This window comes from Ustilaginoidea virens, chromosome 5, assembly GCF_000687475.1.
Source record: "Ustilaginoidea virens chromosome 5, complete sequence".
Classification (NCBI taxonomy): domain Eukaryota; kingdom Fungi; phylum Ascomycota; class Sordariomycetes; order Hypocreales; family Clavicipitaceae; genus Ustilaginoidea; species Ustilaginoidea virens.
This window is the reverse complement of record NC_057320.1, coordinates 2,511,565-3,004,033: the sequence shown is the minus strand read 5'-3', so window position 1 is coordinate 3,004,033 and position 492,469 is coordinate 2,511,565. Positions and strand designations below refer to the sequence as shown.

Below are 492,469 nucleotides of genomic sequence, written 5' to 3'. Positions count from 1 at the left end.
TACATACAGTCACCCGCTACACCGGTCATTTACGGCAGACCGATATAGGGCTTCCGGCCCGTACGGCAGGCTGTTATAGGGCATCCGGCACACCGCTATAAGCCACTGGGCTTGGTTGGGTATGCACTGGGTAGGATATTGGGCAGACCGACTTTTCGTCGGGTTTTTCGCTATTTTTGCGGTTTTTTATTATTTTTAACCACTTTTTTAAGATGGTAGAAATATGCCTAAAATTCCCTCTTTCTAGCTAGAATAGTCACCAACAATTAGAATTAGATTTCCCTAATATCTTTACTTTAGTTAACCTCTTATGCGCTTTAAATCTTTAACCAGCTTATTTTATTCTGCAACGCCTTATACGCTACTATCGGTACTTAGTATATTTTCCAACAGTATTCTGAGTCACCATTTTGCAATAGGTTATGAGCCCGGTGTCTTAAGGCTTCCAGCTTAAGACTTTTTTATGCTAACTTAGGATTTTAATGCATTTGGCAGCTAACCTTCCAGAAATCTACTAATAAGGGACTGATCATCCCAGATTTAGGAACCCAGCTACTATACCAAGCTGTAATACATCCTTACAATAGGATTTTCTAAGGTCATTCCTTAATGCAGCTTTCTTCTAGTTTTATCTAGATTTTCAGTCTTGATTTTCTTCGCATTTTTAAGACTTTCCGGCACCTTTTCTCTTCCTATAATAGCCAGTCAGAACATTCCTACCGATAACCTAAGCTATACGGCAGAGGTAGAAGAATCTAATAATAACCAAGAAATTGCCTAGCTTAAGGAAGACTAATAGGAAATAAGAAAAGAATTCAACTATAAATTTAATCGAATTAATTCTAAAATCGATTTTTTAGCTGATAAGGTAGGCACCTTAGTGGATAGACTAATTAAGCCTACTACTAGCCCACCATCCCAGGATATAATGGATATAGATACCTTCTAAACCCCTATAGGTAAAGGAAATAATCCACTATTACCACCCAAAGCCTAGCAGCAACCCCTGCCGGTTCCATCTAGCATTAGCAGCTAAGTTAGCGCTATAGCTATTAAGGAACTAGCTAAGACAGCCAATAGATTCCAGGAATCCTAAAAGCTAAAGGGGGCATCTAACTTCGACTAATGGAAATAGGCCCTTATGATTTAACTTAGGGTACTTAATATCACTAAATTTATCGAAGATCCTTTTATTGCTAGTAAATTTAACGACTTAGAGCAAGCACTTTTACTATTACTTATTAAGAATAGTTACACAGAAGGACCAGCTACTGCTATTAACTAGTGTACTGACCCAGAGTCAGCCTTTATATTACTCACTAAATAGTATTCTCACTCATTAGACGTATAGCGGACCTACTTATACCCTGCCTTCCATTAACTAAATTTTATAGGCTATAAGGGTACCTTAGAATCTTTTAATGCCTCCTTTAATAGCTACCTATCCAGGCTGCAAATTTTAGGCTCCTATATACAACCTTTCGACCAAATCAGCTAGTATTTATATGCTATAGAAGGGGTCTTTTTTCAGTAGGTAGAATGGCACCGCATAATGATGAGAATCGCCTATACTTAGGGAAATATATTAAATATTAACCTGCAATTTTATATGGTTGATTTACTGGAAGAATAACGTATTAAAGGGTTATCAGTAGTAAGGGCTACTACCCACCTCATAAAGGTCAAAGGTGCCGCTACTAATAGCAATAGTAGCAAGCCAGCTAGTAACAATACTAACAAGGGTGGTAAAAATACTACTACTAACGCTAATAAAAAGAAATAGGGGTCTTCTTCTACCTAATAATAAGGGTCTTCTTTAGCTATATAAGGCAAGCCAGAAAATAAGAAGAAGAATAAAAAAAAGAAAGATTTAGCTAATAAAGTAGATACCCTATAAAAGACCGATGAAAAGGAAAAGACTATTAATTCCTTTATATTAGGGAATTATAATACTCTAAGTCTTATACCTAGTGAGATAGTTTATTCTTCCTTTTAGGACCGCGAATATATGTAATTTCTAGCTACTAGCTATAGTATATAATCCGGTGGGAAAACGCTAATAGATTCTTTGCTCTACGATATTAATTCTATGGTGTATATCATTAACGATAAAAAGCACTTCACCTACTTCTAATACTATACCGGAAACAGACTAGTTATTAGCACAGGTGGTGGCCTAATTAAGCCCAGTGGGTGGGGCATAGCGCGTTTTACCGTACTATAGGGCACTAACCCACCTTAGTAGGGCACCTTAGAGCTAACTAACGCCCTCTTTATACTAGCTTTTGATATTAATATCTTTAGCGGCGTTAAATACTATCTGAATCGTGGCAGTATTTAGGGCCAAAGCCTAGTTAATAGCAATAATAAGTATATTAGGCTTCTTAATTTTAAGAAGTATAGCTTCTTTTTATAATAAAAAGGAGTAGATTCGCCGTTTTTACACTATACCAGCCAAAATCACCTGGCTATATATAATATCTCGGTTGAAATACCTGCCCTAATTAACCTAGAAGAATATAAGGAATATCCCCTACCAAAGGATTTACCTACCCTATTAGCTAACTCGGACCTTCTACTTCTACCAGCTAATTCGCAAGAAATCATACTAGCTGACCCACCAGTTAGTCCTGGTTTTTCAGTAGTACCAATAGAGGCTGCTATTCCCAATATAGCCTAACCACTATAGAGGGCCCCGGTCGCCCTTAACCCTGCCTTAATACTAGCTGCTAATATAGAATATCAAAAGCTGCTATTATTAGCCAGACTTTGGCATATCCGGCTTAGGCATATCGGAATCTAACTTATAAAAAAAACCTATATATCAACTATAGGGTTACCTAATCTCAATAAGGTAAAGGATTCTGATTTCAACTATATCGCCTGTAAAAGGGTAAAGTTAGTTCGGCGTTTTATATTAGGGGCTATACCAGACCCTATACATTATTTGGATATTATAGAGGGCGATATCTTCCAAATTAACCCTCTACTATATAATAAACGCCCCATTTGCCTCATCTTAGTTGACTAGAAATCACGCTTCCGTTAGGTATATTTACTACCTAATAAGGAGGGACCTATAGTATTCCTAGTATTATAGGGGTTCTTCTAAGGTCTTAGGAATCGTTATGGCAAATTAGCTATTGAATTCTACTATAATGGTGGCAAGGAAATCAACGACATTATTACAGCCTAGTTAGCTCTTAAAGGCATAGATTTTTTAACCTCTTCCCCTTACATTTACGAGCAAAATAGGTTAGTAGAATGCTTTATATGGGTTATCGTTGACCGACTTAGAGCTACTATACTTTGGTTTTGGTTACCTTCTTACCTTTAGTCTGTAGTGATTCTTAGTATTACTACTTTGGTAAATCTAATAGTAGTCTTAAACTATTCTTTATTACCTTTCAAGGAATTAAAGAAGGACTTTCCGGAAATTACGTACTACTACCTACCCGACCTTATTAGCTTTAGGGCTATTAGTGCGGCTGTAGAGGTGCTAATCCCTCTAGAAAAACGGGTCATTAGCCATAAGCTGGCCCCCTGGACTGAGTCAGGTAGGTTACTAGCTACGCTAGGTAACGGCACCTACCTCGTCTATATCTTACATCGCTGGGTCGTTACTAAGACCTCTTTTATTACCTTTACCTACTAAAATGAAGGAATAGGCCCTATTTTAAGTGGCCTAAAGGGCACTTTTGATTTCTAACCGCCTTCTAATTTAAAGGGGGTAAATAACGACTAAATTACTCTGGAAGAACTTATCTGGAAGTCGCCTCGCCTAAATATGCCTATTTCAGGCTTAGCCGAGGGTATAGGCCTACCATAGGCTATGGATCCAATACAGCCCACGGGCCTACCATAAATGGGCCTAATATAGCATACGGATCTACCACAACCAGTGGGCCTACCAATTGGCCTGCTACAGTACTCTGCAATATTTCCTAGCAATTCGCTGTCTTTCGATTCTAAATCGCTTCAGCCTAACTCAGCTTTTTAGCTTAGGTAAGATAGTCTTTTTTTACCGGCTAAGGAAAATGCAGCTTTTTCCTATATAAAAAGGCTGTAAATGCTAGGAAATGCAGAAAGCTCTTATCACTAGGAATCTCAACCACCGAGATTTTCCGAATCTATCATAAAAGTGGGCATACCCCGTATATATGAAAATTCTGACTCGCCCTATATAGCAAATTTTCAATGGTCCGAATCTTAAAGCCCTATACATATTGATTTTCTGCGACCTTCCGATACAATAGATTCTGCCTTTTCGCCCGGCTTCCTAGTAAACGCAGCATTTCGCTATAGTAAAACGCTGCCTATATTAGAATATCTAAAATTCGAGAGTCTAGATATCGCCTTAAATGAGAGACTATAGGAGAAAATGTTTCGAGTATTAGAAAAGGTGCCTATTTAGCTATACTAGGTTAGGGCTACTAGGGGTAGAATTCGAGGAAGAATACTATAGATACAAGACATATAAGGTATCCTAAGCTACGGATACTATAGGTTACTTGACCTATAGATTAACCAATAGTCTGACCCACAGACTGACTAATAGTCTGACCAACAGTCTGACCTATAGACTAACTAATAGGGTGCTTTCCCACCCACCTAGCCGAAAAACGACCAGATTTTCGGATACCTAGGCAGCCCCCCAGAGGCTTCTATATAGGATTTCCCCCCTTCCTATGCTTTTTACCAGCAAATATACGATATTTGCTGTGTAGTAAAGATTAAGGCTGTAAAACGGGCCCTAGAAGGTGTGCCTAATAGCTGGAAGGAAGTCTTATATAGCCTATAAAAAGATAGCTGGGTTAAAGCCTTATTTTTGGAATTCGAGCAATTAATCGATTTAAATATCTTCTAATTTATTCCTAAGACTAGTGTTCCTACTAGTAGGAAAATATTGCGTAACCGACCTGTTTTTCGTGTAAAGAAAGATGCGAATAATAACCCGGTTAAATATAAGGTACGATTAGTTGTTAAAGGCTTTATGCAGGTATCTGGGCAAGACTTTATGGAGACCTATGCCTCTACTTCGATCCCACCAATATGGAGGATTATCCTTGCTCTTACTGCTGCAAATAATTGGGAAATAGAGCAGATCGACTTTATTAGTGCCTTTTTAAATAGTGAACTACTGGAGACGATTTATATGGAGATTCTAGCTGGTTTTCTAGAATTTGCAGAAAGCCTACTCTTACCTAACCTAGCCTTATGGTCTGACCAGTAGCGTTATCGACTTCTAGCCTTACTTACTAAGGTTAGATATAACCCCTTTATATTATAGGTCATACTGTTGAAGAAAGCCTTGTATGGGCTAAAATAAGGCCCTTGCGAGTGGTAGTTACGGTTAAAAGACCTTCTAGTGTAAGAGGGTTTTAAGCCGTTATTTTCTGATGCTGCCGTCTTCTATAATAAAGGAATGCATACCTTTATTGTGACCTATGTGGATGACTGCTTGATTGTCGGTCTGGACCTTAGCTATATTGACTAGCTTAAGGCCAAATTCTATAAGGTTTATGCTATAGAAGACCGAGGACCTGCCTCCTTTTTTCTAGGAGTGTAGATTATTAGGGATAGAGAAAAAGGCCTGTTATAGCTGCACTAATCGCAATTTATTGTGGAAGTCCTTAAGAAATTCAACCTTAAGGATGCACGACCGCATCTAATCCTACTACAGCCCGGTATACTTGCTAAGTCTGAGGCTGGTAATATGCCGCTGGATGCTAGTAATCAATACTTATTCCAGCAGCTGGTAGGGATATTGATGTGGTTGATGATGATGTTAAGACCTGACCTTGCCTTTCTAACGTAATACCTGTCACGATATATGCAATAGGCTTCCACTACATAGCTTAATGCTGCTAAGGGCACTTTTCGCTACTTAGCTAGTACGGCAAATATAGCCATTTGTTACCGAGCCGCTAAAGCTACTGTAGTATTAGCTGCATTTTCTGATAGCGATTTTGCTGGATGCCGGCTGACTTCTAAGTCTACTGGTGGTTATCTTACTACTTTGAATAGTAGGCCTATTAGCTGGAGGTTAAAACGGTCTTCGATTGTGGTTTTATTAACGCTTGAAGCCGAGTCTGATGTAATACTTAAAGCGATTCGCGAAGTAGAGTGGATATCTAATTTATTTAAAGAAATCCAGATCGATATTTAACGCCCGATACCATTATACTGCGATAACTAAGGGTCTATTTCTAACGCAAATGACCTAAATTAGTATGCCCGCACCAAGCATACCTTACTTAAATTCCGGTATATACGTGAGAAGGCCTAAGCCGGCCTAGTAAAAATATCTTATTTACCCACGATAGATATGCCTGCGGATAGACTCACCAAACCACTTCTAAGCCCGAAATTCCCTATATTTCGGCAGCTATTAGGGCTGCAATCCCTATAGCATCATTATCTTTTTTTTTCTGATTTTTTATAGGGTTTCTTTCTTTTATTCTAACGCTAGGATTAGCCATATTGCTAATCAGAGGGGGTGTTGAAATTAGCGCCTTTTTAGCTGTATTTTGGTATTAGTCTCGCTACCGTACGACGTCTCTATGTTGAGATATCGCGGTGGCTATACTAGGCGCTATGGTGGGGCATAGCGCCCCACAACGCCGATTATAGTGGGCCACAGCGCCGGTCACGGCACCGGCATAGCGCCCCACAGCCGGCCATAGCGGCCGGTCACAGCGGGCCACAGGGCCCACAACAGGCGGCGCATTTCTACGGGATTACCAAATGGGCAAAACCAGCACTTTCGGCCTTCTATATATAGTCACCCGCTATACCGGTTATTTACGGCAGACCGATATAGGGCTTCCGGCCCGTACGGCAGGCTGTTATAGGGCATCTGGCATACCGCTATAAGCCACTGGGCTTGGTTGGGTATACACTGGGTAGGATATTGGGCAGACCGACTTTTCGTCGGGTTTTTCGCTATTTTTACGGTTTTTCATTATTTTCAACCACTTTTTCAAGATGGTAGAAATATGCCCAAAATTCCCTCTTTCTAGCTAGAATAGTCACTAACAATTAGAATCAGATTTCCCTGACATCTTTGCTCTGGTCAACCTCTTGTGCGCTTTAAATCTTTAACCAGCTTGTTTTATTCTGCAACGCCTTGTACGCCACTGTCGGTACTTAGTATACTTTCCAACAGTGTTCTGAGTCACCATTTTGCAACAGTTATAGCGGCAAATATAATATACTAGTAAAATAGAAGGGGTACGACTCGCCGATTTAGGAACCGCTAGAGAATATCAAGGATATTATAGCACAGGAGGTATTTAAGTTTAAATAGGGGGATATTTAGATATATAATAGACCCAGCCGAACCCTATAGTAACCTTAATACGGAACGGATGAAATTTTTCCCGGAGAAGGGGGGTATATTACGGACTCAGGCTATACCTATATTATAGATTGACTAAGGCTCAGGCTATACCTATGCCTAGTCCGGAACGGATAATATAAGGTAGACGCGCGGGCCTATAGGGCAACATTAGGGCTCTAGCCCGCGCCATACACGGATATATATAGACTGCGGAAGGGACCCAATTCGGGCTCTTCTCCCTTCCTCTTTAGTTTTATTAATACATCCGATTAACGCCTATTCGCAGTCGCCCTAGGGCCAGTCTGTTACACATCGGTAGTAACAGCTGATTTATTAATAGAAGCTGTAGATCGTGCCCCTTCTGTAAATACTAGAGCTGCATCGGCAGCTAGGGCATCATCAGTAGTACCAACGGTAAGAATAAGAATAATCCGGCCGCAGTAAATCGAAAATATTAAAGAAAACCACTACTTTAAGCCGATATAATGCCCTAGTGGTATTACTATTGTAGAATAGATGAAATAAGCTAATATTTAGTATAACTTTCAGAACGACCGTTATACGATATTTAGTCGAAATCTTCGAGTATATACGGCGTGGTTTAAATTAACGTTAAGCCCTAGCTATAAGATATTAGTAGCAGGCGATCGGAGCATTTAAGGAAAAATTTAATGCTTAATAGAACTATTGCAATTCTCAAGGTCACTATAAAAGCAGAGCCTTACTAGCTAGCTAGATGGCATAAGACTGTCTGCGACCTGTGAACTAATCTTAGTATAAATACTAGATTTTTCACCAAGTCCTAAGACTATACAAGTGCTATAAAGCAGGGCAAGTGTAAAGGTAAGGCAAATATAAGATAACCAGAAACGCAGGGAAGGTGGGAGTTAAGAGGCATATAGTGCATTAACAGACTCGATTGTGCTGCCCTTCAACTATCTAGAAAGAAGGGGGAAAGCTATCCTATATATACACAAAGGAGGGATGGGCCCAGGCATCTAGAGTAGCTAGTAAGAGTGTTGATATAAACTCGGGGTACCCAGTTATACGTAGGGTCGCGCGCGTGGTATCATATACCGTAAGGTCACCAAGTAAAGGATTTAATTGCTTTACTAATGACTGAAATAACTAAAAGGAAAGAAAGGAAGCAAAAGAGGGTAATTACACGATGTGGCCTTTTTTGTGCGTGCCGCTGTCACGTGCATCGGCGCAGTCGGGCCGGGCTGCCCGCGTGCCCTACCGGGCTCAGGGGTAAAGGGGCAAAAGGGGCCAAAGTGGCCACATCGTGCGCATCGGGTGTGCGCGGCACATCCGTCGCAATGTGCCCAATTGGTGCCCAATTGGGCACCTTGCGACAGCGATTCCGACAAAGAGAGCTCCCCGTAATGCTCGTCACTAACCCCGCTATATCCGACTAACCCCGCTATATCCAGCCACCCTAACCACCACGCTAGTAACTAACCACCACGCTAGTAGGCAACCACTACGCTAGTAGACTAGCCACCACGCTAGTAGGCCACCACGCTAATTTAGCAATGCCACACCACGCTAGTAGGCCGCCACCACGCTAGTAGGCAACCACGCTAATTTAGCAATGCCACACCTTTTCAACAAGGCCTACCTTACTTGATATACAGTAAATAATCCACTGAAAATCCTTAAGGTAAAAGGCAAAGGCCTAAGGTAATACTACCATAAGTCCAAGAGGCGGTATAAGGGCTAGAAGGTCAGTAGGCCAGTAGGGCATTAAGCCAGCAGGGCATTAGGCCAGTAGCCTAGTAGGCTACTATAGGATTTTAATACCCCTTTTGATTAGCTACTGTAGTAGCAAGCTAATCGTCGTATAAAGGATAGGGAAAGAAAATGCAGTAAAAGTGCTAAGGAAAAACATAGGAAAAACCTTAGTAAAAGTAGTATAAGTTAGTATAAGTTAGCAGGCCCTAAGACCTAGTAACTCGCGGAACCTAGTAAATTTAGGGCCCGGCAGTGGCTTCGTAAGACCGTTAGCAGGCATACTATTAGTAGGTAAGTAGGTAATTTTAACCAAGCCTAGCTGGGCTTGCTCCCTAATATACCGGAATTTTAATAGCGTATACTTAGTGCGAGTATGCTGATTAGGGTCGTTAGAATTCGAAATGGAGCCCTAGTTATCGCAGTATAGCGGTATAGGGCGTACAATATCAATTTCCAGCTCCTTATAAAGGTTAAAAAGCCACTATACCTCACGGATAGTCTCAAGTAATGCATCAGATTCAGCTTCTAAAGTAGAAAGCACTACTAAAGAGGCTCTCTTAGAACGCCAGCTAATAGGACCACTATTAATAGTAGTTAGGAAGCCTCTAGTAGATTTAGAGGTTTCTTTACAGCCAGCAAAATCGCTATCAGAATAAGCGGTTATAATAGGCTGATGGTTGCTTTTAGTAGCACTAAAGCAAATAGCTTGGTTCTCAGTGCCTTTGAGGTAGCTAAAGCTGCCTTTCGCAGCATTTAAATGCATATTAGTTGCCTTGGACATAAACCGAGAGAGGTATTGAGTAGGAAATGCTAGGTCGGGTCTAATCATCATCATAAGCCATATTATAGTGCCAGTAAGGCTCTGATAAAGGCTTTAATCAGTAGGGTTAAAGTCTTTTCTACTAGATTCATTAAGAATTCCTAGTTGGAGTGGAATAAGCTGAGGTTTAGTATCCTATAAGCCGAATTTAGCTAGAACCTCTGCTATAAATTGGGCTTGGTGTAGCTATAAGAGACCTTCCTTCCTATTTCGTATAATCTGTACGCCTAAGAAGAAGGAAGCCGCACCGCGGTCTTCTATAGCATAGACCTTATGAAATTTCCTTTTTAGCTGGTTAATATAAGTTATATTTGGACTAACTAATAGGCAATCGTTAACATAAGTAACGATAAAGGTGCTGGTTTGCTTATTATAAAAGACGGCAGCATCAGAAGCTAAAGGTAAAAAACCTTTACTAGAAATTAGGTCTTTTAGCCGGTATTGCCATTCGCGGGGTGCTTATTTTAGCCCGTATAGGGCCTTTTTTAGTAAAATAGCTTGCTTAACAGAGGGATCAAAGCCGGCTTCTTTAAGTAAAGTTAGTAGCCGTTAGCGCTGTATATTAGACCAAAGCTTATTATTAGTAAGTAATAAGTTCTTTGTAAATTTAAGAAATCCGTTAGGGATATCCATATAAATAGTCTCAGAAAGCTCGCTATTTAAGAAGGCGCCTATAAAGTCGATTTGCTCTATCTCCCAGTTATTACTAGCAGCCAAAGCTAGTATAACCCTCCAGGTAGGTGGGATAGAGGTAGAAGCATAAGTATGCTGGAAGTCCTTTCCTTCGACCTGCATAAAGCCCTTAACTACTAATCTAGCCTTATATTTTATAGGCTGATTATTAGCATCCTTTTTAACCCGAAAAACAGGCCTATTGCGTATAATTTTCCTATCAATAGGAACGCTAGACTTAGGAATAAATTGGAAGACTTTAGTATCCAATAACTGCTTAAATTCCTTAAATAATACCTTTATCTAAAGGTCTTTTTCAGGGCTTCGAAGCATATCCTTCCAGCTATTAGGCGTACTATTAGGGGCCTTTTTAGCTAGCTTACGCTTAGCTGCATAGCAGGAATCCCATATCAGGTGGTATAAATCCTGATTAGGGAATAAGTCGGTAGGGCTAGTAGGGTCGGTAGGGCTAGCAGGTATAGCAGGGCCAGCAGGGCCAGCAGGGCTAGTAGAGCCAGCAAGGTCGGTAGGAGTAAGGCTAGTAAGAATATCTATAAGATCATCTTTTACAGTAGCCGGGGACTATAGTATAGGACGGTTATCTAAGGTAGCATTAGTATTAGTAATACTAGTAAAGTTAGTAGGGTCCGGCATGCTTTCCAGGTCATCCGGTATAGTATTAGTAATGCTAGTAAGGTTAGTAGAGTTAGTAGGGTCAGGAATACTTTCTAGGTTATCTAGTAAAATAGCAGGTTCTCTGCTAGATACCCCCTCTGAACCTGTATTTTACCCTCTGTAAAAGTCTCCTTCTAGGCCATTAGAAATAGGGCCTATACCTTCATTTTGATAAATAAAGGTAATAAAAGTTGTTTTAGTAACAACCTTCTTCTTTAGAAGGTAGACTAGGTAAGTATTATTACCTAGAGTGGCAAGGAGCCTACTAGGCTCGGTACGGGGCGCTAATTTGCGGCTTTTTATACGCTTTTCGTGTGGTATAAGCACTTCAATAGCTGCTCCAATAGCCCTAAGGTTAATAAGGTCAGGGTAGTGCTCCGGTGTTATCTGGTCGTAATCTTTTAGTAGCTCCTAATAGGGGCTAAAAGGTCTATTAGTAATAGCTGTTATATTTACTAGCATAATAACGCTAGTAATTACAGCAGACCAGAGGTTAGATGGTAGTCTTGACCAGGCCATAGTAGCATGTAGCCTATCAGCTATAACCCTAATAGAGCGCTCAGCTAGGCCGTTTTATTCGTGAATATAAGGGCAAGATGTATTAAAAGTTATACCCTGTTCGATAAGCCAATCACTAAGCATTTTATTGATTTTATTTCCACCATCATAGTAGAATTCAACAGGCGTTTTACCATATCTGACCTGTAGGCTCTATATAAAGCTCTGTAATGCTTTAAATATAATAGTGCCTTCCCTATTAGGCAGCAAGTAAAGCCAGCGGAATCGGGATTTTCTGTCCACTAATATAAGGGCAACAGGTCGTTTGTTATATGGCATAGGTGATATAGCAAAAGTATCACCTTCTATAATATCCAGGCATTTAGCTGGATTAGGTATCGCATCTTTAGAAGGTCTTCTAACCTTCTTAGCCTGAATACAGGCTAGGCAGCGAAAATCAGCATCTTTAACCTTATTAAGGTTAGGAAGACCAGGGGTATTAGCACAGGTCTTTTTAAGTAGCTGAATACCTATATGCCCTAGCCGTACATGCCAAATGCCGGCTAATTATAATAGCTTCTGATATTCTGTATCAGCTGCTATAGGGGCAGTAGTAGGGGTAGTAGGGTTAGTAACCTCTACAGGGTCTTCACTAGTCGTAATAGTGGAAGGTTGGGTGGTAGGGCTAGTAGCCTCTACGGGTTCCTTACTAGTCGTAACAGCAGGAACGTCGCTAGTTGTAATAGCGGGCTGGTTAGTAGAAACAGGGGTAATAGTGGTATCTTGAGGATCACTATAATCAGCAGGGTTAGTAGGGCTGGGGACCTCTACTGTTATACTATTAGTAACAGTATAATGGCTGCAAGGTTGATGCAGTAGTGGTGTGTCTATTCCTTTCTGTGGAAGGAAAAAGCCGTATTTTTCAAAATTGAAAATGCCGATGCATTTACGGCTTGCTAACTAAAGCTGATTTTTAATTAATACCCCTTTAGCGGCATAGTGTTTTACACCGCTAATGATGTTAATATCCAAGGTAGGAATATATAGTGCATTCTTAAGCTCTATAATACCCCATTTAGTAGGATTAATGCCCTATAGCACAGTAAATCGTGCCGTGCCTTAACCAGTAGGGGAGATAGGGCCACCACCAGTAGTAATTACAGGCTTATCATCTTTCTCAAAATAGTGAAAAGTAGTGAAATGCTTCTTATCATTAACAATATGACAAGTGGAACCTATATCGTAAAGGAGGGCATCTTTCGGGGTCCTACCGCCTGATTTAGCACTATAGCTTATATCAGTGGATATAGCAGAAGAAGAATAAGATATATTAGTATCCTGGGTATTATAGTTGCCTATAATAAAGGCCTCAATATCTTGCTGATTGCTGCTAGAGTCCTATTTTTTCTTCTATTGCTGCTTCTTTTTCTTATTAGTAGAATTATTCTTGCTATTATTAGTAGAAGCGGCATTAGTAGACCCTTTCTTAGGGTCTTTGGAAGCCTTAAGCTGCTTAGGGTTATTATTAGCAGCTACCTTATTAGACCCTTTAGAACGCTGTTCTTCTAGTAGGTCAACCATAAAATACTGGAGGTTAAATTTGCTGCTATTAATAACACCTTAAGCGCTATAAGCCCTAATTATAAAGCGTTAGCGTTCTATCCAGCGGGTAAATACCCCCTCTATAGCCTAAAGATACTGGTTAACTTGGTCGAAAGAGTCGATCTTAGAACCTAGAATTCTAAGGCGAGAAATATAGCTGTTAAATTCGCTATTAAAAGCCTCTAAAGTGCCTTTATAACCGGTAAGTGTAAGGGTGTGAAAAGTAGGGTATAAGTGTGCCCGCTGTACTTCTGGTGAGTGGCAGTACTGGGCCACTAGCAAAAGGTAAGCTTCCTCTGGGTCATTACACTAGTCTATAGCCTCTGCAGCTTCTTCACTACAGCTATTCTTTAGCATTAGTAGTAGAAGTGCCTGCTCAGACTCATCAAAATGCCTTACTATAGAGGGGTCGTTAACAAAGTTAGCTATTTTAAAGGCCCTAAGTTGTATTATAAGGGCCTGCTTCCACTGGTCGAAATTATAGGGGCTTTTTAGCTTTTGGGACTCCTTAAAGCGGTTGGCAGTCTTAGCTAATTCCTTAATAGCCCTATCACTAATTTGGTTGGTGATAGTTGTTGGTGGCATTGTATAAATAGGCTCTTTACCCTTATATTTTATAGGCGTAGAAGATTGGTCGATTTCTATAACGTCAGCTTCACTATCATTATCTTTAGTGGTAGTCTTAGTGGAAGGTCCAGCTTCAGTAGCTTTAGTAGACTTCTTATTAGTAGCCTGGGTAGCCTGGGTAGCCTGGGAATCGTTATTTTGCCTACTAACTAGGCCCTGTATAAGGTCAGTTAGTATATTCATCTGGGATTTCATATCGTCCATATCTAGCTGTAGCTGTGCATTAGTATCAACTTCAGTATCGGATTTAGGGACCTTATAGGATCCTGACTCTGCTATAGTAGGCAAAAAAGGTTTAAAAATCCGTTAAAAAATGGTGCCGATAGTTGTAATAACAGAGGAATAATTAGCAGAGAAATAACTAGCTAAATAGCTAGCAAAATAGTTGAATAACTAGTCGGATTGCCAGTATATATAGTGGCTAGTAGCCTACTATAAAAATAGCCGCAGATTATAGCGGCCGGTCTCAGTATAAAAGCACAGATGCCGTAGGCATTGTGCAAGTCCGTATTATAGCGTTAATATTCAAGGTGCGTATATGGTGCCGTAATATAAAGGTGCCGTAAGTGCCGTAGGTGCCGTAGGTGCCGTGGGTGCTATAGGTGCCGTAATATAAAAGGTGCCGTAAATGCCGTACCAAAAGTGCTATAAGTGGGAGAGTATAACAGGTGCCGTATGATGCAGTAGGTGTCGTGCACTAGGTGCAAAGGTGTTATACAGTGGTATAGTATGATAAATATCACACTATAAAGTCCGTAGGTGCCGTAGGTTATTCCAAAAATAACGTAAGGTTACGCTAAAAGTGCCGTAAGGTTACGCCGTAAGTTGCCGTTAGGTACGCCGTTGATTGCCGCAGGGTAATACCGTAGGTAATAGAGGGTAAGCCAAAGGTAATAATAGGTAAGCCAAAGTTAATAAAGGTAAGCCGAAGATACCAAAGGATAGCTATATTAGTAGTACTAATAAGCAAAAGAGACCAAGGGGTGAACACAAAAAGGTAGGGTAAAAACAAAGAAGTAAAAACCCGGGCTCATAACCTATTGCAATTCTCAAGGTCACTATAAAAGCAGAGCCTTACAAGCTAGCTAGATGGCATAAGACTGTCTGCGACCTGTGAACTAATCTTAGTATAAATACTAGATTTTTCACCAAGTCCTAAGACTATACAAGTGCTATAAAGCAGGGCAAGTGTAAAGGTAAGGCAAATATAAGATAACCAGAAACGCAGGGAAGGTGGGAGTTAAGAGGCATATAGTGCATTAACAGACTCGATTGTGCTGCCCTTCAACTATCTAGAAAGAAGGGGGAAAGCTATCCTATATATACACAAAGGAGGGATGGGCCCAGGCATCCAGAGTAGCTAGTAAGAGAGCTCCCCGTAATGCTCGTCACTAACCCCGCTATATCCGACTAACCCCGCTATATCCAGCCACCCTAACCACCACGCTAGTGACTAACCACCACGCTAGTAGGCAACCACTACGCTAGTAGACTAGCCACCACGCTAGTAGGCCACCACGCTAATTTAGCAATGCCACACCACGCTAGTAGGCCGCCACCACGCTAGTAGGCAACCACGCTAATTTAGCAATGCCACACCACGCTAGTAGGCCGCCACCACGCTAGTAGGCAACCACGCTAATTTAGCAATGCCACACCTTTTCAACAAGGCCTACTTTACTTGATATTGTTGAAATCAGCGCCTTTTTAGCTGTATTTTGGTACTGGTCTCGCTACCGTACGACGTCTCTACGTTGAGATATCGCGGTGGCTATACCAGGCGCTATGGTGGGGCACAGCGCCCCATAACGCCGATTACAGTGGGCCACAGCGCCGGTCACGGCACCGGCACAGCGCCCCACAGCCGGCCACAGCGGCCGGTCATAGCGGGCCATAGGGCCCACAATAGGCGGCGCATTTCTACGGGATTACCAAATGGGCAAACCAGCACTTTCGGCCTTCTATATATAGTCACCCGCTACACCGGTCATTTACGGCAGACCGATATAGGGCTTCCGGCCCGTACGGCAGGCTATTATAGGGCATCCGGCACACCGCTATAAGCCACTGGGCTTGGTTGGGTATGCACTGGGTAGGATATTAGGCACAGATTGGGCACGGTTAGGCAGACCGACTTTTCGTCAGGTTTTTCGCTATTTTTACGGTTTTTCATTATTTTCAACCACTTTTTCAAAATAGTAGAAATATGCCCAAAATTCCCTCTTTCTAGCTAGAATAGTTACTAACAATTAGAATTAGATTTCCCTGACATCTTTGCTCTGGTCAACCTTTTGTGCGCTTTAAATCTTTAACTAGCTCTTTATTTTATTCTGCAACGCCTTGTATGCCACTGTCGGTACTTAGTATACTTTCTAATAGTATTCTGAATCACCATTTTGCAATAGGTTATGAGCCCGGTGTCTCAAGGCTTCTAGCTTAAGACCTTTTTACGCTAATTTAGGATTTTAATGCATTTGGCAGCTAACCTCCCAGAAATCTAACTAACGATATTACTAATCTGTAGTAAGGGACTGATCATCCCAGATTTAGGAACCCAGCTACCATACTAAGCTGCAATATATCCTTTTCAATAGGATTTTCTAAGGATTTTCTAAGGTTATTCCTTAACGCAGCTTTCTTCTAATTTTATCTAGATTTTTAGTCTTGATTTTCTTCGCATTTTTAAGACTTTCCGGTACCTTTTCTCTTCCTATAATAGCTAATTAGAACGTTCCTACCGCTAATAACCTAAGCTATATGGCAGAGGTAGAAGAATCTAATAATGACTAGGAAATTGCCCAGCTTAGGGAAGACTAATAGGAAATAAGAAAAGAATTCAGTTATAAATTTAATCGAATGAACTTAAAAATCGATTTCTTAGCTGATAAGGTGGGCACCTTAGTAGACAGACTAATCAAGCCTACTACTAGCCTACTATCCTAGGATATAATGGATGTAAATACCTTCTAAACCCCTATGGGTAAAGGAAATAACCCACTATTACTACCTAAAGCCTAGCAACCCCTGCCGGTTCTATCTAGTATTAGCAGCTAAGTCAGCGCTATAGCTATTAAGGAACTAGCTAAAACAGCCAATAGATTCTAAGAATCCCAAAAGCTAAGGGGGGCATCTAACTTCAACTAATAGAAATAGGCCCTTATAATTTAACTTAGGGCACTTAACATCGCTAAATTTATCGAAAATCCTTCTATTACTAATAGTTTTAACGATTTAGAGCAAGCACTTTTACTATTACTTATTAAGAATAGTTGCATAGAAGGACCAGCTGCTGCTATTAACTAGTGCACTAACCTAGAGTCAGCCTTTATGTTACTCACCAAACAGTATTCTCACTCATCAGACGTATAGTAGACCCACCTATACCCTGCCTTCTATCAACTAAATTTTATAGGCTATAAGAGTACCTTAGAATCTTTCAATGCCTCCTTTAATAGCTACCTATTTAGGCTGCAAATTTTAGGCTCCTATATATAACCTTTCGACTAAATCAGCTAGTATTTACATACTATAGAAGGGGTCTTTTTTCAGTAGGCAGAATAGCACCGCATAATAATAAGAATCGCCTATACTCAGAGAAATACATTAAATATTAACCTGCAATTTTATATAGTTGATTTACTGGAAGAACAATATATTAAAGGGTCATCAGTAGTAAGGGCTACCACCCACCTCGTAAAGGTTAAGGGTGCCGCTACTAACAATAGTAGCAAGCCAGCTAATAACAACACTAGTAAGGGTGGTAAAAACACTACTACTAACGCTAACAAAAAGAAATAGGGGTCTTCTACCCAATAAGGGTCTTCTTCAGCTATATAAGGCAAGCCGGAAAATAAAAAGAAAAAAGAAAAGAAAGATTCAGCTAATAAAGCAAATACCCTATAAAAGACCGATAAAAAGGAAAAGACTATTAATTCCTTTATATTAGGAAATTATAATACTCTAAGTCTTACACCTAGTAAGACAGCCTATTTTTCCTTCTAGGACCGCAAATGTATGCAATTTTTAGCTACTAGCTATAGTGCATAATCCGGTGGGAAAACGCTAATAGATTCTTTACTCTACGATACTAGTTCTACGGTGTATATTATTAACGATAAGAAGTATTTTACCTACTTCTAATACTATACTAGAAACAGACCAGTTATTAGCATAGGTGGTGGCCCAATTAAGCCCAGTGGGTGGGGCATAGCGCGTTTTACCGTGCTATAGGCCACTAACCCACCTTAGTAGGGCACCTTAGAGCTAACTAACGCCCTCTTTATACCAGCTTTTAATATTAACATCTTTAGCGGCGTTAAACACTATCTGAATCGTAGCAGTATTCAGGGCTAAAGCCTAGTTAACAGCAATAATAAGTGCATTAGGCTTCTTAATTTTAAGAAGTATGGCTTCTTTTTATAATAAAAAGGGGTAGATTCGCCGTTTTTATACTATTCTAGCTAAAATCACCCGGCTTTATACAGTATCTCAGTCGAATTACCTGCCCTAGTTAACCTAGAAGAATATAAGGAATATCCCCTGCCAGAAGATTTACCTACCCTACCAGCTGACTCGGACCTTCCACTTCCACTAGCTAGTCCTAGTTTTTCGGTGGTACCAAAAGAGGCTACTATTCCCAATACAGCCCAACCACTATAGAGGGCCCCGGTCACCCTCAACCCAGCCCCAGTCATAATACCAGCTGCTAATATAGAATATCAAAAGCTGCTATTATTAGCCGGACTTTGGCATATCCGGCTTAGGCATATCGGAATCTAACTTTTAAAAAAAACCTGTGCATCAACCATAGGGTTACCTGATCTCAGTAAGGTAAAGGATTCTGACTTTAACTGTATCGCCTATAAAAGGGTAAAGTCAGTTCGGCGTTTTACATCAGGGGCTATACTAGACCCTATATATTATTTAGATATTATAAAGGGCGATATCTTCTAAATCAACCCTCTACTATATAACAAACGCCCTATTTGCCTCATCTTAATAGACCGGAAATCACGCTTCCATTGGGTGCACTTACTACCCAATAAGGAAGGACCCATGGTATTCCCAGTATTATAGGGGTTCTTCCAAGGTCTTAGGAATCGCTACAGCAAATCAGCTATTGAATTCTACTATAATAGTAGTAAGGAAATCAACGATATTATTACAGCCTAACTAGCTCTTAAGGGTATAGATTTTTTAACTTCTTCCCCTTATATTTATAAGCAAAATGGGTTAGCAGAATGCTCTATACGGGTTATTATTGACCGACTTAGAGCTACTATGCTTTGGTCTCGGTTACCTTCTTACCTTTAGTCTATAGTGATTCTTAGTATTACTACCTTAGTAAATCTAATAATAGTCTTAAACTATTCTTTATTACCTTTTAAGGAATTAAAGAAGGACTTTCCGGAAATTACGTATTACTACCTACCCGACCTTATTAGCTTTAGGGCTATTGGTGCGACTATAGAGGTATTAATCCCTCCAGAAAAACGGGTTATCAGCCACAAGCTGGCCCCCCGGACCGAGTCAGGTAGGTTACTAGCTATGCTAGGTAATGGCACCTACCTCGTCTATATCCTACATCGCTAGGTCGTTACTAAAACCTCTTTTATTACTTTCACCTACTAAAATAAAGGTATAGGCCCTATTTTAAGTGGCCTAAAGGGTATTTTTAATTTCCAACTGCTTTCTAATTTAGAGGGGGTAAATATCGACTAAATTGCTCTAGAAGAGCCTATTTGGAAGTCGCCTCGCCTAAATATGCCTATTTTAGGCTTAGCCGAGGGCACAAGCCTACTATAGGCTACGGATCTAATACAGCCTATAGGCCCACCACAACCAATGGGCCTAATACAGCATACGGATCCACTATAATCAGCAGGCCTACTACAACCAATAGGCCTGCCATAACTAGTGGGCCTACCAATTGGCCCGCTATAGCACTCTGCAATATTTCCTAGTAATTCGCCGTCTTTTAATTCCAAATCGCTTCAGCCTAACTTAGCTTTTTAGCTTAGGCAAAACGGTCCTTTTTCACCGGCTAAGGAAAATGCAGCCTTTTCCTATACAAAAAGGCTGCAAATACTAGGAAATGCAGAAAGCTCTCATCACTAGGAATTTTAACTACTAAGATTTTCCGAATCCGTCATAAAAGTGGGCATACCCTGTATATATGAAAATTCTGACTCGCCCTATATAGCAAATTTTCAATAGTCCGAATCTTAAAGCCCTATATATACTGATTTTCTGCGACTTTCCGACACAATAGATTCTGCCTTTTCGCCCGGCTTCCTAGTAAATGCAGTATTTCGCTATAGTAAAACGCTGCCTATACTAGAATATCTAAAATTCGAGAGTCTAGATATCGCCTTAAATAAGAGACCGTGGGAGAAAATATTTCGAGTATTAAAAAAGGTGCCTATTTAGCCATACTAGGTTAGGGCTACTAAGGGTAGAATTCGAGGAAGAACGTATATACGGATACGAGACGTGCAAGGTATCCTAAATTACGGATACTATAGGTTACTTTCTGGCCCATAAGCGGACCAATAGGGCTTTTTCCCACCTATATAGCCGGAAAACAATAGCATTTTTGGGTTCCCACCCACCTAGCCGAAAAATAATAGCATTTTCGGGTACCTAGGCAGCCCCCTAGAGGCTCCTATATAGGATTTCCCCCCTTCTTATGCTTTTTACTAGCAAATATACGATATTTACTATATAGTAAAGATTAAGGCTGCAAAACGGGCCCCAGAAGGTATGCCTAATAGCTGGAAGGAAGTCTTATATAACCTATATAAGGATAGCTAGGTTAAGGCCTTATTTTCGGAATTTAAGCAATTAATCGATTTAAATATCTTCCAATTTATACTAAAGGCTAGTATTCCTATTAGTAGGAAGATATTGCGCAACCGGCCTGTTTTTTGTATAAAGAAAGATGCGAATAATAACCTGGTTAAATATAAGGCATGATTAGTTATTAAAGGCTTTATATAGGTATCTAGGCAAGACTTTACGGAGACTTATGCCTCTACTTTGATCCTACTAATATAGAGGATTATCCTTGCTCTTACTGCTGCAAACAATTAGGAAATAGAGCAGATCGACTTTATTAGTGCCTTTCTAAATAGTGAACTACTGGAGATAATTTATATAGAGATTCCAGCTAGTTTTCTAGAATTTACAGAAAGCCTACTCTTACCTAACCCAGCCTTATAGTCTAACTAGTAGTATCGTCGACTTCTAGCCTTACTTACTAAGGTTAGATATAACCCCTCTATATTACAGGTTATACTGTTAAAGAAAGCCTTATATAGGCTAAAATAAGGCCCTCGCGAGTAGCAGTTATGGTTAAAAGACCTTCTAGTGCAAGAGGGTTTTAAGCCATTACTTTCTAATGCTGCCGTCTTTTATAATAAAGGAACGTATACCTTTATTATGACCTATATAGATGACTGCTTAATTGTCGGTCTAGATCTTAGCTATATTGACCAGCTTAAGACTAAGTTCTATAAGGTTTACACTATAGAAGACCGAGGATCTGCCTCCTTCTTTCTTAAAGTGCAGATTATTAGGGATAGAGAAAAAAGCCTATTATAGCTGCACTAATCGCAATTTATTGCGGAAGTCCTTAAGAAATTCAACCTAAAGGATATACGACCGTATCTAATCCCACTATAGCCCGGTATACTTACTAAGTCTGAGGCTAGTAATATGCCGCTAGATGCTAATAATCAATACTTATTCTAGCAGCTAATGTAAAGGACTGGCCCTAGGGCTACTGCGAATAGGCGTCGAATGAATATATTAAATAGACTAAGGAGGAAAGGAAGAGGACCCGAATAGGGGCCTCTAAGTAGTCTATTTATACCCGTATGTAGCATGGGCCGAGTCCTTAGCGAGCCCTTATAACCCCGTGCTGATACTCCTTAGGCTAGTTGCAGGCGCAGCCCGAGTCCTAGCCATATTATAGCGCGGGCATAGCCCAAGCCTGTAATATACCCCCCTCCTCCGCCTCAGAGTCAGAAAAATCGCCTTCCGTTATTAATCAGTACTCTACTAGGGACTAATTATATCGCCGATTACTATACCGTAATATCCTTAAATCTGTATATAGGCCAATTGCTGGGTATAGGAAGGATTCGTCTATAAGCGTAGTGGATATAGCTATATAATTGATAGGAGTCGTATAGTCGTCAATTAAGAATAGCATAGTAGAAGCATATAGAAGTTCGTTATCGCGCCGCTAGCTAGAGGTTAACCGGTGTAGCTAGGAATGTTATAAAAAATTTTTCGCTAGCTGCTAGCTGGAAATCTCCTTATAGTCTTTATTGTTTTTCGCTAGGGGCTTTTTTCCTTCTTCCCTTCTTCCTATTAAGGCTATTACCAAGTATTAAAGGTCCCTATCATTATAAGTTTTTATCCCGCATTAAGCCCGTATTGCATACTAATCGGTTAAAGCATTATTTCCGCCCCTTCCGCGTTAGTATTCCTTATTGAATTCTATCTCTATTGCAACCGGCTGCTAACTCCTTTTATAGTAAGACCCGATCTAGCCTATATATAAAGCCTATTAGTAAATCTTAAGTCCCTACCTATATCGCGAGTATCTCGTGCTAACCCTATATAGAACCCGAATATATCTTTATCTGCCGCTAGTAGTACCCCTGCTGGGGGGGAATTAGATCCTACTCGTCCCTAGAAGCTATACTGCGCCGCTAATAACTATCTTCTAAAGGGGGACTCCTCAGATAAGGAGTATTAATATATAAAAGACAAAGAGTTCCTATATAATAAATACACCAAATATATATAAGCAACTAGAGAGCTACCTATTTATAAGCGTTATAGAAGAGCAAAAAGGTGCAAAAGCTATACTAATTCCTATACATCTTGCGTATAGCTTAATTAATATCTTATAGGGAACCCTATACTATAACGCATCCTATATAACTAGATTAAAGCAGTAAAGGAGGGGAGGGCTATTATAGAGCCTGCCTATCTAAAGATAGATATATAAAAAGCGTATACTACTATTCTAACCTCTAAGTTTCGGGCTTTAAATGATCAATAGCGTTATATTTTTACTGCCGAGTAGATAGCCCCCCGCGCCCTATATTTAGCATTTAGGCCATAAGATGCCTTTAGTATAGTTTCTGCTATATCCGCAGTATTAATGCCCTCCTAGCACTAGGCTAGGTCCGTTATAAATCTCGCCCCTATACTAAATATTATAAGGGAAATGCAAATAAAAGCCTAGGAATATTATATTAGGATAGAGTAGTACTAGGTTAGAGCTTAATATCCTTAGCTGCCCCTGCCCCTATCTTATCCCGCCCTCCCTATATATTATATAAAAAGGGAACTATTGTACGATTAGGGCGGCTAGTACTATATAGAGGCTCTACCGCTATTAGTATAAAGTTATCTATTGTAACCCCTGCAATAGTAGGCAGAACCCGCTCTATAGCCCCTTATGCCTTTACTATCTTTATCGCAGCTACTACTATAAATACTATATCGCTTAGCCCTATCTTATTAAGGGGTCTTATCGTCTCCTAGTGCGCCCCCGCTATATTCGCCTTATAATAGCCTATAGACTCTATTATATCGTAGATATATAGGGAACTATCCCTATCTAATATATAATCTATATATATGCCCTACCCTATGAGGACCCCTACTGCTATTAGCCTATATACCGTTGTAAGGATAGGAGGAGGCTTAGGGAGATAGAAAGTAGCCCTAAAAGGGGGCATATTAGGGGTAAGCCTATATCGGCCCCGGTTTAGTTTATTATATTTTTTTTTTTTTAAAGTATTTTTATTATTTTATATTTTACTTATAGTAGTAGGCATTCGGTATTATTTACTAGTCTAATAGACCCTATTTTGGGACCTAGCTAGGCCTATTATAAATCCTAATATCCCCCTATTTAGCCTTGAATATTTCTCGTATAGTAGTATCCTTAAAGTTTTCTAGGGGTTCTTATATTGGTAAGTTATACCTTTTCTACTTTACGAATATATTATATTTCTATCTCCGGCCCTATATATTCTTTACTATAAGTATCTCCTTAACCTTATACTCCTTATATGGGTTTATAGAGTCTTAAGGGAGGATAAATAGAGGCCTAAGTTATATATTAGTTATTACCTAATTAAGTAATAGATCGGAAGCGGCTTATTCGATTAAATTAATATAGAAAACCAGATAAATACCTTATAAAACATCGAGTTAGATATTAAGTAGTAATAGGATAGTAATAATAGTATATTTAGTAAAGACCTAATCGAGCTTCTTATATAGGCAGTTCGTTTTAATATTCTAAAGGTTTAACTATACTTAATTACTAACCTAGAAGCGCTTGGCCGGGTATTATAAATGGTTAATAGTATTTTACTATCATTATTATATAAAGGCAATAGCGGCCTAGGCTAATTCTTATCCCTCTTTAAGGTTGCTAAAAAAAAGGGCTATATACCCCTTCGGGGTAATTAAGCTTAGGGTTACCTCTAGAGGCGGGGCGATAATCGGAATATTAAACCTATTAAATAGCCGGTTTAGGCTAAACCTAATAATAGATAATATCCAGTTATTTAATACAAGTTAATATACTGTAAAATAGTATAGCCAATCGTACTAATTAAAGGAAACTATAATATAGAAGACCGCCTATACCTTTTAGTTTATTCGCTTTATACCGCTATTAGTTTAGGGGTAGTATGCTATTAATAGAAATTGCTTAGTCCTAATTGATTTATATAGCGTAGACCAAAATTAGCTTACTTAATCTAAACCTCGATTGCTAATAATCTCCTTAGGGAAGCTATAAAAGCGCTATTAGTATTATTGGAAGCATTCTATGCAGTCTTCTGCTTTTATTAAGTATATAGCCTTAAGCTAGATATACTTCGATAAGCGATCTATAATAACTATAAAAAATCGCGGGTCAGAGGTATTATAGATAGGAAGGTCGGTTATAAAATCGATTGATATCTATAACTAAAAGTAGTCTGCGATTAGTAGCGGTTATAATAACCCCTAGCGCAATTGGCGGCTTTTATACACTCTATAGTATTAGCAATTCCAAATATATCTTACTACTTTAGACGATATATTATCGAAGTGATAATTCTATCGTAATAATTAGAAGGTAGTGTTTTTCCCTAGGTGGCCTATAATAGGCGAGTTATAGTAGTATTAGATTATTATAGTAGTTAAAGGCTTAAACAATAGAAGCTATACTTATGCCTAGTAAAGGAGCACGCTATATGCATTTAGGGTATAATTGGCAATTTATTCTTATATCGCCGCCTCTACTAGAAATCGTTATTCCCTATTCGCGACTACCGTCTATTAGGCCTAATATATGCTATTTTTAGATATCGCTTAATCCTAAATAGCTTAAAGATAGGAGTTAGTGAAGATATATAGGCTATAAGGTAAGGTAGTTTATAGGGCTAAAGTCGGTATTATTTTGCCTTTTATCTTATCTATATTAAGTGCTAAAATAGATAGCGGTTTTAAGATCTAGCCGATTTATAGCTTTACCCTATCTACCTTTTATTCCTATCGAGAAAGCATATTAAGGTATTAGGCTTATAACCCTAGCCTATACTAAAAATAGAAGTTAAAAAGCACTAGAGTTTCGGCCTATTAGGCTTATCGCTTAGATATTTCTTATAATCGGGCGAAATACTTTAGGTTCTTATAGTCGATAAGAATAATAAAAGGGGAGGCTATTAAGCGGAGTTCTACTAATTATACCTTAAGGCAAGAGATAATAGTAAGGAGTTCCTTATTGTATGTAGTATAGTTCTATTCTGCATCTAATAAATAAGTAGAATAGTATATAATTGTTGCAAAATGGTTACTCAGAACACTGTTGGAAAGTATACTAAGTACCGATAGTGGCATACAAGGCGTTGCAGAATAAAACAAGCTGGTTAAAGATTAAAAACGCACATACGGGGTTTGACCAGAGTAAAGATGTCAGGGAAATCTGATTCTAATTATTGGTGACTATTCTAGCTAGAAAGAGGGAATTTTGGGCATATTTCTACTATCTTGAAAAAGTGGTTGAAAATAATGAAAAACTGTAAAAATAGCGAAAAACCCGACGAAAAGTCGGTCTGCCCAACCGTGCCCAGTCTGTGCCCAATATCCTACCCAATGCATACCCAACCAAGCCTAGTGGCTTATAGCGGTGTGCCGGATGCCCTATAACAGCCTGCCGTACGGGCCGGAAGCCCTATATCGGTCTGCCGTAAATGACCGGTGTAGCGGGTGACTATATGTAGAAGGCCGAAAGTGCTGGTATTAGCAAGGTTTGCCCATTTGGTAATCCCGTAGAAATGCGCCGCCTATTGTGGGCCCTGTGGCCCGCTGTGACCGGCCGCTGTGGCCGGCTGTGGGGCGCTGTGCCGGTGCCGTGACCGGCGCTGTGGCCCACTATAATCGGCGTTGTGGGGCGCTGTGCCCCACTATAGCGCCTGGTATAGCCACCGCGATATCTCAACGCAGAAACGTCGTATAGTGGTGAGACCAGTACCAAAATACAGCTAAAAAGGCGCTGATTTCAACACCCCCTCTGATTAGTAATATGGCTAATCCTAGCGTTAGAATAAAAGAAAGAAGTCCCGTAAAAAAAAAGAAAAAATTATAGGGATTGCAGCCCTAATAATTGCCGAAATATGGGGAATTTCGGGCTTAAGAGTGGTTTGGTAAGTCCATCCGCAGGCATATCTGTCGTGGGTAAATAAGATATTTTTACTAGGCCACCGTAGGCCTTCTCACGTATATACCGGAATTTAAGCAAGGTATGCTTAGTGCGGGCATGCTGATTTGGGTTATTTGCGTTAGAAATAGACCCTTAGTTATCGCAGTATAGTGGTATCGGGTGTTGAATATCGACCTGGATTTCTTTAAATAAATTAGATATCCATTCCACTTCGCGAAGCGCCTTAAGCATTACATTAGACTCGGCTTCAAGCGTTAATAAAACTATAGTCGAAGACCGTTTTGACCTCTAGCTAATAGGCCCACCATTTAAAGTAGTAAGATAACCACTAGTAGACTTCGAAGTCAGCCGGCACCTAGCAAAATCGCTATTAGAAAATGCAGCTAATATTATAGTAGCTTTAGCGGCTCGGTAACAAATAGCTATATTTGCCGTACTAGCTAAGTAGCGAAAAGCGCCTTTAGCAGCATTAAGCTGTATAGTAGAAGCCTGTTGTATATATCGTGATAGGTATTGCGTTGGAAAGGCAAGGTTAGGTCTTAACATCATTATTAACTATATCGATATCCCTACTAGCTGCTGGAATAAGTATTGATTACTAGTATCTAGCGGCGTATCGTTAGCTTCAGCAAGTATACCGGGCTATAGCGGGATTAGATGCGGTCGTGCGTCCTTAAGGTTAAACTTCTTAAGGACTTCTATAATAAATTGCGATTAGTATAGCCATAATAGGCCCTTTTCTCTATCCCTAATAATCTACACTCTAAGAAAGAAGGAGGCAGGTCCTCGGTCTTCTATAGTATAAACCTTATGGAATTTAGCCTTAAGCTGGTTAATATAGCTAAGGTCCGGACCGATAATCAAGCAGTCATCCATATAGGTCACAATAAAGGTATGTATTCCTTTATTATAGAAGACGGCAGCATTAGAAAGTAATAGCTTAAAACCCTCTTATATTAGAAGGTTTTTTAACCGTAACTGCCATTCGCGAGGGCCTTATTTTAGCCTATATAAGGCTTTCTTCAATAGTATGACCTGTGATATAGAGGGGTTATATCTAACCTTAGTAAGCAAGGCTAGAAGTCGATAATACTACTAGTCAGACCATAAGGCTAGGTTAGGTGAGAGTAGGCTTTCTGCAAATTCTAGAAAACCAGCTGGAATCTCTATATAAATCGTCTCTAGTAGTTCACTATTTAGAAAGGCACTAATAAAGTCGATCTGCTCTATTTTTTAGTTATTTGCAGTAGCAAGAGCAAGGATAATCCTCTATATTAGTAGGATCGAAGTAGAGGCATAGGTCTCCATAAAGTCTTGCCTAGATACCTACATAAAGCCTTTAACAACTAATCGTGCCTTATATTTAACCAGGTTATTATTTGCATCTTTCTTAACGCGAAAAATAGGCCGGTTACGCAATATTTTCCTACTAGTAGGAATACTAGTCTTAGGAATAAATTAGAAGATATTTAAATCGATTAATTGCTCGAATTCTGAAAATAAGGCTTTTACCTAGCTATCCTTATATAGGCTATATAAGACTTCCTTCTAGCTATTAGGCACACCTTCTAGGGCCCGTTTTACAGCCTTAATCTTTACTATACAGCAAATATCGTATATTTGCTGGTAAAAAGCATAGGAAGGGGGGAAATCCTATATAGGAGCCTCTAGGGGGCTGCCTAGGTATCCGAAAATCTAGTCGTTTTTCGGCTGGGTAGGTAGGAAAGCACCCTATTAGTCAGTCTATAGGTCAGACTGTTGGTCAGACTATTAGTCAGTCTGTGGGTTAGGCTATTAGTCAGCCTATAGGTCCAAAAGTAACCTATAGTATCTATAACCTAGGATACCTTATATATCTCGTATCCGTGGCTGTATTCTTCCTTAAATTCTACCCCTAATAGCCCTAACCTAATATAGCTGAATAGGCACCTTTTCTAATACTCGAAATATTTTCTCTTATAGTCTCTCATTTGAGGCGATATCTAGACTCTCGAATTTCAGATATTTTAGTGTAGGCAGCGTTTTACTATAGCGAAATGCTGTATTTATTAGGAAGCCGGGCGAAAAGGCAGAATCTATTGTATTAGAAAGTCGCAGAAAATCAATGTATATAGGGCTTTAAGATTCGGACTATTAAAAATTTACTATATAGGGCAAGTTAGAATTTTCACTTGTGTGGGTTATGCCTACTTTTGTGACGGATTCGGAAAATCTCTAAGATTGAGATTCCTAGTAATAAGAACTTTCTGTATTTCCTAGTATTTGCAGCCTTTTTATATAGGAAAAAGGCGCAAATTCCTTAGCCGGTGAAAAAGGACCGTCTTATTTAAGCTAAAAAGCTAAGTTAGGCTGAAGCGATTTAAAATCGAAAGACGGCGAATTACTAAGAAATATTGCAGAATGCTATGGCGGGCCAATTAGTGGTAGGCCTACTGGTTGTGGTGGATCCGTATGCTGTATTAGGCCTATTTGTGGGCCTATAGGCTGTATTAGATCCGTAGCCTATAGTAGGCCTATGCCTTCGACTAGGCCTATACTATCGGTCTTAGACGAAATAGGCATATCTAGGCGAGGCGACTTCCAGATAGGCTTTTCTAGAGTAATTTGGTCGATATTTACCCCCTCTAAATTAAAAGGCGGTTAGAAATCAAAAGTGCCCTTTAGGCCACTTAAAATAGGGCCTATACCTTCATTTTAGTAGGTAAAAGTAATAAAAGAGGTCTTAGTGATAACCTGGCGATATGGGATATAGACGAGATAGGTGTTATTACCTAGCGTAGCTAGTAACCTACCTGACTCGGTCCGGGGGGCTAGCTTGTAGCTAATGACCCGTTTTTCTGGAGGGATTAGCACCTCTATAGCCGCACTAATAGCCCTAAAGCTAGTAAGGTTAGGTAGGTAGTAGTACGTAATTTCCGGAAAGTCTTTCTTTAATTCCTCGAAAGGTAACAAAAAACGGTTTAAAACTGCTATTAGATTTACCAAGGTAGTAATACTAAGAATCACTGCAGACTAAAGGTAAGAAGGTAACTAAGACTAAAGTATAGTAGCTCTAAGTCGGTCAACAATAACCTATATAGAGCATTCTGCTAACCCATTTTGCTTATAAATATAAGGGGAAGAGGTTAAAAAATCTATGCCCTTAAGAGCTAGCCAGGCTGTGATAACATTATTAATTTCCTTGCCACCATTATAGTGGAATTCAATAGCTGATTTGCCGTAGCGATTCCTAAGACCTTAGAAGAACCCTTATAATACTGGGAATACTATAGGCCCTTCCTTATTGGGTAGTAAATACACCCAACAGAAACGTGATTTCCGGTCAACTAAGATAAGGCAAATAGGGCGTTTATTATATGGAAGAGGATTAATTTAGAAAATATCACCCTCTATAATATCTAAATAATGCATAGGGTCTGGTATAGCCCCTAATGTAAAACGCTAAACTGACTTTGCCCTTTTATAGGCGATACAGTTAAAATCAGAATCCTTTACCTTACTGAGATTAGGTAACCCTATGGTTGATGCATAGGTTTTCTTTAAAAGTTAGATTCCGATATGCCTAAGCCGGATATGCTAAAGTCCGGCTAATAATAGCAGCTTTTGATACTCGATATTAGCTATTGATACTAGGGCTAGGTTGAGGGCGACCGGGGCCCTCTATAGTGGTTAGGCTATATTGGGAATAGTAGCCTCTATTAGTACCACCGAAAAACCAGGACTAGCTAGTAGGTCAGCTTGCGAATTAGCTAGTAGAAGGTCTGAATCAGCTGGTGGGGTAGGTAAATCTTCTAGTAGGGGATATTCCTTATATTCTTCTAGGTTGGCTAGGGCAGGTAATTCGACCGAGATATTATGTGAAACCGGTTAGCTAGTATAGTATAAAAACGGCGAATCTACCCCTTTTTATTATAAAAAGAAGCCATACTTCTTAAAATTAAGAAGCCTAATGCACTTATTGTTGCTATTAACTAGGCTTTAGCCCTAAATACTACTACGATTTAGATAGTGTTTAACGCCGCTAAAGATATTAATATCAAAAGCTAGTATAAAGAGGGCGTTGGTCAGCTCTAAGGTGCCCTACTGAGGTGGGTTAGTAGCCTGTAGCACGGTAAAACGCGCTATGCCCTACCTACTGGGCTTGATTGGGCCACCACTTATGCTAATAACTGGTCTATTTCCGGTATAGTATTAGAAGTAGGTAAAATGCTTTTTATTATTAATGATATACACCGTAGAACTAGTATCGTAGAGTAAAGAATCTATTAGCGTTTTCCCACCGGATTATATACTATAGCTAGTAGCTAGAAATTGCATATATTCGCGGTCCTAGAAGGAAGAATAGGCTGTCTTACTAGGTATAAGACTTAGAGTGTTATAATTCCTTAGTACGAAGGAATCAATAGTCTTTTCCTTTTCGTTAGTCTTTTATAGGGTATTTGTTTTATTAGCTGAATCTTTCTTTTCTTTCTTCTTCTTATTTTCCGGCTTGCCTTATATAGCTAAAGAAGACCCTTATTGTTAGGTAGAAGAAGACCCCTGTTTTTTTTTGTTAGCGTTGGTAGTAGTATTTTTACCACCCTTGCTAGTATTGTTACTAGCTGGCTTGCTACTATTGTTAGTAGCGGCACCTTTAACCTTTGCGAGGTGGGTAGTAGCCCTTACTACTGATGATCCTTTAATGCGTTATTCTTCTAGTAAATTAACTATATAAAATTGCAGGTTAATATTTAATGTATTTCCCTGAGTATAGGCGATTCTTATTATTGTGCGGTGCCATTCTGCCCACTGAAAAAAGACCCCTTTTATAGTATATAAATACTGGCTGATTTGGTCGAAAGGTTATATGTAGGAGCCTAAAATTTGCAGCCTGGATAGGTAGCTATTAAAGGAGGCGTTGAAAGATTCTAAGATACCCTTATAGCCTGTAAAATTTAGTTGATGGAAGGCAGGGTATAGGTGGGTCCGCTATACGTCTAATGAGTGAGAATACTATTTAGTAAGTAACATAAAGGCTGACTCTAGGTTAGTACACCAGTTAATAGCGGCAGCTAGTCCTTCTATATAACTATTCTTAATAAGTAATAGTAAAAGTGCTTGCTCTAAATCGTTGAATTTGCTAGCAATAGAAGGTTCTTCGATAAATTTAGCGATATTAAGTGCCCTAAGTTAAATCATAAGGGCCTATTTCTATTAGTCGAAGTTAGATGCCCCCCTTAGCTTTTAGGATTCCTAGAATCTATTGGCTGTTTTGGCTAGTTCCTTAATAGCTATAGCGCTGACTTGGCTGCTAATGCTGGATGGAACCGGCAGGGGTTGTTGCTAGGCTTTAGGTAGAGAGGTATTTCCCTTACCCTCAGGAGTTTAGAAGATATCCACATCCATTATATCCTATGATGGTGGGCTAGCAGCAGGCTTAATTAGTCTGTCTACTAAGGTGCCCACCTTATCAGCCAAAAAATCGATTTTAGAATTAATTCGATTAAATTTATAGTTAAATTCTTTTCTTATTTCCTATTAGTCTTCCCTAAGCTAGGCAATTTCCTAGTTATTATCAGATTCTTCTACCTCTGCCGTATCAGGGACTTAGTAGCCTGGGTTATTAGCGGTAGGAACGTTCTGACTGGCCATTATAGGAAGAGAAAAGGTGCCGGAAAGTCTTAAAAATGCAAAGAAAATTAAGACTGAAAATCTAAATAAAACTAGAAGAAAGCTGCATTAAGGAATAACCTTAGAAAATCCTATTGCAAGGATGTATTACAGCTTGGTGTAGTAGCTAGGTTCCTAAATCTGGGATAATCAGTCCCTTATTAGTAGATTTCTGGAAGGTTAGCTGCCAAATGCGTTAAAATCCTAAGTTAGCGTAAAAAAAAAGTCTTAAGCTGGAAGCCTTGAGACACTGGGCTCATAACCTATTGCAAAATGGTTACTTAGAACACTGTTGGAAAGTATACTAAGTACCGACAGTAGTGTATAAGGCGTTGCAGAATAAAACAAGCTGGTTAAAGATTAAAAACGCACACACGGGGTTTGACCAGAGTAAAGATGTTAGGGAAATCTGATTCTAATTGTTGGTGACTATTCTAGCTAGAAAGAGGGAATTTTGGGCATATTTCTACCATCTTGAAAAAGTGGTTGAAAATAATGAAAAACCGCAAAAATAGCGAAAAACCCGACGAAAAGTCGGTCTGCCCAACCGTGCCCAGTCTGTGCCCAATATCCTACCCAGTGCATACCCAACCAAGCCCAGTGGCTTATAGCGGTGTGCCGGATGCCCTATAACAGCCTGCCGTACGGGCCGGAAGCCCTATATCGGTCTGCCGTAAATGACCGGTGTAGCGGGTGACTGTATGTAGAAGGCCGAAAGTGCTGGTATTAGCAAGGTTTGCCTATTTGGTAATCCCGTAGAAATGCGCCGCCTGTTGTGGGCCCTGTGGCCCGCTGTGACCGGCCGCTGTGGCCGGCTGTGGGGCGCTGTGCCGGTGCTGTGACCGGCGCTGTGGCCCACTGTAATCGGCGTTGTGGGGCGCTGTGCCCCACCATAGCGCCTGGTATAGCCACCGCGATATCTCAACGCAGAAACGTCGTATGGTGGTGAGACCAGTACCAAAATACAGCTAAAAAGGCGCTGATTTCAACAATAATAAAGTAGAATATACTATCCTCCCTAATTTATAATAGATAGCCGCCGAAGGCTATATTAAAACTATCTACCTTAAAGACTATCTCTTTATTAGGGTCCTATTAGGCGAGAACTAGAGATAATATAAAATACTATTTAAGTATTTAGAATACCGCCTTTTCTTCGTCTAGCTATTAGAATAGGACCTTTTTCTTTATTAATCTAATTAAAAGGTTAATAAGGCAGGAGAAGTCTAAGATAAAGTTATAATAGAAATTAGTAAAACTAAGGAAACTATAAACGCCTTTTAATTTCGTAGGTACTTTCTAGTTCTAAATAGCCTTAATCTTTTTAGGGTTTAAATAGATTTCCTTTCTAGCCGTTACAATATATCCTAGGTATTAGACCTCCTTTACTACGAAGTTATATTTATTAAGATTTAAATTTAAGCCGGCCTTTTGTAGTCGTCGAAGGACTTCCTTAATACGCCCTATATAGTCTGCTTTTATTCCCCTAGTATAGATTAAGATATTATTAAGGTAGGTAATTATAAAGTCTCTTAGTATATTCCCTAAGGCCCTATTAATATATCTTTAGAAGGTTATAAAGGCCCTAATTAGGCTAAATAGCATAATAAGCTATTTAAATAGTCCGAATCGTATGCAGAATATAGTTAAGTGTTTATCGCCCTCTGCAATATATATCTTATAGAATGCTATATATATATTAACCTTAGTAAACTATTTTGCCTAGGATAAGGATTATAAGGTCTTTTTAATTAAAGGGAAGGGATATCAGTCTTAGACTATAACCTTATTAAGGGCCTAATAATCGATATAAAAACGCTACTTATTATTCCCTTTTCTAGCTAGTAGGACTAATGCCGCTACCGATAAGGAGCTTATATAGATCCATCCTTTATCTATTAGGTTAATTACTTATCTTTAAACCTTAAGTAACTAGTCTTATAATATATTATATAATAGGCCCTAAGGTAAGTCTAGCTGGCTCCCATCTGCAGTCTTTTTAAGCTAGATATAATAGTCTAATATACCCTAGTATAAAGGGAGACTAAAAGCCTTCTCTTTATTAAAGAGGTCGGTAAATTCCTATAATTCTATTAGGAGTACCTATAGCTCCTACAATCGTAGGGCAAAGTCTTAATAAGGTGGTAGTATAATATAGAGGATATATATTATCTCCTATAAGCTTATCGCAATAAAGGAAGTCGACTGGTCCCTAGAGTATTTCGCCTACTTTAATATACTATAGAAGACTAAGCTAAAAATATTTACTATAATTAGACCCTATCGCTTTTTTATCGATTCCTTAACGATAAGGCTATTTACTAAACCAATCTTTAATTAGTATTGCTTCGCCTATAGTATAATATTATAGTGCTCTATCTAAGGCATCCTAAAGATAATATCATAGGTAAGGCCTAGGATAATATAAAGTATAACTATAGATAGCTATCTATTGATATCGATCGCTATACAGACGATATAGGTAATAGAGGAATGCATTACCTTACGTTCTCCTAAACGGCTCTAAATATCTACTACCGTTCCGATTTCCTTATATTATAGTAGGCAGATAGGTTAGAGGCCTAACCGTTATACTATCTTTTCGCTTATAGCACTATAGTAGTTATATCCTAAGTCGATTAAGGTATTAATAAAGGTATAGGATTTATATAAGATCGGTACTAAAAAGGGGTATTTATCTATTCGTTTTATAATCTCCTCTAATTCCTTCTATAATTAGGCTAGGGTCTATATGCGCATCTTAAGCCCTCTAATAAGACTAGGTTTAAAGGCTATTTTTTTTCCTAATTTTTATTACTACTTTCGACCTCTACGATTTATAAATTAAGCGAGGCTACTTTAGCTATATTAAGTCGGATTGCCGGCAATAGGTAGTATATAAACATCTAATAATTAGGAGAGCTATACTAAAGATAAAGACCTTTCTTCCTACGATCTTTATGCTATTCTTTAGAGACCTATATCGCCTTAGGTGCATACTAATTACCCTTTAAATTTAGCTTATTAATACCCGATATTTATATATCGCCTTTAGAATCCCGGGTATATATTAGTCGGGAATAAATCGAACCCGTATAGTAATTAATAGTTAAGCTAATCTTAATATCGATAGCAATTTATCGGTAATAGTTTACCGCCAAATAATAGTTATAACGGGAGACCCTAAGGCTAATGATCTTATTAGCTATATAAGCATTAAGCACCGATCGGAGGTATTTAAGCTTAACTTCTTTAGGCTAACCGAGACTGCCAGTAAGTATAAGTTTTTCCTTAAATCGCATAAAGAAGGCGGCAAAAGGTTCCTTAAGGCTTTAGCATAAGGAGTACTTAAGCTTAGTAATAGCGCGATCCTATTAGTATAAATCCTTAAAGAGATATTAGAGGTATTCGAAGAACTTTATTATATTATAATCGCAAGCTATACCATTCTCGAAAAAGGCCGCGACCTATAATTAGACTGTAGATAAAAGGTTCTAGAAGATAAATATCTATTAAGTCTTCTTATCCCTAATAAATTCCTTATCGACCTCAAGCTTATATTATATAAAGGTCTATTAGGCTATAAATATAGCCTTTTTGCTATTAAAAGGGTCCCTTATCGGGATCGGCTTACGTTTTAGCTGGGTATCTTAAGCCGTAGGGAGGGGGGTATTCTATTATACGACTGGGGCTAGTTAAGTGGCATTTTAGGAGCTATTTAACTGGTTCGCAAAGAGGGTCTATAGCAAGGCGGCAACAGCAGTAAGGTATTACGTATTAGTCTGCATCTGCGCTTTTATCTATTATAACCCGATGCGAGCTGCTCCACTCGGGTATATATATTACATCGGGAGCGTTATAGTCTCGGGTTATCTATACCTATTTCTCCAGGTATACTTATCTCGATATCTTATATAGCCTGTATTATCGGCTCTATAATGTGAGGTTATAATAGCAAGGCTAAGAGAGTCTATTTAAATATAAAGGACTGGCCCTAGGGCTACTGCGAATAGGCGTCAAATAAATATATTAAATAGACTAAGGAGGAAAGGAAGAGGACCCGAATAGGGGCCTCTGAGTAGTCTATTTATGCCTGTATGTAGTATGGGCTGAGTCTTTAGCGAGCCCTCGTGACCCCGTGCCGATACTCCTTAGGCTAATCGCGGGCGCAGCCCGAGTCCTAGCCACATTGTGGCGCGGGCGTAGCCCGAGCCCGTGACAGCTAATAGGAACAGCGATATAGTTAATGATAATATTAAGACCTGATCTTGCCTTTTTAACGCAATCCCTATCACAATATATATAATAGGCTTCCACTATATAGCTTAATGCTGCTAAGGGCGCTTTTCGCTACTTAGCTGGTACGGCAAATACAGCCATTTATTACCGAGCCGCTAAAGCTACTATAGTATTAGCTGCATTTTCTAATAGCGATTTTGCTAGGTGCCGGCTAATTTCGAAGTCTATTAGTGGTTATCTTACTACTTTGAATGGTAGGCCTATTAGCTAGAGGTTAAAATGATCTTCGATTATAGTTTTATTAACGCTTAAAGCCGAGTCTAATATAATACTTAAGGCGATTCGCAAAGTAGAGTGGATATCTAATTTATTTAAAGAAATCTAAGTCGATATTTAACGCCCGATACCACTATACTGCGATAACTAAGGGTCTATTTCTAATGCAAATGACCCAAATCAGTATGCCCGCACTAAGCATACCTTGCTTAAATTCCGGTATATATGTGAGAAGGCCTACGGTAGCCTAGTAAAAATATCTTATTTACCTATAATAGATATGCCTACAGATAGACTTACCAAACCACTTCCAAGCCCGAAATTCCCCATATTTCGGCAGCTATTAGGGCTGCAATCCCTATAGCATCATCATCTTTTTTTTTCTGATTTTTTATAGGGTTTCTTTCTTTTATTCTAACGCTAGGATTAGCCATATTGCTAATCAGAGGGGGTGTTGAAATCAGCGCCTTTTTAGCTATATTTTGGTACTAGTCTCGCTACCGTACAATGTCTCTACGTTGAGATATCGCGGTGGCTATACTAGGCGCTATGGTGGGGCACAGCGCCCTACAACGCCGATTATAGTGGGCCATAGCGCCGGTCACGGCACCGGCACAGCGCCCCACAGCCGGCCATAGCGGCCGGTTACAGCGGGCCACAGGGCCCATAACAGGCGGCGTATTTCTATGGGATTACCAAATAGGCAAACCAGCACTTTCGGCCTTCTACATACAGTCACCCGCTACACCGGTCATTTACAGCAGACCGATATAGGGCTTCCGGCCCGTACGGCAGGCTATTATAGGGCATCCGGCACACCGCTATAAGCCATTGGGCTTGGTTGGGTATGCACTGGGTAGGATATTGGGCATAGATTGGGCACGGTTGGGCAGACCGACTTTTCGTCGGGTTTTTCGCTATTTTTACAGTTTTTCATTATTTTCAACCACTTTTTCAAGATAGTAGAAATATGCCCAAAATTCCCTCTTTCTAGCTAGAATAGTTACCAACAATTAGAATCAGATTTCCCTGACATCTTTGCTCTGGTCAACCTCTTATGCGCTTTAAATCTTTAACCAGCTCTTTGTTTTATTCTGCAACGCCTTATACGCTACTGTCGGTACTTAGTATACTTTCTAATAGTGTTCTGAGTCACCATTTTGCAATAGATATACAGTAAATAATCCACTGAAAATCCTTAAGGTAAAAGGCAAAGGCCTAAGGTAATACTACTATAAGTCCAAGAGGCGGTATAAGGGCTAGAAGGTCAGTAGGCCAGTAGGGCATTAAGCCAGCAGGGCATTAGGCTAGCAGCCTAGTAGGCTACTATAGGATTTTAATAAGAATGTATACAATCGGTTTAGCTTATTATCTGGGAATACCTCGAAGAAAAATTCAAGTAGGCTATACGATATAACCTCGGAAGATATAATATAGAGGAATAGTTTAACGAAATCTCTATATTATATGAGCGATTAGTACGAATAGACTCGATCCTTATCAATAGGAATATACCTACTAAATAGCTAGCAGAAGCTCTTCGTTAAAAGTATCCTACCTTTAAGGATAAAATCCTTAATCGAATAGTAAAGGTATAGGAATAGAATAAATATCTCGATTTTCTAATGACTATTAAAAATATTTAGTAGAAATAAGAGCTAGAAGAGAAGGGGAAGGTTAGTAGTAGTTATATAGCATTTATAACTAATAATACTAAACCTTTATTACAAGCTATTTTTAGTAATACTTCGGCTTTATCTTCGGCAGAGAAAAAAACCTGTAAATACTATGGCAAGCCCTATATGGTAAAGGGGCTTTATTATAAGAATTGTTAGATATTAACTCTATCGATGGCTCTAAACTACTTAAAAGATAGGATTAGTAAGAAAAGCTAGGAAGCTATATATAAAAAGATAAAAAAGGAATCTAAAGAGGTATAAAATGCATTTAAAGCCTTCTAAGATAAATATAAAGGCAAAGGTAAAGGCAAAAGTAACGACGATAATAATAAAGAAGAAGATAGATTAATAGAGAAAGAAAAGGAAGATAAAGTATTTATAATATCTATCCTTTCTATAGGAACTCACCCAGATGATTTAGGTCTTTTGAAGTCTTATATCATGCTCGATAGTAGCTGTTAAGGATTCGGGCTACGCCCGTCTCATACTAAAAGGCAAGCTCACAGTAAGTGCGCGCGGCTAGTGTGATATAGGTGTCAATTGTACCAAGTTAAAGTAACTTGGTATAATACGTACTCTTTTGTCTAGTCTAACGGTTAGATAGAAGAGTAGGTTTTTACCTAGCGATATGCGCGGCACCCGCTTAGGGCCCAATTGGGCCACATCGTTACATTTGTACCAAGTTACCTAAGGTCACAGGTTCGAATCCTGTATGCGATGCGCGGGCTCTTCATTTGGGCTTACAGAGGACGTGCTACTAGCCTCTGGGGGGTATGTGGTATTATATGGTCGGCGCCAGCCGTACGAGCTTAAAGGGCCTGCGGAGAGGGGAGCTATGTCAAGGATTCAGGCTACGCCCGTCTTATACTACTAAAGACAAGCTCACAGTAAGTGCGCGCGGCTAGTATGATATAGGTGTCAATTGTACCAAGTCAAAGTAACTTGGTACAATACGTACTCTTTTGTCTGGTCTAACGGTTAGGCAGAAGAGTAGGTTTTTACCTGGCGATGTGCGCGGCACCCGCTTAGGGCCCAATTAGGCCACATCGTTATATAAACTATTTATAAGCCGTAAGGAAGGCACTTAACTACAGCTATACGTAGAAAAATACCGCAATAGAATTCCAGGCTAATATAGTAGAAATAGAGGAAAAAAAAAAAAAACTTTCGCGATTTCGCCCGCACCTAGGTAGCGGCATAGAATCGCCTCTAAAATCAATTCTGATATTTCTAATCGCTTTTTCTCGTCTATTTACCCCCCTCACCTATGGCGCATCGCGTCCAGGGAGTAGGCGCGGCAGGCACGGATGAAGTAATAGATATCGACGGAGGGAATAGGGGCGGCATAGCATACAGCCGCCACAACCCTAATACTACGATCGCGAATAGCATATAGTATAACTAGACCGAGACCGAACCTGCCTAGGGGCAAAAGCGACTAGTAGCCGATATTATTATAGATTTTATAAAAGAGCTTTAGGACTATATTCCCCTAGCAATACTAGGAAGAGTGCGAGAGGCTATAAACTTTATAGCAGAGACTGCCTAGTAAAAGGCCGACCTAGGTAATATCTGCACCCCTATCGGAACCCTTATATAAACGATCGAGACTATAATTAATAAGGCTATATAGAATCTCCTAAAACCTATTATAGCCCCTGCTATATAGGCATCTATCGCTATATAAGGGCTTATAACTGCTATACTACCCTAACGCAGTCTAGCTCCCCTTGTGGTACCTCCCCGTATCTACTGCGAAGTCTTTATTAAAGGAAATACTATAAGCGAAATCCTCTAAAATTATACCCTAATCGAAATCGTTAATACAGTCAATAGGGCTACTACCGAGGGAGTAGCGGTCGCGGCCTATAGGCTCTATAGTAGCAATATAATTATTACCTTTAAAGAAGAAAAAGCGAAGTATACTATAGATACGACCTAAGTATGCCCTGCCTTTAGCTAGGAGATGGAACCTAATTGATGCTTATTTAGTATTATTATTAAAAGCTTCCCGACCTATTATACTGTAAATACTGTAATAGAAGATATCTAGTCGAATCTTACTAAAGCTAATAGAGAGGGCTTTACTAGGGTCTCCCCTCGCTGCCCTAGGGGGACTATAATATAGGCGCCCCTAATTATAGGGGTAGACTCTATCGACCTTATAAATAAGCTTTATAAAGCCGGCATTATATACTAAGTAGAGATATTTAAAGCCGAACCGTATAATAATGCTATATACCCTCGCTAGTGCTATAATTGCTTTAAATTCGGCTATATCGCTGCATACTGTATAGCGGCAGCTCGCTATAGCCGGTATAGCTCTAAATGCCACCTGGATAGCAATTAAAGTTGCTTAGCTACTATATAGAACTAATGCGAATCCTGCCTTAACTATCATAGATTATACCTAGCATAATCCCGCCTTTATAAAGTAGCGAACGAATAATAGGAAAAAGCTAGAAATTCCTATAGTGATAGACTAAGGCTTTTCGCCTTGCATATAGCATTAGATGCTAATACTATCTTAATCGCAGACTGGGGCTACCGCCGTATAGCTAGCGGATCTTCCCTGCGTAAGCCCTCCCCTTAGAAATAAAGCCGACCGGTCGGAAGTATTAATAAGACCCCCTATATTAAGGCCGATAGTAGTATTACTGCCTTCCTCTAAGCCGCCCCTATATAAAACTATAGTACGACCGTGCCTACCCTAGACGCCTAACCTATAGCTACCTCTATTATATTACTGCTACTAATCCCCTTGCGATTATCTATATAATAATAGTCCTCTACTAGAATATATAGAAGAAAACTACCCTTATAAGACTAATATTCTATTATTAGTACGAGCCTAATATTATAGCGATCTAAAAACCTACTATGCCCGGACGGACCCTATTAAGCCCTAGCCTTGGAAGATATATATTAGCAGTATACAGCAGGAGAATAGCGATATATATCTATAAGCGGCATAGGCCCGGCATATAGTCTAGTAATAAAGGAACCAACTAATATAAGATTTCCCTATTATATACCGATATCTACTCTATCTATTCCTTAGGCTATAAGCTAAATTAGATAACCCCCCTTATTATACTCGCTAAGCTCTTACCCTGCCCCTATAGTGCCTTTATTAGGGACTTTAATATATACCACCCTCTTTAGGATAGCTTAGACTAGACTTTACTTAATATTAATACTCTTTTTGAACTTACGATATAGTAATGGCTTAGGCTAATTACTCCTTATAGCGAGATAATAAAGAGGGCCCTAGGAAAGAAAAGTAGTACTATCGACTATATATAGGTTATACTAGATATTATAGTCGAATATCTTAAAAATACTAACCTTATTAGGTCTAACTATATCCCCTAACTTATATATATTAAGACTAATAACTATTATATAAAAGCCCCCCCCTTAAAGAATAGCTAAAAGTCCCTCAACCGATACCTTACTTAAGCCGAAATAAAAAACCGACTTACTACTTATTATACTAGGGCCCTACTCTACTCCCTTATTGAGATAGATATATATGCTAAATAGCTTACTGGCTAATTCTAGAGTATTGCCGATATAGTGGCACTAAAGAAGGCACCTAAAGCTCCTAGTATAGAGCCTTAGTGGAACTTTTATGCTAAAATGGCCTAAATAGCAGTAAAAAAGGCCTACTGAAAATAGGTAGTATATTATACCTTAGAGAACCTTAGTGCCACCTAAAAAGTAGGAGCGACCTAATCCCATATTATCTAAAAGGAATAGCGCCGGTTATAGCGAGAGGCCCTTAATAAAGTAACCGCATAAAATGCCAACCTATAATCTTTAGAGAAATAGGCCCGCTTATATAGTAGCCTCCCGCCTAAATTAAGAGAGATCCCCCCACTAGAATAAAGCGGTCTAGGCCTAAAGGTAATAACGCACGAAGAAAAGGCATAAGTATTTACCTAATAGTTCTTCCCTACCTCCTAGGCTATTTATAATAATATCCCCGACCTAATGTTCTTTTAGCTTACTACCGTTATATTCCCCTCTATAGACTCCTTTATATATAAAGAGGTATATACTATATTATATAATATAGCAGGCTAGAAAGCACTAGGCCCCGATAGGCTTTTAGTAAGATTCTTTAAAGTATATAGCCTTCCACTCGTTTAAACCCTAATACACCTCCTTAACGAAATATACCGTATTAGGTACTATCTAGCCTAATTCCGGGAGGCTAAAGTAGTAATACTATAGAAGCCTAGGAAAAGGCCTAAGGAATACTTAAAGCAGGAGGATAGAGACTAATATTATTACTTAACCTAATAGGGAAGGTTATAAAAGCTATAATCGTAAGGCGGCTTACCGCCGCCCTTAAGGAGGGCAACCTCCTTCTAGATCTTTAAATAGGTAATAAGGCAAACCGGTTAACCGATATAGTATTAAGTATACTAATAGAGATTATTCGCACGACCTGGCACTATAGTAGGATCGCTTTACTCCTCTAATTAGATATATTAGCAGTATTCAATATAGTTAACTATACCTGCCTTATCTACCTACTCTTTAATAAAAGGCTCCCGCTATAGCTTGCAGTATAGGTATGCAGCTTTACTAATTTGCAAATAGTATGGATCTACTTCAAAGGATAGCTTATAGAGAAATTGCCGATTACTGCTAGGGTACTATAAAGGTCCCCCCTCTCCTTTATCCTCTTCCTCGCTGTTATGGGCTCGGGCTATGCCCGCGCCACAATGTGGCTAGGACTCGGGCTGCGCCCGTGCCTAGCCTAGGTAGGGTTATATGAGTCAGCGGCACGGGGTCACGGGACTATACCAGGACCCCGACCCATGCCAACGTATGGTTAAATAGACCATCGAGAGCCCTTTATTCGGGTCCTCTCTTTTTCCTCCTTAGTTTATTTAATATATTTATTCGATGCCTATTCGCAGTAGCCTTAGGGCTAGTCCTTTATATTTAAATAGACTCTCTCAGCCTTACTATTATAACCTCACATTATAGAGCCGATAATGCAGGCTATATAAGATATCGAGATGAGTATACCTGGAGAAATAGGTACAGACAACCCAAAACTACGATGCCCCCGATATAATATATATACCTAAGTAGAGCAGCTTGCATTAGGGTTATAATAGATAGAGGCATAAATGCAGACTAACACGCAATACCTCGCTACTATTGCCGCCTCGCTGCAGACCCTCCTTGCGAACTAGTTAAATAGCTCCTAAAATGCTACCTAACCGGCCCCGGTCGTATAATAGAACGACCCCCTCCCTACTGCTTAGGATACCTAGCTAAAGCGTAAGCCGATCCCGATAAGGGACCCCTTTAATAGCAAAAAGGCTATATTTACAGCCTGGCGGACCTTTATGCAATATAAGCTTAAGGTCGATAGGGACTTTATTAGAGACGAGAAGACTTAATAGATGTTTATCTTTTAGAACCTATTGTCTATAGTCTAATTATAGGTCGCGGCCTTCTTTGAGAACGGTATGGCTTGCGATTATAATATAATAAAGTTCTTTGAATACTTCTAATATCTCTTTAAGGACCTGTACTAGTAGGATTGCGCTATTACTAAGCTTAAGTATTCCTTACACTAGGGCCCTAAGGAACCTTTTGCCGCCTTTTTTGTGTGATTTAAGGAAAAACTTGCGTTTACTAGCGGTCTTAGTTGGCCTAAGGAAGTTAAGCTAGAATATCTCTGATTGGCGCTTAATGCTCGTATGGCTGATAAGATTATTAGCCTTAGGGTCTCCTATTACGATTACTACTCGGCGGTAGATTACTACTGATAAATTGCTATTGATATCGAGACTAGCCTGATTATTAACTACTAACCGGGCTCGGCCCATTCCCGACCAACCTATGCCTAAGATTCCGAAGGCGATATATAAATATCGGGCGTTAATAAGCTAGACTTAAAGGGTAATTTACCTAAAGCGATATAGGTCTCTATAGAATAATATGAAGAATATAGGAAGAAAGGTCTTTATTTTTAATGCGGCTCTTCTAAGTATCGGAGGAATATATGCCACCTACTGCTAGTAATCCGGCTAGATATAGTTAAGGTGGCCTTGCTAGACTCACGAGTTATAGAGGTCGAAAGTAGCGATAAAGATTAGGAAAAAGAATAGCCTTTAAACCTAGTCTCATTAGAGGGCTTAAGATGCATATATAGACCCCGGCCTAATTATAGAAGGAATTAAAAGAGATCGCAGAACGAATAGATAGACACCCCTTTTTAGTACCAATCTTATATAAATCCTATACCTTTATTGATACCTTAATCGACTTGGGATATAATTGTTATGGCGCTATAAGCGAAAAGATAGTATAACGGTTAGGCCTTTAACCTATTTGCTTGCTATAACGCAGGGAAATCGGAATGGCAGTAGATATTCGGAGCCATTTAGGAGAATATAAGGTAATACATTCCTCTATTACCTATATTATCTGCATAGCGATCGATATCGATAGATAGCCGTCTATAGTTATACTTTACGTTATCCTGGGCCTCACCCGCGATATTATCCTTAGGATGCCTTAGATGGAGCACTATAATATTATACTGCAGGCGAAGCGGCGCTAATTGAAGATTGGATCGGCAGGTAGCTTTATTATTAAGGAATCGACGAGAAGATAATAGGGTCCGATTACGGTAAATATCTTTAGCTCTATCTTCTATAGTATGCTAAAGTAGGCGAAATGCTTTAGGGACTAGTCGACTTCTTTTATTGCGATAAGCTTATAGGAGATAATATGTATCCTCTGTATTATACTGCTACCTTATTAAGACTCTGCCCTATGATCGCAAGAGCCGTAGGTACTCCCAATAGAATTATAGGAATTCGCCGACCTTTTTAATAAGGAGAAGGCTTCTGGTCTCCCTCTGCACTGGGGTACGTTAGATCACTATATCCGGCTTAAAAAGACTGCAGACGGGAGCTAGCCAGACCTACCTTAGGGCCCATTATATAATATGCCACGAGACTAGTTATTTAAGGTTCGGAGATAAGTAACTAACCTAATAGATAAAGGATAGATCCGAGCGAGCTCCTTATCGGCAGCGGCACTAGTCCTGCTAGCTAGAAAGGGGAATAGCGGGTGGCGTTTTTATATTAACTACCGGGCCCTTAATAAGGTTATAGCCTAAGACTAATACCCCCTCCCTTTGATTAAGGAGATATTACGATCCCTATCCTAGGTGAAATAGTTTACTAAGGTTGATGTATATATAGTATTCTATAAGATACGTATTGCAGAGGGCGATGAATATTTAACTGTATTCCGCATACGATTCGGATTGTTTGAATGGCTTATTATGCTATTTAGCCTGACCGGGGCCCTTGCGACCTTTCAAAGATATATTAACGGGGCCTTAGGGAATACGCTGGGAGACTTTACAACCGCCTACCTCGACGACCAACCCGGCTTAGCGGCGGGAGGGAGTCATGGCCTAAGAGATATCGGTTAACGCCTCACCGGCGGCACCATAGGGACTAAAAGCAAGACGCGGGACGCGGGGAGTTATTTAGTCGGCGGCTATAGCACGCCGCCACTAGTCATTAAGGGCCCGAAAAGAGGGCGAGAGGATGGCAGCCCGGGCCTTAGTCGTCTCAGTCGCGGGATATATAGGTTTAATGACGGCAGTGCCGTCCTTATATGCCTTAATCTGCACCCGATAGATCCGCTAAAGTCTAGGATTGCCGGCAAGCTTAAAGTCGAGCTATATGCACGAGCTATGCGCATCTTAGCAGCAAAAGCAGCCCTTACTTTTGCCTTTTCGTATGCAGATAGGGAGAATACCGGTCGCCTATATTTTTCGGTTATACCGCTCGCATAAAAACTCTTCGTTGTGGGCGTATTTGTACTCCTTATCGGAGGAATCACCCTCTAATAAGTAGTCGCTTATAGCGCGCTACGGCTTGCGTTTGCGCTCTAAAGGGCTAGAGCGCCCGGCAGATAGGGCGGTTAGACCGCTTGCGGGTTGCGGGATTTCTACGATATTGGGTTCTATAGGGGTCGTCGCGCCGCCTGCGGCTTAGCTGCTATTAGGGTTCGGCTTGGATATATTTGGGGTCTTAATGCGGTCAATTAGGGGAATATAGAGTCGCACCAGGCTCGAACCGATATATACATTAAATGCGGGCGGAGATAGGGTATGGCCTTTTAGAGAATACGTAGGTAATTAGTCTATTGATATTAGTATCCGTTATAACCTTAGGCAGGGGGGATAATACTTATGGTAGGATGCCGATGATGATTAAATCGGCCACGGGAAGGAAAAAGAAAAGAAGAAAAAAGGTAATAAAGAGGGCGCGAGAGAAAACGCACCTTTACCTAGGGGGATTACCTACCGATAGCTAGCGAAAAATTTTTCACGATACTAACGGCTGCTATAGATAGCTTCTAATTGGCGATACGATGCCGGCCTTCTATACGCTTCTACTATACTATTATCGAATTGACCACTCTATGATACCTTTATGCGTATGAACCGGACCCGACGAATAGACTTAAGGTTATCGCGATAAAAACCTAGGCGACCTGATTGGGCCTATATAGAGGAGGGGCGGATTTCGGAATGCAATTAATTCGATTACGAGGCAAAGGAGGGGGGTATATTACGGGCTCGGGCTACGCCCGCGCCATAATATGGCTAGGACTCGGGCTGCGCCCGTGCCTAGCCTAGGTAGGGTTATATGAGTCAGCAGCACGGGGTTATGGGACTACGCCAGGACCCCGACCCGTGCTAATATATAGTTAAATAGACTATCGAGAGCCCCCTATTCGGGTCCTCTCTCTTTCCTCCTTAGTCTATTTAATATATTTATTCGACGCCTATTCGCAGTAGCCCTAGGGCCAGTCCTTTACACTCGCCTATATTATACCGCTCTATAAGAGGCTGTAAAAGGTAGCCTCAACTATTATACTAGGCTTCGCTAATAATATAAACATTATAGCCTACGGGAGAGATATAGGGGAGATAAAAGCACTATTTAAGAAAGCGTAGCTTATCTATAACGGCTAGTCTAAGTAAGCCAGACTTAACTTTAACCCCGGTAAAAGTAAGCTTATTTATTTCACTTATGTACATAAGGCGGATAAAACTATAGTATAGCTTGGGATTATAATAATCTAGCTAAAGTAGTATATTAGATTCCTAGGAGTCGAAATCTACTATAAGCTAAAATAGAGGGAATACCGTATTAAGATCGCAAAAAAACTTAAGCGGTAGCGATTTGCGCTTATAGTAATAGCAGCCTTAACCTAAGGCTACTAATACCGGGAAGTATGCCTAATCTATATATAGGTTATCCAGACCTCTATTGCCTTTAGCGCAAGGGTATAGTATACCCCTACTGCCCCTAAAGGGGTAGTGAAAGGCATTGTAAAATCCCTAGCTATAGAATAGTCAGCCTGCCTCTATATAATTACTAGGGCCTTTAAGGCTATACCGCTAAATACCCTCAAGACCGAGGCGGCTATACCCCTAATTAACCTCTATCTTAACTATATCTACTAGCGATTCCTTAAAAGAATAGATAAAATGGGTATAACCGATAGGATTAACCGCATATTAGTAGTAGTAGTAGTAATACTCTAATGCCGATAAAGGAAGGGTTACTAAAGACCCCTAGCCTATATATTATTCCCCGATCCTAACCCTAGCTAACTCCTAGCTAAAAAGCGACTAATAAAAAATTAATACGACCGATAGTAAAGCAATTGGGTAATAGTAAAGGCGAAATGCCCCTAGCATAAGACCCTAGCGGCCGAAAGGGCACTAGACTTTTAATCTATAGCGAAAATAACCTAATTATATAAAGGCCTATAGAAGTATAAATCGGCAATACTTACCTAACTCTATATAGAAAAAATCGGCTTTAACTCCTTCTTCTGCCTCTAATAAGTTCCTTTAGTACTATTACCTCTCTACTACTATAGGGAAGGCCTAGAAGACCTTTACTATATTATCCTCTCTTATCTGAAATACTATAGATAAAAGCATATACTCTTTAGGTCTAGTCCTAGCCTTAGCTTACTTCGCGACCGATATAGTATATCTATTACACTTAATAAACTATACTTTATATAAATAATCGCTTACTAGATACTTAATATTGACCGACTTAATTAATTCTAGCTCGCCTAATCCCTCTAATATAGTATAGCTAAAAGCGCTACTAAACACCCCTATATAGCCCCCGCATAATATTCATAGCAATCCTAAAGCGCGAACGAGGAGCCTTAGGAATAAGTAAGTCTCTTAGGCCCTGCAGGCTAAAACTAGTCGATAATTATCATCTTAGTATTAGGGGCATCCTCTTTCCCCTCCCCCCCTTTATTCCTCCCGCTGCCTTTCCCCCCCTCGTCCCTATCGTCCCCATCCTACCCCCCCTCTAAAGCCCCCTCCCCCCCCTCTTAGGCTAAGAAAACCTATAATAATATGGCGATATCCTCTTAAGTGTGGGCCTATCGTTCTAAGGTAAGGACCTTCCTCTCTTTAAGGTCTAGCATCTCCTAAGTTACCCTAGGAGCGCTAAGGCCCCTTACTGCCGCCGCTGCCGCTATTACCGCCGCCCGACCACGCCTTTAAAAGGCAGATACCTATTTAGCCCTCTACTAGAGGGCCTTATAATCGTCCACCTAAAAGGTAAAAATAATCAGCCGGTAACCTATATCGCATACGAATCGAAAACGCACTTCTATCCCCCTAGCAATAGTCTCTTATATATTTAGGAGTTCTTATATTGGGACCTAGTTCCTAGGGGTCCTTTCTAAAGGTACGCATATCTTGCCCGCTAGGGCATAGGGATAGCAGGCTGTACTAGTCCCTACCTATATCAGCCTTACTAGAGAGCGGGTATAACCCGGTCTATACCTTATTAGCTGCGGCATTTATACTCAGGATCTTCCGAGCGCATTAGATATAGCCCATAAGGCTATATACGCAGTTCGCCGGGCTACTATATAAGGGTCAGCTATAGTTCTACCACGCGTAAGATCTATACTCACCCCCTTATCCAGTATCGCCGACCGCTTAGGCATTATTGTTTTTACTATTATTATTCTTACTGTTGTTATTATTGCTGCTGCTGTTGTCGCTACTGCTACTGCCGTTCTACTAATAGGGTCAGCACTAGCCCCGCACCGCGATAGAGGGGTCATTATATACTTTAAAATTGGCGCTATAAAGGAAAAAAAGAAAGGAAGAAAAGGCACCAAATCGGGGGGTATTACTGACCTATATACTGATGCAGTGCCTAAGGCCGCCTGCTTTAACCTTTAGAGTCAGCTTATTTTCTCTTCCGACTAAAAAATTAATGCATACCGAGAAGCGCCCGGGCCACTATAGATATGCGCCCGACGAGAATACGCCCGTCGCGAGCGCGCTGCTGGCCTTACCCCCCCCCGGCCTTACCCTCCTTTTACCTCTCACCCGATAAGACTACCGACCCGGACCCGATATTCCGGGACTTCTCACTCGCACTCTTCCCATATAATACCGCTAGATATAGTCCTAAGCGGTTGCATACCCTACTCTCTTACGCACTGGATAACCGCCGCCCCTGCTATAGGGCGATAAAAAGTAGAAATCAAGAACGCAGGAAGGGTTTTCCTCCCGGCTACCGGGTTTTTCCTTTCCGAATTATCTTTATAGAAGTACTAGATAGGTTATTTAGCTCTAAATAGCCTCTAGCGTATTTTAATAATAATAATAGTAGAAATAGAGGCATTTTCTAATACTTCTTATACCAATAATATTATAACGCAATAAAGCAGTTAGGGCTATATAATTAAGCTCTTTAGCGGCTCAATTATATATAAATCGGGTTAATAGGATACTATTACGATATTATTAATAAAGGTAAAGCTTCTTACGATATCTTATATAGCAAAAGAGGTTATCGCCTTTAAGAGATTATATAAGGAAATTAGGCTCTAATTATATGCCAATATTCCTATAATTTAATATAATAACATCTAGACTATTCGCCTATTAAAAAAGGAATTCTTTAAGCTCGTAATGCGGCTTTATCATATAGATATTCATTATTATTAGCTGCACTAAAAGGTTTAGAAAGGAACAATCGATATTATATAAATTCTAACAGACAATATAGTCGCTAATAGTTTCACAAAGCCCCTAACAGGCTAGAAATTTAAAATCTTCCGCCAGTAGCTTAGGCTTAATATTTTAAAGGGATTTTATAACGCCAGACTATAATCTCACGATGCTAATTTTGGTAGTAAGGAAAAGCCTTATAAGGATTAAAAAACGCCCTAAAAATCAGATTAAAAAGGGCTTTTTAATAGCTATACTTATTTTCTATGGAAAATTAGAATCTACGGTTTATTGCTATTTCCTTACTTCGTATATGTGCTATTAGGCTAATTTACCTATAAACAGGTAGCCTATTCAATAATAGCACTATCATTTTGTGTATATCGTTTTAAGTGGATTGATATTTCTACTTATTATCTTGCTTTATATTGAATTTAGCTATATGGCAGGATATCCTTAAGAAAGCACATCCTGAGGGGGTGTATTAGAGGGAAATTGGCTTATCTATAATGTAGATATCGGTTATATCTAAGGTCGGATGTACCGAGTTCTCCCTAGATCAGTAGGCCCTTAGGGGTACCCCTTTTCCCACTATAAATAGCTGGGAATATAAGTCTCTTCGAGGAGACTTGGTTCCTTCAATCAAGTATTATCGCATTTTCCCTATGCATTCTGACAAAACTTCACCCCGTCGTAGCAACCAACTCCTTCCGATGACGGAGCTTTGTAGGTTGACTAGCAACCAGACATCATTGATTCAGGACACCCACATGATGCGAGACTGTCAATATGAGTTGACGACTACGTGAAAAATGGATCCGTTTCTTGGCTTGCTACGATGATGGCCAAATCACACATGTCTAAATATCAAGGTTTCTCTCTCTCGCTTCATAATTACCGCGATCCGCCGCCACGACCCTGCTGCGATTCCAGCTCTATTGAACTTAAACTTGGGAATCGTTTTGTGAAATCCTGGATATAATCCTCTTTATCTTTTGCAGACATTTCCAAGATTGGCTGGCCTGCAAGATCTATCGCGATAAGCTGTTCCGACTGAGCCGTCAACACCTGCTTCACTGGCGACTCCGCATGTCCTGTTGTGGGAAAACTGTTCAGGTGCGTCGGCTTCTTCTTGGGGGCTGGGGGTTTAGACCCTGCGGGCTTGGGAGACGTGGATGGTGCCAACATCGCCATTTTTGATACATGAGATTTGTTGGAATTGATGGCATTGACGGCCTTGGAGGGTGCTCCGGCGATTGGTTTAGCGCCGACGGATTTACGCTTTGTGGCTGCTGGTGGTTTCTGGTTGGTGCACTCAGATGGAGCATCGGTGTATTTTCCATATCCTTGAGCGGTTCTCTGGATACTTACGGGCCGATGTTCCTCGTTGAGAAGGCTTTGCATGCGGCTTTGTATCGTACTGGCCGTTCGTGGAGGCCCACCAACGTTCTTGGGCCCGGGCACAGGCCGACCGGATGAACTGACACAATTTCGATATTCAGCCTGGGCAGCCGTTACTCTTTTTTCCTCTTCCTCGAGTTTTCGCCGTTCGAGTTCCCTTCTGATTTCGGGCTTTGAACCATCCTCGTTCATATCATCAAGAGCATTGACACTTTGATCCGCGGCTGGTTCTCGGTTGATGGCGGCGGCAGGATTAGGCGGCCCGACGAAGCGGCTGGGGGAGTCAGCGCGGTTGGCGATGCCGGATCCATGGGAGGAAGTGGCGTCCAGCTGATTGACCGGATCGTCGAATTTCCTTGAATGCGTATTTAGTACCCGAGGAGTCGGCAAAGTCATTCTCTTGCCAATGACGAATTTCTTGCCCCGAGGCTCGGCGTTGGGCCCGCCAATTTCAAACGACGATTCTTCAGTGATATTGGGGCTGTCAGCTCTGCTCTGTGAATTGGCTGTCGGATGGGTGTCCGATGGTTGAGGTACAGCTCGTGAACCAGCGTGTAGGGAAATCTTTTGCGAGTTCGCTGATCTGTTTTCTCGCAAAAACGCTGGAGTGCTTGATTCGAAGCTCGTACTGGCTGGGCGGGGTCGGGTGTTGAATGCAGTAGACCTTTCCACTGCCTCGGCTGTCTGGGCTTGATGGGCTTGATGGCGATTATCTTCCAGGGATGGTCGTGATGACGGAGACGGCTGCCGAAGATGAGGTGGGTGAACACTTGGTAGCGGCGCATCTGAGCTGGGCTTAGAGGCACTGCGCTCGGGCAAGACCTGTGCGTATGGCGAATTCGCCTGAGGAGTTGAAGCCCTGGACGGCAAGTCCGACGTCATTGTTCCTGTTGAAACATACTCGGGACAAGTCTGCGATGATGTCGTCCGATTGTTATGAACTATTGAAGGTGCTCGACCGGATCGGTGGGTTTCCGTTCCAAGTAGCGTTGTTGGAGTCTTTGAGGGCGGCCTTTCGGCCGGGGGAGAGGGAGCGGGTTGCGGTTGTTGGACAGCAGGTGTGGCGGAATGCGGTCTCGAGGACGGCAAAGGCTTTTCTGGGGTTTGTTGCGACAAAGAAAACGCTTCGTCTGCGAGACGCTCTGTGAGACGCTTGTTTCTGACATGATCCTGAGAAGATGGGGAAGATGCTGAAGTGTCAAAGTCAAACTTGCTGCCCTTTTCATGGAAAAGAGTGAATTGGTCCAACGTTGGGAATCGAGATGCTATCTCATCTTCCTCGACCAACCTGCGGCCAGCTTTCGAGTCGAGCGCAGCGAAAGGGTCCCCGTTCGTCACCTTGGGCGCTGGAGACCGAGACCCTTGTTTCTGTGCTTGGGGCTGGACCGTAGGACGGCCTCGTCGCATTGGCACTACAGTGGGAATGTCTTTCTTCTCTTCAGCCGGCGAATGGTACATGGCTCCGACAATAGGCTCTCGTGTTGACTGCGGCGGGTTTGTTGGCGACGCTTTGCTTGCAGCCTGACCTTGCCCTTGTGATTGATTGCGGTAAATCTGTCTCGCCCCCCCCGCCCCTTTACATTAGTCGCTGTTGCTACTACTAAGCGCTACAGGACAGAGAGCTTCTTACATCATGAATGGGTACTTTGATACCTTGCATGTCGCATGCTTCATTCAGGACTTGGTATATGTTTGGTCGGACTGTCATGTCCTCTCGCAACATTGAGCCTAGGCCTCTCCGTTAGCCGCCATCCCAGGATTCTTTTTTTTTCTTTTCTTTTCTTTTTTTTTTTTTTGTGTTTTTGCGCTACTGCTTGGGACATGTACCGATGAGCTTCTTGAGTCTGTCTGAAAACACGGGATAGCTGGGATACTTGAAGCTTGCGTTGAGAATAGCCAATTGTCCTTGATCCTCGAATGGTGTCGTGTAATAGCAAAGCTTGTACAAGAAAACGCCGAGGGCCCATATATCCGACTTCTCGTTGAGCGGTTTCTTCCTGTACACGTCGACCATCTCCGGAGCCCGATACTGCAGCGTCGTGTGCTTTTGCACATCTTCATCCGCCAGGCGACATTCGACTACGGTGGTCGGCGCCGGGCGAGGAGGCGCAGCAGAACCAAAGTCGCACACTTTGAACTGCTTGGAAGAGGAGCAGTTCACGATGAGAACATTCTCGACTTTCAAATCTCGGTGGAGCAAAGGTGGTTTCAGGTAGTGCATGCAGGCAACCCCTTCTGCGACATCGGAGAAGATGTGCAGGATCTCGGGCTCTGTCAATCGATGCTGCAGTCGCGTGTTCATGTAATCGATCAGACCACCCCCGTCGCAGAACTCCATGAGGAGAAAGACTTCGTAGCCACCGCCTTTGAGTTCCGAGGCATGAGAGTCAATGTATGTTACGATCGGTCGGTGTCCTTTGAGGCGCTTCATGGTCTCGACCTCGGTGCGCATGCCCCGCAAGGATTCCTTGTCCGGCACCGCAACACGCTTGAGAACGGCGAGATCCGTGCCGTCGACGGGCGAGGGAAGCTTGACCAAGTAGACATGGGCAAAACCCCCTTCTGACAGGTATTTCTGGATGACGACTCGATGGCTGCCGACTTGGATCTTGGTACCGGGGGAGAATGTGCCGGCAGGTGGAGCGCCATGATGAGGCGTGGACTGTGGTGCGTATCCCCCTTGGGGGCCGTGCCTCGAGCCTGGATGAGGCATCGGTTGATGCCTGTAAGAAGCCATGCTGTCGAGACGAGCCCGGATCGTGGGTCGTCGAGCTGATCACCCCTCTTTTGACGGAGGGAGAGGGATGAGGATCGATCGTTGACAAGGTTTAGGACATGTGAGTGGGAAGAAAGAATTTGGTCGAGCAATAACAGCAAAGAGAATTGACATGTGGTGTTCACTTGTTCCAGAGCGAGAAAATTGGCGAGGTGTTGGGATTGTGCTATCCCATGTCGAAGGCAAGTCGTTGTGCTGGCAGACGGTGCAATGTGATTCGTCCTGCTAGACGGTACAGTCCAGCGCAACACCTCTGCGTTAAGAGTAACCTTGGGCTAGGAACCTACCTTCTAACCTCTGGTACCTGGTTGCTTGAGTACCAGGTACTGGACGAAGCTGAAGTGCACAACCACTGGCTGGAAGGTGGCGGATAAGTGGATCAGATCAGATCTGTATGCCCGTGAGCCCGCCCTCAGTGAAGTCTGGTCGACAGTCTCATGTGTACAAATATTTCAGATAGACTTCTTTTCCTCCATCCTAATTTCAAGTCAAGCGTCGGACTGACCTCAGTTTCCAGATTGGCATCGTATGTCATGGCAATTCGTCGCAGCCACCATTTCTGAATACCTTGGTACAATACTTCGTTTCGCTTGCTTCACTTGCCGTATCTGTACGGCCTGGGCCTCGCATCTTCTTGTTGTTTGAAATCCCCAGCGACCTCGGGTAAGTCGAATCTCTGGGCTCTGCGCAAAGACATCGCTGTCCGCAAGAGATGGCAACAGAAGCCTTCTGTTGTTGACCGTGTGGTCACATATAAAAAGGTCGCGGTTGTATGGGGCAAACTCGGCCCGCCCTCCAAGCGTTTGCAGAAACAAACACATTCCAACGACGCTGGCGGTGATGCCAATGCCCATGCGGTCCTGACCTCGACTGAGGCGCGCTAAACGTTCTCTTGAACAGACGATAGTCCTTGCAACACAGGATACGGGCTGTGCACAAGTTAGTTCTTCCCCTTTGCCGATTCCAGCATTGGTTCTTGCCCGTCTCCCCTGCCAAGCCGTGACTTACACCTCAACCACTCCAACAGCGCTGAATTGCTGCTGTCCATTGTCAGGCCAATGCCGTTCGTACGGTTGCTGCCTCGAACGTACCCTCGCAACGATAATGTCCGTCAGGGCCCTGCGACTTGGCCACCCGGAATGGTTGCGGCGAGTCTCACAGCAGTCCCCTTGGCGGGGATTGCTGCAAAGACGGGTCGGGTCATCTTGCGAGCCCGGCAACAAATGCTTCCTTCTCGAATCGCAAGACAATCGGCTCGCATGCTGCACTGATTCTGCTTGCACGGCACGGGTCCAGAACCGCGTGACTACTTATGCTTCCAGCGGCAGCACAGCCAGTCCCTTGACCAGCACTACAACTGTATGTACAGACAACGCGCGACCATCATTCATCCCTGGTATCATTACATCGGACTCTAGGCCAGCCCAATCTACTACCAAAACCGACTCGTCGTCTTCATCTGCGTCATAGAGACCACAGCCAAGCTGTGTCGACCAGTGCCACTCAAGGCCATGGCGGCGGAAGCAAAACCCGAGATTGGGGCCATCATAGGTGGTACCGTTGGAGGCGTCGCCGCCATTGCTATCGGGGTTTCTTGCCCCTCTTCCTCGTCCTTCGTGACAAGAGAAACAAGAGACGAGGCCAAAGCACTCTCACCCATTCTGTGAATCCAAACCAACCCGTACACCCACCAGTCGCCTTCTCCAGCCATGCAGCAACAGGAGCAGCAACAGCAGCAGCAAAAGCACCGCCGGATCCACAGAAGTATCAGCAGCCAGCTGGTACCAAGCAAACCGTGGCACACCATCCTCCGTTGTGGTATGGTTTTAGCAGCCCGTCCTCTCCTGGTCTCATGAGTGACTAGCAAACAACATCTCCAAGTCCCGGCCCTGTCTGAACAAGCGGCAATCTGTCTTCTTCGCCGCCGCCGCCGCCGCCGCCGCCACCTAGTCGTCATGCTTCGCCTCACATGCCCGCCCAACGAGGCAGTGTACGAAGCTACATCAGACGGGGGATACCCACAGGGGACAGATGACAGATGCATGAAATGCCGTGAGCGTATTTGACTTGCCTTTCCATCCTAGTTTGACGGTCATAAAGTCTTGAATACCCGCTCATGATCCAGGTTGATAAAATTCATCTAATCAATATTCAGTAGTTATGGAAAGTACACTTGACCTCTCTGGTATCCCCCACGCCCCCCACGCCCCCTCTCCTCCCCCAACATCACATGAATCTATGCTTGTGATGTCCATCGCCCGTGAGGATGAACTGCCTGGAGCATTTACCCAGAAAACAGACACTTTTGAGTCGCAATGAGTCCCGTTCGCCATCCGTGGCAAATCGATCCAGGCTTATAGTCTTGAAGCATCAAGCACGGCGGCAAGTATTTGCTAGGTTCTTTTTCCAAGTCCGTTTCAACCAATAGCTGCGTCCATGATTTAAGCGACACTCACTCCCTCCATTCAATAACTGCAGCTGCGTAAATGTCCCCGGTTTTTGATCCATCCCTCTCACCCGTCTCTCATCGGTGCTTGAGGCGGGCACACTCCGCCCAACTCAGCAGCAGCAGTCGAGAAAGCAGAGACCGCAGATGCCGCAACACAGAGCCTAGACGACGTCAGAATGCTCCAGCTTTTCTATTTTTCGTTGCCTTTTTCTTGAGCCACGCGTTACTTTGCGTCAGACTTCTGCCTGCGAAGCTTTGGGTTCCTAGCAAAACCTTGTACCGCGTAGCTTACCAGCCTATCGTCACCGCCTCGCAGGTGCACGGAGTCGACAGACATGGGCTTGGCCGGGCTCTTTGGAACAAAATGTCAGAAATGATGCAGAAGAGCGAAATTCAACGGCAACTCTTTGTGATTTTATTCCATGGTAATTCACGCTCTGCAGTCGAGACGAACCGCCTCAGAAGTGTGGCCAGTGGCTGCGAGGCTAATTGATCATGGCCAGGTACGACGGTGCATGAGGTTCAAAGATGCGTGAGGCTGTACTGAGTACATGGGCGGTGACACAAAAGGAAGCAGAAACGTACTGGCTGCTCGGTATGAGGGCTGGCTTGGGGAACGACAGCGGGAGCAGGCTCCGGCTCCGGTGTCGTCGTCGTCGTCGTCCCCGTTGTGCCTTTGCCTTGGTCGACGGCAGGCATGGACATGCTGAGGCGCAGGCTCGTGGACTGGACGGCGGCGCAGTAGTAAGTACGGAGAACAGAGTATAGGTGAATGAGTCGTAGTCGTGACAGAGCAAACAAGGTCGACCTCGATTCAGCAGAGTGCAGAGAGGACGGGGCCAGAAGTGGGAAACAGGCAGTAGAGAGCTGTTTTGAGAGAAGCAGAGTCGGACTCCTGAAGGCGAGGCATGTCGCAGCCCAGTTGGCGTCTTTATAACAGGCAAGTAACCTATCCCAAGGTATGTAGGCACCTGCCTGGTTGTCGACTTGCTCAAGTTAGGTAGATACTTGCTGTGTGCCTGCCGCAAACCACGGGACGGAGACTCGGGCATCTGTACTCGGTAACTTGGAGGCGATGCATAGACTCAACTACCTCCTAGTTGACCTGGTCCTACTCCGGTCGTAGTGCTCTGTACGGAGTACGGCTGCCGAGAATATCGAGGTGCGGACGGCGGAGTCCTCCAAGCCTCGGCCATCGCGAACCCGCCCGTGGGAAGTTGCGGGACTCCCCAGGTCTTATTTTGATCAAACGGCCCAGCCTGATAGATGCGCGACTCGGGCGCACAAGACCCCTTGAACTGGCGACGGATTTTCTAGTGCTTCCACCCGCCTGCCGTTGAACATGCAACGCACTCAGTACGCCTGCACCCATATCGAATCACGCCTTGCAAGTTGAAAAATTGCCTGGGTTGAGCCGATTCTCAGATTGCTCCTCGAGCGAGACCTGTCACCGCCTGCCGCCTTGTCTGGGCCAGGAACAACAAGTCAAGTCGCCAAGCAAGGGGGAGAACTTTTGCTCGCTGCAGCCTCGGTGACGACGTATGCTGCTGGCTTGGCTCTAACCAGCTGACCCAGCTTGATGGACTGGTCCTTTTGAAAGGTCAACGTTCGCTCATCTGACGGTCAGAGCTGGGCCAGGCGCTAGCGGACTTTGCGTGACGTGACGAGACTGTCATGACGTCGTGAGCGCGTGTTTTGCAAGACAGCGCCTTCCTGCGCTGCTGTCTCGTTCCTGCCGCGTACCAGACAGACTCCAGACTCCAGAGCACAGGCGGTAACTTGTCATTTGGCCCGTGCAGGATTCTTACCGGCAGTCACGATTCGACGCTCAACGTTCAACGTTTGAAACGTTCCCTTTCATTGGAGCCGGTCGTGGTCGGCATGCTTTTGACATCAATTTGTTTGTTGGTTCCTACTTACGATGGCTCTGTTTGAGCAGCTTTAGCCCGTTGCGCTGCATGATTCGTGACGTGCCGCAGCCAGAAGCCCTCTACTCCGTACGATGCACCAGATCAGTGACCTATCGATCATACATAACTCGTTTCAACTGTGCAAAGATCTCTTTGGGGGTGTGTCGCCACTCTGCCATGCCATGCCATGCCATGCCAGATCACGCACGTCTCTGGTTACTTCTCCCTTTCTTGCTTCCCTCGACTCTATGTGCAAATTAATTGCTGGCTTACCTCTGATCAGACACATCGATCCGCCCATCCTGGCATCTCACGAGAAAGAGAGGCCCATCCATTGGCATTGGCAATTTCCCTCTCATGAGGCTTGGGTGGTTACACTGGTTACACTGCCTAGAATTGAGAGGAATTGCTGCAGGCCCGGGGCACAAAGTGGAGCGCCTTGTACATACTGTACTCCGTACGGATACGATGCAATGGTTGGTTGACCCGCTGGTTCGAGCTGTGCCTGTACTCCGTATGCCAAGGTAAGTAGTGACTTGACATGGACGAAGGTTTTAGAACGGGTTGGCCATTCTTTCTGGTTAGTTGGCACGCAGAGGAGACCACATCATCGATATAAAAATAGCTAACTAGTCTGCAGCGCTAGGTCTCAGAATCTCAGATTACTTCCCCGCCCTGGCAAGCAATCCGTTATTTTGCAGGCGACGTGTCGCTCGCTGCTCGCTGGCGCTGCGTACGTACCGAGTATGTGCATGGGATGATAGCCTTCTATGGAGCACTTATGCACAATGGGCTCCGGACTTCGACTCTCTGCTCCTCCTTCTACCCCATCATGTGGCATATCTCTCAAGGCTGCGACTGCGACAGTTCTCGAAAGGATAGTGTCCTCACTAAAAGGCGCCACCTGGGCTTGGAGAAAATGCCATGGAAGCTGAGGATTCGGTGGCGATTGCGTGCTTGGCGCCTTGCCTGGCTATAGTTTCCGCATGCAGACAAGGACAAGCTCATGCGGTTGAGGCCAAGGCAACACCAGACACAACTCGTATCATCAAACTTGTCGTGCGGTTTGAGTGGTTTGGGGGCCGAGGTAATATGAGCAGCGGAAACGACGACCAGGGACATGGCGTCCCCGTTTTACAATTTTACGGAAAACACGCCCCGGTTTTGGCTCCAGACGCTGTTTGACCGCTCGGCTCATGAGAAAGGAGTTGCAACAATAGCGGAATTTATTTATTTATGCGCCTGCTCAGGAGTCGGGACTCGGGAGCATCCAGGACTACTAGGATTGCGGACTACGACGCGCCACGGGTCACGTTGCACAACTTATTATGGGTTGCAGGCGAGGGTACAGGTCAACCGACCTGTGTCCCCCCCTTGTCATCCGACCCCCCCATAATAACTTAACTGACCTGACCATTGCTATGGGCTATACTCTTAATATAATTGGTTTATTAGGGAATAGTAGGGTCAGGTCACTTTACATAGAATACTATATAGAGAAGTACTTTCTCTGCTATTTTACTAGGTTCCTAGGTAGGGGTACCTAGTAAAAGAAATTAAAGAAGTCACTTTCTATAGAAAAATATAGAGAGAAGTACTTTCTCTGCTGTTTTATTAGGTTCTTATATAAGGGTACCTAATATAAGAAATAAAATAAGTCACTTTATATAGAAATATATATATAAAGGTACCTATCTCTCTTTCTATCCCTAGTACCTACTAAATAGGTAGGTACCTAGGTACCTAGGTACTAGGCACTTAGTAGAAGTATTAGAAGTCACTTTATATAGAAAAATATATATAAAGGTACTTTTTTCTACTATAATACCTAAGTACCTAAGTACCTACCTAGTAAAAAGAAAGGAAGTCACTTTCTATAGAAAAGTCTATATAAAGGCACTTTATTTACTTTTAATATTAGGTTCTTAGGTAGGGATACCTGGTAAAAATATAATAGAAGTCACCTCCTATAGGAAAATATATATAAAGATACTTATAGTCTAGTGGCTACTGTAGATTAAAGGATCCACTACTCTTTATTAGCGTATCTCTATATTAGGAAAGAGCCTTGGTCAGGTCAGTTAAGTTATTATGGGGGGGTCGAATGACAAGGGGGGGGCATAGGTCGGTTGATATGTAGTCTCGTGCAAACACCACATGCAGACTCCAGTCCCAAGATGACGCTAACAAGTGTGCTATGTATAACGCGCGGTATCATGGTGCACTTGAGCCGCCGGCCACGGAGTTGACGGACTCGGAGCACAAAAGAGGTCGTGCTGGTATGTACCTGACATAACCCGACATACGGAGTACCCAGTCGACATGTATCAGGCAGGCACCGCCAGTAAGTACCAGGACCAGGCAAGCCGTTGACTGGAGCGTTTCGCCTGCGGCCTGGGGGTCAGTGCCTGGGAGGTCAGTGCCTGGGAGGTCAGTGCCTGGGAGGTCAGTGCCTGGGGGGCGCTGATCGGCCCCACCATCTAGCCTGCAGACGGCTTCCGCACCACCAGACACGCACGAGTGGCGCAGGCGGGCCTGCGCCCCCGTTCAATTGGCTTGGTGGAAGGCCGGTATTGGGCAGACCCGTCGCCCCAGTCCAGTTGCTCCTTTGGACAGGATGGATGGATGCGGACGGGCTGGCCAGGCCTATGGCTCACAACCTTGACAACCTTGGAAGTCGGCAACCAACAACGGAACAACCAACCCGCCCGCCCGCCGTCCAAACTCTGCTGCGCTCAACGACACGATACGATACGATACGATACGATACGATACATACGTACCTTGTTGCCAGCCCGTGCTGGATCCGGTCGGATTTGTATGCCCATCCCCGTCCGAAAAAAAAGGCGCTGGTGCTGGTGGGCCTTGGGCAAATGCCCCCCCCCCCCCCCCCTCGCCGCCGCGTCCTAAGTGAGTGAATCCTGATTGCCTGGCCACGAATCAGCCGGCCGGACCCTCGACTGCGACGGACTTGGGTGTGGGCATCCAGCCAGGGCCGGCTTGGACGATCCCAAGAATCAAACCTTATTATTCGCAAGCATCAAAGATGCTGTGACGCACGACGGCCCAGTTCGATTGGAACACCTGAACGCCGCCGCCACATAATTGCTTCTGCTTTGTTCTTGCTCTGCACTGCTCTGCACTGCTCTGCACCCGTCCCTTCCCACCCGCCGGTCCAATTTCAAAATTGCCGACCGAGACTTGACAGCCTCACTTACTCACTTACTCACCTACTCGCTTAATCCGTACTCCCTTGAGAGTTGTCATGACACCAACCATAACCGCTCTGGCACTTCTTGGAATTTCTACATCCTCCGGTCCATCAGTCTCAAGCCTGCTTTCCACTCGGCTTTCTGCTGGTTGCCTCGTCTCTGCCAATCAGCCTCTCGACGACATGACAGCACCGCCTACTCTGCCGTACTGATATTTGTTGCTGAATCACAGGCGCCATTTCTCTGCAAATTCGTGTCTAAATCCCATCTCTTGGCTTGTCTCTGGATGCTTTCTCCTCATCTTGGTCCCTTTCTTCACGACGATTTCGTCCCGCCGGTCCGAAATGACCTTCCAGGCCGAGGCGGATACGGACCCCTTTTCGCCGCCTCAGACACAGCCGGCCTCCATGTCCGCTACTTCATCACCGGCTTCTCAGGCACACAGCACCTCCTCCACAGTCCCCATCGATGCCAGCGACAGAAGCTCAAATACCGACCCGGGCAACGACGGACGCTCCCGAGAATCCACGGTGCCAGCAGCTTGTCTCGCCTGCGTAAGTCTACCTGCTCTGGGGGGAGGGGGGGGGGGGGGATATGAGGGAAAGGGGAGGTGGGGGGGGAGAGGGCCAAGTCGTTATTTCCAGGCCTTATCCTCAATTCATGTCATGACTAACCTCGCCAATTCTTTACTGCCTCTTTCCCTCTCGGACAGCGCAGCAAACACCTCAAATGCGACGGGCAAGCTCCTTGCGCCCGCTGCGTCAGTACCCAAAGTGAATGCGTCTATGTCGCCTCCCGGAGAGGGTACAAGGGTCCGCGTCGGGGGGCCGCCCAGAACCCCAACAAGAGGCAGGCCACATCGCCTCCCGACTTGAGTCCCGGTCCCGGTGTTTCCGATTGTCCCATGCTTCTTGGGGCTCGAACGGGCGCGTCAAATATGCCCACCATTTCTGGAAGCGCATTCATCCCACCTACTTTGCCCTCACAGGCTGTTACCGCGACACAGTACGCCGGTCATGCACAGCCAACAAACATGGAGCTCTACAAATCATACTGCGCTGTCAACGAGATAGACCCGGCTTGGGTAGTCAATAGCTCCGGTAGCCGGATATTTACGCACAGCACCGGTCCGAGTATCGAGGAAAAGTGTTTCGACTCGTTCTACCATCACTTCCATGCCTCACATCCTTTCGTACTGCCCAAACCTTTTCTTCTCCAAATGGCCAAGGAAGTTTCGACGAAAGCGCTCTTTGCTGCGATCAGATGGGTGGGATCAATATTCATCGATGCGGGTGCCTCGACTCGTGAGAGATTGTTTGACGAGGCCTTTTCTCTTGTTCAAGACCCCGGACGGTCCAAGGACGGCTTCCTGGTTCAAGCCATGATGCTTTTGATTGTGGGCCTGGATGGCGGCTGCCAGCAGGAGAAGGCGCGATTGATTCTGAACGATGCGGAAACCTTGGCCCTGGAACTGGGCCTGCAAACTCGGGATTTCGCAATCTCTCACGGACGAGGCATCGCCGTGCTGGAGGAAAGCTGGCGTCGAACGTGGTGGGATTTGTTCGTCATAGACGGAATGATTGCAGGGGTTCACCGCGTCACCAACTTTTTGCTTTTTGACGTGCCGGCGGGAGCCGCACTTCCCTGCGAAGAAGATCAATATCTAACTGCGGTAAGAAAACAAGTCACCAAAAAAAAAAAAAAAGACCCCCCCCGGAGACGCAAAAGATGTTTTGCAAAATTTCATGCTGACCTGATTTGGTAAAAGAGTATACCTATTCCGCTTTATCTTGACGATCTTGAAGACCAAGACTTTTCCGGCGAAGACCGCGAGTTCTCCTCGTTTGCCTACCGAGTCTTGTGCGCGCGAAATCTGGGCAAGTTCATGCGGGTGGGCCCCATCTTTGGGTCGGATGATGAGAACCTGGCCAAGATTGAAAGCCTCTTGACCAACTGGCGCCTGCACCTTCCGGCAGCAAAACGGGACGCACTGCAAAAGAACGGGAAGCTGGACGAGATGATGTTCCAGGCTCACATGATGAACCAAGCCACGTCCATCATGCTCCATCAGCCACACTCGCAACTCGACTCGACACCGACCCAGGACATCAATTCTTGCGCGCCGCATCAGGCTATCCAGGCGGGGGATCTGTTCAACTCGCACACGAGGCACACCATACAATCTGCCAACAGCATCAGCAACATGATTACTCACAGGGTACCGCTCCTTTCACACACGCACTTTTTCACGTGCGTCATCACGCTGTCCTCGATTGTGCATCTCAGCCGATGGGCGCTGTTCTTCATACCGCACGACGACGACGATCTTCGCCAGCAAGTCCGGCTCAACATTGGGGCGCTGAACTGCCTTTCCGAAGTATGGGGTGCCGCAGACCGGGCTCGCGGGCAGGTCAAGGCGGTAGCTCAGGAAATATACAAGGCGAAGAAGCAGCAGCGAGAAAACTCGCAGTTTTGGCTGGGTCTTTCTCAGCAGGAGATGCTCAGCACGATTGCGGCGGATGACTCCATCATCAGCGAAATCGAGAGCTATGAAATAATGCCAACTCTGCTGGGATAGTGGTTTGACACCGGGTGGGTGGGTGGCGTGGGGGGGTTAATCCGCTGTGAAGGCGAGGGGACCGAAGAGTCGAGCAAACCGAGGAATATAGAGGGCCGCTTGTGGAATTGGAGGATGGGATACCTAAGGAGCACTGTATCTATCTAGTTGGCTTGTGTCGGAAAATGAGTACATGGATAGAGAAAGAGTACCAGGTGTGCTGTGATGTCTTGCGTTGGAGCGGAGCCAGTTCTGTCTTCCATCTGCCCTAGCCGAGATGCCGAGATGCGTGATGCGTGATGCGCACGGGAGGAGAATGAAGAGATGATGCAAATGTGTAAAACGTCGGGGTGGAAGTGCAGGTGGACATGCGGCCTATGTAGCCCTGGTTCTGACGATGACGCTCCCGTTGGTAGGGTAGTCGGTCAACCGCAAAGAGAGCTCAAAGGTACGGAGCCAGCCAGCCATGGAGGGAGTCATGGGAGGTAATCACCGAGAGATGCACGCCCATGACCATGTATGTTTTGCTGTGTCCTGTGAGAGCTGACGAGCGGGGTGACTGTCGGGGAACCAGCTTTGGTGTACTCGGACGCAGGCAGCCGACAAGGCTGGGGGGGTTTAATCGGCAAGTATGTACGGAGTACTCCGTACGGCGCATGTTTCCAGCCCTACGGCCCTGGCCCTAGCACTGCAGTGGATCTGGGCGATGTGACAGTAGATCCGGCTTCCCTAGCCGGCCGGAACATTACTCGGCAGCCTTTTTCCGTGGTTTAGCGTTGTATGGAAGGGGGGGGAACAGCTTGTGTGGGCGACGAAGGGGGATGTCGGGATGTCGGGGGTCGGGGGATGTCGATGTTCGGCTTTGTGTGTGGGGCGGGGGGGGGGGTCAGACGGTAGACCACGCTCGGCGGGTTTTGGTGGCGGTCCCCACGTCGGCGACCAAAGTTGCAGAGAGGGAGGGGGGGCCTCCCTCCCTAACTGGGGAATCCCGAGCGTTGGACGAACAGCCAAAGGCCAACCCAGACACACAGGGACGGCGGAGAAGAAGCCAAAGGCAAGGCAAATCTGGTGGCTGGTGGGTTTTGATGATGTCGTGCAGCGAAGCAGCGTGCGGCGGTTGCAGGTTGCAGGTTGCAGCAAGTCGAGGCGAGGCAGGCACCCGTTGTCAGCTCTGCGCAGCTGCAGCAAGTCGGCGGGCAGTTGGCGCTGTGGGTCCCGGCTGTTTGGGGGGCCCGGTGCGACCAGACGTTCGACGGATCCCGTCAAGCCGTCAAGCGCGCGGGAGTCTGGAGTGCGGCTCGCTCTGCAGCAGCGCGCCAGCTGGACTCGGGGCTGGGATTGCTGCATCGAGCGGTTGGTCTCGGAGGAATGGGCGCCGTCCGTCAACGGGCAAATGCGGGCATGCGGGCATCTACAGTGAAATATGTACTACTGTCTCAGCGTTGTCGGGATTTTGTTTTTTTTTTTTGGGGGCATGACCGGGGGGGGGGTGGTGCACGGTGCGGGGCACTGTATCCGCGCGCGGGGGCCGGGCCCTCGGCGACCAGCACAGCACGTCCCGTCCGCATGCGTGACTTGATTCGATATTGTTGCTCACGGGCGGGCGTGGTTGCCGATGTCGTAAGCAGCAATCTCACGTGCTGCCCGGCGTGAATATCAATACCCCTCGCACCGCCGGGATGAAGCGGGTGACACTAGATAAAACGGAAAGCGGGCAGGCTGGTGCTGCTGCTGCTGCTGGCTCGCGCCTTCCTCGGGAGTGTTCTCGTCAATGGATCGTCGTGGGAAGCGCTGCAGCTTACAACTTGATAACTCGGACCCCGCGCGCTCCCTCGGAAAGGTCTTGGCCTGAGCAATACACACGCATCACACCGAGTGCCACCCGTCGAACAAAGAAGCCGAAAAGGAAAGGAAAGAGAAGAAAAGAAAAAAGAGGAAGAAGGAAGAAAAAAAAAAGAGCGCATCGTTCGCAAAAAGCAAGGAGCGTCATGGCTTCGGCAAAGTCTCACCCGGACGTCGAGCAGCAGGCCGTGGCGGATGCGCACCTCGGCAACGCGACCGTCAGGTCGATTTCCTGGCGCGGCGTCACCGTCACCGTCAAGGATCGGGCATCCAACAAGCCCAAGAAGATTGTCCGCGATGCCGCCGGGGTCGTCGGCGCCGGTGAGTCCCGCTGCTGAGTCCCGCCGCCGGGTCCCGCCGCCGGGTCCCGCCGCCGCTTGGGGCTTCCATCTTAACATCTGCTTGCTGTAGGCGAGATTTGCGCCCTCATGGGCCCCTCGGGCTCGGGCAAAACCACCCTTCTCAACGTCCTGGCCAGACGGCCTGCCGGCGCCGGCGACGTCCACGTCGAGGCCCGGGTCCTCGTCAACGGGACCCAGCTGTCCGAGTCGGCCTTCCGCCAGGTCTCCTGCTTCGTGGAGCAGGAAGACGCCCTCATCGGGTCTCTGACCGTCAGGGAGACTCTGGATTTTTCGTCGCGGCTGGCCAGCACCAGGTGAGCTGCTTGCCTTTCTCGCCCGCGCGCCTCCTTTCCAGTGTCGACACACACCCATATAGATTCCTCAGCAAAAGGCTTCGTGCTAACCGTGCAATGCGCATCCGCCTTACGCAGCTCGCTCCCCCGGAAAGAACGGCTTGTCCGCATCGACTCGCTCCTCGCCGCCTTCGGCCTCACGGCCCAGGCCGACACCCTCATCGGCACCCCGCTCCGCAAGGGCATCTCGGGCGGCCAGAAGCGCCGCGTCGGCGTGGCCAGCCAGCTCATCACCGGCCCCAAGATCCTCTTCCTCGACGAGCCCACCAGCGGCCTCGACTCGGCCGCCGCGTGGGAAGTCGTCAAGTACCTGCGCGCCGTGGCCAAGAAGCACAGCCTCATCGTCCTCTGCTCCATCCACCAGCCCTCCAGCGCGACCTTCAACCTGTTTGACAAGCTGGCGCTCCTGTCGGCCGGGCAGACGCACTACTTTGGGCCCGTGGCCGCCGTCGTGCCGCACTACCGGCACCTGCGGGTCGACGTGCCCAACTACGTCAACCCGGCCGAGTTCCTCGTCGACCTCGTCAATGCCGACTTCAGCCACGACGCCGTCTCGGCGTCCCGCACGCTGTCGGACCTGCACGCCCGGTGGGTCGCCTCGCCGCAGTCGACGGCCGCCGCGGCCGCTGTCGCCGAGGCGGAAGCGGACCGGCGTGCCGTCAGCCTGGCCGAGCTCGGGGGCCCCTCTCGCGCGCGCGTCACCCTCACCCTGCTGCGCCGCTCCTTCATCAAGTCGTACCGCGACGTCGTCGCCTACGGCGTGCGTTTCGCCATGTACACCGGCCTCGCCGTCATGATGGGCACGGTCTGGGTGCGCCTCGGCGCCCACCAGGACTCGATCCAGCCCTTGGTCAACGCCATCTTCTTCGGATCCGCCTTCATGTCCTTCATGGCCGTCGCCTACGTGCCTGCCTTCCTCGAGGACCGCCTGCAGTACGTCAAGGACCGCCGCAACGGCTTGTACGGCGCCGCCGAGCTCGTCGTCTCCAACCTGCTCATCGGCGCGCCCTACCTGTTCCTCATGTCCCTCGTCTTCTCGGCCGTGTCGTACTGGCTGTCCAACTTCCAGCCCACCGCCGCCGCCTTCTTCACCTGGATCCTGTGGCTCTTCCTCGACCTGCTGGCCGCCGAGTCCCTCGTCGTCTTGGTGACGTCGCTGGTGCCGAGCTTCGTCATCTCCCTGGCCCTCGTCGCCTTCGCCAACGGCCTGTGGATGTCCGTCGGGGGGTTCATGGTGCCGCCCACCATCCTGAACCCCTTTTACAAGTACGCCTTTCATTACTGGGACTACCAAAAGTACGTCTTTGAGGGCATGATGGTCAACGAGTTTTCCCGCCGGACCTACTCGTGCGGCGACGGCTGCCGGTGCAAGCTGGAGTCGCCGCTGGCCCGCGAGTGCAAGATTGCCGGCCAGGCCGTGCTCGACCAGTACGGCTATTCCGACGAGACGACGGGTCGCAACGTCGGCATCATGGTCGCCATCATTGCTGGATACCGCATCGCATCGTGGGTAGCGTTGAAGCTGCGCGGGTAGAGTTGCACGCCGCAGCTGCCAGTGTGATTGTAGAAGCGAGCTGGGGAAATGGCACCTCTATGTTTTCTTCTTCTTCTTCTTCTTTTTCTTCTTCTTTCCATCACCATCATCATCTTCTTCTTCTTCTTCTTCTTCTTCTTCTTCTTCTTCTTCTTTTTGTTTTTGGTCTACTCTCGTCTTGGTTCTGGAAAAATGTTCTTGATTCTAGAAAAAAAAAAAAAAAAAAAAAAAAAAGGACCAAGAAAAGACAGCATCTGCAAATGCTGCCGATCCAAAGCTGCGCCTGGGGGAAGGCATCCCGTGGAGCGAGCCGGCCTGGCTGCGCGGCCTCTTGTTGTCCCTGTGAAATGCGGCAGCACAATGATGCTGGACGAGGAAGATAATGATCATAACGAGCTACATAGAAGAGGGGGAAATGACCATATACTTGTTATATCTGGCGCTGTGCCTGATATGCGAGGCTGCTGCATGGATCATAGGGCCTCCCGCTGTGTTCAGAATTGGATGTCGCCTGGGTATGTTGTACCTAGACAAGGCGTTGGCCCAGGTGACGGGGAACGGTTGTTTTCACATGACTCTGGCTGGACTTGAGCTGGATTTTTGCCGACATGGTTAAGGTTTCTCGCCTGCGGGAAATCCCGCCTCTTCACCCATCGCATCGCATCGCATCGCTCTGGCTCTGGGGCCGCGACCGGGGGGTGTGGGCCTCTGACCATGAGTCCAAGGTGGCAGCGGTTGAAGAGGACTGGAGGCAATGGACCCCTCCCTGCCTCTACCCTTAACAGGTCAATAGGTACCTAAGACATCAACTGTGTTGATCCGCGTCCCGCGTTAATGCATGTCGTATTTTCTGTAGCAGAAGCTAGCCTCGCAGCCGAGCCAATCACTGCGAGAGCTGCCCCGTAGACGCGGGGGCTTCCTGGGTCCCGTGACCATGAAATCAGTGCCACGATCCCCTTTGCTGAGGTTGTCCTGTCAGTGTCGGTGGGTAGTGTGTACTGCTCGGCGCGGTGGTGCCCGGCACTGCGGCTAGCCACGTCGTACGAACACGCGGTACCGGGTACGTTCGGAGTACATGGGTCGAGAAAGGCGGGGCGCAGAACGAACAACCGCACCAGCCAGCAGCCGTAGCCAGCCAGCCGTAGCCAGCCAGCCGTAGCACCAGCAACCAACCCACCCATGTGGCATGTGGCATGTGGCGATGGCGACAAAGTCCCTGAACTGGCAACTTGCTTTCTGCGCCCGCCCCGGCCCAACCAACCACACACAACTCGTCCGTCTGGGCCCTTTCGCGAAGCGTCTCGTCCTTTCCTTTCCGTCTTGGTGCGAGCCGACCGGGATGACTGCACCTGTGGGCGGATCCTGAAACTCCGGGAGACCGAGCGAGCGAGCCACCGCCCCCAGGCGAACAAAAAAAAAAAAAAAAAAAAAAAAGAAAAGAAAAAAAAAGAGAAAAAGTCAAGGGCCACAGGCCGCCAGCTGGAACAAAAGGCCGGATCCATCCAGTCGGATTCCATGGTCCAGAACGACCCCAATCTTTCTTTGACCCGCGGTTCCGACCACTCGATATCGCCTTCTGAGTCTTTTTGATTTTCGATTTTCGATTTTTTTTTTTTTTTCAGTGCCCTGGCCCATCATTCTTTCCATTCGTCATCCTCTTTCGTCGTATTTTTTTCCTTCTTTTATTTTCTGTCCTGTTGGCATCATCTCTGCCTGTTGTCAGCGCGGCTGCGTGACTTTTTTTTGCATCGTTTTCGCTTTCCATCTAGGCTTGCTTTGATTGACCTTGAGCTGGCATCACCAGGGTCACCCTGTCGACGCGGTTTTCTGGCGACCCCTTTCCGCGAACCCCGTGCCCCCCTTGCTGCTGAGTGAGCTTTGCGCGCCGGACAGGAACTGCCGCCCCCCCCCCCCTCCGGCGCACGGTTTTCGCTTCCTCCAGCTCTTCTGGCTCCGTGGTTCACATCTCCCAACAGCTCTTCATTGCCACCTTGGGTCGAGGAACTGCCAAGGTACCTAGTCCGGGCCGCGTTTGCCGAGTACCGCGCTGCAGGACAAAAGGCCTCACTTATTTCCGTCCCAAGGGGCATTCGCACGTCCGTCAGCATTTCACCATCACCCTTGGCTGCGACATAGTCCCGTTTCACACACACACGCGCACGCACACGCACACTCACTCAACTCGCAAAAAAGAATGGACCAAGACAGCCCGCCCGTCGTGCGACCGATTCCCCGTCGTCCCTTCCACGCCGACTTGGCGAATGTCACGCCTCCAGACGATGACGGCGCGGATCAGCACGTGTCCGTGTCCGGTCAGCCAAACGGTCAACGAAGCTCGGGGCTCTTGACCACGAGTCTCGATCGCTCAGAGTCTATACCACCCTCCTTGATCTCGCCGCCATCCTTCAAGAACCTGACGTCCTCGACCTTGATGGGCATCTATTCCGAGGCGGCGGCCAACACAAGGGAATCCCTCTTGGACGACAACGAGGAGCTTGACACACCCTGGGGGACCGGCGCGCGTACGCCCATACAGCGCCCCAGTATCGATGAAGCTACGTACAGGCTCATGCGTGGTCGGTCCCACGTCCCACCGCAGTGTTCGTCCTTTGGCCCCTACGCCAAGGCCGACACAGCCGTGACACAATCTACATCCGAGGCCGCTTTGTCGCTGCTGCTCCGCGGCGCCCTGCTGTTCGCCCTGGGCCTGGGATACGGCGTGCTGATCACGCGTCTGCACAGCGAGCAGAACCATACTGCGCCCATGCGCGACGATAGCATCATGAAGCCGGGGAGCAACTGGAAGTACTTGAACTCTTGGGGTGTCGCGGGTGTCGCCCTGGGATCTCTGCTGCCTTGGTTCGACACAGTTTGGGAGGGCGTGTTCGGCAGCGGCACGGAAAAGAGTGCACGGAACAAGGACGCAGCACCGGGCACGGATTGGGCCCTGGTGATGCGAGCCATTGGCGCCTTTGTCGGCATCGTGTTTGCGATTGTGAGTTTTTGCCTTGAGCGGCATCAGAGAGGAGCGGTTTGCCGGCTGCTCTCGATCGAAGGGCGACACCCCCCTCCCCCTTTCCCCCCCCCACGATTACCCTCGCTAACCTCGGGGTGTCGCAGCGCAAAATCCCCTGGGTTTCTACCCTCCAGGTATCCGTGGCACTGGCACTGGTGAATCCCACACTCTGGTGGCTGATTGACCGCAGCAAGTCCGGATTCGTTCTCTCGGCTGCCGTGGGCTTGGCCGGGTCGGTTCTGCTCGTGGGCTTGAATCCCGAGATTATGCCAGCACCGTCGGGCCTTCCGGCTCAAAACGCCTCGGGCTGGTTCGGCAGCGATGCGCGGACGCTCGACGGTTTCGCCCACCAGCAAGCTGTCGAGACCGGGGTTTGGATATTGAGCGTGCTATTTTGCAGCTGCGTCTGCTTTGGCAATATCGGTCGTAGGTTGACCTGGAATAGGTCGAGCGGCAGATGGGGCGTCATCCGATAACGCCTCCTCGAGCTAGCTAGGTAGTTGGTAGTAGCGTACAGCGGGATTGCTTTTCTGGTGCCATGACAGCCCAAAGAAGCGTCAATCTTCTGGGAATTCTTTTAGCGAACGAGGTTGGACTGCGGGAGTCGTGGATTGTATAACAGGCAAGACGTAGCAAAGCCCCCAGCGGAATAAAGGCCCGTCCAGAGGGGTGTGAGGAGGGCGTCGTCGATGTGCATATCAAGTCGTTGCGTCTTTTGCCTTTGAGCAACCTGGCGCCATCATTGGTCGGTCATTGGCCACGCCGCATCCCAGTCTGGGCCACCAAAAATGCCACAAAATGCCAAAGCATGCCACAAACGGTCGACTGACTCTCTCGACCGTTTGTCGCGTTGCCGCGTTGCCGCGTTTCAAGCCGCCTCCAGCCGCCTCTATGGATGGAAACTAGTGGTGACGCCATGCTTGATGGCTACCTGCCTGCCGGAAAGGGGGGGGGGGGGGGGGGGGGGGGGGGTGAAGAATGAGCCACTGGTAAGGAATGGTGCAAAGCCCAAGGGCAGCAGGAGCATGTGCGGCGAGCATCAAAACGCCCAAATGCATCACGGGATCGACAAAGATGCAACGATGGATTGGGATTGATGGATGGATGGGCCGCAGACGCGATGGATCGGGGAAACAGGCGATGACGGACATGACGTCTTGCACGAGAGGATCGCGGGCATGAGAGGCAGGCAGCATTAGGAATTTGCTTCCCCCGCTGCGGGGCCACCACGCGGACTGGAAGCCCGCACGGTGAAGCCGCACAGCACAGCTGAAGCTCTCAAGCCAAGCCAAGCCAAGCCAAGCCAAGCCAAGCCCAGCCCACGCCGGGCGGGTTGGCAACCAAAGCAAGCGCCCCCCAGCCAGCCTCTTTCAGGGTCTCGGCCGCCGGGGCAGGTTATTGAGGTTATCGATAGAATAAAGCCGTCGTGGCAAAGTAAGGTTGTTCTGGTTTGCATTGCGGCCGCGAGGCTAACGATGGTCTCCATGTCTATGTGTCTCTTTTTTTTTTTTCTTGTTTTCCTAAAAAGACAAGTAAGTTAGTTTTGTTTTGATGCTTTTTTTTTTTGCTTTTTTTTCCCCTTTGGGTGGCCAGCAATACGGAGGCAGGTGCAAGCTCATGCCTGCCTGCCTGCCTTCAACGTTGGGCAAGAGCAGCAAAAAGTATGACGTAGTCGGACTTGCTTTCCAGTGAGCCTGCGAATAAGAAATTCAAATGTGGAGGCCAGGCTGGCCAGCACGGCACGAAGAACAAATCCAGCCAGGTTCGCTTCGCTTGCTTGTTGGGGCGGCCGACCGACCAGACCGTTTCATTTTTGGTCCAGATTCGCAGCCTCCAGACTACCAAAGTGAGTCAGTCCCACGGATGACGGACATGAAGGGGCCAGCCACCGATCCAACTCAACTGCGCTCTGCCCTCTGCCCTCTGCGCTCTTCAGGGGGTCCCGACGGACTTTTCGGCCCGTCGAGCTGAAGGAGAAACGGGGCGCCCAGGCTCGTTCAATGGAATGTATGACGATGGTTCAACCCACCCACCACTTTACTTGCAGACTCCAGTACTCCAGTCTGACTTCCGTTGCAGCGGCCAGCCCAAAGTCACCAAAGCCCACCCAGCCCATGCCAACTTCCCGCGCGCCAACGCCAACGCCAACGCCAACGTCAACGCCAACGCCAACGTCAAACGTCAACGTCAACGGTTTTCCTCTCGCCCTCCGTTTCCCGCAACGCATATCTACACGGCCATGCCCAGCCCGTCTGCTTTTCCCCGCGCCGTTGCAGTGGAGAATCCGTCAGCTGCCAGCTTTTCAACATAGAGCAGCAGCAGCAGCAGCAGCAGCAGCAGCAGCAGCAGCAGCAGCAGCCTTGGTCCTGCGACGTGTTTGCGTCTTGACGCACATGGTATGATTTTCGCTCCCCTCGTCGCCATAAGACATCATCGCACCCGTTGCCCAGATTCTCAGCGTCCCCAGCGTACTTACTGACTTGACTTGCCGTGGCTGCGCCCTTGGGCCTCGGCTTGCAACACGCAGACCTTTCCATCCTTCCACCTGCAGAAGCACGGGACGGAGACAGTACCAGCTTTTTCCAAGATTAAGCAAAAGGGCCGTTATCTGTGCCTGACTCACGGGTCCGCATCTCAGCGCCCTCTGTGCCTTTTCTTCACCCCCCTTTCGCTTGCCAAACGCAATTATTGTGAAAGGAGAAAAGAGGAAAGAGGTAGCACAGAAAGAAAACACAAGAAAAAAAAGGGCTGCATGTGCCTCAGCTCTCGACGTTCATGTCACCAGAGCAGCCTCCCCTGGCCCAGACCAGATCCGATGCGGATGCGGATGCGGATGCGGATGCGGATGCGGATGCGGATTCTCAAAACGCAACAGGCAATGCTCAGCACCTCGACCGTGCCACCGCAGCCGAGTGCCATCTTGCGCGAGATGAGACGTCATCGGAAGACCATAAGCCTGACCCTGGCCGTGAGCAGAACCAAACCATTCTGACTCAAAGCCACCATGACCACGAGTCCGCAAGGATCCGTGATCGGGAGCTCAGGCCGGAGCATATACGCCATATCGTGCGCTTATTCCAATGCCCGCATTGTTCGAAACCCTTCAAGCACCCCGTCACCCTTCCATGTGGCAAGACCATGTGCAAGGCCTGCGTCCCTGAAACGCATCTCCGCCCCAGCATCACCTACCCCGCTGTGCCCGACCGACTGCAAGGCTTTCGTTGTCCGTTTGAGGAGTGCTCGAAAGTCCACGCGCTGAGTGACTGTGGGCTTAATGTTGTCTTGAACAAAGCCGGCGAGCTCATCGAGGCGGAAATCAGCCGCGCCAAAGTTGCAGCTCTGGAACTGGGCTTGAACACGACGATAGCCTTCAAATATCCCTGGAACGCACACGCTGACGATTTTACAACAAAAACTTCCCCGGGTGGACGATTGGTGTCCACGTGGACTCTTGCAGCCAGCGGAGAACTGGCAATCCAGTCGGACGCGACGTACCTCGACACGTCGTCCACGGCGATGCAAACCAACCTGCCCGACTCCGATGCAAAGTCCCTGCGCTTCATTCAGTCCACCATACGCAACGAGATGGACTGTCAGGTGTGCTACGCCCTGTTTCACGACGCCTTCACCACAGGTTGCGGCCATACCTTTTGTCGCTCATGCCTGCATCGCACCCTGGATCACTCACATCGATGTCCCATGTGCCGCAGGACCCTGGCCATCAACCCGTTGATGAATCCAGAATCATGTCCCTCAAGTGACGCCATCACCAGGCTCGTGGCATTGTTCTGGCCGGATGAAAAGCTGGCTCGGGAGGAAGCCGTCGCCTCGGAAACGGCTGCGCGCCACGAGGACATGGATCTGCCCTTGTTTGTCTGCACCCTCGCCTTCCCTGCTATGCCAACTTTTCTTCATGTTTTCGAACCACGATATCGCTTAATGATACGCCGCGCATTGGAAGGAAATAGAACTTTTGGCATGGTCCTGCCAAAGCGGCCCCGCGATGCCGATGACTGGCACTTTCACCGCCTCGGCACGTTGCTGCGTATAATCAACGCCCAATTCTATCCCGACGGGCGCAGTCTGATTGAAACCGTCGGCCTCACCAGGTTTCGAGTCCTTCGGCATGGCGAGCTGGATGGGTACGCAGTCGCCAAAACGGAACGGATCGACGACGTTTCTCTGGAAGAGGAAGAAGCAATGGAGGCTGCCGAGGTTGCCGCCGCCATTGCTGCAGGGCGTGCGCCAGACATTAGCGTCGGCAGTGTCGGTGGCTCAGACGACTCTGCCAGCGGGCAAGGCTCTCGCAGTGCCGATCCTGGAGCGGACGATGCCTCGGCCACTGCAAGACCAGCGGCTGCATCGGCTTCAGACCTCCAAGCCATGTCGACGCAGAATCTCATGAAGCTGGCCACGGATTTTGTAGGCCGGATGCGGTCGCAGAGCGTTCCTTGGCTAACCGCACGAATGCTGAGCATATACGGAGAGTGCCCCAACGACCCAGCCATCTTCCCCTGGTGGTTCGCCAGCATGCTGCCGGTGAAGGACCTGGAAAAGTACAGACTACTGTCAACGTCCAGTGTCCGTGAGCGACTGAAGATTTGCTGCATGTGGATATCCGAGTGGGAGACGACAAGATGGTGAGTGTTGCTGGACACGCTCTCGTCATTGCAAGCCCCTCTTCTTCCTTGCGCCAACTGCCAGTGCAGCAGTTGCTGGAGTGGGACGAATGAGGCCAAGGCCAGCAAACATCGCCAGGGCTAATTTAGTTGGAGTCGCGGCTAGGACGTTTCACGATTGCGTTATTCTTTGAGTAACGGCATGTCTTGGCATTGGGGAAAAAAAATAAATAAATAAATAAAAAGAGAGAGAGAGAGAGAGAGAGAGAGAGAACGATGGGAAAAAGGAAAGAGGAGGAATCGAAAGAGATTCCGACCATCGCTTGAAGAATTTCAAACCAGAATGTATATTGGAGCCATTGTGTCAAATCTCAGCGTGTACATTTTTGCATATTACCACACAGCATTGAAAAATTCACCATGTAAATTAGATGTGACGAAGCATGCAACAGCCAGTCCGTTTATTTGCTCTGTCGCTAGGGCTATCGCCTGCGTGCCACCATGTCCAGATCAGCTTGGTTTCCCTTCACCTAAAGCCGTCTGGCTTGTCCCGCTGAATGGCCCGGGAAACCTTGTCCCCAAGTACCAATATCAATACCAATGCAGTTTACCGTGGCTACTCCCATCTACCATGACTTTGCGCTCCCAGCTCCACACCAAAAAGCGTCACCACGCAGCACCAAAGTCGACCTGTTTCCCCCCCCCCTCCCCCCCCCCCCCAACCCCGGAGTCAATGGGCAACCGCCATCACCAAAGGTCTATCTTGCCACCCGTAGACGCCGCCATGGTGGGATCAGCCCAGGCCGAAGACGGCTCAGCCGAAGGCGTGACCCAGCCCCCCGGCATGACGTTATTGTTATCCACCAAGGCCTGGCTGCGATCCCCTTGGCCGGGCTGCCCCCAAGCTGCTGCTTCGTGGCGGCTCGGCACCGCATCCTGCTGCGTCGTCTCGCCCCACCCGCCGGCGTTGTCGTTGCCCTGCGGCGGCGGTTCAGGGACGGGCCCCCAGGGAGAGCTTTGGCCTGGGTCCAGCTGCGCCGCGTCGGACGGGGCGTTGTTCCAGCCCGAGTCGCGGCGGGTCGCGTCGAAGGCGGCGGCGGGGTGGGAGTTGCTGCGCTGCGCATGCTTGCTCGACCAGGCGTCCTGGCCGGCGGCGTTCCAGGCGTTCGCGTTGGAGTCGGCCCAGGCGTCCTCCGGGAGGTTTTGCGGAGAAGGAGCCGACGACGGTTTGGGCTGGTCGTTGCGGCCGGGCCGGGAGCCTTTGGTGCTGGCGTTCGAGGCGGCGCGCTTGCTGCCGCCGTAGGTGCTGAAGGGGGAGCGGTTCTTTTTGGTGTAGTAAGGGTTGCTGTTGCTGTTGTTGTTGTTGTTGTTGTTGTTGTTGTTGTTGTTGTTGTTGTTGTTGTTGCTGTCGTTGGCGGTGGGGAAGACGTTGTTCCCGCCGGCGACGGCCGCCGCGTTGGGCCCTGCGTCAAAGGTGCTGAACGCGCCTCTGCTGCGGTTCCCGTTGGCCGCGTGGTTGTCCGCCGGTCTGCCCGGGCACGCGGCGGCGGCGAATCCGGGCGGGGGGCAAAAGGCCGCCGTCGTCGTCCACGGCGGCGCGGCCGGCACGCCCTGCGCGATGGGCACGTGCGCGAGGCCGCTCGGGTCCTGGACCCTGCCGAAGCCGTGGTAGTAGTACGGGTTGTGCAGGGGGTGCGGCACGCCGACCGGCGCCGGCGCCGGCGCGACTGGCGGGTTGTACCTGGGATACAGGGACGGGCCGTGATGGCCGTACACGGGTCCGTGGTATATCCTGACAATGTGGTTTTCCGAGTCGTAGTACGCGTTGGGGAAGGGGTCTTCCGGCGTCTCGATGACTCTCTCGGTGTGGACGACCTGAGCGCGTATGGGCTCGATGAGATTGGGTCGGCGGGCGTGAGGGGCGTGAGGGGCGTGAAAGGCGGCGGCGGGATACTTGACCGCGTTGCTGGGCTCGGGGGTGCTCGGCTTTTTGGATTCCTCGGCAGCTTGGGCTTGTTGTTCCTTCTGGCTGTCCCTTTCGCTCTTGTCCTCCTTGTCGTTGGCGGCTTGCGCGGCCTTGACAGGGTCGGGTTCCTGGGTTGGAGTCTCGTCTTTTTTCTTGTCCGTGTCCTTGCTTTTGTTTCCGGCCTGACCTCTGCTCGCCGCGCCTGGCGTTCGAGACTTGACAGCGTCAGAGTCGTCTTCAGTATCCTTTGCCGACTCTTCCGTTTCCGAGCCGCGGCTCTCTTCTTCCTCGCTGGCACTCTCGCCACTCGAGTCGCTCCTCTTCTTCTGCTTCTTCTTCTTCTTGTGCTCCTTCTTCTTGCTCTTGCTGCTCTTCTTTTCGCGGCCAGGCTTTTGCGGTGCTGCTTTCTCCCTTTTGGCGCACTTCCTCCCCTGGCGCTGCTTCTTCCGACGATCGCGGATGCAGTGGGTGCAAGTACAGGTTGAATGAGGCTCCGACTCGTCCTCGTCGCTGTCGAAGGACTCGCCTTTTGCCTTGGCTGCCTTGGCGCGTTCCGCCTCAGCGTCTGCATCGTCCGACCCGTCAGACGTGTCGGCCTCGGAGTCTGTGGTGTCGTCCTTTTTCAGCGCCGACTTTCTCGAGTCGTGGTGGAAGCGAACCACCTTCTTCGCGGAGCCGCCGCCTGCCCTCTCGGCTTCCTTGTTCTCGCGTGCTCCTGTCCGCGGGTACGTTATCCTGAGGGTGTCCTCGCGCGCTTCGTCGTCGGTGAGCACCTCGACCGTCACGACGTCACGTTGCCGCGGGGGCTTCTTGGGGATAGGGCCGAGGGCGGCGGCAAGAGTGGTCCCGACGACCCATTCGCAGAAAAGAGAGGGCGCGTCAGCTCTGCCTTTCCGGGCCATTGTTGCCGAGCAGCCGGGGAGGGTATTCGGGGCCGCCGCGGTGTGGGCGGCGTGTTTGCGTTGAGAACGAGGGCTGAGGAGATGAGATCGGTGCGCGATCGGCTGAAGATCATTAGGGTCTGGATCTGGGATTCCGTTCTGCAGGTGTTGCGGCCAATTTCAGATATATATATATATATATATATATATATATATATGCATATATATATGGGGGAAATTAAAATACGGCGTAAACTTTTCATCTGCTGGTAAGGAGGGCCGGTGGCGATGGTTACGCTTATCGGCCTGGCAGGCAGGCTGGCTGGCAGGCTGGCGGCTGGCGTGGCTGCCAGCTGGCAAGCATTCGATCGGTCCGTCGCATCAAACGCCGCCAGTTGGCGAACAAACTGGACTCGTCAACTGGTATAAACTGGCATGAAGAACCGAGTTGCCTCGACGTTGAGACGTGAACATTACAGCTTTGCCTTGGCGTCCGTCTGTGACTCCTCCCACCGTCTGTTGATGGCCATGTTTTGCCAGAGCCTCCAGGCCGACACCATCAACGCCAGTGGCGGGCAGCCCAGAAGCACCCAGGACCACCATTCGGGGCTTCGAGCCCTCATCTGCTTCACTGCATCGTCCAGCTGGACCGCCAGATCCTCCTTGGGCCCGTCGTTCCACAAAACCACGCCTTTCCCGTCCCCTCGCTCGAGACACCGTTGCGCCTTGATGCGCACGTCGGTCTGGCTTCGGACTCTGTTTTCCGCATCCTGCCTGCTAAGATGGGCGTCCCTCCCCATGAGTCGCTTCATCTGGGTTTCCGGCTCGCGCACCGCGACGACCATGGTCAGGCCGCAGAAGCGATCCAGCCCGCTCTCAAACAGGAGCGGAACATCGACAACGACGGCCCAGTGCCCTCTCAGGTAGCAGCCCAGGATCTCTTTGAGCATCTCCTTGCGGACGGCGGGGTGAACTATGCCGTTCAGCACGGCGCGGTCTCTGCGGCGCTCCTCGCTGTCGCCGAAGACGCGCCTGCCCAAGGCGGGGCGGTTCAGCGGTCTTCCCTTGCCGTCGGGGCCGTTTGCGGGCATGGAGTCGGACGGCTGGACGAGGAGGTCCGGCGTGGTTGCTGCAAAGTGCTCGAGGACGGCGCGGTACCCGTTTGTGCCGGGTTCGACGACTTTGCGGGCCAAGACGTCGGCGTCGACGACCGGGAGCCGATATGGTTCCGCTTTCAGGAGCGACGAAACAGTTGATTTGCCGGTGGCAATGGATCCGGTCAGACCAATGAGCAGCATTTTGTCGGTTAGCTTTATCCGGAGCTTCGGTTGGAGGTTGATGTTGACGATAAAACCTTGGGCACGTTTCGATGTTTTAACGTTTGGTTCAACTACGCGTCATGCTTGCGAGGCCGTTGTCTGCCGACGGTGTCACGTCGGGGGCATTCGTTGTAACGGCGCATGTTTACCCGCGTGAGTGGGGGGGAAATGGGACATGGGACATGACAAGCACTTCAAGCCGAGACATGCCGGGCACCAAGACAAATTGTCGTTCGAACACTCGCATACGGAGTATTCTGCATCGAATGAGTGCAACAGAGTGCAAGACCTCCCCAGACCATTGGAAGCAAATGCCTCTGGATAATACCTTTGTCGTCGAGCACACATTCTTACGTCGTCTACCTTTTCTGAAACGAACGAAAAAAAAAACAAAAACATGTTTGCTGTGGTTTTCATTACCCTTGACTTTATTCTCTGGTTCAAAGTTCAGTGAACAGCGGTGGTTGTTTGATTGGTCAATCTCGCGCGACCGCTTCCAGTCATGCAGCAATTTACGAAGCGTCGTCTGTTTTGGAACATATACATGTGCGCATGTGCGCACCCCATCACTGGTTGTTCATCAAGACCCGACTTAAAATCGAGCAAAGGGCAGCCTGGCGAAGCATCAATCCATCTTGCCCAAGATGTCGTCGACGTGCAATGGAAAAAACCAGCTCAAACTCACCACTTGCCCTTCATGGTGATGACGGCCCAAGCCGCACCCGTCTCGTCAACTTCCTTGTCCACGTCCGTCTTGAAGCAGACGCCGCTCATGATGCCGTCACCAAACTTCTCGTTCATGACGGCCTTGTACGCGTAGCCGTAGTTCTGAACAACCTCGTACAGACGGTAAATCAGAGGCTCGGTCGGGGGCATTGGCACCGAGGTGCCCCGGTTGGGGAAGGCCGTCAGCTGCTCGGCTAGCTCGGCGACGGGGACCCCGAGCAAGGAGCTCAGCTTGTCGACATCCTCGGGGGACGCCCGGGCTTGGCCGTAGAACAGGGCGGCGCACGCGACCTCGCTGCGACCGAGGTGCTGGGCGATTTGGGCAAACGTCAGGTTCTTGGCCGTCTTGGCCTCGAAGAGGAGAGTGCTGAAGACGGGGACCGTATCCTCGACGGTGGCCTGTGGTGAAAATGTTTACTGGGGGCTGCAAGACGACGACATGAACGGTCTGGAAAACAGAGGGCTTTACGTACGCCGATGGACGCTAGCTGCTGCTGCTGCTGCTGCTGCTGCTGCTGGGGCATGGTGGGAAAGAGCTGATGTCGGGTAAATGGCCGGAGACGAGACTAAGCAAGTTTTGCTGCAACGGCCAACGGAATTGTTTGTGTTTATGGGTGAGTGTTTTTTGGGAGTCGGTGATAAATGGCGAGGGGCAAGAGATTGCCGTGAGGAGATATCTCGGGTTTCGCATCGCAGGTTGGTGCTTTCATTGGACGCTTTCACTGGCCCGAGTTGATCTCTGGTTGGCAGCCCGGCGGGGCTTCCGGGCAGAGGAGCGGGAGCCCCGCGCGTCTCATTTACCGGGTTCCTAGGTACCTGGTCGGTACATGTAGGTACCCAAGATGTCTCCTATTAAGAAACGTGGTACTCTATACACGGCCCGGGATTCCTTGATTTGTAGTTGCAAATATTCAGACACCTGACAAGGTGCCCAACGTACACTGTGCGAGTTGGCAGCATCTCCAGGGACTTATTCCACATCCCGCAGCATGTACCGGCTACCTTTACACCCCTGGTATCTGCTACCGAGAACCCATGGGGCCGACAATTTAAAGGCACAGCGCAGACCCCGGCACGGAGCATGCGGCACATGCCCACGCAAGTACCGATACCAGGGCCTCTCTCTACCTACACTGCGCCGCGATGCTCCGTACAATGAATGAATTAGCCGGGCTGCGGCAAGAGCCCCCCCGTCCAGAACCCTAACCCGGCCTGCTCCTGCCTCTTGCATCCGCCTCTGCATCCGCCTCTGCATCTGCCTCTTTAATGCCTCTTTTCTGCCTCTGCTTCGCCTTCTCTCGAATCCAATGTTGGATCAATTTGACTGCTGATTGTGGCCAACCTCTTACCCTCCACCCCTCCCGCCTGGCGGAAAGCGCCTGCGGCACATGTTCGCCATGGGTCGTCGGCATCTGTCGCGCTGAAACGCCTTGCCTGCGGACGACGCAGTCCATGAAACGCATCCATGAAACGCAAAACAAATCTGCATGCTTCGGCCGGCGGCCCCCCCCCCCCCCTTCCCCTGCCTCCCCTGCCCCGAGGCCCTCGTCGCTTTTCCCTGACTCAAACGAGCAGAAGCCATGGGGAAAAAATAAATTTAATCTGGGGGGGACGCCAGTTCAGGCCACTTATTGTCATGTCCTCCGCAAGCAAACTAGTCCCGGCTCCGTCCCTAGCGCCAACCCTCGACATGGGCTGAACTCAATTGTCCTCGATTTTTCTCGCCCTTGGCCCCATCTCCCTGTTCGCTTCCCTTGCGCGGATACGCAGCTTTGCAACTACTCGCCTCCCGAGAACGGGAGCCTGGAGATGCCACCATCACCATGGTGCTGCCCCGGAGAATGTCGCGACTCGTCGCCCTGACGGCCATTGCGCTCGTCGTCCTGCTCCTCGTGCGTCTCATGCCAGGCGACGTCGTGCCCTCGCCTCTACCTCCGACTGCCGACCAACGCGAAGCTGCCAACGGTCCAAAGGCGCAGGAGCCTGCATCCTCCGGCGAGGGTACCTTCTCCTCCTCCTCCTCCTCCTCCTCGTCGTCGTCGTCGTCGTCGTCATCATCGCCGTCCAAGTCCAAGTCCAAGTCCAAGTTCGACTGGTCCAAAGCCAAGCTGTTCTACCCCCCGGCATCCATCAAGCCCCTGCCAACAGGCACCCCGCGCCCCATGGGCCGCGTTCAAGCAAGCCCAGACGCCTTCGTTCAGACACCCGAGACGAAGCGGCGGCAGGCGGCCGTTCGCAACGTCTTCAGGAAGAGCTACAACGCGTACCGGACCCACGCCTGGATGAAGGACGAACTGATGCCCGTCACGGCCGGGTTCAGGAATCCCTTTGGCGCGTGGGCCGCCACGCTGGTCGACGCCCTCGACACGCTCTGGATCATGGACCTGCGCGACGAGTTCCGCGAGGCGGCCCGGGCCGTGGCCGGCATCGACTGGTCCGTCACCCCGGACGGGGCCGCGAACCTGTTCGAGACGACGATCCGCCACCTGGGCGGCTTGCTCAGCGCCCACGACCTGAGCGGCGACAAGGCGCTGCTGGCCAAGGCCGTCGAGCTGGGCGAGATGCTGTACCACGGCTTCGACACGCCAAACAACCTGCCCGGCTTCTGGCTCAACTACGACGAGGCCAGGACGGGCGCGCTGCGCGCCGGCACCAACGACCCGTCCGCCTCGCCCGCCTCCCTGTGCGTCGAGTTCACCAGGCTGTCGCAGCTCACCGGGGACAGCAAGTACTACGACGCCACCGACAGGGTCACGCGCTTCCTGCAGAGGACGCAGAACAGCACCCGCCTGCCCGGCATGTGGCCCATCGCGCTGGACTTTCGGAACGAGGCCGCCGGCGCCGACGCCCGCTTCACCCTCGGCGCCCTGGCCGACTCGCTGTACGAGTACCTGCCCAAGATGCACGCCCTGACCGGCGGCCTGGACCCGACCTACGAGCAGCTCTACCGCGGCGCGGCCGACGTGGCCGCTCGCAACCTCTTGTTCCGCCCCATGGTGCCTGACGGGAGAGACGTCCTCTTTTCCGGAGACTGGGTCGCCGGCAGCGGCGGCAGCGGCGGCAGCAGCGGCAGCAGCACGGGGGAAACGGGACACGTCGTCCCCGAGAGCCAGCACCTCACCTGCTTCGTCGGCGGCATGTTCGGCCTCGCCGGGCGCCTGTTCGCCATCGACGAGCACGTCGCCCTCGGGGAGCGCCTGGCCCGCGGGTGCGCCTGGGCCTACGCCGCCTTCCCCACCGGCATCATGCCCGAGATCTTCCGCCTCATCCCCTGCGCCGACGCCGGCCACTGCCCCTGGGACGAGTCCGCCTGGCAGCGCGACGGGGACCGCTCCCTGCCCCGGGGATTCGCCGGCGCCAGGGACCCGCGCTACCAGCTCCGCCCGGAGGCCATCGAGAGCCTGTTCGTCATGTACAGAATCACCGGCCGCCAGGAGCTGCAGGACATGGCGTGGGACATGTTTCGAGCCATTGTCAACGCGACCGCGACCGAGATTGCCTATTCGACCATTTCGAACGTGAATGCAAAGGGGGAGACGGAAAAGACGGATTCCATGGAGGTGGGTATTCTCGTCCTCGTCCTCGTCCTCGTCCTCAGCTTCATCTTCATCTTCATCTTCATCTTCATCACCACCCTTTGCTCCCCCTCCTCTCCTTTTCCATGGTCCAAACAAGCTAACCCTGTCCGGGTTCCCCGTCTCCCCCCCCACCCCCGCAGAGCTTTTGGCTCGCAGAGACGCTCAAGTACTTCTACCTCATCTTTTCGCCACCAGACCTGATCAGCCTGGATGAATACGTGCTCAACACGGAAGCGCATCCCTTGAAACGACCTGCCGTCTACCAGCACGAGCGCGCGAAAGCCCCGCCTTGAACGGAGCGCCCGCGGTGGGTGCGTGGATCAAAATTGTCCGCGGAAGACGACGGGGCACCACCACATATGGGACTACGTGGCACACTAGAGGGAAAGGCGAGAAATAGAAGCAGCATCCCGTTTGGAAACAGCGTGTATTGATTACAGCGGCATGGCGCGGCAGAGAGATGATGCAATAGGACATCACTTTTGATGCTAGTGTACAAAACGTGACTGGCGAACCAAGCAAGAGCGTACGCTCACTTGGGTACCAGCGTATAAAACACGGGGGAAATCAAATAAATCATCCTGTTGTCCTCCAAAATCAAATTGTTGCAAAAAGTATGCATCATCAAACGGGTATCCTCAGCCGGCATATATCGGCAGCACGGCAACCCAGAAACGTCCAGCACACTTTTCCACCTCGCCGAGGCGTGACCATCCATGGGCATTCGTGTTGTCATAATCGTCGTGTTGCGCGGGAAGGCGTGCAACTTGTGGCCTGTAGGGGTTAGAAACAAAAGGCAAGACGAGAGCCGTTTGACTCTAGTTGGCCCAAGGGGATAGCTACCTGCCTTGCGGGAAAAAAAAAAAAAAAAAAAAAACTCGTCCTTCGCTCTCACAGTCAAAAGAAAACCACAATTTCTGATTGAAAAAAACATGAGTCGAACGCATCTGACGGATCATGACAGAGACGTACAGTTCCAAAGATCCCCGGGGAGAGAGAAAGACAAGAGAGAGACAGAGGAAAAGTCGAGTTCATCTGTCCGCTCTCGCCCCCCCCCCCCCCCCCCATCACACTTCCCCTTTCTTCAATCAGGCAGTCGTACCGCGTAAAACCACCCCTCGTCGGTGACGTACCACCTGCAATTGCCCATGTGATCAATGGTAAAGCGGTTGCGCTGGGTCCAGTTCCCGTCAACCTCGCGCACATAATAAAAACGAGAAGGATCATCATCCGCTGGCTTAAAGTCCTGCGGCTCAAACAGGCGATTGTTGTATGCAAACTCAACCTGTCGAAGAGTCTCTTCGTTGGGGGTCCTGCCAACGCCAGCGACATCGGGGATGTTGGAGGAAGCATTACCTGGTATGATGGGAATAGCTCCTGCAGGGGCCACGCCGATTCCGCCACCAGGCGTTGCCATGACGGGAGGTGCCATCATGGGCTGACCTGGGATTCCGGGGGCGGAAACATAGGCCTGGCCGTTGATGACAACGGGCTGGGGCTGGGCAAGGGGAACGTATGAAGGTTGGGCAATGCCAACATAGCCTTGCTGGGCGACCGGGAAGGCTGCGGCGGCGGGTTGCTGGCACGGGGCAAAACAGAGAGAGAGAGAAAAAGCTTCGTCAGTATCGAGCTCGTGTGATCAAGTGAGTGACACTATCAACAAAACAACGGCAGCAACGCAAAGTATACGGGGAAGGCCTCGCGAGCTCATCAGAGAGAGAGAGAGAGAGAGAGCGGAAATATCCTCAGAGAGAGAAAGTCGGGGATGCAAGAGCAAAAAGAAAACGGGCCAAACACACACACAAAAAAAAGCACTTGCATAGTACGTGTGCCCGTTGACATGAAACGTCTTTGGCGTCACCACCGTGGTGGTAAGCGGCGTAGGCGTAGCGTAGTAGGTAGGGAGAGGCAGGTTATAGACAGCAGTGGCTGGGTGAGAAGCAAACAGGGCATAAGAGGAGCAGGGAGGAGGTAAACCAACATGAAGACCTGCCACAGGCACGCCGTCAAAGCGAGGCACGTAGACGTGGGGAATGGGTCCAAAGGTAGTATCCGGTGCGGGAGGTTGAAAGTTGACTCCGGTGGGGGGAGGCATGCAGTTCTGGTAATCGCCCATGTTGGATGCTGAGGTGTGGCCGAGTCCGAGACGGCAGGCTATTCCTGGGACGCAGCTCTGGTGGTGGTGGGCAAGGTTGGTGAAGAGGGGATACTGAAGGTTGGGCGGGAAGTTGGGATGCTGGTGAAGAAGAACAGGAGCGGCGGTGGCGGCGGTGGCAGCGGGAGCCAACGGCTGGCAGTTGAGGCTGCGAGTCGGATCGGCAGCTGTAAACCACGGTGCGGAGGGAGGACGATTGAGATGGGGCAGCCCAACCTGGGGGTGCGAGTCGGGCTGGGTTTTGGTCTCGGTGCTATGCTCCGGGGAGGAAGGGGGAGGAGGAGGAGGAGGAGGAGGAGGAGGAGGAGCTGCTGCTGGTGCTGGAGCAGAAGCAGGAGGAGGTGGAGGATTGCTCTTCAGTTTCGGATCCTCGAAACGGACCTGGCGAGGAGGCGCAAAGTCGCCCGATTTGCGTCGACCGAGCTTGGGATTGAACGATTCGGGGTCGGTGCCTGCCTGGGGCATGGCTGAGGAGCTTGGAGACGGAGAGCGGGCATCTGCAAGAGGTGCAGGCTGGGATTGACTGATTTTCGGGAAAGGGAGGCCTTGAGAAGCGGCGGCAGAAGATGTCAATTGGTTTTTTTTTCTTTTTTCTTCTTTTTTTTTTTAAAAAAAAAAGGGGGGGGGAGCAGAAAGGGGGAAGAATCAGAGATAGACGGCAAGGGAAGGAATAAGGAAGGGGAAAGGGGGGGGGGGGGTTGGTTGAAAGAGAAGCCTGGGTGCAAAGCGAGGCGAGGAGAGGCGAGGCGAGGCGAGGCGAGGCGAGGGTGGGAAAACGGGAGGCCAAGGCAGGTAAACAAACAAACAAACGGGTCAACTCTGGTCCTCCTGGGTCGCGCGGTGCAAACGTGGGACGCGGCGTGGATGGGGGCAACGATGGAGAGAGTCGCGGACTCCAACAAGTCGACTCTCAGACGGTTGCTGTTCAAGGGCCTCACCTCACGGGCTGATGGGCTCACATCTCGCAGCTCCCGTCTCGCAGTTCCCATCTCAAAGTTCACAGCTCTCCCCAGCTCTCAGCCCCCCCCCCCCCCCCCGCCTCTCCTTTCCCAGCCCAACGCGTGTGTGCGTGTGTACGTGCGTGGACGGCTGGCTGGCTGGCTGTCTCCTGCTCCCGCCGCCGCGAGAAGCATCTGGAAGGAACATGAGGTTGCTGGAGTTGACATTTGAAAATTCACGACAAACTCACCAACTGCTGCAGCGTCCAGCCCGTGCCGTCGTGCACCCAAACCGACTGCTCGGGCATGTGGTCCAGGGGATCCTCGTACTGCGTCCACGTCCAGGGGAAGCAAGGCAAGCACATCGCGCTGCCACTTCTTCTTTTTTTTTTTTTCCCGCGGCTTGCTTTTTATGTGATGTGATGTCTGGTCGTCTGCCGCCTGCTTGCACTTTGCTTCGCTTCGTTATGCTCGCGGGGGGCGGCGGCGTGACTTGAGGCTGACGAGTCGTTGAAACAAGTCTGGTGCGAGCATCGATATGGTAGAGCAAGAGAGCAAGCAAGGAAGCTGGCGAGAGCGAGACTGCGATTGTCTAGTGCCCAGCAACGATGCCATCCAGCCCCCCTCGCCCCCGTCGTCCACCTGTCGTCCACCTGTCGTCCACCTGTCGTCCGCCTGCCGTCCACCTGTCATCCACCTATCGTTTAACCTGCTCGCCAGCTGTCGGGTTCGGTTTCAGATGGCCGTGAATGCGAGAATGGCGCCAGTGCCGTTATGCGATAGGCACGGCTGAGCAAGTTGTCGTGCGTCTCGTCTCCATCGTCAAATTCACTTTGGCTTGACCCAGACGACTCCGGTACGGCACGGCACGGCACGGCGCTGCACTGCACTGCACTGCACTGCACTGTGAACCTGAATCATGTCAATTGTAGACCCGACGCCTCTTCCCTCTGCGGTCTAATGCTCGCTGGTTAAAAACCTGATATAGTAGTAGTGTACATTGGGTTCATGGGAGGAGGGATGATGCATGCTAAAACACCATCGCGCAGAGAGCTTTCCTGCCGAGACGCGCCTAAGCAGCATCAGCAAAGGCCGCCAAAATAGTTTGCCGCTCAGCCTCCCAACTTTTGTCCTCTCCCTCCCACCCTGCTAGCAGACTTTGTCTCGCTTGCTTTTTTCCCCTTGGCTCCGATTGCCGGTCTATCCGATGAAGGGAGCGATGTGAGTCCAACCGCGTGGTTCCGATGGAAAAAAAAAAGAAAAAAAAAGTTGGTGGAGTAAGACATCATCACCGTTGTGTGAAAAAGGAGCGTCCATGATTTACAAGTTTTCGATGGAAGCAGCGGTTTCGGGAAGGGGGAAAAAAGCTCGCCGAGCAATCTGAGAACGAGGTTAACTTGGGTCACCACGGGGAAGGAGAGGAAAGTTTTGCGCGGCGGCAGCGCCTTCAACATACAGCCCAGATGCCAGCAACAGACCCGACAACGCCTCCGGAAATCATCATCGACCGGGCGCCGCGGGTGCTCTTGAACACCATGCCGCTGAGCACACCAGCAACAACCGAATTGGCAGCATCGTGCTTGCCGCGAAGGGAACCGATCAAGGAGTTGACGCAGTTGTACACAATGGCCACAACACCAGCCGAGTTGCCGAGAAAAGGTCCCCTTCTGGTCATGCCGTTGAGAATGGCGTTCATGCGCAACTTGGGAGGTTGCCCGACCGACTTTTGGAGGCCGTCCTTCAGACCCCATGCGCCTCCTATCGACAGGGCTGCCAGGTATGTGATGCCGGTGCCATAGCAAAGATCGTCGGTAAAGCCACGCGAAGGCAGAACAGATTGGCCGCCGGGCAGTTCGGAAAGGGCCGAGTCCTCGAGGCTCAGATACTCGAGCGTGTCCTTGTTCAAGCCAGCCAGGGGGTGTAGCTGTGAGGGGTCGGAAAAGGTTGAGCTGTGAAGGAAAGCCTCGACTCCTTGGCCCAGCGACGGGTCAAAGCTGTCTGTGGAGCTGGTTGCTGGTGTTGCTGGTGTTGCTGGTGAAGGGGTCGAATGGACGGCATGTGCTTGTTCCGGGCGATGCTCATGGCGCGGCTTGTTGCCGCTGGTGAAGGCGTTCCACAGCGATGACATGTTGGCTGGCGCGTGGTGATTTTTATTTTTTTTTTTCTCTTTTCGGCTTCAGATTCTTGAGCCAAGCGACAAGTGAGACTGGATGCAAAGTACGGAGTATCTAGCTGGTCGGCAACTTGCAACATGAGAGACGAGACGAGACGAAGTGACAAGCCGCAAACCCGTGCTTGACCCTTTTCTTTTTTTTTTTTTGGCCCATTTTGCCCCTTCCAAAAATTTCTCTGCCGTGCTGGGGGGGGTTCCGCGCAGCCGCACTTCTCTCCAGCCAGGTGGGGCCATGCATGGGCCATTTCTGGAGATCACGTGTCCCTTCTTTTTTTTTTTTTTTTTTTTTTTTTTTTTTTACCCCCCACAGCAACTTAACAACAGCCGCCCTGCTTTACCGCGAGGCTGCGAGAGGTGGAAGTTCTCCTGGCGCAGAATCAAGGCCCAGATCAATTGCCATGTGGCTCTACTCACAGCGACAAGGAGATTTTCAAAACTCACAACAAGGTCTGAGGTCGACAGGTGTGAGGTGACAAGCATGCACGTTCCTAAGTCGCTACCGCTGATGACAAGCCACCTACCAGATTCTGAACTCCTTGGCTTCAAAGACCAAGGCAACCATAACCATGATGGCGGAAAAGCCTTCATTGAAAAAACTCAGACCATCTCTAGACGCTCCTCGAAACACATCCACGACTCGCGAGCGTTAACTACTATGCGGCAAGGCCAGCTTACGCCTTGGATTGTTCGAGTTGAATTACTTGTACGAGAGACGGCTAAGATGGCTTCAAATCATGTCGCAATCACCCCAACACGGACATCAACAACAAAAGCGCAAGTACGTGATAGGTAGGCGATTACTTCTCTCTGGGAGACCGGGAACGGCCAAACACCCACAGATTGGGGGTGCCTAGCAGCAAGTCGCCGTAGCGAAGTCTTCCGTAGAGAATAAAAAATTAACATGACGGTTAATAGTTTAATCCCAACTGATGATGTAGAATTAAGAAAGGAAAAAGAAAAAGGGAGATGGTGAGGCTGGCGTTTGCCTTTTATACCAAGCACCCACCAAGGGGTTGGGGGGGTTGGGGGGGGGGAAGAAAAAAAAAGAGGAAAAAAAAAAAACTGTTGTGGGGCCCGAAATAAGTGGACCGTTTTGCTTGCAACTCCAGTGTCCAAATGAATGAGCTTCGCTGATTTTACGAAAGCGCGCTGGGTTCTTTTTTTAGATTCCATCTCCATCTTTTACTCGAGCGGCGGACCTAGATAACGGCAATTTCAAGGTACAATTTCTCGCTCGAGGCTAGAAGCCGCTTACGATTGGAAGCGGCCCCCTCGAGATTTGGCGAGACGAAAGTCAACGCCACAGTGCACAATACACAGTGCACGGCATACGCACAGTGACCCGGCTTGTTTCGTTTTGTTACATTGGCGAGACAGCTGGGGGCAAGCGCAGAAGAACCGGCGCAGCTGTCACGCCTCGTTGTGGTTGGTTTCGAAAAGCCAGTGGCTGGATCAAATCATATCAAGCCCTGCGAAATCGCTTGGCTTGGCGAAGCCACACAACGCCACGTCGAATCAAATCGTCAACCAGAATTCATTGTTGGCGGTTCTCCGTGCCTCCGTGCCTTGGCTTGGTCTTCAGCGGGAATTGCAGCTTGTCGTGCCGGTTGATTCCCGTCATTCGACCTTCATCATTCAACCGACATCTGGAACATCTGGCTTAGCAAAGCAGGGTGATGTGCTGTGCTGCACTGCACTCGCTCGCGCCACTGTACCGATCGATCTGTGCCCCTCCTCTTGTCCACTCCCCAGCGCGTCGTCAGCCGAAAACAGTCCTGTTTTCAAGACCCAAGCATCATCGTCGAGACGCCTGCCAGCACCATATTCGTCATAGAGGCACTGGGCCCGTCGAGCTGCTAGCAGAGGCTCCTTCTTACCCTTGTATCGACTACCACCTAGCGCTCGACCCGGGCGGAAGCGGACCAGACTGCTCACATTCCTCGGCCAACGCATCACATACCAGTGTCAGGCTGACAGGCAGGGACAGCCAAAGCTACCCAACCGACGCAATATCAGTCACAAGTCTTTCGCGCGTTTTGCACCAAACACTTATATTTAACCTTTCGAAACCATATTTCCAACCGCGGATAACAACCACCTTTCCATACCCGGATAACAAGGCTGAATGAAGCATTAAAGCTCATCCCGGCCGGCTGGTCCGTACGAAATCATCACCGAGGCAACCCCCCCCCCCCGTCCCATCCGGATTCCGTATCATCCCAACTTTGCCGGGCTCAAGCCTTGTTCCGCTCCCTCCACCTCCAGGCTCCAAGACCTCCGAAGTTGTTCTCTCTCTCTTTTCATCTGACCTCAACTGGATTCCTTTTATTTCACCCCAAATATCGACTCCGCCTCGTATCACCGTTCGTTGCAGCTCTTATTTGTGTAACTCAAGCATTCTGTCGCATAGCTAACTGTTGACTATCCAGATCGAGCTTGCGGGCGAACAAGGGTCCCGTTGCAAGCAACCAACCAACTGGGCCTGTCGACCAGGGTCACAAAATACTAATCTAACTGCCCGTTCCGCCGAAACGTCGTAAACGATGATGAGCTCACCATCCCCGGCTAATGAGCAAGCTTCCCCGTGCGAAACCTCTGCCCAGGGAAAAAATGCGTCTTGCCAAGGCCTCGGCATTTCAATCCGGTCAAACAGAGGGTCTGAACCCAGCTTCAATGAGAAGAGGACGGGTCTTACTCAGTTCTCGCAAACAGCTCTGCCAGCAACAACCTCCGGATCACCTCTGAACCGACCGGAGCCTCATTCGCCTGTGAAACAGCATTCTCCCCTCGGAAAATCGGCAGTTCCTGGCCAAAGTGCTGATTCAGACGACCAAGACGAGTCATTCTCAAGCCGTACTGCGGCGTGGTGCACCCCCGACGCCTTGAGGAAACGGCAAGGGAGGATGTCGTTGACCGGCGATAAGATAATTGAGGAAAGGTCGGGATATGCTCAGGAGCGACCAGGTACTTGGTACGCAAGACACAACTCGGCGGGCCCAGATCGTCACACAGAATCACAACACTTGGCACCAGACGCTACACCCTCAAAGCCTCGGCCGTCTTCGCTTGTCACGGTGACGCCCGCACCAGCCGCCTCCAATGCGGGCCGCCCAAATGTCAAATCCCCAGCTTCGATCCCGCGCTTCTCCTTTTTCAACATGAAAGTACTAAAAGGTTTTGCCACCGGTCCGGTCTCGCCAGTCAAGGATGACGAGCTTGTCAACCTCGACATTTACTCTGCATTATTTCCCAAGGGGCCACCTAAAGATGGAGAACCGTTTTCACCTGCTGCGTTCAAAAACTTGGAAATGAGCGCCGTTGGATTGCTCCGAAGATTTCAGTCCGAGTATCAGGATAAGGCTGCTGCTTGTCAGGAACTCCGGGCCGAACGGGACGCTCAGCAAGACGAAAGGCTCGAAAACGAGACACGAATTGCGCATCTGAAACTGCAACTAGAAGACATGGCGCAAAGGGCTGCCAAGACAGAAGCCACCATGCGAGGCTTGATGGAAGAGCTGAAGCGCGAAAAGAAGTTGAAGAGGGAGGTCAAAATGGCGAGGGCAAATGGCGTCATCACTTCGTCGGGCACGTCTAGCATTTCAGAAGATCTCTGCGCCGAGGACGATCAAAGAGAGAAGCAACGCCGTCGACGAAGCGGAGGTACAACAAAGTCTGACAGTGCAAGTGGTGACACGGACGACGAGAGCGTCGATGAACTCAGCCTATTCTCTAGACCGCGGAGTCCGACTTTGGCGGTCAGCATCAACTGTTCAGACCCCATCGAGGGTTCCACGCGTGAGGGTGCGACAAATACTCACCCGTTTCCGCAGATTAGCAAGTGCGCGGTCACATTGGAGCCTCCTCGCGTAGCAAGGCAATCGGAGCCTCCAATGTCTGCGTTCCAGAAGCTTGTGAGGGGAATCTCGGGCGAAACTGCCTACTTGCGCGCTGGGCATGGGTGTGAAAGCTGCCAAGGGCAAGACGCCAGCATAGCCTGGGACACTGCCAGCCTCCTACGAGATGAAAACCGGGGGCTAAAACGAAGAGTCGGCGAGCTCGAGACTGCAGTGGAGGAGGCTCTCGATGCGGTCATGGGTTTTAACCTGTGAGTTTTAAGAGGTGTTCTGTAACGCCAGAAGCAGTGGGTGCCTGTTTTGTGAAGAAAGAAGAACAGAACACGTGAAGAACGATGGGCGTTTGGACAAGAAGTATGCATTGCATGGTTGTGGCTCACTTGGCACTTGGGTGCTTGGCTATCCGCTCCGGCGTTTGCCGCTGGATTGCGGAACTTGGACATGTTGTATTCTCTGTAGGCTTTGATGGAGAAGAATGACGGGAAAGGATGACGGCCGATCAAATCTGGTGCGAACAGCTCTGGATTTTTATTTTTATTTTTATTTTTTTTTTTGCTGTTTGCTCGGAATGTACATGCGGAGTACTTGCCAGTGATGTGTGTCGCGCGGGAAGATGTCGCATGCATGGAGTGAGTCGCTTGCTTCCGAAAAGAAGCATTCTTTTCGAGCCAGCCATGGCTCCATACCAGCGACGACAAGCCCAGACTTGCGCAGAGCCTCCCACGGTCTCTTCTTCAGCATGACGCCCAGTTTTCTCCTCGTGATCAAGGTCAACTCATCCGGCCAAGGCTCGACACATTCGACCGCGCACAGTTCCATGATGCGAGAGTCGTTCCGAAACTGCTATTGCTCGAGCCCCATCAACGTGGGCCAAGCGAATGAACAAGAGAAAATAGCGCGGCTGACGACTACCCAGCCATCAAGAGATATATGTACAGACCTCCCACGCTCCGGCTTCGCCCCCCCGGCGCCATCGGCCGTCGTCTCTGTTCCACGCAGCCCCAGGCCCTTTTTGACCTGCCTGCGGATTCCCGAACAAACCGAAAAAAAAAAAAAAAAAAAAAAAAAGCCATTCCGCTCCACCACGCCGCCGCGACGCAGAAAACGGCGGATCCATGGCCCCCGGCCACTTTGCCCGTCTCACCTGGGGCGCCTCTAATGGTGGGCTTCGCCGTGGTGCTCCTCTTGCATGAAGAAATGCTCGTAGACGCAGTATCCGGCGAAGGCGACTGTCGCGGTGCCAAAACCGGGGAGGGCGTTCTTGAAACGGTTCCAGCGGGAGAACGTCCCCGTGTATCTCCAGGCCTCGCTGACGCAGCGGAATCTGTCAGCGCTACTCTTGCCCCAGCCCACTGTTGCTGTGTGCCTTGCCATGATCCCCCGCCTCCGGCAAGGGCTCAACATCCGGCCGGAACGATGGAGCGGGCAAAAAAAAAAATAAAAATAAAAATAAAAAAATAAAAAAATAAAAAAAAAAGGGTCTTGGGGGGAGGTGTGCAACGTACGCTCGCTCCCAAGGGTCATATCGTGGTTGGCCGGCTGCCTCTTTGAACGCGCGCATGTTGAAGCCGGTGATGTTGGTCTTGGGCCCGCGGGCCGCTCTTAATACTCTATTGATTGGCGAGGGGGGGGGGTTGTTGTTGGAGAGGTCAGCTTCTGAAACGAAAGGCCCCGATGTCGTTGGTGTTGCTTTGCAGGGCCAAGTTCGGCCGGCTCGGCTTGGCTCGGGGCTTGGTAGGGGAAGGCCAATGCGAAAGCAGCTGTTCGTACCTTGTAGGAAGCATGGTTCCCTATCGAGGGCGCCTGTAGCCACCGAGATGGGGGGAGGGGGGGGAGTAACACGGGGTGCTTTTGATGGAAATGAAGCGTTGTCGGGCTGAGGATATGCACAACGCTCAAACACGTGCGGCCGTGCCGTCGAGTCGTCGCCAAGCCGGAAGAACGTAGTTGCTTGCGAGGGAACGTACGTAGTACGTACCAGACTCTTTTCGGTGCCTGCTGCACGGGCCAATTGCAAGGCACCAGAGGTAGGGACTCGACTCCATTGCGTGCTGCGGAGTAGGTACTGGCGGAGTACTCCGCGCCCGGTGGTGCTACTTGCGGTGCGGCAGGGACTGGGCACCAGGGTACCTGCCCGGTACCTGGGCTAGGTCCCGTCATTCGACTTGCCCCCCCCTCCCCCCAATCAACTCCCTCCTGCTCTCAGCAAAAGCAAATCTGCCATCCGCCTCGACCAGAGCTTTGCGACCACGACTCCAGACCTGATTCCTCCAGACGTGCTACGGAAACATCCCGCCTCATTCCAGCTCGATTAATCACCCCCCTGCAAGCGACCCATTATCATTTTATTGGCGTCTGTCGATACACCGCTCCCTCTGCGAAAAGCTCGCTCGCGGCCACGCGTGGCTACACCAAGTCGTCTCCTCCCACCTCGACCAGATCCACCACATCCACCACATCCACCACATCAACCAGCCCTTCGGCTCGCAACAGCCCATCGGCGACCCTGCTCTTCCCTGCCTCTTGGACCCCCTCATCATCTCGCCGCTTCTCGCCGCTTCTCGCCGCTTCTCGCCGCTTCTCGCTCGCTTCCATCGACACCCCAGGCGCTGCCAGGCGACGCGGCTTTTGCATGTTCGTTTTGCACGCGAGCAGCGAGGCATTCGATTCCTCCTTGGCCGCGCTCACCCTCACCCTTCTCCGGGGCGTCCTGTTCGGCTGTACCCAAATGAACAACTATCCGGGCACCCAGAACTTCTCCGTTTCCAATCTCCCGGCGCATTAGAGACCGCGTCGTTCGTATCGTCATCCTCGTGGGGCGCATCCGGGACAGCGTCATCCCCAGCCGCAACATCAGCATCAGGCTTCGACGGCGCCATCGAGCCGTCCGCGTGTCGACGCCCCTTCGCAGCTGCGAGCCTCGCTTGCGGTACCGCAGTCCTCATACGACGCTCATCTTTGCGTCTCGCCTAGCCGTGGCGCCATGCCGCCTCAAAATCGGGGCTTCGGCGCCGGACCAGCCGTCGGTGCGCCGTTTCATCAGCCGGGCTTTCCGTCTCATGGCCAGCCTCAAGGGGTTCCGATGGGCTCCAACCAGTACCTAAACACAAACACTCAGATCAGTCCTTTTGCAGGGGCCAACGGCAACGCCTTTGGCGGGGGCCTCAACGGCACAGGCTTTGCCGACACCGGGTTTGGCAGCCAAAGCGCTCGGATGGGCTTCGCTCACGGGCCTGGCACTGCTGGACTGCAACAAGCCCAACACGTCAGTCAGGTGCAGCACGCCGGCTTGCTGGAACATCCGGCCATGAGAACCCAGCCCAACAAGGGAAGAATACGAGAAGTGTGGAAGCACAATCTACACGAGGAAATGGCCGTGTTGAGGGACTTGGTGGACAAATACCCGTACATTGCCATGGTCAGTGATTTCCCCACCCCCTTCTCCTCCCATTACAACATTTTTATTCTCCTTCTCTCTCTGTGACATGACACCACTTGAATCCGGTTTGCGCAGTCATGCTGATGCGGATGGGATTTTGATAAAGGACACGGAATTTCCCGGCGTAGTGGCCAGACCAATGGGTGGATTTCGCGGCAAGAGTGATTACCACTATCAATGCTTACGGACCAACGTGGACATGCTCAAGGTCATACAGATTGGGTTGACCCTGTTCAACGAGGATGCCGAGACACCTCCGGCCAGGCCGGGACCTGACACGGGGCTTGGTCCTGCCGCGCGGAGAACGGCAAGCCTCGGACCGTTCCCGTACTCGTGGCAGTTCAACTTCAAGTTCTCGCTCAAGGAGGACATGTACAACGAAAAGTCGATCGAGTCTCTGCAGCAAGCCGGCATCGACTTTGCGCATCTCGAACGAGACGGCATCGATCCCCACGAGTTCGCCTCGTTGCTGATCCCCTCTGGCCTGGTCTGCTTCGACAACGTGCGCTGGATATCCTTCCACGGAGGCTACGACTTTGGCTACCTCACCAAGCTGCTCATTTGCACGCCGCTGCCCAACGACGAGGTGGACTTTGACCACAAGATGAAGCTCTACTTCCCCACCACGTACGACGTGAAGCATCTTATGAAGTATGCGATAAAGCTACACAGCCAGGGCTTCCTCACCCCGAGCGATCCGGGCAGCGCCGAGATCCTCAACAAGTTCGAACACAAGTCGGGCCTGGAGAACATTGCCGAGACGCTCAAGATCAAGCGCATCGGCGCGGCGCACCAGGCCGGCTCGGACTCCCTGCTCACCGGCAAGGTCTTCTTCCAGATGCGGGACAAGATCTTCAACGGCGACATTCCCGAAGCCCACATTGGCAGGGTCTGGGGCCTGGGCGTGCCGGACGGGCCGATGGGCCCAATGGCCCTGATGATGAGCCAAGCCGGCAACGACGGCGGCATGAACGGAGGCGGCGCGCCGAGCACCCCGAACACGGCCCCGGCCGGTCTGGTCAACAGCCCGGCCGCCGCGCAGACCCACAACTCCAACGGCATGCCGCACATGGGCCCGATGACCCCGGGGGGAGGTGGAGGTGTCTTTGGAAGCTTTGCCTTTGCCGGCAACAGCAGATAGGGATCTGCAACTAGATGCCAGCTACCTCTTCAGTCTTGAAGATTCTCGGGCGGTGGGGTGGGGGGGGGGGGGGGGGGGTGTACATGATGACCGAAAAAAAGAAAAAGAAACGAGAAAAAAAAAAAAAAAAAAAAAAAAAAGAGAGAGAGAGAGAGAGAGAGAACGCATGTATACGCTACACCATACCAACAATCCATCTCTTGTGCCTGTCCGTAAGCCCCATGGTTGGTTCATCGTAGGAGTTGGGCTGCCGTCGACCCCCCCCCTTTTTTTTTCTGTTTCCCTTGTTTTTTTTTCTTTGGTCTCAGCGCTCGCATCCAAGAAATCCAGCCAGAGTTGGGAGGCTGGGAGGGCACGGCACGAGATGAGTGATGGGATGCAAGTGGTTGGCTGTACTTGGCTGCACTTGGCTTGGTTTATGTGTGGGTTGCATCTGTATTGTATTCTTGGGAATGGAGGATAGCTGTCGTTGGCCGAGCGTTGAGACCACGTTTCGATGCATCATTTTTGATTGTAGCTGCCCAGGTCTGCCCAGGTCTTTATGATTCGGTGCGCCATGCCAAACTCCTGGCCCGCTGGTGCATCAATCTGACGCCAAACGCCCCCATGTTCCCTGACAGAAGCGTCTTGCATGGCATCGTGCCGTGCGGACGGCACCGTTTTCCCTGACGGCAGTTTTCAAGCCAATTGTTTTCAAACTTGGGGCAAAAAAAGAAAATAAGACATGGTTGGCCAGCCTGGGGGCATGGGGCATAGATTCCAGCGCGGTTTGGGGTACATGAAAGGAAGTAAAAAGGAGAAAAGACCAAGGAAATCGAAATTAGAAAAAGAAAAAAAAAAGTGAAAAAAAAGAAGAAGAAAAGAAAAGAAAAGAAACTAAAAGTTCAAAGTATTGAAAATGAAACCAGACATCTACGTTATGTAGACCTTTTTCAAGCCCTCGGCGGCAAACACCTCGCCGGTTTGGAGGTCCTTCACCATTGTCTCGGGCAGGCCGGCCTTCTTCGCCTGGTCCTGCAGGCTCTGCGACCCGTAGACCCTCCCGTTGGGCAGCAGCATCAGATCATGCTCCACGTGGCTCTTGGTGTGGTGGGCGTACGGCACGTTCCTGGCCAGCTCGTTGAGCTCGGTGGAGCAGATGGGGCAGACGCCGTGCCCGAGGGTGGAGGTGCCTTGTCCGTGGTGGGTTGCCGACGAGTGGCAGGCCGGTGTCTTGAGCGCCGAGAGGCCCGACGACAAGGCGACGTGGAGGAGCGGCACGGCCGGGAGGACAAGCAGGTTGCTGTGCGCCGTGGTGAAGATGTCGGCAAGCTCGGCCCATCTCGCGGGCTTGTACATGTTGGAGTAGGCGGCCGAGGCCGGGGCGTCGGGCGGAAAGGCCAGCAGGCCGCAGGCTTGCTGGACCTCCTTGGGGTACGTCGTCCAGTAGGGCAAGAGGTACTTTTTGGCGTGGGCGATGGCCTCGACGAGCTTGGGCTCGGCTTGCGTGCGGATCAGCTCAATGTACTGCTGCAGCCGGAGCATGAACTCCAGCTTGCTCTGCGACGGAAAAAAGCCGTCAGAACCCCCGTCGGAACCACGCAACCACGCCAGAGTTTCAATGGCCGGTCAATGTTGTTGTTGAATGGGCATGGCATACCTCCATCTTGCGCAGCTCCTTCTTGTTCTCGGCACACCAGGCCAGCGCCTCGGCGACGCTGCCCTTGAGCAGAGACTCGCGGATGCGGCTCATGTTGGCAAAGGTGTCGACGTCAACCAGGTCCCGCATGCCCTTGTCCTCGGCCAGCTGGCTGGCGGTTTCCTTGAAGCCGTGCCGGAGCAGGTAGTCGGCCAGCAGGCGGTCGAGCCGGCGCCGGCTCCAGGCCTCGTAGCGGACGTCGTCGACGCTGCGCATGGTGTACAGCTCGTCCAGGTGGGCGATGCGCGCGGCCGTCTGGTGGTGCAGGCGCGCCTCCTCGTCGGCGTAGGCGGCCAGCTTGCGCTTGACGCCTCTCATGCGGGAGATCATGGCGTCGAGGTTGCGTAGCACGTCCTGCTGGGAGGCGCGGCCGGACACGGCAGCCGTGGCGGACTCCTTGAGCAGGGCCCTGAGGGCCGAGGTGTCCTTTTCGATGGTGAAGTGGGCGGAGCGGAAGTTTTTGCGGAGCAGTTCGTGGGGGAGGCGAAGCAGCGGTTGGTCCTACCGTGGCGTGACGCCGGACGCCGGACGCCGGACGCCGGAGGGTTGCAGGTCAGCTCGTGATGTTCGCCGCATGGGGTTTCCGTCGGGTCGTGTGACCCCTTTGGGGGGGGGGGGGAGAGAGAGAAGGAGGACGGAAGGGGAGCGTCTTGCCTACCAAGAGGAGGTGCTCACTGTGTTTGAGGGTAGACTGATCGTGGTCGGCCATTGTGGGCGTCGGAGATGGGTTGAAGAGGCGGAAGAGCGAGGAGGTGAGCTTGGCAGCATGCAGCCGAGGGGTTCAACCATGGGAGGAAGCTAGGTAGGTAGGTAGGTACAGTACTGTAGCTATCCGTCCGTCCGCAGGCTTGACGAACTTAGCATTGCATGTACGGGACTACGGACGGATACTGTTGACGGCTTTGAAATGAGGTCAGGCGGAAGGGAAGGGTGGGGTGGGGGAAGGTGGGGGGGTCTGCTCGACCCATTTCGGGTTAGGCGTGGGTGATGGACGGGGGGTTACCTGGTGCTGCGTACCCGGTACTTGGTGCCTGCCACAGCGCGGGGGTGTCTCGACTCGACTCGCGGATGTGCGGTGAATACACAGTAGATAAGGTACGCAGTGGGTGTGCAGGGCAGAGGTATGTATGCAGTTGGGTACGGGCGCAAGGCATGTATCGAGCACCCCGTTCTCTGCTTCTTCAGGTATCTCCTCGTATCTACGGACTACTCGTATCAGGTATCTACCTCTCCGTGCATCGTGCACATGCACAGGGTCAACGTAGCATCTGCCATCGGCCATGGTCCCGTGACTTTGACTTTGGCGGGCAACCCTTTTGCCTCTCGTCTCGTCAACCTGCACGTGTTGCACCTCGTCGCCCGCCGCGTGACCCAGCCAGCGTCCAGCCCAGCCCAGCCCAGCCCAGCCCAGCCCGCCAGCGGCAACCCAGGTTGCAGCCCCCCCCCAAGATTCAATCAGCTTCAATCAGGTTCAATCCAGGTCAACCCCTTCATCCGCCTTGGTCCTGCTAGGTCCTGCTAGGTCCTGCTAGTAAATTTACTGGCCCCCGTAAAGCATAAGAGAGAGAGAGAGAGAGACGCACACAGAGTATCGCGTTGCAGCTGCTGCTTCAAATCTTCAATTGCCCAGCCAGCCAGCCAGCCAGCCAGCCCCCCTCTCTCCCTCCCTTCACCTTCTCTCTCTTCTTCCCAATCATCTACTTCTTCCCTTTTTTTTTTTTTTTTTTTTTTTTTTTTTTTTATGTTTTCCCCCCATCTTTACCTCTCACCCAGAGTTTCCGGGTTCTCGTCTCAAGACGCTGCACGTTTCCGTTTCCGCTTCGTCCTAGCTCGAGCTGGCGGTGCGGGTCTGTCGTGACTTTTTTACCTCGACGCCTGGCTGGCGCGACATCACGAGATTGATCACGCAAAACAAAAAAAACACGTGAGTTGACGAAAAACCCGTGATCTGGAAAGTCAGTCTCCAGAGCACATGATCTGCCAGGTATGTCGCAAAGCTTATGCGCCTTTTTCTTTACCTGTTCACGATGTCGATTTGATGGCCTCGCCACTGTTTTTGATGGGAATCCATTCTGCTCTCGAGCCGCTTTCGAGCCGCTTTCGAGCCGCTTTCGAGCCGCTTTCCGTCGGGGCAGCGGCGAACGCGCCTTTTTGTTCCCCATCCGCCCACCGCGCGTGTCGTGTCGACTTTGCTGGCCGGCACCAGCCAGCCAGCCAGCCAGCCAGCCAGCCAGCTCGCAATCGCTCAACTGCTCAGAGCCCATTCAGTGATGGCTTGCACGAGCCTCTCATGATTGCTGCCGCGATCCGCGATGGCGATGCCTGCCGCCCCCTTTGGTTCCTGAGCCCACCACCCTGTCCGCTGACGGGCGTCCTCCGACCGCAGCGTATCATCATCATCATCACCCCCCATCCCATGGCGACATGGTGATGAAAAGACACGGCATGGGCGTCGTCCCCATCTCGCGCCTGGTTCATCTGATCCGGGCCAGGATTGACGCCGTCGGCACGAGATGCGATCCGTCCCTGTTTCCCGTTTGCCTCCCTCAGGACCGACGACGCGGTGGCACGCCGCTGCCTCTGGCAAAGCGAGTGCTTCTGTGCCTCGAGCCGCGAGCTGCGAGCTGCTTCCAAAGCGGAATGCAGATCCATCAGCATGTTGAATCACACGCACGTTCTGGTGTCTGTCTGGGCCTGCAATCCGCTCTCCCAGTACAGTGCGCTCTCTGCAACCTTTGTTCGTCATGGCCAACCGCCATCAAGTGCCGGCTTCATGATTGACGCTCCTCTTGGTGCCGCCTCGGCCGTTTCATCCCAGCATCGGGTATACGTGACGTGAAGGCACATCATGTTCAATCGCTGACTCAACCCCCTACCCTTCTGACCGGTTCTATCTTGCAGTTATCAAGTCTCGACTCGTTCACCCAGCAGCCTGAATTGCTGAATTGCCCCCCTCTTGGGCTCCAAGGCGCCGACGGGTTCCCAGTCTCCCCCCATCCCCCCCCCCCCCCCCTCCCCACCAATCGCATACTGGTTCCGCAACAGCAATGTCGGATCCGATCGTCACCGAAGAAACCGATCTGTCAGGTCTCACCGGCTCGCCGGGCCATAAGCGAAAGCGGGAGCCGGACAGTCCAGGTGCGCAGCGTCATAAGCGCGCCGCTCCCCCGGCAGCCATGACGGCTGACACGGCCTCCTTCATCGACAGTGCCATTGAGGCTACACACGCGGCTGCAGCCAACGGCGTCAACGTGGACGACTTCAATGCTCTGCAACAGGCCGCCGCCGCCGATCACGCCGATCACGCCGATGCCTCTGATCCATCAAACGCCACCAGCACCGCTCAAGCTGCCTTGGGCATGTATCCTACCCTGCATGTGCCCCCGTCCACGGAGGAGCAGTTTGCGGCGCAGGCCACGGCAGACGGGGACCATCATTCTCACGAGCACGACGCAACCTTCAACCCCGAAGCTCCTCAGGCGGATATGATGGATCCCTCCGCCGCCGTCAACCCGCCGCAGCAGCCGCCGCCAAACGGAGTTCCAGCAGCACCTGGTCATCGGTACTCAACAACAACAGCAGCAGCGGCAGCAGCGGCAGCAGCATCATCATCATCATCATCATCAGCTCCATCCAACCCCAAGCCCACCGTGGGTTCCGAGGAATGGCACAAGATGCGCAAGGACAATCATAAAGAAGGCAAGCTTTGACAGACGGCCCTTCCCCCCCCCCCTGCCGCCGTTTGTGCTAACCGAACCCAACAGTCGAAAGAAGGCGGCGCGAGACCATCAACGAGGGCATCAACGAGCTGGCCAAGATTGTTCCCGGATGCGAGAAGAACAAGGGCTCGATCCTGCAACGCGCCGTCAGCTTCATCACGCAGCTCAAGGAGAATGAGCAGCAAAACATCGAGAGGTATACGCTGGAGAAGCTGCTTACGGAGCAGGCGATAACCGAGCTGAGTGCTTCCAACGACAAGCTGAAGCAAGAGTGCGAACGGCTCTACCGGGAGCTGGAGACGTGGAAGCGAGTGGCCCAAAACGCAGGTCTGGAGCCGCCGCAACCCAAGCCGGAGCCCACGGCTGCCACATCCAACTAGGACGACGCGAGGGAGCCAGCCGTCGTCTTCTCGAGCGGCTCTGCACAAAGATGGAGCGAGCGCTAGGCGCAGCCCCAAGGGGTCCGTTCGGACAGCGGGCGCCCGGGGCGTTTACCCTTTTTTTTTTTTTTTTTTTTTTTGTTTCCCCTTGTACAACAGTGAAACCATGCCCATGCCATGGGCCACGGCAGACGGGGCCAGTCATTGCTGTGACGTGGGAGGTGGGACGTTGCTATACCTGTGTTTTTGCTCTCTCTGCCCACATGATGATGGCAGGGGCGACGACTTTTGCTTCTACTGCGTCTGGCTTGGTCTATCTCTGCGCTTGAATTCGTGCCTCTTTTTTTCTTCCCCCCCCCCCCCTTTTTTTTTTTTTTTAGCTTTTTTTTTTATTTATCTACTCGCTTATTTTCCTTTGTTTTGTTTCTCTTTTCCCGATTTTTTTCTTGCTTTCTTCCTTTTTTTTTTTTTTCCCCTTCCGTTCTACATCGTGCCGCGGCCGGCTTCATGTAAGGGTTCACGTGTAATCGTGCGACCTGTCGGTGTCGAGGGAGTAAATGCCATGATGAAACAAAAAGGGGGCCTGCTTTCCCGGCTGGCAACGTGGATGGATGGATGGATGGATGGACCATGTACACTTTGCCTGTTTGACCGCTGTCCGGGTATCTGCCTCAACATGTGCTTGCTCACACTCGTGTGTGCTATCTCGAGACTTGTGCTTTCTCCTCCTCCCCTTTCCAGGATTTTCCCCCCCCTGTCAAACTCGTTGCCTCAAATCTGCCCGTTTCTGCCGTAGTCCCAAAACAAAGTATGTACATAAACGACATGAGAAGCACCCAAGTCAATGCCTTGTTGCCGGGGATATCGGTGGATTCGTACGTAATGTTGGAAATGTCCGGCTGGAATGTGGCACATGTAACCGATGGAACAGTAACCCCTTAGGGCTACCCCTATTCTCACGATAAATAGCTGGTACAGCGAGTATCAGTCAGCCGGTGCTCGTCATCATCATTCAATATTACCGTCTGGTATCTTCTGCACGCTTCCTGACAATGCCCGCCCGCCCGCCTGCCTGCCTGGCACACGGCGCTTGAACCGCGACACGCAATACAAACCGGCTCCCTTGCCATCGTATCTTTTGTTTTCATCCAGTCAACCACCGACATCGTTCAGACCCGACAAACCCTTAGCACAACGCCCTGCATCCATCCCCTCGTCAAAATCTTGTGCCCCAGTTGAAAGCTGCCCGCGCCCACTAAAGCCGTATCCAGAAACTGCATACCCAATTGTCCATGAAGAAAAAACAAAGAAAAAAAAAGAAAAGAAAAAGACATGCTTTCCGAATGCGTCATAGTTGATGCGTGAGGCGAGAGAGATGGTAATATGATGCCAGTCGGAGTAGAACCCAAAAGAAAAAAATATATATATAAAAAGGGAGAGAGAGAGAGAAAGAAGAGACAAAAAATAAAGCACTTCGCTGTGCTACTCACATTCCCATCCCAGTTTCTTGGCTTTGATTAAGCTCATGCCAAACAGCACAAAAGTCGGAAATTGTCACAAAATTGCCACCTAGTCCAGTATCTTCATGTATCGCAGGGGGGGGTATCAATAGAGGGTAAATAGACGCCAGAACTCAAAAACGCTTGTCTTCGTATACAATCATCTTTCGCCTGTCTTTGGTCCCTGGTTGGGGGAAAGAGGGGAGGATTTGCGCGGTTTTATGTACTGTTGTCATTGTTGTTGCTTGTTTCTGTGTCTGCTTTTGACATCTTGAACAAGATGGCTTGTCGCCCAAAATACATTTTCGTATCCTACATTTGGCTTCTGGGAACACCTTCCACGACTTGAGTAAGGCCCCGTAACCCGTTCCTGCCATCGTTGGGCACATAATACCCTTGTTGCTGGCTGACGGGCGGGTGTGGCAGATCTCCTGCTCGAAAGATTGGGGCGCCGTGAGCGTCATAATCTGTCCGGCTTGTTTCTTCAAAGGAACCTCCTATAAAGGACTGGTTCTGGCCCATGTGGACCGTCTGTCCGAGAAACGGAGGCTGAGAGGCATTGGCCTGTGATGGAGCGTACGCGTACATGGGCGACTGCGTCTGTCCCGCTGACCCAGACTGCTGCCATTGCGGAGTGTAGAGGTTGCTGCCCCCCGGGCTGGTGTATTCGCTAAAGACGGATGGTCGTCGACTGGTATCGTGAGGGCTGGTCACAATGTCCATTGTCAAGGCCGGGTTGGGAGCCGTCACGGCAGCCTGGTCTGTAACCGTGATCCCGCTGCTATCGACAAAAGAGTGTGGCTGAGGTGCCATTTCCGTCGACAACATTGTTGGCGTAAAGGAGCTCCCTCTGACGGGAAGCTCGCTCATAAAGGAACCGTGTCCTCCGTGCAAGGGTTGGGTGGGCGTGGGGCCCGTCGTGGGCGTTTGGGCTACGCAGTGTTGCTGCGTGTTGTTCACCTTGATGCGCGACATGTCACTGTCGTCGTCCTCCTTCACAAAAGGGCCTTCCTCGTTATCCGAGGCGTAATTGTCCGGAATCTTGTCTTCGGCCATCACATAAACCTCGGTGGATCCATCTGACGAAGCGTATTCGATTAGCTTGCATAGCCCACAAAGCTAAGGCGCATCTTGTCGTGGGCCCGCAGCTCACTCATCGAGCGAGCGTGGGGCGTGGGGCATCTTACCTATTTCGCCATTTCTGAAGCGCTCTTCCTGTCTGGCCATTTTGAAAATCTCGTTGAGATATGGTCTCTTTCTTGCGTTCGTGTCGTTGTCCATGAAAAAAGATGAGAGAGCCTCGTAACTCGTCTCCTCCAACTTCTTGACGTTGAGGCCCAGTTTCTGTATGTCGCCGTGCTGCCTGACGTTTGGCTCTACCACGAGCCGAAGTATATGCACCAACAGGTGGACGCGCTCTGTAGTTTATTGGTTCAGTCGCGATTCCTCAGCCCATCAGTCAACGATGAAACGTAATCATACCTCGCTTGTAGAGATGGTCAGGCTCCTTATGCCTAACCTTGTCGTCCTTGGTAGGACCCCATGGTTTCGGCCACCAATCCGGTGCCTTTTCGTCGCTACCAGTGTAGGGATGAGTTGATTGCTTCTTGGGTTCTACAGCCTTCACCCAAGCCTTGGCTATGAGTTTGCACGCAGTCTGCTGGCAGTTTTTGAAGCGTTGCTCATAAAAGTTCCACACCGCGTCCGCGTCGTTGATTTTGATTCCTTTCCGCGAAGACACAGTCATTGGCACATCATCGTCATCATTGAGCGGGTGACGAGGCCGAGGCCTCTTTCGTCCTGCCGGCCGCAAGGGGTTGTCCCATTCCTCAAAAATAGAGGTACGACGCGGATGCGAGCCTCGCATGCGTCCACGACTGCCGGTCCGATTGGCAGTAATATCCTCTGCAGCAAACCCATCGTCGAGGATAGGATCGGCCCCTGAAAAGCGTGTTGCAGTAGCGTCAGTGGTCATGTCTCCCCTGCAAATGAAAATCCCTCCCCCCCCCCCGCCCCCCGGCCCTGATTTTGTTTTTGGTTCGAGGTAAGCAAGGGTATTTATTGCTGTCAAGCTTACCAGCATCGATCCTTGCCATGACATGTTGAAACCGGCCCATGTCGAAGAACTGGCGAATGACAGCATTGTTTAGCTTTTGCCCTGGACTGAAAAATGTCATTGGTTTGCCATCCTCGCTAATGGCCGCAACGAAATATTGCTTGGCGGCGATACCACAATGTGAGCGAAGGGCCTCGTCGATTTGCTGCGCCAGTTGAGTTAGGCTTGTCAGCATAGCGGGACACCCTGGATGGGGGAAGAGGTTCCGAGCGGGTCTCACCATGGGAGGGTGGCGACGATGCATATCACATGCCTCTGGAAACCGATTGTGTTCGGTAGTTTCAATGGCGTAGCGATCTTGTTGAAAAGAGTCGGATCGCTGCGTCGCGTCGCCGACGTATCGGTCTTGTTGGAGAAATTGATGTCGTGGGGTCGGAGGAAAGCAATGCTGCTGGAACGACGGCTGGCGTGGGAACGAGTCCCGCGGCCAGTCTCGAACCATGGCTGCTGGTCAAGCAGCACTATTGATGGAGGGAGAGACTTTGGGGCAGAATGTGGTCTGATGATGGTCGGGGGAAGTCGACGAAACTCTTTAGATCTGGCAACGGGGGTTGCTCAAAAAGTTGCTGAGCGTGCTGCGCGGCACAAAGCACTCTTGAATGCGGCTGGGAGGGGTGCAGATGTGTGTGTGCCTTCTGCCCGTCGCATTAGCGTCGCAAAGACTAGACTGAGTGCCAACTTCTACAAGAGACAAACCAGAACACCGAAACTTTTCTCACCAGGTAAGTCGCGGATGGGAGCGACTGGACTGGCAGTAAAATGTACCTTGGCAAGGGACGACAATTTCTTTTTCCCTTTTCTCTCTCTCTCTCTCTCTCTCTTTTTTTTTTTTTTTTTATTATTTTTTTTTTTCGCCGGCGCCTTCAAAATAAAACGTTATCGGGCGATTTGGCTTGCAGACCTGGCTTGTGACATGCTTTGTATGTGTTGGCCTTGGCGGTTGTGATCGACCAAGATCGGCTCGAGGCAAGTCAAGTCAGGCTTTGTCGTGCTGAGACACTGTAATGATGAGGGCAGCTCACTGAAATGTCGTGTAACGTAGAAGCAGGACGAGCTGGGGCGAGGCCTAGGAAAAAGCCTGTGAGGGGGTTGTGATGCTCAGGCTTTGGGCCAATTGACAATGGAGAGATTGAGGGAACCAGAGTTTAGCGATGGTTGAGATGATGTTGCAGCAGCAGCCTTCAAGGGTGTATTAAACTGTCCACTCTGCAAGGGGAGCAGCACAACGTCGATTGATGTTTTGGACGAGAGAAATATGACGGCAGGCCAGCACAGGTTTTGGTTGCTCAATCGGTCCCCAGGAAAACAATCAGGTTGAGCTGAGAAAAGACGGCCAGGGAAAAGTTTACGACTTTTTACCCCCTTCTGCCATCAACAAATCATGGACGAAATGTTTTCTATAAGAAGATGCTGGATGACGGCTTCAAGAGGAAGCGCGAGTGGAGGTTGTAAGCGGGTCCAAGAGTGTCTTGGGGGGGGGGGGGGGGAACAGATGAGGTAGTCGGTGAGATAGCTGACCTGCAGGCCAGGGTTCACAATGTTGCTGTGATCAATGTGACAAAGGCTGAGGCTATACGTGGCGCAAATGGGACGGAGTCTGAAGTATGCACGGGTAGAGAGGACGCTCGCAAGCTGTACGTGCGTGATGGCTTCAGACCGAGAACACCCTCGACAGCTGCCGGTGGCCCCAACGCGTGGAGGGGGACGAGATTGGACGAGACTGGACTTGACATGGACTAGAGCTGTGAGGACGTCGAATGCGGCGAGGTTGACGAGGAAATAAAGCGGGCACACAGTGCCAAGAAAAAAACCCAACGGCCAGGTTCGACCCTGCCATGGAGGGGCGAAGGGGAGGGAAGGGAGGGAGGGGGGCGGGAGGAAGGGGGGTAGGGACCAGACAAATTCAGGCCGAGGGAGGAGAGAGAGACTGGGGCAGTGGGAGGGGAGAAGAGGCCTGGCGGCGACTGCAGTGTATATGAGCTTGGTACGGAGTACATATGAGATTAGGAGATTGGGGGAGTGAGTGGGAAGGAGGGTGGGTGAGAAAGAAAGCTGGCACCAGCTGTCCCAGCTGTCCCAGCTGTCCCGGGACCTCAGCAGCAGCAGCACCAGGCAGCCGGTAACCGCATAGGTTGGTCGAGCACAAGGTGTCATGGAATGAACCAGACACACAAGGCAGCTGCTAGGTCCCCGCACAGGACCATGAAATAAATGTCTCTGTTCCGGCTCTCCTACTCGCAGAGACTTTGCTTGTTGGCTCCAGCTTTAGCACTTGCTGGCCGGGCCCGAGTTTTCCTCCGAGAAGCTGCCTGCCTGCCTGCCTGCCTGGTCTTTTTAGCGCAGCCAGCCCGAGGCGACCCCGCGTGAGCCAGAATTCGCGAAACACCGTCTGCATCGTGCAAAGGGTGCGAAGCCTCTCTCGGTGTATTTCCATCAGAGTACGGAGTCTATACCTAAGGTAAGGTAGGTACGTGTACCTTAGGTACCTAATGTATACGAGGGGACGCAGGGACTGGACGGGCAGATTGGGAAAGAGATCAGAAGGTAGGTAAGGTACCTAAGGTATTGGAGGTTGCATCGCCGCCGTGAAGAAACTTCATGTTTCTTTCGACTGCACCAGGTACATACGCACTACGCACTTGGCAAGGACCTACAGGGAGGAGGTCTGGTTAATAGGAGGTCAACAGGTAGGAGAAGGGAACGGAGACGGAGTCACTGCGGAGTCACTACGGATCGAGGCCAGAAGTCCAGAACAGCTTTCGTTTACTCCGTACATCTCGTTGCCTGCAACCTCCGGCTCCGGTACGGAGTGCATCCATTCGAATTTCGAAAGGAGGAGCAGTCAGACGCTGCAGTAGTAACGTTCCTGCCCCCAAACCGCCAGTTGCCTTGGTCTCCTCCTTCCTTGAGCTCGAAAGAAGAGAAGGAGCAGGAGGAGCTAGAAACTTGGGACCACGCCAATCAACCAATAAGAAGCTATAGCTACCTACTTTGGGACCTGGCTTATGACGGGTGCCAGGTTCCCACTGGACATGGAGCATCCCTGCTGCGCTGGCCGGCGCAGGAGGCTCTACGAAGCAGGTCGACGGTGGTTCTAACTTGAGGTAGGGAAGAAGAGACCGGGGGAAGGAGGTGGGGGCCCTGGTTGGGGGGGGGGGTTTCCGATGGTGTACACTGCATTGTACATGGTGTGTGTGAAGACGCGAGTCGAACGCATCGCGAGGCTCCACGACATGCCCCATTGTTGCAGCGAGCAGCAAGCCACCAAACGTCAGATACTGGACAACTTGCAACCGGGCACGGGTACGAGACGCTGATGGCTGATGGTCCCTCCACTACAACTGCGCCTGCACCTGCACCTGCACCTGCACCTGGAAGCTGGCCAACGCCTCGTCTTCCGTTACGGCTGGTGTGCTCCCTTTGGCTTTTTGGACTTTGGACTCTGGCACATCTGCCGCCGTTTTCGCAGCAAGGCTCGCATCGGTCCAGGGAACGTGAGTGCAATAAAGAGGTCAACGTATCTAAGATGATGGCTGGCTGTCTGTATTGCCGCAGCCGCTTTGCTGTGGCCTGGTCTCTCTGGTCACTGGTTGTCGCTCCGCAGCTCGCACAGTGCGGAGCGCCTGCGGGTAGACCATGGTCCATCTGAAAAGCAACATGAAGCATGTATCGAATGTAATTAGGCCTTCTTTCTTTTTTTTTTTTCTTTTTTTTTTTTTTTTTTTTTTTTTTTTGGCGCAAGAGCGAGCCTGAAAGGATCTTGTGTGCAACACAAAGGGCACCCTGTCAATATGCCAATACGAAGCCTGAATCCATGGCCAAAAAACTAAGCCAGATGCGAATGCAAGACGGATGCAAAGACCAGACACGGACAGGCTCTTGAAAGACAGGGTGCAGGAGGGGTGTGGGTTGGTGAGACAGAGTTCGGAATAAAGCTGCAGGCTTGGTGGGAGATCTGTCTTGCTAGTAACGGGATAAAAAGGCGGGTGGATCAAGGCGCAAGGATTGATATGGAGACTGCGTTGGACGGTCATGGTCCCTCACAGACGGGTTATGGACGGGGGTTGACGGGAAGAGGGCACGGACAAGCCCGGGGGAGTCGTTTCTGGCGGCGGCGGCGGCGGCGGCGGCGGTGGGCAAGGTGGGCAAGGTGGGCAAGGTGGACAAGGTGGACGAGGTGGAAAAAGCTAGGAGGTTTGAGGCAAAGCTGGGCGATGTGGTCGAGGTGGTCGAGATGGACGAGAGTGGGAACGGATGGCCAACCGTGGGGACACGTCCATGCTCGGATGGCTGGACTGATCAGTGAAAGGCTCGTTGGAGCGGCTGGATCCACCGAAAGCTCCAGTCCCCAGCCGGCTTGTCCGCTTGTAATTTAGCTTCGTGGTTGCTGGTCAAGGAGGGCGGCCACAAGCTCATAGCCCGCCCGCTAGCCTGGCACCGCACCTGGCACCGCACCTGGCACCTGGCTCGAGCCGACGGCCCGCCAGTATTGATCAATTCCAGCTACCAAGTGCCAGACTACTAATTCAACTCATTTCGCTTCAACTTGCCGCCATTCCTCAAAAGGCTTAGCTGCCTGGTGGAAATGGTTGCAACTCGCAAGGCGGAATAATGTCTTGCAGGTTTGCAGGCGACTAGACCACCACTAAGTATTTCCAGCCCTCAAATGCTCGATTGGGGCATCAGGGAGCCGGACAACCGTCTTGGTGGTAGGTACTCTGTAGACAAAATCTATACAGGAATGAAGGGGAAAATTTGAGTGGCCGATCCCGAAACGACAATATCTGTTAGTATCGCGCCTGCACTATACATCTCAGTTAGCTTGATGATTCAACCAGACTGACTGCATGTCCAATCCGAGTGACTTGTCGATGCCAGCCAGATATCAATCAGGTAGGCAAGGGCAGGCGGGGCGCTCCTTCCCTGTTCGATGTTGGATCAGCAGCAGGTCTGGCGTGTACGATAAGATAACGCCATCCATAGTTCTCTTTGAGGATGCGCGTCTTTTATCCATCCAAAAGAAACTCGCTCGCGAAGCCCACGGTCGTGACTACCGTGTCAAACTCGAGTGCAACCCGAAAGCGGCAAATCGCCAACGGCGCTCATTGTCACTCACTTCACATCAACTCAACAACTCCCTCCTCAACTCCCTCCTATGCACCAGACTTTTCTATCGAGTACCTACCTACAGAAAACTTGAGTACTCCGTACGGGATTAGTACTTTGTAGGGAAAACCACGACAGGCTACGGAGTACTCCGTACCTACCTGTACTCAGTCCCTCGACAGGGAAAACGAAACATTGCCCTTCCCCAACTCTTCGCACACAACTGCAGCCTCAGCACGCCACTGGACAAGTTGGGTTAAAGCCCTCCACGTTGGTCGGGGGATCGCCAGGGCTGCCCTGTGAGCCGAAGGAGAAGAGTGGCGTCAGGGAGCTTCAACTTCCACTCATCGGTGTTCGGGAGCGAGCTAGGGTCTTTACCCGAACGACGCAGTACGTACCTACCTTGCTTTTGATCGACGGAGATTTAGGGGCTTTTATCATGTCCTAGAAGCACAGGTGTTAAACTGGCCGCTGCTAGCGGAATATCCCGCAGGTCCTGACTCCTTTACACCTTGGCGCGGACGGACTTGTTCCCCCATGGCGTGCAAGCGACCAAAAGCTATAACCAGAGCTTGCTGAACAAGCGCATGGCGTCAGCTGCGGGAAAAAAAAATTACATCAATATATATATTCCCCAGGCTCTGCGTGAGACAGGCCTATAGTTGATTGCACGGCATGGCCGATGCCGATATCAGCTGCGTTTTGCAGTTGTTTGATGAAAACCCGCCGATACTTGCTGGAGACTAATTTTGAGCCTACACGAGGCCCGGCATAGTCACGGTTATAGACATGGGACAGGAATCATTCATATCTAGGGATTTTCTGCAAGAGCAACTACCAAGGCCGTACTATATTGCATCGAGACAAGTGAACAGCAAGCTTGACGACACAAGATGAGCATCCGCGACACTACTATGCGCTTCAAGGCGATGACGACGAGGACAACGACGACGGGACGGTGTAACCTGATAAGGGTTTCTGTTTGTCAGACACCTCGTCGCGTTAACCGTGTAGCTTGGAACGTTGTCAGTTGCCGACATGGAAGAAAATCATGTGTTCAACTTGTTGGAAGTTGCGGTGCCGGATAGAGCAGGGAAAATAAACCCTTCAACTCTCTCTCAGTGCCTTGGTAAACAGACATTACGCCCGTTAGCCGCGTGTTCCTGGGGACTGATCGGTTGAGCCACGCCGTCGTCTTGTATTGCTCGCATGGGTTACTGAAAACGCCTAATCCAAGGCGACGCTCCTGTGCCTTTGTGCCCAGGAGGCTCGGTTTAGCAAAGCCCGAGTTTGGCTTCCCCTGTACCCTGTGAGTTTCTTACAAAGTACGGAATACCCATGAATGGAAACCGAGAGTTTGTTTGGCGGCTGCGTCCTTCATGTCCCTGACGAAGCAGTTTACAATTTTGCGGATTTACAGAGTGCTGAGAAACTAATAAACCTACATGTACCTTGGGTCGGCAAGGTACATACCTAATGTAAGCCGGTTCCGCACGGAGTACGATGCCAGCTGAACGATGGCGCCAAGGCTTGCAAAGTCCCGCGATCAGAGGCTACTTACTGCTTGAGCCACAGCTGTGCATGGCTGCGCGGCCCATGTCAATTCAATTCATTTTCCTCGAAGCGCCGTTTGCGCCACCAATCAATTGCAGGGTTTCTTTTACGCCAAGTCAAAGAAAGAAAGGTCAAGTGGAACGGATTCTGGAATCCCATCTCCAGAGGCTGTCCTGCAAGGGGCTTAGTCATGCTAATGTCACCAAACGTCCAGATTCCGCGAAAATCCTACCAGCGTCCCAGTTTGTTCTGGAGCTGCGTCAGTGCGTCGGCCCGGCGCTTCCATGCGCCATTGTCAATGACGACAGAACTGTAGGACTTGTATCTCGGCCGGCTGGGTTGTGTTGGTGAGTACGGAGTAGGTCCTCTGAACCAAAGTCGGTCGAGCACTCGAGCACTCCGTACACGAGTTGATACTCTTCTGTGCCGTGGTCAGCACCTTTATACCCTAGCGACCGCCAACAGGTGACGTACTGTGCTACGGTCCGGCTCTTCTTCCCTTGAACAAACGGGTTGTGTCGACGAGAAATCAAGACGACTTTGCTCAAGGCATCTCTAAGGCTTGGTCCCCAACGGAGGGAGGGCATTGCACAACATGAGCCATGTATACTCGGACCAACCAAGATCGTCGTCCTTGGCCACAACCCACTCACTGTATCAAGGGTTTGCCATTAGTTACCCCGAGCCCGTAAGTACAAGCGAGAAATCTCCTCCATGTTGTTTCTTCTGCGTCAATGGCATCTTGCCAAGTCTGCCTTTGGCGGCTACACGCAGCGTCGCCACACCCACCGTTCCATCACCATTTCTTTTCCTGCCATGTATGCAAACGCAGCAGAGAATGGGCAACAAGTACTAGATTACTTGGCATCCTCCTGGCTCAGAATCCGAAACATTTCCTTCTGGCTCTCCATTCTGTTTGAAGGACGGGTTGGCGGTGGGCGCTTCACGGAAAAAAGAAAAGGAGAGGCGAGATGAAAACACCGTCCGATAGCCAACGACCCGAATAAACCAAGTGCTGACTACGGATTTACGGATTCTCCGTAGTCGACAATCAGATGCGGGCGGCGTCCCGTCGCAACTTGGCGGCATTTCCGCCCAACATGGCTCAGGACTATTCTTGTGTTACTGGCGGATGAGTACGGACTACTCCGCACCGAGACTCCAACCTGATACCAGTCAATGCCTGCTGGTAAGAGCCAACACCAACAAAGAAAGGCAACGGCTCGACTAATGAGGTCAACGACGACAGCACTTGTTGGTCGAGCCCCTTCCCGGAACCATGCTTTGAAGCTTTCAAATGGACGACAGGCTCCCCGGTCCTCTCCCCTCCCCTCCCTTCTTTGCGGTGGCGGGGAGGGCGGGAGAGACAAGAGGTGAGTCTCTCTTTGGACCCTTGGACGCGACATGGCCGGGTTTGATTTGATTCTTGTTCAGACAGAGCGCACCTCGAAGTGTCGGTCCATTGAGAGAAACAATGAGCTACAACAGGCTCGGTACTCCGTACAGCTGAGTACTTTTGCACCAGTTGGTAAATAGGCCAGGTACGCCGTAGGTACCTTGGGTATTCTGGCTTGGGCTGCTCATGGATGGCGTGGTACCCCAACCTGCCTGCCCGCTCGCTCGCTGCCCGTCGTAGGCGACACGACACGGTCATCAGCCGGGATCACCAGCTGGACCCTTCAAGGAAGCATGACATAGTGGCAGGTAGTCCGCACTCCGTACGGAGTACTCCCTACCTTGTGGGTATGTAGGGCCTGTACTCCGTACAAGGTGCGCATTCCAACAGTTGAAACCGGTGTGGCTAACGGCAGCCTGCGCTTCTTGTACACCGTACCGTACCCGTACTGCACCGCACCGAACCGCACCGCACCGCACCGACTCTCTGAGCAGAACGACGCGACAACGATTGATGCCCCAGCAGCACGGACGGCGGTTTACCCAGTCATTTTCCATGTCCCTCGCACCGCAAAGGACAGCAGAGAGGCCGCAAAGGCAGCAGCTACGCTACGCGTCAACGGGCCGATGCCTTGCCCAGCACCAGCACCAGCACCAGCACCAGCACCCGCACCAGCAGTCCCCAGGACATGTCCGTAACCCTTTGCGCCCCTTCCGAGACACCAAGTGGTCTGGGCCATACATACGGCACAGCCAGGTGTGCCAGGATTCTGCATTGCCACTCAGTCCTCCCACCCCTTGTTTTTTTCTCTCTTCTCTTCTCTTCTCTTCTCGTCTTTTTATTTCTATGATTTTTTTTTTTTTTTTTTTTTTTTTTTTTTTGAATAAGAACACTGCAGACATTCAGGATCCCCGAGTCTGGAATTGGCCTACCCCTCCCTTTCGTGACTACCGTGTTTCTCATGATCAATCGACGTAAGACCGTATCAATGGAAGGACATGTGCAACCCGTCTTCCAGAGCAAGCATATACTCACTCGGTCCTCCGTGCTCGGTGCTCGACACCAAAGGCACAATCGGGCAGGTCGGGGGCAGCCAGGTTGTGACTCATCCCGTCGCACATGATGCAGGGAGCTTGCGGACCAGAGAATCCGAAGGGGTGGCTGCAGGTGCATCTTGCCCGTGGACTCGGTGAGCCAGCCGATCGAGGCTATACTCCCAAGGGAAGGCTGCAAAGTCTCACATAGCATGCACTTCCGTACCGGGGACAAGAAAACACCGTACAGGACATGCCTCCGTGACGGGACGAAAAGAACCGGATAGGATGGGATAAGATCGGACAAGGATAGGACAGAATAGAAAAGATATAAAAAAAAATAAAAAAATAAAAAAAAAATAAAAAGGGGGGCAAAGAGTGGCGCCTGACACGGTGACATGGCGACATGGCGACATGGCGACAAGCGTCGAGAGTCAGTGGCCTCTGCAATCCTCCCGCCGTCGCTGACCATCAGGCCGGCCGGTCGGTACGGTACGTCTGTCCGTTTTGACGCGCTTTGGAGGGTTGAGCAAAGCGCAGACAGACCCGCCATGCGAGGCAAGACATGCGCGAGACGAAAGCACTCATGGGGCGGATGTATCGCCGCCGTGTTTGGGGCCCGTTGACCGTGCACGTAGTCGTCGATGCGATGCGAGGCGAGGCGAGGCGAGGCGAGGCGATGCGATGCGATGCGATGCGATGTTCGGCAACAGGTGGGGGGGGATTTTACCTACCTACCTACTTATCCTAGCTATTTTCCCCTATCTGATTTGGTTTCATTTTCTCTCGCTTCTGCTTGGTGGCATCTTTTTTTTTTGGCAGTCTGTCTCCCGAGTTGTAAACAGGTTCACGAGAGGTAGGTAGGTAGGTAGGGAGGTAGGTAGGTAATACAAGTTGATGCGCACAATGTTACGTACATACAATACAATACAGGCCAAGTTGCAACACAAGAGACGACGACAACGCTCCCCAAGATGAAACTGAATTGAAACACTAAAAAACGGAAGAAAAAAAAAAAAAAAAAGGGAAGAAAGAAAGAAAGCAAAAAGAAAAAAAACGGCAAGGACTAACCCTTTCACATACCGTCATCGTCATAATCTCGTCGTCTTCTTTTTCTTTTCCAGGAAAAGGGAAGCAAAAATAAAAAAAAGAGGAAAAGAGAAAAAAAAAAAGAAGAAAAAAAAACTCCAACGCTGTTATTCAATTTCCAGCCCGGCCTGTTTCATCAGCCCGTAAAAGACACCTTGCTTCTTGAACAGCTCCCCCGGCGTGTCAAACTCAACCACTTGACCCTTGTCCAGGACAACGACGCGGTCGCTGTCGAGAATCGTGTTCAGGCGGTGAGCTACGGTGATGATGGTGCGGTTGGCGAACAGGGGCGAGCGAAGAGTTGCCTGCAACATAGCGTCCGTCTCAATGTCGACGGCTGCTGTCGCCTCGTCCAGAACGAGAATGTTGGACGGGGTAAGCAGCGCTCGAGCGAGGGACACCAGTTGGCGCTGACCTTGGGACAAGTTGGATCCTGTTTGGGCATTGGGCTTTAGTCCAAATGAATGACCCGTGGGGAGGGCATGTGAGAGAGTCAAAGCCGCGTCATGCGTCGTCTACATACCTCCTTCGTTGATTTTGGCCTCGAGCCCCCCTTCCATGCTTGCCACGTGCTCCTTCAGCCGGGCGTGGTCTGCAAAAAATAAAACGTTAGCGTTTGAACAAAAGTTGAGCCGGGGAAAACAAAAAAGGAAAAAAGGTAAACAAGTCTACGAACCGAGCACGCTCCAGAGTTCCGTATCGTCGTGGACATGGCCCGGATCAAGGTTGTCGCGAACCGTGCCTTCAAACAAGGCCGCATCTTGCGGGATGATGGCCAGCCTGCGGCGAAGATCGAGCAGCCCAATGCTCGACGTGTTGATGCTGTCAATGTCGATGCTGCCCGTTACCGCCTCAATCAGCCGGAAAAGCGCAAGCGTCAGCGACGACTTGCCGGCCCCGGTTCGGCCGACCACGCCAATCTTCTCGTGCGTCTTGATGTCGAGGTTGATGTCCTTGAGCACCAGGTCCAGGCCCTCGCGATACCGGGTGCTGTAGTTCTTAAAGTCAACCTCGCCCCGCGCAGGCCAGGCAACCGGCGGTCGCCGCTCCGCCACAATCTCCGGAGCCTCGCTGGGCAACCTGGCGTACTCGAGAACGCGCTCGACCGAGACAATGTTGGTTTCCACCTCCACAGTCTGGCGAACGATCCAGTTGAGAGAAGTGGTTATCTGGAGAGCGTACGACATGGCCAGACCAACCGTCCCCTCCCTCAGCCTGCTGCCGCTGGACACGGAGATGATGGCGAGGCCGGCAGCAGCCAGGATGACCACGCCGCCGATAAACTCGAGGCGCACGGCCAGCCAGCGATTGGCGCTGATGGAAGGGTAGTAGGCTCGCATGTTTGCATCCACACGCCACTCATTCTCCAGCTCGAACCTCTCCTGCTGGCGGAAAGCGCGAATCGTGCTGACCCCGCCGAGCGATTCTTGGAAATGCGCATAGATTGGGCTACGGCTGACGCTGTCTAGTCGTTTCAACTCCCGAGACGTGCGCAGGTAGTATCGCTGGATGGAGTAGTACGTCAACGCCAGAGGGACAATCAGGCCAATGAAGGCTGGCGTGGAAAAGGAAATGACTCCGAGGGTGAAGCAGGACCGCGCCACGTTGACAAACAGCATGCTGAAGACGCGGGCCAAGATCTCGTCCACGCGGTAGATGTCGCTGGAAAATCTGTTCAGAATACGTCCAGTGGGCGTCGTGTCGAAGAAGGACATGGGAGATCGAAAGATGGCGTTGGCCATGCGCTCGTGCAGCTTTCTTGATGCCTCGATTGAGCAGAAAATCCACAGAATCAGGGTTTGGGCCACCGTGAGCAGGGAAGACCCGATGCCAAACGCAAAGTATATGCCAATGTATTTGCCGACATGGTCGTTGGTTCCTGCATCTTCGTTGTGTTCAGACCACGACTTGAGCCAAAAGGAACCACCGATGCCGGCGAATTGGGCCGCCAAAAGTGCAAACATGTACATGGCAACGGCTGCCAAGTTGTTCTCCTTGGCGTACTCAGCATACACTGACCACTTGACCTTACCCTGCTCAACAAACTCCTTGGCTTGCTTCGTCCTGGAATGGCCGGCGACTTCTTCGTCCGTCAATCTGCCTCGGGGCCCCTTGAAGCTGGCTGTACTGGCCCGGCGTAGAGTGGCCATGCTGCTGGACCGCGGCTTTTTACCCGTTTCTTGCGCGCCCTTGATGGGTTCCATTTCTGGCACTTCTTCCAACGCCTCGTCAATCTCCTCCTTGTCCTGGCTGTCCTGGCTGTCCTGGCTGTCCTGGCTGCCCTGGCTGTTGCTGGTCTCGCCCTCGTTGATGGTGGACGCGTCACTGGAAGGCGGGCTACAACTGCCCGACGCATCGTTGGATTCTTGCCCGGCAGTCCTCAGCAGATCGGCAACTAAACCTTTCTTGGCAATCAGTTGGCCGTAGGTGCCCTTCTCAACCAGGCTCCCGTCCTTGAGCATGGTGATGAAGCTGGCTTGGCGCAGAACTGGAATGGAATTTGTCGCAAGTATCCTGGTCTTTGTCGAGAGCAAACCACGCGGGCCCAACACATTGTCAATTATGTGGCGGCCGACGTGGGAATCCACCGCAGACAGGACGTCGTCCAAAAGGTAAATGTCGGCTCGCGCATACACCGCACGGGCAAGAGAAACACGCGCCTTTTGGCCGCCACTGAGGGAGATGCCCCTCTCTCCGACCACCGTCTCGTCACCGTCAGGAAGTTGAGCAAAATCGTCCAACAGAGCACAGGCCTTGACCGTCTTTTCGTAGAAATCCGACTCATAGCGATATCCAAAGATGATGTTTTCCTTGACAGTGGCGTTCAAGATCCATGTTTGCTGGGAAGCATAGGCAACAGTGCCTCGCACCTCAGCCGAGCCCTTTACTTTCCACAAATCGCCCAGTAAGCTCTGCAGGAACGAGGATTTTCCGGAGCCGACACGGCCAACGATGCATGATAGTTCGCCCTTGTACGCAGTGAAGTCAATGTCCTTAAGAACTTCCTTGGTCTCATGACGGTTCCACGAGAAAGTTCCGTCTCGGATGATGACGGTTTCCTCGCCCATTTCCTGGGGGGCAGGCCCGATAGTGATGGCCTCGGGCTGCACTTCCTCTGCAGTCAAAAAGTCTGTCAAGCGCCCGACTGCTACGGACGCTTCGACAATGGAAGTGATAACCATGGGTAAGACGGCCAGAGGAAAGGTCAGGAGATTGAAAAGCGCCAATGCCGGGAATATGATGTCGGTGGTAAGGGGCTTGTCCTGCGTGAGCACAAACACGGTAAAGGTAGAGCAAGAAACGAAGAATGGCGCGGTGTTCCATGTGAAGTTTGCAAAGGCCTGGGTGGCGCCGATTCGTCGCAAGTTTTTCAGCTCCTTCTCATTTCTGACGTAGTTGAGCTTGTTCATGAACGCGGCGCCCCACGCGTACAGCTTGATGCTCTTCATGTTGGTGATGATTTCGTTGATGAGCCTGCTCCTGGCATCTTTGTTCTTCATTTGATCCTTTTGCAGATTCTTCATCACTCTAGCCACCCATCCCTGTGCCGGCGTCATGACAATCATGACTACGATTCCCGCCATCATGGACCAGCCGAGTAGGTTGTAAAGTGACACCATGCAGATGATGATTTGGAAAGGCGAGGACCAAGCTTGCTGTAGGAACTGGGCCAAATCTTGCAGCCGCTGGGCATCCACGGCCATGTAATTCACGATATCACCAGTGGTCTTTGTGGACCGGCCCTCATTTGACAGTCTCAATGCTTTGCGATAAATTGTCGAGGCAAGGCCGCCTTTGATTCGCATACCGGTCTCGAAGGTTTTTTGAAAGTATTGGTGCTACGAAACCGACGTCAGTCCCGTCAAATGCATGTTGATGAAAAGATTGAGGGTTGACAGCATGAGTTTTATTAGATTTTTTGCACGGGGACGTACCACCATCACGGTTTGGAAGACAGCACACCCAAACATGGCTAGCGCAATTGCTGCTCCCTGAATAACGGGTTGAGCTTTCGTACCGTCTTCCGCATGATATGACTTAACCCAGTTGAGGAGGAGACGAAGCAGTTGAGGTTGGATGTACTGGGAAATATCATTGCCAATCTTGAAGAAAGCGGCCACAGCATAGGGTCCACCGTAGGAATATAACATGACGAGCCACAGAGACGGAGACTTGGGGCGCTTCTTAAGCTCACGAGCCCACGCCTTCTCAAATGACAAGCCCGTCGTCTTGGTCTGATCTGACTTGGCCAACCCCCACAGATCGGCTTCCGTCAGAAAGACTTTGTAGCCGTACCGCATCATAGGTGTCATCCACGAAAAAGTCAGACGCGAAAAGACGGTAGCGTATTCAACAGGGCACTCTTCATCTTCGGATATGGCCTCGTAGCCGCTCGGAACGTGCTGGCGCGGCCACAGCCACTCCACCAAGAATTCGACGACGGAGAAGCCAAGCCCAACACAGAAGGCAGTGAAATACGGCAGATTGGCATCGTAGACTTGCTGCGAGATCAGAGATCGAAGTTTAACGGTAAGCGAGATGATGAGTAACAGCCAGTAGAAGAGAACGACACCATTGGCGTGTCGTAATCGAGAATGCTCTATCCATTGAATCGAGAAGATGACGAGCAAGGAACAAATCGTCAATACTGTGGTCAACACTCGGAAGTCGCCGAACCAGAGACCTGGCATGCCGAGAATTTGAATGCCCAGTTGAACAGCAACATCAGCGATGAGGAAGGCCAGGAGGGACTGTTGACAAGCGCGAAAAGCAGTCAGCCAACAGCCAAATGTTTATCTGGAACGTGTGTAAAAGAATCGCCATCCCAGGGCATTTACCTGCTTGATCCAGAAATGCGCATTTTTGGTGGTGCTTTCTGTTGACTGCTTTTTTCTCAACAACCACCAAATAGCGAGAGGACCCAGAATGAGAGCATACACAGAGACAGTAGCCACCCAGACGTCGACGAAGCAAGGGGTAAAATCGTATCTGTATTTGCTTATGGGACCCCAGCCTTCTTCATTGCCACACAGGGCCTGGTTGGAACCGGAAATGGAGAAATAGTGGCTGCCGAGCTGCTGGAAAGGTCTGTAGCCTGTAAAGGAACCAGTGTGCAAGAGACCTCGCTGCTGGCTGGCGTATGAAATCATGTTGGTAGATGATGCAAAAGCGTCCGTATCGCGGTATAGGAGCAGGTGTCACCGCATGCTCAGATCACCCCGGAACCGGACCAGGTCGTCGGTTAAAAAAAAAAAAAAGGAGGCCAGCACGAGTGAAGTTTGCGGTGCTAGACTACAACACAGTTCAATACAGCAATTAGGTCTCCCCTCCAGGACATGAATAAGTGGAGGAGTGTGTTTGTTTGGCGCAAAGGAAGATGCTCTGCTCTGTCAGATTAGAAAACGTCGACTCTGGTATGTAGCGATCAGAGGTGACCACTGACAACCACCGACGAACCGAACCATACGGAAACGTCCAGAGTGGGAGTCTTTCTGGGTTTGTCAGCGACGCTAGTAGCTGTGCTGGGCAAACTCAGCCGCCACATGTTCGTGCCTACAGCGCCTTTACCTCAGACTGCCTTAAGGAAATCATCGCTTTCTTCTATTTCTATCCAAGAAAAAAAGAAGGAGACAACAAGAAAAAAGAGTCAAGTAAGAAAATCAGTGACGTAGTCAGCAACGATATTAACTTTTTCGGCTGTTCAGACGTAGTCATTACTGCATTTTTATGTACCAAAGGTACCTGCCATGGATAGAGTACTGAAGAGTCGAAGCACCACTCAAGCTTCCTTAGGCCCACCACTTGTCCACTGTGGGGCCTGTGGGGCCACCTACTACCTACTCCGCATGTTACTGCAAGCTATGTATCCCATTGAATGATTCTGCCTACTACCTAGGCACCAGACCTCAGCAACATGACGACAATGGCATCCAGGCTTTTGGCTTCTTGTCAAAGCAATAACGGTCTTTATCAACAACATGAGCACTGGTTTCTGACGTCGCTGTGATCCATCTACGTGGGGGATCTCTACCGAGTCAGTTCAATTACTTTTTCCGAGACGCGACTATATCATGCAGCATTTTTTATAGCCCTGCCTTGAATCCTTTCTAGGAAAGGCGGCAGAAACACTTGATTTGGCTTTCATCCGGCTCACTTGGAAGTGTTTACTTTGTTTGGATGCGGGAGCTTGACGAGGAAGTCCTCTGCTTGCTCAAAATCATCACTTCGCCAGAATGCGCAAGAAGTCAACCACTCGTTGGCCGAGCCATTCCCGTGCGGTCTCTTCTAGCACGGTATGACCGGCCCCTGGAATCACGCCTGACAATGGACTGACCAATGAATTTGCGTCCTGGTAGCGCTTATTCTCCGAAGCTTGATTGACATGCTTGGGTACGAATTCGTCCTTCTCAGAGTGTAGAACCAGAACGGGTCTGTCAAAGCGGCTCCAAAATATGGATATCGTTTTGTCGTCTAAATCGGATGAGAAGTAGTCGTCTTCTCCTCTAAATCATGGTTAGACCAGTTGAAGATGAATAGAGAACGTACCTAAAAGCAGAAGAAAAGAGAGAGACGAAGACGGAGACGGAGAGAGACTGGGTTGCGGAGGATCTCGAGCTTTTGTAGGCGTTTGGATTTGTCCATGCCCCGACACATACCCTTTGGAAACAAGAGATTTGAACCTGTATGCGGACAATGGTGCACCCAGTGCGCGAGGTACCTTGTCGCTAGGGAGGCAGTCCTGGGCTCTATCGTCTGCAATCCACTGGTCTGCGAGCGCGAGACTCTCTTGACAATCGGGAAAGGAATCGATTATACTTTCCCTGTCGGATACTGGACCCTGCATGATGAAGCCATCCACCTGTGGATTTCCATGTTTGAAGTAGTCAGCATACTCAATGCAATCCTATGGGGGGGGGAAAGCGTCAGTAAATGCTTGCCCCGGAAAAGGAACCTAATGGGGGAAAACAGTCTGCAAGGGCTTCTTTACCTGGCATCCGGTTGAATGCCCAAACAAGACAATCTTTTCTCTGCCAATATCCCGCAAATACTTGACAAGGGCAGCGATATCCTCCACATCATTCTTCAGGCTGGATGTACCGAACCCGCTAAATGAGCTTCTCAGGCGGATTTCAAAGACGGAATAACTCAGATGTCGACCTGCGGCTTCTAGGTGTTTGGCCACCGCCCTGATGTATGGGACAGTGTGAGGTCCATCACCCAAGCCGCCGATGAAAATGACGGCGTTTTTGGGTGCAGAAGCTGCGAGTTCGTACGCGCAGGCGGTGTGCTTGGGTGATGGGTAGGGGTGAACGATGACAGGAAACGGACCGTCGTCTGCCGTCATGATGCAACTGGCGGGCTTGCGGCAAAGAAAAACTTGCTGTGTCGATCAGACCATCATCTCATGAGTTGCGCGCGTGTGTGATCATCTGGAGGAGAAAATGGCCCACAATATGGCCTTGACCCGAGTACGTCCGCCAGCCGCACTGGCGGACGCTTTGTGATGCAGATTAACGACTTGTGAAATAAGTGGGGATGGGATAAATGGTTCGTATTGTACTCCGTACTGTCGGCATCCTCATTATCAGTGCTTTAGAACATTATTAGAACACGCCTGGCGGTGAGCTAAAGTCATATTGCCAGCACTCCTTGCTATTTACTAATAAGCGCAAATAAACTCTATTGTAGCCACTGTAGCCATCGTAGCTATTGCTACAGGTTATAATAATACCGACGATGTTGCTAGCGATGTATGAACCGTTATGTATCCGTGAGAGTAGTGCGTCAGTTTGCAGCAGTACTAGTCACTAAATCCTCATGTAGCCAGCCACTCAACGTAGGTCTGGTAGGTACCTCCTAACATAGCATAGCGCGCGTACCATTTGCAGGGACTCTTCGGGACAATGAGATAACGTTGCGTAAGCCAAGTGACAGGACGGACGGGGGGTGTCAAAGGGTAGGAATTGTTCTGAGCTTGGCACCTAGTCTGTCCGGGTCACATGCCTTGACATGTACGTAAGATTCATGTCAAAACTTGAACTGGAATATGGCTAGAATCACGAGCCATTTTAAAACGCCATTACTTTGCCATTTTTTTGATAACCAACTTCAGATGAGCGAAGCCTGGTGTGTAAGTTATACAGTGCGAATGATCTTTGTCAATTGTGTATATATATATATATACATACAGTGCGTGCACTGTGAAATTATCTCCCTAGGTACGTAGGTTAGCCAACCCATCTCCAGATTCCCCACCATACTCCGTAAACACCACATGTGCCTGGTTAGGGCATTTCTTCCCATCCGTTCCCAGCAGTTCCACCGTCTCTTTCCTGCCATTAACTAAACAGTGGTCGCCCAAGCGGCAAGCAGATTACGCTTCTGGCTGCATGGCTGATTGAACTGCGTTCATCTTCGACGTGCCATGAGAGATATAAGCCGTGGAGATTCCTTTGACCTTGACCTGCCGTCATGAGCAGACAACCCACCAGCTCTGAGCGCAACGATTTGTTCCAAAAGGTACTAAGCCGCACTCCGATCTGCCGAGGATTGACCATTTAGGGCCTTGGGCTCACATACAGTAGTTGAAGCCATGTTGCGTTCAAATAAGCCAACTAGCGATCCGTGAGGCTGAAGCCCCAGGCACATCTCACCAACTTCAAGTTTTGATCCAACAAGTTCTGAACATTCTTCGTCAACAGATCCAGTCCAACCCATCAATACTTGACGAGAAAATTGCTGAATATGTCTTCTTTCCCTTGTATCATATATTCCGCCAGATGGACAGGTATCCCGCTCTGCTTACGGAAAACTGCATCAAATGCCTTGAGCTACTCATCCATCATGGCTGGAAATCGAAAATTTCCGCCAACTTGGTCCAGCAGATCTTCAGCTTGCTGGTTTTCATACTGGACGGGGTGCCTGGAGCACAGAAGGAGCGCCGGGATGTGCCAGAAGAACTACAGTTGGAGGTGCTTCGAGCCTTTGGAGCCCTGCTGTCGACCGCCGGCCAGTCGGCAAATGCAATATCTGGACTTACTCAACAAGACTTTATACCCGCTTTGGGCCATGGAATTACCGTCATGATCGATAGCGCCATAGATGGTATCAACCCACAGGTGCAGACAGAAGCACTCGGCGTCCTTCAGGCCGTGTTTACCAGACTTCGAGATCAAGCTACCCTCGCCAACTTTCTCCCCGGAGTCGTCTCCGCAATGGCAAAGCTACTGTCCACTCCGAATCGCCACAAGACGCTCGTGTTGGCAAAATGCTTGGCTGTCGTACAGACTGCGCTGACGCAAGTACTTGGAGATATGCGTACAAGATCCGTACTTCCAAAGGAGGGCAACAAGGTCCCAGAAGTCGGACACAACACGAAAGAGGTGCCGTTGACTCCTGATTGGGTGAAAGAGACTTCAGCTCAAGTCAAACGTGCACTGGCGTCCATGATCAAGTTGAGGATGCATGATTCGGAGACCGTCCGCGACGCGCTTGGGAGCCTTTGCATATCTCTTCTGGATGAGTGCCACGCCTCTCTTTCCAATTGCTCCACACTCTTGGTCGAAACTGCAATCATGCTGGGCGTTGAGGACAATGAGTTCCCAGCATCGACAGCCACACAGGTTGACCTAAGTTACTTGGCAACTATATACCCTGAGCTTGCCGACACTGTCAAATCGACGATATACAGTTGGATGTCAAGTTTGCCACGTCTCATGCAAACAGGGGATGAAGACGCGAAGACAGCTGCAGTTGTCAACCTATCCAAGGGATTCCAGCTGCTGCAACAATTAGCTGTTGAGTCATCAACGCTAGAGGATTCAATGGCAGACACATTGAGGGACAGTCTCGTATCGCTGATGCAGGATTCGAGGCAACCGCGACCAAAACCTCACTTGCAACTGCTGGACGAGTCTGGTAACAGCAAAGAGTCCTCCCCGGAACAGGCTTTCGAGCCGATACTTGTGGCAAGCGAAAGCCAAAGAAAGTTACGGCAAGAGATTACAAGTTTGATCCGCCGCATTGGGTCGTCATCCAGCGGGCGCAATCTTGCCGTTTGTATGATGGACCATGCCCGCGAGTCAAAGTCAGCAGATCAGGTTGCTTCTCTCTGGCTATGCTTCGAGATTGTCAGAGCTGCCAATGTTTCAAACGCTGAATCCGAGAGATACCTCGATTTTCCAGCTTTTTCAAGTCCATCAGACGACGTCGAGCTAGTATCCGAAGATCTTTACTCGTATTCAGTCCAGATACTTGAAACGCATGAGGATTCGCCCTCCTCAGATTGGCGACTAGAAGCAATCGCGCTAGAGGTTGTGGCGTACCAAGCGACAAGGCAGGGCGAACTCTTCAGACCGCACCTCGTGGATGTGTTGTTTGCGATCGCCACATTCCTAGGGTCCAAGAACCAAATTCTGCAGCAACATGCGATTGCCTCTCTCAACACGGTGGCGCTATCATGCAACTACGCAAATGTGGCCGAGTTGATCATTGATAATGTCGACTACATGGTAAACTCGGTGTCTCTAAGACTGGATTCACTTGATATCTCACCGGCATCTATGCAGGTGCTTCTGATGATGATACGACTCACTGGCGCGCGCCTGATACCGTATCTAAACGACGTCGTCGAATCCATATTCGGCGTGCTGGATAGTTACCACGGATATACCTCTTTCGCCGAAAACCTTTTCTCAGTTCTCAAAGAAATTGTAGACCAAGCGTCTCACGCCGATGGCCTTTTGACAGAAGGAGAAAGGAACATGATAACCCACAAGAAGGAGCCAAGAGCAATTCGAGGAATGAGCGATCTCATGGAGCATCTAGACCGTAGAGAGGCAAGGCGATTACGCGATCAGGCCGAGCAGACGACATTTGAAGAAATCAAAGGCCACCCTAAAGAGCCCTGGAAGTCTGCGTTTTCAGACGATACGCATGGAGAAGCAGAGGCGAGCCAGCCGCCCCAGGAACCCGAACCCCCGCCAAACTCGCCCACCTACGAGCTTCTCCATCGAATCTCATGTTTGACTCAACACTATCTCACCTCTCCAACGCCCCAGCTACGAAGGTCTCTACTGGAACTCCTCACCACCGCTTCGTCGATATTAGGCGGGGATGAAGACAGATTTCTACCCCTCGTCAACGCCGTCTGGCCTGTTGTTGTGGAGAGACTACGGGACCCCGAAGCGTTCGTCGGAATCGAAGCATGCCATGCGCTAAGTGGGCTCTGTGCAGCGGCAGGAGATTTTTTAAGCACTCGCTTCAAAACAGAGTGGGGTGACTGGTTGAAAGAATGGTGTTTCAAAGTCAAGAAGCAGCAGGGAGGAGCCAACGCGAAACGGCCCACACCATCATCACACCGTGAGAGGGGCTCCAATATCGACAAGGGTGACGGCATCATGATCCCGCTACGGTCTGGAAACGGTACCGAGATAAGAGGCGTGGTGATGAAATCCGCAGGAGCCTCGGCGGGGAGCCTAGGGCAGCATGCGTCGCAGGCGAAGATGTGGGAAGCCGTGGTGCAGCTTCTCACAGCTATAGCATTGCATGTTCGAACGGATGGTGACATGTTTGATGACATGGTGGAGCTTTTGGTGGATGTCTTGGAGAGCAATCAAGAAGTCCGGCAAGCATTGGAAACCGTCAACGCAGATGCGGTATGGTTGGCCAGGTATGAGAAGGGAAGAGTTGAACACGTTGCCACTCCCGTCATGGAAGGGGTCAAGTTCGCGGACATGAAAGTGGTGGCGCCACCGTCCTAGAAATCAACGGCATGGCAAAAGTTGCTTATCCATCCCTGGTCATGGCTCTGATGAAGATTCCGACACCCATTCGCCCTGGATTCACCTATACGCGGACACTTTGGATTGCGCGCGCGAGAAGGAAGTTCTGCTCATATCTTGGAGTGCCCTGACAGATAGCCCTCCACGACTGCCGTCATCAGTCGATTGGCTATGGCCCGAGGAGGCGGTACCCTTAGGTCGCCGTGCTTGTAGCCTTTGGGGGCGGGTGAGCCGAGGGTTGCCGCAGTTTGCGCCAGTGCAGCCCTGACCTGGTCCATTTCGAACCACGCCGCGCTCTCCAACTCGTTGTCGTTGAGAGTGATTGTCTCCCCGTCGCCTGGCAGCGCCTGGGCAACTGCACCAATCATCAAGCTCGGATAGGGCCACGGCTGGGTGGAATGAATGACGACCCTGCCTACTCTGACTCCGGCTTCCTCCCAGACCTCCCGACGGACGGCCTCCTCGACCGACTCGCCGGGTTCTAGAAATCCCGCAAGCGCGCTATGCAAGTGCGGGGGCCAGCGGGGTTGGCGGCCCAGCAGGAGGCGTTGGCCATCAGCAGAGACGACGGCCGCAATCATTGTGGGATCCGTCCGCGGGAAGCAGACGTTGGACACGCCGTGGCGCGTGGGGCAATCATTCAGCGGCGTGGGCTCCGGGCCGCCCTTGAGGTCTGTAGGTGGACAAAGTCGCTTGTAGCCTGCTTCGACGGATATGTTGCGGTTGCCACAGCCGGCGCAGAAGGTGTTGCGGGTGTTCCAGTCCATGATGGACCGGGCTTGAGCAAAGATGGCGGCTGCATAATTGGGGGGCGGTTTTGTATTTTTCCCAGGAAAGTCAAAAAATGAAGGATTAAAGAGATGCCAAAATCAGTGCACAAACAAACCCCCCCCCCCCCAAAAAAAAAAAAAAAAAAAAAAAAAAAAAACTGGGTTTCCTAAATCATGGGGCAAGTTTCATGGTTTCATCTTGAAGGCGAAACAGGAGGGGGGGGCCTCGGGAACCCAGGCGAGATTGACGGACATACCGTGTTCCGAACGCAAGGTCAAACGTCTCGTATCCGTAGCTATGCGCAGCCCCTTGGCCTCCTGGCTCTCCAACCAGGCGCGCGTGGCATCCCGCCTCTTGCCCCGGGGAGTGGCATCGATGGCAAAGAACGGCTGGCCGTGGAGGTGTCCATGGTCCGAGGTCGCAGTCGTGCACACGGCTCCGCCGACATGTCGCTGATGAGACGCGTTGTCGTCCACGGCGCCCAGGAAGACGAGCAGCGTGGGCGAGGGGGCGGTCGAGTCGTATCGCTCGACGGCTTCGGCATCGGTTTTGGCAAAGGGCGCCCCGCCAGCCAGTGGCTTGATGTCGTCCCACGTCAGCAGGGCGAGCTTGCCGGAGGAGGAGGAGGAGGAGGAGGAGGAGTCGTCGTGGGCGACAAGAGGGTTCAGGTCGCTCAGGACCACGAAGCGCGAAGACGGAGCGGCGGCGGCCCTTTGGAGAAAGGCGGCGTCGGAGCGCAGAAAGGAATAGCGGTTGAGTCGGCTGCCGGCGAAGTAGTTGATGACTTCTGGGCCGAAACGTCTGGTGAGCATGGAGGAGTCGTCTGCGAGAGCGGGGAGCTCGGGCGTGGAGGGGGGAAGGGGGGGGGTTGAGGCCATTGGGCGATGAGGCTGGAGAGTTGATGACGATGTGCTGCCGTGTTGCCGTGTTGCCGTGTTGCCGTGTTGCTGCGGTTATTGGCACGTGGGCAACCGACTACCTCTTTGGGCTTGAAAGTCGCAAGTCGAGAATAAAGACGACGGTTGCATCAATCAACTGAAGTTGGCTGCTCGGGACATACATGCATGAAGTACATAGATAGGTACCTGTCTTGAACGTGTTCAATACGCTGCACTGTGCACTTTGTGTTGCAGCACAGTGCAGCTGGGGGCCCATTGAGGTTGCCCAGGTATTGGCGTCACGTGGGCAAGCGGTGCCGTCGGCAGAGACTGGATGCATCGACAACAGCAGGTATCCACTACCCACTTGCATGCAGACGCCGCCACCATGCAATGCAACATGGCATGCATGCATGGAGCCACGGTCATTTCGACCAGGTCGACCATTTAAGAAAGAGTCGAGCAAAGTTTGACACTTTTGCGTCTTTGATGCCTGTTTTTTTTTTTTTTTTGACAGCATCTTGCTCAGTGGCGCTTTGCATCTTCATCCCACTCTCTGTTTCCCATTTCTGTAGCCGGGAGGGACCTTAGGTACCCCCACGGTTATAGATAGGTACTTGGGTACATACGTATTGCAGATGGACTTCCAGTCCACCAGTCAGTCCCATTGCGGAAAAAGCCCGTCCTCCGCTCTCATCATGTTCGATTCTTCGTCCCATCTTCTGTACTTGTAGCTTCAAGTCAAACCGTTTCTCCCATTCACATTCACGTTCACATTCACATTCACATTCCCCCTGCATCCGCACCGGATTGGCAACCCCGGATGGGCGTCAAAAGGCACATGATTTAGTAAAAAAAACCTTTTTACCTTCCCATTTCGCCCCGACCGAGTCTCGGCTTTTTTTTTATTTTTTATTTTTTCTTTCCCCACCAAACATCTTGAGCTGGCCCCGGTCGTCCCCTGTCCGAGAAGCCCGGTTCAAGGTGACAAGACCATCTGTATGGTAGCCTTCTTGTCCATCGATCGAGTGGGCAATGGTCCCCCCGCTGGCGAATCTGCCTCTTGACGTGCAGGCAATATCTGGGCTTTGCGGGTAAGTCGGAAACCAAACGCCCTCCCTTGCTCCTGAAACACGCCGGGAACGCCTGGGCCCTGGTGAGCCGGCCACAATGCAGTCATCAACACCACCCGGTGCGGGCTGCGGGCTGCGGGCTGCGGGCTGCGAAAAAGGCACACAAGAAAGCATGCACGCATGGCCAAAAGGTAAAGGAAGACAGACGAGACGGTGGGCCGGAATCCTCCGTGTGCCCGACTTCATCTGTGACCGGCTCATCGCTCATCGCCCCACAAAGCGCCTGGGCAAGAAGAACTTGAACGTCATGCTGATGATTGCATCTGCTCTGTGCTCAGGTCCATATCCATTGCCTGTTGGGGTATGTTGAATCTCGGACGCTGCCCCTGATGCATGCATCGGCTCTAATCAAAACTCGCAGTCATCGTCTTCACTCCTCAGCTGATCGCCAACTGGAGGTCCGGTTCTGCCGAGGCTCTGTCAATCCAATTCGTCATTGTATGGCTCATCGGAGATGTCTTCAACATCGCCGGCGCAGTTCTTCAGGGTGTTTTGCCCACCATGGTCAGCACGACTACATCTCGTCGTCCCCCCCTAGTCCTGCATGGCGGCTGATAGCAAATCACAACAGATTATCCTGGCCGTGTACTATACCCTGGCTGATATCGTTCTCCTGGCTCAATGCTTTTACTATCGCGGATTTACTTTGCGAGACGAACCCACCTCGCCCATCGTCAAGCCTTGCTCCCAAACCAACGGGAACGCCAACGCCAACGCCAACGCCAGCGCCAACGCCAACGAACAAACATCCTTGCTGGGCCATGCTGACCACGCCGAGCGTCGTGGATCCGACTGGACCGGTCTGTCGCCGGTTGTGCCTCATATTTCCAACATCGAGCAGCCGTCACCACCACCCAGCAAGCTGCAGACTGTGGTCTGGAATGCTGCCATAGTCTTCATGGTCTGCGTCGCTGGAGCTGTAGGCTGGTTCCTGGCCGAACAGGCCACTCGCGGCGAGAAGGAACCCCTGGCCGGCGGACAGGACGCCCTTGCATTCAGTCCTTGGGGCCAGTTCTTTGGCTACCTGTGTGCTCTCTTTTACATAGCCTCTCGAGTCCCCCAGCTCATTCTCAACTACCGTCGAAAGACGACCGAAGGGCTGAGCATGCTCTTCTTCATCTTTGCTTGTCTTGGAAACGTCACATACGTCCTTTCCATCTTCGCATTTGAGCCGCAATGCAAGCATCACGAATGCAAGCCTGGCGAAGCTGGCCGCATATACGGAAAATACATGCTTGTCAACCTAAGCTGGTTAGCTGGCGCCGCCGTTACCCTCGCAATGGATCTTGTTGTCTTTTGCCAATACTTTTACTACAACCAGAGCGAAAAAGACCGGCATGTGGAACACATTCATGGCGCGTGTTTTCCCCACGGACAGGAGCCCCAAGACAGAGACGATCCTCCCTATGATGAGAGACCTATCCTGCCACGAGTTCGTTCCGAGAATGTCTGAAAACAAGAAACACGAGACACACATCTGTTGCTTATATAAAAGGGGGGGGGGGGGGGGGGGGGGAAGAAAAACAAGCAGCAAGCCCGGAGGAATCGTCGCGGAGAGGCACGACCTGGGTGGCATCGAGGGCAAGTCAAGTCCACCACTTTTCAGCATACGAACGCGACATTGATATTCGTGCAGAGAAGGCGGCATGGGAAGCAACACCGCGCCGTTCCCCCCTAGGATACCGTTCCGTTCCTGCCTCACTTACCAAGGACGCCCGTCACCCTCACTAACTTGCCGGTTCCCTCTTTCCTTCCATCACTCAGAGTGGCGTATCCTGTATATCGGTAATAACTGTGTGTTGGTGTGTGTGTGCGGTGCGTGGCGATGCTCCCGAAACTGCCCTGATGATGCAGTCTGTGCTTGTGTGTTTTGAAGTGGCTTACTTTGGCCTCATACCAAGCTACCTTGTATATACCTCCTATCTATGCCAGGCATGTACATGCCATTCCTCGTTTCTGTAACCCACAGGAAATAAGCGGTTGGTGTTGGTGGAATACCCTGCTTGATGGTGCTTCGAAAAAAAACCATGTTGTCATGTTGTTTGCCAGCCGCCAAGTCTTCTACCAATCATGACCATGCTTTTGTTTACTTGGTTATATAATTTTGTTTTATAAAATGGCAAGAAAACTATGGATATATAACGCGCGGGGAAAAGACGCACACACACAATGCCTGATAGAAAGCTCGTTCACAACGTTCTTGAGGAAAAAAAAAAGGAGGTTTATATGCAATATCCAAAACCTTTGGTATTCACAAGACGGCATTTATACAACGTACTGAGCAAGCTCATGGGATGGGAAGCTTCCATGAATACGGAAGAAAAGGAATAAAAACAATGCGTTTGCTCCCCCCCTTGCTTTGCCACTTAATTCGTCCTTTTCTTTCTTCTTTCGCGTTTACTGGTGCGCCAACTCTTCTCCCCGGCATGTTGGGAGCGGTAAAAAAAAAACAACATGTCAACTTAGTTGCACCGAGGGGAAGAACCGAGGCCCAGCAAAGCCTTTGGCCATGACGCTCTGAATGTCAATGTTGCCGTGGGATGTGTGATGTGAGCTCCACATTTTGAGGAGGATAAACCTCCCTGAAACGGGGGGGTCAAATCGAATGGTGCACTTTGACTTTTTCTTCTCAATGAAGAACCTGGCGTGGGGGACAAGAAGGGTCCCTCCTACGGCACGAACAGCCTCTTGAGTGGCGGTGGCGTGGGCTTCCCACGCTTCCGAGAGAGAGAGGCTGGAATGGTCCCTTTCTCCTTCTCGTTCGTGGGGTACAGTGTGTGAAGGGCCTTGAATGGCCAGCATGGGGGGTAGTTGCGGGATTTGCTGGGGGAATGCTTCGGCAAGCTCGGATGCTGAAAAAGGGTTTGCTGTATCCTCGGAATCGGACGTTTCCGTCTCAAAGGGCAGGGAGCCGATGCGGTTAGGGGCCCGGCGGAGAACATGGGGTACTTCGTAACCTTCTTCTTCGTCCGAGGTGCATTCGGTGGTAATGTTGAAGTCGGGCTGGTTCGTGGTAAATTCTTGGGGCATTTCCGGTAAAGAATGGTCGGGACCCGCGTCCTCGTCCTGGTGGGTCTGACGGTTGCCGTGCTGGCTTTGGCGGGAGTCGTGGAGAAAGATATGCGGGGGATGAGACCGATGGACGCGGGTGGATGTGGTGCCATCGTCGTGGTGCCGTATGGAAATGATATGTCTAGGGGTGGGGTCTCGCTCAGCCTGGCGAGAGTTGCTGACCGAAGCTGCGCTGCTGTCGTTGGAGTTCCAGTTGCCGTGGTGAGATGACGGTGGGTATTGGATCTGATACTGCGCCGTGCGACTGAGGATGTCGTCCTGATCCATGGAGATGAAAATCATGCCTTCACGAACTCTTTGAATGGGGTTTAGTAAAATCTTGGTTTTGGGAAAAAAAAAAAAAAAAAAAAAAAAAAGGGCGCAGAGGCTTTGCGGCTTACGGATGTGAATAGCTCATAGAGGTAGGGGCCTTGATTGTCAACTCTTGCAGAGTGAAAACCGTGGCGCCTTGGTGTCGTAGGACAATATTACACCGGTTTCCCTTGGTGCAGTATACGGAATTGTCGTCTTTGAGGATATTCTCGGCCGCATACGACGACTCGTTTGAAAACATGCCTCCGTCACAGCTGACCATCTCCATCTGTAACTGGCCCGGTTCGACCTGTCCATACTTGCCATATCGGAACCCCTTAAAACTGGGAACTGGCCGGCTTGAGTCGATCTTGCGGCGTTTGTTTCTGATGGTGTCGTCGGGGAAGTCGTGGGACCGAGTCACGGGGGAGAGACCGGCTGGAAGCAAGGGGGTCATGAGGTTGATGTGATTCGTCATGTCCAGAAGAGAGCGAAGCTGCGAGTTGGCTTCGTCAAGGCTTTGGTCGAGCTCATCAAGATTGGGTGCCCAGTGATGTTGGCTGCTGGCAGTGGTAGTGTGGATGGGCCGCAAGCGGAGAGAGGCGCGTGCTGTCGAGAACCACGATTGATCAATGGCGTTGGACTCCAGGTCGTCCAAGCTGGGGGCTCTATCGTCGAGATTGCGGATGCGCTCGGCCCTCCTAGCGGCTGCCGACCAGTATCTCGTTGCGGGACGGGAGTCGTTCGTTGCGACATCAGCGCTATGATTCGCGGCGGATAAGGCGGGGGGTGGTGGCAGGGGCGGTGCAGGACGTCGCCGCTCAATGTTCAAGGTTCGCAATGACGGCAAGGTGGGGAGAGAGACGGGTCGGAATTGTCGTCGTGCATCTCGTGGGCGTGGTTGGCGATTCCCATTAGAGCCGGCCCCCGATCTGGAGGCCATGATGAGGGTTGCGGATGTCGAGAGGGAAGACTGCTGCTGCTCTTGTCCAGTCGAGGTCTCGATTATGCCACAGGGTTGTCGGCAGTCAAAGTTTGTGCCTGGGTGACGCCGTCAAGCCGCCAACGAAGTAGGCCCAGGGACTAATTATAGAAGGAGAATTGCCAGAGGAAAACGGGCCTGGAGAGTAGGGAGTCGAGAGAAGAGGTGACTGCCGCAGGTCGCCGTGGGGTTGTCGAGATGGAGACGGAAATCAAGAGAGACGGAGGTGGACCCATTACCTCCAATTTGCGGAGCAGAGAAAATGAACAAGAACAAGACTTGTTTGTTGGGTTGTATGGATCGGATCCAACCACAAGATTGGCCGGACGGGGGGAAGGGGAGAGAGGGGGGGGGGGGGGGGGTTTCGGGTCGCGTGGGGAAGAGGCAATGATGAAGAGGCCGGATGGAGTCAGGTCGTCAGGTCCGGGTCACGAGAATATCTGAACAAGTGTTTCTACTGGAAACGGGACACCTGGATGGTCGAGGTCGAGTGCGCAGGCGTAAATCGCCGCGAGGGAGGGGAAGGAAGGGAGGGGAGAGGGAAGGGAAGGGAAGGGAAGGGAAGGGCGGGCTGAAGTAGTAACGGATGGTACGGAGTAGTGTCGAACGGTTGTGTCGGATGGTTTGTGTCGGATGGTTTGTGTCTTTTCTTTTCGTTTGGCTCGCGGTGAACGAGAGCGAGAGCAGGTGCGAGGGTTTCACGAGGTGGAAGGGAAGAGGGAGGGGAGGGCAACTGCCTACGATAACTTGGCAGGAGGGACGGGCGTAGGGAAAGTGCCACCAGTGACAGTGACAGTGACAGTGACCTGGTCACTTCACGGCCGGCTACTCCGTGCGTCTGGTAAAATAGGTACCTACCAGGTATCTACCTACTCCGTACTATGCCTACCTAAGGTAGGTAGGTACCTAGGTAGGTAGGTACCTAAGGTAGGTACATTTCCGTAGTCGTGCCATCAGCCTGGCGGCGGAGTTTTGCTGTACAGAGAGCGTTGTAGGTACGGAGCACTGCGCAGAGGTACATACGGAGAGTACGGGCGTCTGGTGGTTGGTAATTGCCATTGCATGTGGTCAAGCCCCGCGACTCGGGAGCCGAGACGGAATAGGAAGTGCCTGCAGGAAAATCATGCCTCTCTGGCCGAGAAAATCTGGTACCAGCCAGTAGCGGCCGGTACCTAACCTACCTCGCACATTAGGTACATGCGGTGCATACCAGAGGTTACCTTACCTGCTGGAATCCCTGGCATCCTGGACTCTTCAGTTCCGTGTCTCCAGTCCATGACGGCCAAGTCAGCTGCCACCAATCACAGCTCGCGGTTCTTACGTCCGGTGTTTACGTCAGCTCCTTCTTTCAGGCAACCCAACCTCAAAAAGTTCGCTATCCAGTCCGACTTTCCAAGGAAGCTTTCACTTTAACTCACTCGCTGCCTCGATAGTTACACTCCAGGGCATTTGATTCCGAAATCTGGCCCTCATCGGAGCCGTGCGACCCAGGCTCGACACCGGGCCTCGACACCATACACTGACTGCTCTTGGGACTTGTACATGGTTTCCTCCTTCTCCATTGCCGAGTGTCAAATCACCACGGCTTGACTCGGCTCTCAGATCTTGAACCCCGTCTCATCCCATCTGGGCGCCAACTCCACCTGCCGAGCTCGACGGCTTATACGATTCCGCAAACCAGCAATTCTCAATCAGTCTTGGGCCCCCGAAACTTCCCATCCCTCAACGACAAGGAGGAGCATTTGTCTTCTCACCTCCGTCGCTTACAACAACTGCTGCTGCTCCTTGGTCGGGAATCATCGCGGCGCGAGTAGCCGCAATGGATCAACAGAACCGAGGGCAAGAACACGTCGGTACGAATCCAGACGGAGGTGCCCGTGCCCGTGCCCGTGCCCTGCCACCCGCCCAGCAGATCCTGGAGCCAAACGGAAACGCGCCTGCCTTTGACTCAAGCCTCTTGCAACACGGGAGCTTGTTGAATCCCATGGCTTCCGTCATGGCGGATTCTGGGCCTTTGCTTCAAGATGCCGATGTGGGTGGCATCCCCGTTCCTGATGCCTCACGTCTCGCGCCCGCCATGGCGGCAAACGGCGCCCCCATGCAGATCCCCCCCAGCACCGTGTCCCCTGGTACGTCAGTGCCCTGCCATATCCGCGCCTGATGATTACTGAACCGGCCGCAGACGACGTTGCTCTCTACGACAGGCAGATACGCCTCTGGGGCATGGCGGCCCAGCAAAAGATACAAAACGCCCACATTCTTCTCATAACCATGCGCGGCTTGGCCCACGAAATCGCCAAAAACCTTGTGCTCGCCGGTGTGGGCTCCATCACCCTTCTCGACGGCTCTCTGGTGACCGAGGCCGACCTTGGTTGCCAGTTCTTCCTGTCCGAAGGCGGCGAGAGTCTCGTCGGCCAGAACCGCGCCGAGGCTGCCAGTCACGCGCTCCGCAAGCTCAACCCTCGAGTGCAGGTCCACGTCGACCCCCAGAGCGTCACTGCCAAGGGCCCGAGCTACTTCGCCGCCTACAGCGTAGTAATCGCCACGGACCTGGGCCCCGACACGGTCAACATAATCAACACCGCCACCCGGATCAACAGCCGGCCCTTTTATGCCGCCGGGACCCATGGCATGTACGGCTTCATATTCAGCGACCTGATTGAGCACGACTTTGTGATCCGGCGCGAAGCGAGCAACGTCGCCACCGCTCCCAGACAAGAGTCCCGCACCCGCTCCGTCGTCCACGTCAGCACCGAAACACGGGGCAACAAGCCCACCGAGCTCGTCACCAAGCGCGAGCTCTACTCGACCTGGTACCTGGCCAGCGACGCAGCCGTGCTCCCCGCCGAGTACACCGCCTCCAAGCGGCGGCTGAGATGCGTCACCCCCGCCTTGTCCTGTCTGCGGGCCCTGTGGGAGTTCCAGCTGCTGCATGGAGGCCGCCTTCCCGACATCCTCAGCAGGGAGGACCTGCGCGTCTTCACGCAGATTGCCACTCAAAAGCACAAGGCCCTGAGCTTGCCCAGCGAGACGCTCAAGCCGTGCGTTTTGCGAAAGTTTCTGCAGAACCTGGGGAGCGAAATCGCCCCCGTGACCGCCATCCTCGGCGGCCAGCTGGCCCAGGACGTCATCAACGTCCTCGGCCAGTCGCAGCAGCCCATCCAGAATACCGTCATCTTCGACGGCACCACCATGGAGGCGCCCATGTATCCCCTCCACCCGGAAATGGACCTCGGCGCGAGCCTGCTGTCCGTCTCCAACCTGAACGCTCACGCCGCTGCGGCTGCGAATGCGAATCCGACGGTCGGAAACGGCAGCAACGCGAGTATAGTAGCATGCTAGGCGCGCGCCCAGTAGCAGAGCAGCATCCTGGCTTCCGCCGATATGGGCCGGCCCCATTCTCGAGAGCAGTTGAGAGCTTTTATTCCCACCCAACGGAGTTGACCCCCCCTGCTCCGCCGCCGCCCGATGGAGCAAGACCCCCCCCCCCCCCCCCCGGGAGTGGATGCAGCAGAACAGCGCTCATGGGAGTCGGCCATTTTTTTTTGCAACGCCAAATCCTTTGTATTTTGAATTACTTTTTTTTTTTTTTTTTCCCGAGCTTTTGCCCCGGTCGAGTCCGTTTGTGGGGGGGGGGGGGGGGGCTACGAATACCCATTCCCGGATGAATGATCAAGTAACAGGGGTTAGAGGTTAGAATAGTGACGTCAAGTTGGCTTTTTAGGCGTGGGGAAATCTAGCGGCGGACCAAAACGTCGGATTGATCCATTGATGCCTGCAGGAAATATCTCGGCATTGCTGGTTAAAGGGGCAAGGGCTCCTCGTTGCTTGTTTGGGTCGGTCTTGAAGCCCGTGGCCGAGACTTGGTATATAGTTCTACGCATACCAACCGACGAAGCTGCGCAAGCCCATAAGAGTGAATGCAAACTGACCAACTTGTTTTGACAATGTGGAGCGGAGCGAGGCCACGACGCATTTCACCATCGACATTGATTTCACGCCCGGAAAAACGAAAATGCTGCCGCCAAGTCTCAACCTTTTTGCTCATTATGCGCAAGGGGCATGCCTAGCCCTTGCAGGGGAAACAAAAGGGGGGCTTGAAGAAGAAGAAGAAGAAAGGGAAAAAAATCACAAGACAAAAAAAAACAACAACTCATCTATTCCATACCGTCCGTCATGAAGGCCTCTTCTAACAATGACCTGCCTGCCAACGCATCTGTGTACTCGCAATGCGGTCCGCCGTGATTATTACCTTCTTGGCCCAAACTGAACAGAAAAGGAAACAGGCAAAGGGGCCATGGGGCCAACAAAGGCTAGAATGAACGATGCCGCGTAAAAGAAGAGCTGAGCAAACCAAAACTTGCAATAAACAGGGACGTGAAAGAACCAGAGCCAGTGTCTTTAATAATATCCCCCCTTGAACGCCGTTTGATGCCGCGGTACCGGGCAGGGGGCAACCAGCCGGTTAGCGAAAAAGAAGGGCTCACCTATGCTTTTGGAGCCCCAGTGCCGAGAAAAAAGAGAAGCAACATGAGGGGGTATAGCGGCAACCTGTCAGGTAAGCAAAATGGTCTTCACCGTCTTGTAGTGAAGAAGAGAAAAGTAGAGTAGCGCCGAGGAAGCGTGTTCGCTACGAGAAAAGAAGCAGGATTTTCGGTACAAGGGCCAGCTACTGAGTCCATTTCGCAAAGAAGCTAGAAACTCTCCAGGTGGAGAAGAAAAGGTGAGAAAATGGAATAAAAAAAATGGCGCAAGAAATCCCCTAATCCTTTCAACTTTTTCTTCTTCTTCTTCTTCTTCTTCTTTTTTTTTTTCGTTTTCTTTTTTTTTTTTAGATGGCATTTGCTGCCCCTGGCGACTTTGAACCATCGACAATCTCAATAGGGAGACTGGCATCACCCAGCTTTGGCTTCAGCATCGGCTTGACGGTATAATCAGCAGGTGGGCAAGCCTTCACACTAGACCTGCGAATGTTTGGCCGCTGCCGTTGTCGCGAATCGATACCGACAAAAATAACGTCTGCATCGCTTGAAGGCGAATTGACTTTGTCTCTTCGAGGACGTAATCGTTGTTTTAGCGGCGCATCCAGAGGCCCAGAAAATCCCAGGTTTGGTATTGCACCAAAGCCGTACATGGAAATATTCTCCAGCTCAAGAGGATCAGTGGGCATCCTAGCTGCCACCAATTCCACATCAGGTCGGTGCGGGTGCGCCGGTTCTCTCCGTGGGCAAAGGGGCGGCAACATCCGCGGCGCCAGGGACCGGACCGAATCGTATGTGGGTTGCTTCATTGCAATCTTCATCCCTTGGGCACGAACCAGATGCTATCTGGATTCGTCTCTATCGAGTGAAGAGTCCCCTTTCTCCTGCTTGCCCCGCTTGCGATGCTGGTTCACGTTCCATCCTCTTATCTGGGTGGGACCCGAGCTGGGCAGCGCGGCAGAGGACCCTGTTTCTTTATGATCGTAGGGGATCGTCTTCAGCTCAGGCTTGTTGGACCACGCTCGGTGGGCTGGGACGGGAGCAGGCTGCAGCTTGCGGTACTTGTTTGATCCCGCGTCTGATGATCCAGACGGCGTCGATCTGTGCCGATGCACTGGGCCCGGAGGCCCGCCATGGGGAGTCCCCGGGGGACTGTGCATCATCCCTCCCGTAAGGCCGGATGCAGTACAAAAGGTGGGCGACATGATATGCGATGCGTAAGCCGGAGGCGGAGGAGATCCCATGTACGAATGGCCGCCCTGTTGCGGTTTCGGCAAAGTTCTGTCGCCAGACATGGAGTGAAGAAGATGAGACTGATGCGGTTCGGTGATGGGATATCCACGACTGTAGGACCGGGAGGGGGCCGGGGGATAGTATGAGCTATACATGCCCCCACGCATGTTGGCGTCGTAGGACAGCTCCTCGGGAACTGATTGAGTGCGGCCGCGAGGCGGTCTCAAAGGCGGAAGTGGTTCCGCGTTCAAAGTCTGAGAGAACGACATTCTCGAAGCTGGCAGTGCTGGAGGAAGGGTAGGATGGGCTTGATGAGATAGCGGAGGAACCGGTCCAGCTGTTGGCAGTGCCGACAGAGGGCCAGGGGGGGCGGGAGCTGGAGGTTGCTGAGGCCAGTATACGCGGCTGTATACCGGTTGCTGTGAATTTTCAAGCCCGTAGCTGCTCAATCGGCGGGGATTGTAGCTGGGGTCGATAGGGCGAGGGTCGGGCGGATAAGAGCCGTTGGAAGGAGGAGGTGGCGGAGGAGGTGGTGGCGGAGGGGGAGGGGGAGGGGGAGGATAGTAGCATGCAAGCTCTTGCATGGCTGGACCGGACGAAAGGACACTCGGCTTGTATTCTTGCTGTGGAGTGGGCACGGGATAGGCAGGTCGGTCGTGAGCAGGTCGATCGTGAGCAGGTCGATCGTGAGCAGGTCGATCGTGAGCAGGTCGGTCGTGAGCAGGTCGGTCGTGAGCAGGTCGGTCGTGAGGTGGACCAGCAGGAGGCAAGGTCATGCGATCGGCCTGGCTCTGCATGTAGACTGGAGGTGGTGGCTCCTGACTGACCCTCGAAGGAATGGGAGCACGGCCATAAGACGCAACAGGAGGAGGCTCTTGTCGCTGCAGAGGTGCTCTGTTGTCAGAGGCAGGGACAAGGCCCGCGTGGCTCTGACCCGATGATTCCCGCTCCGGAGTTGAACCTGGAAGTCGTGACTCGAAGTTGCACAGTTCTGAGAGAAATTTCAGCTTCATGCTGTTGCTCTCCAAAGCCGGAGCAGGATCAGGTTTTGAGTCTGTAAAGACATCACGAATGGCATCGTATCGGGCAGGCTTCGCGGGGGGAGGAGCTGCGCGACTAACATCCTGGGCTGCAACATATGCGGTGGCATAAGTCAACACAGACAGGGCAGACAGAATGCCGTCAGGCTGCTCAGGTTCTTTCGACGGTAGCTTCTCCTCCACCTGCTTCTCCTCCTCTTGCTCTCCCTCTCCTGTCTCTGCTTCTTCCTCTTCTTTTTCCTCTTCTCTTTCTTCTGCCTCCCGTGCCGCTTCAACGTCTGCTTCTGCTACCGCATCAGCTTCGGCTTCAGCTTGAGCTCCAGTTGCAGTTTCTGAGTCTACTTCAGCTCCTGCTCCTGCCTCTGCCTCTGCTTCCGACGTGGTCTCGGACAATCGAGGCCGCGAGCTTAGTTCCTTCTGCGCAATGCCAAGTGACTTGAGCCGAAGGTCGTCCTTGGATTCAACATGGTCGGCAATAGACAAGTCCTCGACGTCAATCTTTGAAATCTTGCAGAATCTGCGAAGATTCGCCTTCATCTTGGTGCGCAGAGGCAGCTCTTCCGAGCGACGTTCATTTGTCGTAGATTGGAAAGACCTCGATGCGTGGGATATTCTCCCAGACGGATTGGCAACAAACACGTTGGGCTTTCCCGGCATGACATAAGGATCCGGAGGCTCCGACTCGTTTTTGCTCGAGGGCAGAAAGATGCCGTATGTTGGGTGCACGCCATGCTTTTTGACCAAATCTCGGTCAAAGTCCTCAGGTCGCGCGGCTGAGTAATCGTACCCGTTGCACCAATGGTCAAAGTGAATTCCGTTGCTGTTCGGAGTATCAAGATATTTTCCTCTCTTGGCGCGTGTGTGACCCTTGGTGGAGTCGTTGGACGAGTCTCTAAAGCCAATGTCCCACGCATCGAACAAGAACGGACGGGGTGCGAGGAATCGACTGTTGATGCCCTTCTCACGCATGGATGGTCGTTGGCTATAAGTACGGACGCCATACTCATCCGGCTCTCCGATGCTCTTGGGCAGCTGAGGGCTCTTCTCGCGAGCGAGCTGCCGACTTGGAGAATGAGCCGTGAATGAGGAAGCGTTTCCGTTAAGCAATGGAGGTTCTGGAGAAGCTGGTACAGACTCTTCTTCTCCGAGCGCAGCCTCTGGATCATTGTCCACGTTGGCAGCCGAGGCCAACAGCCCTTTCATTGGAGCTGGGGCTATGGGAGCGTGTGCAAGGAGCTGACTGTCGTCCGTGTTGCGACTAGATCTTTTGGGAGCGGACTGGCCGTCCGGCTGGTCTGCGGCTCTTCGTTTGACACCACCGCCTGCACGGCCTCTTCCTCGGCCTCTTGCGGAAGAATTGGAAGATTCTCTAGTTGCGGTGACGGCAGCGTCGGCTTCACGGTGCTTCCTCCACATTTCCGTGCCAATGACGCGTGAGGGGTACGGCACAAGGTATCCATTCTTGTAGCATTCGTAGATGCCAAATTCGTTGTCCAAGTAAGCGTCACTAATGACGCGATATTCATATTGATCATCACGAATCTGCGCGAGTTGTGGGTGAGCATTGAGAAGTACGACGTTGAACCGGGAAAAAGGAAAGAGAAGTCACTGCAGAAAGTGGCTGGGAAACGGCAATAAAATAGAAAGGGGGGGGAGGAGGGAATGGCAGGGGCAATGAAAAGACAATGGAAACACTTTTGTGCAACAGATAACTCACGTCAACAGGTAACTTCTTGGAGTGGAGCGAGCCGAGTATACGCAGGCGATTCTCTTGGCCTTCGTAAAATTGCTCCAGCATGTCACAGACACCGTTCTGTGTAGCAAGGGGGGGGGGTTGGTTTGAAGTTAATACAACGGTGACCAAACGGCAACATAGGTAATGGAATGTGGAGTTTGTGAGAGAGAGAACAAACCTGAAATTCTTTTTCGGTGACGTATTTCTCCGCAGAAAAGGTGTGCTTGGCAAGATTCAGGTCGCATTCGAGGCGTCGGTCACACTCCCGTAGCTTGTTATCAAGCTTGTCCTTGAGCTGAGCGACTGTGGGGAAGTATTCCCCGGCTTGCTTGTAGGAGTCTGGCTTTTGTAGCATCTCATCAACGCTACGCTCGGCAAGCTCCTGAAGCGCGGGCTTGAGGGCAAAAGAAACAGCTTGATAGGTAGCCTTGAGGTCGCGTTGTCGCTCATAAGCAGCTTGTACACGCGAGTCGGAAAAGTTCTTTACTCTTCCTCTGCGCGTGCCACCTCGGCCACGAGAGGCAGTAGTAGATTTTGTCATGGCAGAATTGGTAGTGGCTCTGGTGCTGCCTCTGCCTCGACCGCGAGGGCCTCGCCCGCCTCTGCCACGGCCACGGGTTGATGCCGTAAGAGGCTCGCGTGCGAGCGACGAAGACTCAGCTGCCATGGCGGAAGCCGCGGAGCCGGGGTCATGAATTTGAGGGGGATGAGAAAAAGGACGAGAAAAGGGCAAGAGGCTTTTGGTTCCAGAAGAAAAAAAACCCGACTCGGTGTGGGGGGGAAGAAGGACCCAGCAGGAGGGTATAGGAGATTGAACAAAGTGAAGCAAATCGTGTTGTGTGATGAGAGCCTGGTGTGTAAGGTGTATTGTAAGTAAGGTAAGGTTACTAGGTAGGTACCTACCAGGCAAGCAGGCATGTACAGTACTGTACGTATCTGCTGTGTGGAGTCTGCGCCTGCGGGTGGTTGTTTGAGTGGTGAGTGCGTGTGCGTGGGTGAGTTGCGTCGGCCTGAGTGTGGGCGTGGGCGTGGGCGTGGGCGTGGGCGTGGGTGTGGGCGTTGTCTGGTGTGTCCTGACCGTCCACTTGGCGTCTGGTGCCTGGCGTCAAATGCCGTGCTGTCTTGTCTGTCTGGTGTCTGGTGCTTCAATGTCTGGCTGGGGTGCTGCGGCATGCCCTGAGCGGCGTGGGTGCGAGCCTGTGATGAGCCTGTGATGAGCCTGTGAGCTGCGTGTTGCTGCCAGGTGCTGCTGGCTGGTGTCTGGTGGCCAAAGGACCAGACTGGAGCCAGCAGCTGTGGTGCGGCGACCCCCCCCCCCCTCCGAGGGAAACGACTGGAGGCGGGCGCAAAAAGCCTGACAACGGCAACCGGCGCCAACGTAGAGTCCGGGCGAAAAGACGAAGAACGTCTTGAAGAAGCACGGTGTGGAGAACTAGATGCAAAAAAAAAAAAAAAAAAAAAACAGCAGCAGCAGCAGCAGCAGCAGTGACGGCAGAGGGATGTGGACGAAAGCTGGAGTGGAAAGTGCAACGTAGATAGATAGAAGGGCCAGAGACAAAGACAAGACAAAGACAACTCACTGGCTTTTGTCGGGAGCTGATTTTCTTAGCGCTACATCAACTTTGATGAGAATGCCGGGGTGGGGTTTGGTTGCGAGTGCCGCCAAGAACCTTGGAAGTTTTCAAGAAAAGAACAAAAGAGAAGAGGAGCCGCAACAATGCGCAAGAACAAAGCGTCAACGGTCCCGATGAAAGAGACGGACACCAGCCAGACACGAACAAAGCTGCTTCGAGGCAAACACGATAGAGCAGACGACGGATAGGGACTTGGCTTGAAGTCCTGGATGCCGTCAATGTAAACGTGCCGCCAAGCTGCCAATATCATCCCTTTGGGGGTGATGCTCAATGAGACCGGGCAGGGAAGGAGCTAGGCAGTTTGCGAGTGAGTGCAAGTCACTGCCTACCCTGCCTACGTACCTCGTCCCCCGTCTTACAACATGCAACCAGAACCAGACACAGAGTACAACGAACGGCCTGCGCGTCCCGCCTGGAAAGAACGACCCAGGGGGGGGCTTGAAGGTACATAACCTATCTTACGGACGTACAGTACCATCCAAGGAGGTAGGTGGAGTAACTGAGTGCTCCGTACTATGTGGCTACTAGGTACCTTACCTAAGGTACCTAAGGTACCCAACTTCATTATGGCTGCGTGCCGACGCAAAGTCTAAAGCACAAGGTCCCGTCCCGTTCCTGTACAGAAGTCAGATGGGTTCAGGCCCACGCTGATTGGTCGCTCGTCTCGGTCGCCAGCGCTAGTCCGATTCGGGAGGAATTGCCTCGATATGCGCTTGCCTGATTGGCTCGGAAGATGGATACTCCGCTACCCACTGCTTGCCACAAGCGACTTTTCTACCTCCGTACTGAAGCAGGGACCAGCCGCTGGTCATCGTCAACAAGTTCGACAGACTGACTGACAGACTGACCGACTGACTGACTGACTCGAGGAGGGACTGGAGTGCGTGCCGCGCAGGCGAGCGAAAGCGAAAGCCGTCTGCAAAGCCCATCTGCCAAAGACAGGTGGGTGGTGTACACAACCGCTCCAAACGCAACTGTGAATCCAAGAAGCTGATGATCGACCACCCCGCAGGTGGTTCAATGCCCCCCCCCCCCCCCCCCCCCCCTTCTCCAAGTTTCCCATCTGCTTGCAGCAAAGGCTCTTTTCACACGATGAAAACACCCAGATGGTACGGGATGGCACAGAAATCCATCGGAACTAGTACCGGTATCATGGCCATCCGAGGACTGGCGTGTGCTCCCGAACCTAGATGGACGTGGAATAGTGACCAGCAACTAGCATGGTAGCTACAGGTATGTAAGGTACCTACCTACCTCGATCCACCAGACCTAGACCTGATGGTGATTGACGGCAAGGAGTGCCAGGCGCTGTCCGAAACGACCTGCCCGACCGGCCTCGCCCCGTGGGCTTACATCAACAAAAGCAAGTAAGGTAGTTGACACCCAGCAGCAGTGCTGTCTTGAACTTGAAGCATGTACCTTAGGTACCTTGCAGTCGAATCATTTTCACCAACGCCCGCCGCGACGTTGCCAGGAGCCTCACGACGCGGGAAGTAATGGCACCAGACATCAAAGGACGGCAGGTCCACCATTCATTCCCTGGAGGCTGCTCCTCACGCCCCTGCGGTTGATGCGATGACCATGTCTATCCCTACTTGACGTTTGGCAGTTTTGCTTCTTTCAGCCGCGCGCCACTTTGCGGAGACAATGGCAGGAGGGAGAAAAAGAAAAAAAAAAAAAAAAAGAAAAAAAAAAAAAGAAAAGAAAAGAAAAGAAAAGAAACTAGGTTACCGCCTCCTGCTGTGCCGCCGCCGCCCGGCAACGGTGATTGGCGAGTTTGGTCATTGGGCATCGGGTCCCGCAGACGCACGTGTGATTCGCCCAGCGTTTTGCCGGGGTCCACTCCAACCCGTCCAGTCAGAGGGAAGAGGGGGGGGGGAGCGGCAGCATTTTCCGTCGTCGCCCGCTTCGCCTCTGCGCTCCGCCGGCCCCTTCGCAATCCGGAATCCGATCCGGGCCTCGTCGCCTTTTCTGCAGCAAATGGCCAAACGCCGCCGGCTCCAGCGCCAAACCGCCCGGCAGCCGCACCCGAAGCCGAAGCCGCACACCAAGCCGCAAGATGCGCGTCCCCGCGCCAGCAGGCTGGTCTTGCCCGGCGGGAGGAAGGCTGTCCAGGCAAACAACGCCAACAACGCAAACAACGCAAACAAGAGACACGGCCGGCACACGCCGCCGGCCCAAGTCCCCGTCATTCCGTTCCAGCCCCAGGACCGCATCCTGCTCGTCGGCGAGGGGGACTTGAGCTTCGCAGCGTCCATCGTCAGGCACCACGCCTGCGTCAACGTCACCGCCACCGTCCTGGAGAGGGACCGGGCCGAGCTGCTCGCCAAGCACCCCACCGCCGAGGACAACATCGCCGTCCTTCTCGGCACGGCGCCCGACGCGCCGCCCGCCACCGGCGCCAGCCGCAGCGACGTGCAGGACGCCGAAGGCGCTACGTCCCCGTCCACGTCTTCGTCGCCCTCGCCCTCGCCCTCGCCCTCGCCCTCGCCCTCGCCCTCGCATCAACCATCAAAAGCCGACCGCCCAGCCGCCAACAACACCAACACCAACAGACTCTTGTACAACGTCGACGCGACCCGGCTCCCCGCCCACGTCGCCCGCCCGCCCTACCACCGCATCCTCTTCAACTTCCCCCACGTCGGGGGCAAATCCACCGACGTCAACCGGCAGGTGCGGTACAACCAGCAGCTCCTCGTGTCCTTCTTCGCCAGCGCCCTGCGCGCCCTCGCCCCCGGCGGCGCCATCGTCGTCAGCCTCTTCGAGGGCGAGCCCTACACGCTGTGGAACATACGGGACCTGGCGCGCCACGCCGGCCTGCAGGTCGACCGGAGCTTCCGCTTCCAAGCAGCCGCGTACCCGGGCTACCGGCACTCCAGGACCATGGGCGCCGTGAGAAACAGCAAGGGCGAGACGGGGGGCGGCTGGAAAGGCGAGCACCGGCCGGCCAGGAGCTACGTGTTCCGCAGGAAAGGGGAGGTTCTGGAACAGAGCGGCAAGAGGAAGAGGGACGACGACTCGTCCGACTCCGACTCCGACTCCGACTCCTGACCCGAGGACAAGCAATGTCCGCTGGCGGAACCGCCGCCACCACCATACCACCAGGGGGAGGGAAACGCCCGGCCTTTTGTGGCCGTGGGGTTGGATCACGACGTCGTCTCTTTTTTTTTGTACTTCATGGCATAGCATTGCGGGAACACAAGGGTATACCGTGCTCGGTCTGCAACGCCTGCACTGCATCAGAATTATTGATTGGTATCATGTCTATCCGCCCCGCTCCCACATCGTCATCACATCACGCCTTGCAACTTGTCCAATGCAGTCGGTCCACGTTTAAAAAAAAACTCAGTCCCATTGAAAACTGCGCCCTTGCGCCTTGCGCCCCCCCTCCGAAACCCGACCCCAACTAGAAGTCCACCCGGGCCGCTGAACAAAAAAAGGAGAAGAAAAAGAAAAGAACCCAAAAAAAAGGGGGGGGTTGGGGGAACAATACTCCGTAGACTCCAGCCGATTATGAATCGTATAGCCGGCCAAGTATGCCTGTGGGAACGCACCATGTCCTACTCGCTTGCCATGGCTGGAAACCAGCCTTGGCTGTCGACGTGGGGGTCCGAGAGACAAGAAAAAGAACAACAGTTGTTACATAGAATACAGGGAATACCCCCCCACTCAAAACATCTTCCCTCTGTGTATCTTTTTTTTTTGGTTCCTTTTTTTTTTCCTTGCCAAGAAGACGAAAAAAAAAAAAAAAAAACCGAGCCGCCAGCTAGACTCCAATGTGTGCATGCATCAGCTGAAGCTGCCTGGTAAGCCCGTACGATGATCGTATCATGACTTCATCAATGGGCAAAAGAAAAAACACCAAAATGGGCGGCGCCGGAAAAAAAAAAGGCCGAGAGGACATGACCTGAAAATATAGAGATGGGGGAAAAGACGGGGGAGGGCAAAGGTCGTTATGCCACCAAGGCAATAATATCCTTGGGCATTTCTTCGACCTGCTCCTCCATGGACCTGGCCTTGTTTGCCTCATCTTCTAACCTTTGCGCTTCTTCGTTCTCCCGCATCAGCGCTTCTTCCTGTTCCTTGAGAGCTTTCTGCTCCTCGCACAGGCCGTCGTCGGTTGCCGAGTCTGGAGGAGGTGGAGGCGGCGGCGGCGGGCTTGGTTCGGCGGCATCTTCGGGCCGTATCCTTTTCACGTCCGGGCCATCTGATGGTGTCGCGCCTGCCGAATCGCGAGGGCAGCCAGCTTCTCGTTTGCGCTTGCGGTCGTGGCTGCTAGGGGAATCGGCATCGGCATCGGCATCGGCATCGGCATCGGCATCGGCATCGGCATCGGCATCGCTTGCATCGTCGTCGGCGACGTCGGCGACATCGCCAACGTCAATGTCTTTGGGGCTGTTTCCAGCGAAAGAAGCCTTGTTACGAACAGCTCCAGCGTTGCGCGACTCGTTTGTCGGCTCGCTGCTGGGCGCCTGTTTCTTTTGGTGTTCGTCGTACTTCTCCACCGCGCGGGTCAAAAAGTCCTTGACGTATTTCTTGATCTTGAGCGTTTGCTTTTCACTAAGCGCCGCCGTCGGATCGTTGACTCTTCTGTTCTTGTAATCGGATGCTACGAGTTTTTTGGCAATTTCCTTGCCTAATCGCTTGAGCTCTTCCTTGGGCAGCTTGTGACGGAACTTGTCCAAAACGTGCTTTACAGGAGGGAAAACCTATGGCGGTAAGGGGGGAAAGAGAAAACGGGAGAAGAAAAAGAGAGAGAGAGAGAGAGGGAGAGAGGGAAAATTCAGTTAGAATAGCCGGCACACACTCATGGGATGGTACGATTGTGACCTACCGTGTTCTCGTAAATCTTCATTTGCTTGTCCAGGGGCAGTGACTTCCATTTTTCTCTCTTGGGATCTTTGGTGGGCGAGTCGTGGGTGGTGGCGGCTGGACGCGTAGGTTGAGACAGCGTCTGCTTAGGGGTGCCTTCTTTGGTTACTCGGTCAATGATGCTCTGGATAGCCAGCTGCTCCTGTATCGCTTTTGAGGGTGCTTTAGGTCCTTCGTCTACGGGGTGGGTTGGCCGGCTCCAGGTTGTCTTGCCTTGCTTGTCGTAGTAGTATATGTTGCCCCTCGCGTCCTTGGCCGTAAACCATCCCTCGGGGAGCGGCTCAAACCGCCGGGGCGGTCGGTTCGGGTTGTGCTGAAACGAGAGGCTGCGCTGCGGGACACTATTCTTGGGCCCCTTGGGGGCATCGATTGGGCGAGGCGAGGCTGTCTTTGGTGTCGACAGCGCCGTCTCTTCCTCGCGAGCCTGGCCTCGGCGATCGTCAAAGAGGTTTTGTTGAACGGGAGCGTTGGGATCGACCTTGCGCCGTCGGATGCGGTATGCCATCTCCAGCTTGCTCCAGTCCTCCAGCAACTTCTTGGATTTCGAGGCGACCTGTTCGTCGTCCGAGTCGATCAACCCTTGGATGGTGGCTTCGATGTTGGAGTCTTGAATCTTATTCCTTGTCATGCGGGGAAACTTGTCCAAAATCTCCAGCACTTGCAGCACGACGTTGTGGTCCTCTCTAAACGTGTTGAGGGTCGTCTTTAGAATTTGATACGCGTGCATGCGCATGACGGAGCGAATGACGCGATCATCGTCCGACCGCTGGATACGCTGCAGCAGCTTGACGGCAATCCACTTCTCTTTGCATTGCAACAGAGCAGCCATGACTTTCCGAGAGCCGTCTTCGTCCAGGCTCCGGGCGGTCACGCTTTCCACATACTCTTCATCGTCTTCTTCGGGTCGCTTCCGGCGCGGCTTCTTAGCAACGGCGGTATCCCAGCCGTCCGAATCGTCGATCCCGAGGGCTTCGACCACGGCCGTGGGTAGCTTGGTGGCGCGCTCCGTTTGCGTCTTGCCTCCGATGAAACCGACGCAGTTGGGCTCCCCGCAGTAACAAGGCTGAGGCTGGGCACCGTATCGATCGACGTTGTAGTTGAAGACCAGCTCCTCCCCTGCGCGGATTGTGCGCAGCGCAAAAATTCCCATGCGAAGCTTGTCACCGACCACCCACTTGTCGACGTAGCAGTTTGGGTTGCACGAGTGGTTGCAGAACCGGCCGAGGTTACCTTTGCGCGTGGCGTCGACAAACTCGAACTTGTTTAGCGACATGAAGTAGAAGTGCTTGATGCCTTGCTGGTCATACTGCAGCATGCGCCGGCGGAACGTGGGCTCGTTGATGACCTCGCCAATGTACTCGTAGATGAAGTCGTTTGGCTCGAGGTCCGAATCGGTGCGGAGGCCATAGCCCTTTTTTTCCGTCTTGATGACGACGACGTTTGCCCATTCTTTTCGCTGGAATCGCTGATTTTGGCAACCCCCGCCACAGTTGCTGCCGCTCGCGACGCATTCCATCTTGGTGGCGCGGTTGATGCAATCAGAGTCTTCGCCGCAAGCGTGATTCTCGCCGTCTCCTGTAAAAGCGATTGCAGTGTCAGCTGTGGCTCACGAGACGGAGTCAACCAGTGCCCAAAGTTCCTGGCGGAGGAAAGAGATGAATCGAAAAAGGGAGGGCCGGCAACAATTACACGTACGCCATTCGTCTGCACATTCGCAGTCCAAGGCGTCGTTGTCGGTTGAGCCGAGGTGCTTGGAGCCGTACAGACAGTCTCGAATGACCTGGAAGCTTCTGCAGGATTCGTCCGTCACGTTTGCGAGGTGGTGGTAAAGGCGAGGTTCGGGCTCGGCAAGCTTCTGCGACAGCTTTCGCGACAGCCGTGGTTTGACTGCTTCGTTTTCTGACTTGAGGCCATTGAGAGACACGGGAGAGAGGCTATTCTTGCTGGCTTGAACGGAAGCAAGGGTTCCAGAGTCCATTGTGTCCGTCAAACCATTGGCGGCGCCATCCTCAAGTTTTATTCGACTCATTCTTCTGGTTGCATGCTCGTCATCCTCCATGACAGCATGAGCAGCGGGCCCCCCAAGACGGCAACGGTTGGTTGGGTCCAGCGGTGCGAGCTTGCCTAATCCTGTGCTCTGGCCGTGATGCAGATGAGGCTCGCGATCGATATGAACAGGACGGGGACGGGGGGGGTCGCGTGGGCAGGGTCGTGGATTCGGCTGAGCATGAACACACGAGCGAGCTGGGCTGTGGGCCGGGGAAACGGGGAACGGGGGAGTCGCGTGCGCTGAAAAGGAGGGACAACGCGCCGAGGGGGGACCAAAGGCGGACCAAAGGCGGGAAAGGGCGCCCAAGTTTCGGTTGCTGGATCGGGGATTGGGATGCAAGCGGCCTCGCAGCTGCCGAGGCCAAGACGAGGATGAGGATGAGGGAGAGGAGAGAAGCCGTCGAGAGTGGATATTGACGGGAAGGAACGAAGGTGTGAGGTGTGTGCGGTGCGAGCCTCGAGGCCAAGGCCGTAACGCGCACAGTACTCGGTACACGCGGGTACCAGAGCATGCACCCAGTAGGTACGTATCTTCTACTTGGCCATGGTGAAGGAAGCCAATTGGCTGGCTCTGCTGTCCAAACTGTAGGTACCTAGGCACCTAGAATTCATCAACAGGCCAAAAGGAAAATAAGGAAAAAAAAAAAAAAGACCCCACAAAATGGGCCCCACAATTACTTTAGGCTCTCAAACTTGCAACTTAGTTACTCCATACAACCAATGCTAGTTCTTTCTTATCCCCAGATCCCGGATCGTAACATGAATGACCCAAATCCGGGGGGGCCTGCAAAAGCGAGGAACCAGCCGTCATGCGCAATTTTTTTTTTTTTTTTTTTTTGCATCCGCTGCAGCTGCAGCCCGGTGGAGCGTGATTTTCAGTCCGACAACCCTCTTGATCACTCTTATCGACGCCAAGATCGCCGCCCCGAAATACCGGCTGACAAAGGATAGTTCAGTTTTATCAACTGGGGCTTGGACCAAGTTCCTAGTGCCCTCAAAGCTTGTGTCTGCTGCCGCCTGTATTAAATTAAAAAGCCTCGTCTGCTAGCACATGATAGCATGACGAGTTTGCCTATGTGGAATAGTCACATGATGTGATTAGTGAATAAATTATATGATACTGTGATTCAGGATTGAAATCTAGATGCTCAGATTGAATTTTATTGTTAATACTAAGGAATGAATTATGCTGCTGTGCTTAAGGAATGACCCAAACTGTTTCTAAGGAATGACTGATCAACGCCAATGTCTAATATATGCCGCTATACCTCTATGCCGAAGTCTAAACCATGCTATGCATAAGAATATCACGACTGTACACAACAGACCATCCGTCCGCCCGTCCGCACAGGCAAGGACTTTTTGGTGAAGTCTCTAGGCCATGTTGTATAGTTGAGAAACCTCTTGTCGAGATTCTTAGCTGTAGATGCAGCTGGAGGGGTTATCCTGGGGAGTAACTCTAGCATCGAAGTGGATGCAAGACTTCGACTCCGCCTGGTTCTCGGTCGAAATCACCCTGACCGTCCAAACGCCGCCTTCCTCATAGGGGGGGCAAGCCGCGAGCTTACTGTTGCCAAACACAAGCTGATCCTTGTGGTTGATTGACCAACCGTCTAATTCGAAGTGTGATCCAGGGGCGGACTTGGTGTTGTCAAAGTATCCAATGGCTCCCCCACCTGTCCAGTCGCGTGTTAGCATCGTTTTCACTCCAGGAAATGTTGCACATCTTTGTGCTGGGTAAAGGGAGATCTTATCACTAACCCATGCCGGAGCGGTCAACGAAAACCTGCTGAACCTCGTTGTTGGCCGAGTAGAGGAAAAGCTGGGAGCCCTGCAGCTGGAACGTTGCGCTATCGTTCTCTTTGTCGCACTGAGCGCCTTGGTTGGAGCCGTTGATAGTGAAGCCCATATTGGCCGCAGTGAGACGTCCATAATGAACAGGGGTGGGAGAGCCCATAGACGTGATAATGAAGGGCCAGCTCCGGTTGGTGGTGGTGGGAGCGGCCAGAGTAGAGCCAGAAAGGAGGATGGAGGAGGCGATGGCTGCGGTGAACTTCATGTTTGCTAGTTGGATCGGAGTAAGACAGAAAGTAAGATGGTGGTAGTATTGATGGTTGTTAAAAAGTGTTGTTGTTGTTGGTTTGCTGTTTGCTTTTGTTGCTGTTGTTGTTGTTGTTGTTGATGATGATCTGAATTCTCCTTGGACAGGCGCCATCCTCTCCCTTTATACTCGTGAGCCTCCCTCTGCACAGCTCGTATCGCGCTCACATCCGCAGTCTGGTTTCCCTCGATGATGCCATCGTCAGCACTGCCGCCGTCGCCTGAGGAGCCCGACAATACGACGATCGGCATGCGCTGTAGAGGTAGACGCCGCAAAGACAAAAGGCGGCAAAGTTAGACGCGCTCCGCCACTCAAGCCAATGGCGGCTCGTATTTCCTCGGCTTGGCGTCTCCAAGGGTCCGGATACCTGGGGATTTCTGCGGCAGTAACGTTGCTGACGAGCTACTGTGGCTTGCCTGTGACGTCGGCCTCGGGCTTGCCCTCGCCTACCTGTACGGAGACGGCGAGTTGGCACACGTCACTTCTGTTTCGGGCCGTCCGACTGTCGTCTTTGACGGCGCGGAGAGCGCCGAAACCTCCCCTCTGCCGCCGGCAACCCGAGTCTAGCTTCAGACCATCGTATACTAGGTGACCCCATTTTCCATTGTTAGTCCATGGTTCGAATCCCTTCATGCCTTAGTAAGTCAAAGCAATGTCATCAGTTGAGGCGCAGCAGGTGCATTTCCGCAGCGCTTCTGCGGAGTACCGTATCCGAAAGGCAGTTGGTTCAATTTAAAGTCAGTTCTTGCAGGCAGCATTATTGATGCTTATGTTGCCTTTTTCCGAGTACGTGGCAATTCTCGTCTTGGTCGACTTAGTATGGTCGACTGAGTCAGCTCGCAATTACGAAGCAAAGCATCCATGCCAAGCGCTGACGTATGTGGCCGCACCTTGTCCCTAGATACCTGCTACCGCTAGATTGCTTCTTCAGTCATACCATCTCGGGTTTCAGAGTCGTCGGCGTAAACAAGTCAATGCTGTTGTCGTGGTCCGGCTGTTCGGCCCGTAGCATCTGCACGCGGCAAGAACAGTAAGCCTGGGCATGGTGAAAGTTGCAATAGATTAAAGACTGGCGGGCGAAACCCGAGTGACGTGCGTGCGAGGTTATCGAGTCTATTGATTGATGGGGGCTTGGGGACTCCCAGCAATGAAGGGAAGACGAAGTGATGCCGCTTGCATCTCCCAGTATAGACAAAGAAACGGAGCCAGGCTTAACAATGGCGACCCCCGTCTGTCGAGCCCGATTGTCGTGTAGCGCGCGAAAATAATTACAGTTTCCAAACCAATCCCAAGCGAGCGCGAGGGACCAACCGTCTGTTGTTCCTGCTTCCTCAGCCTCCCCTCCTTCTGCTTGATGCGAGGGCCATTGTGACACAGAAACAAGTCTTTAAAGTCGTGTCGTTATCCGACTCGTGAGAATGATTGATCAAACGTGTGTCTTTGCACATTTTGTTGTCGAAATCGAGCACCGGGCCACTCGTTTCGCGGCAGTCATGGACTCATGGATAACGCCCAATCCATCGACGCTATCCTTCTCACAAAGCAACCGGCCGTCAACTTAGGAACGGCGGGTTCACGGTGTTTTCAAGACGTTTACCGTCTCGTTTCAAGCATGCTGGTCAGGATTCTGAAACCCAAGAGTCGGTCAGCCTACTGAACATGCCGTGCCTGCAATGCGGATGGGATCGTCTGCGGGTAGCAAGCGCCCTCCTGTTTCATGACTCCCGTTGCGTTCCGGCGATGCACAACCACGCGAAGAAGCGGCCGGTGCAATCGGGCACCAAGGCGGGGAAGGGACTCCATGCGGACCACGCCTTGTACCTCCCAAGCATGGAATTGAGAGATTCGAGTTTGGGTTGAAACTCGAGCACATGGGTAGGCTGCGGCGTTAGCTGGGCCCTTCTTTCCTTGGGCCCTTCTTGCCCTGGGAATCGGATTGCCAGCTCACGTTGCATGGAGCAAGCACCATCTCTCGGAAAGAGCAACCCGAAATTTTATAAAGAGGCCGGCGGCTGCTCACTGAGCGCTTGCCTAGTACCCAAGGTAGTTGGTTCAACCCTTCCTCTTCTGCCATGGGTTGAAGGCGACGGTTGATAGATTCTGCCTTCTTTCACATTGATGGCTCCAGTCTCCCTCACAGCGCACGGCATCGGACGTGTCAATAGCCTGGCCGCCTGGCCAAATTGCTGGACGTCGAACGATATCTCCCAGATGCACCACCAAACATATGGCCATCAATGTCTTTGACTCTTTGTATGAGGCCAGGGACCCAGGACCCAGGCGCCTACACTGCCGCGAGGCAGCCACCCAGTCGGTGTTTTGTCATTCAGCCACCTGGTGTCCAATATGTGAATGGTATGGAAGAGGGAGCCTCTGGACGGCTTGGCCTTGATCGTCACGAGACGCGCGCATGTTGGAATGAATCAGTTGGTGTGGCTCGCCCAAGCCTCTCTTCGCCCTTGAGCCACGGACGCGATGCGAACCACGATCCACACATTCCGATCATGAGGATGATGTTGAAGATGATGATGATCACGCGGTCTCTTACACGAATGGCCTTTTGCATCCGCCGCAGCAATCTTGGCCGGTTTTGACCCCAATCCGGCCATTAACCACGCTTTCGCATCCTCTGCACGGTTGCATTCTCTGCCTGGTTGCGCCGAGCACCAAAAAAAACAAAAAAAAACGCAGCGAGGCAACCCAGTTTGGCACGACGGCTCCTTGTCTAGTCCGGTTTCGGCAAACTGAAGGGAGGTTGAGCGAGACAAGTCAGGCGCCCCGACTCAGTCTTGGGATTGGTCGTGACATTGCCATGTGCATCACTGCATGGAGAGCCATAGCTTCTCTGCCTTGCATATGGGCAATGGACTTGCGTAGCGCCGTAGGGTTGCACGAGACCGACCGGTGGGGTTGAGATTGGCTTGACTTGAGCATCGCCCTCCCTCACTCACTCACTCTTGTCACCAGCCTCTTGTCCGTGTCGGCGACTGAATGTTTCGCCAACGTCATGCAAATGCCCATAGGGAAAGGCTAGAGACTTACCCATGCTCACCATCTCAATCGGTAAAGTTTTATGCTGCTCGCCAAAGCATATGCACGTGCCGTTGGGATTGATGAAAGCTTGAACGTCTTGTGGCGCAAAGAAAAGAGAGAAAGGAAACAAGGACAAGTCACACAGGGGATGGAAAAGGCAGATTCCTAGGATATGTGCTTTATTGCACACTCACCACTGGGCCAACTGTGGGATTGAGAGAGCCTCTTCGCTTCCCTTTATATTGGGCACTAGATCCATGATTATTGACAGACGCCGCGCACCATCGCATGGTCGACTTGCAGAGGGATGGATGATTGATATTGCGCAGGCAAAGTTTTCCAGAGCGGCGAGATGTTGGGGCTACCAGACGCCTTTTGCTCTGTCGACATGGAGACTCGGACCCTGAAACAGGCCTAGCCTCTGCCTGCCGCTGCAAGATTCCGCCACGAAAACGCCTCGGTCTATAAGTTGACGGTGTTTTGCGTCGAGTTCCAAGGCGGCAACTATGGTGTGGCATCCAATAGACAAGTCCGATTTGACTTGGTGTTTCTCTCCGTGGCGGCTCACCCGTCCCATCATCCACTTGCCCCGGACCCATGTCCGTTGGAACAATCCTGGTCACGACGCACACCATCTTCTGCACTGTCACCGTCACCATCGACAGTGCTGCGCCATGGACAATAGCGCGGTGGGATCAATTATGCCGCGGGGCTAAAAGAAAAAAAAGAAAAGGAAAAGAAAATAGAAATATCTCACCGAGGTGGGCCATTGTTCTATTCCTTTTTTTTATTATTCAACGAGACCACTTGGCATCAACCTGAACAAACCCACGACGTACGGCTCAGAAAACCCTGCAGGGATCAACACTCTGGAGTCAGGACAATCTTTCTGACTTGGACCGGCTGTTCCCGCAACTTACAAAAAGGGGCATACCGAAAAATCCGTGGTTGTCCAAGGACTCGGCCACGGGTTCAACTCGATTGGTCTTTGTGTCGCTGCAGCGCTACAACCCGCTGCGTTGTAACGGACCGACATTACACAAACATTCTGCCGCCTTGCAATTCTTTGCGCATCTTGAGTTCCTGCTACTTCATCATCGCGCAAGACTCAACAATCCCTCTCTGGTCGCAGACGTTACCACCGCGCGCCATTGTAGCCTCACCTCTGGCCTTGCGTACTGACTGGCAATATACAGTACCGGGCTACTAACTTCCGTGTAAATAGAGTGAAGCCGCCAGTCAACCGTCTCTCTCTCGACCCATCAGCTATTCCCTCTCCCGTAATCTTACCTAGAAGCTCTGTCGAAGACGTTGCTACTTTTTTTTTTCCCTTCCCGCTGTTTTGGCAGCAGGCAATCTCCAACTGCCGTAGCCATCTTTTATCTCAAAGGCAATGAGATCAATAGCGCCTTGAATGGCTGAGTGGCAGCGACAGGCTTCCCATTCTTTGGACCTTTTGGTCACCTCATGTTCACTTCTCGACTAGATCAGGGCGACCGCAAATGCATACCCCCAAGGCCGCCAGGGTTCGATCAACATTCGTTCTGTTTTTGATTGCCTCTTTGCAGCCTTGTTGGCCCTTTTTTTTTTTTTTTTTTTTTTTTTTTTTTTTTTTTTTTGGGTGCCCTGGCAATGAACATTGCAGACCATGGAATTGTCATTCACGCGAGAAGAAAAGGCAGGTGCATGCTTTCTACACAAAGGGGCTGGTTATTGGCGTCGTGGTGCTAACGTCGTCGTCTCCTCTCGCAGCGATTTGTACTTGCCGAGATGTTAAAGTCGAGCACTGTGGATGTTGACCATTTGATCGCGTTCGTCAAGGCTAACGGAATTGTTCCTGACTGGATGAACATGCAACTACCACTGGGTAAGGCAGCCCGCGTCTGTTGGGCATACAAAATCCACCCTTCCGTGGGACCGCGTTTCTAATACTGCTCCAGGCCGTAACATGAGTCAGTGTATAAGTGTTGTGGAGCATATGACGGCTGAGTCTCGTCTTCCGAAGCGCTGGTCAACAGGAAGCTCAGGAGAATCTGCCTCAAACGGGTTGCGTGGTGGCCATGTTGCCGGCGACGCGCATTACCCCCGTGCAAAAAACCCTTCGACGCCAAACACGGCTACACCAGTTGCCATTCTCCCGCGGCCCGCAAGCTGGCTAGATCAAAGCTACAGCATTGCCAACCCCCCGCAACGCGCGCAGCCCAAGAAGCGAGGTCGACCGTCTAGAGCTGACAAGGCCAAGAGAGACCTTCGCCCGAATCTGCCGCCGCATCTGGCCCCTCGCCCGTACCAGGCAACGGCGCAGCGTCCCATCTTACCTGCGGTTGGCCCGAACGGCGATCTGGTTCGGTCGCGGGCGCAAGCCACTTCGGGGTATGCTTTGGGAATGGACGAGGGAGCACGAAGCAGTAAAAGGCGATGCCTAGGTGCTGTTGCGCAAAAGCAGCCTGCGGGTTCGAGCTCCGCCGCGCACATTCCCGTCACGTCAAGCAGCGCACTCTAGCGGCTTGTTGGACCACTTTTTTTGGAACATAAGTTTTGCGCCGGGATTTGATGGTCTGCGGCTGATGGAGTCGATTCGCCCCAGGTGTGGAGGGATCAGAAGCGAAAGCATGTGCCTGCTTTTGATGGGGGAAAAAAAAAAAAAAGGGGGGGTGGGGGGAGGCAAAGACCGTCGCTAGATGTTTCTGCGAGGGGTTGATGGAAGCGGAACCGCGGCATGACAGCAAAGAAGGGGCTCATGAGTTGTCATGAAATGGTCGTGGTCGCTTGGCCCTTTTTACAATTCCATTACTGGTGGGACAGCACCCGACTCCAAGTGGCGCCGGCGATTGCAGATTTGATTGTCTTTTGGCTCTCATGGCCGGCCCTACCTACCTACCTACCCAACTACATAGATTTATCAATAATACAGCCGTGAGACGCAAATTGTAATCTGGTCACTCGCCCGAGTCCACGTCACTCCGTCTCTGGCAACCGAGGCCGGACAAGCGCAGATGAATAACAAGAAGGGGGGCGGCGACCAGGGAGTCGATGCGCAGAGCCTCAGCTTGTCGTCGTTTGTCTGTCGTTTGTCTGTCGTTTGTCTGTCGTTTGTCTGTCGTTTGTCTGTTGTCTGTCTGTTGTTTGTCCGTGGTGTAGATTGTTGCAGTTTGCTTTTTCCATGGGATATTTCCCCCGTCCTGGGCAGTCAGTCCAACAACCGACCACTCCCCTTGTCGGACAACCCCAACTTTTCCCACGTCTCGCAAATCCGGGACAAGTTCCAGGCTCGGGGTGCTCCACTTTACTTCCGCGTTGCTTCTTTAGTGTGTGTGTGTGTGTGTGTGTGTGTGCGTGCGTGTGTTTTTGTTATTTTTTTTGTGTCTTTTGCGCAAGGGTCTGATCATCTCCTTGCTCTCCAAAGGTGATTTACAACGCCTTGACAACCTCTTCGAGAGCGCCAATCAAAATGTCTGCATGGTGCTCTTGAAAGGTCAACATTGGCCTGAGGCGCACGGCACTGGCGCCGCTGCCACCAATGTTGACTCCGAATTCCTTGGCCTTGACGAGGAACTCATCACGCCTGGGGTTGTCAAAGGCGATAAAGGTTCCTTGTCCCTTGCCGCGGAGGTTCTGGAAGTGTTCGGGATACTTGGCGGCGAGGCCCTCGAGCTTCCCAAACAGGTAGTCGCCAACCTTGGCGGTCTGGTTCACAAGGTCGAGCCTCTCGATTTCGTTAATGATTGCGCGGAAAAGCAGCGCCTTGGACGGGTCACCCATCCAGGTGTTGAACTGACGGTACGGCTTGTTGGGCCGCAAGTCCTTGGATCGGTAGTAGTAGCCGGCGGCCTGAGCCTTCTTGGAGAAGGTGACCATGTCGGGAGGGTCCTGGAGGTTCCAATGCTCGTGAGCCCAGAACTTTCCGGTGGCGCCGACGCCGGTCTGCACCTCGTCGACGATGAGGAGAATGTTGTGCTTGAGGGTGAGGGCGCGCAGCTTCTGGAAGAAGGCGGGGCTGGCGTGGTTGTCGCCGCCCTCGCTCTGTATAGGCTCGACAACGACTGCGGCAGGAGGCAGGTGCCACGTCTTGATGAGGTGCTCGACTTCGTCCAGGCTGGCCTGCTCTGCCTTTGCGTTTTCCTCGGCGTGCTGATCCAGAGGATACTTGAGCTGGGGAAAGGTCGCTTGCGGCCAGTCAAAGGCTGGGATATCAAGCTTGTGGATGGGCTTGGAGCGGGTGGTGGACAGACAGCCAAACAGGCGCCCGTGGAAGCTGGACTTGAAGGACAGGATGGACAGCTGAGCGGCACCGGGGGCCTGGTTGTTCATGGCGCTCTCCATCTCGTGCGGGGTGAAGTCGACATCCGGACCGCCTCGCTCCTGCTGCCTCTTGTACATAAAGGCAGCCTTGTAGGCGATTTCATTGGCATCGGAACCAGCCATGGCGGTGTAGACGTTGTTGAGGCCCTTGGGAGCCACCTTGAGAACGCCAGTCTTGAGAAGATTGGCCCAGGTGGTGGAAGGAAAGTTGCCCAGAGCGGGACGGTTGACTAGAGCGTTAATCATTTCGGGTGATCGCGCAACTCTGCGGAGCCTGAGGTTGTTGTAGCCAACCGGGATCGAGGCGATTTGCGCGTAACTGAAGCGATTTCCAGCAAACGTCTGTGGTAAGCAGAAGCTCTCCCTGATGAGGTTTTGGAAAGGAAGAGAAGGGGAAGGGGAAGGGGAAGTTTGGGGGTTAGGGAGGTGGAAGACGGGGCCAGTCAACGTCACCCAGTGAGGCCGGGGCCGTCTTACACGTCTAGAAGAACATTGCCATCAGGGTCGGCAATGTAGTTGCCCGCGCTCTGGGGATAGTCAATCATCATGTTGATACTGCGAGTCTCGAAAACCCGGTCAAGCTCCTTGATGGCTTTGGCGGCCTTGGGGCCGGGGATGCTGGTTTTGACAACAGGAGCAGCAGGCTCCTGGTTCTTGGGTTTATAGAGAGCGGTTGCGAAGTGTCTCGTGGTCAGGGCGGCTCGAGCGGTGCGGGCCAGAGCAGGTCCGGCCGCGCCAGAAGCACGGAGAGCCGACATTGTCGCTGTTGAGCGGCAGCTTTCGGCGCGTCCAGCGGAGGATTCGATTTTCGACGGGGGCTGGTTGTTCGCTCGGGACTATGGGACGTCCAAGATGGTTGGGGAGAGGGTCAAAGGGTCAATCAAGTGCAGACCGGAACCGGACCGGGACAAACACAGTACGGCACAGTACGGCACAGTAATGGCACGGCGCAGTACGGCACAGTAATGGCAAGTGGCAGGAATAACGGCAGCAACGCGCTTTCCCAGTTGGCAGTTGGGAGCAGGCGGCAGGTGGCAGGTGGCAGGTGCGAAAGTTGAAAGCGCTCTGCAAAGGAAAACCACCAAGGAAGGAAAGAGCCCGGAGCTCCAATGCCCTGCCCTTTTATCACCGGATTCCGACGGCTTATCTATCTGTGGGGAGCCTTGTGTGCAGGCGGGGGGGGGACCCACCCGCCTGCCCCCTTCCTTGCCTCCGGCAACGGATCCATCAGCTGGCGGGCCCCCTTCCCCTTATTCGTTCGCCAAACGCACCGACGAACCCCAGTCGGTGAAATCTCCCCCGGACATGAGCCACACCCTCTAGCCGCTTTGAGTTGAGCTCCAGCCGTTCAACGTGCGCCAAACGTGTTGTCAGACGGCAGACCGCAGCATTTCTCCACTTTCCTCACGTCCAGGATCCGCTCGCTAAACTCCCACCGCCCAGCCGCCTCAAGCCAATGGTTGTGCGTGATGTCGGATGGAGTGCGCGGTGTCGCATGTACTTTGTGGACTCGTCGTCTTGATGCATCTGGCCCCTTGGGGAATATTCTCCATTGCTTTCTCATTCCGATGGCTCCAGACTGGACTGGACGGGAACCATTGTCCCCCATAATTAAGATACCTACCTACCTAGGTAAGGTACCTAGGTAGGTAGCTAAGATAGCTCTTGGGCACCTCGTCACGTGTACCGGGTAGCTGGCGCCTATCCAGGCAATCCCAATTCTGGAGCGGGGCAGCCAGTCCAGGCGGAACCAGAACCCCCGGGACCCACGGCCTCCGTGCCTAGCAAGGTCACCAGACCCCGTTAGGCTCCGTTGGCCGGCGTACCGTCTGCGTACTCCGTACCAGATCATCTGCGTGCCCCGCCCACTGCCTGGTCTGGTGTGACTGACTCCAGACACTAACAACACATTGACGCCGTCACACAGCAAGTTGGGCAACGCCAAAGCACAATAAATAAGAGCACCTAAGAATGCCCACCCTCGTTCTCGATGCAAGTAGCCAGTCTCTGGCAGCCTCCAAAACAGCAAGGAGACCAACGTCCCGTTACCAAGTTTCATCATGAGACCCCCGTAATCTCCCCCCCCCCCCCATCTATGCCATCAATTGATGCAGAGCCAGCCAACCATGTGCTTCCAATATCGTATACAGACGGTTTTGGAAAGATAAAAAAAAGAAAAGAAAAAAAGTAAAGTGAAATGAAATGGAACCGAAAAGGAAACCAAAACAAAGGTTAAAAAAAAAAAAAAAATTTACGCTAACCCCCGTTCTCGTCCAACTCTCGCACATACTTTACAAACGTCTTCTTGTGAATCTGTGCCCATCGACCCCCATGTCAGCCTGCTACTTGGCCCGTTGGTCACGCAACCGCATCGTCATCAAACTCACCATGCCCTTGAACTGGCCATCCTTTGAGGCGCAAATATATCTCAACCCGAGCTTCACGAAACACTCGTAGACAAGATCCACAGGCGAGCGCACATCCAAGGAAACAGGTGCCTATGCCACGGTTAGCCACGAGTTTCCGTCACACTAAATAAAAAAAATAAAAAAGTCGGGCCCCATCCCCCCCCCACCACCTACAGGATCAATGTATTGAGCAAAGTCGGTCGGATCAATGTAATCGTCGTCGTCGTCGTCGTCTATGCTTGGCACCCTATCCATCAGGCAGAGACTTGTTTGTTCGTTGTCAAGCTGGTCCAGGGCGAATTCGAGATCGGGAGCTGGGATAAGTCCTACCAGCACATCGTGGCGCACAATAGGGAGACCGCCGTCAAGCTCGCCAGCGCGGTGTAGGAGCTCGAGCTTGGACCGAAGCGTGCTTGCGGGTACCAGCGGAGAGTTGCTAATGTCAATGACCCTCTCTCGACGGGTTCTGGTCAAAATGTCGGCCAAATCACTAGTAAACACCGGTTTGTGCTTGTTGTCCAGAAATGGATATGCGTTCATATTCGTCAAGAGATCCTACATCGCCGCCGTTAGTCCGCGTTTTTGCCCTAACCAGGGGGTTCCCACGTCACGGCACGGCCAAAACCTTACGTAGATGCTGTTTGGCTCGATGGCGTCTGCCGTCCACTTGGCCACCAAGATGGTGAGAGAAAACGGGAGGACATAGTCCAAGCTTCCCGTCAGTTCGAAGAGAATAACGGCAAGCGTCACCGACAGTCTCGTCACCCCGCACATGGTCGCTCCGGCGGCGATGAAGGCGTACACTCCTGCTTGAATGCAGGATCCGTCGGCCGCCGTGGCGCATCTGCCAAAAACGGCCCAATCCGGGGCCCTGAGCACAAACCACTGCACCAAATGGCCAATGATTCGCCCCAACAGGCCCCCGACGACCATGGACGGTATGTAAATCCCCGCTGGTACCTTCTATTTACGTGCTCGACATCAGCAAAGAAGAAAGAAAGAAAGAAAGAAAGGCAAGTTGCTTCAAGCAGACACCGCATCTTCACAGCAAAACTCACAATGCCAAAAGTTATGATGGTGAGAAATCCCTTGATCAGGAACGCCGCAATCAGAGTCAGGAGGATTGCCGGTATGTCATCGACAGACTTTGGACAGAGACCTAGCTCATCCGTGTTGGCGTCGTTGCCGTCGCACGGCGAAGCTAGATTCAGCAACAGCTTCGCGACCGGCTCCTTGACCAGGGCGTTCCAATAGTTCAGAAGCCCAGTCACAAGCGCCACCAGAAATACCTCGAGCAGAGGATGCGACTTGATGACTCCAATCCGCCTAAAGCTCTGCGCCCAATACTTGGACGCCTTGATAAACATTGCCCCAAGAGCGCCGCCGAGAATGCCCACAGCAATGAAGCTGAACAGTTCAAAATACTCCCAGTCGGCTAGATATCTGACCTGGAACATGACAATCTTGTGGGTGCCGTAAGGATTCAGAAACTTGAGCGACAGAGCGGCAACGATGCAGCAGAAAAAGGTCCTGAACAATGTCTTGGCGGGGAAAAAGTAGGCGACTTCCTCAAGCCCAAACAAGACACCACCCAACGGTGCACCGAAAGCGACCGCAACGCCGGCTGCGGCGGCTGCCGAGAGCACCTCCCGACGCTTGGCATCGTTGCGGTCGTATTTGGCAAACAGGCGGCAGGCAATGTTGCCAACGCAGGTGGCAATGTGAACGTAGGGGCCTTCTTTTCCCAGGCTCAGACCCGAAGCCACGCTCAAAACTAGCGCCACCGACTTGATAATGATGGTTTTGAGGCCCAGGAAACCATGCAGAACAAATCCGCTCAAAATCACACGGACTTCAGCAACTCCGCTGCCAGCAGCGGAATAGTAGACCATGGGCGGGCTGGGTTGCCGCGACTCGTCCTGCGGTCTGAGGCTTGAGCCGTCGTCCCCAGAGTCGACGTTGGGGCGTTGAGGCACGGCTGCCAGGTTCTCGTCCAAGGTCGTAAGCTGATATGCTGACGGTACCACAGTTTTTGTCCAGAGAGCAACCCAGCAGGAAAGACAGGAAAGGATGACAACACATCCCAGGTATACAAGATAATCGGTCCAAATGTCGCTGAGAGGACTCCAGCTAAGGGCTTGCGACCAGCTCTTCCAGTCTTCACATGAGCCCCGAGGGCAACAGTTCTGCAATCGTGTGGTCAGCGAGGTGATGGGACGCGAGCGGTGTCGGGTTCGTACTTTTTCATTCAGATGCCACGCCCTTGCGCAGTAGCCATCCTTGTAATCAAAAACTGTTGATTCGGCCACGTCAATGGCGTAGGCGATCAGAGCTATGACGAATCCGCACAAGGCACTCAGTATCCAACCTTGGCAGCCATCAAACGCGACACGGGCGCGACCCCAGAAGTCCTTTCTACTTCGCAAAGCTTTGGCACGATGAGAGTCTGCTATAGTGTCATGTACCCAGTCGGTGCTGGTGAATTGGTCGTACCAAACCCGCTCGTCGGGAAAGAGCGAGCCCTTGGATTCTGACATGGAAGTAGCCCGGTCAGAGAAGGCTTGTATTAGTCTTTGGCCCAAAGAGCCATGCCGACTGTGATGCCTTGTATTCCTTGCGCTTCCTATTTTGTTAATTGTGCAAGTGTTAGCGCGACGCGCTGCGCCGTGTAAATATTTTCCTTCTTTCTCTTTTTCACCTTGGGGGAGGGGGGGGGGTTATCAAGCATGCCTGAAAAGCTCTGATTTCTCGACACTTGGGGAATTCGAGGAGAAGGTGCAGCACCATCTATCCTGACTCTGGATCGGGAGGTGTTCAATAATAAGGGTGAGCGTTCGTCAGGGTCTACGCCGGAGCTGTTCCTGTGAAGGTTGAATGGTATACGGCTCGCCAGAGGCGACGGGGGCTGCGAGTCTGCATTTGCCCCCTCGCGATCCGCCATGACGATCCGTTGCCGCAGTCAAAGACGTCGCTTGAGTGAGACGATTCAGTTGAGCTCAAAAGACCGGGACCTTGGATGGTGGCTTGTGCTCCTTGAGAAAAGACGTTAGCTGCGGTGGAACAGATGATGCAAGATGCGGAAGCATTCATCTTACTGCACGGTAACTTGACACCCGACCGACCGGCAACAGAAAGCAGGGGTTTGGGTGCAAGCGGCTGAAGAGAGAGAGAAACAACGATTCGGAAGGACGGCGTCAGGGGTCCGGGATGGACCTGCCCATACCAAGACAGGTAGGCTCTGGCTATGCGTATCAGCTTGGGGCAGCAGCTAAAAGATGGTGGCGAACGCGGGAAGAAGCCAGCCACGGGGTCGCGTGGCGACGTCAGTAGGTCGAGGGAATACTATCTGGTCCTGCTCACAGCCTTGGCAGTGGCGGTGTGTTTTGCGTGTTTTGCGTGCTTTGGGTGCTTCGCGTGTTTTGCGTATTCCGCGAGTTCCGTTGTTCCTCTTCGACATGGGTCTGACGTGAGACGGTCGACAGAGGTTTCGATGAGCGAGAGAGCTGAAGGCACGTTGCCGGGCGTGGTCGTGGTTCATTCTGTCGCTCGAGGCTCCGAGAAGGCGAGGTGCGTTGCATCAGTAGGGGATTGGGACCCTCACGTGGATGATCCATGCTTTAGGGAGTTACTGCCGTTGGATGGCCCGGCGTTAGCGTACATTTGGTATTGGCATTGTTTCTTTACAACCAGGGCAGGCGCGGATGGCGACTAACAGGTCGGTCAATGCCAGATGCGTCTGGTCTGGCCCATGCGTCTCTCCCAAGGCGCGACCATGACATGACTGTTGAAGACGGATCAAGATTGCCAAGATTGAGCTGATAGTGGTTTGACGGAAAGTCGACTGTTTTGAGTGCAACTGAACTTGCATGAGCCGGGTGCGGCTGCATTACGCCGCCCACTGGGCCACCGGGTAAGTAAGGCACCTAGCTCCGACGAGGTACCTACTTCTTAGGTAATGGGTATACGGTATGTTGGCGAGGTAGGTACTTGAGACCTAGGTACTCGATGACCATACTCCGCAAAAACACGATGCCGGGAAAATGGTACAGTGGGCTCGGGTTCGGGAGCACAGCAGTTGATTCTTTATGGCTCCTTGGTCAATAAATACTGGGCCACGAATGCGATATTGTTCCACGGCAGTAAATCTCAGCTTTATTGGATGCTTATGGCGCGAAAAGGAAATAGGAAAAGATGGAGGGTTGGAAGAAGACTGATCGGAGTAGAGTGGGGTGGGGTGGGTACAGGCTCGGTACCTGCGCGCCATCTTTTATCTTATCTTCTCCAGCAAAAATCAATTCCTTGTCGAAAGCGGTAAAGAAAAAAAAAAAAAAAATTGCGCCACCAGCATCGACCCAACCAAGGCGCAACGTTGCTTGATTTGCCAGAATACACCCTGACCGGGCAATAAGCATCGTCATGGCGAAGAAAAGAAAAGCAGCCGGTCGGAGTGCTGGGCCAAAGGGGCCGAAGGAGGTCGACGCCGCCGATGCTCGACTTGGACCTATTTCCACATACGAGGATGTCGCCGATTCAGAAGACGAATACTTCATCCATAAAGACAGAATAATGTTGGAAGACGAGCCAGATTCCAAGCGAAGGAAACACCTTGATGAAGACGTCGAACTATCCGATGAAGAAGTCTTGGGCTACGAAGATTCCCAATCGGAAAATGACCATGTCGACGACGACGACGACGACGACGACGACGACAACAACCAAGAGGAACCAGCCCCCCGGTCAAAGTCAAAAAAGACCTTTAAGCGGAACAATGATGATGAGGATGGAGAAAAGATCCCGGCAGAGGATGACCCTGGATGGTGGGGCTCATCGAAGCAGGAATACTATGACGCCGATAACATAGAGACCGAAGCGGATGCCCTGGAGGAAGAGGCCGAAGCTAAGAGATTGCAGCAAAAGAAGCTCTCCAAGATGAGGGAGGAAGATTTTGTCTTCGACGGCGACGAGTGGCTGACTGCAGAGCCTGAAGCCGGGCAAGACGAGCCAGACGTTGTCGAGGTGCTCAAGGACGTTGAAGTGACGTCGGACATGACGCCGGACGAGCGATCTCGACTGCTGTCGACGAGATACCCCGAGTTTGACCATTTAGCGCGTGAGCTGAGGCAGCTTCAGCCGGTTTTACTCGGCCTGAGAGAAGCCGCCCCCCGGGAATCCGGCAGGTCAATCCAGACGGTCAAGTACTGGGTTCTGGGGTGTTATGTCGCCACCTTGGCAAGTTATTTCGCCATCTTGGCATCTCCCGCCAGAGACGCGGGCAAAATCCGCAAAGCGCTGTCGCCTGCGGACCTGCGGGATCACGATGTCATGGAAGCCTTGTTGAGATGCCGTGAGGCCTGGGATCGAGTCAAGAACCTGACGGCCGCAAACAACATTGACGAAACTACAGTTTCCCCAGCGGCAGAAACGGACGGCGAGCAGGTGCCTGGTGAATCCTTGGCCCAGCTGGATCAAAGGACGAAAAAGCCAAAGCCAGAGCCAAAGAAACCGACTGCCGGGAAAGACAAGGCTGCCGCGGCAAAGCAAGCCAAGAGGCTCCAAACGGCCAAAGCTGTCGAAAGCAGCATTGCCGACCTCTACGACCTGCCTCTCAGCTTGAAAGCATCCAAGAAGAGTACCAAGGCCGTTGCCGTCGCCGTTGCGGACGAGGGCAAGGATGGCCACCACTCCGATTTCGGCGAAGAAGAAGCTCTGGATGCCCGCGCAGCAGCAGACAAGGCTGCCCGCAAGAAGACGCTCAAGTTCTACACGTCGCAGATTGCGCAAAAGGCCAACAAGCGGGCGGGTGCCGGACGTGACGCCGGAGGCGACGTGGATATCCCCCACCGTGAACGCCTCAGGGACAGACGGGCCCGCCTTCTCGCCGAAGCCGAGAAACGAGGAAAGAGGGACTCGAAGCACGGAGCGGACCTCGGCGAAGAGAGCGGCGGGGACGAGGTCGCAACGGCAGATGCGATGCGCGGCCAAGAGGACGAATACTACGACATGGTGGCGCACAAGTCCAAAAGCAAGCGGGAGGACAAGGCGGCTCGGCACGCTGCCTACGCGGCTGCCAGCAAAGCGGACCGAGTGGTTGAGACGGAGCAAGTCGGAGAGGATGGCAAGAGAAGGATTACGTATGCCATTGAGAAGAACAAGGGCTTGGCACCCAAGAGAAGCAAGGATGTTCGAAATCCAAGAGTGAAGAGGAGAAAGCAGTACGAGGCCAAGAAAAAGAAGTTGAAGAGCATGAAGCCAGTCTGGGTGGGCGGAGAGCCCAAGGGCGGGTATAAAGGAGAGTCGTCGGGAATCAACACGAGTGTTGTCAAGAGCATCAAGCTGTAAGAAGGGAATTCCATTAGGCACCTACCTAGTGGGGGGTCGTGGTATCTTCTTTTTTTTTTTTTTTTTCTTTTAAAAAAAAATATTTTCCACACCAAGCCGTCCTTGATGAGGTTGAGAAATGCGGATCTGCGAGACCTTGTCATTCATGATCCAAGATTGTGTGGTGTTTACCGGTTACTTGCAAGGGTCACACACACCCCAAGTCTAATTCGCCCCACCACAGCACAGCTCAGCCAAACTCGGACTCGGTCCCTCCATCAACTTCGACCTTCTTTCCTCGTCCTTCAACAGCGACGAATCCGCGTCTGATCATCTGTCCAACTGCACGCCCGCGTCAAACCCCCCCCCCCCCCCCCCCCCCCCAACTCATGTGCCCTCTACCTTCAACTCGATGATTGAGTCCTCCCCCTCCACGCTGCAGCTGCCAACATCTCGCTGGTAAACGTCATCGTTGGCTGAAATGTCGTCTCCCAAGGCTCCCGATCCTGCGACATTTGCATGCTCTGCCGACATTTTCTCGGGAAACCACACTCTGCCACAGATCAAATCCATCCACAAGTCGCTCCACGGCCAGATCGAGGAGAAGGCTGCTCGTCTGCGCACACGAGTCGGCAGCTCATACCGCCAGCTTTTAGGCACCGCAGACGTCATTGTGCAAATGCGAGGCGACAATGAACGGGTACAAGATGTGCTAGGACGGATGGGCGGCCGTTGCGGGAGAAGCGTCATCTCCTCCAAAATCACGGGCCTGTCCAATTTTTCCGCGGGGGAAAGAGATGCCCGGACGAACCGCACAGCCCGGTGGAAACTGCTCGAGTTGTGCGGGCTGGTGGCTGGGAGGATCCTCAAGGGTCGCGGCGGCGTTGGCCGTGAACATGAGAAGCAGGCGGACACGCTGGTCCTGGCTACCAAGGTGTTTGTCATCAGTCGATTGCTTGTCAAAAGCCTGAAAGAAGACGCCTCGGCCGGAAATGGCCGGCAGGCGGTGGAAGCCGCGAGCAGCACGCTGGAGTCGCTGCGGCGGAGGATCCAAAGAAGCGTCGAGCGCTTGCTGGAGAATACCGATCAGCGCTCTGGCACGGGGAGCGTGACGAAAGCCCTTTGCGCCCACAGCCTTGCCAACAGCTCCGGCGCCAAACATGCCATTGCCCATTTTATCCGCGTCAGAACAAGGGCCATGGAGGTTGTTCTGAAGATGGACTCGGACGAAAGCCAGGCTCCCACCGTCGCCGGCACCACGACGGACGACGTGGTTCGTAGCCTGAGGCTGTACACGAAAACCCTTCTGGATGTGCAGGCATTGATTCCCGCCAAGCTGCCGCAGGCGTTGGCGCAGCTCAAGAGCCAAAGGCTGCTGGCGGACGCGTCCCTCCAGCAACTGGAAGGGCTGCGCCTGGATCTTTACGGACGGAGCTGCGGCGAAGAAATCCAAGACTTTACTCCCTTTATCCCACACGACGACTTGAGCGCCAAGCAAGCGCGGGAGATGCTGGCCAGCTTTGCCGAAAACGGAGGCCGAGTTGTCATGTCGGGATTGAAAAAGACGCTCCGTCACATGGCTGACCTCGAGCCCATCATCGACTTGCGAAGACAGGTACTGCAACTCTGGATACGAGACGGCGGACGAGCAAAGGGATTGGATCCTCAGGAAATGCAAGACGAGCTGCGCGAGACCATCAACGCGCGACTCCTGTGCGTCGCGGATGCCAAGGCGGCCAAGCTGCGGCTTGTGGGATCCGAGGTCAAGGCCACGCTCGAAGGCTGGCGAGAGGGTGTTTCTGACAAGCACAAGAGTCTCTGGGACGACCAAGGTTACGACAGCGCCCTGTCTGATGGAGCAGCATCTTTCGTGGGGGAGGTGATTTCACGACTCCACGGTCGCAACGACGCCGTCTCAAGGGCTGCCCACAGCTACCGATGCTGGTTCCACGTTGTGGACGACGTCAAGGCGGCCGTGGAACGGGTGAGGAAGCAACGATGGGATAAAGACGATGACGAGGAGATTGAAGACGAAGAGACGATTGAGCAGAGACAGAAGGCTCTCAGCCAAGAGGATCCGAGCCGACTCCAGGGCAGATTCAACGAGTCGCTCGATCAATCGTTCCGAGACGTGGAAGCCCAGCTGCAGAAGCTGTGGACCCAGCACTCCGGGGGGTGCGCGTCGAGCGGCGCCAAGGCCATCTACCTCGTCAGAGTGGTGCGCGAAATCCGGGCACAGCTCCCCGACCGCGCAGGGCTCCGTGACTTTGGCCTGGCCTTGGTGCCGGCCTTGCACAGCCGACTGGCCACGACGGCGTCGCAGTCGGCAGCGGAAGAGTTCATCTCGAGCGGATTGTCCGACAGGGGCGTCGCCATGAAGCCGCTGTGGGAGGGCGACCCAGCCGTTCCGAGCCAACCGTCGCCGGCCCTGTTTCATTTCCTGCGCGACCTGTCACTGTCCATGACGGACCTGGGCGTGGACCTGTGGACGCCTGCGGCGATTCGGGAGCTGAAGCAGCAGCTGAGCAGACGGCTGGTCGATGCGTGGCGCAGGGAACTCGAGCATGTCGGTTGCGCAACGGCAGCCCGGGATGGTGACCCCGACGAGAAGGACAAGGAGAAGGAGAAGGAGAGGGGGCAGGGGGAGGTACAGGAGGGGGGCGGAGAGGCTGAACCTGATGATGCAGCAGCGCCTGCGAGCACGGCCCAGGAAGTGTGTACGCAGTGGCTCTTTGACATATCTTTGCTGCGATGCTGCATCGGGAATGCCCCAGGGCCAGCCTCAAGCAGCTTTGACGAGCTGGAGCGTGAGGCGTGGCAGCGCAGCGGGCTAGACGAAGCACCGAGGCAGCGAATCGCCAAGCTGGCCGGCGACTTTTGGGGGCGCGTCAACCTGCTGTTTGGGTTGCTGGCGTGAAGGAACTGGAGGAGAACCCGAGGCCGGGGCCGGGGCCACGGAACGAGACGCGACGAATTGCAAAAAACCAGGGCGATTATTTGTCTGCCTACTTACTATCTACTTGGCCCCTGTTGTTGATGCGTTCCGTCGCAGCGGGTTTAAACTCTTTGTTTCTCCGCTCACGCGCCTTTGTGAAGCCGAATAGCCAACCGAATAGCCAACCGAATGGCCAACCGAATAGTCGAGAAGAAGAAGAAGGAGAAGAAAAGAACGCCAGCAGCGCGAGAAGGAAAAAAAAAAAAAAAAAAAAAAAAACTCGCCTTGCACATTGGAGCTAATACAAGCACTCCCCCCCCGGTGCAGTGCCATTCATCCATTCAAAATTCACCATTCACCATTCATCCATTCACCATTCACCATTCACCATCACAGCTTGTGTCTCTTCTCCCCACTGGCCAGCTTGCGAAACTCGGCCTGCGGCACGCCCTCGACGAACCTGTCCAGGCCGGCAAACACCTCGCGCACGTTCTGCGCGTCGTGGGCAAGCGCGTCGGGCCGCCTCAGCAACTTCTTGATGCGCAGCATGCTCTCGCCGTTGAGCCGCTCGCCCAGCCAGTCGTCGACCTCGCGCAGCAGGCGGGCGCGGAAGGCGGCGTCGTCGCCGCGGGCCACGTCGTCCCAGACGGCGTTGGCGAAGCCGCACTGCAGGAGGCGCTGCGGCTCGAGGCGCCTGCTCATGAGGAGGGCCTCGGCGGCGGCGGCGGGGCCCAGGCGGGCGGCCAGGGCGCGCGAGGCGCCCCCCTCGGCGACGAGGCCCAGCGTCGAGAAGGGCGTGAGGAGCCACGCGCCCGGGGCGCAGTAGACAAAGTCGGCCCAGCCGACGAGGGCGGCGGACAGGCCCACGACGGGGCCGTTGAGCCCGACGACCAGGACCTTGGGGTGGTGGGCGAAGGCGTGCGTGACGTTGAGGTTGAAGGCCACAAAGGACTGGAGCCAGAGCCGGTGGGCGTCGGCGGGCAGGGACGGCGACTCGCGGGGCGAGGAGATGTCTGCGCCGCTGGGGGGGGGGGGGGGGGATGATGATTTAGAAACCAGACAGGGCAGGGGGGGAGTTGGTTGGACCGGGGGGGGGGGGGGGGGGGGTGCTGTCTTGTCGCGGCGCCGCGGAGCCGGGGCAGAGCCGACAGACAAGACAGGCAGACAGACAGACAGGCAAAGGCGCGGGGGCGGGACATGCGACTTACGCGGAGAAGAAGCGCCCCGTGCCGACGAGGACGGTGACAAACACCTCGGCGCGCGCGGCAACCTCGTTGAGCTTGGTGGCCAGGTCGTACTACTGCATCTGGGAGAGCGCGCCCAGCTTCTTCTCGTTGGCGATGGTGACGACGGCCACGCGGCCGCGATACTCGACGCTGACGACGGCCATGGCGGGAATTGAACGGAACAGGGACGGGCAGGACGGGCAAGACGTGCGCGGCCGAGGTGAAGAATGGCGGAATCGATGCAAATGGTTCAACGTATCATGTCATGTCATGTCATGTCACATCACATCACATCACATCATAACGCATCCGGCAAACTTGCCCAAGGGCCGCCGGGACGCGGGGGGGGGTTCTGCACGTTGGCTGTGGGGTGCCTCGGCTGCTCGGCGGCAAGGGCAGGCGCCGGAACTTGCCGAGCGGGTTTTAGACGCGTCCCCCCCCCCCCGGGGTGCGCCGTGCGATGCAGGCAGAAAAGACACCCTGGCAGAGCGTTGCTTCATCAGGTAGTGGTTGGTTACTGGGGCCGCGCTCGCGCAGTTGCAGCCGGCTTCGCAACGCCTCGAGCCTAGCTAGCTAGCGAGAATTCCAGGAAAAACACGGCTCGAAGGGAAGGGAAGGGAAAAAAAGAAAAAGGAGGAAGAGGAAGAGGGAAAAAACAGAGAAAATATCAAATCCAAGCCCTTTCAAACGCCGCTCCCATGCTCAGCTTTTTTTTTTTTAAAAAAAAAAAAAAAAAAAAAAAAAAAAAAAAAAAAAAAAAAGAACAAGTAACTCGCAGCTGCGTCGCACTTTATTCTTCTTCAAGTCTTTCATGTTCCTTTCCATCGCACGGCCGGCAAATGATGGAGCAAATGATGGAGCAAATGACGGAAATGACGGAAATGACGCAAAGGACGCAAAGGACGCAAAGGACGCAAAGGACGCAAAGGGCAGACGCAACAGACAACAGACGGCGCCCCTCCCCCTACTTCCGGCGACGAGCCATCTGCCGCTGCTTGGGAAACCTCAGCGGCAGCGCGAGTTTGCCCACGTGGGTGAGCCGCCCGCCCTCGGCCTTGCTGCCCACGGGCTTGACGCGGCCGCCAATCTCGTGAAAGTAGCCGTTGATGGTCTTCTGGTCCAGCCTGAGGTCCTCCCGCAGGTTCTGCGTGTCCACCTCGAAACCGTCCACTATGCACGCCAGCACGCAGCAGTAGGCCATGAGCAGGTCCAGGTGGTACTTCCGCACGACCCCGGCGTCCGAGAACCTGCGCCGGATGTTCTCCACCACGGCTTCCGGCGCCGGCGCCAGCAGCTCCCGCAGCTTCTCCCGCGGCGCCACCAGGCGCGTGCCGCGCTGCTTCCCCGGCTTGGTGCCCAGGTAAAAGGTGAGCACAAGGTTGTAGTATCGCAGCACCCTCAGCCGCGTCACGGCGTCCTTGCTGGTGGCCGTGGCCAGGGCGTTGACCCTCGCGGCCACGAATCGCGAGATGGTCCGGATGCTCTCCTTGTGCTCGGCCTTTTCCTGCCACTCCCGGACCGGCACCAGGTTGAGCACGTCGGCGCCGATGATGGCCTCGGGGTCGTAGACGTCCTCGACGGCTTGCGCATCCACGTTGGCCCGCGGCACGGGCTTGGCCGCGTCAACCGCCGCCTGGAGCGCTTCCCGGGTGGCCATCCTGCTGGTGGCCTGGCCGACGGCCTGGAACACTGCTCTCCCGGCATCGTCAATTCTCGCCTCGGCATCGCCGCCTTTGCTCTGCGGCGCGATGGCGTTGATGACGGTGTCACGAAGGGCCTTTTTGGCCTTTTTGGTGCCAAACGTTTGGCCCAGGTCGGCACGACGGTCCGTCATGCTCTGCAACGGGGGTGCATTGATTAGCAAGAGAAGCCCGAGAAAACCAAGGAAACCCTCCCCCCCAAAGCCCTGGGATGGCAAGGCGCAAAATAATTTCCCCCCCCAACTCACCGGCTGGGATTGGACCTCGCCCATGGCCGAGGCGGGCGCCTGCTTGGCGCGAACGGCGCCGCGGACCACCATTTTCTTCGCCTCGACCACCTGGAGCTTGCCCGACTTGGCGTCGTAAATGGCGACGAAATGGCGGACGCCCAAGGCCGCGCCCCTGTTGCCCTCTTCCTTTGCCGTGTAGTCCAAGCTCGGGTGCGAGGTGGAGTGCAGCAGAATTTGCTGCGTGCCGGCATTTTTCGACCCGTTCGACTCGTTCGACTCGGCCCGTGATCCTTGTCTGGACTGGTACAAGTGAAAGGCGGCATCTCGTGGAACCTGTAGGCCAGGAGCGGTAGCTGAGCAAGAGGCAAAAAGTCAGCAAGAGGGAGGGCACGGATCATCACCAGTGCCTGGCTTTGGAGGCAGTTTTGGAATGCCGCCTTTACCTATTATCGGCGGACAAGTCTTGGGCTGCAGAAGCGAGGACACGGCAACCCTCGACCCCGGCACATGCAGCGCAACCTTTTTCTTTGGCTGGCTCGGAGGTGCCCCGTCGTCCCTCTTGCGCTTCTTGTTGCTGGCGTCGGCCATTGCGAACGGGTCTGCGCAGGTCGGCAGGGAAGTGGGCAGTTTTGAATCTTTTTGTCGTCCGCGAACTGTTGGAGGACAACTTTTTTGGGGGCGGCATTGAGTTGGGACGTTGCCGCTAAAAATTTGGCGAAATCAAAAAGCCCCGCCGATTACCCGGGGGCGGTGAAACAACTTTTTGAGCCGCCCCACCATGCGATATGGATGGAGTGGCAGCTGGTGGCAGCTGTGTGGCAGCTGTGTGGCAGCCAGCTCTGCACGACGCGACGTCACTTGGGGTGAAGGGAACCTGACTACGGAGTAAACAGCACTGATGAGTGCAGTGCACCACCACAGAATTTCCCAGAGCAAAATAAACAGTAGCAGCACATCTGGGTGGGCCACAGAGTCCAGGCGAGGGTCAAGGAATACGAACCGACATAGCAAACATGTCGAAGATAATCAATCTCTTGTACAATCGCCTTCTCCAAAAAGGCACACAATCTTTGAAAAGGATTTATAAGAAAAAAAAAAAAAAAAAAAAAAAAAAAAAAAAAAAAAAAGGGGCAGCAAATGGTAAAAAACCCACAAGGAATCATCCGTCACATTCAACACCATGTTTCACGTTTAGAAAGCAAATTCTGCCATTCCGTTGTCCTAGACGCGCTAGTCTCGTTCCCACCGGGCGTCCTTTTACAGCTTGCTTCTATTGGGGCGATCCCTGAACGCCGTTCTTGTACCCGACCGTCCTTGTCTCATTCATACACATCTCTCATCATGCCTGCCAAACATCACAGCCCGAATTGGCCACTTGAACCACCATCGACGTGATCCCTCCTTCCTTCCTTCCTTCGAAAAAAAAAAAAGGTACTCATCTCCCCATCGTGACCAACCAGCTGCCGTGACCCAATCCCAGCTTTTCGCTTGAATTCATTCTTTAGGCATGCCCAATCGTAACTTCATGACAGATGTGTCTAGTCAGGTAAAAGGGCGAGGCGTTTACTTGCTGCGGCGGTTGTTAGCAGCAGCTCTCCAGGCAGATCGACACAAACACCACCAAACATCAATGCAAACGCCATGCAACGCAATGCGGGCAGGCGACTTGGGATCAGGTCAGGGCACTTACGATCGCGCTCTCATCTTTCTTCTCTTTCGCTTAAGGCGACGAACGCGCTTCTTTCTCCACTTGGCTCTCATCTTGGAACTATCTGCCACGTCAGTCAGCACAGTCGCAGGGCAGGCTGGAAACCGCCATTGGGAGAGAGAGGGGGGGGGGAATGGTAGTGGTATTTTGCGGCAAGCCTTTGAAGAGGCCAAGCGGTAGGTAGGCCGTTGTGCGATGCGCACCGGCCAAGTGATTTTACTAACCTGTTCGTGGATGAGAATCGTTGCTTGGATGAGGTGCAAACAAAGGAAGGGGAGGGGGGAACGTTGTACGGAGTAAATGTTTGGCAAAGTCCCCATCCGATGTAGGGCAAGAAGCCCGCTATAGTCACGTGGCTGCAGTGCCCCTGCCCAGATTCAGACCCCACCCATTGCCGACGTACAGTGTCGAAAATGAGCGGATGGTGGTTACGCACTGTATCGCCGAGGCCCTGGCCGCAAGTTACTGTACATACCTCGAGGTGCGTGGCCAAGGCAGAGGAACATTGAATGATTCCTGGTTCCCGTGCTGCCCGTGCTGCCCGTGCTGCTGGTGCTGCTGAAAGATGAATCCTGCCCAATTTTTCGTTCAGAACACCAGTCAAACTAGAGTCGGGTCGCCGAGCCTCGGCGCTCAACTCCCCTCGCAGTCGTCTTGAACCTGAACCGGCCGTATAAGATGGACCATGGGACCTTGACAACAAACCAAGCAAAGGCAGCTCAATGGCCGTCGACAAAGATCCTCTTCGGCGCCGCCGGGATAAGCGAGAAACACAAGCATTGGTCTTCTGCAGGGTCATCTACAACCGGTGTCGCCCCGAGCGCGTGTGCCTCGCTTGCCTCGCCAACCATTTCAACTTATCCATCCATCCATGCCTGGCATTCCAGTCGGTTTCCAAAAAAGGCCTGCTCGTCGTGGATCCGCGCGGGAGGCCGTCTCGCCGGCAGGTTCATTGACTGGCTGTTGCTTCTGCAAGTCAAGACATCTCAAAGCACATCCTGCACAACCTGCGCAACCGTCGCGAATGAGTCAATGCTCTCCCTTACGACACTGACCGAAGCATCAAGCTCCGGACTCTTGCCGTGCTAATCCTCAGCGGGCAGCCCCCTCATCATTGCTATGTCTGTTTTATTCCAAGCCAACATGGTGAGCAGGTTCAAAAGCTATCCTCAGTGGCGCTCCCCACGCCGCGTGTGTTCTCAGCCATTACACGAAAATGCATTGCAGAAACAGAGTGAGCGCTGTGAACTGAGATGGCCGCCAGCCTAATACACCTCCCAAACGCTCCCCGTCGTCTGCAAACACAATGACGGTTCAACTATGCCAAAACGTCCTGCCTGGTAGTCAATCGACCAGCCATCATCATCAGTCCTGTGCCGCTTGACCCGCAAATCCGGGCTATGCAGAGTCGTGTCTGGATCATCATCAATTTAATTCTCGTAATAAAGAAAGAAAGAAAGAAAGAAAGAAAGAAAGAAAGAAGAAAAAAAACGCCGAGTCATGATCTTTAAGAGCCCTAGTTCTCGTGGAAACCATAGAAACAACCTCTGGCAGGAAATGACCAACAAAACTTGCCCACTCTTGGTTTTGGAGCATATGTCACGGCTGCTTATAAAACATCCAAAACGCCTTGATGTGAAGGGAAAGAGGAGGAAAAAAGAAAGAAGAAAAAAAGGAAAAGGACGGGGGGAGAGAGAGGCGAGTAAAAAGCAAATGAGGAAAAAAAAAAAAAAAAGGTGCGCGGCAAGAGTGCATGGTAAAACAAGGCGGCGTATCCCCAGCATGTAGAAACGTGAGGCCGCGAGGCCGCGAGGCCGCTTTTGCAATCTCTCTTATATCGCTTACTTATTTCCTCCGTGCTGTGCGCGGTTCTCCTCCCGGGGGCCTTGTCCTGTAGAACCCATCCCCGTTACTGCGAGGGCAATTCTTATGCTGATCCATGCGATGGTACGCTGCGCGGTGTAACGTCGCCACTTCCGTGGCGAGCAGCAGGCAGCTGCGCTTGGTGTTCTTTGCTGTTGGCATTGGCAATCATTTGCTGCTTCTTGGCCACTGCGGCAAGGCGGCCTTTGATCATGTGAATCACTGTGCTCGCTAGTTAGTTGGGCGCTCTTTTCACATCTGACCCAGGGGATCCCCAATAAGATATAGAAACAAAGACTCCCTCGGCAACTCACTCTTTCGCACATGAGCCTCTTCGTCGCCATCCAGATCGCTTGCAGACTCCCTGCCGGCGCCTCTGGCCGGCTCCTTGCCATAAGGCAGCCGCCGAGAAGCTCCGTCGTCATCGTTTTCGAGCACAGCCTCGAGCATGCGGACCGCAGTCACGTACGAGATCTTGCATCCCGGCAGGTTCTCGTTTGTGACTTCGTCAATGGCAGCGGCGCGGCTCATTTCGAGGGCGCGATCGTACATCAGCTTCTCGGCACTGATGCCTGGCGTGAGAAACACTTGATTCGTCGCGGAACCTGAGGGAGACAATACGGATTCCATTCCTTGATTGGACGGATGACTTGGATGATCCTCCGGCAACAGCTTCTGTGCCTCTGTCAGTTTCATGCGGACAATCTCCGACTTCTCCAAAACCTCGTTGAATCGCTGCCGGACCCATTGCACGATTGCGTTGATGCTTTGGGCAACGTTCTCCGCGACGACGGCGGAAACACCGCTGCTGCCTTCTGCTCGGCTCTTCTTGGTCCACCAAACGCTGGCAATATCCATGGCCCGGGCTAGCAGGGTGAGAGACTTGACGTAGAGTACCAGGGCTTCTTCCGAGAGCGCGACCACGGCCTCAGCCGTAAGGTCATCTTCGTCCTGTGACACCTGATCGACAGCAACGCCGCCGAGGCCGTGATCCATCGAGGGCGCCAAAGGGACGAGTTGCTTGTACTTGACTTCGGCAAAGCCGTACACGCAATCGCTTCTCTCGGCGTATTCGGCCATGGTCTCTTTCGTCCTCACATCTTCATCTGCCGGCGGCGAGCTCTTCCCATCCCCAATGAGCCCGCCTGGGGACGACGGGGTCGGATATGCTGGAAATGGCATATACATGGGTGGAGAGAGGCCGTTTCCCCGAACCGGAGCCACTCTGAAGCCGAACAGACGCAGGCTCGCATCTTGAATGGCCTTGGAGATGGCACTCGATGCTGAGCCGGGACTGGCAGACAGCGCCTTTTCGTACGCGGACCTGCGATCCTGAACCGCTCGGCCCTGTGCTACGAGGGCAGTGCGCGAGGAAGGAGTCGGTATGGCCCCCGTGGTTGAGTTTGGAGCCCCTTGCTGGGTGCTGCGTCTCACCATTGCTGTCGAACGCGGGCCCGAATCGTACCCGGCCAACTTCTCATTCGCAGCAAGCTCATCGGCCAGCGCGTTAACCTCGACATGTCTCCGCTCCACCACCACGTAGTCCCGCTCAAACATGACATCTTGCGCCGCTTTTTCTTGCTCCGCCAATTGTTTGCTGCTGGATGATTGCCTGATGACCCCGGGTCGTGAGCTTTCGCGGCCAGGCTGGCTTCGTGCAGCAACTTGTTCCCGAGAGGATCTGTGCGTGACTCGGGGGTGATTCGGCATGGAGAAGGCGTGCTGAGGCAATGGTCGCTGAATGCCGAGACCGGTTTCAGACGCGCGGGGGGAGCTTCCAGGTCGCTGCATATCCGCAGGTTGCCTCCTGTGTCGGCCATCTCCAGCACTGCCCATCAGTGATGGTGGTGGTGATGTCGGGGCGGCTTCCCGCGGAGACTGCGACAGACCCCGCTGCTGCGGCGCGTTTGCGTCGGACCGCCGAGCAGCAGTGCTCCCGGATGAGGGGGGGAATTCTTGGCCTTGAGGAATGGGGTGCAGCTCTCTCTTCGGTGGCGTGGGCACGTCGTCATCCACAAGACCGGGAATATCGCCAGTGACAACAGGGTGGGAAAAGAAAGCTTCAAAACTGAGACGCTCGACAGGGCTCCGCTTTAAAAGGCTGCGGATAAGGCTCTTCATCTCGGGCCTGATGATGACTTCTCTGGGAAATTTGATGACATCCTCGGCAGCTTCTATCTTGCGAAGGAGCTCAACGTGATTCCGTGCCCGGAATGGAGGGCGGCCAGTCACCATCTCATACAAGACCGTGCCCACAGACCACAGGTCGGCCTTGGCATCGTACCGTTCATAGCGAAGTATCTCTGGGGCCATGTACAATGGAGATCCGCAAAGCGTATCGGCAAGCGAGGTGGATGGCAATACCCTTGCGAAGCCAAAGTCGGCGAGTTTGAGCATTGGTAGCGAAGCCAAGCCCGCAACGGGTATTAACGAGTCCTGGCTCGCGGTCATTATGGGCAGAGCTCGCTGATTCCTGAAAGCTTGAGACGGGAGCAGTAGTAAGTTTTGCGGCTTCACGTCTCTGTGGACATAGTTTTTGCTTCGGAGAAATTCCAGGGCACTCGTCAACTGCTTCAGGAAGTGTCGGATGACGACTTCGTGCAAGCCGGAATTGGGTGCGCTAGGATATTTGCGAGCCATTTCGAGCGTCGCTGGATGCGTTGACAGCTTATCTCGCTTCTTGATAAACAGAGACAAATCTCCCAACTCGCAGTATTCCATGATCAGATTGATATGGGTAGAAGATTCAAGGCAGTCGTGAAGCGCCACGATATGGGGGTGCCGCAAAGTCTTTAGGATTTGAATCTCCCCGTACAGGTTTTCCTTGAGCTTCTTGTTCAGCCGTTCGAGTTCGACTGATTTGACAGCAACGGCGGCTTTCGATTCCTATGGGCACGGGTCAGATTAGAAGCACGGCAGCAAGTTGAATCAGAACACGGGACATGAGAGGGCAAGAGCGGCAGCGGTGAACAAAAAGACCGTGGCCACTGCCAGTTGCAGGTTGGTGGCATCAGGAGTTACTTCATGCCACATTTCCGGCTGCTTGGCCACCTCTGTCATCTGCTAAACGCACCTTGTGCCAGCCCATATAAACCTGCGCAAAGCTACCCTTGCCTATCTCTTTGTCTATGACGAACTGGCCGATAGCACGCCCGTTGGACCTCCTCGAGGAGATGGACGATCCATCTTGACGACTCGCCATGACTTCCTGATGGATTTGACAGTGACAGGAAGGTAGCTGATGCCGGTATGAGGCCGTGGGCCTAGGAGATCGGGGACTCGATGAGGAAGTCTGGCGTCTTCATTCAAACGATTTCGGCACCCCGATGGCAAGACGGGCGTGGATTTGGAGAAGGAATCCAAGGGTTGTGTGTGTGTGCGTGTGTGTGCGTGTGTGTAAGAGAAAGAGAGAGAAGGTGTGCGATATGGAGGGAAGATACAGAACGTATAAGGAAGCAAGTCGGGGAGGCCACTAGCAAGGCGAGTGTGAGTGTGAGTGGACAAGATGGTGGGGGGGGGGGGGGGGGGCGAGGCCAAGGATGATGATTGATGCTGTAGAGGGCGGCGGCCAAGTTTCCGACAGGGGCCCAGGGAAGCGAAATCTGTCAGGCAGGACGAGCGGTTAGTACGCAACGAAATGATGGTCCCCTGCCGACTGGGTGCGTAGACGGACGCAGAATGGGGGCCCCGAGAGAAGGCAGCAAGGACGGAGATGGCAATGCTTTCCACGGAGCCGAGCTGTGGGGGGGGGGGGGGAGGGGAGGGGGCATACTTGGAAGGTTGCTGCAAAAATCGAGGATCTCGACGCAGCGGGCGAGCGAGGCTTCGGAGAGGTGACTAACAAAGACAGACACGGCGGAGACAGACGGGCTGCCGATGACGGCGACGGCGACGGCGATGGCGACGGCGATGGGGACGGCAGCCCTGTCGCTACAAAGAGGCAGCTTGTATTCCGTCCGAAGCACAAGGTGAGGATTTCAGGCCCAAAGACAAGAAGCCGGCCGGGGAGTTTGCTGTCTGAGCAGTTGCGCGGTCGTGAGAAAGCAGCACACCTTGATGGCAGCCTGGGGATGGGGGAAGGATGTAGGCCTGGGATGTTGTCGAGAGAGACCAGGCCGTAGACGCAAGACGGACGAGGGGCCCCACCACCACCCAAGGTTTGGGTACGGCCGCAGATAAGAACTGGATAAGCAAGCAGGCTGGTCCTTCCGTGGTTGCGCAACCTAGTTGCGGGATGGCGCGTGAGAGGGAGACTCTGGAGTGACCAACGTCGAGGAGCGCCTGGGACGCCATTGAGTCTCTCTCTCCTCTGTCAATGTACCAAGTTCTCCAGGTGCCGGGCAGTTGCGCTGGATACGGGCGTACCGAGTACAGGAGGAGTGGACGGATCCACTGGGGCTTTTGCAGGTGGAGGAGTCGACATGCATGGAGCCTCTAAATCCACTGATTTCCCTTTTGGAGGATCCCAGGTCTTGGGGGCGTGGTCGTTGCCATGCAGGTACCTCGCAGTACTTGGATATATTAGGACTAGCGCAGGACCCGAGTCTGGACAGCAAGCGGCGGGGAGGGGGGAAAGGTAGCATGAACAAAGAGCAGGTGCAAGATTGCGCCATAGTGGGTAAGTACACGGTACATGGAAGCGTGATGCTTTTCCACACCCCGTAATGGGCAGTCGACCAAAGACTTGGCTTGGCGTCTAATGAGCAGCTCACAGGCAACAACATGCTGGGTCTGGTTTGGTCAGCGAGCGGCTGGTAGTCAGTGGCCACGTAGTGATCGGTGGTCAGTGGTCAGGGACATGAACCTCGCGCGCGAGAGGTTGTTCTGTTTCTTCCTGGCCTGGCGACGAATGGGCGCCTGACAGCATCATAGAGACGTCTGGGTACCGAGTAGGGTCAACTGGTCGATTGACGATTGACGGGATGAAACGATCAATAATGGGGCCTGGCTGGGGTGGTTCCAGGGGAGTGGCCCGTCCAGCACAGCCCAGGCCATTACTTTCTACACTAGACATTGACTACGAGAGTCTAATCTGCGCCGCCGGACTGGATCTTGCAAGCCCCGTAGAGCTGTGGTCACGGTGCTTGTGGGACGCTGGAGCACGCTTGGAATTGCTTGGAACACGAGACGACATACGTTCCGGGACAGGGCTGGGCCCTCTGGTTGCCTGATGGCACCAGACCAGACTGCTGGACCTTTACATAGCAGCAAGTACGGTGCGACTCGGTCCTTCTTTACAAGTCTGGAGTTTGCGGTTCGATTCGTGTCTGGTCCCATCCCTCGTACCTCGTCGTCGCATGCATGCATGTGCTGGAGGCAAACCTGAACTGCGCAAGGGCCAGCCTCATCCCACCACAGACGTCAACTCTCTTCTGGCGTCTGGTTTGATGCGCCACGCCCAGCATGTCTGGTCCGCAGCGAGTCTGGTGTCTGGTGTCTGGTGTCTGGTGTCTGGTGTCCGGTGTCTGGTGTCTGGTGTCTGGTGTCTCTGGTGCCCCATTGTTTTCTGGCGGCTTGGCTAGGGGTCAACTCTCTTTTTCACTTGCGCTGCTAATTGACTTGTGCTGCTATTGCTGTTACTGCTGCTACCAACGCCAGCCACCTGGTTCCATGTCTTTTAGTCGCCTGGCCAGTGGCGGCGGCACCTGATCCTTTGAGAGAGCCGGGCACTAACCAGGCACGGTCTAGGCGGAGCAGGAGGCACCAGACGAGAGCTGGGAGAGTCGCGGTGCTGAAGCACCCATTGAAGCACCCATCTGCAGCCAACGACGGAGCGCAGCTTGAGGTCTCCCAGGCTGGGGCCAGCAAGACCCAGTGCTACGGCCACAGCCTGATAAAGACTGGACATGACATGCCCTCCCTCCCGTATGGCCCTGAATGGCTTTATCAGGGAACCTCCAACAACTAGGTAGTCTAGGTAGTCGCAATCCACCAGCCAGTCACACACCATCATGCCCAAGTCAAGTACCCAGGTACCTGGGTACCAGACCGATCTGAGCAAGACCACATGCAGGCAGGCGTGATGCAAACCACCAGGAGGAAGGAGCTTCCCGATGGATTCAGGCAGGTTCTCGCTGTTCATCGTGCCATTCGCTTCCATGTTTTTTTTTTTTTTTTTGGCAGCATCCACGTGGCGTTATCATCGCTGCCAGTGGTCCGGTGCCCAACTAAACTCTACGCTGTCAACTATGGTATGTGCCTTTCGATTGTGTCTCCAGCAGGGGCTTGACTTGACTATCACGCTGTCCACGACTACGATGTTCAATATTGTCTCATACGCATTGAATTGCACAACGGGCTGCAACTTGCGAATCGACGGATTCATGAATCGACGAATCAACCAACAAATCAACAAATCAACAAATCAACCCGAGACAGACATATGCAGCACCGCCTGCAGCACCACACCCTGGCCCGCCCCCGGATTCAATGCCCTTGCCCTTGCCCTTGCCCGCTCGCCCGCCCCCCCTCACTGACTCATCGCTGAGAGCCGCGCAAGGTGGTTGCCTGTGTTGCATCCCGCGCCGGGGATAAGCTGTTCAGCGAGGGCCGAGCAAAGAAAGAAACAGTTGGCCACTACCTTAGGTACCCGGTTAGTCAGTACCTGTTGATGCAGGCGCGATGTCGCAGGCGCCGCAGGGTTGAGCATCAAACGTCTTCGGTGTCGCGAGAATAAGCCGCAGTCACGACTTCCGATGAAACCTCGTTATCGCCGTTCCTGCACCTCTTTCTGCTTCCCGTCGATAAAGCTATGGTGGGTCCGGCGCGGTGCAAGGGTCCAATCGAAATTGCCGCTGCGAACGATGGCCCCTGATGCTGATGCTGATGCTGATGCTGATCCCGACGGGAGGAGAGACGTCGAACTTACCAGACCTTAGGTATATGTACCTAAGGTATTTTCGTCACATGTACGGATATGATATGCTTCTGCAGACATGCAACGAGAAAAACACTGCGTACGGAGTACTGAGTTCCCTCTTGGTTACGGAGTAGTGAGGTGAGAGTCCTCCGACGCACGCCCTGCTGCACGACCGCGTCTTGCCCTTTAGCGGTGGTCACCGACGAGTCGACGCGTCGTCGCAAGACCTTTGCGTGTCCTGCGTGTCCTGCCAGCGTGCCTCCACTCGCCTCGCCTCGGGAATCGATCGTCTTGGCCCCCAGGGGGCCACTTGTATCTGGCACATACACGAGCCACACAGCATGTCTGGTCTACCTTACCTTTTGGTTCGTACGCCCGTAGTACGTGCTATGTACGCACCCGGTTCCTCGGTTGGTCACCAAGAAACAAGAAGCATGATTTGATGGCACCAGAAGCTCCTACGTTTTCTGCCTGGCGGGTGCGTGCGTTGCACGTCTTCTGGCCCCATCCAAGTCAACGCACTATGCCAATGCATTCCATACAGTATTCTGCAGCAGCAGAGCAGGCTGCAAACACGTTCAAACCTGAACCAAGCCCGACTTCAAGCCCAGTGCGTCAATAGCCCATCGAACAAGGGTCGCAAAGTTCACAAAGTTCAAACTACTCCGTACTTCGTACTCCGCACTGTCCAGGACTTCCAGTGCCTCTTTTTCCTCAAGGCCACCACACTCGCCATCCCCGGAGCCATGGGGCCGCCTGGACAGTGCGTACTTCCTATTCGCACAGGAGGGGGAAACACATGGCCGCTTGGCAGGTCCCAATTTGTACCACGTCTGTCGGCCGCCACAGCCGCTCATTATTTACGTCGGGCTGTTTCTTCCTGGCGTCGCCCGCTTTATTTCTTTCCTTCTTTCTTCGTACAAGCAGGCTTTATTCTTTGGCTGGCAATGTCACCAAGTAGTTCATCATCATTCCGCTCTGCTTTTTCTACCGTCGCGATGGTGAACCGTCGCTCCGAGCCCATCCCTGACCTGGGGTTTTGTTCTTTCTAGGAGCATCATGAGACAGTCGGTCGCTGTTCAACGAGCCCCAGATCGGCGTTCTCAACCAAGAACACCATGACACCATGCTCGCTTGGGCTTGGCCCTGGCCCTGGCCCTTGATCTGGCTGAACCCAGACTGCCACGCCCAGACTGCCACCGCCCAGACTCATTTCTCAAATCGGCCATGGCCAGAAATCACTTGCCTGTGCGACCCGCCATTACCGACACGAGACACGAGCAAAAGATGAGCAAAGGACCGCATTACATGCCGTGTTCCAGATCTGGTATCGCGGGCGACGGAGATTCCAATTTGCAAGTCTATCTTTCCTCAGGGCAGCCGTTATACGACGAGAAATTGCACCTGGTCAGCGGCAAGTTGACCTCTGTTTTCTATCTATACGCTCCGTCTAAAGTCTCAGTACTGCCTCCCAAAAGAGAAAGACAATGCCAACACGCCGGTCTGGAGAGGCCAGTCATTTCCCGTTTCTATTCTAGCTTGAAAAAGCTCGGCAGTTCATGTCCCTACTCCATCCATGACCATTGGCATTCCGGTTTGCCTTTGAGTATTCATAATGCCAATGACTGGCTGTCTGTTGACGGCCATACGTCGTCACCTTTATGCAAGACTTGCCCTTATCTAAGACTTAAGGGTGGGGTATCTGTGGTATGAAGAAATAAGGCCGGGGGGGGGGGGAGGGGAGAAAATAAAAGAAAAGAAAAAAAAATGAAGAAGAAAGAAGAAAAAGCAAAAAGAAAAGGGAGAAAGGAGAATAAAGAGAGGGGCCAAATGCTAGGGTTTATCAACCATGCCCACCGTTTATGTCTTGGAGGGGGGAAAAAAAAAAGAAAACAAAAAAACCAAGGCCGAGCGAATGCATGAACTTGCGTTCGGATGGTACCGGTGAGCAACGCTCTATCTCTCTCCACTTTCTTTCTTTTTTTTCGTGTTTCCTTCAAAAGAAAACGGCTGCTCCTTGGCAGTCAACCATCTAGTGGGCCGCCGACTTCTCGACCGTCGGAAGCTCCTTGATGGCAGCAGTGATGATGCTCAGCCCCTTACGGAGTTCAGTCTCGGTTATGACCAACGGAGGAGCGAATCGAATAATGTCGCCGTGCGTAGGCTTGGCCTGCAATGTTTCAATCGGTTAATCGACTTGGATCACTCATGGAGCGACGCCGCGCAATATCCCAGAAATCACGTACCAAAAGACCCTTTTGCTTGAGGAGCAGGCAGAGATCCCAAGCCGTACGGCCAGAGGCGGCAGATTCATCTATTACAATGGCGTTTAGAAGGCCCTTGCCCCGGATTGTCTTTATGATGGGAGACTTGAGAGCAGCGAGACTCTGACGGAAAATGTTGCCAAGACGCTCGGCGTTGGAAATCAGGTTCTCCTCCTCGACAAGCTCCAATGCACGGATGGAAACAGCACAACCCAGAGGGTTGCCGCCATAGGTGGAACCGTGGGTGCCGGGTTCGACGACTAGCATGACCTCTTTGCTGCTCATGACGGCACTCACGGGATACATTCCGCCAGAGATTGCCTTGCCCAAGGTGACCATGTCGGGCTTGATGCCGGACCACTCCGAGGCCAGCATCCGACCAGTCCGGCCAATGCCGGTCTGGATCTCATCGCAGATGAGGAGAACGTGATGCTTTTTGCACAGAGCGTGGACCTTGGAGAGGTAGTCGTCGTCTGGTACAACGACACCGGCCTCACCCTGGATGGGTTCGACGAGGAAGGCGGCAGTCTGCTTTCCGTGAGCTTCAAGCACCTCTTCCAGATCAGCAACGTTGTTGAAACGGATAGGCTTGCCTGTGGAGGGGCAGTGAGCGCCAATGTTGGGGATATACGGTCCGTAGTTGTCCTTGGACTCTGGGTCTGTGGACAGCGTGATGGCAGTCATCTAGAGTGCCCTCTTGATTAGAATCTACGTACGTGAACCCGCGTGAGGGGGTGGTTCCGGGATCAAACGTTTTGCGACTGGGGGCGTGGTCGCACCGACGGGCTAAATCTGGTGGTGGATAGCATGGGCCGGAGGAGCGGGAGCGGGAGCGGGAGCGGGAGCAGGAGCAGGAGCAGGAGCAGGCACGTACAGAACGACCGTGGAAGTTGTTGGTGACACAGAAGACGAAGGCCTTGTCCTTCTCGACTCCCTTGACCTTGTATGCCCACTTTCGGGCAACCTTGACGGCAGTCTCGGTGGCCTCGACGCCGGTGTTCATGGGCAGAACCATTTCGTAGCCGAAAACCTGGCGAATCTTCTCGGCCCACCTGGGGAAGACGTCGTTGTGAAAGGCACGGGAAGACAAGGTGAGACGGCTGGCTTGATCGGTCAAAGCCTTGACCAGCTCGGGGTGGCAGTGGCCTTGGTTGACGGCGCTGTAGGCGGAGAGGAAGTCGAGGTACTGGCGGCCTTCGGGGTCCCAGACATGGACGCCCTTTGCCCTGGAGAAGACGACGGGGAGAGGGTGGTAGTTGTGAGCGGCGTACTCGTTTTCGGCCTTGATGGCGGACTCTGTGGAAGCGGCATGATACCGGGAGTTGGTGCCGGCAACGGCGACGGCGACGGCGACGGCGGGGCTGCCGGTCTCTGCGTGAGGGGCCATGGTGCCGAGGAACGAGGAATCCGGGGCTGGAAGGACGGGGGCGAATTGGCGTAGGCGAACGGGAAGCGACGCGGAGCGCGGAGCGAGGTAGAGGTAAGAGGCAGGTGTTTGTCAAGGTAGCGATGTGATTGCGGAATGTGAAACTAAGGCGATCCGAGCATGTCAAATCTCCAGGGTGTTGGAGGGAAGTGAAGAGAAAGGGCGAGGGCGGGATGGGAATGGATTGCCAAAGCCCGGGGGGAGGTACCAGATGATAGGGCGAGGCAGAGGGGGGGCAGCGGGTACTGAGTCGGTACGGAATTGTGGGACCCCCGGGGAGAGAGGGGGGGTGGTGGGAGTGGTGGGAGTGGAGAGAGTGGGGGGGGGGGGGGGGGGGGGGGGAAGAGATGCGTTAGGTGGTACGGAGCAGAGGAAGATCGGGAAGGCGGGCAGGTGACAGGTGGTAGGTACCTCCCGTGCTCCCGTACCTTCCCAGTGAGAGGGGTACCGCCTGGCGGAGAGGCGGAGAAGCAACGGAGCAGACTGGACCGACTGGACAAGGACTGTGACGCAGCATCAGCATCAGCATCGGCATCGGCATCGGCATCGGCGGCCCGCAGCGAAAAGAGGAACGGGTGAAGGATTTGCCTCGGGAAGGGGGTTTTCTTTTTTCTTTCTTTTTTTTTTTTTCCCCCCCTTGCCTGTGGTGCTGGGTGGGCAGCCGCTGTGCATGGCCCCGTTTTGGCAATTTTGTCAAGCCGCCACACTGGAATCCACGTATGTACGTACCTTATTGTCGTGACGCCTCGGTGTGGGTACGTTGGCTTGGCGGCAGCCCGTGTGACGCGCGCGCGGGCTTCGTGGTCCACGACGCCAGGCAGAAATGCCGAGGCCAACCGGGGCTCGGGGGCTGGGTGGCGGCTGGCGATGGAAGCCGCCGGCCGTGCGACCCGTGCAACCCGTGCAACCCGTGCAACCTCGAGACGCGTGCCTCCTTCCTGGGCAAGTCTGGGCAAATCCAGACAGATCCAGGCAGATCCGTTCTCAGGGCTGCGCTCTGGGCTGGCTGGCCCCACTCCGTGCTGCGCACTCGGTGACTCTGATCTGACGGCCTTTGCCGGCCCTTGAGCCAGCGCAAGCAAGCTGCGGACATGTACATCTTTCGGGGTTTCTTTCTTTCTTTCTTTCTTTTTTTTTTCAACTTTTTTATTTTTCAGGTTCAAGAGACGTGTGCAAGGGATAAGAAGGCCAAGGGGAAACAGGTCAAAGCCAAGACTTTACAGACACAACAGAGAGAGAGAGTCTGCCTGCCCGAGATCGCTTCTTCTCGCAGCAGCCATGTCTTGGCCCGCACACACACACCCCCCCGCGGCCTCCCGAGATCGGCCTGCGCTGTGCCCGCCACCTGATTGGCCCGCCAGGCATCTGACAATTCGAGACAATACTATTTGCCACCGAGTCAAGCAACGCCCTGACAATTGCCGTTCAACGGCCACGGCCACGGACACGGACACGGACACGGACACGACGTTATCGAACAGACAGACAGACGGACAGACAGACAGACAAAGCAAAACGTCCGCTTGCCAACTGCCGCCCCCCCTCTGCAGCTGCTGCAGCCAGCGCGTCCGCAATGCCCGCCCCGGCTGCGCTCCTGCGCCCGCTGCAGCGCAACCGACCGCCGGCCTTTCTTCTCCTCGTCGTCTTCCGCCTCCTCAACGCCTGGTGCGTCAGGACCTTTTTCCAGCCAGACGAGTTCTTCCAGTCCCTCGAGCCGGCCTGGCAGCTTGCCTTTGGGCCCGGCAGCGGCGCTTGGCTCACCTGGGTGAGCTTCAAGCTTTGCAATGTTCATTCCTTGCCCCCCCCTTCCGAGGGCCCCGGGGAATATTAAAAAAAAAAAAACCCCAAAAAGCAGACCAAAGCAGACGAAAGCAGACGAAAGCAGACGAAAGAAGACCAAAACCTCCCTTCGCTAACGAGAACCACCCCCCCCCCCCCCCCCCCCCCCCCCGTAGGAATGGCACCATCGTCTGAGGTCGTCCCTCCACCCGGCCGTCTTCGCAGCCGCCTACCGCCTGGCCCATCTGCCGGCGTCCATGCTGCTGCCGCCCGGCCATGTGCTGCGTGCCGCCGCCGTCGTCGGCTCGCCCAAGCTGCTGCAGGCCGTGTCTGCCGCCCTCTGCGACTGGTACACATGGCAGCTGGCCGTCAACATCTTCGGCCCTGACGGCAACCTCGCTTCCTCCGTCGCGGTAGCTGTCTTCTCCCCCCCGCATTCTCCTCCCCCGCGGCCCTTCCCTGCCCAGCTAACCAGTTGCCTGCCGTCTCCCAGTTGCTCCTGCAACTCGTCAGCCCGTGGCAGTGGTACTGCTCGACGCGCACCTTTTCCAACTCGCTCGAGACCACGCTCTGCGTCGCCGCTCTGTACTACTGGCCCTGGCGACTCTTTGCCGCCGCCGCCGCGCCGACCAAGGAGAACCCCCGGCCGGTCAACGCCGTCAGCATCCTCGGAAGCACCCGCCGTCTCCGCGCGTCCCTCTCCCTGGCCGCCCTCGCCGTCGTGCTCAGACCTACCAACCTCCTGATCTGGGCCACCGTCGCTGCCATGGCCCTTGCCCGCCCGTCGCTCCGGGGGGCCTCGCCCGTCACGCGGCCCGTCGTCTTTGCTCTCGCCAGAGAGGCCGCCCTCTGCGGCTCCGTCCTCATCGCCATATCCGCCGCCTCCGATCGCCTCTACTTTGGCTCCTGGGCGTTTCCCCCTTACAACTGGCTCGACTTCAACATCTCCAAGTCCCTGGCCGTCTTTTACGGCCGAAGCCCCTGGCACTACTACCTGTCCCAGGGCATCCCGCTGCTCTGCACCACGAGCCTGCCGTTCGCCCTCGTGGGCTTGTGCCGGCCCGCCGCGGCCTCGTCCGCCCCTGCCGAGCGCAACGTCCGCCGCGTGCTGTCCTGCACCGTGCTCACCACCGTCTGCGCCCTGTCGCTGATATCGCACAAGGAGGTCCGCTTCATCTACCCCCTCCTCCCCATCCTCAACGTCCTCGCTGCCCCGCACGCAGCCGCCTTCTTCTTCTTCACCACCGCGACGACGCCGCCGCCGCCCGCCGATGCAGCCAACGGCCCCGCTCCCCGCCCCCGTCCCCGCCCCCGGATCCGCCGCAAACCATGGCTCCTCGCCGCCCTCGGGGTCAACCTCGCCCTCGCCGGCTACCTCTCCTTCCTCCACCAGCCCGCCCCGCTGGCCGTCGTGTCGTACCTGCGAAAGGAGTACGAGCGCCTCCGCCCCGCGCCGCCCCCGATCCCCGGCGACGAGCTCTTCGCCCTCTTCCTCACGCCGTGCCACTCCACCCCGTGGCGGTCTCACCTTTACCACCCGGGCCTGAACGCCTACGCCCTCACCTGCGAGCCTCCCCTGCACACCCGACCAAACACCCCCGAGAGAGACGGCTACCGAGACGAAGCAGATCGATTCTACGACGACCCCGCCACGTTCCTCGGAGCCGAGCTGTTCTCGCCCCGGCGCAACATGAGCATCCCTCGCTACATCGTCGGGTTCCAAGGCATCGAGCCCTGGCTGCGCGATTTCCTGCGGACCCCGCGGGGCAGCGCGCTCGGCATCAGCCTGCGCCGCGTGTGGAGCGGATTCAACGGCTTCTTCAACGAGGACTGGCGAAGAGCCGGCCGTTTGCTCGTCTGGGATACCGGCTTGTATGAAGGCGCCCCTTTCGGCGACAGTGTATAAAAGAGAGAGGGAAAAAAAAAAAAAGATGATCCCATTCGCCCCCGGGCCACACCCCCTCTTGTTTTCTGGACAAAAAGTAGAAAGCTGGTGGGTTGGACGGACGCCAGGAAACAGTTGTGGGATCGAAACTAAACGCTGATGAACCAGGCCGTCGTGTAGAATAGACAGTGGCGCAGTACACGTCCTGTATTTCTGCACAGGACATGCCAACTACTACATGTAAACAAACAGACTACCAAGACACAAACTACAGCCCCCCGGGATACCATCAACAGATCACGCGAATCATTCACCCATCGCGTGTCTGTCACAGTCTTGAGTCCTTGCTCTTCAACGCGGTACACGTGCTCGATGAAGCGGCCGCCATGGTTGAATATAGAGGTTATGCAAGAGGGCAATTAGATATTCAAGAGTATATAGGGAAAAAAAAAAGCACACAATGGGCCAACACGCAGACAGCCACACCTTGTATCCAACTCTTTTCGTCTCTTCTTTTTCTCTTACATGGCATAAGAATCGAATCGATACCGTCGTGATTCCTCTCCCCCAACCAAACGTCTTTTCATCCGACGTGCCCGGCGCGCATAAACCAACAAAAGAGATTCCCTCCCGGACAAGTCCGCGCCTGTCTGCGTTGCATGTGAAACCCTGAACCTTGGGGTGAAACTGGGGGAAACAAGAAAACTTAAAGACACGTCCATCCAAATGCCGCACAAACCCAACGGTGAATGAATAATCGCAGAATCCGCCAGACGCTGCAGCTCCGCGCCGGAAAGAAACAAAACAAGTAATAGAAAAGGGTAGATTAGACTTCTTGTCGTGTCCAGCAGATAGGGGACGGACGGGTCGGCGCGAGATCCAGGTCTGCCCCGACACCTCTATTGTTTATTCTTAGGAGGCTCAAACAGGAACGGCGCTTTGGGAAAGTAGATATCGTGACCGAGTTAAAATGCCGACTACATGTTGGAAACAGATTGCTCTGCCGAGGGAGACCAGCTTCACTCCCGCTTGGTGGGTTCTGTTTGCGCTTCCATCATTGCGGCTGCAGGAGGTTCAGGCGCTGGTGCTGGCGAAGCTTCTGGTATTGGTTCAAAAGACTCCGCTGCCTGCGTTTGCGACCTTGCTTCGTTCGTGGCATCCGACTGCGGGTATGCCGGCTGCAGCTGCTGCGCGTGTCTCAGAGACGGCTCCTCGGAGGCTTCGGGGACGGGCCTTAGTGGGAAATCCGGGTTGCAGGGTTTCACCTCCTCAACCATCTTTGGTCCCGCTGGAGGGCTCTGCAAAACCGCCGGCTCGGGGGACAACACGGCTTCGCTCGGCCTATCTACTGCTGGCTTTTCGCCCTCTTCTTTTTCTCTCTTGATATCCATGCTCCTTCCCCTAGAGTACAAGGCAGCGCTAATACCCTGTCGATCAGCGTGCCGATCCGCCGCTGGCGATTTATTCCGGCGTTGCTCGGCGTTTCCCTTGGCCTCACGATACTTGTTCTTGATCCAGCCAATGGGACCTCTCGCATCATCCTTGCCATTGTCCCTGTCATCTTCGTGGTGGTTGCTCAACATATCCAAGGGATGGGGTTCCGACGATTCGTCCTGAGTGAGGCTCTTGCGCGGCCTGCTGGTGCCGCTGCCTACCGTCGTCGTGCTTGTTTCGGCGCCGGTGTTCGACCAAAGGTTGGTGGGAGGCGGACTCCCCAGCGAGTGCAGAGAACCACTATTGTCGTCCCTCCTGGTCCTTGATAGTCTCCAGCGCTTCTTTCTTTCCTTGTCGGGACCGTCTGCGTGCCCAATGGTCTGGCCTTCGACGATCTGATCAAGATCGGACCCTTCGTTGTATGACGAGTAAATCGACGTTGGCGGCGACTTCGTACTTTGAAGGTTATCGTCTGAATGCAACGTGTCGTAATGTGAGGCTAGTTGCGAAGCTCGGGGCGTCAGTTCCGACGAGACATCGTTTGACTGATAGGGGGGAGCCGATGACTTTGTCGGGTATGCTTTTTTATCGTCTTCGATAGATTCGGTTAATTTCGAGGGCGCACGATCATGCGGGACCGGGACCGCAGACTGAGGAGGCTCAGTCATGGCCAGCGTGGCTAATGCGGGGGTGATTTGTTCCAATATGGGCTGGATTGACTCCATTGGGTTCGACATCTCAAAGGCTGGCGAGGCGGCATTTGAGTGTATGAGAGAGGCGTTGGAGCTTTGCGCGCTAATGTTCACGCTGCCCGGTATTCTCTTCTTCTTTAGCTTGTTTGGCTTCTTTTTTTCGCCGCCTTCCGCTGGTGACCGTTGAAACAGGCTTGGCAAGTTTCTCTCCTTGGAAGGGACTGGGGTCGACTCCTGGGGAATAATATCCAGCAGTCTTTCCTGGCTCGGTCCAGATGCCTGAGAAGCGAGGGGTGTCGGACTCTTCGCCGAACCTTCCCCTACATAGTTTGGGCTTGAGGCTGGGGATTCCGGCGCGGCCATTACAGGCCTTATGGGCGTCATGACGTTGAGGCGTGCTGCAGGCTGTTGCTGGCCAGGGCTTTCGACCTTTCTGAACTTGCCTCCGGCTAGAGCAGGCGATTTCTTGGAGGGGACAGTGTTGCTGCGACCCAACCCCCCCGTCGTGGTTGCGGTATGAGAAGGGCTGTGCGACCCAATGCTCCCTTCACCTCGCGAGTGTTTGGAAGACACGGATCGGTTACGACGTAGTTGTCCCTCTTTTCTGACGCTGTTGGCTCCGGCGCTGGCATTGGACGCCGTCCGAGAAACCCCCTTCACGTTCGGAGTCGTTGGTGTTCCTGATTCCACCTCCTTCTTGGTGTTTTCGTCGGCAGCGGTACCGCGCATGCCGATCAAGAAATGATCCTGGTTTTCGATGAGGAAAATCAGCACACATTGGTTGAGTCGATACTCCTCTGGAGCCATGGCGTGGTTGGGGTGCGAAAGCATGCCGGGCTGAAAGATGGCGGCCAAGTTTTGCGGGTTCATCCGGTTCTCATCCGATTTGGCGGCGAAAACGGCCAGCAGGTCCAGGATATACAAGAGGAGTTGCCGGTTGAGCGGGGGAAGTTCGGTAATGAGCTGTTGATACTTTATGATCGCTGCCTGCTCGTCGAAATTCTCCACGAACTGAGGTCCGTCGGCATCGCCCAGCGGTTGCTTTGTCGCCCCGCGGAGGGGATCACGAAACTGCTCATAAAGAGCTAGCGGTACCACGGGTTCCGGGAGATCGTTCAGGTATCGGCGGAGGACATTCGCGGCGTCATGCACCGTATATCCATCCCAAACAAGGCCTTTGCCGTACCGGTCCGGGGAGTCGAAAACCTGCTTGAGTTCTTTAATCCGCTTTTCCGAACCGCTTAGTCGGAAAATTCCCTCGACTCCAGTGGCTAAAGAAAGCTGGTTAATTTCAACCTTGCTCGAAATCTAGCTGGCTTCAGCCGGTACCTTTTTCTTTGAGAAACACGCCACACTTGGCCACCACTATGGGTACGTATCCGTAAATGTAGCTTTGACCATTTTCATCAATCAGAGATATCGCGACATTGGCGTACGTGATACTTTGGCGCAGAGGAACGCCGAAGATCCCGGGGGCTCGACTTTCAGCTACATAGCAAGTCAGCTCTCTGCAGAAGATGGAAGGCAGTGGGCAGAATGTATGGCAAAAGGTCAAAAAGCAAAAATAAAATAAAAACAAAATAAAAAAAAAGGGACATCAAGAGATCGGGTAAGCCCGCCCGGGCAATCAAAGTAACTTGTAAAGCTCCAATTGACAAGCGATGCCCGGGTCGTTTCAGCTGTCAATGCATCGACAGGAGGACAACCTTGAACCATTTGTGCAGGGCAGACGCAGTGTGCAAAATCACAAATCACGCTCCGGGGCAGTCAGGCCAAGGGTTCTGAGTAGTTCGTACCGAGAGGATCGTGTTGCTTTGATGGCAACTTGAAGCCTTTCCACCATGACTTCAAGTCACGCTTGTTGGGTGGTGAAGAAGGAGTGGCCGCAGCCAGCGACGAATGACGGGACGAGTTGTGTTGGTTCGCCGCGGAGATGGGAGAGGCCATTGTGGACAAGGAAGGAAATCGGGTGCTCGATGACGAGCTATCTCGGAACTGCGCTGATTCGGGAGCGTTTTACGACCGCATCAGCCGTCTGTTCGAGTCTAGCTTTCGCGAATTCGACCCCGATTTTGCACGCGGCTGAACCAGACGACAGGGCGACAACTTGGGGGGGGGACGGCGGGCCGGGCGGACTTTGCTGGGTTCGACGAACGGGCTTGGACAATCGGGCAGACTGCCAGGACGGGTGGAAATAATGGCCGCTAGTCTTTGTTGAGGTGAATGACGATGGGGGTTGATGGTCCCTGGAGAAGAGAGAGTCGAGCCTTCATGAGAGTGCCACGGCGGTACTCCGTGCACTGAGGGGCAAAGCACAGCAAGACGAAATAAAGCGGGCAAAAAAAAAAAAAAAAGGTACGTAAATCAGACAAGAAAAAGTAGCGTCGAAGCCGCGCAAGAGTCGCCTAACGTCGAACGAGCGGTCGATAATCAAATCTGGATATTAAAGGCATAGAGAAGGCGAGTGCGGGCGGCGGCGGCGGCGACGACGGAAGGTTAAAAGCGCAACAAGGTCTTTGGCAAGAAGATGATGGCACGACGAGTCTGAGATGGTTTGCAGCAGCTGCTGAGCAGCAGAGCGGTGATGAAGCCAGGGCGTGGGAGGAGGACCATGGATCATTCAGCAAATCGTGCTGTGCTGGTTGGTTGCTAGCACCAGACTTGAGCCAAGGTTGCATGTTGCGGAGCAGTTCCCTAGGGCGTGGACTACCAGGCGTGTATGTACCTGTACCTACCTGCCTTGGGTTCGGTACCTAAGGTAGGCTAGGTTAGGACGTAGGTCTGGTGCCTGGTACCGCCCCTCGCAGTACATAGGTGATTGACTGGTTGTACCTGCTGTCAATTGTTGGTGTGGTTCACTGTGGTGGAGGCGGCGGGCTGTTGACTCAGTGCTGGCGCAAGCGCAGGCGCAGCTGCAGCCTGCGGGTGTGGGCGCTGTGGTGTGGGCGCTGTGGTGTGGACGCTGTGGTGTGGACGCTGTGGTGTGGGTGCTGTGGTGTGTGGGTCAGATGGACTCGGAATTTACGGCCCAAAGCCAATCAGCGCCACCACCAGCACTTAGCAGACTGCAGCAAGTGGCCCTTGGTTGCCCTGCGCTTTCCGGGGAATGCCAATACTTACTATTCCATGCTCCCGAGTCCATAACACCATGAGCAAAGCGATCGGGGTGACGTGTTTAGTGCTCATGCCGAGCGTGGCAAAAATAGGGGCTGTTCACATCATGCGCTTGCGGAACCTGATGTATGATAATTCTCCGTGCCTTGAAGGGATTTGATTTGGACGTCGTCGGGTCGGGTCACCAGCAAAAATATGGACCAGTCAACCAAAGGCCAAAGGCTGGGCGGGGCCAAAGTCAGTATGCAGTATGTACCGTACCGCACCGCATGTACCTACTACAGAGTAAGTAACCCCCTCGGTCATTCTCCACTGCCATCTCAGCGCTTTTTTCCCCATATAAATACGCAAACAGAATCCAAAGGAGCTGAAAAGAGTCTGGTGGCGGCTTGTCCAACTTGCGTGGCTACAGGTCAGGTCAGGTTGAGAAGCCTGCCCGAGAGTCAACCTGCCCATCTCGATCATGAGGTCAGCCTTTGCGAGCCTGAACCACCCACGCCGCAGTCCAAGCAAATCTCCATCGTCGATGGGGGTTGGAAGGGGAGAAACAAGGCCGCTTGTGCTTTTGCCAGAAGACGCCATCGTCACTAGTCTGCTGTCTTGTCAGCGAGCTGTAGACGTCGGAGGGTAGATCAGTAGTGTACGGAGTACTGGAGGAAAGGAAAACTTCTTTGAGCTGCTGCTGCCAACGCTTTTTGTTCAGAGGGTCTGGCAAGCCGTCCCCGTACCAGACTTTGTCCGACCCGATCCAGCCAACTTTGGAGGTTGCGTGATTCGATCAGAGCACGCTTTTACCAGGCAAAATGATGATGCAAGAAAACCCCCCAGACGACATTCAAGCCAAACGACAGAGGGGATGGGTTTCCGAGTCTGTACCAGACTCTGTCCGCCATTCATCAGACAACCACTTACAGCGTCGTACTTGACAGTTGGGAAACTTGGACGAAGGGAGGTACGATCCTGTCGTCCGCCTGCCTGTCAAGTGTGGAGAGAGTCATTCGCTGCGGCTGGCGGGGAGGGGGGTGAGCTTAAACAAGTGACGAAACCCACCAGCTGACATTATAACTGCAGGTGCGATGACTAGAAAGCTGAATTATAAGCATCCTCGTGGTTTTTTTTTTTTTTTTTTAAATCCCACGGCGTACTCCGGAGTCCGTACTCCGTTCCAAGGCAGAGTGTCTATTTTAAGATGAGCTGTACCTGACCAAACTTATCCGTGTCATGCATACGGATTAAAGAACGACTGCCTTAGGTACCTAGGTACCTAGGTAGGTTGGTACCTAATGCAAAGCGCGAATACGGGAACCCAGTACGTACTGCGCAGTGTGCAGGGAGTTGGTTGCTGGAAACTTTGCATCTGGCGGCTGGCAAAAGTGCCGAAAGCAGCCCCCAAGGTCTTCCTTCAGGTCTCTTCGCTGGAGAAGACCCCGGTACACCTCTTGCCTGGGAAGGAGCGCACCGCCTGTGGATCCGCCATGGCTGCTGCCGACTTTGGAAGGAACTTTGAAGGGAAAGAGCGTCCGATAGGAAAGGGCCGTGTAGTCAATAAAGAGGCTGGGGCAGCATCATGAAATACAAATACGCCCCGGATTCTCGCTTGTAAAACAGCAACACTTCACCAGACACTTGCAGAGGTGCCCAAGTGCCGAGAAGTCTTCACTCACGTTACCCCGTGCCTTTCGTCGAATAAACGCACGCACAGCAGAGACAAATGCGGACCCACTGGCACCGCAGACATCGGTTGGGCTGGCCATGTCAACCAATCCACGCCGCCCGGCCAGGGGAAGGTAAATTTCCTTCCGTCATCTGATTATTTGCAAGCCCGTCTTCGCAAAACACCAAAGCACGTATATCCCCAGCTCCAACTACGGTTGAACCACTGGACTTGCCTCCAATCTTGGCCCCCCCCCCCCCCCCCCCAACCCCCTGCAAGACCGCATACCGATGGATCTGTCAGACAACCCCTCCCCTTCCGAACACGAAGCTGCGTCAACAGAGCGCCACCGACCCTGACACTGGACCAGGTTAACGCAATCCGAGCAGCGCATGCTCGAGCAGCGCATGCAGAAGCGTCAAGTCAAAGAGTTTCTGGGCGTACGTCCCTTGTCCCGCCCGCCACCCTTGTTGAGCGCTGCTTTTCTCTACTTGTCTGCTCTTCTCGGATTGCACCAGCTGACGGATGTCTTTCGGGTCTCCAGGCTTTCGGTGGCCTCGTGGAGCACTGCTTCACCTCGTGCGTGGACGACTTCACCTCCAAAGCTGTGTCATCCCGCGAGAACGGCTGCATCAACCGCTGCGTCCTGAAATGGATGGCTACTCAGCAGCGCGTCAGCGAGAGGTTCCAAGAACATAATGCTCAGCTTACGCAGCAGATGCAGAACAAATAAGCCAGCCTCGAAGAATGAAAAAGACGGCCAAGAAACGCGACGAGCACGCATTTTATTCCAGGAGATGGGAGAAAAAAAGAAAAGAAAGGGGGGAGCGGAAACGGATGCCCTAGCCACAATTTGAAACTTTTGGATCTCAAAATTCGGTTTCCATGGGGATAGCTTCGGCTGGTTCACCGGGTATGGATTTGCAATTCGGTGGGACATTTCACGTCTGAAGGAGCGGCGAGTCGTTCAACCACATGCCATGTGTGATGCTTTCACAAATATCGGGGAGGGATATCTCAGTGCCATGAATGGGTTGGCGTGTACTTGTACATATGGTCCATAGAATTATCAAACCTCCGCCACTAGTTGCCAAACAAAGACGTGTCTGGTTGTACCTGTAAGGAATCGCGATGCAATTCAAGCGACTGACACACTGACACAGCCAGGAATAGTTGGGACGCCCCCGTCACCACATTCAAGACCACGCTCAAAGGTGCTACACATCATCCACCGCACAAAACGGCTCTGCAAAGAATCATGCGGCCCATTTTATTCCAACGCCCGATCCCAGGTACCCAATCTCCCGTAATCTTTGCTCTTTTCTTTTCTCTTGTCTCCTTCTTCCTGTTCTTGTTACATGTTATCAAGCCACATAATGCTATTGTATAAACAAAAGGGGCAAAAAAAAAAAAAAAGAAGAAAAAGAACAGCAGAATAATGCTCAAAAACATGGTCAAGATGGTCAAGGATCGCCGCGGAAATATCCCAGCTGCGCTTATGCTCAGCCGTCGAGTTCCTCGTTCAACACGTCCCTCACAGTCTCCAGCTGGGAAACAATCTTCTCCTCGAGCAAGTTCTCACTCCCGCCTGCCGCACCGGCTTCCCTCCGCGTGTTCTTCCAGTCCAGCTCGCGAGAGCCCAGCGGCAGGAGGCGTTCTTTGAGCAGCCTCTTGCTCGACAGCCAGAACTCGACATTCTCCAGCACGCCGTTGGCATCCCACTCCACGGCGGGGACGTCGCGGTTGTTCTTGGCGCCGAGGGCCGAGAGCACCCTGGTGAGAAGGGCCAGGGAGTGGATCTCCGACGTTGCGAGCAGCGTGAGGTGCTGGCCCGCGGACCTGGACATGGTTCGCGAGGCGCCTGGTGCCTCGAACCGATCGACGCTGGCGCGGAGCAGGTGGGAGAACTGGTTCAGCACGTAGGTGACCTCTGGGGCGAGGGTGGCGCCAAGCGCCGCGAGCAAGTTGAGCATCAGGGGTAGGAAGCCCTTCACCCATATGGCGTAGCACCTTTGCGCGACGGGCGTCTCCGCGTACGGGGAGACGGTGGTTTTGAGCATGTACTTGGACAGGTTGGCGGACAGCAAGCTGCTGAGCACGCCGTCGCAGGCCAGCTGCTCGGCGACGAGGGGCAAGGTGGACAGCTCCAGCAAGAACAAGAGGCTGAGTTCGCCGTACACAGGGTCGCCCTGCTGCGACAGCTTGTCCGCCCACGAGAACAGAGACGTGGCTGCGTTGACAACGTCATGCGCGGCCATGATGTTCAGGATCTGTGTCGGCGACTGGTCCAAGTTGGGTAGACTCAAGCAAGCCTGCAGAATCGCCGTCAACAACGCCAAGTCGTCGGGGGAGATGTCCGAGTCGCTGTCGTGGATGAGGCTCACGAGGGAGCGGAATCCTCGTCCCACGACGTGGTCCAAGAGGTTGAGCACTGTTTGCGTGACGGTTACCGTCGAGCCTCCCAGATCCACCGCGGAATCGCCGACGCCCTTGTTGCCGCAAGAATGGTAGGCCCTCAGCGTCACGAAAAGCGCTTTGAGCAGGGTGCGATAATAGGAGATGGAGTCCTTCCCGAATGGCTCTTCGACGCTGTGTATGGTCCCGACCAAGGTGCCCAGTAGTTGGTTAATGTCCTGGACGGCGACAGTGGACAGCTTGGCAAGCCGCTGGACCAGCACCAGCGCCAAACTTGCTCGGGAATCGACAAGCTTGACGAATATGCTCTCCGGTCCAGGAGCGCCTTGGTTAGCATTCAAGCATTGCTGCGCGACCTGTAGCATTTGCTTCGCCACCGTCTCGTGACCCGGTAGGCTGGTGCTCAACTCTAACAGGAGAAATTCCCAAGCATGGAAAAGGGCCTAGAGGGGGTTCCAAAGAGATGATTCATCAGTCATCTGGCGAAAGAGGGGGGGGCTGGGGGTTGGGCTTGCATGTTCGTTTTCTTCTAGCTTACTATTTGAGCATCAACCAGCGACAGGTTCGCGTTCGCCAGCTCCATTTCATTTCGGAACCCGTTTCCTTTCCGTCCGAGCCAGCCGGGATCGAAGCTCAGCATGTCGTTAGCCCGTTCGACGTCGTAGTAGTAGTTCTTGCCGAGATCCCGATGCTGCAACACTGTTCGCTTGAAGTTGTCTAGCGAGCAGCCGGCATACTTGTTTGCGAAATTTCGGGCAAGGTTGTTGTGCAGGGACTGGTTGAAACCTGCCACTTCCACCCCATCCCGAAGGTAATAATCCAGATCGGCAACGAGGCTCTTGGCTAAAGCGTCCGAGGCCCCTTGATGTCTCGAGTGGTACAGCTGCATAGCCAGGATCTCGGCAATGTAAGCTGCTATCCTGGCGTCAATGCTGGTTCGAACAGCATCCGATCTGACAGTCAACTGCCATGGTTTCAGATCGCGTGCATAGCTGCGCAAACCATCAATGTATGAAGTGTCTCTGAGCAGAGTGAAGACTGTCCAAGGCCAGTAATTTTGCGCCGAGGCGACAAAGTCTAGAATGGCGAGGGACTCTTGCGGCTCCATTTCCTTCAACCTCTTCAACTTGCCAAGGGCCGTTGCAAATAGAGAGTCTGCTGTAAGTTCGCTCTTCTTATTTTCCTGCTTCATAGCCTCCCGAGGAGTCTGCCCCGTGAGAAGGCAGTTTGACATCCACTGTTGTCTGTTGCGGAGCACCGACGAGAAAAACTCCCACGTTGTGCCGACCTCCCGCGTCAGATTGAAGGGCTTTCCCAGCGAAGCCAAGACTTGAATGAAGGACTTGGAAATATGGGGTCCTAGATAGCCCAGCAGGGATGGCGGCTCCGAGTTTGTGGATGCTGCGTTGACAACCAGCGCCTCGAGTAATGCAATTGCTTCTCCTCTGAAGGCGTCGGAGACGGCGCACATGCGAGCGACAAGGGTGGAGCTTTTGAAAAGACAAGTTTCAAACGCGGCCGACGACTTGCCAAGATACTTTGCAGTCCTGAGAAGGGTGGTGGAGAATTGCAGAATCGAGCTCGCCTGGTGCCTCGCAATGGCGGTGCGAGTAGAATACAAGGTTGACTGGGCCATGGTGAGTGTGGTGATTAGAGAAGAAAGAATAGGCTGAAATCGGAGTGTTCCGCTTGTCGGGGTTATGAAGCATTCGACGACGTAAAAGCCCGCGGGTCGCAGGCAAGAAAGAAGGCTGTCGGAGGTAGGAGATTCGCCCATGGCGTAGCTGTACTCAACCAGTCTGCTCAGCACGGATATTACATTGCCTAGTAACGATACGCGCTTGATCTCCGTGTCGAAGCGCCATGTGCATGTGCTCTCAAACACATCGACTGACGCGTGTGCTATTGACATGCTCACTTTGGCCAGCACCTTGTCCGCCGTTCCAAGCCATGGATTTGGCTCCGCCTTTTGCCTGGTCGCAGGTTTGTTTCCAACTCGTCTTTGGACGGCCGAGCTCATGGCAGTGTCGATCAGCTCAGAGAAGAGCGACAGCGAGGAGAAGAGAAACTCGAATTTTTCCGATACCAAGTCGAGATTGCCGGTAATCTTCGCCAGTTTGCCCGCCCTCGAGTCAGAGTTGAGCAACTCGCTTCTTGCCAAGTAGGACCAAACTCGACTTGGCTGAGAGGGGAGAATAGAACTCAGAAACTTGACGCAGCTAGTCAACACGTTGATCGTCGCTTCCTCGCTTGTCGCCAGCTCGTCCTGCATAAAGTAGTCCATTGTGTCGCAAATCACGGTGACGACATCTTTGCCTCCGCTGATGTGCTTGCTGGCCTCGGCCAAGATGTCACTCTCTGCGTGCATGAGGGCGGCGCTTGGGTGCGTTCCTGTACGAAGGCTTTCCATGCGAAGGAGAGTGGCAAAGAGCGAGATGACTTCGGCAATCTCCTCCGGCTGCAACATGCCCAGTACACACCGGTAACCTTCCTTGATTAAACTGATTTCGAGTTGACGACCAAGAAGAGAGAGTGAAGAATGGGGGAATTCCATTAGAGCCACTCGCCCAGTGTCGGTGATGAAACGGCCGTAGCTCCCGATGGGCAGCCTGTAAGCGTCGTCTTCAACGTATCGTCTACCCCAGGAAGAAGACGGCGATATGAGGAAAATCTCCTCTTGGAGGACAAAGGCATTCGTGTTTTCGTCCTCTTGGACTAGATCGTAACCTTGGAAGGAGTCTGGAATTGCAAACGTAACAGTCGGCGTGTTTCTCAGCAACCCCAGGATTAGTTCGGACCGGTCCACATCAGCAGCGGCAGTGCAAAGAGCCCTGCACATGCTGATGAACGGGAGAAACTCGTAAGGAAATCTGTCGAGAGCTTGCTGGAAATAAAAATCCATCGAATAGTCATCCTGGAGCATGCTTGTCAAGACATCTTGAGACGGAGCCAGGCCTTGCCCAGGCACCAGCTGCCAGTAATCCCGTCCTTGATCGAGTTGAGCGAGCAGCGAGCTGACCGGCTCGGACTGATATCCGACGATGGGGTATGAGATCTTGAGCATTTCAAGAAAAGTGTTTCTTAACCGAGAACTCAGCAGCGGGGTCATGCTTCCTTCAGACGATGGGCCGAGGCTTCTGGCCATGTTGGCCATGATGTCGAAGACTTTGCCATGCGCCGTAGCTCCTGATGCCAGCTGCTCAACAACCTGCAGATCCCTGGCCGTCGCTGAATTCTCGAGGAAGCCATCAAACTTGGAAGACTCAATCGAGAAAATACTGCCGGCCGAGTTTCGCCGAGCAGTGGGTCGAACAACACCACCAGACTCGAACGTCTCCCGGGCATTTTGCTGCAGCAGATTGTCTCTTTTGTCGATTCGATTCTGGTAGGAGAAATTCATGCGGTGGAGGAGCAGAGTCCAGGCAAATATGACAGGCGTGGCGCTTTCGCAGTCTACGCTCGCAGCATTGATTACGCTTTTATGTATTTGCTCCAAAACATCCGATAGGATCAGATAGGAATCATACATGTCATCCATGGGGGTAGGTTCCTCTTCCCGCTCGGCCAAGAACGTCAGGGACCGAGCTGGTTTGAGAAGCGCAAGGGAGACACCCGCAGCAAGTGTCTTTATAGGGAGGATTAATTCCCCAATGACGTGGTTGATCTAAGGGCAAAGGTTAGTCAATCAAACATCTTTACATGTAAAGGGAAATTGTTACAAACAGGCTGAATGTCGTCGAAAAAGTTGCACAGGTCCATCAGTGAGAACCATTGATTGAGAAAGCTCGACGGCGCAAAGTCATCGGCAAGGCTATCTACTACCTGGAACACAACGGATAGCGAGTGCGTGACCTCGGTCAGTAGCGTTCTTAACCAATCCAGTTCAACTTCGTCTCTCAGCAAAAGGGTGTCATCGGTAACAGATTTCAGGCCAGCCCCCAAACTTGTCACATTCGTAGTGACTGCCTTGAGGTACGCCGCAAGAAGCGATACGCTCTCGTCCTTTACGCTAGACGAGCTTTTGAGCTTATACAAGGTGGCCAATTCGCTGTCGCCGGAGGAGACTATCGGCAACCTCCCATACAGTCTGATTGACTGCAAGTAGTCTATCGTCATGAAGAAATACCGCCGCTCGGTCAGAAAAACGTCGAAAAGCCTGCTTTTTCTTGAATGGTCCTTGTCAAATTCGGCAGCTACCTCGTCGGCATCAAGAGTCGCGTTTGGACCGAGATCCGACATGAACGAAGTCCTCTGGCCGTTTTGGATCCCAGCCGCCTCTTGCAGGTTGGTGACATCCTGAGATGAGAGGGGGCTGGAGAGATGCAAGGAAGGCCTGGTTTGGAGTTCGAGAAGAGCGATTCGCAGCGCAGCAACCGGGTTTACCTTGGCGCTCTTGCTCAACCATTGGGCATCTTCTTTGAGGAGCTGTATATTATGTTTCTCGGTCGATGCCGAGGTGACGTTGATGGGTGCGGTTTTGGTTGCAAAACTCTTCTCGGTAGCATCATTGGTTGGCGCAAAGGCGATGGCCGGATCTTTCAAGAGGCTGTGAACATATTCGTCGGATAAAAAGGCGACCACTTCGGCGCTTCGCTGTCGTCTGCCCGAGCTATCTGATAACGCGGTAGCGATATTCTTCCAGGACCTGAGGGGCGACAGGTTAGCACTTGACAAAGCATGGTTGGGAGACGAGAGAAGAGAGCCGTTGTCCGACTTTGTTGTCACTTTTTTTCTTTCTTTTCTTTTTTTTTTTTTTTTTGTTGGGGGGGGGGGGGGGGGGGCGAGCTCACAAAAGAACGCGACCGTCTGAGAGACAATCTCCCAGGGACGGGAAATAGTTGCTATCAGACACGGGCGCCATTGCCACGCGAGGCATCACCTGAGAAAAGTCGGTGATGGAGCGATCGGCGGTGACGCGCTTCGGCCGCGAACCCCCAAGCGGCTGCGGGATCGACTTGTTGTGCTGCGATAGCTCAATCCGTGAGTTTTGTTGCTGCAACCAACTTTTTGGGCTGCAGCTGAGCTGCCAGTTCCTGGCACGGGGGTTATACCGGGAATTTGCCGAGCGACCTAGGCGCCTAGCAGTGACCTGACCCAAGGAAAGCTGGGGTTACATATGAAAGTGGGTAATCATCGTCTAACCCAACGGTATCGGAGCGCAGAGACCAGCGATAAACGATAAACCAAAAACCCTGATTAATTGCAAGTACGAACTTTGACGGCGCACGGTCTCTCACACGGTACCACGGCAGGTTGTTGCTTGCTGTTGTGCTTGGTTGTCCGTATTTATTTATTGCTTGTTCGAAAAGTATACTTGCTGCTGATGAATTGCTTTGTCCCGCTAAAGTTGGGTCAAACAAACACCGGGAGTTGACTAACAGACAGACCTTGATAGCCTCGTCGACAAACCACCTTCCATTCTGTGAGGAATTCTGTTGATACCGGGTTCTGCAAACCTTCACCACGCACATAGCCAGCCCTGCAAGCCTTGGAGGAACTGCACAAAATGTCGACTTCGGCCCTTGTTGACCATTCCCCTCACCAGCCAGAGCCAGCAGCACCGGTGCCCACGGCTTCGAACCTCATTCTCATCGACAACTATGACTCATTCACTTGGAACATCTACCAGTACCTCGTGCTTGAAGGAGCCACCGTGCATGTCTTTAGAAATGACCAGATTACCGTCGAGGAGCTGGTAAAGCTGAACCCAACGCAGCTCATCATCAGTCCTGGACCTGGCCATCCCTCCACCGATTCCGGCGTCAGCAGAAATGCCATCCGTCACTTTGCCGGCAAGATTCCCATACTTGGCGTATGCATGGGGCTGTAAGTAACCCTGCGGGAAACCTTGAGGGGGGGGGAGAGAGAGAGAGAGCATAGCACGGACAGTGGTGGCTAACACAAACGTTCAACAACACGCAACTTTCAAGTCAATGCATGTTTGATGTGTACGGAGGAAAAGTCGGCTCCGCCGGAGAATGGCTGCACGGCAAAACATCACCTTTGACTCACGATTCCAAGGGCGTCTTCGCCGGCCTAGAGCAAGGCCTTCCTGTAACTCGGTACCACTCCTTGGCTGGAACCCATGTGACACTTCCTGAATGCTTGGAGGTGACGTCTTGGGTAGCCAAGGAAGATGGCTCGCCCGGCATCATTCAGGGTGTCCGCCACAAAGAGTATACCATGGAGGGGGTGCAGTTTCATCCCGAGAGCATTCTGACCGCCCACGGCCGCAAGATGATCAGGAACTTTTTGCGTATGCAAGGCGGCACGTGGCAACAAGACTCGCGATTTCAAAAGTCTGCGTCGACCGACGGCGCAGCCGCCAGCGCCACCGCGCCCAGGAAAAACAACAACATCCTGCAAAGAATCTATGCCAACAGAAGGGTTGCCGTGGAAGCCCAGAAGCAGCTTCCCTCGCAAAGAATGTCCGACTTGCAAGCTGCCTACGACCTGAACGCCGCTCCTGCGCAGGTTTCTTTCGTCTCCAGGCTTAAGCAGACACCCTTTGACGTAGCTCTCATGGCTGAGATCAAGCGTGGATCCCCGTCCAAAGGAATATTTGCCCTGGAAATAAACGCGCCCGTGCAAGCGCAAAAGTACGCCCTTGCTGGAGCCAGCGTCATATCAGTGCTGACCGAGCCCGAGTGGTTCAAAGGAAGCATCGACGACCTACGCGCCGTCCGGCAAGTACTCGACGGCATGCCAAACAGGCCAGCCATCTTGCGCAAAGAGTTTATATTCGACGAATACCAAATTCTGGAGGCGAGATTAGCAGGTGCAGACACCGTGCTGCTGATCGTCAAGATGCTCAGTCCCGAGGTTCTCGAGCGCTTGTACAGGTACTCTCAGTCACTGGGAATGGAGCCGTTGGTTGAGGTTCAGACGGCAGAGGAGATGGAAACCGCTGTGAAGCTCGGGTCCAAGGTTATCGGTGTCAACAACAGAAACCTGGAAAGCTTCGAGGTGGACATGGACACAACGGGGCGCCTGAGGAAAATGGTTCCCGAAAACACGTTGCTATGCGCCCTCAGCGGCATCAACAGCCACAAGGACGTGTTGATGTGCAAGAATGACGGCGTCAACGCCGTGCTTGTCGGGGAGTCCATCATGCGAGCACCGGACGCGAGTGCCTTCATCACCGAGTTGTGCTCGGGAGTGAAGCCGGCGGACAGCAAGAAAGCGCCAAAGCCGCTGCTTGTCAAGATATGCGGAACCCGAAGCGCCGAGGCGGCGAAGAAGGCTGTCGAGTGCAAAGCCGACTTGATCGGCATCAACTTTGTGCCCGGGGCGAAGAGGTGTGTTTCGCACGAAACGGCACTGGCTATCTTGGCAGCAGTTGGCTCTTCCGCGAACAACCTGACCGACAAGGATGAAACACCGGTTCCTCCCAAAAGCGCGACTGATTACTTTGCGGCCGCGGAAAGCCGACTTCGAGGTTCCAGGACCCGGCTCGTCGGAATCTTCCAGGACCAACCCTTGGACGAGGTTTTGCAGAAGCAAAAGCTCTACAGCCTGGACATGGTGCAGCTCCATGGCGACGAGCCGGTGGAATGGGCCAAGTTCATCCCCGTCCCCGTCATCCGGGCTTTCAAGCCTGGCCACCCTGGAATCGGACTACGGGGCTACCATACCGTCCCCTTGCTGGATTCTGGTGCCGGGTCGGGAAAGCGGCTGGACGTGTCGAGCGTCAAGGCCGCCCTGGACAGAGACGCCGGGCTGCGGATAATCCTGGCGGGAGGGCTCAACCCCGACAATGTCGCCGAAGCAGTCAACGCGCTCGGAGAACTGAGTGACCGCGTCATTGGTGTGGATGTAAGCAGCGGCGTGGAGGAGGATGGCCATCAGAGCCTGGCCAAGATATGTGCCTTTGTCGAGGCAGCAAAGGCTATCCGATAAGAAGGAGGGCAGATGTATGTACTCAACGAGAAAATGGACTCGACATAAAAACAAGGGCGGGTAAATAAAGAAGTGTTTTTGGTCTCTTGGCTGCAGCTGGACTCTTTGAGGGGGGGGGGGGGGGACTGGACTGACTGACGAGCGAGAAATTTCTTCCAGGGGTGACGTCGATGCGACAGCACTTGCAGCCCAGCTTGGAGATGGAACAGGCTGGTTTCCTGGTTCCGCGTGATGCCACGATTCGCGGTTTGCTTGGGATGGCGACCAGCTGCTCCGCCTGTTTTCCCATCACGGGCTGGCGCTCAGGATCAAGGTGAAGCGTTTGCAAAGACACAGCCACCTCAAGAAGCTCTTTTCACTCTGATTCTTCTCACTTTCTCCTCCTCCTGCTCCTCCTGCTCCTCCTTTTGCTTTTCTTTCTCCTTTTTATTCTCCTCTTTCACCTTCTCCTCCTCCTCCTCCTCTTCCTCTTCCTTTCTCCCCCTCCTCCTCCTCCTTTTGCTTTTCTTTCTCCTTTTTATTCTCCTCTTTCTCCTTCTCCTCCTCCTCCTCCTCTTCCTCTTCCTTTCTCCCCCTCCTCCTCCTCCTTATCATCATCATCACCCTCGCCCCGGTGCTATCGCCACCCACCCGCAATGGCCAACCGATCCCTCTCGTGCCCCAAGCCCGTGTTCAAGGGCCTCGTCATAGCCGCAGCCGACTCCTTACCGAGAGGCTTCACCCTCCCACAGCTTAGGTCATGGACCGAAGCGAGGAGGGGCCGCTTCACCGAGGACTTTGGCCCAGACGTCACCCACCTCCTCTGCACCCGGGAGCAATTCGACACTTGCGTCCCGCGAGGTTCGTTCCCCTGCCGTTTTTTTTTTTTTTTACGCATCCTCGCGGGACCCGGCTCACCGGGCCTTCTTGACAGTCAAGGAAGGACTGGTGCGCAAGAAACTGCACATTGTCGATTTTGACTGGTACGAGCTTTCCGCGACGGGGCTAAAGGAGCGGCGAGAGCCCGAGTCGAGCTACGAGTTTCGAAAGGCGTTGAAGAAGCAAGCGCGCGCGAGGAGACTGGCCGCGCACAACTTTGTCGACCCGAGTATGTCATGTTTCGCTCCTTGTTGGAAGCAACACACACACACACATACACACACACACCCTCCCCCGGGCATACAACGCTGACTTGATTCTCTTCACCCCCGTTTGGACGAATTCCACATCTACTATGACCGGTACAATTTCCAGTACAAGGTCGTGTTGACCCGTCACGGGAACCGCGAGGATCCACGTCAGGTGGAAAGGTACTTTCTCTATGTGAGTTTGCGCCCCAGAGAACCGAAACAAGAGATATCATGCTGCATTTCCGCACCGGGGTGCCGGGGTGCCGGGGGCACTGGGGTACTCTCGGGTCGCTTGCTACGCTGGGCACAATCTGACTACAAAGGCAGCTGTTTGAATCCCACGCAAAACCGCATCTATACTGGTTTGCCGCAAAGCTGCTCCGGCACCGAGGCGACACCCAGCCGCTGTACTACCGTCCCAGCAGCTTTGCGACGAAATGGCGCTCCCAGATGAGCGAGTTCATGGCCTTTTTCCACCTCAAAACGGGCATCATGTGGGAAGAAAGGGTGGTTAGGTTCAATACGACGCCGCCTTCCCTCTTCCACTACGTCCCTCCGGTGAGCTTCTTCGTCGGACCGTTCCCCCGCGAACCGGCATGCGCAAGCAGGGTGCCAAGCAGTTGCTGACATTTTGCCTCTCGGGCCGTTGCGTCTAGGATGGCGGAAAGCCTGTTGGGAGACGAACGCTCTTCTCCAACTACTACTGCAGAGAGCTGAATGCCGCGCTGAGAGGATTGACGGCAACATGGGGGCGGGACGGCCATGGCTCGGGCTCAAACGACCCAGAGGCCGATTCCTCGGGCAGCTCTGCCAAGGACGAGCAGGAATGCGTCGGCATCGCGGAGCAGGATGGCGTCGTGTCTGGCGTCGTGTCTGGCGTCGTGTCTGGCGACGCCGCTGGTGCTGGCAACAAGAGCGACAACGCACACGGCGTAGCTCACCTGCCGAAATAAGAATGCGCGTCCAATAAAAAAAAAAAAAAAAAAAGCAGCGTTTGCGCTACTTGGTTTACACATTTGATGATTTTCTCCTCTAATTTGAGTTTTTTTGCCCCGTGGCCCCGTCGTGGAGGGATGGCTTTGGGGGACTTTGGCGAATGGCTTGCTCCTGGGCGACTTGTTGTTGAGCCAAACATTATCCGGGTGGACTTGGGGACGTACGAGAATTTTGGACCCCATAGGAAGCGGCCATTGGGGGCTTGCGAAGTTGGGATGCTTCCAACGAGGATGCCCGACGGGATGCCCGACGGCAGGTGGCGGGCATGGACCCTTTGGCCGAACAGGTCAACCGGGGCGGGCGGACGGGCTATACGAGATTTCCACGCCACAGCCAACACAGTGACAATGGCACGGACGAGGATTACTGAGGAGAATTACTGTCCATTGGTGCCGGAGCCTAGATGAGCCACGGACAAGATGCTACGATGCGTGTATATATATATATATATATATATATATATATACATACACGAGCGAGCGCGCTTCCCTCCGATGGATACAAACTCCTCCCGTCCTGGCTATAGACCGACTCAACTTTTCGTCTCCCCTTGGCTCATTCTCCCTGTAAATCCTCTCCTTGGAAACCGCTTTAAACTCTCAACAAACACCAGGCAACTGCTTCAACCAGCATGCTCATCAACGCCGCCCGCTTGCTCCTCCCAGCCGCCGCTCTCGTCCACCTCAGCTTGGCCTGGGCCACGAGCGACCGCTGCAACGGCTACTCATCGACGCTGATCCAGATCAAGCACGCGGGCGACATTTACAAGCAGCCCTCCGTTCCGGGTCTCCCGCCGCCAGGGGTGAATCCATACAGCTTGATCGACACGCTCCTCAAGAACGGAGAGGACTGGTGCAAGCACTGCGCGAGCCCGCGCGTTTCGGTCGACGCCGGCCGCTACAAAGCGCAGATGGACAAGCTGCTCTCGTATGCGCATCCCTACTCCGCTAGCTCCTGGGACAGCGTGCAGTCTCTCGGCGATGCCTTGGAACACTTGTGCAAGGCAAGCCGGAAAGAAAATTAGCGGCTTGTGCGGCTATGCAGACGGGTGCCCAGGCCCAGGCAGGAAAATAGAAAGAAAAGGGGGGGGGGGGGGGGGGGGATAGCAAGGGGAAATCAAGATACAAATGAATAAATAAATTAGTTAATTAATTAATCGTCGCATGTCCTTCTCGGCGGCAATTCCCAAGTTTGAGTGTGACCGATGTCCTAGCCGCCGTTACAGCGCTTGCGAATCCAAGGTGAAACGAAACGGGTCGGTGCTTGGATTAGAAGAGCGGGTATTTGCTGCCATTTGGTTCGACTGGCCTTGCCTATCTTGGGTTGTTCTGAATGGCATGCAGTTGGTTGAACTCGAGGTTTCCATCCGCATGCTTGCTTCGTACGCCTGCGCACCCCAAGTCTAACAAAAGTAATGAAAGGACTTTGGCAGGTGGCCATCATCGTGTCGAGGCTTACACGCCTTGCACCCGTACACAGAAAAAAAAATCCAAAATAAAACAAAATAAAGAGAGAGAGAGAAGAGAGAGAGAAGAGAAAAGAGAAAAATGCATTCGCCGTGTCTCAAGAATCGCTGTGGAATGGATGGCTTGCTGGACGGCCCAAGAAGCCTGCCCCTGCAAAAAGCCCCCAAGTGCAAGCTAAAATCGTAACTTGGGCATCACGAAAACCAACAAGATCAATCCAAACATGAGGCCGTATACCCAGGCAAACAGCATCATGCGCCCCCACCAGCCTTTTCCCTCCGTCATCTTCCGCAACGTGCCCATCCTGCCTCTTGCTGCTTCCATGCTCTGCTCCGTCTTGGATATGCCCTCCCCGGCCTTTTCCAGCACATCCTTGTCGGCATCCAGTGTCGTGGAGAACTTTTGGGAGCTCTCTTTCAATGCGCCGGCCATTTTGAGAATGGATTCGGACAAAAAGTCCTGCTCGGCTCTCTGCTGGTCGAGAATGGCTTCCGCTGTGGCGTTGGATGTCCGGGGGCCGACGGAGTTGCTCCTGTTTGCGAAAAGGGCGGCGCGAGCGGTAGAATGTGACACAGGGTCCGGCGTTGAGCTTGACGGCTGCGCGGCTTGTCTGGATCGTAATCGTACGGCTTGGGTGGTTTGTGTTGCCGGTGACGGGCATGTGGTTGTGTCGATGGGCCCAGCAGGCTGTTGAGATGAGCCGTGAGGTTCCAGCGTGGGCGTAGCTTCTACGGCCGACTGCTCGGGCAAAGGCGCTCCGGTACGGCAAGATGAGACTTGTTCTGCTCTCGTTTTCGATTCTTCGCCTTCGTCTTGAGCTGCCGGGGGGTCGGAGTCGATGCTTTCACTGGGCGTTGGAATAACATGCTCGAGGACATCTTCTCCATCCGAGCTGCCGTCGTCATCAACGGCCATCTGCGGCGGGCTTCTTATTTAGTCATTTCCCCCCCCCCCCCCCTTCGCGGGAGTTACTCGGGCAACACACGGTCTGTCAGGGTCTTCTTACGTGTCGGAAATCCTGCAAGCGGTCGAGCAGGCTCTCGAGCCTGTCACGGTTCTCGTTCAAGAGGCTCTGGATCTTTGCCCTTTTGGTCGGCGCCTGGACCTGCAAGGCATCTTGCTCGAGCTTTGTGAGGACCGAGCGGGCATACTCCAGAATCTAGAGGGCAAATGCTCTGCGTCAGCTGGCTGGCAGTTTCGCGACGAAGCAGCGCATCTTTTGGCTTAGTCTTGGCTTTTGCTTTGCTCAGTCCCTACCCTTTCCACCTTGGTCCTCTCGAGCTCGCTCACTCTCAGTCGCCGCTCCTGCTCCAAAGTGGGATGTAGAATATTGCGCTGTAAGCTGATCAACAGCCGAGTCAAATTTACCAGCTCGGCCTCGTCCGACCGAGACGCGGCCACGTCTTCTGGCAGAGCTGTCTCCTGCGCCAGCCGAGCCATTTCGACCAAAAACGATGCTGTGATTGGATGTTATGAGTTATTCTGTACGGGATGCAGACAAGACTTCTCGTCCAGTATGCCCGCAAGCTCTGGAAATATTGATGTCAATGTGTTTTTCCTCGAGCTTCGCGCCCGTAGACGTTGGTCCAGCATACCTTCCTACCTGGTGGTTGAACTTGCACTTGTGACCAGACGACAACCAAGAGGTCCAGGCCAGGAGTGGGCTGGCAACGGAAAGAGTCCCGACGAGGTGGGGAAGGTACCTGTGTACGTCCTGAGGAAAGCACGATGTCCAGCACGGTGTCCAGCACGGTGTCCAGCACGGTGAAATCGGAAGAAACGTGAGGAAAATAGTCTTGGCGCCTCCGTGCGGCAGCCTCTCTGTCCGCGTCTTCTTCTGCATGTCTTGCATCGTCGATTAAAGTATTTTCCGAGTAAACCCCCCAAGAATCCAAAGCTGCCATGCTAGTAACCAAAAATAACAAGGCACGACGCAGCTCACAGCAGGAATTCATATCCCATGATTTAATTTCGTTTGCAGCGCAGTTCTGTGACCCCGGCCATTCCCGCGTTTGCCTTTCCCGTTCCATCGTGAGCGAATCACATCTGACGAGCCAAGCGGTCATTAAACGTGGTCGTCTTAGGGGTTTCAGTCCCCATCGAATGCTAGGCATTTGCACAGAAAAGCGCCTACTCGCCCCCAGTTCGCCTCCAGTTCGCCTCCTTGTAGTTTTGCCTCGACCGGGTTACCTGGCATCTGTCCCATCATCAGTCGTATTTGCGCTATAAAACAAGTATTGCTCATGTTAACCTGGATATCTGACTCGTGGCAGATACTCTCCGTCGTGTACAACACGGCCAAGCCATTCCATTCAGTCTTGATAAGACGACAAGTTTTCTTCTTGTTGCCTTGCTCCGTTCGACGGTTGGGCCTGAGGCCCGTTTCGCGACTTGTTTCTGACAATTTTTCGCATCCAAAGCAATAGACTCCCGGAGTGCCAGTACCAGGTCTTGCGCAGGTTTTTGGAGTGCGTATACTACTGTATTTGCTCCAGGAACCCAGCTTCTCCAGTCTCGTGTCGTTGTTCACTTCTCGTTGTCGGCCCCTTTTTCAACAGCGGCACCAAGTCTCTCCTCCTGCCTCCTCCAATGGCTACCCTCTTCATAATCGGAACTGATTTTGAGAGCCCTTCGCAGCCGCTCGCTTTCCTTAATCTTGGCGTCGGCCATCTCGTGTACTTGATGTTCTTTAAATGCTCTTTGCGATCCGGAACCCTTTTTCCCGGAGTCTTTCTCAGCGTGAAGCCTATCGCGCAGTTCGTCGCAGCGCCTATCAATTTCTTCCTCATCGACTCTGAGTAACTGCGTCAGTGGATGCGCCAATGGCAAGCAAGCTCAGCACGACTGGTCCGTCACTGACTCCTCTTCCTCCAACTTATCTCTCAGCTCGAACACCTTGACTTCAATCTGTCGTTTGCGATCATGTTCTAGTATACCCTTGTCGGGCTGTCGCTGCTTGTGCCGTAAGCTGTCACGATCTTGGGGATATGGCGCTCCGTGATCTCGGGGTTTCAAGTGGGCGAGATTGCGCTGCACGTAGCCCGAAGTTCCGCTACCTCGGGGTGTGGACAGCCCAACGTTCTCTGACATGGTTCGATTGATTGCCTGTGCATACAGTCGATATCTCCCTTCTATCGGCCGCCACCTTTTTTGGAGGAAGTCCAAGGTATGATGGATCAAATCAATACTCCTCCGTAGTACTTTGTAGACGCCAGTTTACGTACGTACCTGAGGTAGGCACTAGGCAGGAAGGAGCAAGCACGGAAAGTAAGCCCCCTCCGAGTGGCCTTTTAGGCAGGCGGTGGGGGTTGTGACGAATGGCAGAACCCATCACATAAACACTACTGTATCCAGAACTCTGTGACTGCGTACCTAATTCATCCATCAAGGCAACGCTCGTCGATTTCATCCATCCCGTCCCTCTTCTGTTTCTGATTCATCCCGCACTTCCTACCTTGTTTCCAGGCGCACAAGTGGCCATGCCTCACCTGCCTCCCGGTCCGAGCGCAGCTGCGCATGTTGGCGGGGAGCTCAAGTTTCCTCCCGTCTCCAAGGACCACATTCAGAACTGCTCCTACGACGCATGGTTTCCAAAGTACCGCAGCTCATGTCTCAAGTCGAAAATCATACGCCTTCCTCCTTCATTCGTCGCCTACCTTCAGGAAGACGGAATATTGCTGGCTGACGAAGACGCTACTGTGGCCCCAGCTGACCCAGAGTGGCATTCGTCTGCCGCAGTCGGCAATTCAAGACCAAAGCCACATGACGGTTCGTCTGACGAGGAAGAGGAGGATGAAGCGCCTCGCTTGCCCCCAAACAGGCGGTTTCCTGAAGCACACAACGAGATCAAAATCGCCATTAGCGAGCTCGGGGGCGCAGTTGCTCCCAAGCTCAACTGGTCCGCGCCCAAAGATGCCAAGTGGGTGTCGCCGCATCAAAACACACTCAAGTGTACGTCGCCAAACGATGTCTATCTGCTTTTGAAATCGTCGTCCTTCATCTCCCATGATCTTGATCACGCCTTTGACGACTGCACCCCGGCGTCCCCCACTCGGCCATTCACTCCCGTTCTGGTCTTGAGACCCTTTTTCAATCCACATGTTGCGTTGGAATTTCGCTGCTTCGTCAAGCATCGGTCACTCATTGGCATCACTCAACGAGACTTGAACTACTACGCTTTCCTGAACGAGCTTCGGCCTCAGCTGAGGAAGAGAATCCAGACGTTTTTCAAAGAAAAACTGAGGCACACTTTTCCTGACGCGAGTTTTACTTTTGATGTTTACATACCCGAAGATCCTGTAGCGGATGACGGACTGGGCAGGGTTCGTCTGATGGACATTAACCCTTGGGCTCCTCGAACCGATACCTTGCTATTCTCTTGGCAAGAACTTGTCGACGCAAAAGTCGAAAGCCCTCTCTACGGTTCCGCTGCAGCAGACGATTTTGCCAGCCTCAGCGGCGATGAGACTGGGGCCGACGATGCAGAAGCTGATGCACACACTGCTGAAACAGTACCAGAGCTTCGACTCATTGACAAGGATGATCCTGCGGCCTTTAATTTCAGCACTCCTCAGTACTCGGCTCACAAGCTGCCCAAAGAAGTGGTCGACGCCAGCATGGCCGGTGAGGGAGGGCTTCGGGAGTTTGCTCAGCAATGGAAAGAAATCACCGAGGGCAGAGCTGGTGGCTTATGGGACCAGCAGGTCAGTCACGGCTAGAACTTGAGGAGGAGAGAAAGCCGAGCATGAGACTCGAAAGTGCACGCTGCGTGCTTCTCCTGTGGGAACGCGTGCACGTCTGGTGTGTTGGCTACCTCCTACCAGGTACCCAAGGTACCTACCTCCCATCTCTACCTAGAGGTATGGAAATGATAAAAGTGAGAAGGAAGTGAGTTGCGGCTTCTACAATGGGAAGTTCATTTCTCGAGCCTCAGGCCACCAGGGTCCATGACTCCATCTCGTCCCAAACAAACAGCATCTCTCGCGCGATTCACTCAAATCACCCAATCTCCTCTATTCTTCGTTTCGGTCAAACATCAGCATAGAACTGGACTGTATCTTCTTATGTTCTGCATGCTTTTCCTTCAACACTTGGCATGTTTTACTGAGTCACTCTCTCGCAAGATCGTGTAGGCAGACATCAAGACAGTGGCCAATCAGAGCCCACCATGGATGGTCGTTGGACCTGCCGCGACAGGTCCCAAAACGCCGACTGCTTCCAGGTCAACGCCGCCAACATGGGCCAGCTGCCCGCAGCTGTTACAGCAGCTCCGTATCAATACCCATCCGATCTGGCTGATCTATCCGCATCCATACAGCCAGAGCTTTTGCAGCTGGGTCTGTTGTCGGGGGGGGCAAGAGCCATGCCCTCGAGAGGAAAGGCGGGCAGAGTCTCGAAACCTAACACAGTCCGTCGTCGTGGCAGTCGCCACACGTCACTATCAACCACTGCTCATGATCAACTGGAGCATTATGCTCAGCAAGTTCATTCGGGCATCGCGGGAGATGGATCGCAGCTAGGGCCATCTGTTGCTGACCGGACCAGTCATCTGGACAGTTCTATGCATCTGACAGCCGCTGGCGGTCTGAACAACGACCCAAACTCTCTGTCCGGCCTTTCAACCTCGTTCCAAGGCAATTTTGCAACTCCAGAGAGATATGATGAACATGATCAGCATCAGCATCAGCATCAGCATCAGCATCAGCACCATGTCCCATGCAACGCCAGCTCTCCCTCAGTGGGCTCCATGGAGAATCCAGATGAGTCGGTGAAAGTAGACCATGCGTCACCGGGCCAGACGGCTGCTGACATTATCATGCGGGTTTACCCCTCGGTGAAGATTGACAGCACCCTCTGCAAGAAGCTTGCCGGGGAAGCTGCGCGCAGAGAACCTACGCAGCGGCGGCGCGAGCAGAAGTTGAACATTGAGAGGCGTAGCAACGTCGAGGCTTTGTTGGCTCACGTTACCGGCGAGATTGCCTCCGAGCCATGCAAAAACTGTCGTAAAGGCCATGGGCCATGGACTCAATGTGTAGTGTACGATGGCCAAATGTGTGGAAGCTGCACCAACTGTTGGTTCAACGCCAGCGGTTCGAGATGCACGTTTCGTGGTATGTCCTCTTTGTGTTTCCGTGTGCGCCTCGTACAATTGATGCGATGATTCTGTCCAAATGAAACTTACGCGCTGCCCTTTCAGAGACCAATAATCCGCATGCAGCGCTGTTTCCTCAACCCTTGCCGGCGACCGCGAGACAGTCGGTGACTAGTTTCCAGCAGCCTTCAGCCTTGCCACCATCTGGACCCTCGATCTTGGGACCGTTACAGGCATATCTCGCGCAATGGAGCTTGGTTGACCCCGCTAGGCGTATGGTGAGTCATGCCTTGGCGGACATGGTCATGCTGTCAAAAAATGATTGGCACCTAGCTAGGATTGAAGCCGCGGTCAAGGAATTGGGCGTACGGATTGCAGAATACGACGAGTTTCTGCGGACGCCAGAAGGTCTGGTCGAACAACAAGCGGACCATCAAGAACACATGGTGAATCACAATCCGTCGGGCGACATTTCCATGAGTGAAAACTCTCCGGGAGGGGCTTTGGCGTGAGAAGATGCTTGCAAGCGTCTATGCAGCAGGCGGCAGGCGGCAGGCAGCATGATCTTTGAGGCTCCACGGCTCTTCACCACTCGGTTTCATGCACACGACCCGATTTTCCTGCTTTTGTGTACAAAGGCACCAAGAGGATTGCTTGCTATGCAGATGCTGACAGCTAGGTAGCTAGGAAAGGGTAAGTCTCCTTGCCCAACCCACGACTGCCGGCTGAATACGATGATGCTGATGAAGAAAAAAGGGGTCAAGTTTTACGGATATAACTTCTGAACTGTATGAACCATTATGAGTGGTATTTCTTTTCAATTTTTTTTTTTCAACGCGGTGAAATCTTGGTTTGGACGTCACAATTGCAGGGGCATTCGGTTTTCTTGTCTCATTTTTCCTCCTTTTTTCTTTTCCCCCTCTTGCTGGCAGAATCGCACGGCTTGCCGGCATGCCTTGTTGTGTTATTTTCTTCTTTCGTCTCTCTTCTTTAAAGACTTTCTTCTTCTTTCTCTTTCTACAAATGAGCACGGGACTCTCTTTCAGGTCCAGCATGTACACTACACTTTGCTGCTGCGCATCCGGTTTTGGAAGGAACATGAAGGGGAAATAGTTGGACAGCTGGCACCCTCGGCGGTAGCCTTTAGATATTGCATTTCAGACGTCAGTTTTTGCCAATATTCCTCCCTGGCGCATCATGGCATCATGACGAGGGGAAAGGAGACGACAAACATGAAGCTTTGCCCATCTACATACCATGCGCCTCTGCTGCCTCGCCTCCGCTTCCTCACCTCCGCTTCCTCACCTCTCTACTGACCTCACTCCCCTGCTTGGAACCGGCACACGATACCCTAGGCACCGTAAAACATCAATCCCACGGCGGGCAAGACCCGGTTCAGCGGGCACGCAATACACTGTATTCATTGTCTGGTCTGGTCTGGTCTGGTCTGGTTATTATGTGTATTCCGAAGCCCGCCCCCGGCCCACTGCGCGCCACCGTCTGCCATCTGATCTCCGGATGCGCTGGATGGCCGGGGCCGTTTCCCCCCCCCCCGATTGTGGTACAAGCAGGAAACTGAGAAGAAGAAGAAAAAAAAAAGATGGAAATAAACTGAATAAAGGCGAGGGAAAAAAAAAAAGACAAGGTTGACAAGAGCGGAAATAAAAGGCTCGACTATACAACACACGCAACGTGGCAAAGGACCAACCGCAAGCCAAGGAAATAAATACGACAAAATACTGAAAATACTAAGTTTTCGTTATTAAACAAGATGAATGATAACCACCACCAAAACGCATCGCGTCTCCCGGGGACCAAAAAAAAAAAAAGAAAGGGGAGAATGTGCGCCGAGCTTTTCCCCGTCCTGTTGGAGATGCTTGTAAAACTCAATGCACTCTTCCTAATTCAGTCCTCTTCTGTCTCGCGGCAAAATGTCTCACGCTATGATGTACTGCATCGTCTGACAGGATTTGATCTGCGCCTGCAGAATCTTTGCATGCCAGTTCCTGTTCCAAGAATCCGCCTCGACGTCCAGCTTCAAGGTAGTCCCGTCATGGTTGAATTGCGATAGGCGCAGTTGAGGGAGGCCCCGTGTCACTCGCGTTCGCTGATACGGGTCAAGTGGGAATGTGGGTGGGTTCATGAGCCGTATCTCCGTGGCTCCCCGGGATGGTCGTTATCGAGTTTTGAGGGTATTCGTGTAAAAATAAAAAATAAAAATGGGAGCAAATCGTTTAGATCAGGCCACACAGTCGAAGATTCTCCTGGATGATAATGTCTGCAATTTCCAGAGTCAGTCCAGTGGTCAAGAGCTAGCCAAGTGCTCCTTCATGGGTGGAAAGTACGAACCATTGACTGCCGCCATGACGAAGCGAATTTGAGTGGTATCAGTGGCGCAGGTAAAGTGGGTGTAGATCTGCTTGGTCTCGTGTTGGTTCAGGCTGACGAACCGATTGAGAATATAATCGCATGCGGCAGCGTAGTCGTCACCACCCTCGTAGTCGGGGAAATAATTCTTCATGGGGCTCACGGGGAGCTTCTCCTTGAATCGATCAATCTTGTTGAGGAACAAGATGATGGATGTCTTGATAAACCATCGAGAGTTGCAGATGGAATCAAAGAGCGTCAGCGCTTCCTGCATACGGTTGACCGTTTCGTCTTCAAACAAGAGCTGGTCATATTCCGAAATGGCCACCAGGAACAGAATGGTTGTGACATTCTCAAAACAATGAATCCACTTCTTCCTTTCCGAACGCTGACCACCGACATCGAACATGCGGTAGGTAAGGTCACCAATGATGAATGTGGTTTCGGTGATGCTGGTTGTTTTGACACGCGATCGGAGGACATCCTGGTCATTGGGCATGTAATCCGGGGCGGCAATGCGGGTGATGTTGTCAAAGTAACTGCAAAGGGATGAGCCGTTAGCTTGGGTTTGTTTGGTCCCGAGGCCTGGCATGAGCGGGTCGTCTGCTTACTATCTGGCAGAGTCGTTCAACTGATACTCTCGAGATCGCTTGAAGCACTCTTGTACCCCGCGATCTTTCCAGAGAGCCTCTATGGCGCCGCCAACTTCAGGAGGAAGGACCTCGCCTTCAATCTGGGCTGGTTGCATGAAAATGGTCTGAACATGATACTCCATGCGCTGATCCTCGAGAGGAAGCTCGAGAGATTCCATGGCCTCGAGAATGACGCGCATTGACTGGACAGTGTTGCTGAAGATGATTTCTTTGAATGACTCTCGCTCGTCGCGTGAATAGCCTCCCTCATGGATGAGTTTCATTTGCTTGAGGATGGTGGACTTTCCGGATTCACCAGCTCCTGCAAAGGCCCCCGGGTTAGAAAATCAATCTTGGTGGAGCGTTTGTCGGGGTAATCGACAAGCAAAGCAACCATTGAATAGAGGGAAAACGATTGCCCGTCATGGTCTGCAGCAACGCGGGTGCCAAGCATCAACATGCGTCAGTTTTAACATGGGACATACCGAGAAGAAGCATTTTTATCTCGTTGCGCTGCATCATCTTGTCTCGCTTCAGCTGGTTCTCGATCTCCTCATTACGGGCTTTGCCCTCCTTCTCCTCTGTGCTCATTCCGCAGCCCATTTTGCCGAGAGTTGTGGTCGACTACTGGATCTATCACAGAAATGGGACGAGGGTCGAGACGGTGGTGGCCGGTCTGCGTGGCTGTCCGTGGCAAGCTGCTCGGATGGAAATGTTGTTGCTGACACGGAAAGTGGCCTTGTCAGCAGGAAAGAGGGTAGTCTTAAAATAAAGGGGGTGGGTGGGTGGTAAGGGCGGCCAAAGCACAAGACGCAAAACGGGAACGGCGCCTCTAAATGCGACAAGAATCAACTGCAGACGTGCGAAAGGTGACAAACGAAGAGATGTGTGCATCGATGATTCGAACGGGCTGGCTGCGACTCAGAGCGATCTTTGTGATGAAGGGGCGAAACGCGCGAGTCGTGGGAATAATCCGCTCTCGCTCTGCAGCTGCAGGTCCAATAACAACAACCGTGTATAATCGAGACGACGAGACTCACCGATTGATATCTGCTGGCCACACGAAATGTCAATTGGAAAGAATGAAGACGTACGGACTATCAGGGCCAGATAATTGGGGATGGCGCCGGCTGAGCACAAAGCGATAAGGGGGGAGAAGAAGAGAAACGTGTCGGAGGGGGAGATTTGGAAACGGTGACCGGTTTGATTGCGAAAGGAGGCAATGAGGAGGAAAGGATCAATGAGGTACCTCCTACCTTAGGTACCTTAGGTTAGGTACCTAAGGTGCCTAGGTAGGTACCTCTGGGCGGCGGCCAGGCCAGGCCAGGGCTGGCAAGAGCGGCCTGGCTGGACTCAACTGGACTGGGACTCTGGGGGGCTCCGGGGGGGTTCCTTAGGGGGGAAAGCTGGGGGGTTCTCTGGCTACACAGGAGCAACCACACCAAGCAACGAAGGTACATGTAGGTACCTAATACCTGCTAGGGGGTAGCACCCAACGAGGTCTGGCTGGTACCAGACATTAGGTGCCTTAAGGTATCCAAGTACTTCAGTACTGGGGCGGTAAGCATAGCGCCCGTCACCAGAGGTAAGTACCTACCTAAGGTACCTACATGTAGGTAAGTAAGCGCCAGGCAGCACACAGCAGTTTACCCAATGACTTGATATCGCGAACTGGGCGTCAGGCCGCCAACCAAGTCGAGACGTGGTGTTCAACTCGCAGGGACCACACGCCAGAAACCAGAAACCTGCATGTGTGGTTGCAAGTTGCATGGCCACCACACCCGTCGTTGTCCTCCTTCCCACCACACACAACGCACAACGGCGGGTTGTGGGTTTGTCTTTGTCGATTGGCCAGTGCGACCTGTGCGAGGCCCTGGAACACCTGGAACACCTGGAACGCCTGGAACGCCTGGAACCCGGCGGAGCATGGGGCTTGGTGCATGGGCAATGGGGCAATGGGGCAATGGGGCAAGCAATGGGGCAATGGGGCAATGGGCTGGGGCATGGGGCATGGGGCGTGGAGCATGGGACATGGAGCATGGGGCGAATATGGGCAGGAACGTGCCAGGCCCAGAGTTGGCCAGAACCAGACGGTTTCGCCGGGCAACCAGACGCCAGCCAACTGCCGGAATCTCTACGGCTATGGCTATACTCAGGACTCCTCCGCAGGACGTACCTCGTTGCCGGATCAGGTACGGCGAACCAGACGCCACCAAGAGGTACCGGAACCAGACTGCTTTCAACAGGCTTTGGGACTCTCCGCACTGTGCGCATCTCCCATCAGTCAGTGATCGGCAACAGCCCCAGAGTTGACGACAACTCCAAGCTCGAAGCTTCATCATCAGAAATCGACCATGGCACAGTTTACGCCCGTTGCAAACTCCATCTTGTTGGCTTTGCGTCGTCCCCTAACATTTGAATTACAAAACGGCTTTGAAATGCTACTTTGGACTTTGAATGTCGGGCACGTCGTGGTCAGGTAAACCTCTCGGGCATCTTTGACCAGACGATTAGCCCAACCATCAAACTGCAACTCGGTTGATGCTGTCAACTCAACTGGTACGTTTGAACACGTCAGAGTTTGGTCGTCTTGCAAAAAGTCGCTGCTGGAGTCTGGAACCACTCGAGTGACTAATGAGTTCAATAGCTCCGCTGCTCTACCCCGTAGTCCAGACTCCGCACAAGCCAGCAACAGCAACAGTATAGAAGATCATCTCCATCAAAGGCTGGCCAGCCTTGTCTAGGGGCAGAGCTAGTGCAATTGATTATTATTCCTGATTCAAATCGCTGGCAGCGAAACCGCAGAGTTGAACGTGGGAAGCAGCTGCAGATTTCGGGCGAATAGAATTCCGATTCTTCCCTCTCATCAAGCTTATCAAGCTTGACGAGCTGCCAACAGGCTGGCTCAATTGGATTTAGGAAAGGGGAAATGTCAATCTGGCTGAGGAGCAGTGCCGCCAAGCATCGTGGAAGCTCCCCAGTGCCCAACTGTGAAGCAACAACTATTGTCAAACTCGGGCAAGATAGCCTCTCACGCTGACACTTTCTAATAGACCAAAAGGGGACCAGAGCCACCAGACTATGGAAATTTCCGTTTGGCAAGATTTCCGCGTGGTTTTTGTCCAGTTGCGCCGGGAGGAATCTAAAAGATACGGACGGTCGGAAAGCTGGCGTTGCCAATGAGCCGAGCTGCTCAGTCTGTGATGCGCGCTGCTGCTTGAGCAGGAGGGCTGGAGCTAAGGAGGTGTGTAGTAAGTTACGTGTTCCTTTCCACCAAGGGCGTCAAGCCGATGCCGAGATCGTGCCGGACCCAGTGGCTTCTCGAGATACGACGGAAAGGAACTTGCCCGATTTCCAACGTCCCTTCCCGAACCGCCGTCACCGTAATCACGAATTACGACGCCATATGCGATGAACTTGTCTGTCTGGACCGAGAGCATTTCATGGCACCAGCTGCTTTACGAAACGACATGCGAAGAAAAAATCGGAGCAGAAAATCCCCGGCGGTGGGGTTTACAGGGCTACGGTTTTGTAATGCGCGGAATCTGGATGATAGTGTTTGCCGATATGATTCGGTTTCGTCTGACATTGGGTGACAGCACATTGATCAACACATTGATCTAGATCTAGGTGGTGTTCCCTCCATTGCGTTGCCAACGAGGCACATTGCACAAACAGGGGCAAATCTGTCAACCTAATAAAAAAAAAAAAAAAAAAAGGATGCTGACAGCCTGACATACCAGCTGTACATGGTCATGACGTAAGTCATGCCTGGATTTTGGCAGGTCAGGGCTTGGTCCGCGTTATTGGTTCGATTGAAGAAGGCACCATCGACATGAGGATACTCCTGTAATGTTGCGGATATGCTGTCGCTTGTCGCTGGTCGCTTGTCGCTGGTCGCTTGTCGCTTGGATCCCTAGCACGTGTGTAGTTTTGGCCCTCGGATAACAAACAGAATTTTGCGCTCAATTCTAGAGATGCCGTGTCGCGACGATTTACGATGGGATGGGCAGGGCATTAACGTGGCAAAGTATGATGGATTCCGTTTTTGGTTACCGCGCCTCGTCCCTTATTTACCAAGCAGGCCTAGCGGTGTGCCAAGCTCCAGTACCTGTAGTCAGGAGGTAGGAGGTAGGAGGTACCTTGGGCTCTCCTTGCCGTCTGGTGTCTTTGCTCGACTTCGTGGACCCAGGTACCTTGTTGCTTGGTGGGGCCGGACGCAGCGACCTCGCATGCACCACACGTACACAGAACCCCCACGGAGCAACTAGCGGCAGAACTGGAGCCCATCTCGTACTCGGCCTGAGACATTCACTGTCTTTCAATGTCTCGAATCTCCAAAGACGACCCGGTTTTCATATACCAAAAACACACCGACAAGGGCACCTGAGACTTGAGTCTTTCTGGAACACAAAAGTGAACAGTGTCCCGCAAAGCCGGATTGGCCTCGCCGGTCCAAGCGGGAGCTTTTCAATCTGCCGTCGCCTAACAACCGCCCAGGGCGGAGGGTCATGATGTACTGAGTACTAAGACTGGCAGTAGGTAAGTACCTACCTAGGTAAAGAGTCTACGGAGTAGCATCAATTGATTGGAGTCATTGGACCCTCTGAAAGAGCAAGGGTCTTGTGTCAGTACGGAGTAAGGAGGTGTGTACCTAGGTACGTGCCTCAAAAGAAAGGGCGCCTGACTGCTGACTGGAGGGACCTGCATAGGTGCCTCCTAAGGTACCTACCTAAGCCCCTTCGCGCCACGCGGCTGCCAACGGCTGCCAACGGCTGCCAACGGCTGGCAGGGACAACCCATCGGGATCTAACCAGACTGCTTCGATTGATGAAGCCATCCCTACCGCTGAACGGTACCCAGTCAGCCATCAAGATTCTCTGCCTCCGTCAACATCTTTGCGTACAAGTCTTTCTCGCCATGCTGATTCTGGCCGTCAAGTGATGAAACCCGCCAGCCCGGCAACAGGAACCTTTGGCGCCAACGACGGCAAACTTTCTGCCCTCTCATCCACAAGGGGCGCCACCCATCAGCCACGTGCGCCCGGCCAAAACACCCCCCCCCTGGGGCCTGAAAGATGCCTTGAGGCTTGATCGTCTGGGTCCTCAGGTCCTCCGTCGCTTGGCTTGGGACGAGTTCGCCAGCCAGCCGCCCCGTTGCCTTTGCGCACGCCAAGGACTCCCCTCACCCATCACCGTTAGGCGATGCTAAATCTCCCCCAGAAGCCCCCGGTGAAGTCGCCGTTATAACGCAATGGAAATCCCCATGCAAAGGCTCGGGGCCCGAGGTAGGCAGCCGAACGAGCCTCCGACGCAGACAGACGTCTCGTCGCGAGCAAGTCCCGAGAACGGGGGACCATGACGAACTAACGCTTCCGACCCAGCCCTTCGCTCCGGCGACAACGACGACGTAGAGCGAGAATACGACAGGTTGAGGGATCAGGCTCGGCTCGAAATGGGCAGATCCCACCGAGCCTCTATACGGGTATGCTTGCTTTTGCCCCGGCCCAAACCCCGGCCCAAACCCCGGCCCAAACCTCGGCCTGACGACTTGATTGGGGTCTAACCGGCGGGGATTTCGCCAGTCCCAAGAAGCCTTCCGCGCCGGTAACCACGAAGAGGCGCACAAGTGCTCGGAGGAATCCAAGCAGCACTACGCCCAGCATGAAGACTACAATCGCCAGGCTGTCGCGTACATTTTCCGCGAGAACAACGCGCCCGGCAAGGTCGGTGAGGATACCATTGACCTGCACGGACTCTTCGTCGACGAGGCAGCGCGCGTCCTGGAGGAGCGCATCCGCGCCGACCAGCAGCGCGGCCAAGAACACCTGCATGCGATAGTCGGCAAGGGCAAGCATTCCGCCGGGCATATGCAGAAACTAAAGCCCAAGGTGGAGGCCCTATGCAGGGAGCTGGGGCTGAAGTACGGAACGGAGGAGAATGCCGGCAGAATGTACATTAACCTCCAAGGCCGACAGCCTGCCTCGGCTGCCCACCACGGCGGCGGCCAGCAGCAACATGGACCGCAGCATCACGGCGGACAGCACTCTGGCCAGCAGCAGCAAGGCCAGCAACAGGGCCAGGAAGGGCTGGTTGGTAAAGTGCTGCCCAAGATAGTCCAAAAGCTGGAGAAGGCTTGCTGTGCAGTCATGTAACATGTAACGCCAGCCCCTGGTTGGTCTTGTTGTTGTTGTTTGCTGTACGAGATTTGTAGACGAGGCGGCACGCGTATCCTGTCAGTAATGCGCCCTTGTAGTTGACCATTCCCGGCTATATCCGCACTGCTCCTTTCCCCGTCAGATGGATCCAGCTGCGACGGTACTGGGAGACTGGACGTTGCTGTACTGGGATCAAGCGGTGACTCGAAGCGCTCAAGCAAAACCGTCTTGTCTGCAGGGATGCAACGAGCCGTCTGGAACTGTGACATGTGTAGCAGGCCTTGTCAAACGGTATCCCGCCTCCTGAACATGTCATGTTGTCTAGAGCAAAGCCACGGTCGGCCAAAAACAATAAGCAAGGGCAGTTTCAACCAGAGGAACTTGGGAAGACGAATACAAAATACAAAATCCTCCTCATATCGCTACGCGGAAAACCACCCCAAGCCTCGTCTCTAATGTAAATAATGATTGAAGAATGTTCTTGCTGCCAGGGACAAGAACGATTCCTTCTTCCTCAAATCTTCCTCGTCCTTTTCTCAGCAAACATCCACCGACGTCAGGAGTGGCCCTGCTGCTGTTCCTGAGAAGCAGCTTGCTCGGGGTCCGTCTTGGGTGCATCCGTCAGCTTGTCCAAGGTAAAGCCCAAGACGGTGAGCATGAAAACAACAGCCAGTTCCATAAGGACACACATGCAGAGATACATCCACACATCCGCGCTGGTTCCCGCCAGAACGACCAAGCAGGGATAGACAAGCCGGACCGCGACAAAGGGAAGCGAAGCGGCGACGCCCAGGAGGATGCGATGCTCGCCCTGCGCCACAAAGCGCCGGTTGAGACAGGCGACGAAGGTCTCGAGCACGAGCGAGGCCACGGCTGCGGCCATTAGACCGACGCCCACGCGGGCGGCCGTGCCGTAGTCGACCGCGACGGAGCCGTTGTCCAGCCGAAACGAAGACTGCGTGCCGCCAACGACGGTGACGACGATGGCCGCCAGGACGAGCGTCTGGATCAGCCGCTGGTGGATGGGCTTGAGGACGACCTGGCCCTGGCGATGGACGGACTCGAAGACGCGGGACAAGAGGGAGAGGAGGACGAGGACGAGGGGCCCGAGACCGAGACTCGTGACCGTCATCCAGCCGATCCAGAGGCTGGTGTTGGTGGGGTCGTTGACGAGGCCGAGGCGCATGCCGAAGCCGATGATGCGCGCGAGGGCGAGGACGATGAGGAATCGCCAGCCGGAGGACTTGCTGAAGCCATGCTTGGCGCAGAGGTAGACGGCGCAGAGGAGGAAGACGGCGTACACGGGGATTCCGACGACGGAGATGACGTCGTATGCGTCAAGGTGAGGCATGTCTGTCTCTGTCCGTCTGTCCGTCTGTCTGTCTGTCTGTCTGTCTGTCTGTCTGTCTGTCTGTCTGTCTGTCTGTCTGTCTGTCTGTCTGTCTGTCTGTCTGTCTGTCTGTCTGTCTGTCTGTCCGTCTGTCTGTCTGTCTGTCTGTATGTCTGTCTGTCTGTCTGTCTGTCTGTCTGTCTGTCTGTCTGTCTGTCTGTCCGTCTGTCTGTCTGTCTTTCCTCTGTCTGTCTGTCTGTCCGTCTGTCCGTCCGTCTGTCTGTCTCTGCCCGTCTGTCCGTCCTGTGTCTCGGTTGGCGATGATTCGACTTGCTCTGTGTGGTGCGCTTTGACTGCGACGCAGCGAGCGTCAAACGCTCTTAAACGATTCAACCTCGACATGCGTCCGCCAAAAACCAGGTGGCCCATTTCCATCTCGGTCTACTGCCAGTTGCCATGTTGGCAAAGCTAAGCCGCTCATCGTTTCGGATCACGGCACGCAACGACAGACACAAAGCGCAGAGCCGCCAGTGCGGACGTCTGGTCAGCCGCCACCGCCACCGCGGGTTGCCTTGCGCGGCGTGGGCGTGGGCAGGTCTTCAGAAGCCATCGGGCAGGCAGAGCCAGCCGTCTGTAGAGTCACCGGTCTGGTACGGCGCCAGCTCGTGTCCGAACGCCCGGCAGCAAAGGAATGGTTAGTCACTTGGCCGAGAAACGGAGGGGAGGAAGGGGAAAAAAAAAAAAAAAAAAAAAAAAAAAAAAGCCCACCGGATCCCTAGGCCTGTGTGGCTCTCGCATTCGAGAAAACCTGCGGCGGCTCGGCTGGACGGCGACCCAAGGCTGACGTGTGACGTGGGTGACGAAGGCTGGTGAAGCCACTTGGGGAGGTTTTGCTGAGGTCGAAACACTTGCCAATTGAGGGTTAGCCCTGTGCTTGGAATTTTTGGTTTCATGTTCTTTTTCCTTTGGTTCTGTCTGGCTTCCAGGGCGGCAGCGCAAGGCGTTCTCACTGCCTCGCACCTTCTTCGACAACGTGGGCGGGTACTTTGGCTCACTGGGTCGGCTTACGTCAGATACAGAACCTCTTCCTCGTGTACATGTCTCGTGTACATGTAAATCTCTGTACTCCGTAGGTACCTAGGGTAGGTACCTGGAATCTGGTATCATCCGGCTTTGCCTTGAAAAAAATCACTAGTAACATGCAAGGTAGTACTACATAATCTGTGCTCCGTCGGATAAAGTGAATGGACGAAGGCGCTTTTTGGCAGGCTGTGCCCTGCTGAGGCTCAAGGGTTTGCATGTTGTAATCCGTAAAATCTGTCAAGTCCTGGAATCGTTCGGCATGGCAAGGGCCTGCCTGTCCTGCCCAGCCAAGTGGATGTGTTGGCTCGGCCGAGCAAGCCACGACTTCACGACGAACTTCACCTCTCTCTCACCTTGTCGTACTCCCCCCCCCCCCCCCACCAAGCAATGCCGACGTCGACCTCGAAGCTCGATTTAGCCAACAATGCCTGTAAGTGACGCGCGACGCATGACACATGACGCATTTGACGCGGCCTCCGCCTTCTTGCCCTAACATGTGCCTGCCCGTGACGCTTTCTAGTTGATAATCGTCTCGGGACTCCCCACGTCGGGCAAGTCCACGCGCGCAAAACAGCTCCACGACTATCTGGCGACGCGCATTGCCGAAACGGACCCCCCCAAGTACCGACTTCATCTGATATCTGACGACTCCTTGTCGATATCACGTGCCGTGTACGATCTCTCCCCCGACACGGTACGCCTGCATACCCGATCGGCCAATTCGTCGGAAAAGGATGCGAGAGCTGCCATGTACGGCGCAGTCAAGAGGGTCCTGTCAGACAGGGACTTTGTCGTCTTGGATGGCTTGAACTACATCAAGGGCTGGCGGTACCAGCTCCATTGCGAGGCCAAGGCGATGCGAACGCCAAACTGCGTCCTGCGGGTGGCCTGCCCCTTGGAGCAGGCTCGACAAGTCAATGAAGAGCGGTTGCGACGGGCCAAGCCAAGACCGACGAGAACCGAGGGCTCTCCAGAGCAGGGGGCAGGTGATGACCATGATGATGATGATGATGATGATGACAATGATGACAATGATGACGGTGGTCAAAAGGACCATGGAGATGCGGACCCGACGACGACGACGGAACCCTATGAACGAAGCAACTGGGATAACCTCGTCTTCCGCTACGAAGAACCCAATCCCATGACCAGGTGGGACTCGCCCCTCTTTGCCATTCTTTGGGACGACAGCGAGGCCCAGAAAACAAGGACGTTTGACGAGCTGTGGGACGCCATGGCCGGCGAGGGCCGCAGAGCTGTCAAGCCCAACCAATCGACCGTCCAACGCGGCCGAGACGCCGGCGGCGACTACCTGTACGTCCTGGAACGCGAGACCCAAGACATTGTCAAGCGCATACTGGACCAGCAAAGCGACCAAGGTGGTGGCCAGGTCAAGGTGCCTCTGCACGCGAGCGAGAGGCAGGACTTGGTCGTGGAACTGCCCGCTGGCACCAAGGTTGGTCTGCCGCAGTTGCAAAGACTACGCAGGGCCTTTGTAGGCCTGAACAGGGGTGGCATTGGTCTGGAGAGCGTCGGGAACATGGCAAGCGATGGCATGAGGGAGGTTTTCGTGCGATATCTGAACGACGCCTTTGACAAGGATGAGTCGTAATCACCTCATGCAGGGAGAGGGTGCTGCTCAAAGGGCAATCAATCACTCTCGCGTTAAACATGTCGAAACAACAAACCATGTAACGAGAGATGAAGGATTCATTCAAGGGCTAAGCCAGGAAATCCGAGTCCGTAGCATGTCGCAGACAAGGATCCCAAGGTCGCCGCAAGCCCACTGGCGGCAAGCACCTCGTCTCTACGAATATCTATTGCAGTGTCGGAGTAAGTCGCGTGCGCACAAGAACCGACCTGCAGGTGAATACCCTGTTTGTCAGGCTTCACCATGGTGGCCGCTTCATGAAGGACCGAGAATTCTCGCGAACCATGGCCGCTGACAAACCAAGACAGGGGGCGGCAAGAGAGATGGATGCTTTGTTGTATTCGCAGGCAGGCAGGCAGGCAACAGGTACCTAATGTACTGTATGTACATATAGGTACCTAGCCTGAGGTAAGCCAGCTTCGCAAAGTGTAAGCTAATGCCAGCAGCAATTTGAAGGCATGGGCGGGGCTGCCAGGTACCTGAATTTACCTACGGAGCACCATGTGTCCGGCTGGTACTCCCGGACGCGCACACGCAACAGCCAGCTGCCTAAACGTCTTGGCTGTGATGATCAATACTGTAGTCTCTGTCTGGTTACTACTGTTGCTGTCTGGTTGCTCCTCGACAACAAAGGCTCTGGAAAGCCCCAGAAGCTTCCAGTTGGCAGCGGGGTTTCGCTCAACCACTTGCAGCTGCGTGCATCATTAATCTTCCGGTCCGGTCAGGGCCCGTCGCCCGTCGCCCGTCGCCGCCATGCGGATTGGTAACCAGCGGAGGATGCTTGGATGCGTTGGTAGATACAGTACATACGCCAGCAGGTCTGCCTACTTCGGACCTCCTAGGTACCTCACGTAGCCGTAGAGAAGGGGTGCGTTGGCCTTGTACCTGCAGCCAGTTCCTTCTGCTGGCTGGCAGCCCAGGTGTGGTGGCTTCGACCTCCAAACAACTATTTACCTCTTACTACTACTGACCTACATACCTTAGGTAGGTACCTACCTACCTACCTTACCTAACCTTGCCATCCATCTCGACCTTTAGTCGTCGACTTTGCCTCCTTTTCGTTCTACTCCGCTCTCCGCCCTCTCCGTCTTCCACCGCTCTTCAGTCCCTTTCTGCTGCTCTTCCGTGCCAAGATATCGTATTTTCAAATACAGCCCGAGATTAGCGACGTTGTTATTTTCTTTTCTAGTCGTGAGATCCTTCGCAGTTGCCTGGTCCCGGCCACGTTTCCACACCTAGGCACGAGGAGACGCTTCTCGCGGAAAAAGGGAAAAAAAAAAATAAAACACACACGCACACGCACACAACACGCGGCACATCATGGCCTCCCATCCCGAAGAACACAAGAAAAAGGTCAACTTGACGTGGGTCTTCCAGCCTCCCTACGCTTTGTGTCGACATCCGTGCTCGCCAGTCAAGAAGCTAACATATCATCCAAACAGCGACCCTTCTGGTGCTGACGTCAAACATGTTTGTTCACCTCATCCGCAATACCAGCTTTCGACTTGAACCGCACGCTAACATTTCTCGCCAGGAGGACGACACTGCGACGGCGATCCTCAAGAAGAAGAAGAAGCCTAATCAGTTGATGTGAGTGAGCATTGCATCCCCCGCCCCCGCCCGTGGTAACAGGGCATTGGGCGACAGCATCAGCGTCATGTCTTGCTGACTCTGCTTTGCACAGGGTCACCGATGCTGTCAACGATGACAATAGTATTATCGCCTTGTCGGAAGCCACAATGGACGCTCTGCAGCTATTCAGAGGCGACACAGTCTTGGTTCGAGGCAAGAAGAGAAAGGACACGGTCCTTATAGTCCTCGCCGATGAGGAGCTTGATGATGGCAGCGCCCGAATCAACAGAGTCGTCCGTCACAATCTCCGTGTCAAGCACGGTGATATGATTACCATTCTTCCTTGCCCGGACATCAAATATGTGAGTAAGAGACTGAATGGATGGGCGTCTTCTTCTTCTTCTTCTTCTCATTCTTCCTCGTTTCGAGGGTCGTTTTCGCGTCGTCGTTAACCACAAAATAGGCCAAAAGAATTGCCGTTCTGCCCATTGCTGATACCGTCGAGGGCATCACCGGCTCCCTCTTTGACGTTTTCCTCGCTCCGTACTTCCGGGAGGCGTACCGACCTGTTCGCCAAGGCGACCTTTTCATAGTACGCGGCGGCATGCGGCAAGTCGAGTTCAAGGTGGTCGAGGTCGATCCGCCAGAGTACGGCATCGTTGCGCAAGATACCGTTATTCACTGCGAAGGCGATCCCATCGAGCGGGACGAGGAAGAGAACAACTTGAACGAGGTTGGATACGATGATATCGGTGGTTGCCGTAAGCAGATGGCTCAGATTCGAGAAATGGTCGAGCTGCCGTTGCGACACCCTCAGTTGTTCAAGTCGATCGGCATCAAACCTCCCCGCGGCGTTCTGCTGTACGGACCTCCGGGTACTGGCAAGACGCTCATGGCTCGTGCGGTAGCCAACGAGACTGGTGCATTCTTCTTCCTCATCAACGGTCCCGAGATCATGTCCAAGATGGCCGGCGAATCCGAGTCCAACCTGCGGAAAGCCTTTGAGGAAGCCGAGAAGAACTCACCGGCCATCATCTTCATTGACGAAATTGATTCAATCGCGCCCAAGCGTGAGAAGACCAACGGCGAGGTCGAGCGACGAGTTGTCTCGCAGCTTCTGACTCTGATGGACGGCATGAAGGCCCGATCCAACGTCGTCGTCATGGCCGCCACCAACCGACCCAACTCGATTGATCCGGCTCTGCGACGATTCGGCCGCTTCGACCGGGAAGTCGACATTGGCGTCCCCGACCCAACCGGTCGTCTCGAGATTCTCCAGATCCACACCAAGAACATGAAGCTTGGCGACGACGTCGACCTGGAGCAAATCGCGGCCGAGACGCACGGTTACGTGGGCTCCGACGTGGCTGCCCTCTGTTCCGAGGCTGCCATGCAGCAGATCCGAGAGAAGATGGACCTTATCGATCTCGACGAGGACACCATTGACGCCGAGGTTCTCGATTCCTTGGGTGTTACCATGGAGAACTTCCGCTTCGCCCTCGGCGTCTCCAACCCGTCGGCCCTCCGTGAGGTCGCCGTTGTCGAGGTTCCCAACGTTCGCTGGGAGGATATCGGTGGGCTCGAGGCGGTCAAGCAAGATCTCCGAGAGCAGGTTCAGTACCCTGTCGACCATCCCGAAAAGTTTCTCAAGTTTGGCTTATCCCCATCCCGAGGTGTGCTCTTCTACGGTCCGCCCGGTACCGGTAAAACCATGTTGGCCAAGGCTGTTGCCAACGAGTGTGCCGCCAACTTCATCTCGGTCAAGGGTCCCGAGCTTCTCAGCATGTGGTTTGGTGAATCAGAGAGCAACATCCGCGACATTTTCGACAAGGCCCGAGCTGCGGCTCCCTGCATCGTCTTTCTTGACGAGCTGGATTCAATTGCAAAGGCTCGCGGCGGCTCTGTCGGAGATGCCGGTGGTGCTTCCGATCGCGTCGTCAACCAGCTCTTGACGGGTACGTCTTGTTTGTGCCTTTCTATATATATAATTTCTTCTCTTGGCTCAACAGAGTCGAAGCTGGGCCTCATCACCCCCCCCCGTTGTACTTGCACAACTTGACTAACGTGGCTATAGAAATGGACGGCATGACCTCCAAGAAGAATGTGTTTGTCATTGGTGCTACCAACAGACCAGAGCAGCTCGATCCCGCCCTGTGTCGTCCCGGGCGTCTCGACTCCCTCATCTACGTGCCACTTCCCGATGAGGTTGGCCGCCTGAGCATCCTGAAGGCTCAGCTCCGCAAGACGCCTGTTTCTTCGGATGTTGACCTGGGCTACATAGCCAGCAAGACGCACGGCTTCTCCGGTGCTGATCTGGGATTCATCACCCAACGCGCCGTCAAGATTGCCATCAAGGAAGCAATCACTGCCGACATTGAGAGAACCAAGGCTCGCGAGGCCGCCGGTGACGAAATGGACATGGATGAGGACGCCGAAGATCCCGTTCCCGAGCTGACCAAGGCTCACTTCGAGGAGGCCATGCAGATGGCTCGCAAGTCTGTCAGCGACGTCGAGATTCGACGGTACGAGGCCTTTGCTCAGCAGATGAAGAATGCCGGTCCTGGTGCTTTCTTCAAATTTCCCGAAGCCGGTGCTGACGGGCAGGCTTCGGGCAATGGTGGCAACGGCTTTGGTGATGCCGGCAACGACGACGATCTCTACGACTAGCCGAGTCAGGTCGGCGAAAAAGAAGAAGGGGGGGGGGGTAGGTTGGCGGGGAGGGGAGGAAATGATGGACAACAACTGGTGGCACCAGTCCCTGTATTCTAAGTTTTTCTTTTCCCCCTCACTGGTCATCTCTACATCAAGTCTGGCACGCAGATATAGAGGAGCTCAAACTCCAAGGGAAGGGTTTTTTTTTTTTTTTTTTTGGGTTTTGCAGTTATGAAGCTTTTATCAAAAGGCTGCTGCGTGTCTGCTGTTCTGGGATTCTGGGAGTTGGTAGAACGTAGTAAAGGGAAGAATGGGGGAGGGATTATTGACATGACAAAACCGGTTTGATAACTTGACGACTGATTAGAAGCCAGAGAGGTGTCGTAGATGTCTTGCTGCTTGGGTGGGCTTGGTGTTTTGGCACCAGTTTTTTTTCCTATCCGCACGCTCCCAAGGATACAGTCAACAGCACTCACCACATGGCCAGGCACGCACGCATGCAGGCAAGCTTTGCCACAACCACGTCAGAAAGTCAGGAATGCGGCATTTTTTCTTTCTTCTTTCTTTTTTTTCCCTTTTCTTTTTTTGCAGCTGGTTTCCTGTTTGTCCCCCCTGCCATGCCATTTGCGAGCGTTTATATACATATAAAGGGGGGGGGGAGGGGGGGGGGGGCAAGCAAAAGCAACCTAGGGGCGGGGAAACAAGCAAAAGCAAAAGCCAAAGCGACAGGAGCAGGAGCAGGAGCAGGAGCAGGAGACGAGGGAGGCACGAAAACAAGAGGGTTGGGTGTATATATGGTGTGGGTTTTCCGGGTTGGCGCGGCAGGCCAGATTCCTCCAGATGGCCTGCCTGCCTGTCTGCCTGTGGTTCGTTCTTCCAGGGGAGACGGGAAGCAAAGAGTTGCGCAAGGTCGAGGTCGCGAGGGTCAAGCTCGTTGCTTGATGGCGCGAGGTAGGGGTCAAGTGCGCCAGGTGCGGTTTTTCCCTGGTTTTGCCCTTTTTTCAACCCACCACCCTCCCAACCCGCCCTTTCCGAATGCCTGGCTCTGGCGATGGGCACCGTCGACGAGCCAGACCAGCCAGCTAGGCATTCGCGGGGGAAAAAAGGGCAGCACGCGCCTTCACGCGCCTTCACGCCCCCCCGTCTTCGTCCATCTCGCAAACAGCCTCGAGGCTCTCCCTCGTCACGCGAAGGGCCTCCTCGACGACGGCATCCGGAACGGCCAGGTTGGCCCTCTCGGCGGGCCCGTTGCCGTTGCCGTTGCCGTTGCCGTTGACCTTGGCGGCAGCGTCTCCGTTGGGGCAGGCCGCCGAGGCAGACGCCTCGCGGACGTCGTCGACGACGCGGCGCAGGAGCGCGGGGTAGGTGGTGATTTCGCCGGAGCGCAGGAGCGCCAGCGCGTGGCTCTGGATCACGGTCGGCCAGTTGGTCGAGTGGGAGTTGAGGGCGTGCAGCAGGGCCTCTTGGATCCTGGGGTCGGGTCGGGTCAGCTCAGCTCAGCTCGGCACCCCGGGGGGGGGGGGCAAGAAGGGGCAAGAAGGGGGCGTACTTGGAGACGTGGCCGTCGCGCAGGAGGAGGGTGTTGATCTGGGAGCGCAGGTCGGGGTCGAGCGTGGCGGGGGTGTTGCTGGCGGCGGAGGAGGGCACCTTGAGGGGCGGTGAGGGCTGCGACATGGTGATGGTGGTGGTGATGGTGATGATGGTGATGATGGTGATGATGGTGATGATGGTGATGATGTCGTCGTCGTCGGTTGGTCTGGGCTGCGACTTCAAGTCCAATCAGGGCCCGCGCTTCGCAAAAGGCCCGCTCGGCCTGGTGCGAGGCCGAGGGAGAGGGTTGAAGGAAGATTGCTTGCTTGCTTGCTTCAGAGGGCCCAGTCGAGCTGGCGAGCCTGGGAATCGAATCAAATCACACCAGCCAGACTCTCGCGGGCGATGCATCGATCGTCCTGTGTCAAAAAGTCAAATCCATGTTGCTTGCGAGGCGGCAGCGGCCGGGGCGCGCTCGCTCCACCCAGTTCCAGCTAGCTAGCTCCTGCTCTGCTCCTGCTCTGCTCCTGCTCCAGCTACCCTGCACCAGCCCCCGCTCCAGCTACCCTGCACACCGACACGTACAATGAATGTAACATGTTCGACGCAATGCTTCAGCCATCAGCCATCCCGGGTCCCCGGCCAGAACGCCCTTGACCGCCACCTTGTCGTCCCGACAGAGAGGCAGATGGGTAAAGAGGGTGAATTAACCAATCATCATCATCATCGTCATCATCATCATCATCAACCATCATCACCACCACCACCACCACCATCGTCATCCGTAGAGGCAGCGGAGCGGTGAGTTGGTTCCCCTGCTCGGCATATGCACCGCGACCCCCTACCCTGTACCAGGCCCTGTACCAAGCCGCGTCGTCCCGGTCCGGGGAAAAAGGGGGCAGCAAACAGACGGGGGAAAAGGGAAAAGGGAAAAAAGGAACAAGGAACAAGGATACAAGGATACAAGAAGAACGAGGCTCCAGATATCGTGGCCGGACTTGCTTCCGGGCGCTGCGCCAGGCGCTCATGAACAAGGCACGGCTCGGGCACGTACATGCATGACGGCGGGCCAACGTCAACGTACATGTGCGACAGAACGGCTCGAGGTTCCAAGCATACATACATGTAGTCCGCATGCCGCCGCGAGTGAGGCCCCCAGGAGACGACGAGCTCACCTTGCTCTGCCCTCGTTGTCGGCCTGGTTAGTAGTATCTTGCCTGCGGCCGTCTTGTCTGGCTCCTTTCACAGACAGACAGACAGACAGACTGACTGACTGACTGACTGACTGACTGACTGACTGACTCGCTGACTCGCTGCTCTCTCAGAGGACGGATGCTTTTTGCAACTTGGTTCCCTCGGCCTCGAAAAGACGTCCATGCCAAACACACCCCATCGACCGTGGACGGACGACTCGAGAGATGTTGAGTCACACCGTCTTGCCGTCTTGCCGTCTTGCCGTCTTGCCGCCGCTGCCCCCCCTTCACCGTTTCGTTTTCCTTTCCTTCCCCCCTGATGATTCAACTGTAGTCGTAGTAGTCATGTGCTGTTGTTGCGTCTTTTCCTGCTCAAGGCAATCCCCCATACCTGATGAGCACACGTGCTCTGCTTCCTCCGGCTCTTGACTCTCCTGCCACAAAGAAAAAAGAAACAAGCAAAAAAAGAAAACAAAAAAAAAAAAAAAGGAGAAAAGGAAGAGAGAGAGCAACAAAAGAGAGGAAAGAAGGAGTGAAAAAGGAACCCCCCGAGATTGGTCCCGTACGCATCTAAGCCTTCATACCCGCAGTCCCCAAGTCCAACGCATTTCAAACACCTCGCAATAAACCACAATCCAATCTTCCCATCCTTCATCCTCAGCCAGCCCTCGACTCATAACGTAACGCAACTGCTGCCAGAATACGAGAGACCTTCACCCTCCCCATCCGCGATTCGCATCCCTGTACAACTCGGGACATAATCTCTGTCCTACCACGAGCCTTTTCCAATCTGGCCAGCATGGTCGGGGCAGACGGCAACACGACAACCCGCCGGGCTTTTCTTCTTGCTTTCTTGCTTGTCCTCTCCTCTCCATCCTCCTCCCCCCCCCAAAAAAAAAAAAAAAAACGCTTCCCGCGCCAAATGATCGAATGTCTCTCTGTCTCTTGTCTCTGCCTCGTACATGCTTGGCGGATTTGGGTTTGACAAAACCCCGCCGTCGACTGTCGGACTTTGAATGCTGCTGTGCTGCATGGTCGCGTGCGAGCTGACTTGACGGGCAGTGGACGGCGCTGCTGTCAGGTCGTTGTCGTAAGGTCGTCCCGGGACACAATGTGATGATCAATCAGAGAGATGACCGTCATCACCATCATTCTCGTTGGGCTACAAGAGTTGCCCAAGTCTCGAGCTTGCCCATCCAGTGAAACTTGACGAGTAAAATGGGACGCACAGCTGTGCTGTGCTGTGCTGTGGTGCTGTGCGGTGCGGAGCGTACATAAACAGCCATCTGCGCCGTAAACAAAGGGCCCTGTGACCCCTTCAGCGACGGCCAGACCCAAGGAACCCGCAGTTGTTTGTCCATGGTTTGCTCTTTCTCTCTCTCTCTCCTCTCTCTCTCCCTCCCTCCCTCCCTCCCTCCCTCCCTCCATCCCAAACCCCTCGCGTCTTGCAGGGAGGGGGCATGGGGGGATAACTATATCATGACCTTTCCGTCCCGGCTCGCTGCCAAAGCCGGGGTGGTAAACACCCCCTTGGGAGGCCGGGCATATAGGGTTCGGCAGAAGCACAAGCTAGAAACCGCAAAACCGCCCCTCAAGGACAGACATCCTATTTGCTTCTTGCTTTCAAGTGATTCAGCCTACGTGCTGCGGCCTGGCCTGGCCTGTCGTGCCTGGGCCCTGCAGTCATGGATAGGCTGAAACCCCCAGTAGGCCCAACCTCACAATGCAAGTGATTTGCCATTGGGGAAAAACAAAAAAACAAAAAAAAAAAAACCCTAACCCCAAGTGAGTCCCAGCAGCAAAAGGCATGGATGGCATGGCCTTCTCTCAGATGCGGCTCCGACGTGGCTGAATAACATGTCACCTACCCGTTGTGCGTCTGGTGATATCCGTCTCACCCAGGATGCACGACTCGGCCCGGAAGCAACTAAAAAGTAAAAGGTGCCTGCATGCTACCTACCACCTCTTGGCCCCCTTGGGTGTTGACCATCTCGATACTGCTACCCCTGTGTGCTCCCACGGTGGCATCTTCAGGTGCAGAAGCGAAAAAGTTGCACGATTTGAAGACGAGTTGGATTGGGCACTGGGTTTTGGTCTTGGGTGACGAACGGAAAATGCCAACGCCATCAGACAGGGCCTGACCAAATAATCAAGACCAGGCGAACTTTTGGACAGCATCGAGTGAGACGCAGGAGCCAGCCATTGATTCAATCATGACTCCGCCAGCTGTTTGCCTAATGCACTTTCTGCAGCCGCAAGTGCTTCATGAATGTTGCAAACCGGCGACGGGCATGTGAGCCACACCTCTGTCCCACCAGGCTGTTGAGGTAAACATCGTTTGGTAAACTTTGGTTACAGTACGAGTACGGAGTACGGGGGCCGACACTTGCTCGCCCCAGAGAGGTTGAAGTCTTTTTGACAAGTCACCACCGGCAAGGAAATGCCTCAATAGTGTCCTTGCTGGCCCTGCTTGAAGCCGGACAATCGATGGACGCCTTGAAACCGAAACCCAATTATTCGCACAAAGTACTCAAAAAGGGGGGCATTTCCATCATCTATCTCGCTCTGCCAGGGCCGCAGATCGACAATGTTTCACGACCAGTGAGAAAGTACAATCACTACGGAAGTGGTCAGTTGGAAGACTCATGTCTGGGGATGCCTCTGAGGGACGGCATGTAAAGCCCGAGAAACAAGGACGGAGTAAAAGAAATAGCAAAGGAACATGAAGTTGAGGTTTGGAGCCATGAGGGATGCAAGCACTGTGAGCGTCTGGACGTAGTTCGGGCAGCATACATAGTACTCGCCAACCCGCTGTTGGCGAGTACAAGAAACTATACATACCTGTGCTTCGTACTTGATAGCTGCCGCCCGCTGCATTGGAGGGTCGGGAAATGCGGGCGGCCCGCAAGTGCATCGCAGAGAGGGGAAAAAGGAAAAAAAGAAAAAAGAAAGGGGGAGCGAACAAGCAATGCCACGCCACATAATAACAAGTTCAAGTTGGGTTTATCGCCTCGCATCAGCACAAATCTTTGCTAACCCTTAATCGTTGCTTGTCGCCTTCAGGCTCAAATGTATGTATCGGTCAGCTAGTCAGCACCGGAAAGATGTTTCGGAAACATTGATCGTCCCGAGTACTTGATCAAGTGCTTTACGTATCAAGCTTGCATGAACGAATGAGGGGGCGGTGACGCCATCACATCGACCGCGGCCCTTGAGCCGCGGCACGTTACGGCGCGGTACGGACGGAGTATGGAGTACTCATATTGTTGAACCAATCCCTTGTGAAACAATGAGAAGCACCTTGTTCGACCCTGAATCTAGGTCAGCGGATCCCTCCCTGGTGTTGAAATCAGCGGTATTGGATCTCACATCATGCAGCCACCGAGAAATATATTGCAGGCCCGAGTTGTTTTTTTTTGTTTCATGAATCGCATAGGCTAGATCGCCCAGCACATTACTTACTTTGCTTTCGTTTTGTCTCCACCAATGTGACTTTTAGCTTTATCCATAAAATGTCGACCTGACTCGGCAGCGAGATACAAAGCTATATGGTTTAGAGAATAAGCGAAAAATAAGACAAGAGACGGGATAATGCCAAAAAATTGATTATGCGATACAATACAAATAGACCAAAGAAGGAAGAGAGGAAATGAGGGACATCGTCCAAGGAGAAGAAATCATGCGAAACGAATAGACGCGCACATACGCTAACAGGGGTGTGAAATGGTCCCGCGCAATGAGTTTATGCCGAATAAGTCGGCAGAAAAGGTGACAGAATGCATTGTGAGGCATCCTTCTGGACGGAACGTGTCCCCGAGTTTGATGATGAGCATCGTTCTGCGGTGTGTTTAGCAAGGGCAGGATAGGATATCACGGAGCAAACGCCACATTGTTTAGCAGCTGGTTGGTGAAGCGGAGCGGTGAAGACGGGACAATCAGTTGGTGAGAAGCGGAAAGAGCATTCAATGAGATGCCAAGTATTGTCATGATGACGCGACCAGATTCAGTGCCGGCAGAGCCCAACGACACGAGAGCGTGCAGATACGACGCAAAGGTGAAAGAAAAAAGAACAGCAGGGACAGAGCGATGGCTATGTACATACCTCCTGCCAAGATGCCCTGCCCCCAGGAGGTAGTTATGGTACCCATTCGCACCTGCCCTACTCTGAATACCTCCTTCCGAAGATTAGGTACCTGTATACCGTCCCTAATGCAGAGCCCATGGTGCGTAGCAAGTAATCCATCCCCTGACGGGATTGCATCACGTTTGCTCACGTTTGCTCACGTTTGCAAAGGCAAAAAATGCACCGGGAGCCATCTTGAGTGATGTCCCTGCTCAGGAATTTCGGCGCGATTCTGGATGGGGAACCGGTCAGAGAAAGAAGGCTCCCTTGCGTACGTCAGTTACCTGGTAGTTTGCTTCATGTCCCCCAATGGCAGGAAAAGGACGAGTACGGAGTACACCGACCCCATCTGTCGATACAAGCCCAGAACCTGGCTGTTAGCGTTGCGGACGTCGCGTGAATAAGGTCTGGTCTGGTACCTCCTAATGTTGCTCCTGTGTAAATTAAGGTAGGTAGGAGGTAGTTGTTGACCAAACGGAGTATGTCGGGCCCGCTAAAAAGGCGCCTGGACCGAACAAGGTCAACGCGCATCAAAAATCACCAAGCTCTGCAGATGACTCGATCGCGTTATTGTTGGCTCCAAGTCTGCATGGTGTGCGGCGTGAAAGAGACGCTAATTTTGTTTGCGAAATTGATTTTATCGTGACTTGACCAAGTTACTTCGTAAACACAGCGGTGGCGACAAACGGAAAGGCGGGAAGCCGGTGCCGGGCGGTGCTGGCGGTGCTGGCGGATGGGCGGATGGGCGGATGGGCGGGAAGACGACGAGCTAGCACAGCAGTTTGGGGTTGGGGTGGAGGAAGGTGGGGATTGTTGCAGATGGCGTAGGACAAATCGCGTGCACGGCGTCAGGCCGCGCAGGCCGTGCAGGCCGTGCAGGCGGCCGGGGTCTGTTAACCCTCGGCGTTGTTGTCTCTTCTCTCACCGCGTTTATTCCGGGAATAACGCACGGATGGCATGCGCTTGGCCTCAATGGATCCCGGTTGCTGTAAACTAACAGCACAATCACCGCCTTGTTGTGCTCCCTCCATGCTCAAGTCAAAGTCTGCCTGCTTCAAGTCTGCCTGCTTCAAGTCTGTCTGCTTCAAGTCTGTCTGCTTCAAGTCTGTCTGCTTCAAGTCTGTCTGCTTCAAGTCTGTCTGCTTCAAGTCTGTCTGCTTCAACTGTTCTGCGGCCCCGGGCAGAGTCAAGACCAAGACTGTGTGTGTCGCGCGAGTCTTCAACTTTGGATGCAGCCTTTGTCTTTGATTCGACGGCCGAGTTGGTGCAAGGCGAGAGAGACATGCCGTCGCCTGCCAACCAACCTCCTTACACACTCATCTAACCAGACTAACCAACCGACCGACTCCTCCACAGGCAGGAGGGGGAAGGGAACCTCGACCAGACCGACCACTTTGACCACTTGCCCTTGCCCGTCTGTCATGTCATCTTGTTGCGCCGAGACCGTGCGCGTCAAAGCTGCAAGTGGTATCCCTAATCCCATCCCTAATCCCATCCCCATGCATTGCGCATTCCGGCACCTGGAAACAGCCGTCTATTGTTGTTGTTGCTGCTGTTGCTGTTGTTGTTGTTGTTGTTGTTGTTGTTGCGATCAAGCAAGCAACAGCCGACAAACACTCTTTACTGGACCGGATTGGGACAATTGCATAAAAGAGAAACGACCTGTTCGTAAGACGGAGAGATTGTGTGTGCGTGCGAGCCAGCCGCGCAATAAAGTACAGACAGTCAGTACGGTACCCCTTGCGGAGTATGCTCCTCCCTCCCGGGAGCTCTTCAGGTTTCTGCCGCCGTCCGAGTTCCATGACAAGGCAGGCATATTTGTTGCTCGCAAACGGTACATGATACATGCAGCATGAGCCGACGAAAACAGCAAGCAATCATGATGCCGCACTACCAACTCCTCCAAGGCAGCCAACCACGTTGGTAACAGACAGATTGTGACCCCTTTGGGAAAGAAGTCGGGGAGAGCGCTTGACTGACATGTACACGCTCCAAGAGGTACAACAGGTGGATAGCTGCAGGAGTCTGGGGTGCCTGGACGCCCTAGACATGCTTGCTTGGCCTCGAGTTGACAAATTGTTGCGCAGTGGAACTGCATCGAACAGGGTCGGCCCAATCTCCTGGGACAAGCGACCTCATGAGGCGAACCAGAACTTTAGCTTTGCCTATTTTCTGACGGGATGGGAATACGGAGGAGCACTCGGCACAGGCAGTCTGGTTTGGCGGACGAGGACGGCCAACCTCACCTCTTGTGGCAGCGGCGGCCAAGATCCGGGAGAATCCGAGTTGGTCGAGGTGCGTGTTCCGGGAAATCATTGCAGGGGGAGCAAAATCGTCAAGGGGGGGGGGTTTCAAGGAACCCATCCAAGTCGACCAGAACCCGACCCAACTCTGCACCAGGCTTACATAACCAAAAGAGCCAAGTATCCAACATGTCTGGTGTTTTGTTTGTGATGGATGGCACGGCCTGATCAAGCACTGGCATTGGGCAAGCTGCAAGCAGCCAATGAGTTACTGTAGTAGGGCCGTATGTTGCCGCCTCGCTCCTGCCCCCCGCGTTCCACTGGGTCTAGGCGGCGACATGTCGGGCCCCCCCGATAATTTACCGCCCAACTCACATCTCCATCCCGATAGCCCTTGCGTCCCCCCCTCCCCCCAGGGACCTGGGGAGTGGGAGAAGAAGGGCTCTCTTTGTTCTCTTTGTTGTCTGTGTGTTTTCTGTGTTTTCTGTGTTCTCTGAGTCCTCTGAGTCCTCTGTGTCCTCCGTGTCCTCTGTGCGGCGAATATTTTGCACCCAACCTTTCCTTCATCCCGCCCGGATTTGATAAAATTCATCGACGGCGAAACACATCTCGTCAAACAGGGCCTTCCGCAAATGGGTCGACTGGGACCTGCGCGCTCGAGCCATCTGGGCTTTTCGTCCCCTTCTCACGAATCGACGGATAATGAGCTCGGTCCATGTTGTGCCGCATGTGGGCCGCTGACTGATTCAGTTTCATCTGCTCATAGGGCCCGAGGCAACCTCGACCTACCTGCTCGTGGGCTTCCAAGCAGCAGCAGCAGCCTCCATGAGGGGTTGCATTGATGTCTCATGATGGGGCAAGCCAAAGATCAAGCACGGGATCAACAAGCTTTCTGCTTTCTGTCGCACTCAACACCACCCACGCGCCCACGCGCCCACGCGCCCACGCACCCACACTGTTGGTCACGTTCAACTCGTTTTGACTTTTCAGCCCACCCACCACGACTGCCATGGTTACCGGAAAAAGACATGGCAGTCCAAAGGGGAGGGGGGGAGATTCTGCATGTTACAAGGCTGAGCCGAAATCAGGTTGCCTCGCCGTAACCTTTCCAAGAAAAGGCTGGGCCTGGCCACTTGGACATCCCGGCATATACCGACGTGCAGACGTTGATGACGTCTTCAAGTTTCAAAAAGGCGTGGGGAGAGATGTGCCAACGAGCATCCGATTGACAAACCCGAGAGCTCCATCCATCATGGTGATTGATGGGCCTCATCGCATGACAACTCCAAAGCACGGTGAGTGTTGAAACTTGACAGCACGTGCTGCTCGACGCAGGGTCACGTCGAGCGAGCCATTGACAGCCATTGACAGCTCGAAAGGCCAGGCAGGAATGGCTTTGCAGCTTTTGGGTGCAGCTTTGCGGCTTTGCGGCTTTGCGGCTGACTTTCAGGCATGCTCATGCTCGCTACCCATGTTCAACGGGGTTTCCGATTTCTCCAGAGTCCTATTCCCTATACTCTCTTCTTGGACGGGAAGACGATCCGCCACCCAACTCAACTCAACTCCCGGTGTCGATATCAACAGCGGTCTGGCGACACCCTTCTTCTTTTTTATTTTATTTTATTTTATTTATTTTCCCTCACACCTGACTTCGCCATGCGCCGTCGTCGGGCGTGGCTGAGCTTGCTGGGTGCGCCTCCTGGATCCAGTTGCCACATTGGACCAGAGTCAGTCAGCTGTTGCACCAGGCAAGTTACGGACATGGTGATGCTGTCAAATTACCCTTCCAACCAAACACCTCGCTGGAACCGTGTCCAGGGCGTAGCAAGCTTGGAGCAGTCACCTCCCCCTCCCCCTGAGGGTGGCGACGTGAGCCACGAGGCATCGAGGTTCCTGTTATCAGAGATGACCACCAGCCAGCCAACACGGCCCCACGGCTCCACGACTCCACGGCTCCACGGGCCCATGGCATGGATCGCTTGGGCGAAGAAACAACACGGCCCATTTCAAGCTCAGGCAGGCAGGGCCAACGAGTGAGAGGAGATTATGTACGGAGTACATATGTACATGCCCTGGGAGGCATTCACACAACATACCTTGGGTACCTCGTACCGTATGGAATTGAAATCCCATATGTAGTATCCAAAACGCTAGGTCAATGCCATGTGCAAACAAACAACTCTGATTGATGCGCCTTTGGAGCTTATTATACAATATGTTGGTAATGTATGAGTACCATTTGGAAACGGCTTGGTGTGTCGTGTTTTTGATTGTCTCGTTGGATGAGGCATGGGTTTCTGGTGTTCCTGTGCCTGTGCAGACGGGGGGCCGACCAACAACCCCCAACCTCAGCGACCTTTGAACGAGGACCTACCTAGTACCTACCTACCTACGCGCGACAAGGGGTTCAAGGGTAATCTCTTTTACTATTCCGCGGTTGTTTCTCAATTGTTAGGATTTTCTAGCTACGACACGACACGGCACGACACGATGCGACTTGTAAAGGGCTACATAAGGTAAGGTACCTAGGTACATGTACCGACCAACTCGACTCGGAAGCCACATACATAGATACATGTACCTAGGTAAGGTAGGTAGGTAGGTAGGTACCTGGCACTTGCCCAAGCAGCCCCGCGGCCTAGCAGCCCAGCAGCCCGGCAGCCCAGCAGCCCACATGCATGTGCCCAATGCTCTATCTAGCCGGTAAACGCATTGGCTGAAGACCAGTCGGCGCCCGAGTACCTGCCGACGACCTATCCATGACCATGACCGTGACCATGACCATATTTATTGCTAATTAGCCATGAAAGCACCATGCAGGGTGTGAAAATTGGTAGGTTGCCCTTGGCCCACTGGCCACGCACGCACGCATTTTTCGGTCTCTCCTGAATCTTGGGATTTTGACTACGCCTGGGCTGGGCGGCTGATATTTGACAGGTCGCGGATGGACCATCCCAACAAAGGCAGATTTGGACCAGACGGGGATACCGCATCGATGGCGGGGTTGTAGTTGGACTTTGCTGCAGTGCCAATCTGGACCAGGCCATTTGATTTCAATTACGACCAAAGGAAAAGGAAAAGGAAAAGGAAAAGGGTACCTGGACAAATGGCATGAGGCTGGCCCGGCCCGGGCTCGGCCAGCCCGTATTGCACATGTCATGTCATGTCATGCATGGCTTTTTAAACCCGTCTATCCAGCTTTTTTTTTTCTTCTTTTACCTTTTTATCCCCGCCCCTTCCTTCTTTGAAAGAACAAAAGGCAATAGAAAAAAAGGAAGAAAAAAAGAAAAAAAAAGATATGAGACGAAGAAGAAGCAGTCGGAGAAGGAGAAGGACAAGAAGAATAAAAAAGGCTCCAACAGGGGACAGCAGCAACGTAGTGCTAATTACCACGAGTTATTGTTCTTGCTGCTACGTTCTGGCTACACACATGCATTTGCATCACACCCCCCCCTTCCTTGGTACGGAGCACTTTCTACACCGTAGCGGCATGGAAACAACGAGCCAGCCAGACCTGCCTGGGTTGCGCGCTTGAGCTATGCCCACGGGCCAGCAGGTTAGTGACTAGTGACTGACTGACTTACCTGTGAGTTGACCGTGCCTTTTTGCATGTGGTCTGGTAGGTGTTGTTGTTGACTGTTGTTGTTGACAAGTGTTGACAACAACAAAGACAACCCCCCTTCTCCCCCCGTGCTAACCACGGTCCACAAGAGCTGGATGCTTCGTGGCAAAAATTGCCCTGAAAGCTGGCTTTGTGCTGTACTGTAGACTTTGCGTCTGGTGCTTACATAATGTTGTTTACATGTACCTTGTCAAATCCCCCGCCCCGCCCAGCCCAGCCACGCATGGCATCGGGCTTTTGCGTTGCTGGTACCGGATGAAGCATTCAAGAAAGTGTCGAGTGCACCAGGGCACCAGCACGGGCATCAATCTAGTGGTTATGATTGTAATGTATTGGGACAAAAAGATGCCTGTCAATTGCTGCCAACTCTGGAAACTTGTTGAAAACCGCATGCCTTGGGGGGATCTTGCACCCACACCCCCCCGCCACCCCCACCCCTCCAGCATCACCCAGCGGCCCACCCCCCACTCCACCCAGGCACCCCCTTCCACATCCGCCATCCGCGTCCGCATCCGCATCCGCATCCACATCCACATCCTCCCACACCCACCGTCCTTGTTTGCAAAGCCCCCATCGAAGATGCAAGGACTCCCTCTGTACGCAGTACGTACACGGCACGACGGAGTACGGAGCACCAAGGGAAAGGCGGGAGGTACCTCGGTACTTGGGTGCTTCTGGGGACCCTGGGGCCTTTAGGTGCGTACATGTAAGGCGGTGGCGGGCCCAGTACGCTGGGGACGCAGACGCTGGACAAGGCCAAGGTCACTTTGCTCTATACCTATGTACCGTACGAACCAGACCAGCCCATGCTGCCTCATTGCCGTGGGCACCTTTCGCAAAGGTCCTAAATAGAAGCAGATCTATTTTCTTTGGCGATGAAGGAAAACTTTCCCCTTCTTATTTTAGCGACGGAGGAGCAGCTCTGCAGTCCAAGCGATGGGCCGTGGGATGTGCCAGTTGAAGGGGAGGGGGGGAATTCGGGACATTGGTTGGGTTGGTGGCGTGGCGGCGTCTGGTGCTGGGTTGGTGGGTGGGCAGTGGGCCTGGGCAAAAGAGGGCATGGGCAGTGGGCAGTAGGCAGTGGGCAGTGGGCGGTGGGCGGTGGGCGGTGGGCGGTGGGCGGTGGGCGGTCTGCGGGTGAGTGCACGTGTGAGAGAGTGAGTATGGGGGGGGGATGTTTGTGTGCGTTCTGGTGCCAGCCTGCCGGGCATGGCGTGGGCATGGGCATGGGCATAGCATGGCATGGCATGGCATGGCATGGCATGGCATGGCATGGCAGGGCATGGCACCTGGCAGCACCAGACCCAAGCCAGGTGCAAGTGGGTGGCAGTGGCAGTGGCAGTGGCAGTGGCAGTGACAAGACGACGTCTGGTCCAGCACGACTTGTGCTGTGCGCCAGAGACGCAGAGAGGCAGAAGAGACACACCAGACGCCTCCGCCTGCTGCATGTATGTACATGTACATTCTGCACACGCCGCACAACCACTTCTCCAACTTTTGTTCTTCTTCACCACTTGCCCGCCAAATCCTCCCTCGCCCCCCCCCCTCTCTCTCTCTTCTCTCTCTCTCTCACTCTCTCTCTCTTTTCGTCGTGCTTCTTTCCCTCCTGGCCCTTCTCCAACCCTTGTGGTGCAAGACGACAGCAATCTTTGGTTCCTGCCTGCTGAATCCTGCCTTCGTTCGCTTCACACGTCGCCGACCTCCGCCAATTGACTTGGTGAGGGCAATGGTTGCTCCAGGTGGCTTTGTCCGTTCCACCAGTTCTCTCTGTAAGTCGCCGCCTCAATGCCACGATTAAGTGCCTGCAGCCTGTCCAAAATCGAGCCTTTCCTTCTCTCTGCACCGATTCTCCCTCCTCGACGGAACCATCTCTCTCTCAGGACGACGGATCCTACGTGGACGAGCTTTCGGCTCAGCGTGAGCCGCGTGGTCCAAACCCCTCGGGTCATTCACTACCTCTTCCCGCCATGATTCACAGCCGGCCCTGATTGTGCCAGAGGGCTCTTGCTTGCCAATATTTTCGGGTCTTGGGCAGCACCTATCACAGCTACGAGAAACAAAGACAAGAAAAAAAATAAACAACCCCCCCCACACCCCCCCAACGCAAAACGAGGGAAAGCAAAAAAGAACACATGTGTGGTCTTTTTCTCAAATCACATCACCGACGCTGACCTCGTTCTGATCGTCTCGCTAACATAACCGTGACGAATTGTGGTCTAGTCCGCCATGGGAGCTACCGACGAAAACCAGCCCCCCGATCCGAGACAGGCTGGCTATGCGCGTGATGCTGTCAGTCCCAGCGATGCCATTCTGCGACAAACTCAGTACTTATACGCCTTGGTGCTGCTAGTTGCATTTGTAGGCGGCGCCGCGTGCTACAGTGTTTACAACGCCAAGAAGGAAGAAGACGTCCTTCAATCCTCAGTCAAGGGCCCCGGAGGCAAGCCGTTGCCCACCACCAAACGAAGGAAGCGAGACGATGGCGAGCGCAAGATCGGCCCGCGCTTTGGCCCTTCTGCCAAAATTGTCTTTCGCTACTTGGCGGCCGTCTTGTTCTTGAGCTACGTTGCCACGGGCGTGTTGATGTTTGTCCATGCCTTTTGGCATGAGAACCCTTACAAGTGGTCTCGAGAAGGCTTGCCCTGGGCAGGTGAATGGAGTGTGGTAAGTGTCATGCCCTGCGAGTCAATACATGTTTATGCGCTGCCCTTTTATCCGATGAGACGGGTGCCTTTCAAAAACCCATACTCCCCCCCCCCCGCCCCCCAAAGTTACCCATCTCATCGTGGATTCACATCCTGCTCCGGGAGTTGGGCCACCTGGCGTTATCATGTCTTTGCTAATTGTGCCCATTTCACCACCACCACAAGGCTCATGTGACGGGTTCCACATTCTTTTATCTCTACATTCTCTTCTCACTCTTTGACTGGAGAAAGGGTCCGAATATCGTACACCTCGCCGTCTGGGTCCTGGGACTTATTGGAGAACTCGTCCTCTTCACCACCACCTTCCTTGCTGCTGCCGATTGCCACTTTGTACGATCGGTTCGGACAGCTGCTAAAGAACCAGGCGAAAAGACTTGCATTGACAAATGGGCAAAGCTTGACCTCGTCCTGTACTTTGTTCGCATCATGCACTTGACGGCCGTTATCAGCCTCTTTTGCATTGCTTGGGTCCTCAAAGTTCGACGCAACCGCCAAGAGATTGGCGCGGCTCAGTGTAACGAATCAACTCCCTTGCTCAATGGATGCGGTGCTGCCTTGTTGGACAACACCAACGGACAGCTGTACGCATCGCAAGAACGGCGCTCCCGCAAACGAGCCCTGTCTAGCGCAACACGTGCGTCAGCCTACGGCACCTCGCGGAAAGATGAGCAAGCTGCGTTTTACAGACCTGAAAAGCTTCCACGCCGAACCTGGTGGGAATATGTGCGCGGCTACTCCCTCTTCTTCCCTTACCTGTGGCCGAAGGACTCGACTCGATTGCAGTTCCAAGTCCTGCTGTGTTTTGTTCTTGTCGTCATCCAGCGGCTGGTCAATGCCTCTGTCCCCTGGCAGATTGGGCGAGTTGTCGACAGTCTTGACAAGGCCATCCAGGCGGCACGTCGTGGCGAGCCTCTGACGACCGAAAACTTCCCACTCACGGATTTCGTGATTCTCGGAGGCTTATGGATCCTGCAGGGCCAGACGGGCTTGCTGGGCGCCCTGAGGTCGCTCCTCTGGATTCCTGTGTCTCAGTATTCCTACAGAGGACTTACCACTGCAGCCTTCAACCATGTCCACTGTCTCAGCCTCGACTTTCACCTGTCGAAACGCACTGGCGAGGTCCTCTCCGCCCTGAACAAGGGTTCAGCCATCAATCAGTTCCTGGAGCAGGTGACTTTCCAAGTCGTACCAATGCTGTTTGACCTGTTTCTATCCATCTTTCTCTTTTACAACTACTTTGGGCCGTTTTATGCCGAGTTGAATCTGGTCAACACTTGCTGGTACCTGTACATGACAATCAAGATGGCTTCCACCCGAGCAGATCACAGGCGTGAAATGACAAACGCGGACCGGGAGGAGGAAGCCGTCAAGAACGATTCGATATCGAGCTACGAAACCGTCAAGTATTTCAATGCCGAGGAGTTCGAGTCCGGACGTTACAAAGACAAGGTTGCGGCGTTTCAGAGAGCAGAAGCCAAGGTGCAAATAGGCATGGTCTTGATGAACATTTGCCAAACCTTGGTCTTCAACCTGGGCAGAATCATTGCCACGCTGGTGTGCGGCTGGCAAGTTGCGGTGGGAGTCAGGTCTGCAGGCAACTGGTTCACGGTGGTGTCGTACCTTACCCAGCTGCAGGGTCCTCTGAACTTTTTCGGCACGTTTTACAGGACCGTGCAGCAGGCCATGATATCGGGCGAACGGCTTTTGGAACTGTTCAAAATCCAGCCGACGGTTGTGGATTCCCCCCATGCCAAGCCCCTCGAGAACTTTCGTGGCCACGTCCGGTGGAAGGGGGTGAGCTTTGCTTACGACAGACGCAAACCAGCCCTGCGGAATATCAGTTTCGACTGTGCACCGGGCACCACGACGGCTTTCGTGGGCGAGTCGGGAGGCGGCAAATCTACCCTTTTTCGCCACATGTTTCGATACTATGATTGCGACGAGGGCAGCATCGAATTCGACGGGCAAGACGTCAAAGACCTCACCATCGACTCGGTCCGCAGGCAGATTGGTGTGGTCCCCCAAGACACGACCTTGTTCAACGAGAGTCTCATGTACAACCTCAAATATGCAAACCCAGCGGCTACAGAGGAAGAGGTTTATGCGGCGTGCCGCGCCGCGAGCATCCACGACCGAATCATGGGCTTTCCAGATCAGTACGGCACTCAGGTCGGAGAGCGGGGACTTAGGCTCAGCGGAGGAGAAAAGCAGCGCGTCGCGATTGCTCGAACTATCCTCAAGAATCCCAAGATTATCATGCTGGACGAAGCAACATCGGCGCTTGACACGCATACGGAGCAGGAGATCCAGGACAATGTTTGGAACATTGGGGAGGGCCGAACGCTTCTCATAATCGCGTAAGTCGCGGCGTTGGACACTCCGCTTGTTACGACTTTTCTCAACCTTGTACCTTTTTTTTTTTTTTTTTTTTTTTTTTTTTTTTTTTTTTTTTTTCTCTCTCTCTTTCACTTTTACCTTTCTTTTGCTGACCGAGTGGCGACAGGCACCGACTCTCCACCATCACTCACGCCGACCAAATCATTGTGCTCCACGCTGGCGAGATTGTGGAAAGAGGAACCCATGACGAACTGCTAGACGCCAATGGGCGCTATGCCTCGATGTGGGAAAAGCAAATCAGGGCTGAGCGCGCCATGGATGCTGCCCGGGAGGCACACTTGAAAGCAGCAAGAGCGATACGGCGAGCCAACATGGGTTCGAAGACGCCCGACGAGGCCACTATGGAAGATTACCATAGTCTGGGCTCGTCTGGAACACTGTCGGGTAACGCCACGAGCCGTGGTATCCAAGGAGAGGAAACCACCTCGGCATCGTCGTCTGCGTCAGGCTCGTCAGCTTCATCTGATGCCGGATCCACTCACACCGCCGATCACGGGGACGACGGACACTGAGAAGCCGAAAGCTTACCTGGTCCAACCCCCCCCCCTCGCACCCCAATGTTTGCCATGCATATCTTTTTCTTTCACACGAAGAACCACACGAAGAACGCAAAAAAAAAAACAAAAGAGGAAAAAAAAGGCAGTTGTTTCCACGATACATTGGGCGTATAATGAAAAGTCTCATCCCACAGAATAGTATTTGCAAGGCTTTGGCCACGGCCCAGTCTTTCGAAACAAGTTGATGACTGCAGGAAACAATGGATTGCTACGACGTCTTTGATCGACAGGTTCTATTTCCGCACCATCTTACGATTGACACCGCATCAAGACTGCATTGGACTGGCGTTTGGAGCGACCAACTTCCTTTCCTCGTTCCATGTGACGAGAATTTTATCTCTTGAATCCATCTTCAGTGGCCCTCCCGTCTATGCTAATTGCCTACCATGGGCTGCAACAAGCTGCAACAGGCGGCAACATGCGGCGACAAGCTAAACTTTTTGTCGCGCCAAATTCACTGAAGACAGTTTCATGTTTTTTTTCTTTTTGTTCTTTTTTTTTCCCCATGATTCATGAAGCTTGTGCGGCAGCAAAGCTGGGCCCTCTCCCCGGGGGTTTTTCTTTGCGCCTTTCTTTTCCCCCGGCGGGCTGTACCAGGTGACTTTCGGCCTTGCTTAATAGCTAGCTGACTGGCCTATGCGATTTGGACAACTCGGCTGACCGCACATGGGTTTTAGCCTCATCAAGGGTTTATTGGAGGTAATTGGCAATTCTGCGTTTTGAGGATGTGGGTATGTTGTGCGGCATGCAGCTCTCCCCTACATCGACAAGGAAAGGCTGCATGAGCAAGGTAAAGGGCAATTCTGGTAATGACATGAAACAAACGCCAAGTCCTGAGCGGTGGGCCAGGAGACAAACCTCCTCCTCCCCCCCCCCCCCCCCCCTTCCCCTTCCCTCTCGTTAAGACGCTCCTCTCTCTTTGACTTGTCGGTTTGTTAAGGGGAAGACCGTGGTGGGGAAGAAAAAAACCAAATAAAGAAGACGCACACGCACGGGGCACACAAAGGGAAGGGAGGGTTCTTGGGGAACGAACCATTAAGTGATTCTTTTGGGGAGGAAGACCGGGGGGGGGGGGGGGAAGGGGACAGAGAGCGCCTTTTTTTCTTTTCTTTTTTTTTCCAACGCAAGAGCGGAGTTTAGCGGATGAAACTTTTTGTTGCCACCTAAGACATGGTATTGCTTTGCTTGCTACGATTTTGGTTTTTAGTCACGGTAGAGACAAACATACACTGTGCGGCCGGGAGATGAGGGGAAATTGCCACTGGAGAATGGGATGGTGATGGTGATGTTGGTGCTGATGGTGATGGTGATGGTGATGTTGGTGCCGATGCCGATGCCGATGCTGATGTCGATGTGTTCATGTCGCCGGCAGCGTAGCGTGCTTTACTTTCCCGGCGTCGTGACGCTTGTGGAAGCAAAGACCAGATGGGATTGACATGATTGTGTCCGATGCCATCCGACCGACGGCTCGAGAAGCAGCCGCGCGAAGCAGCCCGCGAAGCAGCCCTCATGGACGGACGACCTGTGCGACCCTTTCGCGAGACAAGCCAGGCCAGGCCAGACGGCTCATCAGCCCTGGATTGCCGGACACCTCGTGCCCCGTTGTGGTCATCGTCGTCGTAGCGGCGGTGCTCATGACGGTCATCATCACCGTCGTCACCGCCACGGCATCCATCATCACAAGGCCACGCGACATGTCATGTCCATCACGCAAAGCGCTCCCATGCACGAATTGGAAAAAAAGGCCCATCCGTCGATGATGCAAAAGTGGAACACGGCGGCCCATGCATGCACACAAGGGGAAAAAAAAAAGGGGGGGTGGGGGGAAGGGGGCAATGTACTCAGGCACCGGTCGGCAAACCACGTTGCATCCATCATTATTCGCATTTCTCCCAAAGCATACTACCAACAGGGGTACCGTGCATCCCAGCCGAGGCACCTGAAGCGGCATGGACTAAGAGGTAGTCTTTGCATCCCCGTCAACGCCGGTTCCATGCTCGCCACGCCAGACGAGGCCGGAGGAAGTGGGAAGTGGGGGGTTGTTTCGTCTTGGTTTTTTTTATTTTATTAGTTTTATTTATTTATGGTTCCAAGTATCGTGGGCTGTCGAATCATGAGTGCAGGCGTGCAGGCGTGCAGGCGTGGTAGGGTGGGTGGCACGATGCGTCTTGCGGTGACGAAGGGGGTTGTATAGGATTACAAACGGGGGAAATAAATAGGGGGAAAATAGAAAGAAGGAGGGGGAGAAGAAGATGATGAAGAAAAAGAAGGAGAAGGAGAAGAAGAAGAAGAAGAAGGAGAAGGAGAAGAGGAAGAAGAGGAAGAGGAAGAAGAGGAAGAAGAGGAAGAAGAGGAAGAAGAGGAAGAAGAGGAAGAAGAGGAAGAAGAGGAAGAAGAGGAAGAAGAAGAAGAAGGAGAAGAAAAAAAGGCACGGGTACCCGTGATTAAAGTAGATTACAAAAGTTCCACAAGGGAGGACAAAGAAAGGAGGGAGGAGAAAGGGCGTCTAGGGCTTAAAACGACGCATCGACAGCCTTGCCGTTGACCTCCAAGGCAGGCACGGGCTGGACGGCCTTGGGCTCGGCTTTGGCTTTGGCCTTGGCCTTGGCCTTGGCCTTGGGCTCGCGCTCGCGCTCGCGCTCGTCGGTCTCGTCGGGCTCGTCGTCGTCTTCGTCGTCGGAGCGGTCGTCGCCGGCCGTGCTGTCGCGGATGAAGCGGTAGGCGATGCGGACAATGTAAAACAGCCAAAACAGGTTGAGGGCCTGCAGCGAAGCCAGCAGGGCAATGGCAATGTACTGCGACAGCCAGAACTTGTACTGCTCGGCGGCCCAGTCCAGCTCAAAGGGCCCGACGGTGCGGAAGTGGGTGAAGAGGGACCAGATGATCTCGAGGTTGACGACGTGGCGCATGTAGATCCAGACGCACATGAAGAGGAAGAAGTAGGGCCCGACGAGCGGGTGGTCGAGGTAGTTGAGGATCTTGGAGGTGGCGAGGAAGAAGTCGCTGATGTCGTGGGTGGTGTAGACGGCCAGGCCGATGTAGGTGAAGTGGAAGCGGTAGCTGAGGCCGATGAGGGCCAGGCTGACGACGTGGTGGCCGACGAGCTCCTTGAAGTCCTTGCGGGCCTTTTCCAGGCCGAGGACGAGGACGATGGCCTGCTGGGCCCAGTAGGCGGCCTGGAAGAGGTAGTAGAACTTGACCAGGGCCTCGTGGGAGCGGTGGGGGAAGCCGGCGTACATGCCGCGCGTGTTGAAGTACCACACGGGGGTGCGGGACATGACGTACATGCCGGCGGGGCCGAGGAAGCCGAAGTAGAGGGCCGTGTAGGCCTGCTCCATGAAGCGGGCGTGCTTGCTGCGCTTGAGGCCGAGGCGGCGGGCCAAGGGGCGCAGCAGCTCCTGCATGGCGAACTCGCGGGTGAAGGAGAGGACGACGGTGTAGAAGGCGACGAGGGCGAGGTCGCGGGGGCCCTTGCCGTACTGGAGGGGGGGGGCCCCGCCGGCGGCGGGCAGGGGATACGACAGGAAGATGAGGCTGTGGAGGGGGTTGGCCTCGGACGGGTGGAGGGCGTAGCCGGACAGGACGACGGCGAGCAGGGCCAGGGGCAGCAGCCAGGTGTGCTTGAGGCAGGTCTGGCGCAGGCGGGAGAGCAGGCCCCTGGCGCGGCGCCGCTTGGACAGCTTCCTGGAGGTGGAGGAGGAGGAGGAGGGGGGGGAGGTTGAGCTGCCGGAGGTGGATGTCGAGGTGGATGTCGAGGTGGAGGTTGAGCTGCCGGAGCAGCCGGGCCGGGGGGGCTCGTGGCGATGCTGGTCGAGGGACATTTTGCTCGAGGCGAGGGCGGGAGCGCCCGTGTCGCCGGCGCGAATGTCGCCGCCCAGGCCGCTGGACTTGCGGCGTCGTCGCGCGCCTTGGGCTTCGAGGCTGTGCAGCTGCTCGGCAGGGCTGCTGAGCAGCGGGAACGGCTCGGCCATGGCGGGGGGTGATGCCGATGAAGCTGATGAGGAGACGAGGGACGACGATGCTGACGATGCTGACGAGGGACGATGATGCCGATGATGCCGATGATGCCGATGATGCCGATGATGCCGATGATGCCGACGATGCAGGAGACGACGACGATACTGACGAGCAGACGACGCAGACAACGCAGACAACGCAGACGACAATGACACTCAGACGCCGCCCGTTGCTCCGCTCTGTTCCGCTCCGTCCGGTCGATTACGCGAGGCCCCTTCCCCCCTATTCAGCTTCCCGTCCGAGATAATCCGAGCGAGTCGTGTCGTGTCGTGACGTGCCGTGTCGTGTCGTGTCGTTGTCGTTGTCGTTGTCGTTGTCGTTGTCGTAGGTGCAAAGCCCGCCTGGCTGGATCAAGTAGGAGTTACAGCCGTCAAAGTTTGAGCTTTTAAGCCCGGCTTCTTTGTCTTGTCTTTTCTTTTTTCCCTTGAAAGAAAAAAAAAATGGTCCCCCCCGCGCCGATTTTTCTTTCCGGCTACTCCGTACTTTCTTTGTCTCTTTTTTTTTTTTTTTTTTTTTTTTTCCTTCTTCTTTCTCCCGACCGACAGCCGACGGACGCTTGGGGCAGCCCGCGCGCTTAGGGTCCGGCGGGGCGGGCGAATCAGCGCACAGGGAGTGGAGTGGGGGTGGGGCAGCGACGGCGGGCAACTGTGCTTATGCGTGCTTATGCTTATGCTTATGATCACGCTGATGCTTTTTTTATATCAAACATTTATGCCCTTTTATGCTGCGCCGGGCTTTATGCACGGGCGGCTGGGCAAACAACTGCCACGATGCAGTCACCGCCTGACCGACCCCCCGACCAAGTCGAGGGAAGTAAAATAAGATAAAATATAATAAAATGAAACAAGATGGAATGACAAATCGCATCGATGGATCCCGACGTGCCGTGTAGAGATGGATGCCCGCGGCCCGCTTCTATAGTAATCCTCCGCCCCAATGTAACCCCCAATGTAACCCCCGTGTAGCCAAAAACGCCGCGCTAGGTCATGACGACAAATTTCAAGACTCCCGCCGCCGTGCGGGCCTAGCTCCTCCCATCCGCCCCGGCACTCCCGCTCCGCGACGGCCCCGAATCCTGCTCGGATTCGTGCCCTCCAGAGTCGTCTGCACCGCTCGACTCGTCAGTGTACAACAGCTCCTCCTCGTTCTCGTCGTTCTCGTCGTCATCGTCGTCGTCCTCGTCGATGTCGTCGTAGCCCGCCGGGCGTCGTCTCACCCCCGGCCAGAGCGGTGGCTTCGTGCTCGTCCACGCCACCGCCTCCTCTGCTCCTGGCCTCGCCGCCGCCGCCGCCTCGTCAAGGCCATGCTCATGCTGCCCGAGGTGCGGCGCCGCACATCGACGCCTTGCTTCCTCCCCGTCTGCCGCGTCCCGTGAGTTGCCGCCCTGGTGCGCTTCCTCCTCCTCGAGCACCTCCCGCAGAGCCGCGCCTCGTCGTGCCGGCGCCGGTATGTACGTGACCGGCAGGTTGTCCATGTCAGTCGTGGGCTGCAGTCGTTCACGAACCCGATCTGCTTGCCTGGCGGCAAACATCTCCAACCTGGACTTGATGTCCCATCGGCTGTTCATCGACTCGTGCTGCAGCGCGTCGCGGCAACCCGAGCTTTCCCGCCGCTGCTGACCGTCTGCTGCTGGCGACCGCTGGCCGGACGACTGCGGCAAGACGCGCCAGCGGCTCGGGCGACTCCGTCTCGGCGTGTTGGCTTCCACGTTCGACGGGTCAATCGACGAATTGCGCGCTCCGTTGGACGGCGCGCCGTCCTGCTGCGACGGTGACGTGCTCCCCACCCGCGTCTCGCTTGTCTGCGTTGAGCATCGTGGCCGCGCCGCCAGCTCTGCGGCATTGCTATGCGCCCGTGTTGCCATCTGCAACTGTTGATGATGTTGATGCTGATGATGATGATGATGATGATGATGAACCTGAGCGGGCTGAGGGGGCTGAGCAGGCTGTGCCGGCTGCGGATCCGGCCTTCGTGAAAAGGGGTCCGGCGTCGGTCCTGTTGTTTCCGACGGCGACAGCTGGTATCGGACGGCATAGACGGTGCTCGCCGCGCTGGGAGTATCCGTCCGGCTGACTGGGCTCATGGCCGCTGCCGACGGTCGAGCGGGCCACGGAGGCCGGAAAATACCCCCTATTGTGCGCTGCGCCAACGGCTCCGCCTCCGCCGCCGCCGCCGCCGCCGCCGCCGCCGTCGTCGTCGTCGTCCTCGCCACTGCCGTCGCGGCGCGGCTCGGCTCGCGCTGACGGCCTGTGAGGGTGGAAACCACGGGCCACACGTTGGGCTGTGCGTGGTTCTGGGCGGGTTTTCGCTGCGGCGAATGGCGCACGCCGCCATTGCCATTGCCATTGCCATCGCCGTCGCCGTCGCCGTCGCCGTCGCCGTCGGCGTGGCCACTTCCGTCTCCGTTTCCGTCGCCTTGACCGCGGGTCCCGCGCCTTCTTCCGTTGCTTCCCCGTCCCCCGCGTCCCCTTGGATAATCATCCTTTCGGTGCCTCCGTTTTAGATCCCAGGGGTAGTCCAGCGCGCTGACTTCCAGCACATCATCTCCGTCAAAGACCTCTCTACCCAGGATCCCGCCCTTCTTCTCCTCACGCTCCAGGGCCTCGATCCTCTCGACCCACTCCCACACAATGACGCTGGCGGCTGCCGCGCCAACCCACCGCACGTAATCGCCCCAGCCGGCAAACTTGGGCCTCGATATGTCCAGGATGAAGAAGACGACCGGTATCAGGATCGACGTCAGGGAGATGACGGCCAGGAGGCACATGTTCTTCATCAGAGGATGGTAAAAGGCATACCTCTTCTTCATGACGGAGTAGTAAATGACCCAGGCCGCGTACAAGACGCCGAGGAGTAGCTGGAACATGTAGCTCAGGGCCGGCACGGGGTAGTCGAAGCTCCCCGCCACGGGGTTGCCGCCGGAGGAGCCGGACTCGCCGGGCTTGAAGCCGTTGATGGCGGAGAAGATGAGGTCGAGCGTGATGAGGGCAAAGGCCACCCACTTGATGACGACTTTCTCCCTGTGGCGGGGGAACAGGCGGATCAGGGTCTGGGCCTGGGCCAGCCAGAGGAAGAAGTTGGACACGAGGCGGGTGACCTTGAGCTCCATGCTTCCCATGACCTCTGTCTGCATGATGGCGGCGTTTTGGACCCCGTAGCTGTACTGGTGGGCGGCCACCTTGAAGGTGTCGTAGGTGGCGATGGTGAGCGAGACGACGACGGTGAGGGCGGCCACCTTTTGCAGCCAGGGGCGGCCGCCAATGTTCTCGCCGCCAGACGAGCTGTGGGTGAAGCCGGAGCGACGGCCGAGGTACACGACGCCGCCGTCGAGGAAGGACCTGGGCGTGATGAAGAGCATGACGAGGAGCATGTAGGCAGTGACCGTCGTTGCAGCCAGGGCGTAGCACATGGGGAACGTCGAGGCGAAGAAAGGGTCGCGGTAGTTTGACACCAAGGGTTGGTTGGCCTGGTCGTGCGAGCTGAGGCTGGATTCGCCCTGGGAGGTCCGAGTCGCGGCCGCCACATCCGGCGCCGTTGTGGTTGTGGTTGCCGACATGATGGCCGAGGCTGTCGCGGCAAGAGTCGCTGGCGAAGCGAGCTTGGTCAAGAGAGAGCTGGTCCCCAAAGGGACCAAGGCCGTCGACATGAGGCAGCCGTGTCGTTTCTCTCCCTCTCTTTCTCTTTTTTTTTTTTTTTTTTTTTTTTTTTTTGTTTTTGGTTTAGCCCGACCGACCGACCTGTCGTCGCGGGCTCTTTGGGGGGGGGGGGGCCGCTTTCTCAACCCAGGCGGATTCGCTGCGACGCAGCACGGGCCGCTCCAAAGGGCCGTCGGGCGATGCGCTAGTAAGTGCAAGCTCTCTTTCGTCTCTTAGGTTGAACGAGCCATGGGGGAAGTCGAGAGCGGCGATGGGGACGGGAGCGTCGTCGTCGCGGGTCCAGGGAGTGGCATGGAAATTGATTTTTTTGTCTTGTGGTCGCAAAGTCGCCGACGCGGGGACGGTACGTTGTCTTTGGCGAATCGTTTTGCTGCCTTTTTTTTTTTTTTCGAGACGTTGTTGTTTTGTTTCGTCGGCGAGCCGGTCGTCTGTTCTTTGGCGAGTCGTTATTCCGACGGTGGTTGCGAGTGTCGATTCGTCTGGCGTCGATCGAGAGAATGTCGTCCGTCAAAATCAACGAATGGCACACGGCGTCGGCTGTACAAAGCCCTCGGGGTTGTCGCACGGAGTACACATCTTGCCTGGTATGAGGTACCTAACGTATTTGAAGTTCCCAACGCCCCTCGCCTCGCAAGGGCAGTGGCAGTGGCAGTGGCAGTGGCGTCGCCCCCAATCACAACGGCTGTGGCGGGGCCAGGCTGTGGCCCCAGGTACCTCTGGCCGACGCACTGGCAGGTACCGAAAAGCCGTCCGTCATCGATCGTATACCTCATCGACCGCCAAGCGGGAAGTTGCATGGGATTGAGGCAGGGCGTGTGGGCGGCGCACGGCGTGGCCGTTGCTTTGCCGCGCCGCGCAGCCCACAGGTGACGTCTTGTCGGTCTTGTGTAAAAGTTCGGCAACCAGACTGCATGTGCTCGCCTCGACCTTTCTTTGGCGCAAAGTTCAAACGGGTGAGGGCGACCTTCCACCATGCCACCATGCCACCATGCCACCATGCCGAGCATACGAGACTACGGAGTATTGCCATGCGATTCACAGGCTAATGCTGCATGGCATGCCAGGTGCCAACGACGATCTACTGCATGTGCTCTATTTCCACTACCGACTATTTGGAACCGACAAACCCCCCCCTCCGCCCTGATGATGGTCTACACGTTGCCGCCGCTGCTCGACGGGAGAAAAAGAAGAAAAAAAAAAAAGGAAAGCAAAGCAAAGCAACGCAGTCGCATCAACGCCAAAACGTATGCAGGTCCCGCAGCCGAGCTGCTTGAAACGCGGCGTCGAGGTGATTGGGAAATTAGAAGAGATAAGGAAAAGAAAAACACAAGGAAAAGGAGAATCAGGTATAAAAAAACCCAAATAAAAGAAGTAAAAAGTGAGGAAAAAAAAAAAGACTCTAGAGATTCCAGCTTGCATGTCGTGGTATTCGTTTTGTTAGGGGGGGAGGGGGGGAAAGAAGAAGAAAAAAAGAAAAAAAAGGAACGAGAAAGAAGAGAAAGAAGAAATAAAGAGAAAAAAGAGATAAAACGGCCTCGATGCTGGCTGACTGCTCGTCACAGTCGCGCATCCGCTCCGCGATACCGCATCTCCAGCACCCACTTGCCGTCAAAGTCGACGCCCTTGCGAACCTTGGTCCCGGCCTTCCTCCACACCGCGCTCCCGAGTCCCATGTCGGCAATGTACAGCCGCCATTCATCGTCGGAAGCGACGGGATTTCCGACTCCCGGCTCTCCGTCGGCTGCGGGCGTGACCGATTCGAGAAGCCCCTTCTTCGGCGCCCCGATGGCCACCACGTACTTGGGCTTGACGTACAGGTGAGCGCCGTCGATAATGGCAATCTTGCCCGAGCTGGGGTCAATGCCTGTAGGAACGTCGACGGACAGCACAAACGCCTCGTTGCGATTCGCCCACTCCATCAGTTCGTAGACGGTCGCTTGGTCCCCGACGCGGAGCTCCTCAAACGAAATGGTCAGCCCCAGCAACGCATCGACAATCAGGGACACGGGCGCCGGCGACCCCGAGGCTGACGACTTTCGCATGTGCTCGAAAAAATCGTTCTTGCTGTGCACTTTGCCGCCAAACGCACGGTACAGCTGTACCTGCCTCCTCAGATCCTCCAGCAGGTCCTTTTCCCGCTCCACGCCCACGAGGCAGACCGAGACGTCCAGGTTCTTGTTGCGCAGGTGCCGGGCCGCTGCGATCGCGCGAATCCCGGACTTGTTGTTGCCCGCGAGAACGACGACCGTGGCGGACCCCAGCGATGACGAGGCGTCGTCGACCAGCGAGCTGGCGAGGGCCAGTTCGAAGCGAACCTTGATGGCGGGATCGGATAAGGCAATGACTGCCACTTCTGCGATGCCGCGGCCCGCGTTCTCTGCCATGAGAGCTTCGGTGAAGCCGAGCTCGTTGGCAGCTATGTTTTCGAGGTTGAGCATCTGCAGAGTAGAAATCGCTTCGAGACGACGGTTGGAGGGAACGAGATAGAACCCCGGTTGGTCAATCCGCTGCTGCTGTTGCTGCTGCTGTTGCTGTTGCTGCTGCTGCTGCTGCTGCTGCTGCTGCTGCTGCTGCTGCACGTGGTCGTCAGCATTGCGATAACCGGTTCTTGGCGTGTGGCGCCTGGACGACGACTGCGACAGACGTACGGACGAGTTTACGCGACTGAGCGGTTGGCTGGTCGCGACCGCACTGGACTTGCGGGACTGCGATCGTCGCGTCCGCCCAGAGATGCTTTCAGCCCGGCCCTTGACGGTGGAAGCAACGCTGTTCCTTGCCTCGCGTCCGTCGCGTCCGTCGCGCCCCCCACTCAACTTCTCCGACCCCCCGTTGACGCCTACTTCCGCCTCGCTGTTCCAAAAGCCTGCCTCTTGTCCGCCTACTGGAGGTGGCGTGCCAAGCACCATCTCCGTATAGTGCAAGTTCTTGCCGCTGGCAGTGCCGGGTTTCGGCCGACGATTGTGCGACACGAGCCGTTCTGCGTCATCCACCTCGTCCTCTTTGCGCATCTGGTCAAAAATGGTCCGCTTGTCAAACTTGGCCAGGTTGTTTTCAAAGTCAAAGTCACCCATCTCTTCCGTGACATCTTCCGAGGCCCAGCCATTGTCCGCGAGACCCTTGCGGCCTTTGCCGTTCTTTTTGAGCGAGTTGAAGGGCTGGAAGGATGACGTGCTCTGTAACAGAGGCGTCTGTCTCCAGCCCTTGCCGTGCCCGCTTGCGTTGGCTCCGTTGCTGTCTTGACCTGGATGATGGCTCGTGGTGTTGGATCTCGGCTGCTTCCCATGCTTGGATCGATTCTTCTTCTTCTGCGGTGGCGTGTCCAGTGCGCTTGGGGTTTGCTGGAGAACGGTATGGCTGCTTCTGCCCAAGCTTATGCCTCGCATGCCTTGGAAGGAATCCAGAATATATGGCTCTGGTCTCCTTCCATCGGGCGAGGCCGCGGCCGCGGCTGCGGGCTTCAATTCGACATATTCCTCTTGTCCCGCCCTTGTAGAACGACCTCGCTGGCCAGAGCTCAATGCAGGCGACGTAACTGACACGGGCCTTTTACCAACCTTTACGATGGCAGGATCCATAAAGGCTTGGTCATGTTGTTGTTGTTGTTGTTGTTGTTGTTGTTGTTGTTGTTGTTGTTGTTGTTGAAGCTGTTGAAGCTGCGGCTGATGGGCATGTGAAGCAGGGCTCGGACGCAGAGTGAGGTCGCGCTCGGATGCACAAGGGCCGTACTTTTCCGGCGAGGCCAGCTCCGCCGGCATTTCGGACAGGTCGGCGATATTAGAAGCGTTTATCTTCATCTGCGCTGTCCTTTCCTTGGTGGCCGGAATGTACACTGAGAAGCCATCCGTGTGTCAATATGGTTGCATTACGAGTCTGCAAACGTGCCAGAAACCACGTACCGTTGGTCAGAGTGAGGCTGCTTCCTGCTTCTACATCTCTCACAGTACCAGTGAGACGATAACCCGACGGGTCGCGGAGCACAACCAACATGTGCAGTCCAATAAACTGGCTCGCCATGGCTGCTGCAAGTTCCTTACAACAGGTCCTTGCTAGAAGGGGGCAGGAAAAGAAGTCGACTTCCCTATAAGAGCCAATACCGAGAGGCCCGCCAAAAAAAAAGAAAAAAGGAAAAAGAAAAAGAAAGAAAGAAAGAAAGAAAGAAAGAAAGAAAAGAAAAGAAAACAAGAGAACAAAGTCCAGTCGTGGTCGCTATTTTGGTAATGTCGGAATCAGATAGCTACACCGACCATAGGCAGCCGAACCCCTTCAATTAGTCGCACGGCGTGTTTTTGCCGCCGCCGCCTCCGTAAAGGTCTGGTCGACCTCGATTCGGCCCTCCCTAGTTCAATGAGCCCAAGACAGTTGCCCAAGCGCCTGTTGCCAACGTCTTGAACATGGAACAAGGTTGTTGGGAACGCGACGCCGCGCCGTCAAGGACACCGAATCCACTACGCAAACGTGCAGAATGTGCTGTTGAAGCTTGGAGGTATGCCTCGGCGTGCTCTCGACAATGCCTCGTCTAGAATTGGTCGCTCCCGTGTGCGCGATAGTCGTGGTCTCGTCTCGTCGTTAGTTGGGTACTCGTGGTTGGTCTCGACTTCTCGACTCCCGACTCTCAAGGAAACAATTGACCCAGACCTTTCCCCTATCGATAAGGTCGCTGCCCACCATCCGATAAGCTGCATATCGCTATAGCGGGGGCAACGGGCTTTCTTGGAGACATCGCATGACGCACGCCAACTATCAACCATGGTTCAGGTGGGAGGCGAAGAAGGAGAAGAAGAAGAAGAAGAAGAGAGTTTCAGAAGCATATAAGTAAAGCGTGAAAATAGAAACAGGGTGGGCCTCACCCACCCGCCTTACATGGCTGACCAGAGAGACAGTACAACGATGCACCACAACGCCGAGCTGCAAAATGCTTCCATCGTGTCCCAGGAACCCCGTGACAAACACCAAGCCTGTTGTTTTGGCAGATACCCAGCAATATATCAATACATCTATATATATCCTAATGCCCATATGATGCCATTGCTTCTTCCTCATGGTTCCTCTCGGTACTGTCTGATGTTTTGACTCGATGATGGCTCGGCACACCCTTTTTATTCGCAATGAAATCGGCAATCGTGGTTGGCTGGCCCCTGACAGCATCCTCCACCGAGTATAGTTTGCCATAAAATTCGATGACTTTTTGGTGCGCCATGACTTTGGACCGGTCAAAGCCCAGCACGCGCAGACCATCTTGGCTGGTAGCTCGACTTAGTGCCACGTACGCCTGGCCTTTCTCGAATACTCTCCCCAAGTTCACCGTCACTCTTTCGAGTGTTTGGCCCTGAGCTTTGTGTATGGAGAGCGCCCAAGCCAGGATGAGGGGCAGCTGTGTTCGTTTGGCCTGGACCTCGCCGTTGGGCAGCTCGACTTTCCACTCCTCGGGCTGACACAAGATCACACGTGGGAGGCCGCCAGTGGAAATGAACTGAACGACGGGAAACTTCCTAGCATTCAACCCTGAGCCGGAGCCGGAATCACGGCTGAAAGCGGCCAGCTTTCGCTTCGCCTTGGCTATTGAATCTTCCATGGCGGCATCCAAGGGGTTAAGACCCCCCATCTCGAAAGTCTTCTCATCGGAAAAGGCAATGACTTTGCCCAGGGATCCGTTCACCAACGTTTCATCCAAGTTCTTGATGAGCATCACCTGGGCACCGACTTTCAACTCTAGTGCTTTCGGAGCCATCATGTTGACCAGAAGCTTGTCCCGAACAGCTTGATCTCCCGAGTCCATGGCGTCGTATCGGTAGATTTTGCCGGGAAGTTCCCGAAGCTTCCTTTCATTCGAGCCTTCGACTTGCGCCCGCGTTGGGAACAGCTCGGCCAAGTCGACACCATCGTCAAAACTGAGGGGCCGTGATAGAGCTTTAAAGGCGTCCACAGTACTCTGGCTGATCTTGCCAATGCGCATCTCGTTAAGCATTCTGGCAAATTGCGGATCCCGCTGACGGAATACTTGGGTCAGCCCGATGGTGTGGTCTATCGACGTGCTCCACGTTGCCGCATCAAAGGCAAACTTGGATTCTCGCTTCTTATCAGCATCCGGCACGGGTGGTAGTTGGAAAAAGTCCCCGGTAATAATGAGTTGGATGCCGCCCCATGGACGGCCATTGTTTCGAATTGTGCGCCCTATCTGAGAAAGTTTATCGAACAAGTCACCATCTACCATGGATATTTCGTCAATGATGAGGCATTTTGTCTGAAGCCAGCGAGTTTTGGCCTTTTGGTTGCGACGAATTTTACGAACCAAAGTCGGGGCGTCTTCCTTGCCGAGGCCAATACCTAGCAACAGTCAGTAAAAGCAACACTTTTATTTTTCTCTTTTTTTTAAAAAAAAAAAAAGAAAAAAAAATCCGCCCTAAAAGTTCAAGGAAGGTGTGAGTTCCTACCAGAAAAGCTGTGCAGAGTGATTCCTCCAATATTACAAGCAGCTAGTCCGGTTGAGGCAGTGACAGCAACTCGTTCAGGATTATGCGAAAATTTCTTCTTCAGCTCATTGATGATGGCCCGCATCAAGACGGATTTTCCAGTGCCGGCTGGGCCAGTAAAGAAGACACTCTGACCTCTGTTAACAACCATGTCGAGCACGTGCTCTTGTTCACTGCTGAGGGAGATTGCAACGGGTTTCACATCTTGCTCTTGCTCCTTGTGCACCTTTTCCGGGACGGCTTCTTTATCCGAGTCAGCAGAGCGAGGATTTCTTTGGCTCTTGAGCAGCTTCATCTGTTCCTTGATGACACTGGCGCTTGGATCCCAGGGAGCCTTTGTCTTTCGCGTTGGGGTTTTCCAAGACTCGAGATGCAGGACCTCCTCCTCATGTGCAGCCTCGGTTCGAAAGCTAGCCGGCAAAACCCTTTTCTTCGCCTTTTTCTGGACCGTAGACTCCATGCACTCCACGTCACCCGACGAATCGCGTTTCAACGATGGATTGGAGAGTTCCGATGTAGCTTCGGAAAGCCGTGGTGGATTTGCTGGGTGCATATGCGAAGCGGGCGAAGACGACCACGGGATGGGATTCTCAACCTGCGACGGTATCGGTAAGGGAGCCGGTTGCTGTGCAACCTGCGGTTTGGGCTGTTGCGGGAGCGCCGAGGGGGCCTCGAAATCGAGGTCAAGATCCGCATCATCACTGAAATCATCTTCAGCGAAGTAGACTGATTCATGTATCTTTTGGGGTGCCGCAGCGGAGCCTGTGAGATCAACATGGTCTATCCCTCCTGATTCGAACGAGTCGACGTGGCCAGAATACAACAACGATAACGAGCCCTTGCTGCCGGTCGCTGAATGGCCAGTCGTGTGTGCCAGGTTGACTGGTCGATTATCCAGCGGACTCGCATAGGGCTGGTTGGTCCTCGCCGACGCAGCGGCAGCACCGGAGCTAGTCGAAGCCGGCCTTTTCAGCTGATCTCGAATGTCGAGGTTGCAAGAGCTCGGGCTGCTTGACGGGAACAACTGCTTAGCCAAGGCAGGACGCTGCGAGGGGGCGGCGTTCTTGTGTGCTTGATTTGCCTTTTGGAACATGGTCCTGACCACAGCATTTGACGACAAGGCGGGAGTATGGATACGGGCTAGCTGGCTTGCTTGCTGCAGCAGGCTGCGCGAGGTCGGCGAGGAAGAGATGGCTATGTTTGTGATGCCAGCCGTCATAAACAGGCAAAATGGCGTCAGGCGATGGTGGAAGATGCGGTTGGTGCAGAATTGGAGGAGGCAAGAAAGTCTTGGGTCGACTCTGATTCCATACAAACGCGTCGAAACCAGGAGCTGGGTTCGCACGAGGGCGGGCGTTTTGCAGGATGGTTATAGGGCCTGTGGCTCAGAAGCCAGTTGATTCAGGCGGCAACATGTAATCGTCCGTGGTTTGCGTGGTACGGAGTAGAAGCTGGCAGTACGGAGTGGATGGAAGCAGTCTGGTCGATTCAATTTTGACGGATTCGCAGACCAACAAAAAGCCACGGCGACGCGGGGTGGGCGTTCCTGTCGCGCCTGCCTGCCCAGTGCCCCGTTAATATGGGTGGGTGGGTACTCCCGTACTCCGTACTCCGTTCTTGCCAAAGCAAAGCAAAGCAAAGTGCAAGGAAGGATCAACGTTAATCCCAGCTCGAAAGTCACCCCCCCCCCCCCCCCGCCCCAATTGGGAATTCTCGATGACTTGAACTTGAAGCAAGCCACCTTGGTGAATGGCATTTCTCGACTTTGAGCCCGTGGCTTACAAGATATCGACTACTAGTCGCGGAGGCAGCATCCAGTTGAACTACTTACGAGCTTGACATGACATGCGCAGGAGACGGGAACAAGCCCTGCATCACCTCCTCCAGACTTGCTCGTATCCACATGAACAGGTACAGCTTGATTGGGGTCGAGCACAAACAGACCTGCCTCGTGAAATGCGAGTGAACATCATGCTGCGAGAAAATGACAAACAATGCAGACGGAATAAAAACCGGCAGGGGTGTAAACTCGGGCACGAGGGAACAAACAAGAGACAAGACAACGTGAATGATGACGCTTTGTAAGGGAGAAAACGTGGCAGAAACAGTACAGGATTAACAAGATGACGAATTGAGAACATGTACAAAAGGGGATATCAAGGGACAGGAGAGGCAAGAAAGGACGGACCGGCTCTTTGTTGGAAACCTCCAGCAACGAGATGAGAGGAGCGCAAAGTGAGCCAGCATGGCATGTCTTGCTGATGCCACGGCTTGCCTCATCCAATGACCCCTTTGCACAGAAACAACGGTTTCCCTTCCACTTCCGTTTCCATGTCCATTCCGGGCTTCATTTTCCCTTGGCCCGAGACATTGTGCGTTGCTCTGCGTTGCTCTGCGTTGCTCTCGTTCCAGAACGCGAGTGCTGCACTGATTTGCTGGTTTGCTCATGTGCCATCCCGTCTCTGCTCACACTTGGCCATTGGTCATCGCCGACATGACGGCCTCATGACTTGGACGCCTCTCATCCACATCGACGACTGCCACGCACGCTGCCGCTGCTAATGGCTTCGCCTTCCCCCGCCGCTATTGCGCACCTGCGCCCGCTCTCAAGCCAAGTACGTGTACGCGCCATCCTCCCGTTCTATATAATCCTTCTCAATGAGGCTGCCATTCAAGGTTAGCATGGTGCCCAGCCATCCACGGCTTTCGTCGGGATACACGACATACCTCTCAATCTCCTTCTTGATAGCCGCAGGCTCTACGCTGCCCCTGTTCTTGGTCAAGTTGATCACCTCTGCCACCAGCTCCGCGTGCCCCATGGTCTTGCGGCTCTTCATGATGCGCACAATGGCTGCTTGTGTCTCGAACCGTCTGTCTTGGGCGATGCGCTCGTAAGTCGCCTTGTTCTCTTCCTTGGTCTCCTTGAGCTGTATCTGGTTGATTTTCACGCGGTACTTGGCATCTGTGAAAGCCTTGTTAAAGGTGAATGTGTCGGTCGGCTTGACATCCCTCCCCTTTGGATGCTTCGTAATCACCCGGGCTTTGCCGCACGCCAGGGACTGCAGCGTCCGGTCCAGGTCGCCCCCTTGAAGCCCCGTCGCGGCGGAGATTTGCTGGTAGGTGAAGAAGCCGTTCTTGGGCGGCTCATTGTTGAACACCATGAGCACGACGGCTTGAAAGGCCGATACCAGCAGTTCCTTGGAGCCCTTGGGGAAGGTCGCCTTGATGGCGCAGTGCGCCAGAGAATGCTTCCACGCCAGTATTCTGCCCGTGTGCTTGTTCTTGTAGTGCTGGTCGAAGCGCTCCACCTGCGTCGCCACCTCGTCTGGCAGGTTCAGCCGGACATCGGGATATGTCGGCCAAGCAGAGGCCGACAGGATCATGACCGACAGGTCGACGGCCGGCTTGCGCTCGGACGCGGACTCGCTCCACTGCTTGTACGCGTCCATCTCGTCCTTGGCAAGCTCCTGATCCTTGAACATTTGCTCCAGGTTGTGCGTAAAGTTGGATCCGCATTCGCTACGCAGCTTCGTCAACATGTTTCGCTCCGCGTCTTGGCTCGCGCTGCGGCCCATCAGCAGTCGCCGGGCGAGGTCTTTCTTGTAAAAGGCCTCAAAGGCGTCTTTCCCTTCGATGAAGCGGAAAAGCTCCAGCGCCTGGTCCAGTTGCCTGTCCAGCTCGGCATCTTCATCAGCCGTGCTGGCCTGGCCTTCCCTCTCGGCGGCTGCTCTGTCCTTGACGTCAGACAGCAGCTCCTTGGGAAGCGTCCTCAGGCCACCCCGCAGGAGCACGTCGATGTATTTGGCAATCATTTCGCCAATCTTGGCCGTCCCTGTATCCCAGCAAGACGCCGTTGCCCGGTCGTTCATGAACTTGCCAAACGCCTCGCGCATGCCCCATGAGAAATCCTCATCTTTCTGGAAAGCGTCTCGGATCATGAGGTCCAAACATCTTCTGAGCTCCAACAGCCGAAGAACCATTTCATCTCCTTTTTCTCGATCCGATATGATGGCCGCACCAGTCGTTCGGATGTACTCGGCCCATGGTTCCTTCATTCTTTTTTGAATTCCCGAGAGCCGCAAGAGGTCGTACAAGCCTTTCATCGACCTGGTGTCTCGGTCTGACAACAGGGAGGAGAGGTTGTCCGCATGCAGTAGCTTTTCCGAGTAATCATTGACAAGAATGTCGTGAGCCGAGTCCATGAGCTGCTTTTCGGTGGTGCTATCCAGGTTGTAGGCGATGCATCTATGCTCCTCCGTGTTGAGTAGAGTCTCGCACGCCAGAATATATTCCTTGAGTCCAGAGGCGCTCCACGTCTCGCCAAACTCTTTAAAGTACGCCTGCGATTGTCGGAGAAACACGGCGTCAAAATGCTTGACATAGACCCCCAAAACATGGAGCATGCGAACCGACTCCTTCAGGAGAGAGGGCTCTAAGCGCTCATCGTTGCGGCGATCGTGGTCAATCATCTGGCACACTCCAGCAATGACATCCTCGCCCGGCGTCCCGGTGATGGGCCGCGACGGCGGGAATACCATCCGTCTGAAGCAGGTGATGGTCATGTCGTTTATGGAAGGAAGCGACTCTCGAAGGAGATATGTTCTGTCGAGATAACTGAACGTTGAGCGGATGGTAACGGCTTGGGTGTTCCATATCCTCCATTCGTCTCTGACGCTTCGCAAGCCATCAATGCTGGATTGCCCACTGTTGCGCTTCATCCTTGGCAGAACCGTGAGCTGCAGGTGCGAGTCTATGCGCTCCTTGAGCAAGCGGTATACTTTTGCCGCGTTGCCTCTGCGGCAAACATCTTCCACTCCGCGATACAGCCGTTCCAACGGTACGGCAGGGCGCCTGCCAGCAAAGATGGCTTGCAGGGCCTCCTCGAGACCTTTCTCGGTCCGGGTATAGTACTCTTCGGCCTGGGACTCGCGGTTAACAGGTGGGCGCAGGTTCTTGATCACAAGCTTTTTAGCGCCGCTGTATGGCTGAAAGGCCGACGGGCCTCCGGTCGTCAGGTCCACGGTCTCGGGTAGCTTGCCTCTCGCCCGGACAGAGGCCATGGCAGGCGGGTCGGCGAGCCGAGGACGCTTGGGACCCTCGGAAGCCGATGACGAGGAAGAGGCGGAGAGGCGTTGCCGGCGACGGGAGGGAGACGTCGAATGGAGAGGTTCGGATATCATGGGTCGTCGGGGCGAGTCGTTATCACGGTGAGACTGGGGAAAAAATGGTCGCGCGACAAAGAAGCCTTGGCGTCTTTGTCTTTCATTACAAGTCGACGAGCTTGAACACCTTGGCGCGGTCTGATGATGTGGTTTGCAGAGCTTCGGCTAGCAAAGCCGGAGCCAGCAACACGGGACTCTGAGTGGCCGCGGGAAAGGTACCTCGGGGGGGTTTCGCTTTAAATCCACCACAGGAAAAAGGTGATGTCGACTGCGCTGAAGGGCGAGGTCGTCAAAAGGGCATGGTGTTCCATGTCGAATCTACTCCGTAGCGAGTTGGAGAATGGTGTGCAGCAGAGTGGGGGGAGCTGGGCGGTGACACCGGTACAGCATGCATGTGCCTTGGTGCAGCTATGTACCTCCTAGGTAGGTACTGGCTGTATTGTATGTAGCTTCATGTAGCAGGAAGGTACCAGACCTATCTCGTCGCCCATCTTATTGGCCTGGTTTTACGTCCGGAGAGAGGGGGTAGGGGGGGTAGGGGGGGGGCGCCAACCTAGGGTAGGCCAAGATTGTAAAGCAATTGATATCAGCTCTATACATGCAACTTAGGTAGTTGCCTCCACTGAAGTAAATAATATCATGGAGTTTTCTAGCGCAAAGCAAAGTGAGAGACTTGTCCTTGTTTACAAAGACAACCGTAAGCTACCTAATTTAGAAGGTCTAAATTGCGGAATAAGCGACTGCTTTCCCGGCGTGTAATGACGCGCTAGTGACTGCTCGGGTACTTAATTTTTGCGTATGGTGAGTGAGGTGAGTGCGATGAGTTTGATGCTCACGGGATTGCAAGTACTGCAAAATATACCGCTAGATAGCGTCATAAGTAAGGTACCTACAGTTACTCAACTTGCAAGAGTCTGGTTTTATTTTAGAGGTACCTTTGACGTCACCTTATTCTATAATCAGTGTAGGTACCTACCTCTAGGGAGGTAGGTACTTACTTATAATAGCACACCAGGAGTTACAGCTGCTCATGAAATCTCATCAGATTGGCCACCTCAGATTGACCTTCCACTTCTTCAGGCAACTCAAATGCCGGATTCCTCAGCCTGTCCCGTAAACCTCCTAACGACTCGCTTGGAAGATGTCTGGTATTTTCAACCCGCTCGCTTGGTGCCGCTCAATGAAGCTTTTCAAGAGCAATCTGCTGTGAAGGACTACACTAGAGTCAAAGAAAACAGCCGACTTTTTTCTTCAGAAAACCGTCCACAGGAAAAAACGGGGGAAAAAATCAAGAAAAAAAAATCCGCAGCGCGTTCTCATGCATACGCAGCCCATCCTATATGGAGAAGAAAGAAAAAGCGCATCGTTAGGTCAGGCTTCTCAACGATCGTGGATAGGTAGGTAGGTGTGGGCTTTCTTCCGACAAATCGCTTGCTTACCAGAGTACAATACAGATAGATTTCGTTCATCCGTGGCCACATTGATGAGGTCATTGACCGTGGCAGTCACGCTCAGCGTCTTTGACAACTTCTTGCGCACCACTTCCAGTGCTCGGTCCGCCTCCGAAGGCTCATTTGTTCGACTGGCACCCCTTTTCCCCTTCTTTGGTTCTGCGGTTTCGCTGGGCTCTGGCCCTTCGTCTCCCTCGTCGTCGTCCCGTGCCTTTTGTAGCTTGGCCAGGCGAAGCGGAGATATTGACCACGTGTACAATGGATCATATCGCAGAACATCCAGGATCGTCATGATCGAGTATTGCTCCTCGCGCAACGCGTCGAGGGTGAACTCGCAGCAGCGACGAAAGACGCCCTCCGTCTTCGTAATTCCCATGCCATCCACAATGTCTCGCGTCAATCGGAACGGCACCAGTTCTGGCACAGGAAGAATTCGGCCGGCCTCGAAAGCTACCCCCAGATCAATATGCACCGCTTCGCCAGTCTTGGTGTCTAGCAGGATGTTGTGCCCATGGCGGTCTCCAAGACCGAGGACGTGTCCGAGCATCGATATCGCTGCCGTACTTCTCGTGTACGCCAGCCGCCGAGTAAACCACTCGTCGGGGTCCATGAAGTGTTCCATGAAAAAATACCTCATCACCGGATGGAACCGATCCGTGACCTTGCGATATGTGCTCAGCCGAGTCTCTGCCGTTCTGTTTTGCACGCTGAAGATTTCCTTGCGACACTGGGAGCCCTTGAGGTCCCGAGGGTAATACCTCTCGTGTGCAGGCATCAAGAATTCGTGCAGCGGGGTTGTGTTGGGCACGAACTCGATCAAACCAGACGACGCCGTCAGCGGCAGGACTTTGTAGGTTCTGATGCCAAGGCTCCGTTGCTGAGTGCTCCTATGTAGTTTCAGTAGGGATGATACGGCGGCAAAGACCTGCTCCATGATGGCGTCTTGCCGCAAATCATCATGCCCACCCTTGACCAGCTGCTTGTATCTTTCACCGTTACTGCCGACCGCTGTTATTATCTTGGGGGCGCTGACGCCCGACGCAATCGTCATGTTGGGTTCTAGTTTGGATATTATGGGCACGTTGGAGTAGTCCTTGGTCGCGGAAATCTCCATGTGTAACGTTGGCGGTGGGATGCGGTATCTTGCGAGGCAGCTGACAAGGTACTGGCCTGCAGTCGAACCCTTCAACGGCATCTTGGCCCCGGACTTGTACTTGTTAGGGTTCCTGTCCATGGCGAGCCCGTGATAGTACTTGCTTGTCTTGTCAATGGCCACCCAGATATCGGCCACGGATTTGGTCGCGGCAAGCCTTTGCGCAACCTTCTCCGTGGCCTTGATTCGTTGAACGGCTACGTCGTCCTTTTGCTGAGCCTTCGCCTTGGTGCCTGACCAGATCTGGTACATTCCGTGGTATGGGTGATCGACGCAAATGTTGCAAATCAGCTCAAAGAGCACCTTTTGAAAAGTGGTTTCCTGACTTTGAAGCCGAGACGTGAGCTGGTTCATGAGCGTCGCAAACTTCCTCGTCGGAACAAGTGAGATGTGCTTCATGACCGACTTGTTTGTTGAGTCTTCCGCAGACCGTTCGAGCCACAAGGCGGTGAAGCGCAGTGCGTCGTTGTTGAATTTGTCCGACGACATGAGTGATAGCAAGTAATTCTCCAGGCTGAGTTGGACAAACTCGCTGCGAGTCTGCTCGACACGCCTGAGTTCCTTTTCATCCAGCTCTAGCCACTGTGTTTCCTTGGAAAGCACATGTGAATACCTTGTCTTGAGTTGCGTATCCTTTGTCGTGTCAATAAGAGCTTTGAGATCCTTCACTTCGTCATTCTTGGCTTTTTTCAGATTTTGCAGTCTCGCCAGGTCTTCCAGGCCATCTGGATCTTGGAGCTGTTCATCACAAAACATGGCGAACTGATGATAGACCGATCCTGCCTCGCTGTTGCCCTCGCGTCGCAACGCCTTCAGAGCTGGTCCGAGGTAGGTTTTCTGGATGTCGTGCGGATTCTCCAAACGGGCGAGAGACACCTTGTGTCCGATTTTAGAGAGCAAGTCAGACCGGCCAACGTGGATGCTCTGTTTCGCAAGCGACGAGTCTTTATCAATGGCTTGCAGCATTCTAATCGAGGTGCCCATTTCGCCGTGGTCCCAGAGCGAGTTGGCAACCTCAATTTTGATGGCAGCATCCACGTGCAGACTCAGATCCTCACATAGAGGAATCATTTCGGTGAGCGTTGTGGCAATGTTGAGCGATTCTTGGGTCGCTTGGTGATGGCGATAGATCCCAGACGCTAAAATCATAGACTCGACCTGCATTTGCCGCCAGGCACCCGTCGAGAGCTGTGAGCTTCTCAGCAAACCATGATGCTGGCAGAGCATACTCGCACTTGTTTCTCTGCATGATAGGACTTGACCAACGTTCCCGTATCTGCGAGTGGCGGGGATTAGCTAGCTAGCTACCTTTGCGTGGGTAACCGATCAGATCAAGACTTACATGCCACTTCGCATCCATTCCGAGCGTGCTCTAAACTTTTCCAGCAACCCCTCGATCTCGGCTAGCTCGGAAATGTTGAACATGTCGTCCAATTCCGTCAGAGCTGCCAACGCTGCGAGCCGACTTCGAACAGCCGTTGCATTCAAGCTACAACCACCCATTGCTTGCATGACTCTGCCGTAACCGTTATGAATGGCTTCCCTGACAGCTGAAAGTTCTGTTGAGTTGTGAATGCTCTGATAGACCTGATACAGAATCACGGCATGGTGGCTGCTGTAGCCCGGGGCGGGTAGGTTCCACATCTCCAACCGCCGCGCAGTACTGAACGTGCTCTCTATCGAGGAGGTGTTGGTACCCGCACTTTCTTGTCTTTGAAGCACCGAGTGTGACAGTCCAGATAGTCCAAGAGTACCGAGCGCCTTGACCAACGCCAGCCCGTCAGCTTCGGCCGCTTTGCGGCGCAGTCGGAGGTGGCTATCGTATTGCGCGCCTCGAAACGCTAAGCTCTTGGAGCCCTCGTTTTCATATTCGACACGTGCAAGCACTTTGCACAAGCTAGCATCTTCCGGCAAGCCATAGTATGTATCAGGGTCATCGATGTTTTCGAAAATGGTCAACAAAGTGACGTTCAAATCTGGTTCTTTATGCAATGACGAACTTCTCGAGGACCTCGAGGTGTCTGAGGACACCAGCTCGGCAAATAGGAGGCCAGTTTTATGCATACCGCATCGAGATGCAGCTCGGGCCGCCAGGGTATACTCAACATCAAGCCAATGCAGTCGATCAGCGATTGATGACTCTCTAGGATACTCCTGCGTCCGCAAATACAAGATGGTGTTGATCAATAATTTCAGATTGGTCAGTGCCTTTGGAGACTCGTTCTGGAGCCACTCCTTGAGCGACAAGGACAGTTTCTTCTTCACCGTCTGGTGTTGCTCTAGCTGGAAACAAAGAACTGAATGAACGAGGAACGGAAAGGCTCTCTCTGCAAAGCCTGTCACACCAGCAACAATAGACGGCAGACTGGACAGCAGTATTGATTCCGAGGCAGTCGATACCAGATACGTGCTGATTTTTCGTAGCCACTCTGAAGAAGAAACATCAGCTTCCCAGACTGACGGCTCATCGAGCCTCGCCAAATCGTGAATGATTTCCGAGGGCGGGGAGCGAAGGCCACCCCATTGGGAGGCTGTGAATAGACTTTCAGACAGACTCCTTTGACAAGCAACAGTGAGTGCCTCATCCTCATGTGCAATTGCTCGCGATACTGCCGTTCGAAGCGCAGCTTCAGACAGGCCAGCCACTTCCGAATTTTGATCCGCTGTGAGATCCTGGAGTAAATACAACAAGCCCATGTCGGAGCCATTGGGACCTGGGGCAATTCGACCAAACAAGCAGAGGTCAGACTCTTCGAGAACCCCTTGCGGTATATGTCCTGTCGCGGCAAATGATCGACCGATGACACGACCTGCCCAGGAAAGGTAGTTCTTGCTCAGATCATGTGCCTCACAACTCTTCCATACCCGAGGTGCCTGGTCCACCGCGGCGTCGTCTGTGTCAATGATGTCTCTTGCGACTGTCTCGGGTATGGTGAAGTCACCACAGAGAAGTTTTAGAGCAAGTGCACGGGAAGACTCATTTAGAAGGTGATGTTCTGCAGCATCGTCTTTCAAAATATCCAGCAGCAGTTTACTCTCAGAAGTCCCTTTTTCCGCATTACCTGATGATGTGATAAGAGCTGCAGAATGAGTGACGGACTTGAACAATGCCAGTTGAGCATCATTTCGAAACACTTTAGAAGTATAACCAGAGAGGTATTCGCTGAACCAATCATGGAACTTCTGCGCTTTGTTCATGGTGGCCTTGAACTGCTTCTCCTGAGTAGTACTGGATTGACTAGATTCTAGGAACACTCTGAGCGATGCCAATGTTGATAACGCATAACCTGCCACAAATGAAGGTCTTTGGCATAGATATTGAGAACCCCCCGACAACAGATACTGGCTCAACCCTAGGGCATCGTCTGCGCCTTCTGGGTCAACCATGAAGCCTCTGATGGAGTTTAGAAGCATCTCGAGACAATAAGACTCCAGCACGACCGAGCCCGCCAAGCAAACTACCAATCGAACTTTGCGGAGGACAGAGCAGGCATGAAGCGGGCCCAGCGCTGGATGGACCGTATTGAACAACTGCCTGGTAACCGCAAGTACAAGGGCAGGTGCCCAGATATCCTGAAATTCATACTCTGTGCGTTGGCAAAGCCTGAAGAAGACGTGTATGATGTATTTGGCTCGGAACATAGGCTGCTGATTTGGTGGTAGTTCATTGGCTGAGTGTGAGAACTTTTTGATCCTCTCCAAGTTGTCTGCAGCATACGAGATAGCTTCGTACTTGCGTAAAATCTTTTCAACATGGTCTTCTTGGTCAATGAGATCAAACAAAGCCGCAATAATGTCAACGAAATTGATGTGAATGGATTCAGTGTATGCTTGATGTCCGATAACGTTCTTGATATAGTTCTCGCCTTTGTCGTTGCCCGTGTCTCCAAACGCATCCCCGTAGGCCATACTGTATGACAAGACGGTAGCGAAGTTCTTCTTTATCAAATCGCTTTCCGATAATCCGAGCGTATTAGCTAGAGCTACGCTGGCTGCCTTTTCGACTCGCATTATTGCCAAAGCACTTGCTTCTGCTTGAGCAGTTTGCAGAAGCTCACCAAGATCCTTGAAGCCGAATATGGAAAACGGCATGTCCTGAATAGGATCATGCTCCATCCAAGTATACAGCAGTTGGCGTGAAAACAGCTGGAAGAGCTCCACTGCCGATTTTAGGTCAAGGGCCTTGGAAATATCAGTGAGACACCATTTCGCATATTCCATTGCCTGGACGATTTTCCCTGGTGCTTCAAATATATGGTAAATGCATCGTCGAAGAAGAGTAGGCCACCTACAAGCCAATTTGGATAAAGTCCAGAGCCTGAATGCTATGCCAGACGCATCATCAGGGTTGGTAGGCAAGCTGGCAAGAACGTCGACAAAAATCTCATCGTGAAGCATGAGTACAAATAGTTCAAAGACATCAGCAATCTTTTCGGCGATAAAACATTTTACTTGCATGACGCTGCTGCTGAGAATACTCAATAACGATGTTCGGCAGGAATCCAAGTCCAGGTTCGTGCCGTATGACGGATTAGCACCCAGTAATGTAAAGAGCAAGCGGGCCATTGATATTCGGGCTCTAGCCGAGAACAGGTTAGAAGGTAAACAAACTTTGATGAAGTAATTGTACAAGTCGCCGACAGCTTCGCCGAGGTCGTGGCTGTCATTTAGCCAGGTGCTGTGTAGGCCGTTGAGAACATCTAGACATGTTGTAAGTGCAACCTCGCAATACTGGTAATCAGACGCGGATATTATGGCTCCGAGTCGTTGGATGATATCCAAAGCGTCCTCGGCACCCACAACAAGGTCTGAGTATGTGATCTCGAGTAGGAGGGCCCGACAGTACAGCAAGTCATCATCCGTCATTGACAAGAATTCTGTAATCCATACCGCTGGAAGAAGTCCGATCTGGCTTGAGTCCTCTTGAATGGCACGGAGGAGCGCAAGCCGTCGTTTGGTTTCCACATAAAAAGTTCTCGGGCTTGTAGAAAGCTGATTGTTGGACCTGGGAACTTGCGGAAGGATAGATGATGAAGTCACTCTACTGCTTTGAGAGCTGAATTCATCGTCAGCGTCTATGTTATCCGAGGTCGTTCCAAAAGCTGACTCAGGCTCCTTCTGATCCAGTACGGTTGAAACAACCGTGAAAACGCGAAGGAGGGAGAAGTGATGCGAATGTAGGCGACTCAGATTGGCAGTGTTGAGACCCGGCATGCAGGGCCGCAAGAGTCCCAGGGAAGCATGAACGAAGGCAATTGGCTCAATCGAGTTCATTGCAACCCGCAGACTTTTCTCCGCAAGATTGACTATAACAGACTCTAGAGAGTCTGTTATAGGAGAATTAAGATCAGCGAACTGAGGTACGAGCAGACAACCGACTATGCAGGCGGACAAGAGGCTGTGGAATCGCTCCAAGGAGATTTGACTTCCGCCTTCATTGGGCTTCTTTGTCCAGGCATTACACAGCTCGGCCAAGTCATCGATTTTTGGGGAGAAGAGTTCGAAAACCAGCTTTTTTAAAGGATGGAAGCTATTTGAATCTCTTGCTGTTAGAGGTTGGCTGACGGAGCCTTGTTTATAACAGTAGCGCTCCATACTCTGGCGGCGTCGTCGTTCTTGTCTCTCCCGATTTAGGAGTAGCAAATACTCGTTGAATTGCGCTCCTTCTTCTTTAATTCTCCAAGCTTCTCCGAGAGCGGTCCCCGAGCCGGCTGCTTTACCAGTCCAAAAGATGGGCTCGACGCCGCAGCAAACGCAAAGAAGGTTGACAATTTCCATAGGATGGCTGAGTTGCGACACGGAAGATGCAAATAATGATTCAGCTACGTCATTTAGCTTGCAGAAAACCATCGTGTCCAATGACGATGCTTACCAGGATTCCATCTAAAGAAAACCCATCGAACTATGTGGGTTGATGTGGCTTGGCTGGCGTTGGGCAGTCTTGTGTTTCGATCGTGAAACAGATGGAACATCAGCAAAAGTGAGGTATCGCAGACCATTCCCGGGCCGTTCACATCTGCCGTTGTGACGATGCTGTTGATGTCTTCCGAAATTGAATTATACGGCAGCAAGTCGGCTTCGGCTATGCGATGCAGGAGCAGACACGCAGCCCGACAGGTTGCCGGAATACTGACAGATCGCACGGCTAAATGCCACACCACCCTCCACTGATCTGCCCTAACGTTGCTTGCCTGGCATAATGCGACACAGCTACCAAGACTTAGTATCTGACTGGCTCCAAAAGAAGACCGAAGCCCATACATACCTTGCGGCTGCAACAAGCGCCCACGACGCCGTTATGGGGCTTTTGTCGCCCACGCAAGTGGTCAGGATTTCGAGGAAAAGGGGCAGGTCTTCATCAGAGAGTCCGCAGCTATCAATGAGGAATGCCATCAACTGAAGCGCCGTTCTTTGTATTCCAACATCTTTCGAATGCAGCTTCAACCTAAGACGGCTCAGATGCTCTCGAGTTCGTTGTCGCTTGCGAGGATGCTCCGTCGCATCCACACTGGATTTAGCTGCGCGCTCGTCATGCTGCAAGAGAGCACTTTCCAGGAGGCAAAGGTTTTGAACGACAGCCCAGTGGCTTTCCCCATCTACATTGTGATTGCGGAGACCGAACAAGCCAATTTGCATCGACTCCTTGGGCAACAATGAAGGATTGAATGTCAGATCCTGTAGCTGTAGCCGGTTTGGCTCACTCCGCTTAGAGTATTCCTGCCACAGAGGCTCCGCAAGACTCTCAATCTTGGTTTTAGTGTCTTCGTTCCCGTCCCTACAGATGTGCTCAATGTGAGGATGTGCCAGAAATAAGGTCTTTGAGATTTCATTCCGTAGGCTCTTTATGAGCTCGTCTTGAGAAACTCTTTCCGCTCGCCACCAGTGGCTCATCAGTGGAATCAAATCATACACCAAGGACAGGCCGTACTGAACATCATCTGCTTGTGTCCTTGCAAATATAGTATTGCAAATGGCAAAACTCATCGTTTGCAGCGAGCCAAGGCTTAGATGCTTCATGTTCAGTACTCGCACAGCCAAGTCCGTGATGAGCCTGGCTCGTCGAGTGACCGGGGCATTCGATGCTTGTATGAGGTACTGCAGCGCTTCAAGTACGTCCCTCAGTGAGTCTCCGTCATTCTGCCCTCCTCGTTTATGGGTCTGAGTAGAGCCGCTGGACCGCAACGTCGAGCGTGGGGTTGAGGTACCCGGAGCTGGAGAAGCCCGTGCAATAGATGGTAGACTAGAATGAGACTCATAAGGCAGGATGTAGACTGCCACATCAAGTAGGAAATCCACGCAAAGCTCCCAAGGAGCTGCGTCTTGCCGGGCAAGATATTCAACGTTGGCCGGCTTTGCAAGGACTTCGGAAAACGCTTTGATGTAATCTTGTATCAATGGTGGGACAAAGTCATCAGCTGGACCGGGCAGAGTCTGGGTAATGTGATCGATGAAAGCCTTGATTGTCCTATGGCCCAGTTTCGGAGTGCCTCTCGCGGCAGTCATTCTGACAGCAGAGGCGCATTTGGTCAGCCTCGTCCCGGCAGCTTTACAGACCGATTCCTTCTTCCTCTTGTCATAATAGATAGGTTTTTCACGCACGACGAGATTAAAGAGGCCCTCGAAAATCTGGTGGTAGCTCTTGTCACCCAAATCATTTCTGCAAAATCACTTAGTAGAAGCATTCCACTGTCACGGTAGTAACAAGGATGACGTACAGATTGACGGTTCGGTTGCGCGGATTCAGCAAGGTAATGAGTTCTTTGCTAATTAGACCAACGGCCCATCGACAGTATATTGAGTCTGCATGTAGTGGCGTATAACTCACCTTCCACAGCCTTATCACGATCTTTGGCAGACCCAGATTTGACATCACCTTGACAATTAGTTACTGTCATAAGGCGTACTAGTATTGAGGCGGGTCTCATTTACTGGCTAAGCTCATGACCGTGGATAAGTGGGAGGAGGCCATCTTGATCATGCCGTTGAACGGCGTGTTGCCCAACGTGTGGTGGTTTTCCTGCGGCTACTTTACGGCAACCGGCTGCATTGTCGTCACTAACCGTCGATAATACCAGGTACGACGTGTGCGGGCCGAGGAACGTTGATCATCAATAATAAGTCAACAGCCGTGATGACCCGCAATGGCCCGTAATGACCAGTCACAGCAGGATTCTTTGCTACAGTAGTAAGTTCTCACTAGCTCGGGAGAGCATCGAAGATAAAAGTCAGTAACAGGGCTTGGCATCGCTTCGAGGGATTCCCCAAACGTGTGATGCCGTCCTGTGTCGAGGTTCGGTTCCTTCTGCCAGGCGTGCCAAGCCGTCTGCCGTAATTAAACAATGTTTTCAGTCTGGAATGGCCCATATCCTGTACGCACTATCGCGGGAAACTTCTTTCACCGACAAGAGGCAGGCCAGCATGACGGGGAGCCACGAGGGCGGCGTGATGTCTGGCAGAACCTACACCGCCTTCTGCTGTGTTTACTCCTGGGCCCACACCACAATGCCTGCTCCCCTCATGTCATCCAATCGTAGAAGGCTCTTGTACTGTCTTTAGCTTTCATGGGAGCTGCCAGGCTGCACAACAGCCAAAACAAACAAACCAAAAAAAAAAAAAAAAAAAAAAAAAAAGCCTTGTCGACAACGTCTTTGTAGGACTTTGTAGGACTGAAGACGCGAGCGATCGGACAAGTAGGATTTTCTTTCTCTGATATTGCTTCGACCAAAGTCCCTCCTCAGGCCTTGCTGATAACGCCTCGCTGCGTTTGGACATCGGACCGGTCCACAATGCGATAGCGTCTTCAACGCCAAAATGGCTGAAATCACAGTATTAGATGCGCTGCAAACCTTCCACCGCGAATTGCTTGCGTTGAATGCCGGATATGGCGGCGCGCCCGAATATTTGAGCAACGAAGTCCTTGTACAGATATTCGAAAACGAGTTGCAAAAGATTTGGCAACATCCGACAAGGAACGAAAAGAGCCGGGACAAGGTCAAGTCGGGTAAGGCTTGACAACTTTGACAAAGACTCGAGCCCTCGAGCCCCAGAGCGCCCGTTTCTAACCATCTCTCAGGGAAACTCTCGATCGAGGACCAAGAATTTGCCATCAACGACGTATTTCAGCAAGATGCGCTTTTGTTGTCGGACGAACTCGACCTCGATGAGCTGGAAGCTTCAAAATGCCTCCTTGAATCACAGCATGACCCGTCTGTTCTAGGGCGCGCCCTCTTGGAATGCGCAATCATTCGCTTCCACCAACAGCGCAAATATGCCTTGGACATACTGAGACTCTTGCTTGACCTGGACAGCGCCGACGATGATCCCGAAGAGTCGGCCGCTCTGGAACCCATCAAGATGTTCGTTGCCGCGAGAATTCTGCCGTCACGATCCGGCGCCGTCCGATATCCGCCTAGCTGCATAACAGCCATGACAACAATCAAATCCTGGTTGCAAAGGATATCTGACAAAATTGCTGCAGCCCAAGCGCTCAATCAAGCTAAACCAGGGCAACTTTCCGAAGAGATGGAGACGATAGAGTTCTCCCGCATCAGCTTAATCCAGCAGCACGAACTCTTGGGTGTAATACTCTGTCGTCTAGTCGAGAAGAGACAATCGGATACAAATGACTTTCTGGATTTTGTCTCAACCTTGAAGAAGGCAGATAAGTACGACAACCTCCTTGGTTCGTACACGTGGCAAGAATTACCATTTCCCCTTTTGTTACGCTTGCTGACGAAATTTTCAGCACACTTTATCCCCGCCATGGGCGCCTATATTTTTGTTTTCGGCTCTGAAGAAGGAGGTTATGATCTTATGAAGGCGCGTCAATTACACAACAAGCTATTCCCAGCCAGCGATGAATCGACATGGCCCTTGCCTCATCTGCATGCTGCCTTTAGGGCATGGTGGCTAGCCGAGTACAGCGGCTTTTACCTCGATGACCCCCCCGAATCAGCCATACCCCCCGGGACCGATCTAGATGATGAAGATCGGCAGCGATCGAAGCAGTTTCTTGATGCGCTCAAGGACGGCGCGTTCGACTTCCTACTTTCTGTAGCTGGGGACGTAAAACCTGTAGACTGGCACGATTCGGTTCGCGTAGGCATGCGAAACTGGCTCACGAGGAAGTCATCTGCTCTGGCGGCGGATTCAGCGCAGTTTACTGGATTCTTTCAACTCTGCCTCATGTCGCAAATCGAAGTCTTTGTGGATGCGTTCATATCCAATCTCCCGGATGTGCTGAGGAAGCTCAGAGTTGAGGAAGATGAGCAGAGGCAGTTGAGCCAAGCTCACGAGCAAGACTTGGACCTGGAGCGGTTTCTTCTCATCATTGCATATTCTTATGAGGGTCGACCTGATGCAGCCTCGAACTTCTGGTCGGACCCAGATAGTAACCTTGCAGGTTTCATGCACTGGGCTTCGCGGCGGGCGTCAACTCCCCTCGTAACAGCCTTTTGCGAGATGCTGCTGGCTATTTCTGGCAGCGAAGAGTGCGCGACAGCAGCCCATGAGTTTCTTCTCGATGACGGCCATCAATCGTCGGGCAAAATGAAGCGAACACAATCGTTAACGTGGACGCAGATATTCAGGGAGCTCGAATTCTTCTCCGAAAAGATCAGACAGAAGCCGACCGCCACGCAAATGTCAAGATTTCGTGGCAGTAAACCGTGTGGCGATCAAGTTGAGACAGAGCCCGAGTCAGCAATGATGCTCGAGTGCTATTTACGTCTGATGACGAAGTTGTCCAGTGAAAGCGAAACGACAAGACTCTTCTTGCTGCAGAATGCAAACTATAATCTAGTGGACATGCTGTTCGAGTTGGCTAGCGGTCCGATTCCCCCCAGGCTGCGAGGTTGTGTTTTCTCCGCGCTCAGGGCACTAATGTCGCGGAAAACCATTCGGGAGAGCCACACCATGTGGGCTTGTTTGGAGAATTGGATTACCGGCGGCTATGCCGGAACATCTGCTGGCAGTTTGCGCCAAGCACAGTCTGCGCCGATCATATCAACAGACCGTATCCTCGACGAGATGAGTACTGGATTCGAGGATCCAGAGTCCTTCATCCAGCTACTCCTAGCGCTCATGTCACCAGCAGTCGACAGCAGTCCGTTGAACGACTCTCTTCCATTTCCCGAAACGCTGGGGTCAAACTCACGGAATCCAGGAGTGGAAATCTACATTGACTTCGTAATGGGTCTCGTCTTTGCAGGCAAGGCCCAAGAGTTGCAAGACAAGCACCAACTAAGAATCTTGCGCCTGAGCTGTCTTGACTTTGTCTTGACATGCCTGTCTACTTTCAACGAGGATCTAATTGTCATTGCAAACGAGACATCTATCATGGTGGACTCCGTCATCTCGGCTACCGACCTCGTTACCTACGTCCGGAAACATCCATTTGCGAGAGTCATGGAATGGATGCTTAATGACAAAATTATGGCAGCCTTATTCTACACGATCCACCAGGAGCCCGCGGATGTTGGCAATGCAGCCCCTGATTCGCCGCTTATTCTTGGCATCTTGCGATCAGTTGAGGTCATCACTAAGGTCCTGGACCTAGAGGCTACATATCTTGACTTGGTTCGACCACTTGTCAAAAATCAGCCAGGCCATCGTCTGCGCCCTGTCGCCAATGCTGCGTATGCGTCGTTTCAGGATGGACTTGTGACGAGGTTGAGTCTCGTGGTGGATCTGGGAAACTATTGCGGAATTGGCCATCCTGAACTTACGCTGGCTTGCCTCAAACTCCTCGAAAAGATGTCGTCATCATCGAAGATTGCTGCAACATGGTCAGGGTCTGGCCGGCACACTCACCGCAATAAGGCAATTGTGGCGATGGAAGCCAACGGTGAACACCAATCGATAGCTCGATCCTTTGCATCCGAGTTGATGGCACCTTTGGAAATAACCCGTGAGGCGGAGTCCGCCAATTACACCACCAAAATATACATCCTAGACTTCTTGCTGCAATGCCTAGGCACAGCGCCCAAGGAACCGACGATTGCCCACCTGCTCCTCGGCTTCAAATGCGGTGTGGACGCTCTCAGTATTGAGAACGACGGCGCCTTTGCACAACAAACATCCTTGTTCCATACTTTGCTCCGGCTGCTGATGGAGATTCCATCTGGGGACACGGAAGGCATGCGACGTTGGCTTGTCGCAATCAAATCGAAGGTGATGCGCATTTTGCATATCCTGTGGAGCTCACCGTTGTCCGCTTCCATTGTCGTCGGCGAATTGCGAGCAAACGAGTTTCTTTTCCACCTCCTCATCCGCGAAACCGTGATTCAGCCCGATCTTCCCTGGGAAGGGCAAAACATTGCCACGCTGCAATTTCCCATGACCGATGGAGCCCTTACATTGGTGGACTTTCTTTCATCAAGAAGCCTCGCTCTTGAGTACCTGGCTATGGAGCTCTGCATGATTTCTCAGGGTCGCATTCCCAGCATCAAGCGGAGGATATTCGATGCCTTGAACGGCCAAATCATTGGAGATGGCAATCAACCGATTGAAACACCTACTGTCTTCGACTTATTCGACTTTCTCCTGCCCGAGGGAATATGGGAATTGCCCCCTCCACCAGTTCAGGCCTTTAAAGACCTGGACTTTGCGGTTGCTCTTGAAGAAGATGCCGATGGCAACACCGTTTACAACCTAGACCGTGTCAAAGAAATTCTGCTTCTTAAAAGGCGCGAATCACACGGGCAAGGACTCATGATTTCAGCACAAGATCTCGCTGCTCTGGAAAGAGAGGAGGTGTCGATAATCGAATATCTTGTTTCATTGAACCGGCAGAAGCAAATCGCAACGCAGTGCGCGAGTGTTCTGAAGTCGTGGACCAGGCTGCTTCTTGTAATGATCGAATGTAGTGACTACAAGGGCACATCACAAACCGCCTTCTTCCTGCAGGCTCTTCAGGCTGTCCTGCCGAGCCTGGAAGCTTTTGCCTCAGATCGTCCAAGTGAGGCCCTGGAGCTGGCAAATGTTTCACGCCTCCTGCTCACCAGGCTGGACCTGACTACGCAAGACGCCACCGATAAGCACAGCCAGTCCGTCGGGAACCTTGTCAGCGATAAACTGTATCAGCTTTTCCAGGTCTGCCTGCAAGCCATTGGTAAGTGGGCCGGTGCTCCTGAGCTTCGATGCGTGTACTACGAGATTTGCTACCGCTACCTCGTTGGCATGTCCGAGCAGGGGGCTCTGAGCCCAGCTCGGCCAAAGACGACAAAGACTGTGCAGATTTACGGCGAAAGAATGCTCAATGTCATCTGTGATGACGCTTACTGCGGCGAACCTACCTACCAGGCCGGAGCCTTGGTTCTCCTGACCGCGTTGGTCAATGTCGGCCGACTAGAGAATGACAGTCACGTCGTGGAAACGCTCAACCGGCTGAACTTTGTCGGCATTGTTGTTGATTCTCTTCGCAATGTCTTGCAGGAATGGCGAGATGCCTACGCGTCTGGTAAGCTTGTACAAGAGACGAGAAACGTTGAAATTCTGCATCCCCTCCTGTGAAATCCTACCCATCATCCGCAGAGGCTAACATGCAACAGGTTCCACCGATCAACAAAACTACCAAAACGCCCGCCTAGCCCTTCTCCTTCAGATCGCTCAGTCCCGCACCGGCGCCAAATACATCCTCTACGCCAACCTGTTTCGGGCCGTAGAAGCATCTGGCTTATTCACAGCCGATCCAGAACTACAGAGCGACGTTCAGAGCCCTCGGTCTCTGGTGCAGCATTACGACCTCCTGGCCAAGGTCTCTCGGATCATTGGCGCGACACTGCTGAGCAGAGGAAGCCACAACGCTGTGCAGGGCCGCAAATTCCTGACTGGTCATCGCCTGTTGGTAACGCACATATTCAAGCGGAGCGCGGGCATCGGCGGCGGCGGCGGCGGCGCGAGGGACGAGCCGCTGGAAGACAAGATTGCCGAAGTCGCCGATGCTCTCGTGGTCGTGATTGCGGCAACTGGATTCCTTGAGGTCCGTCGGCTATCCCGGCTATCCCCCCATTTGCGCGCGCTTCATCGTGAGACAAGAGTTCTAATGCTGGGTGAAATATAGTATGAAAATGAGACAGTCGTCGAATCAGCGAAACCAGATCACGCCTTGTTTCATTAGTATCGCATGATATCCAATTTTTCTTTTCAAGAAAAAAAGAAAACGTGGGAGTGGCCGAGTCAGAGGCAATGATGTCGTGCTGGTAAGCAGTTGGCGTTGGGATACTAAGATCAGATATCAAAGTGTCATTAAGTCTTGGGCTATTATCAAAAAGTCGGCATAAAACCTGGATTGGAACACACAAAGGGGAAGCATGTACAATTTTATTGAATACGGGGTACGCCCTGCGAAACCAGTCGTGTCATGACTCTTTGTACTTACACTATGCATACATTGTGAGCAATTCGCGCCATGTTCATTCATGAATGAACTTGCTACGCACACAATACGCCATACGAATGCTAGCACACATTGTGAAAAGCTCTGGGCAGGCGCTGTGCGAATGAGCGACGGACCAGCTGCAAATCCATCAAAAAAAAAAAAAAAAAAAAAAACCCCTATGCCACTATGCCCAAGTGTCCACATGCTCACGATGGTGGCGCTTTGTCAGAAACATATTCCTTCATATTTATATTTTAGGCTGCGTGCCAATGAATGTTGCAAATCGAGTGTCCCTTTTTGTTTTGATCCATTTTGCGCTCTTGTAGCCGGAATTCGATGCATATGCACCAGATAGGTAGGATTCGAGTCGTCGGGCAGTGGGTGAAGTCGGGACAAGCGCAAGCCTCGCATCTCGGGGTTTGCGACCTTGTTAATGCCCACACGTAGCAGTGGATCGATTACGTGCTCACGACAGGTCATCAGCTTTTCGCTTGCCCTTTCTCGTGGCAGTCATCAGCTTCAGCTCCAGTTGCCAAAAGCCCTTGGTCTTGCTGTTGTATGCTTGTCTCGGTTTCATGTCGATTTTGGCTCTACACATGGGGCATTTCCCTTTGGTGGCTTCGACATGAAGAGAGGAATGCAAACACTGTGCGCAATAAAGGTGGCCTAATGGCAGTTTTTGTGCATTAGATGACGCCGTTTTGCCGTCTGCAGAGATAGAGAGAGAGAGAGAGAGAGTAGAGATCAAAAGCTTACCACAATGGGTCACAGTAAGAGTGGTGGCATCGTCCATGCAAATGACACACTGAAACTGCGAAATCTTGGTCATATTATCCACCACCTCGGGCTTCCTGAGATGCCCCGGGACTTCGTTTGCTTCCGTCAAATCGATTGCGGCCAAGTCTTCACCGCCGACAAGGTCAGACGACCCATGCGTTGTTACAGAATCTCCAAACGACTCTCCGTCGCGGATGGTCGGCAACGCCAACGGCTCCACGCTTGCGTAATTGACAGCGATATTGGATTGGGGAGTAATCTGTCGCTTGTTCGCAGCGGAGATGTCGCGGAGAAAATGCTGCATTCGAGACGGTTGCTGGATCGTGTCAGAGAAAGAGCTAGTTGTTGGCGGCCTCTGAGAAAAGGGACCATCGGTCTCATCGAAAAACAGCAAACTGCGCGATTCGTCCACAGTTGAGGAAGTCAATTGCGTGGTAGACCGTGATGAGGCAGCCAAGGGTCGTTTGCTGCGGCAAGGCGGGGAGGCGACGGAGCTGGGGCTAGAAACAGAGGCCTGAAGGAAGTCATTTGCAGCCTGGTGTAGCTCGGGCGGCTTGCCAGCTGGCAAGCTTGTGGAGAAGGACGGATAACTTGACGGAGACGAAAAGTCTTGGTCCTCGAACGAAAGGAGAAATTGTTCGTCCTCGCCGCTGAGACGTGCGGAGGAGGTCCCGTTGGTGAAGGATTCTCTGTCGGTGATGTCGGTGATGTCGGTGATGGTGTCCTCGCCCCACTGCACTGGGGAGAGGATGGTGCGGGTTCCTTGACGCAGCGACTGCCAGCAGGGAGGCGACTGCATTCGTCTTCGGCCCGGCGTCGACGGCGGATTCGTCTGTGAGGGCGGATTTCTAGAGCGGCGTGTTTTCTTGGCAACAGGCGGGGCTGATGCTGATGATGTGGAAGCGTGAGGTCGCGGCGAAGACGATGGCTGTACGGCGGACCGATCGGGGGGTAGCGGGGGCAAGATGGATCGTCGGACGCTGGCTCTCTCAGGCGAGCGGCGGCGGGGGCTGCGAGCGAGCATGACATCAAACTTTGGTGTTGAAGGTGCTGAAGCCACGGCCACGGACAGGGTTGGCGAGGTAATGGTGCAGGGAAAGAGAGACGGCGTCGCGCGAGACATGGAATGACGGCGGATTTCCTATCACGAGTTTCACAAGCCAAGCCGGCGTTCTGTCGAGTGGGACAGGAAAGGTCGAAAAGGTCGGACGGAAGGATACATGTAAGGTGGCAGACATGAGTGCATTTTATTGTCGAGCAACCGCTGGGGCTACCGGTCGAAGAGAGGACCTGGACATTTATGAAATTGTGAAAGTGAAAGTGAAAGTGAAAGTGAAAGTGAAAGTGAATAATGAGTGGCTCGTCGATGGTGGGGGCGTTTTTTTTGTTTTGTTCACAGCAACTGAGCTTGAGGCTGCATGCAGCAGTCTTTGGTACCTCTGGTACATACATAAAAAGTTGTCAACCGGTGCTCATGGTGGCGACTTGCATTAGTAACAAGAGCCAGAGGCAGGGCCAGAGGCAGGGCCAGAGCCGGAGCCAGAGCCAGAGCCCGCCGTGCCCAATGTTGGTTGAATCAGTCTGGTACAAAAAAAAAAAAAAAAAAAAAAAAAAACATAGCCTGCACGAGTTTGAATTTGGTGGCGCATGGCGGCCATGGCACTGTTATGCACAAGGAGGGGTCTGGTCTGGTCTGGTCTGGTGCAACCAGTGACCCGTCTGGCAGTACGGACTACAGTCTGGTTCTCTGCACGTACGTGTCATAAGTTACAGCAACCCTAGTGCTATGAGTGTACTCAAGTCCGTACTGAGTCGATCAGGTATTCATCATGTCTGGTGCCTTCCGATATTGACAACCGCCCCGCCCCTCCCTTCTTCATCTTCTTGCTTTATTTATTTCCCTCTACTCCGTACTCCGTACCTTTTTCCAATTCTTCTTCGTTTTTAGAATTTGCGTTTCCAAACTCCAGGCTCCATTTCCACCAACCCGTCAAAACTGGTCCAAGCAGGTGGACCTGCATCTGCATCCATCCCCCATCCCACTCCACCAAGCTGCCAGTCTGCACCATCCATCTATCTTGGCATCCATCTATCTTGGCTGGTAGTGTGGAACCTAACTTGGACAAGTTCAAGTGAAACACTTTGCCGGGCTCACGCGTATCGAACAAGTACCCACACACCACCCGCACCCGCACCCGCCCCACCAGTGCCCCCCCCATCCCCCCCATCCCCCCAACACCCCCCCCAAGTGCACCCTGCAGCCAGGAGATAATTTTCCGTCCAACTTTCAAAGTTGGTGGTTGGTCTCTGGATGGAACAACGCCACCACTCACTCCTTCTTTCCGCATCCCCCTTTCCCCTCATCGCAATCGTTCGGAATCTCCCATATGCTTCTTCATTTCTCCAGTTCTTTTCCCTGCCTTTGCCTTACGATCTAGGAGTCATCACGGAATGCATCATCGAGGCTTATGAATCCGCTCTGCCCTGTCGCTGGCCAGGTCCAGCGGGCCTCGACAGCCAGCAGTTACGTGCGCATAGCTCGCCACCTTGCGCATCGACGTTTGGTCCGTCGAGGGCACGTTCGCTGGCTTGCTGACGCCGCGCAAGAAGACGGGGCCAAAACCCGCTTGACCTTGGCGAGTATGTGCCGTCCTTTCAAGTTCTGCTCAAGCTGCTCGCCCCCCTTCCCCCCCCCTTCCTTGACGCTTCCTGATGGACGCTTGTTGTTGCTGGCGGATGCTTTACTGACAGCGCGCGCCCAGTTCCGTCAGAATCCAGGTTCAACGAGATTGGTGTGCAGCAAGTCAGCACACACGTTTTCAACCAAGTCTTTCGTGACGCCTACAAACCCCCCCACGAGGAACTAGTTAGGCTTTCAAAGGATCACTTGCGACGCCATGACCTCCTGGGCAAAAACACAGACACCTCCAAACCCATCGCTTTTGAACTGCCCTGCCTACAAGGGCGCACCCTTGACGAGCACTTTTACAAGCTAGGCTCTGATTGTGCCGAGCCTCATCTCGCCTTTGCCAAACAGTTCGCCCGCGCCAATGTGCCCCCCAAGCCCAGGAAATGGGTTCGTCAGAGTGGGTGGACCAAATACTACCCGGATGGACGAAGCGAACCAATAGACGTTCCTCAGGAGCGCATGCTGTGCTTCGATACCGAAGTCATGTGGAAGGAAAGTTCCTACGCCGTCATGGCCTGCGCTTCAAGCCCCACAGCCTGGTACGCATGGATATCACCCTGGCTTCTTAAAGAGTCCCGAAACAAACGCCAGCTCGTTCCGCTGGGTGACCCTGCCGAGGATCGCGTAATCGTCGGGCACAATGTTGGCTATGACCGTGCTCGGGTCTTGGAAGAGTACGACATCAAACAGTCTCGAAACGCCTTCCTTGACACCATGTCCCTGCATGTGGCTGTGAACGGAATGTGTTCGCAACAGAGACCAACCTGGATGAAGCACAAGAAGAACCGAGAACTTCGAGAGCGGGTCGCGAGCCAAACTCCCGACCACGAATTAGCAGAACTCTTGAGCAATCGAAGCATGCACGAAGAAGAGGAGCTTTGGGTGGAACGCAGCTCCGTCAACTCATTGCGCGACGTGGCCAAATTCCATCTAAACGTTTCTATAGACAAAGCCGTGCGAGACGATTTTGGTGCGCTCGACCGGGACGGAATCCTGGCGAAACTTGAGGAGCTGTTAGACTACTGCGCTGCAGACGTGGCCATCACCCACCGAATCTACCAAATAGTCTTCCCCAACTTCCTCGAGGTCTGCCCTCACCCTGTCAGCTTTGCCGCGTTGCGCCACCTTTCCTCCGTTATCCTGCCCGTCAACGAGTCGTGGGATGCATACATTGCCAACGCTGAAGCCACGTACCACAGGTTGTCGGATGCTGTACAAGAACGTCTCATCGGTCTGACGGAGAAGGCGCTTGAGATCAAAGACAACCCTGAGAGATGGCGGAATGATCCCTGGATGAAGCAGCTTGATTGGTCTGGACAGAGCATCCGGATGGTCAAGGGTAAAAAGAAAGATGATCCACCACGTCCAGCGGCTAGACAGAAGAAGCCAGGAATGCCTCAATGGTACAAGGATCTCTTCGCAACCAATACCTCGCCCATGAACATCACTGTTCGCACGCGAATAGCGCCGCTTCTGCTGAGATTGGCATGGGATGGCCACCCGCTTTTTTGGTCAAATAAACATGGCTGGACTTTCCGGGTTCCCCGGGATGATTCTGCCAAGTATAGCGCAAAGCAAATGATCAAATGCGAGTTCGACGAGGCCGATCCTTCTCTCGGACATGACAGGGACCATGACTATTTCAAACTCCCGCACAAAGATGGCCCTACCGCACGCTGTGCCAACCCCATGGCTAAAGGCTACCTGAGTTACTTTGAGAAAGGTGCACTCTCCTCCGAGTTCACTTACGCCAAGGAAGCCCTGGAGATGAATGCGTCGTGCTCCTACTGGATCAGCGCCAGAGACCGGATAATGTCTCAAATGGTAGTTTATGAGGATTATCTGCCGAAAAACTCCACCGACCGACGAAAAGGCTCGAAAGACAAGGCGCAGAAGACGGGCTTTATTCTTCCTCAAGTCATTCCCATGGGCACCATTACCAGGCGAGCAGTGGAGAACACGTGGTTAACGGCCAGCAACGCCAAAAAGAACCGTGTAGGTTCAGAGCTGAAGGCCATGGTCAAGGCCCCGGAGGGCTATTGCTTCGTGGGAGCCGATGTGGATTCTCAGGAGCTTTGGATAGCTAGCCTTATGGGAGATTCCACCTTTGGAATTCACGGTGGCAACGCCATTGGTTTCATGACGCTTGAAGGCACAAAAGCAGCGGGCACCGACATGCATTCGCGAACTGCGTCCATTCTTGGCATCACAAGGAACGACGCTAAAATCTTTAACTACGGGCGAATATACGGCGCCGGATTGAAATTCGCCGCCACCCTTTTGCGCCAGTTCAACCCCGACTTATCCGAGAAGGAAACTATGCAGGTGGCATCCAAACTCTATGCGAACACCAAGGGCACGAAAACGACTCGAAGGGTCCTTCATGACCGTCCCTTTTGGCGTGGCGGTACGGAATCCTTTGTCTTTAACAAACTCGAGGAGTTTGCCGAGCAAGAACGGCCACGGACTCCCGTACTTGGGGCTGGTATCACGGAGGCCCTCATGGGGCGGTTCATCAGCAAGGGCGGCTACCTGACATCACGAATCAACTGGGCCGTTCAGTCTTCTGGTGTCGACTACCTGCACCTTCTCATCGTCTCCATGGACTTTCTCATTCGCAGATACAACATCGGGGCACGCCTAGCCATCACTGTCCACGACGAGATACGCTACCTTGTCCGGGAACAAGACAGGTACAGGGCTGCGATGGCTCTGCAAGTTGCGAATATCTGGACACGCGCCATGTTCGCCCAACAAGTCGGCATCGACGACCTCCCTCAGTCTTGTGCCTATTTTTCCGCCATTGACATTGACCACGTGCTGCGCAAGGAAGTTGACATGGACTGCGTGACTCCAAGTCACTCTACTCCTATTCCTGCGGGAGAGAGCTTGGATATCAACGGGTTGCTCGACAAGGGACAAGAAGCGTTTCTAGACCCCAACATAGTCCCTGATGCACAGCACGCGCCGAAGCCAGAAAAGGTAAAGTACACGCCTCGTACGGCGGTAATGGACACAATCCTGGGGTCTTCTGGTAACAGCCATGTCTTTATCAAGGCGCAGATCGTGTCAACCGATGAAGAACTGCGCGATATTGTGAAAGATCTGAAGAAAACCGCAACTGCCGCGAGTGTAGGTAAACAAAAGCCTGCAGATAAGAGGGCCATGAAGCATATCCTGCCTTATCACGCGAACCCTCAGTTGATACCTATGGAAGAGCCAATGTCAGTATCAGAGGCTTTAAATGCAAAGTATCGACACGGACCCGAAACGAAGAACAAGTGGTCCTGGTCCAAAGCTGCCGCCAAGAGCCCAAGAACGACTACGAGGTTGTAGAGGCACCGACGCGGCAGTGACTTTGACCACCTATCGTCTCGGGGGGATCCGAGACGGATTTGAATTTGTTGCTTGTTCTGGGGATTGGATTGGATTGGATTGGCCATGTTGCCGTGTATTTACTGGACTATGTAAGATAGCTGGGACACGGCGTCTTGTGTGTACACATGGATTTTTTTTCCCTTGTATTTGTTGGTGGTGATCAAGGTTGGGTTTATTTGGTGTTTTTTTTTTTTCTTTTTTTCTTTCCCTTATTTCTTATTATTTTTTTTTTATTTGGGGAAAAAAGGTTCTGGGTATAATGAAGCAACTCTGATTCCCTCTTTTTCATGGATCGAGCAGAAGCCTCTTCAATTGATACCAACTACCTCCCAGGAACCCGTGATGCCATGAGTGCTAATGCTGAGGCGGGTACAAAAGAGGTGTCTGGCCGAATGCCGAGGAGATTGCGCCTTCCCAAGGCAGTCAACTACCTCTGCAGTACGTTGACGTCAATCGTAAACTTTAAAAAGAGGGGTGGCAAGCAGATACATCTGCGGAGTATGTATGTACTTAACAAGAAGTGGCGCCGTTGCGGCAACTCGATGAACATGAGCAGGCGGGGCTAACTGAGGTCCCCCCCTCACCTTGAATGTTCGTTCACGAAGCTTTGTTCAGGCTATCCTCGTCTCGACTTTACAAATCAAATTCAACAATCGCCAGCAGACCTCAACTTGGGCAGTTATTTTTTTTTTTTTTTCCCAAGAGCTCGAGAAGATCCAACTCGGGAAACTCGACCTACGCAAGCCGCCAGCGAAGTTCCGTCGAGTTGGAGTTTGTTCAGCTGGGCGGAAGCTGCCTAGGTATTCATTCAAGAATCTGCAGAACAGCCAGCCAAGCCAGCCCATCACCTCTCGAGGCTCCTACCACCTCTTCCAGGTTAAGATAGGGTATTAACCGCAGGCTTAGAATAGCTAGCACCCGAGCCTCATAATGGCGACGCCCGAGCCAACCACAAGCTCATCATCAGAAGATAATATTCGACGTCTCCAGGAGTCCCGCCCACCTGTCACCGATAAATTCACCTATCTCACCATCATAGAGAAGTCATTGTCGCCAGAGATCTTGCCTGCGCTCCAGGATATATTGCAGGATGTGGAGCTCACAACTGACATTGGTTGGGACCTCGTGGAGATGCTCATCGCTGTACCTGGTAGCGAGGCCTGCTTAGAGAGCATCGCTCGCCTTGGGAATCCGCGAGAGGTGATTTTGAAAGTCTTGCAAGTCATGGAAACCACGGCTGGCGAGGGAGAAGGAGGCTCACGAGGTAACAAGTACTTTGTCATTCTGTGCGGCATGCTTGGCATCCTGCATAAGCGGCTCCAAGTCAAGGCTCCATCACGGTTCCTGCATACCACCCTGGACACGGTATACCGATCCTACGACCCGGCTAGTCCAGAGTCAACTGCGGCAATAATATCACTTCTGCAGTCGCTCTCGGCGCAGAAAAGGCCACCGCTGCCGGCGAGACAGTCAAGTACGATTCTGGAAACGCCACTACACGCTACCGACGGCGCGGAGAACGCCCCGGACCCTGAGGCTGACAAGTCTGATAGACCCAATGACGCCGAACCCGAAATCATGAATCATCTGCTACGGTCATTCATCACATGCGTCATCGAGGCCTACGTGAACTCCAATAGCCTAGAATGGGCGAGCAGGATTCTGGAATACACGTATCCCCAAAGGATAGTACCAACAAAGAAGACGATGATGCAGGCCTTTAACGAGGTGGACGAGTTGCGGGCCATGGACGCGTTGGTCGGCCAGCTGACGGTAAGCTCGCGTCTCTTTCTTTATCCCCGAACCTGATTTTTGCATTTCAGCTTGACCCGTGCCGTGGCAATGAAGAGGGGCCTGCTAACCCATCATGACAATTAAAAAAAACAGGCCGTTGCTGGAGACCTCGGCTTCACAAAGCTGACCTATGCTGAACTGCGGCTCCTCCTTCTAGCCCCGGTTGTTAGGGATCCGCTAGCGATTGAGTTTGAGCCATCCAACGCCAACGACATCAAACTGTCGGGAGGCGGATTGCTGTGTCTCATTGCGTACTGGGTTGTCGCTGGGGATGTTTTTGATGCGGATCAGCCGCGACCCGAGATGTTCACGTTTCCGGACCATCATGAACTGTTGAGGCACTACCTCGGAGACGATCCCCAGTCTGAAATTCTGAACCAGCCGGGGACTGTGGAGGCTCTCATTGTTCTTGCTGTCTGGCTGCATGGCCGGAAAAGAATTGCCGCTGGCGGCGATTCGGGTAGTGCAGACGCCAAGGACAGCTACATGCCGTACCACCACCTCATCACCCTGGTTTCCGTCTTTCACCCCAACCTCCGCGTCAGAAATGCGTCAACAGTCCTTGCTGGTGCTGTTCTCCACGCAGACCCGGACGAAGACGACAGGCTGGCCATTCTGGAGGATCTTCTCGAAAACTGCATGTTTTCCTCCCTTCAGGCATGTGCCGTGGCTTGGCTCAAGGAGGAAGTGATTGCGGCGCGGAAAAACAATTCTCAGGGACACTTCAGCAGTCCCGACTGCTTCGAGGCCATACAATACACCCTCTTTCCCAGCCTGACACATCTCAGAGAAGCGGATATTGAGACTCTGATGGAGTTCTGGGCAGAGAGCTCTTCGTTCCACCTCCAAGTGGCCAATTTCCTCGTGTTCTTGTTCGAAAACGACTACAAGGACCTGGCCGCACCGGGTATGGCGGCAGCCATTGACTACCGATATGTGCAACCACTGTCCCAAGCTGCGCGAACGCTCATGGATGCCATTGAAAATGGCGAGACGGACATGTCAGAAGATTGCAGAGCCACGGTCATGGAGCTGGGAATATTGAAGACGACTTTGGACCGCGTGCCTCTACATTGAGATGCTGGAATTGATGGGCCCGGGCTCGAACTCGGACTCGGACTCGGACTCGTGTGTCTGGTTCTGTATTTGCCCTTTGTGGGAAGCAGAACATGATACGAAGCAGGATGGTGCGGTTATCATGCGAGCTATTTGCCAAGCTGCCAAATGCTTGAACACGTGAAACAAGGCAACGGAAGAATCTTCTCATCGCTCCTCTCAGCGCAAACGATGGCGATGATGTGTGTGTGTGTGTGTGTGTATGTGCGTGTGTGTGTAACATGAATGCAGGTTCTTTCCACCTTGCAGCGCCGCTTATGTGAATTAACTTGTCAGTGGGCACAACGCCCGATGCTCTTTTTCACGGCCTCGGATCGCACCGATGTCCTGAATGCCTGGCCCAAGTTGATATCCCTACCCGGATTCCCTTCTGTCTCTATCCCTTCTGTCATCCTTGTGACCATCCCTGCCCCTGTCGCGCTCTCTGTACCTGCTCCGTTCGCCATCACGTTCCCTCTCCTTCTCCCGCTCTCTCTTGTAGCTGTCTTTCCCCCCCCCCTCTTCCTTCCTCAGGCTCTCTTCCCTTCTGTAATCGGCCAGACTTGTGCGGGACTTCTTCCCCTTCTTCTGCATCCAGCCGCCCAAGTCTTCCGCTCCCTTGAGCTCTTTGGCGCCCAGCCCCAGACGGTTCTGCCGCCTCCGGACCTCCTTCGTCTTCGGACCAGTGTGCGTGCCATCCCACCCCATGCCACGGAGCAGGGCGGCCCCGAACTCCTCCACCGGCATAGCTTCGTAGTCCTCCAGGGTTGATGCAACCCCTGCTTCAGCGGCATCACGCCTGTAAACGTCATCCTCGGTCGGCGCCGCAATCGTCCTGGCGGCCTCGGCGCCCTTGTCCTTGCCCAGCAGGGCGTCCATGGCTTCTTCGTCGGCCGTACGGAGCGGCGGGTCCTTGGGCGCTTCGGCAGTTGCAGGAGGCGGGGACGGGTGGCCGGGCTGCTGTCCGTCGTCGTCGTCGTCGTCGCTCCTCGTCGCGAGCGTCAGACCCCAGCCAAGGCGGCCACGCTCATCGGCCGCGCGCCCATCTCCGCCGCCGCCGGCATCTCGGCCCCGCGGCCGCGCTTCCTCGGCAAGGAGGTTCCTGCCCCGGCGCTGCGCCTTCGCCTGCGCTCTCCAGTCGCGGTTGGCCTGCCTGGCGATGACGTAGTCTCTCCTTGCGGCCTCGGCGCGTCCCTTGGCGCCGTCGGTTCCCGCGCCGTCGGTTTCCGCCCCGTCTGCGCCGAACCCGGTGATGGCTTCGTGGCGGCCGGCGGTGCTGCGATGGTCGTGGACCCCCGAGTCGGAGTCGGACTCGTCGCCCAGGTGGGTGCGGAGCCGCCGCTTGCCCAGGCTGGAGGGGGGGGCGGTGCGAGACGCGGGTTTCGAGGGGGCGGTCGAGGACGCACCGAACTTGATGGCTACGCGGCCTCTGGTTGATTCGGTCATTTGGGTTTCTTTGGGATTATGGGCGCGAAAGGCTGTGGGGGAAGCCAACGCTCCACGATGCAGGTTGAGTCGAGGACGAGGATCGTGGTAGTCGCGACCAACTCGACGGCAGGGGGCTTAGGGGACTGTCCTGGTGCCTGACGCGGTTATACGAGGACGAGTACGAGCAGTTTCTCTCTTACAGTGCCTATAGGTACCTAGGATGCGAGATAGGCACCTTGGGTCAACCTACCTACCTTAGGTACCTGTTTGTTAGAGGTACCTACCTGGTAGGTTAGGGCGTCAACCTGCGCCACACAAGCAGTGCGGCGTAATTGGGCTTCATACTGTGATAGATTAGTCAGGGAAATATGCCAGGTAGGTGAGTGAGGTTCCTCTCTCTATCTTATCTTACTATCTGGTTGGACCCAGTCAATAGGATTAGGCTGGTGGTACCTAGGGGTAGCAAGCTTTAGCTTCACAAAGACCTTCAAACCAGAGACATGCGGGACAAAGTTGTCCTTGGAAAAGCAAGAAATTCTAATCCTTTATACGCGAGCATATTCCATCAAATTTTCCACAATGCCCACGCAGTGGTTCAGTTCAGCATGGCCGACGACAACCGCTCTGAGAGTGGGAGTGGGCCTCCAAAGAGCCCAAGTACCTCTAACATTAGGTACCTACCTAAAGTACCAGGTACCTGCCCCCCTTCCAAGTGACATAGCCTGGGAGATGCCAGCTAGAACCAGGCATTAGCGTGCATGACAGCACTGTCAACAGCAACAAGCGGCTGAAGTTTCAAATGCTCGGGTCAGTCTGGTGCAATCGACCATGCCCGCCCCTCCCAGGAGAGGCGCCCAACCGCGAAATGCTCTGGACCTACAGTAGGTCTGGTCTGGTCCGTTAATTCTGCACCTCTGCACTGGGAGGACCCCCTCAGAAGGTGCCATTAGTGCATCAACCAGTAACTGGGAGCCCTTGCGAAACCAACGTTACAAGGAAAAGAGAAGAAAAAAAAATTATATATATTTCCACTGCGTACTAGGTACTTCGCATCCTATTGACGCTCCCACCCCCACACCACAAGAGAGCGAAATCACCACCCGACAAATTTCGAGAGCGCCCTTGTCGGTGGTCCTGAGTCCTTCAAGGAACGACCGAAACAATTCATCAACGAAGCCTCGAAATCCACCTCTTCCATCGTCGTGCAACCGATTTTCCATCTCCGCCATCCTCACTCCGGTCTCTAGTGCATCTGTTTGCCCGCCAAACGGATGCCGCGATCGCCGATGCTATGACTGAGGTCGGGCACGCCGACTTGTCGAGGCTGCTTCAATCAAAGCGCAACGAGTACAAGTAAATATTGCCCCTGGCTAAAGAGAGCGCTTTCCCTTTTATTCCCCCCCGATTTTTTTTTATTTTTATTTTTTTTTCTTCTTGTTTGGGAGCGTACGGACGTGGTTTCGTGATGCTTATCAGGTGCAGTGCAATCATATCCTCGAGAAAGCGAAAGCTGCTCCAGCTCTTCGCGGTCGCGACCCATGTCGACACCCTTCCAAACGACTCCTTTGCCAATCCTGACGCGCCCGCACCAACTTCGGCGGAATGGAAGTTTTTGCAGGCAAACGACATCACGCAGTATGTTCATTGAGTGCACCGTATTCTTCTTTTCTTTTCTTCTTTTTTTTTATTTTTTTTTTTTTATTTTTGCGTGGGCTTGGAGCTGGCGCGGCCGATTATACCCCTTGGACTTGAACCGATACTTGGCCTACTTTGGCACATCTCACCAGGTTGAGCGATGGGAGAGCTCTCTTTCCGAACAGGATTGATGCTGATTGTGCGCTCTGGAACAGGGGGAAAACGCTGAACGAAGTCAACATTCCTACGAGACAGAGAATATCGGTGGACTTGCTGAAGCGATCCCTTGCATCCCAAATCAGTGTCACGACTCCTCAACCATCACTTACTACTACCTCGTTCAACAATGCCAAGAACAACCATTTCGCCCGACCCGGCTCTCACCCTCCTGCAGTACCTCTGTTGAGAAATGGCAACGGCACTCCCAAGAGCCGATTCAGTCCGCCAACAGCAGGTGCCGTGCCAGGTACCCCCGTCACACCCTCACAGACGACGTCTCGAAGCCCGAAACCCCCTCGGAAGTCAGTTCCTTCGTTATCAAGACCTATCTCTATAAACGAGCCCCCCAAAGATGAGATTGGCGAGGCTCGGAGTGTTGCTGCGTCGGAAATCGCAACTGGAACGCCACGGCATAGTAAAGGATCATCTGGCGAGCAAGCAAAACCACGGCCACCGGCCGAGGCGATAAATGCTGGATCCATCAACTCGGATGCGCTAGATTCGACTCGTGATTTGCCTCGGCAGGTCAAGATCACCGATGGCGCTGGAAATGCATCGATGACTACGAAACCGTCTGCTGAGATTGTCAAGGCTGCCGAAACCTTGTCATCTCCTGCGTCTACCATTCACAGTGTGACGACGCCAGTAGTCCGTGCTGTTTCCGCGGATACCAGCCCTGACAAAGACGTTCCCAAGCTTGTCGACACGGTGCCACGAAATAACGACCGGGACGACAACAAACTTGATGATCCAAAACTGTCAGCGGACGCACAAGCCCAGGGATCGAGGCAGGAGAGTCGGCTTCTCGAGGGAAAACCCAGCTCAACTCCGGCAAAACCCCAAGTCATTGAGCAAGTCGCGGATAAGGTGCCTACGGAGCTTGGTTTAGAGCCTGTGGCTGCAGCTGGGGGACCCCCTTCGGCAGACGCCAAGACAAAGATTGAGCATGTTTCGGACTTCCAAGATGGAAATTCTGGTGCAATGGACGTCGATGCGCCACCAACGGTGCAAACTGCCGCGCAACCTCACAAGCCATCATCTTCTCCGGGCCCTGATCCGCCGCAGCCAGTCTCCTCCGCTACCTCTGTCGCAGCTACGCAGGATCAGCCACCGCAGCATCTAATAGCCGAGCGAGCTGTAACTCGGGTGTCGTCCGGTGCTATGCCACTAAAGTCTGTCGGCGAGATTGTTGGGGGTTCTCTTTCTCGGCCGCCGAGCGCAGCTGAACGGGATGCGACCAAGGGATCCCACGAGCAACTCACTGACACCACTACGACACCGCGATTGCCCGCATCCAGATTACGAAATTTGCACAAGCGAGATAGATCCAAGAGCCAAGTTTCAACAGTTGTGTTCGGGAAGCCGCCGAAGCGGGAGCACGAGAAGTCTCTCGTTGCCGGCCACAAAGACGCATTACGGGCATCAGATGATTACTACACTCCCCTTTTTGTTCAAAACTTTACTGGTTCCTCCAGCTGGATGCAACCGATTGAGAAGATTCTTTTCCAGGCGAACAAAACCATTGCCACACCCGATGCCAACCTCGTCATACAAGATCAGCAAGCCTGCCGAGTTCTACGGAGAGTATACCACCTTCAACAGCACGACAAATGGTCGTTGCGGCAGCTCAAGCGCTGCCCCGAGCCTACGAGGCCACCGACGCAATGGGACGTTCTTTTGAAGGAAATGAAATGGATGCGGACCGACTTCCGGGAGGAAAGAAAATGGAAAATGGCCGTTGCGCGGAACCTGGCCCACGCTTGCGCGGAATGGCACGGGGCGACACCCGACGAGCGCAAGGCGTTGCAAATTCGCGTACTTGTTCCTTGCACAAGCGGGACAGTCAGGGGCGATGTCTCCATGGCCGAAGTCGAGTCCGATGTTGTCGAGAATCAACCGACTCCGGATCTTGTGTCGTCTGGCGACGTCGACTCGCCCCAGGCGACGGACGAGCTTGCCGACAGTTTTGCAGAGGCCGTTCCTCCATCAGCCATCTTCACGTTGCAAGAGGACGATGTCGTGTTTGAACTGCGGAAATCGTCGGCATCAGACGCCTTGCTGGGCGAGCTGCCCCTGTATGGCTCCCCACTCAGGGTCCCAAAACCCGACATTACGAGCCCGGACTATGACCCCGATGCTCACTGGCGCCGGCCCGCCCTGCCCCTCAGCAAGTACGTCGAGGGTGAGATGAAGGTGGCTTCGCCAGGACCTCCTAGGAAACGCAGCAGGTTCGACTATGAGAACGAGGAGTCTGACGATGAGCGAGAGAGCGCGTTTGTTGCCGAGGCGGCTGCCCTCAACGTTCAACTTCCTCCGTCAACCGACGAAGTGGCCCTCTTTCAGTCGGATTCGAAGCACATCAGGGACCGTCTTCACGCCGGCCACCAGTTCCGACCGCCGTCAGAGTATCCCATGCCTGTGCAGAGCTTCTACGAGTGTCGGGGCCCGTCGCAGTGGACGCTGGTGGAGGACGACGAGCTCCGGAGCCTGGTGCGGGAGTACTCGTACAACTGGTCGCTGATCTCGAACATGCTGTCGACCAAGTCGCGATTTCAGTCGGGCGCCGAAAGACGTACTCCCTGGGAATGTTTCGAAAGGTGGATCAACCTGGAAGGTCTTCCGGCCGACATGCAAAAGACGCAGTACTTCAAGGCGTACAACACCAGGATCGAGGCCGCGCAGCGCGTGATTGCCCAGCAAAACCAAGTGGCCGCGCAGCAAGCCAGCGCGGCAGGCGGCGCAGTCACCCCCGTGCGCAGGCGGCCGTCGACCCCTCTCCGGGTTGAACGGCGGCGAAACCAGAAACACCTGACGCTGATAGACGCCATGAGGAAACTGGCCAAGAAGAGGGAGACGATTCTGCAGAAGCAGCAGCACTCGGCGGCGCAGAACTCGGCAAACAAGAAGGCAAACGACAGCATCGCGCAAAGACCGAGGAAAACGCCACGAGACTACAGCCTCCTGCGATGGGAACGCGACCAGGCTCTGGCGGAGAAGATGGCGCAATACGCGCAGCGCCAGGAGGCCCAACGGCGCGCTGCGGCTGCGCAAGCCAGAGCGCAAGGCCAGCTCGCCGCCGCCGCCGCAGCGGGAGGGCCCAACGGCACCACGACTGGATCCCACGTGCCCAGCGCAAATCACCTCCAAGGCGGCAGCTTTGCAACTGCCGTCGCTCGTTCGAACATGCCGAGCCAGCTGGCCGCCGCCGCCGCCGCCGCCGCCGCCGCCTCGGCCTCGCAAAACCGACCACGGGTGCCAATGCAGGCGCCGGTCAATGGTGTAGGGGCAGCAGCCGTGCAGGCTCAGATGAATGGCACTGGGCTTTCGGCACCTAATTCGATGAACGCCGTCCAGCAGGCGCAAATACAGGCAGCTCTGCAGAACCAGCAGAACCAGCAACGGATGCCGATGCCCATGCCCATGCCCATGCCCATGCCCATGCCGAATCAGCAACCCGATGCCAACCTGATGCTGCGCGCGCAACGCCTCTCCGACCAGCAGCAACGGGTCCAGATTCAGCAGGCCCAGCAACATGTCCCGCAGCAGCAGCAGCAGCAGCAGCAGCAACAGCTCCAGCTCCAGCACCAGCATCAGCACCAGCACCAGCACCAGCACCAGCACCAGCAACAGCAACAGCAACAACATCAAGGCAACGCAGGAGGAGCCGCCGTCTCCGGCCAGCACACCTCGCCGCCTCTCCGAAATGGCATCAACGGAGTCAACCAACAGACGTTTATGACGTCAGCGCAGGCAATGATAGCTCAGTACAACGCGGCGGCGGCAGGTACCAACGGCCACACGTCGCCGCCAACGCCTGGTCTACACATGCCCGGCTCGGTCGCCGCGGCTGTTTCTCCGGGCCAACGAGTACACCCGCAACTCCCACCTGCCATCGCCGCTCAGCTGGCTCAGCTCGAGGCTCAGTTCAGAGCCAAGAACCCGAACTTGACGCCCGAGCAAGCTCGCCAACTGGCAACCGAACACCTGACCCGAGCCATGATGGCGCAGCGACAATCGGCCATGAACTCCGCGGCGGGGGGGGGCGGCCAGCCGGGGCTTGCGAGCAGCATAGCCGCCACCACGAGCCCTCACCAGTACGCGGCCCTGCTGCGGCAGCAGCAGCAGCAACAGGCGGCTCTGCAGGCGCAGCAGCAGGCGCAGCAGCAGCAGCAGCAGCAGCAACAGGCTCAGCAACAGGCTCAGCAACAGGCTCAGCAACAGGCTCAGCAACAGGCTCAGCAGGCCGCTCAGCAAGTTCAGAAACAGCGAGCAGCCAGCCATGCAGCATCTCCGACTCCAGGGCCGGCTGCCAGTCCCGTACCGGTGCATCAGCGCCAGTCCAGCGGCAGCGCTACTCCTTCCTCAGGTCAATGAGAGAAGAGCAGACGCCCTCCCCGGCCCGGAAACCCGTTGGGCCTTTGTTCCTGCTGCCTGTTTGATTCCTCCCACCTCTTTAGACGTTTTGATGCTCTTCTCGACAGGAGCCCCTGTACAATCCTGGACGAAATGTACAACACACCGTCGCTAGCGGCAGCCGGGACGGCCATCATGCCGACGCTCCGGCTTCTTTCACGTCTTTTCTTGTCTCCAGCCCCTCTGCGTTGAATTCATATAAAAAGGTCTTGCAGTTATAGTCACGGTCACGGTCACGGTCACGGTCACGGTCACGGTGGTGCGCGCATGCGATTTTGGCGGACGGCAAAAGAAAAAAACATATATTTCGGGGGTCCGTACCCAAATCAATCCATCCTGGCAGTCCTTTCGCCAGCTGAAGCGGCTTGCACACGGGTCCAAGGACATCCCCCGTTCACGTTTTGCCTTTTCTCTACGTCATCTAGTTTCCTTCCTTGCCTTCTTTACGACCTTTTTTCCGTCTTTAATTCTGTCTTCTTCTTTTCTTCTTCTTCTCCAAGCTAAACTACATGTATATAGTAATTTCGCGGGGGGGCCACGCGGACCGTGCGACGGTGCCGACCCCCCCACCCCCCCGTATTTGCCCGAAAGAAGGCATGCACATAGTAATTGCGGCTCGCGAGCGCAAACGTGACCTTGTTTGCTGGCCGTTGTCGTGGCCCAGGCAATCTGGTGGGTCCGCGCCGGCGTCCCTGTTGTTGTGTCCGCGAGACTTGAACGGTGAACGTGCCGCGGGGGAAGAGTCGGTGCAAGCGGTGTGGGTGTGGGTGTGAGTGTGAGTGTTGGGGAAAACTCGGAATCTGAGCGAGGATGCGGGTTGGAAGTGTAAAGCATGCATGTCCCAGACGCCAACCGAACAAAGGACATTTCGGCCATCTGCTGGCGCGGCAGTCGCGGCCATCGACAAGGATGCTCCCGATCTGTACTGCAGAACAACTAGTTTTTACGGCGGAACAACTTGATGTAAACCTTCGTCGTCATATACGCGTTCCATTCACCATTTGCCTGCCTAGTCTACATGGACCACAATAGCCCCCCCCCCTTCCTTTAGCTTGACGGGCCACCGCCGTGCTTGCTCGCGTCGCCGTGAAGGAGGAGCTTGGGCTTGATAAAATCCTCGTCCAGCTGTCTCAGCAAGCTCGCCGGGTCTTCCGCGCTCCACAGTTGCCGGATGGCTCCGGTGGCCGTGATTGGCGTCGAGTGAGACGCTTCGGCGCCCGGGCCTAAGAAGCCGCTGTCGGACTCGGGCGGCGGCTGGGGGCTGCCGCTGGCGCGGGCCCGGGCCCGGGCGCGACGTGCTGGCGGAGGCAAGTCGGATGTGTCAATGTCGTCAAGGTCCGAATCCTCCGCGCTGCGCCCCAGCAGGTCGTCTCGCTCAAGGTCATCAGGACCGCGCGTGGGATTCTTGCGACCGACACTGCTGCCGCGGTTGTTTTGACTGCTGCCGCGCCCGCCGCCGCCGCCGCCGCCGTCCAGGTGCGGAGATCTGTGGCCCGAGACATAGGCGGCAGATCGACCTTCGTCTTTGAGACTGCCGAGGGCAATGTTGCTGTTTCGAGGAGGCATGTATCCGATGCCTCCGCCAGAACGCTTCGCGTGGAAACCGCCGGCCAGGGTTTCGATGTCGAACTCGTCGTCGCTGTCAATCTCCTCCACCACGTTGGTCCGAATGCCGAGAATCTCCAGCATGCGAGCCGTCGTTCCGCCAAAAATGATGACGGTAAGCACAACCACAACGAGCACGGTGGCTCGCAGAGGGTAGGCGTTCTCGCCCGTCAGCAGGGCAGCCAGAGCCACACCGACAGCGCCGCGGAGTCCCGCCCAAAACAGCATTGCCTGGTAGTTGTAAGGCAGCTCGTCGCCAACCTCGATGCCGCGTCGTCTGGCGCGGTACCGTATAAACCAGTTGATGGCCTTGGACAGGGGGAAGACGGCAACCCAACGCGCGGCGCAGACAGCCAGTATGGTCACCATGATGAGCGGCGGTTCAAAGGAAAGTGCGTTGTCGGTAAAAAGGGCCAGGCCGAGGTAGATGAAGATGAAGTTTTCCGATAATTGCGAGATGACCTGAAAAATGTACTTGGTGGTGAGTTGGGTGCGGCGGGACATGTTGAAGTAAGCGTAGTGTTTCAGGGTGATGCCGCAGAAGAGCAAAGACACGATACCTAAATCGGGTTTTTTCCTTGTCAGCAACCGTCGGCTTGCATTTGTACTACTTTTCTCAACGGGAGTCAAGGGGAGGGGGGGATACCACAAACCGGACAAATGTATGCCGTGCGAAAAGAAGTAGGTGGCATAGGCAATCAAAAATACCAGGCAGCTCTCAATCTTGGGGTATCGCCTGAGATAGGTAAACTTGAGAAGCAAGGCAGTGCCCACGCCAACAACGACGCCGATGAGCAAGCTGCTGAAGAAAACCAGCAAAAAGATGCCGGTGGCTTCGAAGAAGCTGAGGATGCCGTAGCTGGTGGCCTTGCCCTTGTTGTACTTTTGCGCCGTTTCGAAAATGACGATTGCGATGGCATCGTTGAGGATGGACTCGCCAAAGATGATGGTGTACAGCTTGGGGTCGACCTTGTAGGTGTTGAAGATGGCCAGAATGGTGACGGGGTCGGTGGCCGACAGGGTGGCGCCCACCGAAATGGCATCAACAAAGGACATCTTCAAGGATCCCGGTATGAGCGTGAAGACGTACAAGATGAGCCCGATGACGACGGCAGACAGGAAGGTGCCGGCAAAGGCAAAAGTCAGGATGGTGCCGATGTTGCGGAAGAAGTTGGCTTGGTGAAGCTCGTAGCCAGAAGACAAGATGATGGGCGGCAGCAAGAGATTGAAAAAGATTTGGTAGTCGAAGTTGATGAGGTTGCGTATCGAGTCGCCTGGCGTCACAATGAGGATTAAGCCGACCGTCATGCCTACAAGGAAAGCCGGGGGGGTGTTTTTTTTTTTTTACTCGTCAGCATATGGACGCGTTTGCTGATGTGGTGCAACGCAAAAAAAAAAAAAAAAAAAAAAAAAAAGGTGGTCACTCGAGAGGGCGGCTGCGCGAACCTGCAAAGATGGAAATGACAGTTTCGTGAATGGCCGTGACCTTTTTGATCTGAAGCATGTAGCTGGTGAAGAAGGCGGCGATCAGCAACATGATGGCGATGAAGAGAGTCCACGCAGCAAAGAACTCCTTCTGCGCGCCATTGTCCTCTGCATGGTTGCTTCACAGTTAGCAAGTAAGTATACTATAGGCCAGTTCGAGGAGCGCAACACGGGGGCATGCAGGCCAAACGGGCATCGTCTTTGGGGGAGGTTGACGAACCATCACCATCGCTGTGTTCTCGCCCTGCAGTTTTACCGTCAGCGATGCGGATGCAGGGTCCGGGGGGGGGGGGAGCGTGTAAGGATGGTTCAGCAACATACGGAGCATCTTGAAGCCCAGGCCGGCAACTTGGGCACCCGACGACTGCATGTTTGGCGGGTCGATACCGGCGGGCGGGAGCATGCGGAGCGGAACGACAGGCTCGGAGGGTCGGAGGGTCAGAGCTTGGAGGCTTGGAGCTTGGAGGCTTGGAGCTTGGAGGCTTGGAAGCTCGTGCGCGAGCCTCACGGCGGGACCAGAGAAACCATCGGTCAGACCAGAGAAGCGATGCGGTCTGTCAACGGGGACGCAGATAGCGGATGGATGCGGGAGGGGGCGGGCGTCGACGTCGACGTCGAGACCTGATGGGCGCGATGGGCGCGATGGGCGCGATGGGCGCGATGGATGGGCGTGATGAGCTCGATGGAACTTGATGAGCTCGATGGACGCAAGTTCGAGAGGAGACCAGGGAGGCAGGTGTTGCTGGTCAAGTTTGGTTGTCAGAAGTCTCGACAGCCCCGAGTCCGTCCTGAGAAGTCGTTGACGTGGCGTTGAAAGGTGCGCAAGGAAGGCGCATTCTGTGTGCCTGCCACTGTCTGGGCCGGGGGGTGGGTTTTGGGGGGGGGGGGTTTGTTCCTGATCCGGCCCGTCCTGCATTTAAGCACGTAAACAGAGCGGGAAGAGTTTTCGAACACACCGGGAACGCTAAGCCTAAAAGAGAACTTGTACCTTTGCACATATTTTCTATGAGTAGTGACGTGCCGCATTTTTCTTCCTTCCTGCTACTCCATACACTTTTCTCCTTCCTACACCACCACACACATTATCACGACTTTTGCCTACGCAATAGCTTTAGAAGCAACCCCAACGCCCTATGTTATCCCTTTATCTGATATTGAGTGTAGATATCATATATCGCTTTGTATGCACACAACTTTAGTTGTCGGAATCGCTATCGCAATTGCTCCAATTGGGCATATTGACAATTGGGCATGTTGTGGCCCCTTTTCCCTACGCCTTAATTGGGCATACAGGCAACCCGGCCCGGCCGCGCCGATGCACGTGACCACAACACGCGCACAAAAAAGAAAAATATCGTGTAATTCTTCCCTTTGCCTCCTTTTCCTACCTTTGATAGTTAGTCACAAGTAAAGTAATAGAATCCTTTGCTTGGTGACCATACGGTACCTGATACCACGCGCGCGACCCTACGTACAACTGGGTATACCGAGTTCCTATTAACAATAAGTATGCACACTTCAAAGGTTCGCAGCAGTAAAAATGCGGCACGTCACTACTCATAGAAAATATGTGCAAAGGTACAAGTTTTCTTTTAGGCTTAGCGTTCCCGGTGTGTTCGAAAACCCTTCCCGCTCTGTTTACGTACTCCCTGCATTTGGTGGGGGGTGGGGTGGTTGATAACTGGCCAGTTGGTTCGAGGTGGGGGTTGGGAACTAGCAAGGCGGGGGTAGTTTCAGTTACTGCGGAGTACTCTGAACTACCCCGTACCTTGGGGCCAAGTACCTAGGTACCTAGGTAGGTACACGACATGCGCAGTAGTTGGGAACTCTGGCTGGCAGCGATGCCATGCTGAATTCCCTTTCCAGGCGACGATATTGGATAGTGATTTAGCTTGCACGCCAGCTTTGTCGCATATCTGCCCTGTTTCGCTAATGCCTCGATCCCCGGTACGTGTAACTAAACCGTGGCTCAACACGGCAACATGAGGTACCTCACCTGCGGACAGGTACCCAAGGTACCAGGTACCTACCTCGGTAGCACCATCGCAGAGACCGAGTCTCATCAGTCTCGGTTTGCAACGAAACGAAAAAAAAAACACGCCATCTGGCCCCATCTGGCCCCATCTGGCCTCCACCGTGGGAGCCGGAGCTCCACTGCCCACCAGGCACATGTCTACAGGTCTGCTGCACGTCATCCAGCCCTCTCGCGATGGCCTCGCATCCCGAAACTCTTCATCGCCGCAGCAAATGTCCGCAACCCGCAGCTCGCAGCTCGCCGCCCGCAACCCGCAGCCCGGAGGTCCGCCGTCGCCCATTGACCGACCTCGCGTCCCAACCATACACCACGTCATGTACCACCTCACCAAGGGGCTGTATCTCTACGCCACGAGCAAAGAAGGTTGGCCCACGAGCTCCTGTTTTCCTTCTTTTCTTTCCTTTTCTTTCCTCTTTTCTTTTCTTTTTGCTCTGTGGAACTAGCCCAACCCCGTCTCGGAATATCACTCAAGGCTGACTCCGGAACCACCCTCCCCTTCTTTTTCCTTTTTTTATTTTTTTCGCAGAATACTCCGTCATACTGCTAGGCCTTGACAATGCCGGCAAAACCACGTTTCACGAACAGGTCAAGTCCATGTTCCTCCCCAGCGCGCCCGAGCCAAAGCTCAAGACTGTCCCGACCGTCGGCCAGAACGTCTCGACAATCACGCTGCCCGACATGTATCTCAAGCTGTGGGACGTCGGGGGCCAGCTGTCGCTGCGCAACCTGTGGCAGAGCTACTACGCGAGCTGCCACGCCATCGTCTTCATCATCGACAGCACCGACATTGGCGACGGGACGCTGGAAGACGACAATGTTCGGCTCGACGAGTGCAGGCTCGTCTTGGAGGACGTGCTGCAGCACTCGGAAACGGAGGGGGTCCCCCTGTTGATCCTGGCCAACAAGCAGGACAGAGAGGACTGCGTCGAGACGATACGCATCAAGGAAGGCTTGGTCAAGAGGGTTATGGAGGGCGACAAGGCAGGGAGCATCCGTGACTCGAGGGTTCTGTCACTGAGCGCACTGACTGGCGATGGCGTTGGAGAAGCCATCGACTGGGTAAGGACGCGAGTTCAGTGGAATAAAGAGTCGAGGCCGCCAGTCATGAGATGATTGAGCAAGGGGATGCGAATACCTCCCTCTCTCTCTTTTTGTCTCTTCATCTTTCCCCCCTTTTATCCGAGACTCTGGCGCCCCTTTCGGTGTCGAAGCACCCCCTTTGCGATGCTGTCATGTCGTGCAATACGAGCATTGCAGAGCAAGAGGCAGTCTCACTCTGGCCGTGGCCCAAACGCATGTCCAGCGTCTAGGTGCATCAGACATGGACGTGTTGATGGGCTCACCCTCCGCAAACGAGCAACAATGTCCCCTCACAGGATAAAAGAGTTTGCGGGCTGTCGTCTGCTGAGATTCGAGCCAGCGGTCATGGTGTCGGCCCGGCAGCGCCACCCCATCAGCGTGAGCATGGTGGTATTGAAACGCTCCGTCTAGGAAACTGTTTTCTTGTTCCTTGTCGAACCCATCCCTCGTCATGACTGCCCATTTGATGCGCCCGTTGAGCACAACCATCCAGTAGGATATCGGGACCCTCCAGACTTTTTTTTCTCCCCATGACCCCAAGTCGCCGCCCCTGATGATCCCCCCGCCCGCTCTCGTCGTCATCTGTCATTTTCAGCTCTCAACTCAGCCATGAGCCCCCCCCTATTCCTCCTCTTGCCATCTTCGACCAACTTGCCGTCCACCAGATCTGTAAGCTCCTTGGCCTTGGCCAGAGCGACCTGGGCGCACTGCACCAAGACGGGCGCGTCGACATCCCCCCCGCCCAGCTTGCTCACTTGGCAGATCTCCCCGTGCTTGTTCAGGCTGAAGGTGCAGCTGCTCATTCTCAGCAGCTCCTCCAGCAGCGTGGTATCCAGCAGGACCGTCTCCTCCCCGCCCGCCCGTCCCTGCTCCCCGAAAAAGCTAAAGGTCACGCAGAACGGCGAATGCAGCCAGCTCAGCGGCACGGGCTCCCTCTCCGCGGGGGTGTACACCGTCAACGTCTCCCCTTGCACGGAGCTCTCCGGCTTGCGGAAATGCCGCAGCGCAGCAACGACCGCGAAGCACGCCACGTCCAAGAGGTTGCCGTCGTGCGAGAGCACGTGGACATCGGCCCTCACGGACCAGCACTTTTGCCCGGCAATCAGGCACAGCGATTCCGTGTCGAGGGCGCCAGATCGGCGGATCGTCTTCTCCAGCAGCCTGGACAGGAGGACCTCTTGCTCCGTAGGGCGGTTTACCTCGAACGAGGGTGCGACCATGGGGCTCAGCTCAGACGAGATGGAGAAGATGCCGTCAAAGGGACGGTCTGGGAAGGGAACAGTGACCTCGGCCGAGACTTTGGCCACGACTCTGTAGCGGGAATTAGCACACACAATGCTGCAAATAAAAGAAATGAAAAGAAATTTTCCCGGAAAAAAAAAAGAATATTATTTGCACTACGCATGAAGAGGAACTTGGGGCCGCTACTTTGGAGAAGCAGGTCATGTACCTCGTCTTTCCGCACTTGACATCAGCCACTCCGTACTCGTCCCCAAAATTCAGCTCCAACGGGCGAAACTGCTCGAATCTGCGATTGTCCAGGCGCAGACCTTCCTCCAGAGCTTTTGTGAGAAAAGCCCTTTCGCTGAGCGAGGGCTCCGCGTCTCGGGGCATCTTCAGGCGAGCAGAGCAGGTTGAATGCTGGATCTGTTGAACAGTAAGCACCCGGTTCCCTTTTTCTCTTGCGTTTTCACGACTCGAGGCTGCTTCTCATGATATTCTCTTTTTGTTTCACTTGTTGTTGATGGAGAATGAGTGACGATGGGTGGTGGGGAATTCTGCCGGGCGGTGGAGGGCTGGGCCGTGGGAGGTTTGTCTTTTTTTTTTTTTTTTTTTTTTTTTTTTTTTTTTTTTTTTTTTTTTTTTTTTTTTGGCTCGGTCCGGAGGTACTCCAGGCCAAAGGTAGCCTCCGATGGTCCCTCTCCTTTTTCTCCTTTACAAAATCACCATGATGATGAGCATGTCGGGAGCTAATTTTCAATGGCATCGGCTCTCTCCTGTCGGCGCTTACGTTTTATGGCGGCTCTCACCGAGAGACAAGTCTGCACTGCACAGAAAGCCTCTCGGACCCAGAAGTTGTCGAGTGGAGCTCCGCAGCCCACCAGGGCCGCCATTGGTCAGGCCCACATGAGATGATACAGGCACAACGCCATCAGCAGCCAAACCATCGCGACGCAACTTGACGACAACAAGGCGCTCTTGTCCCCTTCACCTCATCCATCCACCATACCGCATCCCTACCATGACCACCGCACATAGACCCACGTTTGACCCGGTAAATGCCCTTGGCGCAGAGCCACTTGCCTCTTGCCTCTTTCTTTTTTCCTGCTAACCAGCATCCCTCCCTCCAGGCCCGGGGCAAAGAAGCTCTGCGCGGACCAGCCTACCATCAGCGCCTCCAGCCCGCCCACACGCAACTCAAATTCCGCCAGGCCGGCCAAGGAGGCGACGCCGACGACGAGCCCGAGCGCGACCTGGCCTCCGAGCTCCTCGCCGCCGAAGCCGCCCACTTTTCCAACAAGAACGGCGGCGGCGCCCCGATTCCCTTGCCCGAAGATGATGATGCCGATGCCCAACACCACGTCTCCGCTGGTGAGAAGAGACGCCTGCCGTCAACGTCGTCCGACGCAGAACGGCTCGACGGCCATCAAAGAGAAGACTCGGAAACGAAAAGAAGGAGGATTTTGGAGCAGACGCGCGATATTGATGCAGACGACGACGATGACGACGACAATGATGATGATGATGATGAGCAAGACAGTGACGACGACGACGACGACGACGACAGTCAAGACGATGAAGATGCAGAGCTGCAGCGCGAACTGGAACGCGTGCGGAGAGAGCGCGAGGAGAAGAAGAGGCGGGAAGAGGCCGAGCGTGCCAAGGAGGAAGCCGAAGCTAGGGAGAGGAATATCGCTCTGGGAAATCCTCTCCTGAACAAGCAGGACTTTACAATGAAGCGCAGATGGGATGATGACGTGGTGTTTAAGAACCAGGCCAGGGGGACAGAGGACAAGAATAAGAAGAAGGAGTTTGTGAACGTGAGTTGCCCGTCGCTTTCTCTGCGGCCCCTTCCCCCAACCCTGGGGCTTCCCCCCCCCCCCCCCCCTTAGTCTATGCCAGATGGGGATTGCCGGATTCTTTGCCATTGGCTTGGATAGGTGGTATGGGACCGTTGCTGATGTTCTTCGTCTAGGATCTGCTTCGGTCTGACTTCCACAGACGATTCATGAGCAAATACGTTAGATAGACTTTGGTCGACAATGATGTACCCTCGATGCCCGCCCGTCACGCACGCTATTTGAACCCTCGGCCTTCTCCACAACTTTCTTTGGCGCGCCCATTGGTCATATTCAGAGGGCCTTAAAAGGCCAGACCATCCATATGACTAGGTGGGCCGATCTGGCTAGGTGACCTTGTTCTCTTTTGATTCTTTGGCTTCATATTGTGTTCCTCTTCCAGCTCAAGTAGCCAATCTACCCAAGTCTAGGCGTGTGCCACGGCCACAACGGCTACGGCGTTTCCCTCTTTGTTTAAAGCGAGGAGACCTAGTCCCTAGTATTCCCTGAAAGAGTATCCGACTTCCAAGGGCACAGGCAGAGCAAAAGCTCAATACTAAAGACACATGCCGACGCTTCATAGACCAGGGTCCAAGGGATTCTGTTCCCCCCTTGTCACGGCCTCTCCTCGGCCAGCAGCTTCTGTTCCATCTGCTCAAACGCACCCAGCACCCTGCCATACTGCTGGTAGACGCCGTCCTTGAACCCTCGGTCCACCCTCTCGATGGATCCTTCCTCCTTCCATCGCTTGGCGATCAGCTCGTCAAACGTCTCGCCGCGGTTGCGCTCCAAAGCCCACAGCGCCTTGTACGCACCTCCCAGCGCGCACGCGTTGCCCCCAACGTCCAGTTTGTAGACCCCGTCCGCGCCCCCGAGCACGTCCCCGAGCACGCGCGCGATGGCCGGGTTCGCGGAACCCCCGCCGACGAGGTAGATGCGTCGCGGCTGGGCAGGGAGGCCGTCTCGCGGGCTGTGGACCAGCTCCTGCGACCTCAGACGCATGGACAGCGCTTGCGACTCGACAATGACGCGGGCGTCGACTGCTTTGGGCCACTCGCCGGCCTCGCGCAGGTCGCTCCCGTCGGCGCGGCAGTGGAAGCGCCACGTTCCGGCGCGGACGTTGGGCACCGTCTCGCGGAGGTAGAAATAGAGGCCCAGCTTGGCCCGGCCGTCTTGCGACATGTCCAGCGGGGAAGCGTCAGTCACCGCCTTGTCGAAGCCGTCCCAGGCCGTTTGGCCGCCCTGCGGTTGCGGTAGAGCATCCCGGACCTTCTCGCGGGCTAGGCCGCCGTTCTTGTAGCACAGCATGAACATGTAGTGCCCCGTCGTGGTGGGGTGGTTGAAGAAATGTTACGACTCGTCGGGCCTGTAAGCGGGCGTGTTCATGAGAAACGTGGTGGAGGTGCCGAGGGAGACGATGGCGTCCAGCGGCCGCAGCGGCAGCGCCAGAATAGTGGCCGGGTTATCGCCTGTGAAAGGAACAATCTGACAGTCTTGGCTGAAGCCGTACTTGCGGGCGTAGTAGGGCGATATGTTGCCCAGGGAGCCACCACCGTCGACTCGCGGTTCCCCCAGCTTGCTGCGCAGGGCCTCGCCGCCGCCTCTGCCGCCCGCCAAGGCCAGAAGCTCGGGACAGTATCTCTGATTGGGGATATCCCATAGGTTCATGCCGCACACGTCTGCAATATCCAGCGGGGCAATGGATCCCAGCAAAATGGAGGCGAGGAAGGATGATACGAGCGATATCCGACTCGTGCTGGCGTACATGTGGGGGAGAGCTTCTCTCAACCGCATAATCTGGGGACCAGTGAAGCGCTGCCCGCTTCCGTTTGTCAGTGGGCGGTTCGCATTTCCTCTTTTTTTTTTTTCCTCCTTTTCCCTTTTTTTTCCCTTTTCTTCCCCTTTTCTTCCCCTTTTTTTCCCTTTTTTTGTTCTTTTCTTTCCTTCTGGGAGGAGGCGCTCTGTACAAGTTGAAAAGACTCACATGATGTGCACCGCTTCCCGTGGCCACAGCCAGCTTCTGCCTGTCCCCCAACTCGGCGTCAAACGCGTCGCACTCCTTCTGCGTACTCTGGTCCTGCCAGTTAGGAGACCACGGGTGGGCCAGAGCGGCGGAGAGCTGCTCCGCCAGGTCCTTCTCGTGGTCCAGGCTTTTCAGCAAACCCTCGGCCTCGCGATTCCAGTAAACGCTGCCGTGCTGCTGGCCCGAACCGCTGATGCCACAGATGCGAGACATGGGGACGGGCATGCTGGCGCGTAGACGTTGCAGCACAAGATCGAGAGACTCCATCCACATGGCAACGGGGGCAAAGACCTCTCCGGATTCCTGGCGAACGTGGACGCCTTTCTGGACACCATAGTGACTGGAGAAGTCGCCATCAAAGTCCACTTTGGCCTGGGCTATGGTTTTGAGGTGCGAGTTTACGACGACGGCTGCATCGCCAAGATAAGTCAGTCACTTGCGGGAAGGGTGGGAATAGAATTCAACGAGGGCAGCGAGGTCCTGAAGACGTACCCTTGAGCTGCTGGGTGGACAGGTCGAATCCTAGATACAAGGGATCCGCCATGTCGATTCGATTGCGCCGGGTATCTGCGTCGGGCATCTGCGTCGGGCATCTGCGCCGAGGTCGCGGTATTCAAGTTCGAGACAGAAAAAGCGGCGTGGGGGTGAAGCAGTCGTGATCGATGGAGGCGCTGGGGTTTTTGGAGGGTTGATTGATTCATCAATGTTAGCTCTAACCATCAAGGCTGCACTGCTGCAGCAGGCACCCGACGTAGGTCGTGCCGCGGTCGGTCGGAACTCGGAACTTGGCGCCGTGCGCGGAGTAGCCTGTTGTAGCCTGTTGTAGCCTATAAGGCTTAAGCCTTTTTACGGGGGCCCCCGAGATGACGACGAGGAGCGACCCGGGTTGGGTTGTGACTGGCCACTCCTTCGACGGGACCAGAGGGGCCTGCAGTACAGTATGACGTCCAGCTCGTCTCGATGACGTAGAGTTCCAAGATTTCATCTAGTGAACAAGCCAGAGTTTCGAAATCATCGCCAGGGTGGGAAAAGATGCTCGTACAAATGCCGAGCTGGTGTGTGTGGGTGTGTGTGTGTGTGTTGGCCCTGGAAGATGCAGGTCAGGTCCCCGGGATGCTGAGAAGATGCTGAGACGGCGGCTATTGACGCTACCACACGTGGTGCCCTTGTGGGCGCAGCTCTGGCGGGGCGATTCGGCGGGGCCCAGCCCTCATCCAATCATTGGTGGCGGCCAGGGGGCTATTTTTATCCCTTGATCGTTGAACTTAACTTAGGTACCTACTTAAACTTTGGCCGCCTCGGGAACAGCCGTGAGGTCAGGTGGGTGGCTTAGGCCCCTTGCCGGCTTTTGCAGGCAGCACCGAGGTTCACCGTTCAACGGAATGCCGACTAAACCGCGCACGGCAACAGGTCTGGTTGCAGCACTCTCGTGCATCAAGGATGGCACCACGTCAGTTAGTCTCATGGCGCCAATCCCATGTCCAAAACCAGTCCCCGTTTCTTTTTTTCGTCCTCAAGGACACACGGGTGTGGGCAGCTTTGTTATTCATCAGACATGGAATGGAAGCAGGCGGGTTAGCAGAGACATGCACCACCAGGAGCCATAAACACCATCGCGACCCGTCATGACAACTCGCGTAATCCAAAACGTCGCATGCAGGCTAATCGCGTCGCCAAACGCAGACTCGTCTATCGTCTATGCTTGTCGTCCTTTCCCGCCTTCTCGTCACAGCCATCTTCTCCGTCCGTATCGGCCGCCTCTGGTTTCTGGAGAGCTTCAGGTCCAGCGATAAACTCGTCAAACTTTGCGCTCGCAGCATGGTCAGTGGAAACGAAGCGTATGCGAAGCCGCCGCACGCCTCGCACCTTGCTCCCAACTTGCATGCGTACCGCGTCCTCCAAGTCCTTTACATCGTTTATTGTCCATGCCCCAGGCACGCCCATCTCGACATCGACCAGGTAATTCTGCCCAGACTTGATTCCGCTAATGTCACGCAGCTCTGCTTCATGGCCCTCGCTGACATTGGCCAAGGCTCGATGCGCCTGCCTTCTGACGGATTTCTTCACGTCATCGTCCAGGCTGCGGTCCACCAGCTCGTACATTGCCTCTTTCGTGTTCTCGTATCCGGCATGTACAACCATGGCGGATATAAGAAGCCCTCCGACCGGGTCCAGCCAGGCTGCGCTTTCAAACACGTTGGCACCCAAAATGACAGCCAGGGTAACGATGCCCGTCAGACTGTCTACGCGGTGGTGGACGGCGTTGGAGGCCAGCACGGATGATTTGCGTTCCTTGGCAACTTTCATGGCTTTGCGAAGCAGGTTAGCAGAGCCGTTTTGAATTTGAAACGAGAGAGTAGGTACTTTTTGTTCTCCTTTTTGTTTCTTTTTTTTCTTCGTTTTTTTTTCTTCTTTTGGGCCGGGGGGGGAGGGGTGGGGTTGGTTTCTTTTTCAACTCACTCGCATGATACAGCCACTCTTTAACCAGGATGGTTCCGGCTGCTAGCCACACGGCATGAATGCTTGGAATACCTAAATCGGCAGGGCTGTGCGAATGGCTGTGGCCGTGTCCCAGATGCTCGAAAATGTGATGAGCTCCTTCGGGGTTAAAGTGACCGTACAAGCTGATTGCACTTTCCCATCCCATGTAGAAACCGCCGATAAGAAGCATGCCAGAGACACCCAACGAGCCCAAGCTTTCTACCTTGCCAAATCCCATGGGAAATCGGTCCGTGGGCGATTTCAGGCTCCACGAGACAGTGGCCAGAGTTAGGATATCGGAAGCGAGGTCGGCAATGCTGTGCCACGCGTCCGCAGTCATTGCTTTGGAATTAAAAGCCCATCCGCCTACGAACTTGGCAATTGCCATGCCCAAGTTGGACAACAAGCCGATTCTTGTGATTCTCACCCCAGGGTCGTTGGTGTTGGCAGAGGTTAGGTATGTGTTGTCATGGTGGTGGTGATGATGATGATGGTGATGGCCATGCGTGCTGCGGCCGTGGTCGTGGTCGTGGTCGTGGTCGTGGTCGTGGTCGTGGTCGTGACCTTGGTCACCAATCTTCCTCGTCTGCTTCAATGCCGATCCCATGGCTGTGGGAAGTGCGCAAAGGCGCCCGCGGACAGGACAAGGTTGAAGTAGGACGCACCGAGAGGTGAATGCAGCAGTAGCAGGTGCTGGGTCGGCCGCAGAGGAAGACAAGTATATGGCGGACAAGGGCAATGGCGAGGTACGGTATGACAGGTACCAGGAATAATGGTGATTCAGGATTGTGGTGGAAAAGCTGGCATAGCTCGAGGTAGAAAAGAAAGGAGGCGAGGACGGCGGTGTGGCTGAGGGAATGGCAAAGGCCAGGTTCTGGGCTTTGCGAGGCGCCTGTGGGCGAAATGAAAAGGTATGCAGCAGTGAGGCTGAAGGCAACGGTGCTGTTAAATCATGCAGCCGGGCTGCAGGAGGTTGATGTGTCCTCAAGCGCCCTGGCGACGTCCCGGCACTGCCTGCTCTGCAGCCGACGCAGCTGACACGTTCCAGGACAACTGGCCGTGGCACAGCGCCAGCTGGCGGCGTTGGCGTGATCTCGGACACGCACCGCGCAGCCAGGCCGGTGGATCGCCCCAGGCCGACTTGTGGAGGCATCAATGAAAGCCGCTGGACAGTCTGGAAAACACCGACAACACCGACAACACCGACAACACCGACAACGAGGGACAAATCCTACCAGCAGATCCCAACGATTGTCCTAGGGGACCTGGGGACATGGGACGTTTCGACCTGGGGTGGGGGGGGGGGGATATCAACTGGTAGAATATGCTTTCGGTCGGCTTCGATTCATACATAGACCATCGTCTGTCTCAATGTCCGAATCATCGACGGTGGGGGGGGGAGTTGTCGCGCCAAGTTATCCGTAACGTCCGCCTCTTGTCGCTAAGCGAGAGCACCAGATGATGTCAGCAAAGGTAAATGGGCACAGAGTACGGATGGTGGATAGTCAGGAAGCAGCTGGTGTGATGATTGCGGAAGAATGGCCCGGATTGGTTGTCGAGACGGGAGAATTGTTTGGCTAGAGCCTAGAGGGAGAAGTGGAGGAATGCAAACAAGCGACAACGTGCGAGTGCGTACTCGGGCACTCTGGAGGTCTTGTATGTTCACATTCACAACTTGACCCGACCGTTTCGAGAAACGAATGGTGGCTGCATCGCCCCTCCCCACTAACAAGTCGTGTTGCCAACTCGGAACATGGGAGCGTGCACCGAGTACGGAGTGCTCCGAATGTATCCGTACTTCTGGGCATAAGCCTGCTACAGGCCGGAACCTCCAACCAATCTAACCTAGCCTAGCCTAGGCGGGCATTTCCACTGCCTCCGCTGCCTCCACTGCCTCCGCTGCCTCCACTGCCTCCACTGCCAAGTTCCAGCAGCCTGTTTCCTGTTTCCTCAGTTGAAAGCCCCAGCCACAATGGTGCCGGGTAGACTGATCTGGTTGTGAAGCTCAAGACAAAAAAAAAAAAAAAATGAGCTGACGAGTCGGAAACACAGAAAACCATGACAGGGAAAGATTAATCCTGGCGAGTCCTCCATCCCTACCCGAGCACCGAGTTCCTAATCCAAAGAATATGCCTTTGTCAACCAGCTTTTGGAGATTGTGTGTTTGTTTGTTTGCGTCATGTATTCTACTAGTAATTCATGCGGGGTCGTTATGACAGTACTCCGTACCGTGCACAACGCCCTTGACCACCATCCATCCACTCCAAATCCTCCATATCCTCCATATCCAACCATCCAGGTTCACCTAGACTCTCCGATCGTAGCATCGTCATCGTCACCCTGCCGTATCTTTCACGCATGCCATTTTCCATCCATAGCATCCCTGCTCCATCACTCCAGTGCCATTCGACTCGATTCGTCTCCCAGACACTCAGACTGTTCTCCCTGATCGATCAATGACGCGAAAGCAGTCCCTTTGTTCCTAACCTTCTCGCGGACAAATCGTGCCCCGGCGCATACGAATTTGCAGGCTGTCGCAGCCCTCCAGCACCTGATCAGATGCGGAAACCACTTATGCGCATTCCGTACACGGATGTCCTCGCTTCGCCGACCTCTATCCCACCCTTCGCCGTCTCCCTGCAGGGCGGATTGACTGCGTTGGTCAACTTCTTCCGAGCAACGTCGCCGGACAAGCTCCCAAAGTCGACAGTCGTCCTGACGGGGGCTGGAATCTCTGTTGCTTCAGGGCTTGCAGACTATCGTGGTGTCAGAGGCACCTACCGCGTCAACAAGTCCTACCGGCCCATCTACCACTACGAGTTTGTCAGCAATCACGAAGCTCGAAAGAGGTACTGGGCTCGCAGTTTTCTCGGCTGGTCGACACTCCACAAGGCGGTCCCTAACGCTGGCCACTACGCCGTACGAGATCTGGGCAAGCTTGGCTTGATCCATAGTGTCATTACGCAGAATGTTGATTCCTTTCATTCCAAAGCCCACCCCCAAATACCTTCTCTCGAACTACACGGCTACTTGAGATGCACCATCTGTACAAGCTGCAAGACGGAGTTTTCGCGAGTCGAGTTTCAGCGACAGCTGGCCCGTCTCAATCCTCGATGGGCAACCCTCCTAGAAGAGGCTGAAGCCTCAGCCGCCCTGGGGACGGAGACTGCAGAAGAGCCTAGATTCAGAGGCCTGAGGTCCAACCCCGACGGCGACATTGATCTTCCCGAAGCACCATACACGACCTTTAGATACCCCCCATGTCCGAAATGCCTGCTTGACCCACCAGTGGCTTCCAACGGCCAAAAACACATTGTTCAGGTAGACTCGGATGGCGCGTGGGCCATGCCCAGCACTGGCGGGATACTCAAACCCGCCGTGGTTATGTTTGGAGAGAGCATCGCAAGTCATGTCAAGGCTGCCGCAGAAGATGCAATAGACAATGCTGGCAAGTTGCTTGTTCTCGGAACATCTCTCGCCACGTACTCGGCATGGCGGTTGGCGAAGCGGGCCAAAGATCGGGGCATGCCCATTGCTATTGTAAACATGGGTGGTGTGAGAGGAGAAGACATCTTCTTTGCAGATCTAGACCCCCAACAGGAAGGCGAGCAAGCTGTGAGAGTCGACCTGTCAACGGATCAGCTTCTGCCAGCGCTTGTGTCGCAGTTGCGACGTGCTGAAGCCGGACCTGAGCATTGTCATCAGCCACTCGGCCATTCCATGGACAATTCAGCCGTATTTAAGGATATGATGTCATGAGACCAAGTTGTCATCAAGCTGAATATACATTGCCAGAAATAACAAAGATATTAAAAGAAGTTGCCGCCGAGATTCGCTCTCTGTGGCTTAGTTGATGAGTTGGCAGTCATGACGTCTCCGTCTTCAAGTTTCTTCTTCTCCAATTTCTCTTCCAGAGCGACAGGTTCTTGTCTCTGAGACTGGTTCCGTTTCGCGCCGTCTTTGTGAGACTTTTTCGAAAGTTCGTCGCTCTCCAAGGCTTTCAATACTGCAGCTCAGGTCAGCATCCCAGGTCAGCATCCCAACGCATACTGCTGGAAAGCCGCCCGCAACGGTCTGGTTTGTCATGGACGCACCTGCTTCCCAATCAGTGTCCTGGGGGGATTCTCCCGCATCACCCAGCAACTTGTCCACGTCCAAATCTTCTCCTCTTTCAAGTTTTTCGACCGCTTCTCGCAGCTGCCCAATCCTGATGGTCGACTGTCGGCTGTGCCGTTCCGACTGGTTTCGGAGGGCAATCATCTGAATCGACATGGAGCCGATGAACAGAAACATGACAATGAAGAAGGTTGCTGGATTCCACTCCTTTGACTTGGTGCCATTCGTGCGATTTTCCTTGCGGAGTGGCTTGGGGATAAGAGATGTCCAAAATCCGGAGTCGACGATGGTGGCAGGCCTCGAGCTTGCGAGTCGAACTGGGGTGTGCCGTCTCACTGGCTTCCTGGCTGCCAAGATTGGCCGTCCTAGGCACACCATTCGCGTTGTCCATCTCGGGGCTGCCATTGTACAACTATCTATCCTGTTGAGAGGGCCTTGAACAAAAAAAAAATTCGGGGGTCTGATCTTGTGGGCTTGAATCAATCAGGATTTCGCCAGGGCCGGGCGGAGGTCTAGGCTCGCACCCCAAAAGCGTTGCCACTGGTCGATGGTTGGTGGTCAGCTCCGTTGCCCCGGACAACTCGCGACGCTTGGCCCCACCCACTCCAGCCAAGCCTTCAGCCTGCGACTCAACATCAAGCTGTCAACCGACCTGAGCAGCTTGTCAACGTTTATCGAATGGGCTTGTAGTATTTTGCCATCGTGCACATAGTTCCATCGCACACCGTTCTTCTGTCCCTGTCTTGGATTTTTTTTTTTTTTTTTTCCCTTTTGCGCGAGTTTTCTTGGACAAGGCGATTCGATTCATTCATTCATTTCCCTAGCCATCTCATCATGCTTTTTGGATCATCGACTCGACTGATATGCATAATCGTCTAAGCGTACACTAATACCTTTTGCCCATGGCTTCGTTGCAAGCGAGGACCGAAGCCGTCAAGGCAGCCGTCTCATCTACGGCAACCTGCACAGCAGCTACTGTTGTGACTCTTAGGGAGTTGCTTCTGGTTGAACCCGAAGCTCCTGCGACGGTCACAAAATCAGCATCACGGCCTGCAAAATCCGCTGCGATAACATCCCGCCCGAGATCTACCACCGCGACCAAGCCAGTGAAATCAACCTTGGGCGTGGAGCAGCTGGGTAGCAGAGATAGAGCCGTCTTAGCCACTCATGTTATCAACGCAACTTTGAAGGCCCTCACGGAGGCGTCAAGAGCTCTGCCCCCTTCAACATCCAGCAAACCCACCGAGAACCTCCCGCGATCGACGAGCAGACGTACCTTGCGCAGATCTCTTTCTGCTCCCTTGTCGCCAATGCAGCCAAGAACGCTGAATCGCGTCACGACATCACCGAGCGTATCCATGTTCAAGTCAAAATCGGACTCACCGACGTACTCGGCAGAATGCTTGGCAGCTGTTGAATGCGCGCGTGTTGCGTTTTTCAGCCTTGGGTTGGCAAAATCTCCCGCTCAGGATTCTCACTACGATTACCAGTTGGAAAATGGCATGTCGGCATTCATTGGAAAACTTTTGGCGTTGCAGCTTCATGATCAGGCTCTGAAAGATATGCGAGTCCTGAAACGTCGACTGGACTCTCTCTTGCAGATAGAAAACGCCAAGCTGCCAGCATGCGTAGCAGCCAAGTCAGCCCCTGCCGAGAGCATCTCCTCCTCTGCATCAGTGGCCGAACTGCTCAATTTCAGAGGAGAGCTTCATCGCTCTTCACTTCCGATAGCCGCCACCTTGCAGATCCAGGTTCTCAAGCTCGTTTGCGCCACGAAAAAACCAGCTTGCATAGAGGCACTGGTGCCAATGCTTCAAGAAAAAAACCCTTCAAGTCCCCTCAACTTGCTGCTTAAGCTGGCTGACGGCGGAGAAAAGCAGATTCAAAAAGCTGCCCGACAGCTAGCTTCCGTTACTCAGACTCTTCTATCAATGCTGCCTAGTATTTCTACTCAAGAAGACGCAATTGCTGCTGAGCCTCGTTTGAGCCCGACTCCACTCGTCGCCTTTGAGCTTCAAGCCTTGGCTTTTCGAGCGCAATTACGATGGTGGGAATTAGCTGGCCATCAAGGGAGCATCGATGATGAGGTGCTGGCTCCCTTTAGCCGTTGCATCCGCGCCTTTGCACGACGCTTCAAATCGGATGACAAACTATTGCTATACCGACACCTGGCCACCGAGTACGAAGCGCTTATGGAAATGATTCGCGTCGGCAAATACGTGCCCTCGACATCCTCCAAGTCGCCATTATCAACTATATATCAAGTTCTAGGCTCTATTGCCCATTCCGCGCGGCAATACGAGGGTGCTTGCTGCTGGTTTGAAAGCCTCAAGGCATCTCTTTGCGAGAAGTCAGACTCGGCAGCACTTATCTGCTCAGTGTCTGCTCGCTGCCTAGCTGCGGCTCTCAAGAAACCCGAGTTGGATGCCGCGATCAAGGATTCTATGCAGCAAGTAACGGATTTCTTGAACGGAAATCTGAGCGGCACTGTTGCCGAGCTCAACGAGTTGTTGGAAAGCATGTCGGCTGTCAGGCGATCTGTTGTTGGGTTATTAATGAAGGAACTGGACCTCGGAAAGATGAGCATGAGCAGCTCTACGGATGAGACGACGGGTGCCTTGTTGAAGAAATTCATCCTGCAGTATCCACGATTTGTGCGGCGTTGGATGGGCACTCCACCGGGCAAGGACGCGCCTGCCAAACTGTTCCTGCAGTTTGATCAAAGAAGACAATTAATCATGCAATCAATCAATCAAACGCTAGACGCAGCGTTGATGGTTGTAAAATGCGAAATCCAGTCCGGGGCTCTTGGTTGGCAATCGATGGACGATGTCCTTCAACACTGCCTCGGTCTCCTAGACTCAGCCTCTGATCTATCGGCCTCGCCTGCGAGACTGGAACAATCGGGAAGCTACCGTGCCAAAATCTCCACCTTGTACTTTTCCAAGTTTGTGGAGCTTCGAAAGATATCGAACCGATCCAAGGACGATAACAAGCAGCTACTTCAATCCCTGAGCCGCTCAATCGATACTGTCAAGGAGCAGTCTTCTGCCGTCAAGGACAAGGCACAGTTGTCGATGAAGTTGGAAATCTTTGCCGACCTATGCAAGCGATCAGGACGAAGCGAGGATGCGATTGGCACACTCCGATCCATTTGCACCAGCATGGTAGAAGATGGCGTTCTCTCCGATGTGGCAATCGCCCTTGCAAACCTACCACCGGTACTAGCATGGGCCGCGACCGAAAAGGCGTCGTCTCTCTCGCGCACTTTACGCTCCATAGCCAAACTAGACAAGTCTTGGAACGATTGGACATTCTTCCTTCCAGAACGGGAACGTGCAGCCGTGCTCGAACACCTGATGCATCTGAGCGCTGAGGCATCGTCTCCGACACAAGCTCTTCAACTTCACGACCCTAGTCCCTCTGCTTTGCTCCGAATTTACACGCTCGACAAGTACCCCATTCGAAGATTTCGCGTTTTGCTTCATTTACTCCAGCAGAATATCGGCGAGGAAGCAGAGGCGGCAGATATTCTCGCCGAGCTCGGCAGAGCAGCTGAGCAGATTCAGAAAAAGGACAAGGCAGAAGACGGCTCGCTCTCTCAATTTATTCCGCATTTGCAAACATGCTACTCTTCCATGAAAGCCCTGGCTCACGTTGCAGACTCGATTCCCTTTTCCGTCATTCGCGATGATGTAAGCTGTTGGAAGGGGATGCTTGAATCATGCGCATCAAAAGAGGATCTGTACGGGAGGATCGACAGCCCACAAGTTTTGATAGAATTTTTGCAAGTCTTGAATACATTAGCCAACCTACGTGGCGAGGGGCGGCTCCAAATTGCCATCTTGGAGCTCGCAATATCTCTTTCAAAGGCTGCCGCAGAATACTGCGGACTATCTCGCGACAGCGTCATCCTGAACCAATGCCAATTAGCGTCACAATACGTCAGCATTGGTAGGTTTAGCCAAGCCTCAAAGACTCTGGGGATTTCCGAGGAGCTTTTGAATCAGAACCATGGAGTATCGCCAAGTGTTGTCGTGGACTTGTACCTATCTCAAGCCGAGTACCATGCCGGCATCGGAAACACGACTGATGCGTGAGTGAGACCCCATTGAATATAGGTTTTTGGGAAAAGAGCTAACACTTGGCAGCCTTGACTTCGTCGAGAAAGCGAACGGCATTTGTAGGGAATCGTGCTCTTCATGGGCTCATTCTAAGCTGCAGGCAAATCTGGTGCTGTCCATGACCGCCCTTATCCAGTCGAACATATCGCTGCAAACGGGTGATGTCGAGGGCGCCCTTCTTCAGATCAAATCAAGCGTGCGTACATTGTCTCACGAATGGGCCAAGCTTGAAGCAACGCTGCTCGGCTCTGACGCAAGCATTTCCGAGACCAGCGACACGAGCATCGACGTGAGGACGCCCACGGTCAGAACTAGCGGACCGCGCTTCTGGGGTCTTGCCGCTCCATTGCTGCGCTGCCTTTTGCATATATCATCCGTCTACGCCCACATAGGAATGTTTCAAGAGACAGTATACTACGCCGACTCGGCTTCGAAGTTGGCCGAGAGCACGCAGTCTGACCTCTATCGCGCCCAAGTTGCCGCGTGGACCGGCTCGGTCCAACTGAAAGCTGGCAAGCTATCAAAAGCATTGGAGACGCTAGAAGCAGCGAAAGCCTACATGCCTCGGGATGACTGCTCGTCTCGGGTTCAGTTCGCTCGCAGACTCGGTGAGCTGTACTCCGAAGCCGGCGACGAAGACGGAGCGAACAGATATTTTTCCATTGCTGAGGAAACCCTTCGACTTTTGGGTGGCGACGCAGGCGACCATGCACATGTCCAACATTCGTCTACCCAAGGCGCCGCCAGGAAACCCGCCCCTGTCAGCAGGCGTGCAACAACAACTACCAGGACAACGAAGCCCAGGGTGCCAGCAGCAGCGGCGCGGGATCTGAAGCGGAAAACGACGGCAAAAGGCAAGCTGCAGCCAACGGATCCGGCTTCTCACCTTCCCAAAGACGTCTACCAGCTTTCGATGCTCTCAGGCGTCAGCCTGTCTCGAGCAATGGGTTTTTTGCAGAAAAAAGATTGGTCATCTGCTTTGCTGATTCTGGATGGGGTGAGGGAACTGCCTAAACTGTCCGAGACTTTGTCTCTGGAGCGAGTCGTTTCTGCGACTACGCTGCTCGGCCATAGCATGGATCAGATGATTTCAGACCCCGTGTTTTCTGTGATGCAAGACTCGACCATCTCGTTTCCCGCGGTTGCTAGCGGCTCGGACGGGATCTCTACAGACAGGAGCAGTCTCGCTCCATCTCCGCATAGACGTGGCCGTGCCGCAACACTGAAGCCTAGAGAGAAGAGCTGCCCAGCCTTTGCCGATGCACTTCGGCGAGCGCAGGAAATCCTGGTCGAGGCACATGGGTCAACCTTGTCAACGTCCGACAGTGCCACGGTTCATCGTCTGTCCACCTTGCTGCAAAACACCGTCATCCTCCTGTCGGCCACAACGGTTGGAAAAGCCAGAGCGATCCCGTCGTCTGCGCTTGCCACCGTGGCCGTGGATTTAGCTCGCAACACGACTTGGATGCGCGAGAAGAGCACCATCAAAGCCGCATCGAGATCGGAAACGCCAGCCAACCCAATCAACTCCTCAAACTCGACACCTGGCCATGGTTCAGGTTCGTCTCCGGACATTGCGACATTTAGCAAAACTTTTATCGAACCGCTCCCCCAGAACTGGAACGTCATCTCAATCTCGCTGAGCAATAACCGGCGTGACTTGTCGATCACGAAGATGCAGGCAGGAGAGAGCCCTTTCATCCTGCGCCTGCCGTTGGAGAGAGCAAACTCTCGAGACGCGGATTCTGAGGTGTTTGGTTTCGAGCAGGGCCGTGAAGAGCTACTCGACATCATCAAACACGCCAACGAAACGAGTCATTCAGCACGCGACTTCTCCGCCAAGGGCGAACGGAATGCGTGGTGGGCGGAACGGGAGGCGCTGGACACGAGGCTTAAGGACTTGCTGTTCACGATTGAAACAACCTGGCTGGGCGGATTCAAGGGCGTGTTTTCCCAACACAAGAGACAGCCTGATCTCCTGGCGCGCTTCCAAAAGAGCTTTCAGCAGATTCTGGGCGGCAGCCTGCCGTCGCGGAACAGGCTGCGAGGCAAGCAGAGGAGCTCGAGGACACAATCCATCAACCTTGACCCCAGGATACTCGACCTATTCATCGGCCTTGGAGATCCGACCAACTCGGACAACGACTACGACGAGGCTCTAAACGACCTGCTGTATTTTGTGATTGACATTCTTCAATTTCACGGGGAGAGAAACGCGTACGACGAGATAGACTTTGATGCCATGGTGGTGGAGACGTATGACGCTCTGCGAGGATACTATTCGGAGGCGAGATCGGACGCGGAGAAGGAAGATGGCGGCGCCCACACAATCCTCGTTTTGGATAAGCAACTGCATGCGTTCCCGTGGGAGTCGTTACCATGCATGGCAGGGCTTGCTGTATCCCGAGTACCCTCGCTTGCCTGCCTCCGGCAAGTCATGGAAGCATGCGGCGTCTCGAGCAACTCGTCCGGCGGGCCAGCTGGACACGTGGTTTCGCGGCATGGAGGAACCTACATTCTCAACCCGTCGTCCGACCTGCAGAACACGCAGGAGTTTTTCCAACCCTCGTTCCAGACTCTTGAGGGTTGGGACAGGATCGTCAACGAGGCGCCTCGTGAAGCCGAGTTCGAAGAGGCCCTCTCCTCGTCCAACATCTTGCTGTACTTTGGCCACGGCAGCGGGGCGCAGTATGTGCGCGGCAAGACGATTCGACGGCTGGAAAGGTGCAAGCCAGTGACTTTTCTCATGGGCTGCAGCTCGGCTTCACTCGCCGAGGCCGGCGAGTTCGAATGTTACGGCCCCGTGTGGAACTACATGCTCGCCGGATGTCCAGCGGTTGTGGGAACGCTGTGGGATGTGACGGATCGCGATATCGACCGGTTCGCGGGGCGAGCTTTTGAAGAATGGGGCTTGTTTGCCAGGGGCACTTTTGGACAGCAGGAGAAGAGGAGAGACAAGGGGAACAGCAGCAGCCGCAGCCGCATGGCCAGCCGCAATGGGGGCGATGGCGCGGCGAGGGAGTGTGGGCACGTCTTGGGCAGCGGTGATGACGTCGCAGGCTCAGGTGCGCCTCTGGCATGTCGGACGGCACCGTCCGAGAAGTCTCCCTCCATTTACTCGTCTTCCTCCTTGCCCGAGGCGCTTGCCAAGGCTCGAGGTGCCTGCAAGTTCAGGTACCTCAACGCTGCAGCCGTGGTGGTTTACGGGATCCCGGCGTACGTCGCCAGAGATTGCTGAGGAAGACTCACGATACCCTGTAATTTTTCCGCTGGTTTTTCCTTTCTTTTCATTTCTTTTCTTTTCTTTTCTATTCTGGACGGAGGGGGAGGTTATGGACCTGTTTGCTCGTTCCGCCTCCTCTCCCGAGACTATCAGAATGGAGCGAATTATTCGTCTCGTTGCATTCATGGTGTCTTGGTGGTAGGTCATTCGCCAAGGGTCACTTGTTTTGTACAAAAAGGACTTTTTACATAGTATGCACGCGGTAGCAAGTGTCACCGAGGAGCTATGCATATATTTCTTTTTCTTTGCCTCCGCTCGGAGTTAAATGACGACAACATGCGTAACAGGTAGACGCACAACAAGCAGTAGCAACGGCGAATCATGGTGAATCAAGTGAGCTTGCTTTCCTTGCTTCTCGTCTGCGTGCCTGTCGTGGCCGGCCTCTTTTCGATCCCGTGCCATTGTCTCGATGCACGCACGCTGTACGAAGAAAAAGGGCCCTAGGGGTCTCGACTCCAGAGTAGGTGCCTGCCTACCTGCTTGGCCGTTTCAAGTTTTTGCCAGCCCAAACACCACCCCAAATAAGGCAACGAACCCAACCCGTGCGGTGCGCAGCGGCAGCAAAGCGTCAGTTAGCGCTCGTCCCAGTGGCAGGCTACATAACGTCCAGCACGTTGTGGCGTCGACGCGGATTGGCGAAGAATGAAGATGCAGTTTTCAGAGCAGAAGCGATGCTTGGCCTTGCCTGGCCCGGCCTGGCCTGGCGTGATGGAGACGTGTTTGCCCATCATGCTTACAACAATGGCTTGTTGGTCCATGTCATCAGCCGTCACCAAAGAGCAAAAGAAACCTTCAGCTGCCAGCACGACTTGCGAGGCTAACAGGGCAATTCCACGGCCCGAGCTAAGCTACGGCTCCAGTCGAAGGCGGTGTCCGGACGGATGAGATGACTTGACTCCCCTGCGGATGCTGATGTTGGCAGTGGAGCCCGAGCGGCGCTTGGTCAGTCCGGGCTCGAGTCGTACGATGTGACGTGGTAGAGGAGAGAGAGGCAGGCCACGAGCCCCCCGCAGATCATCGACAGTAATGGTGGAGCCCTGCTGATCCACGAAAGATGCTAGTTGGAGCAGCTGTACCTGTTAGTAGACTATCTGGACGACTTGGGTTCTGGGCGAGATTTCTCACGGGATGGAAGTAGACTGCCGCTTCATCGCCGGCTATTGGTCCGTCAAGATGCCAGAAACCTGCCAACACGGCCTATTTACTTCTGTGACTGTTTTTCGGTATGTAAGCTTTTGGGATGGGGGGGGGGGGGGGGGGGGAGAAGCTGGGATGGAGGAGGTGCCTTGTGAGGCTGCTTGCGTTTCTTGTGCTTGTCGCTTGTTGCTTTTTGCTGCGCTTTTTCTTTGATGTACGCGAGCGTTGGAGGATTTTTGCAATCGCAGCATCGCTGCATGCTGCATGCTGCATTCTGCATTCTGCATTCTGCATTCTGCATGCACCAGATGTTGCATCCCAGCTGCATCCTGCATTGTGCATCCACCAGGCGCACCTGGCAAGCACTTGGGCCAGACCTGGGTAGAATGACAAAATGGCGGCAGGCACGAGCATGAATGCTCTTTCCATGCTGGGAGACGTCTGGTAAGCCGAGCAGCCAGCTAGGACAAGGTCAAGGACAAGGACAGGCTGCCAGGCTGCCGCCCCTTTTCTCTCTCTCTCTCTCTCCTCTCCTCTCTCCTCTTCTCTTGGATTCTTTCTTCCCTAATGCTATGGCTCCACCTTGATTCTTGACGATTTCCGTTGCTCTCACGCCTTCTTTGCACCGAAGGCACGATCGGTCGGTATCAAATGGGGCATGTCCGAAACAACGAAAATCACGACTCTGACTTTGACCTCTAGAACTTGTGCCGCTAGCCTGTAGTTTTAATTACCTAATCTAGCTTCAAGCCACCAAACTAGCTTTGCTCATTGGTTTAGCTGCCCCATATTTACCCGTGGTTTCCCCCCGGCTATCCCTGTACTTACTTTGATTATCTATCTGCCAAGCAAGGAACAAATATCTTTAGTGAGTTTCAAAGAAACAGAAGAAGAAAAAAACAGCTGGTTATGCTTTGTGCAATTCAAAATTCGGTCCCCCTTTTTTTTTTTTTTCCCCTTTACTTTTCTGACAGGCCTGATGGGCGGCACAGGCAATAAATAATGCACCATTGCGGAAGGCGGTGAGTGGCCAGGTCCTAACGGTACATGTACGGCACTAGCACCACTAGCACCGCAAGAGCCTAGCACTTAGCACGCCTACCTTGTTATTGATACCCTGGGGAATGTCTCTCTTGTTTCCCTTTTCCCTGGCGCTTTCTAACATCATTGACGCTGTTTGCAGTTGCGAGGCCAGTCTGCGACAGCAACCTTGAACCTGGGCCAAGATGTGCTCCACTCGGGAAATACCTTGGGCTAAACCCGGCAGTCTCGTCCTGCACGACCCGTATCATCAACAACCCTGAACCAAGACTGTTTTTAGCTCTCTCTGCTGACATGAACAACACCAGGGTCTTAAGTCCAGAACCTCTTGTGATTCTGGTCATTCCATCATCTCAACTGGACCATTAGCCTTGCGGCAACAGAACAGCAATGTAAGAAAGCGTCTAGTGCAACAAAAAAAAAAAAAAAAAGACCAGGCTCTGCTCGAGACGGGCAGAGAGTTGCTTGAGTTCCTCCTTGGGTACCTACCTACCTACCTAGGTAGCTTTGTTTGTTTTCTTCATTACCTATTCAGTCGAGTACTCCGTAGTCCGTAGTCCGTACTCTACCTACCTAGGTACCTACCTGTGAGACAAGCTCTCCGCTTGTCGCACATAAATGGACCCATGGCCTGGTTGGTGCCCAGTCTTTGTAAAAAGTCAGCTACCACTACCATTGGCATGCGCTATCCCGAGACATGTCCATTTTCTTTCCATGGCCTTGCCTGCTACTTGTGACGGCTAACCGGGGATAGCTCCAAGGCTACCAGGTAGGTACCTAACCTACCTCCTCGGTATTCTCTTACAGCCACACAGTACAAAATGTTTCAGGGTTAGTCCGAACTGGGCAGGCGCGGCAGACGTCAAGTTTCCTGCCCCATCGCCAGGAGCTCCTGGTCCCTGGAGAACGCCCGATTCTGGAGTTTCGCGCTTTACCAAAAGAGGTTAGCGATTCTACGTGTGGGTACGGAGTACGTCCGTACTATAACGTCGGTCGGCTGCGCTGTACCTTCCTTGTACCAGGACCATCCATACGGAGTAGGACTAACTAGAGGTAGGTACCTGCAAATCGCACTCCCGATGGGGATGCTGAGCCTCATTGCATATCACATTACACAGACTGGCCGAGCTGCCATCGTGACGTTGCTTCTGGAGTTGTAGGTAGGTGCTCGAGCTTCTTTAGGATAGCCGCATGAAGACATTGATAGGAGGGAGGTACAGTAGGTATTCACTGGGGCGGGGCGCCTTGTGGGGGCAGCCACGCCATGGGCCAGCCTTATAGCTGCCGGTCCGAGTCGGATAACTTGAGAAGGGGGGTAAGAAAGAAAGAAAGAAAGAAGGAAGGAAAGAAAACAGGGGAATGCGGAATGCCAGAGTTGGCACTTGGCAATGGACACATGACAGATGCGGAAATTGCGCTTGACTATTTTGGTTCGAGGGTGTCTTAGACAGGCAACCAACCTCTCTCCCGGGCTTTGATGATGTGTCGGCACTGTGGGGCGAGTTTCCAGGGGGGGGGGAGGGGGGGGGGGGAAGAAGCAGCCTATGGGTCTACATAGCTAATCCAACTATGGCACTTGATCAGGTAGGTCGGGTTACTACGTTAGGATGCAGAAGTAACGGGCAGTTGGCACGTACCAGACTGTAGTGAGTTATCGTCAAAGTGCTTGCGTCTAGGTACCTAGACATAACCCCATCAATTCTGGCGACAGGATGCCGTTCGGTATGAATCATAAGATGGGAGATGATGATAACCGCCCAGAGATCTATGCCTATATTTATTTGTAGATGAAGGCGGCGAAAAAAAAAAAAAAAAAAAAAAAAAAAAAAAAAAAAAAAAAAAAAAAAAAAAAAAAACATGATGCATCCATGTTTTGTTCTGCTTGGATGTCCTGATTATTGAACGAACTCAACTGCGCTTCTGCGGGCCTCTGGATGCAACGCAGATGCTACCCTGGATGGATGCTGGATGGGCAACATGTGCGTGCCATGACCTGGCTTCCCTTCCACTTGCTTGTTGTTGCACCAGAAACCATGACTTGGGACCACCTCCCCCCTTTTCTTTCTCCCACAGTCTGCCACCACATCAGTCATATTTTATTATCTCATGTATCCGTAAATCTCTGACGCAGTCGTCACCCCTCCTGCTGCCTGCAGGTGCTGGCTGGTTGAGAGACACGATTAAAAGCTCGCCAAAGATGACGAGGCAAGGCAACGATCCCCAGTTCTGGCTGGACTGGACGGACATGGCAGCCGAAACAAGGCGACATTGTAATTAGTGTCGGAGCGTTTCATGGCCTGAAAGAAAGCCGAGTACCTAAGGTAAGCATCAAGGATTCGCAAGGCTACATATACATGGTACGTACACACGCTCCGACAGGATATGCCAGGGGTTCACGAACCGATGCGGATTCAGATGGACCTGGCAATGGAAATATCGGCCAACCGTCGCGACTCCTGACTCCCGGGTCCCATCTGCCAAATCGTCCAAGATTCAAGGTTCAAGGTTGAAGCTGTTCAACCTTTGCCCAACCCGCTGCAACCAGCACCTTCCTTCCTCCAGTCCGGTGATCGTAAAAGTCAGTCTTCTTGCTTGCGTTAGATAGTACTGAATTGGCCCCCCCCCCCCCCCTCCCCTCCAAGGCAGTGCCAGCTCCTGCCTGCCCCCCTTGCATGCCCATTGAGTTGCTCACGCCGGAATATCGGCCGTGAATGATGACGTAAAAGCCCGCCCAAACACATGCGCATTGCACCAGGGTACCGTCACCATCATCACATCCCGTACCTAGCTTCTCCCGCCACTGAACTAACCATTGCTGGTCTGCGTTGAGAGCTCCCGCCCGCAGTCGAAGCGAAACACCATGGATGCAGCGGAGCGGGTATTGTCAGATCGTCTTGGACAACTGGCGAGTAATTCGTGCACATATGCACAAGGCAGGCGCCCCGTGGCGTTTCGTTTCTGCGCTCGCCAGCTTCCCTTATTCACCTCTTTGGCAGCGGGCCTTTGGGTGCTTCCTTCCTTGACTCATCATCTCGTCATGAGAGGTCTGCCTGAGGCTCAATGGCTTATCCCCGTCCCCGCTAGCTCCTTCCCATTTGCTCCTTTGGCCTCACCTCCAAACTCTGCCTTGTCCACCCCCCCCCCCCCCCATCTCTGCGCGGGTGGTGGGGCGGGTTCCTACAAGAGAACTTAACTTGGTGGCCCGGACCGAATCCACAGCGCCTTAACATAACCATCACCTAAAAGCTACCAGACAGCAAATCAACGTCAGCAAGCCGTGAGCGAAATTGCTGGTGCTCCTTACTTTTGCTATTTTCTTTCCCCAGTTATTTCCTTGGACCAATAAATAAGCTTGAGAGTTGTCAACTACCTAGCCTGGATCCGTGTCTCCTGTACTTTGCCCTCCACTTGCTTCGTGCTTCGTGCTTCGTGCTTCGTGCTTCGTGCTTCGTTCTCGACTCTCTACTATGTACGTCGGGTTCCCACTGTCCGTGATATCCATGGGTCCCCCAGGCAGCTTGGGCGGGGTTCCACCTCAACCGGCTGGTATCTGGTTCTCAACCTCGGCCACAGGACTTGTCTTGTTGACTTCTCTCGCGGCGTCGCTCGCTACCTGGACGGACCAAACCTTCAAAGGACTTTTGCGTCAGTCATTAAACGGTTATTTTGCAGCCCGAGAACTGATTATTCTGCTTTCATGAGCGTCCTCCCTTCCGCTTGCTCCTTCCCTCCTTCGCCTATCATCGTATTTGTATAATCATCCCACGCTTCCTCATTGCAGAGCTGGCTCTGCTGCATCGTGTATTTGCTCATTCCTGCCCTTGACAGTTTTCCATTCCTGAACGATTGCTGATCTCGCCGACGACAAGTCTCATCAATCCGGTTTGGATTACTGTTGGTCATTCTTCGTCCAGATTCGGGCATCTTTGCACATCTGGTTAATCAATCAAAACGATTTTAAGCGGTAACGACTGTCACCTCTACACACATCCATCTTCAACCAGTTCCGCATCTACCGGTTCGATTCAAGGTCGTTGTGGAACGCCCTTTATTTTCAGCCCAGTGCCGTCTCGTGTCACAGAAAGGAGAGAAGGAGAAAAAGACGAAGAAGAAAAAAAAAAACCCCCTGGGCAAATTTCATGCAACATAGCCATAGTTGAAGCGAGGCCTTGGCCATCTCGTACGGCTGCTCGACGCTCAAATCTCCGCTTCCGTGGGCGGGGACCATGTATCGTGACTACTATCGTCTCGACTCTCATCAGACTCGACAGGTCGTTGACCAAGAGCGCATCGGCCCGGCTGCCTCTCAGGACGTGTACCTTCAGCCGACCCCAGTGGCCCTAAGCAGAAGCCCTACTGCAATCATGAATGCCGATTCTTTTCCAGACTTTTCTTTCCCGTCCGCCTGCATAGAGCAGAACCACATGATGAGCCTTCCCGAGATCATTCTCGACAGCCCTATTGCCGCGGATTTCTCACGACAAGCTGACGGCCTTACTGACAATGGTGCCTATGCGAGCCATTACTTAGCTTCCATGTCTGCCGAGTCCGGGCCATTCTTCCTTGATCAGCAGGCTCATCGGGGCAGCAGTCTTGATGTCCTCGAAAATCATAACTGTGGGAACCATTCGCCAGCGGAAAACGGGCTTCAGGAGTGTGGCACTGACGAGCTTGACCTGCCAATCAGCAGTCGCGCAGACGGCACCGACCTTGGGCTCAAGACCAGCGAGGACAGAGTCGGAGCCCCCCCTGCCTGGAGCGAGTTGAAGACGAAAGCTGGCAAGGACCGTAAACGCCTTCCTCTCGCATGCATTGCTTGTCGTCGCAAAAAAATTCGTTGCTCAGGAGAGAAGCCTGCGTGCAAGCATTGCTTGAGAGCGCGTATACCTTGCGTCTACAAAGTCACTGCTCGTAAAACGGCACCACGTACCGACTATATGACCATGCTGGATAAACGCCTGAAGAGAATGGAGGATCGACTCATCAAAGTCACTCCAAAATCAGACCTGGACACTACCGCACCGGTTACCAGAGCACTTGTCAAGCCAGCTATCCTCGGCGGAAACACTGGCAATAAGCCGGCGTCCAAAAAAAGAGGTGCTGAAGAAGCCTTTGGCTCGGATCTAGCGGCGTGGGCAAAAGCATCGGCCGAGGTCAAGGTCGTCGTTGGGGCAGTCGAGATGCCATTTCCCAAACACGGAGAGAGTTTGGAGGAGAACCTCCTGCTGCAAGAAGGCGCCGGCGCTTTGCCATCCAAAGAAACCCAGGAGCATCTAGCCGAGGTATTCTTCGACAGTGTCTACGGACAAGCATATCACCTCCTACATAAGCCCAGTTATATGCGCAAGCTGAGGTAAGTCTCCAGGACGTCGTTCCCCAGTGATGGCTAAGTTCTCTGTTCTGGAAAAAAAAAAAAAAAAAAAAAAAAAAGTGAAAGAAAAGAAAAAGAAAATGGAGGCCTCCGTGCATATCCCTGGAGGCTAACGCGTTTTGGTCTAGAAATAATAGTCTGCCTCCGGTTCTGATTCTTTCCGTTTGTGCTGTTGCTTCGCGGTTCGCCCTGCAATCATCAAACAGTTCCGCAACCACGAAACCGTTTCTCCGCGGTGAAGAGTGGGCATCTCATGCCAGAGATATCTGTACCAGGCGGTATGAGTGGCCCAACATAACTGTCTTGACTTGTCTCCTCATTCTGGGGTTGCATGAATTCGGCACGTGTCAGGGGGGTCGAAGTTGGGCTTTGGGCGGCCAAGCCATTCGCATGGCGTTCGCTCTTCAACTTCACAGAGATTTAGAATACGATCCATCCAGACAAGGAAGCAAAGAACCGCTTAGTTTCATTGATCGCGAAACTCGTCGACGTATCATGTGGGCTTGTTTTTTAATGGATCGTTTCAACTCTTCCGGATCTGACCGGCCAATGTTTATCAAGGAAGAATCCCTACAAATACAACTTCCGGTCAAGGAGTCCTACTTTCAACTCGACATTCCAGCTAAAACGGAACTATTGGACGGATCCTTGCCGCAATCCGAAGCCACGGATGAAAGCGGTGTCTTTTCCGAACGGGAGGAGCACATGGATGTGGCAGCATACACCATTCGTGCCGTCGCCATCTGGGGTAGAATTGTTGCATACTTCTACCATGGTGGCCGAGAAAGGGACGCGTACCCCTCGTACGATGAGAAATCGACCTTTATGGCGCTCGTTCAACAAGCAGAGCAGCTACACCACAGTCTCCCGGACTCGCTTCAGTATTCCAGCGATAACCTCCATCTGCACTCGACTGAGAAGACGGCCAGCCAGTTCTTGCTAATGCATCTTTCCCTGCAGCAGAATATCCTCTTTTTACACAAGGCAGCTGTCTCCCCGACCAGTGGTTCTGGTGACCAAGACCCGCCTTCAGATTTCCTACCGCAGATGCGTGCTAAAACTCTAATGGCGGCGAACAGAATTTCCGAAATACTGCGAGACGGCGAGAAATGCAGTTGCACCGTCACTGCACCATTTGCTGGATACTGCGCCTTCTTTGCTACTAGCGTTCACATTCTCGAAATCTTCTCTGGCAACTCCAACACCAAGACGACTGCTGAGATGAATGCAGGCATCAACATCACGTATCTGCGCAAAGCGATTAGGTACTGGGGCATGTTTCACTGGATGGTCGAAAACATCCGTACTCAGTACAGAACCGCTTTGGAGGCATCTCGATCCGGGAACCTCTGTCTGCAAGGATTATGGGCATGGCCATTGTTGCAGCACGCAGATTGGTTCAATCGTTATTCCCACGGCGTCTCGGATTCCGATGTCGCAGAACCCGCCGCTGCGTGGAGTAGGGAAAAGGGCGAGGATGCTGTTTTGGGGCAAAGGCCCGAACTGCAGCCAGTTCAGGATTTCTTCGCCAGTCTCGCATCGCCGTCTGGCACAGAGGGCAGGGCCGCATCACAAGGCTCCGCAAGCAAACGCAAACGATCTGGCGATGCTGTCTGCAGCCCAAAAGCGAGCAACCGGACCGGGGAAGCTGTCATGAACCACGTGGACGCCGCCCTCCCCAGAATACTCTCCCAACAAGGAGCAGCAGCTGCTTCACAGCATGCGTCCGTCTCTCCGGGCGACCAGACCACAGCAGGAACAGGCCCTGCAGTATTTAGCCCAGCAGCTCTGGCTCATGTCCAGACCCAGCTATTCTGCGCCATGTCTCCGCTCAGCCCAGGGCAGGCAGGGACCTTTCACCAACACGACCTTGATCAAGCAGGATTCTATTCTGTTCCCCATATGCCGCAAGTGAGTTGTGATGGAAGCAATCATGCTGCCAATGCACCTCAAAACATTGAACAGCAGCAGTCTTTCGGCGCTTACGTGTCAACCGCCAACGGACACCCAATTATGGGCTCAATCACGTCCAGCTGGCAGACCAAGGATACGGCGAACAACAAAATTCTTGACGCAGACCAAGGTGCAATTAACATGCGGGAGGCGCACTTCAGGGGCGGCAGTCCCATGCATCAGGGCCAAAGTGGCGCCGATGTCCTCGACGGTTATCCTGGCAGCAATCTCCCACCAGGAGGATGGTTCATGCCTCTCAGCATGGAACCGCCGCAATCGCAAAACGTGATCTTTTCCGGCGGTGCCGAACCCTGCAGGACCGTCGGCAACGCCAATGCCATGGATCCATTCAACACTGTTCTCGGAAGCAACGGCTCAGTGCCTCACCAGATAATGGATGGCCTACGGCATTCATTGTGAACAGCTTCCTACAGTTATGACATCTGTTCACACGAGGCCACGCAGTCTGGGAGACCAGGTTGACGAGGGGAAAATACGAAACAGAAACCCGATCCAGAGGACGCGGGAGCGCAAGACTGATCCGTGTGAACTCTACGTTACCTGCAATCGATCGCAACGGGACAAGACAACAGCGGCAGAAGAATGCCACGACAGCGGCAAAGAGCTTTGCCTCGCTGGCGCTGATTTGCAAAGAATGGTTACGGCCAAGGGGATGACGCGCGTGCCGGGAACATGTCCACCTTGCCATGCTGCGCGGCTTTCCGAGTCTTTTTACGGGGAGAATCCGAGGCAAAGCTACGCAGCCATCTTTATACATATATACGACTTGGGTGACGACACACTTTCTTTGGGTTCTTGGTGCGGCCTTTTGAAATAAAGTACGCATTTTTACTTGCGCCTGATTGATGAAAGCCGATGACAGATTTTAGGATATACCCAGAAGTTTTAGATTTTAGTGGAACTTGGAAGTCTAGATAAGATATGACGGAAGCGTGAACTGATTGCTGCCAGTGATTACAACAGTGTATAGCTAGCAAGCACCTGCCTCTACCTGCCATGCATGTCCCTATTTCCCTGCTGTTCGCTCCAGATGGGCGCGAAGGACCAAAGGTTATCTAGACAAAGCTGAACCGGCACGGGCTTGCCTTTCCTGCCCTCAGTCAGCAACCTTGGAACTGAAGGTGTGCCCCCCCCCCCCCGCCTTCGGGCATGCATGTTTATTGGGCTTCTGTGTCCCGACGTCTGTCGAGCTCGGCAGCTTTATTCCTTTTTAGCCTTGGATCTCTTTCTCTTCTTCTTGCTGCCGCCCGCATCGCCGACAGCGTCTCCCGATGCATCATTAGACCCAGCCGGCGGTGGCGGGGGGTCATGCACCGCCGCGCCGTCCTGGTCCTCGAGGAGCCTTTCGAAGCCGTACGTCGGGCCGTCCCGCTCATAGTCCTTGCCAAAGGTCCCTCTGCGCCACTCCCTGAGGCGGGCCTTTTTGCCCAGACGCTTCTTGTCGCGGCGCTTCTTTTCCGGGTCCCGGAACGTCGCGAGCTTCTTGAGGCCGAAGAAGTCGTTGAGGGACTTGTCCGACGGGGCGAGGAGGATGTCCCGGGCCGTCATGCCAAACGACTGGGGCGAGGTTTCGCGGTAGCGAAACGCCACCTCCGGCTGGGGCTTGAGCAGATGGTGGTTGGTGAGCTCGAGCTTGGAGTCGACGAGGGCCTCGAGCTTGCTGCGCTGCTGGCGGGCTTGCTTCTGGCCCTCGAGACGGATGCGCTTGTGCTCGGACGTCTTGCGTTTCTTGGGGGCGGGTGCGTCGTCGGCGTGGTCGTCGCCGTCTTCGCCGTCTTCGCCGTCGCCATCCCCGTCGCCCTCATTCTCGGACAGCTTGGCTCCTGGCGTGGTTGCGTCGTCTTCAAAATCTGGAATCAGGTCCTTTATGTCAATGTCGTCCTCCCACTTGGGTTTCTTTGGGTGTTTCTTCTTCTTCTTCTTGTTGTTCTCCTCTCCATCGCCCTGCTCGTTTCCGTCGTCCGATGCAGAGGCGGCATCATCATCATCCTCCAGAGCATAGTATTCGTCGCCGAACCGTCTCCTCATCTCCCCCTCCCATTTGTCGTTGTCCCAGGCGTCGTCGAGAAACGCGATCCACTCGTCTTCTGTCAAGTTCTTGCCGACCGCACCGGCGGCTTGCTTGACTTTGCGGAGCCTCTCTTCAGTTTCCTCGAGTTTGAGCTTTCGCAACCTAGCCCTCTCTTCGCGCCTTTGGCGCTTCTCCTCGTCTTTTCGCTGGCGCTCCTGTTCTCGTTGCCGTTGCCTGCTCGACTTGTCCTCTCGTCTGACGGATCGTGCGGCGGCAAAGTCACGAGCATACGACTTCAACACCTGGTTGCTCTTTTCGGGATGCTCGAACCGCAAGTTGTAAGCTTGCTCAAACTCCTCGGCATGATCGTCCGCATCGTCATCGCCGTCGTCGGATTCAAAGGCTTTCCACTTTCCGCCTTCCTCGGGGATCCAGGCCCTGGAAGAAAGGAAATTCGACAAGAACGTCTCTGGGTCTTTATCGGCGTTTTCAACGTCCAGTTCGGAGATTTTCAGAGCGGCAGCCCTTGACGGGTGGACGCCATTGTCCTGCGTTTTGGCATGGTTGGATTTTTTCTTGGCCATGAAACCACCGTCGTCGTCGTCGTCGTCGGACTCGTCGGATCCGTCCCCGGCTTCGACAGCGTTGATCTCTGACATGATGGATTTTTTCAGCGCATCCTGCTCCTGGGAATAGGTCTGCGGCACAGCATGCTCCTCGTCGACAGAGGTCCCAGCAACCCCTCGCAGCAAGTTTTCTCTGTGGTAATCCCGAAGAAACACGGGCTTGTCCTTTTGTTCCTTGGCAGCCGTGTCTTGGTTGGGCATGTCGATAAATTTGTGTTTACTGTCGTATAGCCGGGGGTCTTTGTTTCGAATGGCTTCCAGGGTAGCCGATATCTGAGCATCCAAATCCTCCGTCGCCAGAAATCCGTCTTCGTCTTCGGTCTCGTCGGAGGACGACGAATCGTCATCTTTGTCATCCTTATGGCCCCCGTCCCGGAACTTGCCGCTCGTCTTGAACTTTTCCTCCACTGCAACATGTCAGCCACCTCGAGAGAAAAACAAGGGATACGTACACCCATGGCGGATTGCCTACACTTGTGACGCTCTTCGCGTTTCTTGTTGAACTCGTAGCGGCGGGCGTACTCTTGGTTGACTTTGAAGTCGCCAGATTCTAGAGGAGTGCCGCCGTCATCGGAATCCGAATCGCTTTCTTCCAGCAAGTTGCGCTTGCAACTCTTGGGGTCCAAAGAGCTGGTCTTGTTCGCTGGCAAGCTAGAAGTCATGGCGACGTGCAGCGCAGCCGGGCTTCCTGGTTGGTTGTGAGCGCTTTCCCAGTATAGTGCGATCGTTGACTGTAGCAACAACGCAAAAAGGCATCGACAGATCCGGATGAAAGCGACGTTGAACGTGACGCAACGATCCAGGAGGTTTTTTTTTTTTTTTTTTTTTTGGCGGTGAAGCATTTTTCTGCCATTGGAAACGCAGAGGATTTCCATAGTTCTCCTCGGCGGGGCCGGCCCAGTGCAGCAGACTCTTCGTGTTACTTGTGGAGTCCGCCGTACGTACGAGGTGCTGTGGCTGGTGGCGGCGTGCCGTCGTCAACTGGGGCGCGGGTGGGTCTCCCCAAGCTGGGCCTTGTGCAGGCCTTGTGAAGGCCTTGTGCAGGCTTTGTGCAGGCTGTCGTCAGACTTTGGTCGTATTGGTCGTTGGTCGTATTGATTTGCACCTCGTCATCCTCCTTTGCACTTCGGCAGGCACCCTCTGCCCTAACCACCTCACCTCCTCCTCTGCCTTTGACTCTGGTCCGTGTGTCTCCCTCCAACGATCGACTCAAACATCCCGCAGCATCGACCTCGGCGCCAACCCTAGCTTTCCTCGACCTTGAACCATCGTCGCCGGCCAGTCCCCCCCCCCCCCCCCTTTGGACCCAAGTTTAGCAGCCCTCCTTGGCCTTTGGTCGCCGGCTGGCTTCGCTGCACCATCTCGAACGTTGTTCACAACGTCCCTCCCACAAGTTGACCGAGCGCGCCTTCAATCTGCCATTAAAAAAACAAAAAAAGAGTCGACAGAATGGCCGATTCTAATGCTCCTAAACCGAGCAGCAGTGTCAAGCTGGTTCTGCTTGGTGAAGCTGCCGTGGGCAAAGTAGGTGGAACCTACCCTTCGTTTACTCTCGTCTTCAGTCCTGCCGCGAGGTTCCATCACCCCTCCCCCGGCCACTTTGATCTGCCTATTAACTACAGCCTTAGTCCTCACTAGTCCTTCGATTCGTCAATAACGATTTTCAGGAAAACAAGGAGCCCACAATCGGAGGTACGTCGAACAGGTGTCGAAATCACATCGCCTCTGCGCCTTGGCTTTACCGTTCAAGTTCAGCTAACACCAAGCTCCGTAGCGGCCTTCTTGACGCAAAAGTGCAACTTGCCGACACGGACAATCAAGTTTGAGATTTGGGATACTGCAGGTCAAGAGCGCTTCGCCTCTCTGGCTCCCATGTACTACCGCAACGCACAAGCTGCCCTCGTTGTCTACGACCTCACCAAGCCTAGCTCCCTTGTCAAAGCCAAGCACTGGGTTGCCGAGTTGCAACGGCAAGCTTCGCCCGGGATTGTCATTGCTCTTGTGGGAAACAAGCTGGACCTGGCTGCCGAGTCGGCAGGTGAAGGTGAAGGTCAGGTCGACGATGCCGAGAATTCGGGTGACGCCAGAAAGGTGCCAAGAGGCGAAGCCAAGGCCTACGCCGAGGAGGAGAGCCTGCTGTTTTTCGAAACCAGTGCCAAAACTGGTCACAACGTTAAAGAGGTCTTCACTGCCATCGCCAACGCCATTCCTGAAACGTCTTTAAAGTCGGCCAGAGGTGCGGGCACCAGCGGTGCTGCCAACAGAGCAGGCGAGGAACAACGTGTGAACCTCGGCGCCAGAGATGCGGGTCCAAAGGATGGCTGTGCTTGCTAGATGTTGGACAAGGAGCATCCACGCATTCCTGGAATCTGGTTTTGGGTCGGCGCTTCTTTTTGTCAATGTCAAGTCTGTTCGTATTGTGATGCTAATGGCAGGGAAACTGGGAGCCACCGTCGTTCCTTTTCCTTTTCTTTTTCCTTTTCTTTTTCCTTTACTTTTTTCTTTACTTTTTTCTTTTTCTTTTTCTTTTTCTTCTTTCTTCTTTCTTCTTTCCTCTTTTTGGGGGGTTCGGGATGCGGGGAGCCCAGCTTTGTTCCGAGTCAAGTTATATTATTACTGTCTACCTACATACTTAGATGTTTGGTCAAAGTCCTTCCCTATCAAACTGACATGGGCCGGATGACAAGCGCCGCCGCATAAAAGTAGCCTTTCAGGCTGACGTGCTTCAGCGCGAACTTGTACGCAGGTACGCCACAGATATAGCGCCGAACTCTCAAAGTATCCTTTCGACAGTTTTCGCTTTGCCCTGCAGGAGAGGGGCTTTGTGAGAACAAAAGATGCAACGCAACGGTGGTGAAGCTTCGGGCACGACGGACATCCGCCTCGCCAACTCCTTCGTTCCGACTCCCAAGTACACAGCAGCACATGCGCATAAAACGGACCAGTGCCTACTGCGGCTTGCCGGATAGGACGCAGTATTAACTCTGCTGCTCAATCAAAACGAATTGCCACTGTAAACTTGCTTGTTGTTGAAAAGTTGACCAGAGTCCTTTCTTCCTTTGCCGAGGAAATGCCCACGCCGCCACGCATCTCCCAGTCACGTGCATCTGCTGCAGCGCGCTGCCAGTGGGACCCACTTTTCCGTCCATGAATCGCGTCAAAACTCCTCACAGCAAACGTCGGGAAAGAACACAGGGCTGCTTTCTCGACACAGCAAAACCCATCGTCAACGAATTTGCTGCCACGCGGAAAGCTGCCATCACGAATCCCCGCGTCCTGGTGCCCAAGTCGAAGAGCGCCCCGATACTTGATATTTTCTTCGTCTTCTTTCTGTCTTTTCTTTCTACTCTTTATCGCTGCTGTTTTCGGTCCTGGCCCAGCCTTTCAATTTCTTTCCCTCTCAACCTCCCTCCAGTCTGCCTAGCTCGTACCCGATGTTGTCCCAATTAGAGTAAATTTTACCCGGGTGCCGACGACATGGCTTTGTCCATTTCTGAGGCTCAGGCGGAGCTTATAAGGTATTTCCCCCTTCACCCGGCCCCCCCAAAACCAACTGGGACCAAAGGAGCCCTCAAGTTGCTAATACAACATGTGTAGCTCCTTGTCGCCTGACGACATTCCAATCAAACTACGTTGCGCAATCTGTAGCAAACTGGCCGTCAATGCCTTTCGACTGCCTTGCTGTGAGCAAGCCATTTGCGAATCATGTAAGCTTGAACACCCGCCTAGTCTGTCATGTCTCGGTAACCGTGTCGATGACTAGTCTAACATCATTCACAAGGCCAATCCCATCTCCCTTCTTCTTGCCCCGTTTGCGAACACTCGCCTCTTTCTGCCGAGGATTGCAACCCCAACAAGTCCCTCAGAACTACCATTAGGGTCTTTCTCCGAACAGCTGAGAAGAAGAGGGAAGCCAGCAGGCCAAAGGAGACGACATCAGCGACCCCGGCCGAGGGACCTGGCCCGACAGCTGCGGATGCCAAAACGCAACCTGCTGGTAGTGACGCTCCAGTGAATCAAAAGGTCAACGGAGAAGTGTCCAACAGTAAAGATGAACCGAATCAACAGCAAACTTCATCACTCAAAAACTCCGAGGTAGGCTAAACGCGAATGAACCTCTTCTTGACGCCCCGGAAGTACTCCATGCAAAACTGACACAATCTTCGTATGAAAAAAAAAATAAAAAGATGGATAAGCCCCACGGCGATGGACCGGCGAAACCTGTTGGCTCGGCCAATCCGACAGAAGTTGGTACTGCAGGAAAGGCGGAGGGCAATGCGGAGCAGCATGACCCTGAGCACGAAAAATATCAACAGGCTAACAAGACGGACGAGCACAATGGCAGCCACGAGGCCAATGGATTCGAAGATTACGGATCCGGGCCGACAAACACTGGTTTTCCCATCAACATTACGTTTCCAGGCGTCGGCGACTTTGGTCAAATGCAGATGATGATGGCCATGCAAAATGGAATGGGGCCCAATTCGTTTGGCAACTTCAACATGATGGGTATGTTGCAGCCTTGGATACGATATGATTCACGTCGTTTCCCCCCTGACGAGGAGTTTTTCTTCTTCGCTTTCTTCTTCCTCTCCTTCTCCTTTTTCTCTTTTGTGCTCTTTTCGCTAACCCAGATGTATAAAAAACAGGGATGCCAGGAATGGGGATGGACCCGATGGCGATGCAAAACATGTACATGAATGGTGGTTTTCAAGGCATGGGCATGAACGGCATGGGGGGCGGCTTTGTGGGAGGGTATGGACAAGGCTCCAATGATAATAACTGGAATGGTTCACAGCCGTGGAATTTCGACCAGAATAATTACAATCAAAATGGTATCGGCATGGGCTCTGGTGATTTTGGGAACTTTAACGCAGGATTCCAGACAGGCTACAATCAAGGTAATTATGGCCAGTTCAATGACTATCGCCGCTTCAACTATGGCCGAGGCCGTGGCCGTGGCCGTAGCTTTGGCTTTGGCCTTGGCTTTTCTGGCGGACATGGTCGTGGAGGCTACCAGCACAACGTCACGCCCAACTTTCACGGCCAAGGGCAGGGACCGGGACCGGGACCGGGACAGGGACACGGACAGGGACAGATTTCTCCTCAAGGCAGCCATGCCGTCTATCCAGCGCAAAGTCAGGTCGCCGCCGCCGCCGGGGAACCTGCTGCTGATGGCCGCAACTCTGACAAGGCGCCAGAACAAGCTCAAGCTGGAGAAGACGGCAGCAACCGAGCAACAGAGGCTGCCAGCAACAACGTCAACAACAGCAACAATAACAACAACAGTGCCAGCATCGCCAACAATGCCAGCAATGCCAAGAATGCCGCCACTGCCGCCAATGCCGACAATGCCGGCAACAATGTCGACTCGTCAACGCCAAACCAGCGTAAGGAACCGCCACGCTCTGATCCTCCCGGTAACCCTGGTGAGTCCAGCGCTATTCAGTCTGTCCTAGCAGCTTCGAGTGTACCCATCAATGCTCCAACAGGGCCCAAGGCGATGCGACAGGGGCTGCCAAACACCAGTCTCCATACTCTGCGTGCTCGAGGGTACCAAGTCGATTTCGAAGGACCCAGCAAGGTGACGACGTCTGCCGCGTCGCAGCCGCCATCGGGCCCGGCGGTTCGACCGGGCTCGCAAGGTGACTCTGTTGACCGTGAACAAGACTCACAAGCTGCTCATGCTAGTAGAGAACAGTCGAAAGGCTTGGAGAGGCGCGACGTCCGCGTCAGTAGCCAACCCCACAGCATCACTCGCTCACCGTCAAGGTCGCAAAGAAGCGCCAGAAGTCGGAGCAAGAGCAGGAGCGGGAGTAGGAGTGGCAGCAGGGGCGGCGGCAGCAGGAGCGGCAGCAGGGATCCGGTCCACTCCCAAAAAAGAAGCTCTCAGCGCCGCAGGCGCCACCGCTCCGAGTCGGTTGGCGAGGATGAGTACGAGGATTCGCACCGTCGAAAGAAGCGTCGCGAGGGCAAGATGTCCGGCGATGACGACGAGCATCAGGCCGCCAGCGAAGGCAAGCAGCGCACGGAGCGTTCCCGGTCCAGATCAGCCGACCAGGCCAAGAGAGGCAGTCATCGCAGCCGTCGAGGCAGAGACCACGATGGCCGGAGGGAGCGCGTCAGGGACCCGCATCAGGAGGCCGACAGGGCAAAGTCATCTGGCCACAGGTCGCGTCGGGACCGAGACCACGACAGTTCGCGTCGCCATGACCGTGATAGAGACCGCGACCGGCGCAAAGACCGGCGGCGAGAACGAGACCGAGAGCGAGAGCGAGAGCGAGAGCGAGAGCGAGACCGAGACCGAGACCGAGAGCGAGATCGGGACCGGGACCGGGACCGGGACCGGGATAGAGACAAGAGACATGCCAGCCCTAGCAGGAGAGGCTCTCGCTCGCCCGAACCCCCAGCGACCACCGGCTCCCGCTCGTCCAACTCCCGGGGCCAAGAAAAGCCGGGCAGCGGCAGCGGCAGCAAGTCGGGCACACCCGTCGACCCGCACACCTTGGAGCGGGAAGCCCGCAATCGCGAGCGCCTGGTCAAGGAGGCACAGCGGATGGCCGGCCTCGGCTCTCTGGGAGGCTCCAAGCGCGGGCGCGACGGCGACGGGGGCGACGGGGGCGGTGGCAGCGGTGGCGGCGGTGGCGGCGGTGGCGGCGACGGCAGCAGCGGCCGCCGCAAAGGCAGACGGTCCCGTCGACGCGGCGAGGCCAGAGACGGTGCCGACGAGGAAGAACGCATGCGCCGATTGGAGGCGGAGCGCGAAGGCGGCCGTTGGGGCTGACTGAACGGGGAGCAGAGAAGGAAGGAAAACCCCCTTTTGTTTTAAAAAAAAAAAAAAAAAAACGATTCGCTCGTACGGCAGGTGATGCTGTCTGTCTGTCTGTCTGTCTTGTTTGTTTGTTTTCACATTGTCACTGGTCGTCTGTGCGTTGGCAAGACGGTGAAGGTGGAGCCTTGGATGTTCAGCAAGTCGGGGAGCTTCACATGCTTGCATTTCCGCAGCCGCCGGGAAAAGAAGTAGCAGGAAAGACGGAAAAGCGCGCGGTGCGGACTATGGACTTATGGGTAAGATAAGGGGGCGGGGGGGGGGGAGGCTTCATGAGGGCAAACAAAGCCCATGTTTTTGCATGTTTGCGAGGGCAGCTGTGTAGTAAAGAGCAAAGCTGGAGTGTAATTCTACTCATTGCGGAAACCAAGCCGAGCTGCGTAGCGCGCGGGCATCCATCCAATGTCCCCGCTGACCATGCTATGCTATGCTATGCTATGCTGTGCTATGCTATCCCTGGGCCGAAACGCATCATCTGTGCATTAGAGAGGTGTCTGTGATGCTGGCGGTGTCTAGTTGCTCGACTCGGGGCGTCCAGGGCGCTGGCTGTGATGGTACGCGTGGGCCAAGAAGCCAGTGGGGCAATGGTGATGGTGATGATTGTGCTCATGTTTCTGCTCGTGTATCCGAGTAATGCTTCGCGTTTAAACTGCCTTGAGCCTGGTCGGTCGTTTTCACTGGCTTCTAGCCCCCCAAAAGCCAAGCCGCCAAGCAGCCAAGCAGCCAAGTAGCCAAGCAGCCAGCCAGCCAGACAGCCAGACAGCCAGACAGCCAGACAAACCCCCTGATTAAGCCGGCCGGTCCCTCTCGTGACGACGCGGCACCCATCCTCCTCTTGCACGACGCCCCTTCCGTGACTTTGTATTCTCCCCCCCCCCCCCCCCGGTAAATAAGACCCTCCCTCCCCTCTGCCAACGCCGTCAAGATGCTTTCTACACGTACAGGAATGATGATGAACTGCAAAGACTGCAATGTCTGTGCGTCCGCGTCCCCCAATCAACACCCCCCTCGGAGCGGAGCGCAGCTCTCTGGTCTCGGGACCGGTTTAGTTAAGTTGACGAGGCTTTGGTTTGGCTCGAGTGGTTGAGGGGGGGGCCCACTTACAGGAACAAGAAGACCAAGAAGAAGAAGAAGAAAAAGACCATCGGCTAGCAATGCCCGTCTCTCAATAGATGCCTTGAGTTCGGTACTGAAAGGTATCGTAGCTATAGCAAGGGGGAAGCGGCAGGGCCTTGTTAGCATGATCCAGAGTGTACATCAAGTCCCTTCTCCCAGAGGCAGGGGAGCTTACAGGCGAGTGTAGTAGCTTCCAAAGGATTTCCCAATCAGATCCGTCTCGACAAACTGCTCGGCCTCGTCGGCGCTGAGATGCAGCTGGAACCGCTGCCTCAGAGCGCTCGTCACCTGTGCCACCCCGACCGCGAAGCACGGCATCTTCGAGTCCCTCCCCATCATGGCCACCAAGTCTATGATGTTGTCGGCCGAGCGACGGAGTGCTGCCCGACCAAGTGTGTCATGTTAGAGCAACGCAAAACGGCGCTTCACGGTGGCAGCCGCCTGTTTTCCGTCAAAGGGACGTTTGAAGTTGAAAAAAAAAAAAAAAAAAAAAAATCTTACCCTGAAAAGCCTGCTTGCACAACGTCTTGTAGTCGTCGTAGCCGGGCGAGTTCAACCCTCCGAGCACGCTTACATACTCGTGCGTGAGCTTGAACGGAGCTGCCTCGAACCCGACTGATCCCGGCGAGTTGGACAGCATGAAGCCGAAATCAATGTGGATGATGTGGCCCTCGCTGTCTACAAGGACGTTACCGTTGTGCCGATCCTTGAGCTGCAGCACGTATGATATGATGCTGTACGCGGCCAGGGACCGCTTGAAAGCGTCCACCCCGGCCCGATACGGTTCGCTGTCCGGCTGCCCGAAAGCCTTGACGAAGTGGTCCTTGAGCGTGGCGATCCGCTGCCTCGGGTTTTGCCCGGCTTCTATCGACGCCAGGGTCAGGCTGCGCTTGAGCGAATGCAGCGACACGCCGTTGGTGATGGTCTCAATGAGCCCCGACGACTCTCCCGTCACCAGGATGCGCATCAGCTTGACCCAGACGTTGACGCCGGCATCCAGCCATATCTTGTGGCACACGCCAATCAGTTGGCAGGCAAAGGCTTCCTGCCTCAGGTCGGCGCCAGTCTTGACGATGACGCTCACCAGGTCCCAGTTCTTCATCCAGCCGTAGGGCGACGACTTGCGGATTCGCTCCTTTTTGGCCTCCCACGCCTCGCCAAAGACGGCCGCGCTGGGGTCGTCCCGGTCGCCTCGCCGTTGCACACCTCCCGTCTTGAAATCGTTCTCCATCCGCTCTCTCCCCGCGCTGGCGTTGATTGCTGGGTCGATAGGAGTGTCCTCCTCCAAATCCGGGTTGCTTCCTGATGCAGCTATAATGCTCGTCTTGCCCATGATGGTTTCGAACGTCGGTCCTTGCTCGTCCATGTCGAAGCTCTTTTCTTCCAGGCTTTGCATGCTGGCGATGATCTTGGCTCGGATGGCGGCAACCTCATGCTTCGGCCGCTTGCCGCTCGTCGCGTCCAGTTGGGCCAGCATTTGCGACGCTGCCCGCATATGAGTCGCCAAGGCCGAGAAATCAGGTTGATCGGCCGAGGAAGCGTTCCGTGGCAACGTCAGCGTCATCTTGCGTCTGGTTCCGGGACTGCTCGAGCTCGGCGTGGACTGTCCCGATGTTGGCCGCGGCGACGGTGATTCCAGCGACGACTGGTTGCTTATGCCGCTGGATAGGCGTACTGAGCCGCAAGACTGACCGAACCTTGTCGCGGACCGGAGGGAGAGCTCCTCGTCCGACACGAGCATGGGGGAACTTCCCAAGTCACCCGAGGTCGGCTCGAAGACGCTGTCAACTATGGGCTCGGAGGCGCGCGTGGGTGGCGTAAGCTTTGGCGTCTCCCAAGACAGATCAAAGAGCCTGCGCGACCTGCTGGTGGGGTCCAGCAGCTTGGTCAAGACGTGTTGGTTGTCGGGGGTATCCGGGTCAAAGGTGAAATCCTCTCGGAGCACCTCGACCATCATGAGGTACGGCACCTTCTCCGCACTATTCAGCACCGTTGCTTCCGCAGGGTTCAGCCGCACTATTCTGTGGTGGCGGCTCTTTCCAGGAGATCCATTCGCCAGCGTCGGGGGGCAAATCACCGGAACATCAATCTCGGCGGGCAGATCCCGCGCGACAAGGGCCAGCTCTGCGCGCAAGGCGCTCATGCGTGCTTGCTTGGGAACGATGACTAGGCGGTTCGAGATGCCCTCGAGTGCGGTCAGGAATTGCGTCTGGGATCGAAAGTAGTGCTGCCTCAACAGCTTTATTCTCTGGGCGGAAGAAAGATCGGCAGGGTTTAGAGCAGCCTTGCCGTTATGCGAACGCCGTCTGTGAATAATAATCCCGCCTTCGCCCGATCGGAGCCCCAGACCCGCCGACACCGGGGTAGAAGGACGGCTCGTTGGCTTCGGCGATGGCAGCGGTAGGGATGCTGAGCTCAGACGAGCCTCCAGCGACTTCATCTCCAACGCCGAGGGTCGTTTCCTGTCAGCAAGGTCTCTCACCATTGGTGATGGTGCCGACATGGGCAAGTGAGACAGACTCCTATGCGACTGGCGACCTTGAGCGCCGCCCTCGGACCCCAGCAGCGAGCTTCGGGCCTCCTTGACGATCTTGGGCCTTGGGCTCGCGCCCGTCACTGTCTGCGCTGTGGCTATTGCCTTGGCCATGTCGTCCGTCTCACGGGTGGGTTCGGTAACAGCCTGGGGCTTCCTTGCCTGCGCAACGGCGAGAGGTCCTGCCCATTTCGGAATCATGGGCAAGGCGACACTGGCCAAGACGAAGCTAGACAGGACAGTGACCGGTAGCACATTGTCCTGTATTTTCTCGTTCCGCGCCCTGTCCGCCAGACCGAATACGATATGCTGGACTTTATTGTATACTCTCCGACACGTCTGGAAGGCGCCGGAGTGCGGGTTTGCAGATAAGTCGTAAAGGTACGTCTGGAAAAGCCAAAAAGTCTGGATTTTCGGGAACGATTTTATTTTTTGCGGCCGAGTCGAGAGCGTACGCAGTCAGTTCTGATTGATTCTGCCGTTGCCATGCTCGTTTGACTAGTACGTACCAACAAAGCCGCTGTTACTGATTCTTCGCAGAGGTCCAAGAGGAACTCCTCTAAAGCCATGGACTCATTGTCGACGCTGATTATGAGGTGGCACAGCTGGGGCAGAAAGAACTCAATGTCCTCGTAAGGAAACTGTCGCAGCTTCTGGCACAGAACATAATGAATTCCCACGTGATCGGCGTATCGTCTGGAGAAATTGGAAGGACAGGCCGGTCGGGTCAGGTCAGGTCAGGGCCAGGTCAGTTCTGCCTTTTTATTTATTTATTTTTATTTTTTTTTTTATTTTTTTGCTGCCTTGCGCCTAGAGAAGGAGATGACCAGACTTACGAGAGGTAGGAGACGGGCAGAAACGGGTTCGAATTGAAGACGTCAGACTCTATAAATCTCTGCAGCAGATCCCACGACATTTGATGGTATTTTCCACGATGCGGAGAGACGAGAAGCTAGGGACGGTCAAGGGGCGAAGAACTCGGTAGGGCTGCCTCATCTAGCTTATGCGGGAGGAAGGGGTCGAAAACTGGCTCGTTTTCGCATGGCTCTGGGGGGAGGGGGAGCAGGGAGGGATTGGAGAGACGGAGTCGGGTCAGCGATGAATCGACAATTGCGGCCCGTGGTCTTGTCAGCGGAGCAGGATTGGCGGAGACGGGCGGGAAAGCGTCGTGGGGGAAGTCGATTTGTAGATGGAGCGGATCGGGATGGAGAAGGGCGTCAAATGATGATGCGGATCGTGAGCAACAAGTCAGTAGTAGCCAGGGGGAAGGGGCACGGGGGGCGTTGGAGTGTTGGAAGCTGGAGGGGCCTGGAAGTACGGGGTACGGAGTGGGTACCTGCCGAATACTCCGTACTCCGCATGTACTGCGTACCTTACCGCAACCAGCAATAATCGCAGCATATACTTTAGGAGGTAGGTAGGTACCTAGTAGGTAATTATAATACCTACCTAGGTACCTAGGTACCCAATAAAGTCACGCATTGTGTCTGGTGCCGTCAACACTTTTAGTGCAACACCGTGCTCACCCAACTGCCAGGTAACCATGATGTGTCATCATCGTATGCACCGAAATTGAGCACTGCAATCGATGCTGGCTGGCTGACATCTTTGCGACACCTTGACAGCCAAACCCTGACGAGCAATCGTCTGCTAGGCCAGCGTTATCCTCGTATCATTAGAATTTGATAATTGAAAGAGTCCGACTCATCAACATCCGACGACCTAGGAAGTGGTAAATGCTATCATCATCATCATCATCATCATCATCATCATCATCATCATCATCACCGTCACCTTTGCAGCGCATCGGCATAATACGCGGAGACGACGTCTCGGTCAGTTGATTCAAAACAATAGCCATCCATATGTGTCCGTTTGCGTTCCGTTCCGCACATGCTTTTTACATCGTCTTAGCTTCCACGACGCAACCTTGCATCCCATCCGTTGCTCCTCAACGCCAAACATAGATAAACGACGTTGACCTCTTCCAAACGCCCTTCAAGATCCCAAACCATGTTGTATTCGCCCAGTGTCAAATGTTTTTTTGTTGTTTGTTGTTGTTTGTTGTTGTTGTCGTCTTTCTCGCATCCACCCGTCATGTTTTCCGTCGTGCTTTGCCAGGCCCGGACCAAGCCTCACATGTTGCTCTCCCAGCTCCACGCTTCCCGCTCCGTCGTTAAACTTTTCTCCTCCGGCCTGTCCCTCTTGTCTTTTTCTTGGGCTCAGAATCGTCATCGCTCTCGCTCTCGGTTTTTGCCTTGGACTTGCTGCCCTCCTTCTCGTTTTCGACACGGCTTACAATGTCTCGCAGGAAATCCCATTGGTCGTCCGTTTCCACAACCTGCTTCAACATTGATGCCGTGACTCTCTTGGACCCCTTTTCCTGCGCGACTTCGGCACTCTTGGTCACCATTTGGATCATGAAGAGCTCGAGCGCCTTGCCTACAGCGATGGGGGTCTGTTGAGCGACTTTGCCTACCTCCTCGTCGGCCTGCATTATCCGTTTTATCCTCGCGGTGGGGAACTTTGTTCTGACGGGAGAAGGTTCAACAAAGGGCGCAGGCGGCGGGGCTGCAGCGGCTCTTCGCGGAGGCATTTCCGAGTCGGGATGCGCGCAGAGGTGCTGGAGTTTGGAAAGATGGGAGTGGTGGAATCCCGACGGATTCTGCGGTTGAATATGCCTGGGAGGATGCGACTGCGACGGGATTGGATGGGTCTCTGGCAAGAAGGAGGATGAATGAAGACGGTATGGCCTGGGCGTGGCAACGGGCGTGGCAACGGGCGTGGCAACTTGGCCGGAATCCAGGCCTGAAGCCAGGTATTGCAGGGGCGAAGGAGGGAAGTCGTATGCTGTGTATGCTGTGTATGCTGTGAATTCAGGCTCGATATGTTGTTGGTGCCTGAGTGCGGCTGGGGGCAGAGGTGGAGAGTAGGGAGAGTTATAGGTCTTGTAGGCCTTGTAGGCGGGAGGGTGCGATTTATATTGGCCAGCTGGAGGATGGAGTTGCGATGCAGCCGGGGTGGGGCTGCTGGAGTAAAAGGAAGACAAGTCTGGCGACTTTGGCGCGTAGCTCGACGAGGAAGAATCGTCTCTCGACATGGCGTGGAAGGGGTGGGTCCACCTCCCAAAGGTAAGAACGAACCAGACGATGTCTACTTCCGTACTCTGTAGTCGGTACTCTGTAGACGCGATGGATTGATGGGTAAGGGGAATAAAGTGAGCTGCAACGGCGCCCCCGTTCAACCAACACGCGAGGATGGAGAATTCTCGGCTCGACGGTTGACCGACAGAAGTTATCCAGGGACCAGGACCCCGGAAACTTGGTGGGTGCGTTGAAAAAGTCTGGTCCGACAATATTATGACGGTCGTCTCTTGCAACAGCGGCTGGTGGAGCTTGACAAGTCAGCACTTCCCCCCGTCCTGGTTTTTGAGCCGAAACCAATGTTGCCAAATTACTCTATCGAGAGAGTTGGTTTGCCTCGTCGTTTAGTGATGGGGGTGCAGGTGCGGCTGGATCGGGATGTTGCGCAGGCTGGGGCTGGGGCTGGGGCTGGGGCTGGTGCAGCGGCGTTTTCTTTTTGCGGATTCCAGAAAGCAGGTAGGCCCGGCTTCGCCGTGGGAAAATCCGCACAAGAAACTGACAGAGCTGGCAGCTTATCTGGGCGTTTGCAACCCGCACTCTGGCGGCGAGTTAAGCTCTAGACTCTTGGAGGTGGCGGACAGGTGCCTATCAACGTACTGTAACACCTCAGTCGCTTAGTGGAGCTCGACACACTGAGACGCACCAAGACCCCTCGGAGAAACCGCCCCGAATAGCAAGCCGGCAGAGGAAAGCGCGAGCTTTGATGGCGTCTGGTCTGGTCTTAGCTGCTGGCACGGAAATCGGGGAAACAGCGATCCAGGGCAAGCGAAGCCAAGAGCAACTGTGCGACGTGCGATGCGTAGCACACAGCGCCTTGGCGGGGAGAACGGGACGACGGCGCGATTATAATTTCATTCATGTCCTGAGGTAACTGACGAGGGCCGTCGGCCAGGGGGTCATGCTTGGGGTCTTTTTTTTGTGGCGGGTGGTTCGCGACTGCCGTCTTTCAAGATTCGACACAGACAAGGCCAGGCCAGTCAGCTAGTGGATGGACATGGACATGGGTTTGTTGGGAGAGGGGAAGGAGGGGTGGGGGGCGTGTGGAACCATCAGTCAGACCAGACGACCAGACCAGGCAGGCAGGCAGGCGTGTCGTACTGTGCTGTACTGAGCTGGCTGGCCAGACCCGGGTCGGACGCGACTCGTCACTAGTAGATGGGTGGATGGGATGGATCGTCTTGCCTTTCGCGGGCGATGTTTGTGCGTGGGCCGGCTCCCAGACAGCTGGAGGAAGGCGTCAAGTTAGGTACCTACCTACCTTAGGTTAGGAGGGGTGGACAATAGTTATGACTCGAAGGCCGAAATAACGGAAGGCGCTTGCTTGATGGTCGACCGGTCGCGGCCTGGCCACTCTCAACCAGGGCTAGGAAGGAGGGAATGCGGGCCGTTTATATGCGTCGCCGCGGGGGGGGGGGGGGGGTGGGCTTCATCTTTGGGCTGTTGGGAGAGGAGAGAGCGCCTTGCCCTGGAGCCCATGGAGTCAGCTGTCTAGGTATGTAGCTTCTTCTGCCAGACCTCAAGAGGCGTACGGAGTACGGAGTACTGCGTGCTGCGTACTCCGTGCTCTGTAGTACGTACTCGTGCGTACTACTGGCACCGAGTATATTTGGCTACCTCGCCAATAGGTCCACTCAAGTCCGGTCCGAGCTTGGTTAAAGAACAGATTAGAGATAGGTACTACCTGACCTCGGGCGAGGCTTGCTTTGCTTGCGGCAGGTACCAAGAAGGTGAACAAAACCTCGGTTGGCGACTCAGTACGGAGTAGTCGGGTTGAAGGATGTCGTGGCTGAGTCACGTGGCGCACCCTGCCCCCCCTCGTCCCCTGCTGCAAAGCGCTCATGACTCGAACAGACGCCCGAACCTACGCCAACTGCTTACCCCGTACAGAGGAAGCGAAACTTTCCACCTGCACAGTTGCTGTAGCCAAAGCAAAAACAACAAGAGCAACAGCGACGACGACGACGACGACGACGACGACGATGACGACGAACGACCAAGAATCCTCACCTCCTCCATCTGCCCAACCCTACGTCGTATAGTGGCATCAGTGTTTCCCGAACCATCCATGTGCCATTACATCCCTCTTTTCGGTTGCGGTCTGTCTCGTCCCAGGCGCGACTTGTTGCAGCGGGCGTGGACTCTTCTTCGACCAGCACTTTCCGATACACGGACCGGTGCGAAGAACCCATGCCTCCCAGCACCTGGTATACTATGCAATCCCGCCGTACTTTTCCCTGGCGAATATCGGCGGCTTGCGCAGTTGTCGATCCCTTGTGACCTGCCGCCTCTCTACGCGACGTTTCCGATTGCTTCAATTCCAGTATTTTCGTGCCAAAGGTCCGGCTTCTCCTGGTCATATGTGTCAAAGGTGAGAAACAAGACAGAGACACCTCTCCAGTTCCGCCCAGCCTAAAGAGCGAGGCACCGCAGCATGTCTTTGCTCTGAACCTTCAAACCCGGTGGTTCCTATGATGACAAAACTTATGAGCTCCAATTCGGGAGACAGCAGGGCATGGACGAAACCGAGCGTGTCGTTTCAGTCTGATCGCCGCTAGGGTTTCTGATGTGCATATATCCTGCTTGTCCGTGACGGTAGTTTTTTGACTTGATCTAATCTGATACCTCTTCGTCGCCAAAACTGTTTTCTCTTCGTGCTGAAACGGCGCTTTAGCCCAGCTTTTGTCTAATTTGTCCTACAATAGCTTCGAGTCCTTGCAAACGTCGACCTCTCGTCCCTGAGAGTAGCAGAGAAGCTACCGGCCAAGCATGCACGCCACCTCTAAACTCCATTGCGTCTACTTCGACGTTGCTTCTTCGTTGACGACGGATAAACGCCTCGACATCCGGTGCCAGGGTTTCTTCCTCGCCATACACGACAAAGTAGCCCCGTTCGGGACTGACGGTTTCCCAAAGATGCACGTCCTCGCAAAGGCCTGGTGATGCCGCGGCATCCTGTACCATGGAGCCTGCGTACGCCTCTCCATATCTCCATAACCTGCCCCGTTCCAGATAGTCTACTCTTGACGGGTAATGAGTACTTGAAACCAGTGTGACCCATGGAGATATCAGAACAGCAAGCCGCGGGACAGCCAAGAGCGTTGCACCGTTGAGTTGTTCGTCCTTGCTCCCTTTGCCCAGCTCGCGCAGGAAACTGAGCGTCAAGGTCCCCCCGGCCGAATCACCTGCCACGCACACCTTGGATGCGTCATTGACCAATTCCAGGACGTGTCTGTAACCGAGAATCGCTTGGTTCACCTGGGTAGGGTGTGTTTGATCTGGAACCAAGCTGTATTCAAGCGCGAAGATGGCCGGGTTGTTGAACTTGGTCTTGCCTAGTAAGTGGCACATGGCTAGGAGAAATTCAAGATAAAAGTAACATGACCCCAGAGCGAAGCCTCCCCCTTGCGCATCCATTGTAAGCCTAACGGGCCTCCAGCGATTTAGCGTGCATGAAGCCAGCTTACCGTGTATGTAGTACACAACCACGTCTGGTTCACGTTTCGGGTCGTGCTTAATCCAAAGGCCGGCAACAGACGTGTCGCCCTGGCGAGCGCATGTTAGCGAAAAGGGTGCAAGAATCCATGTACATGCGAGAGAATGGGACATGCCTCTTCCACCACAACCTCCTCCAAACGAGCTGGAAACGTGAACCACCCGCTCCTGAACATCCTCCATTTCAGAAGCGGGTAGGCGAATTGCTTGGACAGAAAGACCTTGAGGGTCTCAGTCGGGAAGTTGATGAACCCATATCGAACGATGCGAATCACCACGTCTTCAAACAAACTGGAAGTCCGAATAAAGAAAGGCTGTGAATCCCGGGCCTGGACGTAGCGGGAAATGACATGGAACGGCAGATGAACCACTTCATGTTGGGACGGTCGAATCAGCCAAAGATTTCCTCGTCATCAAGGCTTGAGAGCGAGATTTTGCCCGGGCCCGAACCTCAGGGGCTGCAACTTACAAAGTAACGGAAGGGCTGTGTAGAGGAGACGAAGCGTGGCAAAAACCCCCGAGGTGAAGACTAGTTGCGGCGCAAGAATCACTCCAGCGACCAAGCAGTCGAGGATGGAAACAGGACCAAGTATCATGGTTTAGTCTGGTCATGGAAGCGGCCCAGTGAAACCATTCCGCTTCTCGGCCTACCTAGGTACCTACCTACCTCTAACCTACCTACCTCCTAGGTAGACTTTGGGGTGGGGAGCGGAAATGCGCGAGGGCAAGGCGGGAAACGAGAATGGGGGGAGCGTCCACGTTGCACTGGGCAAATACAAATGCAAAATGATATGGAAAGATGGAATTGATCACAAAGTTTGATTCTGAAATGGGAGAAGTTGGCGGCGATGACGCTTCGTCTCCGCCCTTGAGGTCGCTGGGGAGGTCCATACCTTAGGTACCTAGGTACCTAGGTACCTGAGGTACTGTAGTTTGACCTTAGGCACCTACTGTCGCACCAAAAGTGTGACGCCACACAATATGTGACTTTATAGGGTATTATATACTGCGGTACGTCCGTACCTACCTTCGGTACCTTTCCTAGGTGGTTTAGTTTTAAGAGGTAGGTACCTGTTGACCACTACCAATTGGTGAGGTGTTGGTGCGTGTGGCGTCTGGTGCCTTGCCGCGTTGCTGCCGATTTGCCGCGGGGCGTCATTCTTTAGTACCGTATCGGGGACCAAGCACGAGCCAGGAACTCTCGATAACGAGGAATAAACGGGTTCAAAATTAATTTTTATCCTGCGGAAAGTATTGCAAACTTTATCCTGCAAGACAAAAACGAAATACGGCCGCAGCAGAGGAGGGGACAGACAGGCCGTGGAATCTGCGCTGTATTAGGTAATGCGCATCGGATCTGTGCTTTACCAGCCCGCCCAACATTTTATTTTTTAAGCATTTCAGATCCGTAGAGTCGCTAAGATCGGGATTAGATTGAATTGGCGTGGAAGCTTTTGCAGCCCTGGCCCTGCCTGCACCATCTGCCCTCTCGCTACCGAGTCTTGTTCCCGATCCTGCTCCTGACGCTTGCCGTGATGGGAGACATCTCGGCTGAGGGGATGGTGCAGAATGAGGAGGCGCCTTTCCCCTTAACGGATGCGGACAAGTGGGTGCTATCGCAGACAGACCAGGAGTTCAAAAGGCACGACTGGGAAGAGTTGAGACAAGTAGTTGGTGAGTCGTCATCTCGTTCAAACCAACCTTTCCCCGCTCTGGGCCAAGCCGGTCGAGCCGTCAAAGCACTTGCTCGCTTGCTCGCTTGCTTGCTTGGCATTGCTGCTTCTATCCCGGCTGTCCGCCCCCGCACGACATGCGTGGGTAATCTATACTCTCTAGCTTACTTGCCGTGGCATGAGCAGAAACAAACAACCTATCGGTTCTGAAAAGAAGGCCGTCGGACCTTAGACGGTACATGGCGTGGGCAGCCGAAACCAAGGCCCGGTATGGTAGCATGACGCAGTATCTGCTTTGCAACAGGCTTCCCAAATCGTGGGGTCAGCCGCCGTTTACGCCAGAATCCCGAGTCCCTTTCGAAAAGCCATCGGATTACGCGGTTCTGCTGAATGACTGGCCGTATGGTCTCGAGCCGGACATCGCCCACTTGGTGGTCTGGACTCGCACTCCGATCCCGACAGACGGCGACAAGGGTGACATGACGCCTGCGAGCAGAGCGCTGGTAGGGGATTTCGTCCAGAGGTACTTTGTGGAAGCGCTGGGCCAAGGCGGCGGGGCCAACGTGTTGTGGTTCAAGAACTGGGTGGCTTTGCAGAGTGTTCGCGCTCTGGAGCACATCCACGTCTTGGTGAGGAACGCGGACCATGACTCGTCCGATGGACTGCGGGACAGATGTGAGGGAGGGAAAGGGAAACACCTAGTTGCGTGCGTGAATAGACTGCTTTGCTCGGGATAGCTAGGCGCCTCGCGCTTCGACTTCAAGCATGTCTGTACTTGAACCTTGAACGAAGGGGGAGCTAGCTCAAATATGCCTGGGACAACCCGGATTCGACTCGTGATATGCAATGCAGTGCTGCCCCCCCCCCCCCCCCCCCCCCCCCCCCCCCCCCCACCACCTCCTTTCTTCTTCTTCTTTCTTTTTTTTTTTTTTTTTTTTTTTTTTTTTTTTTTTTTTTTTCCCACCAAATCTTGCGATTCGTTCATGCCGCCCTTCGTGCCTTGCGATTTCCCCGAGGAGGAGCGCCAGGTGAATCTCTGTCCTGCATCTGCGCCAGGTTCCGCCTTCCCATGCCCCAAAGACCCGAGCCCAGATACGCACCATATGCAGGCACCACCGCCCACAGGAGCCAGCCCCAGTTTCCGAGCAGAACGACAGCGATGGCAGATGCCCAGGTGACCCAGACAACGTCAAACAGGTACTCTGTCAGGCCGGCGGCAGCGAGGTCCTCCCCGGCAGATTTCAGAGCGCCCGTGGCTGCGTCATACTTGGGGCGGCCCGAAGCCTCCAGAACGTACTCGCAGATGAAGCTGGGGGCGGCGAACAAGCCGTAGGCGACGAGGGAGCGAGACCGGAAGACGAGATGCGAGACCAAGAAGAGGCCATGAACGAGGAGGGAGCCGATGTGGAGGTTGTTGAGGGCTGTCGTGTTGGATTTGGCCCGATCCTTCTTGGCCTTTTGCGCCATTGCGAGAGAAGCGAGGACCACGAGTTGATGAGAGCAGGCACGTCAGACGCAGACGCAGACGCAGAGGCATGAAGAAGCTGGGATGATGGAATCGCTCTTGGCTTTATTTTTATTTTATTTTTTTTTTTTTTTGGGCAAAGGCACCTTTTGCTGGGACGGGACCCACTTGTCCCCAGCTGGCATGTGTCGAAGCTTAGCTAAGCCCCAGTTCCAACTCCAACAAACAGTCCCAGCCGCAACCGGGAAAAGGTCTGGTGCCTTTGATGGACGGCCGGCCGCATTGGCGGGTTTCTGTAGTTACCGCAGTGCCTCAAAGGTGCCTACGAGTAGGTACCAGGTACCTAGCACAGCACTACTCCACTGCCACTGCGTACCTGCACGGTTGATGCAAGCTGCAGAAGAGCGTCCCGCGTCCCACTACGGACTACTCCGTAGGCCTTGCGCTGTTGCCGGGCAAGAAGCACCAGCTCTTGTCATCCAATCAGGCGTCGGCCGCTATAAACAACAAAAATACAAGCAGAAACCGCTGCGTGCTGCGCGCTGTGGTACCTCCAGTCCTGACGGAGCACACACAAAGCACGGAGTAGTGTGTGTGTACTCCGTACTGGGCAGCACGCTGCCTTCTCTGACTCGCGCAGCCCGTGCTTTCATCTCTGCAAACCGACTTCTTCCACGCCCACCACAACAAGCGCTGTGCATCTGCTTACCTCGCCAGGCGCGCATCCGGGCTGGCTGCCAAGTGGGTACGCGAAAGAAACCGCGGGACCCGAACGACTTGTCCAAATAATACTCGGTTGCGTGCTGCGTGCGTGCGTGCGTGCGTGCGTGCGTCGTCGATTACTTCCTCGCCTCTCGCTGGAATTTATGCGTTGCACCGACCAGACTTAACAGGTGGTGGTGAGTGGCACTTCCCCCCCCCTTCTCCCCCCCCACCAACCCCCAAAGCCCAGTGCCCAAAGCTGGTTGGCTGGGGACTGGACCCACCCTTTTACCACCCACCCGTGCCATCGCCCATCACCGCCGCTAACGAAACCTACCTACCTACCTGCCTGCCTGCCTGCCTGCCTGCCTGCCTGCACAGCTTGGATTTCTCTGGATTTCTCTTTCACCAGCATCACATCCCCATCTTCCCTCCGCCATTCGCCAACTTGCCACCTCCCCCTTCCGGTGGTATTGCTTCACTTGCTTTATCCTCTTGCTGCAAAAACAGGATCCTCCTCGTCTGCGCCCTTGTCTGGACCTGTCCTGTTGGTGGAAGAGAGCCGAGTTTGGATGGTGCAGATTGCATACCGTTTTGCCGACGGATTGCTCTGGGTGCGGCTTTCCAAGTTTCACTCCACAACCGTCCCCCCCCGTTGGCGACTTTCACAACTGCTACATGAGACGAGATTGCGGTGTATTTGCCGCATCACATCCTCAGTCATCGACTTGATCCGTTCAAGGCGCTTCCTCCACTGTACGAGCCTTTGCTTCTTCTCGACCAACGTCCTTGTGCAAAGCATCCACGCGGTTGCGTGTCAAGAAATCGTTAGACGCCCCGATTCTGCGATTCTGATGGCACAATCATCTTTATAGCTGCGCATTTCCATCGACGACGACTGCTCGACGAGAGAGAGATTGCATTCCTCCGCCAACCTGGGCTGCGCGGTCGACCTGGGATGGCGCCGAACCCGGCCGCCGTAGGGGGCCTCTTGCGGCAGGTCATCCATTACCACCTGGACAATGCCTCGTACGATGACGCCCTATTCTTTGCCGAACGTTTCGCTGCTCAAGATGTCAAGGCTCCCGACGCTGCCCATCTCCATGCGCTTTGTTACCTCCGCCTCGGCGACTATCGCTCTGCGTACGATGTCGGAAAGCCAATGGGATATCGCGGCGTAAACCTAGGTTGCTCGTGGGTTTTCGCCCAGGCATGCCTGGAACTGGAGCGGTACAAGGATGGCATTCTGGCACTGGAAAAGTCCAGAGGGCTGTGGTCGCCAAAGTGCAGCGTGGGCAAGCACACGCCTACAAGTCGCGCCGCGCATCCCGACAGCCCTGCTGTGCTCTGCTTGCTAGGAAAACTACACCGCGGCTTTGGCGACAAGAAGAAGGCCATAAGCTGCTTCGAAGATGCCTTGAAAAGGAACCCCTTCATGTGGGGTGCTTTCACGGCACTCTGCGACATGGGCATCAATGTACGCGTCCCTAACATTTTCAGATCCAACGACGGATTGTCGCACAGTTTCGATTTGGGTTCTAGTCCCAGTCCCGGAACGGTGACGACGACGGAACTCACGAGAGAGGCGTCTTTGTTTGCTCCCCCGGATGCCACGAGTTCAAAGCGATCGACGACACGAAGTGCCCCGGTAGAGTTGGGGTCAGACCCCTTCAACGTGGGCTTCATGTCTGCTGAAGTGAGCAGTCCAGTGGTCGACATGTTTACCGAGCCAGCCGACAATGACTTCATGGCCAAGATTCAAAATGCCCGTCAAAGAATGGCCGCGTCTGCAAACAGTCAGCCCTACGCTACTGTCATCGAGGGGTTGGAGACCCCCACGGGACTGTCCACAACGGCGGCCGATGCGTCTTCCCGCCAGACGTGTGGGCGTGACCCGCCTCAAGCACCATATAGGAGAACTAGGAATGCCCATGGTGTTGACGCCGGACCCGATGCGCCCCCACGCATGAATCCCAGGCTAGGGACAAAACGGAGCGGTAGAATCGGCCAAGATCAGCAAAACACGGATCCTGTATCCGAGCCGCCAATGACGACGACAAATGCTGCCGTTTCCGGCATGGCAGGCAGCACGAGGGCCGGCAACATGGTCGCCATGGAGAGGAAGCGTACATTGTCGGGCCATCCAGTTCCGCGATCGACAAACACGGACGAACATTCGACAAGGCGGAGTGCCAGGCTCAACATGTTCAAGCCCTCTGCAAAGGCGAACTCTGGGCCGGCAGCAGTGGGCACGTCGGCTGGGCGTGAGTTGAAAAAGGCTAGGCCCCCCGTCTCTCGCATCATCCGGCCAGGTTCCAGCGGTTCCAGCGTGGGCAGAGTCGTCAGCGGCAATAGAAAGCCCGTGGATGATCACACCGACATGGACCACGGGGAGTCGTCGAGGACACGAGAACCGCCAGCCCCGCAGCCGCCGCAGCCAAAGGCGGCGGGAATGGATACGGTGAGGGTCGAGGAGGCCCTCAAATGGATGCTGGATCTTATGAAGAAGTTTGGCAGCGGATACTACTCTCTGTCCAAGTTTCAGTGTCAGGATGCTCTGCAGGCATTCGGCTCCCTCCCGGCAGCGCAGCAGGGAACCCCTTGGGTGCTGTCCCAGATGGGGCGATGCCACTACGAACAAGCAGCTTACGCAGAAGCCGAGAAGCTGTTCCGCAGAATGCGCGTGCAGGCGCCGTCGCGCCTTCAGGACATGGAGGTGTACTCAACCATCCTCTGGCACCTGAAGCGCGAAGCAGACCTCTCGTTCCTGGCGCACGAGCTCGTCGACTCTGCGTGGCATTCTCCCCAAGCATGGTGCGCGCTGGGCAACGCCTGGTCATTGGCACGGGATGCTGAGCAGGCGCTCCGCTGCTTCAAGAGAGCCACTCAGCTCGACCCCAAGTTTGCCTACGCCTTCACCCTCCAGGGCCACGAGCACGTTGCCAACGAGGAGTACGAAAAGGCGCTCACGGCGTACAGGCAGGCCATTGCCGCCGACCGAAGACACTACAACGCCTACTACGGCATCGGAAGAGTCCAGGAGCGACTCGGCGCCTACGACAAGGCTTACGACCACTATTACGCGGCACAGACCATCAACCCCAACAACGCCGTGCTCATCTGCTGCATGGGCGGCGTTCTGGAAAAGCAGAAACAGATGGTGCCGGCCCTGCATGCCTACACCAAGGCGGCAGAGCTCGCTCCGAAAGCGGCGCAAACTCGGTACAAGAAGGCCCGAGCGCTGCTAACCGTGGGCCAGATCGAAGCGGCGCAGAAGGAGCTGATGATTCTGAAAGATCTGGCTCCCGACGAGGCCACAGTCCATTTCTTGCTGGGCACGCTGTACAGGAACACAAACGAGAGACAGTTGGCAGTCCGGCACTTTACCATTGCACTGGCGCTAGACCCCAAGGTTGGTTGGTACCTGCATCTTTTCCCTCGCAACTTTGCTGTCTTTTTTAAATAAAAAAAAAAATAACTACTCTCGCGGAAACAAATCGTGTCCTTGCTGACCAATTTATACCAGGCTGGGCCGAAAATCAAAGAAGCGATTGAAAGTTTCGAGGATGATGTGCAGATGGACGACTCAATAACGGCTTAAAAGGGACGACGAGGGACTCGCGAAGTTTGATGGCACGAAGTGTAATGGTAGCGGGCCTATGGCGTTTTACTCGTCTTTCGATCGTGGTCCGTCTTTGTTCTCCGTGAAAGGGTTGGTGGAAAGGGGGGGGGTTATGGTATTGAGTATTTCTAAACCGAAGACAAGGGGGGAGTTGGAGACTGTTTCAATGGGGAGCAGGACGTCGTCATGGACAAGGGGCGGGGAAAATGGATTGCGAGGTGTGCTGCTGGTCTGAGGAGGGACAGACGACAACAGAACAGAAGGGCATGGTACGGCACGGCACGGCATGGCACGGCATGGCACGGCACGGCATGGCGTTGGCGTTGAGGGTTGGGTTTTTATGCTTTGCGTTTAGTCATTGGAAGGAGTCATTACCAGCAGTTGGATAACGACGTGATACACGACGTGGACAGGATTGAACGAACGACGGATCATGGAACCCATCGGATCCCCCTTTTGCCGTGACGTGTCATGACAGCAGGATCTCGGCATGTCGTTTGACCTCTGCATATTGTTTGCGACGACACGTGGGCTTTCAGCGGACTGCTCGTGATGTTTGGGCAGCGACTCTGACGCCCTCGGTCGCTGTCAAGTATCTAACCTATGTAACTACCTACCTATGTAAGCCACGGCCCGTCACGGTATCCTCCTCCAGGTACGGAGCAGGAACCAGATACGAGCTTTCAAACTTTCGGACGCAGGCACGAGGCTGGCTGGTGCGAACGCCGCCAAAGGACAGATGAGATGATACAAAGTCGAGTCGAGTCGAGTCGAGTCGAGTCGAGATTAGTCAGCTCCTTTGCAGATCAGCACTCTGCAAACGGGGTTGCTTGCCAAAAACGGCTTAGCGCTCCGCGCATTTGCCAAAACGGCCGGGGCCAGCCAACCGGAATTCAGGAATGTCCCGATGAATAAAAATGATCGTTGGCTATGTTGGTTTTTGGCGCTAACCTGCCAGGGAATAAATAATAGTCCGTACGGAGCACGGAGTGAGTGCCTGCCTGGCTGCCTGCCCGCCCAGTCGCGCTGATCCAGCTTTTTTTTCCCCCCTCTCCCAACGTGGCTGATTGCGTTGCATGCGTGCATGTATTTATTTTATATGCCGCTTCGCCCCCCCCCCCCCGCCGGCCCACGCACCTCCATTTCAGTGCTTGCTCCTCTTCCCCCGCGTCTTGTTTTCCTCCTCCACTTGCTGCTCTTTCTTGGTCATTTTGACGAATCGTCAATTTACGCGACACCGCGAATCCCGATTCTGCGTTTCCATCTTCAGCCCTCTTTTTTTTTTTTTTTTTTTTTACCTTTCAACATGACTGGTCGTAAGTACCTTTTTTTTTTTTTTTTTTTTTTTTTTTTGCTTTTTTTTCTTTATTGGTAAAAGTATCAAGTAACGCGTTGGAGCCTCGGGGCCTTTTGCTCTCGCTCCGGTGCATGGGGTTCCTTCGTGGTGACGCAATCTCGAGAGGAAAGCATGGTGTCTGGCGACTTTGCACCTGTGCTTTATTGCCTTGTCTTTTCTTTTTTTTTCTTTTTTCCTTCTCTCTTGACGAAGAAATGCGTTGTTTCTTGTTCAACTGCACTCGCGTGGCCAGTCGGCATCTGACAAGCATCTTCGCACAGGCGGCAAAGGTGGCAAGGGCCTCGGCAAGGGCGGCGCCAAGCGTCACCGCAAGATTCTCCGCGACAACATCCAGGGCATCACCAAGCCTGCTATCCGACGTCTCGCCCGTCGTGGCGGTGTCAAGCGTATTTCTGCCATGATCTACGAAGAAACCCGTACTGTTCTCAAGACATTCCTCGAGGGTGTCATCCGAGATGCCGTCACCTACACTGAGCACGCCAAGCGCAAGACTGTCACGTCGCTGGATGTCGTCTACGCCCTGAAGCGACAAGGCCGCACTCTGTACGGGTTTGGCGGTTAAAAGTGCTCTGGACGGGTCTGCTATCCTTGGGGGTTGGGGTTGGGGTTGGGGTTGGGGCCGGGGGTGTTTTGTTTTGTTTCTTCTTGTTTTGGTGTGTACATGTGTGTGTATTCAAGGCTCTGATGCGAGGCCGAGGGGAAGCGCGCGACTGGAACCAGGCGGGCGAGGTTCCGTGGGGTCATGGCAAAGGGTCTACTCTGATTTCATATCACGGCGTTTGGGCTTGGTCAAAGGGCAATGGGCTATGAACGAGAGACAGTCGGCGTCAACTGGACGACATTCATCAGAATACAATCAAATTCTATGCATCGGACCTAGTTCTACATTCGCATTTGCATTTGTCATGTGCTCCACCTTGGGGTTTGTGAAGGCTCCCACCCTAGCTTGCTTTATTTAATGTTTGGGAGGTCGGATACCTTGGGGAGCGTCACATCCCAGCCCTTGTTTCCATTCCAGGCATGTCATGTCGTTGGCTCGTAGCGAGGCCCAAACGCCGTAGGGGCACGGAATCGTCTCGGCATACTCGAGGTTCAAAGCGAAGAGTAGAGGCGGGTTATTTCTCTCTATTTTTTTGTTTTTTTTTTATAATTTATAATTCATATTTTTTATTTTTATTTTTTTCACAAATACTTTCGCCCCGCGGCCGATACTCTCTGCCTAAAGACGGGACTCGTCACCTCGGTGTTTGCCCTGTAGAAGGGATTCATGACTGCCTTGACCCAGTTGTCGTACACCTCGGTGAAGAACATCTTGATGGCTTCCTCTGTCGCCGGACTGGTCGGGTTCGCGCCTATAGCTGTGGAAGACCGAGACGAAGTCGTCGACGTCGGGACAAGGGGTTGGTGCAGCAGCAGAAACTTGACGTTGGCGCCCGTGACGAAGCACGAGATGTAGTTGTTGAAGAACTTGTCGATGCATTTGAGGTACCTGGCGGACTCGCGAGGGTTTCGTTTCTTAGCGTCGCGTCATGAAGCGAAACATGGGTCGTCGCCGACTGACTGCCGCACCGAGGGGGATGGATGGAAACCAAAGCAAAGCAAAGCAAAGCAAAAGCAAAAGCAAGAGGGGTTGGTTTGCACGGAAGAGAGTGCCGCGGACGTACATTTGTCCCTGGGCCCATTGCAGCTCCTCGGCAACGTCTAGGCTGGAGTGCAGGATGAACTGGTTAAGGTGGCGGAGCTGGTCGGTGAAGCGCGACTGCCCGTCGCCGCCCTGCTTGGAGGTGCCAAACTCGTATTCGAAGAGGGGGTTGTCTTGGGCGCCGACGATGGCAAAGTAGTAGCTCATGGCGGCGGGGTGCCTTGGCAGAGTGTGTCGTGCCGAGCGCTGACCTGGGGATGTCGAGGCTGTCGCATTGGGCCGGGGATTGCTGGGAGGAGGAGGAGGAGGAGGAGGAGGAAGAGGAGGAGGAGGAGGAAGAGGTAGGAGGAGCAGTGAAGGTCAAGATGGGGCCAGAAGGCTAGAGCGGCGAGGCTGGCAGCGAGTGGGGCAAGCATCCAGCTGCAAGCTTGAGCTCACGGCGCCGGACGTACCAGTTAATCCGTTGGGTAACAGCCAAATGGCGGCGGCCGACCGATAGATTGACTTGGGAAAGTTTCAACTTGTCGACCAACACCAACTCGAGAGCCGCAAGCCAAGACGAATTGAATTGAATTCAAACAGGGACAATCTTCGAGCAAGGAAATCTATATATATCACGCATATATATATATATATATATATGTGGGGGGAAAAAAAAGAAAAAAAAAAAGACAGGCAAAGGCGGCTGATCCGATCCCTCCAGCCATGTTCGGCCCCTTTCGCATATCAAACCCCCTCTCGGGAGGCCTTCTCTGGAAAATCCCCTGGAGGCTGTCGCGCTTCCAGAAGCGTCGCCAGAGGCTGCGGCTGCGCGCCGTCGACAGCGTCGTCGCCACGCTGGACGCCGCCCTCGCCAGGAAGGGATACACCCTGGAGGCGCTGGAGCGGTGGAAGGCCGAGATGCCCACCGAGGCGGACATGCTGCCCAAGGACAAGTACACCATGTTTGACCGCAAGGCGAAGCGGTACAGAAAGGGGATTCACAGTATGGAGCCTGCCCTGTTTTTACGCATGCTTTTTGTTGCCACCCTTGTCCCCCCCCCTCCTCGCGGCTGTGTGTAAAAATAGAGATGAAGATTTGGGGACTGACGGTTTTCTCCTAGGACTGCCAAAATGGACCCGGGTTTCGCAAAGAGTCAACCCTCCTGGATACTGAGCCAGGGAGCGGAGGAAGGGGAAGGCGGGATGGTGTTTGGCGTCTTTGCGCCTTGTACGTGCGAGGGAGCCGTGAGCCTCGAGCCCGCAGTCCGGCGTCATCGATTCAACACCGCGTTTGCGAAAACCCGGCAAGGGGAGCCTGTGTGGGCGGTGGAAATTGATGTGTACCACTACTTGCTGTGAAGGGGATGGATGTCACCATGAATTATCGAGCACGGTCCCGGCCGATCTTGGCTGGACACGGGGAGAACATGCACGGGGAGAATACACACGGGGAGAACATGCATGGGCTTCGGGTTTGTTGGTTGGAGATGGGGCCATGGTACCGGAACGCGAAAACTAGCAATCTTCTCTCCCGAATGATACGGCGTACGCATAGACACCGGCACCCCATGCCTGGTCATTGCAGCAGACCCGACTCAACACGGGAGAGCACTTCTCCCGTCATGTCGAGTCGACAGGCATCACGCTTTTCGGGGGGCCCAAGGGGGGGGCTCTTCCGGCCTTGCATCATTCAATCCATCGGCTCGTGTCCAAAGCTGCGCATGTTCCCTGATTCCCAACACACGAGGTTTTTTTTTTTTTTTTTTTTTTTTTTTTTTTTTTTTTTTTTTTTAGGTGTTCATCTTAGCTATTTAAATAATAACATTAAAAAAAAAGGCGGCGCTTTTCTCGTTTGGCTCGCCCGTCCCGCGGGTGTAGGCCCATCCATCATCTGTACATGTCCTCGTCGTCTCGCTGCAACGCTCGACCGATGCCGCCTCGCCCTTCGTCGAAATCCTCGCGGTACTCATCCCTCACTTGTCCGCCGCTCTTGCCCCGGCCGTACTGCCTCCCTTCCTCAAACCCAGGATCCAGATCTGTGCGGATGATGCGCTCGTCGAGCTTGGTGCCCCCAATGTACTTCATGCAGTCCAGCGCATCCTGGTGGGTGTAGTACTCGACGAAGCAGAACCCGCAGGGCGTCTTCTGGAACCGGTCCAGACCCATGACGAGCCGCTTGATCTCGCCGCACTTTGAGAACAGCTCGTAGACTTGCTCCTCGGTGGTGTAAAAGGACAGGTTGCCGACGTAGAGCGTGGTCGAGCTGGCCAGGGGATCGGGCTGCTGGTCCGGGGGCGCGTCGCCGTTGGCATGGTCGTCGTCCCGATCGCGTCTGCGCTTGTTCTATCGAGGAGCTTGGGGGTCAGAGGGGCGATTGCTGGCCGAGAGGGAGAGGAGAATTGAGGGAGGGAGAAGAAGGGGCAAAAAGGGGGGGACCAACTCTGCTGGTGCAGTATGCGCTTGGTCTGTCAAGCCGATCGACTGTGTTTCTGGGACCGTGTCGCATGGTTGAAGGGTCGGGCCAAGGCGCAGATTTGGCGGGATCCGGGTGGCATAGAATGTAAAAATGTGCAGCAGCAAGGCGTCGAAGGGGGGGGGGGGGGGGAGCCCGGGTTTGGACGGCGTGGCAGAGAGGCGCGGCTTTCTTGTCGGGCTTCAGGCGATGCAACTGACACTGCCTCGTGGGTATTTGTCAATGGCAAAATGCAGCTTCTGGCAGCAACCGGATTGGATGGTTGGATGATTGGATGATTGGATGATTGAACAGGTCAAGGTCAGGTCATGCATGGTTAGGTTGGCTGACCCACATTTGCGCGTTGCACTTGGGTCAGCATGCGACCTCTGAAGCACCAGGCATTTGAAATCATCATGACTACTGTCACTTGGTACCATGCTATGGTGAGTGTGATGATGATTTGTTTCCGTGGCCCCCGAGGGCAGATATTCAATCTTGGGCAGGCCAGGCCATCTGCATTTGCATCTGCAACGCCGAATCAAACTGTCGACGCGGCGCGCTCAGCGCTAGTCCAGGCCCAATCTGGCGGTACAGTACAGCGTACACGGTACTTTGTCGGTACTTTGTCGGTACCTTGGAGGTACCTTGGACCCCCCCCCAGCAACGCCGTTTGTCTTCCCAACTCTGCAAGCTGCCTTCTCTCTCTGCTCCAACTTTTTCCCATCCCAGCGTGACCAGCAAACGCGGTTCGGTTCCCCTTTGTGCGCCGCCCAAAGCCCATCCATCTCGTCTCTGAATCTTCGTTGTTTGCCACTGCCACTTCCCTCGCTGTCGGTCGCGTCAGGCTTGCTGGCTTTGGGAAGAACAGCCGCAGGCACAATGCCCAAAATCAAGTCCTACTCTGCACCGTGGCTGTCTGACAGCAGCGCCCCTGGGCGTCGACTTTTCGAGCCCGCAGCCGATGCCATCAACTCTCGAGCTCTAGCGCCGGTATCCAGATTTCACTCGGCACCCGGGCCGCGGAGAACTGTTGCACGACGCGGAACAGAAGTTTTCGTTGCCGTGGGCAAGGAGATTCGGTGGGCCGACTTGGCATACCTGAAGGATGCGTGGTCAACGAGGCATTCGAAGCCGAGGACGGGCTCTGCTGGAGTCCGCATCAAAAGAGAGGAATCGCTTCAGCCCCTGGAAACCGAGGGAGACGTTGCGGAAGCAGTCGGAATTAGAGTATGTCGACCTCTTTGTTTTTTGCTCCTTTTTTTCTTTTTCTTCTTCCTTCCCCCTCACGCTCGCTGTCTGGACAACAACAATCTTCACGAATGCTCTTTCTGCCAGCTTGTCCTGCTAACCTGTGGCAATGGCGACAACCACAAGATAATCAAAACCCCTGTAGCGGATGACATCCGACAGCTCGTCATTTCACCAAGCGCCAACTACCTCGCCATTCTCACGACGCATACTGTGCACATCTGCGCCCTCCCAGACTCGTCGCACTTGACGAGCCATGACACGTCCCCCTTGCGGCCCAGAATCTTCACACTGGGACCGACCACCCATGTGACGTCTCGATCGCCCGTCATGTCGGCTCTATGGCATCCACTGGGCGTCAATGGCTCCTGCCTGGTGACGGTCACGGCCGACGCAACCGTTCGACTGTGGGAGCTTTCAGCCCAGGACCGCTGGTCTTTTGATTCTCCGACCACTTCTGTCGACCTCAAGAAGCTCGCCGACGGGACCACTGTCGACCAGGACTTTTCTGCCTCAGCGTCGGCAACCAACAAGACCTTCTCGCCAGATTGCTTTGAAATGGAGGTTGCCGGAGCCAGCTTCGCGACCAGTGGCTCGGGAGGCTGGGATCCCATGACTTTGTGGATTGCCATGCGCGAGGGCGACCTTTATGCCCTCTGCCCGCTGCTCCCACAGCGTTGGGCGGCCCCTCCAATCCTGATCCCATCTCTGTCGGTATCCCTTGTCGCCACCGTCGCGCGCATCAAGGACGACCCGGACGTTGACCAAGAGGAAAAGCTGCTGGTCAAGCAGCAGCTGCAGTGGATGGGTGAGCTGGATGCGCAGGAGCCTCAGGTCCTGGAGAGCTTGCCGGGAGAGCCCATATTTCACGTCTTCTCAAGACCGTCGCGGCCGGGAATCGTGCCCAAACTGCAAGGACCGTTCTACCTCGAGTTTGACGCCGAAACGGGAGACGATCTCGACACGACGATAACCGACATCCTTGTGATTGGCAAAAAGACGGAAACCGACGAGCTCATGATGGGGGAAGACGACGAGCTGGATCTGGATGACGGTGACCGGGAGGGACTGTCCCTCCCCGTCATCTGCCTGCTATCCGCGAGTGGCCAGGTCAGGGTCTACCTCGACCTCGAGGGTGTGCAGGCACAGTGGCTGCCGCCAAAGAACAACAAGCCAAGGCCAGGCTGCCCTCGCCCAGCCTCGGCTTCGACCAGCACGCCTTCGCTTCTCGCCTTTCAAGCCATCGACACCATGAGCCCGGTGGAGGTCAACGACGACAGCTGGCCGGCGTTCAGCACCGATGTCACGTCAAGATACAGCTTTTTTGTCACGCACCACGCGGCCATCACCTTTATTTCCCTGGCATCTTGGATTTTCAGACTGGAGAGCGAGCTCGTCGGCGGCCACGAAGCCGGCACCGACTTCAGAATCGGGCTCTTGGTCAACTCGCAATCCTCTAGGGACAGGATCTATGCGCAGCCGGGCGCCGACGTAGCCGTGCCGCTTGCAGCATGCGTCACGATTAGAGATCCCGACCTGGGCCATTTCCTCCTCTCGTCCACGCCGTACGAGCCCGTTTCCCTGACCTTTGAAACCCCAGAGCTTGACCTCGACCCGATCAAGCAAGACAGCGTCGTCACCCGGGAACCACGAGTGGCCAGCATGGCGCCACTGGATTTCTACGAGCCCCGGCCCGTCTATCAGCCACCGCACGTGTTTGACCAAGGCTCGGCCCTGCCCACTTTGCTGGAGCGGCTCCGAACCTCGCGCCACAAGACGCTGGCGAATCAGGAAGTTCGGCTGAGCCCTCTGACGCTGCAGATCTTCACGGACGCGCACAAGGTGCTGAGCGACGAGACGTACAGGCTGGGCGTGGCTGCCGCCGAGCTGTTTAGGCGATGCGAGATGCTTCAGGCAGAACTGCGCCAGCAAGTCATCAAGGCCAACGAAGTCAAGGGCAAGATTGACGCCATTAGCGGGGCGGACGGCGGCGGCGACGACGACGACGACGACGACGAAGAGGCCGAGGCCGAGGCCGAGAACGCAATGTACAACCGTCGCATTGCCGAGGCCAGACTTCGGCAGGGGCGCCTCAGCAAGCGGGTCGACGACCTGCGCAAGATGGTGGGCAAGGCCACGACGAGAGGTCTCAGCATCAAAGAGCGAGCCTTTGCGGACGAGGTCCGCGCGTTGGAGTCTAGCGTGCTCGGGCCGTCGTCCCCGACGGAGGCGGGTGGAGAGGAGGAGGACGGGGCCAGCACCGCCGCCGCCGAGCGTCAGCCCAAGCAGCTGTGGAGACGGTTGGAAGAGGTCAAGGAGCTGCAGAAGGAGCTGCTGGCCGACGCGCAAGGCTTGGACAACAGGTCGGAAGCCGTCGAGGCGCCATCTCCAGCGGAGATGAGGGTCCCTCAGGATATCCGGCGGTTAAAGCTGCAACAGGTCCAGGGTTTGCTCGCCAGGGAGAGCGCGCTGGTGGAAGCGGTGAGTTCGAGACTCGAGGCGCTGCAGCAAACGGTGTGAGGTGGGCATACGCCAGGTTGGGATTGCAAGACCAAACGCAAGATGAAAGAGGCGATGCAACGCGCGATGCGGGAATGTAACATATGTAGCAATACGGAGCAAGGTGGTTAGAGGTCAACTAGGTCCTGGCAAGCCCACCGAGTACGGCGGGGGGGGGATCTCTTGTCCCTCATCTTTCATCTTCAAGCTGCCAAGAGGACAAAGCACTGTGACACAGCGGCTATGACACCATGCACGCATGCACACTGAATAGGACACAAAGGATGGACGCAAGTCGACGTGCTTGACACGCATGGGAGTACATATATAGGTCATGTACATGCAGGTCTCCTTCTTTAGCTGCCCCCCCCTTTGGTTTGGAGGGAGGCGAATCTTTCATTGGTGTAGGCGTACAGTTAAGAGGCAGCGAGGTATATTGACCTTGCTCTGCAGTGACCAGACCATGCAAATGCAAATGTCGGGTCCACTTGTCAGATGGTCTCCCTTTGCCCTTTGCAAAGGATGGACGTGGCTGCTGCTGCTATGCAGAAAGTCCAGCTTTACGATAGAACAGCCGTATCCTTGTTGGGATCCCGTGCAGCATCACTGGTTCTTTCTGCCTGCCATTGAACAGCAAGCAAGGGCCCGTGTCGGAGCTGAGGGTCTTTGGCTAGCCACATTACCGGGCCTTGCGATCCGACTCTTTCGTTTGCAGAAGACGAAAAGCCTTTGCTGTCTGGCGGTAGCTGTCGTAAAGGAAGACTGCATGAAGTGTTAAAAAGCAAGCAAGCAGTGCGAATGGGGTTGCACATCTATGCAAGGGTGATTTTGCATGATGCCGGGTGTAGTAGACGAGCAGCAAATGAAACCATTATTGGAAGAGATTTTGAAAAAAAAAAAAAAAAAAAAAAAAATCCAAGTCCAAGTCAAGCAAGAAAAAGAGAGGGATGCATTTCACAAACGTACCAAAGGGAATCACTGCCCATGGGGCGTTGAGACCAACGTAGTACACCCAGTAATACTGAAACTCGGGGCGGCTGTACGAAACGCCCAACGAGTGCAGGTCGCCCCAGTTGGTACCATAGTAGAGAGCCACGCCATACAGATGTGCTGTCGACACTATGACTTGGTTGATGTGGCGATAAGGTGAGTTGGTCAAGATGGCGAAATAGGTGGTCCAACTGAGCGGACCCCATGCGAACTGAGCAGAGGCAGACGGTCAGAGGGTGAACCAAGAGTCAAGGATATCCAGGGCACAGCTCCGGATCTTGAACCAAGATTGTTTCGCAACGCCTTTGCAAATGATGCGGGGATGCGAGGCAAGGTAGAAAGGCTCAGGGGCTAAGCATGGGAGGCAAGGTTTAGGCGTTTGTGACTTACAACAGTAATGGTCTCGACGCAGACCGTAAACACGTCAGCTGTGAGATACCGCGAGTCGGACAAGGCGTACTCTTTCCAAAGCTGGCCAAATATGGTCTGCAGACCAGGAATATTGGTTCGATGAAGCAGATAGTAGCCTGACACCAGTTAATCACGATTGCCGTCAAAAAAAGTCTCGGACAAGCCGAGCCCGGCAGCTGAACCTTGGCCAAAATAAAGGCCAAAAGGCAAGGAAAGACTAACCTTCAAAGCCGACGTGCAGAAAGCCACCTGTGTTGCTCATGGAAAATTAACCTTGAAGACGGGCCGAGATCATCAGGGTGAAGCATTCATCGCAAAGAGGGGGGGGGGACTAACAAAGGGCGAACCACATGACAGCAAACTTATCCAGAGCCCGTAATTGCAATTGGCTCCGCCTGGTCGGCCAATACGCCAGGCCGACAACCACGCAGACCATGAGGCCGAAAGTGGTGAGAAGTCGAAGCACGGAGGATTCGTTGGCAACGTAGGACGGGATTGGGGTGGTAAGGGGGTAATAGGGGTGGGAGGGGGGATCCATGGCCGTGAGAAGGCTGCTTGCCGGCGTGGACAAGCAGTTAGAAGAAGAGCAAAAGGTACGGATTCAATTGATATTTTCAACGCGCTTTTCCAATCACCAAACCATTGATGCCCAGTCATCTGTCAACGCATCGTACGGAGCTGAAGCTGTCAGGTTGGACGGACGCAAGCCCCTTGTTCGGGCTCGCTACCTACGGCTTTTGTGGCTGGAATTCGGAAACGGCAGCCCCACAACGTCTGATCACAGGTACCTAGTACTTTAGGTGCTGGTACTGCGCTGGTACTGCGCTGGTACTGCGCTGGTACTGCGCTGGTAAGTCGTTGCGTTGCGCGTACCAAAGGCAAGAGGAAGAACCAAGCTCGTCCTGTCGTTCCTTCCTTCGTCGGGCTTTAGCCACGCTCGAGCTCAGAGAGAGGAAAAGCTTGCATCGATTCGTAGAAAAGAGGGCCAGCTTTCGTGGGAGCGAGGAAGGAACGACTGAATAAAGCTCGAGAAACTCAGAACGCGTCCATGAATGATTCTCACAAAAAACGACAACCCGCCAGGATTCCGTCACCAACCGCAGCAACTCACGGTTGCCAAGATGCCCCGATACCCTTCCGTCTCCAACTCGGCGGTTTCATCGTACAACCGCAGCAAATACCTGCAGCGAGACATGTGCACGGAGCGTGCATGTTGTCCCTGCACCGACAAAGAAGATAAAGCCCTCCTTGGCTTCCAGCTCCTTGCCGTCTCCCACTATCTTGCCTTGTCCAGATATGACCATGGCCACCATCGGACCCTTGAACCTCTTCAAGATTTCCTCCTGCCCTGCCGCCAAGTCCACCCGAAGCACGTCGAATTCGCTGATGGGCGGTTGGTAGATGGTTGTGTGGCCCCGAGCACCGTCACTGCTCCGTTTCCCCTCGAGCCGTAGGTTGTTGACGCCCGTGGTGGCATCCATCAAGAGGCTGTCGCAGAAGAGGTCAATGTCGTCGCGGTCTGCGACTGGGTAGAGCCCTCCGCAGAGCATGTTGTTGGACCGAGCCATACACTCGAGAATATCCCCCGACAAGTAGCTGTGTATACCGTCGGATGGTATGAAGACGCCTTCTCCGGGCCGCAAGACTAGAAAGTTCATGCAAAGAACGGCGACGAGAAGCCCGGCGTCGGTACATAGCAGAATGCTGGCTCTGCAAGCGCAGGACCAAGTCTGCCACGGATTGCCTGAAATCGAGCTTGTTCAGGTCGTGGTCGGATTGCTGTTTGAGGTCTTCCCCGATGGTCTGCACAGTTTGTTCGTCTGCCTTGAGAAGACCGCGGACGACGTTTCTCAAGGTTTCCGCGTCCCATTCCCGGGTTCCCTCGGGCACGAATTGCCGCAGACTGGGCAGGTTGAACAGCGGCGAGATTTGGTCAATCTCCTTCCAGCCCGCAAATAGCTCGAACCTGGATAATGCAACCGCGATTTCCGGCTTGTGGTTGGCGTCAGGAAACTTGTCCGGGTGTAACTGATGAAGCTTCGCAGCGAGGGATTTGTTGGGGTGCGTCTGCAGAGGAAGAGCCTTGGCTATGGAGAGAATCTGATCCTTCGTGGTTGGCATCATGTTCCACAAGGAAATGGAGGGCAAAGAGCAAGCGGCACCGGGAGCACGAGGAGCGCGCACGTACCTTGGGAAGAAACGGCATGTTCTCACCAAATCGTTGAACCGAGTCGGAACCAAGGAGCCCCTCTCTGTCGTTTGCAATTACTTCTGCCAGCGGACGACCAGATTCAACGACCCTGGCTGGATAGTCCGGGTAATCGCCAAACCACAGCTCAGAGTAGGCCTCGTCGTGCTGAATGGTAAGGTCGGTGTGGGAGGGTGTCTTGGCTCGGAGTCTCGCCGCGAGCGACTCCCGTCCTTTTTTCCCCCATGGATAGTTATTGCAGGTCCCGGTCATCTGGAATAGTCGGGGCGTAGATGACATATCGACTGTATTGTTTTGAGATGTGGGAAAGAAGGGCGTTCTGATGATATTCCACCTCTGAAACAAGGTAAGCTATCAAAATACCATATGGTTTCGGGGGGTTGACAGGGAAAAGAGTCTGCAGGCTCCAAGAGTATGAAACAATGTGCAAAGGGATTGATTGCATCATGGGCGCGTCACGGACACCTCACCAGGCCACCCATTCTCATCGGCCGTGTAATGTCCCCCATTCTCATTCTCCTTCTCATTTCCATTCTTCTCGCTCCCTCCAGCTGGGCCGGACTGACACTGAAATCGCGCAGATTGATGAGGTTAACTTCCTTTTCCTGCGTCTCGCTTTTCTGGCACGTGTAAAGCGTAAAATTGCAAGGCCTGCAAAAATCAGGGAAATGGGGAAACAAAATGAAAAAAGAATCGAAGCGGGAAACCAAAGAAGCCTTCAACCTCCTGGAACGCCACCACCGTGGCCTTTGGTCCCGTGTTTGATGCTTTCCAAATACCCACCCAAACTTCGTTTCTCAGAGAGGAAAAGCTTAGACGCCGGAGGTAACATCAAAGACCTCCTTGGCAAGCTCCGCTTGATATATCAATGTTACAGCTTGAGCAATCGGCAGAGTGACGGGGCCAGCTCTCAGCTGGAGCAATCTGTAAGACTCGTCCAAGAATCCCTGTCCCAGATGACGGCTTTCACTAGTTCCCAAGGAGTATCCCGGCGAGAGAAACTATCCCGGATTATGGTGAGTAGAAACGGACGCGATGGGGAGATTGGGGGGGGGGAGAGGAGTTTTTTTTTTTTTTTTGCTCACGCATTGCTGGGCACAAATGGCATTGACAAGAAGAGGGGAGCAGCATGTTGCGCTAGCAATATCCCCGTTCTTCATTTCGTTGGTAAAACTCTCATAGTGAACGACGGGAAAGAGTATGGATCGCTCGAGGATGAAGTACTGCGCAATCAGGTTGGAGACAACGTCGTCGGGGGCGATCGAGGTCCAAGGGTAAGCTTGGAGCTGGACCCGGTTTCTCAGCACGGGAGACGGTGCCGAGGCGGAATCCAACTGAAGAGCCGCGGCCTCCAGGTCGGGTTCGGCCGCAACGGAAGCGTAGAGGACGCCATCTTGCTGCGCAAAGTAGGAGTGATACGCCGCCACCGCCTGCGCGCCGGATCGTACGTGGGCGACTATTCTCTCGGCCTCGTCGGGCGGGCTATCACGGATATGACGGACCAGCTTCTGCAGCGTCTCGAGCTCCTCCTCAAGCGCGCTGCATCTCCTCCTGAGGGCCGAGGACCGCGTCTCTCCCGCATTCGTGGTATACATGCACTCTATCATTTGACGAAGACAGTGAGAGCATGAAGGCCTTTCCCCGTCGCACTGATGGCTTAGCGTCGTTGTTGCTTCCTTTTCCCCGAGCAAGGAGTACTATTACTCCTTTACGGAAAAGGGACGGGAAAGGGAAAGGGAAAGGGAAAGGGGGAGGGGGAGGGGGAGGGCTTGGCTGCTTCTGCTTGTGATGTGAGGAGCTTACCTTGCACTTTTGGCGACGGCACGACTCACAGGCGGCTCGTACCGACTTGGTGGCTCTCCGGCCTGTAGGTGTCTGCTGGATGCTCGCAAGACCCTCTGGGGCAGCCGCATCCGTGATGGGACTCGGTGATCTCCTGGGCAGGAGCCTGCGGAACGATTTTTCCATTACGAGGGCGGAATCGCCGACGGCTTGGAGACACGGACAACAAGGAGCAAAGATTCAGGTTGCAATTGCAAGAAGCCGCCCTACCGGACAAGGGAAAAGAAGAGCAAAGGCGACAAAGATGCTGGCAGGGGGAGTGAGAGAGGGGGGCCTCATGGCTTCGAGTGCTGAGGAGCGGCAACTATCATGCCAGTGCGGCACTATGGGTGTCATTCTCTTGCCCCCTCCCCCCTCCCCTTTCGCTTTTCTTTTTTTTTTCCCGGGAGACGGCAGATGAGAGGACAAGGACTGTGCTTTGACCACTGTGTCTACGGCGTCTCGAGGCTAGGGCAATGAAGCACAAGAGCAAGACGCAGTCTCGGAGTCTGGCCACCTGGCGGTCAAAGTCAGCCCATTGACGGGCTGCTTCGGCTGCTTTTTGTTTTTTGCCCGTTCTCTTTTCTTACCGCTTCATATACCTCACACACAGGTGGGCGCCATCTCCTCGTCCAAACAAGTCTAACTCGCTCGTGGACGGAATAGTGGCAAGCCATGGGCATTGCAAAAGCGCCTTGGCACAACGCATCTGGATTTCTACAACTACGACCGGCCATACCGCAAAGGCCTAGGAAATCCCCGTTCCTCACTGAGAATCCAATGATCAGGGCCCTTTGGTCGCTCGCTCACTCCACTCACACAACTATTGGGCCTTCTCGGACGGACTCTGTTCCGAATCGCCCCAGCGAATTGGAGCGAGCAGCACTCGCCCATCTTTCCTTGGGTTTTCCTCTCTTCAGCCACGCATAGGGACGCGCGTCTTGCCTCGGTTTCGAGCCGCCATTTCGTAAAAGATGCTTCCGTCATATACACGCCGAATGTCTTCCTTCTTCATCTTGCCGTCCTGCGGCCAGAGCAGGATGTACGTGAAAAGCCCTATCGAGTTTCAGCTCCTTTGTCCCAATTCCAATCGCTCGGGGGGCACTCTTCTTTGCACCAACATTCGAACAGGGCGCCGCCCCAGCCTATCGGGTCGGCAATTAGTCTCTGGCCCTTGATCAGGTGCATCGCATCCCAGATGGTCAGGTTGTCTTTGCCGCGGCTGTACTTGGAAAACATGTCTTCAAACTTTTGAGGCACAAAGCGGCCCTCGTTGTCGTACGTCCCGGTGTCGCTCCCGTGCTTGTTCTTGTGGATTCTCTCAATGTAGATTCTGAAAAAGGGGTCAGGCAGGAGCCCCGGCACGGTGGGGTACGACAGGTTGCTGTGGATGATGACGACAGCGAGCACCGAGAGGATGACGTTGAACCCGAGAGCGTGGAAGCTTCAAAATGTGTCGCCAGGCCAGATGATGCCGTCTCGGTCCGCGTCGAAAAAGTCGCAATGCTGCTGGAGGACCTTTGGGATGAGAAAGGCAAGAGAAGAGAGGGGGGGGGGGGGAGGTGAGTGTCAGCTTTGCTTGGCCTGCGAAGAACTGGGTCGCCACCGTGTGCAAAAAGCAAAAAGAAAACTGAAGCAAGTGAAGCGAGTGCAGCAGGTGGAGGGGATGCGATGCGAGAGCGGGGATGGTTCTGGCCTACGCTTTGGTGTTTATGCCGCCCAGCCCAGTCATCCTGCGTTGTGCCGTCAGGATGATCCCGCGTTGCTGCAACGTTTGCTCTTGCTGTCCCTGAGAGACGGTCACCAAGCATTCCTCGCAGCAAGAACGGACCTGTCATGAACAGGAATCGCCTATTCTTCTTCTTACCCGCGTGAGGGAGCTTCACATCGTCATCCGGCTGTATGAACGGCGGCCGCTCAACAGTCACGGGCACTTCCGGCATCCCCGTGCAGACTTGGTCTCGAGGCTCGCTGCATTGTAGCGTGCTGTGGTCATTGTTTATCTTTGCATCGTGGTCCTGGTCCTGGTCCTGGTCTCGGTCCTGGTCTCGGTCCTGGCCTTGGTCCATGTCGGGATTGCAGAATGTTTCACGGCCGCGCGCAGTGGCCATGGATGATGGGGCAAGCAGAGCTGCCAAAACACGTCTCTACGGGGGGAAAAAGACTATCTATAGCGTGCTTGTTCTGTTTGGAGTCGCTCCTGGCAAGGGGCACATTGCGTCACCGACATGTCACCGGTGCAAGGACGAAAAAGCGACTTCTACTGATTTCACGTGAAAAAAAAAAGTAAAGAGGAAATGGCAGCAACAAGAAAAAGCCATGTCGGACGGCGTTGCTGTCAGGTCCACGTCGGACGTTGCTCCGGCGTCGCACGTTACACGTCCCATCCCCGTCAATCGGATTGAAACCTTCTGGGCTCTCCAATCATTCACAAGGAGAATAAATTACTCGAGCACTCGTACTGGCAACTGCCTCGTCCAGTGCAAAAACCGCAGCTCGGGTAATAATCAGCGGCTTGTGTGCGCCGTCAGCCTCCGGCGACGAGACATCACCATGATGGCTTGCGCGCACAATGAGCAAGTCTCTCTCCCTGGAATATAACCCCGTTGGCCAAAGAGTGCTTTACGTTACTTCTATACCAAGAATATCAAGCAGGACCAAAAACAAGGCACGCATGCACTGCAACTGTGCAGCCAATTGTACGCCAAAACCGCTGCAAAAGACATGTGCTGCTGTACCCTGCTCAACATTTGAAAAGGCCGGTGATTCGTTCCCGTCTGCATGACCATGATGAAGGAGGATCCGACCGAATGTTATCGGGGCAATATTTCCCCCGGTGGAAGCATCATCGAGCTGTCTTCAGGGCTTGCTAACCATGCTATGCGTCATGACGGCGTATTGTGACAACGCGGCGACGCATGCTTCTGACGTCAAACCGGGGTCAGGACTGGCAAAGGAGCATTGGAAATGGCCTTTTATACTTTGATGCTCTGCGACTTCGAAATGAACCCAACCCAGTAATCCCAAAGAGAGTTCCAGCCCCCCCCCTTGTTCTGTCTCGAGCACAACGATCAACGGTCAGGCTAGAAGAAGAAGAAGAAAAAAAAGCAGATTGGATTAATGCAGTCGCTTCTACACAAGGTCTTCGGGCCGGAAGAGGTTCGTATCGACAACCTGACGGGCCGCGTGGCCCTCGTCACCGGCGGGACGCTTGGCATCGGATACCAAGTCAGCCGGGCCCTGGCCCACGCAGGATGCAAAGTCGTCATGGTGAGCCGGAAGCAGGACCAGGGCGAATCCGCCGTTGCGGAAATCAGGAGAGAAACGCCCGGGGCCGATGTCGAGTGGGAGGAATGCGACCTGGGCAATCTCGGCCAGATCAGGTCCGTCTTCTCGGGCCTGCGCCGCTCGCTGGCTCGGCTGGACTTTCTGGTTCTCTCGGCCGGCATCAACGCCAACCGGTACGCGCTGGACAGCGACGGCATCGAGCGCATCTTTGGGGTCAACTGCCTCGGACACTACTACGTCGCCAACCAGCTCTGGCCGAGGCTACGAAAGACGAGCCTGCTGCCAGGCGTCACGGGGCCCAGGGTGGTTGCCGTGTCCAGCTCGCTGCACCAAGCCGCGCCGTCTCGAGCCAAGTTTGCGTCGTTGGAGGACATCAACGACCCGAGCCTCGGCCCCACGGAGCTCTACGGCAGATCAAAGCTGGGCCTCATTCTCATGGTCAGGTACGGACTGTTTGAGCGGGTCATCAAGCCCACCAGCGACTCGATTTACGCACTGGCCGTTCATCCAGGAGCGGTATGTTTCCACGCTTCCTCTGTTCTCTCCTTTCTTTCTTTGTTTCTTTCTTTCTTTGTCTCGACACAAAGCTCTCTTATCCATGATGCGGCGGCAAACTATAGGTGGTCAGTCTCCCCCGGTGCTGACGTGCGTGTGCATCCAGGTGAATACTGCTATGCAGGACCAGTGGAAGGATGCCTATCCTGGAATCACCGGACGTCTCATCTCGTATGTCAGCAAGCTTGCGGGACGTGACCCAGAGCAAGGGTCCTACAGCATACTCTGGGCACTCACCGCGAAGGAGATTGACGAAAATCACCAGAACGGCCTTTACTTTGATGACCCGGGGAAGCTAGGAAGCGAGAGCAGCCAAGCGTGTGATGAGAAGCTGGGAGCAGATCTTTGGCAGCTCAACGAGAAACTTGTCAAAGAGAAGCTTGGGGACGATGCCCTCATTCCCTGGGACACCAGAAGTCTTGACTCCTGAAGGGCGCTGAGTGGTGGAAGGAGAGAGCGGCTTGCTATGATGCAGCGTCATGCAATTGGCAGCAACGTGTGTCTTGGCTACAATCAGTTCGAAAGATTTCACCAAAGAGACTAGTTTCGGAATGTTTTGAACTTCTGGGGTTTATTAGGTAAAACTTGGCATCGTGGAGATAATGTTACAGCTACCTAGTGTGCCAATCCGCCACTAGTCATGTTTCCCGAGACGTAGAAAACAAAAACACGCGGGGTTGAAAAAGTCCGAATGGTGATTCACCTCGTATCCTACAATTCTTCCTCTTTGTCGCACTTGCTAACTTGATAGTCGACAGTGTCATTGCCCGTCTTCCAGATCTTGGGCTTAAAATCAAGGTAGACCAGCTCGCCCTTGTCAGGCCTCCATTCGCCGTTAGTGTCGCGATAGTAGACAATCTCGTTGCTGCCGGCATCTCGCACTTCGACGGTAGTATGGGACAGCGCTCCGTCCGTGGACCACTCAATCTTGTAGCAGCTGCCCTGGGAGACGAGGAAAGGCTTCGTGCATCGCACGTGGCCGTCGCTGTCCAGGCATTTCTCCACGGCGTAGTCCACAACGGAGCCCTTGGAAACGATATTGCTACCTAGGGGAGCAGAATCACGTTAGCCCGGTGAGGACATTCAGCAAGTCCAATTGCGCCAAATACACAATCGTCGTGTGAAAAGCACCAGATTGGGGACAGGTTTGGTCATACTGGTTCGAAGGCCGGCAAATGCCAGACTGGCCGTGGCGATCTTCTGAAGGTCGGGAATATACATGCTGGATGCTGTTTGGGAAGGAGGCGTAAAGCGACGCTGTGGAGGTGTAGACGGGACACTCTGGAGGCTTTCACTATCGCGTTGGTAGCGATGTTTTGGGAATGTCGGATGTTGTGAATGATGGCACAGCCGAGGATTTACAGAGTCGAAACTGGCGAGTTGAAAAGTATATCAATGGAGCTGCCAAACACGGTATTCTTATACTAGGGTACTTTAGCGAGTAATGGGGTGAGAGGGAACGGCCAAATGCGGCCGTAGAAGCCTTGGCTCAACCAGCTTGCGCCTCGACGCATTTGAAGTCGATGACGTCGCAAGTTGTCTTGGTGGTTTGGACTTGGGAAAGCGCGCCCCAGGCCATTCCACCTTGTAACGGGTCAACGTTCGGTCACCTGATTTAGAGGTAGTCCCGCTGGTCGCACATATGTACCTGCGGCAAGGCAAGCACGTACGTTAGGATAGGTTGGGTACGTCCAAGTTACCTACACTTACCTCCTACCATAGGCAGGAGGTCAAAGGCGTAGCAAGGTTCCTCCAAGCCTGCCAGCCCACTCACTGTCTGCCAATTATCATCCATCTCCAACCGGAATTCGATCGCCGATCGATCGCCTTGCAACCTTTTCCGTTTACCCGCTCCAATTGGTTCCCCCTTAGAGAATAGATCCTGTGGCAACATGTCACGGTCACGCACGACTCGCCAACTGGGACCCATGCGATTCCCCATCGATACTTGCAAATGAACATGACCGTCGGCAGCTGAGCCGGCTAGACGGACGTCTCTTTACAAATATCAAACAAATTCGTCATCAAAACAATCCGCAGGGCAATGTTCCTTTGTCCCGAAGGAAGAAAGGGCAGCAATGAGGACGTTGCATCCGAACTACCATTCGGTCTAGATATTCCTGCTCCCATTCCCATTGTCCATAAATACAGTCACGGCCATTGTCATGCCGTCACCGTGATATCACCCACCAGTCATTCTCATCACTCCTTCTCCATATAACATGAATTTTGTTCCCCTAGTAAGTGCTTGTTCCCCTCCTCTCCGCTCGCTTTGCCTAGTGTGTTATTTTATTTCCCCTCCGGCCCCCAGTCTTACCTGAATCGTGCGCGTCTCCCCATCGTCCGCCTGCCCTGCTTTTGCTAATGAGGGTTCCCCAACAGGAGCAATCAGTAACTCTCTAGTTCGGGAAAGCTGTAGAATGTCTAGAGAAAAGGTCGTCATGACTGCAGCCGCTGGGGCAGCGCTCATCGGCGGCACAATCTATGCCACCAGGGGTAGGAAGGAAAAGTCTGGACCTGAAGTTGCTCGGAACCGAGCCCGAGCAAAAAGGGAGCTCGGGCTTGGCGGAGCAGGCATCGGGGGCAATGTCCTGTCCGGGGGCCCAGAGGCCGGAGCCGCACCGCCTAGGCCTGACAGAGATCCAGAGCGTCGCGCCAAGACTACGGCGGATTCCAGAGATGACCTTCCTTCCGGGGGGGTTGGGGGTGGAGAAGGCGCAGGGGGCGCAAGCGCTCGAAGATCTCAGTTGCCTTATGGTGCGCCAGACTCTTCCCATGGTGATGAGAAGAAGGTGAGCTTAGCCCCATCCCTTTCCTCTGGTGGGTGGTCATGTTGTGGTCACTCACCACTTGCTCTTCGAAAAAGGAGATGGAAACAAAAAAAGACCATCTTCTTTGAAAATTGCCGTACACTTCGAGGCTGATAGGGTTTCTTGCATTGCAGTCCGGTTCTGCCACCAAGTCAGCAGAACCATCTGAATTTGTCAATTCGTATCCAAGCGTACGCGCGGGCAAGTCAACCGCCGACAGAAGCGAGGAAAAAGGATTACATGATACACGGGGCATTAGCCATACGGGCCCAGAAACGCCGTCCAAGAGAGCCACTGGCTAGACTGAGGGCTGTAAAAGGGGTCGACAGCATGATTGCATGAATACATGTACATTTTTTACGCCGTCTTTTCATTTCGTTCCATGACAACACGGTCTCGCCACCTTCGCGACAGGCCATGATGCGAGACGCAGGCTCTGGCAGAGTGCTGTGCTTTCATCACTTTGCTTGGTCCAAAGAGGACGAAAGAAAGTAAGCAGCTTGTTTTGGAGCTGTTTTGCACTGGTTTTCGCCTCGCGATTCTCCGGGAGTATTGTATTGTATGGCTTATGCTTAATATGTATGTACCTCCTTACGATGCCTGAATGGGTGGTACGGTACACATAAGCCAAGCACCTCCTAGTGCAAAAGCTGGAACTTCGTAGCCACATTACGAAAATCGGATAATCGGATAATCGGAAAATCAAAGGAAAAAAAAAAATTACAAGACTTACGGAATCTGATTTGCTAATTTAACAAAATATTGCCCTACTAAGCTGCTATATAGATACATACCTGCTGCAAATAAACACCAGTCGCGATAGATGCTAGCTGCGGGTCATCACATACCTTGAAATTGGCGCCACGAAGGAAAAGAAGAAAAGAAGAAAAGGCACCAAGTCGGGGGGCATCGCTGACCTATATACTGACGCAGTGCCTAAGGCCGCCCGCTTCAACCTTTAGAGTTGGCTCACTTTCTCTTCCGACCAAAAAATTGACGCGTACCGAGAAGCGCCCGGGCCACCACAGACGCGCGCCCGGCGAGAACACGCCCGTCGCGAGCGCGCCGCTGGCCCTACCCCCCCGGCTTCACCCTCCCCTCACTTCTCACCCGACAAGACCACCGACCCGGACCCGATATTCCGGGACTTCTCACTCGCACTCTTCCCATGCAATACCGCCAGATATGGTCCTGAGCGGTTGCGCACCCTACCCTCTCACGCACCGGATACCCGCCGCCCCCGCTGCGGGGCGACAAAAAGTAGAATTCAAGAATGCAGGAAGGGTTTTCCTCCCGGCTACCGGGTTTTTCCTTTCCGAATTATCTTTATAGAAGTACTAGATAGGTTATTTAGCTCTAAATAGCCTCTAGCGTAATTTAATAATAATAATAATAGATGCTAGCTGCGGTAATTAGGTATTTAAAGGTACCTAAACTTTGGGTACTTTGTAGAGATACATGGGTACCTACCTACCTTAGGTACATGACTTAGGTACCTAGGTAGGTATCTAGGTACCTAAGGTACCTAAGGTAGGTGTTGCAAACAACATAAGGTAGGTACACAATGATCACAGCCAGCCTCTATCGCAGCAGCACAGCTAACATCTAACACAGCTAAATGGGGCAAAAGTTTTTCGAGTTAACCAGTTGGAATTTGATAAAATCCTATAGTCAAGAGAGGGGGCTAGATTTCCTAACTTTCTACAACCCCGTTTGCGCTCCTATACAAGTTATCTACCTACCTACCTAGGTAGCTACTTGGACAACTCGGCTGTTTCTGAGATTCCGTCAGCTCGGCAAGATCAAAGAGTAGACTTCTTCTCTTCAGGAAACTTGCGGAACATGTCAGAGATGCGGTCAAAGGGCGCGGTGAGCAAGCCCATGGCAGTCTCGAACGGCGGATGCTCGCCGGCACTGGGGTGGCTGCGAGTTGGGACAAACTGCTTGGTACGGCCCAACGACCTGGCCATGCTCTCGGATTCGCCATGCTCGGCTTGAAGCCTCTGTTCAAGAGCAGGCAGATCACGCTCCTCTTCCTCCTTCATGTGCTGAGACAGGGGACCCCACAGCTTCTTGAGCTGCGGAACATAGTTTGGATCCGACGCGCTCATCTGCTGAAACTGCTTCAGCAATTCCTTCACCTGGGGAGGTTTCGTTCCATGTCAGCACAACCGGGCTTCCCCGTCAGGCAGAAGAAGGGGAGAAAGCCACGTACCGCGTGATGCTCCTTACGATCAGACTCGGCCATCTCCTTTCCTTTGACGCCGAGGTACTTTTCAAAGGCAGGGTACACAACCAGTTCCTCGGCAACAGAGTGTCGAGCGAGTTCCCAGACGAACTGGTTGCCGTAGCGCTGCTGGTGATCGTGGTTGCTCGCATTATTGATTACCTCATTGTAGTACACCTCCAGCTCCCGGTGGTCCTTGGTGATGGCTTCAGAAATGGTGGACATGGCTGCTGCCTGAAGAATCGCGCGTCTGACAGGTACGCAAGATGAATAAATCGTCTGGGGCTTCAAGATTCGGGGGACTAATGGTCGCGCAACCAACATAATTCTTGCAGAAGTTGCACGCGGGAAGGGGGGGGGGGGGGGGGGGGGGGGGGGGGGCAAGAACAAGGAAGGGCTGATCCTTTCAGGGACAAAGACGACTTGATATACACCGATGACGGCGTTCGAAGCCGAGGGCTCTCAACTGTGGCCATGCTTGTCGTCGATCGACTTGTCCAATGGTCCTTGCCTGATTAGCAACGGCTGCTGGAATGGTGACGTTTGTCGTCAGTCACGGTGACGCCCGGCAACGGATCCCAAGCAAGAAGCAATATGCTGCGCTGACACTTGCTGGCACCGCCGTAACCATGACGGTAACCATGACGTGAGGCTTGATAGTCTTGAAGTGGCTCTCTTTCTTTCTCTTCTTTTTTTTTTCCCTCTTTTTTTTCCCCCCTTTCTTTGCAATCAAGAACCGATGATAGGTCTGCAGGGTTGAAAGTGGTTTCGTCCGCCATCTGAAACAGCGTGTCGTTGTGCCGTTGTCTCAATCGGATGTTTTCCCCAGCTCCTTCCCTCAAAAAGCGAGGCAAAGTAGGTACCTGACGTACCTAATGTAGCAAGAAGACGTCGTGACGTCAGCGAGAGCCCACCGTCATCTACAAACCCCCCCCGGTGCATGCTCATTTGGTATTTGACTGGTGATCAAGGTGCAGAGTGTGCAGCACGAGGTTTCGGTGTGATATATTGTATCGGTGTAGAATTGCTATCGCCTGCTGCTGGTTGCTAGTGATATTTGGGAAAACTGTAGGATACCATGGGCTTTTCTCAGGCATTTCACGCCGTGCTGGACTATTTACTGTCCTGGATCAAGCTGGTATGAAAGCAACAGTTGAACCCGGGGAAAGCCAAGCACAAGATGGAAGAAAAATAAACGCTCATAGAAACGTCAGGGTCGAAACTACGAGGTCGGATGGCCATCGTTTAATCGCAAGGCATGTCAATCCCCAACCCCCGTCAAGAACAAAAGAAAACAAAAAGCCGCGCCTATAAAGTGGCATCCCATATGCCAGAGTTAACCAGCTATTCCTCTCACTGTAGGAAGGAAAAATTGGAAAGGGAGAGGCAGTCTCTCTGGAAAAAGCTCAAGTTACTCGTCTTGTTCAATCCCATCATGGAATGGATCGATCAAACACGCCTGATGCGGCTGTACATGCACGAAGAGTCAACAGTACAAGGTTTGGCGCACATTCCATCCACGAGCAGAATAATCAATCCCCCCGAGGAGAATAAGGCTGAGACGTGGTAAAAACAGGGGCCAAGGAAAGGGCCCCAGGGTCACGGAAACGTATCAAAGGCTTCGTGCATGGTTACGGAATCGACATGCAAGACTTTGAGCCCTCCGAGCTCGACAAGTACAGCACGTTTGAGGAGTTCTTCACCCGCGCTCACAAGCCCGGATCGCGGCCAATTCTCGACAAAGACAATCCGAACCGAGCCGTTGTCGTGGCGGATTCGAGAGTAGTCGTGTACGAATCCGTCGAGGCTGCCAAAACCCTTTGGATCAAGGGCAAGAATTTCACCGTGACCAATCTCGTCATGGATGCTGAATTAGGCGAGAAATTCGAGGACGGCTCCGTCGCAAGCTTCCGATTATCCGTTCAGCACTACCATCGTTTCCATTCGCCCGTACGGGGTGAGGTGGCGAGCTTTCAGAGCCTGCCGGGGGATTACTACCAGGTAGACCCGGTTGCATTGCAGTCCGATGTGGACATCTTGACTCGCAATCGAAGACAATGCGTCGTCATCAAGACCAAGGAGTTTGGAGACGTCTTATTTGTAGCGATAGGGGCTACCAATGTTGGAAGCGTGCAGTAGGCCTTGGATGAAACCGAACCACTCGCCCTGGCAACAAAGCTGACTTTGTCGTGCAGCATTCACCACCAGTTCCAGCAAGCAGGAGCCCCGATCGAAAAAGGAGACGAGCTGGGCGTCTTTGAATTCGGTGCATCGTCCATCATTGTCGCGTTCGAGAAGGGGCGTATACGGTTTGACCAAGATTTGCTCTCACTGAGTCAAGCAAAGATTCAAACGTCGGTCGAGATGGGTATGAGCCTGGGAGTTGCCTTGTAGGACATGTACAGATTGTTCAAAGCGCTTTAAGCAAGGCTTGAACGGGGCTTACGTAGCACACAAGACTGTATTTAAACAGTCGCGTCCCGCAGCTTTTGCCAAATTTGACACATGCTTTTGGTTTTCGTGGTTCGGTTGCGGAATGCGACGGCCATCATAAAGCATAGTTGGTGACGTAAGGTGACTGTCATTGCATGTACTTGGAAGACCGTTGGATCCCCCACGTTTCCTATTCCCCGTCTGGGTCTCCTTTTCCATTGTTGTTTTCGTCAATATCTTGATCTCCCATATAGTGGTGAAAAAACATCCCCTGCCAACAATAAGCAACCCAAGGATTGGCAGGCAAGGGTGTGTACAAGCATCACCATCTCGCGGGACCTTGTGAGCAGCATGTTGCAGAGACTAGGCTTGTTTGCCTCCAGAAGAGGTAGATAAAACTTCCCACCAGGTCGGGGTGGCAACCATACTGACTACATGCAATAGTAGGCTCCGTGAGTCTTCCGAAATCCACGAGGGCTATACCAGCGGCTGCCGCCATTGCCATTGCCAGCGCCAGTCGCTGCGCCTCGGGGACATCGAGGGTGCCGAAGACGTCAGGGCCTCAATCGTAGGTGCAGAGCTCGGAACTCCCCCCCCCCCCCCCCACCCCCCCCAACTCGCCGCCTCCCCTGGGACTTGGAGAGACGGAAGTCAGTCACTTACTTACGCGTTTGTCTTTTTTTTTTTTTTTTTTTTTTTTTGGGGGGGGGGTGCAGGCACCCGGCCCGAATCGCCAGGATAACCGAGGACCAAGAGCACGAGATGCTCAGCAAGCAGCGGCTCAATCGACCGGTTTCGCCGCACCTGGAGATATACAAGATCGAACAGACGTATCTCGGGTCCTCGGCCTGGATGCGCATCACCGGCTGCACCTTGACCGGGGCGGCATACGCCTACTTTGCTTGCTACCTCGTGGCACCAGCGTTTGGCTGGAACTTGGACAGCGCCGCCGTGGCCGACGCGTTTGCCGGCTTGCCGTTTGCCGCCAAGAGTCTGGTCAAGTTTGCGCTGGCATTTCCCTTTTCGTTTCACCTGCTGAACGGTGTCAAGCAGTTGGTGTATGACATGGGGATAGGGTACAAGAAGACGACCATTGTCAAGGCAGATTACTATGTATGGCTGGCTGCCGCGGTGGGAGGACTGCTGGTTACATTCGGGCTATGAGGGAGTAGGGAATGGAATGGGGAATGGGAAATGGGAAATGGGAAATGGGAAATGGGAAATGGGAATCGGCGGCGGGATCAACTCGAGCAGACGACGGGAGACGACGGCACGACGAGAAGGCGCGATGCCGTCGCTCCTGCCGTTATTGTTGGGCAGTGCACAGTGTGCAAAATGCCCTCTGGGACCGCGGTGACGCTAAAGCTACCAGGTAGGCTAGCGCTCGGTACGGAGTAGGTGCGCAGGCAAAGGAAGGTGCCCAATGTATTGAGTGGCTCAGGTACCTAGCCTTAGGTACCTGCCTTCTACCAAACCTGACCTAACCTAACCTAATCTACGGAGTACTCCATAAACGGTACGCCGGCAGGCACCTATGAGCGCCATGCTTTAGCCCATTCGGCCAACCTGAACCAGATTGACCTAACCATTGGACAATCCGTCTCCATTCCAGCAAAAAGCCGTATACCAACCCAGCCAATTGTCCGGATAGCACGGATGGCTGACGGCGCTCGTGGCATTCATAGCCGAGTCAGTTGAGCATTGTAAGTTGGCCGGGAAAGGGGAAAAGCATCATGTATTCACCCAAGTTTGGCAGGTAGCGACGGCCGCGGCCAATGCTGATTCCCCGACTCCCGCCGTTGTCCGATGTCCTGATACTCTGCTGCCCTGCTCCGCAGGAACTTTGGTTTGACTGCAGAGATTAACGAGCCTAATATCTGCAACTAACCAGGCTGGCGGCCCCCGGCGGCCTGGGCCTGTCTTATCGAATACTCTTCTGCTCCGGACATGGTCAGGCGGTCGCGGCCGCGCTTGATTGATGGATGGCATGCGCCCTTTTGGCCCCGAAGCCAAGAAAAAAAAGGGCAAAAAGGGTGCTGTGCTCATTGTCAGACCGACTCCACCTGAAGATTTTCAGGTCTCCTGATGGAACCCGAAGCTGAAGGGGGCTAAAATGGGTGCAAAGAGTTGATACCGTGTCTAGCGTCCCCGACATATACATCGGCCTGGGTTCACGGTGGCTGTCCGATTGATCTGCCGAGGCAAATATGAAAGCCATGGTCCTGGGTCCTAGATCTGACTCTCTCAAGATCCAATGATGCCTTTTCCTTATTCTCCTACTTCCGACTCTTAACTCTAAATCTGTCCTTCTAGCCACTGGGGCTCCGAACCCTGGCTTCGTGGCAAACCTGCGCGTCGTTTCATCTCGCCGACTGCAAGCCATCGTCATCACTCAAGAGTAAGCAGCATGTTGGTCAAGACGTTGGCTCTTGGGAGCGGACTGATCGCGGCCTCCCTCCCAGCTGCTTTGGCCTGCGGCGATGGTTGCTACGGACCCCTCAACAATGTGGAATATGTTCGCCAAGTGAAGCGGATGCAGCCCGGCGCGCCAAATGCCCTTTACGGGCCTAAAAAGCCTCTTGAATGGGGTCAGCTCAACTTTCTGCACACTGTAAGATGACATTCCTAGCCTTTTTATTCCAATTTTTTTCAAGGTCTCGACCTTTTTTTTCCTAAAAAAAAAAAAGAAAAGGCCTAAAGGAACAGTAAAAAGCCTTGAAACAAAAAGAAAAAAAAAGGAAAGAAGGCGAGCAAGAGAAAAAGAGAAGGGGGGGGGGGGGGGGGGGGGGGGGGGGGGGGAGAGAAAAGAAAAAGAGCTGGTTGGATTGGAACATTCACTAAACAGTACCGAGTTCAAAACGTATAGACCGATACCCACGGCTGGCTGGAAGGTCATTTGAAGGAGCAAAACTATGGCGCTGACTGGGGCGATTTCGTCACCTTCAGCCGTCGCATGAAGCAAACTGCCGGAAACCTGGGCGTCGACCTGCTTCTCATCGACACGGGCGATCTTCACGATGGCACCGGCCTGTCGGACGCCATTACGCCGGATGGGACCAAATCCATGCCCATCTTTAACGAGATTGACTATGACCTGCTTACTATCGGTATGTTCTCCTTGGTCAACGACGCAAGACGCTCAAAGGATTTCAGACTCATGACCAATTTCGTTCCTTTCGACTTGGTGCAAGTTGAACAGGCAATCACGAGTTGTACGTCACGGAGGTCGCATATCAAATGTTCAACGAATACGCCAAGAAGTGGGGAGACCGATACGTCACCTCCAATGTCAAGGTCCTGAATCAAAAGACTGGCCAATATGAGTATGTCGGCGCCACGCACCGATACTTTAAGACGCACAAGGGATTGCGTATCATGGCATTCGGTGTGCTCTTTGACTTTAAAGGTCAGCCCCCATGAATTCCCCCCGGCGGTGGGAGGAGAAAGAGGATAAGGGGGTGGGAGACTCGACACGGGGAGAAGAAGGGGGGAGCGAGTCAAATGAGGATAAAAACTAACCATGAGCCTCACTCTGCTTTGCTTTACTTTGCTTTGCTTTGTTTTGCTTTGCTTTGCTTTGCTTTGCTTTGCTTCTTCTTATTCTTCTTCTCTAGGCAACTCCAATGCCTCGCGCATCATCCAAGCCAAGGACATGATCCAGGAACAGTGGTTCACCGACGCTCTCGCCTCCAAAAAGCCAGTCGACTTGTTCATTCTCTTTGGGCACAACCCCGTCCGCCCTACCGACAAGTACAGCACGTTCAAGACTGTCTTTGACGCCATCCGTGCCGCTCATCCCAAGACGCCCATTCAGCTACTTGGCGGGCACACGCACATTCGCGACTTTGCCGTCTACGACGACAACGCCGTGGGCATCGAGTCTGGTCGCTACTGCGAGACTCTTGGATGGATGTCCATGTCGGGATTTGATTCCACCAACAGCAGATACAAGGGCGTCAGGAAACCGCATGGGGTTCCGAACCCAACCAGACCTGCCAAGCCAGGCGCCCTGTCTCCCTTTGTCTATTCCCGACGCTACATGGACTGGAACCGCAAGACCTTCATCTACCACACCAAGAAGACGGAATCTACGTACGACTACCACTCCGGACTGCGAGTAACGGGCAAGATTACCAAGGTTCGCGAGCAGCTGAAACTGGGGCGAGTGTACGGCTGCGCCCCTCAGCACTACTGCATAGCCTGCGCACCTTTTACGGACAAGAGCAACATTTTCCCCGGCGTCATTTACCCTGCCGTGTCGGCCGTGGTTGTCAACGAGACCCGCAAGGACAAGTCGCGCATCATCCTCGGTAACACGGGCGCCATTCGATTCGACGTGCAGAAGGGCCCCTTCACCTTTGACGACAACTTTATCGTGGCTCCGTTCAGGGATGTGTTTCTCTACGTTGCCGACGTCCCCTTTGACAAGGCTTCACAGCTCATCAATCAGTAGGTGTCTCTGCGTCGTGTTTCCCAAAAATGAAAGAAAAAAAAAAAAAAAAAACAGAGAGAAAAAGCCACGGTGCGTTGACGTTGTGCTTTCACTGCTTAGACTCAACCAGGGCGCCGTAGCAAAACGCTACGTCTCCATGAGCACCCCGGATGACGAGTGCACGAATCCAACCCTGGGATACATGAACTCTGGTGACGCGCGGGAGTCGCGTGACATGCACGAGTCTCGTGGAGTCGTGCGCCGCCAGCAAGTGGTTACTCCCGGTTATACAACCAAGGACGATTGGGGAACTGATGGTGCGTATCCCGCCCGTCCTTTTGCTTACAAGGAATGAAAGACATGAATGAGCTCCCTCACACTCTCTCGTTGCTTCTTTCTAGGCGACGACACCGAGCACTCCAAAATCCCCGATTACGCCATCCCAGGCTACTGGGAAGCCAGGGCTTCGTTTCCCCAGGATGGCGGCAATCCCGACAAAGTCGACCTCATCTTTTTCGACTTGTACGTGTCTGATTTTTCCCAAGGCCAGATGAATTTTTGGAACGCGTGGCCGGGGACTCACTAACCGCCTGCCTGCCTTGTAGCATCCAAAAATACATTCTGCAAAACTTGGGGTCCGGGTACACGGCTGACATGGTGCACCCGTACATCAACAGCACCTTTACGTCCCAGGACTTTATGCTGCCGTACGCCAAGATGGCTTGGCAGAAGAACGTTGACAAGTGCCCGGTTTAGGAGCCCCTGCATGCGATGCAGCAGCACATGGTTGGTTGGTAGTATGCAGTGGTTCGAAACAAGGGGGGCAGCGGGCGGCAGCGCGGCAGCGGGCGGCGGGCGGCGGGCGGCGGGTGTCGTGGTTCGGTATCAGACCGAAATGTGGAATCCTCGACTGGCTCGACGAATATCAATCACGTCGTTTTCAACCCCGGCAGCTGAAAGAAAAGAAAAGCCTCTCTCTCGCACCTGACACATCGCCGCGTGTGTGGCGTGGGCGTCGTGCGTTGTGCGTTGTGCGTTGTGCGTTGTGCGTTTGTTTCCCGATTAGGGGCGAGTCAACGTGGCACAGGGCAGGGCCGCCATGTGGCAGCGTCAGCCAATCAGGTTGCGAGGCCTGGGGCCACCCAACCGGCGCCGAAACATGAACAAACTTCATTTCCTGAATCCTCGTCCAGTCATAGTCATCATCCCCTCCCCCTCCCCCCCCGTTGGCCAAACTTTAACGAGCGCGGCTTCAAAAGGGGGAGGGGAGTAAAAAGAACTGAACAGCTTTGAGACTATCTATGCTCATCCCCCGTAGTCGGCACCCTGCGCCTCCAGCTACAAATAAATGGCCAGCCGTGCCCCTTTGCTGAAGCAAAATCCCGCAAAAGACAATCCGTCCCAGCCAGCCTCGCTCTTGGGCTCCTGCGCCGGCTCGCATCTACTCTCCATCCCAGCCTTTTGTTTTTTGTTCCTTTGACTTTGCCCCCGACAGATCCCATCGTCCACCGCCCGCTGCCCGCTGCCCGCTATCAACCATGCACATGCTCTGCGGCGCCCTCCTCGGCCTCCTCGCCATGGCGGCCGTCGCGACCGCGCAGCAGCAGCCCCTCGACGCCGTCCAGATCGTGCGGCAAATCGCCCCCGCCGCCGCCGCCGCCTGCCCCGAGAGCAACGGGGAATGCCGCACGGCCGAGCAGGCCGCCCCCTGGATCGCCCGGGCCCTGCTGCAGCACGGCGTCTACTCGGCCGGCGAGATGGCCGCCGTCATCGCCCACATGGCCTTCGAGTCGGCCGACTTCCGGTACAAGCACAACGTGAACCCGGGGCGGCCGGGCCAGGGCACCGCCAACATGCAGCTGGCGCGGTACAACCTCCTGTACGCGAGGCACTTTGACGCCCTGCGGGACCAGGTCGCCAACATCTCCTCGGTGGACGGGCAGGCCGACGGGGTGCTCAACCACATCCTGTCGCTGGTGCAGCCGGACGAGTACAACTTTGGCAGCGGGCCGTGGTTCCTGACCACGCAGTGCGGCCGCGACGTGCGGGCCCGGTTGAGGGCCGACGTGGACGACGGCTTCGGCGCCTTCCTGCGGTGCGTGGGGGTCCCGCTGACCGAGGCGAGGAGGGCCTACTTTGAGAGAGCCAAGAAGGCGTTTCGCCTGGCGTAGGCGGTTTTCGTCCCAGTCCCCATCATGTCCAGTTCCATCGCGGGGGTTGCTAGGGCTGGGCCGATGAGCTCGAATCGACGTTATCGTCCAGTCCATCGGGGCAACCCGTCGCAGGGGCAAGCGGCCGTGGTGGGCGTTGCTTGTCCACATCCCCCAGTTTCCTCACCGCGTCCCCTCGATCCTCCCCATCTCCACCTGCCCTTCCGGCTGACAGACGACCTCCCCGCCCCCCCCCGCCCCCCCTCTCTCTCGTTGATGAAACCCCACGTCCACCCGGCCGTGTGACCCAGTCCCACGGGCCTGGACGGCCTCTTCCCGCTTGGGCGCCATTGGCTGACGAGAACACGTCGAGGGAGGGAGGGGGGCGGTTGGAGGGTCGGGAGGACAGGTTTGCAGGGATTTGCGTGAGAATCAGCCGCCTCGTCGCTATTGATTCACCCTTGTATGATACGGCATGATGACCTTTTTGCACGGCGTCAATATATTGAAAGGGCTTTGAGGAAATCGACCAGACCCAAGGCTCGCTCTTGTTGCCGCCGCCTTGTTGCATGGGGAAGTTTGTTGCATTGCATGGGGGGTTTGAGCGGCGAGCCACGGGCGGGGGCGGGAGGCTTTTTTTTGCTGACAACGTGCCAAGGGCCATGTTGGCCAATGAGAGGGGGCCTCGAGGCGACAACGGCCTGCCTGAGGCAGCAAGGGGCAGCAGAGACAGCGGACAGCGGAGGCAGGTACATGCTTCCTTGTACCGAGACGGGCAGGCACCTGTACACAGTACCGCACAGTGCAGACAGAATACCTCGTGCTGCTGACCGAACTGAGATGAAGATGAGATACCAGTCACTCCGCCCATCACAACTCCTCGCAAGCCAACTCCGTATCCACCCGTGTTTGGTTTGTTTGGTTGGGGTGAATCCGCTTCCTAACCTGCTTTTCCCTCCTTCTCCCTCACCTTCAATTCCCAGCAGTAGAAAAAGGGGCGAGCCGACATCATCATCCTGCCCCGAGGGGCCCTGGTTCATCAATCGTTGACTTCTAGTCTTTCCTATAATACACTCTTGACATCATGAGCCGTCTTCTTCCGTTAGCTATTACAAAATCATGTTGCGCCTGGCCGCCATGCAAACATCATACGTCGACCGACTGTATCATCCCTCTCTCCAAACTCGCCTGCCATGATTCATCCCTTCTGCCGCCTCTCCCCAGCTTTTCACATGGTACCAACAGCTCCACAGAAGCAGATCGTATGCGGTTGTTGGTGTGCCCGCCCAACTCGCTCAAGATTTGCCAGTGACCGCCGAATCATCATGATGCAGCTTCTGCTCCGAGGGATAAAGGAGGAAATAGTCCCAAGACAGAAGCAGGAAAAAAAAAAGAAAAAGAAAAAGGAAAAAAAAAGTCATTTGCCCAAAAAAGCAGCATCTCATCTCCCCCCAACTACGTCATGTGAGACAAAAAGGGGCTAAGCATTAATTGATCCGCGCTTGGTCGCGAATCATGGTTCAGTTCAAAGGTTTGACGCAGGAAGCTCTTGGCCTCCTCACTAGCATGCTCGGGTATGGTAGGTGACGCGGTACCTCCGCCAATCTTGAAAATCGCCTGCAGCTGCGTGCAGTCCGGAAACGGATGGTTTCCCGTCATCATCTCCACCACCAAACAGCCCAGAGACCAAATATCTGCCTTTAGGGTGTATTCGGTTTGCTTGACAACTTCGGGCGCCATCCAGAACACGGACCCTTGGAGAGATGGGCGGTGTCTGTTGTTTTTGGCGTTGCCGAGAATGTTGGATTGCTCCAGCTTCTTGGAGATGCCAAAATCAGAGATTTTGATGGTCCCCTTGTTGTCCACCAGTATGTTGGCGCCCTTGATATCGCGGTGGATAATGTCTCTGCCATGGAGGTACGAGAGGCCCATCAAAATCTGGCGGACAAAGCTCCGGACCAGAGGCTCGGGCAGGGCTCCGTACGAGTTCAGCATCGTTTGAACGGACCCGCCGGGCACGTATTCGAGAAAAATGTTGAGGCAGTCGGCAGAAGAGCTGCAGCCGAGGTACTGCACAATGTTGGGGTGGCGCAGATCGCGAAGCAGTCCCATCTCCCGCTTGAGCGCCTCAATCATGCCTCTCTTGCGGGTTTCGCTTTGACCCGTCGCGCCGGGGGCTGGGGTCTGGACCTGCTTGACGGCAAGAAGCTCGCCCGTCACAGCGTGCAGCGCCAGGTACACCGATCCAAAGGAGCCCTTTCCGATCAGAGCACCCTTCATCCATTTGTTATCGTCCCACGACTCACCAGCCAGGAAGCTTTCCAGCTCCTCGTCCAGCTCGTCCCCGTCATTGGTGAGAGCTTGGCGGATGTCGTTCAAAGACCCTGATCCCGTGGAGCCGTCCCCGTCAAAGTAGCTAGTGTTTGCCGTGTTGCCGTCGGAGTGGGTGACGCTGACTGCGGCAGCGGAGTCGGCAGCCGTCGTGTCGTCACCGCACTCCGTCGTGAATGACACATAGGACTTTCGGTTCGGCTCCACCGGTGATTCCTCCTGAAGCGTGCCCAAGGAGGATGAGGCGATTGAATCTCTGTTGTACGGGGGGAGCATCCGACCCTGAGAGTCGCGCGTTCGGACCTTGGCAACGTGGGCTGCCCCGCTGAGCCACGAATCAGCAATCGTTGGGATGGGAGGGGCGTCCTGTATGCTGGAAGCAAAGCTGAGGCTGCTAGCTACGCTTAGTCGACTGTTCACCTTGCTCAAGCGGGTAGAGCGTCTCATGGAAAGGCGCGCGGTGCGGTCGATGTCCTCCCGGCGATGGTCGGGAAAGTACGACGTCAAGTCCGAGGCAATGAGTTCGCTGGGGGGGCGAAGACCTCCGAATCGGCGAAGGTTCTGGCGTTGAGTGGCTCGAGGCTCAGCCAGTGCTGTTCTGTCCAAGTCCCTGGGTACCTCTGTGGCGTTGCGTTCTCTGTGCTGGAAGAATATGGGTGACATGGGCTGCTGCAGTTGGTCATTCCAGTTCTCTCCTAGAACCTTCTGAACCTTGAGCTGACTGCGCTTGTCAACCGATTCCAAGGCCTTGGCGTGCTTCTGCTGCTCTTCCTCCATGGCGATGGCAGCGGCGCGTTGCAACTCGGATTCGCCTGGCTCTCCCGCCGGCACCCGCCGCAAGATGAGGCGATTTCTCTCGGGGCGTCTTTGGTCCTTGACTATGCGCCACAATTCCGTATCACCTAGCCGTCGACATTGAGCAGGATCTGGGTCGATACCAGTAAGCACCCAAAAGCAGTAGTTTCTCTCGTGATCTTCGCGGAGGGCAAATTTTCGGAGGGTGACTCGCATCACGTCTTCACAAGTATTGCATTCCGCGATCTTGACGACCTTGGTGACACCTCCAGTGGAAATCACGCGGATGACATCTTGGCCCTGAGGTAATGCGGCCATCAACGAGCCATCCATGCTGGAGTTGTTCCTGGTATGGGTAGGCACCAGCCGGGTAGTGGGAAGGTCTGAGGACGATGCCTGTGGTCTTGAAGTCTGGGTCTGGCCAACGCTGCTCACGTAGCCCAAGCCAGCAGTAAATCGAGCTTGCCGGGCTAAGAGAGAGAGAGAGAGAGAGAATTTGTCAGTAGAGGGACGTGATGTGTGGGTAAAAGGCTGGGGCAAGGTTGGCCAAAGCGTACCCGTTTCCAAAGAAGCCGGCACGTCCATCTGCCGTGAATACCGGCGGTTGGCAGATGTGGCTGGAGCCGAACGTGGCATCGCGGAGGACTGAGCAGGAATGGTTGTCGACGGAGGAGGAGAAGAGAAGGCATCGAGAGCAGAAAATGAATCCTGAAGGGGGAAAGCAGTCAGTTGTCAGTCAGCCGTCAGGGCGTGGCAGACGCGCAAAAACATGCATGGCCAGCAAAAGTCACTCTGCACTCACTCTGTTTCGTTTCTTCTGGTTGGCATACGTCCTTGTCCGCAGCTTTTTGATGCACAAGAATAACCGCACTCGGTCCCCGACTTTGTCGATACCCATTTCCTTGAGGACTTCCTTGTCCATCTCGAGAAAATTCTCGCCATTGATGTGATTTTTGCGGAAGATCTTTTCATATTCGCCACATTTGACGCTTCGGAGGTAATCACAGACGCGGTCTTCGCTCCAGTGCTTGACCGAGTCGGTGCCTTCACCTTCCGAGAAGTCGGATTCTGTCGGGCTGGCATAGTTCTTGGGAGGGGTGGTCATTACGGGAACTCTTCTCGACGTAGGCAGAACAGACGGCAGGTTGGCTCCGGGGGGAAGATTCGAGCTTGTCAACGCCGAAGGGTACGGCGATTTCGAGGAAAGCATAGCCATGATGCAGCGTCTGGCGATCAACGGGGGTCCCGTTCCCGTCACTCCTGTGTTGCTGAATTGCAAGAGGGCGGGCGTTTGAGGGGGAGAGAGAGAGAGAGAGAGAGAGAGAGAGAGACGGATGGATGAATCAAGCAGCCGGGCCGTCAGTTGTCAGGACTCAGGTACCTTAGGTACCTGCCTCCAACCTGTTAAGTGCCCCGAGGTAGTGGAGATTGATTGCGTAAGCAACCGCACGAGCTTGGCTTCTGGACGACGTCCTGAAGGAAGATGTGCGATGCCAAGATTCAACAAGAAGTCGTCTAGGTAGGTAACCTAGGTACCTAATATTGCAGGGGCCCCGTCATCGGCGCATTTGAAGCAACAAGGTGTCCCGAGTCCCGACCGCGTTTGGGAGTGGGGAAGGGGGGCGAGAGAAAGTCACGGACTGAACCAACCAAAAGTATAGTAATAAATGCGGGAGCAATTGGGGCCAACAGGCTGGTTAGACGGGTGCCCTGCCCAAACTTCAAAGCTTCTTTGAGGGCTTGACGCATCAAGGGATAGGCGACAAGGGGGTTGTGTCGCAGCAGAATGGGCCCGCCTGGGGTCCCTATGCGGGCGGCGACCAAACTGACTGTTCTCTGCGACTCCATACCTTAGGTAGTCTGGTCCGTTTACATCATCAATACCTTCTACCAAGTGTACCGCCGTGTGTACCTAAGGTACCTATATGTGGCAGCCTGCAGGTGCCGTCACTTGTCTCGAACAGGATCCAGTGGGGGCTGGGTGGACATGTGGCACCAAACAGGGGTGCCTTAGGTGGGAGGGTATGGAGTACGGAGTATGCGTGCGTAGTACGGAGTACCTGTAACCTGCCTCCTCTGACGGGCAGCTAAGAGGTACCAGACTGCATGCAGTACCTAGGCCACCTGGCATGTTTCCCCATATACGGGGTACTGTCGGACTCGCTACTCCGTAGACTCGCTAGAGTCTCCAGTCTCTACCTGCTAGTAGTCACTACTCACTACTGTGCCCCTTCTCGCATCTCGACGCCCCATTTAGGAGGGCAGCCTGCGCCCGCATAAAAAAATCCTTTTCCATTGGTCACAACGGAGGTTCTCTGATTCAAGTTCCGAGTTCCTTCCCTCTCCCCCGCCTGCCACCGCCAATGAAGAAAATAAATTGTCGATAATAATAGTAACTGTAATTAATATAAAGAAATTAAGAAAAAAGACAGAAAGGGAACAAAAAAAGAAGAAGAAGAAAAGAAGAAGCAACATGGATATAAACAGCAACCGAGGCGGCACCGCGGCGAGACTCGTCGTTCCCTGCAATTTCAGCACGCAGCCCTGCGGCAAGCCGGCTGGCTGGTGGGCAGATACATATGTCTAGTCCGTACATCGGTGGCTGCGGCACAAGCGGCGGGCGGGCGTCTTGGACAAATCTGAAACCTGCTAAATGTCCCGAACAGCTCGCATCCCCATGACATCCCTCCATGTGTCTCCATCCATCCCTTTGGCCGCGCTAAAGAGAACAAGCGGGTAAACTTGCAACGTCACGTCCACCAATGACGACCCAAACGGGGAAAGATGGGATGACAGGCTATAGGAGCAACTCCGTACTGAAGTTCCAGGCTCAAAAATACGGTGTACCTACTCAGCACTTCTGCAGAGGGGATTGATCAGTTGATTCAAGCGAGCTCGAGGTCTGGTCTGGTTGGTTTTGCAAAAGTCCCAGGCCCCAGGGTATGTACTGTACCTATGTTTCATCTAACCCGGGAGGAACAGGTTGCAAGAAATGCGACTGGCGACGGCGGCGGATTGTTTCCACAGCAACCAGCCCCAGTCTGCCTGCTCGAGCCTGCCTGAGTTGTTGGGAGGTAGCCAAAGGTGGGCGGGTAACTCTCACGAGAAATACGGAGTACTCGGTAGAGCATCGAGTAGATGACATGACCCGATGTGATGATTCGGTCCGCTATGGCTCTTACCATGAAGGAAGCCTCGGTCAGATAAGCTGCAGATTTTCTTGGAAACCCGGACAAGGGGGCGGCCATCCCATCCCTTGCCAGAGTTGTCGCATCTGTCATCAGGAGACGATGCAGCGGCCTCTTGGACTTATGGATACGATACGGACTCTAGAGTGAGTGTGCCTCTCGTTATGCCTGCCAATCTAAGCGAAAAGCGGCATAAAGATATTGATAAGCCTGTTGATACGGAGTATATGGCGGTGATGGCCGTGGCAACATTGCCGTGGACCATGATATGTTTGCTTCCTAGGTCGCCACTTTGCGGCTAAAATGCCTAGATAGTCGCCGAGACTCTGTCGTTGGTTCTTTCTCTGCATCATGCTAGGTACCGACTACCTACCTACCTACCTACCTACCGGTGTCGACCTGGTACCTGGCAACTAACTGGTTTGAGCTTCAGTAGCTTTGTCCGATCATCCGATGCGTCAAAGGGAATGGTTCGCCGTGGGACAAGGTGGGTGGGTCTGGAGACCCCTTGTCCCCACTACGCCACCCCTCCTGCCAGAGTTTTCCCCGGTCTCCTTGCGCTCTGATAGGCCACCAACACACATCGCATGAAACAAGCCATGTCTCGACAACACGAGTGACCTGACAGGGGGGGGGGGGGCGGATTTGGGGAGAGGCTAGGCCAAAAGCGACACCGCAGCATTCACTTTGTGGAACCACGCGCTGTAGGAGGGCTTGGCGTAGAAAGCCATGCGCCGGTTGGGCAAGCCGGCACCGCCAGTAGTTAGAACCTGGTCCCTTTTATTTTTTATTTTTATTTTTGAAATTCTCGCTGCTCTTCGCTTTTCCCCTTCTCCCCCTCCTCCAATTCTCCCCAACAACCTACGGAGTGCTCCGTACTTTCCTCGCAATACGTAGCCCGAAGGGGATTTAGAGAGCCCCCACCAACTTCCCTTTTCGGTGGCGGAAGGCTCCTAATAGTTACTCCGTACCAGACAGAGCCTTTCACAGCCTTATCGTCAACTCTATTTCAATCAATGTCGCAAGACAAAGATAAGGCAGGTCAGCCGGGATATATTGCCGTTTCTTGGCCATGTCTCGGCAATAGTGAAGTGCGGCATTTCCAGGCTTCTTGCTGAAGACTATTGGTACTGCATGGCCATGCTAGGCTTCTATCCATGGCACACGGTAGCACTGGTGAGCTTGCCATGCTTGCTGTGATGCTCACTGTGATGCTTGCTTATCGGCGGTGAGCTGAGGATGCGTTATTGCGTCAACGGCGCTGTGCATGTACTGCGCGTACTGTGACCTGACAAAGGAGTGAGCTGCCGAAACGTAACTCTGTTTGACGCGATCCGCCAAGCAATTCTTGCCCAGTCGATAATGTCCAGCACAACTCTATGACCAGCTTTTGCTGTCATGTTCATTTCCGGAAGCCGAGGAAAAGTACCAAGTACGTGCTTGGAACTTCCTAGATCGTCGGTGGCTTTGTTTGCTAGTGCTTCCCGTTGTCGACTTCGGCTCGGTGGCCATGAAAATGTGCCTGGATGACTACCTATACGACTATACCTCCTAACTAGCGTCTCCAAAGTACGTAGTTTGCTCCGAACTCGTACTGTAATCTACTCCGTAGTGTCTAACAAAGCAGAGATCGTATTGGATGCCAGTGTTATCGGTTCTTCGTCGTCTTGGCGCCGCCGTTTCAAGTAGTTCCCTGCAAAGGCATGAATCTGCACCTGTCAGCCACCGTGTCCTCTTTTCGGCAGAAACTGCATTCCAAGGCCCTTGCACGTGGCAGCCGATGCTTACTGTTGCTTCTTCGGCAGCCTTACTGCCATGAGCTGCTGCTCATGTAACAGAAACAGGGATGATAAATAGATAAGCGACGATATTGCCCAGTGAAATTATTCAGCAAGGCAGAACTCTAAATTCCCACATGAAGGTTTACCGTCGTCGTCAGAGTCAGCCAATATCGTGGTCTTTTATTGCCTGGTCCCAACCTGAATCGTGCAGGTCTCTTCTTGTCGGCCAAACGGCGGCGTATTGACAAGTGCACTCCGGTCGATTCCACAACAGAATGATCGTACGCGCGCCTCTTATAATACTAATAGACGGTAGATTCGGGTTGCTACGCAGACTGTATTATATTAGCCGCCCATTGCATTCAAAACTCCGGAAGTCTTGCAATCACAGACTCATTCTCGCTCGGTTTGCCCTATCGTTTTGTGGACCCACAGGAGGTTTCTGGCGTCTTGCGGAGTGAAAAGAGGGAAACAACAATGAAGCTGTCGGTAAAAACGGTGGTGATAACCTGCTACTTGCCCGTCAAGGAACATCATATTGCTTCGTCGCGCTTCCGTATTGATGTCGCTTCCAGAGCAGCCGAACTTGTAGGTCCCAACGACGGGACCTGATATCCAAGCGGATCGCACATGTTGTCAGTCAGCCTGCCGTGTTTTTGTTGCAACGCGACACGCGCAGAAGTGAGCTTAAGCATGGGCCAATCAATCTTCATCCAATGTTGGTACCAGAAGAGACCGCACATATCCGACAGCTGGCAATGATTGCACGCGCAGTTGCCACAGCTGACCAGGAAGGAGTCACCGAACGCAATATCGTCCCTCTCTTTCCTTAATTCTTCTTTCCACCCTGAAACTGAGACTTGTACTGGGATCCCTGATGCTGATGAGAATATTGATGCCCTGTATCCTTTCTTTTACTTTCCACTTTGGCCAGCTCCATCAAGCATTTCCCATGAGCGCAACGTCAAGAATACATCTTTTCGCTTCCTACCTGTAATGCAGGTAACGGTGGGATATCACTGACATCTTGTCCGGAACTTGCCGTGTATTGGCAATTCAAGCAGCTTCCAATATCACTGGCAACCTCGCGCTATGGGTATCAATCGTAATCAAATCGTTGTCACTGGCGATTATACAGAGAATGAGGGCTCCAAAGCTGGAAACCACATCGGAGACATTGTTACAATGGAAAATTATCCCGGTATTCATTCGCAATCGAGGCTGTCCTTTGACAATCCCTGAATAAGGATGGAATTTATACCGCTATTACATCGCCGAGGCCAACTTGACATGAGCAGGAAGAGCTTACGGACAAGCCAAGCCGTTCAGTTGTAGAAATTTCAAGTGAAACCTCGCCGATGTTACGAAACGGATCGAAATCAAGATTAAATTAGAAAAAAAGTAAGAAAGAAAAGCAAGAGAGAAATGGAAATGATATAATGCAAACTTTAACGGTAACGTTCTGCGACTTGAAATGTGTGTATTGGTGAATCGCCTCTCGCCATGGTCGACTGGAGCCGACTCCGACCTGACAATTGTTTAATACCCATTCGACCCCCAAAATAACACTTTGACTTATAAAAGAATAAGGCTAAACAAAGCACTCTTTAGCCTTGGTCACGGCCAGATGTGAGATTGTTCTGCACAGGGTCACATTGCCAGCTCGAGGCTTGGACCGAAAGTACTCGGACATTGGAAATGATTGAGTAGCCAGACACGTTCAACAAGGAGCCCGAGGGCAAGTCGGCTTAGATTCCCTCGGATAAAACAAAGCGGTGCCTTCAGGTCGTGCTAGCAACTTTTGAGGAAATGAGACGGGGTTTCGAGCTATCCAGCACTTTCATCCTCTCGTTGAGGGCTAATTACTCATCAACCTGTGCAAGCCATATGAGGAGAATGTTGAGTCCTCGCAAACAAGATTATGAGACAGTATGTCATAACCATGAAAATGCAGCGGCTAGGCTGGCGCTATTATCAGCATGGCTAGATACATGCCATGCGGAAAGTGTCGAAGACTTTCTTTCAGTACATTATCAGGCTTTAGCGGAGTCTTCGTCTTCTAATCATACAAGGACAAATACCTTACGGAGAATGTTCAACTAGCCGATGCAGAGACGAGGATACATAATGAAAGTCAGGATTGAAAATCAAGGCGCTGGGGAGAGTCATAACAGACAGGAACTGGAGAAAAGTTGACAAGCACTTACAGACTTGCTCACTGTCGACGTCGACGGAGATATACAATGTCGTGGCAGTGCCGTTACTGTAGAATGCAGTTCTATTACAATGAGTGAGGTATTTCATCCGCTTCTGCAACATAATCTGCTCACACGGACTTGAATAGATTTGCCTCAGAAATGATACCGGGACCTTGGGCATGGAGTGCTGCACTCGCAGAAACCTCGAAGCTTTTACACACACATGACTGCAGAAGATGCCGCCCAGTTGACGAGCCTTGGCTCAAGGAGAAGCTGGTACGTTGGAATGCTCCTCTACATGCTCGGACGCTTGGGATACCTTATTTGCATAGAAGGTGCCGCATCGAATGTTGTGTGTCTTTCAAGGCGGCACAGCCCTGAAGTTTGAATGACGGACTCGCCTTGTACTTGATAGCTGAAGTCTTGACCCCAGTAGGAAGCCATTGATGCTAGCCGCGTGCTGTGGCAACAGGCTAGTGACGTGTCCATCGTCTCAGTCACTGGCCAAGCTGAATATTCTTTTGGGTGGGTTCTCGTAAACTAGGAGCTGCTTATGATTAGTCCAAAGCCGCACTTGAGGACAGAGCGGCAAACCCGAAGCAGAGACAATGAACCACCTGAATTCCGATCGAGGTTTTCCCCCTGTCCTTTCTGATACGATTAGGCCGAGCTTCCATCACGTTTGGGCTTTACATGGGGGAATCCGAGTCGCCAACTCGAAAGCGCCGAATGCTTTCCTGGAGCAGACTAGAGAGCAAGTCGGACAACTACACTTCTCGCACATGTATGCCCAACCAGAACAGCCGAAGCACAAAGGTCGCTTTCTTTCGCATGAAAGATTCGCATTGGCAAAGCAAACATTTTTATCGAGTAGGGCCTGCTGGGACCATCAGCATTGGTAAAATCCAACATCCAGCCACTCTCCGCCATAGATAGCGACCGACACGATCCCCCCTCCATCCACTCGTGGGTGGCGTGAAGATCCAGTTATTATCTTGGCAGGGCTTCGTTCCCATCCCCGAGCATAGCGTCATAATCCCAATGATGGGCTATGGTGCGCCAAAGTAGAGTTTTTGGCCGAGGGCCCGAACCGAGAATGAGGGTGGCATCGGTCCTTCGTCCGTCTGCCTCGATTATAAAATAACACAAAGTCACCCCGAGGTCTGCGATTTCCCTTTATCTCCCAGGTCTCGTTTCTGCATCACGCTTTTTCGCGTAACCAAGCCTTGGACGATGCCAATATTTTCAAAGAACGAAACCAGGCACTCCGTACCATCAACATGGCTCCCCGACCCGTCTTTTGTGTTACACATCCTAGAGCTTGCTCCACTGCCTTTGAGCGGGTGAGTGAAACTCTTGCTTGAGAACAGTCCTAAAACCGCCGGTCGCCTGTGTATATCGACAATATTGGGCTCTTTGGAAGGGGCGTGGCGGCTAGAACTTGAACATACGGACGGAGTGTTTTGAACGAGATTGAACATGGCCTGCTAATGCGGTGCACAGGTCTTCATGACTCGCAGAGACCAACTGGCTAGCCAGCACGAACCGTTTGGCGACGCATTCTACTTTGGCCCAGAGTGCGTGAGCCCGCGCTTCAAGGACGACGTTGAGCGGCGAGAAGCCAGTGGCGTCTCAGACGTCACTTATGGGAACACATTTGAGAAGTTCGACAAGGTCGAACAAGAGGTTCGTACCTACCCTGCCCGGTTTCCCTCTTGTGCTGCAATTTATTTTATTTATTAATTTTTTTTTTTTGGCCCCTGTGTGGTTGCGGCGTACTTAACGGAGCGCCGCCTTGGTCCAATTCTCTCCAACTTGCCACGTGCCCAGGCGCCTTGTCTGGATTTCGCGGACCCTATGATGAACTGACAACAAACACACTTAGGGGAAACGAGTCTTCGTCAAAGACATGGCATACTATCTTTTCCCGGCCCCGGAAGACCAGAACAATCCCCAAATTGCAGGCTCCCTCGGTGGCGGCGAGGAAACAGGCAACCCAACCGTCATCCCACGGCATCGTCTGGAAAAATTCCAATTTACATTCCTCATCCGCCACCCGCGCCGGTCTGTCCCTTCCTACTGGCGGTGCTGTATCCCGCCTCTGGACAAGATTAGCGGGTTTGACGAGTTCTGGCCCAGCGAAATGGGATACAAAGAGCTCGTCAAGTTTTTCGACTACGCCATGCAAACAGGACTTGTAGATGAGAGCCAGCTGACTGTTGTCGATGCCGATGATTTGCTGGACAAGCCAGAGCCCATGATCAAAAAGTTTTGCCAGAGGACAGGCATCGATTTCCATCCCAGCATGCTCAAATGGGATGACGGAGATCAGGCGCATGCCGAGAAGCTCTTCGCCAAATGGAACGGTTTTCACAATGATGTTTTGGGAACGAGAGAGCTCAAGGGCAGAACGCACGCGCAGGTAAGCTTCGCCTTGCATGCCACATGAACGGAGACGAGAATCTTTTGCGGCTGAATCTAGAGACGTAGATGACACCCAACGTTGAGGCTGAGAACAGAGCATGGGAAGAAACGTACGGAAAGGATGCGCAGATGAAAATCCGCCAATGCGTTGACGAAAACACCCCCCTCTATGAGTACATGAGGCAGTATCGTATCACCGTCTAGATGTAAGTGTTATAGATCTCACAGTCGACCAAGGAACATGGGGGGAAATGATTCGTGAACGATACTCGCAGGTTCTATCTGCCGGATGCTCGCTATTTGACGGGTTTTCGATTGCATATGGTACAAGTGAAGCTAGATAGTTGCCCCATTACCTGTTCGTACATTGGTTTCGATGAATTTACAGCCGTCATCAACCGATACTTTCAAGCACGCTTGGTGAGGGTTTGGCTCTGTACAACAACCTGCTCCGATGGGTAATTTTCTCTTTTCGTCCTTTCCTGAGCAAGCATACTCCGTAGCGGGGCCTCATTCTTCCGCTGTATGGGTATTCTCGCACAAAGGTTTCCATCGATGAGAACCCTTCATCTTTATGCGCCGGACTCGCCCTCCCTCTCGCCCTCCCTGTCCAACTTATTGTACACGGGCTTGTTGAGTAGCTCATGAGAGACGTTGGTTGACCAACTCTCGGCATAGTTTTTATCCTCATCGTTAGCCCAGCTTATGGAGACGTGTACCAGCTCCGGCTGGTCATCATGCGACGCAGGGGAGGCTGCGACCTTGTTCCCGCTCCCGTGGCCACCTAGTACGGTGGCCATATCTGCGATGGCGTTTTTCTTTTGCGCGTTGAGAGCAATGCCTCTCTCGGCCTTGGTCCGAACGGGCTTGTAGTCCCTACCCTTTTCCTTCTCCTCGGCAATCTTTTTCTTGTCCGCTTCGGTGAACTCTTGTGGTCGCTTGTATCTGAAGTCCTTGGGCCAAGCGACCTCGTGCAAGTGCTTCAGCTCGCGTAGTTTCTGGTAAACCGAGCGGCCGACTTCTCCTTGTCCTTGAGGAAACTGTATCATGGCCATTGGGGCCCAGTAATCTTTTCGAAGCTTGGCAGGTTTCGTCTTTTTGCCGTTGAAGGGCAGCTGCTTCAAGGCGTGAAATCCCTACGAGCAGCGAAGCTCCGCATCAGTAATTGCATGCCAACATAAAAAAAATAAAAAAAAAATAAATTAAACGAGTAAAACAGGTCGAGCCACTTGGAGAGCCACGGACATCCAGCTTATCTTCCAACGAGTAGATTGTCTGCTCTGATCTTCGGTGACTGAAAACCCAAATCTTCTCTCCATGGCTCTGACGTCCCAATGATCCTGCCGAGGGACCTAACTGACCTCCTGCTCCTGCGTGCAGTTGGCGAATGCAGGAGTGCAGTCGAGCTGACCATTGGGTAACCCGTGAGCGTGATCCGCTGCTCATCATGGCCTGTTGTGTTCGGCAGTGGCCGCGACAGGATATTTATTCAACGCTTGGCGACCGGGAAAAAAAAGCCAAACAAACTCCCTTACATGTCCAGCCGATCAGATCATGTGACCGGAGGTTCAGTCAGAGCTTGTTTGGTTTGGCCGTTAGGGAGCTCCGACGGGCCCACTATCAGGTGATAAAATGAGATGGTGCTGTCCAATGACACGGCCGTTTCCCCTCGCTTGCAAGGATCAGGTGCAGTTCGAAGCAGTGACATCACGAAACATCCACGAGCTTCGGGAGGCTTCCAAGCAACTTCCAGGCGATGCAAGCAACTCCTGGTTTCTTCTCTTGGGACATTCGACGCGTCCCAGATGCATGACAAGTTTCCAAAGCCCTCACTGACACTTGGATATATATTTTTTCGTCTCATCTCGCCAGGCTACACAACTCCCCTGCCTCATTCTTTTCCCAACGCCCTTTCTCCTCTCTTTCGTCTAGCTGATTGATACCGAAGCCCATTACAATACCCAATCAGGCCGATCCAACAGGCTTCGACAAAGATATTCATTGACTTTGACCTCTCCTATCTTAAAACTCAAACCCCGCGCTTACCACACTCGCCATACTTTCCATTTTGGCGTTGTTTGAGAATAATTCCGACACATCGCCGTCGCAATGAATACCCGAATGGACTTCACAGACCGAGCCCAAAAGGCCGTCGAGGACGCCATGGCCTTGGCGGAGCAGTACGGCCATTCGCAACTACTACCAGTGCATCTCGCTGTTTCATTGTTAGAGCCCCCAAACGACCTATCTAAAGATCAGCAGAATGGTCCTCAAAACACAGCCGTTACACTTTTCCGACAAGTCATCGAGAGGGCCCACGGTGACCCTCAGCTTTTTGATCGCACGCTAAAGAAGACGTTGGTGCGATTACCTAGCCAAGATCCTCCGCCTGAGCATGTGGCTCTGTCACCTTCTTTCCATGCAGTCTTGAGGAAAGCCATGGATCTGCAAAAGGTCCAGAAAGATTCTTACATTGGCGTCGACCACCTCATCACAGCGCTCGCCGAGGATCATTCAATACAAACCGCTCTACGGGAGGCCAACATTCCCAAGGCGAAGCTTGTTCAAGATGCCGTTCAAGCCATTCGAGGTACGAAGAGAGTGGACAGCAAAACTGCCGACACGGATCAAGAAAACGAAAACTTGGCCAAATTCACCATCGACATGACTGCCATGGCCAGGGACAAGAAGATTGATCCCGTCATTGGTCGTGAAGAAGAGATTCGACGAGTGGTCCGAATCCTGTCCCGCCGAACAAAGAACAACCCAGTTCTTATAGGAGAGCCCGGTGTAGGCAAAACCACGGTAGTGGAGGGTCTGGCCCAAAGAATCGTCAATCGAGATGTGCCTGACAACCTGAAACACTGTAAACTCCTTTCACTTGACGTTGGTGCCCTCGTGGCAGGAAGCAAGTTTCGCGGCGAGTTTGAGGAGCGTATGAAGGGTGTTTTGAAAGAAATCGAGGACTCCAAGGAAATGATTGTTCTCTTCGTCGATGAGATCCATCTCTTGATGGGTGCTGGCTCGTCCGGTGAAGGCGGTATGGATGCGGCAAACCTGCTGAAACCAATGCTTGCCCGTGGCCAGTTGCATTGCATTGGTGCCACCACCTTGGCCGAGTATCGAAAGTATGTCGAGAAGGACGCTGCCTTTGAGCGACGGTTCCAGCAAGTCATCGTCAAGGAGCCCACTATCCCCGAGACAATTTCCATCTTGCGAGGATTAAAGGAACGATACGATAGGCATCATCGAGTTACCATCCTGGACAGTGCTCTGGTGGCCGCAGCCAACCTCGCAGCGCGATATCTCACCAGCCGCAGAATGCCTGATTCTGCCATTGATCTTGTTGACGAGGCAGCAGCCGCTGTTCGCGTTGCCCGAGAATCCCAGCCCGAGGTGATTGATTCTCTGGAGCGAAAACTGCGGCAGCTAATGATCGAAATCGCAGCTCTAGAGAAGGAACACGACGAGGCATCCCGGGCTCGTCTTCTCCAGGCAAAGAAGGACGCGAAAAACGTGGAGGAAGAGCTCTCGCCTCTTCGGGAAAAGTACCAGAACGAGATCAAGCGCAGTGAAGAAGTCCACCTAGCGAAAGTCAAGCTCGATGAACTGGAAAAGCGCTTCGAAGATGCTGTCAATGCGGGCGACAACGCAAAGGCGGCCGACCTCAAGTACGGGGCCATTCCAGAACAGCAGGCTGTTATCAAAGAGCTCGAGGCTCGCAAGGCCGCTGCGGACAGGGCGTTGAACGCTACCGGCGGTGATGCTGGAACTGCCATGGTAACGGACATTGTCACTGCCGACCATATAAACGAGATTGTGGCGCGCTGGACCGGCATCCCAGTCACCCGACTGCGCACGTCAGAGAAGGAGAAGCTCGTCAACATGGAGAAGGTTCTCGGCAAGATTGTCGTCGGACAAAAGGAGGCCGTCAACTCCGTGGCCAACGCCATTCGTCTGCAACGATCTGGATTGAGCAACCCAAACCAACCGCCTAGCTTCCTCTTTTGCGGTCCATCCGGCACCGGCAAAACGCTGCTGACAAAGGCTCTTGCCGAGTTTTTATTCGACGACCCGAAAGCCATGATTCGATTTGACATGTCCGAGTACCAGGAGCGACACGCGCTCAGTCGAATGATTGGCGCACCTCCGGGTTATGTGGGACACGACGCCGGCGGTCAGCTCACCGAAGCTCTACGTCGAAAGCCATTCTCGATACTACTTTTTGACGAGGTCGAAAAGGCTGCCAAGGAGATCCTGACTGTGCTCTTGCAGCTCATGGACGACGGCCGCATCACTGACGGTCAGGGCAGAGTTGTGGACGCCAAAAACTGCATCGTGGTCATGACGTCGAATCTCGGTGCTGAATACCTCGTCAGACCCGGTTCGAAGGAAGGAAAGATTGATGCGTCAACCCGGGAACTGGTCATGAGCTCGTTGCGCAACTACTTTCTGCCCGAGTTCCTCAACCGAATCAACTCGGTCGTCATTTTCAACAGGCTCACGCGCAAGGAAATTCGCAAGATTGTGGATATTCGCATTGATGAGATTCAGAAGCGCCTCGAAGATAACGGACGAAAGGTGAAAATCGAGGTATCGGACGAAGCCAAGGACTATCTGGGCAATGCTGGATACTCACCTGCGTATGGTGCTCGTCCTCTCTCTCGACTGATTGAGAAGGAGGTGCTGAACAAGCTGGCCATTCTCATCCTCCGAAACAACATTCGCGACGGTGAGGTTGCCAGAGTTGAACTCATTGACGGCAAGATCACCGTCCTGTCGAACCATGCCGATAGCGAATCGATGGAGGACAGTGAAATGATGGATGATTCGGATGATGCTGTTGAGGAGCTGGTTCGTGATGATATGGACGAGGACATTTATGATTGACCGGCATCAAAAGGATGGTCGGGAGGTGGTACATGATGGCAAAAGCAAGCTTGATGAAGGAGTGGCAGATTGTATGTAGCTGACTACAGTGCCGGCGTTGAGGGACTCGTGTGTTTGATTAACGAATTTACGAATGCAAATGCAAAGGAAGATTCGATTTCCAAGTATGCAGCAGAATTGCACAGCCAAAGGTTGCAACAGATGCATGATGCATGCAACGACGCAAATAGCCGTTGGGATATGCTGCGATTGACGGATGGAAAGAAACGAGCAGGGTCCTGCTGGAAAGTGTAGGGTAAGCCCGGTTCCTCTGCCTTTATCGTCATCTTCGTCAGTGATAGCCGAGGAGTTTTTTTTTCTTTTCTTTCTTTCTTTCTTTCTTTCTTTCTTTCTGTCTTTCTGTCTTTCTGTCTTTCTGTCTTTCTTTTTGTCTTTTTCTCACGTGTCGTTCGCTTCTTGTTTAGTGGTAGTGGCTAGCGTACAGGCGTAGTCTTCATCTGGAGTGATTATACAAACCTACTGTCGAGAGGGCTCTCCCAATGTTCGATTCAGCCCACCCAAGTCCCGTTGTAAAGGTATACATGTTCACCTTCACATCCCCGATCGGCATGCTGCCTCTGTGGCATGGCATATTTGCTCGTGTCATCTTTCAGCATGTATTCCCCACCCCCCTCCCCCGGAGACACCTGAGGATCAAGCAGCTCTACAGCCGGGCTCCCTTCTACTTCTGCTTCCTGGCCTGGGCACTCTGCCGGCGTGGAGTGTGCCCGTAACCCGAGATTGAATACGCAGCGGCTAGTTTCCACAGAAGCCACGCAAAGCCGAGCGATACCGTGGCGAGTGTCCCCGGGCCAACCCAAGACGTCGCCTTGTCGGCCAGCACCGGCACCGACAAGGATGCGGTGATCCTGTCCGCTGCGACGGGTTGCGGCCCGACATGCCAGAAGACGGTGTTTGTGTCGAGAAGCCCGTCGTAGCCGAGGCGGGTGCGGTCGAAGGGGTTGTTGGAAAAGTCGGCTTGGGCTGATGAGCTGCATGCCCAGAAGACGGCAGGGTACGGAATCTCCACGGCGACGCTGCCGCTCCGAGACGGCTTCAAATAACGCAGGTGCATCGGGACTTGGGCTGTCCACTCTTGCGCCTGCGGGTCGTCGTACGAGCCGGGGGGTGCTAATTCTAGCAGGACGCTAGACCCCCACGGCTTGGTGGTGTAAGCTGGAGCCTCCAGATCCACCGGCTGGCTGGTGTGCCGCAAAGCCGTCAGGTTCTTGGACGCTAGGAAGACGTGGTCGGCCAGTTGATGCCTGTCTGTGAAGATGGTCTTGGGCAGCGTGAAGTAGGCAAAGGCGGCGCAATGCTCGTCAGCCACGGGCGGCACGTTGGAGCTAACCCTCAGCTGCAGGGACGGATGCAGCCCCGTTGGTTGAAGAAACTGCGCCGTGAAGGACGCGTTGCTCAGCCGATGCCGCGCGGGGAAGGAAAACAGCGTGCCGGACGGCTCTGCCGCGTCCTCGAGCACGACGAGCAGGCCGGAAACCCCGAGCTCATGCGGTTGCTGGTTAGGCGGCGCGTCCTTGGACAGTATGCCGACTTCGGTTCGCGTGTGCGGCGACCCAGAAGCCCCGATGGCTTGGTGACGGAGGGGCAGCAAGGAGTTGACGCGCAAGGTCTGGAGGGTCGAGTCCCACGATATATCCAAGCTGGAGCCCGTGCTCAGACTCTGCAGGCGACCATGACACTCGGTATCCTCTTCGCGGCAGAACTCTCCCGCCGCCCAGGTTGTGAGCGGCGAAGGGTCTTCCAGCACCTGGAAAAGGCTCGCGTCGGGGAGGTTGAAGGATCGGCCGTCGCCTCGCTTTGTGAACGTCTGAGATGGGGACGAGATTTAGTCTCCAGAGCGCCCCGAGCAGTCATGTGTAGAGCATTGGCACTATATTTTTGGTTTTTTTTTTTCTTCAATTTGTTCTTCAATTTGTTTTTCAATTTTTTTTTACCTCATTCGTCTTACAGTCCAGGGATAAAAAACCCGAGAGAGCAACGCACAGCTTCCGCCTGCAAGTCGCATTAGCTTGATGGTCGATGTAGTCGTGTTTCGCGTTGAGGCAGCAAAGACTCATCAGCGTACTCAGCCTCTGCGTCACCCCTATCGGCAAGCGTAAAGGTCAGGTGCAAGCCGGGGGGGATTCTCGAGCTGTATGGCTCTATGGTATCGTATGCCGTCGGGCTTGCCCACCGCAGGCTCAGTTCGCGAAGACGAGGAAGCAGGGAGGCCATATGGGCCGGCAGCTCAGCCAGAGCAAAGGTTAGTCTGTCCTCGCGGGTGGTGGTGGTTGAAGGTCCCCTGAGATTGCCTGCTTGCAAATCTAGACTTTCGGGTCCGATACCAGCCCCCGGGGGGGTTACAAAGGTGATTCTCTGTCGCATGCTGGACCGACTGGTGGTCGCCGTCGACCTAGAATCCTAGAAGCAGGGACTGTTGCACATCGAGGCCGGCCGGGTCGGGGGACAAGGGGGGAAGGCAACTGTAGGACTTTCCGAAAGACGAGCCAGAGACCGTCGGGTTTTCGTCACTGCGAGGCGCGATGGGTCGTTACGCTGTCGGTAGGAGGTAGGTATCGTTCGAGCGTGGGTTTGGACTTTGAAGCGTCCAAAATCGTTCTGCATGGAGGGCTGAGGCTGAGGCTGAACGAGCCAGCAGGAGCAAACAAGCAGGAGCAGCCAGAAGCCACAAAGGTGTTGCACGCCGCATCTGATTGGCTCGATCCAGTGTGGCAGAGTACGTTGTCTCGGCCTCTGCAAACGCTTCGGTACTCGCGACCTGGAACTCCCCGCGTCCGACACCTGCTCTCTTCAGTACCGTGTACTTCGCACGACAGACCGACCCCGTTTAGGACACCGGCTCTAGGGTGGTCTAACCGGTTTGGGCACCGAAGCAAAAAGATAATGCACTCAGTACGAAACCAACATCCATCAACGAGCGAATCCATGCAAATCAAATCCATGCAAATCCATGCTCGCAAGCTTCCATGTCTTTTCTCCCTTGAAGCACGGCCTTCATCTCCGAGCCATTCCTCATAACCATGTGGTGTTTCCTCTCCTCCGGCTCTCCAAAGCCAACGCCCAACGCCAATCCGCCTCTGCTGGCTTTTGCCCCCGAAATTTTTCTCCTTCCCAGCAATGACGATGAGTTTATGCAGCTGCCGTGCCATCTCTCATTTCAAAGACGACACCTCTGACGCCCCATCTCTGCTCGTGCCGCATAGCAGACAGCCGTCCGGTCGGGGCACTTGCTTTTGTGTTGCATCGCAAGAAACGGCGTCATGGAATACCAGGAACAACCGTACTTTACCCTTCGCTCCAGGAGACCCGCGGACCGGAACAGCTCGCAACTTGCCACGGCCTCTGTACGTCTTTCTTTCTTTCTTTCTTCCTTCATTTTATTATTATTTTCTTTTTACTTTATTTTGGGCGGCTGCTTGTTTGACAATGGTGGCTGCGGGCTGTCCGAGACCACCCCCATCTACCGGACTGCCATGGAACTGCGCTAATTCTTCCTTTTTGCAAGCTGTCCAAGGGGATCGGAGACGCTTTTGCCCGGTCGGCAACTCATGACATCAGCCGCACGAGCTTTCATATCAAACACATAGGGGCGTTCGCCCGAAGACTCGAGGATGTAAGTAAGCTTCTCCCCATCTTGCATGCTTGGCGACGTTGGGGGGTTGACCATATGGACACACAGTCCGCTGCCCGAGCCTTTCCAAACAGAGGCCGCTCGTCACAGAGATACAAGGTGGTCCAGGCCCTGCTGATACATTGGGGCTGCGATGATCTCTTCGTCCTCCCCGAACTGGAGGACCTGGGCAAGTGCCTGAGCGAAGACTACGCCTTTGGGACAGACATATTTGCTATCCCTTCGGAAAACGCCCACCTGGAGTTGATGATGCGGGTTGGCCAGTTGATCAAAGAATACGAATCACCAGACACCTTGTTTCTGATTTACTACGGAGGACACGCCCGAATCGACGAATCTAGACAAAGCACTTGGTGCGCGTACGTCTGGCCAGTATACCTACCCACTGCTCCATTGCCCGAATTGCTCCCAGCAAGGAAAAAAAAAAAAGACTGACCCCTTGCGCATCAGGACTCGCGATCAATCGTCTCCTTGGCTACAGTGAGTATGAGCAGCAAGCGTAAAGGCCCGTCACTCCTTTTTTCCTCAGTCATGTCTGCCTAACACGGGCTCAGATGGTCTGCCATTCAGACGCTACTAGAACGATCCAAATCAGACGTTCTCATCCTCCTGGATTGCTGTGCTGGAGCGGCCAGCGCTACTTTCCCAAACGGGGACAGCATCACCGAAACGATATCGGCTTCCAGTTGGGACGCCATAGCCCCCGACCCCGGTCGATACTCCTTCACCAACGCCTTGATCGAGGTCCTGCAAGAATGGCGCATGCGCACCTTTTCCGCCGCCATGCTGCATGCCGAAGTTCTGGCACGCCTGAAGCACCCTCGTCCCGTCACCATCAATGGCAAACATTTCGAGGCGCGCTCCACACCGGTGCATTTCATGATGACGGCCAACCACAGGGCCCCTAGCATTGAGCTGTCACGGCTGCTCCTTCCCGCCAAGCTTTCGGAGACGGGGACGGAGCCTCATCCCGCTGCGCCCCAGTCGACCGGGCGAGCAGCGGACGGGGGGGTTCCCGTGCCGGGTGGTCTGGCGGCACCACTCGAGCCAAGCGAGGACACTCCGCATGTCATGATCTCGCTGGCTCTGGAGGGCGATCAACAACTGGATATCAATGCCTGGGAGCAATGGCTCCAAGAGTTCCCAGCCATGGCGAAATACGTCAAGGTCCAGGGTATCTTCAAGAGTCATTCAACCTTGATGCTGGTGTCCCTGCCCGTCATGGTTTGGGATCTCCTCCCAGAGGACCCTGCAGTATCCTTTGTCGCTTTCATCCGATCGAGTAATCTGGCCATGCAGAAACGAGAGGCGTCGCAACAAGTTTCCGTACCCGTGCCCACTCGTCAGCGCAGTCGGCTTGATGATTCTGGCAACAGATCAGTCATGACCGGCGCGTCCGAAACCGCGTTCGCCGCAATGGAAAACTTGCCACTGCAGCAGCAACCGAGAGCGCCGCCCTCGTATGGATCCTCCTCCTTCGGAGAAAACCATGTGCTAGTCTCGTCGCCAACTGCACGGTTTCCCCAATCTGCCAGCACTGGCAGACCCGCTTCCCCTTCGTCTTCTGTGCCTGGAAGCTTCTCACGAGCCGTGCGACCTGTTGTCGCGTCTGCAACCTCGCTCACTCCAGCGCAGCAGCTGGCAACAGGCCCTGCTCTGAGCAACACGCCGACGAGGCAAATGATTCTAAATCAGCAGCAGGCCATGAGGCGGACGACATTCACTGGCAACGCCCCTGAGCCCAGAAAGTTCTCCTCCCACGTCGAGCGTCGGCTCGAAGAGTATTACCGACAAGATCCGTGGCCCAACGATGCTCACAGGGCCTCCATAGCATCCAACCTGGGTATAGAACTGTGGCACCTGGAGATCTGGTTTCACCACCGTCGGGAGAAGGATTCAATAACCAGTAACCTGGCCTCCATAAGGGTCAGAGACGTCGCCGCGCTCGAGACCAACACCAACGGACCCCGCACGATCCTCCCAGCAGACTTGAATCGCCTTCTGGAGCTTTCACGGCCCGGAGACGCACTGCTGTTCGACCTGAGATCTGCCGCAGAGTACGAACGGTCACATATATACGGCGCCATTCACCTTCGCGCCCCGACGAGTTTCCTCCAGCCTGCCTCCATCCTGATGGTAGAGCAAGCCATACCTGACGAGCAGGGCAGAAGACAGCTGTCGCGGTGGACCACAGCCAGGTGCATCGTTTTCTACGGCCGAGGATTGGACTACGCGTGGGAATGTCCCGCGGCCCACGTCATTCATCAAAAGTTGACTGCGAGTGGGTGGATGGGCCATTGCTTCGTCCTGCGCGGCCATTACAGGGAATTCAGTCAGTCCTTTGGCACGTACATTGTGGGGCCGAGAATGACGCAGAGAGCCAGAGACTGGGTCAGCTGCCAAAAAACGACCCCGACGACAAGGCGAGATGATGATGAAATGATGGAGCGGCAGTACCTGTCTTGGTTGGACCACGTGGCGAGCGAGGAGAGAGCGCGACCATTTTCCAACGCTCCTCCAGCCCTGATGGCAGAGCGTTCCGAGAGCCTTGAGACGCGAGAGAAGGACTTGGAGGCAGAGTTTAAGGCTCGTTGCGGACCACTCTTTGACAAGGTGCTGGGGAATCAGCCGAAAAAGACGGGCCAAGATGTGTTTGACGACAAGGCCGGCATGGTGGAATACCTTGATCGTGGCCTGGACAAAATTCGCGAGCTAGCATATCAAGCACCGACTTTTGCACAAGGCGACAGCAAGACATTGCCGAATGAGGAGGAGGGCTATCTTGGCAAGCGGCCCCGGGATCAGGATTTCGAAGCAGAATATGTTGAGGTGACCAAGACAGACGGGTCGACTCCCGTCAACTCGCCAGTTGGGCAAACATTTCCGGCTGGAAAGCTGTCTGGAGAGGGCCAAGGGGGGCGTGGTGGCGGCGGTCTCCTGAACAAAATGTTTCGTCGATGACCCAACATGTAATCCGCGCCTCTCAAGCTCTCTGCTCTTCTTTATTTCATGCATCTTCACATAGCGGTGCTCGGGGCCATGCGCCCTTTGCTTTCCCCCTTCCCACGTGTACGGAGTAGCGTATGAAGCATGTTTACTGGCGCGGCGTTGCAAGGAACACAAACGAGGGAGACGGCCGGTTTTTTTTTTTTTTTTTTTTTTTTTTTTTTTTTTTTTTTTCTCCTTTTTCCCATTATTTCCACAGAATATTGATTGACCTTTGCTCTGGAGGAGGGATGAAGAGCGAGTCCTTGCACGACGATGGTTTGAGCTATTCCGAATCACCTTGGGGGTTTCAGTACAAAGAGAAACATGTCGCACCGCAATTAAGGCATGGTTGAAAACAAGATTTGTCACGGGTCGATGCCCTGAGCGATATAACTTTCCAGCTTTGCTCGACACCTTGTCGTGACGAGGAGAAACGAAAAAGCGGAGAATCGTTTGGCGCCATGCCCGTTAATCTCCCCGTCGGTCCCCGCGTGATATTGCGAATCCCGGCACGGATGGTTTAGTGTGGCACTCCACTCGATTGGTTGCCGAATACGTGCCAAAGCCATGTTTGCATGTTTCACGATCTTTGTGTGCCAGGGCAACACACGCCTTCTGCCGGGCCTCTCTCGGCGGCGGCGCTTTCACCATCCATCGACTCGGACCTGGGTTTCTGAAACCTCGGCACGTGGGGGAATATGGCGTAGGCATGCATGTGGTGTGGCTCCCCCGTGTGACAGACACCTCAGTCTCGTCTACGTCTTTTGGCGTTTGCGTGTATCAGATAAGACAGCCTTGTGGTACCGGCCTAGTACGGTCCCTTGGGGGATTTTGATGATTTTGATTCCGCACGGGGTCCTGCTACCATGTACAAAGGGCAACTTGCGCACGCACGCGACACACGCAGAAGGGTAGCGGGTCCACGTTCAGCAGCATGCCGTATCTGTCGTCCTCGTCCGTGGGGCGTTTTCTGTTCCCGAAGGTGGCTCGCCCAGGTGAACCACCGGACGTTGGCTGGTCGTACAGCATCTCGTATGTTTCTGACACGTTTCTCTCGTGAAAGGTTGCAAAACGGGCCTGCCCTGTTTTTCGGGGTTGATGGCTGGGACCTTGACAGGTTGATTGAATGTCTTGCAGCAGCAGCAGCAGCAGCAGCAGCAGCAGCCGCCCTGGGAGGACTTACTTTGTGGGGACTGCCAGGGAGGTGGACGCCTGGACAGACTTGCAAGGGTGGTTTTGCTCTTGTTTTATTCCGAGGGGTACGTTGACGTCGTCGACTTTACGAAAGAAAGCCCGTGTTTGATCCCGAGTCCCAACTCCCGCGGCAGAACGAAGCAAGCTCGGTTGACGAATGGACTAACTCGCCTTACCTCTCTCTACCCCTGATGCTACGCAGCCCTCGGCACGTGCATGGTTGTCGTCTGCGGGAAGGAGAAAAGAACGGCAAAAAAGGCCGACGAGAGCGTATCGTCATGAGGCGTGCCGCGTGTCCTTATTGTCAATGACTCCATCCTGTGAACTTTGGCAATTAGAATGGCTGTCGGTTGTTTCCTCAAACGGGCCCTGGTTATCCCGTGGGCTTTGTCCGGCGCTCCCGAAGTTTGGCATGTTGGCCAGGACAGGAGGCAGGCAGGGGTTTGCGGCAAATCATGAGCAGGGCGGCGTCCGAGGTTTCCTTGGCTCAAGCAGGTCCTATTTAGGTCCTGAGTCCTGGTCCTGAGTCCTGGTCCTGAGTCCTAAGTCCTGAGTCCTGACCACCCCCCCCCCCACAAGTTGCTTGCTGTCCAGTCGGATGGCGACAAACAGCCCTTTCCCACCAACGGGCTTCTGTCAAGTCAGTTTCAGGGTTCATCCGCCCAAACCTGGAACAAGACAAGATGTCTCTACCATCCCATGATGATAGGCCCGAGTTCCCGGCTTGATATTCTAAAAACCCTCACACGGGTACCACATTTCCCCACCATGCCCCCTCTCTTCTCTTCCACCTTTGCCCACTTTAGTCGACCTTGCGAGCGCCGCCTCAGCCTGCCTGTCAAACACACATGAGCGGCGGCCAAGGACGAAGCCGTCCCTTGCGGGCCTCCTCTTTGGCCTGCCCAACTGCCGGACTGCACAGCCGACGGGGGTTCGGGGTTGCTGTTTGACCGTGGCAGCAACTGAGCCACATCAGTCATACGGGGCAAGGGGGAGGTGGGAGGTTGCCCACTGCCCACTGCCCACTGCCAAGCACCTCGGTACCTAGGTGCCTCACCTAACCTCGACCGCGCGATACATGCCTCAGTGGCAAGCCTGGAATTCCTGGATATCCGGAGAAGCGGTAGGATCGGGTGTCACTTCTCCCGTGGGACGAATACGCGATTGCGGCAATATCATGGAGGACATGGTAGGGAACTCGGGGCCACGGGCTGCTTTCACCGCGGCGACGGGAAACACGGCCCGGCAGTGGTCTGTGAATAGGGTCATTAGCAAGAGGCAGTCTGCAGTCACCAGCGTGTGAGATGGATGGATGGATGCATGCATACATGCCGCGGTGCACATAATGGGCTCCATCAAGTGTGCCAGCCGGCCACCTGGGGTCCCTCATTGGCTGTTATTGTACTCACCTTTTGCGGGATTCTGGAGGTGAGAACCAAGTCGTCCAAGTCAACGATGCGGGTTCCGTTCCTCGACGTGATGCAGTTGCGGTCAAGGTCACACGGTCGAAACCGGCTGACACTTTGTCTGCCATCCTTCAACAAGGGTGCTTGCGCGCGTGCGTGCATGCGTGCGTGTGCATGTGTGCATGTGTGTGTGTGTGTGTGTGTGTGTGTGTGTGTGTGTGTGTGTGTGTGTGAGTGTGAATCTTTTTTCTATTTCTTTTTCTTTTTCCCTCGCGTGCGTGTATTGGCTGGGCTCCTTGTTTTCGTTGATGAAAAGTTACAGTCGGATGAGATTCCCGGCGTCCGAGTTTGCGTACAGGGTGGGGTGGGTCGTTGCACAATGAATATCCTTGGACCCAAGAAGGAGCGAACGGCGGCTATGTCACAAAATACCGGCAGGGATGTGGCTTCAGAGACGGTGGGGGGGCCGAATTAGCATCGCCGTACGGAGTACTCCGCCTCCGAAGTCCGTACTCCGTCGTACTAGACTGCATGTGATAACCTCTAGGTACCTAAGGTACCTGATACTCCCTTTACTTTTTTTGCCTTTGCTCCCCCCCTACCCACCACACAAACCCCCACTCCCCCCTCCCCCTCCCCCTCCCCCTCCCCCTCCCCCACCAAAGAAAAGAAAAGAAAAGGAAAGGAAAAGCCGTCAAGGCCGTCAAGGCCGTCAGAAGACTATTAGAACTTTGGCTTCAGCCACGTTGCATGCCGATGCCCCCCAACCTGCAGAAGACATATCGGCAATCGGCGGCGGGATAGCAAGTGAGGTACCCTCAAGGGCCAAAAGGTCCCTCTGGGCTCTCAGCAAGGTGCCTGCCTAGGAGGTGATTAAGGGGAAGAGGTTATGTCAGCGGATACAAGCGCAAAGCTCCTTTATTCAGGCATCACCCGTATCGAACTCGACGCGACGTCCGGCGTCATCTAGGCTGGGTTCGGGCTTAGGGTTAGACATGGCCCGTCACCTGTCAAGTTGTCGTCCATCTGCCGCGCGCAGCCGTCCGCTGTCCGCTGTAATGGCCGCTGCGTACCCGGTACCTGGTATTGAGGCCGTTAACACCAGAGCAATGCAATGATGGCAGTTATGCTACATAGGTGCCCACGGGGATTCCCGCGCAGATTGGGGGTTCGATGAGTAATCCGTGCGCAAGATCTTGTGGAACGGCCAGCCCTGACGATATCGGGGGCCCAGGGCATTGCGCCATGGCGGGTCATGCATGCATTATTACCTCATGACCGATACGATACGTAGGTAGGTACGTACCGTACCGCACGTACCTGAGGCTTCAGGAAGTTGAGCATCAACGGCATGTCGAATCGCCCCGCATCGGGTAACCCCTGTGGCTTCTATGTTTTCCTTGGCCTTTTGCCAATGCGAAGCAAGCTCGCTCACGGCAGCCCGTCGAGCAACTCGAGTCAGTCTTACCGGGACTGTTGGACGTCACATGGACTCCTGGCAGTGCGTGCTTTGCGGGAAGCAGAAATTTTGCACCTGGTAGCTGGTAGCTGGTAGCTGGTAGCTGGTAGCTGGTAGCTGCTGGTGGCGTCTCGCGTCTCGCACCTTGCATCTCACGACTTGAATCCCGCATTGACTACCGCATGCCAATTTCTCGCCAAAATGTCGGCGGCCTTTGGTAACTTTTTCGCTTCATTCATTAATGCTTTATTCCCATGTCCCCTGTCGGCTTGAAGTTCGCCCCACCCTCATTGATCTGCGCTGACACTTGACAGGTGGCCAACCTGCATCTGCAAACCAGCCGGCAAGTGCTCACTACCGTGCCAATTCAATTTGGGCCAGGAGATCGTCCAACTGAGTTGACCCTTGCCCTGTCATCTTTCTACCTAGCCAGTCGCATCTTTGCGTTTCCGCCGACGCCGTCAGGAGGGAGCGGGCCCGTGCTCTGCAGTGCACCCGACACTAAAGGCCCCTAGGTTAGGTTAGGTACCTAAGGTATGTACCTACCTAGGAGGTAGGTACCTTACCTAACCTAAGGCTTCCCACGGCACGGAGTATCGAGCTCGGGTACACAACTACCGAGCCAGCTGCCTTTTCGGATAAAAAGACGTGCTGTGTTGGCGACCAGACCCGCCAAACAGACCTGAGCAGGCTCCGCTCCGCCTGCCCGCCTGCCCGCCTGCCCGCCCCCGCCTGTCACATGTTCGTGCATTTCATTGGTAATGGCAGGCAGGAGACGAGGGGTCCCGGTTGCCGCAAAAACTGCGAGTGGAGCAATCTTGTGCTTGCTGGTTTTGGCGTGGGCTGACGGCCCCCCCCTCCCAACAACAATGGGGGCCAAACGTGTCAAGTGTCACCCAAAGTGGTCCAAAAGCAAAAATCCGGGCTTGGGGTTAGCCTGCCGAGACATTTTATTATCTGCACGACGTCTGGTGCAACAGTCGAAGTAATGTTGCTCAATGCTCACGCCGTTGGCTAGATTGCCGCGGGGGAACGACGACAAGTGCTTACTGCCATCATTACCAGGTTGTATGTAGTAGTAGTAGTAGTATCTGCTGCGATGCTTCACCATCTGTCACTGCCCCTTGACCCACGGGATGGACTCGTGCTTTGCTTGGCATTGAACCGAAACCGTATGTGGTTGACCTTGTATTCTTTGCCAGTGCAATTCAGTGCAATTCAGTGCAATTCAGTGCAATTCAGTGCAATTCAGTGCAATTCAGTGCAATTCAGTGCAATTCAGTGCAATTCAGTGCAATTCAGTGCAATCAGTGCAATTCTCCGATTGGAGGCCGTCACTCAGAACTCACCCTAGGTATGTACCTACCCTAGGAGGGAGCCCTCCCGACCCTCCTAGCCCAAGTAGGGTATTCCGTGCCTGTCCCGAATCGAATTTGACCTGACTTGGCCCGCATTGTCGTGGGGGGCCGTGCTCTATCAGATTAATCTCCTCCAACCGCCACCGCCTTGCACACCAGACTCTCCCCGGACAATGGATGTGTGCATGTGTACTGTGCACATACACTGCGGTCGTGGAAGCCCCCATGACAGCTGCTGGGTGGTGGAAGGGGTCAACTGGAAGGGTGGCGTGGTGTCAGGGGTGTCAGGGTGTCAGGGTGTCAGGGTGTCAGGGTGTCAGGGTGTCAGGGTGTCAGGGTGTCAGGGTGTCAGGGTGTCAGGGTGTCAGGGTGTCAGGGTGTCAGGGTGTCAGGGTGTCAGGGTGTCGGTCGGGGTGTTGGGGTGGCCTGGCGTCCTAGCGCCACCTCAGACTTGCAGCTTCGCACCCTGCTGCTAACTCAGGTACCTAGGTACAAGTACATGTACGTACCTGACGTGCCTGACCACGCTAACCCTGTGCCCCCTTGTCCCCTTGCCTCCACAAGCGTCAAGCTCACCACATGCACCCTCCTAGAAACGTTTTGGGTGACAGCCAGCCACCACAATCATTAACCACCCACCAGGAAGCAAAGTCCGCTCTGTCCCCCAATGTTCGACATGGACTTGTGGATCGGGCTAACTTGATTTGCACTTTCCGTACCTGGCTCCTTGTCCCTGGCTCCTTCCTTCCTTCTTTTGCCCCCCCCTCCCCTTGACTCTGCTGCTGATTTTTACATAGTTTTGGAGTGGGGAACTGGGAACCATGCCACCTCGCCTCGCCCAGACTCTGATTGTATCATACCTTACCAGGTACCTTAGGTAAGGTTAGGAGGTAGGTACCTTAGATGGTAGGCACTTGGTACATTGTGGGCGCTTTGTAATTCGAAGCACGTACTACCCACTCATCCTGCCATGCTCGTGCATGTCATGGGATGTCGGCGCTGAACTTTAATTTCTGCTACCAGAGGCAAGCATGGCCTGATGATGTGCCAACTCTGTACGTGCTAGGAGGTTAGAGCACGACGCAACCCCCTTACCCAAGTACCTTAGGTACCTTAGGTACCTACCTGATACCTGCCTTGGGTGTAGGTACCTGACTGATAGCCAGTGCCGCCTTCTCAAAGCATCATCCTCACTCACCCTGCAAAACTTCTCTCCCTTGAGCACATAGTACGCACAGGTAGGGTAGTATAGGTACCTACCTACCTTACTTGATCAATTATAGATTCCTTTCTATCTACGTCTTTCCTGCCATCAGGCCAGGTACCTCCGGAACCGAACTTTCCGGCGGAGGCCAAGCTGCTCAACGTGTTGCTTTTGTTGCTTGTACTAGATCCCCACTACTGTCACAACTCCCGGGGGCCCCTGCCTAGCGTTTTAACCGCCATTTAACCACCAGACGGTTCCCGACGTCAGTTTGGGCTTCAATACCCACCCACTGACGTCTTAGTCCCCGGCAGATGCAAAGACATATGGAGCCCAAGAAAAAAAAAAAAAAGAAAGAAAAGGAGGTCAATATATATATATATATATATATATGTGTATGTATATTTACGTAGAAGGGAAAAAAAAAAAAAGGAGAGATAAAGAAAGAATGTGGTAGGAAAAACAGGAAAAAGAAATGAAGCATGTACCCAAGGGGAAGAAAAAAAAGAAAGAATGCATTTAATGTTAAAAAAGCTAAAGCAGCCAGACACGGCCCGCCCCTCGGGCAAGCGCAAGAACCGAGTAGTAAGGACCGCTCCTGCTCCTAATCCTGCTTGCCAGTTGCTGCTGCTACCTTTACACTATCTGCACTAAGGAGACCTAGGTACCTAAGGTACCTACCCCTACATTAATGTACCTACCGCGCTCACCCCAGTGGGGCGCGACCGAGTGACATTCGACATACCCCCCCCACGGCCCCGAACCCCTATGAGTTCCTGTTCCATCAGCATCCATGCTAGGTGCAGTGCAGTGCAGTAAGTACATGGTTCCAACTTCCGTCCCTCTGCATCTGCCCGCCCTCGCCCGGTCGCTCAGCGCGCTTCTTTCGTTCTATTGACTTCCTGAATCGAGAAAAGTCGAGTCTCCTAGCCGAATCAAGCTGCCCTCAAGATGCTCATTACAGATGAAACTCGACCTGGCCCAGGACAGACCCAGACTTTCAGACGCTCGAGTCTCGGAAGAACCCTGTCCCCGAATTCATTCATCGACCTTGCCACTTATTTGGCCGACTCACACCTGGACTCATCTCGTCTGTCTTGGTGAGATGCCGAGCATCGCGGAACGGGCTGCAGCCTCTATCACCATGACATGAACCGAAAGCTGTTTGGGGGGAAAAGGGGAGGAAGGGGGAAGGGGAGTATACAAGAAGTTTCTTTATCCGCGCGCGACCTGGTCTCTAGGTTCTGGCAACGGACTGCCTGGCATCAACAAGTTCAAGGCCCCATCCATCAATTTCCACCATGCCAATGGATACGGGGATCCACCTGCATATCATGTCGTCGCCCCGTCCTTGGCCCTTCCTTACCTTCCTCGGCCGGCCGTGGGGGGTTCATGGGTTGCTCCAACGTCAAGTCAAGCTTGTGGCCAGCCAGGCCAGCTCGGCCAGAATCAAATGCTTGCAGAATGCTTGGTGCCACCAGACAACATGTATGTGCTACCAGGTAGCTAGCGCCTGCTGCATCTATCTACCTGCTCGGCTTTTGCGCTTTGCAAGTCAATCGGTTGGTCGTGGGCGGCTCTGGCCGGTCGAGCATTCTCTACTGACGATCCGGGACGTCTTCTTCTTGACGTCTCGCAGCAGGGCCTGGCCTGGTCTGTCTGGAGCCGTGCCTCTCGACCATTTCCCTTTCTGGACGCGTGATCCGTCATCCGTGATCCCGTCGCCTTGATCTGGCTTCCCGTCTGACTATTGGCTTGCGCTGTCCCTAGTCCCCCAGTCACTAGGTCCCTAGTCCCTAGCTCCTAGCTCCTAGCTCCTAGCTCCTAGCTCCTAGGGCTGGCTGTCTTGTGGTGTTGGGAGTCTGGCACGTTGGCATGACACCCCGGCAGCTTTTGAATTTGTGAGCAACTTTACCTTGCAAGTATACAAAAGATGCGGGCATCCCATCCCACCGCCGTGACCACGTACTCCATCATACAGCACCCCGTCATGATAGCCGGTTGGCCTCAACGTCTCCCACTCCTATACCTGCATATCTAATAAGCAAAGCCCAGTCACCCGCAGTGCCATCAAGAGCGCCTGGCCTCCTGCCCTCTGGACTACAATCCCCGTTGACAATCGCCACGACAGAGCACCGCTCCGGTGTTCCGAGTCATCACCACACTCTCCCCCTTTGCGTCTTCCTGACCAGATGGGCGTGTTGGGTTAATGGAGCTTGGCCCTTGGAAGCAAAGCGAACCGCAGTCCCGTAACAAGTCGACAAAACCTTTGCAAGAACCCAAAATGTCCATACTCGCAATGTCTGCCCCTGCACCTTACCGCTTCTTCAAGAACGACTCTCCTTGGAATGCCACCCGAGTATCCTCGGACTCGTATCCGCGAACAGAGTCCAAACAGGTCGCTCTTCCGTCAATTCGTCAGGTAAGTGAACAGAACTGCATCCATGCCGCACGGCAATTGCCCGTGTAAGGACCAGCCAAATAATAATAATAACAACAATAATAATATTAATGAAAAAAGACCTTCCCTGATCTTCACCTGGAAAGCTCTCTGGCAACTATGTCTTCTCAACCTTCATCATCATCCTACAAGACGTCATTGCCCGCAGCAAGCGCCAAAACATCGCCGCCTGAATACGTACACTCGCCAACTGCGGGCAAGAAACGGCGGCGCATCTCCATGGAGGACGAGGAGGGATATTTTCACGCCAGGCGGATACCCCGCCTCTATGGTAGTCCTGAATTGCCTCAACGCCGCTCAAACGCACCTCATCATGACCAACCATCTTGCCTCTCATCCAAGATTCATTGGGCCGAAAGCCGGGCCAGAACAACCAGCTTCGGCCCGTGTGCTTCCCTCCCTGCCTCCATCGACGTCAGTAATCGAGCAGAGCAACGAACAATCCATCCCAGCCTGCCACCAGCCTCAAAAATGGACAGAAACGGTCCCTCGATACAGAGAATGAGAGAAGCTACAGCCCAACCTCCCGTCAAAGTCCCAGGGCCAGGAAGAGCGAACATGGCGGCTTTGGCAGCAGATCATGCGGGGCACCAAGGTCAAGAGCACGCGTATGCTTTTCATCATCCCTCACGATTCCAATCCTTGTCAACAAGTTCCATCCGATCCCACGACCGAGCCCCCTTCTCAGACGCGGGGGCAACTTTTCCATCTCAGTATCAGGACGCAACACGCTACGGCGGCATGGGCATTGCTGGGGATGTCAAGCAGCGGAAACGCCGAGGAAACCTACCCAAGGAAACGACGGATAAGCTGCGGGCTTGGTTCGTTGCTCACCTACAGCATCCCTACCCCACGGAAGACGAAAAGCAGGAATTGATGCGCCAGACTGGTCTGCAGATGAGTACGTCGCATTGACGCGGGACCCTTTGACTTGAAACTGCTAGCCTCGTAAACTGACTCGGGGGTATCGTCTTAGATCAAATCTCCAACTGGTTTATCAATGCCAGACGCCGGCAGCTTCCCACCATGATCAACAATGCGCGGGCAGAGTCAGATGCCATGAACAGTCGTTCGAGTGCCGGCAACGGAGATGGCACCGTGCTGGCTTCCACCGAGCAGCCCACTGGGTATGGCATCAAGCGTGACGAAGGCCTGCCACTCAGCGACGGTGAAGGAGGCAGTTTTGACGACGACGCCAACGACCTGCGCCGGCCGACAAGAGCCCACCTGGAACGAGGCAGCGTTTAAAGGAACGACATGTTGCAAAAACTTTGGCATGCCAGCATTTTCACCACATTTCCCTCTCGAGGACCTATCCTTCTTGCCTCACGAGGGGGTTTTGATATCTCTCTCTCTCTCTCTCTGTCTTTTTTTTTTTTTTTTTTTTTTTTTTTTTTTTTTTTTTGGGGGGGGGGGGGGGGGGGGGGGTTTGGCTTATGATTTGGTATAGCATCCCTCGCCATCGCTACCACATTTGTTGGAGAGGGGGGGGACTTGTGGCATTGTATATCTTGACTGATCGTGATACCTTGGCTAGCACTGGAGTTGGGGGAACACGCGGCTCGGGACCATGAGCATGACCCAACCTGGACCAGTCGACTTTTGTTTCGCTTGGGAATTCTTGGGTTCCCGTCTCCCGGCCCGGGGCTCTTTATCTTCTTCTGTTTCTTATTTTTTGACGATTATTCTTGATTGTTTATTGTTTATTCTTATTTACGTTTTATTCCATTTTCCGTATTTTTGACTCGTTCGGGGGGGGGGGGGGGGGTTTTTCTTTTTTATTTTTCGGTATTTGAAATGCGAGAATCACGTTTGAGGCCGGTTAGCTGTTTGGCTTTGCTGCATGTTCAGCCACTCTGAGTGGATGGATGCGCAAGTTTGGGCAGCCAGCCACTGGATGACATGGCGAAACGCCCCAAGTCTTAACCTTGTCACTTCCGATTGTCTTTTCTTTCTGCTGGGGCCAGTGATGCAATGACGATGGGTGTCTGGTGTGCGCGGTAGAGCGCTCCTGTCCTTGTATCTGCCCCTGCCCCTGCCCCTGCCTCTGCCTCTGCCTCTGCATCTGCCTCTGTTCCCATTACGGAGGGGCATGGTATTCATTCAGGCACGTACGAGGAAACCTTGTAGTCGAGCAGTCGAGCAGTCGAGCCGTCGAGCAGTCAAGCAGTCAAGCAGTCAGCTCAGTCCTCTTTTCTCCGCTGGCACTCATCGCGGCCACTCCAATGTCATGTCGTGTCATGTCACCCCCGTAAACTACAGCTCAGCCACTTCTCAAGCAGCGTCAGCGACTTCACAAGCGAAGGTGACTTGGTGTTGAAAGGCAAGATACCAGGCATGCTTTATGGAACGCACGTAGGCGGGCTGGAGCGACACTAGAGCAACATCTCCGGGCACACAAAACTGACGCAGATTTTGACCGGTTTGCGCTCCGTAGTTACGTCCCAAGGCTAGGAAACAGCGACAGAACCCCGGGGCCGCATTGGCTTACAACTTACGACGCGCGAACTTGCGGCTGAAACAACAAAAGAAAGGGATGGGTCCGATGGCAGAGAGCAGAGGAGCAGGTGGGGGGGAGCGAAGGGGGTGTTTGTGCGGCTGTGGCTGCGGTACGGGTGTGGGAGCAGCAGGATTGCGAGGACTCGGGGAGTCGGGAGACGTTGTAAACGGAAAGACGTAGCAAAACTTGACCAAGGGGAGAAAGAGGAGGAGGAGGAGGCAGAATCAGTGCTGACGGGTGAGCGAGCGCTGGGGTCGGTCGGATTGCCAAGGCCTGGCCAGGTTCCGGAAAATACTCAAACAAGGTTGAGTCTTGTACCACCTTGGGGCACTGCAATGACGGTCTGTCTTGAGGCAACTCGTGATGATTTATTTTGTGACGGTCAAGGTCAAGGAGCGGCATTTACGCATCACGAGCGCAGGGTGTTATTGCCACGAGGCCAGGAACGGGATGATTAGTGAATCGGCACCCATGCATGGGACTGGGCTGCTGCTGCTGCTGCTGCTGCTGCTGTCTCCGGCATTGCCAGACTCTAGTACGGAGTACGGAGCAGGCGTTGACGAGTTGACGAGTCGATAACTTGATTAATCTCCAACCATCTGATACTGAGATTCCAGACACGAGCTGAGCTGAGCTGCACGAGCATCCATCCCTTGAGCAGGGGGAAGGCGGCCGTACCCGCCCCGGCGTCCCCAGACCAATCATGATCGGCGGGGCCTTTGTTGCTGGAGCCAGCTCGACAGGGGTGCTGAAGTACCGTGGGGATGTACGTTTAGACGCCCAAAGGTAGATACTTGCTACGAAGTGGGAAAGGGTACCTGATGGTAGTAAACACCACGCACGAAACTTCCTGCTGCACATGCGTAGTATATGTGTCTAGTGCTGCGAGCCGACTCTGGAAAAGTACGTACCTATGTATTTGCCGGGTCCAAGGGATAGAGACCGCCGTTAACTGACACCTACGTTGACCTGATACAGACGGTAGGCAGTACGTACTAAGCAGTGTTGATGTTGCATTCGAACCCGAACCCATGCCGCTTGCAAGGGTGGGAGCTACATGTGCGCTACGAACTCCGCACCCACCCACCCCCCCCCCCCCTTCCCCCACCCCAAACCCCTCCTTTTCCCCCACTACCCTTACCCAACGTACCTACCTCCTACAACCACTAGGGGCAGATACCTTATTTTAGGTACCTGCTAAAGAAAGCCCCAGCTGATATGGGTGCTCGGATAGGTACAGAGTACTTGGGAAGTTGGTCGCCAATTAAGCCGACTGTTGTCATGCCAAACCTGCAGCAGCAGCAGCAGCAGCAGCAGCAGCAGCAGCAGCAGCAGCAGCAGCAGCAGCAGCAGCAGCACTAGGCCAGTACCTATATCTCCAAGTGACTGATATAGACTGGCCCTGGCATCGACATGCTTAGAGGAATTAGGAGGTGTCCAAGGTAGCCGGCACAAGGCTTCACGTCATCCGTGGTCCAAGTAAATGAATGGGTATCTATCTGGTAGGTGTACCCACCTCCAAATTCGGAGTCACGCGGCTCGCAGCCCATGCATGTCCCGCCATCTGCCGACAGCTGGGCCCCTTGTACGGATACCCCTCGTAGGAGGTACACACTACCTACGTACCTCCTAACGCAGCCGTACACAGTGGCGCCAAGTGGGACTGACTGATAAGCCTGCCCAAAACGGAAGGGACAGTGCAGCGTTCGCGCTCCTGCCCAACCAGAACTGCGTCAGCTACTTACATCTCGACGACGCAGCTTGCCTTTGCCTTTGCCTTTGACGGTCCTCTTGATGCCAGAATGGAATCAAAGAATCAAAATATCCGTCGTGCGTGGTCCCTCCGCATCTCCCGCTCGGTCGGTCGGACCTTTGGAGGAGATAAGAGGGCGGCTGTCAAGCTGTCATGTCGAAGCCTGTCGATTCCCGACATGCAAGGGGGGGCGGCCAAAAAAAAAAAAAAAAAAAAAAGTTGTACGTCAATGGGGAAAACGGAATTGGGTCAACGACACGCAACAAGGTTCTAACCGCGCCAATGCCAGCCCTGGCTTGGCCGTGTGCAACAGGACAAAGCTCGTCGTCGTTGTGTCCAAGCGAACGGACAACAAGGAGTTGGCCGCCGCCAACGAAACCTACTATTCCACTAGTTCTGTTCCCGCAGCGGGGGCTAATGGGCACGCCCCGGTCCGAGGCTGAACACTTTGACCAAGCCAAGGGTGTGAATGAATGACTTTGATCTGTCCAGTCGCAACAAGCTGCCCGCCCCCATGCTTCGCCCCGATGGTGCGAATGGCCCATGTGGGGGGTGATTTGTCTAGCGAGCTCTCAGATCTTTGGTGGCTGACGGGGGCTTGGAAACCCAATGCGTAATGCCGCGTCGTTGCTGACAAGCCCGAGCTGTCATTTCCCCTTTCCCCCTTCCCCCTTGCTGTTTCGTCGCGGATGGACTTTGGGGTGGAAAGCGCATGTGAAGGCGATGATTTTGGTGATGGTCACCCTCGGGATGCGCGAGCTTCGAAGCTTCGACCAGGCTTGGGCGACGGGCCGTTTCGCCCTACAGCAAAATTAAAAGACCGTTTAAAAAAAAGAAGAAAGAAAAATCGAATGGCAGAACCATACCACGGAATCGAAAGGGGGCTCTACACCAGGTCGGGTTAGTATAAACCCCGTCCGTTCACCGTCACGATGGCAGCAAAGCATTGCCTAGAGTCTAGATGACTTTGTTGGGATCAAGGTTTCAGATCTGCCAGTACATAGTTGCCCTGCAAATCGCAGCCTCGGGGCGATTTTCTGGCTGCCGGTTCGTCAACATGCCGTTCAACCCATGTTTGCTCCTACATATTTTGAATTTCAAGCTCCAACGGAGAGCCAGATGACTCCACTAACCCGAGTTCTCGCAGGAGTCACGACTGAGTAACGGCTGAGCCACGACTTGATGGGGCGAGTCTGATGTCGGGTAGCCCCGTGGGCAAAGCTATTTCGTCCCCCAGTACTCCGTGCAGCCAAGACGAAGCTACCAGGTACAGCCGCAGACGAGCCGCCACGAGTACTGTATTTCGCGTCGGGATAGCCGTGGCGGCGCCCTCTACGCAGCCTGCTAGGGTCTCCATCTTCCTCGTCGTCGTTGCCAATGATGTGGCCTGGGTCGCTCCGACATGCGCGCCGCCACCTGCATTTTCGAGCTGAGTGACGACAAGAAGAGGCGGGTGGGTAAATGGGGGACCTGGCTCGGCTCGGACATTCGGCTGATTCTGTTGCTGCCCCTGGCGAGGGCGGTTAAACAACCGCTCTGTGCGTCTGGCTCCGTGAGTCTGGCTTGGCGAGTCTATATATGCCGTGACGAGGGCTATTTCAAAAGCAAAAGGCCGTCTCCATCTCAAGCATCATCTGACTGATCGAGCTGGATTACGTAGTACGACGTAAAAATACACACACCAGACACGTCCTAGGTACCTAGGTACCTACCTACCTCGTAATGTGAGGAAAATCAACCGAAAAGTTCCCTGATCGGTCCTTTTCCCAGGATACTCCCAAAGTTCAGACCTTATTAGTTCAGACCTTATTCAGCCTGCTCCTTCCCACCCTGGGCGACGGGACGTGAGACCCGGCAACCCAGGCCAACTGGCGACCAGGTGATGGTGGGGTGCGCAGCAACGGCGACATGGGTACGGAGTACGGAGTACATATGTACTCTGCTCTGCATCTGTACTGTACAATTTGCCACTCTCGCCGGCCAGCCAGCGTCCGCGGATCAAGCATCCAGCATCCAAGCATCCAAGTATCCAGCATCCAGCATCCAGCACCAGGCCATCTGGTCTTCTTCATCAAGTGCCGCCGAAAAAAAAAGGGGCGCGCGGAGAGCTGCGCGCATCGACTTTGCCCGACCGCCGGCCGTAAACAGACCCCCTCCTCCCCTCCTCCCAACCCCCCCACCTTCTCCCCTATCCCATCACCGGCACTCGCATCAGTCGATTCTCCGAGCTTCATGTCCCCGGAGCCACACCCGCTAGACCCTTCTAGCTCCCGTGCCTCGCCTGGCACGGGACCGTTGGCCTGCGTTGCGTGCAGGTCGCGGAAGCTCAGGTGTGACAGGGCAACGCCGTCGTGCGCTCGCTGCCTCAAGGTCGGCGGCGAATGCGTATACCCCGATTCTCGAAGAAGGCCTGCGTTTAAGCGGAGGAACGTGCAGGAGCTTGAGGCCAGACTAGGTGAGCATATTTCCTCATCTTTTACACGCCTTACGTGACGTGACGTTCGCGCCTTGGCATAGGATGTGGTTATCAGGAGCCATGACCAGTCAGCCCAAGCCATGACCGAGCCAGAAGCATTTGGAGGAGCAAGGTTTCTGGCAGTCTCTGGCACAGGCATAAACCGGTAGGAGGAGGACAGGAAAAAGAACAAGAAGACGAAGAGGAGGAAGAAGATCAAGAGGAAGAAAGGCCGGGCGCGCCAAAGTCAAAGACGATATCTAAACATGTCACTCAGCCCAGGTCGAGAGCTACCTCAAACAAGTAAACAACAGCGCCAATCACCACTCCGCAAATGCAGCCTCATCTTCACACCCGGCCTCGCTTTCGCAGGGTGACTTTGCTCTGCGTGGTCAGGATGCGCTTGACATGTCGTCCCAGGATCCAGCAGGAGGAGCCTTTGCCTTTTCACATCCTTCACAGCCCCAAGACAAGGATCCCTTTACGGGCAACGGCCACGGCAACGGCTACGACAATGGCAACAACGGGGCCCTCCTCGGATTGGGATATTCAGAGACCTTGCCGCCTTTCCATGTTCAAGAGGAACTGTACGCAAAACCCCCGTCACTTCAAACGTGGCGCCCACTTCGACTGCAAGCTCGCTGACGCGTCCCCCCAGACACAACATCTTCTTTCAAAAGGAGTATCATCTCGTTCCCGTCGTCCACTCCGGCCGATACTATCAGTCGTTGTATGCTGGGCCGCTGAGGAAACCGCCAATGAGCCTCCAGTACGCCATGTGGGCTCTGGCGGCCAGCGGCCACGCCAAGTACGACCGCTTCGCTCACGTCTTCTACACGAGAGCACGGCATTACATCGAAGCCGATGAAATGAAGGTACGATGGCTAGCCCCGCGACGCCCCTCTCGCCATGATGCAAACGCAAACTGGTGGGAAGGGGGACGAATGACCAAAAGGAAAAAAAAACCCCCCGTCGTTGACCATGCACGCCCACTTTTGCAGGATCTCGGAGAACACTTCATCACAGTTGCCCACGCGCAAGCGTTGTGTATCTGCGGCTCGTACGAAGCCAAGTGCATGCTCTTCACGCGAGCAGCTACGACGTGCGCAAAGGCCGTTCGGCTATGCCAGATGATGGGGCTCGATCGACTCGACGGCGGATGCCATCACCTCCCCCCGTCTCTTGCACCTCACTCCACGTGGGAAGAACTGGAGGAGCGGCGAAGAGTGTTTTGGGGTATCTTTGCCATGGACTCTTTTTCCAGCATATCTACGGGCTGGCCTACATTGATCAATCCCGACGATGTAAGTTCTCTGCTGCTCGATGCCGAAAAGAAGAAGAAAAGAAAAGAAAAGAAAAGAAAAGAAAAGGAAAAAGGAAAGAAAAAAAATAGGGAACATGCTGCTGTTTTTTGGCATCAAAACCCGGGCATCAACATCAGCTAACTGAGCCAACGAGATTACGACGCGACTGCCAGCGTCAGAAGAGGCTTTTGCCTCCGGCCAAGAGGAACCAGCACCCTTTATGGACGACGTCTTCACCGGCTCTAGTTACAGTGCCTTTGCTAGCACCCTTCTCATCAGTCAGATATTCCGCAGCATAATCAAGCACATGCACAGCTGCAAGCCCGACGACTTGCCTGAGGATGTGACGCGAGGCCCCTACTGGAGGCGGCATCGCGACCTTGATAACAAACTGTCGACCGTCTTTATGTTCCTCCCTGCCAAGTTCCGCTTTCCGAGATCCTTGCGCGACCCCGGCGCCATCCACCTCAATCTCAACCTGCACGCTGCAGTCATCATTCTTCACCACGCTGCTCTGGACAAGGCAGAGCTGCATGACTTGGCAGACGACGTCGTGGACTTTAGTCTTGGTCGCTTGAAAGCTTCCGCAGAAGAAATTGTCCACATACTAAAAATGTCCACGTCCACATACATTTTTGTAAGCTCCCCTCTCCTCTGGGTCTCCCGGTGGTAACAAAGTCTGGGAAAAAAAAAAAAAAAAAAAAACTATATAAAAACATCGGCAGGGGGCCAAATGCATGTTTTGCCTGTTTTTCTCTGAAACACTAACGCCTGGATGATGCCCGCAGAAAAGCCCCTTGTGCGCCTTGGCCTTGTATTGCTGCACGACCGTGTACGTTTACCTGGGCAAGAGAAACCCCGTAAGCGGCCTCACGGCGACGGACAAGTCGAACCTGGAAGTGGTGATGCAAGCCATGGAAGCCTTTGCACGCAAGTTCCAAATCACTTGCGGTTTTATCCAGCAAGCCTGCATAGACATTGAGAGAAACAATCTGACGTCGCTGCTCAAGTTTCCGTGGCTCGAAAAGTACTTGGCTGGTGCTTCCGGCTCCCACATACCGCTCATCACGAGAAGCTCAGTCTCAAAACACACCGACATCATTCCGGTCCTGCCGGGAAGGCTCCCGCTCAACAATCCCGAAGGAAAGATACTGGGCACCCTCTTGGATGCGGACAAGGACGACCCTCCTCGTCCCTTCGAGGAACCGATCAACAACGACTGCTTCCAGCCCGTCCTCGGTGCGGCGACCCGGGCCGGACCCGTCAGCCCGACAGTCGGCGGCATGTCTCGAGGGAGAACGGCGACGAGCCCTGGCGTCAGCCCCGACGCTGGGATGCCACCAAACGCCATGCCCGGGGGAAAGGCGGGCCAAGGCCTCGCCTGCGCGGCGCACCAGGCCACGGCAATGCTCAACGGCAACGGCACTTCCGGTTTAGGCATCTGCGACCGCTTGGCGGACGCCTCCTGTGTGCTGCCCGACCGCAACCACCCCTCAACGGTGCCTCAGCCTGGTGCCTACCGCCTGGACGATGAAGGCCCCGGAGCCGCGTTTCCGGCAGGTTCGCACTCGACGACGCCCGCCGGACTCGGAAACACTCGCGAGGAAAACCGCATAGATTTGCGGGACCTCCAGGAGCGAATGGCGGCTCATCTCTGGCCAGCCGCGCAAGCGCAGCCCATGCACGACGCCATCTTCACGTCGTCTGTTGCAGAAACGCTCTTCAACATGGCCGGCTTGCAAGGCAACATTGAGAAGACCGCCGTGTCGTCTTGGGATAGCACCTTGGATGAGCCGATGGCATGGCGGAGCGACATGCCGTGACCGGGGGGGCCCGGCCCAGACGCCTTGGTTTTTGCTTGCACCTACATGCATGCGATGCGACGCGTGTTGCGCATGGCTCGATTTTTTTCCGGCAACATGGTCGACTAGGCGAAGCAAGTCTAGTTGTGCCGAGTACAAAGATTTGAGGCTGTCTTCTTTTCGGCTAAGCGCTCTGCCAAAAAAAAAAAAAAAAAAAAAAAAAAAAAAAAAAAAAAAGGCAAAAAAATCCCGGGAAATCGGAGAATGAACAAGGTTGAGGTTGGAAAGCGGGAGTTTAAAACAAAAAAAAAATCCTGAATAGATGAAAGTACGGGAATACTGCCCCTTTATCACGGAGGATTGGTTTGGGCAAAGAATTTCTTTTCCGGTGGAACAAGTTGATCTAGAGCAGACGCAAACCCACAACCAGCAATGGCAGCGCATCAGCGCTGTCTGGTTTCACGGTGTCTTCTCTTGTTTTCTGCGTGCGTCTATTTTGGGAGCTTCTTGGGACGGGGGTTCGGAACGGCACGTACATTTTCATCATGGTGGTTTTATTTTCTACTTACATGACGTTACTTGCTTGAATTAAAACTGTACAAAACGCCGTCGCAAATGCATCTTGGGTTGCCGAGTCCTCCGGAATCGAGACATCAAATCTAGGGTGGTGCAGGGAGAAAACAGGTTCATGGGAGAGAGAAAGAGAGGAAATTCCAGGCTTTTGTGAGATACGAAGCGAAAAAAAAAACAAAAAAAAAAAGAAACGCATCAGTACAACATGATGGCAACGGTGATTGCCGCGCCCGCCACCACGCCCGCAAGTGCCATGGGCGAGGACGGCGAGATTCCGGCTGCGCCGCTGTCATTGCTGGTCCTCTCGAGGCTGGGAAACCCACTCGTCGCCGTCACGGGATTGCTTGCCTTGGTGGCGACGGGCACGGCGCTGCCGTTGCCGTTGCCGTTGCTGCCGCCAATCTCGACGACGTTGGTGGCCGTAACGTTGAACTTGGCGTTGGCGAGGGCGATTTGGTTGTTGCTCATGTCGTAGACGACGTACGCGCCCCGTAGAAAGGTGTCCCCCAAAACACTGTTGGACCCTGCTGCGGGCGCGATGCCAAACAGGCACGCTTCCTCGTTGTTGACCGTGGTGTTGGTGTTCGCCCCAGTCAAGGACTCGTCAAGATCCAGGACCATGCTGCTGAGCGACAAGGTGATGGATGCAGGAGAGCTGAACTTGAACGTCATGCTGTCGTTCCTGTTTCGGAGCGAGCACGGCACAAAGGCAACGCCGTCCGCCTCCTGATACGCCGCGCCGACCCGCTCGTATATCCGCGACACCAGGTCGTTGGGTAGATAGGTAAGCGAGGATCCAGAGTCGAGCAAGACGGCGAGCGCCATGTCCGCGGCAACGGTCTTGGGTCCCGCATCGAGCCCGGTCAGGGTGATGTAAAACTGGCTGTAGGCGTCGCCGACCTTTTGGATGGGCAGGCTGATCAGATTGCCGTGGTACTTTTCCGTGTCGACGCCGCCGAAAAGGATGCTGCCAGTGGCGGCGCCCAGGTCGTTTAGCCACAGACTGAAGGCGTCGGACGAGACGACGCCTTGGGCGCGCATTCTTGGCAGCAGATTCTGGTACGGCTGCATGCCCAGGTCTGTCACCTGCGCTTCGTTGGCGGGGTATCCTAGCCCTAGAACATTCTGCTGCGCGGTGCTGCGATAGCCGATGCCGAACTGCAACGAGCTTATGTTCTGGCCGGAGAAGCGCAGGGTGTCGGTCGCATAATCCCCCGCGGCACCCGAGCCGTCAACGTAGGAGATGTTGAAGTAGCTGCCGACGTAATGGTATGTTGACGACTTGTTGGCGCTGTAGGTTGCCGTGTCGGAGCAGGGCTTTTGCGGGAACGAGCAGAGTCTCGACGACGGCGTATTGACCCACAGATCGCTGCTCCCCGTGTCGATATGGAATGACAGCTTCTGAGGCGGCGTCCCCAAGGTTGCGTTGAGAAAGTAGAGCGTTTGCTGCTCGCCCATGTCAGGACAATGCACAAGGCAGTTGGCACCAAGCCAGGCCAAGCCAAGCCAAGCCAAGCCAAGCCAACTCACACGCCAGTCCCTTGCTTACCAGATTCTCTAGTGTTCCCGTGACACTCCCTCTTCTTCGCATCCGTTTTCTGTCATTGGCGACAGGGTCCCGTATCTTGGATCGATGCAACGGCAAGCCGACCAGTCGTGGGGGTGGAGCACCCCGTCTCTGCGGTATTGACAGGCCGCAGACGATGTGCAGGGCGGTGCAGAAGACGGCGATATTCGACAGGAGATGCATGAAGGGGGGCTAGGTAAGGATGAGAGTTGAAAATGAAGGAAATATGCGGGTGAGTTTGAGTCTTGCTGCACTCTTTGCAGGCACCGTGGGCCTCGCCGGTGGTGCAAATCCACACGATGCAAACGCGGACGGGTTGAGGCGAAGAAGGAAGAATTTGGTCTCTAGTTGACTATAGGATATCGGTCCAGACTGAAGACTCTGGCGAGAGGTTCGGCCGGCGAGAGCAAATGTCGAAGACTATAAGAAATAAAGAAGCGTGCAGGACGCAGGACGCAGGGCGCAGGGTGCAGGGCAGCCGTCAGCAACAGCGAGCGGCCTCGGCGGGACCTGTGGATTCGTAAGTTGTAACCACCGGCATCTCGTGATGACGCCACGCCACAAGACGCGACGACGACTTGAGCGAGTTGGACTTTGTCGGCTCTGACTAGCCGGGCCGCGCAAGGTGGGCTTGAGCAGGCACGCAGCTTGTCAAAAACAGAAGCTGGAAGTTGGAGCAGCCGAGAAAGCACGATGCCGTGCCGCATTGCCGCATTGCCGGCTTGAACAAGCCAAGCCAAGCCAAGCCAAGCCTGGCCAAACCAAGCCTGGCCAAGCCAACATCCCAAACACCAAAAACATGTGGGGACGAGGGGGGGGAAGAAGGGGGCGCTGCAGACGCGCGGCCCAAGTCGCAAGAGCAAGAGAGATGGGGGGCAAAAAAAAAAAAAAAAAAAAAAAAGGAGGGAACCGGCGAGCTGACGCGGACGGCTGCTCAAGACGAACTGGCTTGTTTGCTGAGCATGGCCAAACGACTTGCAGGTTGAGGTTGGTTGGCTGGTTGAAAGTTGGATGGACAAACCAAACGAACCGGAACCATTATTATTTGCAGCCATGACTAAGCATTCCGCAAGTCAAAGGCAGGTAGCACTAACGCTGGCGCTGGCGCTGGCTGCAACGCAACGCAACGCAACGCACCTTCGTCCTCGGGAGTCGGTACCAGGTACCAGGTACATCCGCTGTGGGGCCTGGCCACCAACAACAACAACAATAACAAACAAATGGCCTCGGATCCAAGAAACAACATCAAGGGAGAAGAACCAAGTGTCTAGTTGGATCCATCTCCATCACCCGCACCAACCTCCAGTCGGCCCTGATACGGCGTTTGCATTCCAATGCTTCCATGCGCCGCCCCCCCCCCCCCCCCCCCCTCCCCCGGGGACCTTTGTCCCCTCGCCCGGCTTTACCACGCTCCAGTTTCTCTTGTTAACCTCTTGCCCCGTCTCGTTCGAGATACCTATAGCGCAACACGAAAACGAAGCTGCCGTCTGCGAGGTAATGAATGAATGAATGGGCACCATTACTGGTGCAGCTGATCAGTGACCATTGCACGGCTTGCACGGCTTGCACGGCTTGCACGGCTTGCACGGCTTGCGCAACCACATCTTGTCCCTGCTTCCAGCCCCGAGCAATCTACAAGGGACTGCTGATGCGCTCGACGGGCACTACCTACCCAACCAAGTACTTACTAACCACGCCTCCCTGTCGAAAGTCGCCGCCTCATGCGAAACGACGAGCCGAATATCAATATGGGACACGTCGACCGGATTTTCCTCAATCGGCTTGATTGGCGCAAACGTTTTGGTGGTTCCCCGAGTCCCGTTGCGAATCCGACCCTTTGGATGTACTTCGTTGCTTGCCTCGAAGGATTGTCTCTAGGGCAGAGGCAAATCGATCAATCTTGATTCGAAACAGGTAATATGAAAATCAAAGGATACCCGAATATCCACCAACACCTCTCATACAGCCCACGCCTCAACATCATCGTCCGCCGTGATGAACGGTTCATCTATCTTCTTGATGGCAAAGTCGCTGCAGAGTATGCTAAAACATGGCAAATTAGCAAAAGGCCCCCCCCCCCAAAAAAAAAAAAACACTCGAATGTGGCCCACGGTAAACCTTACCATGCTGATGCGACCAAGGCGTCCAGTTCGGCTACCACTGCTTCCCTCTTGGCCCCATTTACTAGACCCTTGTGTATTTGCGTCTGCAGTTGTCGTATCTTCTTGGAGTGGCCGTAGCCAGAGTACTCGAGCACCTTCTTGCCCATGCAGTCAGAGTGGAATGAGTGCTGGCAAGGAAACACAAAGAATTGCCTGCTGAGCAACGGCAGTCCGCAAACGTAGCACTTTTCTCCCGGCTCCACTATGGCATATCGGTGATCTAGGGCTGCAATGTCCATCTTGATGTTGCTTGCCGTTTGGCACGACTCGTCCATCTCCTTCTTGAGGTTGTCAATGTTCCTGCTGTAGTCTTCCAGTGCTTGGCAAATTTCCTCCTTGAAATCATCAATGACGACAAAGTCGGGGAAGAAAGGTATCAGGTCATCAATCTTGAGCAGGTCGCACCGTTTCAGGAACGCAATCGCGCCCTTGATGCTGTCCGACTTGGCAATCACCTTGCGCGCCACCGCAAGCCATAGCTTCTTTCTCAGCTGCGGATCCGACATGGGCCTGTCTGCAATGACCGATGCCAGCTCAACTTCGCCGTGAGACAGGGCGAGGTCGACTGCTTGCAGGTACTGACCCATGCTGGTGAAGATGTGGACGCACGAGAGCGTGCGGTGATGCTGGATGCATAGCCGCAGCGCAAAGTCGGGGTCGTATCTCGGCTCATCCCCCTGCGCTTGCAGGTAAGACAGGAGCCCGGATTCGTCCTGAGACTGATGCGAGGCATATATCGAAATCAGAGTGTTGTGGATGGCCGCGTCCTTGGAGTTGAGCTGGAACACGACAAAGTTCAGGTAGCGTATCGCCTGGTTCTGCGAGCTCGCACCGCCAGAGTAGCTGCGGTTGTACTCCAGCAGGGCCGGGATGAGGCTGCGAGGTTTGACGTCGCTGAGCCTCATCAAGATATCCACCGTCTCTTGCGCCACGTGAGTCATGAGCACGCTGCTGTAGCGGTAGAAAACCTCGGTATCGGTCTGCTTCTTCAGAACCGCAAGCACCTCCGGCCACCGCTCCCTTTGCACCCAGTACGACAAGACGTAATGGTAATCATTGATGGCGCTGGCAAAATACAAGAGCTCTCCTTCTCTGCCGTGGCTGCTGATGATGTCGTAGACCGTCTTGTGGTCCAGGTCATTCTTGTACTTGTTGACAAAGTCGCGATACTCCTTTTTAACCGACTCCAGCACGGTCCTGGATTCCGACCAGCTCAAGTTCTCGGAAAGTTCTGCCTGCGTGATGATGGTGTCGTCGAGGTAGTTGAGCTTGGCCATGAAGACCTCTACAAGCCAGCTTGCCACAATCACCCTCTGGATCACGGCGGATGTTCTCGTCGTTGCCAGCTTTGTAAGCAGGAATTGTCTCAGGGCATCATGCTGGCTGTTGTCGACGAGACTGAGCGCAATCTCCTCAAACGCCTTGTTGCTGCGTCCGTACAGGCTAGCTGCCTCCATCCAGTGACCCCTCTTGGCGAGATGGTCTCCGTATGCACCCGCCACCGTCTCTTTCTGGGTCTGGGTGCGGGCATACCGCAAGGCTGACTCGAATTGCTCGTTACCCATCATGATCTTCCAGATGTTTCTCTCTTCGTTCCGAGCAACGATTTCGAATATCTCGTCCGAGGTGATGATCCAAAACGTTCTTTCCTGGGCGTCCATGGTGAAGGCGATGGCTTTCCGGCCTGGCACTAGTATGTCATGTTCCGACACCATCTTCCCAGTCAGGCGGTTAGTTGCAATGATTCGGCTCCCCACCAAGCTGATTATATGCCACTGGGTGAGAAGGATGGAGTCGATTGCCTCTGCTGTCGCCGCACGTCGATCTGCAGAGTCAGGTGTGACTATCTGGGATTTTGTCAGAGTCTTGGAATCCGCGAATATCTTTGATCCGAGGCTGAGATCCGCAGGCTCGTTGAACAATCTACCGTGAAACACCCCCTGCGACGACAACCAAGCGTATGCCCTGTCGGGGACATCGTCCCCGTGAAGGCGTTGACTTGGAGGATCAGGCGATACTGCCACGGCAGAATGAGCGCCGGCGGAGTTGCCAAAGGCCTCATGAGTAACTGGCTGTTCCGATTCGAACAGCTTGGTGTATATTGACCCACTGCCATCGTGACTACGGCCCACCCGGCCAACCAGGTGGAACAATCTGCTCTGGGTGCCGATGATGACTCTGCGGAGGTCGGGCTTGCCCTTTAAATCGTCCACCCACAAGCCAGTAATGGCACCGTCGGGGAGTTTGTGCAGATTCTTCAAGTGCTTGACTTCTCGTCGGTAAAACTCATTCGAGGTCTCAATGAAGGCCTCGTATATGTTGCCGTCAGCGGCCCCGATGAGTATTTCTCGCGTGGACGCCGTGGGGAGAGACGGGTTCCAGGCAACGCTCTCCATCATGACACCTCGGAACTGACCCAAAGGTCGGGGCTGCCTGGATTGCGAATGAAGGTAGTAATTTTCGCCGAGAGCCGTGCAGATGAGCAAGTGGGATGCCGTCGGGTCTAGGAACAGGCGGCGGATGACGCCGATTTCGGAGGCCCTTTTCGGAAGATCAATGTCTGCGGGAAAGCGCAAGTTTAGCCATTGCCGTGAACGTGAATGTGAATCCGGGTTCGGACTCGGATCCGGGAACTTGCGTACCGTCAATGTCTTCCGGGTGCTTCAGGTCGATACGAAGAAGGCGACCGTTGGACAGGGCGAGAATCATGACGTTGTTTGCTATTTGCGCGGCGACAAACTCGGCCGTCACGGAGAAGTTCATCTCGACGCGCTCCACGTTGAAAATGGGTGCTTGATCCGCATCGGTGTCATCATGGGCGGTGGCGGCGAGGGCCACAAAGCCATCGTTGGGGTTGAAAGACATTGGCGACAAGTTGGCCGCGCTCTCCCCCCTCTTTGCAGGACTTGGTCGGGTCGTCCGTATTTTTTCCGACCTCCAGCTCCTTGCCTTTGCTACACGGTGGTAGATGCGGCGGTGGATGCGGCGTGGGTGCAGCGTGCAGCGTGCCGCGTGCCGAGTAGCTGGATGTTGCCAACGGTGTAGATGCTGGTTCGTGGTGGGCAAGTGGTGGTTTGGGCGCTGGGGATAGCTACATGTACGGTGTACCCACCCACCCATAGGAGCTTAGCTTTCTCCACGCTTATGCTCCTTCCTAGCTTACCTTACCTACCTAGGTACCTAAGGTAGGTACCAGACAGACCTACGAATGTTGACATAAAAACCTGCCTGGACTCCAGAGTCATGCCACTCACTATATGGGTTCTCGGATCAAAACAAACTTGGCCTTTGGAACTTGCTGCATATGATATGTCGCAATTGCAGTTCAAAATTGCAAAGCTTTGTCATTGTCTATCTGTCCACTTTAGCTCGTTCAAGACGACATGGCGACAGGCAACTTTTCGGCCAACGACAAATATTACACCTCTGCCCGAAACCCTCCGTGGCAACATAACCACAACGAGCATTGCTATTCTACACAGCAAAAAAAAAAAAGAAAAAAAAAGAAAAGGCGGCAAACAGATGAGAACCAATGGAAAAGACAAAAAAAGACAAAAAGGAAATACAATTAGCCTTGCAGGGCCCAACCATTGACCTCTTCGACTCCCCCCCCCACACACACTCACACGCCCACTGCTAAGTGCTGGGACGCACCCATCTACGCTGCAGAATCCGTCGCGAACGGTTTCCTCGCCAAGACAATACGCATGTTGATGCACATGGCTTTGCATGCTTCCTCGTCATGCGCTCGCTCCGCAATCTCCGAGGCCGTTTGCCGAAGCCCCTCCCTCACGTCGTCGGCGTTCCATCCCATTTGCTCCGTCAGTATCCTCAAGCAATATGCCTCCAGGCCATCCAGCCAAGTTACGAGCCAGAGCTTGCCTATGGACTCATCGTTGACTGCCATGTGGAACGTGTGCTCAGTCACGGCTATATCGACGAAGCCGGCTTCGCGGAAATAGCTCGGTTCCAGATGGAATATGCCTCGGCGTCGTCCGGATTTCTCTGCCCCGGCGATAAAATCGTCCATCAAACGAAAAATGGGAGCCCCTGGGGAAAACTTGGAGAAGAATTGGTACAGTCCTTCGTTCCCGTCCATATCTGCTATTTCCACCCAGCCGCCAGGCTTGAGGGAGTCATAGATGTTCTTGTACAGAGCCTGCCAGTCACGAAATGCTCCCTCCATACACCTCAGATGCACCAAGTCATAATGATCCAAGGGTCTATCCCATTCTTCTGCATCTTCAATCTCGAAAAAGACATTCATGGGAACACCGCGCGTCTCCTGTATGGCAGCTATGTCTGTTCCAACCACTTCGCAATCGGGAAACAACTCGGCAAAGCGTATCGCCCAATCGCCGGTACCGGTTCCCACGTCCAGGACGTTGGTAGGTTGACTGACCTGAGCGTTTGTGACCTCGCCGTCGAAGGCTTGCAAAAACACCTGATGCTGAACAGTTAAGCGGAGCTGTTCAACTTCGTCATTGGGCATGTAGTACTCCTTGCAGTAGGTGCGCCCATTAATCTCGCGATAATCTAGCTCTCGTGCCCACAGGGATTGAGTGGAGGAACCTCTTGAGAAAACCCGACATGTTAACCCGCAGCAACATCAAATTCACGACGAGAGACATGGAAATCAACACAGGAAAAAAAATAAAACAAAAAATAAAAAAAAAAAAAAAGAGAGAGAGAGAGAGAGAGAAAAGAGAGACGGCAAAAGAGACTTCAGAGTCCATATGTACTATTACAGCTTACCTGTCAGAATAAATTCTCCCGTGACGTGATGTAATCATAGTTCCATGGGTGCTAGGTAGAAATCGACGGCCTCTTCGGGGATACGTGCTCGCAGCACGGTGAGACTGATTCGAATTCGTGTGAGATCTTGAGATTGCGGTACTGCCATCTCTACTACCTCTGGGCCCGTGGGAATCATTCTGGTCGGGGCTCGTCATGTTTGTCGTAATGTCTATGCGCGTATTTCTTCGTCTAGTGGATTACGTGGAAGCATTACGGGTTCGACAACTCCGATATCGAACTTGTTTGTGGCCCAAGTCTGCAAGTAAAGAGGGAAAAAGGAACGTCGGAAGCATCCAGCCAGGCTCTGCTAACCAAAAAGCAGAGTCTTGGGTTTGATGATGCAAAGCCAGGACACGTGTGGATGAGAAGGCAATGGATACCGATTTTCAATACGTTTTTGCGCCTCGACCGATTCATAACGCTTGAGAATGCATGACACATGTGGTGTTGTTTCCACCCCACCAATTCCGTAGTAATTGAGCTTTTGGCTGCGCCGTTGTCGTATTAGGATTTAATGCTAGCGCTCATTCAGCTAGAGCCCACGCCGACGCCGCCCCTTGTTTTGCTGGCCTTTTTTTTTCTTTCTTTTTTTTTTACTTTTGGGAAGGGCGGAAGGGTCTAGCGATATCTTTCCCAGCTACCCAACCACCGGCAACCATGGGCAAATTGACTGATTCTGTCCAGAGCCCCCTTCACACGGCCATTCTGATCGTGGTGTTTGTGTCCTTCAAACTCCACAAAGAATATGTACTGGAAAGGGGCCACGAGACTGGGTCGGCTGTTGATGCTCGTTAGATTCAGGTTGAAGTCCCGGAAACAGCCCAGGACGTCAGCCAAAGCGCCCGGACAAGTGTGCGGCACCGTCAACGAGACAAGAGACTTGCTCCCTGACGTCGCGGCTGATTGCTTTTGTAAACCCCAATCCTCGGGGACGGCGGTTTGGGTCCCGATGATCAGGAAGCGAGTAGTGTTGTCTTGACGATCCTCAATATTCTTACCCAAGAATTCCAGGCCGTATAAGCTTGATGCTAGTTGGTTTGATATGGCAGCCCATGTTCCAGTTGTGTCCTGACTGACGATTTCGGCAGCCTTGCTCGTTGAGCTGACTTCGAATATTTCGACGCCTTTGAGATAAGTCGAGATGAAGGCGTTACATTGACCGAATGCTTGCGGATGCGAGTAGACTCGTTTGAGGTGGCCAAGACTACTGAGTGGTTTCGATCTGGGCTTTGTCGGGCTGGGATCCGATGCTGTCGGGGTGCAGGTACCAGATCCATCTTGAGACTCTTCCAACTTGTCGTTGGGATCTCTGCGGCCAAGTAGGCAGTGATGGACATCTACAAATATCTCACCGTCAACGATGATGTCCTTGTATTTGCCGTCACGGTCGGCAAGGTTGTCCAGTGTGAAGACGACAGATCCATTGGTCGAGTTCTCAAATGGTACTACACCCGCGGTAACCTGACCGTCCTGGGTTTCGTCGAAGACATCTAGGCATCACTGTCAGAGTCACAGAATGTCGCCCCATGATTTCATCTGATAGCGAAACATGGGTAGAAAGATTGCTGCGGAAACCCACCGTCGATGGTGCTAACAGGCCGTAGCTCCCACTTCTCCTCCGGGAACACTTGCCGAACTGCCTTTTTGTCCAATTAGTAGTCAAGTCCCAAGTGCAGCATCCGCCGCCCCCTAGAAGATGACTTACTTGATGCGAATAAGACGCAATAGGTCCAAGGAAAGCGACCACTGGTTTCTCAACTGACGCTTTCATGCTTTGAGGAACGGAATTGGCCTGTGGTCAAGGTAGCGCCGAGAGGGAAGCTGATCAGCCCGAGTCTTGCGGGGGCAACCAACAGTGTCAGATTGTTGCCTGCTGGACCAGTTTCTCGATTCGTTGTGAAATGGGTGGCTGATGGGTACGCGTCCAGGATGAATCGCGGGGGTTTCGGATGCAAGTTGTTGACCGACCACCAGCTCTCAAGGTTGGGTAGGACCTAACAAGTCCTGTACTATTGATGTAATTTGTTGGCCACGGACGCATTCACAGCTGATGTGCCGAGGGGGGTTAAAATAAAATAAAATAAAATAAATAAAATAAAAAGGAGAAGATGGAAGAAAAGAAGAAAGAAAGAGAAAGACAAAAGATGGGCAAGTTGATGGTGGTGGTGCCGGAAAGATGGGGCCAAAGTCGGCTCGAGGCCGGCAGCAGAGGTAAGGTAGCTTAGCTTGTGCTTTGTGAGTTTGAATTTGGCCCCATTGATAGATAACGGCGAAGTTTCGGTTCTGGTGTTTGGTGGGCGGGGAAGTCTGCAGACGCAGGCAGGGGTGGCATCCCGGCATCCTCTACTAAACCCAACCGCCCATATCGATTTGGAAGACGCCTTTGTTTGAGGACAGCCGCTTCTGGTACAATCAGACCTCAAGCTGTTTTGGATGTTGCATGCTTGCTCAGTGGGGCGGCAGTGCGGCTGACCATGCATCGACATTCTCGAGTCAAGGAAATGAGAGGCGCTGGGCGGGTGGCAACGAAGGACCTCAATTTCGACCAGCCTTGGGCCTCATGGGCGGTGTCTCTTGGAGAATTCGTCCGCGGCATCGACGGACGACTCGATGCTCCAGCTGATGTCATATCGAACAACAAACCACACACCTGCTACAGGTATCTCCTTCTGCCACAAAATTACCACCACGAGGTCATGCATGGTACGATCCATATACGCATAGGCGCCATCATTCCGTATGCAAATGGAAACACACATCCAGACTTCAAGCCCGCTTCTCAGTTTCTTCCTGGTTCAAAAGCCTGAGAGGGCAACGTTTCGCACTCTGTTGATTGAGCATTCCCTCTCGCAGTTGTATGTTGTATCCATCTGCATCAGCCAAACGGGATAACCAACCCCCCCCTTCCCTCCCCCCCCCTCCTCTCTCTCCCAATGGTCTACTTCTGGTACTGGTCATTGATCATGATATTCGTCACCCGGATCGACTGGGTCGTCTCTGATCAAAGGCTCCGCCATATCGGGCATTATGTGGCCTTCCCTGACGACTGGGAATGGTGTAAGCACATGGCTAATGTCCCCCCACCATGACTCTCCATACTTGCAATACCAGTCTACTGTAATTCGCAGGCCTTGCTCAAGACTCGTCTTCTGCTTCCATCCCAACATTCGTAGCTCGGTGCAATCTATAGCATAACGGCGGTCGTTGAAGGGCCTATCATGTGTGTACTTGATCCATTGGCGCAGCTGCGCCGAGGTTTCGTGTTCTATCGCCATCATGTCGAGCAGCTTGGAGCACAATTCTAGATTTGATACTTCATCAGGCGAGCCGACATTGTAAACGCGGCCGCTTTGGCCCTTGTGTAGAATGGTGTCGAAGGCATCTGTGGCATCTCCTGCGTAGAGATAGCGGCGCGTTGGGCGACCATCACCGTGGAGGACGACTGGTCTCTTCCTGTTCAACAGGCATGTAAATTTGGGTATAATCTCTAAAAAAAAAAAAAAAAAATCAAACAAACCGCAACTTAGAAAATTGGCCACGTCTTTCAGAAGAAAACCACTCAGCTCTCCCCAAGAATCAGCGTCACCTACTCTCTGGGTACTGATGTGGCCCGTACACATTGTTGCTACGAACAATAATGGTCGGCAGCTTGAAACTTTTGTTGTAGGATTGCACGAGCATCTCAGCCGCCGCTTTGCTCGCTGCGTAGGGATTCGTCGGAGAGAGAATGCTAGATTCAACCAGGTCATCATCATCCTCCTTGACCTCGCCATAAACCTCATCAGTCGATATGTGTATGAAGCGCCTGACCTTGACTTTTCTACAACTCTCCAATAGAACATGTGTCCCGTACACATTGTCATGCGTAAAGCTGTATGCTTTGCCAAAGCTCAAGTCAACGTGTGATTGCGCTGCAAAATGCAGCACCGTGTCAATCTCGTAACGCTCCATACAATCCAGTACTTGGGTGGGGTTCGTGAGGTCCCCATGGTAAAAGGTGAAATTCCGCCTATCGCGGAGACGAAGGGTATTGTTAAGGGATGAGCAGTAGTCTAGCTTGTCAAAAGACACAATATGATAAGCGTCCGGGTAGGTAAGCGTTAGATGACGCACGACCCAGGAAGCTCTTGATTGAAGTCATGAACATCAGTGGAACTTTTTCGAATACGGAGACGTTGTAGCCCAGGTCTCATGCTAGACTTGACATGGCACTCACATGAAACCTGCACCGCCAGTCACCATGATGTTCTTCACGTCTGCCCGATGATCAAAGCAGGTTGTGCCCTTGAGTATCGGTGCCGTCTCCCACACGTTGGCGTTTCGAATGTATTCACAAGTTCCGTTGACACTCTCGCCTGTTACTTTGTGCACTGTGGTTCGGCGAGCCTTCCTCTTAGCCTTGGGGTTCTTTATCTTTTCCTTTCTTTCTTTCTTCCTTTCTTTTTTTTTTGCTTTAAACAAGCTGACACACTAACCATCAGTCACGTCCTTGAGATTTGCCGGCTCGGGTCCAGACGATAAGGACGACGTGGTTGCTGCTGACAACATCATCTTGACCTGACCAAGGAGGTTGCGAGACGGGCCTGGCTTGATGCTTTTCAGGAACTGGCGTGTCATGATTCATGACAGATGGCGCGATGCATAGGCATTCAGCGCCTTGGTCGTCCCGGGCGGCGGGAGAGAGAGAGAGAGGCTGCAAGTTTTGCGTGATGGTATTCAACGAATTCGAAATTGCTGCTGCCTGACTGCGGCCCGTCATACATAGTCGGGCTCTCCGAGAGAAAGCTAAAGTAAAGCCGCACAGACCGCGCTGGCGCGAGATGGGTCTCCTGTCGGTTTATGTAGTCGCAGCCTCGCAGACGTGATGCGCAACCTCGGAAACAAGCACAGAGTTTTGTGGAGCGAATCCAAGCAAAGGAATCCAAGCAGCATGGAAAAGTGGACCTTGAAAATTACATCATTTCGCGATGCCTTGTAGATGCATAAAGAGAAACAAAGACGCTCTGCCGTGGTGTTTCAAACCGCCAGGCTTTGATTTAGTGGCGGTGGCTGCTTCATTCGCTGTCCAGGAAAGGGTACCGTTCAGGCAATGAATTGATGGTTTTTGTCGACGAAACCCCAATTCTGTGGCTTCAACTAGGCATCTAAGGTACGGATACAATGTGTCCAGATTGGGGAAACTTCAATGTTCTGATTTGAGGGGAGGGAAGCAGAAGAGCTTTGGTTGGTCCAAACAGGGGGCTCATTTTCATTGGCCATTGCCGCCAGGCTAAAGACGAGTTTTGTTCTGCAGCAATTCACGCATCAAGCCCATCGCTTGTTTGCCGCCCTCGTCATTTCGTCCCTGTTTGTCGCGTGCCACAGCGTCTCGCCTTTTATGTATTGAAATGGTGAAGGCGAATGCTACTAGGCACATGATGCCTACAAACTTTAGGGTCTATCAAACTTCTTCAACCATATGAGCTGGTTGAGATGGCTCAACCCCGACCGGACCTTGGACCTCGATAGTGTTTCAGGATCGACCAGCCGTATCCAACCAAAGCAGCATCCAGTAAATCCAGGGCACTCCACGGAAAGTCGATGTCGCGACAACTGCCAGCAGCCGTCTCAGCAGCGCCTGCTTCTTCAAGCTTCTTCCGCCAGCGTTAGGCTTTGCTCCTACGAAATCACCCAAGTTTTGTTGGCTGGAAGCAGACTAATCCAGCCGGTCGGGCACTAGGAAAGAGGCAAATGTTTGATGGGATTGCTCCGAGTCTCGTTAGAAAAGTGTAACACGACGCTTCGGCAACTGTAGTCGATACCTTGGACAAACCGGCGGGGTATCATGACGGACGAATTCTGAAGATGATGACATATTGTCGAGCACATCTCTCGAGAACCACCCTACGGATCAACCCAAAAAAAAAAAAAAAAAAAAAAAAAAAAAAAAAAAAAAAGAGTTGGACAGTGACTCTCAGCCGCTGCCTGACTCACGGCAGGGAACGCCAACAACACACGACTCTGCCTGCATGACACTGTAAACGCCAGCCAAGCCGACTGGCTGTTTTGTTTCCATTGCTGTCTTATAGATTGAACCTCTTGCGGTCTTTCTCCATCTTTGCTTTCCATTGCCACTGCGTTGCGTCCTCTCCGACGCTGCCAGCTCGCCCAATGCCCTTATCAGCCCTTCTCAGTTTGAGCGTAAACCGTGGGCCGAGCTCTTGCAGGCCCGCGCGGATATCTTGCACGCCCTTCAGCTCTTTCCCGTCGGCGTCTACGATACTCTTCTCCGTAGCACGTTTATCTCGAAACACGTATCGATGACGGCGAACAAAGATGTAGTCACGTTGGTTATGGAGGGTGATGACCTGTCGTCCCTGGAGTTCTGGCCGAGGAGGAAACAAGGTCTGGAACAGTTTGGCCGTAAGAAGGCCGAGAGGTGTTTTGAAATTGTTCAGGAGAAGCTCTGGATAATGGTTTGTTGGGTTCCCGTGGCCTGGCAGCTTCCTGCCCTCTATCCAGTTTGAAATGGAAAAATGAAAAGTCGGGCCGGACGGGAGGTGAACGACGGATAAGCCGGTGGGCCGTTTTAAATCTTCCTTGACGAGGAGAACAGCTGTGTAGTCCCGATTTATGGCAAACTTGCATATCTCCCGCAGAGAGTACTTGTGCCCATAGCGGTGTGAAGACCGAGGGATATATGTGCTGTTCGGAAAGAGCGTTGCTAGCAGTTGGGCTTCAAAGTGGATCGTAGAATTGAGCGAGGTCGTGACCAGGACTTTCGGATCTGGCGGGGCAACGTCGTTGAACAATGAAGGGAACTTGACGATGAGCGAAGTCGGTGTTAAATCGAGGTTTGTGCTTGTGGTCGAGGGGGCGAGGCTGCTGTCCCGTTTCGCTCGCTTCTCTCGTTGCTTCTGCGCGGCTGCTTGCTTGGCTTCATCGTCTTCATCGTCCGAGTCTAATAAGCTGCCGAGATCATCGTCCTCGTCGTCCTCGTCGTCCTCGGCGCCCAGGTCGAGCTCAGCCTGCTCTTCGGCCTCAACCTCCTCCATTTGCCTCCGCCTCAGTTGTGGCAGGTCGACAACCGCACCCAAGCTATCGTCATCGCCCTCGTCCCACACGCGTTTTTGGTCAAGCGTGAGCGTCTTGTTTTTCGCTAACCGAGCTTGTTTCAGGGCGGGCTCTCGGTTTTCTTCTTTTCGCCGACGATGGCGCGCCTCTCGCCTCTCCTTGCCAGATGCTTTTTTGTATTGAATGTAAAGCTCTTGTCTCTTGGTCTTGTTGGCGGCTTTCAGCGCCTGGACCGGCGGCTTTCCGAAACCCATGACGCGTGTTCGTTGTGCCAGGATTCAATTAGCAGAGACAGTCCAGCCATTCGCACTTGGAGGAAACCTTGAAGATTGATGGGGTTGAAATGTGAATCTAGACGCCCCGGAGAAGGAGAGGGTGGGAGGGGGGGGGGGGGGGGGAGGGAAAAAAAAAAAAACCGGCAGAAAATCTCCAGAAATTTTGGCGGTGAGCGCATGCTGCCTGCTTTGATTGGTTGGACCAACCATTGTTTTCGGCTTCCCATCTTATTAGGATTTACTTCTCCATGCGCTTTCCACGCTGGCGGTCGCAAGAGTGAGAAGGGTCGCGAATCAATCAAAATGTTGGTCAAGGGTTCCAAAAAAAGAAAACTTTTCCAGGCCGAATTGGACGCCGTATCCCAGAGTGCGTCGTCTTCTCGTCAAGCTCAAAGGGACTTTTTCAAGCACGCAACGAGCTGGAATCTCGAGCAAGACTACGAAAACAGGCCACGAAAGGGCAGAAAGTCCCAGGAGGAAAAACTCAGGCTGCCCAAGAAAACCGCAGATGGTCGTTTAGAAGTTGCTGAGGACGTTGGCCCAAACCAGGACACACCGTCTATTGAAAGCGATACGGAGTGGCTGGAGGGTCGTGAAGATGAATTGGAGCCGGAGACAGAGGACGAGCAGCTCGAGCAAGATGAGCAGCCGGTTCCGGAATCCCAGCAGATTCTCGAGGCACAAGAAGAGCTCGCCAAGACAGCCATGTCCCTCAACGAAAACCCCGAAGAGAACGTGGGGGGACTCAAGACGCTCGCCAAGATTGGCGAGTCCAAGATCCCTACCATTCGGATGCTGGCACTCATGACGCAAATGACGGTTTACAAGGACATCATCCCTGGATACAGGATCCGACCGCAGACCGAGGACGCGGCAAGAGAAAACCTGTCAAAGGAAGTCCGCGGCCTGAGACAGTTTGAACAATCTCTGGTGGCAGGGTATCAATCCTACATCAAAGAGCTGGCTCGTTGCGCCAGGTCAGAAACAGCACGTATACGCCGAGGCGCAAGTCTCTGCAATGTCGCCGTCACCTGCGCCTGCACCCTCCTCACCTCGGTCCCTCACTTCAACTTTCGCTCGGATTTGCTGCGGATTTTGGTCGGGAAGCTGAGCCGAAGAAAGCTCGACCAGGACGCCGCCAAGGCCATTGAGGCGTTGGAGACCTTGTTCCGTGAGGACGAAGAAGGTCGACCCTCCATGGAGGCAGTTTCCCTGCTTGCCAAGATGATGAAGGCCAAGAACTTTGCCGTTCACGAGAGCGTGCTTAATGTGCTTCTCAGTTTACGCCTCTTATCCGAGTTCTCGGGGAAGGCTTCACAAGACACTGTCGATCAATCTACACAGAGAGTAAAGAAGAGTAAGCGCGAGTTTCGCACCAAGAAGAAGCGCAAGGCCATCAAGGAGCAAAAGGACCTCCAAAAGGACATGGACCTGGCGGACGCTCTGGTTAGTCACGAAGAGCGGGAAAAAATGCAATCCGAGACCCTTAAGCTCGTCTTTGCCACGTATTTTCGCATCCTCAAGCAACGATCACCACATCTCATGGGTGCCGTCCTCGAAGGACTCGCAAAGTATGCTCATCTCATCAACCAAGACTTCTTTGGGGACTTGTTGGAAGCGTTGAAAGACCTCATTTGTCGTAGTGGCGAAAATTCCGAGAGCGATCCTGCAGCGCAAGACGCCTCCGCGAACGAGGAAGACGAGGAATCAATACGCAACTCGACCAGAGAAGCTCTGCTCTGCACCGTCACCGCTTATGCCCTATTAGCGGGACAGGACGCACACAACTCCCGCAACGATCTACACCTTGACTTGTCCTACTTTACCACTCATCTTTTTCGGTCCCTCCCTCGTCTTTCCATTCAATCCGATCTTGAAAACACTCGTCTCTCATCGTCGTCAGCCACGTCCAAGATCAACGTGCAGACGACTACCGTGCTCCTGCTCCGCTCCCTGACGAGCATCTTGTTGCCTCACTACAACATCCGCCAAGTTCCTCCGTTGCGCCTCGCGGCTTTTACCAAACAGCTCATGTCGACTGCTCTGCAGCTCCCGGAGAAATCATGCCAGGCGGTAATTGCTTTGCTTAACGATGTGGCGCGCTCACACGGCAAGAAGATAAACAGCATGTGGAATTCTGAGGAACGAAAGGGCAATGGGAGATACAATGCTCTTTCCGAATCCGTGGAGGGAAGTAATCCATTTGCTACCACCATTTGGGAAGGGGAGTTACTTAGAAGACATTTCTCACCAAAGGTCAGAGAGGGGATCAGTATGTTGGAAAAGGTAATATGTGGGTAGGAGGTTGCTCTCTCCATTTTTAATAAATGCCGTCATCTAAAATCTTGTTGATGTAGTACTATGTGGGCCTGCACGAGCTTGATGTGATAACTAGATATTCAATTCTGTTTTCCTCTCTACGTGTAATTAGTTGCGTAAACATCAGCTATTCCCCATCCACATGGAATTCGTCGGATTCTCATGCGCAGCCATAAAATTGCCATTGCCGGAGACCAGAGACAAAATTAGAACAACCCCCAAACATGCCTTGGTGTTTGCTTGGTTGGGACGGACGCTGCAAGCCATCTACCAGCGACGCCGCGTCTTGAAACGAGCATCGCTTTGGTTCAACTCAGGAATGGTTTGCCCATCGAGAAGCCGCCAGTCCTTGGACAGGCCGGGGTCGCATAGGGGCAGCTGTCAGTGTAGTGGTGATAGAGTCATTTGACTTGCCATCAGATCTTACGGGTTGCACTGGAGAACGAACAACCCTATCGACGGTAGGAACTGCTGGTAACTGGCGGTCGGGCGGTGACCAGGAGCTTGGCAAGCCGTCTTGGGTAGGCTCGTGGAAATACCCAGTAAAGGGGAGCTGGTGTTGTCCTTGTTCATCTGTTGCAGCTGCGACGGCTTGATGGCCCAAGTCTAATGTCTTTTTGGAACCGTCCCCGATGTGACGTTGGCCGGGGACGAATTCAATCGCTCTCGGACTTAAGTACGAATCAGTTTGAGGAGACTCTGCAGGAAACGTTGCCTTTACGGCATGCTTCTTTGACGGAGGTTCTGACTCTAGCTCCGAGAAGACTCCCTTGGTTAATTCATCCGGGCGAGCTTCGACGGGACAGACGTTAGCAATCATCTTTCTTGCACACGAGCGGTTGCCCTGCTCCAACTCCTTTGGTAGTTCCGGATTTTCGGCCAAGAGGGCCAGGAAGTCTTCCAAAATAGATGCCTTCCCATCTCCTTGGGGTTCTTCGTCATTGAAGGTGAATGAGCGAAGGAGGTTAGAGAGTTGACTAGCATTCACCTCATCTATATTCTTTGGTCGATGAGCATCAAAAGTGACATCAGCTTCTCCGGTTTGGCGAGTGCTCGTAGACATTGTTGGTCTGACGGTAGCATGCAATGCGTGCTTCTCGGAGGCGGCCTCTTGCAGTTGAGGACTGGCATCGCAAGGACCAGACTTTTCCGCCTGGATAACTGATGACGTCTGATCGGTTCGGCATAAAAAGTCTCGAACACTCTTTGCCATGGCAGACGACCCATTTTTGACACCTGAGATGCGCCATCCGGCCTTCAAGGCGTCACTACCATACTTCCTCTGGGAGGGTGGTACGAACGATCCGACCTCGGACATGATTCTATGTGCTTAGAGCATGTTACTTTCGTTGGCTCACGTAAACTTGGTTTGGGTTTGGCATGCGTACTGGAATAGTCTCTGGTCTTGAACGCATTGTCGCGTTTTGCACCTTTGTTCTTTTGCTCCCCTCCTGTCTTGAAACTCTGAGCCAGTGCAATCGCATCCGCTAGTTTTTGGGGATCATCAAAGAAAGAGGAACCCATCATGAAAAGTTAACTTGGCGTGCTAAATAGCTTGTATGCAAGTGATTGCGGAAGCTCGCCGGAAAGAAAATGGAAAGAAAGGAAAGGGTGCCACGATCCAATTTTTGCGGTGAGCTGTCTATTTCGACCCATGGCAGCTGCAAACAATGATTGCAGGTGGCAACTGCTGCCTGGCACCTGCCAAGCTTCGTAAGTTCTTAGTGGGAAGTTGCGGGAATGCCTAACCCAACGAGAGGCTAAGAGGTAACGATTCGCATGGTCTGTCTACCTAGTATCAAAAGAAGCGCCCCTTCAGAAAGCACTATATATCGATGATTATTAGTATTCATCTCTGACTTGAAGGGGCGGGGCGCCATTTGCTTGCTGGGTTTCGAGCCTTTAATCGTTCAAAACCCCCAGAATTCCGTGACAATCTTTTCTCGCAAATCTTGCAAACTATGTCGAGACGTACGTCTATACGGCCCAGCTTTTGAAGATTACTTGCCTGGTTAGGCAGCAAAGACTTCATTTCGACCGACTTGTTTTGTCTCTTCTCGCACCTACTGTAGTCTCTGCAGAAGCTATCTTAGTAGGGCGATATTGTTCGCTCTCCATGTCGCCCAACCATGCCACATTCACTGGAGCAAGATGATCTTCAACGAAGGCCGATAAGGCTTCAGTCCCTGGCGCACCCCTTCTCACTGCCAAACATGACACCCTTGCAAGTCCAAGACTGGAGCTCAATTGGTCAGAGCAAGGCTTTGAGAAGCCAATAAGCCTGATACCACGATGCCGGCCTAGATTTTTTGATGCAGCCCCAATCAGTTTCGGAAAGTGTGAATGAAAGGCTGCAGAATGATTCCCTCTGGCGACAAAAACCATGGCATATGGCTGCTTTGACTTTGCTTCGCTAGTCTGCCCGCGCTCATTACTGGACACAGACTCAAGTTCTCTCATTAAAGAACAGAACCCTACGTCAATATGACGGCAGAGATCAGGCTCTTCAGGTTTGGTCAGAGCCGGGTTTAGGCCAATGTCTTTTCCAAGGGTGTCCCTGGATCGCCGCTTTGCTGCCCGTTTGCCCTTTGATGGCTGGACGTGCCTTTTTCTGTGTTGGCCAATCGGACGCAGAAGGCTGATGAGGGCATCAGTGGGAATTGTATCACAAGTAGCTCAAGGAGTCCTTACTTGCAAAGCAGTTCGAGAATAGTGTCCTGGTCATCGGGTGCTATTTCAGGCCTGGTGACGAATCAGATTTGTTGAAGACGGAGGAGCATTTGATTGCGGAACTGAACAGACCATGGCACTTCCGAAAACGGCGTGTCCAGACAATAAACAAGTCTTTTATGGCGGAGAGATTGAGACATGCTTGCTATATAAGATGGGCAGAGAAGCAAGGCGGAGACGGTATCGTGTCGATTTTTGTTCCCAGGAAATCTGTCGAAAGAGTTTCGTAACTGTAACTGAGGTTCGGCGTTGTGATAGTGAGCGAGAGCTGGAGCGGCCCCACATCGAAAGTCTCAACGTCAAACGCTCCACTTTTTGCGGCGAAGCCTACAACTATACGGAGTTCGAGATTGGATAATGTAAGGATTCAATTCAAGCTCGATGATAAGGAAGATACTTTGAAAACACTCATCGCTCGAATCGCGTTCACGAGCTTCAGTAGCTTCACTGTCATTAATATTATGCATGCGCAGTAGGTAAGTATAGCGATCAGTCGAAACCGATCTTTAGGCGTCTGCATCCTACTCCGTAGTATTATATGCGCATTTACCTTGCATAACTACATTGCACAACTACACCTTGCACAACAGGTACCTTAGGTATTGCTTGTAGTAGGAGCTGGGCGGCAGTGTCATGTTTAATTCAGGCTACCACCTGGCTATCACACGACAGGGCGATATGTATCGGCGAAAAAAAGGAAAAAAAAAAGGGGGGGATTATATCGTGATTTTCCGTACCAGCTGTCGCTTGATCCTGCGAGCTTCACAACGTTGTTACCTGCCGCGACAATTTAGGTACCTTATATATAGGAGGTAGGTACTCCGTACCTTGGATGAAAGAGCAGAGCGGCAGGTACTTGAGCAAAGTACTCCGTAACCCCTAAGGCAGGTTCAGACGTTGCCGTCATGCAAATCCATCCAAAGCCAAGTTGACCCCTCGCCGCTCGCTTTATTGCTCGTCGCGGTTCCACAAAGCATCGCGCCTTTCCAGCCAATCCGCTGCGGCTGTTGTCCAACTCACAACCTACCAGACCAGACCTCCTGCTGCTCCCAGCACGTACTGCAACGTCCTGGCCTACAGGTAGGCCACCTTAGGTACCTGAGGCAAGGTATCTGGGGGAGCCATCTTTTACCACTTTACCTCTCAACAACATCTCATCTGACCTGAATTTCGAATTTTCCAATCTCGAATTTCCAATCTCGAATCTCGAAGCTCGATTCTTCTCCACCTCCCTCGGATCACAATCGTTTCGCCAACAGCATAGCCGCCGTGTCCTGATTTCCATTTTGGGGGAGGTTCCACACATGTTAATTTCGTACAGCTGCCGCCCAGCCGGCTCTCACGACGCTGTGACGTCTTTGGCCGGCCTATTTCCTCGCCACATCTCGTTATCCCGCCAAACGCATGGATAACCAGATGGACGAGCCCTCAACGCTGCCAAGGACGGTGGGATCAAGGGACTCACCCGATGAGCATGATAACATTCTTCCGTCCCCTGAACCACCGACCACTCGTCCAAATCCCTTCGATGATTGTGATCTTTCGGCTCGCAAAAGGCGTCGGACTTCTGGCTCAATGTCACCCCCACTGTCCCCGGACAATAAACCAAGTCCTACACATATCGTCGCAAACATCACCACGTCCCCCACAAATCTGCATCGAAGAGAACAACATGCTCCGGCCTTGGGAGCTATCGAAGGATCCGACATCATATGCACGCCGCAAACCCCAGCCAGCGGCAGCAGGGCAAAAAGTAGCTCCACGCCCGCATCCTCCAGCAGAGTTACACTGAACCTCAAGAAGACAAACAGCCTACCATTGGTGGTCCAAGACCTTGCTTCCCCGGCATCAATGCATGGATCGATAAACACTGACCTCTTGGCTGAGGAAACGACCTTGGTGGAAGAGCCTCATCTCGAAAAGACCGGATCCAACACGCCACAGTTATCTGACTCTACCAGTCCCTCCGTAGAAGCCGTCGCTCTTTCAGGCAATGAAGCGGGCGAGAGTGATGATGAATTGACTTTTCAAGCCGACAAAAAGATCACAAGAGTCCTAGGCCACAGGTTGCCTCTCGTCGATCCCATCTCGCAGTTTCCGTATTCTGAGCCCAATGAGGATCCATATGCGCCCTTGATGCGCTTAATTCATTACCTATCCTCACGTCAGTATCCTCATCATAATCGTCAACCTGTAACCACAGAACGCAGCCAATCTTTGCTAACTTGCCTTAGACTCGCCTGTAGATGGCAAGATCATTGTCCAGGTGCAAGATTGGATGGAGGATTATTTGAATTATGTCCAAGAACAGGATGATGCCATCGTGCTCGACTCCCGGGAGGCATGCAGAACATTTTGGCTCATGTTTCCAGAAGTCATCGCTCAACTTTCTCTAAGAAGGTAGGAGTTTATGCCTTCAGTGTTTATACACCTCACACCTGCGCACCCCAGCATACTCCCACATGACTTACTAACTCGTGACACACAGCCTAGAACTTTTCAGCTCCTCAGTCGAGCTACGAAACGATATTCTCGGACTATGTTCAACCTTTACTAGCCTAGCAGCCCAGATGGTTGCCCTTGACTCGGCCGCTCTCCGAAAGATTCAACTTCATCGTGATGTGGATTGTCACCAATGCCCCGAAGTATATTCCTCCAAATACCTTGAGAGTCTTCACGATATCCTTAGCCTCGACGCCTGGTTGACTGCCGGCAAAGGCAGCGACTCTGCTGCATATGGGTGGCATCGGAATGAAGTTAGATCCCATTTGCTCGCTACCTTTCAATCTCACCAAGGGGGCAGCGTGGCCCATCTGTCCCATCTGATTTCATCGCTGATAAGCCTTACCCCAAGATTTCCTAAACTTATAGATAGCTTAGCTTTTGTCGCGCAAATATTAGCCGATTGCCTGCAACGGGCAGTATATGTCCTCGACAATGACAGCGACAGCGGCTGTGTTGCGCAAGTCAAGAATTTCTTGGAGATGAGCACCACGGCATGGAACCGCATCTTCGCTTGCTTAGGGATGATGATTGAGAAAAACGTGACACAACTCTCGGTCGAGACTGCCGCCATCCTCCTACAAGCGCTGACCGAGATACTCAAACTGTCCTTGCGCGGAGACCACGCAGAGGCTGTTGACACGGTTCGACACCATATGCGACAATATCCGAACCTATCCGACGATGACGTGGCAGAATCCATCGCCTGGCAGTGGCGTATCGACATACTTGACCGCTTGATACGGTCGAGTCAGATGCAGCTTCGTGTCATGGCGATTTCGAAGCTCTGCGCCGATCTTGTGACAGTGTGGAGAAATGCCATGAATGATGTGGATGAATCGCACTCCTTTTTCCTGAGAACGCTTGGGACATATTTGCTCCAGACGCATCTGATTGACTACATTTTCGGCCCAAATTGTCATCCAGAAATCATCGCTGAAAGCTCCAATATCTTGGGGTTTCTCATCGTTATTGGAATGTACAGACAGGATCATACGAATCGGCTGTGGCAAGGCCTAACGTTGTGCCAAGACCCTCGAATCGCGGAAGCCCTAGCGCGCATGGTGGTAAATATAACCAACCTGTTCGATTACGACGGTCTATTGAGCTGGTGTCAGAAGTTCCAAACGCTCCCATTGGAGGCTTTCTCTCCTTCGATGCGCACTTTGTGGGACCACGTTATGAATGGCATGATATCACGTTGTCAGTCTGAGCAACATGTTCCTTCATCAGATCCTTATGACCTTTGCCTGAAACTCCTCAAAGAGTCATCAGCCTGCACTACGGGGTCGCAAATCGCGGACCCTGAGTTGCAACGTGCGGCCAAGCAAAAATTGAAGGATTTCTTACAGTTAGGACCGAGTCCCGATGGCCGAAAGGCCCTATATCTGAGCTGCATCAATGATATCGCTGCGAAATCGCGCACAACTCTGGGCAGTTTGTGGTACTTGTCCATAGCTATTAAGGGCACTATGGCGAGGGACATACCAATCTTGACTGAGCAACATGACCTCGCGAAGCTCCTCGTCGAAGAACTAGTACAGGCACTTCATGGCGGCCGGGGAAATGGAGAATTCGCCGTGTTATCGGGCGACACCAACCAGCCGAGGAGAGAACTACTCGCTTGCATCATTCAGTTTCAACCAACAGCGATTCATGACGAACTGGGCACCACACTCTTGGATATTCTCGTCGGCCCGAAATCGCCATGTGCCGAGGACAGAAAAGCGGGTTGGTCCCTCATAACGAATGTGATGAGAAAGTCTTCATTGAAGAACCATTTCCTTCAAAACTGCCTCTCCAAATATTTACCAGATCTCCCCGCCTCGTGTTTCTCTGATGGAATGCTCGAGTTCGTTCGGGAACGAATACTTTACCTCGCCGGTGATGAAAATAACGTCGCCTTGGACGATTCCCAAGCGCTATTCCACAGTGGCATTGAACAACTTTGGAGAATAGTGTTGGAAGCTGACAACACCATGTTGGTCTCTCAAGCCATTGCTACGCTCGCTGTGGACCTGTATTTAGAGAGCAGTGCGATCAAGTCGTATCCCTTTTCCAGGGCCAAAAGGATTCACAATTCCTTAGTTGGAAGATGCTTGGATCAAATGAAGCAAGCCGCAAGCGAAATTCTCGGTCCTCATGATGGGCTTTTGAGCAATGGCAACGAAAACTTGATTATCACTGCCCCTGAGACAGATGTCTGCAAACACAAGCTCATTTTCAAGCGATCTCTGCAGTTTTTAAGATTCTTTGTCGAGAAATACCAAACCCATCCGCAATATGGCGCACCTGATCTCCGGCCGCTAATGTCCACCGTTCCTACCCATATTAAGGGAAAATCCGCAGAGCTTAAATATCAAGCATTTGATGATGAGAACGGGCAGTCTGGCATCCACAATCTGCAAATTGGCCTTCAGAACACATGTGCTCACCTCTTGGGTCTTATAAAAACGGAAACTGGGTTCGAAAACTATCGCATCTACTGTAGAGGGCAACATTTCCTTCCCGCCGAGTTTCAGGTTTCAAAAACCCTCCATGAACTCCAGCTGCACAACAATATCCTCTTGGTAAAAAGAGAAGAAGATATATCAGCTATGGGAGCTCGCATCAAACCTGGATCTTCACCCTTGGAGATCGAAATACTAAATCATTTTCAGGATTTGTGGGACTACCTGAGTATGGAAGACGAGCTTGCGCAAGAAGTAAGCCTAAGCCTCCGAATGGGGGAAAAAAAATGATACTTGAGATGTCTGGCGGCTGACGTTTGTGCTAGATTTACGAGTTTCTCGTCCAGCTTCCGGCCAATAGCGACTTTACCCTGAATCTCGAGTCCCAAGTCATGACACATGAAGACATTTTCCTCAAGGGTCATGCGTTCAAAAATCTTTACGCTATTCACGCGATAGCCGAATATGTGGAAGTTTCTCGACGCAGCCATTCAGTTACCTCTCTGACCCCCGAGGCTGATGTCGACTCGACCAGATCTTATCATCATGCACTGAGAAAGGCTCTGCGATTGGTTGTCCATGCAGTTTCTGATCCAGAAACGTTCGGACAAGTCTCACCGACACTTGGATTGAGGATTGCGGGCTCACTCATGCAAACATTTGTAAAACTCGTCAATGGTACGGTAACAGCAAACTCGTTCCACTGCAGCCAAAGCGTTGACAATTTCACAGATGCCAAATGGGCCGCTCCTGCTTTTCCACTAGAAGACGACGTAATACCACCCGCCACCTGCCTTGTGGATATGCTGTCCAAAGCTGGAGGCATTATTGATGACGCAGGTTTCGTGCTCATGGAGAGCACGTGCGCGGCAATTCTAAGCTTGGGAGCCGTAAGCCCCGAATTTTGGAGTACGGCAACGTCGAATACCTCGTTTCTGGACGACGTGATCAATTTCGTGCTAAAAGACCCGAGGAAGCTGGTCAGGAGAACGGTTGTCAGCCTCATAGAGGACGCCATGTTTCCCAAGGATCGTCTTCCAAGCCCGGAAAATGGTGAATGTGCTGTTATAGCTGGAAGTGGGATCAAGCCTATGGTATTTTCCTTTTGCTCGGCTTTCATTGACGCCCTTCCTGCCTCGATGAGTTATGCATGTCAATCGCAGGAATACTTTGAAGCGCTGCTCTACATGGTGGAACAATCTTGCACAAGGTATCCGTCATCTGTGCGTGTCGAAAGTCTCGCTGCCAGATCGTTTGAGCTCTTGCTCGAACACACATCTATCGAGGTAATACATGAACCATTTGTACTCGAAATCTGCGAAAATATTAACACGAATCCATAGCGAATTGATGAGCCAGGCGTGACTGATCTGATCGCTTCTGGGCTGAGCTCAGTCCTACACGCATGTATACAGATCGATGAGACTCTGGTCGCGTCCATACGAATTGACGAGTAAGTTGCCTAGGGGGAAATCATTTTGATTTCTCGATGGATCGTTCATTGACTCTGATCAGAAGCAGCGTCTCACAACTGTTTTGGCGTCACCTTTTCCCACGAAAACGGCGCAGCGACAAGGATAGGGTGCCTCGCGTAGTTCTCAACCCGGATACAAGAGCGAAGCTATGCGATATCGTTTTTCATTTTGTGAGGTACAATACCGATTGTCTAAGCCAGATTCTCGAGACTTTGACGGGACTTGTGCCTTTCTATATTGAGGACCCCGGTATGCTTCAATGTCGAGTGATGGGCCTTGCGACTCATGACGCCCTAGATTTAACAGTGGTTATAGATGATCCATACCTGTACGAACTCCCGTATCAATTTGACCGAACCAGAGCTATCCGAGCATCATGCGGATACGTCGGCTTACGCAACCTTTCCAACACGTGCTATTTGAACTCGCTCTTTACTCAACTTTTCATGAATGTCCGGTTTCGCAGCTTCATGTTGTCGATTCCGATCCGAGATCCAGAAGGCTCTCAACAGCTGCTGTTCTTCACGCAGAAATTGTTCGCATACATGCAGGAGAGTTACCAGCGCTTCATCGATCCCATTTCAGTTGTGACGTCCATCAAGACTTATGACGATACACTGATTGATATTCACAGCCAGATGGACGTGGATGAGTTCTACAACCTGCTGTTTGACCGCTGGGAAGGCCAGCTGCAAGATGACGCGGAGAAGAAGCTTCTGCGCTCATTCTATGGGGGCCAGTTGGTGCAGCAAGTAAAATCGAAGGAATGCCAGCACATCTCGGAGCGACTCGAACCCTTTTCGGCCATTCAATGCGATATCAAGGGGAAAAGCACCCTTGAAGAGAGTTTGGAAGCTTATGTACATGGCGAGGTCATGGAAGGCGGTAAGCTCAAATCACCACCTGCTGGATCAGTGTGGCGTGACTTTGTACTGAGACGCCTTCATCAGAAAACAAGTACAAGTGCTCAACTTGCGACCGTCACGTCGACGCCGTCAAAAGGTAGATGGGAGTGTTACGGCACCTCTTGAACATGAGAAGCAGTGGTTAACGTTGTATAGGGCTTGTCTGAAAGATGTGCCTGACAACCTCATCTTCCATTTGAAGAGATTCGACTTCAATCTTCGGACCATGCAGAGAAACAAGATTAACGACTACTTTGCATTTCCCCAGTCCCTGGATGTAGCGCCTTACACGGTTGAATATCTCAGCTCTCAGAGTGGCGCACGACAGAGCGACCTTTTTGAGCTTGTGGGAATTCTCGTGCATTCAGGCACCGCGGAGTCAGGGCATTACTACTCCTACATTCGGGATCCCGGGCATCGATCGGGTTGGATCGAGTTCAACGACGACTCTGTTTCCCCTTGGGATCCTGTGCTCATGGAAAGCTCGACTTTTGGAGGTCCGGATCAACAGGCCCTCCACGAGACAAACGGCATGGTTTATGACAGGGCGTATAGCGCTTACATGCTTTTCTATCAGCGTGCTTCATCTCAACGGCCCGAGACGATGCCCGAGGCCGCTTCAGAAACTACCCGCCCAATCTCGGTGGATATTCCCCAAGCACTGAAGGATCACATCTCGGACGAAAACAAGCTCTTCCTGAGGCGTCACTGCTTATTCGACCCAAACCACACTTTATTCGTGCAGAAATGTTTTTCGCAAGCCATCTTCCACCTAGGTGAAAGCCGGTTGGTCGAGTCCGAACCAGGTCGTGCAGGCAATGATAAGCATGGGGTTGGTGACTTGGGCCACGGGCTGCAGAACCTGGCGATGGAGGTGGCTCTTGCTCATTTCGATCAAGTTGTCACAAGAGCAAAGGACCTGCCGTTTCTCTCTTCATTCTCTTCGTTGCTCAAAACCGCCGTTGTAAAGTGCTGCGACTGCGCATACGCCTTCTTCTCGTACTTTAGCAGGCGTCATGCCGTTGCTCGCGCCTTGATTCAAAGAAACCCGGAGACGAGTGTCCGAGACTTTGCAAGCAGGACTCTTATCCTTGCAGTTGAAAGGATTCGCAGTGGCCTTTCGCGTCGGTACTACAATTCCAGCACGACAAGCACCAGAATGAGGCAAGGGGAGGGCGGGAGCGAAGACGACTGGGAAGAGCTGGAGTCGTCGCCGTCGGTTCTGCAGTGCACCTTGGACATCTTTGGTCACTTGTGGAGGTATTTCCACGTTCACATCAGAGCATGGGACGAGCACTTCGCCACGATGCTGGCGTTTGCGCGGCTCGGACAGCTCGAGGTTGGGCACCTGCTCGCCGAAGACTACCTTTTGAAGCTTCTGCGCATCATCAGCGCCGATGCGGCAGCGGATCTGCCTGCCAACTATCACCGCATGGTGGCGAACCTCGGCCGACGGTTCCACTCCAAACCACCTTCCTACGCGGCCATCCTGGCACTCATTGACCACCTTTTGGCCCAGCTAGAGCCATGTCTCGGGGCGGAAGTGATTGTGGACGAAGCCAAAGACAGGCGCGGAGCGCGACGGCCGTTCCTTTGGACGTCGGGTGAAGTCGATGCCGTCCATCGGCATCCTGGGCGGCAAGCTGCCAGCATTTTCGTGGAGAAGCTGCTGGACATGGATCAGGTGCCCGAGGTGACGAGCAGCATCATCGGCAGATTGGTGGAAAGCGGCGAAGAGCTTGACATGAGGGTGTTCAACACTTTGCGCAGGAGCATCCAAGGCGAAACGTCGACGCAACCCATGGACTCGTCCATACGGGCCGCGGGTCGCTACGTAGAAAGTAGCGAGTCTGTGGACAGGGCGCAGAGCCTCATCCGCCATGTCTGCGGTCAGTCGCGGGGCTTCCAGCACAGCGAGGGCAGCGCGTTCCTCAACTTCTTTGAGCTTGTCTTGCAGACGCGACGACCCACCGAGTCTTTGGCTCGTGCGCGACGAATATGCGCCATCCAAGCGATCCCGACATGGGCACCTTACCTGCTCGTCTACAACGATGCACAGACGAGGAGCAATGCCGAGCGGCTCATTGACCACACGCTGTTCAACGCTTCATCGAGGGATGCGTCGGAAGAAGAGGGTGGGGATGCGGAACAGAAGCGAGCCCTGATGCAGAGCGTGATAAGACAGCTGGGGATTCAGTGTTTGGCCTACTTGCGGGAATTTCACATCAAGCGCAGAGTACAGCTGGAGCGCAGCTCGGCCGGTCACATATCAAGAGTGATTAACAAGTGCGCTCCATATTACGATGCGAGGGATGATGCAGACGGCTACGAAGATGACGGCGTTGCCTTTACACTCATCCAGGGCGGTAGGTCCTTTTTTTTTCCCCATTCTTTTGGCGGAATCAACTTGGTTCTGGTTTACTGACTATTGAGGTATCAGAAATACGAAGCCCTTTGCAAAGGCTCTTGGTAGATGAGCTAGATGACGATGGATCGGGTAAGATGGGACCACGATTACGTTGATCTGGATGATGAGGCTGACGCATGGCAACAGACTGGGATGGATCTTGTGGCTCGTCCGAGTTGATGAACGCCGGCGTGGGCATATCCATTCAGTCTCCGAACGACGGCTACGACTAAGAAGCGATATGGGATGAAGAGCCTACGAAAACATTTAGACGGCTAATGACGTACAGGGTATTTGCAGCATCATGGAACTGGATCGGGGCCTTTTACTACCGCAAGCTTGGACAGGATGGGAAGGGGAGTGTCTGCCAAGCTTAGCGACTCTGGCTGCAGAACTTGCCGACGACCCAGGATGGCGGGAAAAAGGAGAAAGAAACGCGAAGAAGGCAAAAATAAAGGGAAAGGGGGTTAAGGAGGGGGGGGGGGGGGAGTTTGGCTTTTAATGCAGCGATTAGATTGAGTCAGCCAGGAAGCCGATAAAATTGGTTTTTTTTTTTTTTCTACGTTCATCGCAGTGGTGTTTTGGTTCTCAGAGAGGAGCAAAGGAATGGATAGTTGAGGTATCAATGATTACTTTGCCTCTAGCAAGCGATCTGACGTGGAATTTCGCATTTCGCATTTTCGCGGGAGACGGGCCGCCGCGCCGCACGACTTGATGGAATGACATGGCTTTTTTTGCAACTGATGTTGGCTAGGCCGAGGTAGAACAAGGTGGAGCAGAGGAGAAACCAAGCAACAAGGGATGAGAGAAGCTTTGCAGCCGCGCCATTGTGATTTGAGTTGCCATTTCCGCAGTCTCATGCCCAGATTTTCCCGACGAGACGAGCCGAGCCGAGCCGAGCAGCTTGGTTGGACCAATCACAATCACAGCAAGGCTGGCGCCACCTAGGCCATGGCCGAAGATAGTCATCGCTAGCCGCCGCAACCAGGAACCACGCTGCGCAATGAATGATTGGCCAGGTCCCGTTGCCGTTCCCCGAGGGCCAAGGCGAGATCAAAGGAAACATTGTTCATGGTCAGGCAAGCTGGCGGGCGGGCAGGCTGTCGTCTCGTCGTGCCGTGCCGTGCCCTCACCGACGGATGTATATATGTGTGCCGACGACGTGTAGGTTTTCTTTTTCTTTTTTTTTTTTCTTTTCTTTTTTTTTTTTTTTTGGTTGGCCCAGTAGCGGCGGGAGTCTGGCGGCGCGAGTCGTTCGTTGGAGCGCGCCCGTCATGCTGTGCCAGTCTGCATTGCATTGCATTGCATGTATTGTGCGCGTCATGCCGCGGCCGTTTGTTTTTGTTTTTGTTTTTGTCGCTGTTTTTGTCGCTGCCGTTGTCGCTCTGCGTTTACTGCTTCTGCTTCTGCTTCTGCTTCTGCCCCTGCTTCTGTCCGGGATGGCGCGGTGTCCCCTGTCCCTCTGGCATTCGGAAGAAGCCTACCTACCCGCTTCTCATGGGTGGTGGATGGATGGGCGTTTGGCCGGCGCTCCGGAATTCCGGGATTCGGGGATTCGGCCTGGTATAGGAGCATCTGCGGCCACGAAACAAGTTCATCTCGGACGGTTTCCTCTTTGTGCTCTTGACGGTGAGTGTCCTCCTTTTCCGGGGGAGCTGCTTGTCTGCGCTGGGCACGGCCGCGACGAGGTGATAAGCTGGGTGGTCGTGGCTAGTCAAGGCTCGTTTTGGCGGCGACCAAGGGAAAGCCGGGCCGCGAGAGGGTAGCTTCTTCGGCGGGCCTTTTGGACGGAGCTCGGGCGCGGCTGACTCTGAGCCGTGGTTTCAAAGTCGCTGCGTTTCTCGTCAACATTGCATGACGGGCGGATCCCCCTGGCGTCTTGCATCGGTGAGTCGACAACAACAACAACAACAACAACAACAACAACAACAACAGCAGCAGCAGCGGCAGCAGCAGCAGCAACACCACCCGCCGTCATCGCAGCCGTCCGCCATGTCGCTCAAAGAACGGATATCCTCCCCTCTAGAGGCTGGGCCGTCCATTCTCGATCCGCACCATCTCCCACCTCTCCTGACCCAGGCCCTGGAGCATGCCTCGTCCGGGCTGGCCAGAAAGTCCCTGCACTTGACCCTTGTCGCCGTCCGCCGGGACCATCGACTGCCTTCCGTGAACCGTTCCCTGGGCTCGTCCGGCCGTGGCACGCCCGCCACGCCCGCCACGCCAGCATCATCCCCGTCCGGCAGGTTCAGCTTCGCCACGGCGCCGCTTGCTGCGCTGAAGCAGCTCGTCCGAACCCGCTCCCTTGACGCCCTGGAACCGCCGGCCAGACGAGTCGGCGCAGGGACTAGTGCCTCGTCCTTCTCCACAGCAACGTCCGACTCGGCCCCGTCGTCGCGTGCTGCACCATCCCCGGGCGCGAGCCTTCCTTGGCCGCTTCTTTCGCCATCAGCTTCCCCGTCTTCCCCGCTTCCAACGACCCCGCGCACGGCGTCGACATCTTCCATGACTACAGATTCCCTCGGTCGGGGGACGCCAGGTGGTGCGGCCTGGACATTCATCCATACGCACGACTTGCCGCTCAAGGGCAGGAGGATCCAGCGGGCAGTCCTTACAAAGACGGCACAAAAGTACAGCCTGAGGTAAGGGCAACTTCGTCTGTCGTCTTCATCGTCGTCTGTCGTCATCGTCGTCGTCGTCGTCGTCGTCGTCGTCGTCGTCGTCCCCGTGCTTACCGTTTATTGCTGTATTAGTGGCTCAATGCTCAGTGCAGCCGTCAGCCCAGCAGCGGCTGGTTTGAGCAGTCAACTCATCACCAACTCCATTGTCCAGAACGAAGTGCTCTTCTCTTCCGACGGTCTGACGCTGCTGTCTCTCGATCGCATATACAGCATCAAGAGTGCTCTGGCCGCCTACGCCAAATCCAAGTCGCCACTGAGGCTGGAGGATGCCGTTGACGAGCTCCGCCGCTACGTGCTCGCAAACAGCGGCGCCAAAGTCACGAAATCAGATCTCCTGCGCTCCTACGACTGGCTCAACGTTGGCACAGGTGCTGTTTCCGACCTGGACCGAATGTACAGAAGGGCATATGGTGGGCCAGACCAGGTCGGTGCAATATCTGGTCTCCAGCCCACGTCACGGACCCCGGCATTAACCCTGCGCTTTTGCCCCGACCCTGATCCCGTCGTCAGGCGAAGCAGTGACGGTTTGACTTGGGGTTTGGAGCATCATGGTGAGCCGAGAACCCCACAGATGGGTCTTGTCGCGACCACGTCGGAGACGAACAAGCCGCTGCTTAAGATACAGACTACCTTTGAGGTCAAGCCAAAGCTGCTCAGTGCACGCAGGAAAGGGGGCCGTGAGCAGGGCCAGACCCCCGAAAAAGCCAATGACGACATACCCCGCGAGCAGTCAGTCACCACCCCGGAGAGACACGGTGAGGCTGGCCAAGGTGATGATGATGGCGGCCTGACGGCACGACCGCTTGAACATTGGCCGGCAATCTCGACATGCATGCCTTGGAGAAGCGATTCGTCGATAGAGAAGACGCCGCTCAGCGCAGTGACGGACAGTCCAAGACAGGGTTTGCTGGGGCGCGGGCCAGTGACGCCGAATGGATATGATGACATAACGCCGGTAACCAGAGGGGAATGGGGGCTTTTGATGGTGGAAAATGCGCTTCGCGGTAGTCGAACCGTGGCAGTCGAGACATGCTAGCATACTTGCGCGCTAGACGGGCCAGCAGAAGAGACGGAGGCGGGCCCGGAGGGGGAGGAAAGTGCTCGGATGGAAATGGGCCGAAAGCCATGGGTTGGTTCGTATCCCTTGTCTACTTGCTGTACGGCGTGATGAGCATGAGGTCTTTCCGAGACCGACGACGGATGGAGCTGGACGTCACTTTGGTACTTTGCGACTCACATTGACAGGCATGGACAAGCATTTGTACAAGCAAGTCCAAAAAGGGCTTCGCTGGCTTATTCCCCTTGTTCACCACGCGGCCAGGTGGTGTTGCTTCCCCGATGCTTTCAATTGCAAACTCCGCTTTACCAACCGTAACGACTGCTAGCCTCCTTGCGATTGCTTTTCCCTTTGGCGAAGCTGTCTTCCAGGGCCTCCCTCTGATTCTGCGCGTTCTGCACCAGCTGCTTAAGGCTGTGTTTGCCACCCTGCAGCGCACGAACGGGATTGTGGATCTGCTGATCGCCTGCGGCGCGGATGTCTTCGTTGTGCTGATACTCCCTGTCCATGTTGAAATTGACCACCTTTTTGGCGGTGAAGTTGCTTCCCGCACGGCCAAAGAGCTCTCTTCTTGCTACCGCAGAGAGGTTCAAGTCGTTTGCTATATGATCTAGTGATTCAGTAGTGCCTCCCGTGCTGCTGGAGTTTCCAACCTGCCCCGTGCACTGGGTGGCGGTGTAATCGGCGTAAGCGGCGTAAGCGGCATTTGCATCAGGTTCATACGAGGTTTCAAAAAGAGGTTCATAAGCTCCGTTGCTGTTGCTGCCGCTGTTGCTGGCAAACGCGGATCCGACATCTAGTCCCTCTTCACTGTTCATGGAGAATAGGGAGAGGCTCTTCCTGGGCTGATCGGCCGTGGATGGCTGTGATGACGATGTAGTTTCGCAGCGTGTCTCGGAAATAACCGCTGCCGTGGCAGTTTCTGGCCTGGTGGTGGAGGGTTTGGGCTTCTTTTTCGCGTGTGCGCCAACAGATAGCGGTCTGAACTTGAGCGGCTTCCCAACCAATTTGACTTCCTCGGCCGGCTTCTGCCCTTCTGGTATTGAAGGTGCGGGCTGCTGATTCCTAGGGTTCAGGAGATGGTCCGAGCCGGCTGATGCTGCTTCGGGCTCCAAGGCTGACGATGTGGGGAACTCATAAGCTGAGCTTGAATCCACCTCCCGACTGAATCCTGGCGCCGCGCTCGTCTTCAAGTTGATCCCTGGCCTCGGCGGCGCTCCCGCAGACGGTTTCACGGCTGTCTTCCCCGTGTTCTTCGGCGCCGGTAAAAAGGAATTGAAGCCTGAAAATAGCCCTGCCCCGGCAGCACGTGCGCGTTTCGGCGGTGGCTCATCGCCGCCGTCTGCAACGCTGCTCGGATTGGTCGTCTGAGGCAGACTGACGAGGATTTTGCCTGGCTTGGATCGGTCCACGACTTTCTGAAACGCTTGTTTTTTGGCGGGTGGCTGAGGAGGTTTCGGGACGGATTTGGTGGATGTCTTGGGCTCGGAGTCAGACTCGGAGTCGGAGTCGGAGTTGTAGTCAACAAGACCCATGGCGAAAGCTTGAATGCGAGACCGGGTGATGACACGAAATACGGATAGTAGAGGTGTAGATGCAGATGAAGAGGCAGATGAAGAGGCAGATTAAAGATGTTGGTGGCGGCCTGGCAGTTGTGTGGATCGACGACGGACGTTGAAAAGTATTGGAGGGAAATTGGCTTGTCTGTAATATGGATATCGGTCATATCCGAGGTCGGATGTGCCGAGTTCACCCTAGATCAGTAAGCCCTTAGGGGTACCCCCTATCCCACTATAAATAGCTGGGAACATAAGTCTCTTAGAGAGGACTTAGTTCCTTTAATCAAGCATTATCGCATTTTCCCTATGTATTCTGATATAGTAGCAATTGCATAAATATTACAATAAAAACCTTATTTTTATCCCTTATCTTGTGGCCCAGCCTTAAGATTAACTGTTATCTTTATTTTGCTGTAAAAGCCACTATTTTCTAGATCCTATTTGAGTAAGCTTTAGGTTCCCTATTGAATCTATTAAAAGCCTTATTGCTAATATACTCGTATAGCCTCATCAATCAAAAAAGAGGCTATTTAGGAGGAAAATAGCGATATTTCCTTTAAAAGTAACTAACCGATATTTTGACCGCTATTTTCGTTAGATTAATTCGTGCCCTAAATATCGTTATTAGCGAAAATGGGTACTATTACTAATAATAGCTCTAAACTAGCAGTTAGGCTGATATCCCGATATAATTAGGGTATCTAGTATAATTATATTTAAAAGTATGCTTTGGAGGATGATATTTAGATATTCGTTAACCCTAAGGGCTTAGCGATATTAAATATGCCTCTTCTGCTAGTATGGGAATTAGATAAACCTATCTATTCTATATAGGCATTAATACTAATACCTATATCGGCAGTAATAGCCGATTTATTAATAGAAGCTATAAATCGTGCCCCTTCTATAAATACCAGAACTACATCGGCAGCTAGGGTATTATCGGCAGCATTAATAGTAAGAATAAGAATAATCTAGCTATAATAAGTCGAGAATATTAAAGAAAACCACTACTTTAAGCCGATATAACGCCCTAGTGGTATTAATACTGCAGAATGGATGAAATAAGCTAATATTTAGTATAACTTTTAGAACGACCGTTATACGATATTTAGTCGGAATCTTCGAGTATATATAGCGTGGTTTAAATCAATACTAAGCCCTAGCTATAAGATATTAATAGTAGGCGATTAGAACGTTTAAGGAAAAATTTAACGCCTAATAGAATATATACAACTAGTTTAGCTTATTATCTAGGAATACCTTAAAGAAAAATTCAAGCAGGCTATGCGATATAACCTCGGAAGATATAATATAGAAGAATAGTTTAATGAAATCTCTATATTATATAAGCGATTAGTGTGAATAGACTTGATCCTTATTAATAAGAATATGCCTACTAAATAGCTAATGGAAGCTCTTCGTTAAAAGTATCTTACCTTTAAGGAAAAAATCTTTAATCGAATAGTAAAAATATAGGAATAAAATAAATATTTCGATTTTCTAATGATTGTTAAATATATTTAGTAAAAATAGGAGCTAGAAGAGAAGGGGAAGGTTAGCAGTAATTATATAGTATTTATAACTAATGATACTAAACCTTCGTTATAAGCTACTTCTAGCGATACTTTAGCTTTATTTTCGGCAGAGAAAAAAACCTATAAATACTATAGCAAGCCCTATATAGTAAAGGGGCCTTATTATAAGAATTATTAGATATTAACTCTATCGATAGCTCTAAACTACTTAAAAGATAGGATTAATAAGAAAAGCTAAAAAGTTATATATAAAAAGATAAAAAAGGAATCTAAAGAGGTATAAAATATATTTAAGGCCTTTTAAGATAAATATAAAGGTAAAGGTAAAGGCAAAAGTAATAATAATAACAATAAGGAAGAAAATAGATTAATAGAGAAAGAAAAAGAAAATAAGGTGTTTATAATATCTATCCTTTCTATAGGAACTCACCTAGATAATTTAAGTCTTTTAAAGTTTTATATCGTACTTAATAGCAGCACTTTAATATACGTCTTTAATAATATAAAGTAGTTTACTAATATTAAGTATAATATCGATAAATACCTCGTTTATAATGCTTATAATAGTATTTTAAAAGTCCTTAGTATTAGCTCTATTCGAATTATATTATAGGATAGAAGGGCCGTTACTTTTACCGATATTCTATATAATCCGATAATTATAGCAAATCTTCTCGCTATAAAAAAGATAAAAAATAAGGGATTATTTTAGAATAATAAAATCGATGAGATTTACCTATAGAAAAATAGTTAATAAAAAGTTATCTTTTAAGTTTCTTAGGTAGAAGAAAGGCCCTATATCCTCTACTAAAATAGCAGAAACAATATACCTATAGATAAATTCATTATAAGGGCTTAAAATAAAGCCTTAATTATTAATGAAGCCTATTTAGCTTGAGGAGATAGCCGCCAGCCTAAAACTTTAATAAAAACGCCTTATACTATTTAGCATACGCATTTTAGGCACCTAGGTTGGGATTTGATAGATTATATTTTTAAAGATATATTATAGATGCCTAAGGAAAAAAAAGCTTTAAATTATAAGGTTTATAGTAGTATAAAAATCGTAAAGTAGATATTATAGTTATCTTATAAGCTCTTAATACCTTAAGAACCTTTTAAAATAGTCTCTTTTGATCTATTTCTATAAGCTACTACTTTTAATAGTAATAAATATATAGCATTATTCACCTACTAATTCACGGGAATAAAATATATTTTCACGATACCTAGAAAGACCGACCTATCTAAATGCTAGCTAATCTTTAAGAATTAAATTTTACGCCTATATAATATAGCGATTGCGATAATTATCTCTAATAATGAAACGGCACTTTAGACTAATAATAGTCGGGAAGAAACTAAATAGAAAGGCATTATAATTCGAAATTCGAGCCCTAGTTACTAATATTAGAACGGTTATACTAAACGTTCTAGGGGGGTATTAAAGACGAAAATAGCCCTTTTTAATATATAAATAGGCTTTCCTAAGGAGTTATAGCCTATTATAGCTAAAGTAGCGGTATATTTACTAAATCGAAGCCCTAGGAAGTCGGAAAGACCTTATAATAACTAAAAGTTACCTTTTTAAATACTTCAACTTTAGCTTTATAATAATAAGCCCGCCTAGAAATACCTACCGGCAGATATTCATCTATAAATTCACTACCTCTACGCCTATAAATATAAGGCTTTTATAATAACTCATAATAGGATATTGTAGAAAGGTCTAAAGCTTAATTAAAAAGCTTACATTAGGTATTTAGCAGGCTATATCTCGACCACTTAATACCTAATTTAGGTGCCTTCATTAAAAAGAAGCTATTAGTTTAATTCTAGCTATATTATATTCGATGAGACTATTTTTTATTAAGATGAATACTACTTACCGATTTCTAAATAATAGAAAAAGGCCCTAAATAGCCTTATTAGTAATATTGAAGAAATACCTATTATTGACGACTTTAAACTTATATTATCTAGGAATTTAATTAAAAATATTTTTACTAATAATCTTATTATTAAATAGGCACTAGAGGCATAAAATGAAGCTACTAATGATACCCCTTAACTAATAGAAATTGATCTTAAGGTTATAGACTACCCCAAAGAAGCTATTATTTAAGCGATATTACTATCCCTACTATTTTCGCTTAAGCCTAATAATAAATTTAAGCTGATTACTCCCTTCGATAATATATTTTTTATAAAACTCAAAGGAAATACTTACGATATATTTACAGCTTCTATCGCGAAGCCTTTAGCTATAATAGAGGCACTATATATTACGAATATGCCTAAAGAGCCTATAATATAAAGGGAGCTTAAAAAGCACTTTAAGCGCGAGGAATTTATTACTATTATAAAAAAAGAATATTTAAAGGTTATAAATAGGAAGATTAGGTGTATTATTTAATAAAATAATTTATCTATCGACCCTTAGATTAAGCCATTAGACCTAAAGTAGGTGTTTACCTATAAATAGGACTAAAATGGGTATCTCACCGGTTATAAGGCATAATTATGTATTTATAGTGATTAATAACCCTATAATCTTCGTAATACCTAGGCAGTAGCGCTTACGGTATATATATTTCGGCTTCTTATAGTATTAATATACTTTTTTAATCTAGAAACGCACTAATATAACTTTATTACGGCCTTTCTTAATACACTACTTAATAAGACTATCTATTACAAATAACCTAATGGATTCCACAATAGTTTTATATTTATTAGGTTATTGCGTGCCCTATATAGGCTTTAAAGGTCTCTACTACTATAATTTAAAGAGTTATTACGATTCCTATTGCAATAAGGCTTTAAATAGGTCTATAAAGACCCTTATATCTTTATTAATAGCTTCCTTATTATATTCTTCTATATTGATAACCTAATCGTACTTTATCATAAGTTACAAATAGAGGAATTTAAATCGTTTTATATAGTATTAATAGCGGCATTTAAGATTAAAGATCTCGGCGAGCTATAGTAGTTCCTAGCAATTAAGGTTATTTGCAACCGCACGGCTGGAAAGTTATAGCTCACATAAAGGGCTTACTTCGATAAGCTGGCAATAAAATATAACCTTACCGCATTTAATAATACTAAGGACCGCCTTCTAGAGCACCTACTGCATACTATAAGACTTAAGGCATTTGATGGGATAATTAAACTATACGATACGAAGCGATACTAATTAATAATAGGCTTATTAGTATATCCGATTATAATTATAAGGCCTAAACTAGGCTATATTGGATTATAGCTATTAAGATTCCTTTAAAATCTAGGTTTAGACTATTTATAAGCCGTAAGGAAGGCACTCGACTATAGCTATACGTAAAAGAATACCGCGATAGAATTCCAGGCTAATATAGTAAAAATAGAGGCATTTTCTAATACTTCCTATGCTAATAATATTACAATACGATAAAGCAGTTAGGGCTATATAATTAAGCTCTTTAGCGGCCTAATTATATATAAATCGGGTCAATAGGATACTATTATAATATCGTTAATAGAGGTAGAGCTTTTTGCGATATCTTATACGGTAAAGGAGGTTATCGCCTTTAAGAGATTATACGAGGAAGTTAGGCTCTAATTGTGTGCCGATATCCCTATAATTTAATGCGATAATATCTAAACCATTCGCCTATTAAAGGAGGAATTCTTTAAGCTTATAATATAGCTTCATTATATAGATATTCATTATTATTAGCTGCGCTAAGAGGTTTAGAAAGGAACGATCGATATTATATAGGTTCTAATAGGCAATATAGTCGCTAACGGTTTTATAAAGCCCCTAATAGGCCAGAAATTTAAAATCTTTCGCCGGCAGCTTAGGCTCGTTATTTTAAAGGGATCCTATAATACCAGACTATAGTCTCATGATGTTAACCTTAGTAGTAAGGAAGAGCCTCATAAG

The 492,469-nt window shown here is 53.1% G+C and overlaps 138 protein-coding genes across 138 annotated transcripts; 64 read left to right on the top strand and 74 right to left on the bottom strand.

Annotated features, from left to right (window-relative positions):
- Nucleotides 1–51,528: 51,528 nt before the first annotated feature.
- UV8b_06589 (uncharacterized protein) lies at nt 51,529–54,772 on the bottom strand (the record flags this gene model as incomplete). Its single annotated transcript, XM_043144086.1, has 3 exons — nt 51,529–53,589; nt 53,666–53,763; nt 53,863–54,772. The coding sequence occupies 3 exons, from the start codon at nt 54,770–54,772 to the stop codon at nt 51,529–51,531; spliced, it is 3,069 nt and encodes a 1,022-aa protein (XP_043000021.1).
- A 1,550-nt stretch (nt 54,773–56,322) lies between these two features.
- On the top strand, nt 56,323–56,761 carry UV8b_06588 (uncharacterized protein; the record flags this gene model as incomplete). The annotated part of the gene is made up of 3 exons (XM_043144085.1): nt 56,323–56,427; nt 56,506–56,575; nt 56,676–56,761. 3 exons carry the CDS (start codon nt 56,323–56,325, stop codon nt 56,759–56,761), a joined length of 261 nt encoding a protein of 86 aa, XP_043000020.1.
- A 609-nt stretch (nt 56,762–57,370) lies between these two features.
- Nucleotides 57,371–57,965, bottom strand: UV8b_06587 (uncharacterized protein; the record flags this gene model as incomplete). Its single annotated transcript, XM_043144084.1, has 3 exons — nt 57,371–57,421; nt 57,553–57,612; nt 57,846–57,965. 3 exons carry the CDS (start codon nt 57,963–57,965, stop codon nt 57,371–57,373), a joined length of 231 nt encoding a protein of 76 aa, XP_043000019.1.
- Nucleotides 57,966–62,726: 4,761 nt separating this feature from the next.
- UV8b_06586 (uncharacterized protein) lies at nt 62,727–64,960 on the top strand (the record flags this gene model as incomplete). Its single annotated transcript, XM_043144083.1, has 3 exons — nt 62,727–62,936; nt 63,095–64,054; nt 64,151–64,960. The coding sequence occupies 3 exons, from the start codon at nt 62,727–62,729 to the stop codon at nt 64,958–64,960; spliced, it is 1,980 nt and encodes a 659-aa protein (XP_043000018.1).
- Nucleotides 64,961–66,927: 1,967 nt separating this feature from the next.
- Nucleotides 66,928–69,009, top strand: UV8b_06585 (uncharacterized protein; the record flags this gene model as incomplete). Its single annotated transcript, XM_043144082.1, has 3 exons — nt 66,928–67,102; nt 67,193–67,436; nt 67,554–69,009. The coding sequence occupies 3 exons, from the start codon at nt 66,928–66,930 to the stop codon at nt 69,007–69,009; spliced, it is 1,875 nt and encodes a 624-aa protein (XP_043000017.1).
- Nucleotides 69,010–71,203: 2,194 nt separating this feature from the next.
- On the top strand, nt 71,204–72,501 carry UV8b_06584 (uncharacterized protein; the record flags this gene model as incomplete). Its single annotated transcript, XM_043144081.1, has 2 exons — nt 71,204–72,004; nt 72,130–72,501. 2 exons carry the CDS (start codon nt 71,204–71,206, stop codon nt 72,499–72,501), a joined length of 1,173 nt encoding a protein of 390 aa, XP_043000016.1.
- Nucleotides 72,502–74,025: 1,524 nt separating this feature from the next.
- Nucleotides 74,026–74,427, top strand: UV8b_06583 (uncharacterized protein; the record flags this gene model as incomplete). The annotated part of the gene is made up of 1 exon (XM_043144080.1): nt 74,026–74,427. One exon carries the CDS (start codon nt 74,026–74,028, stop codon nt 74,425–74,427), a length of 402 nt encoding a protein of 133 aa, XP_043000015.1.
- Nucleotides 74,428–74,800: 373 nt separating this feature from the next.
- On the top strand, nt 74,801–76,669 carry UV8b_06582 (uncharacterized protein; the record flags this gene model as incomplete). Its single annotated transcript, XM_043144079.1, has 1 exon — nt 74,801–76,669. One exon carries the CDS (start codon nt 74,801–74,803, stop codon nt 76,667–76,669), a length of 1,869 nt encoding a protein of 622 aa, XP_043000014.1.
- Nucleotides 76,670–77,391: 722 nt separating this feature from the next.
- UV8b_06581 (uncharacterized protein) lies at nt 77,392–79,512 on the bottom strand (the record flags this gene model as incomplete). Its single annotated transcript, XM_043144078.1, has 1 exon — nt 77,392–79,512. The coding sequence occupies one exon, from the start codon at nt 79,510–79,512 to the stop codon at nt 77,392–77,394; it is 2,121 nt and encodes a 706-aa protein (XP_043000013.1).
- A 452-nt stretch (nt 79,513–79,964) lies between these two features.
- On the bottom strand, nt 79,965–80,789 carry UV8b_06580 (uncharacterized protein; the record flags this gene model as incomplete). The annotated part of the gene is made up of 1 exon (XM_043144077.1): nt 79,965–80,789. One exon carries the CDS (start codon nt 80,787–80,789, stop codon nt 79,965–79,967), a length of 825 nt encoding a protein of 274 aa, XP_043000012.1.
- Nucleotides 80,790–81,402: 613 nt separating this feature from the next.
- UV8b_06579 (uncharacterized protein) lies at nt 81,403–82,060 on the bottom strand (the record flags this gene model as incomplete). The annotated part of the gene is made up of 3 exons (XM_043144076.1): nt 81,403–81,424; nt 81,496–81,935; nt 82,010–82,060. 3 exons carry the CDS (start codon nt 82,058–82,060, stop codon nt 81,403–81,405), a joined length of 513 nt encoding a protein of 170 aa, XP_043000011.1.
- A 1,299-nt stretch (nt 82,061–83,359) lies between these two features.
- On the top strand, nt 83,360–85,407 carry UV8b_06578 (uncharacterized protein; the record flags this gene model as incomplete). The annotated part of the gene is made up of 2 exons (XM_043144075.1): nt 83,360–85,096; nt 85,255–85,407. 2 exons carry the CDS (start codon nt 83,360–83,362, stop codon nt 85,405–85,407), a joined length of 1,890 nt encoding a protein of 629 aa, XP_043000010.1.
- Nucleotides 85,408–86,198: 791 nt separating this feature from the next.
- On the bottom strand, nt 86,199–87,734 carry UV8b_06577 (uncharacterized protein; the record flags this gene model as incomplete). The annotated part of the gene is made up of 2 exons (XM_043144074.1): nt 86,199–86,693; nt 87,096–87,734. The coding sequence occupies 2 exons, from the start codon at nt 87,732–87,734 to the stop codon at nt 86,199–86,201; spliced, it is 1,134 nt and encodes a 377-aa protein (XP_043000009.1).
- Nucleotides 87,735–89,527: 1,793 nt separating this feature from the next.
- UV8b_06576 (uncharacterized protein) lies at nt 89,528–90,335 on the bottom strand (the record flags this gene model as incomplete). Its single annotated transcript, XM_043144073.1, has 2 exons — nt 89,528–89,587; nt 89,664–90,335. The coding sequence occupies 2 exons, from the start codon at nt 90,333–90,335 to the stop codon at nt 89,528–89,530; spliced, it is 732 nt and encodes a 243-aa protein (XP_043000008.1).
- A 523-nt stretch (nt 90,336–90,858) lies between these two features.
- UV8b_06575 (uncharacterized protein) lies at nt 90,859–91,250 on the top strand (the record flags this gene model as incomplete). Its single annotated transcript, XM_043144072.1, has 2 exons — nt 90,859–91,169; nt 91,235–91,250. 2 exons carry the CDS (start codon nt 90,859–90,861, stop codon nt 91,248–91,250), a joined length of 327 nt encoding a protein of 108 aa, XP_043000007.1.
- Nucleotides 91,251–92,926: 1,676 nt separating this feature from the next.
- On the top strand, nt 92,927–94,489 carry UV8b_06574 (uncharacterized protein; the record flags this gene model as incomplete). The annotated part of the gene is made up of 1 exon (XM_043144071.1): nt 92,927–94,489. The coding sequence occupies one exon, from the start codon at nt 92,927–92,929 to the stop codon at nt 94,487–94,489; it is 1,563 nt and encodes a 520-aa protein (XP_043000006.1).
- A 900-nt stretch (nt 94,490–95,389) lies between these two features.
- On the bottom strand, nt 95,390–95,795 carry UV8b_06573 (uncharacterized protein; the record flags this gene model as incomplete). The annotated part of the gene is made up of 2 exons (XM_043144070.1): nt 95,390–95,543; nt 95,740–95,795. 2 exons carry the CDS (start codon nt 95,793–95,795, stop codon nt 95,390–95,392), a joined length of 210 nt encoding a protein of 69 aa, XP_043000005.1.
- An 845-nt stretch (nt 95,796–96,640) lies between these two features.
- On the bottom strand, nt 96,641–96,868 carry UV8b_06572 (uncharacterized protein; the record flags this gene model as incomplete). The annotated part of the gene is made up of 1 exon (XM_043144069.1): nt 96,641–96,868. The coding sequence occupies one exon, from the start codon at nt 96,866–96,868 to the stop codon at nt 96,641–96,643; it is 228 nt and encodes a 75-aa protein (XP_043000004.1).
- A 56-nt stretch (nt 96,869–96,924) lies between these two features.
- Nucleotides 96,925–97,179, bottom strand: UV8b_06571 (uncharacterized protein; the record flags this gene model as incomplete). The annotated part of the gene is made up of 1 exon (XM_043144068.1): nt 96,925–97,179. The coding sequence occupies one exon, from the start codon at nt 97,177–97,179 to the stop codon at nt 96,925–96,927; it is 255 nt and encodes an 84-aa protein (XP_043000003.1).
- A 38-nt stretch (nt 97,180–97,217) lies between these two features.
- On the top strand, nt 97,218–98,814 carry UV8b_06570 (uncharacterized protein; the record flags this gene model as incomplete). The annotated part of the gene is made up of 2 exons (XM_043144067.1): nt 97,218–97,652; nt 97,780–98,814. 2 exons carry the CDS (start codon nt 97,218–97,220, stop codon nt 98,812–98,814), a joined length of 1,470 nt encoding a protein of 489 aa, XP_043000002.1.
- Nucleotides 98,815–99,726: 912 nt separating this feature from the next.
- On the bottom strand, nt 99,727–101,201 carry UV8b_06569 (uncharacterized protein; the record flags this gene model as incomplete). Its single annotated transcript, XM_043144066.1, has 3 exons — nt 99,727–100,353; nt 100,454–100,993; nt 101,151–101,201. The coding sequence occupies 3 exons, from the start codon at nt 101,199–101,201 to the stop codon at nt 99,727–99,729; spliced, it is 1,218 nt and encodes a 405-aa protein (XP_043000001.1).
- A 1,544-nt stretch (nt 101,202–102,745) lies between these two features.
- On the bottom strand, nt 102,746–103,150 carry UV8b_06568 (uncharacterized protein; the record flags this gene model as incomplete). The annotated part of the gene is made up of 1 exon (XM_043144065.1): nt 102,746–103,150. The coding sequence occupies one exon, from the start codon at nt 103,148–103,150 to the stop codon at nt 102,746–102,748; it is 405 nt and encodes a 134-aa protein (XP_043000000.1).
- Nucleotides 103,151–103,539: 389 nt separating this feature from the next.
- Nucleotides 103,540–104,591, top strand: UV8b_06567 (uncharacterized protein; the record flags this gene model as incomplete). The annotated part of the gene is made up of 2 exons (XM_043144064.1): nt 103,540–104,191; nt 104,257–104,591. The coding sequence occupies 2 exons, from the start codon at nt 103,540–103,542 to the stop codon at nt 104,589–104,591; spliced, it is 987 nt and encodes a 328-aa protein (XP_042999999.1).
- Nucleotides 104,592–106,402: 1,811 nt separating this feature from the next.
- UV8b_06566 (uncharacterized protein) lies at nt 106,403–108,648 on the bottom strand (the record flags this gene model as incomplete). Its single annotated transcript, XM_043144063.1, has 5 exons — nt 106,403–107,169; nt 107,278–107,508; nt 107,573–108,031; nt 108,168–108,351; nt 108,427–108,648. The coding sequence occupies 5 exons, from the start codon at nt 108,646–108,648 to the stop codon at nt 106,403–106,405; spliced, it is 1,863 nt and encodes a 620-aa protein (XP_042999998.1).
- Nucleotides 108,649–116,045: 7,397 nt separating this feature from the next.
- UV8b_06565 (uncharacterized protein) lies at nt 116,046–116,376 on the top strand (the record flags this gene model as incomplete). Its single annotated transcript, XM_043144062.1, has 3 exons — nt 116,046–116,055; nt 116,116–116,239; nt 116,301–116,376. 3 exons carry the CDS (start codon nt 116,046–116,048, stop codon nt 116,374–116,376), a joined length of 210 nt encoding a protein of 69 aa, XP_042999997.1.
- Nucleotides 116,377–118,492: 2,116 nt separating this feature from the next.
- On the bottom strand, nt 118,493–123,535 carry UV8b_06564 (uncharacterized protein; the record flags this gene model as incomplete). The annotated part of the gene is made up of 5 exons (XM_043144061.1): nt 118,493–118,818; nt 118,909–118,977; nt 119,062–122,224; nt 122,321–123,136; nt 123,224–123,535. 5 exons carry the CDS (start codon nt 123,533–123,535, stop codon nt 118,493–118,495), a joined length of 4,686 nt encoding a protein of 1,561 aa, XP_042999996.1.
- A 1,070-nt stretch (nt 123,536–124,605) lies between these two features.
- On the bottom strand, nt 124,606–125,730 carry UV8b_06563 (uncharacterized protein; the record flags this gene model as incomplete). Its single annotated transcript, XM_043144060.1, has 3 exons — nt 124,606–124,888; nt 125,042–125,289; nt 125,374–125,730. 3 exons carry the CDS (start codon nt 125,728–125,730, stop codon nt 124,606–124,608), a joined length of 888 nt encoding a protein of 295 aa, XP_042999995.1.
- Nucleotides 125,731–126,857: 1,127 nt separating this feature from the next.
- UV8b_06562 (uncharacterized protein) lies at nt 126,858–130,147 on the top strand (the record flags this gene model as incomplete). The annotated part of the gene is made up of 2 exons (XM_043144059.1): nt 126,858–126,905; nt 126,971–130,147. The coding sequence occupies 2 exons, from the start codon at nt 126,858–126,860 to the stop codon at nt 130,145–130,147; spliced, it is 3,225 nt and encodes a 1,074-aa protein (XP_042999994.1).
- Nucleotides 130,148–130,278: 131 nt separating this feature from the next.
- On the bottom strand, nt 130,279–131,751 carry UV8b_06561 (uncharacterized protein; the record flags this gene model as incomplete). The annotated part of the gene is made up of 2 exons (XM_043144058.1): nt 130,279–130,964; nt 131,196–131,751. The coding sequence occupies 2 exons, from the start codon at nt 131,749–131,751 to the stop codon at nt 130,279–130,281; spliced, it is 1,242 nt and encodes a 413-aa protein (XP_042999993.1).
- Nucleotides 131,752–133,070: 1,319 nt separating this feature from the next.
- Nucleotides 133,071–134,403, top strand: UV8b_06560 (uncharacterized protein; the record flags this gene model as incomplete). Its single annotated transcript, XM_043144057.1, has 4 exons — nt 133,071–133,081; nt 133,229–133,251; nt 133,312–133,454; nt 133,522–134,403. 4 exons carry the CDS (start codon nt 133,071–133,073, stop codon nt 134,401–134,403), a joined length of 1,059 nt encoding a protein of 352 aa, XP_042999992.1.
- Nucleotides 134,404–135,407: 1,004 nt separating this feature from the next.
- Nucleotides 135,408–137,256, bottom strand: UV8b_06559 (uncharacterized protein; the record flags this gene model as incomplete). Its single annotated transcript, XM_043144056.1, has 2 exons — nt 135,408–136,317; nt 136,403–137,256. The coding sequence occupies 2 exons, from the start codon at nt 137,254–137,256 to the stop codon at nt 135,408–135,410; spliced, it is 1,764 nt and encodes a 587-aa protein (XP_042999991.1).
- A 1,858-nt stretch (nt 137,257–139,114) lies between these two features.
- Nucleotides 139,115–140,637, top strand: UV8b_06558 (uncharacterized protein; the record flags this gene model as incomplete). The annotated part of the gene is made up of 2 exons (XM_043144055.1): nt 139,115–139,424; nt 139,478–140,637. The coding sequence occupies 2 exons, from the start codon at nt 139,115–139,117 to the stop codon at nt 140,635–140,637; spliced, it is 1,470 nt and encodes a 489-aa protein (XP_042999990.1).
- Nucleotides 140,638–142,618: 1,981 nt separating this feature from the next.
- On the bottom strand, nt 142,619–146,325 carry UV8b_06557 (uncharacterized protein; the record flags this gene model as incomplete). The annotated part of the gene is made up of 3 exons (XM_043144054.1): nt 142,619–145,591; nt 145,767–145,862; nt 145,963–146,325. 3 exons carry the CDS (start codon nt 146,323–146,325, stop codon nt 142,619–142,621), a joined length of 3,432 nt encoding a protein of 1,143 aa, XP_042999989.1.
- Nucleotides 146,326–149,398: 3,073 nt separating this feature from the next.
- On the top strand, nt 149,399–150,469 carry UV8b_06556 (uncharacterized protein; the record flags this gene model as incomplete). The annotated part of the gene is made up of 1 exon (XM_043144053.1): nt 149,399–150,469. The coding sequence occupies one exon, from the start codon at nt 149,399–149,401 to the stop codon at nt 150,467–150,469; it is 1,071 nt and encodes a 356-aa protein (XP_042999988.1).
- Nucleotides 150,470–151,371: 902 nt separating this feature from the next.
- UV8b_06555 (uncharacterized protein) lies at nt 151,372–154,268 on the bottom strand (the record flags this gene model as incomplete). The annotated part of the gene is made up of 3 exons (XM_043144052.1): nt 151,372–152,127; nt 152,253–153,865; nt 153,986–154,268. 3 exons carry the CDS (start codon nt 154,266–154,268, stop codon nt 151,372–151,374), a joined length of 2,652 nt encoding a protein of 883 aa, XP_042999987.1.
- Nucleotides 154,269–155,755: 1,487 nt separating this feature from the next.
- On the bottom strand, nt 155,756–156,398 carry UV8b_06554 (uncharacterized protein; the record flags this gene model as incomplete). The annotated part of the gene is made up of 2 exons (XM_043144051.1): nt 155,756–156,015; nt 156,101–156,398. 2 exons carry the CDS (start codon nt 156,396–156,398, stop codon nt 155,756–155,758), a joined length of 558 nt encoding a protein of 185 aa, XP_042999986.1.
- Nucleotides 156,399–156,842: 444 nt separating this feature from the next.
- On the bottom strand, nt 156,843–157,073 carry UV8b_06553 (uncharacterized protein; the record flags this gene model as incomplete). The annotated part of the gene is made up of 1 exon (XM_043144050.1): nt 156,843–157,073. One exon carries the CDS (start codon nt 157,071–157,073, stop codon nt 156,843–156,845), a length of 231 nt encoding a protein of 76 aa, XP_042999985.1.
- Nucleotides 157,074–161,243: 4,170 nt separating this feature from the next.
- UV8b_06552 (uncharacterized protein) lies at nt 161,244–161,976 on the top strand (the record flags this gene model as incomplete). The annotated part of the gene is made up of 2 exons (XM_043144049.1): nt 161,244–161,340; nt 161,414–161,976. The coding sequence occupies 2 exons, from the start codon at nt 161,244–161,246 to the stop codon at nt 161,974–161,976; spliced, it is 660 nt and encodes a 219-aa protein (XP_042999984.1).
- Nucleotides 161,977–162,884: 908 nt separating this feature from the next.
- On the bottom strand, nt 162,885–164,533 carry UV8b_06551 (uncharacterized protein; the record flags this gene model as incomplete). The annotated part of the gene is made up of 2 exons (XM_043144048.1): nt 162,885–164,094; nt 164,253–164,533. The coding sequence occupies 2 exons, from the start codon at nt 164,531–164,533 to the stop codon at nt 162,885–162,887; spliced, it is 1,491 nt and encodes a 496-aa protein (XP_042999983.1).
- Nucleotides 164,534–166,031: 1,498 nt separating this feature from the next.
- Nucleotides 166,032–169,124, bottom strand: UV8b_06550 (uncharacterized protein; the record flags this gene model as incomplete). The annotated part of the gene is made up of 7 exons (XM_043144047.1): nt 166,032–166,088; nt 166,163–166,273; nt 166,358–166,738; nt 166,814–167,146; nt 167,242–168,369; nt 168,424–168,806; nt 168,914–169,124. 7 exons carry the CDS (start codon nt 169,122–169,124, stop codon nt 166,032–166,034), a joined length of 2,604 nt encoding a protein of 867 aa, XP_042999982.1.
- A 1,475-nt stretch (nt 169,125–170,599) lies between these two features.
- On the top strand, nt 170,600–172,522 carry UV8b_06549 (uncharacterized protein; the record flags this gene model as incomplete). The annotated part of the gene is made up of 1 exon (XM_043144046.1): nt 170,600–172,522. One exon carries the CDS (start codon nt 170,600–170,602, stop codon nt 172,520–172,522), a length of 1,923 nt encoding a protein of 640 aa, XP_042999981.1.
- Nucleotides 172,523–172,982: 460 nt separating this feature from the next.
- UV8b_06548 (uncharacterized protein) lies at nt 172,983–175,418 on the top strand (the record flags this gene model as incomplete). The annotated part of the gene is made up of 1 exon (XM_043144045.1): nt 172,983–175,418. One exon carries the CDS (start codon nt 172,983–172,985, stop codon nt 175,416–175,418), a length of 2,436 nt encoding a protein of 811 aa, XP_042999980.1.
- Nucleotides 175,419–175,826: 408 nt separating this feature from the next.
- Nucleotides 175,827–176,826, bottom strand: UV8b_06547 (uncharacterized protein; the record flags this gene model as incomplete). Its single annotated transcript, XM_043144044.1, has 3 exons — nt 175,827–176,457; nt 176,645–176,733; nt 176,818–176,826. The coding sequence occupies 3 exons, from the start codon at nt 176,824–176,826 to the stop codon at nt 175,827–175,829; spliced, it is 729 nt and encodes a 242-aa protein (XP_042999979.1).
- Nucleotides 176,827–177,626: 800 nt separating this feature from the next.
- On the bottom strand, nt 177,627–179,180 carry UV8b_06546 (uncharacterized protein; the record flags this gene model as incomplete). Its single annotated transcript, XM_043144043.1, has 3 exons — nt 177,627–178,499; nt 178,611–178,945; nt 179,036–179,180. The coding sequence occupies 3 exons, from the start codon at nt 179,178–179,180 to the stop codon at nt 177,627–177,629; spliced, it is 1,353 nt and encodes a 450-aa protein (XP_042999978.1).
- A 549-nt stretch (nt 179,181–179,729) lies between these two features.
- Nucleotides 179,730–180,113, top strand: UV8b_06545 (uncharacterized protein; the record flags this gene model as incomplete). Its single annotated transcript, XM_043144042.1, has 2 exons — nt 179,730–179,983; nt 180,053–180,113. 2 exons carry the CDS (start codon nt 179,730–179,732, stop codon nt 180,111–180,113), a joined length of 315 nt encoding a protein of 104 aa, XP_042999977.1.
- Nucleotides 180,114–182,227: 2,114 nt separating this feature from the next.
- UV8b_06544 (uncharacterized protein) lies at nt 182,228–185,365 on the bottom strand (the record flags this gene model as incomplete). The annotated part of the gene is made up of 3 exons (XM_043144041.1): nt 182,228–182,385; nt 182,478–185,049; nt 185,237–185,365. The coding sequence occupies 3 exons, from the start codon at nt 185,363–185,365 to the stop codon at nt 182,228–182,230; spliced, it is 2,859 nt and encodes a 952-aa protein (XP_042999976.1).
- Nucleotides 185,366–186,093: 728 nt separating this feature from the next.
- UV8b_06543 (uncharacterized protein) lies at nt 186,094–186,456 on the bottom strand (the record flags this gene model as incomplete). The annotated part of the gene is made up of 1 exon (XM_043144040.1): nt 186,094–186,456. The coding sequence occupies one exon, from the start codon at nt 186,454–186,456 to the stop codon at nt 186,094–186,096; it is 363 nt and encodes a 120-aa protein (XP_042999975.1).
- A 3,793-nt stretch (nt 186,457–190,249) lies between these two features.
- UV8b_06542 (uncharacterized protein) lies at nt 190,250–190,970 on the top strand (the record flags this gene model as incomplete). The annotated part of the gene is made up of 2 exons (XM_043144039.1): nt 190,250–190,729; nt 190,929–190,970. The coding sequence occupies 2 exons, from the start codon at nt 190,250–190,252 to the stop codon at nt 190,968–190,970; spliced, it is 522 nt and encodes a 173-aa protein (XP_042999974.1).
- Nucleotides 190,971–191,054: 84 nt separating this feature from the next.
- UV8b_06541 (uncharacterized protein) lies at nt 191,055–192,673 on the bottom strand (the record flags this gene model as incomplete). Its single annotated transcript, XM_043144038.1, has 3 exons — nt 191,055–191,192; nt 191,269–191,970; nt 192,161–192,673. The coding sequence occupies 3 exons, from the start codon at nt 192,671–192,673 to the stop codon at nt 191,055–191,057; spliced, it is 1,353 nt and encodes a 450-aa protein (XP_042999973.1).
- Nucleotides 192,674–194,285: 1,612 nt separating this feature from the next.
- Nucleotides 194,286–196,397, top strand: UV8b_06540 (uncharacterized protein; the record flags this gene model as incomplete). Its single annotated transcript, XM_043144037.1, has 3 exons — nt 194,286–194,477; nt 194,668–194,904; nt 194,985–196,397. 3 exons carry the CDS (start codon nt 194,286–194,288, stop codon nt 196,395–196,397), a joined length of 1,842 nt encoding a protein of 613 aa, XP_042999972.1.
- A 998-nt stretch (nt 196,398–197,395) lies between these two features.
- Nucleotides 197,396–200,449, bottom strand: UV8b_06539 (uncharacterized protein; the record flags this gene model as incomplete). The annotated part of the gene is made up of 3 exons (XM_043144036.1): nt 197,396–199,773; nt 199,832–199,990; nt 200,299–200,449. The coding sequence occupies 3 exons, from the start codon at nt 200,447–200,449 to the stop codon at nt 197,396–197,398; spliced, it is 2,688 nt and encodes an 895-aa protein (XP_042999971.1).
- Nucleotides 200,450–203,560: 3,111 nt separating this feature from the next.
- UV8b_06538 (uncharacterized protein) lies at nt 203,561–204,003 on the top strand (the record flags this gene model as incomplete). Its single annotated transcript, XM_043144035.1, has 3 exons — nt 203,561–203,568; nt 203,641–203,710; nt 203,815–204,003. The coding sequence occupies 3 exons, from the start codon at nt 203,561–203,563 to the stop codon at nt 204,001–204,003; spliced, it is 267 nt and encodes an 88-aa protein (XP_042999970.1).
- Nucleotides 204,004–204,772: 769 nt separating this feature from the next.
- Nucleotides 204,773–210,546, bottom strand: UV8b_06537 (uncharacterized protein; the record flags this gene model as incomplete). The annotated part of the gene is made up of 4 exons (XM_043144034.1): nt 204,773–206,128; nt 206,224–209,349; nt 209,409–210,330; nt 210,476–210,546. The coding sequence occupies 4 exons, from the start codon at nt 210,544–210,546 to the stop codon at nt 204,773–204,775; spliced, it is 5,475 nt and encodes a 1,824-aa protein (XP_042999969.1).
- A 645-nt stretch (nt 210,547–211,191) lies between these two features.
- Nucleotides 211,192–213,584, top strand: UV8b_06536 (uncharacterized protein; the record flags this gene model as incomplete). The annotated part of the gene is made up of 2 exons (XM_043144033.1): nt 211,192–211,511; nt 211,616–213,584. 2 exons carry the CDS (start codon nt 211,192–211,194, stop codon nt 213,582–213,584), a joined length of 2,289 nt encoding a protein of 762 aa, XP_042999968.1.
- Nucleotides 213,585–214,219: 635 nt separating this feature from the next.
- UV8b_06535 (uncharacterized protein) lies at nt 214,220–215,646 on the top strand (the record flags this gene model as incomplete). Its single annotated transcript, XM_043144032.1, has 5 exons — nt 214,220–214,424; nt 214,498–214,671; nt 214,818–214,873; nt 215,021–215,251; nt 215,350–215,646. The coding sequence occupies 5 exons, from the start codon at nt 214,220–214,222 to the stop codon at nt 215,644–215,646; spliced, it is 963 nt and encodes a 320-aa protein (XP_042999967.1).
- Nucleotides 215,647–216,320: 674 nt separating this feature from the next.
- Nucleotides 216,321–216,713, top strand: UV8b_06534 (uncharacterized protein; the record flags this gene model as incomplete). Its single annotated transcript, XM_043144031.1, has 1 exon — nt 216,321–216,713. One exon carries the CDS (start codon nt 216,321–216,323, stop codon nt 216,711–216,713), a length of 393 nt encoding a protein of 130 aa, XP_042999966.1.
- A 616-nt stretch (nt 216,714–217,329) lies between these two features.
- UV8b_06533 (uncharacterized protein) lies at nt 217,330–218,595 on the bottom strand (the record flags this gene model as incomplete). The annotated part of the gene is made up of 3 exons (XM_043144030.1): nt 217,330–218,070; nt 218,162–218,314; nt 218,413–218,595. 3 exons carry the CDS (start codon nt 218,593–218,595, stop codon nt 217,330–217,332), a joined length of 1,077 nt encoding a protein of 358 aa, XP_042999965.1.
- Nucleotides 218,596–218,699: 104 nt separating this feature from the next.
- UV8b_06532 (uncharacterized protein) lies at nt 218,700–219,221 on the bottom strand (the record flags this gene model as incomplete). The annotated part of the gene is made up of 1 exon (XM_043144029.1): nt 218,700–219,221. The coding sequence occupies one exon, from the start codon at nt 219,219–219,221 to the stop codon at nt 218,700–218,702; it is 522 nt and encodes a 173-aa protein (XP_042999964.1).
- Nucleotides 219,222–219,681: 460 nt separating this feature from the next.
- Nucleotides 219,682–220,245, bottom strand: UV8b_06531 (uncharacterized protein; the record flags this gene model as incomplete). Its single annotated transcript, XM_043144028.1, has 2 exons — nt 219,682–219,949; nt 220,016–220,245. 2 exons carry the CDS (start codon nt 220,243–220,245, stop codon nt 219,682–219,684), a joined length of 498 nt encoding a protein of 165 aa, XP_042999963.1.
- Nucleotides 220,246–220,634: 389 nt separating this feature from the next.
- UV8b_06530 (uncharacterized protein) lies at nt 220,635–221,873 on the top strand (the record flags this gene model as incomplete). The annotated part of the gene is made up of 1 exon (XM_043144027.1): nt 220,635–221,873. One exon carries the CDS (start codon nt 220,635–220,637, stop codon nt 221,871–221,873), a length of 1,239 nt encoding a protein of 412 aa, XP_042999962.1.
- A 449-nt stretch (nt 221,874–222,322) lies between these two features.
- UV8b_06529 (uncharacterized protein) lies at nt 222,323–223,758 on the top strand (the record flags this gene model as incomplete). The annotated part of the gene is made up of 3 exons (XM_043144026.1): nt 222,323–222,426; nt 222,580–223,265; nt 223,352–223,758. 3 exons carry the CDS (start codon nt 222,323–222,325, stop codon nt 223,756–223,758), a joined length of 1,197 nt encoding a protein of 398 aa, XP_042999961.1.
- A 1,722-nt stretch (nt 223,759–225,480) lies between these two features.
- Nucleotides 225,481–226,848, bottom strand: UV8b_06528 (uncharacterized protein; the record flags this gene model as incomplete). Its single annotated transcript, XM_043144025.1, has 4 exons — nt 225,481–225,524; nt 225,596–226,152; nt 226,225–226,567; nt 226,731–226,848. The coding sequence occupies 4 exons, from the start codon at nt 226,846–226,848 to the stop codon at nt 225,481–225,483; spliced, it is 1,062 nt and encodes a 353-aa protein (XP_042999960.1).
- A 1,388-nt stretch (nt 226,849–228,236) lies between these two features.
- On the top strand, nt 228,237–228,664 carry UV8b_06527 (uncharacterized protein; the record flags this gene model as incomplete). Its single annotated transcript, XM_043144024.1, has 2 exons — nt 228,237–228,437; nt 228,530–228,664. The coding sequence occupies 2 exons, from the start codon at nt 228,237–228,239 to the stop codon at nt 228,662–228,664; spliced, it is 336 nt and encodes a 111-aa protein (XP_042999959.1).
- Nucleotides 228,665–231,498: 2,834 nt separating this feature from the next.
- Nucleotides 231,499–232,399, top strand: UV8b_06526 (uncharacterized protein; the record flags this gene model as incomplete). The annotated part of the gene is made up of 3 exons (XM_043144023.1): nt 231,499–231,532; nt 231,629–231,729; nt 231,830–232,399. 3 exons carry the CDS (start codon nt 231,499–231,501, stop codon nt 232,397–232,399), a joined length of 705 nt encoding a protein of 234 aa, XP_042999958.1.
- A 559-nt stretch (nt 232,400–232,958) lies between these two features.
- Nucleotides 232,959–233,753, bottom strand: UV8b_06525 (uncharacterized protein; the record flags this gene model as incomplete). Its single annotated transcript, XM_043144022.1, has 1 exon — nt 232,959–233,753. One exon carries the CDS (start codon nt 233,751–233,753, stop codon nt 232,959–232,961), a length of 795 nt encoding a protein of 264 aa, XP_042999957.1.
- A 1,486-nt stretch (nt 233,754–235,239) lies between these two features.
- On the top strand, nt 235,240–236,427 carry UV8b_06524 (uncharacterized protein; the record flags this gene model as incomplete). The annotated part of the gene is made up of 2 exons (XM_043144021.1): nt 235,240–235,245; nt 235,336–236,427. The coding sequence occupies 2 exons, from the start codon at nt 235,240–235,242 to the stop codon at nt 236,425–236,427; spliced, it is 1,098 nt and encodes a 365-aa protein (XP_042999956.1).
- Nucleotides 236,428–237,786: 1,359 nt separating this feature from the next.
- UV8b_06523 (uncharacterized protein) lies at nt 237,787–240,705 on the top strand (the record flags this gene model as incomplete). Its single annotated transcript, XM_043144020.1, has 6 exons — nt 237,787–237,830; nt 237,909–237,936; nt 238,001–238,056; nt 238,151–238,400; nt 238,502–239,993; nt 240,113–240,705. 6 exons carry the CDS (start codon nt 237,787–237,789, stop codon nt 240,703–240,705), a joined length of 2,463 nt encoding a protein of 820 aa, XP_042999955.1.
- Nucleotides 240,706–241,820: 1,115 nt separating this feature from the next.
- Nucleotides 241,821–242,364, bottom strand: UV8b_06522 (uncharacterized protein; the record flags this gene model as incomplete). The annotated part of the gene is made up of 2 exons (XM_043144019.1): nt 241,821–242,160; nt 242,240–242,364. The coding sequence occupies 2 exons, from the start codon at nt 242,362–242,364 to the stop codon at nt 241,821–241,823; spliced, it is 465 nt and encodes a 154-aa protein (XP_042999954.1).
- Nucleotides 242,365–255,627: 13,263 nt separating this feature from the next.
- UV8b_06521 (uncharacterized protein) lies at nt 255,628–259,015 on the top strand (the record flags this gene model as incomplete). The annotated part of the gene is made up of 3 exons (XM_043144018.1): nt 255,628–256,065; nt 256,272–258,463; nt 258,610–259,015. The coding sequence occupies 3 exons, from the start codon at nt 255,628–255,630 to the stop codon at nt 259,013–259,015; spliced, it is 3,036 nt and encodes a 1,011-aa protein (XP_042999953.1).
- A 1,481-nt stretch (nt 259,016–260,496) lies between these two features.
- Nucleotides 260,497–260,820, top strand: UV8b_06520 (uncharacterized protein; the record flags this gene model as incomplete). Its single annotated transcript, XM_043144017.1, has 1 exon — nt 260,497–260,820. The coding sequence occupies one exon, from the start codon at nt 260,497–260,499 to the stop codon at nt 260,818–260,820; it is 324 nt and encodes a 107-aa protein (XP_042999952.1).
- Nucleotides 260,821–261,573: 753 nt separating this feature from the next.
- Nucleotides 261,574–263,031, bottom strand: UV8b_06519 (uncharacterized protein; the record flags this gene model as incomplete). The annotated part of the gene is made up of 1 exon (XM_043144016.1): nt 261,574–263,031. The coding sequence occupies one exon, from the start codon at nt 263,029–263,031 to the stop codon at nt 261,574–261,576; it is 1,458 nt and encodes a 485-aa protein (XP_042999951.1).
- Nucleotides 263,032–264,101: 1,070 nt separating this feature from the next.
- UV8b_06518 (uncharacterized protein) lies at nt 264,102–266,723 on the bottom strand (the record flags this gene model as incomplete). Its single annotated transcript, XM_043144015.1, has 1 exon — nt 264,102–266,723. The coding sequence occupies one exon, from the start codon at nt 266,721–266,723 to the stop codon at nt 264,102–264,104; it is 2,622 nt and encodes an 873-aa protein (XP_042999950.1).
- A 1,566-nt stretch (nt 266,724–268,289) lies between these two features.
- UV8b_06517 (uncharacterized protein) lies at nt 268,290–270,747 on the bottom strand (the record flags this gene model as incomplete). The annotated part of the gene is made up of 2 exons (XM_043144014.1): nt 268,290–270,562; nt 270,630–270,747. 2 exons carry the CDS (start codon nt 270,745–270,747, stop codon nt 268,290–268,292), a joined length of 2,391 nt encoding a protein of 796 aa, XP_042999949.1.
- Nucleotides 270,748–271,738: 991 nt separating this feature from the next.
- Nucleotides 271,739–274,422, bottom strand: UV8b_06516 (uncharacterized protein; the record flags this gene model as incomplete). The annotated part of the gene is made up of 2 exons (XM_043144013.1): nt 271,739–273,057; nt 273,165–274,422. 2 exons carry the CDS (start codon nt 274,420–274,422, stop codon nt 271,739–271,741), a joined length of 2,577 nt encoding a protein of 858 aa, XP_042999948.1.
- Nucleotides 274,423–275,809: 1,387 nt separating this feature from the next.
- UV8b_06515 (uncharacterized protein) lies at nt 275,810–278,383 on the bottom strand (the record flags this gene model as incomplete). The annotated part of the gene is made up of 2 exons (XM_043144012.1): nt 275,810–275,867; nt 275,931–278,383. The coding sequence occupies 2 exons, from the start codon at nt 278,381–278,383 to the stop codon at nt 275,810–275,812; spliced, it is 2,511 nt and encodes an 836-aa protein (XP_042999947.1).
- Nucleotides 278,384–279,681: 1,298 nt separating this feature from the next.
- On the bottom strand, nt 279,682–288,947 carry UV8b_06514 (uncharacterized protein; the record flags this gene model as incomplete). The annotated part of the gene is made up of 8 exons (XM_043144011.1): nt 279,682–279,701; nt 279,805–282,245; nt 282,312–286,791; nt 286,842–287,179; nt 287,235–288,626; nt 288,685–288,727; nt 288,795–288,842; nt 288,899–288,947. The coding sequence occupies 8 exons, from the start codon at nt 288,945–288,947 to the stop codon at nt 279,682–279,684; spliced, it is 8,811 nt and encodes a 2,936-aa protein (XP_042999946.1).
- Nucleotides 288,948–289,780: 833 nt separating this feature from the next.
- On the top strand, nt 289,781–295,088 carry UV8b_06513 (uncharacterized protein; the record flags this gene model as incomplete). The annotated part of the gene is made up of 5 exons (XM_043144010.1): nt 289,781–289,970; nt 290,043–290,651; nt 290,715–294,428; nt 294,520–294,950; nt 295,032–295,088. The coding sequence occupies 5 exons, from the start codon at nt 289,781–289,783 to the stop codon at nt 295,086–295,088; spliced, it is 5,001 nt and encodes a 1,666-aa protein (XP_042999945.1).
- A 727-nt stretch (nt 295,089–295,815) lies between these two features.
- Nucleotides 295,816–297,249, bottom strand: UV8b_06512 (uncharacterized protein; the record flags this gene model as incomplete). The annotated part of the gene is made up of 2 exons (XM_043144009.1): nt 295,816–296,015; nt 296,106–297,249. 2 exons carry the CDS (start codon nt 297,247–297,249, stop codon nt 295,816–295,818), a joined length of 1,344 nt encoding a protein of 447 aa, XP_042999944.1.
- A 1,345-nt stretch (nt 297,250–298,594) lies between these two features.
- UV8b_06511 (uncharacterized protein) lies at nt 298,595–302,151 on the top strand (the record flags this gene model as incomplete). The annotated part of the gene is made up of 2 exons (XM_043144008.1): nt 298,595–298,766; nt 298,889–302,151. The coding sequence occupies 2 exons, from the start codon at nt 298,595–298,597 to the stop codon at nt 302,149–302,151; spliced, it is 3,435 nt and encodes a 1,144-aa protein (XP_042999943.1).
- Nucleotides 302,152–303,123: 972 nt separating this feature from the next.
- UV8b_06510 (uncharacterized protein) lies at nt 303,124–305,064 on the top strand (the record flags this gene model as incomplete). The annotated part of the gene is made up of 2 exons (XM_043144007.1): nt 303,124–303,966; nt 304,081–305,064. The coding sequence occupies 2 exons, from the start codon at nt 303,124–303,126 to the stop codon at nt 305,062–305,064; spliced, it is 1,827 nt and encodes a 608-aa protein (XP_042999942.1).
- A 393-nt stretch (nt 305,065–305,457) lies between these two features.
- On the bottom strand, nt 305,458–306,528 carry UV8b_06509 (uncharacterized protein; the record flags this gene model as incomplete). The annotated part of the gene is made up of 1 exon (XM_043144006.1): nt 305,458–306,528. The coding sequence occupies one exon, from the start codon at nt 306,526–306,528 to the stop codon at nt 305,458–305,460; it is 1,071 nt and encodes a 356-aa protein (XP_042999941.1).
- A 1,447-nt stretch (nt 306,529–307,975) lies between these two features.
- UV8b_06508 (uncharacterized protein) lies at nt 307,976–312,738 on the top strand (the record flags this gene model as incomplete). Its single annotated transcript, XM_043144005.1, has 2 exons — nt 307,976–308,145; nt 308,361–312,738. 2 exons carry the CDS (start codon nt 307,976–307,978, stop codon nt 312,736–312,738), a joined length of 4,548 nt encoding a protein of 1,515 aa, XP_042999940.1.
- A 1,086-nt stretch (nt 312,739–313,824) lies between these two features.
- On the bottom strand, nt 313,825–316,270 carry UV8b_06507 (uncharacterized protein; the record flags this gene model as incomplete). The annotated part of the gene is made up of 5 exons (XM_043144004.1): nt 313,825–314,942; nt 315,036–315,692; nt 315,829–315,975; nt 316,088–316,111; nt 316,189–316,270. The coding sequence occupies 5 exons, from the start codon at nt 316,268–316,270 to the stop codon at nt 313,825–313,827; spliced, it is 2,028 nt and encodes a 675-aa protein (XP_042999939.1).
- Nucleotides 316,271–318,114: 1,844 nt separating this feature from the next.
- Nucleotides 318,115–319,015, top strand: UV8b_06506 (uncharacterized protein; the record flags this gene model as incomplete). The annotated part of the gene is made up of 2 exons (XM_043144003.1): nt 318,115–318,265; nt 318,429–319,015. 2 exons carry the CDS (start codon nt 318,115–318,117, stop codon nt 319,013–319,015), a joined length of 738 nt encoding a protein of 245 aa, XP_042999938.1.
- Nucleotides 319,016–319,560: 545 nt separating this feature from the next.
- UV8b_06505 (uncharacterized protein) lies at nt 319,561–320,596 on the bottom strand (the record flags this gene model as incomplete). Its single annotated transcript, XM_043144002.1, has 2 exons — nt 319,561–320,293; nt 320,433–320,596. The coding sequence occupies 2 exons, from the start codon at nt 320,594–320,596 to the stop codon at nt 319,561–319,563; spliced, it is 897 nt and encodes a 298-aa protein (XP_042999937.1).
- Nucleotides 320,597–321,224: 628 nt separating this feature from the next.
- UV8b_06504 (uncharacterized protein) lies at nt 321,225–322,232 on the top strand (the record flags this gene model as incomplete). Its single annotated transcript, XM_043144001.1, has 3 exons — nt 321,225–321,257; nt 321,334–322,023; nt 322,179–322,232. The coding sequence occupies 3 exons, from the start codon at nt 321,225–321,227 to the stop codon at nt 322,230–322,232; spliced, it is 777 nt and encodes a 258-aa protein (XP_042999936.1).
- A 424-nt stretch (nt 322,233–322,656) lies between these two features.
- On the bottom strand, nt 322,657–323,355 carry UV8b_06503 (uncharacterized protein; the record flags this gene model as incomplete). The annotated part of the gene is made up of 1 exon (XM_043144000.1): nt 322,657–323,355. One exon carries the CDS (start codon nt 323,353–323,355, stop codon nt 322,657–322,659), a length of 699 nt encoding a protein of 232 aa, XP_042999935.1.
- A 36-nt stretch (nt 323,356–323,391) lies between these two features.
- On the bottom strand, nt 323,392–324,644 carry UV8b_06502 (uncharacterized protein; the record flags this gene model as incomplete). Its single annotated transcript, XM_043143999.1, has 3 exons — nt 323,392–323,856; nt 324,026–324,474; nt 324,557–324,644. The coding sequence occupies 3 exons, from the start codon at nt 324,642–324,644 to the stop codon at nt 323,392–323,394; spliced, it is 1,002 nt and encodes a 333-aa protein (XP_042999934.1).
- Nucleotides 324,645–325,753: 1,109 nt separating this feature from the next.
- Nucleotides 325,754–327,698, bottom strand: UV8b_06501 (uncharacterized protein; the record flags this gene model as incomplete). The annotated part of the gene is made up of 2 exons (XM_043143998.1): nt 325,754–326,373; nt 326,525–327,698. The coding sequence occupies 2 exons, from the start codon at nt 327,696–327,698 to the stop codon at nt 325,754–325,756; spliced, it is 1,794 nt and encodes a 597-aa protein (XP_042999933.1).
- Nucleotides 327,699–329,119: 1,421 nt separating this feature from the next.
- UV8b_06500 (uncharacterized protein) lies at nt 329,120–330,304 on the top strand (the record flags this gene model as incomplete). Its single annotated transcript, XM_043143997.1, has 1 exon — nt 329,120–330,304. One exon carries the CDS (start codon nt 329,120–329,122, stop codon nt 330,302–330,304), a length of 1,185 nt encoding a protein of 394 aa, XP_042999932.1.
- Nucleotides 330,305–330,354: 50 nt separating this feature from the next.
- Nucleotides 330,355–331,039, bottom strand: UV8b_06499 (uncharacterized protein; the record flags this gene model as incomplete). Its single annotated transcript, XM_043143996.1, has 2 exons — nt 330,355–330,551; nt 330,640–331,039. 2 exons carry the CDS (start codon nt 331,037–331,039, stop codon nt 330,355–330,357), a joined length of 597 nt encoding a protein of 198 aa, XP_042999931.1.
- A 524-nt stretch (nt 331,040–331,563) lies between these two features.
- UV8b_06498 (uncharacterized protein) lies at nt 331,564–338,023 on the top strand (the record flags this gene model as incomplete). The annotated part of the gene is made up of 2 exons (XM_043143995.1): nt 331,564–334,757; nt 334,813–338,023. 2 exons carry the CDS (start codon nt 331,564–331,566, stop codon nt 338,021–338,023), a joined length of 6,405 nt encoding a protein of 2,134 aa, XP_042999930.1.
- Nucleotides 338,024–344,472: 6,449 nt separating this feature from the next.
- On the top strand, nt 344,473–347,990 carry UV8b_06497 (uncharacterized protein; the record flags this gene model as incomplete). The annotated part of the gene is made up of 3 exons (XM_043143994.1): nt 344,473–345,034; nt 345,149–345,599; nt 345,746–347,990. 3 exons carry the CDS (start codon nt 344,473–344,475, stop codon nt 347,988–347,990), a joined length of 3,258 nt encoding a protein of 1,085 aa, XP_042999929.1.
- Nucleotides 347,991–348,791: 801 nt separating this feature from the next.
- Nucleotides 348,792–350,890, bottom strand: UV8b_06496 (uncharacterized protein; the record flags this gene model as incomplete). Its single annotated transcript, XM_043143993.1, has 2 exons — nt 348,792–350,635; nt 350,701–350,890. 2 exons carry the CDS (start codon nt 350,888–350,890, stop codon nt 348,792–348,794), a joined length of 2,034 nt encoding a protein of 677 aa, XP_042999928.1.
- A 787-nt stretch (nt 350,891–351,677) lies between these two features.
- Nucleotides 351,678–352,562, top strand: UV8b_06495 (uncharacterized protein; the record flags this gene model as incomplete). Its single annotated transcript, XM_043143992.1, has 3 exons — nt 351,678–351,752; nt 351,857–351,920; nt 352,003–352,562. The coding sequence occupies 3 exons, from the start codon at nt 351,678–351,680 to the stop codon at nt 352,560–352,562; spliced, it is 699 nt and encodes a 232-aa protein (XP_042999927.1).
- A 1,143-nt stretch (nt 352,563–353,705) lies between these two features.
- Nucleotides 353,706–357,012, top strand: UV8b_06494 (uncharacterized protein; the record flags this gene model as incomplete). The annotated part of the gene is made up of 5 exons (XM_043143991.1): nt 353,706–353,746; nt 353,826–353,935; nt 354,010–354,323; nt 354,416–354,737; nt 354,878–357,012. The coding sequence occupies 5 exons, from the start codon at nt 353,706–353,708 to the stop codon at nt 357,010–357,012; spliced, it is 2,922 nt and encodes a 973-aa protein (XP_042999926.1).
- A 1,210-nt stretch (nt 357,013–358,222) lies between these two features.
- UV8b_06493 (uncharacterized protein) lies at nt 358,223–361,622 on the bottom strand (the record flags this gene model as incomplete). The annotated part of the gene is made up of 5 exons (XM_043143990.1): nt 358,223–358,262; nt 358,349–358,553; nt 358,675–361,093; nt 361,216–361,402; nt 361,543–361,622. The coding sequence occupies 5 exons, from the start codon at nt 361,620–361,622 to the stop codon at nt 358,223–358,225; spliced, it is 2,931 nt and encodes a 976-aa protein (XP_042999925.1).
- A 1,260-nt stretch (nt 361,623–362,882) lies between these two features.
- On the bottom strand, nt 362,883–363,806 carry UV8b_06492 (uncharacterized protein; the record flags this gene model as incomplete). The annotated part of the gene is made up of 1 exon (XM_043143989.1): nt 362,883–363,806. The coding sequence occupies one exon, from the start codon at nt 363,804–363,806 to the stop codon at nt 362,883–362,885; it is 924 nt and encodes a 307-aa protein (XP_042999924.1).
- A 2,710-nt stretch (nt 363,807–366,516) lies between these two features.
- Nucleotides 366,517–367,937, bottom strand: UV8b_06491 (uncharacterized protein; the record flags this gene model as incomplete). Its single annotated transcript, XM_043143988.1, has 4 exons — nt 366,517–367,250; nt 367,314–367,392; nt 367,458–367,711; nt 367,811–367,937. 4 exons carry the CDS (start codon nt 367,935–367,937, stop codon nt 366,517–366,519), a joined length of 1,194 nt encoding a protein of 397 aa, XP_042999923.1.
- Nucleotides 367,938–368,876: 939 nt separating this feature from the next.
- UV8b_06490 (uncharacterized protein) lies at nt 368,877–369,751 on the top strand (the record flags this gene model as incomplete). The annotated part of the gene is made up of 2 exons (XM_043143987.1): nt 368,877–369,015; nt 369,201–369,751. The coding sequence occupies 2 exons, from the start codon at nt 368,877–368,879 to the stop codon at nt 369,749–369,751; spliced, it is 690 nt and encodes a 229-aa protein (XP_042999922.1).
- Nucleotides 369,752–369,995: 244 nt separating this feature from the next.
- UV8b_06489 (uncharacterized protein) lies at nt 369,996–370,481 on the bottom strand (the record flags this gene model as incomplete). The annotated part of the gene is made up of 1 exon (XM_043143986.1): nt 369,996–370,481. One exon carries the CDS (start codon nt 370,479–370,481, stop codon nt 369,996–369,998), a length of 486 nt encoding a protein of 161 aa, XP_042999921.1.
- A 1,272-nt stretch (nt 370,482–371,753) lies between these two features.
- UV8b_06488 (uncharacterized protein) lies at nt 371,754–374,782 on the top strand (the record flags this gene model as incomplete). Its single annotated transcript, XM_043143985.1, has 3 exons — nt 371,754–371,937; nt 372,057–374,593; nt 374,708–374,782. The coding sequence occupies 3 exons, from the start codon at nt 371,754–371,756 to the stop codon at nt 374,780–374,782; spliced, it is 2,796 nt and encodes a 931-aa protein (XP_042999920.1).
- A 1,327-nt stretch (nt 374,783–376,109) lies between these two features.
- On the top strand, nt 376,110–376,722 carry UV8b_06487 (uncharacterized protein; the record flags this gene model as incomplete). The annotated part of the gene is made up of 2 exons (XM_043143984.1): nt 376,110–376,119; nt 376,421–376,722. 2 exons carry the CDS (start codon nt 376,110–376,112, stop codon nt 376,720–376,722), a joined length of 312 nt encoding a protein of 103 aa, XP_042999919.1.
- Nucleotides 376,723–377,342: 620 nt separating this feature from the next.
- On the bottom strand, nt 377,343–378,009 carry UV8b_06486 (uncharacterized protein; the record flags this gene model as incomplete). Its single annotated transcript, XM_043143983.1, has 2 exons — nt 377,343–377,649; nt 377,825–378,009. The coding sequence occupies 2 exons, from the start codon at nt 378,007–378,009 to the stop codon at nt 377,343–377,345; spliced, it is 492 nt and encodes a 163-aa protein (XP_042999918.1).
- Nucleotides 378,010–378,507: 498 nt separating this feature from the next.
- Nucleotides 378,508–378,958, top strand: UV8b_06485 (uncharacterized protein; the record flags this gene model as incomplete). Its single annotated transcript, XM_043143982.1, has 2 exons — nt 378,508–378,787; nt 378,906–378,958. 2 exons carry the CDS (start codon nt 378,508–378,510, stop codon nt 378,956–378,958), a joined length of 333 nt encoding a protein of 110 aa, XP_042999917.1.
- A 713-nt stretch (nt 378,959–379,671) lies between these two features.
- On the bottom strand, nt 379,672–380,290 carry UV8b_06484 (uncharacterized protein; the record flags this gene model as incomplete). Its single annotated transcript, XM_043143981.1, has 2 exons — nt 379,672–380,127; nt 380,225–380,290. 2 exons carry the CDS (start codon nt 380,288–380,290, stop codon nt 379,672–379,674), a joined length of 522 nt encoding a protein of 173 aa, XP_042999916.1.
- Nucleotides 380,291–381,118: 828 nt separating this feature from the next.
- UV8b_06483 (uncharacterized protein) lies at nt 381,119–384,007 on the top strand (the record flags this gene model as incomplete). The annotated part of the gene is made up of 2 exons (XM_043143980.1): nt 381,119–381,466; nt 381,614–384,007. The coding sequence occupies 2 exons, from the start codon at nt 381,119–381,121 to the stop codon at nt 384,005–384,007; spliced, it is 2,742 nt and encodes a 913-aa protein (XP_042999915.1).
- A 658-nt stretch (nt 384,008–384,665) lies between these two features.
- On the bottom strand, nt 384,666–385,925 carry UV8b_06482 (uncharacterized protein; the record flags this gene model as incomplete). Its single annotated transcript, XM_043143979.1, has 5 exons — nt 384,666–384,748; nt 384,953–385,187; nt 385,367–385,503; nt 385,610–385,636; nt 385,724–385,925. The coding sequence occupies 5 exons, from the start codon at nt 385,923–385,925 to the stop codon at nt 384,666–384,668; spliced, it is 684 nt and encodes a 227-aa protein (XP_042999914.1).
- A 619-nt stretch (nt 385,926–386,544) lies between these two features.
- On the bottom strand, nt 386,545–387,875 carry UV8b_06481 (uncharacterized protein; the record flags this gene model as incomplete). The annotated part of the gene is made up of 3 exons (XM_043143978.1): nt 386,545–386,983; nt 387,081–387,493; nt 387,576–387,875. The coding sequence occupies 3 exons, from the start codon at nt 387,873–387,875 to the stop codon at nt 386,545–386,547; spliced, it is 1,152 nt and encodes a 383-aa protein (XP_042999913.1).
- Nucleotides 387,876–388,408: 533 nt separating this feature from the next.
- On the bottom strand, nt 388,409–389,564 carry UV8b_06480 (uncharacterized protein; the record flags this gene model as incomplete). Its single annotated transcript, XM_043143977.1, has 3 exons — nt 388,409–388,597; nt 388,682–389,245; nt 389,400–389,564. 3 exons carry the CDS (start codon nt 389,562–389,564, stop codon nt 388,409–388,411), a joined length of 918 nt encoding a protein of 305 aa, XP_042999912.1.
- A 769-nt stretch (nt 389,565–390,333) lies between these two features.
- On the bottom strand, nt 390,334–391,528 carry UV8b_06479 (uncharacterized protein; the record flags this gene model as incomplete). Its single annotated transcript, XM_043143976.1, has 4 exons — nt 390,334–390,473; nt 390,539–390,861; nt 391,118–391,206; nt 391,304–391,528. The coding sequence occupies 4 exons, from the start codon at nt 391,526–391,528 to the stop codon at nt 390,334–390,336; spliced, it is 777 nt and encodes a 258-aa protein (XP_042999911.1).
- A 1,009-nt stretch (nt 391,529–392,537) lies between these two features.
- Nucleotides 392,538–393,690, top strand: UV8b_06478 (uncharacterized protein; the record flags this gene model as incomplete). Its single annotated transcript, XM_043143975.1, has 2 exons — nt 392,538–393,221; nt 393,367–393,690. The coding sequence occupies 2 exons, from the start codon at nt 392,538–392,540 to the stop codon at nt 393,688–393,690; spliced, it is 1,008 nt and encodes a 335-aa protein (XP_042999910.1).
- A 281-nt stretch (nt 393,691–393,971) lies between these two features.
- UV8b_06477 (uncharacterized protein) lies at nt 393,972–394,481 on the bottom strand (the record flags this gene model as incomplete). The annotated part of the gene is made up of 2 exons (XM_043143974.1): nt 393,972–394,306; nt 394,418–394,481. The coding sequence occupies 2 exons, from the start codon at nt 394,479–394,481 to the stop codon at nt 393,972–393,974; spliced, it is 399 nt and encodes a 132-aa protein (XP_042999909.1).
- A 1,220-nt stretch (nt 394,482–395,701) lies between these two features.
- Nucleotides 395,702–396,372, top strand: UV8b_06476 (uncharacterized protein; the record flags this gene model as incomplete). The annotated part of the gene is made up of 2 exons (XM_043143973.1): nt 395,702–396,052; nt 396,205–396,372. 2 exons carry the CDS (start codon nt 395,702–395,704, stop codon nt 396,370–396,372), a joined length of 519 nt encoding a protein of 172 aa, XP_042999908.1.
- Nucleotides 396,373–397,872: 1,500 nt separating this feature from the next.
- On the bottom strand, nt 397,873–398,621 carry UV8b_06475 (uncharacterized protein; the record flags this gene model as incomplete). The annotated part of the gene is made up of 2 exons (XM_043143972.1): nt 397,873–398,211; nt 398,286–398,621. The coding sequence occupies 2 exons, from the start codon at nt 398,619–398,621 to the stop codon at nt 397,873–397,875; spliced, it is 675 nt and encodes a 224-aa protein (XP_042999907.1).
- A 1,111-nt stretch (nt 398,622–399,732) lies between these two features.
- Nucleotides 399,733–400,691, top strand: UV8b_06474 (uncharacterized protein; the record flags this gene model as incomplete). Its single annotated transcript, XM_043143971.1, has 3 exons — nt 399,733–399,796; nt 399,874–400,432; nt 400,493–400,691. The coding sequence occupies 3 exons, from the start codon at nt 399,733–399,735 to the stop codon at nt 400,689–400,691; spliced, it is 822 nt and encodes a 273-aa protein (XP_042999906.1).
- Nucleotides 400,692–401,492: 801 nt separating this feature from the next.
- UV8b_06473 (uncharacterized protein) lies at nt 401,493–401,894 on the top strand (the record flags this gene model as incomplete). The annotated part of the gene is made up of 1 exon (XM_043143970.1): nt 401,493–401,894. One exon carries the CDS (start codon nt 401,493–401,495, stop codon nt 401,892–401,894), a length of 402 nt encoding a protein of 133 aa, XP_042999905.1.
- A 1,243-nt stretch (nt 401,895–403,137) lies between these two features.
- UV8b_06472 (uncharacterized protein) lies at nt 403,138–405,918 on the top strand (the record flags this gene model as incomplete). Its single annotated transcript, XM_043143969.1, has 7 exons — nt 403,138–403,341; nt 403,597–403,837; nt 403,930–404,136; nt 404,345–405,179; nt 405,283–405,479; nt 405,564–405,684; nt 405,768–405,918. 7 exons carry the CDS (start codon nt 403,138–403,140, stop codon nt 405,916–405,918), a joined length of 1,956 nt encoding a protein of 651 aa, XP_042999904.1.
- A 782-nt stretch (nt 405,919–406,700) lies between these two features.
- On the top strand, nt 406,701–407,333 carry UV8b_06471 (uncharacterized protein; the record flags this gene model as incomplete). The annotated part of the gene is made up of 1 exon (XM_043143968.1): nt 406,701–407,333. The coding sequence occupies one exon, from the start codon at nt 406,701–406,703 to the stop codon at nt 407,331–407,333; it is 633 nt and encodes a 210-aa protein (XP_042999903.1).
- Nucleotides 407,334–408,767: 1,434 nt separating this feature from the next.
- On the bottom strand, nt 408,768–411,654 carry UV8b_06470 (uncharacterized protein; the record flags this gene model as incomplete). The annotated part of the gene is made up of 3 exons (XM_043143967.1): nt 408,768–410,908; nt 410,996–411,146; nt 411,241–411,654. The coding sequence occupies 3 exons, from the start codon at nt 411,652–411,654 to the stop codon at nt 408,768–408,770; spliced, it is 2,706 nt and encodes a 901-aa protein (XP_042999902.1).
- A 7,231-nt stretch (nt 411,655–418,885) lies between these two features.
- On the top strand, nt 418,886–420,233 carry UV8b_06469 (uncharacterized protein; the record flags this gene model as incomplete). Its single annotated transcript, XM_043143966.1, has 4 exons — nt 418,886–418,948; nt 419,109–419,291; nt 419,491–420,027; nt 420,096–420,233. 4 exons carry the CDS (start codon nt 418,886–418,888, stop codon nt 420,231–420,233), a joined length of 921 nt encoding a protein of 306 aa, XP_042999901.1.
- A 368-nt stretch (nt 420,234–420,601) lies between these two features.
- Nucleotides 420,602–421,475, bottom strand: UV8b_06468 (uncharacterized protein; the record flags this gene model as incomplete). The annotated part of the gene is made up of 2 exons (XM_043143965.1): nt 420,602–421,165; nt 421,275–421,475. 2 exons carry the CDS (start codon nt 421,473–421,475, stop codon nt 420,602–420,604), a joined length of 765 nt encoding a protein of 254 aa, XP_042999900.1.
- Nucleotides 421,476–422,138: 663 nt separating this feature from the next.
- Nucleotides 422,139–424,919, top strand: UV8b_06467 (uncharacterized protein; the record flags this gene model as incomplete). The annotated part of the gene is made up of 1 exon (XM_043143964.1): nt 422,139–424,919. One exon carries the CDS (start codon nt 422,139–422,141, stop codon nt 424,917–424,919), a length of 2,781 nt encoding a protein of 926 aa, XP_042999899.1.
- Nucleotides 424,920–425,640: 721 nt separating this feature from the next.
- UV8b_06466 (uncharacterized protein) lies at nt 425,641–427,343 on the bottom strand (the record flags this gene model as incomplete). The annotated part of the gene is made up of 3 exons (XM_043143963.1): nt 425,641–426,786; nt 426,914–426,971; nt 427,045–427,343. 3 exons carry the CDS (start codon nt 427,341–427,343, stop codon nt 425,641–425,643), a joined length of 1,503 nt encoding a protein of 500 aa, XP_042999898.1.
- Nucleotides 427,344–428,239: 896 nt separating this feature from the next.
- Nucleotides 428,240–431,571, top strand: UV8b_06465 (uncharacterized protein; the record flags this gene model as incomplete). The annotated part of the gene is made up of 5 exons (XM_043143962.1): nt 428,240–428,323; nt 428,485–428,592; nt 428,659–428,969; nt 429,061–429,090; nt 429,165–431,571. 5 exons carry the CDS (start codon nt 428,240–428,242, stop codon nt 431,569–431,571), a joined length of 2,940 nt encoding a protein of 979 aa, XP_042999897.1.
- Nucleotides 431,572–440,503: 8,932 nt separating this feature from the next.
- UV8b_06464 (uncharacterized protein) lies at nt 440,504–441,928 on the top strand (the record flags this gene model as incomplete). Its single annotated transcript, XM_043143961.1, has 3 exons — nt 440,504–440,641; nt 440,741–441,581; nt 441,657–441,928. The coding sequence occupies 3 exons, from the start codon at nt 440,504–440,506 to the stop codon at nt 441,926–441,928; spliced, it is 1,251 nt and encodes a 416-aa protein (XP_042999896.1).
- Nucleotides 441,929–447,165: 5,237 nt separating this feature from the next.
- Nucleotides 447,166–450,515, top strand: UV8b_06463 (uncharacterized protein; the record flags this gene model as incomplete). Its single annotated transcript, XM_043143960.1, has 6 exons — nt 447,166–447,388; nt 447,666–447,975; nt 448,047–448,263; nt 448,390–448,692; nt 448,847–449,329; nt 449,481–450,515. 6 exons carry the CDS (start codon nt 447,166–447,168, stop codon nt 450,513–450,515), a joined length of 2,571 nt encoding a protein of 856 aa, XP_042999895.1.
- A 747-nt stretch (nt 450,516–451,262) lies between these two features.
- UV8b_06462 (uncharacterized protein) lies at nt 451,263–452,525 on the bottom strand (the record flags this gene model as incomplete). The annotated part of the gene is made up of 1 exon (XM_043143959.1): nt 451,263–452,525. One exon carries the CDS (start codon nt 452,523–452,525, stop codon nt 451,263–451,265), a length of 1,263 nt encoding a protein of 420 aa, XP_042999894.1.
- Nucleotides 452,526–454,592: 2,067 nt separating this feature from the next.
- On the bottom strand, nt 454,593–457,661 carry UV8b_06461 (uncharacterized protein; the record flags this gene model as incomplete). The annotated part of the gene is made up of 3 exons (XM_043143958.1): nt 454,593–454,677; nt 454,758–457,356; nt 457,439–457,661. The coding sequence occupies 3 exons, from the start codon at nt 457,659–457,661 to the stop codon at nt 454,593–454,595; spliced, it is 2,907 nt and encodes a 968-aa protein (XP_042999893.1).
- A 793-nt stretch (nt 457,662–458,454) lies between these two features.
- UV8b_06460 (uncharacterized protein) lies at nt 458,455–459,748 on the bottom strand (the record flags this gene model as incomplete). Its single annotated transcript, XM_043143957.1, has 2 exons — nt 458,455–459,370; nt 459,552–459,748. The coding sequence occupies 2 exons, from the start codon at nt 459,746–459,748 to the stop codon at nt 458,455–458,457; spliced, it is 1,113 nt and encodes a 370-aa protein (XP_042999892.1).
- Nucleotides 459,749–460,211: 463 nt separating this feature from the next.
- UV8b_06459 (uncharacterized protein) lies at nt 460,212–461,364 on the bottom strand (the record flags this gene model as incomplete). Its single annotated transcript, XM_043143956.1, has 3 exons — nt 460,212–461,083; nt 461,173–461,233; nt 461,299–461,364. 3 exons carry the CDS (start codon nt 461,362–461,364, stop codon nt 460,212–460,214), a joined length of 999 nt encoding a protein of 332 aa, XP_042999891.1.
- A 1,183-nt stretch (nt 461,365–462,547) lies between these two features.
- UV8b_06458 (uncharacterized protein) lies at nt 462,548–464,210 on the bottom strand (the record flags this gene model as incomplete). The annotated part of the gene is made up of 4 exons (XM_043143955.1): nt 462,548–463,080; nt 463,184–463,719; nt 463,810–463,963; nt 464,069–464,210. 4 exons carry the CDS (start codon nt 464,208–464,210, stop codon nt 462,548–462,550), a joined length of 1,365 nt encoding a protein of 454 aa, XP_042999890.1.
- Nucleotides 464,211–465,655: 1,445 nt separating this feature from the next.
- UV8b_06457 (uncharacterized protein) lies at nt 465,656–466,900 on the bottom strand (the record flags this gene model as incomplete). Its single annotated transcript, XM_043143954.1, has 1 exon — nt 465,656–466,900. The coding sequence occupies one exon, from the start codon at nt 466,898–466,900 to the stop codon at nt 465,656–465,658; it is 1,245 nt and encodes a 414-aa protein (XP_042999889.1).
- Nucleotides 466,901–467,224: 324 nt separating this feature from the next.
- UV8b_06456 (uncharacterized protein) lies at nt 467,225–469,222 on the top strand (the record flags this gene model as incomplete). Its single annotated transcript, XM_043143953.1, has 1 exon — nt 467,225–469,222. One exon carries the CDS (start codon nt 467,225–467,227, stop codon nt 469,220–469,222), a length of 1,998 nt encoding a protein of 665 aa, XP_042999888.1.
- Nucleotides 469,223–469,553: 331 nt separating this feature from the next.
- UV8b_06455 (uncharacterized protein) lies at nt 469,554–470,558 on the bottom strand (the record flags this gene model as incomplete). Its single annotated transcript, XM_043143952.1, has 1 exon — nt 469,554–470,558. One exon carries the CDS (start codon nt 470,556–470,558, stop codon nt 469,554–469,556), a length of 1,005 nt encoding a protein of 334 aa, XP_042999887.1.
- Nucleotides 470,559–473,386: 2,828 nt separating this feature from the next.
- Nucleotides 473,387–481,942, top strand: UV8b_06454 (uncharacterized protein; the record flags this gene model as incomplete). The annotated part of the gene is made up of 12 exons (XM_043143951.1): nt 473,387–474,134; nt 474,205–474,370; nt 474,459–477,177; nt 477,249–477,600; nt 477,655–478,208; nt 478,266–478,375; nt 478,438–478,646; nt 478,713–479,282; nt 479,348–479,399; nt 479,459–481,668; nt 481,743–481,799; nt 481,857–481,942. 12 exons carry the CDS (start codon nt 473,387–473,389, stop codon nt 481,940–481,942), a joined length of 7,833 nt encoding a protein of 2,610 aa, XP_042999886.1.
- A 1,759-nt stretch (nt 481,943–483,701) lies between these two features.
- UV8b_06453 (uncharacterized protein) lies at nt 483,702–485,423 on the top strand (the record flags this gene model as incomplete). Its single annotated transcript, XM_043143950.1, has 2 exons — nt 483,702–484,348; nt 484,460–485,423. 2 exons carry the CDS (start codon nt 483,702–483,704, stop codon nt 485,421–485,423), a joined length of 1,611 nt encoding a protein of 536 aa, XP_042999885.1.
- Nucleotides 485,424–485,749: 326 nt separating this feature from the next.
- UV8b_06452 (uncharacterized protein) lies at nt 485,750–486,979 on the bottom strand (the record flags this gene model as incomplete). Its single annotated transcript, XM_043143949.1, has 1 exon — nt 485,750–486,979. The coding sequence occupies one exon, from the start codon at nt 486,977–486,979 to the stop codon at nt 485,750–485,752; it is 1,230 nt and encodes a 409-aa protein (XP_042999884.1).
- Nucleotides 486,980–492,469: the final 5,490 nt, after the last annotated feature.